The sequence below is a fragment of the Ambystoma mexicanum genome, chromosome 12 (assembly GCF_040938575.1).
Source record: "Ambystoma mexicanum isolate Mex_15411 chromosome 12, UKY_AmexF1_1, whole genome shotgun sequence".
In the NCBI taxonomy this organism is placed as follows: Eukaryota; Metazoa; Chordata; class Amphibia; order Caudata; family Ambystomatidae; genus Ambystoma; species Ambystoma mexicanum.
In genome coordinates, this window is record NC_090936.1 from 717,318,688 (window position 1) to 717,895,403 (window position 576,716).

The 576,716-nt window shown below is 46.5% G+C and overlaps 1 non-coding gene across 1 annotated transcript; it reads left to right on the forward strand.

The window, feature by feature from the left end:
* Positions 1-63,681: 63,681 nt before the first annotated feature.
* On the forward strand, positions 63,682-63,788 carry LOC138514807 (U6 spliceosomal RNA). Its single transcript, XR_011281956.1, has one exon. It is a non-coding gene; the product is annotated as a U6 spliceosomal RNA (small nuclear RNA).
* Positions 63,789-576,716: the final 512,928 nt, after the last annotated feature.

Consider the following 576,716-nt stretch of genomic DNA (forward strand, 5'->3'; position numbering starts at 1 on the left):
GTCGCAATTGCTTTATAAATGGCCGCCAATTCCGCTACTTGACTGCTCCTAGCTCCAATTCTCATCCCTATACTGGGGATGCCTTCACATTTCAACCAGACATTTCCTATTCCTGACACTAATTGTTTATTACTGTCATTTTCAATGTGAAAAGCACAACCGTCAAAATATACATTCGGCAACTCCTTGCATGTCTTTTCATCAAAAGCTTTGTCTGGTGATTGCCTAAATTCCTGTAAACTAGATTCCACTTCTACTTCATTTGATACATGTTCAGCTGCACAGTCATGTAGATCTGCCAAACCTTGAGCAACTGGGCTCTTTTTATTCTGGCCATATCTCACTTCTACAGGAAAACCCTGTAACGCCAGCGTCCATGAAGTTATTCTGGACTGTGCAAGGTTACCTGACCTAATTATTTTACTCTCTAAAAACTGCAAAGGTTGATGATTTGTCTCAATAATCACCTTTTCCCAGTGAACAATGGGACGGAAATGTTCTAGCGCCCACACAGTGGTCAAAAGGGCCTTTTCACATTCATTGAATTTAACTTCAACTTGGGAAAACGCCTTACTTGCATAGGCAATGGTTTTGTGATTCAAATCATGTTTTTGTGATAACACTGCTGACATGCAATGTTCACAGAAACCTATTTCTATAAAGAAATCCCTATTCTTTATGGGGTATGCTAAACATGGTGCCTTTAAAAGACATTCCTTTAATTTAGCCACTGCCTCAGACTGCTCTTTTTCCCATTTCCAGGGTGTATTCAGCTTTAACAGTTTAGTCAAAGGTTGAGTAATTTCAGCATAATTTTCAATGAACTTCCTGTTATTGCCCGTCATTCCTAATAAACTTTTTACCCCTTTCACACTTTTAGTTTTTGTATGGCCTCCACTTTCTTCTTTTGTGGGTTTAATTCATGTTCAGTCACTTCATGGCCTAGAAAATTCACTTTTTTCTTGCACCATTGTGCTTTTTGTAAAGATACTTTGGCACCTGCTTTCTGCAATTGGCCAGGAAAATGTCTTATTTCATTAAAATGGTTTTTCAAGCTTTCATTTTTTATCAGTTCATCATCCACATAAACTATGGTACCTCTTTCCACTGCATCAGCCATGGCCTTTCTCAAAAAAATTCCAAATTCACTCCCACTATTGACATACCCAAATGGAACTCTAACCCATGCGTATTGAGTCTTATCAAATGAAAATGGAAAACAAATTCTGAATCTCCTCTGCCAATGGCACGCACCAATATCCAGAAGTGAGATCTAACGTGGTAAATTCTTTTGAGCCATGTACCTGTGCCAGGCCTTGATCAATGAATGGCAGTGGCCATCTGGATACTGGTACTCTTTTATTTAATTCTCTCAAATCTGCACATAGCCACCATTGACCATTTGGCTTTAACACACCTAAAATAGGTGTGTTGGATGTGCTATGATTAGGCCTGATAATTCCCCGAGACTCCAAATTTTTAATTATCTCTGCCAATGTCTCTAAACATGCCAGTGGTAATCTATACTGGCGCAAAAAAATACTGGGCTTCTACTACACCCTTCCGGTAGCGTGGCCACATGTAAATTAGTTAGAACACAATCATAGCAAATACATCTTTAAACTCCATAAATATCTTCCTCAATTCATTTCTATCCTCATCGCTGTCGCACGCATCTGCTGATAAAATCTGCTCCTTTACCATTTTTGAAAATTCTGGGAAATCTTCTATTTGAGGAATCTCTGTGTTTTCTTCTAACTGTGTGGCTGTGTCTCTCTGTAATGCTGCCACTTTTATATATTTTGGTATATCAGCTTCCCCTTCAATGGGCTGATTTTCTGTTTCATTTCCATTTAAGTTAAATGTTTTACAATCCTCTTGATGACAGCATACTGTCTCATTTGAATCATAAGGGTACATAGAATTAATTTTAAATATTCCTTTGGGCTGAGAATCCAGGTATTCTGGCAACTCACCCCTGGCATCCACATACTTTTTAGGGATATTTCCAATCACCATGTTATTTAGATCTGCAGTATAATGTGATTTTTGTATGGCCATTCCCAATGAGGAATTCTCCTCTAAATTAATATCTTGACACCCTTTATTATTCACCATACATAATTTTTACAGACCCTTCACCAACATCTATCAATGGAATGTATTCATAATCCAGGCCTTGCTGTTTTATGGATTCATTCAAACACACAAATGCATCTGGATCCTTTATCTGTTGTCCGTTTTTGCACTTTAGCGTTATTGCAAACTGCTTGGTGAATGCAGGGATAATAGTATCCTTCCTCAGCTGTAATTCAACTGCATATGGGACCAGCTGTGCGCAATGACAAGCCCTTCTTTTATCTTCAAATTCAGGTGCCTGCCCACCTAGGCGTGACCATATTTTTTGATTAAGGAAATCTAGCACCATACACATTCTGTGCATGATGTCATTGCCCATGTAAACGTCCTTTCGTGTCCCACTCACTATCCAAACATTATGGTGAATTGTTTTTTGTCCAATACTAATCTTCAGCATGCATCTGCCTGCAATTCGGTTTTCAAAGTCTGGACTGTCCAAACCAGAGGCATATTGGTTTTTAATTCTAAATTTCGGGATCTCCTCCATCTCCATTATTTTTTGCAACAATTTCTCAATAATGAAAGTCCTTTCCTGTTCAAGTGCTAAAGTGGCTTTTATTGTTTTGAATAGTCATTTATACCAATGTGAACCCATGGTTGCTCATCTTCCATGTGTATTTCAGCAAGAGTGGTGATGTGTTTTTCTGTATCTGTTTTAGGAGCAATATTCTGTTTGTATGTCTTCTCTTTTAAATAAAAACATAATGTGTGCTCATCTATGGCAGTTTGCCATTTTTTCCTTGGGTCTAAATATATTTGTACAGATTGTTTCTCATCTTCACTCTGCATTTTGTCTTGACACATCAAGATAACAGTGACGCTAGGTATATAGCTGTCCTGGAGATATACCTCCACTGCATCATTTGTTTTGGCAACGGTGTGACATTCATTTATATTGCTGTTTTGTGATTTTAGCGTCTTAGGTCTTAATGGTTTTTTGGTTAAGGACCACAGTACTCCATTCACCCCATCTATGACGGGGACAATCTTTTCAGGCAATCTGTTCCCATCAGAAATGGAATTTCACAAATAGATGTGATTAATGCCTCTTGTTTGTTCCTGTGTTTTCCTATCTTTATGTCACCCTCGGTGACACCTATAATAGGCACCTCCTCCCCATTAAAATTATGGACTGGACCTTGATTTTCCTTCTTTTTTTTTGGACTTTTTTTTCATTGGGAACTAACCCAAGAAAATGTATCAAAGTGCAGTTTTCGTTGATTCATTCAGGGAGTTTCAGATGTTTCGTGAGAGTATACTCGTGAGAGTAGACTCGTGAGAGTAAACTCGCCTCTGTGAATCAAAGTTGTTAAGTTGTTGTTTCATGAAGACTTTTAGGACGCAATTGTGATTATTTTATTTGTCAGAAAATTGCATCAATTTGATTCACAAAGGCTATCATCAATCTTGTGGTTTCACCAGATATCAAGCGATTCCATAAATTGTTTTCACATAGCATCCAGGGGTTCTCAATTAACGGAAGAAGGTGGGCTATTCTATGTTGCTTGGTGTTAGGACAGTTTATTGCCAGGTGTTTCAGGGTTTCTGTCACCTCTGTCGATTTACACAGCCGGCATTCTTTTTTATCGGCGACACCTCTGATGTACAAAATTTCCTGCGTTAGGAGCAAGTTTAATCTTGCTTTCATAAACAAGGTTCTCTTTCTTTTTTCAGGAAATTTAACGCAGTATTTCAGCAGAGATTTCACCTTGTTGAAAGTAAGCGGTAGGTGTGCTAGAAGTTTATTCTCTGTGGCTGCTTCCAAAGTTTGGATCCAGTCCATGGTTATCATTTTTTGCTTTATTCGGTCTGGGTTATTGGTCAGCTCTTTTTCTGTGCAAGTTATTTCCGCCAGTTTCTCTTTTCTCTTTTCCACCCATCTGTTCAGTGCTGCGCAATTCCTACTTTCCAGTTCGTCTTTTATTATTTTGAAAGCTGGGAGTGATTCTGCCAGAATCGTTTTCCTGAAAAAGCTCATTGCGTTTTGCTCAATTGTGGAGGACAGGGATACCAAACCCAGCTCTCGCCTGATGGCAGCCATTGAGGTTGATTCGGGGAGTCCTAGCACCGCCTTCCATATCATGCCCTCTAGCTTGATCCAAATAGACGAAGGAATGCATAGGGAGCCTTCTGTTCCATATGTTAGAGCCGGGACCACTTTTCTTTTGTAAAAGTTTATTGCAGGCGTTAAAGAGAACTTGCCATAATTTCTATTGACTGATCTCATTTGTGACGTGAGCCTTTTAGCTTTGTCCCACAGCATCTTTAATATGTTACACCGTTTCAATGTTGTCGTTTTCGAGGTACCAATCCATGTTTTTTGCTTTTTTGCTCGAGACTTTCTCGATTGTCAAAACTTTCGATTTGTTTTTGTTGATTTCCAGATGGTTGGCGTCGATGTATTTAGCTAAATTTGACAGTTTGCGCTGTAGTCCGACTTTTGTTTGATCGATAAGGATCACGTCGTCTGCATATAGTAGTCTGGGGATAGCAGTTTTACCCAGTCTCGGTGGAAAGGTCCTTATTTCAGCTTCTGAGGTTTGTAGGTCAGCCAGAAAACCGACAAACAGTGCTGGAGCCAGGGGGCAACCCTGTTTGACCCCTCTGCGGATCCTGATCTCCTCGGATAGTGTTCCCTCTTGACTTAATTTCACTCTTACGGAGTTTTGCGAGTTTAATGCTTTAATTGGCTCAAGTACCGATTGAGGGCAATTCCAGAGTTGTAGTTTAGCCCAAAGCATGTTTCTGTCGATTTTGTCGAAGGCTTTGGATAAGTCTATGAAGGCTAAGTGTACCTTTGGGGCCCCTTTCTTCACTTTGGCTTTTAGGATGTTAATTATCATGACGTTGATTGTCGTGCTTCCATTTTTTTGGAACCCTGTTTGGAGGTTATCTTTTGACGGACTACTTTTTTCCCATATTCTGAGGTGGTCTAACAGGAGAGATGCGTATAATTTGCCTATGGTGTCTAGCAAGGCGATTGGTCTGTAATTTTCTGGGTCTTCACGCCCTCCTTTTTTATAGATTGGTACGATTAACGCTTTTTTTGCCATGACTCAGGAATTTGTCGATTTGCCTCGCATTCAGCGAAAATTCCACTGATTACAATTGACCACTCGTTCGGAAACTGTTTGAGTGCCACATTTGTCAGGACGTCGGGGCCCGGGGCTCCAGATGTTTTGAGCTTCTTGATTTTGCCTGCAATGTATTCCGGGTTAGATCATTTCACCCAGGGGGAGTTTGGCTTTTCTCCCACGGGAAGTTGTGCTACTTACCGGTCTTCAAATTCCTTTGTTAAGTATGTTGTCCATTTTTCCTCCGCCACTGCGTTGATCGTCGGTGCGTTCTGGTTCACCGATGTTGTTTTTACTAGTGACCAGAATTCGCTCGATTTTTTGGACGAAAGTCTCGTCATCATGTCTTCTGCGTCTAGTTGGTATTGCGTCACCCTTTGTTGCTTTAGCCAGTTGCGATACCTTTTTGACTCTTGGTGCCAGTTTGCCCACTCCTTGGTGTTATTTGTTTCTTTTTTTGCTATTTTCTTCAGACGCCGTCCCCTTTATCTTTGATCGACTAGCTCTTTGTTAAGGGCATGTTTAGCGGAAGCCACGGAGGCCCCTGTTCTTTTCATTGGTTTTTTGTATGGGGCTAGCAACGGTATATAGTCCGGTCTTTCTACAAAGTTGCTCAATTTGTTTGTCTGAATTTTTTGATCCCAATCATTTTTGATTTTTGCAATGTTTGCTTCTGTTAGCCTCAGCCATGTTTGTCGGTTATTTATCTCCGTTATTGGAAGATACCTGGGTTTAGTGGGTCTCCACCCCTGCCAATTGCACATCAGCAGGTTATGGTCACTGTTCAGCGTTCTTTCCACTTGAAAAGTCTTTATTAATTCAGTTAGACCAGAGGAGATACATATGTAATCTAAGGTTGCGGTTGAGGACCCGCGTTTCCACGTCGGGATATTTGTTTGGTTAGGAAACAGAGTGTCTATGTTTTGCAAATTTCTTGTGGAGATGAGATCATTCCAGGTGTTCCCGCGCTCTCTTGTTTGATCTGAAGATAGCGGACGCTTGTTGCCTGCTGGGTTTGTCGGTTTTTGTTTGTTGCAGTTTGCATTGAGATCACCGTAGATGATGATTTCTATGTCTTCAAATTCTTCGTAGAGCTGGTCGATCAAGAGCTCATATTAGAGCAGAATGTTTTTGTTGACATACGCTGGGGATTCCAGTAGCAGGTGACTATAGCTAGCATATTTGAGTCGTTTCCTTTTTTTGGTTCTTGTTCAGACCACAATGTCACCACTACCATTAATTTTTAGGCTTCTTTCCACTTTCGTGGCTCTGCTAAACCGTGGCCTGTTTTTATTGCGATTAGTAGGCCCGATGACGGTCTTCCTAGAAGGCCTTTCTTGGCTGGCGAAATTTCTACTGAAAAACCGTCAAGTGTCGGTTTAGTCAACATCCACGTTTACTGTAGACATAAGATGTCGAACTTACCCAGGTTAACGTCTCCCACTATCGTAAAGTGTGAGTGGCTTCGGGTGTTCCATGATCCTAGAATGAAGTTCTCTGGTTCTGGCCGTGCTTCTCTGCATTTAGCTGTAATGTTGCTGGCGAAGTCCGGCCCTGGTCGTTGCTATTTGTTATTTTTTTTGTTCCACATTGATGTCAGCCAGTTCCAAGGGCCTTTCATCTGGTTTGGGTCCGTCGCATTTCCCTTTTGTTTTGTGATCTCAAGGGTCGAGGAATATTGATATCTTGAATTGCTCGGCTTGACGTCAGTGCTCATGCTTCGTAGTGCGCAGTGTCTTAGGTTCTCTTGGGTCGACTGAAATTCCCTTTTCCTTGTGGGCCCAGCTGGGCGGTGTCATTCCGGCGATTCTGATTTCTTTATTTCTGTCAGACAGAGACTCATCAGTTCCAGTTCTTTGAAAGCTGCTTGGTCAATTCCTTTAGTTCCGTTATATTTGATGTAAATATAAGCTTTAGCTCGATTTCCGTCATGATACGGTTCTACTCGCTTGAGGTCTTCCGATCTTAAGTGTCTCAGATGTTTCGATCTCTTCATTATCTGTAGGATAGCTGGCCGATTAAGTGGCTCCGACTCCTTCTCTGGGTCTTGTTGTTATAGCTTGAAAACTAGAGTCCGATACCTGGGAGTGGTTTCCTTTGTCGCTTTCTCGGGCGAATTGTTCAAGATATCGACCCAGCTTGGGCTTTTTGGTCTGCTTGGTGGTCCGTTTTTATTTGACCTTTGGTTGTGACTCCGGTTTGTCTCGCTCACATCTCTGGATGATTTTTGGCTACTGGAGTTTTCGCCCTTGCTCTTTGGATCGTTCTCTGCTCGCAGGTGATTGTCATTGTGTTGGTGCGTAGTAGTTTTCCTTTTAGAACTTTCTTTTGTTGTATGCTTTTTTATTTTGGTTAGAAGAAAGCCTATTTGCTCTACTTCATTGAAAGCTGCTTTTCCAATGTGGTTAATGCTTTCTGCTTTTATATGGAGGTATGCTTTTGCTGTTCTACCGCTATGATAAGGTTCTACTAAAATCATGTTTTTGCTTCGGAAGTTCTGGAGGGATTTGGTGTTTTTCATTATTGGAAACATGGTTGGTCGATTTAATATGAGGAAGTCTTTCCTTTCTTTATGTTGCTCTAGCTGAAATAGCCGGATTTCCTCTTTTGTTTTAGTTTGTTGAAGCTCGACCCTGCTTCTCCATTTGGTATTTTGAGCGGGGGTTTTTTCTCTGTCTTCATCAGTCCAGCATTTTTCTTTTGTAATGGTTGTCTCGGTATTCATCAGTACTTTGAGTTTCGGAATCATCTTTTTCGGGATGGGCCTTCTTTTTTTGGGTACGTTGACATTGACTGCCACGTTCCTTTCTTTCAACTTCTCGGCAGGCGTGTTGTCATCCTCTTTACTATTGAGGTTGTGGTCTTCCCAGTGTTGCGTTAGATTCATTAAAGTCGGGTCTGCCATAAAGTCCTCTGTTGATTTAGGAGAGCTTGTTATCCGACAGGTCTTTGGATGTGGTGTAGTTGCTGTTTTTGACTCTTTCACTGTTAATTCCTGTTTTTTGGGTATTTCTCCCGTCAGCGGTTTTTTCATCTTTGTCTGAGCTTCGTGGGATTGGGGAAACGATTTTGGTTTATTTTGCTCTATGCTCATTCCTGCAGGAGATGCTTTTTTGTTTGCGATCCACAGGCCCTCTGCCAGATGCGTCATTTCGCAGCTCGGTCTGTGGTGCGTTGCGATTGTTATTCTGACGATCCAGATCTTTGATTTTTTTTCTAATTCCTCTATTTTGCTCTCCTGTGGTCGTTGGTGAGTGCATTTCGAATCTTCAATCGCTGTAATGTAACTTTCCACGTGGGATATTTTGTTGATCATGTTGGACATCATTGCTGTTTTGTCTCGTATTTCTTCTCTTATTGCTTCATAGAGTTTGCAAAATGGAGCAAGTACAACGGACATTGCGGACATGATTGTGATCATGTCCGGATTTTTATCAGGTGAGGCTTTCTGCATTCCAGCTGCTATGTCGCTTAGTCTGCGATTTTAAGGAGGAGTATGTGTTTTCTCTGGTCTTTTTTGCAAGACAGGTGTGTTTGGTGGGGATTTTGTAATCAATATGCTTTGCTCATGTTCAGCGATAAGTCTTCCTTGTGCTGCTCTTTGCTTAGGTGCTTCAAACCCCTGTGATAGCCCTTTTCCGTCTTTGATGGTTGATGACGGTACCTTTAAAATGCTGGTTGCCAGATGGGGCTTGGTCCATGCGTATCTCCTCTCTTTTGCCCTAAATGCTGGGCTTGGCCCTTTGTCGTTGTCTGGGAGATCTGTGTTGAAAACGTCTTCCCTTGAGCTGTTTTTTTCAGGTTTTTTCCCCTGTGAGAGGAGGGTTGCGTAGGCACTTCAATTCTCTTAGGATGACCTTCCCAGGCTAGCCTCCATTGTGTCATTTTTGTCTGTTGTTTGCTCTGAAATGGTATTATTCAAATTTATCTGTTCATCAATCTTTGTTCTGATTATTTGCGGAGCTCTGGTCCAAATTGAATCGGTTTTCCTTTGTTTAGGTCCCGGGGGATGTTCATGGGCTACTTCTAGCATTTCTGCATCAGAAATTTCGATCTCCGTTGTTAGTTTTCTTTTATAATGTTGTGTAAAGAAAGCCTTCAGGGGGCATGATAACAGTGGGTTCGGTAGGGTTTTCGACCCAATACTTCTTCTTTTGACCATTTTTACAGACTCTTGCTCTTTGGGGATGACTTTTGTTTTATCCAAGACTGATTTCGCATGTTTACTTGTTAGAGTTTTCTTTTGGTTAGTCTTTTTTGTTTCTTTTTTTGTTTTTGTCCTTTTTTTCTTTGAAGGTTTTGGGTTCAATTTACCCTGTTCAGCCTTTGAGTCTTTGTATGAGATTCCCGAGAGGTTACCGGTTTCTCCCATGGATTTAGAATCATCATCTATGGATGTGATCGAAATTGAGTGAATTTCCTCCCAGTTCTTATTACTTCCCTTTTTCCGAGCCTCTGGCTTTTTCCCACACTTTTTCTCAATGTTCATTATTGTTGTGTGTGGTATGTTGGCCATGCTTGCCTTTTCTGGGAAGTGAAACATGGCCTTTATTTAAATTCTCCTTTCGGGTTTTTCAATACTGATAATTGTGTTCTGCCCCTGTGCTCCTGTGGGGTCCAAACATGAGTTCAATCTATTCTCATCCAGCCCGCCAGGGAAGGTCCCCTGCTGGTGACGGGGTGATTCGGGGTTCGTTTCTCTCCCCTCTTTCCCCACAGTAAGTGAAGGGAGGAGGGACCCGAAGCTCGGGACCTCTCTCCCACCTGCTGCAGTGGTAGGGGTCGTGCGCTCCTTTGACCGTATGAGTGCCTGTGTTTCCAAGCGGATGGCATCTTCCTTGACCGATGCCTCCGTGTCAAACCGTGCCGGTTCCCGCCCCTCCACGTCACTCGCAGTCAGCCCTGTCCCGTACGGGAGCCGACCTCTGCCAGCTCCCGCCCTGGGCGCTCTTGCCGCGTCGGCTTTGAGCCGACTGCTTGCTGCTGCCGGGGGAGCGGAGGGCGTTTCCTCTGTTTCGGAGACTTCTCCGGCGTCAAACTCCGAGCTGGAGTGGCTGGGGATGCCTGCGCTACACACGGCAGGCGTGGGTGGACTACTCGCTTCTCCGACGGAGTCCTCGTTCTGGATTGCCGTGCCTCCTGTGCCTCCTGTGCCTCCAGTTTCTGCCAGTGTCAGTCGAGGCGATGGTGATGGTACTAGCGGTGGAGACGGCGAAGCCTGTCTCACTGCTGCTGATGCTGCCTCTGCACAAGGTCTGGTAAGGTCTATTTTTCTGGCCATGTTTTTTGTGTTTTTAGTGTTAGACGGGTTCGTGTCACTCAAGTCCTTGCTGATCTGAAGAGCCGCTCCACTTGCATTATAGCTCGACACGACTTTACCTCCTTTGCTGTTGTGAAGGCGCGTCTCTTTCACCTCCCTGGGGATGCACGGGGAGGACGGCCTAGAATTTTTTGATGTTCTCCCCTTTGGCCGCACTTCGGGCTCCATCTGGGATCTGCTACGGGTCTGCAGCAGACTGCTGCAGACTGCTCTCCACCTCTGCTCCCAGCTCGGCTCACCGCTTTGAAATTGTGAAGGCCTGTTTTAGACCCGAGAAGAGTAAAACAAAAAAATAACACAAACTTGAAGGCTGTGGTAAATCAAACAGAGAGCACAAAATTGGTTATCCAATAAATATTTGAACAACAAGAAAATGGTCCCGTAAACAGAAGCAATTTCCTGGAAATGCTACACTGGTTACCTGAATCACAAGTAATCACATCTAGCAATGTAGAATATGTTGAAATGGTAGATGAAGTCTTTCCTAGGAAAAGGGTGATCCACTGTTATTCCAAGAAAGTGGTGAAATATATATTAACACATATTTTAGCATTTATTAAAATGGGATTTGACCTGCCTCATTTGGAAGCACCAACTGGCGATCAACAACAACCATATCAGATCATATGAGTAACTTGAATTAACCAAGGTAGACAGACGTGTATATTGGGCACAAAAATAGCAAGATGCAATCTTCTAATTGTCACAGATTGGGCATGGATACCCCAGGCATTATCACATAATGGGCCTCATTATGACCCTGGCAGTAGCCGTGTCGGTAAAAATGGCACGGCTGCAGCCGGAGCAATTTTTTTTCTGGCACCCGGCAACGGGGACATACCGGGTCATTAAAGCCCCAGCGGTCCCAGTAATTCCCATTGCCAGGCGCTGGGAAAAATTACTCCCCATTCCCATTTGAGTCCTGTTGGACTCAATGGGAATGGGGAGGATGGATGCACCGGCACTGTGTGCAACAGTGCTGGTGTATCCGTCAATGTCTGCGAGTGGGTGCTATTCCGTCTGCCAGGTCAAACCTGCAGGGCAGAAAGGCACCCGCTCGCAGAACTTGGAGTTGCCGGTCCAGTAACAACGGTGTTACCGACAGGCATACTCATAATGAGGCCCAATGTCTTGGAATACAAAGGGGTTTAAACACGTACTTCAATCTTTAACTTCCCCCCCTTTCTTAGATGTTGAGATTATAATGGTACAATGACTTGTTTAAGAACCCCTCTTCTGTTTGATGACTATAGGGTAATAATGAATGTAGCAAATAAGGGTCCTAAAGGTCCACCAATGGGAAATTTGCAAATAGCCATAAAGAATTCTATTCATTTTGAAATTGTAAAAATGAATAATGATTTACCATACTTACAAATAGTTCAAGTTTTCCTGCAAAGGGGAATAATTATGCTCATTGTCAACATGTATATTCCCCCAGGGGTTTGCAATTAGGAAACATATTGGAAGAAATTGAGAATATACTACAAGACAAATTTAGTTCTAATATAAAAAGTTTGTTGTTAGTTGTCAGCGACTTCAGCATTCATTGTGATCTTTATCTTTATAGACAATCAAAGCTGGAATTATATTGATTGATTGATTGTAAATGTTTATTCGAATAACGAAATATTCACCAAACACGTACATATAATATATCACAAATAAAACATGTCATTGATGCATATAGAATACATTGGTCTTCGTTGCATTTTAAAACAATCACTAAAAAAGAATTACATTTCAATACATGCATAACATAATTATAAAATGCAGCAACTTGCCTTCTTAAAAACCCCCTTCTATATGATATTGCAGCCTTTATATACAACAAGAGGGCCCAAGCTGTCAATTTCGTTTCCGCCTTTCATAAAAAGGACAATACTGGCCTGTATTGACACAAATATGTGCATCTCAGGATTTACAGCATGGTCCATTCTCCAATGTCTCCATACACTGGGCAGAACAACATGAAATGGCTCAGGTTTTCAAACGTGGCACTGCACATGGGGCAACTTGGATCATCCGGGTAACCTGCCCAATTTGCTGTATTGCTTCTCAAACGTAAGCAGTCAAAATGTGCCCTCGTAATGAGCCGGCTTTGATGTTTTCCCCTGGCCCAAACAAGGTAGGGCTGTAGAGTGGCCGTCCCACTTAAGTGCTGGTGCTAGTGATCTGCCTGTGACACCCGTGTTGCATTAGAGTGTTTAACAATGATTTCCCTGGTTATCGCTTCCTTGAATAATCTTACTTCCTGGATTTGTAACATCATGGTAGCGGGTGGCACAGCCGGGACGTTGCCCTTACTCATTAACTCTTTTACAGATTTTAACCAAGGTATTGAATGCCACAGATTCCTACTCAGGGTTGCCTTTATTATGAAGTGGCACAACGTAGCATTAGTGTTGCCACAAATTCTTGGCCATAAATTACTTGGGGCAGCTGCCCAATCATCCTCCAAAAAGGTCATCCACAATTCTCTATGCACCGAGGCGCAAGAAGACGGGAGTTCCATGAGCTTTTTGAAATAGTGATTTTGCTTGGCCTGCAAGTCACCGGGCTTACAATACCCCCATCGAGCTGCTGCATATTGTGAGGCTGTCTTAACTTGCATAGTGTATACCTTGTGGGCCGATTCCAGGTGTTGACCTTTACAATTAGCTGAAAAATGAGAGAGACACCCCAGGTATTGGCACATTTTCAGGGACTGTTTTTTCACATGTTCCTGTTAGAGTCTCCGAAAATTGGACCCCCAAATAATCATAGTCTACCACGCTTGACATCACGTCCCCCTTACAAATTATGGGGCGCATCTTAATGGACTTTCTGCCTCCACTACAACTCATGACTGCCGATTTTGCAGAATTGATTTTGAGACCTAAACTTGTCATGGATGAGGCATACGCACCCACCAGATTATGTAAGGCCCTGGAAGTTTTGGCCATAAGCAGCTTATCATCGGCATAAGCCAGAACCAGGAATGACCTACCCCCCACTTACAGGAAGTCCACAGCAGTATTCAACAGAGCCTGAAACCGTCCATTAATGTACAGAGTGAAAAGGATGGGGGCCAATACACAACCATGACGTACACCCAATATGATGTGAAACCACTTGGCACACCTCCCGGCCGGACCAAACCGAACATTAGCCTTGGTATTCGAATGGAGCCCCCGCAACACTTCCAGGATATCCACATGGCGGCCCATGGACTCAAGCATGTCCCACAGCTTTGCACGATCGACTTTGGCAAAAGCTGTGCTTAAGTCCATGAACATATGGTAGACTGCCTCCCCCTTACAGAAGACAGTATTCAACACTAAAAGGTACAGGTTGAGCATCTGCTCCATTTTGCCCAAACCAGGGAGAAAACAAAATCGGATATCCGTTAGGATGTCTGTCTCAGTGAGCCAATGCTCTAGATGGCTCAACAATACCCAACCAAACATTTTGAACACTGTGTCCAAGAGAGAAATGGGGCGATACGAGGAAGGTTTGTTTGTATCCCCTCTTTTGCAGAAAGGGAAACATGGTTGCCATCTTCCAGGATGGTGGATAGTGACCTGAGCTTAAAAAGGCATTAAAGGCCATAGTCAACAACGGGGCCCATAAATCAATTCGACCAATAAAGAGATCAGCAGGTATGGCATCCAGGCCATGTGCTCAGTTGCGTGACTGTGCCACTATTGCTTTAACCACCTCCTCCAGTGAAAACCATAGAAACACTGCTTTTCCTCTCTTACACGGCCATCATCATACAGAGTCCCACATTACGAGACCCAGTCTGCAGCCCCCACATGAGTGCCGTGTGGACCTTTGTTTTCCTTATTGGAGGACCCGCTCACTACAAATTCCCAAGAGCCCTTTGCATCATTTATCATGATGGCCTCTAAAAATTCTTCCCAGGCTGTGACTTTCAGCTCCAGTTTCCGTCGCTCCATCGTCCTGTGATAGTCAGTACATGCTTGTGCAACGCTGCGTCTGTCTGTCGCAGGGTGTTTTAGAGCATCCAGAAGGGCCAATTTTGCCAGCCTACATTTTTTTATCAAACCAGCCCCACTTTCCATCACTCCCTGGTTGTCTGGGGCCCACTGAAAAAAAAAAAATGTAAGGGCCTCCAGAATGCCCATGAAGAGGCCCACCACTACCCATTCACTGTTGTATTTGTCCATTATCCCCATTAAGGCACTACGTTTAGTGGCTAATATTTGCAAATGCAGGCTGGAACATAACATTTTCCCCCATTTTATTCTTCTAAGTGATGCCACATCACTATCCACTTGACATGGAGGGCTAGACCCACATGCCACCACACCAGTTAAACCTTTAATAGTTAGCAACAATGGGTAGTGGTCACTATTCCCCACTATTGCGACTTCAAAACTCGCAATGAGTTTCCAGAGGTCAAAATAATCTATAGTGGAGGAACCAAGATGATTGTTAAACGTGCACTTGCCAGGGATATCTGGATTAATGTGCCCATTCACCGAATGTAAGCCCCACTCAATGAGCCAGGCACTCAACTGAACGCCCCTAGTACAAACCCTCTTGTCATCCATTTTGGGTTCAAGAACCTTTCACATCTGATCCTCAATGGGTTTGTAGCAATCCTTTGGAAGACCACAACTCAGTTTAACATTAAAATCCCCTCCCCATATGAGTCTTTTCTTAGTGTTCATTGGGTCAGCCATATACATATCTACAAATTCCTTTAATTTAGACCAAACCCCCCCCTCTGCCTTATTTGGACTATTATAGAAATTTAGAACATCATACCGTTCAGTGCCCAAATTCTTGAACCTCAAAAGTTGACAGATTTCCAGCCTGGTCTCAACCACCTCCACCCTACACGTTAAGGAGGCCTTAACCATTACTACCAGACCACCAAAACTCCGCCCTCTGCTGTTCTTTTTGGCAGGAATGCCAAAAATTCCACGTTCTCATCCAACTTCAATTTACCCCTGGTGCCAGCAATGTCAGGATAAAAGTTTGACTTCCTTATCCACGACAATGTGTTCTAGCCCCTTTCTATAGGTGTTCCCCGAATCCCCCTGTTATGGAGAATTCTCCATAATGGCCAATTTCCCTTACCTACTGAGTCCCTCAGCAGATTTGCTGGATTTCTAGGATTTATTGTTTTCACCTGGTAAGAGTGTGGGTCTTTTTTTCCCACTCTTACTTGTGTTTTGCTGTGTGTTTAACATTTCTGTGTTCATAGACTGTGGAGCTTCACCTACTCAATAGGCATCATCATTTTACTGTGTTTTACACAGCACCTTTAGTGCAGTGACACAGGGTTGTCTTTTTTCAGACTTCCCACTTTAAACTCCATTTTCTGGGACTGACTACTACTGTCTCCCAGAACATGTAAAGTTGCCATTGACTTTATTAGTTTTTTTAAAAGCACAGACCCAGTACAAATCTTACATAGAGTACTGGAAAAGGTTAATACTTATCCCTTTTTGTCTGTTCCTCATGGAACATTATTTTGTTCCCCTTTCTTTAAGATGTGGCTGGTGGCAGTGGTATCCACCCTATTTTTCCTACTGCTGGCTATGTAAATAGCCTTGGTACTGTTTTAGGCTAGGTTAGTAGCCTCAAACTTAAATCCGCTGGACTCCATTTACTTTTATTTGGTTCCGGCTGGGTTTATTCGCCATTTCTTTTTGTAAAGGTCTTTCTCGTGTTTTACTCTGTTCCTTTGTTCACTGTCCTTTGGCAGGCTTCTGCACAGAAGCCCTCCTTAGGTGCCTGAATGTCTGAGGCAGACAGGATGTGAGGGAGGGGTTTGAGACTCCGTGCACAAGGTCTCCTTGGAGACCCATCTGTCACTCTGTATGATTGGCTGTGGTGACTGTCCCGCCTGGACAGCCACCCTGCAGTGTGATTGACAGCCAGGTTGTGTGAATGGGGGAAAACTGCATAAAAAGTAGGTCTCTGGGGCTTGGAAGGCAGAGTCGCCACTGGATCGAGAGAACCGAAGAGAAGCTGAAAGAAGAGGACTACTTCCATGACTGAAACTCCTGGTGAAGCTCTGCTGCGGCTCCGAATCTCCAAACTTCGACGACAGAGAAGATCTGCAAGGAATCTTCTTGCCTTGAGCTGGTGGGACCAACCAGTTTGCCAAACTCCAAGCAAGGCCTCCCTCCCCTGGTCGAATTTGCTGTGCACAGCTGCAGTAAACCAGATAGCCAGGAGGCCCGGACCCTGTTTGGGTTTTAAGGAGCACGCCTTTTATTCATTGCTTTGCTCTGCTGCTTGTTTCTTCCCTGGGAAGTGCAGGACCCTCGAGTCTTCCTACTTCATGTCAGTCTGACAGTCGCTTCAGGAACCGTGAGCCTGCAGGATCTGCCAAGAAGGTCTGCCTCAGCTACAGCGTTCTTCTTCATTTAAGGTACTGTTCTAACCCGGTTGTTCATTCCGTCCGACCGCGGTGAAAGTGTTTGAAATCTTTTGCCAAACCAAGGGCTTGTCCTTCTCTACACTTTTACATAACTTTTCCTTCAATGAACTTTGTTTCGAACTCTTGGCAAAGACTTAACCACAAACTACTCTGAACTGTGTGATCCTCTGCAAAGACTCTGAAATATTAACATAGGCCCAGACCTATTGATTTGAATCCTCATTGTAGCAAGCCTTTTCTAGATTGCCCTTCCTTCTTAAATGTTGGTGTTGCCTAATTTTGTATAACCTTGTCTTTCCTTCCATTTTAAATTGCTGGAGTGCCATTTTGCTCACACTTCATTTTGAGCCTAACTTGTCCAGAATTGATTAGGTGTTGTGTAGTATATTAAGAGTGTGATTTATATGCTGCTTTATTAGGTGAACTGTTCTACAAATGAATGTGTAAATAAATGTATATTCTTTTACCCAGAAACCTTGAGTCAGTGTTTTTTTTTTTAACCATAGTCATTGCTGTCCTTTGTGTAACTACTGATACTGCTCACTTTCCTCTTGAAATAAGTCTGGCTGCTCAGCCATCGCTGCCACTTTACTGTGTAGTACAGGCTTGTACCAAAGGTACATTTGCACTGTCACTTGTAGTCCTAATTGTCTGTGGTGTTCCCAAAGAGTACTGCATATGATTCTGCCTAACACCCCCCGCCCAAGGGTGAGCGCTGCTCTTCCTCATGTCAATCCTGGTCGTCCATCGATATAAGCGGCTCAAATCGGTTCTGGGCTACACAGCTCCAGTTGGATTCCACTTGCCCCCGTCAACCACAGCCATTTATCCCCACAGTGGCCCATGTGGGAGCACCTTCCACGGTTGGGATAGCAGGTGCAGCACTGCTGTCCCAACACAAATCCCCCTGTGGAAGGCATTCCAAAAGACCCACAGGTGGGGCTGCCTCAACCCTCCTATGGGGATAAAAATAATACAAACCCACCAATCTACTAATTTTGAGCCACCAAACCCCTTGTCAGGTTCGAGGTCACTATATGGCTGAATAAAGTGGGATTGAAGAATGACACCACAATACAGTCACCCTTGACCAAATTCCTGGTGGGACCCACCCATCCCACTCTTCTGGTCATTAGCACTGATGTTGGGTCTATACTGGGGTCCATCAGATTGGAATGAATCCAGTGTGTGGCTTTATTAATCAAAGATGTGTCAGTCTATAAAAATGGATACCTCTCATGATTGACGGCAAACGTATATTGGTGGCCGTGGGCCAACCGTCTCATGCACGATACAATAGAAATACAGGTTTCCGAGTTTACCAATGAACGCCCATTTTGATGTAACAAGGATCGCCATTTTGGTTTCTAACAATTGCTCATTGCTTTCTGTTCAAATTGCTTCAGGGCACATTTTTTGCTTACACTACTCGACTGTTAACATTGTTGTCTGAACGTGAAAGGACAAGGCCACAGGGCCGCGAGGCTAATAAGAGTTTGTTGAAACACAACGTAGGCAGCGCCGGGAAGGAATGCCCGGCTCCCTCCTGAATGTAGCCTTGAAGCAGAGCCACAGGGCATTTAATCTTTTCACAGCTGCCAGCCAGTCTCGTTATATGGTAGAATATGTTAGAATAAAGCAGCTAAAGGCTTGAATTATGCTCTTCTTACGGCCCACCTTTACCGAGCCCTGTAGAGCGTGTCGGCTCCCAGCACATGAATAGCACCTCATAGATAGCAAGGTCTGGAATGTGACTCTTCCCCCGTATGTAGCTCGCTTCCAAGAACAGAAGCACTGTGTTCTGTTCAACAACTAAAAGATGCCTCCGCACTTGCAAAATTCCATATTGTTACTAGAATAGATATTTGAAGGTGTCATAATTGTCAAAAGTGTCCATCATCACACCGAGTTCAAAGAAACCCAATAAAGAGGGGTGTTAAACATGTCACAGCTGATTGTATGATATGCATTTTGTATATATGTAACTGATGTACGTAATTCACTCTCTTGCGTCCCTCGAGGTCTACAGATACACGTTGCGGGGCGTGAGACCGAGTTGGCCAACTGGGACTATTTGCTTTGCAATAAACTCTAGCTTTGGGAATACAACCTCTTGTCTGGCGTATCTATCGTGTGTGGGACTTGCCTTGTTTCCATAGACGTGAGGGACCCCTAGGGGCCCCTTTCAACATGGCACCCGAATAGGGACCCTCCCCCACTTGTTCCTTCGTATACGTTGTAATTGAGTAAAGGCGGAGAACGGCGAGGACGGGATGATCGAGCCGGGATCAAGAGGTGTTCGGGGCGCCCTGTAGAAGTGATGAGAGATTCCTTTGCAGATCTGCACACATCTGATCCCTGATCGACGTACCCAGCTAGAGAACAAGGAGGCGAGAGTCCCGAAACGAGGCAGAAGCCAAGAAACGCAGACACAACGTCATTGGTTGCATCGGTATACAGACGACTTATGTCCTGAAGGACAAATTGATTTATCAGGTGAGTCATTCCCCGATTCAAAGTAATCCTGATATTGGTTGAGAGTTGACTTTGCAAAATCAAAACGCCCTAGGTAAGGTTGATTAACCAGGGGGAAGGTTGAAACATGCCTGGGGTATTGTCCACCCTAGCGGGGTTTTTCCGCTGTGGTAGACAATGTTTGGAAGATGGCCAAACTGCACCACCTGGGGGAACGCCGGCATATGAGATGTATGTGAAGTATGGAAATGGAGCAATAATATTCTATGAGACTTGGCATAGGCAAACCAGAAAGCAACAAGACCATCAGAGGCCGATTAATGGTAGTTTTGAGATAGCGAGAATAGATAACCTGGAAAGGGTGTTGATAAGAAAGAAAGCGCGTCCTGCAGCATTTGATATTGTTAAGGACTGGAGAAGGGAAGCAATGCTCCGACTTAGAAGTAGAGCGAAGCATGCGCGCAGGCATAAATCGAAAGGTGAAGTAGCGGAAGAAAAAGAGGAGGAGTGGACTGAGAGTCTGAGGAGGTCAGGTAGACGTGACCAGTTGAATATAGAAAAAATATACCCACAACCAGAATTGCACATAGCAGATGAATTGATAGAAAACATATTGATCCATACAAAACAAGGCCCAAGATCAGAAGCGAGGCCAAACAGAGCCATATATACAACGACGACATTCAATGTCGTCAGTACAGAGGGGCGACAAATTGAAAGTATGCATACGAGAAGCGTTCAGATGGATGTCGGATCCCAGTATTCCCACAATGGAGATACATGAGATATTTGATGAATATTCCATGCCCATGAAAAGAAAATCACTGCAGTCGATGGCTGAACATTTACTAGACAAAGATATAAAAAACGACAAGGCCAGCCCACCCGAAATAATGGCAGTACATAAGAAAGCACTAGAGCGAGGGACAGGAGAAACAGCCCTATCGCTTGATCTGGGAATGTTATTGCACATGAGAAAAGGGGGAGGGACAGTAAGTGGGGCATTTCCTATGAGAGAGGTCCCACCTACCTTTGTACCCAAAGTAGAGGTTCCTGCAACGGGCAACGTAGCAGCGCAGGTAACACCAGCCCATTATACCGCCCAATATATGCATGTCCCCGTTTCCAGACAGGAGGTGAACAATATAAAGCAGACGATTCCCGATATAAGAAAGAATCTGCAGGGTTTTACAAGGAGGTAGAGTCCTGCCTACAATCATCCATGCTTACCATGGGTGACATAGACCTAATATTCCCAGTGATCCTGCCAACAGACATATGGAAGCAAATAAGAAAGGTGGATGACTTAACAACCTTTGGCGCCACATGGGCGGATTTGGTAATAGAAGACAGGAATAAAGCGGTTGGAGGAACACCGGGAGCGAACCTGGTAGCATTACCAGCACGCATAGTACAGAAGTGAAAAGAAATTGTCCCAGAGAAAATAATTCAATGGGACAAATTGACTGCATGTGTACAAGGCAAGGATGAGTTAGCTACAGATTATTTTAATAGGATTGAAGAAGTATTTATAGACTTCAGTGGGCAGGATGTGAGCTCGGAAGCAGCGAAGAGGTTATTCGTTGACAAATATGTGAGGGGGTTAAAACTTCCAATCCAGAACCTAATAATGACATCAGAGAGTGCATGGCAAGCAAAAACGCTGGTCGAAGTATTACACATGGCCCAATATTATGAGAACAGAATGACTGCGGAGAAAGAGAAAGAGGATAAGGATAGGGTAAATCTGAAGACATGGGTGCTACTGCAGCAAGTAGCAGGACATAATAGAGGGAGAGGGAATGCACAAGGAAGGAGTAATTTGAATATGCATGGGGGGCCATTGGGACCAAATCAGTGTGCGTACTGTAAGGAGGAAGGACACTGGCGAGCGCAATGTCCACATCTGCAGAATAGAAATGGTTCTGGTCAGAGAAGACAGCACAGAGAGCACCATGGAGCGAATGGACCAAATAGGAATAGTATGCAGCAGCACCACAATAATGGAGGTAATCAAAACCAAGTGCTCCTAACCAGAGTCAGGGTCAGCAAAACCAACAGTATGGAAACCAGAGTGGGGGAAATAGAGGCAAGAGTGGGAACGTTTTCGATACACAGCCAAATAAGTATTACAGTAATAGTAGTGATTACACGTCGGATGACGTGTTATTTCCCCAATAGGACAGCCCAGGGCAGGGGTCGGAACCAGTGTCTATTCCCATGAATCAGAGAGGACCATACGTAGAAATGAGAGTTGGGAATGAGGAGCACCGCTTCCTTGTAGATACAGGAGCGCAAAAGTGTTCAATAGACCATCACTTGGTTCCGGATATACCACTGTCAGGGCAAAAGAATGTTTCCGTAGGGTTCGCAGGTACACCAGTCATAAACCCAGTCCCAGTTACCATAGGACCATTCACTGAACATTGTCCTTTCCTTTTAACAGTAAATTGTGGGGAGAACCTGTTGGGATTAAATTTGTTGAAAAAGTTAGGTGCAGTTATACATTGCACGGCAGACATTTGGGCACAGGATGTCCCTTTGTCAGAATTCATGTCTGAAACTTTACCAGGAGAGCTAAGTAAAGTGCCAACCTGTATATGGGCAATGCATGACAACGATGTAGGATGCTTGAAAATAGAGCCAGTGAAGATCATTTTGAAAGAGGGTGGTACACTACCGCGAATTCCCCAATACAGAATTTCGGCTGAAGGTGAGAAAGGATTGAAGAGTATTGTTACAGATTTGGTGAAATTAGGGGTGATTGAAGAAATTACAGGCAGTACATGCAACAGCCCGATTCTTCCAGTTTATAAAAAAGGAGGCAATGAAGTACCATATCGTTTCATAATTGATTTGCGTGCGCTAAACAAAGTAGTAGATGCACGATATGATAGAAATACAGGTTTCCGAGTTTACCAATGAACGGCCATTTTGATGTAACAAGGATCGTCATTTTGTTTTCTAACAATTGCTCATTGCTTTCTGTTCAAATTGCTTCACGGCACATTTTTTGCTTACTCTGCTCGACTGTTAACATTGTTGTCTGAACGTGAAAGGACAAGGCCGCAGGGCCGCAAGGCTAATAAGAGTTTGTTGAAACACAACGTAGGCAGCGCAGGGAAGGAATGCCCGGCTCCCTCCCGAATGTAGCCTTGAAGCAGAGCCGCAGGGCATTTAATCATTTCACAGCTGCCAGCCAGTCTCGTTATATGGTAGAATATGTTAGAATAAAGCAGATAAAGCCTTGAATTATGCTCTTCTTACGGCCCCCTTTACCGACCCCTGTAGAGCGTGTCGGCTCCCAGGACACGAATAGCACCTCATAGATAGCAAGGTCTGGAATGTAACTCTTCCCCCGTATGTAGCTCGCTTCCAAGAACAGAAGCACTATGTTCTGTTCAACAACTAAAAGATGCCTCCGCACTTGCAAAATTGCATATTGTTACTAGAATAGATATTTGAAGGTGTCATAATTGTCAAAAGTGTCCATCATCACACCGAGTTCTAAGAAACCCAATAAAGAGGGGTGTTAAACATGTCACAGCTGATTGTATGATATGAATTTTGTATATATGTAACTGATGTACGTAATTCACTCTCTTGCATCCCTCCAGGTCTAGGGATACACGTCGCATGGCGTGAGACCGAGTTGGCCAACTGAGACTATTTGCTTTGCAATAAACCCTAGCTTTGGGAATACAACCTCGTGTCTGGCGTATCTATTGCCTAGCATTTCAGTGCTGGACTGCCCCAGGGCAGGACAAAGACTGATATGTTTAGGATATTTCTTCTCTGTGAAAGATAGTGAGCTAAAGACTCTGGGTAAGTCGCTCATAACCAGGACTAATGTCTGGCAGAGGGACTCCCAGGACCCCCTTGTTATTTTGCATATTTAAGTAACTTTGGGTCTCACCCTAAATTACTAGGGGAATCCAGACGTGGACCCCCTTGCTCACTATTCTTAGAGAGGCACAGCTCCACCCTACTGATGCGGTTCAACCAGACCAAAACACGTGTCTGGGGTTGCTGTTGGTACTCTTGTTCAGAGAAGATTTGCCTAGCATTTTGGTGCTGGACTGCCAAAGGGCAGGACAAAAACTGATATGTTTAGGATATTTCTTTTCTGTGAAAGATAGTGAGCAAAAGGCTCTGGGTAAGTCTCTTGTAACCAGGACTAATGTCTGGCAGAGGGACTCCCAGGGCCGCCCTTGTTAATTTGAAGATGCTATGGAGTCATCCCCAGTTAGTGGAATAGGCCCTAGATTACCGAAGGCCTCCCCAATTACCCTGGGGAAGGCCAATGTGATTACTCTTCCCCCGTAGTGCCAGATATTTCCTTATCCTGGCTTGCAGACAATACCCCAGAGGCCCCTCTGTATAAATTCTCTGGGAGCTCGTGTTACACAGGGTGCTGGGGGCTGAAATCCCTTCTCCCAGTCCCCCACCCTCCATTATATTGGGAACCCCTATTGAGGAAGTGGCTTCCCAGATGGCTTTTTTCAGTCACTTGTATTCTGTCGGCCAGTTTCCCCGCCATCGTTTTTAAGTAGTCCAATGAGAGTTGGCTCACCTTTTGCCTAGGCTTGAGGGCCCTGGCCACTGGCTTACTAATTGTCTTAGGGGCTCTTATGTGCTTTGATGTTTTGGCACTTGTAGCCATGGAGCCCTCCTCTCTTAATTTTTGCTTTACCATCTTTGAACCCCCTCACCTAGCCCAGACCACACAGGGACATGCAACCACACTAGGCCCACACTAGGACCACAGTGTGAGGTAGGCACGGAGCGGAGGGCAAGGACAAAGACATATAAGAATAAACAGAAAAGGGAACCAAAATTGAGAGGGACGATTCCAGGGGGTGCTAAAAAACAGAAGCTGGACAATTTAAGATACCACATCAAACAACCAAGGTTTTGCCTAAAAGAACATACCAACAAATTGGTTTAAATTCTACAAACAGATACAAAATAGACTAGCACCAATGTTAAGGCATTAGCACATAATGTTTTGGAACACAAGGGGGTTTAAACATGTACTTCAATCTTTAACATCTCCCCCTGGCAAGTCGGAAGAAAACAGGCACTGATTGACTATATCTTTGACAATCAAAGCTGGAATTATATTGCCCAGCTGCAAGTTATTGAGAATAGATATAGCAATCACAAAATTTAAAAAAATGTACATTGATCTCACCTGTAAACAGGTAAAACCAATCATGGCGGTACCCTGATTACAAGCTCTGAAGAGAAACATGCATTTTGGACAACAACAAATAAAATGACAAAGTTAAATTTAGCATTAAAAGAGGCCTGTTATATGGCCCCTACTGATGGGATTGAGTTTGATAGCTGTTTAGCGATTAACTAGTATAACTGGTGAAAACAAACAGAAATGATGTACCTTATATCTAACTGTGACTCTTACGATTAGGATATAGCCAAGAAAAAAAGTTTACACTGAGATACACAATATGGCAATTTCCCAAAAATATAAAAGTCTCTATATATGATAGAACATATTTCGCTCTGAAACAAACAACACATATAAAAACTGGTTGAGAGAGCATAAAGGCTTGGGTTGGACAAAGAGATGGCAGACTATGGAGCTCATTACGAGGTTGGCATTAACGGTGGGTTACCGCCAACCCCGTACTACCGTTTCGACCAGCTGATATCCCAATGCTACCAGGATATCATGAGCGGTGGAGGGACGGTAAAGCCCCATTCCCGTGGAGTTCCATAGGACTCCATGGGAATGAGGTCACTAAAGCACCAGCACCGTTGTTAACAGTGCCAATGCTTCAGTGAAAACACTGCAAGTAGGGGCCTGAATTCCTGCCAGGTCAGGCCTGCCGTGATTTTCGTACCCCTATTGGCAAACTCGTAGTTTGGTGGTCGGGAAAGGGTGCAGGTACTTTGCTATTGGCCCCTGCATTTCCGGACCGCCAAACTTGTAATGAGGCTCTATGTTTAAAATTCTTGCCACTAATGGTTCTAAAAGATTCTGGTCCCTAATAAATAATAATTTTAATAGAGAGAAAATTGCTCAAATCTAATCAGATAGCAGCTGGGAAGAACATATTAGGGGTATTATTGGATTCCTGGAAAACTTCTACAGATAAATTCGACCTAACTGATTATGATCAATCTGACAATGAAGGTATGATAAATGCTTCAAAATTTTTTGGAGCTCCTGGTCCTGACGGACAAACTAATTTGGTCCTCAAGAATGAACCTAGAGACTGGGCATCTATGTTTTCTCTTAATTTAAGTACATAGTACAGTTGAACAAAATACCTCTGTCCTGGATACAGTCTTTATTATTACCTATGTTTAAATCTTGTCTGTGAGATTGTGCGGCTAATTACCACCTGCTTGCTATGTTAGACATCTCCATTTGGATATTTGCTACTATAATGCAAAGGAAATTAAAGGTGTGGGCGAAAGCACACATACTGCAAGTTACTGTGAGCGGTCAGAAATGTGAGGCGGACAACTTTGTGAAGGTTTTTCAAGAGATGCCATTTTATATAACTCAAAAGGTTCTATAATCTCCTCACTTTCCCTACCCTGATGAGGAAAATAAACTAAAGGAAACACTCTAAAAATGGTTTCTGTCCCTCACACTTGTACATACAACAACTCAACACCTTAATATATGGCAGTTAAAATATAACAAATATAGCAGTTACGTTCACCACTTGATAACTGTTTCTCCTTATAGTCTGGGTGAATTCCCCTTGCCCAGATTCAAGCAGGATTATATTAAACAGTTCGAAAAGGATAAGGAAATCCTGTTGTAACAAAGTTCCAATCCAGTTTTTTTGGTTCCACTTGACAACAAAGTCTCCAACTTGAATTTAACCGACCGTTCAAAAACATTTTCAAGGTGGTGTTCCTCTTTCCTCTTGTGACAAAGAGCTCAAAACAATTTCTTCTCATGAACCAAGAATACTTTCATGGTTCATTAGGATCAACCAAAAAGTCTTTGTCAGGATAATTCTGCCAAAGTTCACACAATACTTGTTTGAACAATGTTAGATGACTCTGCAGCAGTTCTGCCACTTCTTCTTTAAGACTTTTAACCACACCACAGTACTTAAGTGACTTCCACCTTGTTCACTCACCTGCCAGGCCTACTATTGAAAGGTCCTCTGTACTGTCACACTCACCGGGGTCCTGTGGGAGCGATGAAGTCTTCCGGACACTTTCCCAGGAGTAGTGGAGTAGTACTACAGGTATCTGTTGAGAGAGATGTGAGCTGCTTAGTTTACCTGAATATGGGCCCCAATCCCCCTTTCTCCCTCCTCCCCGTGTGTGTACTGTGATGGAAGTGTAGGAGTATGGCTCACCTTTAAGATGGATTGGGTGAGCTCTCCATCCTGAACTAGGCAGGGGTGCTGTATCTATGAGACCCTTGGAACTTCCTTAGGTCCTGGTTAAGTCTCTGTTCTGCCACTCACTGTGTTTCTTCACCCAGTGATGAGTTCTAGTTCCAGTTGCTTCACTGGTTCGAATTAACTTGCAGGTATGTTCAAGTTCCAGATTGCAGGTAGGTTCTAGTTCCAGTTACTTCACTGGATCGGATATATTTGCGGGTAAGATTCTTATTCCCATTTGAGGGGTGGTTCTGGTTGTTCTGCGCATCACTAAGGGACCTTGCTATGCAGCGAGTTCTGCATGCAGTAGACAACAGTGATTACCAGTTCTAATCCTGTTCTTTCTTTCTTCACAGGTGATTCTCGGAGGGATCCGCCGACGAAGACATGTGCAAGAATTCTGAATGCTACTTTAAGATCTCCAAGAAGATTCGGGTAAGTGATATTGCTAACAGCACGCGCACGCTTGCTGAAGAAGTTGGTTACAGCGTAGGCACTCACATGTACTGTACTTTGCAACACAAAGCACGGGTCTGCCTTTGGGCGTGGCTTATATAGCCAACCACGGCCAACGGCTAGAACGTGCCCTGCATTCACAGGATTCACAGGAAGTCTGCCAGGGGCCATCTTGAGTGTATAGGAAGTGTACCTGAGCCAATAAGATTCCCCAAAGGGGGATGGGGCTAACTGTAAAATGCACCTTATTGCAAGAGTGTGGTAAATGGATGTTGGATGCCTGCAAGGTGTGTTTAGTCTGCCAGGCTTTAACCCATCTTGCCCCTGCCCGTTCGCCAGCATATATGAGAAGTACACTCCTGCCAGGACAGATTAAAAACTACTAACTGCAAGTACTGCTGTGGTAAAGGTTAGCTTCTAACAAATTAGTAATGTATCTTGCTTTACAGCATCACATTTTTGTATTTCTTGTGGGAAAACAAAAAACACATTAGTGCTGTTTGTCACTCCTGAATATCTCCTGTCAGAAGGACAGCCCTCCTGTCACTCGTTTCCCCACTTCTGCATTAACCAAATGATGACAATGGGCCTCATTCCGATGTGGGCGGTAAGGGATACCGGGCACCGGTAAGGAGACCGGTGCCGTAATCCCTTACCGCCCAATTCTTAGGTCCCTTAGTGGGAACTGCAAGGGACGTTTGGTCAGACCACACGTCCCTTACAGGTCCCGTTAGGGTCAAGGGTGCTAATTACGGGCCTGCCAATAGCAGGCTCGTAATTAGCGCCTTCCCCATTTACATTGAGCCCTATGGGGACTCAAATGGGAATGGGCAATGGCATTTGGAATGGGGACTTACCAGGTCCACCTGGGGCGGAATGTCCCGGTAAGTACCCACTCCACCAGATCGGACCCGGACACGATTTTGGAGGCAGCGATGGTGCTAATAGCGCCATGGCTACCTCCAAAGTCATAATTATATGATATGATATGGCATTTGTAACGAGCCTATACACACATAATGAGGCCCAATGATTCTTTCTCACTCTTACACTGCTTTGGCTTCAACAATATGGGTTTGAGCCAGGTCTCTTTTATGACCACCTTTACACATGGGCAATATGTTTTACAAACACTGGAATTCTTAATTGCCCTCTCTTGGTTTTGGCGATGTTGATTATTTATGATTTGCCTTTTTGTGATTCTCTTATGGCTTTGGCAATAGTTGTTTATATTTATTTCAAGGGTTATTGCCCTCTCTTATTGCTGGCCTTTAATATGACCCACAAAAATAAAATCATACCCTTCTGGTCGATTTGTTAAGTTCTTATTCTTCCACCGGCTCCTTTTTAAGTCAGCTTGGTTTGCAAAAGAATAATGCATCTGCTTGATTTCAGTTCTGTTTTCAAAGCAATTTTTCTTTTCCCACTTCACTTCATTTGTTTTATTTCTGTGCTTAAGGCACCACGGCTAGTGGGCAGTTACAGAGTGATGCAGTATCACAATCTAGTAGTGAACTCACTAGATGCGGCCTTCGTGTCTGTTCCTCTCGCTGCCTCCAGGTCCCCTACTCCTGCTTTCCTGCACGGCCCAGCAACTGCTCCTTCTTTGCTTTGCACAGTCCGTGCCAGTCATTGAAGGAGCTCTCCTTGCTCCTACGGTTCTCTGGTGCTCACCTGCCACAGGGCCTCAACTAAAAATCGGGAACGTTTTCAAATTGCCCACTTCCCGCTGCATGACTTCTGCAGCTGCGGTCCTCTGGGGGAAAGCCATCATTCCAAATGCTTTCCTCTGTGCAACTTCTGCAAACAGGGTCTTGGACAGGAGTAAGCCTTCCAGGATCGACATCCGCTCTACACACAGCGGTGGTCCCAGCGTATCTGCTCTCCGTCAACTTCTGCTTCTTCTGCCATGTCGAGGTGTCACAACTGCTCCACCTCCTACTACTGCTCTTCTTTTTGGTCTCTACCCGAGGGGGCCTTATATGTCTCCCAGTCTCCCTCAGGTGTGGGTCATTACCATTACTGTACACTTCGTAACCCCATTATGTTTTAAATCAAAGGTATTTAATGGACATGGAGCCCAAGGTAGGCGCAGACCAAAAATGTGATACCCATTTATCAAATAGCTCCTTGATCTTAGATGGGGTATTGGTAGCGGGAATGCTATCTGCATTCCATAAACTAATTAGACATTGAACTGACAGTAAACATATGTTGCTGAAGTGATCCATTTCCACTCTGTCTCGTCTTTCAAATTACAGATATCCTGTAGTGCTTCTTGTAACAATATGTAGTCACAGATGCAACACTCTAAGCAGGATTGCGTGCTGAATAGGGATCAGCCCGATCTCTAGGTATGTTGGAATTGTAGGGGCACTTTTAGGAAGACATGAAAGGTTTTTACCTAATTCAGCATGTAAGAGACCCTATTCTTTCCTCTGAAGTCTAGGTATGTGGCACAGAACGACTTTTTATGTGACCCTTGCCACACACAATGCCTTCACTGTAGGAACACTGCCTTCAGAATTCAATTTTCAAATTTGTTTCTCCAACCTTTGAGGCACTGTTCCTCTTTTTGCTGAATTACAGTGGCCATAGTCAGATTGAATTTAGTTCTGCCTGGCATATGCATGTGCAGATGCTTGTCTGAGATAGTGTGGATTCAATCCTTTTTGTGAGTGTCTTCCCTGAGTGAATGTCTAGGCCTGGAGGGATGGTCTGTCTGCCATTAGATGAACACCAATCTGTTTCAATTATGCTTGGTGTGTGATTGGGTGCTATGTTCACTCTTTTCCTCCCTATCTATCTATATATATAAAAGTCAAAGGCCCTCATTACGACCCTGGCGGAGTGGGTCTATGCCAGCGGTATTCGCGGCGGACCCGTCCGCACTACTACGAGTTCCCGTAGCGCCATGGAGCGTTTTCCGCCTGGTTTTTCCGGGCGGAGAAATCCATGGCGCTACGGGACCTTGTTGTTAATTACGCCACCGTATTTTACGGTGGCGTAATTAACGCCTTCCTCACTCCCATTATACCCTATGGGGCAAAAATGGGAATGGGGAAGGGTAAAATCGGGAATGGGGATTTACCGCCCCGCCAAGGTCGGAATGGGGCGGTAAATCCGCCAACCCCCATGGCGGTATCGGCAGCTTTTCGCCGTGCTCCATGGTGCATATTGCACCACGATTTCCGCCAGGGTCGTAATGAGGGCCAAAATGTGCCTGTGGGTTTGTGAAAGTATCCGTGGGGTTGTGGGTTTGTGGCTTGTCAAAATGTCGTTCCTTAAAAAATTCCACACCGTTTCACCAATCTGCACCAAATTGTACATAGTTACCTGTTAGGACCCTCCAGACATTACTGGCTAAATGACACCTGGACTACCCACCCCTTCCGCAGATGACAGCAAAAGTTAAACTTTATTTGTGGATTTGTGGCCTGCCGACAAAGCTGTAAATCATGTTCACTGAGAAGGGAAACAAAACATGTATGAGAGGAGAATGGACCTGAGAGGAGAAGGTGAAGGCAGGTAGCATTCCAGAAGTTTCCAAATGTTTGTTGCGCCAGGTGAAATTACTTTCTAAAGGATTCTGTGAAATGGTGCTTGCCCACAAAGCCGTAGACCATATTCATCGGGAAGGAAAACAAAACATTTTGTTTCTAAACAACCTTTGCAATACTGGAAACCATGTTCACCGACAAGGAAAACAAAACATGTTGCCCCATCAGAGGAAATCACACCTGCATCTTTAATGCCACATTTCCCAGAAGCTCCTGACTGAGCCTGCATTGCCAGATAAAGAAGTGGGTGCTCCTTCACTGCCATTTCTCTGAAGATTCTCCTTGTATAGTCAACCATGGAGTCCTCATCACAGGACATAAGGAAAGCATCCTGGTACCATACCCATATCTGGGAAGCTGTATCAGCCTTTTCTGACTTGATCCTGCAACTGCAATGCAGGACTTGCCTGTTGGACAGTCTTCCATGGCTGGCTCCTCTCCGGTGTAACTTTGGAAACTTTTCTTCAACATTCCTTCTTTCTCTGGGTCTTCTCAAGCCAATACTATCCATAGAAGCTGAATACTGAACCCAAAGATGACTGAGTAACCCTGCATCGCATACTACTGTCCAATACAACATTTTCAACTTTCAGCTCCTCTGGCTTGGACCCTCAATTTGGGAATCACTGAATCACCAGTAACCATTCTTCCAAAAGGTATTGTGGTCCCTCCTGCAATGGTGTGCCATTGATGGAATCTATTGTGCTTGCCAAACAATGTTCAATTGTGGCAGCCCCTGGAAAAAGTTAAACTGCTGCTGCAGAACTGCTTTTATGATCCAGGGTATTGCTCTCATGACTTTCGAGAATTGCTGGCAAACTCTTTCTTTGTCTATTTCTTCTTCTATCAGCCCGCTCTTCAAAATGAAAGGGGCTTTTGTCACGTTCTCGCCACCAAAGTCTGGACTCTACTCCTTATGGCACTTTTTTCCAGAAAGTAATTTGTTCCCTATGAAGACTAGCCAAAATCCACAGAACTGGTCCCTCTTGGTTTCTTCTCAACTTTCTAGCCTGGATAGTAAAGCTGTGTTGCTTACCTGTTACTGGATGTTCTCTTCTAGAAAATACTTTTTACGGAACTCTGAAAACTCTTCTTGAAACAATGTTACTTACTAATTACATTGTGACATATTTTATTTTACAAAGTTGACTTACCTAGAAGTGCAGTGATTGATGTGTTTCCTTTTCTGATATAATGATCATATTTTTATACAGAATATAGTGTGTGCGGACCGACACATGTTTGTTATTAATGAATAATGTGTACTGTACCTGTAAACCAATGCACACTGACTCCTGAGAGCTAGGCATGGACTGCTATGCTAAACTACCATTTACAGGTGAGCTTTATGTAATCGCTAGAAGTAACTAATTGATAAAGGTACACCTAATGGCTTTGACCACGGGACTTAAATACAAGTTCCCTGAAACCATATAAGTAAAGGAAGTCTAAAAGAAACAGCAACAGGCCCAACTATCTTGGGCAATGTATGTATCATTACAAGACTTCCATTGAAAAAAAACGGTACAACGCTCATTCATTGGCAGGGTTTTTTGCAGAGTTTTTGCTGCCAATTTTCGGCTAAGAAAACTCAAATATCGGGTGTGGTTGGTAAAGGGATATAAGGGTTAGTGGGTGAGGGGAAAGGTAGTTAAAAAACAGTGAAAAGCAAAATGTTCAAAATATCAAAACAATGATGTGAGGAAGGTGATTTACTTTGCCAGTTTTTTACATGCAAGACATTCAGGACGTATACATATCACTTTTTTCATGCTTTTTAGTGTAATCACCCTCTATGCAAATCTTTGTGAACCTCTGAAGAAATGTTACTATGCATTGAATAAAATGATTTTACCGTAGATGTATCGACCCATGTTCAAGTTTTTATGCTGCAACATTTGGTGCTGTGGGCTTATAAAATCCAAGATGGCCGAAAAGCCCACATTTGCGCCAGAATCCAGGAAAACCGTGCAGTTTTTGCGCACACCAAAATGGTCGCCTGACCTGCCACCCACCAGCGCGAGCGTGATGGGCCAGAAGCGCCATGAGTGAAACGTGGTGCCAAAGGAAAAACAGCAGTGCCTGTTAGCTCAAAAAGCGCTTTGAAATCACCTTTGTTTCTCTGAATGCAAGCTCAAAATGCCTATTTCAAACAAGGCATGATATTAAAAAATCTTACTGAACACCAGCAGACGTCTGGTAGAATTAAGTCTTGTGTGCATACCAAATCTGGAAAGATGAAGAGCCTAAAATAATGTTCATAACAAAACTGGCTGAGCTGTGGATGTCAGCAGCTTAAGTGAAATGGGATTTAAAGCCACTAAAATCGAAATGTTTAAAATAAATGAGTGAGCTACTTTTGAGTGTCACATAGGTTGCAACTGCTTAAATGTCAAGGTTTTGAACTTAGAATCAGCGTTCTAGCTGCATGTGTCAAAATTGTAAGTTTGATTTGAATGATGAAAAATGGGAACAAAAGTGACCTTTGGCTGAAGCCTGGCTTAAGGAGATTGAATTCTGCCCGGCAACTACCCCCGACAGGAGTTGAAACTTGCCCTGCAACTGCATTCACAGGCCTGGCCTGCCTTCTGCTGCCCCACCAAAAGGAGATTACACTTCTCTGATTGAATCAAGGGAGGGGTACCTTGGACTGCAGGAAAACAGAACAATGAACTTCCCTTTGCTCCAAGCAATTGCTAAATCAGGGGTCGTAAATGGCTTCCTCTTGGAAGGAAATGGAAGGGGCACTGCCTCTGTGAGCCAGCTGAGCTTGGAGGCCGGGACGAACCAGAAATTCCCCCATGTGCTTTAGGACCTAAACACGCCCATCTGGGCCAGAGCATAATTTTAGAAAGATGGATAATTCATAGTACAAAATTGTCAAAATTATATCAATAATATCATTATTCCTGTGATTTTTCTGTGCACATTTTAAGAGGTGTTAGGACTCTGTGGTATGTTCTGGGGGGTAGTAGCGGAAAATAGGGTATTACTCCAAATGTCTGTATGTTAAAAATCTGACACTTCATCATCTGATACCCATATTCCTTGCGCACGTTTGTGTAAATTCTCGAAAAGTTTAGAGATTGTGTTCTGGATGAAAAGGGCAGAATTCTGTCAGAAGTGAACACAACATCTTACAAAGACAGGGATCGGGTGGTTTGGCGCTACAGAAAATATGTTAACTGGACATATAATATTAGAACAAATTTACATAGATAAATATGCATTGGAATCAAAAATAGATTTATGTACAAAGTGACAAGGGGAGTGTTCTTTCTGTATGCGACAGAGAATCCTCTAGCCTATCAGGATCCTCAGAGGGTTGGGCATAGAAAGACAGCCTTCCCACCCATTTTCAAAAGACTTAAAAAGAGCCACTGAGACCCAGGTAGGGACTTTCACTTTCCACTTCAAACTGATTTCTTGCAAAGCGCTTTGCCAGAAGACTCCAGAACCAGAACTTAGAAAACCAGACTCCAGACTCCAGAACTTTGAAGCAGAAGGCTTACTGCAAGCTAAAAGTATTCTCAGCTGGCCTTCCAATTTTGCAAACTGATTTACCCCAGACTTTCAAGGGGCACATCAGAATTCAACAGCCAGGCTGTGCTGTTTGATTCTAGCCAAGAACTTTTGCTAGAACCAGAACCAGACCCAGAAAGCAGAGCTTTATCCAGAACCGCAGACCATACCTGACCAGACCGCTGTGCAGTGCCAAGAACTTTTGCAGAACCAAAGACCCAGACCAGCAGAGCAGAGCTGACCCAGATAGCTGTGACTTCAGAACCACCCGTCAGAAGTACAGTCTATACCTGACCAGATCTGTAACGAGGCCCATTCCTTCCAAAATTAGCAGTGAGTATCCTGAAAACTGTGCAGAACTAAACTCTTAGTTTAAAGTAATCCTATTCAAACTATTTCAACCTGTCCAAACTTCACCATAGAAATCGTGTGTCCATTCTGTGATTTCAAATCTGTGAAAGTGTAATTTGTCCTTCTGAGCTTTACTTTAATTTGAGAAACTACCTCCACTAAATCGTCCGTATCTTTTGAACCATATGTGCTAGGAACGAGATTTAACTTGCATTCTAAAGCTAAGATCCTCAGCTTTCCAACAAACACACATGTTACTTCTCCTTATAGTTCTTCCGTAAGCGTGCTTTACGCACTTGGAAAAAGTGCCACAAATTGCAATTTAGCTCAGTTTTACCACACGTTAAAAATAGCTGCTTCTTGTTTTCCATTGCTGGAATTCGTTTTCAACCTTATTATCCCTCATGAATCATTGCTAGTGTTGACCTGAACTAATTCAAAGTAGCTGTCACTTACCCTGAATCTCCTAGAGGGAATTAAAATTATTTTTAGCATATTTCACTTCATTGCAAATCACATTAAAAGTATTTCTGCATGTTTTTGTTTTAAAAGCATACCGGTTGCTCCAAGCTTGCTAGGGGGGAACTAGAATTTGTATTGCTTTTGATTGTATTCCTGAAAACCTGTGTGCTCTCTTTTCCATCTCTTTATATTGCATAGGGGGGCGTGAATTGTCAATAGAAAAAGTGATCATGTTATCTCTTGTTGAAACCATATCAGTTTATTGCTGTGCTGCCTTCTTTCCATCATTGCTTTTCCTTGAAACCATAAAAGTATTCTCTGCTACCTTATCCTTTCTATACTAACTCCTCACTGATTGAAAAGAGTGTGCAATTGTAACATTACCCAAAGTTGATCAACATTATATTCATAAGTGTGCTATCAAATATTAATGTATTCATAAAAGTGTGATGTATATATCTTGTTTAATTTTTCAAATACATCTTTTAATTTTCAAAACAAACCTACTTCTTGACTCAGTGAGGTCAGGGGGATTGAAAGAAAGGGGCGTTATACAAGGGTTTATCATCCAGATCTATGAACTTGTCATAAAAATATATAAATAAGGGCTTCCCTTGGGCATCCCAGACTAGGCATTGACTTAGTTGAAGTGCTGAATTGAAGTCACTTAACAACACTTTATACTTTTTCAACTGCATTCCCATTTCCATGAAGTACTTGTATGTTTTCTGTAGACCAACACCCGAGCTGCTACTATCAGGGCTTGACCTTGTACCAGACAAAATCTTGGTGGAAACATTGCAGACTGAGGGGGTTATTACAAGGTGAGCAGTTAAGGATACCGGGCACCGGTAAAGAGACCGGTGCCGGTATCCCTTACCGCCCTATTCCAAGGTCCCTTGGCGGGGACCGTAAGGAACGTGTGGTCTGACCACACATCTCTTACGGGTCCCGCTAAGGGACCTGGGTGCTAATAACGGGCTTGCAAGTCACGAGCCCGTTATTAGGGCCCTCCCCATTCCCATTGAGCCCTATGGGGGCTCAAATGGGAATGGGGAATGGCATGTTCAATGGGGACTTACCGGTCCCACCAGGGTCGGACTACACCGGTAAGTCCCCATTGAACTACACCGGTGCCGGACCCGTTATTGGTGGCAGTCATGGCGCAAATAGCACCATGACTACCACCAATCTCGGAATGAGGCCCTAAGCCATTGAATGTCACTGTTGAGTAGGAGAAAGTTCAGGGGGCAAACCAACTCCCTGATGAACTTGATGGGGGTGAAATACAGGAAACACAGTAAACTGCAGAACTTGTTAGGGCAGTCAGAGGGAGAGTGCTTCCAAAGAAGAAGAGTGATTTGGTTACTGAGCTGTCACAGGATCTAATACTCATGGAAGCAGTGGGTGCACAATGAACTTCATTTCCAGAAGCAGCACTTGCACCTTCCAAGGAAAAATGTGCTTCCCTTGCAGGGTACTGAAGAAAATCGGTATGTTTTACTTTACTTTATTTAGTTTATATAGCGCATCATAAGCCCGTAGGCGTGAGAGTGCATACAAGACACACAACATAAAACAAAAATATGGCAAGTGCCCGCAAAGGGCTTCCCATTGATCGATAAAGTACAGGCATGACATGTAGCCATATGTCATGGCAAAGGGAAAAAGGGGAAATCACAGATTTAAACATATCTAAAAGGGGGGTCAAAAGGAAAAACACCAAGCATCAAGGCCTATTACAGGAACATATCACAATTAGTCGGTCCTCTGGGAATATAATTACAGCGGTTTATGAAGGTAGGGAGGGAGCTACCTCCACAGCCCACCCGGACACAGTCCGTATTAGGTTCAGTGCACCAGTCATTAAGGTCCAAACTGCGCAGAATCATCAAATCAGACCAACAAACAGCAACAGGACCTATTAACTAATCAATCAGCAGGGTGAAACACAGGGGGTGCTGGCAGGGGTCAAATATTTTGAAATCTATTATACCATTGAGGAAGAAAATTAGAAGGAAAAATGTTTGTTTTCCTCCTAACCTCCCCCCCCCAACATTACGCAGCACACTCAATGATCCATGGGAGTGTACTTCAAATGGTCTTCTCTTTCATATATATGGCCATCATTCCTACATTACCTCCCTGGCAAATCACCTCCTAATCCTAAAACCTTGCTCATCCAGAATCCATGTTGCCACCAAGGAAACACCCCTAGTAAGATATCATCTCATTGACACTAATCTTCATGACAGCTCCCCTGTTTACCAGAAACAGGCATGCTGGAAAATGCAATTACAGTGAAAGGTCATCAGTTTATTGTTAGCAACTGCAAAGAATGTCTGGGTGAGATAGTCCATATTCTGTACAAAGGTATGTGTAAGAAGAGGTTAAAATACGTTCATGTTGTTGTGTTGATTTGCAAGGCAGCCCTTTCTCTTAATCTGGGAACCACCCTTCAGCTCAGGGTTTACACAGGATCAAAACCAGCATTACAAGCATAATAGGAAGGAGTTCTCAAGGATGAACAATCATAATCCATGAACTTCCTTAGCCAACCCTTTCCTGCTTAGTCTCATTCACCTCATTTTAACACACAGATCTTACATCTCCAACTTGTACCGCCAACATTGCTCATGCAAAACAACAGATTAACCATCATCCCCAGGATTGAAACTACTGTAAAACTGCACAACAGTGTCCGCATAACCAATGTAACCAATGCATTTATTGTAAAATGCATAACGAGTCAGGTGGGCTGATTCATGGAATTATTTGCGCCGAAAAAACTGAGATTTGTGCGCCATTCTGCCCGCAAATCCCTGTTTAACAAATGGGGATTTGCAGGCAGAATGGCGCACAAATCCGCGTTTTTCGGCGCAAATATTTCATGAATCAGCCCCAATGCATGTTATAAAACTTCAAATCAAATTGATATGCAGTGTGTGCATTCTTAAAGCAAAATTCAAAAAGGTGCCGTCACTGGACATTAGTTGTGACCCCAAAAATCACAAAACACTTGAGCAATCAGCTCTGTGGAGAGGGTCTGCCAATAGCTTCTCCTCATTCATCATCTTTGGTACACAGAGTAAATCGGCACATGTCTGTAGAGTAGAGGAGGGCAGGTAATGGCCAAAGAAATACAATGGTACCTACAAAGCCATTTAAAGGCCCACAGGCACAAGTGGTGTGGCATCACAATGTGCTGCGATATTTTGCGTTTGTTTAGGCACCAACTCCTGTAGAAATTATAATTGCACATTTCATATTACATTTTTTATAAGCAATATCACTTTGCATTTACACCTATAAATACAAGAAATACTCTGGCAGAGAGGTTTGCGCCAAACCTAAAGCGGCTTCCTTTCTACCAAGTTTAGTGTTAATCCTCTGCATTACCAAGTCTATCATTTTCAAGGGAATACAAGCATGTGTACATTTATTCGCAAACAGAGACATCACTATGTACCGGTTGCCATCTTGGGGGTGACATTCAGAGCCAACAATACAGGACAGTGGATATTATACGACACGTTGACTATGTCTAAATCACATACATGCTAGTGTGGCTCACATCTAGCATCCCACTGAGGGAAGTGGAGATATGCAGTTAGTGTTCTTCAATATACACTGGCAACAGGGTTAAACTAAATAAATGCGTGGGAGGTGGTTCTTTTTCTTTCCAGGATCATATTGCTGGTAAAACTGGCCATTGGTAATGCATGTGCATGTAGGTTGTGTGTATGCAAAGTATCTGACATATGCATGCACTTTGCAAATTCAGATGCAGTAAAAATACATTGCATTTCTATTCAAAGAGAGCAATTTATTTGTTTCAATTACACATACAACAGGATCTGTGGCCTATTTACATCAAGTCTCTCAAATAAGGGTATCCTATTTTTATGCATGTGTAGTAAGAATGGGAAATTGTAATGCGCTTGTTTTTGAAAACTTTCAAATCTATACGTGAGTTAACGCAGGGCGCAATGGTGCGTGTCATAGTTAGCGTTGTCATGATAGTTATATTGTAAGGCTCACAAAACCCTGTCTTATTTTTCTTTATAGTATTAACTCGCCATGAAAAGAGGACACCCGCTAATTTGGTTTCATAACGTCATACTCAATAGCAATGCTTGACGTGTACTGCATAAATGTGTTAAATGGGAAGTCATTGACAGAGCGTGTTTTGTTTATGCAAGCAAATTCTCAAATCTCATATGCTTTGCATGTAGTCTCTTGAAAAAGTGTTCAGTCGGTTTTCCAAGGTTATATCAATAGACATGTTGAATGTTCTTATTAAAATGTTGTACACTTGCCACTGTTCGCAGGAAGATAAATGACAACACATACTTATAGTGTTGTTATTATTTAGCTGATCGTGTTCTTAGAAATGCCATTTCTCATTGCACTTTTCAAGCAACAATATTAAGTCAGAAGAAGAGGGAAGTTAATACTTTTCACAAAACCACTTGGCTCCTGAAAAGGCAGAATATACTATGTTTCTACAATTCCTAAATTCACATCCTGCCCATAGTCCTTACACGAACTGGGTAGGCCTTTTTCAATAGGGAATCATTAGTTATTGAAAGTTCTGGAGCATGCACAAGACATACATGGTGTATGTCTTTACTTCTGCTGCATTCACTTTGCCATACATTTACTTTGTCGCTGTTACATCTTTATATCTGTTCTTCTTCTACCTTTCACTTCCACCATTAACTTTATCATTACAGGGGGAGACACATTCTAACCCCCCCCCCTTTTTTCTAGCCCATATTCATCCCGTTGCCCTCTTCATCCCAACCCTAACTTTCCAGCTAGCCTTAACCAAATCCATTGCCACCGTTACAATGTCAAGATGCAGACAGAGTAACACCAGTAAATGCAAGAAGAAGTGAATGTCTGACGAAGTGAATGTAGGAGAGGTAAGTATGAAGAGGTGTTCTGAAAGATGAGCATTTGAGCTTCGGGACAGTCATGGAATCATTTACTAGATGTAGCACATCTCACCAGAAAATAAAATAAAAATCATGAGCAGGCAAGTGACAAGAATAACAATATGTTAAAGGTTTGGAAATACACAATATTGGGGGCCATTATGACTTTGGTGGTGCGGTAATATTGCGTTGGTAATTCCCTTTACCGGCATGTTACCACACCAGTAAAGTACAAGTTTGCCGTTGAGGTGGCCGGAATGTTCTCCAGCTAAAAGCTGGAGATCATTACCCAACCGAAATGGCAAGAAATAGCTGGTTGTACCGGCCCTGGTATTACCAATGCCGGTAAAACTGGTAATCCCCACAAAGAGCCCTATCAGAGCCCTATGGGACTCCATGGAATTGGGATTTACCACTGTTACCAGTACTCGTAATATGATGGACATTTCACCGACCACGGGCTGGTAATGGTAGTACCATTTGCTGGTATCCTGGCAGTAATCCCGCAGGATGCCAGCAAATTCATAATGACCCCCAATGTACTGATCCTTGCTTCAGATGATGAAATATGCAAACAACAAAGGCTCTGCTGAACATGCTGCACTAGACCGCCTATATCAATGATTAATTCTATTTCATGTTACTGTCATACATAGCTAACTGTACACAAATGTGGTTACCAAAATAGCAAACATAGTTCTGCTGCCTAGAAATTATGTTGATTAAACCACACTGTGTAAATCTGTATGAAGACAATATGTAACAACAGAGATGTTTCATCACACCCACTGAGCAACACACACAAACATTGCAAAAATAGTAAAACTAAATAATAAGAATGTGCTCAGTAAGCAGTTTGTTTATAACTGCACCTGATAGGGAGCAACACCAATTGTTCAACTGTGCAGTCACTCAGCAAAACTGTAGATTTACTTTGTTTTAATTTGTGTTATGCCTGATGAATCTCACATAATGATGTATTGCTATGGAAAGAATACTTCCTCATAACTGGAATTGTCATTTACCTTCTCTCTGCGCTGTTCACCCAGTGTCTCCAGTTGGTGCAATTTGCATATCTCCTCCACCAGTCTTTTGAGGAATATGTTTGCCACTCTGCAAACCTTCATGAAATGGTTTAGATGTGTGTAGTTCCTGTACTGGACACAGGGCTAGACACATGCCAGGCACGACTGATGCCCTCTCAAACTTGCTTCACACAGAAGGCAAAGATGGATCTTCAGAGGGGGTACAAATCTCCTCCGAACTGATAAAAAAGCCAGTTCAAGAATCTTAGCTGGTTTCTAAGCCAGTTTTCATGGTTATTTGCAGTGATACAACATCACAGAGACTTTTATATCCATGACATTGACACAGGTGACAGCAAGACAGTGAAAATAATTATTCACTGAAAAGGTAAGGAACACCATTGAAGTAGAAGCCTCTAAAATGTTGGCCGTAGAAGTAATTGAGTCAGAAAATTAGCTGCACATCTTGTGCTGGTACCCAAAAGGTCAAACAATGGAACAACTGAAAACTGTTCTGTGTGAACTGCAGAGGCCTCCGTTCTGTGACAAAGAATGATGCTCGCCTTATATACATAGCACAGGAGTACATTGATAATTTGGGCACTGTTAAGTACATGAGTAACTTTGAACTCATGGCTGGCTACTGGAAGGTCAACCTGTCTGACAAAGCAATGTGGAGATCAGTTTTGCCTACCCCAGAAGAGTACCATTGCCTTAATGTCATGCCTTTTGAGTTATAAAATGTCCTTATGGCCTTTCAGAGGATGGTAAACCAGGTCTCATCTGAAATGGAAGACGTCTGCATAGCCTATTTAGATACTGTTGCAATATTTATCCACACCAACGGAGACCAACTATCCCATCTGAAACAGGTATTGCAAGCAATTCATAATGTTGCCCTGAGTATGAATGGCTCCAAGTGTCATATAGTGCAGGACAATATGAGTTAACTAGGGCACAAAATAAGGTGGTAATAAACGGCCTCCCCAGGCAAAAGTTGAAGTGGCACACGTTTGGGAGATTTCTCATGACCGGGCAAAAGCATTCCTTTCCCTCTCAATTTAGTATCAGAAATTCATGAAGGTGTATGGGACCATTGCCCACCCCTTAAATGACCTGACATCCAAAACGATGCCAAAGGAACGAACACTGACCTCTTTTTTTATTTTTTATTTATTGAAATTTAGCTGAAATCAATCAACTTTTTTTCAATTTATCAGACATTTTGAACATAATTAAATACAAAAGATAAAACATTCTACATTATTTACATGAGCATATATATCGAAGTTTCCAGTGATTAAAATGTTTAAACCAAACAGACAACACTAGGTTACAGAAAGGAAACATTCTAACAGGCCGATTCATGGAATAATTAGCGCGGCGCAAGTGGGCAAAAACGTGCGAATCGCAGTGGAATAGCGAAGATCGCAGTGCAAGTGCAAAAATCGCACGAAAAGCAGCGCACATTGATTCATGGAAGGCCTTGCGCGAGAAAACCATCGGATGTGCGATAAAAAAGTGTGTGGCGCACGTTGGCGCACAGGCCATCTAACTGTGTGCGCCAGGTCACAGCGAAAATCGCACAGGCCACAGCGAAAATCGCACATAGCGCGGCGCACGCAACAAAAGTAGGCGGAACACGGGGCGTAACACTCGGAATGGGGAACAACTTTCCAAAATGTGGGCGTCACGGGGGAAATACAGGGTACAAGTGCGCGGAACACCCACACGCTCGCCTACAACACATATTTATGGAATAGAATAGGGAAAAAAAGCGCACGCTCAAACCAGCGCACAGGCACAAACACGGCCGCCACAAGAAAGCAGGCGGTAGTGTCTCTGCGCCTGTAAGAAATGTGCGCCAAAAGGTGCGCCAAAAAATAGCACCTATATACAGCCATGATGAATGTCCTATACTGTGGCCCTCCAGGACAAATGACGTGCAAAGGGGTACCCACAAACACGGACACCCGCTGACAAAAAATACGTGTGCGTGTATACCGGGGTGCGCGGGAAGTCTCACACGCGATTTGTCAGGGTACGTGGATTTCAGGGGTGCGCGGGAAGTTCCACACGCGATTTGTCAGGGTACGTGGATTTCAGGGGTGCGCGGGAAGTTCCACACGCGATTTGGCCGGGTACGTGGATTTCAGGGGTGCGCGGGAAGTACCACACGCGATTTGTCAGGGTACGTGGATTGCAGGGGTGCGCGGTTAGTTCCACACGCGATTTGTCAGGGTACGTGGATTGCAGGGGTGCGCGGGAAGTTCCACACGCGATTTGTCAGGGTACGTGGATTTCAGGGGTGCGCGTGAAGTTCCACACGCGATTTGTCAGTGTACGTGGATTTCAGGGGTGCGCGGGAAGTTCCACACGCGATTTGGCCGTGTACGTGGATTTCAGGGGTGCGCGGGAAGTTCCACACGCGATTTGGCCGGGTACGTGGATTTCAGGGGTGCGCGGGAAGTTCCACACGCGATTTGTCAGGGTATGTGGATTTCAGGGGTGCGCGGGAAGTTCCACACGCGATTTGGCCGTGTACGTGGATTTCAGGGGTGCGCGGGAAGTTCCACACGCGATTTGGCCGGGTACGTGGATTTCAGGGGTGCGCGGGAAGTTCCACACGCGATTTGTCAGGGTACGTGGATTTCAGGGGTGCGCGGGAAGTTCCACACGCGATTTGGCCGTGTACGTGGATTTCAGGGGTGCGCAGGAAGTTCCACACGCGATTTGGCCGGGTACGTGGATTTCAGGGGTGCGCGGGAAGTTCCACACGTGATTCGTCAGGGTACGTGGATTTCAGGGGTGCGCGGGAAGTTCCACACGTGATTCGTCAGGGTACGTGGATTTCAGGGTTGCGCGGGAAGTTCCACATGCGATTTGGCCGTGTACCTGGATTTCAGGGGTGCGCGGGAAGTTCCACACGTGATTTTGCCGGGTATGTGGATTTCAGGGGTGCCTGGGAAGTTCCACACGCGATTTGTCAGGGTACGTGGATTTCAGGGGTGCGCGGGAAGTTCCACACGCGATTTGGCTGGGCACGTGTATGACAGGGGTACACGGGAAATTCTACACGCGATTTGGCTGTGTGCTCCCAGGTATTCCCTGTACACCCTCCACGGCCCCTGCAGGCAGCACACACCACAGGGGACTACCCTGCACACCTGCTCATGTCACCCAGCACCCCCACCCCCCAGCATCCAGGGGCACCCTCCACCAGGCCCCCACTCATGTCTCCCACCACCCCCACCCCCCAGCATCCAGGGGCACCCTCCACCAGGCCCCCACTCATGTCTCCCACCACCCCCACCCCCCAGCCACCAGGGGCAGCCTCCACCAGGCCCCCACTCATGTCTCCCACCACACCCACCCCCCAGCCACCAGGGGCACCCTCCACCAGGCCCCCACCCATGTCTCCCACCACCCCCAGCCCCCAGCCACCAGGGGCAGCCTCCACCAGGCCCCCACTCATGTCTCCCACCACCCCCACCCCCCGGCAGTGCAGGGGCACCCTCCACCAGGCCCCTACCCATGTCCCCTATCACCCCCACCCCCCAGCAGTGCAGGGGCACCCTCCACCAGGCCCCCACTCATGTCTCCCACCACCCCCACCCCACAGCAGTGCAGGGGCACCCTCCACCAGGCCCCCACCCATGTCCCCTATCACCCCCACCCCCCAGCAGTGCAGGGGCACCCTCCACCAGGCCCCCACTCATGTCTCCCACCACCCCCACCCCCCAGCAGTGCAGGGGCACCCTTCACAAGGCCCCCACCCATGTCCCCTATCACCCCCACCCCCCAGCAGTGCAGGGGCAGCCTCCACCAGGCCCCCACTCATGTCTCCCACCACCCCCACCTCCCAGCCACCAGGGGCACCCTCCACCAGGCCCCCACTCATGTCTCCCACCACACCCACCCCCCAGCCACCAGGGGCACCCTCCACCAGGCCCCCACCCATGTCTCCCACCACCTCCAGCCCCCAGCCACCAGGGGCAGCCTCCACCAGGCCCCCACTCATGTCTCCCACCACCCCCACCCCCCGGCAGTGCAGGGGCACCCTCCACCAGGCCCCTACCCATGTCCCCTATCACCCCCACCCCCCAGCAGTGCAGGGACACCCTCCACCAGGCCCCCACTCATGTCTCCCACCACCCCCACCCCCCAGCAGTGCAGGGGCACCCTCCACCAGGCCCCCACCCATGTCCCCTATCACCCCCACCCCCCAGCAGTGCAGGGGCACCCTCCACCAGGCCCCCACTCATGTCTCCCACCACCCCCACCCCCCAGCAGTGCAGGGGCACCCTTCACAAGGCCCCCACCCATGTCCCCTATCACCCCCACCCCCCAGCAGTGCAGGGGCAGCCTCCACCAGGCTCCCACTCATGTCTCCCACCACCCCCACCTCCCAGCCACCAGGGGCAGCCTGGTACAACCTGTACCTCCCATGCACCTGGTCATCAGGCATCCCGAAAAGGCTGGTTCTGGGTGTGAATATTCTGGCCCTGACTATCCTCCTCCTCCTCCTTTGGTAGGCCACGCCCACTGCTGCTAGGAACGGTATGTTCATCCTGGGTCTGAGCTTGTTATTTTGTTAGCGCGCAAATTAATGCGTTGCGCGTGTTGTAGGCGAGCGTGTGACCCGCGCACCCCTGGAATCCAGTACCCAGTCCAATAGCGTGTGGAAATTCCCACGCACCCCGGGATACAGGTGCGCTGACGTACTTGCGTGTGTAAATGTCCGCGCACCCCTGATATACACGTACATAGGCCAATCGCGTGTACGCGCACTTTTGTCCAATTACACGCGATGACACCCTGACGTGCTGTCCAATTACACGCGATGACACTCTGACGTGCAGTCTTTCCACGTGTGCTCTGTCATCACGTGCTGTGTGGGAAACACCCGTGCGGGTCACGTCACAGACGCGCTTACGCGAAGAGGGCCTTTGGTCCAATAGAATCGCGTATGCGTGCTGACGCGCTTACGCGCTAAGGGCCTTTCCTCGATTTTCACGCTGACGTGCAGGATTTTCACGTGCCAAATCACTCCGTACCAAGCTGGCCACGGGTAAGCACACGGAAGACCACGCTCCTGCCCAGAAGGCCGAACTACTGCCCCCCAGAGCCCCGAGCACGCTCCCACCTGCCATCTGCTGCTGCCTGACTGCCTGCTGCCCACGTGCACTGCCATTTGCTGCCTGCACATCAGCCAGGAGTGCTGTTGCTGTGACCACCCCTGCTGGAACCGAAGACTCCCGACTGGAATTCCATCGCTCCACAGCCCAGCCCCAGGACCCAGTTGCCCACCCACTCCTGCCTCTGGGGTTGTCATGTCGGGGCAAACACCATCTGTGACCACTGACAACCCCCGGCCAGAGAGGCAGAGGGGCACCAGCTTCAGTGCCACCGAAGTTGGTGTCCTGGTGGAGCAAGTCCTGGGGCAGTATGATGCCCTCTTCGGAAGTTCCCGCGCCGACAAGGAAGGATGGACTCGGATCTGGACTGACATTGTGACTGCCATCAACGCAGAGGGGGTGGCAGTCCGGGACTTACAACATGTCAGGAAGCGCTGGGAGGACTTCAGGTCCAGGACCCTGAACAAGGCCCGGCGCCTCTTGAAGGCAGCGGATGCCAAGGGGCGCCGGGGCCACTTGTCGGAAGAACAGATGGGGGTCCTGGAACGCATATCCCCAGCGCTCCACGTCCAGGTCCTAGAGAAGCAGACCCGTCTGGAGTCGAGCGGTGAGTGTACATGCATCCTGATTGTGAGCAGTGCGTGTGGTGATTATTCAGTATTGTGCAGGTTGCACATCTGTTTGTATGGGGTCGAGTATGGGTGGGGGTGTACAGGGCCATGGGGCTGACACATGCGAGGGCTGTAATGTGTGAGACATGGATGGTGCTTGTGTGTGTATGCTTGCATGGCAAATGCAGTTGTGCGTGCACACATGTTTGGATGAATGTGTATGCAAGTAGACATGTCCGTGATGTCAAGCATGTATGTTGTTTTCGGCTGCATGTATGAGCACTGTGTACATGTGCATGTGTGTGTATTTGACAAGGGTGCAACAGTGATGCAACATGGATGCATGTGACAGCGGTATGTGGAAGCCTGATTGGCAGATGTGACATGGATGCCCGTCTGAACAGTGCAACACTTGGCAGAGGTGTAGACATGCATGCAAGTGTGGTGGTGTGTGTACATGTGTGGTGCACTTCCTGTGTTGCATGTGATGTCTGGCTCCCCTTTGGCTGCTGATGCTTTTGTATGTGTAGGGATGGTGGTGGCAGTTGCGATATGGCTGTGGTATGGCTCATGTGTGCGAGTTGCTATGACATGTGTGTTGGGGATTGTGATGACATGTCTGAGGTTTGCCAATGCCACTCATGTGCAACTGTCATGTGTGTATGTGTCCATTGTACAGTGCCCTGATGCCTGTGTTTTGTTTCTCCCTGTCTGCAGCGTCAACTGATGAAGAGGGCGGAGAAGATGCTGTGGAGCACAGCGGCGGAGATCCGACCGCCAGCCGGAGACGCAAGGCCCGGCTCCCCTCCCGTGTTGTCATCTCGTCGGGGAGTGAGGAGTCCGGTGCTGCGTCCCAGGCCGCAGCTGCCGGGGGGAGGTCCAAGAGGCGGAGGTTGCAGTTGGACTCCTCGGCAGCAGAAGGGGCAGCTGGGACCCCACAGGGCCCAACAGGGGAAGATGGCACGGAGTCATCCAGGTTGGTGGGGGGTTTGGTGGAGGAGGAGGCCGTGCAAGCACCAGAGACGGGGTCTGGAGGTGGGGATCCCACTGGTGCTAGTGGTGCAGTGCAGGACCAGGGACAGGAGGCAGCACAGGCCGCCGCGGAGGTGCCTGTGTGCAATCCTGTCCCCGATCCTGTCCCTGCATCATCTTGCACCAGCAGGGATGCCTACGTCCAGACCCGTTTTCAGGCAGGGGATGAGCTGACGTCAACTGGCCTTCCTCTGCCTGCGGACGTGGCCATCCAGGTCCGGGTTGAGCCTGTCCTGGCTGGTGTGGCGTTGCGTCAACGGGCCATGCGAGGTGACCTGCAGTCTTTTCATGGAGAGACTGCACGTCATCTCGAATGGCTCGTTGACCACGTCAGCCTGCTGGGACAGGTCACCCAGGCCGGATTCCGCCGTCTGATGGGGCTTGCTCCGACCCCCTCCTCAACTGGACCCCCTACGCGCCAGTCGTCCTCTGTGCCATCTTCCCACCCATCAGTCACCTGGGTGCCCTGTGGAGCTGCCTCTGACGGTGCGGCCAGGCTGGTGGAGGAGGCATCCCTGCCACAGTCGGGAGTCAGAGGTCCAGCAGGGGTGGCCACATCAACAACTGCACCCCAGCCGGCGGAGGATGTGCAGGCAGCAGGAGGCAGTGCACGGGCAGAGGCAGAGCAGCAGCAACATGGTGGGAGACATGAAGGCTCGGGGCTTTCGACATCGGAGGGGCAGGCATCGGCCGGAGGGCAGGGGGACCCAGGACAGAGAGTGTCTTCCGTGTGGCAGCGGTTGGGCCACGCCATAGGTGCGGAGCGGCGGCGGGCGGAAGAGGCGCGGCGCACAATGGTCAGGGCGGAGAACTCCATGCGGAGGGCCCTGAGGCGGACCGAGTGCCTCGAGGCAATCTGCAGGGGGTTGGAGGAGGACACAGCGTCGTCCCTGCGGACCCTCGGGGCCATGGAACTGGACCGCCTCCGGGACATCGAACAGGAGTTCGATGATGCCCTGGCCAGGGACACCACGGAGTGAGCCGCTGGACTTGCCCGCCGCCTTTGTATATAGTTCTTTAGTTTTAGGTTTCCTTTGTTTCTTATTATGATTTGGAGTCGACGGACACTGCTCCACTTTTTATAGTTGATTTTTAGGTAGGTTTTTTAGTAGGTTTCCTTTGTTCAGTTGGGCTCATGGACCCTTGGTAGTTTTTTACATAGTTCTTTATTGCATGGAGATTTTTTTACATTTGACTTTGGACAAAAGTTTTTTGGATTCTGATTTTCAGTTTTTTGTTTTTATACGGACATGCAGCTTATTTTTTCTCATTCACATTGTAGTTTGTTTCCTTTCTTTAGCATTCTTTATTTTTTTCAATACAATTTTGTTTCCATACTTCACTGTGTGGTATCATCTCATTGGTTTCATGCATGTCATGTTGGGTGTTTTCCCATTCAATTGCAATCATTGTGTGTGACGGACATGGGTTCATTAGCTTCATGAACATTGGGGGTGTAACATGTGATTTCCATTTCCATGTGGGTGAATGGGTTACTTGGTAGGGCTTTTTGGCTGTGGAGGCTGACCATTACACACATGATTGGGGATTGTGAGGACCTGGTGGGGGCTGCCCATGGTGGCAGGGGGGTGGGGGTGGTGGGAGACATGAGTGGGGGCCTGGTGGAGGGTGGCCATGGTGGCAGGGGGGTGGGGGTGGTGGGAGACATGAGTGGGGGCCTGGTGGAGGGTGACCCTGGATGCAGGGGGGTGGGGTTGCAGGGGGACATGAGTGGGGGCCTGGTGGAGGCTGCCCCTGCACTGCTGGGGGGTGGGGGTGGTGGGAGACATGAGTGGGGGCCTGGTGGAGGGTGCCCCTGCACTGCTGGGGGGTGGGGGTGGTGGGAGACATGGGTGGGGGCCTGGTGGAGGCTGCACCTGGTGACTGGGGGGGTGGTGTGAGACATGGGTGGGGGCCTGTTGGAGGCTGCCCCTGCACTGCTGCTGGGGGTGGGGGTGGTGGGAGACATGAGTGGGGGCCTGGTGGAGGCTGCCCCTGCACTGCTGGGGGGTGGGGGGGTGGGAGACATGAGTGGGGGCCTGGTGGAGGGTGCCCCACAGTGCAGGGGGGTGGGGGTGGTGGGAAACATGAGTTGGACATGAGTGGGGGCCTGGTGGAGGCTGCCCCTGGTGGCTGGGGGGTGGGGGTGGTGGTAGACATGAGTGGGGGCCTGGTGGAGGCTGCCCCTGCACTGCTGGGGGGTGGGGGTGGTGGGAGACATGAGTGGGGGCCTGGTGGAGGCTGCCCCTGCACTGCTGGGGGGTGGGGGTGGTGGGAGACATGAGTGGGGGCCTGTTGGAGGCTGCCCCTGCACTGCTGCTGGGGGTGGGGGTGGTGGGAGACATGAGTGGGGGCCTGGTGGAGGCTGCCCCTGGTGGCTGGGGGGTGGGGGTGGTGGTAGACATGAGTGGGGGCCTGGTGGAGGCTGCCCCTGGTGGCTGGGGGGTGGGGGTGGTGGTAGACATGAGTGGGGGCCTGGTGGAGGCTGTCCCTGCACTGCTGGTGGTGGGGGTGGTGGGAGAAATGAGCGGGGGCCTGGTGGAGGGTGCCCCTGCACTGCTGGGGGGTGGGGGTGGTGGGAGACATGAGTGGGGGCCTGGTGGAGGCTGCCCATGGTGGCAGGGGGGTGGGGGTGGTGGGAGACATGGGTGGAGGCCTGGTGGAGGCTGTCCATGGTGGCAGGGGGTGGGGGTGGTGGGAGACATGAGTGGGGGCCTGGTGGAGGCTGCCCCTGGTGGCAGGGGGGTGGGGGTGGTGGGAGACATGAGTGGGGGCCTGGTGGAGGGTGACCCTGGATGCAGGGGGGTGGGGGTGCAGGGGGACATGAGTGGGGGCCTGGTGGAGGCTGCCCCTGCACTGCTGGGGGTGGGGGTGGTGGGAGACATGAGTGGGGGCCTGGTGGAGGCTGCCCCTGGTGGCAGAGGGGTGGAGGTGGTGGGAGACATGGGTGGGGGCCTGGTGGAGGCTGCCCATGGTGGCAGGGGGGTGGGGGTGGTGGGAGACATGAGTGGGGGCCTGGTGGAGGCTGCCCCTGGTGGCAGAGGGGTGGAGGTGGTGGGAGACATGGGTGGGGGCCTGGTGGAGGCTGCCCCTGATGGCTGGGGGGTGTGGGTGCAGGGGGACATGTGTGGGAGCCTGGTGGAGGCTGCCCCTGCACTGCTCTGGGGTGGGGGTGATGGGAGACATGGGTGGGGGCCTGGTGGAGGCTGCCCCTGGTGGCTGGGGGGAGGTGGTGATGGGAGACATGAGTGGGGGCCTGGTGGAGGCTGCCCCTGCACTGTTGGGGGTGGGGGTGATGGGAGACATGAGTGGGGGCCTGGTGGAGGCTGTCCCTGCACTGCTGGGGGGTGGGGGTGGTGGAGACATGGGTGGGGGCCTGGTGGAGGCTGCCCCTGCTGCTGGGGGGTGGGGGTGGTGGGAGACATGAGTGGGGGCCTGGTGGAGGGTGCCCCTGCACTGCTGGGGGGTGGGGGTGGTGGGAGACATGGGTGGGGGCCTGGTGGAGGCTGCCCATGGTGGCAGGGGGGGTGGGGGTGGTGGGAGACATGAGTGGGAGCCTGGTGGAGGCTGCCCATGGTGGCAGGGGAGTGGGGGTGGTGGGAGACATGAGTGGGGGACTGGTGGAGGGTGGCCATGGTGGCAGGGGGGTGGGGGGGTGGGAGACATGAGTGGGGGCCTGGTGGAGGGTGACCCTGGATGCAGGGGGGTGGGGGTGCAGGGGGACATGAGTGGGGGCCTGGTGGAGGGTGCCCCACAGTGCAGGAGGGTGGGGGTGGTGGGAAACATGAGTTGGACATGAGTGGGGGCCTGGTGGAGGCTGCCCCTGGTGGCTGGGGGGTGGGGGTGGTGGTAGACATGAGTGGGGGCCTGGTGGAGGCTGCCCCTGCACTGCTGGGGGGTGGGGTGGTGGGAGACATGAGTGGGGGCCTGGTGGAGGGTGCCCCTGAACTGCTGGGGGGTGGGGGTGGTGGGAGACATGAGTGGGGGCCTGGTGGAGGCTGCCCCTGCACTGCTGGGGGGTGGGGGTGGTGGGAGACATGGGTGGGGGCCTGGTGGAGGCTGCCCATGGTGGCAGGGGGGTGGGGGTGGTGGGAGACATGAGTGGGGGCCTGGTGGAGGCTGCCCATGGTGGCAGGGGGGTGGGGGTGGTGGGAGACATGAGTAGGGGCCTGGTGGAGGGTGGCCATGGTGGCAGGGGCTGGGGGTGGTGGGAGACATGAGTGGGGGCCTGGTGGAGGGTGACCCTGGATGCAGGGGGGTGGGGGTGCAGGGGGACATGAGTGGGGGCCTGGTGGAGGATGCCCCACAGTGCAGGGGGGTGGTGGGAAACATGAGTTGGACATGAGTGGGGTCCTGGTGGAGGCTGCCCCTGGTTTCTGGGGGGTGGGGGTGGTGGTAGACATGAGTGGGGGCCTGGTGGAGGCTGCCCCTGCACTGCTGGGGGGGTGGGGGTGGTGGGAGACATGAGTGGGGGCCTGGTGGAGGGTGCCCCTGCACTGCTGGTGGGTGGGGGTGGTGGGAGACATGAGTGGGGGCCTGGTGGAGGCTGCCCCTGCACTGCTGGGGGGTGGGGTGGTGGGAGACATGAGTGGGGGCCTGGTGGAGGGTGGCCATGGTGGCAGGGGGGTGGGGGTGGTGGGAGACATGAGTGGGGGCCTGGTGGAGGCTGCCCCTGGTGGCTGGGGGGTGGGGGTGGTGGTAGACATGAGTGGGGGCCTGGTGGAGGCTGCCCCTGGTGGCTGGGGGGTGGGGGTGGTGGTAGACATGAGTGGGGGCCTGGTGGAGGCTGCCCCTGCACTGCTGGGGGGTGGGGGTGGTGGGAGACATGAGTGGGGGCCTGGTGGAGGGTGCCCCTGCACTGCTGGTGGGTGGGGGTGGTGGGAGACATGAGTGGGGGCCTGGTGGAGGCTGCCCCTGCACTGCTGGGGGGTGGGGTGGTGGGAGACATGAGTGGGGGCCTGGTGGAGGGTGGCCATGGTGGCAGGGGGGTGGGGGTGGTGGGAGACATGAGCGGGGGCCTGGTGGAGGCTGCCCCTGGTGGCTGGGGGGTGGGGGTGGTGGTAGACATGAGTGGGGGCCTGGTGGAGGCTGCCCCTGGTGGCTGGGTGGTGGGGGTGGTGGTAGACATGAGTGGGGGCCTGGTGGAGGCTGCCCCTGCACTGCTGGGGGTGGGGGTGGTGGGAGACATGAGTGGGGGCCTGGTGGAGGGTGCCCCTGCACTGCTGGGGGGTGGGGGTGGTGGGAGACATGAGTGGGGGCCTGGTGGAGGCTGCCCCTGCACTGCTGGGGGGTGGGGGTGGTGGGAGACATGAGTGGGGGCCTGGTGGAGGCTGCCCCTGCACTGCTGGGGGGTGGTGGGAGACATGAGTGGGGGCCTGGTGGAGGCTGCCCCTGGTGGCAGGGGGGTGGGGGTGGTGGGAGACATGGGTGGGGGCATGGTGGAGGCTGCCCATGGTGGCAGGGGGGTGGGGGTGGTGGGAGACATGAGTGGGGGCCTGGTGGAAGCTGCCCCTGGTGGCAGGGGGGTGGGGGTGGTGGGAGACATGGGTGGGGGCCTGGTGGAGGGTGCCCCTGCACTGCTGGGGGGTGGGGGTGGTGGGAGACATGAGTGGGGGCCTGGTGGAGGGTGCCCCTGCACTGCTGGGGGGTGGGGTGGTGGGAGACATGGGTGGGGGCCTGGTGGAGGCTGCCCCTGCACTGCTGGGGGGTGGGGGTGGTGGGAGACATGGGTGGGGGCCTGGTGGAGGGTGCCCCTGCACTGCTGGGGTGTGGGGGTGGTGGGAGACATGGGTGGGGGCCTGGTGGAGGATGCCCATGGTGGCAGGGGGGTGGGGGTGGTGGGAGACATGAGTGGGGGCCTGGTGGAGGGTGACCCTGGATGCAGGGGGGTGGGGGTGCAGGGGGACATGAGTGGGGGCCTGGTGGAGGGTGCCCCACAGTGCAGGGGGGTGGGGGTGGTGGGAAACATGAGTTGGACATGAGTGGGGGCCTGGTGGAGGCTGCCCCTGGTGGCTGGGCGGTGGGGGTGGTGGTAGACATGAGTGGGGGCCTGGTGGAGGCTGCCCCTGCACTGCTGGGGGGTGGGGGTGGTGGGAGACATGAGTGGGGGCCTGGTGGAGGCTGCCCCTGCACTGCTGGGGGGTGGGGTGGTGGGAGACATGAGTGGGGGCCTGGTGGAGGCTGCCCCTGGTGGCTGGGGGGTGGGGGTGGTGGTAGACATGAGTGGGGGCCTGGTGGAGGCTGCCCCTGGTGGCTGGGGGGTGGGGGTGGTGGTAGACATGAGTGGGGGCCTGGTGGAGGCTGCCCCTGCACTGCTGGGGGGTGGGGGTGGTGGGAGACATGAGTGGGGGCCTGGTGGAGGGTGCCCCTGCACTGCTGGGGGGTGGGGGTGGTGGGAGACATGAGTGGGGGCCTGGTGGAGGCTGCCCCTGCACTGCTGTCGGGTGGGGGTGGTGGGAGACATGAGCGGGGGCCTGGTGGAGGGTGCCCCTGCACTGCTGGGGGGTGGGGTGGTGGGAGACATGGGTGCGGGCCTGGTGGAGGCTGCCCCTGCACTGCTGGGGGGTGGGGGTGGTGGGAGACATGAGTGGGGGCCTGGTGGAGGCTGCCCCTGCACTGCTGGGGGGTGGGGGTGGTGGGAGACATGAGTGGGGGCCTGGTGGAGGGTGCCCCTGCGCTGCTGGGGGGTGGGGGTGGTGGGAGACATGAGTGGGGGCCTGGTGGAGGCTGCCCCTGCACTGCTGGGGGGTGGGGGTGGTGGGAGACATGAGTGGGGGCCTGGTGGAGGGTGCCCCTGCACTGCTGGGGGGTGGGGTGGTGGGAGACATGAGTGGGGGCCTGGTGGAGGGTGGCCATGGTGGCAGGGGGGTGGGGGTGGTGGGAGACATGAGTGGGGGCCTGGTGGAGGGTGACCCTGGATGCAGGGGGCTGGGGGTGCAGGGGGACATGAGTGGGGGCCTGGTGGAGGGTGCCCCACAGTGCAGGGGGGTGGGGGTGGTGGGAAACATGAGTTGGACATGAGTGGGGGCCTGCTGGCAGGTGCCCCTGGTGGCTGGGGGGTTGGGGTGGTGGGACACATGCATTGTTGATCAGTAGTGCAAGGTGACATGTGGGTTGGCTGGGGGGCATGCCCATGGTGGATGGGCTGCCTGCGGGACATGAGCATGGGTGCAGGGTAGTCCCCCGTGATGTGGGCTGCCTGCAGGGGCCGTGGAGGTTGTGGAGCGTACACCTGGGAGGACCTACACGGCCAATTCACGTGTAGTACTCCCCAGAACCCATGAAATACACATTCCCTGCTGAAATCGCGTGTGCAACTTCCCGCGCACCCCTGAAATACACGTACCCTGCTCGCACTGGGACAATCGCGTGTGGAACTTCCCGCGCACCCCTGAAATACACGAACCCTGCTCGCACTGGGACAATCGCGTGTGGAACTTCCCGCGCACCCCTGAAATACACGTACCCTGATGAAATCGCGTGTGGAACTTCCCGCGCACCCATGGAATACACGTACCCTGCTCGCACTGGCCCATTCGCGTGTGGAACTTCCCGCGCACCCCTGAAATGCACGTACCCTTCTGAAATCGTGTGTGGAACTTCCCGCGCACCCGTGAAATACACGTACCCTGCTGAAATCGCGTGTGGAACTTCCCGCGCATCCCTGAAATACACGTACCCTGCTGAAATTGCGTGTGGAACTTCCTGCGCACCCCTGCAATACTCGTTCCCCGCTTGGCATTTGCTGTTTGCCAGCCCAGTGAACTGGTCCAGGGTTAGCGCAGCCCTTTGCGATGATTTAGCGATTTTGATGGCTTTTCCTTGCGCGAGGGCGTTCTTGGGGGCGTTACTGGCGCTGCTGCAGGGTCGCTGCGATTCTCTGCGCCACGGCTGCTTTGGAAGCCTAAAATCCATGAATATGCTGTGCGCGGAAATCGGTTTTAGCGCACGTGCTTGGCGCAGTCAATCGCACGGGGACACTCTGCGCCAGCCGCTTGCGACACTTTTCTGCGAAATTCTATGAATTACCCTGTTAATTTAGTTATACAATTCATCTTGCGATATAAAGAAATAATTACAGAAATAATTTAAACAATATTAGGAATCTCCACTTATACAAGCATTATAGGACTTTCATGAATGCTTTTCTATGATAACCCTTGATCAGAGAAAGATTAACTGATGCACAGCCGTTCCGTATTTATCAAAAGACTTGACAATAAAAAGATCTATAACATGTTGCCATTCTGTAACATTTCATCAATAGTTTTTACAAATTCCATTGATCATTAAAATGAAGAGCATTAAGGAAGTTCACTCATGCTATGAATATGCTCATATTAGCAGAATTAAGTAGAAAAGCCCATTTGAGGTTTGGCTGTATATGTGCAACTGTAGTCATGTGCTTCGAGTATAACTTATTTCTTAATGGAATCAAAGCTACACATTCTATAATGATATGTTCCAAAGCTTCTCTTTGTGTTAAATCACTGCAGAATCTATAGAAGTTCTCTGTCATGCCAATGTGTCTATGTTGGGCCAGAATATCACGAGTACGCCAGAGATTAAGTCGCATTCTCAGAATTGCCATGCGAACTTGAGGAGAAGGAGATTTTGACAAATAGACATCCACAATCCCCATTTTCTTATCAACATACAATTTTCTGGTGAAATGCTTATATTGTAAACATAACACGAGAGTCTCAATCCAATCATGGAGAACGATTTTCTTTTTTGCTCTTAGAGGATTCTGTATGAGTGTTTCAAGTTCAACATCTGCCACAGCCATAATTTGATAAACATATTTGGTCCATTTCAGGATAAACAGATGACTCGATGTGAACAAATATATAGATAAAGTAGAAAGAATCGACCTTTCATTGGTGTTGACAAGACATTTTAGCAGAAAAGCACATAATTGCTAATGATATTTTGCACTTAGCAAAGTGAGACCTAGCTCATATCTCAAACATGGACCAGGCGTGATTGTGGTACATTTAAAATTTGTCTCCAAAATTTGGCTTCTAATTTATCTAAATTTTTATTGTTGGTAACAGCTCTTGCCTCTAACCCATACAGTAACACCGGTGTTGCTTTTTGTTGCCAAACGTGTAATGTTGGGTTGATAGAGAATTTGCCATATTTATGGAGAATTAATTTAGTTTGAGATATTGCTGAGGTCAATTTATTTTGCAATGTCTGTTGATGTTCTATGGCCGATGAGTTTCCTTCAAATTGAGAATCCAAGTATTTGTAGCTGGGAACAATATTTAGGGTGGTATCCTTGAGCATCCAAATATATTTGCTTCTTCTGTTAGTTGGTTTAGGAGTATATGCTACTATCTGGGATTTATTTACATTCATCGACAACTCATTCTCATCAAAGTAAATGGCGAGTGCAGATATTAACTTTTGTAGACCTGTTGGGGTCTTTGAGACAAGGACGAGATTGTCAATATACCATAGTGCTTGTATAGCAATTGAATTTATTTTAGGTGAATCAGATGCTATAGTCAGGAAGGTATCTTTTACATCATGGATGAAAAAGTTGAAGAGGGCTGAAGCTAGGCTGCACCCCTGCTTCAGCCCTCTTGATGTTCCAATAACTGCAGACAGCATGCCCATAATAGTCAAACGGACCTGTATGGACGTCGAACAGTGTAAGGCGAAAATGATGTCAATCAGATGTTGAGGACATTGAACTTTAATCAGCTTCACTCTGGAGACTGAGTCAAATGCTGCATTTAGGTCAATAAATGTAAAGAACAGAGATGTTTTGGTGTTTTGCGCTTGTTCTTTTAATGCATTGAGGATCATAAGATTAACTGCCGTCCCAAGGCCAATAACAAAGCCTGTTTGATTTCGATCACAGCAGTTACTTGACTGTGTCCATCTGTTAAAGTCCCTTAGGACTAGCCGATTAAAGATTTTGCCTGGAGAGTCCAAGAGAGCTATCGGTCGATAGTTCGATGGTGTTCCACGATCCCCCTTTTTAAAAATTGGGACTATTACAGAGGTATGCCAAGAGTCCGGGATTTTCTGAGATCTGAGAATCCGCTGGAAGATGTTATTCAAAATTATTGCCCAATGTTTAGGATGTTGTTTTAGCATATAGTTGGTGATGCCATCAGGTCCGGCAGCTCGTGATGATGAAGACTTTATTATTAGTTCTTCTATTATGGCCTCAGAACATTCCAGAACCCAAGAGGTTGTGGATTGCCTTTTATACTGGAAAGATTCGATGGACTTGTCAGCATTTAACGCTGTGAAGTGTGAAATCCATTGATTTTCAGATACTCCATGTAATTGGGTCTGCAATTGATTGGTATTTGCGTTTGCATTTAATAATTGCCAGATTTGAGAGGCATTTTTATTCGATGTTGCTACCAAAAATGCCTCTCCATCTTGCTGAAATAATTTGCCTTTATGGGATTTGACCAAATTTCTGTAACATGATTTTATCACTTTGCAAACTTTGATCCTCTCTGTCCATGGAAGGTTTCTTGTTGTTCTTAGTGCTTTTCGATATTCTTGTTTTGCCTGGTGCATTATAGGATCAAATGTGTGATTATACAATCTTCTGGTTGGAATAAAAAGGTTTTTATATAGTGACAAAGCATCCACATAAGAGTTTATTTGATTAGATGTATCTTGCATCTTCAGGGTTTCATTTAGCGATGTCTTCAGGGACCACTTGAAGCAGGATTTAGCGTTATTAATGGTTAATGCTTGAGACATCCATTGTCAGTCTTGCAGATCGTCATGACTATACCTTAGCCAGATTAACATTAACATATGGTGGTCACTCCTCGATTGTTTTATTATCTTAAAATTTGTTGACAGCATAAATTGTGCCTCCGATAGGTATATATAATCGATGGTACTTGACAAGGCTCCTCTCTGCCATGTCACCTGCGATGGAATATCACCAGGAAGTGATCCATTGGCCATTCTCATGCCTACATGCGTCAGAAAGCTAGTCCATTTATTAATCTCTTGAGTTTTTTTCCCTTTAGTGGATTTGATTGAATCGAGATTGAGATCCCTAGCTAATATGACTGATGTTATACCTTTTGTTTTTTGCAATCAGTTCGAATAGCTCTGACAGATCCTTATAGAAGAGGCCTTCAGATATGGCTGCTGGATTTCTATATAAGTTAATTAGTGCCAAATCTTGGGAGTCAACTGTGATTTTAACAAGTTGGGTGTAATTATTCTGGCTTGCCCAAGGTTGTAATTTTAGTCTCGAACTGGATTTTATGGCAACTAAAAGGCCTGTCGTAGGTCGACCCTTTTGCGCCGTGACCGCTGGAATAATGGATACTTCATGATTGTCCCATATTTCCTGAAGGGCTACAATATCTGCTTCGATGTGGTTGTTGTTCTGTTCCGTTAGTAAGTGAGTGTAACCCCTCGTGTTCCAGCTTACTAATATCAGAGAACTTAATATATCTTTACTCCCCTTTTGCTGCAATGATGGTTATGCTTGAGGTAAGGGAGGGAGTCCTGTTGTAGCTTGTTCAAAGGAGCAGTGGACACACTGGCACTCAATAATGGAAGATTTTGTGCTTGCTTGTGTTTCAGTCGATGTTTCACAGTTTTTCCTTTTTGGATCTTGGGCCAGCAAGGAGCCCATTCTAAAGAGTTCCATCCTTGCTTGCCATAAAGTATTCATCACTAGACCGGATTTCATCCATAGTCGAACTATGGCTAGATTCACATCACAGATGAATTCTACTTGATCAATATCCGCTGAAGAGAGGTCTTCTAGTTCCGGCACATCATTAAAGATGTTAAGAACACTTGCTCTTGATAAGTTATATTGCTGGTGTGGGGCTGCACGACATTTCAATATCAAGGTATGATAATTTGAAAAGGCCTTTTTTTTTAAAGATCCATCTTTTGCTGTTTGGTTGAAGGATCTTCAGATATGGTTTGATTTTTAAAAGAGGAGTTTTTCATCAGGTTGCTCGTCTTTTGTCGTGGTAAAGGGTCTCGTACAGGAATACTGTCATCAGAGAATGTAACTTTTTGTTGTATCTCTCTCAGTTGTGCAGGGAAATTCAACATCTGGGTTTGTTTTGCGAAGTAGGTTTCAAATGCAGTCTTAATGGTCTCATTCTGTTCATTGCTCATGCAAAGAGAAGGCATTTCTCTTAATGACATTGGAGCGGAGGACTTCTTAGCGCTAAGTTGACTTAGTTCGTCTCTGCAACTTGCTGGTATTTACTTCTTAAGGGGTTAAGTTCACAGCGTGAAGTTGTATCTCTTTTGACGGTGCTAGCATCCTCAGTTCATTTGACCGTTGAAGAAAATATGCATCCACCACAGTTTAAATTTCATCAATCTGATGATGGTTATTTTTTGTGGGAACTGCTTGGTGTACTACCGCGAACGGGGGAGCAAGGTTCGAAGTATGGGCGACTCCTTCACAAGATCTTGGTAGATTTGGTTTGTTGTGATGATCCGGATTCACTAAGTCAAGTGCTGAAACAAGTTGATTTAATGGAGAGTGGTTCATTGGTAATTGAGATTGAGTTTGCATTTGATTTGGAGGCACTAGCTTTTCAACCAATAGTTTAACTCTGGCCGGTAGTTCGGCAAGTCTTCTGTTAGGTCTTCTATAGGAGTATGTGATGGAGGATTAGTCGCTTTGATGATTCTTTTAGTTGGTTGAAAAGGTTTAGTAATAAGGTGTCTTGCTTTACCTTTGGGGTGAGGTTGTTTAGTGAAAACATCATACGTTACTTTATTAGCCTGATGATTAGTTTTTGTCAGATTGTTGTCAACACTTATCCATGAGGAGTTTGGATCCACTGTTTTTGGGACATCTGATTCGATTGGACAAATGATACGCTCAAAGGCAGGAAGACTTGTTGGGACCGTTGAGGGTATTGACAAGATTTCCACACTTCTAGACATGTCATTTGTAAATAAGTCTTCGTGTTGAGATCGCTCTCTCTGATGCGGATGTGCTTGAATCCATGCTGTGATTTGATCTCACTTTTCAGATTGTGAACTGATTTTTTTCTCGAGCGTTTCAAAAAGCTTGAATAAACTTTGAATAGTGGTGTTTACCGCCACCAACGTGATTTCCAAAAGCCCTGATTTTGCTGGAGTTACATCTTTTTCTCTCAAGGAGGCACGGTGTCTCGGCATATGTAGTATATATGAAGCAGCCACGGAAATGGAAGAGTCCATTGAGCAGCGCTGATGATAATCTGTAGCAGCAGATCGTGGAGACGAGCTCTTTCCTCGTGTAACGGTATGAATCGACATCTCTGAGAATACATCTTCATTATCTTCATTGTTTTCAGCCTCTGAGATTTCATCTATTTGATCTAATTGAGGTTTCGGTAACTTGTCTTGATCAGATTGCTTAAGCGTTTGTAGCATGGTGTTATCAGACAACAGGAGTTCCTCGCGCCTCTGGGGTTCCACATCAAACATCTTAGGGTTCTCTGAAAGTTCGAGTTGTGATAAAGGATGCATGGGATCCTGGACCGTAAGTTTCAGAGGAGTTTGTGTTTTATCGTGATTCTGTGTGGTAGTCTCACAAGTACCATTTGGACCTGAGAGAGATGGCATGCCTGCTTCAGTAAGGTGACCCTTCTGAGGAGTCGAAATGGTAATGTTTTGTGGTGTATTTTTCAAAGAGGGGCAAAATTGCCTAATGTCCTTACTCGCAGCTGGAGTTTTCAGTCGAGATTTAGCTCGCAGCGTTAGCGTGATTGTTCTTGATGATGATAGTTTTTTTAGATTGCTTTTCGGTTTAGTCGAGTCAGCTTGCAAAGGCGAGTCTATTTGTGTTACTAAATTCGGCATATAGGATTTAAGAGTGTAAGGTAGCAGACTCATGACAAGGATTCAAGTAATGTAACTAATGCAAGTCAAGATGATAGGTTGCTACAAGAATAGGATAACTATGCCAGGTACTGTCAAAAAATGTTAACAAAGTTAGCAAAGTGTCATAAGATAACATAAAATAAATGCAAGTAACATAAACATTTTAGCCTTGTCTTTTGTTAGAAAAGATTAACATAAACATGAATTCAATAGTCCCCTGGCCCCAAAGCCGCAACTGCGCGGCTAAGCGGGAATTGAGGGGACTTGCTTGGGTGCGCGCGGGCGGTGCACGTGCACAGCAGGTTTTATAGTCCCGCCTCTGTAGGCAGCCAAGCCTAAGGAACAAACACACAGAAAGTTTTAGAAAGTTCTTTAGCACTGTAAGTGCTAATATAAAAGTCAATATAGGATGATGGAGGGTTCACCTTCTGGTAAATGGAGTCCTTGACAGGCTGTACTTCCAAAAGAATCCAAAGAGAAAACGCTTCCAAAGTAGTAGCAATCTCCCGCGGCAAAGCAGGACTTGAGGGGACTTTCTTGGGTGCGCGCGTGCGGTGCGCGCTCACAGCAGGTTTTATAGTCCCACCTCTGTAGGCAGCCAAGCCTTCTGGTAAATGGAGTCCTTGACAGGCTGTACTTTCAAAAGGATCCAAAGAGAAAACGCGTCCAAAGTAGCATCAATCTCCCGCGGCAAAGCGGGACTTGAGGGGACTTGCACGACTTCTTTCTGCCAAGCAGATCTCAGAATGTAAAAGATGGCTTGTTCTGGGCTCCAGTCCAAAAGATCCCAAACTATTATCAGGAATTAATATTTCAGACAGACAGCTGTGAATTTGGAATTGGAACAGTTTTAGTACAACAGAAATCAGAGGAGGAAGAACAGCTGACTGGCAAAAAGAGAACTATAGGACACAATTGATAAAGAGGCATTTTCCATGGTGTGGATTGTTCATAAATTGAAATCATTCCTTTGTGGGCCTCACTATACTGTCCAATCTGACCATGGGCCTCTCAGGTGGGTAGAGGTTATGCAAGGAGAGAATCCAATTCTTATGTTTTTGGCCACATTAATACAGGCATTCAATCTATATAAATAAAACATAATGTTCTGTTATAACTCTCCAGTGTCAATGTCCATAGTAAGTACTTATTGATCAGCCTGACCATTAGAAGGACTTAAGTCACCATTAACAAATGGATTACTGACAACAGCATGCTGGAATTACATTAATTCGAACTGCCATGGGCTGTATTTAAATAATGGCACTGAAGATTCATATTATATATAACTGTGTATCCTTATCCCCAATGCATGGTAGTGGTACTTTGGTAAAATGTATAGAACTATATATAGTTTTTATATTCAACTGGCTTGCTGTGACTACTGCAACATTCCAAGCTTTTCTGTATTTTTGTCTGGGCTGGTTGTTTCACCCACAACACATATTTGACCCAACCGTGGAGACACCTTTGTTCAATGCTGGGAAGGCTTTACATCATATTCGTAGTGGGTTTTGTGTGAACTTGTGCTTCAAATGGACCTCTGCCAAAACAATGGGGTGATAATCACAACAATATTTTTATTCAAGGCAGATAGATGAGAGGAACACATAGTGTAGCTAGGAGAGAACATGTACTACAGGATAAGGGTGCTGAAGTTTTGAAAAAGTCTAGGCCACACTTTCTTCCTGTGATCACTGCTAACTTCCTGCAGACAAGGCATTCTGGGAGCTGACATCAGAAGGCAAACACTGTGTTACAGCAACAAGGATTGTCCCCTTACAGAAGGCTTGATATTGACCAATCCACTTTAGCACATTTTCTATGGAGGGGTGAGATTCACCACTTAATTAAATCATCTTTGGACTCATCTTCTAGAAACATTCTGAAGAATCTGCTATAAATACAATTTTGCTGGAACCATGTTGATGTAAAGTCTGCTTAAAGTCGTGCTAGCTTCGACAGCACATATACTAAAATTGGAATGATACAGAGAAGATTAGTATGACCCTTGTGCAAGGATGAAACGCACATTAGTGAAGCGTTCGATATTTTAAAAAAAAAAAGGAAAAAGAAAAGTCTGCTTAAAGTCTGCAGCCAGTGTGTTGAAGATGAGTGTGCAGATCTTCCCACTAACTACTTCAAGGGAACAATTGAAACAATCTGCTGCTTGGAAAGCCTGCTCACGGCTTGAACACTGTTACCCCATATAAAATCATTGAGTTGTTGCACGTAAGTATTCAAAACCATTCATATTATCATTTAAAGTAACATAAGAAAAAGGATATTCATCATCTATTGGGTTGCAAGTAGAGTCATATCAAAGGATGGAATTTTCAAAGAACCATAAAATAAAGAAAAAAGAGACAAAACAAAAATCCCGGTTAGGAAATGGCAAGGGTAGTTAAACATGTCAGCTACATGTACATTAGTGGCGGGTTCCCATGTGTGATCCAGTACCTCAAATCATTTCCAATAAATCAGTTTGCCCTTCATCTCATATTCAGGCTTGTTATTGACTAATATAGGGGCTGGTGGTGTTATATTGATGCGTGTGCCAGGCTGGACAGGCTTGAATAATGAGACGTGCAATACTGGATGTATGCATTAGGAAGGTGGCAGGTGCAATTTCATGGCTACTGGACTGATCATCGCAGAAACTGGGTAGGGACCAAGGAACCTAGGGTGAAACTTCCTGGGTACCTTCAGTTGAATGTGTTTGGCGGCTAACCATACTTCATTGTCCACCCGATACTCAGGAAAGTCTCTCTGCTTACTTTCTTCAAACCCTTTCTGGGTTTCTTTGGCTGCTTGTAAATGCCTTGTGGCTTGCTTTAGGGTTTGACTGATGGTATCGTATAGCTATCATGCCCTGGGGTCTCCATCATGGCCCCCAGTGTCGTTCCTACGGCCGCTGGAACCTACCCTGGTGCTTTTTCGCAATGTCGATCTGTCCCTGGGCCAAAAGGGACTACGATTTCCATCAAACCCAAGGCTGTCCAGTTATGTGGGGCGTAGCGAACGTGTCTTCCGCGTCATTCAGAAAGAAGCTATTTACTGTTGCCAGGAAACCTTCATGGCACCACTAAAGCGTCGCTCTCTACGGCCCGGCTTAGTCGCATTCCTCTGTTTCCTGCGTTCTGCTCCATTACTCGACTCCAGGATTGCTTAACTGGACTTTACCTCAGTTTTTGCCCCTGTCTGTTTCTGGCACTCAGGCTCCTCTGACTGATTTCCTAGTTCATTTTGACCCCTCGGCTATGTTTCCTGACATCTCCCTTGTCTGCTACCATCTTATGTTTGGCGCTTCACCCCCTTCTTCCAATGTGCTACCGCAGCCCCTTCCACAGTCTTCTCAGTTTTTCCTTATTGCTACACACACACATGCTGCCTACATGCTCGCTTGTCACTTCCCAAGCCTTTCCCTACTAACTTGCTAATGGACGCTTTGCTGCACTTTCTCCTCCGGCTGCCTTCTGGATTCTTTGCTGTGGATTACTTAGGGTTCTTTTATGGACGCTCTGCTGCTCCACAATGCTCCCACTTCTTGGAATCGCACCACCCACCTGTTGGACGCTTTGCTGAATCCCACCACAGGCCAACCACAGGACACCTTGCTGACATTTCTTGGGGATCTTCTCTAGGACGCTCTGCTGCTATCTACTCATCTGCATCCCTGTCAAATTCAGCAATACCCCCTTAGACGCATCCTCGTGCCATACGGGTCAGGGTTCCTTGTGACAGTCACACCTTTCTGGGACCTGGGCTCTTCTTGACATTCCACCTCCTCAGCTCTCCAGCAATCGGATGCTTGCTATCCTGCAAGTAGGTTTCTGGCACTTCTACTCAGGACACCGGGTAAGAGTGGGGTATCTGAGGGTGGTGCGGCTGAAAGATATCTTGCCCGTGTGGCATTCATGATATCCTTTGTGTCTTGTTCTCCTTAGTTCTGCTGTTGCTCCTGCCTTTTCACTCAAGTCCTTGGCCTGTCGGGTTTATATATAGTCTTGCAGGCTGCGCTCTTGGGGGGGAAAGTCTTTCTTCCGTCCCCAGTGTGAAGCTTGAGTGCCCTGCAGGAACTCAAACCATTTTTCTGATTCCAAGTCTTAAGTACGACCATAAATCGTGACAATAGCACTGCAAACCCTGGCATCACAAATGGTTCTAGGGGATCATAAGTAGACGTACAGGGATATCTACCATGTATGATGTTGAATGGGATGTAACCTGTGGAAGCATGTACTGAGTTGTTGTATGCATACTCAGGAAGCCACAAAAGTCTAACCCAGTTCTGGGTGGTCTGGGGGAGCATCCAACAGAGATAATGCTCCAATGTTTGATTTATCCTCTCTGTTTGCCCGTCAGTTTGGGGATGATGACTAGTAGATAACCATACCTCAATGTGTGCAGTAGCACACCATCCTTCCAGAATTAGGACACAAATTGACTCCCGCGATCTGAGATAACCACTGAAGGGAAGCAATGTAATCTGACTATCTGCTCCAGGACAGTGCGGGCTAGTTTACTTGTGTCAGGGAGTTCTTTGAGTGCAATAAAATTTCCCATTGTAGAATACAAGTCCATGACAACTAGTATGGTGTTGTAGCCATCACACAGGGGAAGGTCTGTGATAGAATCAAGGGATTCAGTATGTCATGGTGTGGGAGGTACTGCCAGAGGTTGAAGAAGGCCTGGGGGTTTCTGTTTTTGCGTCTTGTTTTGTGTGCATACATCACACATTTAGATGTGTCGTACTGTGTCTTTGCGACAGATGGGCCACCAGAAATGTAATTGTGTTTTGGCAAGGGTTTTGTGACTCCTGGATGTCCTTAAATCAGTGCAATGTGGTAGTCCATGAGCACTAATGATTGCAATGCTGTATCTGATAGGTATAACCAGCCTTGTCGATAGGGGAGGCCTTCTCAGTCTTCCTGCTGGGGGCCCTGTGAGGCCCAAGCCTTTAGTTCTTCTGGTGTCATGACTTTTTCTCACTGCTGCAAGTAACTCATCCCGGGGGGTTGGGGTTTCAATTGCACCTAACAGTTTGTTTGTTGGGATGATGGCCTCTGGTTCAGGTGAGCCGTAGGCGCTGTCTTCTTCCTCCCACAACACAGCCGAGACAGAGTATCAGCCTTGCCATTGCACACAGTCGCGATGATTGAGCTTTAGCTGTTTTCAGGTACTACACGTTTCGGTAGTCTGTGATAACCGTAAAAGAATGTCTTGCTCCTAGTAGATGGTGTCTCTATTCTCTGAAGGCTGCCTTGGTCGCCAGCAGTTCTTTGTCCGTGATTGTGTCATTCAACTGCGGGGGGGAGCACTTCTTGGACCAAAAGCCCACATTTGAGACATCGGCCTTCACCACATACGAGAGGTCTGGTCTTGGGTGTTGTACAATGGGAGCAGTAGTGAAGCACTGCTTCAGGGTCAGAAAAGCCTGTTCAGATTCTGTGGTCCAGGTGAACTTTTGATTCTTTCGGCGCAACGTGGTAAGTGGGTGCACCAGATGAGAGTACCCATGGATTAAGCATGGTAGAAGTTTGCGAATCCTAGAAAACTCTGGGCGGACTTTACAGAAGGGGGAGAGGGCCAGCTGAGGGTTGCTACCACCTTGTGTTTATCCATACAGATCACCTGCAATGTTAACACAAAGCCCAAGAATTCGACTTCCGAGATGTGGAAAGAGAACTTCTCTAATTTAGCGTATAGCTTGCACTGGCAAAGTTTTTCTAACACTGCTTTCACATGTTGGATGTGGTCTTGAGTCCCAGTGGAGTAGATCAAGATATTGTCAATGTATACTATTGCACAGATATCCAGGAGTTCATGCAGAACGTCATTCATGAAGTAGTGATACACCACTGGTGTGTTGCAAAGTCCAAATGGCATCACCTGATAGTCATAGAGCCCGAATTCGGTGCAGAAAGTGGTCTTCCATTCATGTGCGCTTTTGACGCGCAGCAAGTGATAAGCTCCTCTCAGGTCCAGTTTGGTGTAGATGCAAGCATCTTTGACTTGGTCCAGTTGTACAGATATAAGTGGCAGTGAATATCTGTTCTTAATTATGATTGGGTTCAATGCCCAGTAGTCAATGCAGGTCCGTAGGTCCCCCTCCTTCCTTGGTACGAGGAAGAGGAGAGAAGCCCGGGGGACATGGATGGCCGGATATAACTGTTGGCTAAGTATTGGTCAAGATAGGTCCAGAGGTGGGGATTCTCTTGTTCCGTCAGGGTGTATATGCGACTGCAAAGTACGTGTGAGTTTGGAATAAGGTCTGGCAGGCGTAAGACCTATGTGGAGGCAGAGTGTTGGCTTGTTCTTTATAAAAACACATTGCATCCCCAAAATGATTTGAAATTTCGGAACACTACTAAGATCGAAGGTGATGCTTTTGTGATATCCGTCCTGACAGAGTAGTACAACATTCTCCTTGCACTGGGTCACCTGGCCCGATGACAACTGCGTACCGTTCACAGCAGTGACTTTGTCCATGACAGCCTTTTGCTGTGAAGGGATCCAAATCCTGCGGGCCTTGTTGTGGTCCATTTAATTGCCCACAGCCCCACTATCCACATACGCCTCCAGAGCATGCATATGTGTAGGTTACCTACGGCTGATGAGCACCAGAGGTAGAGCCAGATGTGAGGCCATATACTACTTTTCCGTGCTCGACAAGCAGGCCTCTACTCTTGTCGGGCACTGCAGTTTTCCGAGGAACAGTTGTCTTCACTCTTGTCCATGTCCCCTATTGACTTTCGGGGTGGTTTTGCGCAACGTAATGGCCAGCCTTACCGTAGTACAAACATAATTGTTGCTGTCTTCTCTTCTCTCTCTCTTCCCTGGTAAGGAAGCCTCATGTGCCACCTAGCTGCATCGGTTCCAGAGTGTTCTCGGCTTGACGTCCTGACAATTCATTTGGCCAGACGTAAAGAGAAGGACCTTCTGAGCGGGTAGGGTCAGCACTCTGGTTTTATAACCGGTGGTCTAACTGTAGAACCAGATCCAGCACACCCTTCCGGCGGATTCACAACTTGGGCCAACATTTCTTTTAACTCCCCTCTGAGTCCTCAGTGAAACAACATTGTACCTTTCTCCTCTGGCCAATTGGATTCTGCTACCAACCGGTTAAAAGAAGCTGCATAACCCAGAAGGTCTTGACCAATCTGATCTAGTGACAGAAGTTCAATATTGAGAGTCTACCCTTGTGTCCTGCGGGCAAACAACTTTTTGAACTCCAGGTGAAAACCCGAGAAGTTATGCAGAATGGTGTCATCCCGATTAACCAATGGGATTGACCAATTTGCTGCGTGTCCCTCCAGGTATGACAGGACAAATGCCACCTTGGATTGATCATTGGGGAAGGCTCCAGGCTTGCACAGGAAATTAACTCTGCACTGATTCATGAAAACTGCAAGCAAGTGAGGGTCCCCGGTAAACCTCTCTGCTGGGGCTAATGGCACTGTGCCTGAAAATACTCCTTGGACGGGGACTGTAGGGACAGCAGGGGGAGCTCCCCCAGGGAGCGGGCCTGTCCAGCTTGTGCCTGTAGCCGTTGCATTGCTAGCTCTTCGGTGTAGTCCATATCCACCACCAGCTCTCACTGCAGGGTATTGGTTTCTGAATGGCCGCATGGACCTCTGCCAAGAGCTCATAAAGGATTGTGCTAGCTTGTCCATCTTGGCAGAAACCATGATGCTCAGGCAGAGTAAACAACGTGGACTTTGCATTATGTAACACTTACCTTGGTCTCTGCAGGAGCGCCTGGACTCTACGGTGCCTGTTCCCCACTACTCGCCACCCCACACCTATGTAGTACCAGAAATACACCACCCGCGTTTGAGATGGTAGGAATGGGATGTGTTGTTGGGATGTGTTCATAGAGTTGTTACCCAGGATTGCCAGGAATCAGGTATGGAGATCCTAAGGACAAAAAACATGGATTAGTGTTTCTGTGGGCGAGTAGACCCCATTGCTACCCACACCCAGGGAAGGCTGAACTCACCTGTTGAGCAGTACAGGTGTGAAGATTCGTGGTAGTATCCATGCCAGTTGCATCACTGGGGCTGCCCGGACCCGCTGTGGCTAGCTGGAGGGTATTAGTCTCTTGGTTGGTAAAGTGTCTTGGTAGTGGTAGTCTTTGGGATCACTGGTCTCAGAGGCTGAAAACCCCTTCCTTCCCCTATTTTTCACACATCTTTCCTTAGTTGTTTGCTTTTCTGCACACCTTTTGCTACCCTTGCTTTTGGGTAATGCAGCGACTTAAGTAACGGGTTTTACCACTTAATTTCTTACCTCTTTTCAGGTGTGTGGCGACCCTGGAGACTGGGGAGGTCTTGCTGTGCAGTGGAGCCTTCTTTTGAGAAGAGCATAGGATTGAGGGACAGGCGCGGTAAGGGTAAGTAAGAGAAAAGTCCTTCTGCAGATCTTTGTACTTGCCCTGCTTTCTGCTGTTTTGTGTGCCTCATGCATTGACTTAATCCTTCCTTTCTTTTTGTTTGAGGAAATGGAGGAGCTGGACACTGGAAACCAGGAGCCGGCGGTAAGTGTTGCGCTGCAGGGAGCAGAGTAACACAAAGCGAGGAGGACTGGCATGGTTGTGATTTATATAGCAAACACACCCATACATCTAGGTTGTATGAGCAGCAGATTGTCTATGGATCTTTCCGGTGGCCATAATGAGGGTAGTTGAGGCTACCATATATGGTAGCCATCTTGGAGGTCCGACACCCCATGGAAAACATAACCTGAAAACACTGACAGTGGACATGGTCATTGTGAATGCCAACCAAGCAACAACAGGGTCTAGCCTTACCTCTTCCTTCCTTGATGTGTGTGTCTGATAAAGTGGTGGGGGGTTGGTTTGCTTGTGATCATGACACTGCCTACTTTTTAACTTTGGCCCTTTATATTTTGATGCCAAATAAGTATATATGTGTTCAAGGGCAGCTTTTTCATTCCATGCCCTACTCGTGCCAAGATTTAAAAAAACTTTTCTGCAGTCCTATGAACCCCTGAACCCACTCACAATGATACAATGATACTTTCCTGCCATATAATGTTGCAGCGCCGCAAACATATGTTCTAAGAGTACTCATACTCATTCTGAAATTCAACCTTATTTAATGCACTAGATATAACGAACACTGATTTAGTTGCGTATTACTCCGAAATCCTCCCCATGCCCCACCAAAATCCCTCCCGCTTCCCACAAACCAAAATTCAAACCCTGCCAACCCCTTAAAAACACTTTTACTCACACACTCATCCCAACACAGCCTCTGTCCACACAACTGGGAAATCAATGTCCCACACCAAAACACTTCTATCTACACAACTATTAACAAAATCATCAAATCAAAACACAGTAATTTACACAAAGGTGTAGATACTTCCTCTGTCTCCTACTCTCGAGACAAGGGAATCCATCCCTCCCCATGCCCCCTTTATATAGGATGGTTAGATACCGGGTTCTTTCTCTACAGGACTGTCACCTCAATTACAGCCCTGTCTTTCCTCTTCTAAGTGGATATATCCCACATCAATTCCTCTTTTCTATTACTCCTATGAGGTAATCTTTTCCACCGGTGGGGGATATTCAACACACTAATACTCAAGACGTATATCATGTCACCACGGGACCTTTTCTCATAATCAAACTTACGCAAACTACAACTGCCACCCCTAGTGTTCTTCCGAGCTCCTCTGATGCAGTGTCCTCCTCCAATTGATCGCACAGCTGGGCACAGCTCCCAGGATCAGTCAGGCCTTCTGGCAGCCAAGCACCTGCGGAAGTCCACAGAGTGTGCACATAGACTGGTGACTAGAGATGGACGCCGCAACAAAGGATGTATAGCGGGGAAGCCCCCAGCCTCACAGAGGATCTAGAATCACGTTGGGGTCACCACATTTTGGAGGATAATCCCAAAAACTGATTGATACACCATCTTTTATAGCATAAAACAGCAAATTAGCATAAGCAAAGTATATCAGATACAGCATAATCCCACGTTCACATTGGCTAACACCTATTCAAAAATCTAACCATACCCTATAGTTTATTACCACATTGGTCATGCATATATAAATACAACCCCTTACAAGATAACATAATTGTGCAGTCAGCAGAACACACTGTGATGTGATTGGTATACTATACTATAGATTGTTGCAATAATGGTCTCTCCTTAATGGTCAAGACACATTTGGCCAACTCATGATATGCATTACCCCGAGATGACCCAATCAGGGAGCTAGGGTAAACAATGAGGTCAAACCTATCTCATAATACAATGGTTTCCTCATGAGACTAGACATATTGGCACTCCAAAATGGGTTCTTTGACATTGCTGCTGTATTCTTTGACACACCTCTTATGACTCCTGTCTGAGAACATGTTGCATCCCTCACAGGCCTCCTACTCTAACTCTCTTGGGAACCAGGTGCTTTATAAAAAACACTGTTTACGCACCGCTCTTGAGGATGAATTCCTCGTATTTATTTGCTCTATTTATTAAAACACAGGTAGTTCAAAGAGACTGGCCACTTTTCAATGGGGACACTATTACTCCAAAGCAAGCTTGACACTGTGCCTGACACCAGGGTCTGTTCTTATAAGATTCATCCTTCACAGCTGTAGCACTAATCTAATCATCCAAAACCAACAGTCCTTTCCCGGCTCCTGTGAGCAGCTCGACCTGGCACACTTAACATCTGTCTGTACAGCATGTCACCCTTCTTCCCTAACCTTGGCTGTGTGATCATTTGATGAGGGGACGGATGCATAACCTCTAATTAAATGGACAAAGCAAAAGCTTCAAAAGATGGCCTAATTCTCTAACTAACAGAAGCTTCGCTTCTAATGAGGCCTCATCCAAAATGGCAAAACTCTTGCTCCCATGGCACACAGCCCTCATGTTACTAAAGCACATTTAACCTATTTCACTGCAGCATACTTCAGCCTTACTTCAATCAAAGCACAACTAAGTCACTACTAGCTACAACACTATTAAACATGCCTTGGCTCTAAAGTCTAAAGATAATAAACAATGGGCCTCATTATGACTCTGGCGGTAGCCATCCCGGTAAATACTGGCACCACTGCTGCCGGAGTCATGAATTTACCAGGTGCCCGTGAATGGCCAATTACTGGGGCATTACAGCCCCAGCAGACCCGGTATTTGCCCATTCCCGGGTGCCGGTAAATATTACTCCCCATTCCCATTTGAGTCCCATTGGACTCAATGGGAATGGGGAGGACGGATGCACCGGCACCATTCATGAATGGTGCCGGTGCATCCGTCGAGGTCTGCGAGCTGGTGCCGTTCCACTCGCCAGGTCAGACCTGGCGGGCTGAAAGGCACCCGCTTGCAGACCGCGTAGTTTGCCGGTCCGGTAACAAGCTTACCGGTACCACTGTTACCGGACCAGGAACCTTGTAATGAGGCCCAATGTTTTTACATTGTTGCTCCTTATTTCATTGTGTAAGGGCCTGTGGTGCTCTCTAAAATGTGTCAAAGCTAACTACAATTGACACTTGTGCAGAACTGCCAAACCAAGTGGCAAAATACTGATACTAAATGACCAGCTCTTCTTGCTAATACAATTTACGCAGTTGGGATTGGGACATTGAACTTGCATCCCAGCACTGTATATCATAAAATACATATGATTGAATTTGAATGACAACAAAGACCATTTGCCAGCAAGCCCCTGGTTTTCATTCTCAGAGTGACCTTTACACTCAAATGTCTACTGTGTGCTTTCTTACAGGGGTGGAATGTTAGTATTTGTACGAGTTTGTTTGTCCTTTTAGTACATATAAAGTGGCATAAACTTCACATCACAATTTTATTTTGATACCACAGTACTATTGTTGTTTTGGATGATTCCTTGCTGGATCACAACCCTCTTGAAGAGGTTAGACAATGTTCTCATATAGAGGCAAAGGAGGAGTTCAATCCATGTTGTGACTATTTCACCATTGGGATTGTTATCACTGTTATAGGATTGTGGGGCTAAGTAGGAGTTTAGGAACCATTATTCATCCCAGAGAAGAACAGTAGTAATTTCGTGACAGGTCGTCTTTGTGGGGCATGACCCTCCTGTTAAGGCATATCCTCTTTTGAGTACGATGTCCCAGTTAAACAGGCTGAATGAATAAGAAGCCTGGGTTGAGCCAAATATACTGAGGTGCAACCACTAGTTATGTAGATTCTTATGGTGAGCAGAGCACTGAAGTTTTGAGACGATTGCTTGTGGATTCTTGTATCAACTCTTTGCAGATGATACTCAAATCATATTATTTTTCCTTAACTCTCCTCCGATCTCTCTACCAATATGTCCAACTAGCTCTCTGCCATTAAATATTGGATGGCTGTGCACTCTCAGAAGTTAAACCCCTCCAACACAAATATGCTCTTCTTTCCTGACAACAATCTCTCTCTTATCACCTCCTGCCTATCCATTGCCCTCCTGACACTTTCTCGTACTCCTCTTCAGCTAGAAACTACTGCATCATTCATGATCCTTCACACACCTTCTCTGCTTTCATCTCCAAAACCACAATGGCGGCTTGCCTCAATGTTAGGCGGAAACCTGTGCAGTTCCCTCTGGGACCACTGCAAATGATTTAGGACTACAGGTGTTTGGCAGTAAACCCACTTGATAGCAGTCTGTATCACACAGATTCACTTGGTAGCTGTGGCTGAGCAGTCAGACTTCCCTCAAGAAGAGTCAAGCAGTATGTGGAGTATACAATATAGGGCAATTCTTCACAGTAAGACAAGCAAACACGCAACAAGGCTTGGTGTAAAGATATTAAGGTATTTATTTATAACGGAACATCTATGGAAAACACTATGGCGCTATCACGGCAAACACTTCAATCACAATTACTCTACGAAGAAGAAACGATCAATCCCCCTAACAATATTTCGACAAGTCCAGGTTCTACCAGCATCACTTATTTACAGACAGAGGTGTATGCTTCAACCTAGATGGCACTCTAATATTAGTTAGGACGGGCGAGAAAAATAAGCAGGTTATGAAATCAACATAGTTCAATACTTCACGGGACAAAATGCAAGGCAAGAAGGCAAGAAGGCAAGAACCACAATAGATCAGAAAGTTCAGAGGCGAGGCCCACTCAGAGAGAGGCAAGGCGATATGTCCCAAAAAGTCTCTTAGTGGAAATGCGTTTGAGTCTTTATAGCAAATTGTTATCGGCAGATTGAACCAGTTCAGAACAATACGTGAGAAAGCTTGGAGGCGACCCAACAGAAAGGAGAGGATTAAGACACCTCACTCGAACCGATCGAAAGGGAAGCCAGGCGGACACGGTACCTTGTTTGTGGAGAGACAGCTCCGGCGGGGGCAGTTGTTCCTGGTGGTGGATGCACGTCGGGTCTTTGCCAAGAGTAGAGATGATCTCGTCGTCGAAGAAAAGTGAAGTCCGGTGCACCACCAGGGAAGAGACCAGCCGCGTAGTGCTCCGTCACAAGGCACCACCTTTTGGTCGTGGTAGAGGGGTAGTGGCTATCCGGTTGCCGAGGTGCTCTGCACGGGCAATTCGACCACTGCGTCCTGAGGGGAAGAAAAAGTAAAGGGGACTGGTTGTTCCCACCAGTCAGGGGAAGAGACTCTCCGCAGGGAGATCTCCTCTGTCGTCGGGAAGTGGTGAGTCGTGCAGGTCGGCTCAGCGTTACCCTCGTCAGATTCTTAGGTCCTGTGGCGACTTCTGAAGATCCAGTCCCAAAAGCCCTGCTTTTATGCAGAAAACCCCCATTCATTCAGCCTAGCTGTCAATCAACACACACTAAGTGGTGAGCGGGGAGGCTCACCACTTGGGCCAATCACACCAGAGTGCGACCGGAGTTGGCAAGGCAACTCGGTCCAGGGTGCCTAAACCCCCTCCCACACCCCTGTGGTAACCCAGACAGAACGGCACCACTTTGGAGGGTCTCTGTACAGAGGCCCGCCAAAAGTGGAACAAAGGGCTCAACCTTTGGTTTAGGAGTCACAGATACGAACACAGACGCCATTTTAAAAACCGAGTTCTAGCAGAAAATACCATCCGATAAACTTATTTAAGATAAGTAGACCGGTGGTACGTTAGAGATTAACGAGGAAAAGTATCAATCTCCAACAATGGGGAGAATCCCATAGGGTTATGTTCGGGGTCGAACATAACAAGTAGTTTCCACTGCCACCAGCCAAAACTCGACGAGGGGGGAGGGGACAGTGCCCCCTCGAGTAACAGATCTAGGAGTAATCGAATTACCCCTACTAGCACGTCCACAATAAGATGGTTTGCACTAGTTCTGTTAGTAAATTTAGGTCTAGTAAAGCCAATGGTGACTTTACATGCCCGGGGAGACAGTAGTCAGTCCCCGGGTAAGGAGTCTATGGTGGAGGTCCGCTAGGACGCCCCAGTGTTACGGCACGTAGGGTGCGGTGTAACACACATAGAAAAACATATGAGACCCTATCGAGTAAAATACCCCATAGCCCATAGAACACATTGACATTCAAAGGAATTACACACATTCATGTCCAAGAGTGGGAGGAAAAGAGTCTCACTCTTGGCAGGATGGAAAAAAAAACAAACTCCAGAAATCCAGCAAAGCTGCTGGGGGACTCACTAGGTTAGGAAATTCAGCCTAAACAGAGAATTCTCCCTAACACTCAATCAGCTAAATATTAGAAAAATCAGGCACCAACTTCCTTTCAAAAGCTCTAAGCATCTCTTAACTACTTTTGCCCTCTCTAAACTGGAGTAACGTACCAGCGTCCTCTTTGATCTACTATGCTTACTATTAACTTTGCTACCAGGACTCTCTTTGAACTGCCTCACTTTACACCTCAAATCGTCATCACAATAGGGTCAGATTTATATTTCTTCTCACACGTCTATCCATGTTAAGGCCCCATCAAATCTATCCTCCTCTATCCAACTCTACAAGCCTTATCACAATCTCTGGTATACCTCCTCTGCTACCCTTGTGGCATCTCACCTGCTCTGTGCTTCCTCCTGCATACACTCTTTCTCTCTTCTTGCTCCGCTTGCATGGAATTTTCTTCCCCCAGACATCTGAGCAACACTTGACGCTGATATGTTCAAAATGTTACCTTCTTAACCATCTGCTTTATATTTTTCACTTGCCTTTATCCTGCCTCTGTCCATTACTTTCTCTGCCTCCACTCTAGTACTTCAGCCATCATAGTCACATCCCTAACACAGCTAGCTGTACTACTTACCTGCACTTAAAAATGTCTAATGTTGATTGTCCATAATCTATGTTAGTCCACCAATCTATTGTCCCTGGTGATTGTTCCATATGCTCCCCTCTACAACCTAGTCAGAATGTCACTCAAACTCACCATATTTTAAGAAACTCACTATTTCCAGTCAAATCTGATCGCTTATCATTTGTTCACTCTTTTGTGATCAAAAAGTTATTGTTCTGTCCTGTATATAAATAAATACATACATATATATATACAATGGTATTCTTCCTTATCTGACTACCCCATTTATAATCTGCGCATTGCCAAACCTCCCTCTTCCTGATCCCACACTCCAATGTTAATCTGTTGAAATACCCCTACCTCCATCTTTCTTGACCCAGTACTCTATTAGTTATCTGTAACATTCCCACAACCTCCCTCTTCTTCATGCCACTAGCAGACTATGAAGTGTTACATTAACCCCAGTCTCCCTCTTCCTCATGCCAGTACCCTATTAGCTATCTGTTAGATTGTCATTACCCCTCTCTTCCACATGACTGTACTTAAAGACTCAAACCCTCTCTTCCTCATCCCAATACTCCAGTAATGGTTTATTACATAACTACCACCTCCCTCGTCCTCATCCTAGCACCACATTACTAATCAGTGGTCTTATCCCCACCTCCATCTTACTCACTTGGGTACCCCAATAGTAATTCATACCATGATCATGGCATTACTTTCTGCTCCCTTGTCCTCATCGCAGGTACCCAAACAGTAGTCTATGCAATTACCTCTACCCCCTTCTTCCTCAGCACAGTACACAAGTAGCAGTATCTCCATTCCCAAAATGTCCCTCTTGCTCTTACAATTATCCCATTAGAAATATGTCACATTAAGCCCATCATCCTCTTCCTCATCCCAGTACCACATTATTAATCTGTTACCTTTTCATTACCTCCCTCTTCTTTATCACAGTACTCTGATACTCAAACTCTCCCTTCCACATTCCAGTTCCTCACTAGTAAGTATTCCACTGCATAATGCTCACCTCCGTCATCATTGTCCCAGTATCACATTAGCATACTGTGGTATTGTCCACACCTCCATCTTCTTTGCTCCAATATCCAGTATGAATTCATTGCATGACCATGGCATTACCTACAGCTCATTCTTCCTCATCCCAGCACCCAAATAGTAACCAACAATGACCCCCACCTCTGACTTCCTTAAGACAGAACGCCAATAGCAATCTGGTGCTTTCCCACAACTTCCCTCTTCTTCATGCCACTATCCCATGGGCAAATGTTACAATACACCCAACTTCCTGTTCTTCATCCTAGTAGCCCATTAGTAATCTGCGGCATTCCCACAACCACCCTTTTTCTCGTTCCACTACCCATCTACTATTATGGTACATTAACCCCAACATCCCCTTCCTGTTCACAGTACCCTATTACTAATCTGCTACATAACAAACACCTCCCTCATCCTATTTCCAGTACCCCATTATTTTTCTGTGGCAGTATCCACACAACTCTCTTCCTCACCCCAGTATTCAATAGTAATCAAATGCATTACCATGACATTACCTTCATCTCTCTCTTCCTCCTATAAACCCAATAGATGTATTTGCAAATAGCTGTACCAACCTCTTTCTCAGAACAGTACCCTAATAGTCTTTGAAATTGCACAACCCCCTCTTCGCATGCCCTTTTCCCATTTGTAATATGTTACCGTTGATGATCACTTACCTCTACATCACTGCATTACACCAAAATGGAACACTTTTTCTTCCTCTTCCCGGTACCCCATTAGTATTCTGTGGCATTATTCCCACCTCGATCACCCTCATTCCAGTATCCAACAGTCATACATTGCATTGCCATGGGATAAACTTCAGCTCATTCTTCCCTAACCCAGTGCCCAAATAGTACCCTATGATTACCTCATTGCTTCCTCAGCACAGTGGCTAAATAGTAGAATATTATATTCCCACAATGCACCTCTTCCTCGTGCTACTATCCAATTAGAAATATATTACATTAAGCCCAACTTCCTATTTCCTATCCCAGTAGCCCATTAGTAATCTGTGAAATTCCCACAATTCCCCCTTCCTCATTCCACTACTGATATGTTACAACAATCAACTCACCCCAGCAGCCTATTACTAATCTGTTAAATTATCACTACCTCATAACTTCTCAACACAGTACTCCAAGGCTCAATCTTTCCTTTCTTTATCCCAGTACCCTATTAGCAATTTTGCTTCCAAAACTCCTAAAGCAAGGGAGTGCTCTCAGATACTAACCCCCACTATATAATCCTCTGAAATGCCCTATCAAACTAACCAATACCAAAAAGTGCAGTCTCACATCAAAACTCTATGATTACAAATAAACATACGAATAAATATCTCAGTCCAGATACTAATAAACAATAACATAACTAAAATACAAACACACTTTGGGGTTGATTCATGGAAATAATGTGCGCCGAAAATTCCTGCGCAGAGATGCCAAAACGTGCGAATCGCAGTAAAAGTGTGAAAATCGCAGTGCAAGTGCGTAAATCGCAGGGAAACCAGCGCACATCGATTCATGGAAGTCCGTGCGCGCGAAAAACATTGGATGTGCGCTAAAAATGTGCGCTGCGCACGCCGGCGCACAGGTCATCCAACAGCGTGCGCCACTGCCACTGCGAAATCGCACATAGAGCGGCGCACATCACAAAAGTAGGCGGAACACGGGGCGTAACACTCGGAATGGGGAAAAACACGTGAAAATATGGGCGTCACGGGGGAAGTACAGGATGCAAGTGCGCGGAACGCCCACACGCTCGCCTACAACCCGTATTCATGGAATCGAATAGGGCAAACCAGCGCACGGTCAAAGACGCCCACAGGGCCAAACAAGTACGCCACAAGAAAGCAGGCGGTAGCGCCCCTGCGACTGAAAAAAATGTGCGCCAAAATGTGCGCTAACAAAAAGCACCCATATACAGCCATGATGAATGGGCCATACAGTGGCCCTCAAGGACAAATGAGGTGCAAAGGGGCACTGACAAACACGGACACCCGCTGTGTGAAAAATAGCGTGGGTGCGTGTTCCTGGGTGCGCGGGAAGTTCCACACGCGATTGGCCTGGGTACGTGTACTTCGGGGTGCGCGGGACGTTCCACACGCAATTATCCTGGGTACGTGTACAACGGGGTGCGCCGGAAGTTCCACACGCGATTGGCCTGGGTAGGTGTACTTCGGGGTGCGCGGGAAGTTCCACACGCGATTGGCCTGGGTACGTGTATTCCGAGGTGCGTGGGAAGATTCACACGCGATTTCAGCAGGGTACGTGTATTTCGGTGGTGCCGGGGAATGCTACACGTGATTTGGCCATGTGGGTCCTCCCAGGTGTTCCCTCTACACCCTCCACGGCCCCTGCAGGCAGCCCACACCACAGAGTACTACCCTGCACCCCTGCTCATGTCCCACAGGCAACCCATCCACCATGGCCATGCCCACCAGCCAACCCACATGTCACCTTGCACTACTGATCACCAACACATGTCTCCCATCACCCCCACCCCCCAGCCACCAGGGGCAGCCTCCACCAGGCCCCACCTCATGTCTCCCATCACCCCCACCCCCAGCAGTGCAGGGGCAGCCTCCACCAGGCCCCCACTCATGTCTCCCATCACCCCCACCCCGCAGCAGTGAAGGGACAGCTTCCACCAGGCCCCCACTCATGTCCAACTCATGTCTCCCTGCACCCCCACCCCCCAGCAGTGCAGGGGCAGCCTCCACCAGGCTCTCACACATGTCCCCCTGCACCCCCACCCCCCAGCCACCAGGGGCAGCCTCCACCAGGCCCCACTCATGTCTCCCATCACCCCCACCCCCCAGCAGTGCAGGGGCAGCCTCCACCAGGCCCCCACCCATGTCTACCACCACCCCCAGCCCCCAGCCACCAGGGGCAGCCTCCATCAGGCCCCCACTCATGTCTCCCATCACCCCCACCCCCCAACAGTGCAGGGGCAGCCTCCACCAGGCCCCCACTCATGTCTCCCATCACCCCCACCCCCCAGCAGTGCAGGGGCAGCCTCCACCAGGCCCCCACTCATGTCTCCCATCACACCCACCCCCCAGCCACCAGGGGCAGCCTCCACCAGGCCCCCACCCATGTCTCCCATCACCCCCACCCCCCAGCAGTGCAGGGGCAGCCTCCACCAGGCTCCCACACATGTCCCCTGCACCCCCACCCCCAGCAGTGCAGGGGCAGCCTCCACCAGGCCCCCACCCATGTCTACCACCACCCCCACCCCCCCAGCCACCAGGGGAAGCCTCCATCAGGCCCCCACTCATGTCTCCCATCACCCCCACCCCCAACAGTGCAGGGGCAGCCTCCACCAGGCCCCCACTCATGTCTCCCATCACCCCCACCCCCCAGCCACCAGGGGCAGCCTCCACCAGGCCCCCACCCGTGTCTCCCATCACCCCCACCCCCCAGCAATGCAGGGGCAGCCTCCACCAGGCCCCCACTCATGTCTCCCATCACCCCGATCCCCCAGCAGTGCAGGGGCAGCCTCCACCAGGCCCCCACTCATGTCTCCCATCACCCCCACCCCCCAGCAGTGCAGGGGCAGCCTCCACCAGATCCCCACTCATGTCCAACTCATGTCTCCCTGCACCCCCACCCCCTAGCAGTGCAGGGGCAGCCTCCACCAGGCTCCCACACATGTCCCCCTGCACTCCCACCCCCCAGCCACCAGGGGCAGCCTCCACCAGGCCCCCACTCATGTCTCCCATCACCCCCACCCCCCAGCCACCAGGGGCAGCCTCCACCAGGCCCCCACCCGTGTCTCCCATCACCCCCACCCCCCAGCAGTGCAGGGGCAGCCTCCACCAGGCCCCCACTCATGTCTCCCATCACCCCGATCCCCCAGCAGTGCAGGGGCAGCCTCCACCAGGCCCCCACTCATGTCTCCCATCACCCCCACCCCCCAGCAGTGCAGGGGCAGCCTCCACCAGACCCCCACTCATGTCCAACTCATGTCTCCCTGCACCCCCACCCCCTAGCAGTGCAGGGGCAGCCTCCACCAGGCTCCCACACATGTCCCCCTGCACTCCCACCCCCCAGCCACCAGGGGCAGCCTCCACCAGGCTCCCACCCATGTCTACCACCACCCCCACTCCCCAGCCACCAGGGGCAGCCTCCACCAGGCCCCCACTCATGTCTCCCATCACCCCCCCCCCAGCAGTGCAGGGGCAGCCTCCACCAGGCCCCCACTCATGTCTCCCATCACCCCCACCCCCAGCAGTGCAGGGGCAGCCTCCACCAGGCCCCACTCATGTCTCCCATCACCCCCACCCCCCAGCAGTGCAGGGGCAGCCTCCACCAGGCCCCCACCCATGTCTACCACCACCCCCCAGCCACCAGGGGCAGCCTCCACCAGGCCCCCACTCATGTCTCCCATCACCCCCACCCCCTAGCAGTGCAGGGGCAGCCTCCACCAGGCCCCCACTCATGTCTCCCATCACCCCCACACCTCAGCAGTGCAGGGGCAGCCTCCACCAGGCCCCCACTCATGTCTCCCATCACCACCTCCCCCCAGCCACCAGGGGCAGCCTCCACCAGGCCCCCACCCATGTCTCCCATCACCCCCACCCCCCAGCAGTGCAGGGGCAGCCTCCACCAGGCTCCCACACATGTCCCCCTGCACCCACACCCCCCAGCCATCAGGGGCAGCCTCCACCAGGCCCCCACTCATGTCTCCCATCACCCCACCCCAGCAGTGCAGGGGAAGCCTCCACCAGGCCCCCATTCATGTCTCCCATCACCCCCACCCCCCAGCAGTGCAGGGGCAGCCTCCACCAGGCCCCCACTCATGTCCAACTCATTTCTCCCTGCACCCCCACCCCCCAGCAGTGCAGCGGCAGCCTCCACCAGGCTCCCACACATGTCCCCTGCACCCCCACCCCCCAGCAGTGCAGGGGCAGCCTCCACCAGGCCCCCACTCATGTCTCCATTCACCACCAACCCCCAGCCACCAGGGGCAGCCTCCACCAGGCCCCACCCATGTCTCCCATCACCCCCACCCCCCAGCACTGCAGGGGCAGCCTCCACCAGGCTCCCACACATGTCCCCCTGCACCCACACCCCCCAGCCATCAGGGGCAGCCTCCACCAGGCCCCCACTCATGTCTCCCATCACCCCACCCCCCAGCAGTGCAGGGACAGCCTCCACCAGGCCCCAACTCATGTATCCCATCACCCCCACCCCCCAGCAGTGCAGGGGCAGCCTCCACCAGGCCCCCACTCATGTCTCCCTGCACCACCACCCCCCAGCCACCAGGGGCAGCCTCCACCAGGCCCCACCCATGTCTATCACCACCCCCACCCCCCAGCAGTGCAGGGGCAGCCTCCACCAGGCCCCCACTCATGTCTCCCTGCACCACCACCCCCCAGCCACCAGGGGCAGCCCCCACCAGGCCCCCACCCATGTCTACCACCACCCGACCCCCCAGCAGTGCAGGGGCAGCCTCCACCAGGCCCCCACTCATGTCTCCCACCACCCCCACCCCCCAGCAGTGCAGGGGCAGCCTCCACCAGGCCCCCACTCATGTCTCCCTGCACCCCCTCCCCCAGCCACCAGGGGCAGCCTCCACCAGGCCCCCACCCATGTCTACCACCACCCCCACCCCCCAGCAGTGCAGGGGCAGCCTCCACCAGGCCCCCACTCATGTCTCCATCACCCCACACCCCAGCAGTGCAGGGGCAGCCTCCACCAGGCTCCCACACATGTCCCCCTGCACCCCCACTCCCAGCCACAAGGGGCAGCCTCCACCAGGCCCCCACTCATGTCTCCCATCACCCCCACCCCCCCAGCAGTGCAGGGGCAGCCTCCACCAGGCCCCCACTCATGTCTCCCACCACCCCCACCCCCAGCAGTGCAGGGGCAGCCTCCACCAGGCCCCCACTCATGTCTCCCTGCACCCCCTCCCCCCAGCCACCAGGGGCAGCCTCCACCAGGCCCCCACTCATGTATCCCACCACCCCCACCCCCCAGCAGTGCAGGGGCAGCCTCCACCAGGCCCCCACTCATGTCTCCCATCACCCCCACACCCCGCAGTGCAGGGGCAGCCTCCACCAGGCTCCCACACATGTCCCCCTGCACCCCCACCCCCCAGACACCAGGGGCAGCCTCCACCAAGCCCCCACTCATGTCTCCCATCACCCCCACCCCCCAGAAGTGCTGGGGCAGCCTCCACCAGGCCCCCACTCAGGTCTCCCATCACCCCCACCCCCCAGCAGTGCAGGGGCAGCCTCCACCAGGCCCCCACTCATGTCCCCTATCACCCCCATCCCCCAGCAGTGCAGGGGCAGCCTCCACCAGGCCCCCACTCATGTCTCCCACCACCCCCACCACCCAGCAGTGCAGGGGCAGCCTCCACCAGGCCCCCACTCATGTCTCCCATCACCCCCACCCCCCAGCAGTACACGGGCAGCCTCTACCAGGCCCCCACTCATGTGTCCCATCAGCCCCACCCCAGCCGTGCGATTTGCCTGGGTACGTGTACTTCGGGGTGCGCGGGAAGTTCCACACGCGATTGGCCTGGGTATGTGCACTATGGGGTGCGCGGGAAGTTCCACACGCGATTGGCCTGGGTACGTGTACTTCGGGGTGCATGGGAAGTTCCACACGCGATTGGCCTGGGTACGTGTACTACGGGGTGCGCGGGAAGTTCCACACACGATTGGCCTGGGTACGTGTACTTCGGGGTGCGCGGGAAGTTACACACGCGATTGGCCTGGGTACGTGTACTACGGGGTGCGCGGGAAGTTCCACACGCGATTGGCCTGGGTACGTGTACTTCGGGGAGCGGGAAGTTCCACACGCAATTGGCCTGGGTACGTGTACTACGGGGTGCGCGGGAAGTTCCACACGCGATTGGCCTGGGTACATGTACTTCGGGGTGCGCGTGAACTTCCACACGCGACTGGGCCTGTGAGAGTGGGGTACGTGTATTCCAGGGGTGGCCGGGAATATTTACTCGTGACTGGACCTGGGAGAGCGTGCTACGTGTATTCCTGGGGTGGGCAGGAAGATTCACACGCTCGCCTACGACGTGCCAAAAAATAAATGGTCCAATCCTGAAACACGTACGCCAGCATGAAGCAGGCGTACGTCGACCCGCGCAGCATAAAAGTGCGCGCAAACAACAAACAAGCTCATATGCCAGGATGAATATACCATTCCTAGCAGCAGTGGCCGACGGTTACCAAAGGAGGAGGAGGAGGATAGTGAGGGCCAGAATTTTCACTCCCAGAAACAGCCTTTTTGGGATGCCTGATGACCAGGTGTATGGGAGGTACAGGTTTCCACCACACATAATACTGGACCTGGTCAGTGAGTGGGAGGATGACCTCACATCACCCACCCTGTGCTCCCAAGCACTCAGCCCCCTGAAGAAGGTCCTCAATGTACTGCACTTCTTGGCCACAGGATCATTTCAGCGGACAAGTGCCATAGTGGGTGGGGTGTCACAGGCCACGCAGTCACGCTGCCTACACCAGGTCTTGAACATCATCACTGCACGCCCATCAGTCCGTAGGCACATATACCTGCCCAGGACACCTGCGGAAAGGCAGGCTGCCACCCTCGATTTCTGCGGTGTGGCACAATTCCCAAAAGTGCTAGGTACCTTTGACTGCACCCATGTGGCACTACGTCCCCCAGGGCATCTGAGCACATCTATAGGAACGGCAAGCACTGGAATTCCATCAACGTGCAGGTATTATGTAATGCTAAGGGAATCATCACCTCAGTATATGCCAACTATCCAGGGTCCACCCACGACAGCTTCATTTACCGAATGTCTACCCTAAGCCAGGACCTAGAAGCTGGGCGGCATGGCGATACATGGCTGCTTGGTGAATATGAATGCCACTGCACATGCATGAATGTCAGATGCAGAGTTATGTCACTACCCCACTAATGATACCCATCACCTCCTCACCAGGGGACAGTGCCTACCCTCTGAGAACCCACATGATGACGCCAATTCGGAACCCCATCACGCCTCCAGAGTTAAGATACAACACAGCCCATATTGCAACCCGTGGCATAGTGGAGCGCACATTCGGAGTGCTCAAGTCACGCTTTCGCTCCCTTGACCGTTCTGGTGGGCAGCTGTTATATGCACCCCCAGTAGTGTGCAGGATCATAGTGGCAGCATGTGTCCTGCACAATGTTGCAACGCGCCGGGGCCTGGCTGTGTACATGGTGGTGCCCCCACATCCCCAACCACATGCACGCCCGCTGCGCATGGGAGGGGAGAGGGCACGGGGTGAGGCAGCCCCTACGCAGCTGGTGGCTAATTACTTCACATAGAAATCACACCCCAGTGGAGTGTGCACAGCCCTGGCACATACCATCTGATAAGCAATGATGAAACGACCTGACAATTAAGACGAACAAAGGGACAGTCAACTGTCAGAACCATAGCAGCCTGAGATTGTTCATGTGGAAGTGTCACAATGTGTGCATCCCTACCTACACAAACACCACCAATGCAGTGTCATCAAAAGACACTTCCATGCTGCAGAAATGAATACCCACTCGCAAAATACTACATGAAAACAGTGCCATGTCACCCAACCCCTCCCCGGCACGGCCACACAACACACCATGGCATGTCATGCAATGTGAGAGGAAAGAAATTAATCCCCACAACATGCCCCAAGTGTCACCAGCTACAGTGTCCCTAATGGAAACATGTCCACACATGAAATGCTCACAGTAATGCAGGACCTACAACACACATTACCAAATACTTACCATGAATACCAATCACCTACACAACCTACAACCTACCTTAAACATGACATTACAGACTTAAAAATTTGCTAGCCTCACTACCTGATGATGCCAGCCCTCCGAACACTTCCAAGTATACAGTGTTAGCGCCACGCAAGAGTGTAGGTGCACTGTTTACAACATGGACTCCAGTTCCAAGGTGGACCGCATTGTAAAGACATGAGGAATGGACCTGCAAATTAGGAGGATGAGATGGATGCAGAGGCACATATCAATATACCATGCAGTGTACAATACAACAACAATATGCACTATGAATGTATACACAGTATTGACTACAGACTTCCCACACAGCTCATGGGAGTCCAATGTCACCATGTACGTCAATGTCACTTGGGCACACCCTTTGCAAGCCCATGGAAACGGGAAGCAGGAGGGGTGTGTGTCACAAAAACCAAAGCATCTGAACCAAATTCATGACAAGCCTGCATGTGCCTAGCCACAATGCAGCGCATGCCCACAGGAGCCACACAAGGGAGCCACACTGTCCCAAAAAAATAAAAAATAAAAAATAAAATAAATTTTAAAAAATCAATAATGGCCATTAATGGGTCCAGGGGTGTGGGGGAGGCCACCCAGGAGGTCCGAAGACAGGGTGCACACCAAAACCCACCTGTGTGGATCTTGCGGAAAAAAACACCTCCATGGGCTCATGGCCTACACGGCTACCCTATTGTGGGAGTATCACTGCTGTCGCTCTCCTCACCCTCTGCAGCTGCATCAGGAGGTGGTGGCACTATGGGAGGCAGCCCACGCAAAGCCCTAGTCTGTTCCTCCATGGCTGCAAGCATGCGGGTGTGGTAGGTCTCGTTCTGGAGGATGAGTGTGTGGAGGTCCCCATGCAACAACTCACAGGATGCCCGGACCTCCGCCCTAGTTGCATGCATCTCAGCTGCGAGCGTACGTGTGAGACGCTCCAGCTGCTGTTCTGTCCTTCTGTTTGTTGAAGCCTCAAGCTCAACAAGAGTCGTCCTGAGGTGAAGGAGTTCCACCCTTAGGGCTTCCCTGTGGCCCTGGGACTCTATGGAAATGGCTTCCTGCAGAGTCGCCAGTGCCACCCGCCTGTCCCTGTCGGACCCCAACATGTCCTCCCTGTGTGACTGGCAGATGGAGTCGGTTGCCTGCTGTAGTCGCTCCATCAGCCTTTCGGGGGGGACAATGGAAGTGGCCACCCTATCCATGGCCTGAGCCATCATCTCTGATGATGCTGCCTGTTGGGTTGCCATACCGTATATGGATTGCTCCCATGCTGTATTTCCAGGTGGCTGACTGCCACCACGTCGGCGGGCACCACACCTGTCTGGGGCAAGGCGAACTGCGCCTTGCTTTGCCGGCACTGCCTGAGGCTGCAGGACTGCATTCCCCCTCTGATCTGCTGGCCCAGGAACAGGATCAGATGTCGCGGAGTGTGACCCTGCATCCGTAACCACCAAAGGCGTACCTGCCAACACTGACATCCCCATTGAGGGTTCTAACCCTGGTGCAGGTGGGTCGGACAGAACAGAATCCCTCCCAGGAACACTCACGTGCGACGGCACATAGGTCTCATCATGCGAATCGACACCTGAATACAGCTCGGATGAGGTGCAGCCAGAGACACCCCTTGAGAGCACGACCTGCAGCAGTTGTGGGTTCTCACCCACCACCACACCACGTCCCTCACTGGTGGTTGGTCGGCCCTCAGAACCCTCCTGGGTCTGCACCATCTCCACAACCCCAGCAGTATCAAGTGCGTCATCCCCTGCAAAGACATAAAAGAAAAGAAATGGAAACAGGCATTATCACTATGGCAGACAATTAGGGCTGAAAGGCTACAGAAACAGTACTTGATTGACACATGCTCCACATGACTAAAACCCTCCCATGCATGCACCGTCACTGTGTGTGAAGGGGAGGCAGATGGCACACATTGATGACACCAAGATGGAAGATGAACACATTTGCTGCATGCTGCCTAGCAGTGGCATCACACATTGGCCAGTGATTGGCATGTCAAATACACATGCCATCACACAGATGGCATGTACCCTAGCCATGAAGTGAAGAGAGAGAGGAGGTCACCAATTGTTCATTCAGTCCAGTTTGCTCATTTAATAGATTTTTTCATTGAAATGGTTCAAATGTTTAACCTGCAGCTGCCAGTCCAAAATGGTCCTATAGCACAGGGACATATCTAAACTAATCATGTCCAGGAAACTAAGCCAGTCCACTGTACCATAGCCATGTCAGACATGTGACAATAGGACTGAGAAATCCTGAGTAAACGTGGTGGTATGCAAACAATCTGCCTGAATAAACAGAGGTAAATAAGCAACAATGTTGTGGCAAGATGACACTCCAAGGGCAACTGGCGTGGTGTTGGGCTGGATGTCTAATGTTGGCAGAAGGGATGCTGCTATACCCAAATGCTGGTGCCAAGAATGTATAGGAAGAGGCACATGGGTGACCCAAACCACTCAGGCACACACACCCTCACCTGGCACCTAAACGGAAGCCATCCCACACACACCATGCACATGGATGACACACACATGCATGTGCACTCACCGGACAATGCCTCGTAATCTGCCAGTTCTCCCACACCTTGGATCTGTTCCTCCGTGACGTAGGTCCCAGCAACCTGCTCATGTGGAGTGAGTTATATGTCGTCTGCTGGAGACCCACCTCCAGTCACTAAAGTTGCGGCATGACTTGAGGCCAGCTTATTCTTTGCCCTGCGCGTCAGGTCATTCCAGCGCTTGTAGCATTCATTAGCTGTGCGCCTCACGATTCCAAGGGCACTTATGATGTCCGCAATGGTCTGCCAGTGTGCCTGACGTTGTGCAGGTGTGGTATTGGATCCTGCAACAATCACCATTTCGTGCTCATGTGCGGACACATACTCTACAAGTGCATTCAGTTCGGCCTCATTGAAGCTGGGCTTCCTTGACAGGCCGGACTGTGAAGCCGTGTCTGGGGCATCAGCCTCTACTGGACGAGCACTCTTCCTCTTCCGCTTGGAAGGTGGTGGGGATCCTGAGTGTCCTACGCTGCTCTGGACACTAGGGGCAGGAGCGTGGGATTGCACACTCAGCATGGGAGTTGGTGCAGGCATTAGCTCAAGTGTGATGGTGTCAGGGGGAATGTCAGCATGATGGACTTGGACTGACACTGTCCTGGCTGGGTGTGTGAGAGGTGGGGTGGATGGAGCCGCAGCTGACCCTGCAGCCTCCCAGCCTGCCTACACGGGGCAGCAGATGACCTAGCTGCCCCTGATCCACGTGGCCTGATGACACCAACGTTCACCGGCGCACCTGGCCTAGACCTACTGACCTGGAAGTCAGCCATGGAGTCACCCTGTGCCAGGTCTGGTTCCACAGTGGGCTGGTCCAACAAGGGCTGAGCATGGATGGTGTCAGCCACGTTAACCTCAACCAGGGGGGGGGGCATGGGTGTCCCTGACTGCTCATCCACACATGGGGGGCTAGGGGCACCCTGCAAGTCACGGCCACGTCCCCTACTGGATCCACCACAGCCACCACTTGGGGCTCGGCCACCTTTGCCACCCTTACGGCTTGGTCGCCTCCCAGCCAGGGCACTGATGTTATTGTGCGTATGGGAGTCGATGTGAACTATTGTCCTGGTCAATTGGGGGTCAAAGGGGTTGGGTACCAGATGGTAATTGTACCCTAGTGCTCTAGCAAGGCTGTATGTCACCCCTGGGGAAAGATGACGGGTCAGGCAACGCACAGGCACCCCAAAAAAGGGAAGTAAGGTGCACACAACCCCTCCTAGACCACGTGCGTGGAAAAATAAACCTGCACTACGCTGTGGCACCCAGAAACACAAGAATGAACGTATGCGTGTCACACGCAGCCTAGAATGAACTCTGAAGGGGTACGCGACACACGGGGCAAGCACAGATGTTAAATACGTGCGCGACTCACCGTCTGCCAGGAACAAAAGCGTGAAAAATATGCGCGTGTGCGCGTTGGCAACACCCCCGCCAAAAGAAGAATTGTACGCTGTCTGAGGAGACAGGACAACAGTAGAAGGGAACGCTGTTTGAGGAAACAGGCCCGGGAAAAAGAGGAAAAGAGAAAAAGCTGTCAGAGGTAACAGGGAGTACGAACTGGAAACGCTGTGAAGTAAATCGCGTGTGAACCGACAAGAAGTACAGATTTCACCCACTCGCTCTCCACGAAAAGCACGTACAAGGAAATGGCGTTCTACACGTACCCTTTTATACACACGTCACAGACGCGCATACGTGATGAGGCCATTTCCGCCAATTACGCGCTTTGACACTCGGGCGTGTATCTCTTTTTTTTTACACTCGCCATTCTCTACGGCCAGGCACGTGACATCACAGCTGCGCATGGTGGCCTTTGGGCCAATGAAATTGCATATGCGAGCACACGTGGTAAAACTGCACGTCCGAGTGTCATCGCGTGTAATCGGAGGGAAGTGAGCGTACACACGATTGGCCTGGGTACGTGTATTTCTGGGGTGCGCAGGAAGTTTCACACGCGATTGGTGGAAATCCACGTGTGCTCTGTCATCACGTGTAATGAGGGAAACACCCGCGCGCGTCACGTCACAGACGCGCTTATGCGCTAAGGGCCTTTGGTCCAATGAAATCGCATATGCGTGCTGACGTGCATACGCGCTAAGGGCCTTTCCTTGATTTACACGCAGACGTGCAGGATTTTCACGTGCCAAATCACTCCGTATCAAGCTTGCCACGCGTAAGCACACGGAAGACCACGCTCCTGCCCACAAGGCCGAATTACTGCCCCCCAGAGCCCCAAGCTCGCTCCCACCTGCCATCTGCTGCTGCCTGACTGCATGCTGCCCACGTGCCCTACCATTTGCTGCCTGCACATCAGCCAGGGGTGCTGTTGCTGTGACCACCCCTGCTGGAACCGAAGACTCCCGACTGGGATTCCATCGCTCCACAGCCCAGCCCCAGGACCCAGTTGCCCACCCACTCCTGCCTCTGGGGTTGTCATGTCGGGCACTGCAACATCTGGCACCACTGACAACCCCCGGCCAGAGAGGCAGAGGGGCACCAGCTTCAGTGCCAGGGAAGTTGGTGTCCTGATGGAGCAAGTCCTGGGGCAGTATGATGCCCTCTACGGAAGTGTGCGCGCTGACAAGGAAGGACGGACTCGGATCTGGATGGACATCGTGACTGCCATCAACGCAGAGGGGGTGGCAGTCCACGACTTCCAAAATGTCAAGAAGCGCTGGGAGGACTTCTGGTCCAGGACCCTGAACAAGGCCCGGCGCCTCTTGAAGTCAGCGGATGCTAAGGGGCGCCAGGGCCACTTGTCGAAAGATCAGATGAGGGTCCTGGAACGCATTTCCCCAGCGCTCCACGTCCAGGTCCTTGAGGCAGACCCGTCTGGAGTCGAGCGGTAAGTGTACATGCATCATGATTGTAAGCTGTGCGTGTGGTGATGTGCCAGTAGTGTGCCGGTTGCACATCTGTTTGTATGGGGCCGAGTATGGGTGGGGGTGTACAGGACCCTGAGGCTAACACATGAGAGGGCTGTCATGTGTGAGACAAGGATGGTGCTTGTGTGTGTAGGCTTGCATGCCAAATGCAGTTGTGTGGGCACACATGTTTGGATGAATGTGTATGTAAGTGGGCATGTTCGTGATGTCACGCATGTATGTTGTTTTCAGCTGCATGTATCAGCACTGTGTACATGTGCATGTGTGTGTATTTGACAAGGGTGCAACAGTGATGCAACATGGATGCATGTGACAGCGGGATGTGGAAGCCTGATTGGCAGATGTGACATGGATGCTCATCGGAACACTGCGACAGTTGGCTGAGGTGTACACATGCATGCAAGTGTGGTGGTGTGCGTGCATGTGTAGTGCACTCCCTGTGTTGCATGTGATGTCTGGCTCACCTTTGCCTGCTCATGCTGTTGTATGTGTATGGATGGTGCTGGCAGTTGCGATGTGGCTGTGGTATGGCTCATGTGTGCAAGTTGAAATGACATGTGTGTTGCCGATTGTGATGCCATGTCTGAGGTTTGCAAATGCCACTCATGTGCAACTGTCATGTGTGTATGTGTCCATTGTACAGTGCCCTGATGCCTGTGTTTTATTTCTCCATGTCTGCCGCATCAACTGATGAAGAGGGCGGAGAAGGTGCTGTGGAGCACAGCGGCGGGGATCGCACTGCCAGCCAGAGACGCAAGGCCCGGCTCCCCTCCCAGTTTGTGATCTCGTCGGGGAGTGAGGAGTCCGGTGCCGCGTCCCAGGCCGCAGCTGCCGGGGGGAGGTCCAAGAGGCGGAGGTCGGAGTTGGACTCCTCGGCAGCAGAAGGGGCAGCTGGGACCCCACAGGGCCCAACGGGGGAAGATAGCACGGAGTCATCCAGGTTGGTGGGGGTTTGGTGGAGGAGGAGGCCGTGCAAGCAACAGAGAAGGGGTCTGGAGGTGGGGATTCCACTGGTGCTAGTGGTGCAGTGCAGGACCAGGGACAGGAGGCAGCACAGGTCTCCGCGGAGGTGCCTGTGTGCAGTCCTGTCCCTGATCCTGTCTCTGCATCATCTTGCACCAGCAGGGATGCATACGTCCAGACCAGTTTTCAGGCAGGGGATGAGCTCACGACAACTGGCCTTCCTCTGCCTGCGGACGTGGCTATCCGGGTCCGGGTTGAGCCTTTCCTGACTGGTGTGGCGTTGCATCAACGGGCCATGCGAGGTGACCTGCAGTCTTTTCATGAGGAGACTGCACGTCATCTTGAATGGCTCGTTGACCGCGTCGGCCTATTGGGACAGGTCACCCAGGCCGGATTCCTCCGTTTGATGGGGCTTGCTACGACCCCCTCCTCAACTGAACCCCCTATTCGCCAGTCGTCCTCCGTGCCATCTTCCCACCCATCAGTCACCTAGGTGCCCTGTGGAGCTGCCTCTGACGGTGCGGCCAGGCTGGTGGAGGAGGCATCCCTGCCACAGTCGGGAGTCGGACGTCCAGCATGGGTGGCCACATCAACGACTGCACCCCAGCCAGCAGAGGATGTGCAGGCAGCAGGAGGCAGTGCACGGGCAGAGGCGCAGCAGCAGCAATGTGGTGGGAGCCATGATGGCTCGGGGCCTTCCACATCGAAGGGGCAGGCATCGGCCAGAGGGCAGGAGGACCCAGGACGGGAAGTGTCTTCCGTGTGGCAGCGGTTGGGCCACGCCATAGATGCAGAGCGGCAGCGGGCGGAAGAGACACGGCTCACGATGGTCAGGGCGGAGAACTCCATGAAGAGGCCCCTGAGGCATGCCGAGTGCCTCGAGGCAATCCGCAGGGAGTTTGGGGGGAACATGTGGACAGCCCTGCGGACCCTTGAGGCCATGGAGGAGGAGCGCCTCCGGGACATTGAGCAGGAGTTCGATTATGCCCTGCCCCGGAACATCCAGAAGTGAGCCGTCGGACTAGCCCGCTGCCCTTGTAAATAGTTCTATAGTTAGTGTTAGGTTTCCTTTGGTTTAGCATTTTTTTTGGACCTTTTGGACAATGGGCCACATTTTTGTATATAGTTATTTTTTTTAGGTAGTGTTATTAGATAGGTTTCATTTCTTCGGTTGGGATCATGGACCCTGGATTGTTTATCTGTACATAGTTGAATTTTGGATTTTCTATTTTTATTATGTTTTCGCCATGGAGCAATGGTTTTCGATTTTAATTTTCCATTGGATTTACTTTTGTGGACTGTGACTTTGGACACCTTTCATTTGCATTATGATTTGTGGTTTTGCATTATTTCACAGACCTGCTGTTTTTTTTTTTAAATTTCTATTATTGTTTGTTTATTTTTGATTCAATTTATGTTACTTTTAATACATGTTTTTTCTTCAAAGTTCAATGTGTAGTATCATCTCATTGGTTTCATGCATATCATGATATGGGTTTTGACATGTGAGGGACATGTGTTCATTTCCAAACTTGCAATTGGGCTTCTATCATGTTTTTGCCATTTCTAAGTGGGTGGATGCAATACCCGGGTGGGTGTTTGGCATTTGGAGACTGACCATAAGGGCCAGGGATCTACATTGTGGTGACAAGTTGGCTGGGGGACATGAGTGGGGGCCTGGTGGAGGCTGCCCCTGCACTGCTGGGGGGTAGGGGTGGAGGGAGACATGAGTGGGGGCCTGGTGGAGGCTGCCCATGCACTGCTGGGGGGTGGGGTGATAGGGGACATGAGTGGGGGCCTGGTGGAGGCTGCCCCTGCACTGCTGGGGGGTGGGGTGGTGGGAAACCTGAGTGGGGGCCTGGTGGAGGCTGCCCCTGCACTGCTGGGGGGTGGGGGTGGTGGGAGACATGAGTGGGGGCCTGGTGGAGGCTTCCCCTGTACTGCTGGGGGGTGGGGGTGGTGGTAGACATGGGTGGGGGCCTGGTGGAGGCTGTCCATGCACTGCTGGGGGGTGGGGGTGATAGGGGACATGAGTGGGGGCCTGGTGGAGGCTGCCCCTGCACTGCTGGGGGGTGGGGTGGTGGGAGACATGAGTGGGGGCCTGATGGAGGCTGCCCCTGCACTGCTGGGGGGTGGGGGTGGTGGTAGACATGGGTGGGGGCCTGGTGGAGGCTTACCCTGGTCGCTGGGTGGTGGGGGTGCAGGGAGACATGAGTGGGGGCCTGGTGGAGGCTGCCCCTGCACTTCTGGGGGGTGGGTGTGGTGGTAGACATGGGTGGGAGCCTGGTGGAGGCTGCCCCTGGTGGCTGGGGGGTGGGGGTGATAGGGGACATGAGTGGGGGCCTGGTGGAGGCGGCCTCTGCACTGCTGGGGGGTGGGGGTGGTGGGAGACATGAGTGGGGTCCTGGTGGAGGCTGCCCCTACACTTCTGGGGGGTGGGGTGGTGGGAGACATGAGTGGGGCCTGGTGGAGGCTGCCCCTGGTGGATGGGGGGTGGGTTTGATATGGGACATGAGTGGGGGCCTGGTGGAGGCTGCCCCTGGTGGCTGGGGGGTTGGGGTGATAGGGACATGAGTGGGGGCCTGGTGGAGGCTGCCCCTGCACTTCTGGGGGGTGGGGTGGTGGTAGACATGAGTGGGGGCCTGGTGGAGGCTGCCCCTGCACTGCTGGGGGTGGGCGTGATAGGGGACATGAGTGGGGGCCTGGTGGATGCTGCCCCTGGTGGCTGGGGAGTGGGGGTGATAGGGGACATGAGTGGGGTCCTGGTGGAGGCTGCCCCTGCACTACTGGGGCGTGGGGGTGGTGGTAGACATGGGTGCGGGCCTGGTGTAGGCTGCCCCTGGTGCCTGTGTAGTGGGGGTGGTTGGAGACATGAGTGGGGGCCTGGTGGAGGCTGCCACTGGTGGCTGGGGGGTGGGGGTGATAGGGGACATGAGTGGGGGCCTGGTGGAGGCTGCCCCTGCACTGCTGGGGGGTGAGGGTGGTGGTAGACATGGGTGGGGGCCTGGTGGAGGCTGACCCTGGTGGCTGGGGGGTGGGCATGATAGGGGACATGAGTGGGGGCCTGGTGGAGGCTGCCCCTGCACTGCTGGGGGCTGGGGGTGGTGGGAGACATGAGTGGGGGCCTGGTGGAGGATGCCCCTGCACTGCTGGGGGGGTGGGGTGGTGGTAGACATGGGTGGGGGCCTGGTGGAGGCTGCCCCTGGTGGCTGGGGGTGGGGGTGCAGGGAGACATGAGTGGGGGCCTGGTGGAGGCTGCCCCTTCACTGCTGGGGAGTGGGGGTGATGGGAGACATGAGTGGGGGCCTGGTGGAGGCTGCCCGTGCACTGCTGGGGGGTGGGGGTGGTGGGAGACATGAGTGCGGGCCTGATGGAGGCTGCCCCTGCACTGCTGGGGGGGTGGGGGTGGTGGTAGACATGGGTGGAGGCCTGGTGGAGGCTGCCCCTGGTGGCTGGGTGGTGGGGGTGCAGGGAGACATGAGTGGGGGCCTTGTGGAGGCTGCCCCTGCACTTCTGGGGGGTGGGTGTGGTGGTAGACATGGGTGGGGGCCTGGTGGAGGCTGCCCCTGGTGGCTGGGGGGTGGGGGTGATAGGGGACATGAGTGGGGGCCTGGTGGAGGCTGCCTCTGCACTGCTGGGGGGTGGGGGTGGTGGGAGACATGAGTGGGGGCCTGGTGGAGGCTGCCCCTGCACTTCTGGGGGGTGGGGTGGTGGGAGACATGAGTGGGGCCTGGTGGAGGCTGCCCCTGGGTGGATGGGGGGTGGGGGTGATAGTGGACATGAGTGGGGGCCTGGTGGAGGCTGCCCCTGGTGGCTGGGGGGTGGGGGTGATAGGGGACATGAGTGGGGGCCTGGTGGATGCTGCCCCTGCACTTCTGGGGGGTGGGGGTGGTGGTAGACATGAGTGGGGGCCTGGTGGAGGCTGCCCCTGCACTGCTGGGGGGTGGGGGTGATAGGGGACATGAGTGGGGGCCTGGTGGATGCTGCCCCTGGTGGCTGGGGAGTGGGGGTGATAGGGGACATGAGTGGGGTCCTGGTGGAGGCTGCCCCTGCACTGCTGGGGCGTGGGGGTGGTGGTAGACATGGGTGCGGGCCTGGTGTAGGCTGCCCCTGGTGCCTGTGTAGTGGGGGTGGTTGGAGACATGAGTGGGGGCCTGGTGGAGGCTGCCACTGGTGGCTGGGGGGTGGGGGTGATAGGGGACATGAGTGGGGGCCTGGTGGAGGCTGCCCCTGCACTGCTGGGGGGTGAGGGTGGTGGTAGACATGGGTGGGGGCCTGGTGGAGGTTGCCCCTGGTGGCTGGGGGGGTGGGCATGATAGGGGACATGAGTGGGGGCCTGGTGGAGGCTGCCCCTGCACTGCTGGGGGCTGGGGGTGGTGGGAGACATGAGTGGGGGCCTGGTGGAGGCTGCCCCTGCACTGCTGGGGGGTGGGGTGGTGGTAGACATGGGTGGGGGCCTGGTGGAGGCTGCCCCTGGTGGCTGGGGGTGGGGGTGCAGGGAGACATGAGTGGTGGCCTGGTGGAGGCTGCCCCTGCACTGCTGGGGGATGGGGGTGGTGGGAGACATGAGTGGGGGCCTGGTGGAGGCTGCCCCTGCACTGCTGGGGGGTGGGGGTGGTGGTAGACATGAGTGGGGGCCTGGTGGAGGCTGCCCCTGCACTGCTGGGGGGTGGGGATGATGGGAAACATGGGTGGGGGCCTGGTGGAGGCTGCCCCTGGTGGCTGGGGGGTGGGGGTGATGGGAGACATGAGTGGGGGCCTGGTGGAGGCTGCCCCTGCACTGCTGGGGGGTGGGGTGATGGGAGACATGAGTGGGGGCCTGGTGGAGGCTGCCCCTTCACTGCTGGGGAGTGGGGGTGATGGGAGACATGAGTGGGGGCCTGGTGGAGGCTGCCCGTGCACTGCTGGGGGGTGGGGGTGGTGGGAGACATGAGTGCGGGCCTGATGGAGGCTGCCCCTGCACTGCTGGGGGGGTGGGGGTGGTGGTAGACATGGGTGGAGGCCTGGTGGAGGCTGCCCCTGGTGGCTGGGTGGTGGGGGTGCAGGGAGACATGAGTGGGGGCCTTGTGGAGGCTGCCCCTGCACTTCTGGGGGGTGGGTGTGGTGGTAGACATGGGTGGGGGCCTGGTGGAGGCTGCCCCTGGTGGCTGGGGGGTGGGGGTGATAGGGGACATGAGTGGGGGCCTGGTGGAGGCTGCCTCTGCACTGCTGGGGGGTGGGGGTGGTGGTAGACATGGGTGGGAGCCTGGTGGAGGCTGCCCCTGGTGGCTGGGGGTGGGGGGTGCAGGGAGACATGAGTGGGGGCCTGGTGGTGGCTGCCCCTGCACTGCTCGGGGGTGGGGGTGGTGGGAGACATGAGTGGGGGCCTGGTGTATGCTGCCCCTGCACTGCTGGGGGGAGGGGGTGGTGGGAGACATGAGTGGAGGCCTGTTGGAGGCTTCCCTGGTGGCTGGGGGGTGGGGGTGATAGGGACATGAGTGGGGGCCTGGTGGAGGCTGCCCCTGCACTGCTGGGGGGTGGGGGTGGTGGGAGACATGAGTGGGGGCCTGGTGGAGGCTGCCCCTGCACTGCTGGGGGGTGGGGGTGATAGGGGACATGAGTGGGGGCCTGGTGGAGGCTGCCCCTGCACTGCTGGGGGGTGGGGATGATGGGAAACATGGGTGGGGGCCTGGTGGAGGCTGCCCCTGGTGGCTGGGGGGTGGGGGTGATGGGAGACATGAGTGGGGGCCTGGTGGAGGCTGCCCCTGCACTGCTGGGGGTGGGGGTGATGGGAGACATGAGTGGGGGCCTGGTGGAGGCTGCCCCTTCACTGCTGGGGAGTGGGGGTGATGGGAGACATGAGTGGGGGCCTGGTGGAGGCTGCCCGTGCACTGCTGGGGGGTGGGGGTGGTGGGAGACATGAGTGCGGGCCTGATGGAGGCTGCCCTTGCACTGCTGGGGGGGTGGGGGTGGTGGTAGACATGGGTGGAGGCCTGGTGGAGGCTGCCCCTGGTGGCTGGGTGGTGGGGGAGCAGGGAGACATGAGTGGGGGCCTTGTGGAGGCTGCCCCTGCACTTCTGGGGGTGGGTGTGGCGGTAGACATGGGTGGGGGCCTGGGGAGGCTGCCCTGGTGGCTGGGGGGTGGGGGTGATAGGGGACATGAGTGGGGGCCTGGTGGAGGCTGCCTCTGCACTGCTGGGGGGTGGGGGTGGTGGTAGACATGGGTGGGAGCCTGGTGGAGGCTGCCCCTGGTGGCTGGGGGTGGGAGGTGCAGGGAGACATGAGTGGGGGCCTGGTGGTGGCTGCCCCTGCACTGCTCGGGGGTGGGGGTGGTGGGAGACATGAGTGGGGGCCTGGTGTATGCTGCCCCTGCACTGCTGGGGGGGTGGGAGACATGAGTGGAGGCCTGTTGGAGGCTTCCCCTGGTGGCTGGGGGGTGGGGGTGATAGGGGACATGAGTGGGGGCCTGGTGGAGGCTGCCCCTGCACTGCTGGGGGGTGGGGGTGGTGGGAGACATGAGTGGGGGCCTGGTGGAGGCTGCCCCTGCACTGCTGGGGGGTGGGGGTGATAGGGGACATGAGTGGGGGCCTGGTGGAGGCTGCCCCTGGTGGCTGGGGGGGTGGGGGTGATAGGGGACATGAGTGGGGTCCTGGTGGAGGCTGCCCCTGCACTGCCTGGGGGCGGGGTGGTGGTAGACATGAGTGGGGGCCTGGTGGAGGGTGAACTGGTGGCTGGGTAGTGGGGGTGGTGGGAGACATGAGTGGGGGCCTTGTGGAGGCTGCCCCTGGTGGCTGGGGGGTGGGGGCGATAGGGGACATGAGTGGGGGCCTGGTGGAGGCTGCAGCTGCACTGTTGGGGGTGAGGGTGGTGGTAGACATGGGTGGGGGCCTGGTGGAGGCTGCCCCTGGTGGCCGGGGTGTGGGGGTGATAGGGGACATGAGTGGGGGTCTGGTGGAGGCTGCCCCTGCACGGCTGGGGGGTGGGGATGGTGGGAGACATGAGTGGGGGCCTGGTGGATGCTGCCCCTGCACTGCTGGGGGGTGGGGGTGGTCGTAGACATGGGTGGGGGTCTGGTGGAGGCTGCCCCTGGTGGCTGGGGGTGGGGGTGCAGGGAGACATGAGTGGGGGCCTGGTGGAGGCTGCCCCTGCACTGCTGGGGGGTGGGGGTGGTGGGAGACATGAGTGGGGGCCTGGTGGAGGCTGCCCCTGTACTGCTGGGGGGTGGGGGTGGTGGTAGACATGAGTGGGGGCCTGGTAGAGGCTGCCCCTTGTGGCTGGGGGGTGGGGGTGAGAGGGGACATGAGTGGGGGCCTGGTGGAGGCTGCCCCTGCACTGCTGGGGGTGGGGGTGGTGGTAGACATGAATGGGGGCCTGGTGGAGGCTGCCCCTGCACTGCTGGGGGGTGGGGGTGATAGGGGACATACATGGGGGCCTGGTGGAGGCTGCCCCTGGTGGCTGGGGGGTGGGGGTGATAGGGGACATGAGTGGGGGCCTGGTGGAGGCTGCCCCTTAACTGCTGGGGTGTGGGGGTGGTGGGAGACATGAGTGGGGGCCTGGTGGAGGCTGCCCCTGCACTGCTGGGGGGTGGGGGTGATAGGGGACATGAGTGCGAGCCTGGTGGGAGGCTGCCCCTGGTGGCTGGGGGGTGGGGGTGATAGGGGACATGAGTGGGGGCCTGGTGGAGGCTGCCCCTGCACTGCTGGGGGGTGGGGGGGGTGGTAGACATGGGTGGTGGCCTGGTGGAGGCTGCCCCTGGTGGCTGGGGGGTGGGGGGTGCAGAGAGACACGAGTAGGGGCCTGGTGGAGGCTGCCCCTGCACTGCTGGGGGGTGGGGGTGGTGGGAGACATGAGTGGGGGGCCTGGTGGAGGCTGCCCCTGCACTGCTGGGGGGTGGGGGTGATAGGGGACATGAGTGGGGGCCTGGTGGAGGCTGCCCCTGCACTGATGGGGAGTGGTGGTGGTGGTAGACATGGGTGGGGGCCTGGTGGATGCTGCCCCTGGTGGCTGGGTGGTGGGGGTGGTGGGAGACATGAGTGGGGGCCTGGCGGAGGCTGCCCCTGCACTGCTGGGGGTGGGGGTGATAGGGTACATGAGTGGGGGCCTGGTGGAGGCTGCCCCTGCACTGCTCGGCGGTGGGGGTGGTGGGAGGCATGAGTGGGGCCTGGTGGAGGCTGCCCGTGCACTGCTGGGGGGTGGGGGTGGTGGTAGACATGGGTGGGGGCCTGGTGGAGGCTGCCGCTGGTGGCTGGGGGGAGGGGGTACAGGGAGACATGAGTGGGGGCCTGGTGGAGGCTGCCCCTGCACTGCTGGGGGGTGGGGGTGGTGGTAGACATGGGTGGGGGCCTGGTGGAGGCTGCCCCTGCACTGCTGGGGGGTGGGGGTGGGGGTGGTGGTAGACATGAGTGGGAGCCTGGTGGAGGCTGTCCTGGTGCCTGGGGGGTGGGGGTGCAGGGAGACATGAGTGGGGGCCTGGTGGAGGCTGCCCCTTAACTGCTGGGTTGTGGGGGTGGTGGGAGACATGAGTGGGGGCCTGGTGGAGGCTGCCCCTGCACTGCTGGGGGGTGGGGTGATAGGGGACATGAGTGCGAGCCTGGTGGAGGAGCCTGGTGGAGGCTGCCCCTGGTGGCCGGGGGGGTGGGGGTGATAGGGGACATGAGTGGGGGCCTGGTGGAGGCTGCCCCTGCACTGCTGGGGGGTGGGGGTGTTGGTAGACATGGGTGGGGGCCTGGTGGAGGCTGCCCCTGGTGGCTGGGGGTGGGGGTGGTGGGAGACATGAGTGGGGGCCTGGTGGAGGCTGCCCCTGCACTGCTGGGGGGTGGTGGTGAGGGTGGTGGTAGACATGAGTGGGAGCCTGGTGGAGGCTGCCCCTGCACTTCTGGGGGGTGGGGGTGATAGGGGACATGAGTGGGGGCCTGGTGGAGGCTGCCCCTGTACTACTGGGTGGTGGGGGTGGTGGTAGACATGAGTGGGGGCCTGGTGGAGGCTGCCCCTGCACTGCTGGGGGGTGGGGGTGATAGGGGACATGAGTGGGGGCCTGGTGGATGCTGCCCCTGGTGGCTGGGGAGTGGGGATGATAGGGGACATGAGTGGGGTCCTGGTGGAGGCTGCCCCTGCACTGCTGGGGCGTGGGGGTGGTGGTAGACATGGGTGCGGGCCTGGTGTAGGCTGCCCCTGGTGCCTGTGTAGTGGGGGTGGTTGGAGACATGAGTGGGGGCCTGGTGGAGGCTGCCCCTGGTGGCTGGGGGGTGGGGGTGATAGGGGACATGGGTGGGGGCCTGGTGGAGGCTGCCCCTGCACTGCTGGGGGGTGAGGGTGGTGGTAGACATGGGTGGGGGCCTGGTGGAGGCTGCCCCTGGTGGCTGGGGGGTGGGGGTGATAGGGGACATGAGTGGGGGCCTGGTGGAGGCTGCCCCTGCACTGCTGGGGGGTGGGGGTGGTGGTAGACATGGGTGGGGGCCTGGTGGAGGCTGCCCCTGCACTGCTGGGGGGTGCGGGTGGGGGTGGTGGTAGACATGAGTGGGAGCCTGGTGGAGGCTGTCCCTGGTGCCTGGGGGGTGGGGGTGCAGGGAGACATGAGTGGGGGCCTGGTGGAGGCTGCCCCTTAACTGCTGGGTTGTGGGGGTGGTGGGAGACATGAGTGGGGGCCTGGTGGAGGCTGCCCCTGCACTGCTGGGGGTGGGGTGATAGGGGACATGAGTGCGAGCCTGGTGGAGGAGCCTGGTGGAGGCTGCCCCTGGTGGCCGGGGGGGTGGAGGTGATAGGGGACATGAGTGGGGGCCTGGTGGAGGCTGCCCCTGCACTGCTGGGGGGTGGGGGTGTTGGTAGACATGGGTGGGGGCCTGGTGGAGGCTGCCCCTGGTGGCTGGGGGGTGGGGGTGGTGGGAGACATGAGTGGGGGCCTGGTGGAGGCTGCCCCTGCACTGCTGGGGGGTGGTGGTGAGGGTGGTGGTAGACATGAGTGGGAGCCTGGTGGAGGCTGCCCCTGCACTTCTGGGGGGTGGGGGTGATAGGGGACATGAGTGGGGGCCTGGTGGAGGCTGCCCCTGTACTACTGGGGGGTGGGGGTGGTGGTAGACATGAGTGGGGGCCTGGTGGAGGCTGCCCCTGCACTGCTGGGGGGTGGGGGTGATAGGGGACATGAGTGGGGGCCTGGTGGATGCTGCCCCTGGTGGCTGGGGAGTGGGGATGATAGGGGACATGAGTGGGGTCCTGGTGGAGGCTGCCCCTGCACTGCTGGGGCGTGGGGGTGGTGGTAGACATGGGTGCGGGCCTGGTGTAGGCTGCCCCTGGTGCCTGTGTAGTGGGGGTGGTTGGAGACATGAGTGGGGGCCTGGTGGAGGCTGCCCCTGGTGGCTGGGGGGTGGGGGTGATAGGGGACATGGGTGGGGGCCTGGTGGAGGCTGCCCCTGCACTGCTGGGGGGTGAGGGTGGTGGTAGACATGGGTGGGGGCCTGGTGGAGGCTGCCCCTGGTGGCTGGGGGGTGGGGGTGATAGGGGACATGAGTGGGGGCCTGGTGGAGGCTGCCCCTGCACTGCTGGGGGCTGGGGGTGGTGGGAGACATGAGTGGGGGCCTGGTGGAGGCTGCCCCTGCACTGCTGGGGGGTGGGGTGGTGGTAGACATGGGTGGGGGCCTGGTGGAGGCTGCCCCTGGTGGCTGGGGGTGGGGGTGCAGGGAGACATGAGTGGTGGCCTGGTGGAGGCTGCCCCTGCACTGCTGGGGGATGGGGGTGGTGGGAGACATGAGTGGGGGCCTGGTGGTGGCTGCCCCTGCACTGCTGGGGGGTGGGGGTGGTGGTAGACATGAGTGGGGGCCTGGTGGAGGCTGCCCCTGCACTGCTGGGGGGTGGGGATGATGGGAAACATGGGTGGGGGCCTGGTGGAGGCTGCCCCTGGTGGCTGGGGGGTGGGGGTGATGGGAGACATGAGTGGGGGCCTGGTGGAGGCTGCCCCTGCACTGCTGGGGGGTGGGGTGATGGGAGACATGAGTGGGGGCCTGGTGGAGGCTGCCCCTTCACTGCTGGGGAGTGGGGGTGATGGGAGACATGAGTGGGGGCCTGGTGGAGGCTGCCCCTGCACTGCTGGGGGGTGGGGGTGATAGGGGACATGAGTGGGGGCCTTGTGGAGGCTGCCCCTGCACTTCTGGGGGGTGGGTGTGGTGGTAGACATGGGTGGGGGCCTGGTGGAGGCTGCCCCTGGTGGCTGGGGGGTGGGGGTGATAGGGGACATGAGTGGGGGCCTGGTGGAGGCTGCCTCTGCACTGCTGGGGGGTGGGGGTGGTGGTAGACATGGGTGGGAGCCTGGTGGAGGCTGCCCCTGGTGGCTGGGGGTGGAGGTGCAGGGAGACATGAGTGGGGGCCTTGTGGAGGCTGCCCCTGCACTGCTGGGGGCTGGGGGTGGTGGGAGACATGAGTGGGGGCCTGGTGGAGGCTGCCCCTGCACTGCTGGGGGGTGGGGTGGTGGTAGACATGGGTGGGGGCCTGGTGGAGGCTGCCCCTGGTGGCTGGGGGTGGGGGTGGTGGGAGACATGAGTGGGGGCCTGGTGTATGCTGCCCCTGCACTGCTGGGGGGAGGGGGTGGTGGGAGACATGAGTGGAGGCCTGTTGGAGGCTTCCCCTGGTGGCTGGGGGGTGGGGGTGATAGGGGACATGAGTGGGGGCCTGGTGGAGGCTGCCCCTGCACTGCTGGGGGGTGGGGGTGGTGGGAGACATGAGTGGGGGCCTGGTGGAGGCTGCTCCTGCACTGCTGGGGGGTGGGGGTGATAGGGGACATGAGTGGGGGCCTGGTGGAGGCTGCCCCTGGTGGCTGGGGGGTGGGGGTGATAGGGGACATGAGTGGGGGCCTGGTGGAGGCTGCCCCTTCACTGCTGGGGAGTGGGGGTGATGGGAGACATGAGTGGGGGCCTGGTGGAGGCTGCCCCTGCACTGCTGGGGGGTGGGGGTGATAGGGGACATGAGTGGGGGCCTTGTGGAGGCTGCCCCTGCACTGCTGGGGGGGTGGGGGTGGTGGTAGACATGGGTGGAGGCCTGGTGGAGGCTGCCCCTGGTGGCTGGGTGGTGGGGGTGCAGGGAGACATGAGTGGGGGCCTTGTGGAGGCTGCCCCTGCACTTCTGGGGGGTGGGTGTGGTGGTAGACATGGGTGGGGGCCTGGTGGAGGCTGCCCCTGGTGGCTGGGGGGTGGGGGTGATAGGGGACATGAGTGGGGGCCTGGTGGAGGCTGCCTCTGCACTGCTGGGGGGTGGGGGTGGTGGTAGACATGGGTGGGAGCCTGGTGGAGGCTGCCCCTGGTGGCTGGGGGTGGGGGTGCAGGGAGACATGAGTGGGGGCCTGGTGGTGGCTGCCCCTGCACTGCTCGGGGGTGGGGGTGGTGGGAGACATGAGTGGGGGCCTGGTGTATGCTGCCCCTGCACTGCTGGGGGGAGGGGGTGGTGGGAGACATGAGTGGAGGCCTGTTGGAGGCTTCCCCTGGTGGCTGGGGGGTGGGGGTGATAGGGGACATGAGTGGGGGCCTGGTGGAGGCTGCCCCTGCACTGCTGGGGGGTGGGGGTGGTGGGAGACATGAGTGGGGGCCTGGTGGAGGCTGCTCCTGCACTGCTGGGGGGTGGGGGTGATAGGGGACATGAGTGGGGGCCTGGTGGAGGCTGCCCCTGGTGGCTGGGGGGTGGGGGTGATAGGGGACATGATTGGGGTCCTGGTGGAGGCTGCCCCTGCACTGCCTGGGGGCGGGGTGGTGGTAGACATCGGTGGGGGCCTGGTGGAGGCTCCCCCTGGTGGCCGGGGTGTGGGGGTGATAGGGGACATGAGTGGGGGTCTGGTGGAGGCTGCCCCTGCACTGCTGTGGGGTGGGGATGGTGGGAGACATGAGTGGGGGCCTGGTGGATGCTGCCCCTGCACTGCTGGGGGGTGGGGGTGGTCGTAGACATGGGTGGGGGTCTGGTGGAGGCTGCCCCTGGTGACTGGGGGTGGGGGTGCAGGGAGACATGAGTGGGGGCCTGGTGGAGGCTGCCCCTGCACTGCTGGGGGGTGGGGGTGGTGGGAGACATGAGTGGGGGCCTGGTGGAGGCTGCCCCTGCACTGCTGGGGGGTGGGGGTGGTGGTAGACATGAGTGGGGGCCTGGTAGAGGCTGCCCCTTGTGGCTGGGGTTGGGGGTGAGAGGGGACATGAGTGGGGGCCTGGTGGAGGCTGCCCCTGCACTGCTGGGGGTGGGGGTGGTGGTAGACATGAATGGGGGCCTGGTGGAGGCTGCCCCTGCACTGCTGGGGGGTGGGGGTGATAGGGGACATAAATGGGGGCCTGGTGGAGGCTGCCCCTGGTGGCTGGGGGCTGGGGGTGATAGGGGACATGAGTGGGGGCCTGGTGGAGGCTGCCCCTTAACTGCTGGGGTGTGGGGGTGGTGGGAGACATGAGTGGGGGCCTGGTGGAGGCTGCCCCTGCACTGCTGGGGGGTGGGGGTGGTGGGAGACATGAGTGGGGGCCTGGTGGAGGCTGCCCCTGGTGGCTGGGGGGTGGGGGTGATAGGGGACATGAGTAGGGGGCCTGGTGGAGGCTGCCCCTGCACTGCTGGGGGGTGGGGGGGTGGTAGACATGGGTGGTGGCCTGGTGGAGGCTGCCCCTGGTGGCTGGGGGGTGGGGGGTGCAGGGAGACATGAGTGGGAGCCTTGTGGAGGCTGCCCCTGCACTGCTGGGGGGTGGGGGTGGTGGGAGACATGAGTGGGGGCCTGGTGGAGGCTGCCCCTGCACTGCTGGGGGGTGGGGGTGGTGGGAGACATGAGTGGGGGCCTGGTGGAGGCTGCCCCTGGTGGCTGGGGGGTGGGGGTGATAGGGGACATGAGTAGGGGCCTGGCGGAGGCTGCCCCTGCACTGCTGGGGGTTGGGGTGGTGGGAGACATGAGTGGGGGCCTGGTGGAGGCTGCCCCTGCACTGCTGGGGGGTGGGGGTGATAGGGGACATGAGTGGGGGCCTGGTGGAGGCTGCCCCTGCACTGCTGGGGAGTGGTGGTGGTGGTAGACATGGGTGGGGGGCTGGTGGAGGCTGCCCCTGCACTGCTGGGGGTGGGGGTGATAGGGTACATGAGTGGGGGCCTGGTGGAGGCTGCCCCTGCACTGCTCGGCGGTGGGGGTGGTGGGAGGCATGAGTGGGGCCTGGTGGAGGCTGCCCGTGCACTGCTGGGGGGTGGGGGTGGTGGTAGACATGGGTGGGGTCCTGGTGGAGGCTGCCCCTGCACTGCTGGGGCGTGGGGGTGGTGGTAGACATGGGTGCGGGCCTGGTGTAGGCTGCCCCTGGTGCCTGTGTAGTGGGGGTGGTTGGAGACATGAGTGGGGGCCTGGTGGAGGCTGCCCCTGGTGGCTGGGGGGTGGGGGTGATAGGGGACATGGGTGGGCGCCTGGTGGAGGCTGCCCCTGCACTGCTGGGGGGTGAGGGTGGTGGTAGACATGGGTGGGGGCCTGGTGGAGGCTGCCCCTGGTGGCTGGGGGGTGGGGGTGATAGGGGACATGAGTGGGGGCCTGGTGGAGGCTGCCCCTGCACTGCTGGGGGCTGGGGGTGGTGGGAGACATGAGTGGGGGCCTGGTGGAGGCTGCCCCTGCACTGCTGGGGGGTGGGGTGGTGGTAGACATGGGTGGGGGCCTGGTGGAGGCTGCCCCTGGTGGCTGGGGGTGGGGGTGCAGGGAGACATGAGTGGTGGCCTGGTGGAGGCTGCCCCTGCACTGCTGGGGGATGGGGGTGGTGGGAGACATGAGTGGGGGCCTGGTGGAGGCTGCCCCTGCACTGCTGGGGGGTGGGGGTGGTGGTAGACATGAGTGGGGGCCTGGTGGAGGCTGCCCCTGCACTGCTGGGGGGTGGGGATGATGGGAAACATGGGTGGGGGCCTGGTGGAGGCTGCCCCTGGTGGCTGGGGGGTGGGGGTGATGGGAGACATGAGTGGGGGCCTGGTGGAGGCTGCCCCTGCACTGCTGGGGGGTGGGGTGATGGGAGACATGAGTGGGGGCCTGGTGGAGGCTGCCCCTTCACTGCTGGGGAGTGGGGGTGATGGGAGACATGAGTGGGGGCCTGGTGGAGGCTGCCCCTGCACTGCTGGGGGGTGGGGGTGATAGGGGACATGAGTGGGGGCCTTGTGGAGGCTGCCCCTGCACTGCTGGGGGGGTGGGGGTGGTGGTAGACATGGGTGGAGGCCTGGTGGAGGCTGCCCCTGGTGGCTGGGTGGTGGGGGTGCAGGGAGACATGAGTGGGGGCCTTGTGGAGGCTGCCCCTGCACTTCTGGGGGGTGGGTGTGGTGGTAGACATGGGTGGGGGCCTGGTGGAGGCTGCCCCTGGTGGCTGGGGGGTGGGGGTGATAGGGGACATGAGTGGGGGCCTGGTGGAGGCTGCCTCTGCACTGCTGGGGGGTGGGGGTGGTGGTAGACATGGGTGGGAGCCTGGTGGAGGCTGCCCCTGGTGGCTGGGGGTGGGGGTGCAGGGAGACATGAGTGGGGGCCTGGTGGTGGCTGCCCCTGCACTGCTCGGGGGTGGGGGTGGTGGGAGACATGAGTGGGGGCCTGGTGTATGCTGCCCCTGCACTGCTGGGGGGAGGGGGTGGTGGGAGACATGAGTGGAGGCCTGTTGGAGGCTTCCCCTGGTGGCTGGGGGGTGGGGGTGATAGGGGACATGCGTGGGGGCCTGGTGGAGGCTGCCCCTGCACTGCTGGGGGGTGGGGGTGGTGGGAGACATGAGTGGGGGCCTGGTGGAGGCTGCTCCTGCACTGCTGGGGGGTGGGGGTGATAGGGGACATGAGTGGGGGCCTGGTGGAGGCTGCCCCTGGTGGCTGGGGGGTGGGGGTGATAGGGGACATGAGTGGGGTCCTGGTGGAGGCTGCCCCTGCACTGCCTGGGGGCGGGGTGGTGGTAGACATCGGTGGGGGCCTGGTGGAGGGTGAACTGGTGGCTGGGTAGTGGGGGTGGTGGGAGACATGAGTGGGGGCCTGGTGGAGGCTGCCCCTGGTGGCTGGGGGGTGGGGGCGATAGGGGACATGAGTGGGGGCCTGGTGGAGGCTGCCCCTGCACTGTTGGGGGTGAGGGTGGTGGTAGACATGGGTGGGGGCCTGGTGGAGGCTCCCCCTGGTGGCCGGGGTGTGGGGGTGATAGGGGACATGAGTGGGGGTCTGGTGGAGGCTGCCCCTGCACTGCTGTGGGGTGGGGATGGTGGGAGACATGAGTGGGGGCCTGGTGGATGCTGCCCCTGCACTGCTGGGGGGTGGGGGTGGTCGTAGACATGGGTGGGGGTCTGGTGGAGGCTGCCCCTGGTGACTGGGGGTGGGGGTGCAGGGAGACATGAGTGGGGGCCTGGTGGAGGCTGCCCCTGCACTGCTGGGGGGTGGGGGTGGTGGGAGACATGAGTGGGGGCCTGGTGGAGGCTGCCCCTGCACTGCTGGGGGGTGGGGGTGGTGGTAGACATGAGTGGGGGCCTGGTAGAGGCTGCCCCTTGTGGCTGGGGTTGGGGGTGAGAGGGGACATGAGTGGGGGCCTGGTGGAGGCTGCCCCTGCACTGCTGGGGGTGGGGGTGGTGGTAGACATGAATGGGGGCCTGGTGGAGGCTGCCCCTGCACTGCTGGGGGGTGGGGGTGATAGGGGACATAAATGGGGGCCTGGTGGAGGCTGCCCCTGGTGGCTGGGGGGTGGGGGTGATAGGGGACATGAGTGGGGGCCTGGTGGAGGCTGCCCCTTAACTGCTGGGGTGTGGGGGTGGTGGGAGACATGAGTGGGGGCCTGGTGGAGGCTGCCCCTGCACTGCTGGGGGGTGGGGGTGGTGGGAGACATGAGTGGGGGCCTGGTGGAGGCTGCCCCTGGTGGCTGGGGGGTGGGGGTGATAGGGGACATGAGTAGGGGGCCTGGTGGAGGCTGCCCCTGCACTGCTGGGGGGTGGGGGGGTGGTAGACATGGGTGGTGGCCTGGTGGAGGCTGCCCCTGGTGGCTGGGGGGTGGGGGGTGCAGGGAGACATGAGTGGGAGCCTTGTGGAGGCTGCCCCTGCACTGCTGGGGGGTGGGGGTGGTGGGAGACATGAGTGGGGGCCTGGTGGAGGCTGCCCCTGCACTGCTGGGGGGTGGGGGTGGTGGGAGACATGAGTGGGGGCCTGGTGGAGGCTGCCCCTGGTGGCTGGGGGGTGGGGGTGATAGGGGACATGAGTAGGGGCCTGGCGGAGGCTGCCCCTGCACTGCTGGGGGTTGGGGTGGTGGGAGACATGAGTGGGGGCCTGGTGGAGGCTGCCCCTGCACTGCTGGGGGGTGGGGGTGATAGGGGACATGAGTGGGGGCCTGGTGGAGGCTGCCCCTGCACTGCTGGGGAGTGGTGGTGGTGGTAGACATGGGTGGGGGGCTGGTGGATGCTGCCCCTGGTGGCTGGGTGGTGGGGGTGGTGGGAGACATGAGTGGGGGCCTGGCGGAGGCTGCCCCTGCACTGCTGGGGGTGGGGGTGATAGGGTACATGAGTGGGGGCCTGGTGGAGGCTGCCCCTGCACTGCTCGGCGGTGGGGGTGGTGGGAGGCATGAGTGGGGCCTGGTGGAGGCTGCCCGTGCACTGCTGGGGGGTGGGGGTGGTGGTAGACATGGGTGGGGGCCTGGTGGAGGCTGCCGCTGGTGGCTGGGGGGAGGGGGTGCAGGGAGACATGAGTGGGGGCCTGGTGGAGGCTGCCCCTGCACTGCTGGGGGGTGGGGGTGGTGGGAGACATGAGTGGGGGCCTGGTGGAGGCTGCCCCTGCACTGCTGGGGGGTGGGGGTGGGGGTGGTGGTAGACATGAGTGGGAGCCTGGTGGAGGCTGTCCCTGGTGCCTGGGGGGTGGGGGTGCAGGGAGACATGAGTGGGGGCCTGGTGGAGGCTGCCCCTGCACTGCTGGGGGTGGGGGTTGTGGGAGACATGAGTGGGGGCCTGGTGGAGGCTGCCCCTTAACTGCTGGGTTGTGGGGGTGGTGGGAGACATGAGTGGGGGCCTGGTGGAGGCTGCCCCTGCACTGTTGGGGGGTGGGGGTGATAGGGGACATGAGTGTGAGCCTGGTGGAGGAGCCTGGTGGAGGCTGCCCCTGGTGGCTGGGGGGTGGGGGTGATAGGGGACATGAGTGGGGGCCTGGTGGAGGCTGCCCCTGCACTGCTGGGAGGTGGGGGTGGTGGTAGACATGGGTGGGGGCCTGGTGGAGGCTGCCCCTGGTGGCTGGGGGGTGGGGGTGGTGGGAGACATGAGTGGGGGCCTGGTGGAGGCTGCCCCTGCACTGCTGGGGGGTGGGGGTGGGGGTGGTGGTAGACATGAGTGGGAGCCTGGTGGAGGCTGCCCCTGCACTTCTGGGGGGTGGGGGTGATAGGGGACATGAGTGGGGGCCTGGTGGAGGCTGCCCCTGTACTGCTGGGGGGTGGGGGTGGTGGTAGACATGAGTGGGGGCCTGGTGGAGGCTGCCCCTGCACTGCTGGGGGGTGGGGGTGATAGGGGACATGAGTGGGGGCCTGGTGGATGCTGCCCCTGGTGGCTGGGGAGTGGGGGTGATAGGGGACATGAGTGGGGTCCTGGTGGAGGCTGCCCCTGCACTGCTGGGGCGTGGGGGTGGTGGTAGACATGGGTGTGGGCCTGGTGTAGGCTGCCCCTGGTGCCTGTGTAGTGGGGGTGGTTGGAGACATGAGTGGGGGCCTGGTGGAGGCTTCCCCTGGTGGCTGGGGGGTGGGGGTGATAGGGGACATGAGTGGGGGCCTGGTGGAGGCTGCCCCTGCACTGCTGGGGGGTGAGGGTGGTGGTAGACATGGGTGGGGGCCTGGTGGAAGCTGCCCCTGGTGGCTGGGGGGTGGGGGTGATAGGGGACATGAGTGGGGGCATGGTGGAGGCTGCTCCTGCACTGCTGGGGGCTGGGGGTGGTGGGAGACATGAGTGGGGGCCTGGTGGAGGCTGCCCCTGCACTGCTGGGGGGTGGGGTGGTGGTAGACATGGGTGGGGGCCTGGTGGAGGCTGCCCCTGGTGGCTGGGGGTGGGGGTGCAGGGAGACATGAGTGGTGGCCTGGTGGAGGCTGCCCCTGCACTGCTGGGGGATGGGGGTGGTGGGAGACATGAGTAGGGGCCTGGTGGAGGCTGCCCCTGCACTGCTGGGAGGTGGGGGTGGTGGTAGACATGAGTGGGGGCCTGGTGGAGGCTGCCCCTGCACTGCTGGGGGGTGGGGATGATGGGACACATGGGTGGGGGCCTGGTGGAGGCTGCCCCTGGTGGCTGGGGGTGGGGGTGATGGGAGACATGAGTGGGGGCCTGGTGGAGGCTGCCCCTGTACTGCTGGTGGGTGGGGGTGATGGGAGACATGAGTGGGGGCCTGGTGGAGGCTGCCCCTTCACTGCTGGGGAGTGGGGGTGATGGGAGACATGAGTGGGGGCCTGGTGGAGGCTGCCCATGCACTGCTGGGGGGTGGGGGTGGTGGGAGACATGAGTGCGGGCCTGATGGAGGCTGCCCCTGCACTGCTGGGGGGGTGGAGGTGGTGGTAGACATGGGTGGAGGCCTGGTGGAGGCTGCCCCTGGTGGCTGGGTGGTGGGGGTGCAGGGAGACATGAGTGGGGGCCTTGTGGAGGCTGCCCCTGCACTTCTGGGGGGTGGGTGTGGTGGTAGACATGGGTGGGGGCCTGGTGGAGGCTGCCCCTGGTGGCTGGGGGGTGGGGGTGATAGGGGACATGAGTGGGGGCCTGGTGGAGGCTGCCTCTGCACTGCTGGGGGGTGGGGGTGGTGGTAGACATGGGTGGGAGCCTGGTGGAGGCTGCCCCTGGTGGCTGGGGGTGGGGGTGCAGGGAGACACGAGTGGGGGCCTGGTAGAGGCTGCCCCTGCACTGCTCGGGGGTGGGGGTGGTGGGAGACATGAGTGGGGGCCTGGTGTATGCTGCCCCTGCACTGCTGGGGGGTGGGGTGGTGGTAGACATGGGTGGGGGCCTGGTGGAGGCTGCCCCTGGTGGCTGGGGGTGGGGGTGCAGGGAGACATGAGTGGTGGCCTGGTGGAGGCTGCCCCTGCACTGCTGGGGGATGGGGGTGGTGGGAGACATGAGTAGGGGCCTGGTGGAGGCTGCCCCTGCACTGCTGGGAGGTGGGGGTGGTGGTAGACATGAGTGGGGGCCTGGTGGAGGCTGCCCCTGCACTGCTGGGGGGTGGGGATGATGGGACACATGGGTGGGGGCCTGGTGGAGGCTGCCCCTTGTGGCTGGGGGTGGGGGTGATGGGAGACATGAGTGGGGGCCTGGTGGAGGCTGCCCCTGTACTGCTGGTGGGTGGGGGTGATGGGAGACATGAGTGGGGGCCTGGTGGAGGCTGCCCCTTCACTGCTGGGGAGTGGGGGTGATGGGAGACATGAGTGGGGGCCTGGTGGAGGCTGCCCATGCACTGCTGGGGGGTGGGGGTGGTGGGAGACATGAGTGCGGGCCTGATGGAGGCTGCCCCTGCACTGCTGGGGGGGTGGAGGTGGTGGTAGACATGGGTGGAGGCCTGGTGGAGGCTGCCCCTGGTGGCTGGGTGGTGGGGGTGCAGGGAGACATGAGTGGGGGCCTTGTGGAGGCTGCCCCTGCACTTCTGGGGGGTGGGTGTGGTGGTAGACATGGGTGGGGGCCTGGTGGAGGCTGCCCCTGGTGGCTGGGGGGTGGGGGTGATAGGGGACATGAGTGGGGGCCGGGTGGAGGCTGCCTCTGCACTGCTGGGGGGTGGGGGTGGTGGTAGACATGGGTGGGAGCCTGGTGGAGGCTGCCCCTGGTGGCTGGGGGTGGGGGTGCAGGGAGACACGAGTGGGGGCCTGGTAGAGGCTGCCCCTGCACTGCTCGGGGGTGGGGGTGGTGGGAGACATGAGTGGGGGCCTGGTGTATGCTGCCCCTGCACTGCTGGGGGGAGGGGGTGGTGGGAGACATGAGTGGAGGCCTGTTGGAGGCTTCCCCTGGTGGCTGGGGGGTGGGGGTGATAGGGGACATGAGTGGGGGCCTGGTGGAGGCTGCCCCTTAACTGCTGGGTTGTGGGGGTGGTGGGAGACATGAGTGGGGGCCTGGTGGAGGCTGCCCCTGCACTGCTGGGAGGTGGGGGTGATAGGGGACATGAGTGCGAGCCTGGTGGAGGAGCCTGGTGGAGGCTGCCCCTGGTGGCTGGGGGGTGGGGGTGATAGGGGACATGAGTGGGGGCCTGGTGGAGGCTGCCCCTGCACTGCTGGGGGGTGGGGGTGGTGGTAGACATGGGTGGGGGCCTGGTGGAGGCTGCCCCTGGTGGCTGGGGGGTGGGGGTGGTGGGAGACATGAATGGGGGCCTGGTGGAGGCTGCCCCTGCACTGCTGGGGGGTGGGGGTGGTGGTAGACATGAGTGGGAGCCTGGTGGAGGCTGCCCCTGGTGTCTGGGGGGTGGGGGTGCAGGGAGACATGAGTGGGGGCCTGGTGGAAGCTGCCCCTGCACTGCTGGGGGTGGGGGTGGCGGGAGACATGAGTGGGGGCCTGGTGGAGGCTGCCCCTTCACTGCTGGGGTGTGGGGGTGGTGGGAGACATGAGTGGGGTCCTGGTGGAGGCTGCCCCTGCACTGCTGGGGGGTGGGGGTGATAGGGGACATGAGTGCGAACCTGGTGGAGGCTGCCCCTGGTGGCTGGGGGGTGGGGGTGATAGGGGACATGAGTGGGGGCCTGGTGGAGGCTGCCCCTGCACTGCTGAGGGGTGGGGGTGGTGGTAGACATGGGTGGGGGCCTGGTGGAGGCTGCCCCTGGTGGCTGGGGGGTGGGGGTGGTGGGAGACATGAGTGGGGGCCTGGTGGAGGCTGCTCCTGCACTGCTGGGGGGGTGGGGGTGGTGGGAGACATGAGTGGGGGCCTGGTGGAGGATGCCCCTGCACTGCTGGGGGGTGGGGGTGATAGGGGACATGAGTGGGGGCCTGGTGGAGGGTGCCCCTGGTGGCTGGGGGGTGGGGGTGGTGGGAGACATGAGTGGGGGCATGGTGGAGGCTGCCCCTGCACTGCTGGGGGGTGGGGGTGGCGGGAGACATGAGTGGGGGCCTGGTGGAGGCTGCCCCTGCACTGCTGGGGGTGGGGGTGATAGGGGACATGAGTGGGTACCTGGTGGAGGATGCCCATGGTGGCTGGGGGGTGGGGTGGTGGGAGACATGAGTGGGGGCCTGGTGGAGGCTGTCCCTGCACTGCTGGGGGGTGGGGGTGATAGGGGACATGAGTGGGGGCCTGGTGGAGGCTGCCCCTGGTGGCTGGGGAGTGGGGGTGATAGGGGACATGAGTGGGGGTCTGGTGGAGGCTGCCCCTGGTGGCTGGGGGGTGGGGTTGGTGAGAGACAAGAGTGGTGGCCTGGTGGAGGCTGCCCCTGCACTGCTGGGGGGTGGGGGTGGTGGTAGACATGGGTGGGGGCCTGGTGGAGGCTGCCCCTGGTGACTGGGGGCGCAGGGGGACATGCGTTGGTGGGCAGTAGTGCAAGGTGACATGTGGGTTGGCTGGGGGGCATGGCCATGGTGGATGGGGTGCCTGCAGGACATGTGCAGGGTAGGCCCCTGTGGTGTGGGCCACCTGCAGGGGCCGTGGAGGGTGTAGAGGGAACACCTGGGAGGACCCACATGTGCAATTCACGTGTGGTGCTCCCCGCGCACCCCTGTAATACACGTACCCTGATGGAATCGCGTGTGATACTTCCCACGCACCCCTGAAATACACGTACCCTGCTGATTTTGCGTGTGATACTTCCCGCGCACCCCTGAAATACACATACCCTGCTGCTTTTGCGTGTGATACTTCCCGTGCACCCCTGGGATACACATACCCTGCTGTTTTTGCGTGTGATACTTCCCACGCACCCCTGAAATACACGTACCCTGCTGCTTTTGCGTGTGTTACTTCCCACGCACCCCTGATGCACACGTACACAGGACAATCGGGTGTGGAATTCCCGTGAACCACTGAAATACACGTTCCCCGCTTGGCGTTTGCTGTTTGCCAGCCCTGTGAACTGGTCCAGGGTTAGCGCAGCCCTTTGTGATTATTTGGGGATTTTGAAGGCTTTTCCTTGTGCAAGGGCGTTTCCGGGGGCGTAACTGGCGCTGCTGCAGGGTCGCTGCGCCACGCTGCGCCACGGCTGGTTTTGGATGCGAAAATCCATGAATACGCTGTGCGCGGAAATCGATTTTAGCGCACGCGGTTGGCGCAGACATTCGCACGGGCTCGCTGTGCGCCAGCCGCGTGCACCACTTTTGTGCGAATTTCTATGAATTACCCTCTTTATTGGAACTTTGAGTAAATAGTCTTTCTTTATCACCAACAGATACAAATAGGACTACTGAAACTGCACACCAGAGAAAACAAAGACATACAAGGAAGAAAAGATGTAACTCTCCTCTTGCAAAGTACAAATACACCAATCACAAACATAACTATCATTCCATCATCTCTGTCAAAAAAGAAAGGTGAAGAATTACCACCTGAAACAATTTCAACACATGAAGAGCCTGCAACATGGAAACCATATCTTCCAATGTCAATGTAGTCCCAATAAAAAAAATCCTAAAAATGAATTATGCAAAAACTATTCCAGCATGGAGTCCTCACCAATCCCATAAAAACACATCTGAAAAGCCATGTTGCTCACTTGTGAATTACCAAAGAAAAGTGGTCTTGGAAGCAATAATTGGCAACACATTCAGTCTCAAAAGACAATTAATTATATTAGTGTTCAATGATATAAAACAATTACAAAAAATAATTAAAAAACAACAAACAAAAGTTGAAACATGTGCAACGTTAGTGTAGATACCTTACATAACTTTTGAGCTGGTTACTGTTGTCATATGATATGATATATGATATGATATTTTATTTATATTGCACTCGTACACAAGTGTTTCAGAGCGTGACCAAGCAAACACACTACTAGCACAGAACCCTACTTTGATGAAGAATATACAGCCAAGAACACATACATCCAACCTACTTAACTATATATGGCAGAGGCTTTGAAATCCTAGGAAATAAAATCAAGAAACAAAATGAAAGATTAATTTCATAATCTACCCAAACAAATATTCAACCAACTCTCCCTCTGGTCCGACAGTTAATTCTCTCTACAAGTGCTTGTGCAGCTCAATAGCAATAATTAAAAAACTTTACTCATTTATGTTAGTGTTGAAGCTACTTTTGGCAAAACTTTCTAATTGAAATTATTCCACATTTTTGCAAGAAAAAAAGCAGACAACCTTTCAGATGTTGTAGCCGCCCCCACAGGTCTAGTTGCCTACATACAAGTGGTGTAACTTTACACTGACTACTACTCCCAGTTAAACCCAAAAAGAAATAAGAATATCACAAATTGTTTGCAGAAGCTGCAGTTGAAGTATGCAGAATTCTACAACAAATTATAGCTGTTCTAATAGATGAAGTAAGCATGATTTCTAACTGAATGCTTCCCTTAATTCACCTAAGAATGCAAGAAGTCCTTAAGAATGGATATGAAGAACTGTTTGCAAAGAATGGCATATCACAATGGCAGCATAGCAAATAATAATTGAAGTTGTCACATTCACTTTCTCTACAAATAACTTGTACAGAATAAGCGTTTATCAGCAGACCCAACAAATGATCAATTTCTGAAGAGAATATTAATTTCTGTGCTTACTGAACACGCAAAAGAAACCTTCAAAATTAGACCTTTAGAATAACCTTATGGACACAACACATCAGTCCATTAAGTAATAGAATAATGAACACTTCAAAATCAACACTGCTTGTATGTAATGCCAACCCTTGCAAACAGTTACCCAATGTATAACACAGTGCTAAAAAATGAAAGCCATTCTATAGTTCACATCAACTGCATAGGAAAATTAGATGTCCGTAGCATATATATGATATGATATGATAGTTTATTTATATAGCGCCTATAAACAAGTGTTTCAAAGTGCTTCAAGGCAAGGGAAGGAACAAGGGAAAAATACAATGGCCCTCATTACAACCCTGGCGTTAAGGGGTTAACGGCGCCGCAAAAGGTGGCAGCGCCGTTAACCCCTTAACACCTGATTACGAGGTCCCTTTGTGGGTTGGCTTTTTGCAGGCGTTAAAATCCAACCCGCAAAGGGACCTTGGAGCTAAGTACGGTGCCACAATTTGCGGCACCGTACTTAGCGCCTTCCCCATTTCCATTGAGCCCTATGGGGCAAAAATGGGAATGGGGAAGGGCAATGGCGGTATGGGGAATTACCGCCCCGCTAACCTCGGAATGGGGCGGTGATTCATCATTCCGCCATGGCGGAGTCGGTAAGTTACCGGCATGGACCATGGTGCTATTAGCACCATGGTCCAATGCCAGGGTTGTAATGAGGGCCAATGACATTCTAACAGGCCATGAACAGTATGGATGTGAAATTAACTATCGTACTTGACCTGATGACATTTCAGATAGTGCAAAAGCTAAGACATAGCTAAGGAAGGGAGGAGGAGACTGGGAATGAAATGAAAACAGACAGTCGACTACCATACTAGGCCTGAAGGCATTTCTGGTAGATACTGAGAAAACAAAAGGTGAAGGAGAGGGGTGCAGAAAGGGTGAGGAGGAAAAAAACAAGCGACTATCGTACTAGGCCTGACAACATTTCAGATAGTGCTGGAAGGGGGTGGGGGAAACAAGTAAGGGGGAGAGAAGACAGTTGAGGTTGCTATCATACTATGTCCAGGGACAATTCATATAGCGTAAGTGCATAGAAGAAAGGGGAGGAGGGGAGGAGATAGGAAAAGGGAGAAAGGGAGAGAGGAGAGAACAGAGAGTAAGCAGTCAAAAAGAGTGGAGAAGCAAATGGGAGAGCAAATACAATTGCAGAAGTCAATAGTAACACCTAAGTTTGCAAGCCAGGAAACCAGATGAAGATGGGAGCCGCGTGATTCAGGGCCACCATGAGTACAAGATGCAAAGGAAGTCCAGCATGAGAGTTGAAAAAGGGTGACAGACCATGAATCAATAAAGTCCATAAAAGTCAAATCTAGCATTGGCCACAAGACAGTGATGGTGAAACGAGAATGTATCAGGACAGACTCCTGCATAAGTCGGCTGGTGGGGTGCGGGACCTGGGTAGAAGAATCAACCAAACACGCAACACCTGTGTGCACGAAGGGGGTGGGGGCACACAGAACTGAACGGAATGACACTCTCTATGTGTCAACTAGTCATGGCATGCCTAAATGTTCTAGAATAATCTGTATCAAAAAGTATTAACTCTCTGCCTCAACTGCAGAGTACTACGTAGATGTAACCTTGATACAGATCAATGTTTAGTTAATGGAGAAATGGGTACAATGTTTGGCTTACAAACACAGTCAAATGAAAATAATATCCAATTTGGCTTCATTAATTGTGACAAACGTAAAGAACTAATAAAACATCCTCCCTGCACCACAGCATGTTTCTTTCTTTTTAAAAACACGTATGTGCAGAGAAGAATTCTGTCTTTCTATTGCATATGCTGTTACAACTCACATGTCACAAGGTCTAACCCTCAACCATGCAACTGTAGACTTTGGCTACACAGTCTTTAAAGGAGGTGTGAGAAATGTAGCACTGTCACGTTTGTAAACTCACAGGCCTATGTTTACTAAATTTCAATGAAAACAAATTCAAGCATCCCTTGGTTCCTTGAATAGAGCAGACTCCATGCTTTGTATACTTCACAATTGGATATGTACGCTATACCTGAAAAATAAAAACCGTCAAAAAGAGAACTAGTATAAACTGAAACTCCATCTGACCTCCACATGATTGCCATAAAAAACAATTACACAAACCTCAAATCCACCATAGTACACATTCTCTGGCCCGTTTCAATTTTAGAACATAAACAGAGTGGATTGCTATGTATATGTAGCAATCAATCTACTTTTCCAAATGCTGCAACTTGTGTACAATAATTAATTGAATGACTCATAAAAATATGTTTGCAATGCCTCCTCATGCACAGAAATGCCAAACACAATTCTGACACTACCTACACTGTATCATGGATAAGACAGAAAGTGGACTGATTTTCAGGAATTGTTAAATTCACCATAATACACAAGAATACCCCATTACCTCCTGATCTACTTGCTAACTAGAAGGGCTGCAAATGAAATCCAACAGATAACAGCCTCTATCTAAATCTGCCTGCCTCTACTCTCCGCCCTTTGCAACTCATCCAGAACAGGACTGCGAGACTTGTCCTTGACCTCAAGCCCAGGGACCATATCTCTCCAGGACTGAAATCACCACACTGGCTCCCAGTAACTGCGAGGATTAAGTTCAAAACCCCCTGCACTGTCCACAAGGCCTTCTGGGGCCTGGGGCCTGAATACCTTCAACTCTCTCTTCCTAAATATCTTCCTTCTCTAGCTCTTCGCTCATTCGCCTACAACTCCCTCAGGGTCAGCCGCTTCTCCAAGCAACGAGTTGGGGGTAGATCTCTCTCCGCAGCAGGGCCTTCCTCTGGAACAGCCTTCCTGCCTCCCTGAAACTTGAGGAGAACCATCTCCGGTTCCGGAAGCACCTCAAAACCTTCCTCTTTGCCTCCTCTTTCTCTCCCCCTCTCCCCTGCTGAAATCACTGAAACTGCGCTGAATCTGCATTCGGGCCACTCACCGATCTCGGTCCTTGGCCCAGCCACTCTACCCTGCACTGCCTCCCTGGCAACCCCTGCACTGCGGGACTGTCTCTGTATCCCTACAGCCCCTCCTCCCAGCACTTTTCTGCACTTACCTTGCACTTGCCACCAGCTGGCCCTTATTATTTATCATGTATTCTACTAACCCTGTACTGCACTTTCCTTATTATTTATCTTGTAGTCTACTAACCCTGTACTGCACTTTCCCCTCTCCCTTTCCCCCTGCACTTTTCCCTTCCCCTCTACCCTTCACTTGCACGATCTGAATAACACCTGGCCTAGTAGGATCGTTGTCTGTCTCCTGTTGTCCCCCCCACCCGCACCGCCACGTCTTGAAACACTTGTGTATAGGCGCTTTACAAATGCCATATCATATCATATCATAACATACACGTGGAAACATACATTCCATATCTACATCTGTGTTTCACAAGACCATCTACCCAATGAACAATGTGTCTATGTATCTATACCACATTGTGATACTATACTATTTCAACAACTTCTAAATGATACAAAACATGGCATGTTTTGACCAATTTTCATTTCAGACATTCTCTCAAAAATATAAATAGATACACATGGCCAATATGTTATACTACTGCTTTTAATAAACAAGCCAGATGGCACAAATAATAACTTTAATCTACCCACTTCTAACCTCCCCAAGGACACTTTCATGAGCAACACAAGTGTAAATGTGATTTTTTTTACAAATTATTCTACCGCAGTGTCCACAGACAAATGTCATAAATCACAAACCCAACATGGTACATGTGTCAAAATATTTTGACGCAACCCATGTTTCTTGACTGGCCAATCAGCAACCTTATATAATGTCTACAGATGTCACACATCTCTCTGATTGGTTCAGAGGTGTCCGAAGACATCAAATGAGGAAGTGTGTCCACAGGACAGACCGAGATAACACTAATTTACTTGACCTATTCTTTCCACATTTTAAAAAAAAATAATGCTGGATGTATTACCACCACATTTGAATTTGCAAAAGCACACTTTTGTATTTGTATTTGTATTTATTTATTTATAACGCACAGCCATCAGACCCGGAGGCATCAGGGCGCAATTTGTACAGAGTTACAGAAATGCATATATACAGACATAAAATTACAAGACATTAAACTTTAACAGAAATATTAACAGTGTTCACATCTACAAAGGTTACAGTGGTTTCAGCTGTGAATATCCCTAAAGGTGTGCAGAAGAGCAACAGATCAAGCAAGTAAGATAGGGGGGCTGACCCATCTTAAAGTTGGTGGAATAGCCAAGATTTGGTATTTGCCTTGAACGTGTTGAAGGAAACTTCAGCTCTGATTGTAGCGGGGAGGGAGTTCCAAAGCTTAGAGGATAGGACAGGGAAGCTCGAGCCCCCCGCTTTTTGCAGTTTAAACCTGGGGATCGCGAGACAGTGGGACTGGGCAGTTCTTAGTGGTCGGGAAGTGGAGTGGAGTGACAGCCGACTGCATAGGTAGATAGGGGCGAGTGTTTTTAGAGAAATTCTCTGCTTGACAGGTAGCCATTTTAGGTTAGCTCAGGATTCAGAAATGTGATGGTTTCGGGGGATGTTTAGTGCGGCGCCGATAGCATTGTTCTGGGTTGTTTGGAGTTTATTCAGCTTCGCTTGGCTGGTGCCTAAGCAGAGAGCACTGCAATAATCAATTTTGGCCATAACGAGGGTTCTAGCAAGTGTGACACTATTAGGGGTGGTAAGAAACGGTCTGCAAGCTGCAATAAGTTTGCAAGTGTATGCTGAAGCAGATCTGACTGCATTTGTTTGTCTGGCTAGAGATAGTGTGGCGTCGAGGTAAAAACCTAAGGTTTTAGTATCTTTCGAGACTCGAATGGTGTTGCCATCAATGGTGAACGATTGATAGGAAGGCTCTAGTTTGTTCAGACGTTGTGCGGTGCCCAGGATCAAGAGCTCTGTCTTGTCGTCATTAAGGCATAACTGATGTTGGGCCATCCAGGCTTGGATGACCAGGTAGATGTCATTAAGGGCCTTAGTGTCAGCTAAATAATCTCCTGTAATAGGAATGAGTATCTGAGTGTCGTCCGCGTAATTAGTGTAGGAGACACCCAGATAGTCAAGCACATCAAAGAGGGGTTTCGTGAAGATATTATAGAGTGTGGGTGACACACAGGATCCCTGAGGTACACCACAGTGAATTGGGGAGAGGTCCGCAGCTGCAGATGGGGCAAAGACCCTCATGGATCTATTACTCAAAAAGGATTTGATCCAGGTCGCAGCCGAGGACGAGAAGTTGGCAGCAGAGTGGAGGTGTCTACATAAGATCTGGTGGTTGACCAAATCAAATGAGGCAGAGAGGTCGAGAAGTAGTAGCATTGCTAGTTTGCCCTGATCTTTCAGTACCTCAATTTGGGTTTTTAGGTCTATTAAAGCAGTCTCCGTCCCGTGTCTGGGGCAGAATCCAGATTGTCATAGACCTAGTAGGTTGTTAGGTATCAGGCCACTCCTCACTCAGGTTTGGTGCACATCCATGCAACAGTTTCGGCTGTAGGCACAAGCAAAATGATTTGAACGTCAAGTCAATCCAGATTTGATAGCTTTTGGGCCCTCACCCCTACAACTTCCCCCTCCACTTGATGAAACTACACCATACTTGGCAAAATCATTCACAGTTGTGTATCATTTTTCTAATGTTATGTTCAGATTCATTGAATGGCACCAACGTTACAAGCCACTGAAAAACTGCTGTTTCTATGGGAAAGCCAACTTAACCATAACTACAGGGTTGCTATATATAATTCAACTGTAATTCAATGAAAACACTACAAAACAGCTGCTGCAATCTCTCCCCTCTGCCAATAAAATGAAGTATGGCTAAGAATGCTTGACATTCTTTCTTTCTGCCATAAAAAAAATTGAACATGCCTAAGGCTGCTCTGGGATGCTCCCTGTCCACCTACAAAATGACTAGCTATAAGAATATTTTGACTTGTTCACTTCCTCTGCTAAAATGATGTTTGACTAAGAATACTTTGGTATGCTCTCTTCCCTCCTATAAAAGGAAAGTGTATCTAATAATGTTTTTGACCATACTCCCTGCACCAACAAAATGACAATGTGCCTAAGAATGCTTTAGTGTTCGCCACCTTCCACCCACAATGAATGTGCTCCAACCCCAAACCCTTAGACCTGGAAAATCCTAATAGCTATGCCATATTATCAATTTCAAACTACTCTAACCTGATTTACACTGCAATCCTACAATACCACCTAACTAGACAGATTCCCTTCCCTAGCTAGATCTCTGTGGATTTGCCCCTACCTTCTAATATACCGACCACCAAATGTCTTGAAGTCTACATGTGTTTCTTTATATAGACAGAAGGGGAAACAAGAGGACCTCTGAAGACTCTAGCCATCCCCAAGGACCAGGCATGAAGGGGAACAAGGGGGGGCACTCTTTATATAACACAATATGGATACAAGGGAACCTGCTGCATAAATGCGAGAGAATCAACATCGCAGGTAAGAACACTCCGTGGGGCGCCGCAGGCGGGCTTCACCCTGTGGGCCCCCTTTGAACACATGGCCTGTGCATCAAGGATAAGCGAAGAGGGGAGCTGAATTCAGGGTGTTCGTCTCCAGAAGACCGCAGTCGCTGGGAACAGCGCCGTGTGATGTAATCAAGGTAGGTGAGCAACTCCCACGTTTACTTATGGGACCTTCTGAAATCAACCCGATCCAGAGAGGCACTTGCATGGCCCCAAGGCGGTTTCAAATTACCCCTTGGCCAGCAGGTATGGAAACAAGGATGTGTAATGGAGGGGTGCTCCAAAAAGAGCCAATCAAATGGTAAGTGGTGGTGTCCCTGCAAAGTAACAAGCCCGCAGAGTGTCCACAACAGTGTTTGTGAAGATTATTATCGGGCTGGTGCCATGTGAATGTCTCCCTTCGCACTAGTTTAGGGTGTCTTGTGTTCCTTCTTTTCTGGTGCTGACCAATGGCAGACAAATAAAGACCCAGAGGTCTGCACAATTATTTTATTACTAATTGCAAACTGTTTGTGGGGTGGGCCAGGAAGCAATGTGGTGTCACACAGGGAGGGAATGAGTCCAGAGAGGGAAGGTCTGTTTGCTCCAACCATGTCTAACTAATGTATGCCTAGCTATAGGGGTATGATGTAGTCTAACCAGTCAGCTTCCTGAGAACCAAAAAGACATGAAGTTTGAAGTGCTACTGTTTCTAACTGTATACACATTGTATTAGCAGTACAAAAGACTGTCCGCTGAGAGCCAGTTTGCCAGCTCCTATCAACCAGTTCTGTTCCACTGTGCTGTTTGATTTGTGCTTGCCCAGCTGTGATAAACAGCATTACTTCTTGCCTGGTGTGCACTCCTTTTTGGATTACTACGGGTACCTTATCTATTACGAGCCCTAGGGGACCCCCAGTACACCATTGTAAAAAGCATATGAAGCAACAATGTCCAATGTCTTTGTACTGAGACACAAATGACTCAAAAGTACTACACAGAGAAAGCTCCCAGATTTATACATGTGATTAGCATTACTAAAGCCATTAAAAAGATATGTAAAATATAGAACAACTAATGTTTGAATAACTGTGTTGCCAGGATAGGTGTTCTGGTCTTCTTAGGGCGTATACACTTTTCAAGCGTTAGATTTCTCAGACTGCACATTAAGGTACTGCAACTGTGTTGTATCAAACGGTTGAAGGAGCCCATGTGAGTCTTGCAGATATAACGCACATATAAATGAGTCTTTGCTCAGTCAGGGTCATTTTCGGGAGCCATGGCACGCTTAGCAAAGAAGGAAACTGTTCCTTGCTGTTTATTGTTATACCACTATCAGACACACTTTAGAGAAGAGATGTTGATGCCCTTGTTCTACGTAAGTTCAGGGCAACATGCATTTTCAAATTGTGAATAGAGTTTAGATGACTGTGAGTAGCAAAGCATAATTCATCCCAGGTCATGTTTTACCTCAGGTACTCGTCATTTCCAGAGATCTGTGAGTGAATTTATACCACCCGAGAAAACATGTCTAGACTGAATTAATTTTCCAAAATATTTAATTCTGTATGAGTGAGCAAACGATTATGATGATTCAAAGCTGTGGTTGTGACGAGGAGCACATGAGGAAGGCATAAAAGGAGAGGAATGCTTCACGTTTTGATCATATTGAAGTTTATCTCTACTGACTTTTACAACATGCAAACAGCTCATCAGATAGCAAAGCATGGGGGGCATGTCTATAATGAACTATTTCTGGAAGTTTGTTTCCAAGTTTATGCCAGTGCACATTTGAGGAGTGCCCCTACGCTATGCTTAAAACATTGATTGCAGTTGAGATGATTATGCTGTGCAATTGCGCCTGGCATGTTGGAGATCACCATTTGTAATTATCTTGAAGCTAGTTAGGTGTTGATGCATGTAGAATATTTTGTGGTAAAACTAGTATATATAAGATTACCCTCGCTGACAAATAGTGTTATATGTAATTGTCCTGGGTTATTGGTGTGAACCATGGCTGCAGAGCTGAGTAAAATAAGTGGCCATTTTGAGGTATTCTCGGCTGTTCTTGGAATAATATTTTGCAAAAATCAATGTGTGTTCCAGTTTTGGTGTGGGCAATTTTGGCAAGAAGTGTGGCTTGATCCACATTTGTAACAGTACATACACCATACACAATGGCTATGGGTCCCAGATTCTCACAAAGAGGATGCTAAAGTGGGCATTTTTGGGATTGGGCAACCCAGATTTTTCTTAGGGATTAAGGACAATTTTACATCTCAAACAAAGGAACAAAAACCATAATCAGGGAAACAATTGTTGTGATGGATTCCTTTATCACTGCTGTAGGTTGATAATCATCTGTACATTTACTGGTGTTCAGGCTATTTATTAAATCTGCAGTTTGTTGATGGCGACTAGTTTGAACATCAAATCCGGTGGATACAGATTTCCCCTCAAGTACGTTAGAAGGTATGGGTGACATGTTTCGAGTATCACAGATGTAAACTGCATGTGTGCAGGAAGGAAAGAACAAGAAGACAGTCATTCTCTGTGTACGCCCCCAGCTTCAGGAACATCCTCCCAACCAACCCTAGACTCACCCACTCACTTCTGCATTTCTGGAAAAAGCTAAAGATCCTGAAATGGATCCACCTTAACTCCTAGATTTACATCCTCTCTCTCTCACTATCTAACCTGCGATTGAGTGATCTACTCTCCTTGTTTCTTCCACTAGTTTATTATAAATCCCTTGCTGCCTAATTACCCTCCCACATCACCTGTTGCAAGATCCCAGTTCCCTTGTATTGATCCTGGACAATTACTAGCTACATGAAATGTGGACACCCCACCCCTTTCCCTGAATTTGTGCACCTTCACACATGGGACGGTTGCCTGAAATCGGTGAAAAATCAATGTGGTCGTAGACGGACCGGTCCCGCCACGAGGAAGAAAACTCGAGGTGCAAGACCTAGTATGCACGATTTCCAAGATATTTGCACTGCAATGCACTCCAATGAATTGCCCCACCCCAGGGTGAGGTGACAGGTGGGGAGGGAGCACAAAATGTCCCAGTATGCAGCAGCACACCAACTCCCCAAAGCAGAACGAGGAAGAGAAAAAAAAGAACAGAAGGAAAACAAAACTGTAAGCGGAGAAACAATTAACGTATTATATTAAGCCTTTCGGCTCATCTAAATGACTCTTTACACATCCCTGCATGTAAATTGCTCCGTCTCCAACTTCGTTTGTAACTTTTCTAAAAACCTCATAAGTGCTAATGTCAAGTTTTTACAATCACTGTTATGCATTTGACGCCACCACTCTTCTGTACTATAGGTCGGACATTTGTCCATCTCTTTCCCCAAATAGAATATTCTCAGATTGCTTAAGCATGGACAAAAGAGGATCAGGTGTTTTAGGTTTTCCTCTTTGTAGTTACAAAATCTGCAGTTGATCTTTTCAAAATGAATCATTCTTCTCTGTTTCAGAATTTCTTTAGTTTCAAAGAGATTTAGTCTGAATTTTAGATACAACTTTCTCAGACATTTGCACGGCCACATGACCATGTATTTCGGGATGGTGTTGAAACTTTTAGCTTCAACAGGCAAATTTGTCATACATTTGTGGGTTGCTCTTTTTTCTACAGTTCCGATCCAGTCTAGTTGTAACAACTTTTTCTTGACTCCATTTGGGTTGAACCATAGTATTTTTTCATCTGTCGCCAGCTGGATACAGTTATTGCAGACTTCTCTTAACTTGTTTTTTTTTCTTCCTTTGAGCTCCTCTAAAAATTCGAATGGAGGTAATTCTGCTTCATCCAAGGTCTTCCTGTATAGGGTTAGCTAGTTCCACATTATTTCACAGCATTCGTCTCTAGCAACCCCAAAGTGTTACTTGATTAGATTAAAGACTTACACAATACCTTGGAGACACATGGAAATCAAGTATCCCAAAGCACATAATTTAAAAGCAGTGTGTGCTACTTTGTATCTACCCCACACAATATCAAATTTCGTTACCAGGTGTCCTTCACAGGTCATCGCTCTAACCAACCTTGAGGTTTTCTAAACAAAACATCCATCTTGTTCTCTGGCAGCCCCATCAATACAGTCACTTATCACGACTTCAATGTCTAATCAAACCTAAGAATCAAAACTAAACATGACACCTTTCAATAATATATATATGCTGAAGCATCAATTCAGATGTAAGTAGGCACTCTGCAACCTCCATGCAGTTTCAAAGTTGTGCAATTCCTTGACGCTTGCTTGCTGCATACAGTGTGACAACTCGAAAATCTGTTCCCATTATCCAATGCTATCTATGTGTGGCTCATGCTTAATAATGCCTTATTGGCTTGCATATAATGTGGCAAAAACACAATACGTTACCTACGGTTGAATGGTGCAAAGTCCACAGTTGTCTTAGTGTGCTTCATGATTGATAATGGGAGCCAACTATTCGAGTTTGCACACTCAAGTTTGCCATTGTCAATGTCTATTGCCCTAACCTATTTGGAGTTCTGAACAGTAGTCTCCCACAGCTTTTGGTGAAAGGTGATGTTGATATGCTTGCCTCCATAGACTCGGGGTCAAAGTTGGAAATAGTGTGTCAAAAATACTTCTATTTTGACCTCTGTTTTTAGATTGAGCATCTTAAAGTATTTGAGTTTCCACATTCTTCTGTGTGTGGTAATTGAGAAACCACCTTTCAACACAATCGCTGACAGACCTTTCATGGTTCGACATGGTGTATCTATGTGGAGTCATTCTTTCATGAAGCTCCTGATACGTCTGACTAACATACCTTCCAATCAGGCATTTGTGTCATTGTATGAGACATACAACATTGGATGACTTGCTTTTTCATTCCCCTGCTATCTGTATTGTTTGGTTATTTAGGGTTGTTATGGCAGATTGAGTACAGATGCGCCGACACATTTTTCATGAGGCATGTTCCAGGTCTTATATTTTCTTGATATTGTGAAAATGCATTTCTGGTCAGGGGCTTTGCTAATCTCTTGGTTACTTCTCTGCAATGAAGGGAGCTTCCTTGACAGTGGGCCTCATCCCAATTGAGGCAGTCTGTAAATAAGGGGGCCAGCTGCCCCGAACCAGCATCGCCAGTAAGATAGCTCAGCAAGTTGAACACTCGCTGATGCGATCTGAGCGTCATCTGCAGGTTGCAGGTTCGAATCCCGGCAAGGCTGAAGGCCAACACAGCCTTTCATCCTTCCGAGGTCGATCAATGTGTACCAATTTTGGTTGGGTGATATTGTATGTAAATATGTTCTCTGTAAACACTTTGGATTAAGGTGCTATATAAATAACACATCATTATCCTTTCCAGACCACCACACTCCCACTCTGCCATCATGGGCCGTTGCGCCTGGCAGGTCTGACCTGCTTGGCACAACGGCCCCAATAGATGGATTTGTCACGTAGCACTTGCTCTGTTAGCAACGGTGCTGGTGCTTCCATATCCCTATTCCCATGGAGTCCCAATTGGACTCCATGGAAATGGGGACTTACACTTTCCACCGTCTGATATCCCAGGCTGCAGGGACTTGTAATGTTCTGGTGGTACCAGGATATCAGGCAGCATACATGCTGTTACGAGTTTGGCGTTACCGCCAAACTTGTATTGATGTCCAAATTCTCTGTGATCACCATCTGTACTGAATATTGGCTGGAAGCCGCTAACCATTTCTTTCAGCTGTACTGTTTGATAAGTGATCACCAAGAAGAGTATTTGTTCTGAAGTTCCATTGTCTATGTATTGCCTGTCAATTTGTCTTGGCTCAGCAACCATTTTGTAAGAAGGATGTACAGAGGATGGACAGTTGAGTGTCCCACGCCTTTCTGTTTGAAAATATGTACAATGGTACCAGAAGGCATCAATTGAAATAATAGACCTTTTTGTGTGGCTGGTATAGAAATATGCCCTGTCTATGTTTATGTTCTTGTCTGTGGAGTTTCTTGTATACTTCTGTCACTAGTGTGCTGATTTACCAACTGAGTAGTGGAAACCATTTAGTGATTCAGGAAGTTGTTTGAGAGGATTGTAGGCTTCTGTGAAAATCAAGAAAATTTGATTATTGTATCATAGGTATGTTAGTGGATTCAGGGTTTGCTTTTGCAGGAACTGTTTTTTGAGGTCTTGCATGAAAAGGTTGGCATACTGAGGTGCTTTTAATTGTGCCCTTGGCTGTTATGGGCTTTTGTAGAAAATGCCTTTCATTGAAGTAGCAATTATGTGTGAGTATGAATCCCATGTGAACAGTGATTACCTTCATTAGGGTGTCTCTCTTCCTGCAACATTTTTGCAGCAATCTTTGACTTGGAGCTTTTCTGTCTAATAGAAAATGTATTTGATTTTCAGGGGCAATTTAATAGAATGCCATGTGATGGCCAAGGATCTGCACACCTTTGTCTCTCCTTGTACCTGAATTCCAGTCATCTACCATTATAGTGTGAAATATAATTGTTAAAAGAGCCATGTTGTGATGTTGTGTAATTAGTGAATGAAACTTCTATAGTGAGATTTCTGCACATGGTATTGTCAACATGTTTATAGCACTCTTTCTAATTTGACACATTGATTCTTCCCTATATTGTGTAGGGTCATTACTCTTGAATGAATTGTCATTTAGGCTGGTGACACTTTAGAATTCATTTTATAAAAATGTGTCATTTGGCGGTGGAGAGCCATTACGTTTGCACTCCAACTTAATGCCTCGCTGGTGCCAGCTTTACGTCATTTGCACAGTGGCGTTGAAAGGTGCAGGGCAGAAGGCGGCATACACATGTGAGTAAACGCTGCATGGCATACTTTTAATTGTGAGCCATGATTGTTTGTCCATAAAGCTGGTGGTCCCATAGTGATCTGCAGCATTTGCACCAGCATTACCTTCCATGCCAGTGCAAATGCTGAACCATTTGTAAGGAGGAGAGTACTGGGGGCAGTGGAAATATAAGTTGCGTTTTGCACCTCCTTTCTGCCATATAAATGAATGAAAATGGAAGGCGTACTACCCTTATTCAAGGAGTTTACATTTCCATTTACATGTTGCTCTATGTTGAATCCATTTGCAATCTTTAGACATGAGGAATGCGGTACAATGTATTCAAGGCTATTGAATGATGGCTCATAAGCACTAACACCATTGGTAAAATTCTGGTAAGTGGATGTGATCAAATGAGAATATGGTTTTTAAACAGGTATGTCAAGGAAGAAAATATGATTTATGTTGTGTGACCCAAAGCAGCCTGTTTCTGCTATTTTAATTTTGTGTAAAGATTATCAAATCAGAGTACACGTTTTTTCATGGGACCACAAACATGAGTTGGCATAACAAGGACCATATTGCTTTCCATGGCCGATCATGTGTTAGTAAGTAGGATCAAATTTGAAACTACAGTATTTTTGTTGAAAATGTATTCCAAAATTTGCATGATGAATTCATTGATGGACATAGACAGTGCTGCTGTGAGGGAATCCCATAGTCTACATTCAGTGAGGGGAAGCTCCAGGTCCTCACTGATCAGGTTGCACACCATTGCAAGGAATTTTATGGCAGCATGTAGAGGAAAGCATCTGGGCAGTGGAAGACTGCAATCTGGCACTCAATTAGTCATAAGGTGCCTGCTGTAGGCATGTCCCCAGTGATGCGGAGGACTGCGGCAAATGGTGGAATTATCTTCGGGCCAGAGTGTAGGGCCACCTCTCTCAACACAGGCAAGAAGCCATGGCCACAGGAGGTGGCACCATGGAGCCCCTTGCCCTCACCCCATTGAAGGAGAAGGTGGGCACCATCCTCGACATGGAGGGGATTGAGGGAGTCAGTGGAGTGGGGGTGGGTGCCATAGGCCAAGAGGCACAAGGTGAGTCTCCCCAAATGCACAGTGCAAACGACCAACCAAAGAAAGTGTCCCTTAGCATCAATCGTCCCAATGGTCAGGGACAGATTCCAGCAGTGCCAGCATCAGGCCTAGGCACTCAGGGTGACCGGCTGGGGTGCCACATAAGGCCTCTGTCATGCCAGCCCTGGAGGAGGCCTCCAAGGGAACCCCTGATCTGGCACGGAGTTTGAAGGTGCGGCATGCGCCCTATCGAAGTGTAATGCACCCTGGATCCCTGCTAGTGCTGGCTGTACCAGCAGGAGTGCAGTGTGCAAGTAATCACAACACAGCGCAGCTGTCAAACCAGCAAGTGCTTGGCCATGTAAGGCAGCCACATGCCAGTATGGCAGCCGAGCTCTGTGGCAATGTAGGAATCCCTGCACCTGCATGCAATCAGAGCGTCAATCACCAAACCAAACTGGTCACCACTGCTGACTCCACAGCAGTGTTCCATGGAGCCATGGCAGTGCCCTGGACGATGCAACAAAAATTGCAGCCCCAGGTGTGTGGTGCCAGGGGAGTGGGTGAGGGTCACATGATCACATACAATCGATTGGCCATGAGTCAGACACACTCAGCTGTAACCAGGCCTCCCCTGCTGTGGTCACATGCAATGGCCCATGTACAACTACACACTTCTGGCCACATGGGTAGGGTGTCCCTCTGATTGATAGTATGGGTGACTTGTGAGTCAATGCATGGGAACGCACGATGCCTGACAGCATGTAATGTGTTCACCTACTGGCTATCAGCCAGCTCGGGATTAGTCAGAGGAGGATGCCTGGATGGCCCATCAAGGGCCGGGCCTATAGGACGTCAAAATCCACCACAAACCCTGAAGGGCCAGCTGAAAGGATGGATATTCGCAAGGGACAACATGTCACACCAGGTCCAGGCAAAACCAGACCTGCATGTGCCAGCTCAGGCTCTGCACCCACCCCATGAGAGACAGGAATCACAACACCATCTGTACCTCAACAGCCGAACAAAGGGCCTGTGACGGATGACACAGCTTCCGGCAGGTGTGCTGACACCAGTGTGGAACAACCTACCTGACAGGCACAGGGCGCCCGAGCATCACCTGGCCAAGATAGCATGTGACATGGACAGCAGGCCCAGTCATCATAGAGAGACATGTACAGTCCCTCCTATGGGTTGCTTTGTTTCAGCCCACGCCCTCCCCATTGCCGACAACCCATTTCCTAGCCCACACCTGACCACACCATAATGCAGAGGCTAGATGCTATGGAAAGACGCCAGCTGTTAGGCAGAACTATATGCAGTACCCTTTGGGAACACCACACTCAATTAAAACTACAAGTGACACTACAAATTCAACTTTGGTACAAGCATGTACTACACAGTAAAAGTGGTAGCGATGGTTGAGCAGCCAGACTTATCTCAAGAGCAAGTGAGCAGTATCAATAGTTACACAAAGGACAGCAATTAGTATGATTCAAACAAACACTGACTCAAGGTTTCTGAGTAAAAGAATATTCATTTATTTGCACATCAGTTGTATAACATCTCACTAAAGTAAAGCAGTTAAAAAATCATACTCTTAATACACCACACCACTCCAAATAGTTTCCAGACAAGCTAAGCGCACAAAATGAAGTGGGAGCCAAATGGCACTCTAGTAATTTAAAAGGGAGGGAAAGACAAAGTTAGGCAGAAATTGAAAGAAGAACTACATTGATGGAATCAAATCAAAAAGGCTTAGGGCCAAAGTCAATGGGACAAAAGTCTTTTGCTCAAGATCACACAGTTCAGTGTAGTTTGCGTTTAAGTCTTTGCCAAGAATTCCGGACGAAGTTGGTCAGCAGAAAAGTTAGTTCAAAGAGTAGAGAAGGACAAGCCCTCGGATTGGAGAAAGAGTTCACACACTTTCCCTGCGGCTGAACGAAACAGAAAACCGGATTTGCACAGTACCTTTAAATGGAGAAGAATCTGTAGCTGAGGCGGTCGTTCCCAGCAGTTCCTGTAGGCTCACGGTTCCTGAAGCGACTGTCAGACTGACATGAAGTAGGAAGACTGGAGGGTCCTGCACTGCCCAGGAAAGAAACCAGCAGCAGAGCAAAGCAACAAATAAAAGGTGCGCTTCTTAAAACCCAAGCAGGGTCTAACCTTCCTGGCTATCCGGCCCACTGTAGCTCTCTACAGCGAATTCCTGGCTTGTAGTTTGGGTGAAATGGTTGGTCCCACCAGCTCAGGGGAAGACAATTCCTGGAGGATCTCCTCTGTCACTGGAGTTTGAAGATTCGGACCTGCAGCAGGTTCAGTGGTGGTAGTGGTACTATTGTGTCAGATCCTCATTGGTTCTTTCATTCCACTGGCGACTCTGCCTTTCCAATCACAGAGACCTGCTTTTTATGCAGTTTTCCCCCATTCACACAGCCTGGCTGTCAATCACACAGCAGGGTGGCTGTCCTGGCAGGACAGTCACCTAGCCAATCAAATAGGAGTGTGAGCTGGGTTACCATGGGGAACCCATGGCAGGGATCCTAAAACCCCTCCCTCACATCATGCTTACCCAGACATTCAGGCGCCTAAGGAGGGCTTCTGTGGAGAAGCCTGCGAAAAGACAGTGAACAAGGGGACCAAACCTGGTTTGGTGCGCGGAGTAAAACACGAGAAAGACATTTTCAAAAAGAAATGGCGAATAAACCCAGCCGGAACCGTATAAAAACGTATAGGGTCTAGTGAGTTTGAGGCTACCAAGATAGCCTAAGGCAATGCCAAGGTTATTTAAGATAACCGCGGTAGGACAAATAGGTAGTTACCACTGCCACCAGCCAAGTCTTGATGAAAAGGGAGCAAAACAATGCTCCAAGAGAAACAGAAAAAAAGGGATAAGTATTAACCCTTTCCAGTACTCCATGTAAGATGGTTTGTACTGGGTCTGTGGATTTTTAAAAGACTAATAAAGTCAATGGCAACTTTACATGTTCTGGGAGTCATTAGTCAGTCCCAGAAAATTGGGTCTGAGTTGGGAAGTCTAAAATACAACCCTGTGTCACTGCACTGGAGGTGCTGTGTAGCACACAGTAAAAAGGTGATGTCTGTGGAGTAGGTGGGGCTCCACAGTCTATGAACACAAGAAAATGTTAAACACACACTGCAAAACACATGTAAGAGTGGGGAAAAAAGGCTCACACTCTTACCAGGTGAAAATAATAAATCCTAGAAATCCAGCAAAGCTGCTGATGTTCTGGATAGGTAAGGGAAATTAGGCATTCTGGAGAATTCTCCATAACACCAGGTTCAAATGGAAGTTATCACAAATACACACTCCCTCCACCTCCAGGCCATACGGGACTGCATTCAGGTGAGCATAACTGGGCACAGGTGGCTGCTTTGACTGCCACACTAACAGTCTACGGGCAGTGCATCAGACAACTAACAGAAGGCATATTCTCTCCTTCCCCCAGATGTTCATTGTCTCTAGAGCTCTGGTTCTCTCTAGGCTGGACTACTGCACCAGCCTCTATCTAAATCTTCCTGCTTCTACTCCCCGCCCTCTACAACTCATCCAGACCAGGACTGCAAGACTTGTCCATGACCTCAAGCCCAGGGATCGTATCTCTCCAGCACTGAAATCTCTGCATTGGCTGCCTGTGGCTTCAAGGATTAAGTTCAAGACCCTCTGTATTGTCCACAAGGCCTTCTGGGGCCTGGTTCCTCAATACCTCCAACTCTCTCTTTGTAAATACCTTCCTACTCAAGCTCTTTGCTCCTCTACCTCCAACTCCCTCGGGGTCAGTTGTTTCTCAAAGCAACGAGTTGGTGGTAGATCTCTTTCTTCAGCTGCGGACTCCCTGTGGAACAGCCTCCCCGTCTCTCTGTAACTTGAGGAGAACCATCTCTGATTCTGGAAGCACCTCAAGACCTTCCTCTTTGCTTCTGTCTTCTCTCTGCCTTTCCCCTGCTGATTCATGTCTGATACTACACTGGTCCCCTGGCTACCCTCTGATTTCGGGCCCAGGTCCCTGTCCACCAAGTTGCACACCCGCACTGCCTCCCGTCAATCCTTGCACTTGGGTCTGTATCTGTTACTCTACAGTCCCCCTTCCTGCACTTTTGGACACATGCTGTCTGTACTTACCCTTGCACCTACCAACTGCTGGCTGCACTTCTTGTTATTGTTTTACCCCACGTAGAGCACTGCCCCTCCCCTTTCCCCTGGCCCTTTTCGCTCCTCCCTCCCCTTCACTTGCACAATCTCAATGTCACTTTGCCTAGTAAGATCGTTGTCCCTGTCCTCCCTCTGCTCCCTCTTGCTTGCCTCTTCGCGCCTTGAAACACTTGTGTACAGGCGTGTTACAAATGCCATATCATGTCATATCATGTCATATATGCCTTTGCTGAGGCAAGGCAACAAAACAAAACATGGAAATCATTACGGAACTCATCCGGGGGTCAGAGTCAGTTCCATCAATTTCGGCAACATCTACAGATGTTTCCTTGCTGTGCGCCCTGAGGCATCGTACATCATGCACTCTTGGCCCTAAATCACCGGGGGAAGCCCTGAAGGGGAAGAGGCCACCCAAGACTCTGTACAAGTAGTTAGCACGGTTGTTCTGTTGGGGGTTGTTTAAGGTTATGGGAAGGGGGTAGTGTGCTGGGGTGGTATTTATGGATAGATAGCGTGTTGGGGTGGTGTTGAGGGGTGATGGAGGGGATAGTGTGTTGGGGTGGTGTTGAGAGGTGGGGAGGTTGGATAGTGTGTTGGGGTGTTGGTGAGGTTTTGGGAGGTATAGTGAGTACACTACCACATTAAACATTTTTTCTTCTGAATCAATGCTAGGACATTCCCCATTGTGCCCATTTTTTTAATCATTAATGTTTGAGTACATACATTGGTGCATGGTATGTGAACTGTGGATGTAATTTCCGCCGGCTGTAATTCCGCTGACTGTAACACAGTCAACCATATTTGCGCTGACTCATGATACGGTAGAGCTGTAATTGGAGCTGTAAATCTGTTACAGACAGTTTTAAGTGTTACTGCCCAACTTGTGATGATGTACCATATGTTATTTCACCAGAGAGTCCTTGTTTGCTCCATATACCATAGCTTTTTGTAAAATTGCACAATATCTCTGAATTAATTTCACTTTAAAATATTTAGGTATAGTAACTCCATCTGAAGTTATGGCTCTCCACCGCCATCATGGAACTCCTTTACTTCATCATTCAGTGACCATCTTTGTGGTTTTTAATGGAAATGTAACATGTGTGGGCTAGACATAACTGATTTTCAGTAAATAAATCTGGCCATCAGCAGTCCGGTTGGTAAACCCACTAATAGCTATTAGCCCGTCAGTTGGAGACTTTTATGACATTAGGGTTGCAGAGGACGTTGCTAACAGCCCTAAATGTTGTTATGCCTTTAACCTGGTCAAGGCCCATTACTTAACAGAAAAACCCCTCAATGTGTATTGCTATATTAAAGATTGTGTTCAGTCTCTCCTGCCACTACTCTTATTTGGAACAACCTAGCTATTAATTGCAACTTTCTAAAACACTCTTTTGGGGTAAACAATTAGAAACTCTTAAAAATTGTATGTACAATATGGGACAAAGTCCCCCACCTGAACTTGCTAATGTATGGTGGGGTTGCCAAATGGGCCCAGTGATTACACAAAGAGTGTGATGCTAGACCCGGGGTTGTTATGGGGACTATCCCTTAGTTACCTCCACCATGCCATTTGCAGAAAGCAAGGTATCATCATATTGCCACCATAGACACTTCTGTTACGCTCACCTGACTCCCACGGAGGTGCTGGCCTGGTTCACGCTGCTGTGACCTCTTCTAAGGTGATGCGCAGGGTTCGGAAAACGGACTGGACCGGGCCCCCAAATCTGGCTTGTCTGGCTCGCAGAAGTATCCTTCTGTAGGCGAAAATAGGGGATTAACTGTCTGCGGGGTAATGCAATCGGCCTCCCACTTTCCCCTCTCACCCTCCTCGAAACCCTTCTGTGATTCCTCGTAGCGTCTCACCTTAGGGTCTGGAAGGACGAGCTCTCCATCCTGCTTCTGATGCAGGGGCGCGTTGGTATCCAGTTACTTCACTGGATTTTCGGATTGGTGAGAACCAAACTTGCTTGTCTTCCAGGTAAGTTTTTTTGATAAGAGGTTCCCCTTGTGTCCATGCATTAATGTACTAATGCTAGTGTCTTTTTCCCCATAGGGGCCGGGGTACGGAATGCCAGGGAACACGCACCGACCCGAGATGAGAGGTGAAATCCTTGTAGAAATCAGGTAAGTCTTTAATGAGCGTTTTTTGGTAATGTCTTTTCATTCGCTCATTAACGCTGATGTCTCTTTTTCCCCTTAGGGGCCGGGGTCCGGAAATGCCAGGATGCGGCACGGACCCGAAATGAAGAGGGAATGAATCAACAGGTAAGTCTTAACATGGAGATTTAGCTTTCCTTATTCCCTTCTCTCTCACCTTTTGTTCTGGTCTTTTTCTCCCTAGGCGCTGGGGCGTGACTGCGAATCCGGATGATCGTTGCTGAACATGGAGGCGCCCTGTAAAGGTGAGTGGAATGCGGCGCTGCAGCGATCGACGCGATGAGCTTTTAAATAAAAGTGTTCCTTTTAAGGATTATCGGCGAGATGTCTCCGGGATGCGGATTTAGCAGGTAAGGACTTTTCCTTCTTCTGTTCTCTTCTTCTCTCCCTTTGCAGGTGATCTAGGATGCTGGCAGGCGTGGCAGAAGTCAGGATGCAGGAGCAGACCAGCTGCTAGATGCAGAACAACGCGAAGCACGTGTGGCTGTTCGGGTGGGGTTTAAATAGCCTTGGAAGAAGTTCCAGGTATGTATCCTTCCTCCAATCTGGTATGTATCCTTCCCCGACCACGCCCAGATGGTAAACTAGTCCCACAGGTAAAGTAGTTCCTTTCAGGCCTCAAGGAGGCCGGGATCCTGCAGCATGGTCTGCATCAGGTAAGGGCACCCAACCACTCCCATAATGAGCCTGGCGCCCATGGCGCCAGGTCTGATTTCTTTTATGAGCCTGGTGTCCTTCCTTGGGGACTGGATGTCCACTTTCGGGGACGCAGGGCTTGAACCAACTCCCCGTGAGCGGGCATCATGACACTTCTGGCCATTTAAGGGAATCAAGACACAGTGGATCCACAGAGCTGGCAGAACGTTTGCTCTCAGCTACACATATCCCTACCGAGAGAAAGAATGGGACTTGAACAAGGTTGGGAATGTCCAAAGGCAGATGGCTTGTCATCTACCAAGGCTCCTCTCTTGTATAGTTAAGAGTAAATAGACTCAGGCAGTACAATTTGAAGGCAAGGCTAGGGTGTGACAACCAGTGAGAGGAGTGCCCAGGGGTAGAGAATAGCCAGACACCAATTCTCTAAATGATAGTGATTTATAATCTATATAGTGCATTTACCATAGTGCTGTACATAGAACATATTTCCATACAATTATCAATCAACCAAAGTTGGTATTGATTTATCGACCTTGGAAGGGTGAAAGGTTGAGGTGGCCTTGCCAGGATTCAAATCTGTGACCTGCAGATCACACACAGATTGCAACAGCCAATGCTCAACCTGCTGAGCTATCTTACAAGCTTCAGTGAAACATCTGAGTTCCCTTACCCTCGAAATAGGCTTTATTGCAGGGCCAAGGTGCAGCAGGCAGAGCAAAGGCCACCAAATGTGAGGAAGAAAACAATCCCAGGTACCACAGAAGGGGACTTGCCTTCTGCAGGTAGGGATGGCATCCCATCCCCCTGCCAGATACCCAAAGAGACACACCTGAGTTCCTTCACACTTGAGAGAGGCTGTCTAATGAGATCAGAGTATGTGACAGAAGGAAGAGTTCATAGGAAGAGCTCATTCTGAAATCAGAATATTATTTATCGAATATGGTGCACAATTATCTAGTTAAACATTTTTAGAATGTTACACTCATGTGTATTGTCCTGCTGTTGTTTGATTCGTTCCAATAGTATATCAATCATGGTCCATTGAAAGATGAGATCTCACACAAAGTTGCAAAATGTGACAATCAGTATTTTTTCAGAATCAAATGTGAATTATGAATTAACTCTTTGTAAATTACAGAGACAAAAGTGGAACTTGTTGCATTTGGTTACATTTTTGTTATAACAAATCCTAAAATAGACAATAATTCAACCCCAGGGTTGGAAGTCTCAAAAAAAGATAATACTATGAGATGTAGTACATAGAAGAAATATATCTTTGGAGGTTTGAGGAGATTTAGCAATAAACAATTATGCAAAATCCAACGTTCCTGCTATGAAGGTAGTGAATGGCATTGCCATATGACAGATGATGAATGGGAAACAGGTCCTCATGGATCTATTAGAGATACCCATGGACTGCTAAGGATCCCCCTTCACACATGAGAGTGAATGCAATGATTTGCAGGCATGTATATGAAATGTGAGCTCTAACCGATTATGTCAACATTGTGTACTAGGCTGACCAGCCTGGCAAATCCCTTCTGTCACTGATTGTGTAGGTGTTCATCTTTAGTGGACGTTCTTGACAAATACAAATGGAAATCACTGAGAATCTAGGTGGACTGGTCTGTTAAACGCACATTTAGAGAAAGGCTTTTCCATATTTGGCGAATTGCTCTGTCATTGTGCCAGGTTTTGGAAACCTGTTGTATTAGTGGGGACTGCACCTCTGTTTAATGGAGGGGTACAGCATTTGTGTGGCGACCAGATGTGGTCCAAGCTTGTTGAACCAGTAAGATGATCACATATCAGGAATGCTTGTGCTATGGTCAATATTTGATTGACCAATTATACAGACATAGGGCCTCATTCCGAGATTGGAGGTAGTTATGGCGCTATTTGCACCATGACTGCCTCCAATTACAGTACCGGCACCGGTCTTGTTCAATGGGGACTTACCGGTGTAGTCCGACCTTTGCGGGACCGGTAAGTCTCCATTGAAAAAAAACATTCCTCATTCCCATTTGAGCCCCCATAGAGCTCAATGTGAATGGGGAAGTAGCTAATGACGGTACCACAATTTGCAGTACCGTTATTAGCTCTGAAGTCCCTTAGCGGGTCCCGTCCAAAACGCCTGGCAAAACCAGGTGTTGAAGGAGGGACCCGCTAAGGGAACTCGTAGTAGGGTGGTAAGGGATTACTTGCATTGGTCTCCTTACCGGTGCCCGTTATCCCTTACCGCCCCACTCAGAATGAGGCCCATAGACTCTAATGATATGATACTGCAGTTTATGTTGCAAGTCACCCCAAACAAACAGGGACAGTGTTTACTAGCAACCAATTTGCACAGAATCAAGAATGCAGCCTCATACAGCTGCAAGCAGTTCAGGGTGGACGCTAACTATTTATGGCTTAGATCTAGTTGTTGTGACGAGATCTGAAAACTGTTGTCACATATGCATGCCATTAAGGCCCCTGTATTGATTAAATTCTACTTTGACTGATAGGAATATGCCACCATGGTTCACATATTGAATAACACAGTGTGAGATGCTTGAAAACATACTTTATACTGGTAGACTGGAGACAATAAGGCCAGTAACTGTTGGCTTGTGTGATCCATGCTGCACTATCCTGTGAATACTGTTGACATTGTGTCTCGTGTTGCTTAGTAATTGCAGAAATGCATTTTTAATATTTGTCAAATCAGTCTAGCAAGAGCAGAACATGGCCATGTCAGAGTGGTTGACTGGTTATAAAAATAGTTTGTTCTGCGATGAAATGTTAAAACCCCCACCAAAACTTGCAATGGAAGTAGAAGATCAATGTTTGGTTTCCACACAACTTTTTATTCGATTCTATGTGTAATAATAGCCACCATACTCATTACACCACATTACATTGCTCATGAAAATGTGTAATACTGGCAAAGCATGCCCAATAATAAATACGTGCATATGGTAACAAAAAGGAGATGAGTGTATACTTAAGCATTATCAAACTAAATGTGACATTTGTAAAATATTTAAACTTAGAAATCTATTTACTGAGACATTCAGATTAGTGCCCACTTTAATCACAGCCTTATTTAATGGCACTGCCATAAATGCCTAGTGAGGGCATATGTTTTCATGTTTAGACGTGCATACATATTATTGCTATTATTCAATAGCTTAGTGTTATATACATGTGTCACAAAGAGTTGGGGCACTGTTGTTCTGTGTCATTTCACCATGTTTAAATGATCCTGGATGCATTCGTCCACTGAGATACTTTAATGTTATCAACTCCTGCTACTCCAAAGTGGCATTTCATCATGTAGGTTGGAAGTTTACTGACTACATCTCTGATCTGTTCCTAAATGTTCTAGATGTACAACTTTCTACAAGTGTATCTTCCTTGAAATCTATTGCTGTGCTGTAATGACCTCAAGAAGACTTAGATTACTGTAAATCTATTTTCTCAATCACTTTGGCCAAAATAATTTAACTGTAAACTGAACTAACAGAAGTGTTGCCCTTTTTCAGAAAACAGCCTTATGTGGTCTGGGAAACATTTTATAAACGGGGTTGTGCTGTTTTAATTAGGAATCAATTTGGTGGAGACTAGGCGTGTACTGGATAGTCAATCTACTGTTCGGGTGAATACAGAATAGTTAAACCAAGTATTCAGGCGAAGCCGAAATACTTGGGCCGAATAGTTCAATTCCATAATGTGCCTCCAGCAGTATATCATATACTGCTAGAAGTATGATTCCCCCAGCAGTACATTGAAGTTTAATATACAGATGGAGGCAAGTTATAGAGATAGTGCATCACTTTCTATGGATACATGAATATTTTTTGATTGGTTTAATAATTAAACAAATCAGAAGTTGTTCATTTACCAATAGCAAAATGCTACATTCCCATAACGTGCCTCCAGCAGTATATTACATATTTCAACCTGCACACCAGTGAAGTGACGGCATGTTACCACTACCTCCTCTGGTGTGAAGAATATATTTTCTCACGTAGAGTCTCCACGGATTTCCTTTGTAGACTCTCTGTGAGTAAAACCATGTTGACAAAATACTGCAGGGGGAAGGCTGCAGCAAGTAGCCTATTGACTGCTGCAGCCTTCCCCAAGCAGGTTTCAGCTAATTTAGCATCTCCAAAGGAAATGTTTGGAGACTCTTCATTAGAAAAATCCCTTCTGCACACCAGATAGGGTGGTGATATTGCCACCTCTTTGGTGTACAGTATGGATTATGCTCACAGAGAGTCTCCGATGATTTCCTTTGTAGACTCTCCGAGAGTAAAACCCTGTCTGCAAAATTCTGCCTGGTGAATGCTGCAGCAGCCAACAAGCAAGTAGTGTATTGGCTTATTGTCTGCTGTAGCCTTTCCCAGGCCGTTCTTTGTTCACAGAGCATCTCCAAAGGTAATCCTGGGAAACTGTCCATGAGCAAAATCCTCTCTGCACACTAGATAGCTGTGCATACATAGCACCACCCCTTTGGTTGCAGAATGGACTTTGCTAATCGAGAGTCTACAACAATGTCCTTAGTAGACTCCCCAGGTGCAAAAGCGTGTTACCAAAATACTGATGGGGAAAGGCTGCAGCAACCAACAAGCAAGCAGCTTATTGGCTGCTGCAGCCTTCCCAGTCTGTTTTTTGCACACAGTTCATCACCCAATGCAATCCTCGGAGACGCTCCATGAGCAAAAGCCATTCTGCACATTAGAGAGGGTGTGTTTGCTTAAACCACCTCTCCTGTGTGCAGAATGGATGTTGGTCACAGAGAGTCTCAAATAATTTCCTTTGTAGACTCTCCATGAATAATAAAAAAAAAACTGTCTGAAAAATACTGCTAAGGGAAGGATGCAGCAGCTAACAAGCAAGTTGAGAATTGGCTGTTGCAGTCTTCCCCAGGTATTGTTTTACTCATGCAGCATCTCCAAAAATTAGTACTGGTAGACTTTCTGTGAGCAAGTGATGTCGAGGGAAGGCTGCATCAGCCAAGAAGCTATTTGTTTATTGTCTTCTTCAGCCTTCCCTTGGCAGTGCCAATCTCTGTAATTGGCTATCGTCTCTCAAAGAGAGAGATGATAATCAATTCGGAAAGTGGACTTCGGCTTCAGTGAGTGTGCCAGGAAATGTTAAGTTGAAGCCCAATAGCTGAATATCAGCTGAAGTTCTGCCGAATACTCACTCGAAGTTGAAGTGCGGTACACCCCTAGTGTACTGATAGACAGCAGCATTATGTTGCCCAGCAGTTGAGATAATAGGCTTTAGTTGAGGATACATAGAATATTGCAATGCTTTACTTGAGGGAGAGGCAACAATTAAATAAGACTTTGTTGAGGGAGTTGTAGAAAATTCAAATATACTTTGGTTGTGGGAGCGGTAGACCATCAAAACAGGATTCAGTTTAGGGAAGATAGAACATTAAAGTAGGCTAGGCCATGTTTTGTGCCTAGTATTTACTTTGAATTAAATAAATGAACGAGCAATTTCTCGTCAGATTTAAGAGAATATGCCCACAGAACTACAAAGTGGAAGTAGTTGTCCCAAGTGCCTGAATTTAAAAGTGATGTCTGTGTAGCCAGTACAAATACTTTCTGCTTTCATATACATCAGTTGGCGAATAAAAAGTCTTATAAATCTTGTTTTCAGTGAAAAGTATTATAAATCATTGAGCCAGTGAAAGTTCTTAGATTTATTTTTCCAAAGAAAACTCTTATAAAATATTTTGGATGTTATAAGTATTGGAAATCAATGTAATATAGAGAATGCATTCAATTGATACAACTAGGTCTGTAATCTTGCTTGCACAGACAATTCTTTGAAGTCTTGGGAGGCAGGAGGAACATGTATTCAGTGGATGAATCTGTGGGTGTCTTCTCAGTACCCGGGAGGAGGAACACCCCCACAGAGAACATTGCATGACATAAACACTGGTGGTATTGCTTCAAAAATTGGGGCCATTGCGTCAGGAAAATTGGGCGGAGAATGTTGCAGGCAGGAAGATGTAATTGGTGTATGTACATAATTAATACTTGCATAGAAAAATCAGAGAAATTTGTTTGCCAATGAAATCTTTTTGAATTGTTTGCAATGAAAACACTTCAAATTTTGTTAGGCAAGAAATCATATTCACTGTTTGTAACAGAGGCTGACATTCTTATTTGAACAGTGTGCATGCATGGTACTCAGGTTACTAGCAATGACAATTCGTAGAAATTGTTGTGAAATAAAAAGTCTCAGAAACCTTTTTGTCAATGTAAAGTATGAGAAATCTTTAAAGGTAAAACAGTGCATGCAATAGATATAACTCAGTAAATTGTCTTTTTGTAGGCATTCCAAAGGTTTGATGCCCAAATAGAAGGTTTTAGAATTCTTGGGAATCAGATAGTATTCAGTGTCTGTAACTGAATGCATTGTATTTTCGCTGACAGTCCACATATTTCTTTTGCATAGAAACATCTTTTAATACTTGGGAGATTCCATTCAGTAATTGGCACTGCATTGGGCCTCATTACGAGTACAGCTATGGGGGGAAAAGAACAGGGGTAAACTGTTACTGCACCACCGTACTGCAAGTTAGATAGTAAGGTGGAGGAAAACACTCCCAGCAAAAGGCTGGACGGAAATCCTTCACCTCACCACTGAAAGTCAGCAGAATTGGAAGAATTACAACTGGGGGAATCGCTGCAGTGGTAATGCTGCCAAAATCCCCAAGTAATCAGATGGACTACAAACATGGGCACTTTCACTGCCCTATCAACACTTGTAATCCTATCAAAAACCTGTGAGACCAAGTGTTGATTACCATAATCAGGTTTGTTGGTATTTCGGTGGATTTATTGCTGAGCTAAAACCAAACTGCGTATTTAGGCGTATTGTGTTTTTGTGGACAATCCATATGTGTGTTGCTTGAGTAGAATAGCCATAACATTATTGGGAGACAGGGGAGAAGTACACTCAGTGTCTGAGTACATGGTCTTTGTGTGGCCAGTTCACATATTTGTTGCTTGTGAAGAACTGTATTAGAAATTATTTTTACAAGAGAGTGCATACAGAAAATGTATTTGATTGTGTGATACCAGTATTAGGGAGGAGAGCACCTCACTAACTAACGTGATGTCATAAACACCCTTGTCATTGATTGTCAGATTGATGAGAATTAGAGTGGAAAGTGTTGTGAAGGCAGATGTGAGATTCCATTCAGTGTCTGCAACTGAGTATGCTGTTATTTTGTGATTATCTCACCTACATTCTTTTCTACAAATATTTTAGACATTTTTCGGTAAAATGAACATTATAGAACTATTTCTGCCCTTGAGAAGTCTTTGAAATATTGGTAGGCAGGAGAGTGTATCCTGTTGATTTACCCAAGTGCTTGTTCCTTTTTTGGGCACCCAATATATCGATTGCAGGAGTAGAAAATTGTTGCCATTTTTGCAAGGAAGGAGGCTATTATATTTAGTACATTTAACTGTGTGTGTCATCTTTTTGTGGCAAGTCCTGATACTTGCTGCTTGTGTAGATGTATCAGAAGGTAGGTGGAAATTACATTCAGTGTTCATATCAGAGTGATTCAACTTTTTGTGCTCACTCAAATGTGTGGCTTGTGTATTATATCTTTGAGTTCTTGGGAAGCAGGAGGAAATTACAGAAGTCTTAGAAATCAATTTGCCAATGAAATGTCTTAGAATGAAACACTTGTTCGGCTCCAGTAACTCAGACCAGTAACTTAGACCAAGTGGACTGTGGTCTGAGTTACTGGAGCCGAACGAGTGTTTGCGGCAGGTTCTGGAAATTCCTCTGCGTACTACAGCATTGTGAATGGCCTAGTGAGCCGGCAAGTTCTACGCTGGCCTATGAGTGTCCATTTGTCACGACACCTCGGCGAAGATTCTCGAGCTGCACCATGGGTGCTTGTACAGTAGTTGTACTGTTTCCAGTGAAGGACTAATGTCCATTTTCCCGTTCACCTACCCTCGACTTGGAACCTGGGGATTGGTTACGGGCCCATACTTGTTAAGAACAGGGTAAAGTATTGTTTTTTTTAGCCTACGTCCTGAAGAAGGTCTCCGACTGAAACACGTGTCAACGCTTTTCTGTGAAAGATATCTGACCCTAATTCAGCATCGGATATACCATGACACCTAATATTAGGGACTGGGTCACTGTTTAATATATTAAAAGAAGAGAAACATTATATTTTTCAATACCCATTGATGCATGAAACACTTTGGGAGTTTCTTAGCGTGTGAATGTTTGAATGAATTTCTGTATGTGGCTATGATTGTTGGTATGAAATTGTTTTTTATCAATTATTATGATGTCTAGATGATTTTTTGTGTAATACATTTATGGAATAAAATTTGAATATGTATTAAAAGAGTGTCGTCCCATTCTACTGATCCAACTTTGGATATAAATATACTACACCTGAAGGATCAGGGATTTGAGTGCAGGACTACCCCTTTATTTTCCCTTTTTATGATTAGTATGCCATCTTTGTGTGGTCAGTTAACATACTTGCTGCTTTCATAGAAAAGTCTTGAAAAGTTGTGTTTGCCTATGAAAAGACTACTACTTGTTGGTTGCACATGAAACTCTTCTAATTCTAAATAACTTGGACGACATTCTATTCAGATTTTGTGGCTGAGTGCACAGACTTTCTTTCTTGCATAGACATGTCTTGTGAAGGAAATGTCTTAGAACTCGTGTTTGCAATGAAAAGTCTTACACATCGTAGTAGACAAGATAGTGTATTCAGGTCAATTAATGTAATAGAGTGTGCTATGTCAGTACCAGGTAGGAGATAATCCCAGGGAGAAATTTGCATGATAAATACATGTGTGATTGCTTGTCAGACTGATGAGAATTGGACCGCAACAGTGTGCGGATGAATCACCAGGGAGTTGAATATATTCAGTGGCTGTAACTATGTTAACTATTTGTTTTTTTGGAGCAGTCAGCTTAACTGGTTCTTGCTTAGAAAAGTTGTAGAATTCCTAGGAGACATGAAGAGATACTATCAGCATCTGTTGTGCCAACATGTTTGTGTCATCTAAAATGCAAGGATGAGGAAGATGCATTTGGCTGGTGGTCATTTGCATCAAACAGTGTAGCTATGATGGTTCCAGAATTCTGCATGGCAAATTTAAGTTGTTAATGTCATATTCAGTAGAACATGCCACACAAGACAGTAGTACCAGCCCAAATATTGCTAAAGTGCATCAGGGCCAGAGTTGCTGATTTCCTGTACTGATGAGCCAGTACAAAAACCGGACAAGGTACAGGGGAATGATGCACCTGAACGAACAACACAGATTGTACAGGAGCATGATCTGCCAGTAAAAACAGCGCTCAGTGGTGTGAGGCACAATGAGCTAAGACAAACCACATACAGTCTAGAGTATTATTATAAGTGAGTAGAAAAAGAACACTGTGTAGACGAGCAGGAGACCTTTAGCAAATGATCTCCACCTGTCACGTTCAGCCAGATAATAATGTTGATGATGAGCTACATAAATATTATGACCCATCTAAATATGATAGCAGCATAATATGAATAATGAATTCATAATTCTGAGTCAGAGGCCAGAGTTACATGTATGTGGGAAAAAGCCTGTGTCCACAAAGCAGCTCATGTTCTTGCTCCCCAGCACAGTCTCTCCACAGCAACAAATATCATTAAAGGAGCAGAGCAGAAAAGAAAGACTACACACTCATGTGACCAACTGATGGGCACATCACGGTGTACATTATGTCCTGTCCATCACGACAGGGACAGACATCAATGATCACATGCTATGCTGACATGCATTTAGTATCAGTAAGTAGTGCCTGAAAACAATGCTAATAATGTTGCTTATATTATTACAAAGACTGTGGGCTTTACCAATTAGCACAGTGTGACTTTGGGATCTGTATCGAGCCAAGATTCCTTGTGACTCTAGCTACTACTGCTACCTCTGCAGGATTCACAGTGAAGACAAAATGTGGGGTTCCTATGCATTTTATTGCCCTCCACCATTTGATATGTCTGAACCACAGTCATTGGGCCTTAAGTCATATTGATGGCTGTATCATTCAGAGAACAATTATAATTACAAGAAGAAGATAATGCACAAAATATGGTTGATGACTTTTGTCAATGTAGCAGGAGACAAGCTGTGTAGCCGCGCTGAATATCCGTGGCTCTTAGTGATGCTGGGCAGTGTTTTGTATGTGTTTTGGTGTTCCTAATTGGCTAGTGTTAATGTTGTAAATGTGTACTACTTTGGGATAGGTTGCAGTGAATATGTGTCAACCATTTTATTAGTTTTCTAAGAGTATAGTCCTCTTGCTCAGATTTTAATTTTGGAAAAGTATGAAACTCCCCATTTTGTCTACTTGTCTCATTTTGACTGCAGAACTCACACTGTGCAGTTCATGTAACCCGTGATATAATATGATTGGCATTCATCAGTTGTTTGTCATTGTTTTGTTGAATGTTTTATTTGACAATATGTGTTTTTTTAAAAATAAAATACAATAAACAAATAAATAATATGTTGATAATGGTGTTCTTGTTCTGTTTGTTTTTTTTACTGCATTTGTTAAGAATTAAGTGTCCTGTTGTATATGTAGAAAATGTGTGTGAATAATTGTTGGAAGTTGTTTATTAGGAAAGAAAGTGAATTTTGCCGTGAATGATATAGAATCATGTACTTCCTGCACTCAAAATAAAAGAAAGTTCACAGAGCAGTAGAAATGAGCAGTAGAAATACACTGACTTTATAATCACTCATGCTGTATATTAAAGTGCATTTTGGGGTGATATGAACATGTGTGTATTTTTAAAAGATTTTTCTTTGCTGGTGTGAGGGGATTTGAAAATGTGTTTGCTTTAAAAAAGATTTGCTTTGCTGAAGAAAGTTATTGTATAGTTATCCATAGGAGAATATGCATAGGGCCTGATTCATTTAAGGGTTTTATAATGGTGCAATCCCATAGGAAAACGCTCCATGAATCACGTATTGTCTTTATTTTGTTTATTGTTTTGTGAAACCTAGTGTTTAATTTCATGAAAGATATGTGTGTTTGGTTTTATTTTTAAATATGTATTCATAAGGAATATAGGAATGGTGTTAGTTGTGCAAACTGCTATTTTGTAAAAAAGAAATGTAATGTATTTTCTGGTGCAAATTGCCCTAATAAATGCAAGTGCAGTATATGCTTAGCAAACCAATTTTAGTACACAAATTAGAAGTTGTAAAATGTTGGGATGGTTTAATAGATGTTTCCATGTGCAACAGTTTAAAATAAGAAATAGGAAATACACCGATCTGTTTATGGTATTGTTACTGTACTGCTGCGTGATACAGAAATAGTGGCATCTGTGAGTGCCATTTTACTGGGCACACTGGTTCTACCATGGAGTTAAGGTGAATAGTTAGCATGCTCATAGTTACATGTCCAAGCAATGTGACAGCTTCAATAAAGACTGTGGGGCATTGTCTGATGAAGGAATGCCCTGTTCGCTCTGTGCTTATTGCTATTCGGACTGTGGCTCAGCATACAAGAGTAGTACTAGTGTCTTTATTTGGTTGTAAAACAGCAGCAGTAGGGATTTTTTTTTTTTTTTTTTTTTACAGTAGATTCCTGTGTGCAGATTATAAGCCATGCTTTAAAAGGGAGAAACATGATTGTCAGTGCACATTGTGCAAGAAAACAGTAAAATGTGGCCTTTGTAATGTTTTGTCACAAATATTGGGAACATGACTCATGATAAATCATGTGGTGTGAGTCTCCTGGGATGATGCCGATGATGCGTATTGGAAATTGTATGTTACGTGCATGGAAATTGGCATCATGTCAGTAGGTGATTCCACCAGTGCGATGCCCCCGACTTTGGCAACAGTGTCCACTCCACATGCTCTAATTTTACTGTCTGACAATGTTTAAGTTATGAATGTTATCTGTGATCTATGCTACCAATGGGTAGCTGCCGGAGGTGGTGTAAAATTAATTGGGATAAAATTAATACCTCAATAATGATTTTGCTTGGCCTGCAGCCTTTTTTGTCTTATATGTTGTCTTATATATTCACTGTAGATGTGAGTAGTTGTGGTGCAGAAACAACCTCCACCCATTAAAGGTGCTGTCAGCATCAGCCAGAGTCTTCAAACACCTGCAGCACTGTTAAACTCTTTTAGACGAGTCATTATAAGTGCTAAAGAGGTTCAGAGATGAGGCTTCATTTTTGTGCCATTTTCTTTTTAAAGTTGTCATTTTGGTTATTGTATGTTTTCCTCAAAAGTTGGAATTTGAATATGTCTAATATAGTGCAATAAAACACTAAAATGTGTCCCTTCTAATATTTTATCAGAAAGCTTGGGGACATCATCATGATAAATTATCTTGTGCAAGTCTTCTGGGATGATGTGGATGTTGCATATTGGAAATTGAACGAGATGGTCTGTCCCATACTGCGCGGCAGCCTATTTTGGCTTATGGGTGACCGTATATCTTCATTCTAGCTGTAAGCGGTGGTTGTGATGATCAAACTCCACCCATTAAAGGGCCTGCTAGCAATAGCCAGAGTCTTCAAATACTGGTAGCACTGGAACACGCTATCAGAGGAATTATTAGAAATGCTATTGAGGTTGAGAGAGCAGGCTTTTCATGAAGTGTCTACAGAGTTGCTGCTCCTATCCCTAGCAGTAACACTTGGATTAGCGAGAGGCTTTCACACAATCTTTTTCTTCTGATGCAATTAATCTGCCGAAAGTCTACATCCACTTCATCCCAGAGTGCTAATGATAAAATCTATATTTGCCGGGATGGTAAGGTGAGAACGTAATGAAACAGATCCCCTGAAGTTTAGCTAAAGCCACCTTAACTTTGCACTTCAGAATGCTGAAACTGCTCCATTACCATTTCTCTGGGATTTCTCAATTTTTCCATAAAATGTGTTGTTCCATCTCCATTTTTGCCTCTGAGTGAGACTGGAAAAGATAAAGATAGTGGGAGGAAATGGTTCCATTTGTTTCCCATCATTAAAGTAAGGGTCACCCCTCATGCATTCCCCAAATCATTGGCTCCACAATGAATTAGTATGACGTCTGGGTGCTCAGACTTAATAATTTTGGAAAAACCTCAAACTAACTCATTTCCCACAATCCAAACCATGTAATTGTAAAATCTCTCAATCCAGGGTCCATGTTAATATTTAGAGGCCGATTCATGGAACAAACGTGCACCGAAAATCTTTGCGCAAGCAGGCGCAAGCAGGCGCAAGGAGGCGCAAGCGCAAAAAAACAGGCACACGCGCACGTGTGCGATTCATGGAAGTCCCTGTGCGTGTTCTCCCCGGGATGTGCGCCAAACCTGCGCATGGCGCACACGTCACTGCAACATCCTGACTGATACAACCTCGGCGCATACACCAGAAAGTGGGCGGAACACGGGGCATAATGCGCGGAATGGGGAACAACGCGCGAAAATAAGGGCGTAACTGGGGATGTACTGCACGGAAGCAGACGGAACGCCCACACGCACTCAAACCACACATATATATGGAATCGAATAGGGCAAAGCCACGCACAGCCAAAGACACGCACAAGCCGAAACACGTCCGCAACATGAAGGCAGGCGGTAGCGTCCCTGCGCATTACAAAAGTGGCAACATACAGCAAGTGGGCCTGTGCGAGCGGGGCACGTGTATTTCGGGGGTGCGCGGGAAGTTACACACGCGATTGAGCGGGGTACGTGTATTTCGGGGGTGCGCGGGAAGTTACACACGCGATTGAGCGGGGTACGTGTATTTCGGGTTGCGCGGGAAGTTACACACGCGATTGAGCGGGGTACATGTATTTCAGGGGTGCGCGGGAAGTTACACACGCGATTGAGAGGGGTACGTGTATTTCGGGGGTGCGTGGGAAGTTACACACGCGATTGAGCGGGGTACGTGTATTACGGAGGTGCACGGGAAGTGACACACGCGATTGAGCGGGGTACGTGTATTTCGGGGGTGCGCGGGAAGTTACACACGCGATTGAGCAGGGTACGTGTATTTCGGGGGTGAGCGGGAAGTTACACACGCGATTGAGCGGGGTACGTGTATTTCAGGGTGCGCGGGAAGTTTCACACGCGATTCCATCAGGGTACGTGTATTACAGGGGTGCGCGGGGAGCACCACACGTGAATTGCACGTGTGGGTCCTCCCAGGTGTTCCCTCTACACCCTCCACGGCCCCTGCAGGTGGCTCACACCACAGGGGCCTACCCTGCACATGTCCTGCAGGCACCCCATCCACATAGCCATGCCCCCAGCCAACCCACATGTCAACTTGCACTACTGCCCACCAACGCATGTCCCCCTGCACCCCCAGCCACCAGGGGCACCCTCCACCAGGCCCCCACCCATGTCTCCCACCACCCCCAACCCCCAGCACTGTGGGGCACCCTCCACCAGGCCCCCACCCATGTCTCCCACCACCCCACCCCCCAGCACTGTGGGGCACCTGCCAGCAGGCCCCCACCCATGTCTCCCACCACCCCCACCCCCCAGCAGTGCAGGGGCACTCTCCACCGGGCCCCCACGCATGTCTCCCACCACCCCCACCCTCCAGCACTGTGGGGCACCTGCCAGCAGGCCCCCACCCATGTCCAACTCATGTTCCCCACCACCCCCACCCCCCAGCACTGTGGGGCACCTGCCAGCATGCCCCCACCCATCTCCCACCACCCCCACCCCCCAGCAGTGCAGGGGCACCCTCCACCAGGCCCCCACCCATGTCTCCCACCACACCCACCCCCCAGCACTGTGGGGTACCTGCCAGCCGGCCCCCACCCATGTCCAACTCATGTTCCCCACCACCCCCACCCCGCAGCACTGTGGGGCACCTGCCAGCAGGACCCCACCCATGTCCAACTCATGTTCCCCACCACCACCACCCCCCAGCACTGTGGGGCACCTGCCAGCAGGCCCCCACCATGTCCAACTCATGTTCCCCATCACCCCCACCCCCCAGCACTGTGGGGCACCTGCCAGCAGGCCTCCACCCATGTCCAACTCATGTCTCCCTCCACCCCTACCCCCCAGCAGTGCAGGGGCACCCTCCACCAGGCCCCCACCCATGTCTCCCACCACCCCCACCCCCCAGCACTGTGGGGCACCTGCCAGCAGGCCCCCACCCATGTCCAACTCATGTTCCCCACCACCCCCACCCCCCAGCAGTGCAGGGTCACCCTCCACCAGGCCCCCACCCATGTCTCCCACCACCCCGACCCCCCAGCAGTGCAGGGGCACCCTCCACCAGGCCCCCACGCATGTCTCCCACCACCCCCACCCCCCAGCACTGTGGGGCACCTGCCAGCAGGCCCCCACCCATGTCTCCCACCGCCCCCACCCCCCAGCAGTGCAGGGCCACCCTCCACCAGGGCCCCACGCATGTCTCCCACCACCCCCACCCTCCAGCACTGTGGGGCACCTGCCAGCAGGCCCCCACCCATGTCCAACTCATGTTCCCCACCACCCCCAACCCCCAGCACTGTGGGGCACCTGCCAGCAGACCCCCACCCATCTCCCACCACCCCCACCCCCCAGCAGTGCAGGGGCACCCTCCACCAGGCCCCCACCCATGTCTCCCACCACCCCCACCCCCCAGCACTTTGGGGCACCTGCCAGCAGGCCCCCACCCATGTCCAACTCATGTTCCCCACCACCCCCACCCTCCAGCACTGTGGGGCACCTGCCAGCAGGCCCCCACCCATGTCCAAATCATGTTCCCCACCACCCCCACCCCCCAGAACTGTGGGGCACCTGCCAGCAGGCCCCCACCCATGTCCAACTCATGTTCCCCACCACCCCCACCCCCGGCACTGTGGGACACCTGCCAGCAGGCCCCCACCCATGTCCAACTCATGTCTCCCACCACCCCTACCCCCCAGCAGTGCAGGGGCACCCTCCACCAGGCCCCCACCCATGTCTCCCACCACCCCCACCCCCCAGCACTGTGGGGCACCTGCCAGCAGGCCCCCACCCATGTTCAACTCATGTTCCCCACCACCCCACCCCCCAGCAGTGCAGGGTCACCTTCCACCAGGCCCCCACCCATGTCTCCCACCACCCCGACCCCCCAGCAGTGCAGGGGCACCCTCCACCAGGCCCCCTCGCATGTCTCCCACCACCCCCACCCCCAGCACTGTGGGGCACCTGCCAGCAGGCCCCCACCCATGTCCAACTCATGTTCCCCACCACCCCCACCCCCCAGCACTGTGGGGCACCTGCCAGCAGGCCCCCACCCATGTCCAACTCATGTTCCCCACCACCCCCACCCCCCAGCACTGTGGGGCACCTGCCAGCAAGCCCCAACTCATGTTCCCCAGCCAACATGTCATCACAATCTAGATCCCTGGTCCCTGTGGTCAGCCTCCAAATGCAAAACAGCCACCTGAGTATTGCATCCACCCACTCTGAAATGGCAATTACATGACAGAACACCAATTGCAAGTTTCGAAACAAACACATGTCCCTCACATACACCCAATGGGTGTCAGTGAATCTCAAAACCCATATCATGATATGCATGAAACCAATGAGATGATACTACACAATGAAGTTCGATAAAAAAATATGTATTAAAGGAAACATAAATAGATTCAAAAATAAAGAAACAGAAATGGGAATGTACAGAAATGAAAAGAAGCATGTCCGTGAAAAAAAGCAAAAGCAAAAATCATAATCCAAAGTAATGGTGCCCAAAGTCACTGTCCACAAAAGAAAATCCAATGGGAAATATTAATTGAAAGCCATTGCTCCATGGGTAAATTGTGAAAGTGAAATAAAATCCAACAGTGAACTATGTACAGACGAACAAGCCAGGGTCCATTGTCCCAACCAAAGAAATGAAACCTATCTAACAACACTAACTAATAAAATAAACTATATACAAAAATGTGGCCAATGTCCAAAAGGTCCAAAAAAATCAAAAAACAAAGGAAACCTAACACTAACTACATAACTATTTACATGGGTAGCGGGCTAGTCCAACGGCTCACTGGATGTTGTCATGGGCCAGAGCATCATCAAACTCCTGTTCAATGGCTTGGAGGCGGGCATGTTCCCTGGCCCCGAGGTCTCGCAGGGATAAAGCAGTGTCCAGCTCCAACTCCCTGCGAAGACCCTCAAGGCACTCAGCCCGCCTCAGCGCCCTCCACATGGAGTTCTCCGCCCTGACCATTGTGAGCCGTTCCTCCTCTGCCCGCTGCCGCTCCGCACCTATCTGCTGGCCCAACCGCTCCCACACGGAAGCCACTCCCATTCCAGGGTTCTCCTGACCTCCGGCCGATGCCTGCACCCCTGATGTTGATGGCCCCAAGCCATGATGCCTCCCACGTCGAGCCTGCCGCTGCCTCCGACGCAACTGCCTGTGCCAGCACAACGGCATCCAGGCTGATGGAATCCACCGACGCCGTCGTGCACGTGCCCTGCCCGATGATGCCGTCACATCCTCCATCTGCTGGGGTCCAGTTGCTGGTGTGTCCACCCCTGCTGGACCTCCGACTCCTGACTGTGGCAGGGATGGGATCCCCACCGAGCCGGCTGCATTGGTCGGGGCAGGTCCACAGGGGGCCCTGGTGGCATCTGGGCCAGAAGACGGCATGGAGAACGACTGGTGCATAGTCTCCACAGAGGAGGAGAGGGTCGCCAGATTGGCCGACACATGTAGGAAACCCCCGACCATGGCCGTTCCCAACTGGGCCACGTCGGCACAGTGCTCTCCGTGATGACATGCATGCTCCTCCCGGGAAGCACGCACCTCATCATGAATTGCACCAGTGCGCAACGCGACACCAATCAGGACCTTCTCCATACGGCCAGGGGTCCCCTCGTCCTCAGGTGGAGGGGAGTCAGATGACATGGACATCCCCCCTACCTGCGGACGGGCCTGGGATGGGGCATCCCTGCTGGTGCATGGTGGTGCAGTCACAGTGTCAGGGACAGTGACATGCACAGGCCCCTCCACGGCGACCTGTGCTGCCTCCTGCCCCTGCCCCTGGACTGCAACACTTGCACCAGCAGGGATGCCCCCACCACGCCCCATGTGCGCCTCAGTAGCGGCCTCCTCCTCCTCTGTGGAAACCACCAACCTGGATGGCTCCACCCCGTCTTCCGCCGTTGCAAGCCCCTGTGGGGGCTCACCCACCCCTTCCGCTGCAGCCGTGGGGGCATCCCCGCCGCTTTGCTCCACAGAGCCGTCTCCGCCCTCTTCTTCACGTGGCGCTGTGTAGAGGGAGACATAGAACACACGCATCAGGGTACTGTAACAATGGTCCTCTAGACAGGAAGCAATAGCAGATGAGTGGCACTGTCAAAGATCACTTCCATCATGTCCCTCCACAACACATGGCTCAGTGCAGGTAAAACACATGCGGTAACAGGCATGGCGCATGCTGTGGACATTAGCATACATGTCCAAGGGATTCTTGGAACATACTATATTGTTTTGGAACTCACATGCATCATGGGCCATGCCTATCACATGCACACACTTCACCCTAGTTTCATCCATCTGGCCTCGTACACCACAGACACAGTGGATACAAGGATGACTAGGCTGGATCAGTGAACCTGAACATTGTGACAGACATGTGTCATGCATCCCTGGCATTCACAAGTCACAGACACACAGGTCAGACACACAGACATGGACAGCATACATGTACATGGCATCAGCACCCATACCTCACCCCCACCCATGTCCAGGAACAGAGACTGGCATGCTTTCATGTGGCCATTCCGCATAGGGCAACCCATGTTGCATTTGAACACATGCACCAACCGTGTGGTTCACACATTACTGGTCTCACATGCATGATGTCCCTGCACACACACATGCATACATGGCCTATGTCACACATACAGGCAAGTATCAGACAACCAGCACACTGTGACATGCCCTGTCTCACACAGCAATGCTTGGCCACTTACCGCTCAACTCCAGACGGGTCTACCTCTCAAGGATCTGGGCATGGAGTGCTGGGCCTACGCGTTCCAGGACCCTCATCTGGATGGGACTCATGCGGCCCCGGCCCCCCTCCACGAGGCGCTGGGCCTTCAAGAGGGTCCTGGACCTGCAGTCATCCCAGCACTTCTTGACATGTTGGTAGTCGCGGACTGCCACTCCCTCCGCGTTGATGGCAGTCACGATGTCCGTCCAGATCCGAGTCCATCCTTCCTTGTTGGCGCTCTTACTTCCAAAGAGGGCATCATACTGCCCCAGGACTTGCTCCATCAGGACACCAACTTCGGTGGCAGTGAAGCTGGTGCCCCTCTGCCTCTCTGGCCGGGGGTTGCCAGTGGTGCCAGATGTTTCAGTGCCCGACATGGCAACCCCAGAGGCAGGAGTGGGTGGGCAACTGGGTCCTGGGGCTGGGCTGTGGAGCGACGGTATCCCAGTCGGGAGTCTTCTGTTCCAGCAGGGGTGGACACAGCAAATGGACCCCTACAGATGGCTGATGTGCAGGCACCAAATGGCAGGGCACGGTGGCAGCAGGCAGGCAGGCAAGCAGGCAGCAGCAGATGGCTCGTGGGAGGCTGCTTGGGGCTCTGGGGGGCAGTAATTCGGCCTTTTGGGCAGAAGCGTGGTCTTCCGTGTGCTTACGCGTGGCCAGCTTGATACGGAGTGAATTGGAACGTGAAAATCCTGCACGTCTGCGTGTAATTCGAGGAAAGGCCCTTATCGCGTATGCACGTCAGCACGCATATGCGATTTCATTGGACCAAAGGCCCTTAGCGCGTGAACGTGTCTGTGACGTGACGCGTGCGGGTATTTCCCTCATTGCACGTGATGACAGAACACACGTGGATTTCCACCAATCGCGTGTGAAAGTTCCTGCGCACCCCGGAACACACATACCCAGGCTAATTGCGTGTGGAACTTCCCGCGCACCCCGAAACACACATACCCAGGCCAATCGCGTGTACGCTCACTTCCCTCCGATCACACGCGATGACACTCGGACGTGCAGTTTTACCACGTGTGCTCTGTCATCACATGTAATGAGGGAAACACCCGCGCGCGCCACGTCACAGACGCGCTCACGCGCTAAGGGCCTTTGGTCCAATGAAATCGCATATGCGTGCTGACGTGCATACGCGATAAGGGCCTTTCCTCGAATTACACGCAGACGTGCAGGATTTTCACGTGCCAATTCACTCCGTATCAAGCTGGCCACGCGTAAGCACACGGAAGACCACGCTCCTGCCCAGAAGGCCGAACTACTGCCCCCTAGAGCCCCGAGCACACTCCCACCTGCCATCTGCTGCTGCCTGACCGCCTGCTGCCCACGTGCCCTGCCATTTGCTGCCTGCACATCAGCCAGGGTTGCTGTTGCTGTGACCACCCCTGCTGGAACCGAAGACTCCCGACTGGGATTCCATCGCTCCACAGCCCAGCCCCAGCACCCAGTTGCCCACCCACTGCCTCTGGGGTTGTCATGTCGGGGCAAACACCATCTGAGACCACTGACAACCCCCGGCCAGAGAGGCAGAGGGGCACCAGCTTCAGTGCCACCGAAGTTGGTGTCCTGGTGGAGCAAGTCCTGGGGCAGTATGATGCCCTCTTCGGAGGTTCCCGCGCCGACAAGGAAGGACGGACTTGGATTTGGACTGACATCGTGACTGCCATCAACGCGGAGGGGGTGGCAGTCCGTGACTTCCAACATGTCAAGAAGTGCTGGGAGGACTTCAGGTCCAGGACCCTGAACAAGGCCCGGCGCCTCTTGTAGGGCAGCGGATGCCAAGGGGCGCCAGGGCCACTTGTCGGAAGAACAGATGAGGGTCCTGGAATGCATATCCCCAGCACTCCACGTCCAGGTCCTTGAGAGGCAGATCCGTCTGGAGTCGAGCGGTAAGTGTACATGCATCCTGATTGTGAGCTGTGCGTGTGGTGATTTTTCAGTAGTGTGCAGGTTGCACATCTGTTTGTATGGGGTCGAGTATGGGTGGGGGTGTACAGGGCCGTGGGGCTAACACATGCGAGGGCTGGAATGTGTGAGACATGGATGGTGCTTGTGTGTGTAGGCTTGCATGCCAAATGCAGTTGTGTGGGCACACATGTTTGGATGAATGTGTATGTAAGTAGACATGTCCGTGATGTCACGCATGTATGTTGTTTTCAGCTGCATGTATCAGCACTGTGTACATGTGCATCTGTGTGTATTTGACAAGGGTGCAACAGTGATGCAACAAAATGGATGCATGTGACAGCCGGATGTGGAAGCCTGATTGGCAGATGTGACATGGATGCCCATCTGAACACTGCGACACTTGGCAGAGGTGTACACATGCATGCAAGTGTGGTGGTGTGTGTACATGTGTGGTGCACTTCCTGTGTTGCATGTGATGTCTGGCTCACCTTTGCCTGCTCATGCTGTTGTATGTGTATGGATGGTGCTGGCAGTTGCGATATGGCTGTGGTATGGCTCATGTGTGCGAGTTGAAATGACATGTGTGTTGGGGATTGTGATGGCATGTCTGAGGTTTGCCAATGCCACTCATGTACAACTGTCATGTGTGTATGTGTCCATTGTACAGTGCCCTGATGCCTGTGTTTTATTTCTCCCTGTCTGCAGCGCCAACTGATGAAGAGGGCGGAGAAGGTGCTGTGGAGCACAGCGGCGGGGATCCCACCGCCAGCCGGAGACGCAAGGCCCGGCTCCCCTCCCATGTTGTCATCTCATCGGGGAGTGAGGAGTCCGGTGCCGCGTCCCAGGCTGCAGCTGCCAGGGGGAGGTCCAAGAGGCGGAGGTTGGAGTTGGACTCCTCGGCAGCAGAAGGGGCAGCTGGGACCCCACAGGGCCCAACGGGGGAAGATGGCACCGAGTCATCCAGGTTGGTGGGGGGTTTGGTGGAGGAGGAGGCCGTGCAAGCAACAGAGACGGGGTCTGGAGGTGGGGATCCCACTGGTGCTAGTGGTGCAGTGCAGGACCAGGGACAGGAGTCAGCACAGGCCGCCGCGGAGGTGCCTGTGTGCAATCCTGTCCTTGATCCTGTCCCTGCATCATCTTGCACCAGCAGGGATGCCTACGTCCAGACCCGTTTTCAGGCAGGGGATGAGCAAACAACAACTGGCCTTCCTCTGCCTGCGGACGTGGCTATCCGGGTCCGGGTTGAGCCTGTCCTGACTGGTGTGGCGTTGCGTCAACGGGCCATGCGAGGTGACCTCCAGTCTTTTTATGAGGAGACTGCACGTCATCTCGAATGGCTCGTTGACCACGTCAGCCTGCTAGGACAGGTCACCCAGGCCGAATTCCTCCGTATGATGGGGCTTGCTACGACCCCCTCCTCAACTGAACACCCTACGCGCTAGTCGTCCTCCGTGCCATCTTCCCACCCATCAGTCACCTGGGTGCCCTGTGGAGCTGCCTCTGACGGTGCGGCCAGGCTGGTGGAGGAGGCATCCCTGCCACAGTCGGGAGTCGGACGTCCAGCAGGGGAGCCACATCAACGACTGCACCCCAGCCGGCGGAGGATGAGCAGGCAGCAGGAGGAAGTGCACCGGCAGAGGCACAGCAGCAGCAGCAACGTGGTGGGAGCCATGAAGTCTCGGGGACTTCAACATCGGAGGGGCAGGCATCGGCCGGAGGGCAGGAGGACCCAGGACAGAGAGCGTCTTATGTGTGGTAGCGGTTGGGCCACGCCATAGTTGCGGAGCGGCAGCGGGCGAAAGAGGCACGGCTCACAATGGTCAGGGTGGAGAACTCCATGCGGAGGGCCCTGAGGCGGGCCAAGTGCCTCGAGGCAATCTGCAGGGGTTTGGAGGTGGACACGTCGACGGCCCTGCGGACCCTCGGGGCCATGGAGGAGGACCACCTCCGGGACATTGAGCAGGAGTTCGATGATGCCCTGGCCCGGGACATCCAAAAGTGAGCCGTCAAACTAGCCCGCTGCCCTTGTACATAGTTATGTAGGTAGTGTTAGGTTTCCTTTTTTTTGGGATTTATTTTGGACCTTTTGGACATTGGCCACATTTTTGTATATAGTTTATTTCATTAGTTAGTGTAGTTAGATAGGTTTCATTTCTTTTGTTGGGATAATGGACCCTGGCTTGTTCGTATGTACATAGTTCACTGTTGGATTGTATTTTTCTTTCACATTTTAACCATGGAGCAATGGCTTTCAATTTTATTTCCCATTGGATTTTTTTTGTGGACAGTGACTTTGGACACCATTACTTTGGATTATGATTTTTGTTTTTGCTTTTTTTCGCGGACATGCTTCTTTTCATTTTTGTACATTCCCATTTCTGTTTCTTTATTTTTGATTCTATTTATGTTTCCTTTAATACATATTTTTTGATCAAACTTCAATGTGTAGTATCATCTCATTGGTTTCATGCATATCATGATATGGGTTTTGAGATTCACTGACACCCATTGGGTGTATGTGAGGGAAATGTGTTTGTTTCGGAACTTGCAATTGGTGTTCTGTCATGTAATTGCCAATTATGAGTGGGTGGATGCAATACTCGGGTAGGTGTTTTGCATTTGGAGGCTGACCATAGGGACCAGGGATCTAGATTGTGATGACATGTTGGCTGGGGAACATGAATTGGACATGGGTGGGGGTCTGCTGGCAGGTGCCCCACAGTGCTGGGGTTTGGGGGTGGTGGGAGACATGGGTGGGGGCCTGGTGGAGGGTGACCCTGCACTGCTGGGGGGTGGGGGGTGGGAGACATGGGTGGGGGCCTGGTGAAGGGTGACCCTGCACTGCTGGGGGTTGGGGGTGGTGGGGAACATGAGTTGGACATGGGTAGGGGCCTGCTGGCCGGTGCCCCACAGTGCTGGGGGCGGAGGCGGTGGGGAATATGAGTTGGACATAGGTGGGGGCCTGGTGGAGGGTGACCCTGCACTGCTGGGGGGTGGGGGTGGTGGGAGACATGGGTGGGGGCCTGGTGGAGGGTGACCCTGCACTGCTGGGGGGTTGGGGGGGGGCAACATGAGTTGGACATGGGTGGGGGCCTGCTGGCAGGTGCCCCACAGTGCTGGGGGGTGGGGGTGGTGGGAGACCTGGGTGGGGGCCTGCTGGCAGGTGCCCCACAGTGCTGGGGGTGGGGATGGTGGGAGACATGGGTGGGGGCCTGGTGGAGGCTGCCCCTGTTGGCTGGGGGTGCAGGGGGACTTGCATTGGTGGGCAGTAGTGCAAGTTGACATGTGGGTTGGCTGGGGGGCATGGCCATGGTGGATGGGGTGCCTGCAGGACATGTGCAGGGTAGGCCCCTGTGGTGTGAGCCACCTGCAGGGGCCATGTAGGGTGTAGAGGGAACACCTGGGAGGACCCACACATGCAATTCACGTGTGGTGCTCCCCGCGCACCCCTGTGATACACGTACCCTGATGGAATCACGTGTGGAACTTCCCGCGCACCCCTGGAATACACGTAGCCTGCTGATGTTGCGTGTGAAACTTTCCCCGCACCCCGAAATACACGTACCCTGATGAAATCACGTGTGGAACTTCCCGCGCACCCTGAAATACACGTACCCTGATGAAATTGTGTGTGGAACTTCCCGCGCACCCCTGAAATACACATACCCTGCTGAAATCGCGTGTGGAACTTCCCGCGCACCCCTGAAATACACGTACCCTGCTGAAATTGCGTGTGGAACTTCCCGCGCACCCCTGAAATACACGTACCCTGATGAAATCGCATGTGGAACTTACCGCGCACCCCTGAAATACATGTACCCTGCTGAAATCACGTGTGGAACTTCCCGCGCATCCCTGGAATACACATACTCTGCTGATGTCGCGTGTGAAACTTCCCCCGCACCCCGAAATACACGTACCCTGTTGAAATTGCGTGTGGAACTTCCCGCGCACCCCTGAAATACACGTACCCTGCTGAAATCGCGTGTGGAACTTCCCGTGCACCCCTGAAATACACGTACCCTGCGGAAATCGCGTGTGGAACTTCCCGCGCACCCCTGAAATACACATACCCTGCGGAAATCGCGTGTGGAACTTTCCGCACACCCCTGAAATACACGTACCCTGCTGAAATCGTGTGTGGAACTTCCCGCGCACCCCTGGAATACACGTACCCTGCTGAAATCGCGTGTGGAACTTCCCGCGCACCCCTGAAATACACGTACCCTGCTGATGTCGCGTGTGAAACTTCCCCCGCACCCCGAAATACACGTACCCTGATGAAATTGCGTGTGGAACTTCCTGCGCACCCCTGAAATACACGTACCCTGCTGAAATGGCGCGTGGAACTTCCCTCGCACCCCTGAAATACACGTACCCTGCGGAAATCACGTGTGGAACTTCCCGCGCACCCCTGAAATACGCGTACCCTGCTCGCACGGGGCCAATCGCGTGTGGAACTTCCTGCACACCCCTGAAATACACGTACCTTGCAGAAATCACGTGTGAAACTTCCCCCGCACCCTGAAATACACGTACCCTGATGAAATTGCGTGTGGAACTTCCCGCGCACCCCTGAAATACACGCACCCTGCGGAAATCGCGTGTGGAACTTCCCGCGCACCCCTGAAATACGTGTACCCTGCTCGCACGGGGCCAATCATGTGTGGGACTTCCCGCGCACCTCTGAAATACACGTACCCTGCGGAAATTGCGTGTGGAACTTCCCGCGCACCCCTGAAATACGTGTACCCTGCTCGCACGGGGCCAATCGCGTGAGGTACTTCCCACGCACCCCAGTGATACACGTCGCCTGCTTGCCGTGCTGGTACAGGGTTAGCGCAGCCCTTTGCGCTGGATTGGGGATTTTGATGGCTTTTCCCTGCGCAAGAGGCGTTCTTGGGGGCGTAACTGGCGCTGCTGCAGGGTCGCTGCGCCACTCTGCACCACGGCTGGTTTTGGTGGCTGGAATCCATGAATACGCTGTGCGCGGAAATGGATTTTAGCGCACGCCACTGGCACAGGGATTTGCACGTGCACACTGTACACCAGCCGCGTGCGCCACTTGTGCGCTGAATTCTATGAATTACCCCCATAGTTTCTCACAAAAAGCCAGCAACCAAAACCATCAACTGTCTCCAATCAGCCAAACAGTTTTCAAACCAGCCATTGTATCTGCAGTAGTTCTCTGTTTCCAGGAAAATTATTCCTATTTTGAATTTCTAGTAGTTTGTATGAGATGGGTATGTATGATGTGTGTGTGCTGTACTTTCTAATTGGTTGATGATGCAGTTGTTAATATTTGTGGCTATCCAACAGCTTCCCAGCGTACTGCACTTCTAATTGTGGATAGATCCTCACCTCACCCCCCGTTGCAGCTGCATCTTTATTCGTGCAAGCAACATGTTGTATGTTTGTGGACATGTGGTAGCCGCGGCTATGCGAAATTTAGGTTGGGGTTGCATCATATATGAATTGAGTGTTTTGGGGGATTGTAAGAGACTAGGGGAGTGTAGGAGCACTATGAAGAGTGGATGGGGGCTGGTAGGCATGTTGGGGACAGTTTTGGGAGTTCGATGGAGGAGTTGTTGGCAGTTCCTAGCCAAGCATACACAGATATGGGGCTGGATGTAGGATAAAGTAATGGCTGTGTCAGCATATCCCAGCATAGCGAGATATATTACAAAGCAGGCGGGCACTCAAAATAATATCTGACTACATAGATGAGTGCATGGCCTCTGGTAGAAGAAACATCCCAGTCCTTTCATTCACTCACCATAAGAAAAAGCAGCAATTGTAGTTGACATCACTGGGATTACAGGAAGTGGTGATGCAAAGGTCAGAAAAAAGAACACCGTTTGATTCCGGTGTGGCTCACAGAACAGTCAAATATGCCACTAAACCTGTTTTATATGCCATGAATTGAAAAGTGTGCACAGTAGCTAATCAAGCATCTAACTCACGTGTATCCACAAAGGAGATGAAGAGGGCCCATCATTCTTAAGATCACACGTGGGCCCACAACTCTGTCAGCAAGTAGCAGTTCCCTAAGTATAGAAAGTATGACCAGCTAAAATGACACTCAAAATAATGCACCTTCCTGAGAAAGAAGGGGAACCCATGGATCCATGGGCTGCCTGGACAGATCAGTCCACCTGTCTGGCCAGTGCAAATACTATTTCCAGAATGCAAAGTCAAACCCTTGAATCCATCATGCCCTCCAAACCTTCACAGGCCGGCCCATCTGAAAAATCAGTCAAGCGACACCAACCAGTGGTAACAGGGCATTTGCCTGTGGTTGTTGGCCAGGATGCCATTCATCACATTATTCCCTCTCAACTGATTAAAAATCCATCCATGTGATGGATGACATGACTGAGGATTTCATAGTCATCTTATAGGACAATGATGGAGGCATATGTGTTACGGGTGTGTGACTAGATTCCCTGGTCCATGAAGACATCTGTACTCAGACATGTGAGACATGGTAATCAGCTGGACCAGGGCATCATACAGTTCATCCAGTAGCGGAGTCAAAATGTGCTGCATGACCACAGAGAGGGTAAATGCATGTATATTATCTATCGCCATGAGCTGGAAGCAAGACTATGTAATCAGGAGGACCTAGCCAACTATCAAGGACAAAGGTTTTTCCGTCACAGGGCATACAAGAATTGTTGATCAGCTTTTTTCACTGCTTTGACGAAGAGTTGGCAGCTTGTTGATTACAATTATACTGTAGAGTAGTAGAATTAGGGAAGGTACACACAGCATTACACAGGGATTCAAACTCTGCCACATTGGAGCGAATGGAACACTACCTGCACTCATGCAGTTCATGTTGTCTGCCAATGCAACTACCCCATACCTCATTGGACAAAATGAATGAGCCTGCCATGGGCAGCCCTTGGTGTCTCTCAGGCAGACTCTTTCCTAGTCCTCCTTCTATAACACCAGGGTAAGACAAGAGAGAATACTGTTTCTTTTGGGGAGGAGGAGAGGAGTGAGAAATGTCATATGGGTTGATTGGTGGAATGGAGAAGAGAAGCAAATAAGAGGTCTTTGGGGAGAGGTAGAGAGTGGAGGTGTGTGTTAATGGGTGTATTGGGGGACGCAAAAGGACAAATCCATGAATGCTTCAATGTACAAGTTAGAATAAAAGTATCATAGCACATCTATGCTTATGTGCTGTTATGTTTTGGGCGGATAGCTCAGGGCAACATGCTCACCTTGTAAGCAAGACCACAAGGAGCAACACAGGCTCGATCCCCGGGCCCACGCTTAGAAACCTCTGGGTATTAAGCACGTTATAAATAACATATATCATATCATGTGGATGGCCACCTATATATTGGTGTCAGCTAGGGACTATATTTTGAGCATACAGTATGTGGCTGTGAATTTGTACATAAACTACATGGCCTGCCAGGACAACATTGTCTGTCCCACATGGGTGCGTGCATATATGCATCCATATTCAGGAGTCATAGATGTGTGTGCCTTGATTGCATTTGTGCTTCTGAAGTCATCATGTTGTCATTTATCTGTAAGATGTTTGCCACTCTCTCACTACCTAACACAAAGCTGTTATCAACTCCAAAAAAGCTTACTTCAGTCATATGGTGGAGGGGGCTCTGAATAAACCGAAGGCCCTATTTGACCTTGGTCAGTCGCTATCCACCCCTGAGAAAGGACCTGTCCAGGTGTCTCTTTCATAGGACCTCTGCAACTCCCTTTCAGCATTTTTTGTGACTAAAATATCTACCATTCAGGACAATATAAAAGCTGAGGCTCTTTTGCCTCTGTTCGACAGGGTCCGTATTCATCCCCCTGCAGCTACCGGTGCGTGGTCCACATTTCCCCTTTTCTCTTGCTCTGATGTATTGGCAGCAATCCATCAACTAAAATCAGCCTCCCCGGCCAATGCTATACCTTTGTCACTGAGCTGATTGCTCATATTACTACTGCAGTCAACGCTTCATTTGCTACTGGAGTGGTCCTGCCTTCCCTAAAGCATGCATTGGTCATTCCCTTGCTAAAAAATACCTCTTTGGATCCAGAGGTCTTGGCTAAATACTGTCCCATTTCATTTCTACTGTTCCTAATGAAGGTTTTGGAAGCACTTGTTTCCCCCCTCCTGTCCAATTTCCTGATGTCTTCCTGCTACTTTGATCTGTTCCAGTCCAGGTTCAGACCTGGGAGAGGGACCAAATCTGTATTCAATTCAGTACTAGACGACCTGGTGAGCCTGGTTGATCAGGGGGGTGTTGGATCAGCTCTGCTGTTATAGCTCTCAGCTGCTTTCGACATGGTTGACCACTCTACCCTGATCTCCCGTGTTTCTGCGGCCGGCCTGTCTGGCTAAGTCTTAGACTGATTCAAGGCCTTTCTGACTCAGGGTTTGACGTTGTCCTGTATCCTGTTCACCGTCTATATTAGACCCCTTTTGCTCCTCATTCAGTCTCATGGATTTCGTTATTATTCAAATGTGGATGATACCCAAATTCTGGTCCGTTTGGACCTTAAACAATCTGAGTCAGCTGTTTGCCTTGAAAAGTGTCTCAAGGATTTGGAAACATGGATGAGGACAAATTGGCTAAAGCCCAACGGTACTAAGATGGAGGTCTTAGTAATGGGTACTACATCTCCCCACTCATTCTGGACTGTTGATTTCTGGCCCTCCTCTCTTGGCCCTCTCCCCATGTCTGTAATGTCGGTCAGACAGAAACTTGGAGGTTAAACTCTCTGCATCCCTCTCCAAGAATGAGCAGGTTGCAGCAGGGTGCAAGTCCGGCCGCTTCAAGCTCCGTAATCTCCAAAAGGTTTTCCCTTTTATTCCTGTAGCATGTCAGGCCTCAGTGGTCAAAGCCTTGGTCCTTAGTGTACTGGACTACTGTAATTCACTATTTCTGGCTCAACCCGGTTACCTGATTAAGCGACTAGAGTTACTCCAGAATGCTGCGGCCAGAGCTATTCTTCACCCTCCTTTTGGAGCCCACATGTCTCCATTGTTAATGCAATTGCACTGGCTTCCCGTTGCAGACCGGATTTCTTTTATGTCCATTTGTATGGTGCACCAAGCCTTTTATGGTCTTGGAGTTCAATACTTGCAAGTGAAATTTCTGTGCTATTTCTCGCGCCTTGAAACACTGTTTATAGGCACGTTATAAATGCCATATCATATCATATCATATCATGTGCCTAATCATTCTCTGTGCTCCCAGTGGCCTCTTCTGGTAGCGGTAACACGGTATACACTAGCTCGATCAAGAGGACGCACCTTTTCGGTGGCAGCACCCAAAGCCTGGAATGACCTTCCTCTTGCTTTATGTGGAACTGCTGATCATCATCCCTTCCGCCGGCTACTAGAAATGACACTATTCTAGAATTCAGTCTCATCATTAAAAATTTTTATCATGCTATTAGCGCCAAGATGCCTTAGAGCGTACATGCACTCAACAAGTTTTGTTAACATAACATAACATAACAGACATGCCCCAGAATTCATAATCATGTAGCAAAGCTGTAGTATTCCCCAAGTGTCTCTCTCTTGGGAATCCATGCTCAATGAATGCATCAAAAGGCCTTTAATAGAGGTGCTAAACCTGTACCCACAGAAGCCAGTATGTCCTGAGTTTTCTCAAATGTTCTATGGAGCCAAAATATTGTGACTTCCTATAGAGTAAAGATTAAATACCAGGTGAGGGTTTTAACTGGACACACATGCACTGATACTACGATAATTTCCAAGCAGATTTGGAATATAATTACATCTACATTCAGAATGATGCATTCACAAAACTGTTCCTTATGATTTGGGATTCCAACACATCCTTTTGGAGAAGGTTTTCCATCTTCATCATAATCATTGCCAATTACCGAAGGTGTTGTTTCATTGTGGGGGTGGGAACATTTTACCTTATGCACAGATTGTTAATGATGCAACACACAGTGATGATGTAGCAAGCCTTTTCAGGTGCATACCTGAGGGCTCCTTCTTTTCTTTGACGACAATGAAGCCTGGCTTTCAGCACTCCAAATATTTGCTCAATGTTGTCCTTTAATGGGCCACATTTTGCCATTGCTCATATAGGTCTGTGGTTTTTGGAATGGTGTCATGAGCCATAGCTGGAGCGGATACCCGGCATCAACTGTTGGGATGGGGGTAGAAGGCGAGCCAGTGCTGCATGCTACTTTTTTGTACATTCACAGTTATAGTGCATGGGTTCCAAACTGGCAAGACTTATCCTTGGCCTCAAGCCAAGGGCCCGTATTTCCCCAGCCCTTAAATCTCACCACTGGCTGCAAAGATCAAGTTCAAGACCCTGTGCATTGTGCACAAGGCTTTGTGAGGCTGGGGCTTGCACTACATCCAATTCCCTCTTACAAAATACTTTCCTTTTGAGCCGTTTGCTCAGCTACCTCCAACTCTCTATGAGTTAGACACTTCTTCAAGCACAGAGTGGGGGTAGATCTCTCTCCTTTGCAGGTGCCTCCCTCTGGAATGGCCTCCCTAACCCTCTCAAACGTGAGCCGGACCAACTGAAGTTCTGGAAGCAGCGCAAAACATTCCTCTTCCACTCTGCTTACTCTCTCTATCCCTCCCCTGCTGACCTAACTGGCCTACCAGTCTGCTGTACAAACTGGTTACTTGGCTAACCTCAGAGTCCCACTTCAGCCCTCCACCTCAAGCAGGGACTCACTCTTGAACACCTCAGTCACTCCCTTGTCACTCTCCATTTTTCACTTACCAAGGAGACATGTCAGTTGGCCCATGAGTGTGGCCATGAAGGCATTCAGGGTACAGTATCACAGTACCATGAAGTCCTGTGTCGACCTAGGGATCCTGGTGACACAGGGTGTGGAGGTCATGTCTGCATCACATGCAATCTGTACATTTAGGGTTTGCTATTGTTTACAGTTCTAGAAGGCATGCTTCCTCCCGATGGGTGACACACATGGCATATCGCACATGTGTGCAGTTCAGGAAACCATTGCTGTTTGGGAACTGAGCAATGATGTAAAATCATCTTTTTATATCATCTGTTGCCCCTTGGATTTTGGATTGCCATGTGAGCTGTTGCATGGTGTAGGGGAGCTATTACCAGATTTGTGAGTATGTGTGGAAATGTTGGCTGTATCAGGTCATGAACCATGTCAACAGTACATTAGGAGGAGCCTGTTTCAAAACAATGGTGTGTAGCAACCAACTTGAAATGGTGTGACATGGCAGTGTGTATGTTTCCTTTGCATTCAAGGTCTCTCTCAATGTGTTGGACTAAGTAGATAATGGTTGGCTGGTGCAGTTAATACAATCTCCTTATTTTTTACTTTGTATGCCCCAATGGGGGCAGTCTGACCCTCGGTATGTGTAGCCATAATGTTGTCCTCCTTACTTGAAGGAACATCTGTTGCATGAATGTTATCATGCCTTACTCAGTAAGGACTGCTCCACAAGATACAGCAGGAGGGTTCCACCATGTTGGCTGGTACTCTGAGTTTTGTCTGATGTGCAGGTAGGCTTGTCATGTCCACAGTAGATCAATTTGATGCTGGGAGAAGCAAGGGTGTGGTATGGCCTAGTTATGTGAACACTAACATGATTAATGCTGTGTGCTTGGAGTTGTCATTTAGCTGTTAAGTAGAGGTGTGTGAGGTGTGAAAACTACTGGAGCAGGGTGGACCAACTCAGTGGCAGTGCATTATCTTGGTGCTATGTTCTCTCATCACGTTATATCTGAATTGAGAACATAACATAGATTAAATAATAGTAGGTTAGTATATGAAAGCAATGCTACATATTATTATGAAACACCTTTGTGAATTTGAATGAATAAATGTCATGTTGTTTTTAGTGAACGTTTCTTCTATTTTGAATTTGTTTGGGAATTGTATTTTGAAGTTATGTGAAGAGCTTGTGAGGTATTATTTAAGAAGTGTATAGTGGGATGCGGATTACACCTTTATTGATTAGGTTTGATAGGGTAGTTTTATGGTGCTGCTAGGGGTGTTAGCCATTCAAACTGTAGTGATAATTGCAATGGGTAGTGGAGGGAGGATGGGCATGCTGATTTGTTTTGTTGAGTAGTAGTTTTCATTTTATTTTAAAGGTTCCTTTTTTAATTATGGTGGCCAATTTGGAACAATATTTTTTGTTTGCTGTCATCTAAAAAGGGAAGAAGTGTCTTTTTGATTTAAATAGTGGTGATATATATATTTTTTCTGATTGGAGGTGTATTCCACTTCAGTAATAGATATTGTCTGGAATTAAAAAAAAAAAGAAAATTATCTGCACCCAGTAAAATCCAAGGGTGCAAATAATGTTTACACTTGGGTTGATGGGCAGACACAAGCTTTTCTTTTCTGTGGCTTTGAGTGAGTGCCTTGTGCCACTTGGCCGTACAAATCCTTGTTTGGGGGGCCATTAAATACCATCTCCAAGTTATATGTTATATTGAAAATATAAAGAAACACAATAAGTGAACTTAATCATTTCAAATTTTGTTTTATGCAGCTTTTTTTGTAAGATGTAATCAAGAAAACCACAACACCAAGCTATAAGAAAGGGTTGTCTGCAGGGAAGTAGACTCAAGCAGTATAATTTGTTTTAAAGTAATGCTTTTAAATCTCTCGATAGAAATATTGTAGATAATGCAACAATTTCTAGTATTGAGGATAGTTTTAAAAATGTTGAAGTTGAAATAAAAGATATACCAACACAAAGTTTTGCTGGTACAAATAATGTTTTTATTGAAAGTAAACAAAGAAAAAATGTTTAAAAAAAGAAAGAAATGTAGCGAATGTGCTATCAATTTTAAATAGAGGAATAAAGATATATATAGGAAAATGTATCACTCCCCAGTTTTTACAAACCTTTGGAGAAGTGTAAAACCAAAATCTAGATATGTGGTAAAAACATTTTTTGAAACAGAAAAAAGCATAAGTAATCATTAAGAAAGCTTTTTATATGAAAAGACAATTGTTAATTTTCATATTAAATAAACATAAGAAATTGCTTACAATGACTACACATTCTATACAAATATGTAAACAGTTCATGTGCTTATACATAACAGCTTTTGTGACGTCTTTGGTGAAGAGTGGAAACACACTTCTCATACCGAAAGATTTTTTAATCAGGAGACTTACTTTCAAGGAAAGAATGTTCCACTAGCTATTGATGAATGTGGGCATAGCTATGAAGTCTGAAATGTTGTGATTTCTGAAAAAGAAGACATTATATAGTGTAATAATATGGAAATAGAAACTGTAGGTCAGTCAAAAATGAAACAAAAGAAGCATTGTGAGGTATGGACTTGATATTTTTGTGCAATATTGATCCGTTTTTTTGCAAATTTTAAAAGAGATTTTTGCAGTTTTGCACAAAAATGATAATGTTCAAAGACAGATCAAAATGCTACAAGGAATAGATGACTGTGAAGTTTGTGAAAAAACACGACTTTTGGGTCACTCTCTAGCTTGTTTAATGATAGTAGAGGTAAGAGTCAGTTTCATCATATACAGATGCTGACTGCACATCATACTAAAAGAATATACCTTCTATTTAAACTGTATGAGTTCAAAACTCCAAGTCTATCTCTTGCATTTTTAAATGAAATACATTTGACTGGAACTGTAGAAAGATTAGTTTCTACAGTGCATATTATAAATATGATGCATTTAGAAGTGTATGTGTACCTAGATGACACACTTACTGGAAGTGCAAATGATGATTCTATGCTTTCAAAGGATCAGATTTTTCAACAGTATAAAATAAGTATTGCAATGTTTGAGTTGTCTTCTACTGAAAGACCAGACATTGTTTGTCTATCTTATAGAGGCACATTTTATAAGTCTCAAGTGCAACTAGTGTATTTTGAGAACAGAATTAAAGAGGGCCTCAGTATGACCCCAGCGATAGCCATCCCGTTAAAAATGGCACAGCCTGCCGCAGGAGTTGTGTTTTAAAAAAAATACTCCCCATTCCCATTTGAGTACCATAGGTCTCAATGGGAATGGGGAGGATGGAAGCACCGGCACCATTAATAACGGTGCCGGTGCTTCCGTCAAAGTCTGCGACCGGGTGCCATTCTTTTGTACTCTGCCAGTCTGGTAACAATGGTGCCGGTGAGACTACTGGCACAGTTGTAACCGGATGAGCAGGTCGTAATGAGGCCCAGAGACTGTAGATGCTTAGAAATAACTTTATTGGTATTTGTTTGTAGAAGAACGACTTGACACAAGTGAGTAACTTTACGTTTGTAGACACTGTGTTGGATTTTATGATCAAACATGAATTGCGCCCAGAAGTGTCTTAAAAGATATGATAAGTCCTGATATCCCTGTTTTACTTCAAACATGTAATATGTTTGAAGTGAATACATTGTAAACTGTTCATCCTTTCCAAGTTATTGTTAGTTTGCAAACAAAGATGTAAAAAATATGCCTACCTAAGAAGTCATTAGTGCAAGGTGTGAGAGGCAAAGTTGTGTAATTAGCCCAGAATTTTTAAGAACATGTTAATACTCTAGGAGTGAAGCATGACATTGCAGATTCTTTGTTTGTTTTATTAAATGGCGTTGCCACTAAAAATATGAGCATTTGGCAACACCTCATCGATATTGAAAAAGTAAAAAATGCATTGACATTTCTATTGGAGCACAATGATATATACAAAGGCAGTCTGACTGTACCAGACTTGTCTATGCTTGATGTTGAGTCAACAAACAAAAGCAGTAAAGGTCAGTTTCAGTGTCTATCTGTTGCAGAAGGGAATAGCTTGCATGAACATTACACTATTCATCCTCTACACTCATGTGAAGTCATGGATGACAGTTAAGAATTGTATCAAATGAAAACAACGAAATGTGCACCAATTAGTATCCAAGAAAAGATATTAGAAGCCCATTGTTTCCCTATGTTTTTTCCAACTGGTACTGGAGGTATATTGGTGATTGGAAGGTACAAATCTCTGCTTCAGAATATCGTTGCAGGAGAATGTATTAAGAAGATTCACCATTTAGCACCAATGTTGAATATATTTTTCACTTATTGTATGAAAGTGAATTTACAAAATTATCTTATGCTGTTGCTCATACACTTCAGACCGGAACTAGATTTCTAAATCTTTCTGCATGTGAGATGCCTCAACAGGTGAAAGAAAAAAATGAGGTTTTAGAGGGCAAACCTATGAATATGCTTGCTTTAATGAGAGGAATTAAAGAATATTGGTATAGGAGAAACTCCGAGGTCAGATGCATGATCAAAAACTTGGGATCTCCAACCTGGTTTGTGACTTTAAGTTGCGCTGAGTATGGCTGGGATGATCTTGCAGTGGATTCAGGAAACTATTGCAGAGAAAGACAACATAGAACACATGGCACCAAGAGAATTGTATTTTATGGACCCTGTAAGTGTATCGCAGTTTTTTCATCACAAATGTGTAGCTATTGTACACTATACATGTAATAAATAAAATGGTACACTAGGACCTTTGGAACATTTCTTGTGGGGCAAAGATTACCAGGCATGTGGGTTCCACATATGCATATGCTATTGTGGATCAAAGATGCTCCTCAGTTTGGTAAGGGAAGTGATGGCTGTGTGATGGAGTTCATTGAAAAATATGTTACTTGTTCTACTCCAGCTCTGCTGATCTATGGAACAAGGTGGAAAGGTTTCAAAAGCATGCATGTGGAAAGTACCCGCAAAAAAAATAAAAAAGTAAAGACAAGTACTACACTCATTGCATATTTGGTTTTACAAGGCCTGTGACACCAGTTGGTCCAGTGAATAGTTAAATGTCATCTGTTTGACACCATGCCACTGGTAAATCACAGAGAAATACCTATCATTCAAAAAGAAATAAGGAATGCCAATTCATTAATGATTACAATCCTGTCATTGCACAGCTATAGAATCAAATACTGGTGTACAGTGTATTGCTGATGATTAAACAGCTGTTGCTTGTGATGTGTACAGCATACATGACAAAAGCAGAAAAGAGCAATGCACCTGAAGTATGGGCGGCCACTTATAAGCTTTAGTTTGAAGATGCTTTCACATAGATAGTGTGGTAGCCATGCAACCTCAGTTCGGCTAACTAGTTTGCCTCTGTATGGATGTAGTGTTAATGTAGTTTGGTTAAGTCTTGGACCAGCTAGTATTAGAAATCGGCTATTGAAGCCTTTGACAGAAATTGAGCAGTTAGCTGAAGCAGCACCTGACAGTACAGAGAATTTGAAAACCGACTTGATTTATACATATTATCCAAATCGTTTTCAAATGTTTGGGGATCTTTGTTTATATGAAGTAGCACAACACTGCTCATATTTAAATATTGAAGCAAACAGTGACATAGGACGGTTTACAGTACATGGATGTAGTGGTTGTCTAGTGAGACCTGAAAAGGCCAGTCTCATTCATCACATGAAAATGTCTTGCCAAACTGCAGAGAAAATAATATTTTTTTTTTATTTTTTGTCTTTTGCAGTTGTTCTTCCCATGGTATGCAGACAGTGATTTTTTGCAAAGAAAATGCTTAATTACATATCCAAAGTGTGAGCAGTACTTGGAGTTAATGGAGAAATAACTCCACCAAGAAGAACATCTGGCAGCTGATTGGCAAAAGAGATTACTGAGGACAGCCAAGATTCTGCAGCAGGAAGTCAACATGTACTTGTTGAGCCAATTATTCAAACTGATGTCGCACTTGCTACAGAGGAAGTAGAAATGGCAATGCAACAAAGTAAAGTTGCAGATGTGATTTGTGATGAAATTGTTAGTAAACTCAATATAGAGCAAAACAAGGTTTATTATAAAATTAAAGATAGCTTCTTACATGGTTTACTGCATGACAAGCGTGAATGCTCCTGTGTGCAATACAAATCTGTATTGTTGTATGTTAGTGGACAAGCAGGAACAGGTACATCATTTTTAATTAATGCAATAAGAGCTATGAACCGATATGTAACAGATTCCTCTTTGTCATGTATTGTAACTGCTCCAACAGGTTTGGTAGCATTTAATGTAGGAGGTGTTACTTTACATCGTCTGTTGATGTTACCAGTGGAGCATAACAACAAACTAGAGTATCTGAAACTTCTATCAAGTGCAGCACACGATGTAGGAAAAGTGCTTAGAAACTTTAATACCTTGATTGTAGATGAAGTAAGCATGGTGGTAGCTTTCATTCACTTGCAAATGCAAGTTTTTGGATTTGAAGACTGACTACAACATTTTGTTTGAAAGTAAACATGTACTTGTTTTTGAAGACTTGTTACAATTAACTCCTGTGAAAGGTCGTACAGTTTTCAGAATGTTGCAATCTAAGGATGCTCAAAAATGTATAGGAAGTATTGGTAATTTTAAGCTTTGAACTTACCATTAATATAAGTCAATCTAAAGACTTAGAGTATGCAGAAATGCTTAATAAAATTTGTATAGGTGTTCTTGAGGAAAATGTGAAAGCAGTCTTACATGGAAGACTGATTTGTAACATGTTACACGAAGATTTCAGTCCGTCTATTATCACGTTGACTCTTAAGGAAATACACATTTCTTGTGTTGCTTTGACGTGCACACTTGCAGAGTGTAACAAGTGTAACTCTACAATGCTGTCAGAGAGCAACATATTCTAAAGCTAAAATTGTGTGATGTTTTAGAGGGTCATATATGCCTTTGGAGTTGGATAAGAGAGCAATAGCTCAATTAGGTCAGCTTGAGATTTCAAATTCTAAAACAGCAGGTCTGGAAGCAGTTTTAAAACTGTGCATTAATGCACGAGTAATTTTAAAGAGGAACTTGAATGTCGAAATTGGTCAAGTCAATGGAGTGAAGGGAAGGAATGATTGCATTTCACACTTTTCCTCACAGTAAAAATATTGAACATGTTGAAGTTGAGTTTGATCATGTAGAAGGAACTCACTTGATTTCTCAGAGCAATGTGTGTGTCATGCTTTTTAAGGATCCCTTTGTGAAAAGAGCACAGTTTCCATTGTGCTCTGTTTATTCAATAACTATTCATAAGTGAGGAAGAGTGTCTGGTGTGTAGCCCGTAGCCTGTGCCTGCACTGTGTGGACCCGTGATAACACTGCAAACATTGAGAAGCATTTCCCACACTTTGTTTTGACTCGTGTTGCAGAGTCTGTTTTCTGGACCATGTTTCGATACTGCCATTGCTGCCTTGCTGAGTCTGTTTTTGGTGACTGCTGCCAGACACTCCCCCTCCTGCCGACGCTCGCTCTAATACCACTTCTATATCGGAGCGTGGCAGAGTGAGGTAGAGTGTCTGGTGTCCGGTGGCTGATGGATGTGGCCATGAACTTGCACAGCTCTTCTAAGTGGCTTGCAAGTACCCAGAACCCTCGCTTCTCCACGCTGCCATCTTCATCTCTTTCTCTGATGGACACTGGAGACGGAGCATCTGTCACATGGGGCAGGTGAGTAATAAATCAGACTCTTCATTAATTGGCACTAACTCTTCTACTTTAATCTGCTCTTTGCTGGCAACTGTACGTTGTGAGGACACTTGCTTCACAAATTCTCTGAACTTATCAAAATCAGCAATTTCTCGAGATGCCTTGTGGGACACAGGGTCCTGTGTTTACCTGACTAACCTTACCGGCACCGCAAGTGTCTGTTCTAACCAGCAAGACCTTATATCAGAATCAGAAACAGGCTCACTTCTCATTGACCATTGGATGGTACAAGCATCCCCCTTTTTGGAACTCCCTCAATTAACAACGGTCTTCTCGGGAGGACCGTTTACACTGGACATCGAAACATTGGCCTGTGGAGGTGGTCGGCCAAAACCTGAGGTCCCTCGTTCTGAAGGAGAGAGTTCAGTTGTGCCATTTGTCCTTGACATTTCTACCACAACAAAGGCACAAGTTCACACGCCTGTTAATGTTGACGATTTATGGCCGATAACTCCTTCTTCGCCAGCCTCACAGCTTGACAACCATGGGGGGTCCATTGCACCGGTCATGCCCTCAGGGGAGGCAGACCGTAATCCATCTAACCTTGCCCCCTTGAGGGAGGGTCTGTCAGACAGTGATTCAGTAGCTTTGGAGACCAGCTTGACTGCATCGGATAGGAACACAGAGCCAGATCTCGCTGCAATGGAACCTGATGCTGTGTGTTACAACAACAAGGGCTCATGCCCAAATCCCTGGAAAGGAACAAGGGACTCGTGGATGATGGACGTGAATTCCAACTGTAAAGCTGCTAAGGCTTGCAAATATCACAAACTCCACAGGCGGAGTTGTGAGACCACCCCTACAGTCTTATCTATGTTCTCTAAGAAAAACAATCTGCTGCCTCAACATTTGGGACTTTGCCTGGGGATGTTTTGGATGTTTATTTATTAGAAGGCATTGAGACTTGCTGCTGGCCTCTGAAACATTTGAAGCCCATAGAAGGGGGGCACTACTACACCTATTACAATTGTACCCTTTAACTTCAAGGCAGTCTCTTTGACCTGAGACCTTCAACTAAGCTTCCACTGATTCCACTGTCAGGAACCACCTGGCGTCTGGGTTTGGAGAAGCCTTTCAGGGTGGATAACAATTACCAGCCCTGGTCTAGATCGCACCGGGATTTGCAAATGCAGGGGGATGATACATTGGCTGCTGACTTTAGCCTACCTGAGGGCCTACTTATACATCCTGATGCTGTAAGGAAGGAGGTTGGTGTAACAGAAATGCAGGCATTGAGACCCGAAGTAGTGAGACCACGAGCTGACTCTGATAATTCTGAGTCACAGGAAGAGGAGGATCGGGCGAGCTTGACGAGGGTCCCTAGTTCTGGCTTGCCTGTACACTCACCTGGTCAACCGAGTTCTAACACTGAGCCAGTGAGTCGGCCCCTGGAGCCAACAGCGGTGTCTAATCCTCTGGCTCCAAAGGAAAAGGTTGATCTTTTGTCTATTATGTCAATCCTCAATATTGCCCTTGCCCCATTTACTAAACTGTATGAACAATTGGATGACACCCTAAAGGACAATACCACCCTTTTAGCCATTACCCACTGCAAGCTAATCTTCCAGGAGGGCTTCATAACTGGCAAGGAGAGGCAGGGTTTGACACCGGGTTGCATTGGGATCTCCACACATGTTGCACCACAACTTGCCAACAAGGTGATGCTGTCTGCCTCCCAGTCGCTCAGACAACAAATGTATCCCTCTCTGTGGACCTGACAAAGGATTCTACATTTCCTGTTTGTCCTACAATCAATCCCTTTACAGGTACCTCGACTACTTAGAAAACAACAAAAAGCCTATGTACTGTTGGGGAAAAGGTTCTGCATATTCCAACAACAGAGGAGGATGGAGTGGGTGACAATCAGCCTTTTGCCATTATCTCAAATCAAAAAATGGGGCAACCAAAGACGACCGTAAATTCCAAAGCCTGTGAACAATTTGTAGTTGTGAATAAGGTGACAAAATGACCTTCAGCTGAGAGGAAATGTGCCCCGAAACGAGCACCAAGAAAGATGGTCCCAATTGTCTGAGACTCGCAACTAGGAGGGGTGTCGGACAAGAGGGATGCCACACGGGAGCTAACTCCTAGTCCAAGTCCGGGTGGGTCACTCTGGGGTGAATATCGAGCAACCTCTGACCTTACAACAACAGAACCTTCTAGCTGCAAGGGGTAACTCATATAGGGGCAATGAGACACTTGACTCTAGACCTTTTCCACTGTTCCAGGACCCTTTAAAGGTTGACAGGTTACCGTTGGGTTCAGAACTTAAGTTGAATGTGACCTTTAAACGTGACTCTTCGTTGCGACAAGTGGGAAGTATCCACCGCCAAGAACCCACCAAAAGACCCAATCTGCCCACCTCCGATTGGTCCTGGTTGGCCAATACGTTGGCATCTCATTCCTCATTTAATCAGACACCAAAGAAGAGACCTTTTGGCGATCTCCACTTCAGCCATTACATACAGACTGAAATATAAATTTGGCTGAATTTGATTTAATTAATCTACAGGAAACGTGGCTAAGGAAATGATCTATATTTTTTTGACCTGTCCATTGTTCCAGCAGAGAAGGGTGACTTTGGGAGGCCATCGTGTTACGCTCACCTGGTTCCCACAGGGGTGTCGGGCGGAACTGGACAGCCACGGTCTCCACCAACGTGATGCGTAGTGCAGAGATGACTGACTGGACTGGCCCACCTAGCTTCATCTTCTTGACCCGTCGAAGTAGTCTCCTAAAGGCAGAGAAAGGGAATTAGCCACCGGTGGATCTGAGTAATAGCCCCTCACTGCGTCCCCATTTATCACCTCTGATATTCCCATTCACAAAGCTCACATTATAGTTTTGAATGATGAGCCCTCCATCCTGCGAGGAACACAGGGGCGCTTTGATGGCCAGTTACTTCACTGGCTTGAGGATATTGGAAGAGTTCTAGACAAATCTTGGCTCCAAAACTACTAGTGAATGACCGTAAGCACATAGTTCTTAAGAGTTCAAAAATGTCTGAATAATCGCTCTTGTCCAATTCCTTTGTTTATCTTGCAGCTTAGACCCAAAAGAAGATCGTTCTGTGGCAGCTAAAGCGTTGAGGTAAGAGTCTGTGCTGTCCGTTAAATGATGCCAAAGTTTAACTTGCTGCTTTCTCCTTCCTTACAGGTGCGGCGTAAGAAGATTTGGCGTGCTGGTGAATAATACCTCCGGAGGTAAAATCAGGTAAGTATATGGGGGCAAGCGATTGTCCTTGTTTGTTTCCCCTCGGCTCACCTTGTTGTTTTCTTGTCCCCCTTAGGTGCTGGAATGCGGCAACATTATGATGGAGGCAGCGCCGGATCATAGAGATGCTGCGAGGAACGGTGAGTATTCCTCCACAACCACACCCGAGTAACAAAATAGTCCCTAGGTAAAGTAGTTCCTTCCAAGCCTCACATGGGCTTGGATCTCTTGCAGCATGGTCTTCATTAGGTAAGTTTTAACATATGAGCCTGGCGTCTATGGTGCCAGGACTGTTCCCCCATATGAGCCTGGCGCCATAGACGCCAGGACTGTACCCATATAGCCCCTAACAATGGTTGCTGGGCTTTCTCTGGGTAACATGATTCCTGCTTCTGGGGTTGCTGGACTTCGTCTGGATGCCCGGGGTAGGCATCATGACACATCGGCTGGTCTGCTTATGGCAGTGAAACTGGGCATCACCTTGAAACTTCTGAAATAAGTGTCACCCAATTCCCTCATAAAAGAAAATGTGATCACATGGGAACCTGGCCAACTATTGCCAGGAATTGGCCTGTGCTCCAAAATTTCGATCCTAAATGTATACTGGAATCCTGCACTGATATCGGATGACTCATTTATTGATATGATCTCTTCTAGACTGGATAACTTCTATCTAGACCAGGAGTCCACATACTTTATCATCTATGGTGATTTAAATATCGCTCACATTGCTCAAACAAAACAAAGTCACCTATGGAACCATGACGACCCAAAACATGCCAGACACGACAAGTGGGCCACACTTATGAACTCCAGAGCCATGCACCTTCTTAACGGTAACACTAAGGGGGATATTCCTACACAGCCAACATGGCAAGGGTGGGGTTCTAACTCCACCCTAGATTACATATATGTATCTACCAATTTTCTACCCTTTATGCCCAGTTTCCAAGTCATTGAAACCACCCAGAGTGACCATAATCTGCTCCTTCTAGAATGGGGAACTTCTGGCTCAATAGTTGAAGATTTTACACCAATTTTGGTCGACTCTTGTAACAATGGACTGCGGTTAAGCATGTCATCAGCCAAAATCAGAGACGTTGCAATACATTCACAAAAAATCAAGCCACGGTTGACTATTCTCCATTGCTGGAAGACTTCAGTGTTAATCCAACACCTCACGGGTTCACCTCAAAGCTTGGGGCACACGCGTTCGACCCAGTTTTGGTAGCAAAAAGAAGACTGGTTTGAAAAATGTGGCAGATTGTCAAGCGAAGTAATTCATCAAAGGCTCTCAACAAAGCAAATTTGGCACAGCTCAACTATAACAACTGGCTTTGTTCGAGTCAACACCTAAGATACCAGAACAATGCCGAGGCTATGTTAAGAACCTTGGCGGGACGAGATTCCCAGGCCTTTTGGTCGTTCATTAAACCAGAAGAAACTTCCGTAAAGGTGGGCCAGTCAAACCATATTAATGAGGAATCTTGGGCAAATCACTACACAAGGCTTTATACACTGACTATCGCTAAACGGGCTATGGAGTTACATTCTAAGAATCAAGACATTTGGGTCACGAACACTAACATTGATGAAATCATTAAGCGCATCAAGACATTAAAGATCTCCCGAGCACCGGGCCCTGATGGCCTGATGAATGTGATGCACCGTGAACATCCGGAAGACTGGGCTGCCTTCATAATGTCCTTGCTTGAGCAGATTGCCGGTAGCCACCAAATACCGAGTTCATGGAGGAGCGCGATAGTGGTCCCAATTTATAAAAATAGAGACGGGAAAGACCAAGCAAACTATTGCCCTATCGCCTCCTCGATGTTATAGGGAAACTTTTTGGCATGATACTCCAGGATTATTTCCACGATTGGTGCAGGACCATTCATAGTTACGATCACTTTCAATGCTGATTAGTTAAAGGCTTGGGTCCGGTCGTTAATATCCTCTTGTTGCAGCTATTGAAAGGAAACACCAGGCAATGCAAAATAAAAATACACATGGTGTTTGTGGAACTCGTCCAGGCATTTGTCTGGATGGACAGAGGGTTGTTATGGTCTAAAATGAAGAAAAATAATTGTCTGGGAATTATTTTGGAACCAATTCAGGCCATACACTCTGACAGTCAGATTAAACAGAGAAGGACTCCTGTCCAAAGAAATCAGGACTATGAGAGGGGTAAAACAGGGGTATCAATGGTGCTAACCCTTTTCAACTTTTTTTTGGAAGATATGCCTGAAGCTTTTGACACAACAAGATTGTTTCCTCCAAAGGCATGTGGTGTTCACCTTGCATGATTACTATATGATGATGATGTAGTGCTCATCGAACAGACAGCAGTGGGCCTATAGAGACAACTTGTTGCCCTCCACAACTGCATCTCTAGGAATGGGCTTGAGATCAACAAATGCAAAACCAAAACTTTGAGTTTCGGTATATCAACCAAAGGCAAAAAACTGATTTCCTTGAAGATTGGTGGTGAGAAAATAGAGCATGTGGACTCCTTTAAATATTTGGGAGTCTGGCTCAGTAACTCAAAAACAGAAGATCTGATGAAATCCAACCTGTTGAGAAAATGAAAACCTTAACTTGCGAGGCATGCACAATAAATAGAAAATGTGGGTGTTTCTCCATTCTGCCGGTTATCTGATTCTACAAAGCGAAAGTTATCCCCACGATAGTCTACGGAGCTGACGCTATGCTATCCATCTCTGAACCTTTCTGGACTCGCTTGGAGGGTTATTTTTGAAAATAAGTCCTCAGGGATCCAAAATCTACCCCAATTGCCTCACTTTGTCGAGAACTGGGTCACTCTTCTTTAAGATGTGAAGTCATCTCGGCAAGTGTTTCACAAATTCAAGACCTCCAATTCTGGATCTAGTCCATAACGAAATTAACCAATTTAATAACCAATTTCTACATGATTGGTCCCAAGACATGACTAGCTGTCTACAAGTGATAGGTAGTCGACTCAACCAACTTCTCACTAACCCAAAGCGGTAAAAATAAAGTTAAAAAGGTTCAACTGGATTCAAATATTACAAGTGGCAAATAGGTCTAAACTGACGGCCCACTTGTCTTTGGAGGGTTCAAAATTAGACTATGTTTCCCCCTGCCTGAAGCAATTCCCAGATAAAAGAATATGGGATAAGTTCCTTTGAGCACGGTTGAACTTATATCTGAAAAAAGAGATCCAAGCAATCCGAGGCCTGTTGGAAGAATAGTGTTGTCGATTTTGCAGAAATCCCGAAGAGCATGAAACATTGGGCCTCATTATGACCCAGGCGGCCACAGAATGAACGGTGCCAGTAAGGGACTGGCACCGTTCATTCCGGGCCGCCTTATTACGAGTTCTGCAGCAGGTCCCACTCTGGAACACCTGGTCAGACCAGGATGCTAACAACGGGCCCGTCATTAATGGGCCTGTTGTTAGCATCGTCCCCATTCCCATTGAGCCAAATGGGAATAGGGATGTACTGCGTCCGGGTCCCGCGAAAGGGATTTACCGGCCCCTCCAAGGTCAGAATGGTCTGGTAAGTCCCCTTTTGCAGGTCCCAGACCTGGTACCCGGTATGGGGGTAGCCATGCCGCTGAAAGCGGCATGGCTACCTCCATACTCGTAATGAGGGCCATTGACTCATATTGTTATAGGATGCCTTGGGCTGAGAGACCTGCGCACAATATATTTTAGGCATCTGTTTCCAGACTTTGAAGCATCTGATCATGCAGCTTGGTGGCCCTTGTTGATAGATAGTTCAAAACCTAAGTAGGTAATTGCTCTTGTTCAATTTCTTGAGAGTTTGTCCTTTGAATCGGGCTCAGTGAACTGATGTAATTTAATTTTATCTGAATCATATTCATGTCTCTTACTTTTTTTTGTTTCCTGTTTATATTTCTTATTTGTCAAATAAGAGATATTGCTAAAAAATGGTTAACAATTTAAATGTAATAAATACATAAAAAATAACTATTTATAAATCACAAGGGTTGACTTTAGCAGCAGCACTTATTGACATTGGTCATACAGTGTTTAAGGAAGGCATGTCATATGTAGATCATTCACGTGTGAAAAATATAGGTTTATTTTTAATCAACTTTGATGAAAGGAAAGTGACAGCTGACATTTCTCGCATTGAAGGATATAACAGGCTGCTTGTAGCATATGCTGCTCACTTGAATCTTATATCTGTAGCTGCAAAGCACTCATACAGGAAACATAAGGAGTCAGTGAATGCACATTCAAATTAAATCAGTCCTTGTAAGAATAAAAAGCAATGGAATTTAAGAGAGTTGGAGAGGTGTTCAACTATAATATACTCTCAGTGCAGCTTTAGTAATGAAACAGGAATTGAATGCTATTGGAATACAGCTTTGTGTATGTTGTTTCAAAGGACTCCATTGATGCAAAAAATAGCTTCTACAGTTGAGAAGCATGTGTTGAACTTTCATTTCTTAAAATATCTGTAGATGAAAATTCATATAGTTTACATTCAGCATGTCAATCTGAAATGTAGTAGCTGTTTCAAGTAGAAATCAGCAATTTTCACAAAATACACAGGAAGGTAGTGAAACATTTTTAATGACTGTCCTTTTTGAGTTATTTGTAAAGAAAAATGTTAATGTAGATAGGTATGTAGCAAAGTGTTACAAGTGGAATGTATTTGTCGTGAATGTAAGGAAGGTTATTCTACTCCAGATATCTGTGCAAGGTTTGTGTATCTGCATGTGCCTGATCAGAAAAGTTTAAACTGAACTGATCTGCAATGAGTGTGGTTGTAATTAACAATCAACACTGAACAATCTAGTGTTTAATAAGTATGTATTGATTACATTTCAAATATAAAGTGTAGATGGTAGGATAGGAAAATTAACACATCAATAATGCATTTTATAATTAGTGAAGTTTCTGGTAGTAAGAAAACTTATTAAATGTGTGCAATTATTTTTCATGCGCGGGCATCCATTTAATCTTGACATTTCACGACATGGGCATGTACAGAAGTAGATTGGCGTGTTTGCAATGACTCTATAGTCACACACCAAGCTAGATTGCCAAAGGGTTTAAATAATGTTTACTTAATTTTGTTAGAAGCAACTTTTTAAAATATATGTGTAATATTCTTTGTGAAAATAAGCATGCAAAATAAAAGTTTGTAATGGGAAAATAGGCTAATAAGTGTTTTATGTAAAGTAGGACAAGGATTGTTAGTAGGATGTTTTTTAAAAGCAGTACTACAAGATCTATAGGTAATATTGTGAAGATTATATAATTTTAGAAGAGAAAATAGCATTCTGCAATGTTCACTGTGGTTGTATTGTGTAAAACACTGTGTATTTTAATATGTACAAGTGTTCCCTAAAAGTGTGAGGTTACATAAATGGTTCCATGTTCATTATTTTGAGTGTGACGGAGTGTAGAAGCACATGACTGTTTACATATGAAACAAGTAAACAGTAGGTTGTAGATACAAAAACATATAGTGCAATTAAAATACTAAATCTAAATAACTTACTGAAAAAGATAGTTTGTTAAATGTATAAATATGTTTTATGTGCAGTTTGGAGGTATTAGAAAAATCAGAGAATCTAGCCAGTCATTAAACTGTGCATCTTCTTTCATTTTCTATGGTAGGTTTAATATTATTGTGATTGTCATCTAAGGTTTGCAGGTGGCCAGAAAAATGATTTATACCAAATTATGAAAGAAGTTATGTAAATGCAATGTAGATTTCATTTTTATAATTTACAATACATTTTGATATAGTAACAAAAGGTATTCCACACTGTGTAGCAGTACCAGTGCTAACAGAAGTTTATATAATAATGTATATTTATATGTTTTTTTAAATATGATGTCTATAATATAAAATGTGATTATGAACTTCTCATATGTGTAGGTGGCCCAAAAAGTATGGAAATGACATGTGTTATGTTATTAGCATAGTTTTTGCTAAGTGTTAATATTTTCATTCACAACAGTTTGTATTATCTACCTATCATTTATAACATAGGTGTGCCTATAGTTTAAAAGATTCGTATTAAAAATAATGTTACAGTGTTGGCATATCTTCTTTTATTTATTTGTATAACTGAAGACATAGTTTTGTTATTTGTCTTGGTTTCCTGGTGAAGTTTGCATAAAGTAATCTCTAAATTAGTCATCATGTAGCATAAAGTAATGTTTATATAGTATTGTAACATCTGTGCATTGTGGTGAAATTACTTTATTGGTTTGCGAACTATGGATGTTGTATTGAATTCTTTTTCAAATTTGCTGATGCAAAAACTAGTTTGTAATGACTTTGGGCTTCATTGCGGTGACCGTTAACCCTTACTGCCTTATTACGAGGTCCCTTTGCGGGTTGGTACTTTAAGGCCTGCTTTTAGCAGGTGTTAAAAAAACAACCCGCAAAGGGACCTTGGTGCTAATTACGGTACCGCAATTTGTGGTACCATAATTAGCACCTTCCCCATTCCCATTATGCCCTATGGGGGCAAAAATGGGAATGGGGAAGGGCCTTGGTGAATGGGGAATTACCGCTCCCACTCACCTTGGAGTAGGGCGGTAATTCCGCCATCCACCAAGGCGGACACAGTAAAATACCGGCGGCAATCATGGCGCTAATAGCGCCATGGTTACCGCCTACCGTGTAATGAGGCCCTTCATGTTAAATATTTAAAATCTTTTTGTCTAATGAGAAGTTTATTTTCCTTTATAGCATGCTTAATGAACACAACTTGGTAGTAGTTGTGTACTTGGAATACAATCAGTATGTATTTAGTATCATTATGTGGGATGTATTGACCCACTCTGCTATGCTATGCGGCATCACTCTGATAGTATGGTGCAAGGAACTGCAACAATGGTGGCAAATCTCTTGTGCGCATCAAAAACCTACAAGAAACCTACAAAACCATGTTCTCAAGCACACAAAAAGATGGATGTCCAACCTGACACCCATGGTGCTAATGTGGTGGAATAGAGCACACCCTACAGAAAATGTGCCAGTGGGCTCCTTGACCAGCAAACAGAGGTCAGAGAAAGAAGCAGCACTTTGCAACACAAACACTTCTCAACATCAGAAATCTTTCCTGGCGCTAAAGTTCATGTAATCTAATGAAGCATTGCAAACATACAAAGTCCTAATGTGATGTGCAAAACATTCTTCAGAAAAACTGGATTGTATGTAAACTGACAGCCCCTGTCACAATCTGGGTGCAGTACCCTGGGCTACCTGAATGACAGCTGTCAGATGAGTTTCTGATGAAACTTTAAAGTGATCTAAACTAAAAAGTCTGCCAGATTAGCAAACATAAAAAGGATTGTGCCTAAAAAGAAAACAGATCTCAGTTGCTTTTTATCCCACAGAGTTAAAGCTGAGAAAGTAATGTGTTTATGTTTGACTCAACAAGTATGGTTTTTCCTGGATTTTAATTAAGAATAAATTAGCTTGGCTGAGCTGCAACCCTTTGGAAGTGGACAAACAGGTTTCTCCCAGGGGGAGGGATATCCGCTCAGCTGAAACTCACGGGGAGGTTCTAATTGTGGGTTATCCCAGACTCTTGTCTACATAAAGAGAATGAACAATAGCAGGCCCTTCTGCCCAGGAAACAGAGTTATGAGAGGGTCGTAAATGGATCCTGGAAGGGCAAACAAGGAGGGGGATGCTCCTAGACCCCAGAGAGAGGAAAAGGGGTGTACCATTTGCTGTTAAGCATGAACAAAGAACACTTTTTAAAGACTCATAACTTGTGATTTAAAATGGTGAAAAATATACCAAGGACATATCTGTTAGTCTAATTTTTGGCTGCACGTTTTAAGATGCGGCAGAACCGTGTTACATGTTCTGGACAGGAATGGCAATATATGTGGTTTTATGTGATATGTATGAATTCTAGAATTGGAAACACTTACCCACACATTCCTATGTCAAACACACACATTTGTGGACATTTGCATAAGGTTTGGAAATTGTGTTCATAGCAAAAAGGACAAAATTCAATAGAAAGATGAGACAAGACCCAACACCTACGGGATATTGAGGAACAGATGCTACAAAAAATATGGCATCTTTTTGTGTGATTTGTGTAAATGTGACCAATGTAGAAATGTGTACGATTTTGAGACCAGTAGCTAAAGGGAGGTCTCTGAGGATTGTAAAGCAAACCATAAAATGTGACATCATCCGGCCTTGATCCAATCACTCAAATGCAAGGCAGAGATGAAGTTTTGATCCAATCCCAGCTTGCAGGGGCAAGCTTAGCAAAGCCAGTCCACACACCCATTTTGTGATGCCATTTTAAAGGATAAATAGAGACAGCTGACAACACATAGAGACTCACAGATCCACTCACTTTCCTGATTCTGGCAAAGCGCTCTGATCCAGCATTCTACATCCAGCTTTAACATCTTCCAGATCCAGATGTCAAGACTCTTGCAAGCAGTAGAGAACTATTGACTTTCTGCAAGGCCTACATCTTCAGACTTTTTCTTGCAACCCAGTGAAGCACTGTGGTGAGAGAAAGCCTTTTGAACTAGTATCCTGAAATTCTCTGGCTTGCTACCACTAGGCTTGCCTGAGGAACTCGCTATCCAGCTGATTGAAATATCCACAGACTAAGAGGGCTGATCCTGTGCAAATCCGGTGACCTGCCTAGCTGACCGGATCCAGTGCCTGATGTGCTGTACTTCCTAGACCAGATCCAATCCATGACCAGAAATGATGGTCCAATTTAATAACTTATCCTGTGAGTATTAATAGGAAGAACTGTGACCCAAAGTATATTTGCATTGTCTTATCCCTATCTCAAACCTATCCCATTTTTAATTCAGAACCACAGTGTTGCTAGAACTATCTTTGCGCTGACCCTTTTCTCATCTGAAGAAGTAGACTATCCACAACAGGAGGGTTATGCTGATCACGTGACTGTAAGATCCATCTGTGCCATTCGCTTTTTCATAGTTATAATCCATTGTCTGTCATTTTCAAAAGTGCATTTCTGTTTTCCATTCTTGCGCCTATTTTTCAAAAATGACCTTTACTAAAATCTCTATAACTCCCTCTGTTTTTATGATATAATTGAAATTTCAACTCCTACTTGTGCCTAACACCCTTAGCTAGCCATTGAACCCAAACAGTGTGATTCTCCCATTATAGTGAATATCAGGAAAGGAAAAGTTTGTCACATGTTTACATTCTGAGACATTTTACACGTGTGAAATAGCTTTAAATTGTTTCCGACTTGGTCTTTGAGATTTCCATTGTTGTCTTTGAGTAAACCATTGCTTGTGATTGTGTGCAACAGTTCAAAGCAGCTCCCATACGAATTTATAACAATGTAAGTATTTTTTTACCACATTTTGTGTTTAGGTTCAGTCAATTCCAAAGACAATTTCAAAGCCATTCTGACAGCGGCAAAGTCAATTCCGCTTTTCTCTTGTGTTTGAAGGGGGAAAGTGGGACTGATATTCTGTTTGATTTGTGCTATTCCTGAAGACCTGCTCTTTTCTCCCATCTCTTTACATTGCCTATTGGGGGGTTGAGGGGTGTTGGAGGGGGATCTCCTAACCATAGTGCCATCTGTTCTACACCAATTCAAAAGTATTCTTTTCTGCGCTGCATTTGTTTTTGTGCTCATTCCTTGATTCATAGTGTATTAAAGATATCATTCAGTGCTCTGTAGCCCCATTTGTGATTGTTGTTACCTATTAAAATATATTGTGATTTAGTTTTAAATACAAAAATAAATATTTACCTTTGCAAACTAGCCTGATTCCTGGTTCAGTGTGACCGGGGTGGTTCCAGGAGAAGGGTGTGATACGAGTGGTATATCGTTCACAATATTGAACTTATAAATAAAAATAAATAAGGGTTTCAATTGCGCACTAAATGCTGGGCTTGACTTGGGTGTGTGCCTGATTGAAATCACTTACAGCTTGGGGGCTCGTCTGTGGAATCCTGAATTAGACATACCACTCGTGATAGTCTAACACAGCGTGCTAGCCGATGAGGTACATACACCTTGTTGGGTTGCCATACTGTACTACACTGTAGAAGCACCCCTCAAAATAAATACTCAAAGGAATTGGGCCTGTTTGCAAAAGTAAAAGAACCCTGAGAAAGTCAGAAGAAAATTAATATTTCCGGAATGGCGACCCCAGTGGAAATCAATATTGCTCAAGAATACCCACTGCACAAATTGTTTGTCAGGGGTGAATGGCCAGAACAGGATGAACAATTATGTCTATAGGGAATAAAACAGTGAATCACTGAAATCAATCTTGATACCTGGCAGGACAAGGGGCCATTACATCAAGCACTTAGCGAATTGCATATGACCCCTAAAATAAAAGAGGAGCCATGCAAAATTGCCTATATAGCGGCCTACCTGTAACTCCACATCGGTGTTATACAGGAACAGTACGCAGACCATGTAGATTTCACAAAGAGACAAGGGGAAGCACTGCAGAAAATCCAGACTGATCTGGACTCTGCAGAGCAAAGGCTCCAGACTAGCCAAGAACCTGAAACAGAGGCTAGGCAGTATGCCGCCAAACTCCAAGATCTGGCTCTCTTACTGCAAAAGAATGCAGAGCAAGATGTCCAGACACAGAAACTGCAAATAGGGTGTCAGGAAAGGTTGGACTCTCTACAGCAGAGTCAACAAAAGCTGGAGCAGCAATTAACCTTTAACAGAGCATGTGCAGAACAGATGGTCACTTTAGAGAACCGCCTAGACAAATTAAAAGAGGAAAATAATACATTAATTATTAAAGACCTAGAATCCCAAGCAGAGTTTGATGAAGAGCTCCAGAAAGCTGGGACACTTAAAAAGCAGAGGGATGACCTGGCTGCACAGAGGGGCACTCTAAGTCAAGAGAGGGTTGCCTTAGGCCAGGAAGTCAGCCATTTAAAAAGAAAGTTGGAAGTAAGATGGGGAAATCAAACCTTATTATAAAACGCTGTTAGAGCACACCCGGCGGGTGGAGGATGCTTTGGCAAAAAACAATCAGACTAATAAGGACCAAACTCAGGAGGTGAGTCTCCTGCAGCAAACATTGGCCCAATACTCCCAATGCAGGCAGGAAGCACAGAGTGACAATGAGGCTCTCTGTGAAAAGAATGACAGGCTCCACCAATGGATCGCCATGCAAGAACAAATCATAGAGAGCTGTAAGGCCTTAATAGAGGAACAAAAGGGTCAGATTTCGGCATGTCAACAGGGAGTAGGGGCTGAAAGAGATGAGGTAAAATGGGAAAGAGAAACCCCTGAGCATAACCTCAGGACCCCTGGCATCAGGGACTTCAATCCCTTCAGTTCAATGGACTATGCCACCCTCATGTCCACTGGCTCATTTGAACCAAGGGCCACAGGGATGGTAGACATCAATAGAATGGGAGATATGGGACTAACAGATCAGAGCCTCCCAGCAATGGATGGGCGGGCATCTATATACAAGTTCCCAAATATTAGGGCTCTCTGATCAAGGAGACTCCAGTGAGGGGAGAATCAGAGAACTGGATCCTCAGAAATATCACCTACCAAGAGATCAGTCAGTCAAATTTGGTGGGGAATTCCATGAGACTAGGCCCACAAAGATCATTTTAAAACCTCTTCCCAGATACGAGGAGTGGGGGCAACCCGGCCAATTCTGGGAGCAAGGGCGAGTCAGAAGACTCTTCTGAGCGCCACAGGTTTCAAGAGACTAGGCCCCCACATTCTGCCAGCCATTCCCAAGCCCGCAGAATCAGGGAGAGCCTAGAAGATCAGAAGCCACCCCTGGTAGCAGTGCCTCAGAGTCATAGGATGAGTGGACCAGGGTGACTAGAAATAAAAAGCCCACCAAAATGAAGAGGGTCCTTCTGAAAGATCCCCTGAAGCAAATCAAGGCTATTAGGAGCGTCATAACGCCCTACCATAAAAATGCCAAATATTCCATTTGGGAGCACCTCGAATTGTTTGAGCAAATGTTGGCGGCTTTCCACCTGAAGGACAACCAAAGCTGTATTCAGTATGTCAAGTGAACATTTTCACCTGAATACTCCAACTTCTTTGCGGGCTGGAGGATCAGAACCATTCAACATGGTCCACCTATAGGGCGGCCATCTTAAAGCACTTCTCAATACATAGAAACCCTCAAGAGGCCCGCAAAGAGGCCTACAATCTGCAAGGTGGGGAAGACCAGGCCCCACGAGAATTTGTCCAACAGCTGAAACTTGCCTTTGCGCAGACCACCAGGAGGGTGTGCACAGACATTAGGGAATTTATCAATAACTTCTTTCACGCCCTCCCTAAATACATTATGACCCAGCTGGTGAGGGACTTTCATGAGAAAAGATCACTAGACTGGGTCATTGAACAAGCAATTGACATCTACAAAGTGCAGAAGCCAGTAGAAAATAAAAGTGCCAATAAAAGCCCAAAACCAAGCAACACCCCTACTGCTGCTAAGGTGGCAGAGGTGAAGGTTGCCCCCATTTTAGATCTGGAGATGGGGGGCCTAAAAACATTCCTGCACAAAATCCCACCAATCAAGGACCCAGAAGCCCACAGGCCAATCCCAAACAGGTAGTCAGGGAGGTAACCCCACAAATGGGACCCCTAACTCCCCTGTCCACATCAGCCCCTGTTACAAGGGCAATAGACCCATCCTGGGCTATGTGGGGACTCCCCCAGCCCAAGGGGGGATCCAACCAGGCAGCTGCCAACCCTCCTCACTTTTCCCAGGAGGGCAGCAATCCCCCAAATGCCGGGATGAATTTCTTTCCCCGGTACCCGCCAAACACCAACCCCCAGAACAACACTTCTTTCTTTCCCCAATTTCCTGAGCCCAGACAGTCCAAAAACGGGAGAGGGGAGGCCAAGGATGGAGGGGTACCAAAACTATCCCAACCAAGGGTATTATGGGAGAAGGGATAGCTACCCTTCCCGTGATCAACCAAGGGTAGACCAGAGGACCCCGTACCAGAAAGAGCGGGTGTCCCAACTGGAGCGCCAGGTCTAGAACTTGGCATATGATCTGGGTTGCATTCTGAGGGCTCAACAGAACCCTCAGATGAGCAGGGCAACTCAGAACTCCTCAAATCAAGAGTCTGGTGCTCCAGAGCAATGATGGGAAGAGAACCCCGACAACCCACCGGTTCCCAGGGAGGAGGCACAAGGGGAAGGGGGGTGTAAAGCCTTAGAGGAAGCTTCCTTCCCCACATGTGAAAAGCCCCTGGAAACCCAGGAACCGGAACCAGAATCTCCTGCCCCCGAAAGTCTGCAACCTAAGGAACAGAGGGCGGGTAGGAGAAATAAAGAGCCTAAAAATACCTATTTTGTGGGGGAGGTTTGAATTTTCCAATTTGAAGGAGAAGGGTCCTCAGAGGATTCTGGGAAAAGGATATTCTCCTTCATGGATGGGGGAACTCCTCCCGAAGAAAAATGGGTCCCAAGAAAACCTGATCAAGACTGGGTAAATGTGGGGACTGAGTTTAAACTGCCCAACATTGAACCCCAGAATGACCAGCAAGAAAGTCACCTTGTTCAAACCAATACTGGTGACTGCATCCAAAAAGGGAGGGGAGCAGCCCAGAATCAGAATGAGGGGAGCCCAGAACTCCCCCCATCTCCAACTGTCACCGTTTTCTTACAGTTTTCCAAGATCCCAAACAAAATCCTTCCCAAATCACCCCTCTGTCAGAATCCAAAGCAAAGAAATGAACCCACCAATTGGCCAAAAATGTGCATTATCTTTGACCCCTTGAGGAAAAGGAGGGAAGATTTTATGTCCCGGTCCAAACACAGGGGTAATGTACATTTTTGGCACTGGTGGACACTGGATCCCAAACCACCCTTCTGTCAAAAAGGGCCTTTGATCGGCTGAATTCAGGAAGGAGGGAAATATACCAAATCCCTCTCACCCCTCTTCCTGGACAACTTCAGAACTTCAATGGAATTAAATTCCTGTAGAGGGGACTGCAGATTTAGACATTAAAATTGGGTGACACAAGGTGAAACACCAGTTCATAGTTGTGACTCCAGAGGAAAACACCATGTTTACTAGGGAATGACATCCTGCGTAGATTGTCTCCCCTTATAGATTGTGTAAACAAGGTCATCTGGACCCAGACTAACCGACCAATACAATTAAAACATAGTGTCAACCATGTTAGTTTTAATGGCACATGAAAAACCTGACCAAATTGAATTCCATTTCCAAAATAACCAAATCCCTGACATGACAGTAATTGCAGTAGGACAACAAACTGGTGATGGGAAGTCTGCTCTATTTCCTGAATTCAACCTTCCTTCCAGTTTCAAGTGGCATTCCACACTGGAACTGGAAGGGAATGCTCTGAAATTCTATGCAAATTCACAATCAGAAAATCCCACACCTATATTCCAAAATGATGAGAAACCAGCTCAAAGCTTGGCTGACATTCAGAAAATTGGAGAGAAGTTGTTCATCCCTATCCAGTTAAATGAGGGGAAGGATTCTGTTCTCACCGGAGTGTGCATGAACAACGGTAAGAGCTTCATCAGCGAGGCCATGTTACGAAAACTCCCAAAAGATCCAGCCATTCCCACATTTAAATTGATAGACAAATGGGAAATGGACCAGGAAACACTCAATTCCAAACATTTCCTGCCTAGCAGATATATGCTCAAAATTTCCATGGGCAACAAGGCCATAGTCCATAATTATTGGGTCATGCGAGATGTCCCTGCTGCATTTTACTTAGGCAGTGGCATTCTCAATCGCTTTGCCATTATTTTGGATCTAATACACTTCAAAGCCTGGTCCCGATTAGCGGGTAATCCCATGGACTTTGATGACCCAGAGAAAGCATTTTGGTCAGCTGAACTGCTGCCATATGCAGTTGAAATTCAGATTGGAAAGGAAGAATCCCAGCACGGACCCAACTATTCCCACTTAAAATTTAAAAGAGGACAGAAACTGAAAAATCCTGACGCCTATGTTCACCTCAATGCCCATTTTCAACAGCAAGGGTTGGGGTCAAACCCAACACCACTATTCAATACAGAACACAACACCATTTCAAGAGAGGTGTATAAGAGCGACCTAAAGAGTATCACTCTGGGCGCAGGCACCATTATTGGTATGGTGGTTTATGACCAACATTTTTCCATAGATTTAGTTAATGAACTGATAGGACCGATCCCCAATGACTGTTTTGACTGTGATAGCGACAATGACACAACACCAGACAGGATCTTCACCCGGCATGGGGGGAATTTCCTGGTGTACTCTTCCTGCCCTTATGGTAAGGAAGATGTGACCTGTGACTTCGGGAGGGATGAGGTGATCTTTCAAGTACACCAGGACTGCCTTCCCCACCTGAAGGCATCAGTCCAAGTCAATACTTTGACCAGGGACTTATCCACCCAGCTGGAGGAGGCAGCTGAGATAGTCAAACCAGAAGTCTGTCCATGCTTCAGGCAGATGGTTGAAGAGAGAGTCAACCAAGCTGTTGCCTGTGAGACTCAGGAGCAGAAGCAAAAATTGAAACAAGTTTTCTTAGATTTTCAAGATCTCTTTGCAGTGGACTCATATGACTGTGTCGCACCGACATCCACACAACAACAATTCCCACAGACCCTGGCATGACTCCAGTGTGAAGCAATATAGCTTGCCTCTCGCATCAATGGAGTCCATTACTGAAATAATTAAGAACCTTGAGTCCCATGCGATAATTTGTCCAGTCCACAGCACCTTCAATAATCCGGTGCTGGGGATTTTGAAACCAAATGGCCAGTGAAGACTCTGTGCTGACCTAAGGGAGCTCAATAAACAGGTCCATACTTCCCGATGGCCTCTTCCCTACATTGACCAAGGGCTGGCCCAGATCCAGGGGTCAAAGGTATACACTTCCATTGACCTGACCAATGGGTACTGGACTGTACCTGTCAGTAGGGAGGACCAATACAAGCTGGCTTTTACCTTCGGGGGCAGCAGTACAGTTGCACCTGGACTCTCTTCGGATACATCAACTCCAGCAATTAAATTAACATCTTTCTGCATAAGGCCATGCCCGACTTGGGTGAAAGGGGCAACCTGGCCTATGTAGATGATGTTCTAATCAAAAGCTCAACTGTGGAGGAACACATAGCGGAGATCTGTTATGTTCTGACCCAGTTGAGGGCTGCCGGAGCAAAACTCTCTTTCCAAAAGGCACAGTGGTGCAGGACCCATGTCAATTTCATGGGGCATGAGATAACTCCTGAGTGTATAATAAAAGACCCCACAACTCTGCAGGAACTAAAGAGCCTCCTTGGACTAACTAATTACAGCAGAAAGTTCATTGAGGATTACGAAGAGATCCCAAGACCCCTGATCTATTTGTTAAAGGGGGGGTCAAGTGGGAGTGGGGTCCAGAACAAGCCAAGGCAGTAAGACAACTCAAAATAGGCCTCTCACCAAGTGCCTTGCCTAGCTTACCCTGTCAAAAACAAGGAGTTCTTCTTGGAGACTGGGTTCTCAAATACATGTTTGACTGCAGTATTATGCCAAAAGCATGACAAGGTCAATAAAGTAATCTCCCATGCGAATAGAACTTTATCCTCTGTGGAGGAAATATTCAACGATTGTGAGAAGGAACTCCTGGCAATGGTGTGGGCATTGAAGAATTACCAACCGTTTATCCGGGGCAACAAATCATAGTGGAGACTCCACACCAACCTTTGCAATATCTTCAAAGTGACAGAATACAGGACGGAAATGTGAGTAATTCCTGAATTACTTCCTGGATTCTGTAAATTGAAGGCTTTCCTGTGGAGGTCAGATATGGCCAAAACAAGAAGAGTCTGCTTGTGCAAGGTCTGGCTGACTTGCATGATTGTCCCAAAGAAAACTGTCTTGAGGACGAAAGTCTTAAAAACAAGGACAACATGGATGCATACCTTAATTCCCGACACAAAATCTATGAAGAAGACAAGTGTGAGAGAATGCCCACTGTCTATGTGGTTGGGTGCTCCTACCATTTTGACAACAACGTGGAAAAAGAACTTGTGGCCGGCGTAGGGAATGAATGGCTGAATGATGCCCCAGAACCCTTCGCTGGGTACAGAATCGGTCCCCGGAGTAGCCAAGTGGCAGAGCTGATTGCTGTGCATCAAACCATCCTCACTGCTGTCCAACACAAACTCCACAAACTGGTCATAATCACTGATTCAGATTATGTACGGAACGGGTTTGTGGAGCACCTGGTTAACTGGAAAACCAGAGACATGCTATGTGCTAATAATAAACCTTTAAAACACAGAACATTAATACAAAATAATGATGATCTGGTCACCTCGAATGGGATGACCATCTACTGGAAAAATATTAAGGGTCATTCTAAAGTAGAGGGACCAGACAAAACTGGAAATTACCTAGCTGATCAGCTGACCAAGACCAGAGCCATCCAAGGGGATCTACTTGAGATCAAGTCCCTGCTGGGGGAAATCCAAGTCACTGCTATCACTAGGTCCCATTCGAATGCTCATCACAATGAACTCTCAACTGCACAATGGAGTAAGGAGACCCCAGATGCTGATTTGATTACGGCTCAGAAAGGGGATCCAATAATTGGTGCGTTTTATCAACACATTGAGGACCCTGAGAACTTCCCCCTGATGGATACCGATTACATTGGGAAAGAGGACCTCAGAGTGTTGATGAAATGTCCAAAAATGTTCTTGGTGAAATATCTCCCGTCCCAAATTGCAAGGCAGAAACAGCACCTGCCCTGATGATCAATCACATCTTCTCTCATTTTGGACTACCCCAAAGGATTGAGTCAGACTGAGGTAGCCACTTCACCAGTGAAGTGATGACAAAGATGTGGGCGATACTTGAGTCAAAAGGAAACTACACATTGCCTACCGGCCATCCTCTAGTGGTGGAGTTGGGAAGTACAATAAAACTATTTTGAGCATATAAAAAAACTGTGTGCAGATTCTGGGCCAAGTTGGGATTTTCAATTACCCCTTGTCCTTATGGCTATCAGATCTACCCCTGCTTCTGCAACAAAAATGTCTCCATTTGAGCTGATGACTGGAAAAAGGATGGTGCTACCCCAGCAACTGCTCTACAGAACCCAAGAGCACACCTTGATAAATGCCTCCACAACTCATGAGTATGCTGAGAATCTTAGAAAACACCTTCAACATGCTTTTGCCTATTCTCGGCGGAATCTAGAAAGATCTGCAGACAGTATGAAGACCCACTATGATCTTAAGACAACTAAGAAAGAATATCAAGTAGGAGACTGGGTCCACTTGTACAATTTCCAAAGAAACCAAGCCAACAATTGCAAATTCCTCCCAACTTGGTGGGGTCCTTTTGAAATTGTGGACAGAATCTCACCAGTCGCCTACAGAATCTGCATCCCCAAGGGCAGTTTGACAGAATGGGAAGACAAGTGGGTCCACATAAACCAGCTGAAGATTTGCCATCCCAGGCATGCTTTGCAGCAAATAGAGGAGCCAACCGGAAACCCAGAGGAGGAAAATCCAGAAACATAAAAGAATCACTAAATGTTCACTGTGTATGTGCGAGAAGAGTGTTAAGACCATTAGTGAACATAGATGGGGAAGATTTCCAATTGTAATCAATGCAAGTGTCTTTCCCACTGCTGACATCCCCAGGTGACATGTGGGCACAGTAGTGGGAACATTTCCATAACCATGCTATGTTCTATTTTCTACCATTTGAACTAAAAATCATCCCAAGGATTACCAAAGAGGACCACTCGGGGACCGGGAGGACACATCCAAGGAACCCAGAGTGCCGCTCCATACTCCCAACCAGAACCAGCAATATTCCTGACCAGAACCGGCAAGGAGAGCGTGTCGGTTCAATCATTGACAGGAGAAGCCACTGAAGTTCTCCACATGGACAGAAAAAGAACATCCCAATCTCCCGACTTCCCCTTGTTGGGAGGTCAAAACCAAGTCGGAAGGGGGCTCTGTGGGATGTATTGACTCACTCCACTATGCTATGCGGCATCACTCTGATAGTATGGTGCAAGGAACTGCAACAATGGTGGCAAAATTCTTGTGCATGCCAAAAACCTAAAAAAAAAACTACAAAAAAATGCGTTCTCAAGCGCACAAAAAGATGGATGCCCAAACTGTCACCCATGGTGCAAATGTGGTAGAATAGAGCACACCCTGCAGAAAATGTGCCAGTGGGCTCCATGACCAGCAAACAGAGGGCAGAGAAAGAAGCAGCACTTTGCAAATGAAACTTCAAAAGGTGCCTATAAATGACATTTGCTTTGTGCTAAAAACTCCAAAATGCATATAACACAACACTTCTCAACATCCAAAATCTTGCCTGGCACTAAGGTTCATGTAATCTAATGAAGCATTGCAAACATACAAAGTCCTAGTGTGAAGAGCAAAACATTCTTCAGAAAAACTGGATTATATGTAAACTGGCAGCCCCTATCAAAATATGGGTGCAATACCCTGGGCTACCTGAATGACAGCTGTCAGATGAGTTACTGATGAAAATTTAAAGTGATCTAAACTATATAGTCTGCCGAATTAGCAAAGATAAAAAGGATTGTGGCTAAAAAGAATACAGGTCTCAGTTGCTTTTTATCCCACAGAGTTAAAGCTGAGAAAGTGATGTATTCATGTTTCATGCAACAGGTTTGTTTTTCCTGGATTTTAATTAAGAATAAATTATCTTGGCTGAGCTGCAACCCTTTGGAAGTGGACAAACAGGTTTCTCCCAGGGGGAGGGATATCCTCTCAGCTGAAACTCACGGGAGGTTTAATCGTGGGTTAACCCAGACTCTTGTCTACAGAAAGAGAAGGAACAATAGCAGGCCCTTCAGCCCAGGAAGCAGAGGTGCGAGAGGGTCATCAATGGCTCCTAGAAGAAACAAACAAGGAGGGAGATGCTCCTAGACTCCAGGGAGAGAAAAGGGGGCATGCCATTTGCTGTTAAGCATGAACAAAGAACCATTTTAAAGACTCATAACTTGTGATTTAAAATGGTGAAAAATATACCAAGGACATATCTGTTAGTCTAATGTTTGGCTGCATGTTTTAAGAGATGGCAGAACCGTGTAACATGTTCTGAACAGGAATGGCAATATATGTGGTTTTATGTAAAATGTATGAATTCTACAATTGTGAAAATTTACCCATGTTAAACACACACATTTGTGGAAATTTGCATAACATTTGGAAATTGTGTTCATAACAAAAAGGACAAAATTCTGTAGAAAGTTGAGACAAGACCCCGTAGCGACAGGATTTTGAGGAACAGATGCTACATAAAATATGACATCTTTGTGTGTGATTTGTGTAAAAGTGACCAAGCTAGAAATGTGTACTTGGTATAAAATCCGATTTTGAGACCAGTAGCTAAAGGGAGGTCTCTGAGGATTGTAAAGCAAAGCATAAGATGTGACATCATCCGGCCTTGATCCAATCACTCAAGTGCATGGTGGAGATGAAGTTTTGATCCAATCCCAGCTCGCAGGGGCAAGTTTAGCTAAGCCGGCCCATACACCCATTTTGTGATGTCATTTTGAAGGATAAATAGAGACAGCTGACAACACATAGAGACGCACAGATCCACTCGCTTTCCTGATTCCGGCGAAGCACTCTGATCCAGCATTCTACATCCAGCTTTAACATCTTCCAGATCCAGATGCCAAGACTCTTGCAAGCAGTAGAGAACTATTGACTTACTGCAAGGCCTAAATCTTCAGACTTATTCTTGCAACCCAGTGAAGCACTGTTATGTGAGAAGGATTTATGAATTAGTATCCTGAAATTCTCTGGCTTGCTACCACTAGACTTGCCTGAGGAACATGCTATCCAGCTGATTGAAATATCCACAGACTAGGAGGGCTGATCCTGTGCAAATCCAGTAACTGGCCTATCTGACCCGATCCCGTGCCTGATGTTCTCTTCTTCCTAGATCAGATCCAATCCATGACCAGAACTGATGGTCCAATTAAATAACTTATCCTGTGAGTATTAATAGGAAGAACTGTGACTTAGAGTATATTTGCATTGTCTTATCCCTATATTATCCCTATCTCAAACCCTTCCCAATTTTTAAATTCAGAACCATAGTGTTGCTAGAACTATCTTTGCGCGGACCCCTTTCTCATCTGAAGAAGTAGAGTATCCACAACAGGCGGGTTATGATGATCACCTGACTGTAAGATCCATCTGTAGCATTCGCTTTTTCATAGTTATAATCTATTGTCTGTCATTTTCAAAAGTGCACTTCTGTTTTCCATTCTCGCGCCTATTTTTCAAAAATGACCTTTACTAAAACCTCTATATCTCCCTAAGTTTTTATGATAGAAACGAAATGTCTCCCGTTATAGCGAATATCGCATAAGGAAAAGTTTGCTGCAATTTTACATTCTGAGAAATTTTACACGTGTGAAATAGCTTTAAATTGTTTCTGACATGGGGGCGTGGCTCAGTGAGCCATGTGAAAGGCTGTGCTCTGGTGGAGCTCCCATGATCCGGATACTGATCGTTGCTGAAAAATGCATATACAGCGGCATTAAAGCTCTGGAACACCTTGTATGAGCTTATGAATACGGCACACGGGTGCGCTGCAACTCTGGAGACCGCGCGGGACACTGAGAACCAGAGATATGATCCCTGCCGAAGTCGCATATCCCAGAACGATGGCACAAGATGGCGGACGGGGCTCAAACAAAGGGGCCAGCTGGCTGCGTGAACGAAGCCTAGAGTCGGCGGGGAACATGCCTGGCCGCAAGGCATACTGCAGGGGAAGCTCGGCTCTGGGTTCATGAGTCAGAGGGTGTCAGGATCATGACCCGCACCAGACACGAAGCGGTCGTGATCCTCGTTATACTGCCTTTGCCTTATATGCCTTCCCCCTTTGCCTTGCTTTTGGGGGAACACGGCACCAAGCAGCTATGCAACGAGGCTGGCAGGAAAGCAGCCCGAAAGAGAGATGTGCCCACAAGGAGACCCAGGCAGCTCAGGGTAGGCCGTCATCGGGACGCCATTGGGGCGCAGAACATGGTGATTGGAGGGCAGGCCCTCAGCGGATCCTGCAGAAGGAGGACACCTGAAGTGGTGCAACGGCAAGGTGCATAGGGGGGCCAGAGAGGGTGCCAGGCAAGTAGCGGCCTGGAGCGGCGCGGCCCGGGGAAGCCACCCACTACACCTGAAGGCAGCCCACCTCGCTGAGGCTGGCCACAGACATATCACTGCACTGTGCCACCCAAACCAGTGCACGCGTTGCACCCATGATAAAGGGGACACTGCCAGACAAGCCGCCAGCACGCATCAGCAGTAGCCATGAGCCCGCGGACCTCTGGGTGCAATAATCAGCGAGGCCCCGGCGCCGCTCACACGTCTGACGAGGGGCAGGCATACTGGGACCCAACCGAAGACCTGGGGCCCCTGGGCAAATGTGCGCTTGGGGGCATGCTGAGAGGCCCCTTTGTGTGGCATCTGGGCCTGCGGCCACACATGAAAGAAATTAATAGACTAGCCATTATGTGACCTCACTAAGGTGGGCCGGGTGAGGTGGACACAAGAGTTGGCGCATGGTGATATCCCCAGGCCCCTAGGTTTGGCGGGGGTAGAGGAGGAGTGAGGAGCACTCTGATGAGAGGGCCGCAGTACGCTGCCCATGGGCGTAGGATGCGCCTGCGACTTGGCGGAGCCCACCGTTGAGGCGTACTGGAACTGTAAAGTCACTCAGAAGAGCTTCGTGGGCATGGGGGAGCAATCATGGACTTGACACACTAGGAGGTGGGGCGTATTGACCAGGAGAAGAGACACGCCAGCGCACAATCACGCCGGAGGACACAACCCTCCCTGGGTGCAGATTTGGCAGCACAAAGGAGCCCCAACACAACACGCCTCGGTTCCCCTGCCGCCGAGAACGGGACGGGGGCAGGCCAGAGACTACACACCATAAACTAGCACTCGCACACCCAGATGCCGTCAGGATGGCCAACAAACTGCCTACCCACCCACGATCAATGAGTATGCCAAAACATCGCCGGTGGTGGAGGGGGCTAGAAGCAAGGAAAGGACTCCCACTGTGGGCATAGCCACCACGAGCTAAGATCAGGAGATCCTGGCAGCAACTGCAGACCTGAAAGTCGCTTGGGAAACCAAATTGGAAATGGCCATGGTGGAGCTGAAAGCGACGCTGGAGCTCAGAGTTGGGGCTGTACACGAGGAGGTGAATCTCCTCCGGCAAGATGTCAGAGCTTTGGCAGAACGCATAGGGGACCTGGAGAAAGAAGTGGCCCCGAACAAGGCAGCATGCACATCCCACAAGTCCGAGCTCCATGCCCTGCAACAATGGGAATAACATATGTATTGTAGGATTGCCTGAGGAGGTTGAGGGACCCAACCCCCACCGAGTACATCAAATCGATGCTGCTGCAGGAGATAACTGGAGGAGTGCTGACCCAGGCTTTGCGGTGGAATGCGTGCATAGGGCTCTGATGAGGAACCCACCCCTGGGAACCCCCACCAGACTGGTGATTGCAAGGATCCTGAATTACTGTGACCAGGAAAAAATCCTGGAGTACTTCCGCAAGGGAGGAACGATACAATGAGGGTCGGCTAACAAAACGGCATACCCGAACTACAATCTGCAGGTACAACGCTGACGCATGAACTTTGGGACAGTCAAGAGAAGAATGCGAGACGCGGGCTACAAATATATGCTGATCTATCCCTTCAAACTGAAGGTGTTCCACAAAAATAGAACATTGTTTTTTGATACCCCCGAGGACGTGATAGAATGGCTGGACATGCAGAGCTGTCCCCAAGAATCGGGCATCCAGATGGAAGACGGCGCAGATAAGTAGCATGGGGACCGTGGCACCCAGGGTGTCGCAGTCTCAGACATTGGGACTAGAATATAGGGCAGGAGAAAATGGCAATTTAATAAACGGAGTGCGAGCCCTATGGAACAGGCTCTCACACCCCCACGTATAGATTAGTTAGGTCACCAATATATCAGTGACACCATGCCGGGTACCTGATCTCAGCATTCCGAGGCAGGACCAAACGCAGGGGAGCCTGAGATCCAAGTAGGGAGCTGGGCACCAGTTGGGGCGGGGCAGGGAGGAGGGAGGGAAGGGTTGTGTGCAGTGGTTTATGGTTGAGCAAGGGCGGGTGGGGGGGTTAGTTGTGGAGTTACAGTTGGGAGAGGGAGGGGTACGAGCCCAAATCCATTCAACACTAGACTGGAACAGAAACCCGGGAAGGGGGGAGAAGGGACAAACCATGCATGGCTATGGGTAGCCTCACGAACGTAAGAGGCCTCAATAGCTACCTGAAAAGGAATAACGTGATGATGTACCTGAGAAGGCTGAAAGTGGACATAGCTTTATTACAGGAGACCCACCTTACTAGGGATAAACTGGAGTTGGTCTAGAGGAAGTGGAGGGGGCCCACCACCTGGCCCACATACTCAGCATTTGCAAGGGGGGTGGTCACATGGATGGCACCCCATGTACCATTTCAGCTGCTTCAGTCTACGGTAGACCCAGACGGCAGAATGTTGGTGGTGCGGGGGATGCTAGAAAACAGGGACGTGAGCATCATTAACTTATACGCCCCCAACCAGGACATGGCGGCCTATTTCAGGGCCCTATATGGCAAAATTAGCCCCTTATTGGGTGGTGCCATCATCTGGGGAGGGGACTTTAATTGCACATTGAACCCCAAACTGGATAGGTCAGATTATAAACTAGATAGACCTACCCCCGCTGCAAGGACATTACAGGCCCTACTGTGGGACTTTGGGCTAGAAGATGTTTGGAGACAGCAGCACCCAGGAGACAGGCCGTACTCGCACTATGCGGCCCCCCATAACATATACACAAGACTGGATTACTTGTTTGTGGCCTCGGAGTTAGTAGTAGAAATGATAGGCTCTGAATACAAGGCTAGAGTGCTTTCTGACCACTCCCTCCTGGTGTTGGAGTGGGGGTACTAGCCACCAAGGGTGAGAATCCCGACGTGGAAACTCAGGGCCGAAGCCCTGCAGGATGCAGGATTCTGTGAGGACATGAGGGAGGCAATCATTGAGTACTTTGACTTTAATACAGGGAGTGTGCAGTCAGAGGGTTCCTTATGGGAGGCGTTCAAAGAGGTACTAATGGGCGCAGCCATATCCAAGTCTAGAGGACTCCAAGGGGGCATAGAGCGGGAGTTACAGGAGACAGAGACGGAGCTAGAAGAAATAATGCAGTGGGGGAGCACCTCACAGGATGATACCGCACGGGTGAACCTATTGCAACAAACTAGTAGGGAGCACTGGGACATACTCCGTAAGTTAAATTATAAAAAAACATGTTGAGGGGCAACATGCGGGGGGAGATAAACCGGGAAGGCTGCTGGCATAGCTATATAAAAACGAAACACCATGTCTAGTGGTCAGGGAAATAATGGGTGAGGAAGGTCAGACCTGGGATACACAAGAGGGAGTCAATGAAGGGTTTCTCAGATTCTGTAAATGCCTATACGAGGATAACGGGGAGGAGATGGGGCAGGAGATCCAGGTGACACTGGAATACATAGGGTTGCCTAAGCTAACCGATCAGGAGCGGGAGTACCTAGACGCTCCAATCACATTAGACGAACTAGAGACAGTGCTTCAACACCTACCCACGTGTAAGGCTACGGGGTTGAATGGGCCCCCAAGTGAATTTTACAAGACGTATAAGCAAGAGGTTCTCCCCCCACTGCTTGCCATGCTAAATGAGGCGTTTGAATGAGGGGGGCTGCCGGAGTCTCTGAGGAAGGCTGTGATAATTTTGCTCTTAAAACCAGGCAAGCCAAGCACGGACTGTGGATCATACCGACCCCTGTCAATGCTCAACCAAGACAGTAAAATCCTTACGGCCACGCTGGCAAACAGGCTCAAACAGGTCATTGGCAAACTGCTACACCCCTATCAAACAGATTACGTTCCAGACAGGAACATAATGGACAATCACAGAAGACTCCACCACATAATCGAGCAGTCAGAGCTGGACCCAGGCAAAATGGTGATAGTCTTGTTGGATGCCATCAAGGCCTTCGACTCTGTGAGGTGGCCATGGTTGTTAGCGGCGCTGAAAGAATATGTATTGGGGCCGGGGTACCTGAGGTGGGTCAAAATGATATACAGCTCCCCAATCGCCAGGGTCAAAACTGGTGCAATTATCTTGGATAAATGGCAACTTTGTGGGGCACAAGGCAGTGTTGCCCCTGGTCGCCCATGTTGTACATTCTCACTCTGGAGCCTCTGGCAATCTGCCTCAGACAACAGTATGGGGAGGTTGGAATCCCTGCGAAGGGAGGGACGCACCTTACATCACTGTATGCGGATGACATCCTGCTGTACCTGTGCTTCCCAGAAGAAAATCTGCAATATGTCCTGGAAGTGATGGAACGTTACGCTACCCTCTCAGGCATAGCAGTCAACCCCAAGAAATCAAGAATGTTCCCCTTGGGGAGAGACAGGAGGGCCCCAAGGGGAACATGCTTGCCTCCTTGCCCCCTTTGTTTGAGAGAGGTGGTATGGTTGCCTAAATCTAAGTTGCAAGAAAGGGTGAGACTGTTGAAATTGGGCTGGGAAATATGGAACAAGGCATGGCAGGTGGTGGGCAACCTGACCCCATGCTCCCTGCAGGTCATGATGACTAGGATGGGTAAGGCGGTGCTCCATATGAGGCGAGACTGGGAGGAATAGATGGGAGTACCCATGTTGGATGGACAATGGGATAGAGTTCAAAGGTATCACAAGAAGGTGTCCCGAAATGCAAGGCTACAGCAGATCCAGTTATATGTCACTCATAGGGCATATATGACCCTGAGCAGGATTGCCAGGTTTGGTAGCTCAGTAATACAAAAGTGCCCACAGTGCAGGGAGGTGGAAGCTGGGTGGATACACATGTACTGGGCTTGCCCGAAGGTGGGTAGATTTTGGTCAGAAATAAAGCAACGCCTATCTGAAAAGGGGATCACTCTGGAGGTGGAGTCAGTTTGGGCATGCATGCTGGGGGTATTTGCCAGACCCCGTAACCTGATGCACATTAGTAAGTTGAAACATTTGGCCTTCATCCTGGCCAAACAGAGAATCGCCATTGGCTGGAAGGCAGCCCAACGGCCAAAAATAGAGATTTGGTGGGCTGACCTCCTGAAGTGGGCAGATGCAGAAAAGGAGGGGAGGAAGAAGCAGGACCCTTGATAGCTTGGAGGCAACTAGTGGCCACCACGGCAGGAACCCATCAGGCGGATCTTAGTGAAGAGGACACGGAGGGGACTACAGAGGAAGACAAGCAAAGAGATATGCAAGCCAGTGGCATCGGAACAGCGGCTCAAGTTAAGTGGGCAGGAAGGGGGAGGATGGTGATGAATAACGAGTGAACATAATGAAGCAAAACTCAAATGTGAATGTCCTCAATGTTTGTAACATTTGGTGTGCTGTTAACAAAATAATAAAAATTGTTTTAAAAACAAAAATTATTTCCGACTTTGAGATTTCCATTGTTTTCTTTTGACTAAACCATTGCTTGCAATTGTGTGCAACTGTTCAAAGTGGCTCCCATAGGAATTTTTAACAATTTAAGTATTTTTGACCACATATGGGCCCTTATTCATGGATTATTTGCACCGAAAAAAACGGGATTTGTGCACCATTCTGCCTGCAAATCCCCATTTGTTAAACAGGGCCTTGGTGTTTAGGCTCAGTCAATTCCAAAGACAATTTCAAAGCCATTCTGACAGCGGCAAAGTCAATTCTGATTTTCTCTTGTGTTTGAAGGGGGAAGGTGGGACTGATATTCTGTTTGATTTGTGCTGTTCCTGAAGACCTGCTCTCTCCTTCCATCTCTTTACATTGCGTTGCATATTGGGGGGTTGAGGGGTGTTGCAGAGGGAACTCCTAACAATAGTGCCATCGGTTCTACACCAATTCAAAAGTATTATTTTCTGTGCTGCATTTTTTGTGCTCATTATTTGATTCATAGTGTGTTAAAGATATCATTCAGTGTTCTGTCACCCCATTGGTGATTGTTGTTACCTATTAAAATATATTGTGATTACATTTTAAATACATAAATAAATATTTACCTTTGCAAACTAGCCTGATTCCTGGTTCAGTGTGACCGGGGTGGTTCCAGGAGAAGGGTGTGATACGAGTGGTATATCGTTCAGAATATTGAACTTATAAATAAAAATAAATAAGGGTTTCAATTGCGCACTACATGCTGGGTTTGACTTGGGTGTGTGCCGCATTGAAATCACTTACAATTATGAGCATAACAACATAAATAATGTTATATTTATTTTGTTATGATGAACACCATAGGATCACTCCAGTGGTAATAGAGCACATTATAAATGGACTTTACCATTAATATTACATAAAAATAAATATTCTCCAGAGTTCAAATATGGAAGACAGAGGCAAGCATGTATAACGGTATTTGATAAGACTTTTGATAAATATATATGTGTAATGTATATATGCACATACATAGAATTGTTTATTTTTTTAATGATGTTATTTCTACCCGCAGTTGTGTTATTTATTTACTTATATATTTATGTATGTATTTAATTATTATTTGAAAGAATCTACAGTTTGAACACAAAATTCAAAATTTTGTTTCAAAAGAAAAAGAAAACAGAAAAGATCTCTGCAGGCCCTCCAGAAAACCAGCACAAAGAACTAATTAAATGTGGTATACATCTGCATTCAGAATCATGTTGAGATTCACAATTGCACACACAAGTTTTATATTGTTTCCGGAAATGCTCCTGACCCACCACCCATCCATGGCCCTCATTACAACCCCGGCGCTAAACCAGGGCGCTATTAGCACCATGGTTGGTGCCGGTGTTGTAACGGGTCCGCCATGGTGGAATGGGGAAATACTGCCCCATTCCAAGGTTGGCGGGGCGGTATTTCCCCATTTCACCATGGCCCTTCCCCATTCCCATTTTCGCCCCATAGGGCTCAATGGGACTGGGGAAGGCGCTAAGTACGGTACCGCAAATTGCAGTATCGTAATTAGCACCGAGGTCCCTTTGCGGCACCCTACTTTAATGGCTGGTAAAACCAGCCGTTATGGTCGGGTTCCGCAAAGGGACCTCGTAATCAGGCGTTAAGTGTTTAACGGCGCTGACACCGGTTACGGTGCCGTTCAACCCTTAACGCCTGGGTCGTAATGACTTCATGTCTTCATCTAGGGGGGCGAACTGTCCAAGATGTATTGAGCGTTGATTAGCTGTCTGTTTACATTCAATTAACAGATGTTTAGATGTTTCAATGGACAGTCCACAGAAGCGGCAGAGATTATCTTTTATAGATTTATCATTTCTTTGCCAAAGAATTTCTTTGGTTTTTAGAATGTTCGCCCAAAACCTAAGAAATTGCTCTCGATGATAACGGGATGGACAATGCAGTACATAACGTGCTGGTTCATTTAGTTTCCTGTGTTCGCCTTCCAAGAATTGTGTTGATTTCAGCTTATGTCGTGATTCATAGTTAACAATCCAGGCCCAATTTTCGAATTTCTTTTTGGCATGCTGCGGGCGGTCTAGGAGTTCTTGATTATGTATGTCTGCAGCCGTCAAGAATGCCAGTAACTTGCGGAACTATGTATTGAGCAAATTTTGGCTGTGTGGAGCATACTAATTGGCAAAGATTTTATATGCCGGTGCCGGTGACTTTAAGGCCATTTTACGCATTGTCACAATTGAGTACCAAACCACTCTGATGTGCAGTGAGTATATGGCTAATTCATGTCTCAATATAGTTATCAATGTTGTTTGTGGCAACCTCAGTGCTTGTCGCCAAAAGCGTCCTTCCAATACATGCCATGTTTGCTCACTTATTTTCCACCCAGCCTCAGCCCCAAAGGTTATAATTGGGACCACTTTTTGTAAGTAGAATCAGGTTCCAGAGGAAACTTTCCATAGTTCCTGTTGATTTTTGCAGAGCAAGCTTCATCACTGTTAATTCTTTAACCCATTGCTGTTCACAGATGGAATTGTTGAATTGGATCCCTAGGTATCTTGGAATCAACAGAAGAAATATGTGTTTCAGCGATTTTCCACCTAAACGCTTTATCTTTCTTGTTTTTTACATTTCCAATTGACACAATTTTTGTTTTTGAAGTATTTATTGTTAATTAGTTTAGGACCATGTACTTTGGTAGACTCACTAGAAGGCGCTGGAGCCCAGTTTGGGTTCTGTCCATCAGCACCAAATCATCTGCATAGATGATGCATTTAATCGGAATTTGATTTGTCATGGATGAGAAACAGGGAACCTGCTCAAGATGGTTCGGGTGATCAGCCAGGAATAATGTGAATAGCTCCGCAGCAAGCGGGCATCCTTGTTTGAAACCTTTGTGGGTCAAGATAGTATTGGATAGCAGGCCACTGTTGTTTAGTCAGACTTTGATTGGTGTATGTTCGTGGAGGGCAATGATTGGTTCGAGGGTGGATGTCAGACAACATCATTTTGTCAGGTTAGCCCACAGTAGGCTACGGTTCACACCGTCGAATGCCTGTTTCATATCTATGAATGCAAAGTTCCCATTTTTCTTTAACGTTTCCAGTATTAAGATCATCAAAATTAGCAGGTTTACGTCGACCCCCACACCCTTCGTGAAGCCGGTTTGCCATATGTCAGCGATCTGCGAAACTTCAGCCCACTTTGCAAGTTTTACACGCAAACTTGACCCAAAGATTTTAGCAATCGTGTCCAAGAGGGCAATTGGGCGATAGTTGTTCGGATCGTCCCAATTGCCCCTCTTGTGAATTGGCATCACTATAGCAGTCGTCCACGATTCAGGCAATTGTTTAGACAATCCAATTCTCGTGAACAAGTTTCCGATATAAAATACGCTCACTCACTTGGATGTTTTTTGAGATCTACGTTTGAAATCAAATCTGGTCCTCTGCGCACGAGGTCTTTAAAGCATTAATAGCTCGAACAATTTAATTGTGCACAGTGCCTTAAGTGGCACTACAAATCGAGCCGGGGCCCATCGAGGGGGCGTGGCCTAACAACGGGGTCTTGATGGGCCGTTAGGCCACGCCCCCTTGACGAGCCCCGGCTCAATGGGCTACTGGCACCCCTGCCAGGCAGCCTTTTGTAGAGATTAGCACCCTCTCCCCTATGGGGGAGAGGGTGCTGATCTCTGCATTTATTTTGTATAGGCTTGCCTGGCAGGGGACAGCGCCTCGCCTATTCAGCCTTAATGATGGTGCTGCCCCTCGCCAGCTGGGGAGGGGCAGCGTCACCATTAAGGCTGAAAGGGTGAGGCCACTGGAAGCAGAGGCCTTTTTCCTAAAGACTGAAACTCCCGCGAATCCGCGGGAGCTTCATTATTTAGAAAGCAAGGCCTCTGCTTCCAGCGGCCTCACGTTTCTCCATAATGGTGGCGCCGGCCCACGTGCATCCCTTGATTAAAGGGATGCCTCGCAGGTGCGGCGCCACCATTATAGCTGAAAGGCATTTTTTTCTGAAGCCTGAAGCTCTCACACACGAGCGAGAGCTTCAGGCTGTAGAAAAAAATGCCTTTTCGTGTAGTGGCCGGGGCTGCCCGGGGAGATTAGTGGGCCCCGGCAGGGCCCCGCCTCAAAACGAAATTTCGGAGCCTGCCGGGGCCCAGCCCCGGCAGGCCCCGGCCCACTTAAAGCCCTGATTGTGCACCATCTGAACATCCCACTGGGTGTCATCAGCACTGGTCGTTAGCAAAGCCGCAGTTTCGGATTTTGAAAGACCAAGGAAAAGTGCATGTCCCATACGTCTCCTGGTATGGTGTTTATTATATTTGGAGTACATTTTGAAAGGTCCATATTCAAAATCTTCCAAATATCACGTGTGTTTCTTGTCATGAGTAGGCGTGACATATGCTCAGCACGATCTTGATCAATGGCAATAGCATGTGACTTCGCCCAGTTTCGATAAGTCACGTGTCTTGCTTTTACCGCATCTTGGACATCCGATCTTGGTAGATGTTTCCTTATTTTTCTCAGGTCTTTCCGCAGAGCCTTTTTAGCTTCATGTAGCACCTTGCTGTATATATGTCTGTGAGACCGCCCATAATGCATTGACGATTTTCCAGCAATGGTGAAATCTGTCAGCAGTGGAATGTAATCAGTACCTTGAGTGGCTGGAATATTCATTAGCTTCGTCACAAGGCCTTGGATCTGATTTCCATTTAGTCAAAGACGGTTAGCCCTAGAGTTGGTTTCCAAAGCGTCCTTGGTTGGACTACTAGGCAAATTCATGTCTATCATAAAACGAAGTTGCAGGAGACTGTGGTCACTATATTTCATTATCAGAATTTGTAGGTCTACAATCTTTTTTTCAAGGTTCCTAGATATCCATATATAGTCAAGGATACTATGTGTTTTGTCACAATACCATGTTGGATTTGCGGGAACATCTCCTTTTGTTGTACCATTTAGCATGGATAAGTCACGCAAGTCCATGGCGTTTTGCCATCTTTGCCCTCTTTCCTCGATCACATCGTCCGGCAGTCGCTGATACATCTGCAAAGATTCGTCAAACTGGAACCAGGTGCAATTTAGGTCTCCACAGCAAATAACTGACAAATTGTTATGAGCTAGCATAGCATTGTCAATTAGCTGTGAGATTGCATTTATGAAGACATTTGTGCTGATCTTTGCTGGATTCCAGTAACCATTTATGATCAATAGGTGCTTCCGGGCTAGGGGGCTTTTTTCCATTATGTGCATGATGGTACCTTGCACGTATGGATTTGGATTTACTAACACAGGAACTGACCATGTTTGTGTTATTCACACCATTGTTATTAGGCCTGAGCTTGGGCGACCTTTAGCATTTTTTTCCGCAAGATTTAATAGGATGGTGAACCCATCACACATAAGTGATTTTCAGAGCCATGTTTCCTGTAAACAAATGATGAAAACACTTTTCAAGGGAATTTTGAAGTCATTGAATAAGTGTTTAAAACCGCGTGTGTTCCATGATAAGAATAGAAATGGACACTCAGTGTTAGTCAGTCATGGCTAATGCTGGTTCCTGAGCTGGTTTTGATTTGATTTTTTGGAGGATAGATTTTTTTGCAGATTTTGTTCATGTTTTAGGTTCTTGGTAATACTCATAGACTGCCTTAGCACGGGGGAATCAACAGGTTTCGTATGTCATTTGCTTTCTTCTATTGTTTTTTCTGTTTGAGAAAGTTCATCCTGATCAGATTCAGAAGAAATTTCAAAAACAAAGAACAACAGCTCATCGCTGGCTCATAAAAGTGTGCTACGTACGCTTGCTGAGTTGATATGTAGGAGCACCTGATCCGAAGATTCTTCCGTAGCATATTCAACAATCCGTATGTCGTCTGATTCAATTGTGCGTAGCAATGGCACAGCTTGGTTTCACTTGCACCGATCCAATTAGTGGGGCATATGCTGCGACTTGATATATGGCAGAGTAAGTGTTACTTTGACCCCAGTCCCAGAGTTACTGAATTATGTATTTAAGATTTGACACAGGATTCTATATTATTTCTGTCAATGCATTACTATTACCTTGTTTGGGTTTGACCAGTTACAGCTACCCTAGTGTACTCCGGGTTTACCATTTTACTAATTCTAACTGTCCATTGAGTGTCATTTTTTTACCAGACTACTAATGCTTCCACTTTTTCCAAATCCAGTTGGTACATGTTCTTTCTTTTAAATTTGGTACAAGCTAGCTGTTTTGAACTTTTGCGCCAAGTTTATATTTACAGCAACCTCTGGTATTGTGCATTGGTTGTCAGACGATTGTCTGCTTACCGAGCCTCCACAGGACGGTTTCTACTTTTGTATTCACTCTCTTGCTTTGCACATAGGGTTTGAACCTAATATATTAGTTTCTACACCCTGTTGCTGTTTCCATTAGCTGGTTGTGACCTCCGGTAGGTTTTTCAACAGGTCATGTGACCTTGTAGCCACGGCCATTGATAGAGCGTGCCACAGTTTTATACTGAACTCTCTAAATTAATTGATTTGAGATCAGTAATCTCTGTACCTTCCATTTCTTGTTTAGGTGTCAGGACGAGACTGACCCATGGAACTTTGTAACATTCCAGCACCATCGATCATTGATGATTCCAGTTCCTATGTCACCCTGATGAATTTCCACATAATTAATTTAAATATGAAGATGGAAAGAAACATGTCGGTTTTCTATATGGTCTACCTTTGATGCGGCTAAAAATGTCAATTAATATGACTTTCTGAAGGTCTTAATCTGAAAGGACATTCTAATGATATTCTAGCAATATAGTGCTTGTCACTTACTAGATTTTGAACATGGTGCTATAATATTTTGTGCAATAAGTTTATTTGTTTTTATGTATAGTCTGTGTTTTTCACCTTTGTTTTTGCGGTATGAATTACAGATATGTATGAGTTTAGTATGAATGGAGTGATTGGTGATTTGTATGGGTCTGGTTGTGTTGCTTATTGTTCCAAGTATTTGTTGTGACAATCACGTATTAGTTTTTTTCATGAAATGTATTTTATGACTTCAATGTTTTATGATAAATTAGGAGTTTTTAGAATTCTTATGATATACTTTATTAAATTGAACAAAAAAGTTCTATTAAATTTAGGATCTGAATTGAATCTTTTCATCTCCTGTCTTGTGATGTGGTCTGTACTTCTTTAGAGGCACTATTTGGCTAGTTGTACCATCCAGGGTCTAGTTTTGCCTGTTCACCTAAACAAGATTTTTTTACCTCGGTCTCCTAGTTGCTCTATATATACACATGTTTTTTCCAATCACGACCCGGTGTATTTTTTGGCTTGGAGTCCCTCATTGTTTGTTGACACATTTGAATAGTTTCATGATGTTTGCTCGATTTAGGTTTACTTCAGCGTCATCACTTTGAACGTTTTGTAAGCATAGTTTACGACAACAAAATGCTCCTTTAGTGAGTTTGTTCTCATGCACCCTCGTTTTGAAGTGAACACGCTGGTTTCGCTGATTTGAAGTAAGTTTCGGATTCATCTGCGGTTCAACCTCGGACACTAAATTTACCTTTGCAGTGGCAGCACTAATGGTTTGGTGGTGCTCAGCCGAGGGTTTCGTTACTCTTGATGTCACATTGTTTGGATTCTGGGTGTGGGCCTGAGTTGGAGCAAAAAGATTGCAACATGAAGCACTAGAGGCGTCTTGATCGTCCTGGATCGAATATGTGGATAAGTCACATAGGTTTATTGAAGTGGATGCAGTTGTGATGATACTTGTCTCAGAATCAGAAATTACTCTTCTTTGTTTTAAGGCCTTTTTTTTTCTCTTGAATATAGTGAACATGAGTAGCCTTATTTTTTGCAGATTCTGACTTTTTCTTTTGATGGCCATCATTACGTTTGAATAGACTTAGGGGGTAATTCATAGAATTCAGTGCACAAGTGGCGCACGCGGCTGGCGCACAGTGTGCGCGTGCGAATCCCTGCGCCAGCCGCGTGCGCAAGAATCCATTTCCGCGCACAGCGTATTCATGGATTCCAGCCACCAAAACCAGCCGTGGCGCACAGTGGCGCAGCGACCCTGCAGCAGCGCCAGTTACGCCCCCAAGAACGCCTCTCACGCAGGGAAAAGCCATCAATATACCCAATCCAGCGCAAAGGGCTGCGCTAACCCTGTACCAGCACACCAAGCGGGCTACGTGTCTCACTGGGGTGCGCGGGAAGTACCTCACGCGATTGGCCCCGTGCGAGCAGGGTACGCGTATTTCAGGGGTGCGCGGGAAGTTCCACATGCGATTTCATCATGGTACGTGTATTTCAGGGGTGCGCGGGAATTTCCACACGCGATTGGGCCCGTGCGAGCAGGGCACGCGTATCTCAGGGGGGCACCGGAAGTTCCACACGTGATTCCATCAGGGTACGTGTATTTCGGGGTGCGCGTGAAGTTCCACACGCGATTCCATCAGGGTACGTGTATTTCGGGGTGCGCGTGAAGTTCCACACGCGATATCAGCAGGGTACGTGTATTACAGTGGTGCGCGGGAAGTACCACACGCGATTCCATCAGGGTACGTGTATTTCAGGGTGCAGGTGGAGTTACACACGCGATTTCATCATGGTAAGTGTATTTCAGGGGTGCGCGGGAATTTCCACACGCGATTGGGCCCGTGCGAGCAGGGTACGCATATCTCAGGGGTGCGCGGGAATTTCCACATGCGATTCCATCAGGGTACATGTATTTAGGGGTGCGCGTAAAGTTCCACACGCGATATCAGCAGGGTACGTGTATTTCAGGGTGCAAGGGAAGTTACCCACACGATTCCAGCAGGGTACGTGTATTTCAGGGGTGCGCGGGAATTTCCACACGCGATTCCATCAGGGTACGTGTATTTCGGGTGCGCGTGAAGTTCCACACGCGATTCCATCAGGGTACGTGTATTTCGGGGTGCGCGTGAAGTTCCACACGCGATATCAGCAGGGTACGTGTATTTCAGGGTGCAGGGGAAGTCACACATGCAATTTCTGCAGGGTAGGTGTATTTCAGGGGTGCGCGTGAAGTTCCACACGCGATATCAGCAGGGTACGTGTATTTCGGGGTGCGGGGGAAGTTACACACGCAAAATCAGCAGGGTACGTGTATTCCAGGGGTGCGCGGGAAGTTCCACACGCATTCCTTCAGGGTATGTGTATTTCAGGGGTGCGCGGGGAGCACCACACGTGAATTGCACGTGTGGGCCCTCCCAGGTGTTTCCTCTACACCCTCCACGGCACCTGCAGGTGGCTCACACCACAGGGGCCTACCCTGCACATGTCCTGCAGGCACCCCATCCACCATGGCCATGCCCCCCAGCCAACCCACATGTCAACTTGCACTACTGCCCACTAACGCATGTCCCCCTGCACCCCCAGCCACCAGGGGCACCAACCATCAGGCCCCTACCCATGTCTCCCACCACCCCCACCCCCCCAGTCACCAGGGGCAGCTCCACCAGGCCCCCACCCATGTCTCCCACCACCCCCACCCCCCAGCCTACCAGGGGCAGCCTCCACCAGGCCCCCACCCATGTCTCCCACCACCCACACCCCCCAGCAGTGCAGGGGCACCCACCACCAGGCCCCCACCCATGTCTCCCAGCACCCCCACCCCCCAGCCACCAGGGGCACCAACCACCAGGCCCCCACCCATGTCTCCCACCACCCCCACCCCCCCAGACACCAGGGGCAGCCTCCACCAGGCCCCCACCAATGTCTCCCAGCACCCACATCCCCCAGTCACCAGGGGCAGCCTCCACCACGCCCCCACCCATGTCTCCCACCACCCACACCCCCAGCAGTGCAGGGGCACCGACCACCAGGCCCCCACCCATGTCTCCCACCACCCCCACCCCCCAGCCACCAGGGGCACCAACCACCAGGCCCCCACCCATGTCTACCACCACCCCCACCCCCCCAGTCACCAGGGGCAGCCTCCACCAGGCCCCCACCCATGTCTCCCACCACCCCCACCCCCCCAGTCACCAGGGGCAGCCTCCACCAGGCCCCCACCAATGTCTCCCAGCACCCACACCCCCCCAGTCACCAGGGGCAGCCTCCACCACGCCCCCACCCATGTCTCCCACCACCCACACCCCCCAGCAGTGCAGGGGCACCCACCACCAGGCCCCCACCCATGTCTCCCACCACCCCCAACCCCCCAGCCACAAGGGGCAGCCTCCACCAGGCCCCCACCCATGTCTCCCACCACCCACACCCCCAGCAGTGCAGGGGCACCCACCACCAGGCCCCCACCCATGTCTCCCACCACCCCCACCCCCCCCCAGTCACCAGGGGCAGCCTCCACCAGGCCCCCACCCATGTCTCCCACCACCCACACCCCCCAGCAGTGCAGGGGCACCCACCACCAAGCCCCCACCCATGTCTCCCAGCACCCCCACCCCCCCAGTCACCAGGGGCAGCCTCCACCAGGCCCCCACCCATGTCTCCCACCACCCCGCCCCCCAGCAGTGCAGGGGCACCCACCACCAGGCCCCCACCCATGTCTCCCACCACCCCCACCCCCCAGCCACCAGGGGCAGCCTCCACCAGGCCCCCACCCATGTCTCCCACCACCCCCACCACCCAGCAGTGCAGGAGCACCCACCACCAGGCCCCCACCCATGTCTCCCACCACCCCCACCCCCCAGCCACCAGGGGCACCAACCACCAGGCCCCCACCCATGTCTCCCACCACCCCCACCCCCCCAGTCACCAGGGGCAGCCTCAACCAGGCCCCCACCCATGTCTTCCACCACCCCCACCCCCAGTCACCAGGGGCACCAACCACCAGGCCCCCACCCATGTCTCCCACCACCCCCACCCCCTGTCACCAGGGGCAGCCTCCACCAGGCCCCCACCCATGTCTCCCACCACCCCCACCCCCCAGCCACTAGGGGCACCAACCACCAGGCCCCCAACCATGTCTCCCACCACCCCCACCCCCCAGCAGTGCAGGGGCACCCACCACCAGGCCCCCACCCATGTCTCCCACCACCCCCACCCCCCAGTCACCAGGGGCAGCCTCCACCAGGCCCCCACCCATGTCTCCCACCACCCACACCCCCCAGCAGTGCAGGGGCACCCACCACCAGGCCCCCACCCATGTCTCCCAGCACCCCCACCCCCCAGCACTGTGGGGCACCTGCCACCAGGCCCCCACCCATGTCCAACTCATGTTCCCCACCACCCCCACCCCCCAGCACTGTGGGGCACCTGCCAGCAGGCCCCCACCCATGTCCAACTCATGACCCCACCACCCCCACCCCCTGCACTGTGGGGCACCTGCCAACAGGCCCCATCCATGTCTCCCACCACCCCCACCCACCCAGTCACCAGGGGCAGCCTCCACCAGGCCCCCACCCATGTCTCCCACCACCCCCACCCCCCAGCAGTGCAGGGGCAGCCTCCACCAGGCCCCCGCCCATGTCTCCCAGCACCCCCACCCCCCAGCACTGTGGGGCACCTGCCAGCAGGCCCCCACCCATGTGCAACTCATGTACCCCAGCACCCCCACCCCCCAGCACTGTGGGGCACCTGCCAGCAGGCCCCCACCCATGTGCAACTCATGTACCCCTGCACCCCCACCCCATAGCACTGTGGGGCACCTGCCAGCAGGCCCCCACCCATGTCCAACTCATGTTCCCCACCACCCCCACCCCCAGCACTGTGGGGCACCTGCCAGCAGGCCCCCACCCATGTCCAACTCATGTTCCCCACCACCCCCACCCCCCAGCACTGTGGGGCACCTGCCAGCAGGCCCCCACCCATGTCCAACTCATGTTCCCCACCACCCCCACCCCCCAGCACTGTGGGGCACCTGCCAGCAGGCCCCCACCCATGTCCAACTCATGTTCCCCACCACCCCCAGTCACCAGGGGCAGCCTCCACCAGGCCCCCACCCATGTCTCCCACCACCCACACCCCCCAGCAGTGCAGGGGCACCCACCACCAGGCCCCCACCCATGTCTCCCACCACCCCCACCCCCCAGCCACCAGGGGCACCAACCACCAGGCCCCCACCCATATCTCCCACCACCCCACCCCCCCAGTCACCAGGGGCAGCCTCCACCAGGCCCCCACCCATGTCTCCCACCACCCACACCCCACAGCAGTGCAGGGGCACCCACCACCAGTCCCCCACCCATGTCTCCCACCACCCCCACCCCCCAGCCACCAGGGGCACCAACCACCAGGCCCCCACCCATGTCTCCCACCACCCCCACCCCCCAGTCACCAGGGGCAGCCTCCACCAGGCCCACACCCATGTCTCCCACCACCCCCACCCCCCAGCCACCAGGGGCACCCACCACCAGGCCCCCACCCATGTCTCCCACCACCCCCACCCCCCAGCCACCAGGGGCACCAACCACCAGGCCCCCACCCATGTCTCCCACCACCCCCAACCCCCCAGGCACCAGGGGCAGCCTCCACCAGGCCCCCACCCATGTCTCCCAGCACCCCCACCCCCCAGCACTGTGCGGCACCTGCCAGCAGGCCCCCACCCATGTCCAACTCATGTTCCCCACCACCCCCACCCCCCAGCACTGTGGGGCACCTGCCAGCAGGCCCCCACCCATGTCCAACTCATGTTCCCCACCACCCCCACCCCCCAGCACTGTGGGGCACCTGCCAGCAGGCCCCCACCCTTGTCCAACTCATGTTCCCCACCACCCCCACCCCCCAGCACTGTGGGGCACCTGCCAGCAGGCCCCCACCCATGTCCAACTCATGTTCCCCACCACCCCCACCCCCCAGCACTGTGGGGCACCTGCCAGCAGGCCCCCACCCATGTCCAACTCATGTTCCCCACCACCCCCACCCCCCAGCACTGTGGGGCACCTGCCAGCAGGCCCCCACCCATGTCCAACTCATGTTCCCCACCACCCCCACCCCCAGCACTGTGGGGCACCTGCCAGCAGGCCCCCACCCATGTCCAACTCATGTTCCCCAGCACCCCCACCACCCAGCACTGTGGGGCACCTGCCACCAGGCCCCACCCATGTCTCCCACCACCCCCACGCCCCCAGTCACCAAGGGCAGCCTCCACCAGGCCCCCACCCATGTCTCCCACCACCCCCACCCCCCAGCAGTGCAGGCGCAGCCTCCACCAGGCCCCCACCCATGTCTCCCACCACCCCCACGCCCCAGCCACCATGGCCAGCCCCCACCAGGCCCCCACTCATGTCCCCTATCACCCCCACCCCCCAGCCACCATGGGCAGCCTCCACCAGGTCCTCACAATCCCCAATCATGTGCGTTATGGTCAGCCTCCACAGCCAAAAAGCCCTACCAAGTAACCCATTCACCCACATGGAAATGGAAATTACATGTTACACCCCCAATGTTCATAAAGCAAATGAATCCATGTCCGTCAACACAATGGTTGCAATTGAATGGGAAAACACCCAACATGACATGCATGAAACCAATGAGATGATACCACACAGTGAAGTATGAAAACAAAATTGTATTAAAAAAAAAAGAATGCAAAAGAAATGAAACAAACTACAATGGCAATGAAAAAAAGATAAACTGCATGTCCGTTTAAAAAATTAAAAACACCAAATCCTAATCCAAAAAAATGTTGTCCAAAGTCAAATGAAAAATAAAATCAATCCAATGAAGAACTATGTACACAACTTCCAAGGGTCCATGAGCCCAACTGAACAAAGGAAACCTACAAAAAACCCTAACTAAAATGCAACTATATACAAAAAGTGGAGCAGTGTCCGTCGACTCCAAATCATAAGAACAAACAAAGGAAACCTAAAACTAAAAAACTATATACAAAGGCGGCGGGCAAGTCCAGCGACTCACTCCGTGGTGTTCCGGGCCAGGGCATCATCGAACTCCTGTTGGATGTCCCGGAGGCGGTCCTGTTCCATGGCCCCGAGGGCCCACAGGGACGACGCTGTGTCCTCCTCCAACCCCCTGCGGATTGCCTCGAGGCACTCGGCCCGCCTCAGGGCCCTCCGCATGGAGTTCTCCGCCCTGACCATTGTGAGCCGCGCCTCTTCCGCCCGCCGCCGCTCCGCATCTATGACGTGGCCCAACCGCTGCCACACGGAAGACACTCTCTGTCCTGGGTCCTCCTGCCCTCCGGCCGATGCCTGCCCCTCCGATGTCGAAGGCCCCGAGCCTTCATGGCTCCCACCATGTTGCTGCTGCTGCTCTGCCTCTGCCCGTGCACTGCCTTCTGCTGCCTGCACATCCTCCGCCGGCTGGGGTGCAGTCGTAGATGTGGCCACCCCTGCTGGACGTCCGACTCCCGACTGTGGCAGGGATGCCTCCTCCACCAGCCTGGCCGCACCGCCAGAGGCAGCTCCACAGGGCACCCAGGTGACTGATGGGTGGGAAGATGTCACAGAGGACGACTGATGCGTAGGGGGTCCAGTTGAGGAGGGGGTCGGAGCAAGCCCCATCAGACGGAGGAATCCGGCCTGGGTGACCTGTCCCAGCAGGCTGACGTGGTCAACGAGCCATTCGAGATGACGTGCAGTCTCTCCATGAAAAGACTGCAGGTCACCTCGCATGGCCTGTTGACGCAACGCCATACCAGCCAGGACAGGCTCAACCCAGACCTGGATAGCCACATCCGCAGGCAGAGGAACGCCAGTTGACGTCAGCTCATCCCCTGCCTGAAAACGGGTCTGGACGGAGGCATCCCTGCTGGTGCAAGATGATGCAGGGACAGGATCGGGGACAGGATTGCACACAGGCACCTCCGCGGCGGCCTGTGCTGCCTCCTGTCCCTGGTCCTGCACTGCACCACTAGCACCAGTGGGATCCCCACCTCCAGACCCCGTCTCTGGTGCTTGCACGGCCTCCTCCTCCACCAAACCCCCCAGCAACCTGGATGACTCCGTGCCATCTTCCCCTGTTGGGCCCTGTGGGGTCCCAGCTGCCCCTTCTGCTGCCGAGGAGTCCAACTCCAACCTCCGCCTCTTGGACCTCCCCCCAGCAGCTGCGGCCTGGGACGCGGCACCGACTCCTCACTCCCTGACGAGATCACAACATGGGAGGGGAGCCGGGCCTTGCGTCTCCGGCTGGCGGTTGGATCCCCGCCGCTGTGCTCCACAGCACCTTCTCCGCCCTCTTCATCAGTTGACGCTGCAGACAGGGAGAAAAAAAACACAGGCATCAGGGCACTGTACAATGGACACATACACACATGACAGTTGCACATGAGTGGCATTGGCAAACCTCAGACATGTCATCACAATCCCCAACACACATGTCATTACAACTTGCACACATGAGCCATACCACAGCCATATCGCAACTGCCACCACCATCCATACACATACAACAGCATGAGCAGCCAAAGGTGAGCCAGACATCACATGCAACACAGGAAGTGCACCACACATGTACACACACCACCACACTTGCATGCATGTGTACACCTCTGCCAAGTGTCGCACTGTTCAGACGGGCATCCATGTCACATCTGCCAATCAGGCTTCCACATACCGCTGTCACATGCATCCATGTTGCATCACTGTTGCACCCTTTTCAAATACACACACATGCACATGTACACAGTGCTGATACATGCTGCCGAAAACAACATACATGCGTGACATCACGGACATGTCTACTTACATACACATTCATCCAAACATGTGTGCCCACACAACTGCATTTGGCATGCAAGACTACACACACAAGCACCATCCATGTCTCACACATTACAGCCCTCGCATGTGTCAGCCCCACGGCCCTGTACACCCCCACCCATACTCGACCCCATACAAACAGATGTGCAACCTGCACACTACCGAATAATCACCACACGCACTGCTCACAATCAGGATGCATGTACACTCACCGCTCGACTCCAGACGGGTCTGGTTCTCTAGGACCTGGACGTGGAGCGCTGGGGATATGCGTTCCAGGACCCTCATCTGTTCTTCCGACAAGTGGCCCCGGCGCCCCTTGGCATCCGCTGCCTTCAAGAGGCGCCGGGCCTTGTTCAGGGTCCTGGACCTGAAGTCCTCCCAGCGCTTCCTGACATGTTGTAAGTCGCGGACTGCCACCCCCTCCGCGTTGATGGCAGTCACTATGTCAATCCAGATCCGAGTCCGTCCTTCCTTGTCGGCGCGGGAACTTCCGAAGAGGGCATCATACTGCCCCAGGACTTGCTCCACCAGGACACCAACTTCGGTGGCACTGAAGTTGGTGCCCCTCTGCCTCTCTGGCTGGGGGTTGTCAGTGGTCACAGATGGTGTTTGCCCCGACATGACAACCCCAGAGGCAGGAGTGGGTGGGCAACTGGGTCCTGGGGCTGGGCTGTGGAGCGATGGAATCCCAGTCGGGAGTCTTCGGTTCCAGCAGGGGTGGTCACAGCAACAGCACCCCTGGCTGATGTGCAGGCAGCAAATGGCAGTGCACGTGGGCAGCAGGCAGTCAGGCAGCAGCAGATGGCAGGTGGGAGCGTGCTCGGGGTTCTGGGGGGCAGTAGTTGGGCCTTCTGGGCAGGAGCGTGGTCTTCCGTGTGCATACGCGTGGCCAGCTTGATACAGAGTGATTTGGCACGTGAAAAATCTGCACGTCAGCGTGTAATTCGAGGAAAGGCCCTTAGCGCGTAAGCGCGTCTGCATGCATACGCATTTTCATTGGACAGAAGGCCCGTCAAGCGCAAGCGCCCCTGTGACGTGACGCGTACAGACGTGCATGCGCATTTCAGCGCGCGTGAAAAACTGCACGTCCGCGTGTAATACGAGGAAAGGGCCATGCGCGTATGCACGGCAGCACGCATATGCGATTTCATTGGACAAAAGGCCCTTAGCGCGTGAGCGCGTCTGTAACGTGACGTGCGCAGGTGTTTCCCTCATTGCACGTGATGACAGAACACACATGGATTTCCACCAATCGCGTGTGAAAGTTCCCGGCACCCCGGAACACACGTACCCAGGCTAATCGCGTGTGGAACTTCCGGCGCACCCCGAAACACACGTACCCAGGCCAGTTGCGTGTACGCACACTCCCCTCCGATCACACGCGATGACACTCGGACCGTATCCGAATACAGGAAACACGCGCACGGCAAAAGACGTGCACAGGCGTCAACGCGTCTGCCACACGAAGGCAGGCGGAAGCGTCCCCGCGCACAGCATAAAAGTGCGCGCAAACAACACACGCGTATATACAGCTACGATGAATGCCTCATTTGTCGCTGCACTGATCGTGGGACACCGCAGGAGGAGGAGAATAGCCAGGGCACGCATTTTCGCACCACGGACAAGCCTTTTTGCGATGCCTGACGACCAGGTCTATGGCAGGTATAGATTTCCACCCCATATCATCCTAGACCTGGTCAGGGAGTGGGAAGATGACCTCACATCCCCCACCCTTTGCTCCCAAGCATTGAGCCGCTTGGAGAAGCTGCTCAATGTCCTGCATTTTTTGACCACTGGGTCATTTCAGCGGACCACTGCCATAGTGGGGGGGGTCTCACAGGCCACGCAGTCACGCTGCCTACACCAGGTACTGGCAATCATGACAGCGCGCCCCTCAGTCCGCAGGCACATATACATGCCCAGAATACCCGCAGAAAGGCAGGCCGTTGTCCTGGATTTTTTCAGGGTGGCACACTTCCCCAAAGTGCTCGGTGCCATAGATTGCACCCATGTGGCCCTACGTCCACCTAGGGCCATTGAGCACATCTACCGAAACCGCAAGCACTGGCATTCCATCAATGTACAGGTGGTATGTGATGCAAAGGGAATCATCACCTCTGTCTATGCAAACTACCCTGGCTCCACCCATGACAGTTTCATATACAGAATGTCCGCCCTGAGCCGGGCCCTGGAAGCTGGGCAGCATGGCGACACATGGCTAATAGGTCAGTACAAATGCCCTTGCACATGCATGCAAATCACACACAGACAAATATCCAAACCCTAATAATCTCAACTATTATCATCTCCCCAGGGGACAGTGCCTACCCTCTGAGCAACCACATGATGACGCCAATCCGGAACCCCACCACACCACCCCAGGTAAGATACAACGCCACCCATATTGCAACCAGGGGCATAGTGGAGCGCACATTCGGAGTGCTCAAGTCACGTTTACGCTCCCTTGACCGCTCTGGTGGGCAACTACTCTATGCACCACCAGTAGTGTGCAGGATCATTGTGGCAGCATGTGTCCTGCACAATGTTGCAACACGGCAGGGCGTCCCGGTGGACATGGTGGTGCCCCCACATCCCCAACCACAGGCGCTGCCCATGGGAGGGGACAGGGCACGTGGCAAGGAAGCCCGGACCCAGCTTGTGGCCACATTCTTCACCTAAACTCCCACCCCTGCGGAGTGCACACAGGCCTGGCACATACCAGGTGACAATCGATGATGACAAAGAGACAGTCAACTGTCACAACCTTACCACCCTGAGATAGTTGCCATGGAAGTGCCACATCGTCTGCATCCCTAGCTACTTAAACACAAGCTATCCTGTGTGACCAAAAGGCACACATATGACATATGACATGATATGGGCCATACACAAGTATTCCAAGGCGCAATGAGGCAGGGAGGGGGGAACAAGGGAACACAGAGAACGGTACTACTAGGCCAGGTGTCATTGGGATCGTGCAAGTGCAGGGGTAGGGGGAATGGAAAAAGTGCAAGGGGAAGGGTGGGGGGAGTCCAGTACAGGGGAAGTAGCCCAAAAAAATAATACATAGGTCGCCTGGTGGCAACTACAAAGGTAAGTGCAGACAAGTGCTGGGAAGGGAGGGCTGTAGGGATAGAGAGACAGTACTGCAGTGCATGGGTTGCCAGGGAGGCAGTGCAAGTGGAGAGTGGCTGGGCCAGGGACTGAGGTCGGTGAGAGTGGCCCAGTTGCAGCTCCTGTGCAGTTCCAGTGGAGAATTCTGCAAGGGAGAGGCAGACAGTAAGCAGAAGCAAAGAGGAAGGTCTTGAGGTGCTTCCAGAACTGGAGATGATTCCCCTCAAGTTCAAGTCAGGCCGGAAGTCTGTTCCAGGGGGAGGGCCCTGCTGCGGAGAGAAATCTACCCCCAGCTATTTGCTCTGAGAAGCAGATGACACGGACATGCAAGGTGTGCATCACACACACCTGCAAACCAGGCCATGGCCATCACTGTCATGTCACTCAAACCCTCCCAAACATCAACATGACATGGCACGCAATACCCATACACCAATGCAGTAACGATAAGGTACACATTGACATGTCCTAAATGCACAGTGGCATCGGACACTGCTGCCTGACCCGGAATCAGATGAAATGACAGACCAACAACCTCACACCCAAAATAAGTAATTTCCAAATGCATTACAACAGTCGTAGACGTAACATCACAATGAATGCCTTTCTACATGCACATTATGCATTGCAAAATCAACACTGCAGCTCATGTGTGCAGTGTCCTACTCCTGCATCACACTGCTCAGCGCACAGCACAGTGAAAAGCCAATGTGTGTGATGCACACCCTGAGCATCACATCTAAGTGACAGACCACGTCAAACAGCAAATTAGGCATGTACTGGATCCATGATCGGTCACAGAACATGTGCTGCCGGGACACAGTGGGCACCAGAAAGCAAACAGTGTACACGTGGATATGCAAGGGTGGGAGTACATGTAGTGCATCAGAGTGCAAGTGTGTGGTTCTGCAAGGACATGCACTCCACATATGCATGTGCACTCAAGTGACCATCAGTGTTCCCTACACATCACATGTGAACATCCACCATGTGTACACCCCAGCATGTCAAACCACAACTATCCCCTCGCACCTGAAAGGATAACACAACACATGAACAGGCATTGATCAGCAGAACACAACATGTACATGGGATACCACCATTACTATGTCAGAGTTCCCATCACACTGCAGGGCAAGGCAACTATCAACAACAAACCCCCCCCTCCCTCACAAATGACCATGACCCACTGAACAACTGCACCTGGGTCATGGAGCCTCCAAACCTCAATTCCACCTGGCCACAGGATCACCTTTACCCTTCGTCACCATCTCCCACCTTGTGTGTAAAAAGATGCCTGAACCCTCAGAATCCACACTCATTTCCGAAATCACAAAATCCAAGGCATAAAAACGAACCCAAACACCCTCCAGTAGATGACTTGACGTAGCAGTACCTCACAAAGGCCAAGTACTACCACAATGATGCAACAACCAAGGTAGCACAGCAAAACAATGTCACGACAGGATGTGAGACATGTGTGGTACATGACATAGGATGATGCACCATGAATGGATGTGTACCTTCAGAGGTCCCCTGTACAGGCGCGGGAGTGTCACGAAACAACCACCCCCACCATGTCCCGGGTGCCTGCAAGGTCAAACTCACACAGGCCCCTGAGACCCTGGTGGGGAAGGAGGTTCAGGGATATGCAGTCGGGACAGGTGTTGACACACTGGATGACTGGAATGAGCGGCAGGAGAGGGGAGGAGGAATGACACATGAAACTAGGGAATGCACGAAAATGTACAACCTGCATGTACACATACACAATCCAAACAGACTTGGACATCATTATCATGGCCTTCTGTAGTCCAGGCTCAGGAGTGGTACGAACCAACCACCCCCTCTAGGGTTTTGGCGCCTGCAAGTTCGGGGCTTACACAGGCATCCGCAACCCCAGTGGGGAAAGAGGGTCAGGGAACGTTGCTTGGATAGGCACGGGAAGCAGGAACACCGGGTAGAGGGTACAGGTTTCAAAATTGCATAGGATCACGGGTGATTAGGGAGAAAAAAACATACCAAATTGAACCACACATACATCCATGCATCAGTACACTCCCCAGCAAGCCTATGCAGAGCAGTTTGTAAGAAAAACAACAAGACACTTAGCTCTGGTTTTGAGTGCTGGCCTCCTGCCTGCGCACTCTCAGGTCCGGTTACAGGAGCACTGCAATGCTGCAAAGAGAGACACAGTCAACAACCTGTACGTGCCAATTGCACAAAAACACAACACCAAACATGCCCCATAGCAACAGACTACTCTACAAACAGACAATCTGTGGTTGATGCTTCGTACCCATATATAACATCACCCCTGTGACGGGTCATACACAGTCAATGCAGTAAGGCAGCCGCTGCTGGGTGCGTGGAAAATGGAACACCAATGTGTCACAATTATCACAACATGCAATGCTCCCTGGGTAAGCAGACAGACCCATATAGCAAGCCATGACTACAGAGCAAGTTGCGTACCACCATGACCAAAACAAAGTTGGCAGTGCATTTATCATGAAGTACGTGGAAAAGACATGCACTGCACCCGAGTATGTCCCTTGCTGCATGTCCCTGTGAGCTGCTCCTTTCCATGTCTCGGAAGGCTACATGGTTGATACAAGTGCCTCAATGGACCTTGGTGTACCGGAGGGTATGTGCCACTGCCCCTGCATGTGTCCCAGACAACCCTACTATCAGCAGCCATCAGTCCACAAACACATCTGAGCTGCATTGCGTGCTTCAACACCAATATTCGTCTAAGCTCACCCTCAGTGCTGTGACTAAGCCTGCATGTGCAACTCGCCTGGTGCAAGCTTTGCTGTGTCGTGGCCCCCCTGTGATGCTCACCTTGCCTGGAGTTCCTTGGAACATGTCAGCAGTTCTAGGATGTAGGTCTGCAATCACTGTGCCTCTGCTTCTCCACACATGTGCATGTGGGCACCAACAAACGGGTCCAGAATTCCGTCGTCCAATGGGACATGTCTGCTGGCAAAGGTGCTCTGGAGGCTCATCCCCCTGCAGAAAGGGCATGAAACACATGATTAATGCTTCAAAGTCATCTGTGTGTGTCTCATCAGGCATCTCATTACTTGACCATGTCAGAGAGTCACATCACAAATCACACCATCAGTCCGTCTTTCACCTACAAAGTGTGGAACACTATCTACAGCATGAATTGCAACAAGCACATGTACAGGAAAGAAATGAAACATACTACACAATGCATAGCAATCAATGTCCACATTAATCATGACACACCCCATCTAGCAAAAGCTGAACAGTGGACAATGACACCTAAATCATCCCCACTAGGGGTGTCAACACAAGTCATACAGCACCAGACATGCCACAGATATGACAGTCCAATGCCCTTGTGTAAAATGCTGTAACACCGAACCATCCTTGCGAGCCCATGGATAAGGGAGGCAGGAGTGGCATATGTGAGTCAAGGAACCCAAGCAGCAAACACATACACAAGACAACCATGATGGGCCCAGCTGGAACAGACAGTGGATGCCTTCAAAAGCCACAAAGCACCGCACCGTCACATGAAAGCACAATAGACTAGCAATTTTAAACTAAATCAACTATTAACTAATTACACTAACTATGGAAAACCTACATTACCTATTTAAACTAACTATAAAACAGAAACTTAACTAACTAAACTAAAAGAAAAATCAAAAATGGCCACATACGACCCGGGGGGAGGGGAGGCACCCAGGAGGGGGGAGGTACAGGGTGCTGCTCAACATCCACATGCGATGATGCTGAGCCAAAAAAAAATCCTCCATGGGCTCAACACCTGCACAGCACGACCGATGTGGGAGATAGTTGGTCGTCCGAGTCTGGCTCATCCTGGAAAGGAGGACGTGGCACAGTAGCCTGGCCACGCCTAGCCGCAGCTTGCCCCTCGTCAGCAGCAAGTCTGCCGGCGGGTGAGCCTGGTTCTGTTTGGCGATGTGACGTAGGTCTGCATGCAGAACCTCCCGTGATACACGTGCTTCCTCTTGCAAGGTAGCACGTGTAACACAGAGTTCCTCCTGCAGCCTGTAGCTCAACTGAGATGGTACACTCAAGCTGTGCAAACCTCTCCTCTGCCCGCTGCCTCTGGGACATCATAAGGACACCCAGAGTGGATCTGAGGGAAGCATACTCCTCCCTCAAGGCATCCATGTGCGCCTCTGCGTGAGCAGCAATTGCTTGACGCAGAGATGACATTTCAGCCTGGCGTGCCCTGTCTGAGGCCGCCATGCCCAGCCTGAGCGAGCGGGCCCTGGACCGTGCCGCCTGCTGCTGGAGAAGCACCTGCCTAGCAGTGGGGAGCACAGATCGGGCCACACGCTCCATGCTCTCAGCGATGTTCTCCATTGCTGCCCCCTGCCGTTCGGAATTGGCAGTCATGTCTTGCTCCCACTCAGTATACAGCGGTTGCGCGCGGCGACCGCGTTGCCGGGCTTGACCCCTGCGGGACCCAAGGACCGGGGGTCCTCGCTGTGTTGGCACCGCCTGCGGCTGCACAACTACATGCCCCCGTCGACGTGATGTCCCAGGCACATCAGTGACTGGTGTGGAGGGTGACCCTGCGTCCCGATCCACCACGGGCGGAGGAACCAAGACTGTCTGATCCCTCAGTGCAGGGGTCGCAGACACAGGAGTGTCCACATCAGAATCACTCACCCCTGACACATGGACTTGATGGTCATCCAACTCAACATGGACGTCAGAGTCGTCATCAAGGCTGGACTCATAGGCAGCCAGAGACAAGATGGACTGCAGCACTTGGGGGTTTCGTGGCCTACCACCCCACGACCCCCACTAGTGCCGGGTTGATGTGGCGTTACCAAACCTGTGTCTGGCATGACAACACCATCCTCTGCCTCCATTGCGTCATCACCTGAAAAATAGAGAGGAAAAGGTCAATACACATGTCAGAAGCACACGACACACACACACACCGACAGCAAAGGCATCAGGCAGACATGTGACACACAACATATGACCTGGCATGCATGCTGGGTCTTCTTTGAATAGCTTCTGTGATCAGACCTGTTGAAAGGTGGCAGTTTCCATGGAAGTGGGTCTATGCAGTGCAGAAAATGTGTACGCCACTCACTACCTACATGTACAAGCACTACATGGTGCGTGCCAGGAAATGTGAATGCAGTGCAATGTCAAAATCAGACATCACGTGAATTGTGCATTCAATGTGTACCATGTCTAGAAGCCAAGCACCCCTCCACCCCAGTACCAAAGCAGGGATGCCTAGCATGGTATCAAAAGGCTGACCATACACCTGTGTATTGACAGGCAGTGTTGACTGGCATCAACAGCTTAATGTGATTCAAATTACAACACTGCAAATGATGCTGGGACAGTGGGCAGGACACATGATGGAAACTCCGGAGGCTGCCCACGTGTGAAGAAGACACAACAAGAGTTGGACAGAGTCATTGGCCATTGAACAGGCTGAGGCCTGTGAGCCACACAGATTGTCAGAGCCTAAACATGTGTGCAACTTAGGACTGAGCCACAGTTGACATGGGAAGGCTGATGAGATGGCAGGCAATGTATGTAACCAAGGACTTATATTACAGTGATCATCCAGTCAAGGACACATAGGGGCATGCGTGCAATGCACATGGAGCATGAATGGGCACTCATGTCCCTGCGGGATATCTGACCCATGCACAGTACAAGTGAGATTCCCTGCATCGAGTACTAAGGCTGTACCACATGGCATATGTCTGGCAGATTCTACGCTGGAAGTTAGCATCTACACAGGACACATGAACAAGAAACTACACATTGGCAAGATTGGAGCAGACCAGTGCAAAGGTGGAACTGGGGTGCAGAGTGGCGGAGGAGGGGCAAGGGAGCATGCCTACATGGAGTCCCACATGCAGGCAGAGGAGACATGCATGACGGTAGCATTGCATTACTTACACATCAGGACCATCTACACGTCACATGTAGCAGCAATCATGCACAACACATCCCACAAGTGAAACACACACGTCCTCAACAAACACGCATCAAGACTCACTGGACTGGGCATCAAAGTCCAGCTTCTCTCCCACTCCTTCGACCAGGTGGTATGAACTCCGCAACGAGAGCCTCATGCGGAGTGAGTTCTTCCTCCTCTGGTGCAGGCCCACCGCCAGTCACCAGAGTCAAGTTGTAATTTGAGGCACGCTTGGCCTTAGTGCTGCGCTTGATGTCATTCCAACGCTTTTTGCACTCCTGCGCCGTGCGCACCTCATGGCCGAATGAACTGACATGTTCCGCAACATGCTTCCAGTGGGTGTTACGTTGGGCAGCCGTGGTCTGACAATTGGCACCCACTAGCATGTCACGGCTGTGGCCCCGCACGTAGTCCACGAGGAAGTCCAGTTCCTGCTTACAGAAAGGCTTCTTCCTGGACGTGAAGGAGGTCGTGGCTGTGTGTGGGGTCCCAGCCTGTGCTGCAGGTGCAACCGTCCTCCTCTTGGACCGTGGCGCAGACCCTGGCTGGCTAATGCAGCCCTGACCAGCATGGCCAGTGGGTTTGGTGGATTGAGCCAAGGGAGTGGCAGGTGGAGGGATGACCAGAGGCATGACTTGTGTCAGTGGCAGCTGGATGCCCACTAATGGACCCTGCGCAGCATCATCAGCTGTGGCAGGGTGGTTGGCCGCAACGGTCCTGGTTGGCAGACTCACAACCGGGGTGCTGTTGGGTGCATCTGCCCCTGCACTTGCCAACACCCGGCTGTTCGGGGCAGCAGATGACATGACTGCCCCAGGGACACGTGTCTTGGTCTGAGCAGCCCGGCCTGCCCCTATGGTTTCCCCCCTGGCCTGATGGAGATCTACCAAGGGCTCTTCAAGTGCCAACGCAGCCTGCGCTGGCAGACCCTGAGCCTGGGTGGCGGTGCCCACAGCTGCACCTGCAGCTACCACCACCCTTGGGCCCGTGGCAGTCGATGGAACGGACTGCCGGGTCATATGGGTGCCAGTGCCAGATGCAGGAGCTGCATCCCCCGGAACCACAGGGGGTGGTGGCATGGCTGCACCGACACATGGCACAACATTGTGCTCAAGTGGCGCACCCCTGCCTCTTCCCCCTCTGTGGCTGCCCTGGACACCCTGAAGTCCCCCTACTCCCTGGTCACCACGGCCACGTCCCCGACCACGCCCGCCACGAGGAGTACGCCCAGCTGAGGCGCCCCTCACCTTTGGTGGCCTCCCAACCATGGCACAGATGTAGTAGTGCTGGCACAGATGGAGTGGTGCCAATGGGAGGTATACACCACAATTGACCTGGGCAATTGGGGTGTAGGGGGTGGGAAGCAAGATGTTAACAGCCCCCCTGCACCTGCAAGGCTGTATGTGACCCCGGTGATGTGGTGACGGGTCACGCAACGCTCAGGCACCCCAAAACTGCAGTAAAACCGTGCACGCAACCCTGCAGCCTACGTGCGTGGATTCAACCTCCCGCAGTACGCAGTGGCACCCAGTAACACGAATAACGCGTACGCGTGGGACACGCAGGCTACTATGACATCAAAAATGGGTGCGATACACAGCGGCACCCACAGTGGGAAAAATAGCGTGTGTGACTCACTGTCTGACTAGCGCGATGCAGAAAAACACGCGTAGCCAATACCCCCGCCAAAAGAAGAGATACGTCCTTGATAGCTGTGAAGTTGTGATGGTGCGCAAAACAACAGGAAGCAGCAACACACGTCGGTCTCCACGAAAGGCACGTACAGCGAACTGCTGGGCCCGCTCACCTTTAACCCGTGCTGAGGGAAATGCACGCGCGCGTCACGTCACTTACGCGCATAGGCCCTTTCCTGTATCACACGCGGACATGCAGTTTCCACGCGCGCTTACGCCCATGGCCCTTTCCACGTATTACACGCAGACGTGCAGTTTCCACACGCGCTTATGCGCATGGGCCCTTTCCACGTATTATACGCGGACGTGCAGTTTCTACACGCGCTTACGCGCATGGGCCCTTTCCTCGTATTACACGCAGACGTGCAGTTTTTCACGCGCGCTGAAATGCGCATGCACGTCTGTACTCGTCACGTCACAGGGGCGCTTGCGCTTGAGGGGCTTTCTGTCCAATGAAAATGCATATGCGTGCAGACGCGCTTACGCGCTAAGGGCCTTTCCTCGAATTACACGCTGACGTGCAGATTTTTCACGTGCCAAATCACTCTGTATCAAGCTGGCCACGCGTATGCACACGGAAGACCACGCTCCTGCCCAGAAGGCCGAACTACTGCCCCCCAGAACCCCAAGCACGCTCCCACCTGCCATCTGCTGCTGCCTGACTGCCTGCTGCCCACGTGCACTGCTTTTGCTGCCTGCACATCAGCCAGGGGTGCTGTTGCTGTGACCACCCCTGCTGGAACCGAAGACTCCCGACTGGGATTCCATCGCTCCACAGCCCAGCCCCAGGACCCAGTTGCCCACCCACTCCTGCCTCTGGGGTTGTCATGTCGGGGCAAACACCATCTGTGACCACTGACAACCCCCGGCCAGAGAGGCAGAGGGGCACCAGCTTCAGTGCCACCGAAGTTGGTGTCCTGGTGGAGCAAGTCCTGGGGCAGTATGATGCCCTCTTCGGAAGTTCCCGCGCCGACAAGGAAGGACGGACTCGGATCTGGACTGACATCGTGACTGCCATCAACGCGGAGGGGTGGCAGTCCGCGACTTACAACATGTCAGGAAGCGCTGGGAGGACTTCAGGTCCAGGGCCCTGAACAAGGCCCGGCGCCTCTTGAAGGCAGCGGATGCCAAGGGGCGCCGGGGCCACTTGTCGGAAGAACAGATGAGGGTCCTGGAACGCATATCCCCAGCGCTCCACGTCCAGGTCCTAGAGAAGCAGACCCGTCTGGAGTCGAGCAGTGAGTGTACATGCATCCTGATTGTGAGCAGTGCGTGTGGTGATTATTCGGTAGTGTGCAGGTTGCACATCTGTTTGTATGGGGTCGAGTATGGGTGGGGGTGTACAGGGCTGTGGGGCTGACACATGCGAGGGCTGTAATGTGTGAGACATGGATGGTGCTTGTGTGTGTAGGCTTGCATGCCAAATGCAGTTGTGTGGGCACACATGTTTGGATGAATGTGTATGTAAGTAGACATGTCCGTGATGTCACGCATGTATATTGTTTTCGGCAGCATGTATCAGCACTGTGTACATGTGCATGTGTGTGTATTTGACAAGGGTGCAGCAGTGATGCAACATGGATGCATGTGACAGCAGTATGTGGAAGCCTGATTGGCAGATGTGACATGGATGCCCGTCTGAACAGTGCGACACTTGGCAGAGGTGTACACATGCATGCAAGTGTGGTGGTGTGGGTACATGTGTGGTGCACTTCCTGTGTTGCATGTGATGTCTGGCTCACCTTTGGCTGCTCATGCTGTTGTATGTGTATGGATGGTGGTGGCAGTTGGGATATGGCTGTGGTATGGCTCATGTGTGCGAGTTGTAATGACATGTATGTTGGGGATTGTGATGACATGTCTGAGGTTTGCCAATGCCACTCATGTGCAACTGTCATGTGTGTATGTGTCCATTGTACAGTGCCCTGATGCCTGTGTTTTGTTTCTCCCTGTCTACAGCGTCAACTGATGAAGAGGGCGGAGAAGGTGCTGTGGAGCACAGCGGCGGGGATCCGACCGCCAGCCGGAGACGCAAGGCCCGGCTCCCCTCCCGTGTTGTCATCTCGTCGGGGAGTGAGGAGTCCGGTGCCGCGTCCCAGGCCGCAGCTGCCGGGGGGAGGTCCAAGAGGCGGAGGTTGGAGTTGGACTCCTCGGCAGCAGAAGGGGCAGCTGGGACTCCACAGGGCCCAAGAGGGGAAGATGGCACGGAGTCATCCAGGTTGGTGGGGGGTTTGGTGGAGGAGGATGCCGTGCAAGCACCAGAGACGGGGTCTGGAGGTGGGGATCCCACTGGTGCTAGTGGTGCAGTGCAGGACCAGGGACAGGAGGCAGCACAGGCCGCCGCGGAGGTGCCTGTGTGCAATCCTGTCCCCGATCCTGTCCCTGCATCATCTTGCACCAGCAGGGATGCCTACGTCCAGACCCGTTTTCAGGCAGGGGATGAGCTGAAGTCAACTAGCCTTCCTCTGCCTGCAGACGTGGCTATCCAGGTCCGGGTAAGCCTGTCCTGGCTGGTGTGGCGTTGCGTCAACAGGCCATGCGAGGTGACCTGCAGTCTTTTCATGGAGAGACTGCACGTCATCTCGAATGGCTCGTTGACCACGTCAGCCTGCTGGGACAGGTCACCCAGGCCGGATTCTTCCGTCTGATGGGGCTTGCTCCGACCCCCTCCTCAACTGGACCCCCTACGCGCCAGTCGTCCTCTGTGCCATCTTCCCACCCATCAGTCACCTGGGTGCCCTGTGGAGCTGCCTCTGACGGTGCGGCCAGGCTGGTGGAGGAGGCATCCCTGCCACAGTCGGGAGTCGGACGTCCAGCAAGGGTGGCCACATCTACGACTGCACCCCAGCCGGCGGAGGATGTGCAGGCAGCAGGAGGCAGTGCACGGGCAGAGCAGCAGCAGCAACATGTTGGGAGCCATGAAGGCTCGGGGCCTTCGACATCGGAGGGGCAGGCATCGGCCGGAGGGCAGGAGGACCCAGGACAGAGAGTGTCTTCCGTGTGGCAGCGGTTGGGCCACGCCATAGTTGCGGAGCCGCGGCGGGCGGAAGAGGCGCGGCTCACAATGGTCAGGGCGGAGAACTCCATGCGGAGGGCCCTGAGGCGGGCCGAGTGCTTCGAGGCAATCCACAGGGGGTGGGAGGAGGACACGGCGTCGTCCCTGCGGACCCTCGGGCCTCGGGCCAGTATGATGCCCTCTTCGGAAGTTCCCGCGCCGACAAGGAAGGACGGACTCGGATCTGGACTGACATCGTGACTGCCATCAACGCGGAGGGGTGGCAGTCCGCGACTTACAACATGTCAGGAAGCGCTGGGAGGACTTCAGGTCCAGGGCCCTGAACAAGGCCCGGCGCCTCTTGAAGGCAGCGGATGCCAAGGGGCGCCGGGGCCACTTGTCGGAAGAACAGATGAGGGTCCTGGAACGCATATCCCCAGCGCTCCACGTCCAGGTCCTAGAGAAGCAGACCCGTCTGGAGTCGAGCAGTGAGTGTACATGCATCCTGATTGTGAGCAGTGCGTGTGGTGATTATTCGGTAGTGTGCAGGTTGCACATCTGTTTGTATGGGGTCGAGTATGGGTGGGGGTGTACAGGGCTGTGGGGCTGACACATGCGAGGGCTGTAATGTGTGAGACATGGATGGTGCTTGTGTGTGTAGGCTTGCATGCCAAATGCAGTTGTGTGGGCACACATGTTTGGATGAATGTGTATGTAAGTAGACATGTCCGTGATGTCACGCATGTATATTGTTTTCGGCAGCATGTATCAGCACTGTGTACATGTGCATGTGTGTGTATTTGACAAGGGTGCAGCAGTGATGCAACATGGATGCATGTGACAGCAGTATGTGGAAGCCTGATTGGCAGATGTGACATGGATGCCCGTCTGAACAGTGCGACACTTGGCAGAGGTGTACACATGCATGCAAGTGTGGTGGTGTGGGTACATGTGTGGTGCACTTCCTGTGTTGCATGTGATGTCTGGCTCACCTTTGGCTGCTCATGCTGTTGTATGTGTATGGATGGTGGTGGCAGTTGGGATATGGCTGTGGTATGGCTCATGTGTGCGAGTTGTAATGACATGTATGTTGGGGATTGTGATGACATGTCTGAGGTTTGCCAATGCCACTCATGTGCAACTGTCATGTGTGTATGTGTCCATTGTACAGTGCCCTGATGCCTGTGTTTTGTTTCTCCCTGTCTACAGCGTCAACTGATGAAGAGGGCGGAGAAGGTGCTGTGGAGCACAGCGGCGGGGATCCGACCGCCAGCCGGAGACGCAAGGCCCGGCTCCCCTCCCGTGTTGTCATCTCGTCGGGGAGTGAGGAGTCCGGTGCCGCGTCCCAGGCCGCAGCTGCCGGGGGGAGGTCCAAGAGGCGGAGGTTGGAGTTGGACTCCTCGGCAGCAGAAGGGGCAGCTGGGACTCCACAGGGCCCAAGAGGGGAAGATGGCACGGAGTCATCCAGGTTGGTGGGGGGTTTGGTGGAGGAGGATGCCGTGCAAGCACCAGAGACGGGGTCTGGAGGTGGGGATCCCACTGGTGCTAGTGGTGCAGTGCAGGACCAGGGACAGGAGGCAGCACAGGCCGCCGCGGAGGTGCCTGTGTGCAATCCTGTCCCCGATCCTGTCCCTGCATCATCTTGCACCAGCAGGGATGCCTACGTCCAGACCCGTTTTCAGGCAGGGGATGAGCTGACGTCAACTGGCCTTCCTCTGCCTGCAGACGTGGCTATCCAGGTCCGGGTAAGCCTGTCCTGGCTGGTGTGGCGTTGCGTCAACAGGCCATGCGAGGTGACCTGCAGTCTTTTCATGGAGAGACTGCACGTCATCTCGAATGGCTCGTTGACCACGTCAGCCTGCTGGGACAGGTCACCCAGGCCGGATTCTTCCGTCTGATGGGGCTTGCTCCGACCCCCTCCTCAACTGGACCCCCTACGCGCCAGTCGTCCTCTGTGCCATCTTCCCACCCATCAGTCACCTGGGTGCCCTGTGGAGCTGCCTCTGACGGTGCGGCCAGGCTGGTGGAGGAGGCATCCCTGCCACAGTCGGGAGTCGGACGTCCAGCAAGGGTGGCCACATCTACGACTGCACCCCAGCCGGCGGAGGATGTGCAGGCAGCAGGAGGCAGTGCACGGGCAGAGCAGCAGCAGCAACATGTTGGGAGCCATGAAGGCTCGGGGCCTTCGACATCGGAGGGGCAGGCATCGGCCGGAGGGCAGGAGGACCCAGGACAGAGAGTGTCTTCCGTGTGGCAGCGGTTGGGCCACGCCATAGTTGCGGAGCCGCGGCGGGCGGAAGAGGCGCGGCTCACAATGGTCAGGGCGGAGAACTCCATGCGGAGGGCCCTGAGGCGGGCCGAGTGCTTCGAGGCAATCCACAGGGGGTGGGAGGAGGACACGGCGTCGTCCCTGCGGACCCTCGGGCCATGGAACAGGACCGCCTCCGGGACATCGAACAGGAGTTCGATGATGCCCTGGCCCGGAACACCACGGAGTGAGCCGCTGGACTTGCCCGCCGCCTTTGTATATAGTTCTTTAGTTTTAGGTTTCCTTTGTTTGTTCTTATGATTTGGAGTCGACGGACACTGCTCCACTTTTTGTATATAGTTGCATTTTAGTTAGGGTTTTTTGTAGGTTTCCTTTGTTCAGTTGGGCTCATGGACCCTTGGAAGTTGTGTACATAGTTCTTCATTGGATTGATTTTATTTTTCATTTGACTTTGGACAACATTTTTTTGGATTAGGATTTGGTGTTTTTAATTTTTTAAACGGACATGCAGCTTATCTTTTTTTCATTGCCATTGTAGTTTGTTTCATTTCTTTTGCATTCTTTTTTTTTTAATACAATTTTGTTTTCATACTTCACTGTGTGGTATCATCTCATTGGTTTCATGCATGTCATGTTGGGTGTTTTCCCATTCAATTGCAACCATTGTGTGTGACGGACATGGGTTCATTTGCTTTATGAACATTGGGGGTGTAACATGTAATTTCCATTTCCATGTGGGTGAATGGGTTACTTGGTAGGGCTTTTTGGCTGTGGAGGCTGACCATAACGCACATGATTGGGGATTGTGAGGACCTGGTGGAGGCTGCCCATGGTGGCTGGGGGGTGGGGGTGATAGGGGACATGAGTGGGGGCCTGGTGGGGGCTGGCCATGGTGGCTGGGGGGTGTGGGTGGTGGGAGACATGGGTGGGGGCCTGGTGGAGGCTGCCCCTGGTGACTGGGGGGGTGGGGGTGCTGGGAGACATGAGTTGGACATGGGTGGGGGCCTGCTGGCAGGTGCCCCACAGTGCTGGGGGGTGGGGGTGCTGGGGAACATGAGTTGGACATGGGTGGGATGCCTGGTGGAGGCTGCCCCTGGTGACTGGGGGGGTGAGGGTGCTGGGAGACATGGGTGGGGGCCTGGTGGTGGGTGCCCCTGCACTGCTGGGGGGTGTGGGTGGTGGGAGACATGGGTGGGGGCCTGGTGGAGGCTGCCCCTGGTGACTTGGGGGTGGGGGTGGTGGGAGACATGGGTGGGGGCCTGGTGGTGGGTGCCCCTGCACTGCTGGGGGGTGGGGGTGGTGGGAGACATGGGTGGGGGCCTGTTGGTTGGTGCCCCTGGTGGCTGGGGGGTGGGGGTAGTGGGAGACATGGGTGGGGGCCTGGTGGAGGCTGCCCCTGCACTGCTGGGGGGTGTGGGTGGTGGGAGACATGGGTGGGGGCCTGGTGGAGGCTGCCCCTGGTGACTGGGGGGGTGGGGGTGCTGGGAGACATGGGTGGGGGCCTGGTGGTTGGTGCCCCTGGTGGCTGGGGGTCGGGGTGGTGGGAGACATGGGTGGGGGCCTGGTGGAGGCTGCCCCTGGTGACTGGGGGGGTGGGGGTGCTGGGAGACATGAGTGGGGGCCTGGTGGTTGGTGCCCCTGGTGGCTGGGGGGTGGGGGTGGTGGGAGACATGGGTGGGGGCCTGGTGGAGGCTGCCCCTGGTGACTGGTGGGGTGGGGTGCTGGGAGACATGGGTGGGGGCCTGGTGGTGGGTGCCCCTGCACTGCTGGGGGGTGTGGGTGGTGGGAGACATGGGTGGGGGCCTGGTGGAGGCTGCCCCTGGTGACTGGGGGGGTGGGGGTGGTGGGAGACATGGGTGGGGGCCTGGTGGTTGGTGCCCCTGGTGGCTGGGGGGTGGGGGTGGTGGGAGACATGGGTAGGGCCTGGTGGTGGGTGCCCCTGGGCTGGGGGGTGGGGGTGGTGGGAGACATGGGTGGGGGCCTGGTGGTGGGTGCCCCTGCACTGCTGGGGGGTGTGGGTGGTGGGAGACATGGGTGGGGGCCTGGTGGAGGCTGCCCCTGGTGACTGGGAGGGTGGGGGTTCTGGGAGACATGAGTGGGGGCCTGGTGGTTGGTGCCCCTGGTGGCTGTGGGGTGGGGGTGGTGGGAGACATGGGTGGGGGCCTGGTGGAGGCTGCCCCTGGTGACTGGGGGGTGGGGGTGCTGGGAGACATGGGTGGGGGCCTGGTGGTGGGTGCCCCTGCACTGCTGGGGGGTGTGGGTGGTGGGAGACATGGGTGGGGGCCTGGTGGAGGCTGCCCCTGGTGACTGGGGGGGTGGGGGTGGTGGGAGACATGGGTGGGGGCCTGGTGGTTGGTGCCCCTGGTGGCTGGGGGGTGGGGGTGGTGGGAGACATGGGTGGGGGCCTGATGGTGGGTGCCCCTGCACTGCTGGGGTGTGTGGGTGGTGGGAGACATGGGTGGGGGCCTGGTGGAGGCTGCCCCTGGTGACTGGGGGGGGTGGGGGTGGTGGGAGACATGGGTGGGGGCCTGGAGGTTGGTGCCCCCGATGGCTTGTGGGTGGGGGTGGTGGGAGACATGGGTGGGGGCCTGGTAGTGGGTGCCCCTGCACTGCTGGGGGGTGTGGGTGGTGGGAGACATGGGTGGGGGCCTGGTTGAGGCTGCCCCTGGTGACTGGGGGGGTGGGGGTGCTGGGAGACATGAGTTGGACATGGGTGGGGGCCTGCTGGCAGGTGCCCCACAGTGCTGGGGGGTGGGGGTGCTAGTTTGTTTCATTTCTTTTGCATTCTTTTTTTTTTAATACAATTTTGTTTTCATACTTCACTGTGTGGTATCATCTCATTGGTTTCATGCATGTCATGTTGGGTGTTTTCCCATTCAATTGCAACCATTGTGTGTGACGGACATGGGTTCATTTGCTTTATGAACATTGGGGGTGTAACATGTAATTTCCATTTCCATGTGGGTGAATGGGTTACTTGGTAGGGCTTTTTGGCTGTGGAGGCTGACCATAACGCACATGATTGGGGATTGTGAGGACCTGGTGGAGGCTGCCCATGGTGGCTGGGGGGTGGGGGTGATAGGGGACATGAGTAGGGGGCCTGGTGGGGGCTGGCCATGGTGGCTGGGGGATGGGGGTGGTGGGAGACATGGGTGGGGGCCTGGTGGAGGCTGCCCCTGGTGACTGGGGGGTGGGGGTGGTGGGGAACATGAGTTGGACATGGGTGGGGGCCTGCTGGCAGGTGCCCCACAGTACTGGGGGTGGGGGTGGTGGGGAACATGAGTTGGACATGGGTGGGGGCCTGGTGGCAGGTGCCCCACAGTGCTGCGGGGTGGGGGTGCTGGGAGACATGGGTGGGGGCCTGGTGGAGGCTGCCCCTAGTGACCGGGGGGTGGGGGTGCTGGGAGACATGAGTGGGGGCCTGGTGGTGCGTGCCCCTGCACTGCTGGGGGGGTGTGGGTGGTGGGAGACATGGGTGGGGGCCTGGTGGAGGCTGCCCCTAGTGACTGGGGGGGTGGGGGTGGTGGGAGACATGGGTGGGGGCCTGGTGGTGGGTGCCCCTGCACTGCTGGGGGGTGGGGGTGGTGGGAGACATGGTTGGGGGCCTGGTGGTTGGTGCCCCTGGTGGCTGGGGGGTGGGGGTGGTGGGAGACATGGGTGGGGGCCTGGTGGAGGCTGCCCATGCACTGCTGGGGGGTGTGGGTGGTGGGAGACATGGGTGGGGGCCTGGTGGAGGCTGCCCCTGGTGACTGGGGGTTGGGGGTGCTGGGAGACATGGGTGGGGGCCTGGTGGTTGGTGCCCCTGGTGGCTGGGGGGTGGGGGTGGTGGGAGACATGGGTGGGGGCCTGGTGGAGGCTGCTCCTGGTGACTGGGGGGGTGGGGGTGCTGGGAGACATGAGTGGGGGCCTGGTGGTTGGTGCCCCTGGTGGCTGGGGAGTGGGGGTGGTGGGAGACATGGGTGGGGGCCTGGTGGAGGCTGCCCCTGGTGAGTGGGGCGGTGGGGGTGCTGGGAAACATGGGTGGGGGCATGGTGGTGGGTGCCCCTGCACTGCTGGGGGGTGTGGGTGGTGGGAGACATGGGTGGGGGCCTGGTGGAGGCTGCCCCTGGTGACTGGGGGGGTGGGGGTGGTGGGAGACATGGGTGGGGGCCTGGTGGTTGGTGCCCCTGGTGGCTGGGGGGTGGGGGTGGTGGGAGACATGGGTGGGGGCCTGGTGGTGGGTGCCCCTGGTGGCTGGGGGGTGGGGGTGGTGGGAGACATGGGTGGGGGCCTGGTGGAGGCTGCCCCTGGTGACTGGGGGGGTGGGGGTGGTGGGAGACATGGGTGGGGGCATGGTGGTTGGTGCCCCTGGTGGCTGGGGGGTGGGGGTGGTAGGAGACATGGGTGGGGGCCTGGTGGCGGGTGCCCCTGCACTGCTGGGGGGTGTGGGTGGTGGGAGACATGGGTGGGGGCCTGGTGGAGGCTGCCCCTGGTGACTGGGGGGGTGGGGGTGGTGGGAGACATGGGTGGGGGCCTGGTGGTTGGTGCCCCTGGTGGCTTGTGGGTGGGGGTGGTGGGAGACATGGGTGGGGGCCTGGTGGTGGGTGCCCCTGCACTGCTGGGGGGTGTGGGTGGTGGGAGACATGGGTGGGGGCCTGGTGGAGGCTGCCCCTGGTGACTGGGGGGGTGGGGGTGCTGGGAGACATGAGTTGGACATGGGTGGGGGCCTGCTGGCAGGTGCCCCACAGTGCTGGGGGGTGGGGGTGCTAGTTTGTTTCATTTCTTTTGCATTCTTTTTTTTTAATACAATTTTGTTTTCATACTTCACTGTGTGGTATCATCTCATTGGTTTCATGCATGTCATGTTGGGTGTTTTCCCATTCAATTGCAACCATTGTGTGTGACGGACATGGGTTCATTTGCTTTATGAACATTGGGGGTGTAACATGTAATTTCCATTTCCATGTGGGTGAATGGGTTACTTGGTAGGGCTTTTTGGCTGTGGAGGCTGACCATAACGCACATGATTGGGGATTGTGAGGACCTGGTGGAGGCTGCCCATGGTGGCTGGGGGGTGGGGGTGATAGGGGACATGAGTAGGGGGCATGGTGGGGGCTGGCCATGGTGGCTGGTTGGTGGGGGTGGTGGGAGACATGGGTGGGGGCCTGGTGGAGGCTGCCCCTGGTGACTGGGGGGGTGGGGGTGGTGGGGAACATGAGTTGGACATGGGTGGGGGCCTGCTGGCAGGTGCCCCACAGTGCTGGGGGTGGGGGTGGTGGGGAATATGAGTTGGACATGGGTGGGGGCCTGGTGGCAGGTGCCCCACAGTGCTGTTGGGTGGGGGTGCTGGGAGACATGGGTGGGGGCCTGGTGGAGGCTGCCCCTGGTGACCGGGGGGTGGGGGTTCTGGGAGACATGAGTGGGGGCCTGGTGGTGCGTGCCCCTGCACTGCTGGGGGGTGTGGGTGGTGGGAGACATGGGTGGGGGCCTGGTGGAGGCTGCCCCTGGTGACTGGGGGGGGTGGGGGTGGTGGGAGACATGGGTGGGGGCCTCGTGGTGGGTGCCCCTGCACTGCTGGGGGTGGGGGTGGTGGGAGACATGGGTGGGGGCCTGGTGGTTGGTGCCCCTAGTGGCTGGGGGGTGGGGGTGGTGGGAGACATGGGTGGGGGCCTGGTGGAGGCTGCCCCTGCACTGCTGGGGGGTGTGGGTGGTGGGAGACATGGGTGGGGGCCTGGTGGAGGCTGCCCCTGGTGACTGGGGGGTGGGGGTGCTGGGAGACATGGGTGGGGGCCTGGTGGTTGGTGCCCCTGGTGGCTGGGATGTGGGGGTGGTGGGAGACATGGGTGGGGGCCTGGTGGAGGCTGCTCCTGGTGACTGGGGGGGTGGGGGTGCTGGGAGACATGAGTGGGGGTCTGGTGGTTGGTGCCCCTGGTGGCTGGGGGGTGGGGGTGGTGGGAGACATGGGTGGGGGCCTGGTGGAGGCTGCCCCTGGTGAGTGGGGGGGTGAGTGTGCTGGGAAACATGGGTGGGGGCCTGGTGGTGGGTGCCCCTGCACTGCTGGGGGGTGTGGGAGGTGGGAGACATGGGTGGGGGCCTGGTGGAGGCTGCCCCTGGTGACTGGGGGGGTGGGGGTGGTGGGAGACATGGGTGGGGGCCTGGAGGTTGGTGCCCCTGGTGGCTGGGGGGTGGGGGTGGTGGGAGACATGGGTGGGGGCCTGGTGGTGGGTGCCCCTGGTGGCTGGGGGGTGGGGGCCTGGTGGAGGCTGCCCCTGGTGACTGGGGGGGTGGGGGTGGTGGGAGACATGGGTGGGGGCATGGTGGTTGGTGCCCCTGGTGGCTGGGGGGTGGGGGTGGTGGGAGACATGGGTGGGGGCCTGGTGGTGGGTGACCCTGCACTGCTGGGGGGTGTGGGTGGTGGGAGACATGGGTGGGGGCCTGGTGGAGGCTGCCCCTGGTGACTGGGGAGGGTGGTGGGAGACATGGGTGGGGGCCTGGTGGTTGGTGCACCTGGTGGCTGGGGGGTGGGGGTGGTGGGAGACATGGGTGGGGGCCTGGAGGTGGGTGCCCCTGCACTGCTGGGGGTGGGGGTGCTGGGAGACATGGGTGGGGGCCTGGTGGAGGCTGCCCCTGGTGACTGGGGGGGTGGGGGTGGTGGGAGACATGGGTGGGGGCCTGGTGGCAGGTGCCCCACAGTGCTGGGGGGTGGGGGTGCTGGGAGACATGGGTGGGGGCCTGGTGGAGGCTGCCCCTGGTGACTGAGGGGGGTGGGGGTGCTGGGAGACATGGGTGGGGGCCTAGTGGTTGGTGCCCCTGGTGGCTGGGGGGTGGGGGTGGTGGTAGACATGGGTGGGGGCCTGGTGGAGGCTGCCCCTGGTGACTGGGGGGGTGGGGGTGGTGGGAGACATGGATGGGGGCCTGGTGGTTGGTGCCATTAGTGGCTGGGGGGTGGGGGTGGTGGGAGACATGGGTGGGGGCCTGGTGGAGGCTGCCCCTGGTGACTGGGGGGGGTGGGGGTGCTGGGAGACATGGGTGGGGGCCTGGTGGTGGGTGCCCCTGCACTGCTGGGGGGTGTGGGTGGTGGGAGACATGGGTGGGGGCCTGGTGGAGGCTGCCCCTGGTGACTGGGGGGGTGGGGGTGATGGGAGACATGGGTGGGGGCCTGGTGGTTGGTGCCCCTGGTGGGTGGGGGTCGGGGGTGGTGGGAGACATGGGTGGGGGCCTGCTGGCAGGTGCCCCACAGTGCTGGGGGGTGGGGGTGCTGGGGAACATGAGTTGGACATGGGTGGGGGCCTGGTGGCAGGTGCCCCACAGTGCTGGGGGGTGGGGGTGCTGGGAGACATGGGTGGGGGCCTGGTGGAGGCTGCCCCTGGTGACTGGGGGGGTGGGGGTGGTGGGAGACATGGGTGGGGGCCTGGTGGCAGGTGCCCCACAGTGCTGGGGGGTGGGGGCGCTGGGAGACATGGGTGGGGGCCTGGTGGAGGCTGCCCCTGGTGACTGGGGGGTGGGGGTGCTGGGAGACATGGGTGGGGGCCTGGTGGTTGTTGCCCCTGGTGGCTGGGGGGTGGGGGTGGTGGGAGACATGGGTGGGGGCCTGTGGAGGCTGCCCCTGGTGACTGGGGGGGTGGGGGTGGTGGGAGACATGGGTGGGGGCCTGGTGGTTGGTGCCCCTGGTGGCTGGGGGGTGGGGGTGGTGGGAGACATGGGTGGGGGCCTGGTGGAGGCTGGCCCTGGTGACTGGGGGGGGGGGGGTGGAGGTGCTGGGAGACATGGGTGGGGGCCTGGTGGTGGATGCCCCTGCACTGCTGGGGGGTGTGGGTGGTGGGATACATGGGTGGGGGCCTGGTGGAGGCTGCCCCTGGTGACTGGGGGGGTGGGGGTGGTGGGAGACATGGGTGGGGGCCTGGTGGTTGGTGCCCCTGGTGGCTGGGGGTGGGGGTGGTGGGAGACATGGGTGGGGGCCTGGTGGTGGGTGTCCCTGGTGGCTGGGGGTTGGGGGTGGTGGGAGACATGGGTGGGGGCCTGGTGGAGGCTGCCCCTGGTGACTGGGGGGGTGGGGGTGGTGGGAGACATGGGTGGGGGCCTGGTGGTTGGTGCCACTGGTGGCTGGGGGGTGGGGGTGGTGGGAGACATGGGTGGCGGCCTGGTGGTGGGAGCCCCTGCACTGCTGGGGGGTGTGGGTGGTGGGAGACATGGGTGGGGGCCTGGAGGAGGCTGCCCCTGGTGACTGGGGGGGTGGGGGTGGTGGGAGACATGGGTGGGGGCCTGGTGGTTGGTGCCCCTGGTGGCTGGGGGGTGGGGGTGGTGGGAGACATGGGTGGGGGCCTGGTGGTGGGTGCCCCTGCACTGCTGGGGGGTGTGGGTGGTGGGAGACATGGGTGGGGGCCTGGTGGAGGCTGCTCCTGGTGACTGGGGGGGTGGGGGTGGTGGGGAACATGAGTTGGACATGGGTGGGGGCCTGCTGGCAGGTGCCCCACAGTGCTGGGGGGTTGGGGTGCTGGGAGACATGGGTGGGGGCCTGGTGGAGGCTGCCCCTGGTGACTGGGGGGTGGGGGTGCTGGGAGACATGGGTGGGGGCCTGGTGGTTGGTGCCCCTGGTGGCTGGGGGGTGGGGGTGGTGGTAGACATGGGTGGGGGCCTGGTGGAGGCTGCCCCTGGTGACTGGGGGGGTGGGGGTGGTGGGAGACATGGGTGGGGGCCTGGTGGTTGGTGCCCCTGGTGGCTGGGGGGTGGGGGTGGTGGGAGACATGGGTGGGGGCCTCGTGGAGGCTGCCCCTGGTGACTGGGGGGGTGGGGGTGCTGGGACACATGGGTGGGGGCCTGGTGGTGGCTGCCCCTGCACTGCTGGGGGGTGTGGGGGGTGGGAGACATGGGTGGGGGCCTGGTGGAGGCTGCCCCTGGTGACTGGGGGGGTGGGGGTGGTGGGAGACATGGGTGGGGGCCTGGTGGTTGGTGCCCCTGGTGGCTGGGGGGTGGGGGTGGTGGGAGACATGGGTGGGGTCCTGGTGGTTTGTGCCCCTGGTGGCTGGGGGGTGGGGGTGGTGGGAGACATGGGTGGGGGCCTGGTGGTGGGTGCCCCTGCACTGCTGGGGCGTGTGGGTGGTTGAGACATGGGTGGGGGCCTGGTGGAGGCTGCCCCTGGTGACTGGGGGGGTGGGGGTGGTGGGGAACATGAGTTCGACATGGGTGGGGGCCTGCTGGCAGGTGCCCCACAGTGCTGGGGGGTGGGGGTGGTGGGGAACATGAGTTGGACATGGGTGGGGGCCTGGTGGCAGGTGCCCCACAGTGCTCGGGGGTGGGGGTGCTGGGAGACATGGGTGGGGGCCTGGTGGAGGCTGCCCCTGGTGACTGGAGGGGTGGGGGTGCTGGGAGACATGGGTGGGGGCCTGGTGGTGGGTGCCCCTGCACTGCTGGGGGTGTGGTGGTGGGAGACATGGGTGGGGGCCTGGTGGAGGCTGCCCCTGGTGACTGGGAGGTGGGAGACATGGGTGGGGGGCTGGTGGTGGGTGCCCCTGCACTGCTGGGGGGTGGGGGTGGTGGGAGACATGGGTGGGGGCCTGGTGGTTGGTGCCCCTGGTGGCTGGGGGGTGGGGGTGGTGGGAGACATGGGTGGGGGCCTGGTGGTGGGTGCCCCTGCACTGCTGGGGGGTGTGGGTGGTGGGAGACATGGGTGGGGGCCTGGTGGTTGGTGCCCCTGGAGGCTGGGGGGTGGGGGTGGTGGGAGACATGGGCGGGGGCCTGGTGGTGGGTGCCCCTGCACTGCTGGGGGGTGTGGGTGGTGGGAGACATGGGTGGGGGCCTGGTGGAGGCTGCCCCTGGTGACTGGGGTTTTGGGGGTGGTGGGAGACATGGGTGGGGGCCTGGTGGTTGGTGCCCCTGGTGGCTGGGGGTGGGGGTGGTGGGAGACATGGGTGGGGGCCTGGTGGAGGCTGCCCCTGGTGACTGGGGGGTGGGGGTGGTGGGAGACATGGGTGGGGGCCTGGTGGTTTGTGCCCCTGGTGGCTGGGGGGTGGGGGTGGTGGGAGACATGGGTGGGGGCCTGGTGGTGGGTGCCCCTGCACTGCTGGGGGGTGGGGTGGTGGGAGACATGGGTGGGGGCCTGGTGGAGGCTGCCCCTGGTGGCTGGGGGTTGGGGGTGGTGGGAGACATGGGTGGGGGCCTGGTGGTGGGTGCCCCTGCACTGCTGGGGGGCGGGGGTGGTGGGAGACATGGGTGGGGGCCTGGTGGAGGCTGCCCCTGGTGACTGGGGGAGATGGGGGTGCTGGGAGACATGGGTGGGGGCCTGGTGGTGGGTGCCCCTGCACTGCTGGGGGGTGTGGGTGGTGGGAGACATGGGTGGGGGCCTGGTGGAGGCTGCCCCTGGTGGCTGGGGGGGTGGAGGTGGTGGGAGACATGGGTGGGGGCCTGGTGGTTGGTGCCCCTGGTGGCTAGGGGGTGGGGGTGGTGGGAGACATGGGTGGGGGCCTGGTGGTGGGTGCCCCTGCACTGCTGGGGGTGGGGGTGGTGGGAGACATGGGTGGGGGCCTGGTGGAGGCTGCCCCTGGTGGCTGGGGGGTGGGGGTGGTGAGAGACATGGGCGGGGGCCTGGTGGTGGGTGCCCCTGCACTGCTGGGGGGCAGGGGTGGTGGGAGACATGGGTGGGGGCCTGGTGGAGACTGCCCCTGGTGACTGGGGGGGTGGGGGTGGTGGGAGACATGGGTGGGGGCCTGGTGGTTGGTGCCCCTGGTGGCTGGGGGGTGGGGGTGGTGGGAGACATGGGTGGGGGCCTGGTGGTGGGTGCCCCTGCACTGCTGGGGGGTGTGGGTGGTGGGAGACATGGGTGGGGGCCTGGTGGAGGCTGCCCCTGGTAGGCTGGGGGGCGGGGGTGGTGGGAGACATGGGTGGGGGCCTGGTGGAGGCTGCTCCTGGTGACTGGGGGGGTGGGGGTGGTGGGAGACATGGGTGGGGGCCTGGTGGTGGGTGCCCCTGCACTGCTGGGGGGTGTGGGTGGTGGGAGACATGGGTGGGGGCCTGGTGGAGGCTGCCCCTGGTAGGCCTGGGGGGTGGGGGTGGTGGGAGACATGGATGGGGGCCTGGTGGAGGCTGCCCCTGGTGACTGGGGGGTGGTGGTGGTGGGAGACATGGGTGGGGGCCTGGTGGTTGGTGCCCCTGGTGGCTGGGGGGTGGGGGTACTGGGAGACATGGGTGGGGGCCTGGTGGTGGGTGCCCCTGCACTGCTGAGGGGTGTGGGTGGTGGGAGACATGGGTGGGGGCCTGGTGGAGGCTGCCCCTGGTAGGCTGGGGGGTGGGGGTGGTGGGAGACATGGGTGGGGGCCTGGTGGAGGCTGCCCCTGGTGACTGGGGGGGTGGGGGTGGTGGGAGACATGGGTGGGGGCCTGGTGGTTGGTGCCCCTGGTGGCTGGGGGTGCAGGGGGACATGCGTTGGTGGGCAGTAGTGCAAATTGACATGTGGGTTGGCTGGGGGGCATGGCCATGGTGGATGGGGTGCCTGCAGGACATGTGCAGGGTAGGCCCCTGTGGTGTGAGCCACCTGCAGGTGCCGTGGAGGGTGTAGAGGGAACACCTGGGAGGGCCCACACGTGCAATTCACGTGTGGTGCTCCCCGCGCACCCCTGAAATACACGTACCCTGATGGAATCACGTGTCGAACTTCCCCCGCACCCTGAAATACACGTACCCTGATGGAATCGCGTGTGGAACTTCCCGCGCACCCCTGAAATACACGTACCCTGATGGAATCACGTGTCGAACTTCCCCCGCACCCTGAAATACACGTACCCTGATGGAATCGCGTGTGGAACTTCCCGCGCACCCCTGGAATACACGTACCCTGCTGATTTCGCGTGTGTAACTTCCCGCGCACCCCGAAATACACATACCCTGCTGATATCGCGTGTGGAACTTCACCTGCACCCCTGAAATACACGTACCCTGCAGAATCGCGTGTGGAACGTCACGCGCACCCCGATATACACATACTCTGATGGAATCGCGTGTGGAACTTCACGCGCACCCCGAAATACACGTACCCTGATGGAATCGCGTGTGGAACTTCCCGCGCACCCCTGAGATACGCGTACCCTGCTCGCATGGGCCCAATCGCGTGTGGAAATTCCCGCGCACCCCTGAAATACACGTACCCTGATGGAATCGCATGTGGAACTTCACGTACCCTGCTCGCACGGGCCCAATCGCGTGTGGAAATTCCCTCGCACCCCTGAAATACACGTACCCTGCTGGAATCACGTGTGTAACTTCCCCTGCACCCTGAAATACATGTACCCTGCTGATATCGCGTGTGGAACTTCACGCGCACCCCGAAATACACGTACCCTGATGGAATCGCGTGTGGAACTTCACGCGCACCCCGAAATATACATACCCTGATGGAATCGCGTGTGGAACTTCCCGCGCACCCCTGAGATACTGAGATATGCGTACCCTGCTCGCACGGGCCCAATCGCGTGTGGAAATTCCCACGCACCCCTGAAATACACGTACCCTGCTTGAATCGCGTGTGTGACTTCCCCTGCACCCTGAAATACACGTACCCTGCTGATATCGCGTGTGGAACTTCACGCGCACCCCGAATTAGATGTACCCTGATGGAATCGCGTGTGGAACTTCACGCGCACCCCGAAATACACATACCCTGATGGAATCGCGTGTGGAACTTCCCGCGCACCCCTGAGATACGCGTACCCTGCTCGCACAGGCACTATTGCTGTATGTTGCCACTTTTGTAATGCGCACGGACGCTACCGCCTGCCTTCGTGTGGCGGACGTGTTTGGGCTTGTGTGTGTCTTTCGCTGTGCGTGGCTTTGCCCTGTTCGAATCCATGAATACGTGTGGTTCGGGTGCGTGTGGGCGTTCCGTCTGCTTCCCTGCAGTACATCCCCAGTTACGCCCTTGTTTTCGCGAGTTGTTCCCCATTCCGCGCGTTACGCCCCGTGTTCCGCCCACTTTCTAGTGTATGTGCAGAGGTTGTGCGCTTTCACTGTGCGCGTCGCGCACGTCTTTCGGGATGTTGCAGTGACGTGTGCGCCATGCACGGGTTTGGCGCACATCCCGAGGAAGACACGCGCAGGGACTTCCATGAATCGCACGCGTGCGCCTGTTTTTTCCGCTTGCGCCTGCTTGCGCCTGCTTGCACGTAGATTTTCAGCGCACGTTTGTTCCATGAATCGGCCCCTTAATCTTGGTGGAGTGGATAAGTTTCTTATGAATGTCTTAGTCTTTGAGGGACCATCCAGTTTGAGTTCTTTGTCGATTTACCACTTGCAGTTTTTCCGGATGTTTTGGTTGCAGCCGTGTTTATGGTAATTGAGGTTGTTTTTGCCGTGCCAGTAAAGATACCAAAGGATGAAAAGTGGTTCTCGGGCACAGCCGTTTGTGTTTGAATATTATCCTGAGGGGCTTCAACACTGACATCAATGATTCCGTCATCATGAGTTTGGCTCCCTGGATCACCTAGGCATTTTGCCTTTTTGTTGGTGTTTTTCAGTTCCAGGAAGTTTTGCGATGGATTTACTCCAACCAAAGTAGTAGTTTTTTTCATTTTCTGTTGGGGGTCCACCACATCCACATTTGTCCGAATGACATTTTCCATCAAGTTTAAGTTCTGATCTGATGTAGCCCGAGCTTTCTGCACATTAGAAACGTTCATATCAGTTTACATTGTGCAGATGCCGTCGCAGCCGAGGGAGACAGGACATTGACACTTTCACATCAACTTGATAACTTCTAGCAAGCCTTCGACCAATTGCTGGTGTTGGCAACTGTTTCGGGTGGCAAAGTCGCATTGCCTTTGTTGCCATGCCACTGTGCGCTCGGCCTCTGCGTGTATTTTTTATTTTAGGTACGTATTGGACCTTTCAGTTTGTTCCATTTTCTGGGTCAAGTTCAATAACATTGCACCTTGATCCTGAATCCGTTCACTTAGGGCTTCATATAATTTCACAAAAGGTATCATCGCCAAGGAAGAAGCCACCAAAACATTGTTATGGATTTGCATGGCCGCAGCCGAGGAGAGAATGGCCTTTGCTGTTGTATGGCCGGTATTTTCTGTACCACTTGCAGAGAGACTCGAGGTGTCCTTGATTTGTGCGTGGGCTTCAACTGTATGGCCAGTTTTTTGTGCCGACACAAGTCCTTCGGCACTATTACTTTTCCTCGTGGGCGCCATGGGCGTGCTTGTATTTGACTTGGTGAGCTTGAGGACTTGAGGCGGCAAGGTAACTTTTTATGAATTCATTGTTGCCGCATGCGTGTGTTTAGAGCAGGATTTTTCCAGACATGCCAAAGCAAATTGAGCCCTGCAAATTCGGGGCTGTATGTTGAAGCAGAGAATTTTGGTTTTGTTCCTTGACTGGTGTGGTCCGGGGTTTGTGTGTGGAGTCTCGGATTTAGAGATTGCCATCAGCATGCAAGACGAGGTTTGCCGATGTCATAGATGTGGTACTCGCAGCAGCTGCATACAGCCATGGCAGTTTTTTCCTTGCAGAGTGTTAGCGAGTTCGCTACTCACGATAGTTTAATCCGTCAAGGCAGTTTATATTTCCCATGTGGTGCCAAACCCTCGTGAGTAGCGTGAAATTGAATCTGATGGGAATTTTTTGTGAGAGAACTTAAAGGTTCTTGTGTACTACCCACCCAACCAGCTGTCGCATCAGAGTTACTTGGAGGAGCACTCAGCCCACCTGTTTTCTGTGGGATTTCTGTCACCACTAAAGGACAATCGACTACGCTACTAACAGGAGGTTGGTCCTGCTCTGGATGCTCACACATTATTGGCGGTAGGCCATTTGGGCTCTTCGGGCTTGTTGGTGTGGTTTGTTCAGGTTCTTTAGAGGCGAGTGCAACATTTGATACAGCCATCAGGTATGCGTCTGTAATCTCAAATGGTGAATAGAAAAGCTCCAGAGTTGCAGGACTGGAGATATTCTCTCGTAGCTCACAAATCGATTGTGAGACAGGTTCCAAATTATTTAGCGATAGCAAGGGGATTTGAGGTGGCGCTACCGCATGTGACAAGACAAGCTGTTCAAGGTTGATCGAGGACCCGAGATCACTGCTACAGTCAGACAGACACGGCCTTAGATGGATCAGCAAGGGGAGTACAGTCCGGTCTGGCAGCAGCCGCAGCAGGCTCATTAAACACTTCAGCCGTAACCAGCAACGGTCCGGCAGGATTGTTCGTCGGCAATGCAACAATCTGTTTGCTTACCTTACCATCTGTGGTTGCAGCCTTATTCAAGGCAGTCCAGGGATTCAGCATGCAGTGCTGCTGGAGTGTTTTGTGGCGAGTCTGTGGCCCTGTTTTCTTGTTTGCGCTGCAAGCCATGAATGCACCCTGGATCGGACTGGGGCAGACTGGGAACTCGGCGCCGAACTCCACGCCGCACTCCATGCCCACAGTCAGTTTCAATAGTCAACACAAATGCAGGACTTCAAAAAATATGTCGTGCAGCTCCTCAGGGAAAAGACACAATGAGAATGGCACAGAATGGGAACTCTGTGCCAAACTCCTGACCAGATATACCGAACTTGCTTTCCTTGAATGCAGAGTTTGCAACTTCCAGCTCATCTGTGCACTATGTTCTGACTAAGTAGAACAGTCCACTTGTTTTCAAACTGAAATCACCCTGCCAAGCCGACTTCACAGTTGGACACATGAATCTTGATTTGGGTTACACTTCTGAATGGAGCCCATCCGACGAAAGTGATTTTTCACCATTTCATGAATCAGGGCCTTGGTGTTTAGGCTCAGTCAATTCCAAAGACAATTTCAAAGCCATTCTGACAGCGGCAAAGTCAATTCTGTTTTTCTCTTGTGTTTGAAGGAGGAAGGTGGGACTGATATTCTGTTTGATTTGTGCTGTTCCTGAAGACCTGCTCTCTCCTCCCATCTCTTTACATTGCCTTAAGTATTGGGCGGTGGAGGGGTGTTGCAGAGGGAACTCCTAACCATAGTGCCATCTGTTCTACACCAATTCAAAAGTATTATTTTCTGTGCTGCATTTGTTTTTGTGCTCATTACTTGATTCATAGTATGTTAAAGATATCATTCAGTGTTCTGTCACCCCATTGGTGATTTTTGTTACCTAATTTGTGATTACATTTGAAATACATAAATAAATATATATTTACCTTTGCAAACTAGCTGATTCCTGGTTCAGTGTGACCGGGGGGGGTTCCAGGAGAAGGGTGTGATACGAGTGGTATATCGTTCAGAAAATTGAACTTATAGATCAAAATAAATAAGGGTTTCAATTGCGCACTACATGCTGGGCTTGACTTGGGTGTGTGCCGGATTGAAATCACTTACAATTATGAGAAAAAACATAAACAATGTATTTATTTTGTTATGATGAACACCATAGGATCACTCCAGTGGTAATAGAGCACATTATAAATGGACTTTACCATTAATATTAAATAAAAATACAAATTCTCCAGGGTTCAAATATGGAAGACAGAGGCAAGCATGTATAAAGGTATTTGGTAAGACTTTTGATAAATATATATGTGTAATGTATGTATGCACATACAAAGAATTGTTTATTTTTTTAAATAATATTATTTCTACCCGCAGTTGCGTTATTAGCAATAGCAGGATTTATTTTGCGCTGCTAAGCTGAGCAACATCTGGAGTGCTTCTATTTGAGGATAAACACCTCTGTTAACCGCTGCTACAGGCAACAATTGGTAATTTTGTGCAGTGAAACTGCATAAAATCCTTTACAATAGCTATTGTAATATATTATTGCAGTATGTGTTCAATTTAATCTATTTTTGTAATGTAAACGGTGGCCCTTAATAGGGACGTTTTGGGGGGCGGAAAGAGGGGGTGGAATAATATATAAAGATGAAACATATAACAAAGGGAATTAAAATAAACCCCAACATATGTTTTTTTTAAATATTTTTGGGGGGGTTAGAGAAAAAGGGGAATTATGCCACTTAAAAAATAATATGAAGCATGACAGTTAATCTGGTGTTCAGCGATTAACTTCAACTATTGCTCAATTGTGGCATCTACCTTGACTACCCATTCGCAACATCCTTTACACATGATTTGCATCCTGGAAAGGTTGGGTGTTGGTAGCAGAGGAGTCAGTGTAGTTTCTTTTGTGATGTTCATGGGCTTTAAAATATTCATCATCGATGTTGTCCCAGTGGACTCTCACCAGATGGGTGATCATTATCAAAGTGTCTATACTTTGAGATGGGATATGCGAAGGCCCACAGCAGACTCTTATTGCAGAAGGTGCACAGTACCTCCTCCTCCTCTTTTCTGGAGCAGTGTTCCTTCACTTTAAAGAAGCACCAACTGTCTGGAGTTTTTTTACATTCCTGTGTGCTTCTTCCTTGGTGGTGAATGATTGTCAACCCAAATGATTACGTCATCCTCACTGCTCCTACTGTAGTGACCGGCATGTGGTAATTGCCAAACAGGGGAGGCAAATATAAAATAATAAAAATTACAACACAAAAAAGACAATGCTACAAAAAATTTAAATGTTTCTTACAAAATAAATAAGTAAATAGACAAACTAAACAAATCACACGACAAATATAAATTGGATTTTGGGAAAACTGGGTAAAAAGGATGAACAGTTAAAAGGGTAAAGTGCCAAAAGTGCTTGACATCACTAATCATCACAAGAGCAACTGGCATTAAGCAAGGCCTCAGTCATGGTCAGTGTGCCTGGCCAAATATATGTTAACAAATGAATGGGTACTAGTCATGAGCATCAGCTATGGACCGTGGTCATAACCTTCATCCATGTGCACTAACAGGCTACCAACCATAGATTTTGGCCTTTACCAGTGGATACAGTTTTCAACTGGATTAGTACTAGCCATGGACACAATATTGGCCACTGGCCACAATCTTTGGCTGTGCCCACTATATATTCTAACATATAAATATGCCACTAGCCATGGCCTTTGACCTTGAGCAGTTTGTACATGTTGTGGCCTTGTCCGCTGCATATTTTAAAATAATAAAATGCAATAAGCAGTGACCTTTGGCCCTGCTCCATGTGTATTACACAACACTTACCAGCCACTAGCTTTGGCTTTTGACTGTGCACACTGTATATTATATACATTAACCATGCACTTGCCATGGTCTTCAACACAATACTATCCAGTGGCCACAGCCTTTGGCTGTGCCAACTGTATATTCTGACATATCAATGGGCACTATCTACTGCCTTTAGCCATGGCCACTAACAACAGTTTACAACGTTGCCCACTGGATATTTTAAAACAGTGATGGGCTACTAGACCTGGCTTTTATGTACACTGATATTTTTGAACTCTAACCAACCACCAGCTATGGCCTTTGGTGCTGGTGCTGGCCAGTAACCCCAGTCATTGTTATGGCCAAGTCCATGGCTTAAATTGTTATTCAGGTACTCAAAGTTTTCATGAGCTAACTTATAAATTATGTTATGTCTAATTCCATTATTGATGTAATCAGTTACATACAATACAATTCGTGTTGTCACCCAGTGATGTGATTTGTAATGTCATCATTGTTCTCATACAACATGTAATTAGTGATGTCATCAGTGATGTGATCTGTGATGTTACATAATCTGTGCAAAGTTATGGTGGCTTTAGCTGAATTTCCAGGGTTTTGTTGCATTAAGTTCTCACCTTAACGTCCCTGCACTAACGTGATTTCCGTGAATATATATATATATATATATATATATATATATGTACGGTGAAAAAACATTGTTAAAGGGACGTTATGGTTACATTTCACTAATAAAAACCTATGAAATTCAGTGAAAAAATGTGTTAAAGTGACATTATGGTTACAAGTAAAACCAAAAAACTCAAAATTCACCAGTTATGGTAATCTAAACAACCATAACTCACGCGACCATTGTTCACTGTTAACACTAACACCCAGTACATCAAAGATGACATAACATTGTCATTGATGACATCACTGATGACATAACATATTACATTAATTGTGATATAAAGTTCCTACAAGGGGTTGTGTTTACAACGTTGCAAGCAAGATGTCAGAGGTGATAAGGAGCCATTTCATGAAGTACTTCATGTATTAAAGAATGTACTCATCTAAACAAAATATTATATTGGAGTGTTGTTGTTAATACAGGAGTGTAATCATACATACAGATTGGCAATGGCTGCAGCATGCAACGTAGAAGTGCAATATTTTAATCTGGCAATTTTCGATAGCAAAATAATGAATGTTACCTTATCAGAGTTTTGAGTAATATTAAACATGGAATAAATAACAATTCAAGACTTACAATACACTTTTGTTAATACAAACAATACATATGAAGACCAACAATGCATACAAACCAGAGACACATACAGGGAAACTAAACTAAGGAAGAAAGAAACAGCATCACCGGAAATTGTTAATAACATTAAAGTTGATCGTCATGTACACAAATGAACTGTTTGTTTGAGGCCTGCTTATTGCCCCATGTATGTGAACCATGAGCTGAGGCCAAACCGTAAGGAAAGTACTAAAAGAACATACAACAAGTTTAACGTCAAAAATATATATCACCTTTTCAATTTTAAAATTCAGACTGTCAGTAAACAGCAACACCTGGCCTAGATATGCCAGTGAACAAAGCTGTGTGTCATATGCGTAACAATGAAAGTTGACAGAAAAAGAGGTGATGAGGAGTGCGAGGAATGCACAGTGAATGTTAAAATGCCAGGGGGAGAGTATAGAGCCCTGAGGGACAGCACAGGTGGAGATGGAAGTAGGAGAGGAGCAGGAGCCCAGGATGACTTGGGAAGAGTGGTTAGTGAGGAAAGAGGACAACCAATCCAGTGCCCGTTCTGAAATACCAAGTATCGTGGGGCATTTGTATGTGGATGGTATGGTTAACTGTGTCAAATAAAGACAAGAGATCGGGAAGGATAAAGACAGCTGGGGAGTTGGAGTCCAGAGATGCAAGCAGTTCTTCACAGGTGTTCAGAAGAGCAGTTTCTGTGCCTCCCAATGCTCCTAATCCAGATTGATGGTCGTGGAGGCCTCCAACAAGTTCAGTGTGAGAGTTTGTGATGTCATCTTTGATGTCCCGAGTGTTCATCTTAGCAGTGCACAGTGGTGGCGAGAGTTATGGCTGCTTAGATTACTGCTGCTTAGATTACCGTAATGGGCGAATCTTTGAGGTTTTTCAGTTTTACTTGCAACCATTATGCCCCTTTAACAACGTTTTTTCATTGAATTTCATAAGTTTTTGTTAGTGCAACTTAACCATAACATCCCTTTAATAAAGTATTTTCAGTGAATTTCATGGGTTTTTAACAGTGCATGCTAATTTCCTACAATGCACTAATATCATACTTACCCAAAAATAGCAACATGTGTGTCCAATATACACATTTTCATCTTAAATCTCTGCAATGTCCCACTTCTAGCATCAAATTAACACTTCTATGCACTTTCTGCAACTTTTGCCACTGTTTTTGTGTCCATTGACATTCACAAACATCTGATGTCATTGCACACTTTTCAGACAGTGTTACATGACCACACGCTTGCGCGCGCTAAGATGATGTGTTCGGGAAGAGGTCCATGCTTTGCAAACAGGTCCATGCATCGTGAACAGTTTGGAACTGCATTTTCAGCTCAACTAGGAATATTGAAGCTCAAAATGTACCCTTGCACAACTCCTACACCTATTCCTGCTCATTATCCATTAACAATCTAGCACACAGCCCATACTTGGAAGAATATTAGTAAAACTGCTATATATCTTAAAAATGGCATCAGCTTGTGCCATGCCTCCTCCCCAAGAGCCACCACCAGGTGGAGGACCTACACAACGAAAGAAGCACAATACTTCAAAAGACAATCAAGAAGACCAGAACGATGAGGTAGAAAGTGCCTACTTCTAACACCCAGAGAGAATCATGAGTGTGGCAGTTCTTTACCACTGTTGGAAAAGAACTGGATGGCAGAGTTTTAAGGTGAAACTTTCTAAATTGGAGAAAGATGTTGCTACATTGGGGTAAGTATGACATTAGTAAGTTGTAGCAAATAAGGGTGCACTGGAAAAAACCCATGAAATTCACTGAAAAATCTTTTTTAAGGGACATTATGGTTAAATAGCACTAATAAAAAACTATGAAATTCAATGAAAAAACGTTGTTAAATGGGCGTTAAGTTTACAAGTAAAACTGAACCCCCCAGGAAATTTGCCATTTATGGTAAGCTAAGCAACCATAACTCATGCCACCACCATGCTCTGTTAAGACAAACACCGAGGCAGCCACCTATACATTTAAGTGTACACCCTTTCACCATACACACACAAAGGCAGCCACCTATACTTTTAAGTGTGAACCCTTTCACCTTACACTCACACACGCACATGTCATGGGGTTGAGCGGAGCCCTATTACTTCAAAAAGAAATTGTTTCTTTTTGAAGTCACTCCTTCATTAAGAAATTATTTCTGTTAAGGACTGAACCATGATGGAAATAATTTTTTTTATGAAGGATAGAGTGACTTCAAAAAGAAACAAATTCGTTTTGAATTCATAGAGCTCTCCCTCCCCATGACAGGGAAGATTCCAGCCTAGAGGCGTCCATGTCATGGGGCGGCTCGAGCCCTCAGACGTCAAAAATAAATAGTTTATTTTTGTAGTCACTCTGCCTTCATAAAGACATGATTTCTATTAAGGTGTAACAGATATAATTCCTTTCTGAAGGCAGAGTGATTAAAAAAGAAACATTTTCCTTTTTTGTTTTAGTCCAAGACCATGTGATGGTAGGTGTCCCCAAACCACGGGGGGAACGGGAGCCCTGTTATGCTAGTGCAAGTAGTGAATTTTTCACCTCAATGGAAAGAAACAGTCTGGTCGCATTACAGAGGCTTGTCTTCAGTGCACTCTTAACAGTCACAGATTTGACTCATCACTGTGTTCATGAATATTAGCTGAGGCAGATGAAAGCTCAGTTGTTGGTGGGGTCCATATAAAAAGCTTCACAATCAAAACAGTAACACAGAAAGAGATGTACTAAAGAAACAGGACAAACTATGTGGCTCATTTTAAGATAAGAAGATGCCGTGTGTTATATTACTAAATTAAATTGAATGATTTCCCAATTTACAAACAGCCAGTTCATATAAGAAATTGCAATTGTATGGTAACCTTATTAAATAATTTAGGTTTAAGCTATACGTGGAAAGTAATTGGTGTTTCATAATGAGCCTAATATTGACATAAATACGATTTTTCTGAAATGAATCATGTGGCACTTTCTGACTGGTTATAATATAGGCCAATGGTCTTTTAAGTATTTGTGCCTTAAGAAAACCTGGGTGAGCAAAATTTGAAGTGGTTATCTTGCCCTAGAAATTGTTCTTCATGTATGGATTTCAGGTTACATGTTTTCCAGTAGCTGCTTTTACTCCTAAGTGGCACAAAACAGAGTGTGATTCTTGAAAGTTTTTGTAGAACTATAGTGAATATGTATACATTTTGTTAATATTTTGCCCCACTTACATTGGTGGTAGGTTGTCATGCTTGGCTCCCTACATTGTTTCTGATAGACGTATGATTTCTAGGGTGGCTGCTGTGGTTTGAACGTTTCAAATGTTCAGGAAGTGTGTATGGTATTGCCCACATGTGTAGATGCTGTTTGGTGAAGAAGTTAGATTTTATTGAAATCTTTGAATTGGTTGTATACATTCTCTCTTGTAATGTTTTGTAATTCAGTCTTTTATGAATTGTGGACTGTGTTGTGTGTTATTTGTGTGCTTCTCCTTTTTGTATTATGCATTGCAATTAATGTGTCAAGCTTTGATGGATACATGTATGTTATCCATTACACTTCCAAAGACTCGGCAAACTGCAACAATATCAAGTTCCGCAATGAAGAGTCAGTGAGACCCATAGATCAGCATCAATGTGGGGTCCTAATCCATCTACAGCCGCTCATGCATAACGAGATATAGAGCTTACTAAATGACAACCTCATAGAACCCACCACATGTCTCATGCCCTGGAATTTGCTAAAGAAAAGGTTCATACTTGCCCAAAACCCACCATGAATTAAATCCATATATCTGTCAACATGTGCCAGGAAAACAAATCCACTTAAATGGAATGGCACTAAGGAATGCACATACATGAAACGGCCGGCTACTTGAAGGATTCAGGAGCCTTCTTAAAGCTGGGAAGTAATCAAATAGTGGTTGTCACCAAACAGTACTGGATTAACAATTTGGATACATCATACCCTTTCCGCTGCATTTGAGTGTGTCCATGTATAAAGCACTTAGCTTTCCTACTCCTCCACTGAGGAGAATTTTCAGGATACTATCAAGAAAGTGCTATGTCAAAGCAACAAAAAACGTGCTATGTCATACACACAACTGTTTGACATACAGTGATGATTTTCTGGTATATGCTGAGATGTTAGAACATCATGACACTGTGCTAGTGTAAGTGTCAAAAATTATAAATAGGGGTGCCTAATTGGGTCTTCATCTAACAGGCTTTCATAACACTTTATAGGAAAAATTGATCAAGATTAATTTGTACAGAACAAAAAAAAGAAACCTTTAGATTTGTGTTTCAGACTCCTCCATTCAATTTATTGTACTGGTTCATTTATTAATTCCAATTTAATGCATGAGTTAGCATTTAAAAACCCTATATGCAAATGTTGAAAAAACATATCCTCATAAACATGTTTTTGTGTTTTTCTCCTCTATATCATTCAAGTTAATCCATACATATCTCACATTCATGCACATTAATTATATCTATATCAGCTTCCATATCTTACCCACTTCTCTACGAGCTAGTATTCACTTAAGTTAATCAATGTTTAACAAATAGTGGATCTTTCTGTTGACACGTGTTTCAAGCAGAGCTCATTGACGAAATGTTTATGCCAAATCCTACTCCTGCCATCATCAGGACGAAAGTATCTATATGAATGACCTGCCTTCCTTCTAAAACTCTGGTGTTCAGGAAAGTCTACAACCCATTAGAACATCTGTCTGTACAACATTATTTCAGAATGACTTAATCATGTAGAATAAATTCAGAGTTAAACTAATTGAAGTACACTAGTGCGCTGGAAAGTGCCCAGTGTGTATTCATGTGGCCAGATATTCACAGTGTATGTGCCTAGAAAATAGAAAGACATCTTTTATTAGGCTACCCTAAACTTTACTACACCCCTTCATGAATGAATATACATTTGTGGTCTGGGGCCGATGCTAAATAAGCAGTGTGACATCTAGTGTAAGTGTGCCAGGAACCAGCGAAGGATGAACTAATGTTCGATTTAAAGGTATGAAGTGTGAATTTGGAAATAGTGAACTAACGTTTTCTTGCCACATCTTCTTGAGCAAATGAGTGCTTCTAGATAGTAAAAAGGTGCAGGCCATAGTGGAAATTCTGGCATCACTGATCTGAGTAATGTTTGACCATTTCTTGGGATTGCAACTGAATGCAGCTGATACTTAAAATGGCTTACCACTACAAGCAATCCTTTGAGGGAATTAACAATAATGGATTTCAATATTCGAAATAATGTACACTGAGCTAATAGTCGATGCCAGTCCTGTTGGTGTGGGATCCATACTAGCCCAGCACAAGCAGGATTCCACCAGACATGGTGTAATATATGCAAGGTGAATCTTTTAAGAGGTGGATAGAGCATTTTAACAGAAAAAGAACAAAGACATAGTGATGATGTAGGCTTGCAAACATTTCATATGTTAATCTTTAGAAATCCCTTTACCATTGTAACAGATCAACAGGCAGTATCCTCCATTTATTGTAATTGGTTATTTATAACACACTTAATACCCAGAGGTTTCTAAGTGCTGACCCGGGATCAAACCTGTATTGCTGCATTTGGGATTGTTTTCAAGGCAAGTGCGTTGCCACTGAGCTATCCTCCTGAGATGGCAATCACTAGTACAATTTGCCTCCATCGATAGAACACTTGGGTCTAAGGTCACAGCACTAAGACTTTTATATAGTTCATAGGCATAGAAAAGAATAGGATCTTGCAGATTTTATGAAAAGACACCCTGCACCAATCATGTTAGGTGAAGGTTCCTTGGTAGTAGAATGTGTGGATTTACTCAGGCTATGATTCCCGGGCCCTTATCGCTGACACAAGTGATTGAGCAATTGAAAGCTGACCCGACAGTGGGAAAAGTCATTGACTACATGTCTTCTTGCTGCCGGTAACTCATCTCTGAAGCCAGTATGTTCCAAGAGTGGTTTCATAAAATCAATCTGCTACCGTCAAGACGAGCAAGACGTGCTTTGCATGCCATCAGATGGTAGACTCTTAAGAGCGTCTTACATGGTGATTCAAACACAATTATGCTATCAGATTCTTAACCATGCGCACTCAGGCCAGCATGGGCTGGTAGCCACTAAGAGGCAAGAACACAACACTATGTGGTTCCCAGGCCTAGAAAAGTTGGTAAAGACAACAATTGAGCATGCCATCTATGTGAATGCACCATTACACTGTGCCCACCTGAAACTCAAGCAGTGAGTTCAATAAAATGTTATGTCTGGGAAAATGCTGCTTCCAATTTCTGTGCATCTGTTTAAGACAAGTAACTGCTAGTGCTCATTGATGAATTCTTTCAGTTCCCATTAGTGTGGCTGATTCCATCAACATAATTGAGCTTCCTTGCTGAGAAAGTCAATATATCCAGAGCCCTATGAACCATCGAAAGTAATGACATGTACAGATTTAAACTCCATTGATGCAGGAAGGAAATAACAAGAAGGAAGGCCTTATCCATCTTCAATCCAAAACTCTAGAACCTCCTCCCCATCAACACAAGACTTACCACATTGCTTCAATGTTTTGGTAAGTAGCTCAAGATACTCCTGTTCAAGGAACCTTAGTCTGGTGATGTGTTTTCTCTATTGGTTGCTTGTAGAACCTTTGCTGCCAACATGCCCAACTTCCCCCTCCCTCATTGATGGCTCCAATCTCCCTTATACTGATCCCTTGTGAACTGTTTCCCTCATTGCGCACTGCCCCCATGATTCTGAAGCACCCTGTTGCTTAATCAAGCTAGTTCTGCACTTAACTAATACTGCTACTTATCTGCCACTTTAATCTTCCTAGAGATATGTGGGCTTTGATTGGCCCACTGAACATGTGCAAGACGATCAGAGCCATTGAAGGCCACCTAGTATTCGGGTGCAATTTCGGGATGGCGAGAGGTTCTGTGAAAATTTGGAAGGACTCTGAATATCCAGGTCCAGCTCCAGCTCATCACATGGGATTTATTTTTCAGAGTTTCACCAACCCTTGCTAAGGTTCCTATCACCTAACATTATGGTCTCGCTTCAAAAACGTGCTAGCTAAATATGCATTGGTCCAAAGAGCAAGATGTAAAGTGAACATGAAATTATTAATCAACATTTTCTAAAATCTGTGTGTTCATACATTACAGGTCTTGGAAACTGTAGGGAACAAACTAATATATTAATGGTTTACCAAAGCAAAACAATAGGTCTGTCGTATTTCTTTTTCTTGAATAAGATATGAATTTCCTCTACTCCAAATGTCAAGATATAGTAAGACGATGGAGTAAAAAGGGCCCATTGTGTTCCTATTCCGCTGGGGATCAATGTGAGTTTGTAAAACTACTGCTGGCAGTGCCACTTGTAGAGCAGGCATCAAAATGGCATCAAACTTTGTACCAGCTCTGACTCATTGAATATGAGGGAGGCAGACATGTAAATACCTGCTCAACATTGTAAATGTTTTAAGCATTGCCCGTATAAAGTGTAGTTTTTCGGCAAGCACATATTGAATGTCATCTTCGATGTGTCTGCATATTATTTAGATCAAAGTCTATGAACAAACATTCGAGCTCAAGCACAAATTACAAAGGAAGATCAAAAAACGTTTTACTATTCAGATTACCATTGATCTTTAACTTGAGAAAATAGATTTTAAAATGTGCAGCCTGCATCGCACGTTAGTCGTAATAATTCAGAATTTGGACACAGAATTGAATGCATTCCCCCTTTAGCATTAGAACATTTTCATTATCTATAATTGAGTGAAAGGGAGCCTATTCCCTCCATACAGACAATGCATCATGATTAACCACAGGGACAGTAACCTTTTCAAGGAACGTTTTCCTTCAATAGCACGTTATTAAAATGTTACTTTGCTAACAACTCTCTGAAATACTTTAATTTCAGTTTAGACTGTAGGACCATTAGAAGTACACCACCTGCTCCTAGATATATTTGTATAAAAGAGACAGACACCTTTTCATCCAAACTGTATTTCATTTGATTATTGATATTTAAAATAGTCAACGAATATTTGAACATCAAACATTTTCTAGAAATATGTTAGTGCAGTTCCTTGATGTAAGACCTGCTACTGCAATGTGTGTCTTCAGTCTGGACCACCACCGTCGAGGACAATTTCTTTGAACATTTTCCATAATGGGGAATGCACCTGGGTGTTTTGGTATTACCACATATATCTGGGAGCACAACCATGCAAACACAGCAACCACTCACTATGAATGCACCAATCGGAGATCTCCTTTTGTGATTGATAGTCGCTTTAGCGCATGCAGAACAAAAGCCAAAAGAGGAGTGCTTTCCTTATTTTGCCTTTGTATTACAAAAGGCTCCTGCCTTAGATACACTGACTCCCTGGCTCTAAATCGTTTTCATCGCTGGAAAGGATTCAAGCAGTGTAATATCATAACAGCACACATTTTGTTTAAAAAACTTCATACACAAATTATACCATGGCCCAATAATTGTGTCAAACAAAGTTCCCATAGCAAATTCCAGACTCTAATGACCTCTGGTCTGGTACTGTTCAGCAGTTGCTGACAAGCTCCTACATACACAGTGCTAATACATTGAAAAGGTGATAGTGCTTAAAAGTGCAAACAAATGACTGTAGACTAATCTACAGACACACACCAAACACTTTCACAATGACAATACATTCCTTCGTGTCAACATAGACACACTGTACATGTTAAGAGCATTTCTTCAAAGTTGTTATTTCCAAATAGACATGGCACTTATTCCCCGTTAACTTTTAATACTGATCGTCCACAGTTTCTCTAACCCACAGTATTCATTTGGAAAGCATACCTTGTGCATTAATGCATGTGGGGTATATCCAATACACACATGCCTATTCAAAATGATAATTTAACTAAACATTCTGCTTTACATATGCTGATGAGATACACTTCTATGTATTGTACCAAACGCGTGTTGATATACTCACTAATAAGCCCCTGTAACATGGTTTCATGCTTCTTTTATATACGTTCCTGTATTTGGTCTACAAATAAATGGCAAGCGCGAGGATATCCCAAAAGACACACACACATACAGGAATTACCTATACATTTCTTGCTTCAATATCACTATGGATTCTCTTTAAGTTGAAGCTGTACCACTATTACCTTTATGAACACAATGGAAGGTAATAATGCAGAGACGCTTCTAAAAAAGGAAAACCAGAACAAATGTCTCATAAAAAGCTTACAATAAGCAGCCAAGTTTAAGTTCCCTCCCACATAATGCCCACCCAGCCAAATCCCCAGTTCCATGTTTGAAACATCGTGACAGTGCTGGTTTTTGCTTCCAATTGCATGCTGGAACTTGTAGTTCGGTTTTTCCCATTGCAAGGGGTGAGGGGGACCTACACGTCCCAGCATGAAGTGTGAAAAGAAAATCAGGGCTGGTTCAAAGAGTCTGGATGGAACTGGTAAACTTGGCAGTTATGGATGGCCCTGCCCAGCAGAGTTCCCAGCATGCTCCGGCGGAGTCACTGTCCCTCCCTCGAGGGAAAACTCCATCGCACCACGGCCATAGATCCAAGATGCTGTCCCTGGGCCTCTTCCTCACACATGGGTCAAACGCTTCCCTGTCTAGTGACGGTTCCAGAGCATCCCATTGGGCAGAGCTCCAGGATGGACGGGATGTTGCCTCCACCCTTGGGCACCTACCTCACATGTGGGTCAGCCGCCTCACACTCAGTGAAATTCTGGGGATTCCCCAGTGGATTCCCTATCCCTTCCTGGAGGGAAACAATCTATCGCTCCCCAACCAGACATCAAGGAATTTGCCTGCCTCTTACAGGAGTTGACAGTCCCTCTGCTCTGCAGCGGTCTGAAGGCATCCCAGCAGAGTCCCCGTCCCTCCCTGGAGGGAAAACTCGAATACACTCAGCTAGAGTTCCAGGATGTCCGGAATGCTGCTCCTTCCCTTGGTTGCCTATCTTGCATGAGGGTTAAATGTCCCCTTGCTCAGCGGGGGTTCTGGAGCTCCCCAGCAGGTCCCTGTACCTTCCTGGAGATAAAAGCTCTAACACACCCTGTCTAGAGCTCCAGGACAGCCAGAGGTGCTGCCATATCCCTTGGAAGCCTGCCTCACATGGAGATTAACCATCCTCTTGCCCAGCAGCGTTCCCGGTGTCCCCCTGTGGGGTCCCCCTCACCCCTGTAGAGAAAGGCTCTAACATGCCCCGGTCAGAGCTCCAGAAAGTCTGGGGGGGGGGGCTGCACACTACCTTGGGTACCAGCCTCACTTGTGCGTTAGCCACCCCCTTCCCTGTCCTTTGCCAGTGGGCCAAGGGCCCTTTGCGAGCAGACACACTAGGAGGCATGACACTAGTTGGCAATAGGAATGAATGGAAGGAGCAGATAGTCGTGTTTCTCTTGAAGTCCAGATGGGAGCCAATTTGACATTTTTTTCCAGTGGGGTCTATGAGGAGGCTGGAAACTGTTGCCCAGACCTCCCCCTCTGCCACCTAGGGTAAGAAGATTACAAGGAATCTTAGTCACCTTTCCTCAGATGCCAGTAGATAATGTCTATGATTCCTGTCTGTGCTCCATCTGTTCACTGTCCCACCTGGACTCCATGTCGAAACCCTGTTGAAACCACCAACCTGGCAAAGGGCCATTCCCCAGAAGATGTAGGAGCAGTGCTAAGTTGCTGGTGGCAGGATGGGCTGCATGTTTTCTCTTGATCTATTCAATAGGCCTACCTTTCCATGGTCAACCTCTTGACTGTTGCCTTGCAGTTGCCCGTGGGGGCCTGCCTTTCCTTTTCCAGGGGTCCCTCATGCTCAGTCACATGCTCAGTCACACTGGAATGTGTGGCCTTACTAGATAGCTGCTCTCCAAGCCCAGCTACCTGGTAGTTGGTCATAGGAATTAACTGATGGACCACGAGACCTTGCTGCTCTGGAATTCAAAATGGGAGCCAATTTGAAATGTTTCTCCAGTTTGATCTATAAAGAGGCTTGGATGCTTTTGCCCAGACATCCCCTCTGTCACCCAGGGCACACATATTACAAACAAGCTTAGTCACCTTCCCCTAGATTACTGTAGACAGTGTTTATGGGCCATGCCTGTGTTCTACTTGCTCACTGTCCCACACTGCCTCTGTGTTTAGACCACCTTGCACCCACCAACCGAGCCAAGGACCATTCCTCAACAGATGTCCAAGAAGAGCTATCCTGCTGGGTGGGAACCCTGCATGAAGCCTGTGGATCTCTTCCGGGGGAAACCTCCTGTTTGCTGACTCCTGGATGAAGGACTGGTCGGCCTCCGTTCCTTTGCCAGTGCACCATGGGCTCTTCCCACCCAGGTGCATCAAAATGCATGGCACTACCCGATGACTGCTGTCCGAGGCAAGGCTGTCTGGGAGTTGGCCATAGGGATGAATGGATGGACCAGAGGGCCGTGCTGCTCTGGTAGACCGAATGGGTGCCATTTTTTAATGTTTACCCAGTTGGATCAATAAAGATGCTGAACTTTTTTTTTCCCAGACCTTCTCCCCTGTTGCCCAGGGTATGTAGATTACAAGAAAGCTTAGTCAATTTCCCCCGGATTTCTGTAGACAGTGTTTAAAGGACCTGTCTATGCTCCACTTGCTTGCCATCGCACCTAGGCTCTGTGTCGAAACATGTTAGCACCCACCAACCCAGCCAAGAGCCTTTCCTCACCAGGTGTTCCCAGAGAGCCGGCCTGCTTTGAGTAGCCCTGCATGAATCATATGCAGCTTTTTCAAGAGGACTACCTTTCCAGGGCCAACCCCCTGTTTGTTGCCTCCAAGGGTTGGGGCACCGGGGTCTGCCGTTCCTTTGCAAGGGCACCAGGGGCCCTTCTCACCCAGGCACACCAGAATGCATGGCATTACCAAATGCTCCCTTTCCGGGCCAGGACATCTGATAGTTGGCCACAGGAACAAATGGACATGACCAGATGGCTATGATGCTCTTGAGTCCAAATGGGGCCAATTCACAATTTTCTGCTAGTCTGGTCTACACAGAGGCTGGACAGTTATGCCCAGACCTCACCCTCTGTTAGTACAGTTTTTCTGAAGTCCAACTAAGGGCTTAGTAAAACCATTCAACTGAGGCAGTACAAGACTCCACTCTTAGTATAAGGCTCTACCACCTGAGTTCAGGGTAGCGTAGACAGAGCAGCCAGGCTTATTTTAGGAGGGAGAGAGGGCAGTAGACACAGTGCAAGTGAAATTGTAATACACATGATCCAAAGAAACACTGAAACACTATGTATTGTAAAAAAAAAAGGATTTATTTAAATACAGGTAGGCCCAGATAAATCTAGGGGTAAGTAAGTACTAAAACGTTATAAGAAATCACAGCATAAAACCACAACGCTATAATTGAAATCCACAGACCCAAGTATAGACCTTATTTGGAACACCTGGCAGTAGCTCTAGGGAAGTCAAAACATTGTTATACACATTTAGTATAGATCAAGCCTATTCTTTGGGAGTAAAAGTCCAATGGTTACGTTCAGATTACATTCAGTAATACAAGGGCAGTAGACCCTTCCAGTTGTACAGTGACTCTTGGAACAAATCTGGATAATATAATTTTGGTGAATAGTGAAACACTTATCTTAGGTGCAGTAAAAACCTATAACTACTTTTGTCATAACACACAGTTATACCAGGTGAGTAAAACCTAAGGATGTAATGTACAATTACAGATGCTTTTGAAATCAGGGAACCCCAGATTGAGGTAAGCAGTAACTCTGGTAACTTATATGGGATGGCACACAGCTAATACAAGGTAAGTAAAAGCCACATACTTTAACTTCACAATGAAGGGGAAAGTAAAACACAATGTCAGACTTTACTGAATAGTTATTCTAGGCAAGCACCAACCTAATGTAGACTTACTAAGGATAGGCTAGCAGCAAGTCAGGGGTAGCAATACCCAGTTGGGGGACACTCATACAGTCATCCTAACAAGGCTAACCTGGTGATACCGACAGTTGGAGGACACTCATACAATTACCCTACAGGAATAATCACTTGAAACCAACACATTACTTTTGTAAAGAGGCACAACCTAATCACATGAGAGTAAAATACCTTCACATCTACTTTCTATTAGACTGGCAAAACTGTGGCTAAGGAAGAAAAGATGTTAACCATACTTTTAAGAATAGTGCATCATACATTAGAGATCAGTAAGAAGTTCTGTAACTGTTCACTCTTAGAATTACAGTTACCAACCAACTCTTTACAAGTAAGTAAAACACTTGATTTCTTTTCTAGGCAGAAGTCCCTAGCCCTTGAAAGTCTTTCCCTTATTCTTGGGGCATGAGTGTTCTCAGTGGCAGAAGTGGGTTCACTAGGATTAGTGACCAACAGGCAGTGTTAGAATAAGTTATTTAGGAAAACTGGGCAAATAGGTGAGTACTTTACTTTTTGAGTTAGAATAGGATGCAGGGGCTTCACAGAAGATACCCCAGCAGGATTCTAGCAGTGGGACTGGGTGCACTGGATGAGGGACCTCCCAATCACAGAAAACACCCCAGGACTACACAGAAATCCCAAAAGGCTTAAGATAAGTATATACCCAAGCCAACACAGTACCTCAGCAATGAAGAAGGGATTGCAGCAGGAGAACTTCAGTGACTGCAGCCAAATACCTGGTCAGTGGATTCCTTGTCCTGGAGACTGAACACAAGTCCTCATAAGGGACTTTGCAGCAGGGATCGATGAAGAAGGCTCTAGGCAACATTTCCCTCGTGGCTGAATGTTGTTCTGTGGATTTGGCGCCTTTTGAAGAAGCGGAGAAGACAGAATATCGTGGTTGAATTCTCATTGTTACAAAGGTCCAGCACTCTTATGAGGGGACTATTTGGACTCGATTCATGTCTCTGGAGATACACCAGGATGGCCACGAAGTTTCAGCAAGATTCGGAATTCGGAAGACCGTGCCCCGCACAGTGGCTGGAGTCCCCAGGGTTTTGGGGTATTGCAAGAACACAAGGTCGCAGCAACCCATGGGATGGCTCACAATGCTGGTCCAGTGGGTCTCACCAGGCTCTGGTTTTTGGTCATCATTTTCAGAGACCCCAGGTCGATTGGAAGGAAGGGCTGCAGCAGGCTCCGGTTACACAGCAGGCTCTCCCATCGCTGGAAATCATCTCCACTGTTTTACCTCCGTCATTCTTTTCAATTTTCTGTTCCAGTGGTCGACATGACTTCAGCTTCCAGGTTTCCAGTATTTATCAGGAACTACAGCATAACCTCTACATTCTCTCCCCACATTTTACAAGAAAGGGGTGTCTGGTTATCCAATCAGGACAGCCAGCCCCTCACTGGGATTTGTCCCAGTTGAAGCAAGGTGTAAGACAAAGGATGGGGAAGTTTTGGACTCTGCCCCCACTTCCTGTGCTCACAGACTGACTGGAGCCTGGGCGGGGTGTCTAGGGGAATCATGCGGAACACAAACATTACACAAAGGAATTTCCCACCCTGGATGTCAGGGGAAGGAACACGAAATTACAAGAAACATTAAAATGGCAGAAAAAGAAGACAGGGGCCATTTATGTAAAATGAGAACCCTTAGTTGCCTTTACTGCAGCTGTGATCACAGCCTGCGGTAAAGGTGCACCAAATTAGTAAAAGGTATCACTGACACCAGCCATTAAAGGTAAGCTTGGCACTGTAACATAATTGTTACAGTTTTAATGTGAAAGGGGATACATTATATCTCCCCAGCACTCCACATAAGGTGGGTTGTGCTGGTTTCACAGAATAAAATGTAAAAGGGATTCAAAGATCCTTTCTACCCATGGGAACTGTAGTTCACTCAAGGTTAGCACAAGAAAGTTACATGGGGAGCCCCAACCAAAAACAACAGGCACTTATTGCCATTAAGTGGTTAAACATGATAACATTAAAAAGACACTATGGAGAGTCTTTAAAATGACCCCCATGAAAAGAGTTAAAGATTAGGTGAGTGTGGAAAAAGGTTCCCACTCACTGAGGTATTAATGAAAAATATCCTACTAGAAAAGCAAAAAGTTCTGGAGTTGAACCAGGAAAGGAAGGTTTACCAGCTCTGTGGAAATCTTACCTAACACCTTCTGTCACCCAGGGGATACAGATTACAAGAATGCTTATTCACCTTCCCCTCGATTACTGTAGACAGTGTGTTAGGGTCCTGTCTATGTTGCACTTGGTTTTCGCTGCCCCACCCAAATTCTGTGTCAAAACCACAGAATCCCCCCTCTCCCTGAAACCAGAACAAGGAGAATACCCCACAAGATGCCCCAGCAGAGTTTTGCCTTCTGGGGGTACCTGCCAGCCCATGAAAAAAGTATTTTTGGTGCGCTTCAGAGAAGTGTACCTTTATGGGCAGCAGGGAGGGGGTCTTCCCAATAATAGAACCTTGTCTCACTTGCATACAGAAGGCAGAGCGGCCTGACCACATGCCCCCCCCTCACTCCACAGGATCAATTTGGCACACTTGGTCTATCTAGGGTTGGTCTGCTTGGCCTCAGCCATTGTTTCAAGTAAGTAGCTTCTACCTGCCTTGGGGCTGTGTCAACTCTATGGCATGGCCCCTCAGGTATGGTCTCATATGTGGGTGGCTCTCACCGCCAGGCAGAGCAGGTACCGAGCAGCCCAGCAGGTCCCTAGCGGTCAAATCAGAGTGATGTAAGCCATGTCCACCTTGTTGTGTTGCAGGCCCCGTAACACATGCTGTTGCCCATTCTCCAGCAGTTCCAAATGACAGATCCATGGGGTGCCAACCCACTGTCACCACTTGGTGTTGGAATGTGGCAAAACCCATCTCGCTTTAGTTTTTACCTGGGCCCTGCCTCTCCTCTCTCCACTCCCCACTTTGGTGGAACAGGCAGGCTGTCAGTGCCCATTTGGGTCACATGTCCACCCCCAAAATCCCTGAGTGTTGGGGAATGCTCTCATGCTCAGATACCGCAGACCACCAATGGTGTGAAGGTTGCACACGGCTCCGATATTGCCATTTCCCAGCAGGTGCAACTATCTGGTTGATCCTGCAGGTAGCATGTACTTGTCTCAAAGATTAAGCCATGTGCTTGTAGGAACACATGGCCGGTACAGTGAAATTGTGAATGGTTCATTAAATCAATTATGGTTCTTTTGATCGCTGCTTCAATTACTTGGATAACTGTGGTAATTCTAGAGATAATACATGCCAATGAGTGCTGACCTCCTGGGATACGTGCATTAATCAGACCTTGGTACCTCTTGATAACCTGTGGCCAATCGCACCTCACCATGAACTGGATGATACATTTTGATGTCTGCCCAATTACCTTTTGATGTATCTGTGCCCATCATGGTGACCAAAGGGTAACAGGGAATCAGGGTTCAATTCAGTAGAGGGAGCCTGAGAAATGCCTATCACATACACGAAAGGCAGCAGGCGCACAAAATGCAAACTCCTGACTCGTGGAGATAGTGACAAAACATAACAAAACAGCCCTCTTTCGGCGGGCCTGTAATGAGAATGAGTACACTTTAAATGCTTCATGAGGATCCATTGGAGGGCAAAGCTGACATCACAAGGAGTGTTAGTGTAATTGTGGCCAAAAGTTTGAGCAACCAATTAGGATCATTCAACATATATTTGAATATAGAATGATGTAGTCCCACCAATCAGCGCCTGTGACCTGCCTTAAAAATGTAACCAACGTGTATGTTAATTTGACAAGTGTTGTATACAAAGTTCAGCCGCGGTGAGTGGCGCTGACAGCTCACTTTATTCAGGGCTGTCTGAACCATGCTTCCCAGCTGTTTGAGTCCAATACATTTGAGTTACTTGTTGCTTGGTGCACGCTCCTTTTTTGGAATACTTTTTCTTCCCTTGGATTACTTTTGATGGTGGTTCTCTGGTACAATAATTCAAACTCCAATCGTATATATTAAAGTTGCTGCAGTTAAAAAGCTAATAGATGGATCTTGGGATCGAGCTGGCGGTCCACCATGAAGCGACCTGCCGCCTGTCCCAGCCCATGCCTCTATGCGTCCTCTTGATGCTCTTCAGGGAGTATATGGTTGGGTTAAGGGTTACAGAGTGAACACTTATGAAGGTATGAGGAATGTGTTTATTTTGGAGTCTATTTATGATGCCTGCTCTACTGAGCTGAGCCAGCACTTGGCTGACTCTAAGGAAATTGATCCAAAGAAGTTGGCAAGGGCTGCTGACTTGCGGGTTGCCAACAGGGCTACTCACAAGGATTCTGGGGTAACTCAGAAGAAGCATGAGGGAAAGCAGCACAAAAATGACAACAAGGAGAATTCAAATACCTCCAATCCAAAAGAGGGCCCCAAACATAACAAGGGTAAGCCACAGGAAAACCAAGTCAGGCTAGTGTACCTTCTGGGGACAAACCAGAAGGAGGTCAGAACAAACCCCCATTCATAAAGACATTTGGTAAACGTTATGCTTGTGGGTCAACTGAACATGTGAAAGGGGATCCCAGATGTAAGGGTAAACCTTCAGGGGTCCACACTGTCTCCTTAGCCTTCTCCCCAGTGGATGAAGTACCAATGACAAGTGGAAACTTTCACCTACTGGCTGAGGAACCCATGAACGTCTCAGTCAGTGTTTCTATAGTATCCCTGGGTCTGTGGGAACAACATAATGTAGATGTTTACAAGTCTATTCCAGACAATACTAAAGAGCATTACAAAGACAGTGTTCTTGTCAATGGTCAGGAGACCCCTGTCATTCGAGACACTGGGGCCAGCATAACTGTAGTTGATGAATCATTTTCAAGGTTGAGGATTTCACTAAGGCACCCACAATCTTAACAATGCTTGCTGGAGGCCCTGTCCAAATGCTTCCACAGTTACCAGCTCTCATCCAGTGTAATGATATGACTGTCGAGATACCTGTAAGTGTGCAGAGTGAAGTACCTGGGAGAGTCCTGTTGAGGAATGACTTAAAAACTCTTGGAGTTGTATTAAGCACCCCCCAGGCCTCCCAGCAAAAGGAAAAGGAGCAGATTAAGAAGGCCAGCGAGAGTACTTTAAGGGTCTCTCCAGAGGAGATTATCGAGGAAACAATAACTCCCAGTTCACAGGAGTTACTGACTGCAATTTCTAGGAAGAAGGAGGAAAAGGGGCAACCTAAAACCTCCAGGAACAAACCAGCAAGCACTCCTGTGCTACCAACAAGGACTTCCCCGAAAGGATTGTCCAAGATAACACCTGTGATCCCTCCACCAACTGAGGCTGAGTGTGTGGAACAACTGTGTGTGGTTGAATCAGCTACTGAGGAATCAGAGCTGGTAGAGGACCTTGCTCCTGTTGGAGATCTGGATCCTGCAGACCATCCTGAGCTTCAGTCTTTACTGGCAGAAGGTGGACCCTGTACAGCAGACTTCAGCAGAGGTCAAAGAGAGTGTCCTACTCTTTAAGGTCTTGGTCAACAGGCAGCTTCCCAGCTGGATGAGCAAGATCCAGGGAACCATAGGCTGTACTTGTGAAGATGGTCTCTTCTACAGTGAACAGAATGAGTCTGTCCGAGGGGACTACAGAAGACTTGTAGTGCCTCTTGAAAGCGGACTCCAGTTCCTACAGTTAGCCCATGAGAAACCTTTGGCTGGTCACTTAAGTTTTAAGAAGACCAAGCAAAGACTATCTTTATATTTCTACTGGCCTAAGTTGGGCTCTGATGTAGATAAGTTATGTAGGAGCTGTCACACTTGCCAAACCTCTGGCAAGAGTGGAGCCAAGAAAGTGGCACCCTCGGTGCCTCTCCTAGTGGTGGGAGTTCATTTTGAGAGGGTAAGAATCAACATTGTTGGTCCCTTAGACCCTCCAACATCTTCAGGTATAAAGTGGTTGGAGTAGACCATGATACTAGGTATCCTGAAGCTATACCTATGAGGACTGTTACAACTCAGGCTGTTGCTAAGGCCCTACTTGCTATTTTTACCAGAGTAGATTTTCCTAAGGAAGTTATCTTTGACAAGGGATCCAATTCTATGTCCTAATACATGCCGGAATGTGAAAAACCTGTTTAGTAACTTACAAGTTCTCAACTGCCTACCTTCCTCAGACAAATGGATTGGTAGAGAGGTTCAACCGTACAATGAAGAACATGATAGGTGCTTTAGACGAACCCCTTAGAAGAAAATGGGACCTCCTACTGCCATGCCTTCTCTTTGCATGTAGAGAAGTTCCTCAGGAGGGAGTTGGATTTAGTCCCTTTGAACTTCTTTATGGCCATTCAGTTAGAGGCCCTTTGGCCCTATTTAAGGAGGGGTTGGAGAGTGTTCCTTCCCCCAAGCCAGTGAGAGCCACTGACTATGTGCTAGGTCTCCAGAGGAGAATGTCACACATGATGTCAGAACCATCAGGTAACTTAAAAGCAGGTACGCCTCTGATTAAACATTGGCATGACCAGAAGGCCAACATGGTTGAGTTCACTCAAGACCAGCACATTTTAGTTATGGTTCCTACAAGGCAGAGGGCCTTACAGGACAAGTGGATATGACCATTCAAGGTTTTGGGTAAACTTGGAGAGGTCAACTATCTGGTGGATTTAGGAGACTTTCACACCAACCGTTTAAAGGCTTATGTCTCAAGACCAGAAGTAGGGGCTTTGCTTCTAGCTTCAGCCCAAGAAGCGGGGGAGAGTGAACCTCTACCTGACCTACTCAGAGGCCAGACTTTAGATGAGACAGTAGAAGGATTGAATCTCTCTTCTAACTTGATACCTGAACAACAGGAGGAGTGCAAGTGTCTGTTAAATCAGTTTGCCTCCCTGTTTTCACTATCACCAGGCTTGACCCCTTGGGGCCAGCATGATATTCAAACTGGTGACTGTTTACCTATCAAAAACAGAGGTTACAGGATGTCAGATCACGTAAGATCCCACAAAAAGGAGGAGGTCAACAAGATGGTTGATCACGGGGTAATAGAGCCCTCTACCAGTCCATGGTTGTCATGATGCCCGCTCCCGCGGAGCCGGTTCAACGCCTGCGTACCCGAAAGCGGACATCCAGTCCCCAAGGAAGGACCCAGCAACCCCATATAGGGGCCCTTTGGATAGTGTCCTGGCGCCTATGGTGCCAGGCTCGTAAAAGACATCAGTCCTGGCGCCATAGGCGCCAGGCTCATTATGGGAGTGCTTGGGTGCACTTACCTGATGCAGACCATGCTGCAGGATCCCGGCCTCCTTGAGGCCTGAAAGGAACTACTTTACCTGTGGGACTAGTTTACCCTCCGGGCGTGGTCGGGGAATGATACATACCTGATTGGAGGAAGGATACATACCTGGAACCTCTTCCAAGGCCCACCCGAACAGCCACACGTGCTTCGCGTTGTTATGCATCTAGCAACTGGACGCTCACCGTGTCTGCTCCTGCATCCTGACTTCTGCCATGCCTGCTTGCATCCTGGATCACCTGCAAAGGAAGAGAAGAAGAGAACAGAAGAAGGAAAAGTCCTTACCTGCTAAATCCGCATCCCGGAGACATCTCGCCGACAATCCTGAAAAGGAAGACTTTTATTTAAAAGCTCATCTCGTTGATCGCTGCAGTGCCGCATTCCACTCAACTTTACTGGGCACCTCCATGTTCAGCAACGATCACCCGGATTCGCAGTCACGCCCCAGCGCCTGGGGAGAAAAAGACCAGAACAAAAGGTGAGAGAGAGAAGGGAATAAGGAAAGCTAAATCTCCATGTTAAGACTTACCTGTTGATTCATTCCCTCTTCATTTCGGGTCCGCCCCGCATCCTGGCATTTCCGGACCCCGGCCCCTAAGGGAAAAAAGAGACATCAGCGGTAATGAGCGAATGAAAAGACATTACCAAAAAACGCTCATTAAAGACTTACCTGATTTCTACAAGGATTTCACCTCTCATCTCGGGTCGGTGCATGTTCCCCGGCATCCCGTACCCCGGCCCCTATGGGGAAAAAGACACTAGCATTAGTACATTAATGCATGGACACAAGGGGAACCTCTTATCAAAAAACGTACCTGGGAGCCAAGCAAGTTTGGTTCTCACTAATCCGAAAATCCAGTGAAGTAACTGGATACCAACGCGCCCCTGCATCAGAAGCAGGATGGAGAGCTCGTCCTTCCAGACCCTAAGGTGAGACGCTACGAGGAATCACAGAAGGGTTTCGAGCAGGGTGAGAGGGGAAAGTGGGAGGCTGATTGCATTACCCCGCAGACAGTTAATCCCCTATTTCGCCTACAGAAGGATACTTCTGCGAGCCAGACAAGCCAGATTTGGGGGCCCGGTCCAGTCCGTCTTCCGAACCCTGTGCATCACCTTAGAAGAGGTCACAGCAGCGTGAACCAGGCCAGCGCCTCCGTGGGAGTCAGGTGAGCATTACAATGGTCTAGTCCAGTTGTTCTAGTACCAAAAGCAGGATCCAAGGAGTTGAGATTATGTGTGGACTATAGAGCTCTTAATGAAGTCACCAAGACCGATGCCCGCCCTTTACCAAGGACAGATGAACTGGTGAATAAACTTGGTTCAGCCAAGTACCTCAGTACATTTCAACTCACTTCAGGCTATTGGCAAATAGCACTGACAGACAATGCCAAGGAGAAAACTGCATTCTCCACCCCAGCAGGCCTCTACCAGTTTAAGGTAATGCCTTTTGGACTAGAGAATGCACCTGCTACCTTCCAAATGATGGTTAATCAAGTTCTGAATGGGATGGAGGACTTCTGCATGGCATACTTGAATGACATTGGAGTGTTTAGCCCTACTTGGAAAGAACATGTTGACAATTTAGGATATGTTTTGCAGGCTCTTGAGCAGGCCCATCTGATCATAAAGGCTAGTAAATGTCAAATTGGTCAAAGTAAAGTGGTCTACCTTGGACATGAGGTAGGAGGAGGTGAATTCAGGCCATTGCCTAGCAAAGTACAAGCTGCACAAAACTGGGCCACCCCTTCTACTCAAACCCAAGTGAGAGCCTTCCTAGGTATCACTGGGTACTATAGGAACTTCATTGAGAACTATGGGACCATAGCTTCTCCCTTGAATGTGATCTCCTCTCCCAAATTCCCTAAAAAGGTCAGGTGGAATGAGAAGTGCACTCAAACATTTGAAGGCCTAAAGAAAGCCCTTTGTCAAGCCCCAGTCCTACGAGCTCCTGACAGACTATAACCAAACCATCATTTTGCAGACAGGTGTTTCAAATACAGGTATAGGAGCAGTCCTTAGTCAACTGGATGAGAAAGGTAGGGAGCACCCCATGTGCTTCATCAGCAGGAAACTGAAGGAACCATAAACAAGGTGGTCAACCATTGAGCATGAATGCTTTGCTATTGTGTGGTCATTGTGGAAGTTTAGACCATACTTGTATGGATCTACTTTTGTGATTCAAACTGACCACAAACCCTTGAGATGGTTGATGCAAATGAAAGGGGAAAACCCAAAACTATTAAGATGGTCAATCAGCCTGCAAGGGTTGATTTTACTTTTGAACACAGGTCAGGGTGTAATGCTGATGGTCTCTCCAGGATGTTTGACCAACTGTAGTAAGGAGATTCATCCAGGAGTGGATTAAATCCTGCTGTCCCTTAGTATGGGGGGGACAAGTGTTAGGGAGAATTCATCAAATCTGCTAATTTCCCTTACCTTTGAGACCCCCAGCAGCTTTGCAGGATTTCTAGGATTTGATTTTTTTTGCTGGGAAGAGGGCAAGCTTTTTTCCCCACTCGTCCATGCATTTTGTGTGTGTTTTATTTTGTGTTCTTTGGTAGTGGATTTTTTTAAAACAACCTCCATGGCATCACCTTTTTCTGTGTGTCACACAGCACCTTTAGTGCAGTGGCACTGGTGTGTCTTTCAGACTCCCCAAGGTTTCAATACCTTTCCTGGGACTGACTACTGTCTCCCGAGGCATGTAAAGTTAAATTGACTTTACTAGTCTCTTTAAATTTACTGACCCAGCACACCCTATCTTGCTATATAGTGCTGGAGGGGTTGCTTAGCTTCCCCTGAATCAAAACACTCATGTAACAGTAAAATGTTACCTTTTCCTATTTTAAATGGCTGGTGGTAGTGGTTTAGATCAACTACAGTGATTTTTCGCAACGGTAGCTCAAAATCAGGGGTATCCATGTTTTTGAATATGGCGCCCCAGACCTATCTGTAAAAACAGACTCCGGTCATCTTTTTTCACCATTTCTTTTAGGAAAACTCCTTCTTGTGTTTGTCTCTGTGGGCCAAACCAGGTTTGGTCCCTTTGTTCATGCCCTTTGGTGGGATCCTGTGCTGAAGCCCTCCTCTGGTGCCAGAGTGTCTGGGGTGGACAGGATGTGAGGGAGGTGCCCGAAACTCCCTGTGCTTAGTCTCCTAGGAGACCTGAATGCACTTTGGTGTAATTGGTCGGCTGGCTGTCCGGCAAGGACAGCCACCCTGCTGTGTGAGTGACAGCCAGGCTGAATTAATGGGGGGAAAACTGTTTAAACACAGGTCTCTGGGACTTGGAAAGCAGAGTCGAACACTGGAATGAAAGAACCGAAGAGGAGAGGAAGGAAGAGGACTGCTTCAACTCCTGGATGACCGGTGAAGCCCTGCTGCAGGTCCGAAATGCCTGAAACTCCGACGACAGAGAAGCCCTTCAAGGTTAACTTCTTCTCTTGAGTTTGGTGGTGTAGGATATTTTGTGTAAATTTGGAGTTTGCCGGTATTTTTCTTACCGCCAAAATATGAGCTGTAGTTTGGTGGTAAATTATCCTTGCATTTAGATTGGGTTTGGCCTCATATCATTCTAGTGACCATACCTTGTTATATTATATTGGAGAATATAGTAATATAAATTATTTGCGGTATTATGCGGTGGTATGTTGTTTGCAGTATTTAGTGGTCAGCATAGTTTTCTTCCCTATATTATGACCCCATCATATAACAAAACCTTCCTTTCTATTAGAATACCTCTCAGTGATATATAGAAAGCCTTGGACCTATGCATACAATGAAACCCAACAATTTTATATAGAGCGCTACCTACAGTTTGTGGCCGGTATCACTGGCTTATCTACACCAGCGATGTATGCGCCCGTAGGCATTGCTGACTCATGGTTCTCCAGCAATCTATATATTTTATATTAGATTCCCTCCAACAACACGCAAGGAGGGCACACCCGCACACACCAGTTCATCACTGTGTATTCTGGGTTGTTATTCTATCTGCATGGGCACATTGACAAATGTATTACCAAAGAGAATGAATCTCCCCTGTGTCCTCATATAAAGTACCAAATGCAAAACTGACACTTAACAATGCGTTTTTATATTCTGATTATATTATATGCAAATACAATTCACAATTATCAGTTCTTACCAAGGACATTACACCATCATCTGTAACACAAGAAAAAAACAGAGCAATCAAGCCTTTTAAAAACATGAGTTACTTTTTAACATTCTAAACATGACGAAGTAAAATGCAGGGGATTTCCTTTGCTATCCTGCCTACACGACATTCTAATTCAGTCATCCATATGACCGTACACTTTGACCTCACTTCAACTTATCTGCTTAGCAGAAGTATTTGTTTGAAGTTCTCCCACACAACCTTGCTTTGCTCACCTCAGAAAGACAGGCCCAGTCAGCAAACTGCTCCTGTAATCTTGGGTGCCTGGAATGCACGGCAAGTAATTCTCAAGCCAGTGCTCAGTGACACCAGGCACTTCTGTCTTCAGAGCCCAGTCAACACAAACTGCCTTCTCTCTATACGTTTTCCCATTAGAAAAACTCAGAGCCTTCCCACATTTGATGTGGCATATCTGCAGACACTTTCTTCCAATCATATTAGCAGAAAATGTGTTATGTTACCACCCTCACATTCCAAACAATGAGAGCTTCAGAGCATAATAACTGTATCTCTTTGGTTTCCTGTTGCCTTCTTCTCTGCTTTCTGCACTAACACAGAAAGAGAAAACAAAATGCCTGTGCACATTTAAAAATGAATTCCAAAATATGTATTTTCACCTCATTATAATGTTAAGGAAGTTAGAGTTAGTGTTTAGGTATTGTTCATTAAAGTTAGTCAGTTATATAAATAATGTAGTCTTCTATGTATGAGGTATTCAAGAGAAGAAAATTAAACAAATAAATAAATAAATGGTGCACTTTACTCTCTGCAGTTTCACATTGGGCTTTTGCTGCGTATGAATTCTATCCCTTGCATGCCACCAGCAACATATTCACATGTTATATTGCCAACACAAAAATGACTATATGTGTGTGCCACATTACTGCTGGAAACACAACAAAAAGAATTCCATCACATTTAGTAAAGCGCTATATATTCCTATAAAGCGATATATATATATTACTACATATCCCCTCCTTTTCCGACAATTTGGCAATACTCAAATCCACAATTGGAGGAAATCCAAATTGTGCTCCTCTTTTTGCTTTCATCATAGCAATTCAATAAAATGAACATTTACATTTTTCATAATAAATCACTGCTCAATCACCATCAAAGCAAAATTCATCTCAAATGGGTCCATAAATTCTTATAAAATATTATATACGTTTCTTTCCAACAGAAGTGTCCATGTGTTCAAATGTCTTTGTTCAATTGTGAAATCAACATTTCAAGTCAATAATAAAATAATAAAATAAAATAAATAAATAAAACAAAGAATTATAAAATGAATTCAAATAATGAAATAAAATAATACAATTGTGGTACTCCATCGCCCATCCTTCCAGTCACATAGGGGATAATCTTCTCCACTCAGAACGCTGCAGAGTCAAGATGTCCTGATCATTGGCTTTTATCATTTGGTTCATTCGGTGCAATTCTTTCATTCTGGCACTCTTGGATGGTTTTCCAGTGAAGTCATCACTTTTGGCGTCCCGGTTACTTTGTCTTCAACTCCATATTTCGGTCCGGAGGCATTGCTTTATCTTCAGCCCGTGGACTCCATGGACCTCATTACACGGAATGCGGAAATGGTTTACCGGTACTGTTAAGGGCACTGGTACCGGTAAACCCTTACTGCCTTTCTACGAGGTCCCTTTGCGGGACCCAACCTCCACAACTGCTTTTACCAGCCGTTAAGGAACGGGCCCGCAAAGGGACCTCGGTTCTTATTACGGTACCGCAATTTGGGGTACTGTAATTAGCTCCTTACCCATTCCCATTGAGCCCTATGGGGGCAAAAATGGGAATGGGGAAGTGCATTGGTGAATGGGGAATTACCGCCCCCGCTCACCTTGGAGTAGGGCAGAAATTCCGCAATCCACCAAGGCGGACACAGTAAAATACCGGCACCAACCATGGCGCTAATAGCATGGTTACCGCATACCGTGTAATGAGGCCCCATGACTCCATTATCTCTTGTGTCCTCTGGTCCTGTGATCTCCGACCTCAAAATATAGGTTAGTCATTCTAAATCAAATAGAAAAGAGACAGATTAAGTACATAGCACAATACCAATTTCACCCGTTTTACCAAACCAAAAAATAAAATGTAGTCCAAACCACTTTGCCCTTTTTCTTCTGGTTTCTGAAACTAAGCACATGTTAGAGTGAAAATAAACATATACACAAAACATCATTATGCATTAAATATATTTCAACTTTGTATTAAAATAATACCATCTGCTTCAGCCCCCTTTTGTCAATGTTTACCATATATGGCATTTTCATCTACTTTTATTTCTAATAATACTATAACTATGTATATTTTTTATGATGTGGGGTACTATGAACACAGTCACCACCGTGTCTTCCGTTCCATGTCTCCAGGATACTTAAGCTGTTTTTACTTGCTCAAGTATCTTGACCTCATGTTTGGGATGACAGGGCTTAATTTGGTTAACATGAACAAACTGCTCTGTTACCGTTTCACCCTCTGTCTTCAATATTTTGTACACCACTGGAGACACCTTATCTACAATTTGAAAAGGCCCTTGCCAGGCCGCCATAAATTTATAATTTTTCTGTTTACCTTTCCAAAATGAAATGTATATACCTGATCCCCTACATTATACTCTTTCACGGATGTCTTTCTATCATAATATTATTTTGCACTGTCAGCAGCCCTTTCCAAATTCCGTTACACAAAAGCAAATGCATGTTGTAAATGCTTCCTCAGTTCTTCAACATATTTGTGAACTATAGATGCACTTACAAGTGTCTGTTCATGTGTCCTGTATAATAAATGTTGTGGAAGTAAGATTTTCCTTCCTGTTAATACCTCATGAGGACTGCTACCTGTTGCTTTGGCAGGAGTTGATCTGATTGCCATCAAAATCAGTGGTAAACGTAAATCCCAGCTGGAACCTGCCTCTGCTACAAATTTCTTTAATATCTCCACAACAGACCTGTTGCAACGTTCAATTTTCCCAGAAGAGGCAGGTCTGTATGCAATATGCAGTTTTCTTTTCAGCCCCAGTGTCTGCCAAACCTTACTCATTAAAGCACTTGTAAAATGACTTCCTCTATCTGATTCTATTCTTTGTGGTAACCCAAATCTTGAAAATATATGTTTTACCAGTAATGTAGCTGCGGTTTGTGCACTACAATCTGGTGCAGGAGTACACTCTATCCATTTTGACATCAAACAAACCACACTCAAAAATATGAAGTTCCCCCTGTTTGACCTTTTTACAGGCAATACATAGTCTATTTGCAAATCTGACCATGGAGCTCTATGTATTGGTGAAGCAGGTTTAAATTGGGCACATACTAGACTCCCCCTAGTATATAATTCTATATCTGGACATATGTGGCCACTAAGCATAATCTTTCAGTATCTCTAATGTTGTTTGTGAACCTCTTGTCCTGCAGTTATGGCATCATGTGCATGGTGTAGCATTAGCCCTCTGAATGCAAGGGGTACCACCCACTGTATTTGTCCTATTATGGATTCTCTAATCATGAGTCCATCCTGTAGTCTGATTCATTTTTTATTCTTTAATTGCACCCTCAACTCTTCTTTTCCCGTACAATCATTTTCAGTTAAAGGATTTTGTTCGGGGTCTATCAAATTATTATTATAGATTCCCAAAATTGGATCATCTTTTTGTGCCTTAATCAGGTCTTGATCTGGTGTATCATAACTCCATTGCACTACGGGTTGTTCTACCTCTTTTGGAGCCCCAGAGCGTGTAACTGTATCAATCTGTATTTCACCAATTAAGTGTTCAATAGGTAGCAATTCTCCCATCACAGCCCCAATTTTGGCTAAATAATCTGCTTTATCATTTCCCTCCTTATCCTCTCCTGGAGTTTTTAAATGTCCACAAATTTTCCTCCAATATATTGATAAATCATTCTCTGACACTAATTTGTCAATGGCCTGTATAATTTTTCCATGTTTGAGGGGCTTTCTATTGTATGTAATCATGCCTCTTGCTTTCCAGCCAGGCAAATATTCCACAAATCTATTTTGTGCATAATCAGAATCAGTCACCAGGACAATTTCACTGAATTTATTATCAACTGCAGTAGTAATTGCTCTATAAATGGCTGCCAATGCCGCTACCTTACTACTCCTAGCCCCAATTCTCATCCCTATACAAGGAATGTCTTCACATTTCAACCAGACATTTCCAATTCCTGATACCAATTGTTTATTACTGTCATTTTCAATGTGAAAGGCACAACCGTCAAAATATACAGTTGGCAAATCCTTGCATGTCTTTTCATCAAAAGCTTTGTGTGGTGATTGTTCAAACTCCTGCAAGCTAGATTCCACCTCTACTTCGTTTGATACAGGTTCAGCTGCACAGTCATGTAAATCTGACAAATCCTTGAGCAACTGGGCTCTTTTTATTTTGGCCATACCTCCCATCTACAGGAAAGCCTTGCAATGCCAATGTCCATGAAGTAATTCTGGACTGTGCTAGGTTGCCTGACCTAATCCTTTTACTCTCTAAAAACTGGAATGGTTGAGGATTTGTCTCAATGATTACCTTTTCTCCTTGAACAATGGGACGGAAATGCTGTAACGCCCACACAGTGGTCAAAAGGGCCTTTTCAAATTCACTGAATTTAATTTCAACTTGAGAAAATGCCTTACTTGCATAAGCAATGGTTTTGTGATTTAAATCATGTTTTTGAGATGATAATACTGCTGACATACAATGTTCAGAGGAAACCTATTTCTATAAAGAAATCTCTGTTTTTTATGGGATATGCTAAACATGGTGCCTTTATGTGACATTCCTCTAATTTAGCAACTGTCTCAGCTTGCTTCTTTTCCCATTTCCAGGGTGTATTCAACTTCAATAGTTTAGTTAAGGGTTGAGTAATTTCAGCATCATTTTCAATACATTTCCTGTTATATCCCACCATTCCCATAAACATTTTAAACCTTTCACACTTATAGGATCTTTCAATTTCTGTATGGCCTCATCCTTTTTCTTTTGTGGATTTAGTTTATGTTCACTTACTTCATGGCCTAAGAAATTCACCTTCTTATTGCACCATTGTGCTTTCTGTAAAGATACTTTGGCACCTGCCTTTTGCAATTGGCCAAGAACATGACTAATTTCATCAAAATGGCTTTTTAAGCTTTCATTTTTTATCAGGACACCATCCACATAAACTATAGTTCCTCTTTCCACTGCATCAGGCATAGCCTTTCTCAAAAATATGCCAAATTCACTCCCACTATTGTCGTACCCGAATGGTGTTCTAGCCCATGTGTATTGTGTCTTATCAAATGAAAATGAAAATAAATTATGAATATCCTCTGCCAGTGGCACACACCAATATCCAGATGTGAGATCTAAGGTAGTAAATTCCTTTGAGCCATGCACCTGAGCAAGGCCTTCATCAATGAACGGCAGAGACCATCTGGACACTGGCACTCTTTTATTTAATTCCCTCAAGTCTGCACACAGACGCATTGACCATTTGGCTTTAACACACCCAGAATAGGAGTGTTGGATGTAATATGAATGGGCCTGATATCTCCCCGAGACTCCAAGTGTTTAATTATCTCTGTCAATGACTCTAAACATGCCAGTGGTAATCTATATTGGCACACACACACTGGATTTCTACCACACCCCTCCGGTAATGTGGCAACATGTAAATTTGTTAGGCCAAAATCATATGCATCTTTAGCAAAAACATCTTTAAATTCCATAAATATGTTCCTCAATTCATTTTTATCTTCATCGCTATGACATGCATCTGCCAAAAAAATCTGCTCTACCATTTTTGAAAATTCTGGGAAATCCTCCAGTGGAGGAATCCCGGTGGTTTCTTCCAACTGTGTGGCTGTGTCTCTCTGTGAAGTTGCTACTTTTAAATATTTTGGCATATCAGCCTCCATTTGAAGTTGCTGATTTTCTATTTAATTTTCTTTTAAGTTAAATACTATACCATTCTCTTGGTGACAACACACTGGGCCTCATTACGACCCTGGCGGTAAGGGGTTAACGCCAGCGTTAGCTGCGCCGACCCCTTACCGCCAACTACGAGGTCCCTTAGCGCCATGGCGCTTTTAACACCTGCTTTTAGCAGGTGTTAAAATCCATGGCGCTAAGGGACCATGGAGTTAATTATGCCACCGTAATTTACGGTGGCGTAATTAACGCCTTCCCCACTCCCATTATGCCCTATGGGGCAAAAATGGGAATGGGGAAGGGTAAATGGGGATTGGGGACTTACCGCCCCGCCGACCTCGGAATGGGGCGGTAAGTCCGCCAACCACCATGGCGTAAACATAGTTTACGCCATGGTGGTAAAGTCACGGCCCAGGCGGTAACTTACCGCCTGGGTCGTAATGAGACCCACTGTCTCATTTGAACCATAAGGGTACACAGATTGAATTTTAAAGATACCTTTGGGCTGAGAATCCAGGTATTCTGGCAACACACCCTGTGCATCTACATATTTCTCAGGAATATTTCCAATTACCATGTTATTGAAATCTGCAGTATAATGGGATTTTTGCATGGCCATTCCTAATGAAGAATATTCCTCTAAATGAATATCCAGATGTCCTTTATTATTCACCATCATTTTGACAGATCCTTCTCCATCATCTATCAATGGAGTATACTCATAATCCAGGCCTTGTTGCTTCATGGACTCATTTAAACACACAAATGCATCTGAATCTTTAATTTGCTGTCCATTCTTGCAGTAGTATCCTTCCTCACCTGTAATTCAATTGCATATGGGATCAGTTGTGCGCAATGATAAGCCTTTCTTTTGTCTTCAAATTCAAGTGAAGGCCCACCTAGGCGGGGCCATATTTTTTGATTAAGGAAATCTAACACCATACACATTCTGTGCATGATATCATTGCCCATGTAAAAATCATGTTGTGTTCCACTCACTATCCACACGTTATGGTAGATTGTTTTCTGCCCAATATTAATCTTTAGCATGCATCTTCCTGCAGTTCGGTTTTCAAACCAGAGACATATTGTTTTTTAATTCCAAATTTAGGGATCTCCTCCCTCTCTATTATTTTCTGCAGTAATTTCTGATTTATAAAACTCCTTTCCTGTTCAAGCGCCAAAGTGGCACTTTAGAATGGTCATTTACACCAATGTGAACCCATGGTTGCTCATCTTCCATGTGTATTTCTGTAAGAGTGGTAATGTGTTTTTCTGTGTCTGTTTTAGGAATAGTATTCTGTTTGCATGTCTTTTCTTTTAAATAGAAGTACAATGTGTGCTCATCTATTTCAGTTTGCCATTTCTTCCTAGGATCTAAATAAATCTGCACAGATTGTTTTTCACTTTGCATTTTATCCTGACACATCAAAATGACAGTAACGCTAGGCACACAGCTATTCTGGAGGTATGCCTCCACTGCATCATTCGTTTTGGCCACAGTGTGGCATTCATTTATACTGCTGTTTTGTGATTTTATTTTCTTAGGTCTCAACATTTTTTTAGTTACAGACCACAGTACTCCATTCACCCCATCTATGACAGGAGACAATCTTTTCAGGCAATCTGTCCCCATTAGAAATGGAATTTCACAAATAGATGTGATCAATATTTCCCGTTTCATTCTGTGTTTTCCTACCTTTATGTAAACTTCGGTAACACCTATAATAGGTACCTCCTCACCGTTAAAATTATGCACTGGACCTTCACTCTGACGCATTGTGATCTGATCCTGTGGAGATCTCCCTTCATTGATACTTTTTACCAATTCTTTGGACATAATTGTGGCCTGTGCGCCTGTGTCAATCATTGCAAATGTATTGCATTTCTCTTCCACAGTGATGGGAGCATAATACCTGTCTTCAACTTCCTCTAATACACACAAAAAGTGTGAATTCTAACTGATTTCAGGGCTCACTTTTCTCAGACCTTTTTCACTTTTGGCTAAGCCTATTGGTAAAGGAAAGGACATTTTTCCCTCCTTTTTGTCCATTTTCGTTTGAGAAACCTTACTCATCTCCCCATATTCAGAGGTCCTTTGGAGTGTGGCCACTGTTCGCCCTTCCATCCGGCGATCATCAGAGTTCACACTACAATCCTCCAACTGAATGTACGTAGAAACATTACTTGGTGATTTGTCATTTTCTAATTACGGGGCATTTGTGGATATTTTGTATGGTACCAGTCTTTTTAACTTCCTCAAAAATCTGTGGCTCAAAGAACTCTTCGGGTGATTGATCTGTATCATCCTTTTGAGTATTTACTCTTTCTGCCTGTGTTTGGTTAGTGTTTTTATTTTCCAGGGAAAGTGTTCTAGCATCCCCACTTACTCCCTGTTCAATTGTATTACCCAAGCATGATTTATCTTTCTTAAATCTTTCCATTTGTTCATTTGGAATTTCAGGTTTTCCTTTTTCATTTGTGCAAATCTCCAACATTTGATTTAACTCTAGGTCAAACCAAACTTCTTTTTTAGGTGTATTTGCAAGTTCTGTCACATGTTCATTTGTCAGTATTTTCCTTTTTAAATCATTAAGCATCTCAGAATCATTATGTAAAACCAAATCAGGGCAATCTGTTTTCTTACATTGCAGTTATCATTAATATTTAGTCACTTATCAGAAATCACCCGGTCATTACTTTCTGCCCCCTCCTTTGATGACTGTTTTGTGCTGTACAGAGCTTTCCTATTTGTTCAGCCCACATTTTCACTTGGGCCTCGAGACACTGGAATCTATCCATTTCTCTAGAATCTTCTCTCTGCGGCCTAGGTCGGTATTGGTTGTTTTCCCCCTGATTGAATCTATTCTGATATCTCTGAGGAGAATGATTTCTATTGGTGTTGTTTCTGAACTCTTGATTCATATGTGGAGGTCAGCGAGGTGCACCCATCCTTTGGTTGTAGTCCCCTGGTGGTGGCGATTCATTGTATTGACGTTGGGTTTAATTCATATTCTGCCTCATGTCCTGTCTCTCATTTTGTGAGTATTGTCCCCTATGCTGATTCCCATTTTCAGTAAATTGATCCACATATCAAGGTCTATCTTGATGACCATATATCATGGTATTAGGATCAAATCTGCTTTGTGTCCCCAATGTCTGGTAGGGACCATTATTCTTTTGATCCTGGCTTTGTCTCTGATTATTATTCATACCTGACATGTCAGGCCGATATCCTGCTTGGGGTCTGTCTCCTAAGTACCTACGGCTAATGTAGCTCTCCCTATTACTAGGATCATGTGATTGAAACATCGGTGTAGGGAGTGACAATCTCTGTTGATTACCCCTTAGTTCAGTTGTCAAATTATTTTTACCCGGACTTTAAGCGGACTCAAGAGACATTTTGGCTGACCTGATCTCCATCACTGTTTCTGAGGATTCTTTATATGTTGGTCTAATGTCTTTCATTTTATCACTCTGTCTACCCTGACAATAGAGTACTTCATATAGTTTTGTACTTTGGTGAACAATCCAATCAAGGGACTTGTCACGGTCAAATTCATGGACTAACTGTGAAATAATGTCTTTCTGTAGCCCATAGAAGTAGGCAGTTTTAAATTCATTTGAATTGGGGTCAAAAGATACATCAAAGCGAGAAAAAGCTCTTTTTAAGTCTTGCAAAAATTGTCGAGGTGATGTATTAGGTCCAGCCGTAATTGTGTAAGCAACTTTTTTTGCCTCTTGTAATGATTGGAAAGGAGAAAAATTATGTCTAATCTCTTTTTTCAAACTTTGTCCATGTCTTGTTCTGCTGTTCATTTAACCCTCTAATGATACTGGCTGTGGGAGCATCCAGAGTTAAATGAAAATATTGCCTGTATTGTTCCTTAGGTATCTGGAGGGCTTTAAATATATCGTGCACCACTTCTCAGTGGTCCTCTATGCAGCACTCCCCCCCTTTTTTAAATGGTTTGATCAGAGCCTTGATTGATTTCATTATTTTTATGGGGCTACTATTTGCTATGCATGGAATTGTACTACTTTGTGATTCAACCCTGGTTTCAGGTGTATGGGATTGGTGGTGGCCCCCAATGGGTGTATCAAATCCCCCAAGGATGCTCCAACCAAGTTCAGTCACCAGCCCAGTCACTGGGGAACTAGTTCTCTGTGTAGAAATATGCTCCATTATGCTCAGCTCCATTGAATGTGGTGCCCTGTTGTTTGTCCTGGGACCTGGAAATGCACATTTGCTGTTCCAAATCCTTGCACTTTTTAAGGAGCCTATCTGCCTCCTTTCACAAATAATTGTTTCCATCACCCATTTTAGTAATCACATCTTGTATGTCGCTCATTTTCATTTGGTATTCATTGAATTCTTTGTCTCTCTTGTCTCTTTCTTGAAACATTCTAACTATTTCCTGTTCTGCATTTTGAAGATCACTTTCTTTCTCAAAACGTTCTTTTTGTAAAACCTGCATTTCCAAAACAACTTCATCTTTATCTTGTCTAACATGATCTACCAACGCTTTCAAGTGTTTTAATTCTTGCTCACTATCCTCAAACTGTTTCTTGCATTGAGACAATTGAGTGTTGAGATCTTTATATTTTGACTGCATGTACTTTTGACATACCTCCAATTCTTCTCTTAACTTTTCCTCTTTTTCACTTGCTCATCCAGTTCAACTCTTAATTTGCTAATCAGCTTGATATCATTTTCTTGCATTTGCAGAGACCTATTTAGTATAAACCATGTCTTGGCACATAGCCGTATCAGACAATCTTTCTCTGCATGTTTATCAGCTGCATTTAGTAGTCTCAAAAGACAGACTTGAATTATGCTGCCTTCTGCAAAAATGCTGTCTAATGGTTCTTTCTGTACTTCACCATAGATGCGGTCATGCCATTTTGTGGCATTATTTGATGACCATGTCCCATGTGCATATAGCTTTGCCTTCAGATATTGCACTAGCTCTGGGAATGTGGCCTCCATTTGAGACATTCTGAAATTCACTTTTAGTGTCACACTGCTATCATGAAATGGGTTCCCTCTAATGCACGTAGTGTGAGACACACTTGCCACACCCAGTAGGTGCTCTACAACCGCTTTCCCGGCCAATGCACCAAATGTGTAGATTATTTTGTGTAAATTTATGGTTTGGCAGTATTGTTTTCTGCCAAAATATGAGCGGTAGTTTGGTGGTAAATTATCTTTGCATTTAGATTGGGTTTGGCCTCATATCTTTCTAGTGACCATACCTTGTTATATTATATTGGAGAATCTAGTAATATATAATATTTGCTGTATTTTGTGGTAGTATGTTTGTGGTATTTAGTGGTGAACATAGTTTTCTTCCCTATATTATTACCCCATCATAAAACAAAACCTTCCTTTCGATTAGAATACATCACAGTGATGAGAGCCTTGGACCTATGCATGCAATGAAACCCAAAAGTTTTATACAGAGTGCCACCTACAGTTTGTGGCTGGTATCACTGGCATATCTACACCAGCGATCTATGCACCGGGAGGCATTGCTGACTCATGGACCTCTAGCAATCTATATATTATATAAGATTCCCTCCAACAACATGCAAGGAGGGCACACCCGCAAAAACCAGTTTATCACTGCTTATTCTTGGTTCTTATTCTACCTGCATGGGCAAATTGACAAATGTATTACCAAAGAGAATGAATCTCCCCTCCTGTGTCCTCATATAAAGTCCCAAATGCAAAAATGACACTAAACTATTTGTTTTTATATTCTGATTATATTATATGCAAAGACAATTCACAATGATCAGTTCTTACCATGAACATTACACAATCATCTGTAACACAAGAAAAAGAAACAGAGCGAGCAAGTCTTTTAAAAACATGAATTACTGTTTAACATTCTTAACATGACGAAGCAAAATGCAGGGGATTTCCTTATCTGCTTACCAGAAGTATTTGAAGTTCTCCCACACAACCTTGCTTTGCTCGCCTCAAAAAGACAGGCCCAGTCAGCGAACTGCTCCTGTAATCTTGGGTGCCTGGAATGCGCAGCGAGAAATTCTCAAGCCAGTGCTCAGTGACACCAGGCACTTGTGTCTTCAGAGCCCAGTCAACACGAACTTCCTTTTCTCTGTAAGTTTTCCCATTAGAAAAACTCAGAGCCTTCGCACATTTGATGTGGCATATCTGCAGACACTTTCTTCCAATCATATTAGCAGAAAATGAGTTCTGTTACCACCCTCACGTTCCAAACAATGAGAGCTTCAGACCATAATAACTGTATCTCTTTGGTTTCCTGTTGCCTTCCTCTCTGCTTTCTGCACTAACACAGAAAGCAAAAAGAAAAAATAAATGCCAGTGCACATTTACAAACGAATTCCAAAATATGTATTTTCACCTCATTTTGAACATGAGACTGCATTATAATGTTAAGGAAGTTAGAGTTAGTGTTTAGTAAATGTTAATTAAAGTTTGTCAGTTATATAAATAATGTAGTCTACAATGTATGAGGTATTCAAGAGAAGAAAAGAAAAAGAAGGGGGGAACTTTACTCTCTATAGTTTCACATTGGGCTTTTGTTGTGTTATGAATTCTATACCTTGCTTGCCACTAGCAACATATTCACATGTTATATTGGCAACACAAAAATGACTATATGTGTGTGCCACATTACTGCTGGCAACACAAAAAAAATGCCATAACATTTAGTAAAACGCTATATATTTTTATAAAGCACTATATATATTACTACAGTGGGAACAACCAATTCGCAAGCCACCTGGACACCGTCCTATTCTGGTCGAATTTTCTTCAGAGTGCTGTTGAAAACCGGATTGCCAGAGGGAAGGAAACTAGGGGAACTTTAAGGCACTTGCACCTTAAACCGACGTCTTGCTAAAGCTTTTGGCCTCTTCTCTGGTCAATGCAGGAGCCTCCCGACGTCCTCCTTCTTGTCCCAACGACTGAAGCTCAGGGATAGCAAGATCTGCTCTAACTGGCAGGAACAACGGCCTCAGGTACAGCTTTCTTCATTTAAAAGGTACTGTGCAAACGCGGTTCCGAAATCTTTTCGGCCATCGAGAAAGTGCATGAAACTTTCCTCAACTACAAAGGTTTGTCCTTCCCTAAACATTCGTCAAACTTTTCGCCTAGCCAAATCCTTTAAAAATCTGTGGCAAAGACTTAACCGTTACATACCAAAACTGTGCTATACTATGCAAAATACTCTGAACCATTGACTTTGGCCCAGGCCTATTGAGAAGAATTGCTGGTTGTATTTAACTTGAACCCTTTGCCCTGCCCATGATCGCATTTGGACTGTCTATTATTATGTCTATTCTTATAACCTTGTCTTTTCCCTCACTTTCTAAGTATCTTAAGTGCCATTTTGCTCATACTTCATTTTTGAGCAAAACTTGTTTAGTTACTTACCGGTTGGATTTTTGTGGTGTATTAGGGTGTGATATTGAGCTGCTTGTGCTAGTGTAATGTTTTATGAATGATTGAGTAATTAAATGTATATTCTTTTACTGAGAAACTTTGAGTAAGTGTTTACTTAAATCCCTGTATTGGTTGGTCCTTTGTGTAACTTGTTCTCCTGCTCACCCTTGAGATAAGTCTGGCTGCTCAGCCATCGTTACCACTTTACTGTGTAGTACAGGCATGTACGAAAGGTGAAATTGTGCTTGCACTTGTAGTCCTAATTGCCCCTAGTGTTTCCAAATGGTACTGCAGGTGATTCTGCATAACAGTAGGAGATGGCCAGATGGCCATGGGATCAGACAGACCATGGAAGAGGCTGTGGCATCAGACAGGCTGTGGAAGAGGCCTGTAGCCCATCCATGGGCAGGAGGAGTGTCAGGCCCTGGTGAAAGGGGCCGTGTGGCTGAAAGAAATTGTCATCTGTGAGCAGCCGGCATCACTATTGGTGGGCCGAGCGCCGTTGCGCTCTTCTAGAGTAAAGGATTGCGGAACTTGAAGTCCAGTGCCGGGGTATTGCGTGTGGAGGTACCAGAAAAAATATGATTTGATGCATAATTAGTGCAGTTATTGAGGGTCCCAAGGGGTCCTGGGTGGCACGCGCCCAGTTGAACCCCTGCGTTCCAGCTGTGCCATTAAGCTGGAACGCATGGAGTGTGCCCTGCGCCATTATCCCTACGTCAGAGTTCGACGGAACTCCTGAAGAAACTTACATTAGAGGAAAGGCCTCAGTAATGTTGCGGAGCGTGGTGACTTGTTGGTGCAATGAGGAAGCTGGAGATGCTCATCGGAGCTGCAGGGAAGGCGTTCAGTGTTTGTTGGACGAACAGGAGTTGCTAATTGGAGCTGCAGAGAATGCGGTTGGTGACTGTGACTGCAGTGTTTTTAACGAATTGGAAGTTCAAGCTCAGAGGTCGCCTGGTGATGGTACAGTAAGAGCATTATTGCAGTGGGGAACGCAGTGCTCAATAAATCGTTTAGACATGTTGGCATTATTAGGAGTTTACATGCAAGAGGCGTACAAATTTTTCCGTATAATGACATCTTATGGAAATTGTTGAAGCGTTCTTGTGGCAATGAACATGAATGGAGATAAATGTTATGAGGTTGCATGGGTTTGTTAGGTGCAGCTGTGTTGTTGGGATAGTGGAAAAGGCATTTTTAAGCACAACATTTTAAATGAGGACTGCACATGAAATATTTGAGATGTTGAAATGTCCACAGAGTTTCTTTGTAGATTATGCAATTGTACAGGGATGTTTATGGTGATTTTGCGTGCCCCCCAGCATGGTGACTGATCACCACCATGGCTGGTGGTGCAACACATCCCTATTTTAAGAAATGCAAATTATAATGCACATTTGTGTGTAGTAGTGTGTTGTGGACAGAGAGTTGGAGTTTGTGTCCAGGAATGCAAGTGTAGTTGTGAGAGTATGTGACGCAAGGGTGCATACACAAGGTAGTAGGTTGTGTAGCAAGTGTGTATGTGGGAGTTGTAGCCCACGTGTGATTGTGTATGTGTGATTGGGTTGCACATGTTTGAAGTTGCATGCATGCTTAGTGGGGTGGCTTTCACACTGTGGCCAGGTGTGTTTGCCGTTAGTATTTTTGAAAACCTTTGGAGGAACCCCATATTGTTGATTTAGTAGTTGTTTGGGCACTTAGTGTAGGAGTGCACAAATGAGTTAATCCCTTAGAGTAGCGTAGTTGGGTAGACTTCAGGGCAGGGGGCCCATGATGTAGTTGGAGATAGTTCAACGCAGGTTGTTGCGTGTGAGTTTTAGGGTTTTGGGCCCATGTGTAGTAGTGGTGCATTGTAGGTTATCGCACATTGTACCTCGGAGTTGAGGTTGATTTTTTTTTGGAGTAAAGTTCAGACTCATGGTAGGTTGTCTGTGGTGCCAGGCAATGCATTGTAGGGGGGTAGTAGATTAGTTTAGCTCGCCAGTTGATTTTGGTTATTAAAATTTGATTTTGAGGGTGGCACACAGATTTTAAGCCAGTGTTTTACACTATGGAGTTTTAGGTATTGTGGTTTTTCTGAAACCAGTTTTGGATCTCACTGGCAGGTGTTTTGATGATTTATTTATGCTTAAAGTAATTATTCTACAATTTTGTAGAGTTAGAAGTGCACATCACATGTTTCATCTTTTGTGTGCGTTTTGAACCGTTTTACATATTTGGAGTTTTTGCAATGCACTACATTTTTTCATCTTGTGTGTGTGTTTTGTGTGTGTGTTTTGTGCTGAGTTATTATTGGGAATCTTCAGCAAGTGCTGTATTTTCATCTTTTTGAGCATTTTGTGAAAAAAATGTCTTGTCTTGCACAGTTGTGTCTGAGCACTTTTAAAGCACCACGTCTTTGTGTTGTGTTTTTTGTAATATTTGTGCTGTAAGTGGCTGTCCTATCACATTTCCTTTCTGTTTTGTGTGGAGCGAAGTGGTAATGTGTTTAGTGTTGTGATGGTTGGTGGTTTAGGGTTACTTGTAAGGTTAATGAAATTCCATGTGTTTCTACTTTGATATTGGATGTAGGGAGGTTGCTCGCTTTACAGAGACAGGAGTGTCCTGTATTGGGGTGAGGTTGTGCCGGGACGTGGCAAGTCCAGGGTTTGGGTGTGGCAGGCCCTTACAGAAGGTGTATGTTTTTTTTGTATTGATGGGTTTTGGTTTGTTAGTGAAGCTTTTGCTCAGAGAGAGCAGGTTGTGCTTGGGGTGGCAAACCCAAGGTCCTGGGGGCCAGACCAGGACATAAGGTGTTTTATTTTCTCAAGGGTGAATTCTTTGTACATATGTATAGTTTTCCTTTTGTTTTTTTAAGGAGGGGGATGTTGTTGTAACCTCGTGCCTAGCTCTAGCCGAGCACCTAGCTGTATTCCACTGGTTGGTATTCCATCTGATGTGAGAGCTGTGTGTCTGTGTGAATGGGCAGTGGAGCTTGGAGTGTTCGTGTGAGGCATGGAATGGGGTGGGTGAGAGGGTTCCAGGATTGACGGGTGGGGACTTGCAGGGAGAGAGGCATGGGTAGCAGCAGCACATCATCTGATATCCTGTCTCACCTTCCCTACTTATACTGTAACTTATAAAGACGTCTTACCTTTTGATAACCCTGGCTCTGTGGTGGTTCCTGAGTATCCTGCATGTGTTTTGAACCACCCGTAGTTACTTCATAACGCTTATCAGACAATCTAATCTCTTTAGAGAAATGTGGGCTTTGATTGGCCTACTGAATATGGGCAAGACGATCAGAGTCATTGAAGGCCACCTACTATTTGGGTGCAATGTCAGGATGCCGGGAGGCTCTGTGAGAATTTGGAAGGACTCTGAATATCCAGGCCCAGCTTCAGCTCATCACATGGGATCTATTTTTCAGAGTTTCACCCACCCTTGCTAACAAACAATGCCAGGTTCCTATCACCTAACATTAGAACTTCAGAAACATGCTAGCTAAATAGGCATTGTTCCAAAGAGAAAGATGTGAAGTGTACATGGAATTATGAATTACAATGTGCTTAAACATGTGTGTTCATACATTACAAGTCTTGAAAACTGTAGGGAACAAACTAATATATGAATGGTTTACCAAAGCAAAACAATAGTTCTGTCATATTTATTTTTCTTGAACAAGATATGAGTTTCCTCTATGACAAATGTCAAGATATTGTAAGAAGATGAAGTAAAAAGGGCGCATCGTGTTCGTATTCCGCTGTGGATCAATGTGAGTTTGTATAACAAATGCTGGCAGGGCCACTTCTAGAGCAGGGCCCAACTCGTTCTGCGCCAACAGAGAGGCAGCAGGCGAACATGTCAATATTAAATCCGGTGTCACTGCAAAGGGAGGTGAGACGTCAAAATGGCATCAAACTTTGTACCAGCTCCGACTCCTAGAATATGAGGGAGGCAGACATGTAAATACCTCCTCAACATTCTACATGTTTTAACTGCCATGGAGTTTCCCCCCCAGTGCCAAGGCCTTTTTTGGTGATTTCAGTATGTCACCATGAAAAGCCTTCTAACATTTTCTCCTTCATTAACCCCTTAAGTGCCAAGGACGAGCTATCTCGTCCTTGGCACTGGGGACGTAATCCCAACGACGACATACCTCGTCCTTGGCACTTGAAGGGCATTGCCAGTTTAAAGTGTAGTTTTTTTGGCAAGCACATATATGTCATCTTCGATTTTTCTGCATATTATTTAGATCAAAGTCTGTGAACAAACATTCTAGCTGAAGCACAAATACGAAGGAAGATCAAAGGACTTTTTACTATTCAGATTACCATTGATCTTTAACTTGAGAAAACCAATTTTAAAATGTGCAGCCGGCATCGCACGTTAGTCATAATAATTCAGAATTTGGACACAGAATTGAATACATTCCCCCTTTAGCATTAGAACATTTTCATTATCTATAATTGAGAGAAAGGGAGCCTATTCCCTCCATACAGACAATGCATCATGATTAACCACGGGAACAGTAACCTTTTCAAGGAACGTTTTCCTTCAGTAGCACGTTATTAAAATGTTACTTTGCTAACAACTCTCTGAAAAACTTTAATTTCAGTTTGGACTGTAGGACAAATAGAAGTACATCGACTGCTCCTAGATACATTTGTAAAAGAGACAGACCCCTTTTCGTCCAAACTGTATATCATTTGATTATTTATATTTATAATAGTCAAAGAATATTTGAACATCAAACATTTTCTAGAAATATGTTAGTGCAGTTCCTTGATTTAAGACCTGCTGCTGCAATGTGTGTCTTCAGTCTGGACCACCACCTTCGAGGACAATTTCTTTGAACATTTTCCATAATGGGGAATGCACCTGGGGGTTTTGATATTATCACATATATCTGGGAGCACAACCATGCAAACACAGCAACCACTCACTATGAATGCACCAATCAGAGATCTCCTTTTGTGATTGATAGTCGCTTTAGCGCATGTAAAACAAAAGCCAAAAGAGGAGTGCTTTCCTTATTTTGCCATCGTATTACAAAAGGCTCCAGACATAGATACACTGGGTCGCTGCCTCTAAATCGTTTTCATCGCTTTAAAGGATTCAGGCAGTGTAATATCATAACAGCACATATTTTACTTCAAAAGACATACATGTAAAATCTCAAAAATGTCATAAACAAATTATACCATGGCCCAATAAGTGTGGCCAACAAAGTTCCCATAGAAAATTCCAGACTATAATGACCTCTGGTCTGGTACAGTTCAGCAGTTACTGCCAAGTTCTTACATACACAGTGCTAATACATTGTAATAGGTGATAGTGCTTAAAATGCAAACAAATTACTTTTTTGACTAATCTACAGACATACACCAAACACTTTCACAATGACAATACATGGAAATAGTAATGAATGGAAGGACCAGATGGTCATGCTCCTCTTGAAGTCCAGATGGGAACCAATTTGACATTTTTCTCCAGTTGGATCTATGATGAAGATGGACACTGTTACCCAGACCTCCCCCTCTGCCACCAAGGGTAAACAAATTACAAGAAATCGTAGTCACCTTCGCTCAGACGCCAGTAGATAATGTCTATGGAGGTCATTACAACCTTGGTGCTAAGTACACCATGGTGGATGGTGGATTTACTGCCCCATTCCAAGGTGAGTGGGGCGGTAAATGTCATGATGCCTACCCCCGGAGAATCAGGCCAGGCCCAGCACCCCCGGAAGCAGGCATCATGCCCTCGGGTAAAAGCCCAGAGGCCCCTTATAGGGACTCTTTGGACTCAGTCCTGGCGCCTTTGGCGCCAGGCTCATGTTGGACATCAGTCCTGGCGCCATAGGCGCCAGGCTCATAAAGGGAGGTGTTTTGTGCACTTACCTGATGCAGACCATGCTGCACGCTTCAGGCCTCCCTGAGACCTGAAAGGGACTATTTTTTCATAGGGACTATTTTTTCACTGGGGCGTGGCCAGGGAAGGATACATACCTAGTTGGGGAAGGATACATACCTGGGACTTCTTTGGAGGCTATTTAAGCCACGCCCAGACAGCAGCTCATGCTTCGCGTTGTTCTGCTTCCTGCAGCTTAACGCTCACCGTGTCTGCTCCTGCTCCTGGACTACAGCCACGCCCGTCTTGAACCTGGAAGACCTGGAAGGAAGGAAGAGAAGAGAAAGGTGAAAACCAAGGATTATTTCAAGCTTCTTACCTGCATCCGGAATCTTCTCGCCAGCATCCCTGAAGGAAGACTTCAATTTAAAAGCATCGTGTTGCTCGCTGCAGCTCCATGCTTCACTCACCTGTCCTGTCCTCGAGACATCTCCCGGCTCCATCGCGGCTGTCAGCATCGGACGCCACATCTCTGCACCTAGGGGAGAGAGGAAGAAACAAAAGGTGAGCAGAAGGACACATAGAAGGAAAGCCTGATTAACAGCCATAATACTTACCAGCTTTTCTTCCACATTTCGGGTCGGCGCCGCCCCGTTGGCAGGTACCGTACCCCTGCCCCTATGGGGAAAGGACTAGAGACATTTCAGAGGAATGATAAGGACATCTAGAGGGATCGCCCTCATTACTACTCACCTCGGCAGGTTAACCCCTCGACGCATCGCCTTCATTCTGCACCTGAAATAAAGGACAGATCACAGGTGAGAAAGACAGCATAAAGGGGGCCTCACTTGAACTTTGAACTTTCATACTTATGGCGCATCGCTCAGGAAAGTCAAGTGGATTTTGCCAGCGCCATTCTGAAAACCAGTGAAGTAACTGGACGAACGCGCGCCCCTGCACCAGAAGCAGGTTGGAGAGTTCAACCTTCCAAACCATAAGGTGAGCTTAAACCGGGTTTGGAGGAATAGAGAGGAACGGAGGGGGGAAGGGGGAAGCTAGCACACCATTCTGCAGACTGTTAATCCCCTTTCTCATCTGCAGAAGGATATTCCTACGGGCCAAGAAAGCACGATTTGGAGGTCCTGTCCAATCGGTGTTCCGGGTCCTGCGCATCACGCTAGAAGAGGCCGCAGTAATCCAGACTAGATCAGCACCCCCGTGGGAACCAGGTGAGCGTTACAGTAAATCCCCATTTGCCATTTTCCCTTCCCCATTCCCATTTTTGCCCCATGGGGCATAATGGGAGTGGGGAAGGCGCTAATTACGCCACCGTAAATTACGGTGGCGTAATTAGCATCATGGCGGATTAGCGCCATGGATTTTAACGGCTGCTAAAAGCAGGCGTTAAAATCAGAATCAGGTGTTAAGGGTTAACGGTGGCGTTAACCCTTAACGCCTGAGTTGTAATGAGGGCCTATGGGTCCTGTCTGTGCTCCACCTGTCCGCTGTCCCACCCGGACTCCATGTTGAAATCCTGTTGCAACAACCAACCTGGCAAGGGTACATTCCCCAGCAGATGTCCGAGCATAGCTGGCCTGCTGGGGCAGGTGGGGCTGCATGCATTCTTTGGATCTTTTCCAAGAGGCCTACCTTTGCGTGATCAACCTCCTGCGGTTGCTTCCCAGGGTGGGCGCCCTGGGTGCCTGCCTTTCCTTTTCCAGGAACCCCTCCTGCTCAGTCACACTGGAATGTGTGACCCTACTAGATATCCACCCTCCAAGCCCATCTAGCTGGGAGGTAGCTATAGGAATGAATTGATGGACCAGGTGACCTTGCTGCTCTGGAATTCAGAATGGGAGCCAATATGACATGTTTCTCCAGTTGGATCTATAAGGAGGCTAGACACTTTTGCCCAGACCTCGCCCTCTGTAACCAAGGGTACACTGATAAAAAAAAAAAGATTAGTCACCTTCCCACGGATTACTGTAGACAGTGTTTATGGGCTATGCATGTGCTCTACTTGCTCACTCTCCCACACAGGCTCTGTGTTGAAATCATGTTGCACCCACCAACCCAGCTGAGGGCTGTTCCTCAACAGATGTCCAGGCAGAGTTGTCCTGCTGGGTGGGAGCCCTGCATGATGCCTGTTAAGCTCTTCTGAGAGGACTACCTTTCTGGGGCAAACCTCCTGTTTTCTGACCCCTGGGTGGAGGACTGCAGGCCTTCCGTTCCTTTGCCAGTGCACCAGGGGCCCTTCCCACCCAGGTGCATCAAAATGCATTGAACTACCAGATGGCTGCTGTCCGAGTCAGGCTATCTGGTAGTTGGCCATAGGGTTGAATGGATGGACCAGATGGCCGTGCTGCTCTGGAAACGTGAATGGGTGCCAATTTTAAATATTTCCCAGTTGGGTCAATAAGGAGGCTGAACACTTTAACCCAGACATCCCCTCTGTTACCCAGGGTACACAGATTACAAGAAAGCTTAGTCACCTTCCCTGGCTTTCTGTAGACTGTGTTTAAAGGTCCTGTCTGTGCTTCACTTGCTTGCTATCACACATAGGCTCTGTGTATACACCCATTACCACCCACCAACTCAGCCAAGGGCCTTTCCCGACCAGGCATCCCAACAGAGACGTCCTGCTCGGAGTAGCCCTGTATGAATCATTTGGACCTCTTTCATAAAGACCACCTTTCCAGGGCCAATCCTCTGTTTGCCACCAAGGGTTGGGGCACCGGGGGTCTGCAGTTCATTTGCAAGGGCACCAGGGTCCCCTTCCCACCCAGACACATCAGAATGCATGGTTACCAGATGGTCCCTCTCCGGGCCGGGAGATCTGGTAGTTGGCCATAGCAATGAATAGACAGACCAGATGGTTGTGCTGCTCTGGAGTCTGAACAGTGCCCATTTGCCATTTTTCTCCAGTCTGGTCTATACAGAGAATGCCCAGACCTCCCCCTCTCTCACCCAAAGTATACAGATAAGAAGAATGCTTATTCACCTTCCCCTGGATTACTGTAGACAGGGTGTTAGGGTCCTGTCTATGCTGTACTTTGTTTTTGCTGCTCCACCCAGACTCTGTGGCAAAACCACAGTAACAACCCCCAAACTGGAACAAGTAGCGTCCCCCACAAGATGTCTCAGTAGAGTTTTGCCTTCTGGGGGTGCCCTGCCAGCCCACAAAAAAACCTTTTTGTTGCTCTTCAGAGAGGTGTACCTTTAAAGGCAGCAGGGAGGGGGTCTGCCCAACAAGAGACCCTTGTCTTACTTGCATGCACACCACAGAGCGGGCTGTCCATGTGCCCCCTTACTCCACAGGATCGATTTGGCACACATGGTCTATCTACGGTTGGTCAGCTTGGCCACAGCCGTTGGTTGAAGCAATTAGCTTCCACCCGCCTTTGTGCTGTGTCAACTTTATGCATGCCCCCTCAAGGATGGCCCCTTATGTGGGTGGCTCTCCCCGCCCAGCAGAGCAAATGCTGAACAGCGCAGCTGGTCCTTAGTAGTCAGATCAGAGTGATGTTAGCCACACCGCCTTGTTGTGTAGGCTCCGTAAGACATGCTGTTGCCCAGTTCTGAATGACAATTCTGTGGGGTGCTGACCGACTTTCACCACTAAGTGTTGGAATGCGGCAAAACCCAGCCCACTTTTGTTTTTGCCTGGGCCCTGCCTCTCCCACCCCCTGACTGTTGTGGAACAGCCGGGCCTCCAGTGACCATTTGGGTGACTTGTCGACCTGCAAAACCCCCAAGTGTTGGGGCATGCTCTCATGCTCTGAACCCACAAACTACTGATGGTGTTCAGGTTGCACATGGTTCCCACATTGCCAGTTTCCAGCAGGTGCAGCTATCTGGTTGATCCTGCAGGTAGCATATACTTGTATGAAAGATTAAGCCATGTACGTGTAAGAACAAACGGCCGGTACACAGTTCATTAAATCAATTATTTTTCTTTTGTTAGCTCCTTCAGTTACATGGATTACTGTGGTAATTATAAAGCTAATACATGCTAATGAGTGCTGACCACCTCAGGTACATGTATTTATCAGACCAAGACCAATCCGGGCCACCTTGGTAACTCTAAATAACCTGCGGCCAATCACACCTCCCTGTGAACTGACCGATACATTCGGATGTCTGCCCTATCAACTTTTGATGTATCTGTGCCAAACATGATGACCATGGATGACAGGGAATCAGGGTTCAATTCAGTAGAGGGGTCCTGAGAAATGGCTCTCACATACAAGGAAGGGAGCAGGCACACAAATTACAAACTCCTGACTCAGGGAGATAGTGTCAAAAAATAACAATACAGAACTCTTTCAGGGGGCCTGTAATGGGAATGAGTACACTTTAAATCCTTTAATGAGGATCCAATGGAGGTCAAATCGACATCACGAGGAGTGTTAGTGTAATTGTGGCCTAAAATGTGAGTGACCATTAGGATCATACAACATATATTATGATTTAGATGACTGATGTAGTCCAACCAATCATCACCTGTAACCTCCCTTTAAAATGTAACCAAAATGTATGATAATTTGACTAGTGTTGTATAAAAATGTCAGCTGCCGTGGGTGGCATTGACAGCTTACTTTATTCAGTTCAGTTCCACAGGGCTGTCTGAACCGTGTTTCCCCGCTGTTTGAGTTTGCGTTACTTCTTGCTTGGTGTACGCTCCTTTTTTGGAATACCTTTTCTTCCCTTCAATTACTTTTGATGGCAGTCCTCTGGTACAGTAATTCAAACTCCAATAGCGTATATTAAAGTTGCTGCAGTTAAAAAGCTAGTAGATGGATCTTGTGATCGAGCTGGCGGTGCACCATGATGTGACCTGCCGCCTGTCTCAGCTCATGCCTCTATGCATCCTCTTGAAGCTCTTCAGGGAGTATCCTTGGGTCCAAAGCATTTTGAATGATTACTATGTTCAAAGCAGGCCAGTCGCCTGAATACTAGGGATAATGGAATTTGACTCCAGTTCAATTTTTTTTGTTTTCGGAACAGGTTCATGATTCAGAGGGACAACATTCATATTGTGCCATTAGAAGTGAAATTCCTGGGCAGGCGCAAGACAAATCAATATAAAAGAATTTGCTCAGAATGCTTTTATTACTCAAGAAAGAAAGTTAGGCATTTGAAGACAATCAGATACCACTGTAGTTTCAACCATAAACGGTGCAGACCCGAGATCCGGCTGCATTATTATCATGACCCACCAAACAGCCGGGAAACCAAAGTCTTTAGATTACAGGCAGAGTATTGTTGCAAAGCTGAAACTTTGGAATTGATGGAAGGGCACGGCCAGGAGTGGAACTTCAGGCTTAATTTTACTCAGCAGATGAAACCGTACCCGGCCACGACACAGAAAGGATTGATAGATTGATAGCTCTTTCTCAATAAGGGGGTGGTGGTGCATGGCTGTTTTTTTGTTTGTTGGTGGAGCAATTTGTCTAGTTTATTCCGATAAAGAAAGAGACTCCTCCATACTAACTAGTTACATGACCCACATCGGACAACATTCATCTTCTTAGAGTGACAAGTGGCGCTCAGCCACATAAAATCGAGCAATAACAAATCTGTGATTCTTTTAGATATCAGGGGCAGTAAGTGTGCTATACTGAACAGATCAGCATGTGTCTACCCTTCTCTGAGAGGTGTGGGTAACCCTCTGAATTGCATTGATTACAGGGATTGGCCAAGTAATTCCCATTATGTGCAGGCCATAAGATTGAGTCGATTAGGTCCCTGCCCTTTTTAGACACTGTCCATCACTACTACCAATTGGATGGTTAGTTATGTCCTCAGATCGGCCCCGCCGGGGTTGGCAATGGTCCTGGCAGAGCACCGAGAAGACAATCAAGCTTGAATAGCTAGAGGAAGTAAAAGTCGTAATATGGTATCCATAGATGGACCTGTGGAAGGACCATCAACAGTGGAACAGCTGGAGGGAGAGCCATATGATTAATTTATGGACACCCTGTTACGATTTTTACTTACTCTAGATATATAAGCATGATTGTCCCAGACACACACACCCGCAGCCCAGGATGCCCCTTTTGCTTAGGTCCAGCCAAGAGGGCATGAAACCATTTAAGAGGTAAATGGGTGAGATCTGTGCAGTGCACCTGGAAGATTCAACATGATGAGCAGGTCAGTCTCCTGGGAAGGCAGATCCCCTAGCGGGAACGCCACCCGAGCACACTGGCCTCTGCAGGGCACATTTCCTCTGCACTACGACCCGTTTTGGGTCAGCTGGGAAGGCCCGAATGGGCAGGTGGCTCTCCACTCTGGCAGAGAGTGCTACAGCACCCTGGCAGCAGTTTGCCCATGGGGCCAAGGGAGAATGACTGCTGGTGTGCCCTCCTCCGGCAACTATCGCAGCCTTTCTCAGGGGTAACCAGGGCAGCAGTAAGGGACTCGGCCCCCTGCTCCAGGTGTGACTGTCAACTGGGGTCGACTTTCCTATGTATGCCTGGACTGTGTTGCGCATCTAGGTGGGCAGGGCCACAAAGGATGCTAGGGGTCTGTAGTGATGTTCGGTACCCACCTAACCTGTCTTGAAGGCGAGGGTCAGTGCATGCCAGCTGTGGTGGGAGCCCATTGCAGCATCAAGGTGGGCACACCACCAGTCTGTCTAGCCCGGTCTGTCAGGGAGGTGCAGCATGAGCGTGCGTAATAGGATGGTGAGCTATGCCTGGGAATGGCAGTCCGTAGCAGTGCAAATATGGGTATAGAAGCAAAATACTTATCAAACCATCTAGTAGCTGGTTCTATCTTAAGTTTCTTTCAAGATTTCTGTAGCTTGTAACCCCTAGTTTTATCTGGTAAATGGAAGGATTAGAGGTGTTGGGGTCAAAACGATCTGAAACTATTTTCAAACATTAAATGGGGAAGAAGCCATCTCACTGGTGTAGAGTCAGGCATTGAATGCGAGTGCCCAATAATCCACTGTTGGTAAGCAGAACTGGGGCTGCAGGATGAACTGAATGCTGGATTAAGAAGCCTGATGAAAATGCTAATCAGACCCCAGTAAATGTGTTGACTGATATAGACAGCAGGGCAATTACCATGGAAGTCAGAATCCGCTAAGGAGTGTGTTACAATTCACCTGCAGAATCAACTACCCCTGAAAATAGATTGTGCTGGAGCATCGGACCCATACTCAGCTGTCTCCAGCGGAGAGAGCCCAGAGGCTAACCGATGGTGAGTAGGAGGGCCACTGTGGTGCACATAGTAGCCCGGGGGTGAGTACACTGGTGGAGCCACCACAGTTGTAGACCTTGGTGGTAGTAACAAATATTCAAACAAGAATGTTGAAGGCGGAAGTGGATAAGGTTTCCATGTGAATAACAGTTGAACATGGGTCAGTTGGTCCTAAAATATGGGCGAGCGCTGCTTGGAAGAGATGGGCAATGGCATTCATAGCCCTTAGCTGATTACAAGGGAGTCATGTTCAGGTCTCCAAACTTAGAGTGGTGGAGACTGGCAACCTCATGGCATTCAGTGCAGTAATGCAAATGGTCCCAGAGAAGCCGGTGGAACCCTGGGGAGTATTCTCTTTTCTTTGGGAAGGGCAGGGCACCGTGGAATTGGTTCACCCCAAGAGAGGGGCCCAAGGATTGAAAGCATTGCGCTCCTGGCGGTGTCCGGTGAGCTCTCGCCTGTCCTTGAAAATCAAGGGGAAATGGTGTGAATCTCACACTGGTCAGTGCTCATATCTGTAGTAGGTCTCCAAGGTGAACAGCCTCTGGCAAGTTGGAACAATGTAGGTAAGGGAAGTTGGCAAGTCAGAGCTGTGACTTTTGGGAGAACGATTGGCTCTAGGGGCTTGGTTGGCCAGGCTGGGGTGACACCACAGCACTGTTGAGCCTCAGTTTGCCCAGGATATCCGGCCTTGTGGTCAGTGCATAGAGTTGCTTGCCTTGGGACTTGATTGTGGATATCAGCGGGCCTTCTCTCTTGCTCCTATTGCCCCACATGTTTGTGGGGAATGCAGTGTTAAATATTTCATAAACAACCTGATTCTGGGTCAGGGTTTTGTAAATAGCAGAGCAGATACCTCGCTGTGATCCACTGAAAAATCGTCCTCTGAGCCAAGCTTTCATGGAAAAAGCACAGAGATGGCAAACAGGGTCTCCTTCCTTCCTGCTGTGCCGCAGGGTGCACAGCAACATCCCACCTACCCTGGATGCACCTGTGGAATTGCGGGAAGGCAGGGGAGTGCTGTTCTCTCCCTTTGTGGGCCACCTAACAGACCAGCAGTAGTAGAGTCACAGGACCCAGCATGTGGGAGGCAGGGAAGAGAGGCTGCACCTTGGATGCAGATGGTAGCTTAAATCCCTGCTTAAATAGCTTAAATAGCCCATGTGACAGCAGCAGTGACAGAAAAGTCTCTGCCGCACAGGGGTGGCATTTAAGATATTCACCCCAGTATTCAAATGATGATCATCATAATTAACCCATGATGGTGGCAGATTAATATCTAAAAAAAAGCTATGCCTGAGTTTCGCAAAAGTGCATGGTGTTACTTATAATCAGGGCTGATATCGCACATGTGTCAACTCTTGTGAGACAGCTCTACTGTGGAAGGTGATGTGTATTCTGATCAGGCAGCAATAGCCCGTCAAATAGCAAGATAGGAACCTGGAGGGCCGGCCTCCTCTTTGATGTTTTAGTGAAGGCACCTGAGACAGCCACATAGCAGGCATCCGTCCTGGGCCTGGGCATCAAAGGAGCATACCCATTTAAAAGGAGTAGCCTCACAACAGGATGCTGCATCTCTAAAAGCCTTAGTTAACCATAAGAAGGGAAGGGTGATGGATTATGATAGTCAGGAGGCTCTGGCCAATGGAAGGATACTTCCACCATCTTGATTCTCAGTGTCCCTCTCTCTGTTTCCTGTCCGTTAAACCTCCTCTGAAGCAAAGCACTTTCGGTGTGACGTCAGAGGGGCAAAGTCCACTCCGTTGAAGAGCAGGGATTGTACAACTAAAGAAGGCTAGCTTTAGTCCAAACACCTGAGGATTTTTGCATTTAAAAGAAGTGGTCTGCCACCCCTTCTTCAGTTTCTCTCAGATCCTTTAAGACTACAGATTTGTTCTGAAAATCTCACTGGACTTTGTTTGGGAAAGTTGTACTTTCCAAAGCCCACTGCCCAAGGAGAAGAGAAAATCCACCAAGATAGAAGGAAAATCTGTTCCCTAACCACTCGCAGGACACTTTGGGAGTGACCTTGGCTGTGGATGAGGACCTACCACTCAGCAATGGAATATCTGGAGCTGGGAGACCAGACCCTAAACGGAACCAGAAGAACCTGTAGTTCCAATAACATGTGCTGTCACATAACACATTACAAATAATTCAAATATATAAGACTGTCTTTTAATTTGGTGATCAGTAATGCTTGTGCCGCTTGTGCCAACACGTGTTTCAACCTGTGAGGTCTTCTTCCGGGCAAAAACAATATTCTTGTTAAACTGCGGTCCCACTGACAAATGAAAGTGTTATTTGTTTGTCTTCACCAAAATATCTTCTTACTGAGGTACGCTTACTTAGGCGTATTGTAGTGGTCTCCACTTCCAATGTCAGGCCATCAATTAGGCTCATTCCTCTTCCCTCTACACCTCCCTCTTCCTCATCTGAGTAACTCATTAGTAATTCTATCTTTACAACCTCCTCTGTCTTCCTCATCCCAGTACCTTACTAGAAATTCATTGCATTTACTGCCACCTCTCTCATTATCTCCACAGTACTCCATTACACCTACCTCTGTCTTTCTCTTGCCAGTACTCCATTACCCCACCTCCCTCTTCCTTGTCTCACTACCCGATTAGTAATTAGTTGCATTAACTTGCCTCCCGCTTCCTCATCCCAGTACTCCAACAGCAATCTGTGACATAACTCGACCTCCCTCTTCTTCATCTCCAAACTCCATTAATATTATGTTGCATTACCCTGCCTTCCTTTTCCATTTCCCAGAACTCCATTAGTAATCAATGTTATCACTGCTAACTCACTCTTCCGTCTACCAGCATCTATTATTCCACTTATTGCTTCCTCGTCCCACTTCTCCAGTACCCTCTCATGTTTTCTCATCCCAATACCCTATTAGTAATCCATTGGATAACTCCACTCCCCTGTTCCACATCCCTGTACACCATTATTAATCCATTCATATGTAGTGGACAAAAAATATGAAATGCCTGATAAACCCCATGTTGTGTAGCTGAAGAACACATATTGATAATAAAAGGTGTGACATTGGTTATGTTATCAGAAGATAAAAAAAGGTAGAATTACAGGTGGTGGGAGGTATAGCATAACACAGCCTTGAAATTCAGTGAAAAGGCTTTAGTTAAGGGACAGTTAATCGGAATATGTTCAGTGCAGGCCAAATTCAGAGAAAGAAACGTTAGTTAAGGTGGGGTTAATGTTCTGATTTAATGCAACAACACCCCTGAAATTTGGCAGCTGTTGAAAAGCCATGCCACCTTAACTATGAAGCACCATCGTGCAGCCTTTATGCAAACTAATGACATCACAATGGCATGACTGATGACACCGAATATGGCATCATCAAGGCTATCACGAGTACAGCAGATTTCATGTGCAATTAAGATGCAGCATTTAAAAAGCATGTTTCTGCATATAAAAAGTTATTCATATAAAATGTTCAATGGCAAGCATACATATTTTTTCTGGGATTTCAGCAGAGGTAGTATTATGTGTGCTGGAAAGAAGGTTACTGCTCAGAAACTGTTAGTTGCTAGTTTGTCAGTGGGTTGTGCTTTCATGATCTACTTCAGTAAACAAAATATAAATTGTGTGTTTGTATTACTAGCAAAAAAGTACCCGTTCTCTGAACAGGTTTTGTTGATAGACATGACAACACTCTCATACATTTTTAAGAATCTGTAGGTTGCTGTTCCGATTCACTTACCACTTCATGTGCTTTGCACTCTGAAGTAAACTGCACTGAGAACGGACATTTGGGGCTCATTGACATACCACAAGGCAGACGTTGGGGGGAGGTGAGAGTTGGTGTGCTGCTGCACAATAGTTCCTAATGTGCTCCCTCCCCACCTGTTGCCTCACCCTGGCGTGGTGAAGTTTGTTGTGTTGAATTGTAGTGCAGATATCTCAGAAACCGGCAATCCTAGGTCCTTGAAATTTGTTTTTTAGGGTCCCATAGGGACCTCAAGTTTTGATCCTTGTGTCAAGACTGGTCCTTCTACGACCATATTGATATTTCCCCTATTTCAGGCAACTGTCTCATGTGTGAAGGAGCTGAAATCTGGGTAAAAGGGTGGGGTGTCCAAATGTCATGTAGCCAGTGTGGAGAAGGAAGGAAGGAAGGCATGGTATCAAACAGTAAAACAGACACAAGTGTTTACAGTTCAGGGGTGTTTATTTAACTTCAATTTGGTTTTATAAACCACCTATCTAATCCTAAATCTAAAGATGGGAGCAAGCTACGGCCATCAAACAATAATAATGCAGTCCTAGTTGAGTCTGTCAAAATGAAAGGGCCTATACTAATAAACCTATTGCCAATCCTTACTTCTAAATACAAATAATGTGGGAAACAATGTTATGCAAAAGTAAAGTGTTCAAGAAATGATATGTCATGATATTCAAGCCGTTGGCTTCCCTTATCCACGCTTTCAGCACAGGACAAGGCGGCATACTCGAACTTGGTACACTCTTTGTCTTCTTTAGAATGAGGATGCAGTTCAAAACTTCCACATCAGGGCATTCTGTGCCAAAGTTTTTTGACATGCAAAGTGTCTTATTTCAGAGGGCCTGATGCAACATTACAAACATTAAAGTTCCTTTCTTCTTAAAATTTCATGTATACAACTTATTGGGTGATTTACTGTTCAACCCATGTCCCCCTCAGCTGGGCTCAGACCGACTTTGACACAAAATCTTCAATTGGTCTCCCTCAACCATGCTCGGACCAAATATTTCACATCTACAACTTCTTGGGTGATTTACTGTTCACCCCGGGTCCCGCTCTGCTGGGCTCAGACCCACCATAACACAAAACCTTCAATGTAGTCTCCCTCTGCCAGGCTTGAACCAAATCTACTTCATCAAAATTGAAGACTTTCAACTGTGCACAGGACTTTGCTTGACCAGTCGCAGGACCACTTCGATTCACAATTATTTGTCCTCTTCTCGATATAACCTTTTTCTCCCTTTCACTTTTGCCACTTCTCAGCTGGATACCTTACAGAGACCTTCGATTGAGCACTTACGCGGTGCCAGAGCACGCTGTTAACGGTATTATATCTTTCTTTTAAAGTTCAGTCAGTCATCAGCAGTTCAACTTTACTTGCGTCTTTTATCACATGTGTTTTTACAATGTTTGTTCCAGCGCTTGCCATACAATTTTGCTGCTTGCAACCTTGGCTTCAACACAGAACGGTCTTATATCAGTCTCCCCAACTCACGGGCTGTGTTGATTGCACTGATGCTGCTTTGTTCTTTGACTCAGGGATGGTATCAAGGCAGCTGGTGATTCTCCTCGTCTTGATTATTGACGCGGGAGGGCCCTGGGTATCTCTGACACAGAATGTAGGATTCTCCAGCCTGGTTTCCTGGCCTTATGCTTTCTATTCTCAAGGTTTTTAGAAAGCAATGGTTCCTAGTCGAAAGGGTCAAGGGAATTTCCTGCCTAGCAATCCCCTTCTGTTTTGCCATCTTTCCTCTCTTGTTCAGCTGCTGTTTGTAAACAGCTGTTTCCTCGTGTGCTTTTCCTCACTCAGAGTGTGTTCTCATGCTTCATCTTTTATCTGTATGTTGTGAAGCTTAATGGAAGTGTGTGATGGTCAGTAATTGCATGACCTTGCCTGATCATTGTATTGGGACACTTCAGGTATACTGCTCGGGTGTTAGTCTGTTCCTAAATATCCTACCTGGTAGCATGGGATAAAGGTGTTACAGGGAATGTGATACTGCATCTCAACATCTGGTGTACCATTCCCACTCCCCAAAACCCCCTCACCCAGGTGATCCTCCCGCACTGGTCCACCCCCAGAAACTGGATCCAAAAGCCATGGCTGGGTCCTGGCCATCTGGATGAGAGATCCCTGGGGACTAGTGGATGAGACCCCTTCTGATTTCTCACAGTCCTAACAGCTAGCTATACAAGATTTGGAGCAGATTGGTGAAACATTGTGGAATTGAAAAAATAACAACTCTTTGCCAAGCCAAAAACCCACAAACAAATTCAGATTTTTGCTGAAATCTGGGAAAAGGGATGGTGTTTCCAAATGTCATGTAGCTAGTAATATCCTGAGGGTGTTATCAGGTTACTATGCACAATTTGGTGCAGATGTGTGAAACGCTGTGCAATTGTATAAGGTACAACATTTCGCCAAGCCACAAATCCACTAACAAAAGTTGACTTGTGCTGAAATCTGGGGAACGGGGTGGGGTGTCCAAATATCATGTAGCCAGTATTTTGCAGAGGGTCCTCACAGGTAACTATGCAAAATTCAATGCAGATTGGTGAAACCCTGTGGAATTCTATAAGGAACACAGCTTTGCCACAAACCCAGCCACCCAAAGATGTTCACTTTTTTATAAATATAGATTTGGTGTAGGACTTCTTGTGCTTTCCCAGTTAGTAGAATTTATTTACATTTTTATAATTCTAGAGCTGGACTTTTAAGTCTGTACAGTTTATGCACACAAGTGCAGATTGTAGAGTAATGTGTTGATATTGTATTATAAAAGGTGCTTTTACAGAATGCTCCAGAAAGGCAGCCTAAAGAATGTTCATTTAATCCAGAGAGTATATACACTGTACAGGAGTCCATGTTCTGCAGAGTTTTAATTCTACTTTTGTCTTTTCCTTTAATGTATTGGTTTAGAACTTGTCAAAAATATTTGAACAGCTGTTGGTACACATTGCAGATTAAACTGCAGCACAATTTGCAGACTGCATATAGTTTCTGGATATGAGGAGAATTTGGTTCAATATTTGTTTGGAAAGATTTTTGAATTAAAGAATATTTGTTCTTATGAGTTCCTTCTACTATCTCATAACCTTTACTATATGTTTCTACTGCACTTGGATTTCCTTGTTTTTGTTTGTAGTCTTCTTCAATGTAGTACAATATGGCGCTGGTAGTGTGATGTCACACATCTGCAAAAAAGTTGAAGAAGTTTTTAACATTGACATTGTACAAGTTTCTTTTTGGTTTTTTTTTCTAGATTTTTAAGGCATTTTTTTAATGAGATAAATTTGTTAGATATAGAAATAGAACTTTGTTGGTAGTGGAAACATCTCCAAATTGTAGTTTACTCTTAGAGCAGCTGTCATGTTGATCATGTTCACTTTACCCCACAGTGTCATTTTAAGTTTAGACCATCCCTCAAAATCTTTGACAAATTCCTTCAACACCAATGACATGGTCATTTCCATCATTTGACCCAGTTCTCTCGTGAGCCATATCCCAAGATATGTCATTCTCCTCGGACACTACTGGAAATCTTCCTCAATAAGACTTTCTTTTATACTTCTTCCTCAACCAATTTATTTTGTATCCCAAAACTTTTCCAAATTCTCCTAGTCTTCTCATCATGGCTGGAAGTGTAGCTCATGAGATCTTGCACTGCTAACAGCAGGTAATCTGCAAAAAGCCAAACTTTATGTTCCACTCCACTTCCATTCACCACTTTCTTTCTCCCATCATTTCTTTGAATCTTTGAATCAATGCTAGGAGTTCCATTGCAAGGACAAACAGCAACAACGTAAGATAACATCACTGCCTGGCTTCTCCATGTAACTCAAAGCCTTCTGAAAAATATCCATTATTCATGACTATAGCTGTTGGCTTGGTATACAACCATTGTACCCATCCAATGCACTCCTTTCCCAATCCAAACTTATCCAAAATGTGAATGATTTAATTCCAACCTATCTGGTCAAATGCCTTTTCGGCATCCAGAGATATGGCCACGACTTCATTCTTCAATGTGCTTCCTTCATGTAGGCTCAACAGAATATGTTGCATATTAGTTGATGCTTGTTTATCCTTCACAAACCCTTTTATTATTCATGCTTATGTTTCTTTGTTTGATTTCCTCTGTCATAGCCTTCTTATTTGCTATCGTTATCCTTATTATTTTCACTATATTAACTCATGCTGGTTTTATGAGTGATGCAATTAAGGCATATGTGTGTTGTATGTTTGTTTTTGTTTAAATGACTTAGGGGGTCATAACGAGGTTGGAGGTAATGGAAAAACGATGCCGGTAAAGGATTACCGGCACTGCATACCACTCTGGGCTCTTCCGACTCAAGAACCCGGTATTATCTGCGCCGCGAATACCGTGGTCGCTAATAGCGGCATGGGCGCAGGCATGCAACACTTTGGGCCAGCAATACCAGGATGCCGCTAACATGAGGACATCACAAGTCAGACAGACATGCAAATACCGGCATCATGAAGGCACTAAAACGGGATACCGGCATGCCGGCAATTCCGGCATTGCGAACCACCCGTAAACAGCTATGTGCAGTGTTCCCAACTGCCACATGTGCACACAATCAGCACAGGTGGAGGCCAAGGAGCCTGGCCCAGCACAAAAGGAGCACACCAACACACCACACCCCTTTCCACACCAAAATGATTCCACTAGTAGTAGCAATACTGGGGCTGGAGGACATGCTTGCATTGCTACACCAGCAACAACAACAACAACAACAACAACAACAACAACAGCAGGCACCACAGAGGAGACACAGGAGAAGGAGGGTGAGACAGGCCCATCAAGCCCCACCAGTGTAGCCAGTGGTACCACGCAGGCAGCCCCCAATTCCTCGCATCGGAGCCAGTCCATTCATCCTAACCCCTGAGCAGATCCACACCCTGTACCATCTGGACCAGGACACCATCACCACCATTGTGGACATGATACACAATGACATTGTCAGCCTTAGTGAAATATGCAGCACCATCCCCCCTCTACGGAATGTAGTGTTAGTGCTCCACTTCCTGGCCACAGGCACCTACCAGCGCACAGTGGGGCACATGCATGGTATATCACAAACCTTATTTTCTTGTATGCTGAACCACGTGCTAAATGCCCTCCTGAAGCACACAAGGGACTACATATCCCTACCACGGACTCCCCAGGAGATCTTCAACCCTAAATTTGGCTTCCATGCACTGGCAGGCATGCCAAATTGTATTGGTGCACTTGACTGCACCCATGTGGAATTGGTGGTCCCGCATGCAACAGAGGTGGCGTACCGCAAATCGTAAGCACTATCACTCAATCAATGTACAGATGGTATGTGACTCCAGCAAGATCATCACACATTGTTGTGCCCGATTTGCTGGATCAATTAATGACTCAATGGTCCTGCGCAACTCCACGCTACCACACTACATGGAGCGACATGCAGGACGACGTTCCTGGCTGCTTGGTAAGTTGCATGACAGGCACATGGCAGTGAAATGGGGGGATAGATGCACACACCACCATGGTGTCTTTGTTGTGGTGACAGCACAATGTGCACATTGCAAAACACCATGCCCCAAAGCATCCCAAAGTGAACATGATAACCAATTCCCATAGCAATGAAGTAAGCTGCACACCTATCACAACATGCCAAACTAAAGACCACCCCACATCCCACAACACATGCACCACCCCTCATCAGACCTCACCCTCCGTAGCACAATCCAGCAACATGCTATGAGTATTCACTATGTAAATGTCTGCAGCAAATCACCACACAGGACAAGTATCCATGAGAGTGCACTAAGCAAATCCACCAAGGGAATCCACTGCTAGTCACAGGGCCACCGCCACAGAAGTGCAGCATGTCACCATGGGAATAATCAGCGCTGAATGCCAAATAATGCAGAGACTACTGCCAACGCTGCCAGTTAGAAAATCATACAGAACACTACACATCACATATTTAACACAAACACAGCGGTATGCATCCACAATGCATGAGAAAAATCAAGGCAGTGTACACTGTGTATCATCTTGAAGTTGCAATCCACACCATAAGACCATGGCACAGAACGCATTGAGGGAAGAAAAAATGTGTGCATACAACCAGGGACATGTGCATGTGACCAACAAATATCTGCAGGCCTGTGTGATAAGTACAGCTGTCCATCATAAATCGACTAACACATACAATTTTCTTGCTCACATGCAGGTGATTGTGGCTATCCCTTGAAGCTGTGGCTCCTCACCCTTGTCCAAAACCCACAGAACAGGCATGAGGAGGACTACAATCATTCCCCTACCGGTACCCATGAGGTCATCGAGCAGACCTTTGGCCTGTTGAAGGCACGTTTTCGCTGCCTTAGCTGGTCGGGTGGGGCACTCCTCTTCAGGCATGAGAAGGTGTCCAAGATGATCATGGTATGTGTCATGTTGCACAACATGGGTATCCGACGGAACGTGCCCCTGCCCCCTGACATTGAACTGCAACCACCAGGTGATGATGAAGGGGATGAAGAAGATGTAGGCGTACATCATTGTGGTGCCGATGCACAGGACGGACGTGCTGTGCGTCAGTCAGTGATTGCACAATATTTCTAACACACATGGGTGCAGAGGGTGACATGAAAGTGGGCCTGAGTGCACTGGGTGTGTGAGTACATGTACACTATGCACTGTATAACAATAAATTACACATATGCAATGAGGAATGTCCACTCAAGTATTTGTTCTGCTACACAACGGGTGTATTTAACTGTTCAATAGTACAAAATGTTCAAACCCTCCACCCCACACACCCTTTCCCCCCACTCCCTCCCCCACAACTCCCCACACACCCTCTCTACCCTCCCCCTCCCCCCACAACTCCCCACACACCCTCTCCCCCTCCACACACAACTCCCCCACACACCCTTTCCCCCTCCCCCTCCTCCCACAACTCCCCCACACATGGTGCCCAAGCAAATGCTTCAGGTATCTGCATCTATTATCTTAATCAGGCTGCCCTATCTACATTCGTCCATTTCCCGCACCTGGTGGTGGCATGTCCGATCGCTGCAATGTGCACGCTGACCTACGAAGGGGGCTGGTTTGAGTGGAGATGGATGATGATTGGGTGCCCGCTTGCTCCAGTCTGGGGCCGGACGCTCAGCCTCCAAGGAATCCGCTATGCGGGAGAGGACCTGTCTCAGAGCAGACACCTCCTCGCATATATGCGTAGTGCTGGCCTCAATTGCCTGCCTCAGGGATGCAGTGTTGCCGCGTCCCTCCTGCCTTGCCTGGGCGCCATCTGAAACAAACTGCCTGACTAGGGCTGTCAGCTCCTCCTGGTGCTGCACTGTATGTTCTATCTGCTGCACCCCTCCCCGGACACCAGTGGAGGCTGCTCTGTGGGGCTCATGCTCCCTTGACCTTTCTCCCCTCCAGACTGCTCCGGTATGGTGTCATAGCAGGAGTACAAAGGTGTGACCTGGGGTGATGGTGCGGAACTGGGTGTGACAGGTAAGTCCGAAGGGTCATCGTCCACAGGGACACACACCTGGCCCTGGCTCTGCGCGTCGTCATCTGTCTGGGGTGCCATAGCTGCCGCCTCCCCAACAGAGCGGTTTGCAGCTGAAAGGGCCCTATCGGCCACTGTCTCCTGTGCAGAGGACACAGGTGTTGTGGGGACTGTAACAGTGGCCCTTAGCGGCACCAGTGCTGTGGCATCCTGTGGTGTTTGCCCCTTCTGTGCCTGTCGTGGCTTGGCGGGCCTTTCGATGTGGAATGCCTTTTGCATTCTTTTCTGGCCCTCTTCCGGAGAGTTGTTGCCTGTGGGGCTGAGTCCCCGGCCTCGCTGTCAGGATCTGAGCCTGTGGGGGACCGAGAGAGGGACGGCATCAGTGATGGTTCAACAAGCATCATGCATACATTGGTATTATTGCTGTTCTACACATTAGAGGGGTTTGTGTATTGGATTTTTGGCAATCACGTAGCTTGCTATATGGGTGAAGCATGCAGGCATCCATCAAGGTCACTCATGTTGGAGCTGGCATATGCTATGTGACATGCATTTCTGTTGTGGACTGCGTGCAGTGTGACATGTGCAGTTTTCATATTTGTGTGGTGTGTGTCAGGTATGGCATTGCCATGCTGCATGCACGTGGATGTGTCTGTGCTGAGGACGGCATCTAGGCAGGGATGTGTCAATGTGTATGCAGTGGGCCATGCATTGCCTCTTTGGACAGACAAATTGGTGGACTATCATCATACTTTGCATTACAGTGTTTTCTTAGGACACTCACCTCCATCCACGGATGAGGTGGCGCCACGTTCCATCTCGCCCACACCTTCTATTGCCTCGATGCCAATAGTGCTGGCACAGATTTCCTCCCACCGGTTTAGCTTGATGGGTGAGCTAGGACCACCGCCAGTAACCATGGCCTGGCTCCGGTTTGCCGACATTATGTTCCTGACTCTCAAGCACAGGTCGTCCCATCGCTTGCGCACGTCCTTGATTGTGCGGGGGTGTTCCCTACTGCACTGACTTTTTGGGCAACAAGTTGCCAGATCTCTTTTTACTTAATCTGTGCCTCTCTCTTGAAGTTCTTGGCAAAGGCAACCTCAGCATTATCTGCGAGCATTGTCAGCTTGTCCTCTGTGAAGTGCTCTTTGTGCTGCCGGGATGCTCCTTTTTTGACAGCCTTTATTTCTGCAGTCGGAAATAGGCTCCAGGTCCTGTGTAGTGAGGATGGCAATGGATTGTGTTTTTCAAGATGGCCGCCGTGCTCTTTCCAGTTCCTGTGCGATGACGCTACTTCCGGTTCCACTTATTAGCGGTCACCACTAATAGCGGTGGCCTCTAATAGCGGTGCCTGCTAATGCCGTATCCATTGATGCCAGTCACGTTATTTAGGCAAGGACGGTGGCGTTAGTGCTGTCTGCGCTTTCCGTGATGCCGCTAAGGGGCATTTTTGGGACTTTAGCGGCATGCCGCTACTGTCGATAAAGGCCTGCTGCTACGCTCGTGCACGCGATCTCGTAATAGCCCACTGTTAGCGGGCTCTTTCCTACACGGACACAGTCTTTGCTCCATGCTGGTAAGGATAGACACCCAGGGGCATATTCTAACTATAAATGTTAAGTATAATATAAAGACTACATTTGGGTTTATGGAATATTATGCAGGCATTTGTTAGATATGCTGTTAACCTGCTTTTTTGAGTAACAAAATTGTTATTACATTCAAACCAACCACTTCTTATTGTCTCATATGGGCTGAAGTGGTTGTGGCACCAGTGTGGTATAATATGCCTACTGTTGCATGCATACTGTTGTGAATGTTTTCTTTCCAAGAGAGATATGTGAGTTTGTGAAGTTAGTGAGTTAAAGTTATTTTTAATGCCATCTGCATTGTATTTTAAAAGCATTAATATTACATATTGGGCATGTGAATCTATTTGTATGTTTGAAAGATTGTCAGAATTGCAAAATTAGCATATTTTGCCATGATTTGCATTTTGAGAAGTTGTTTAAATGGAATTGCATTTCAATTTGTTATAGATACATACATAAATTGTTCATTAGGCACATGCTCTTGGGAAACATGGTTGCAGAGACTGAATGTATGTTTCCAAGTGTATGGAATGTGTATGATTTCATTGATAGGAATGCATTCTGTCTCTTGTTATTCTTATAAGTACATACAACATTCTTGTGGATTCTCCTGTCTGTCTATGGTGAATTTAACAATGCTCACACAGTGGTCCAATCACTGTTTTATCCCTGAGACACTGCAGATGGTGTCAGGGTCATTAGTGGCATTGCTGGGCAGGATGAGCAGTTTACTCCAGTGGTGTTTCTGAATTGAAAAGGAAGAGATTATTTGGTCTCTGTTTGGTTTGAAAGTCCTGCATTTGTTTTTCTCTCAAGAATTAAGGGGAGATTGGCTACAGTTTTTCTTTGCACTAGTTGTCATTTTAAAAGGTTCCTTTTTGGGGTATAGTGTATATATGCAGATGTGGAGTGTTCAGTGCACACAATCTGGTGTTTTCTATCAGCTTCATGATATCAGCTTTGACTTTGTTTGCATCAAAGTTGGCTAAGAATAGACCAGTGAATGCTCCAAGATGTGAAGGTGTTACATAACTCCTACCTTCTTTGAATACTGTGCTGCCAATGTCTACAAGTGCCTGGTCGAGGGTTAGACCATGTGACTTGTGAATTGTAACAGAATATGCAAGAGACAGAAAGAATTGTTATCTGCCTACATATATGTCTTTAAAAAGTTGGAAACGTGCTGCAGTGTGGGGAATTTCTTTAGTTTGTGAAAGTTTGTTGAAATTGATAATGACAAACTGAACATTATTAAATTTGGATATGTGTGAAAGCCAACACCTGTTCCAATTGCTCAATTGAGTAAACCTTGTTCTTCAACATGTTGCTTTAAGTATAGCTCTTCAGTTTAGGCAGAGATTTGCTACTTTTTCCAATCAAGTTGTGTGTGGGATACATTTGTCTAGGTTATTTAGTCGTAGAGTTGCTTGTTGAAACATAGGAAGTGTCATGCCATGCATTTCTAGTGTGTCTGTATAGCTGAAGTAGACGATGGGTTGCATCTCTTTTTGAACATTGTTTCATTAAATTGGTCACAGTTTGCAAGGTTGGCATTAAACACATGCATTGTTGATGTTGTTTTGTTAATTGTTCCATTACATCAGGGGAAGATGTGTTTTGTCCAAACAGCTCATTTATTAATATACTTTTCAAGGATAAGTATGTGTCTTCAGTAAGCAAACCAAATCTAATGTTTTATTTAAATGTGACTATATGTTGGATTTGCAGACTGACACATGTTTTGTGCACGTTCTTTGTAGCGAAAAATGTTGCCACAGATTGCCATTGCATATGCTGCTGAGTGTAGAGCAGCATTCTTTGAAGCGTAAATTGGAAACTATTCTTACTTCATCGTCCAACGATGTGAAGGACATGCAACAGCAAAAACACCTCATACAGACCTGGGTGCAGTTACCCACAGAATATTTATCTGTATTCCACAGCAATCTCTCACAGAAGACAACACTGGCAAATGAATATGCTTCAGTTACTTCACAATACTCCACAAAACTCGGTTCCATAAACATCTCTGATTCACCCAAATTGAACATTCCCACCACGCCACATTGATTAGTTTTTGCACTGGCAACAATAAAAATATCTCGCATCACCCCTATATGTGCCCCACCATCAACAACGCCTATCAAGTAATGCTCACACACAACCCCTGCCCTGACATGCTCAACAACCATCCAACAACAGGTTACATGGACACAAGGGACACTTCAACCTCATGCACACTTCCCTACATGCAAAGCCATGCAAAAATTCATGATGGTTCCTGAATATCAACATACATAAACACCTAACACATCCCCTCATTGCCTTGATATGATATAATATGATTGTTTATTTATATAGCGCCTATACACAATGTGTTTCAAAGCGCTTCAAGGCAAGGGAGGGAACAAGGGAAAATACAACCACATTCTTACAGGCCATGAACAGTATGGATGTGAAATTAACTATCGTTCTCGGCCTGACGACATTTCAGATAGTGCAAGAGTTAAGACATAGATAAGGATGGGTGGGGGAGAGTGGGAAGGAAATGGAAACAGACAGGCGACTACCGTACTAGGCCTGATGACATTTCTGGTAGAGCCGGAGAAAAACAAAAGGTGAGGGAGAGGGGTGCAGAAAGGGCAGGGAGGAACAAAACAAGCGACTATCATACTAGGCCTGACGACATTTCAGATAGTTTTGGAGGGGTTGTGGGGAGGAAAAAAACAGTAATGGGAGGGTGGAGGAAACAGACGAGGTTGCTATCATATTAGGTCCAGGGACAATTCTGATAGAGTAAGTGCATAGAAGAAAGTAAGGGGAGGAGATAGGAAAAGGGAGAAGGGAAAGGAGGAGAGAAAAGAGAGTAAGCAGTCAAAAAGAGTGGAGAAGCAAGAGTGGAGAGTGAATACAATTGCAGAAGTCAGTAGTAGTACATAATGTTGCAAGCCAGGATACAAGATGAAGATGGGAACAGCATGATTCAGGGCCACCATAAGTACAAGATGCAAAGGTAGTCCAGCATGAGAGTTGAGAAAGAGTGACGCACCATGAATGAATGAAGTCCATAAAAGTCAAATTCAGCATTGGCCACAAGACAGTGATTGTGAAGGAAGGCACCAGGTGGCGGGGCTTGCTAAGTGGTGAAAAAGAGCAGCAGGTAGGAAGGTACCAGGTGGGCGGGGCTTAGGCCATGTGACCTAGATCCACTTACACCTGCTCCCCTTCTGCAAAGGAAAAGAAGCTGGAGGGCTCCTTAAGTAGGGAAACAGAGCGGCAAGCAGGAAGGCACCAGGTGGGCGTGGCTTGCTAAGTGGTGAAAAAGAGCGGGAAGCAGGAAGCCACCAGGTGGGCTGGGCTTGCTAAGTGGTGAAAAAGAGCGGCAGGCAGGAAGGCACCAGGTGGGCGGGGCTTAGGCCATGTGACTTAGATCCACTTGCACCTGCTCCCCATCTGCAAAGGAAAAGAAGCTGGCGGGCTCCTTTAGTTGGGAAACAGAGCGGCAGGCAGGAAGGCACCAGGTGGGCGTGGCTTGCTAAGTGGTGAAAAAGAGCGGGAAGCAGGAAGGCACCAGGTGGGCGGGGCTTGCTAAGTGGTGAAAAAGAGCGGCAAGCAGGAAGGCACCAGGTGGGTGGGGCTTGCTAAGTGGTGGAAATGAGCGGCAAGCAGGAAGGCACCAGGTGGGCGGGGCATGCTAAGTGGTGTAAAAGAGCGGCAGCTTGGAAGGCACCAGGTGGGCGGGGCTTGCTAAGTAGTGAAAAAGAGCGGGAAGCAGGAAGGCACCAGGTGGGTGGGGCTTGCTAAGTGGTGGAAATGAGCAGCAAGCAGGAAGGCACCAGGTGGGCGGGGCTTGCTAAGTGGTGGAAAGGATCGGCAAGCAGGAAGGCACAAGGTGGGCGGGGCTTGCTAAGTGGTGTAAAAGAGCGGCAGGCAGGAAGGCACCAGGTGGGTGGGGCTTAGCCCAGGTGACCTAGATCCACTTGCACCTGCTCCCCATCTGCAAAGGAAAAGAAGCTGGAGGGCTCCTTAAGTAGGGAAACAGAGCGGCAAGCAGGAAGGCACCGGGTGGGCGTGGTTTGCTAAGTGGTGAAAAAGAGCGGGAAGCAGGAAGCCACCAGGTGGGCGGGGCTTGCTAAGTGGTGAAAAAGAGCAGCAAGCAGGAAGGCACCAGTTGGGCAGGGCTTGCTAAGTGGTGAAAAAGAGCGGCAGGCAGGAAGGCACCAGGTGGGCGGGGCTTAGGCCAGGAGACCTAGATCCACTTGCACCTGCTCCCCATCTGCCATTCACCACTCATCGCCAAAGGCAACATCAATACGCCTAGAGGGGTCAATCACACATGGACTACAACAATGTGTGGATGGTTGAATGGGAAGATGCAGGAGAGCAAGATACATGCCAACATATTCCAATATGGCATGACAGTTATGAAACCTATGTGCACAGATCTATTATATGCAATTTACTGACATGTCTCGTTCTTTCCACTTCCCAGCCTTGATGACAGAAGAAAAGGCATCTGAGGAATGATCGGACAGCAGTGAGGAGGGACAACACCATCTGCTGCACCTGCCTGTCCATAGCATACCTACCTATTATGTTCAGGAGCAGGAAGACTGGGGGAACACATAGCCCCCACACAGGTGGATGGCCATGCACAATCATCATCTAGACCCAGGTGCATGGGCCTATGAGTCTCCCCATCTGCTGAGGAGGAAATCCCACAGGTACTTACTGAGGACAGCATGCCCTCACACAGGCAGAGAAAGATGAGGACTATACCAGCAGTGGAGAGTCCACGCTCATGGTCCCACACCTGGAGGTGGCAGTGAAGACTTCAATAAACAGTTGCCGTGGATCCTGCAGGGAATCAGAGTGGGCTTTCAGGATGTGGCAAGGGAAGTGAGGGAATCAGGCGAGAGCTAGGTTGAGGGATTGAGAGGTGCCAGGGAAATTATTGCTTGGGTCAGACAAACACTGTCCGAGATTATGGTGGCTGTCTGTGGCACCCAGCAACATTTTCACTGCTGCAGACAGCCCCTTTGCCTCCCAGTCCCCTGTGTTCTCTCTCCCTTTTGCTCCTCCTACAGTACAGGGGCTAGCAGGGACACACTGCAGATGCCTCATTCTCCTTCTCATGCACCTCGCAAAGCCAGTGACCCTACTTGGTGAGGCGAAGGAAGAGGAGATTGAGACATTCCTGCTGGGGGACAGCCAAATCATTATTTTGATTCCTCATTTATTCTTCACTTACAATGTCGCTGTTTGGCATAATTTGTTTACATATGTAAAATCTTAATGTAAATGCAAATTTCATTGTTTCCTACATGAGTTGTGTGCACATTTTCTCAAGTGTGTAATTGGCAGCTATGTTGCTAGCGTGAGCGCTGATGACATCGACCCTGGGCATGATCAGGCCATGGGTGGCTTTTTCGATATTGTTGTATGGCCTAGAAACTTGTGTCATGAATGCTGATTTCCATGGCTTGGCTATGTGAGTGTGTGAGAATGCACATGTCCATCCACATGCACATTACATGAATTGTCCTGTGACTGAGTCAGGGTCCACTCTATCAGAAATGAGCTGTCAGGTCATGCAGCTGTGAAAAGTGACACACACATGGTTGTGATTGGCATCTGATCAGGTCTATTCAAAATGTCTGTGTCATCTTAAATCACAAAAGAATATGGCTGAGTCAGTATGTGCTGCACTGACACCGCTGTAAATGTATGGCTGATGCACATTGTGTTACTGGAGGGTGGGAGAGCCTGGCCTGGCTGTATCTGGGAACAAAACACTGACCTTGGTGTTTTCCAGCAGGTCAAAAAGCTAATTGGGACTTTGCTCCTTCTACCTTCTGGTTAGGGAGTTGATGTGCTCATTGGGGTGAGTGAAGGAAACACTGTTTGTTGAGGTGTCTTCCTTAACTGATCAGTGGTGAGACAGGGTACCTGTGCCTCCCTTGTTCTGAAAGTGTGGATAGCATTAGCCCATCAGAAGTTTCCTATGAATACATATGACATTCCTCGGCCTGGCATTTTAGGAGACAAAAGGCACTGGAATGGGTGTTACTCGGGCATTTGGCTGCTCCTCTTTAGGATTTTTTAAGACAACAGGTGGGAATCTAGCAAGTTTGCATTTCCAAGTGTATCCAATGATGAGCAGATGTCTGAAGGCCTGTGTGTGTGATGACTCTTAAACCTGGCCATTTACACGTTTGACATTCAAGTGTTGTGTGCACTGTGCTAAGGGGAGGGATGCCCACATGTGTCAATATGACAGGACCTTTGAATCTGATGTGAGGACTATTTTTTTTTTGCTTGCATGGCTCCATGTGTATGTGTGTTGCTGCATGCCATATGAAGGGACAGGGTGTATAGGGACTATGCTTTCCCTTTCCTTGGCTCTAGATATGTAGTTGGTGCCTACGTGTATTGCGATATATAGGGTCCCGCTTATGGAATTTATCATGAGGTCATGGTCATACACTAGCCATTTGGAGGCTCCCAGTTGATAATACATGGTGATATTGATGGAATGACTTGCCTATATGCCATTTGTGCATCATCATCAATACAATTGTACTGTCCATGTAAAGTCATCAGTGTAAATTATAATACAGTGCAGTCCCCCCAGCCACCTTCAAAATGTCTGTGTGTCGTACAAGGTGATAGATGCTAATCCTGTGCTCTTCATTGTGTAGTGCTATCATTTTTATTACCAGCTTGGCTCGAAGTCCTGTAAAGGCTCACTCCCCGACTTACACATGCATTTTCATAAAATATAATAAACCACTGTGGGGAATGAGGCTAGGAGGACAGGTTGCAAGATTAGATAAGTTTATATAAGGTTGGCATCCAGAGAACTCTGCTGCCCTGAGAGCACTCTGGCAAACATTACAATTACAGTGAGTTATAAAGGAAAACAGCATCATAGATGACGCAACCAACATAGGGTGCTACAACAGTGGAGGATTGGCTGGAATGTGAAGACACATATGTCTGTGTAGGTGCTGCTTCTTCTGGATTGGTTACCCAGATGGCGGGAGGGTGAGCGTCACAAGGTCCAGCTGCATGTGTCTGGGAGGGGTGAGGGTTAGGTCATGATGAGATAGAGTTGACACTAACTAAGCTGGCATGAGAAACTACCATGCTACATATAATAAACAACAATCATTAGTATACCTTTGAATACATCTAGAAAACCTATAAATTGCATCAATGTGGTTACAACATCTTTCATTGGGACTTTTATGGGGTACAAGGCATAGAGGCCTTGTCCTCTGTGATAACCTAGGCGATTGGGTGGTTCTTAGTACATCAATGCAAGTCGGGAGTGTAATGAAATGTGTTAGTTTTAGGGCACAATATACTGTGACAGAGGTCTGGGTTTATTGGGGGCACTCTGAGGTGGGCTGCACAGCAGGGTCACACTTCTGGTACATCAAGAGAATACCTTAGCAGGGCACCGGGTTGTATTGGCAGTCATTTTCCAACAGCGGGGCCAAGGGGGCAGGGGCAGGTTTGTGGAGATGGATGAGCAACAAGATATGGTTTGAGCCGGTTCACACACAGGACAGTGATCACAGAGGAAGAGTGAGATGATGCATTATGTTATTTGTTTCAATTATCCCTGGCGCATCCGTGAGAAAGGGAGTTGTGAAGCTTTCAGACAGGGAGGAAATGGTGGGGGCCATGAGCGCGCTGTGCGTGGTGCTGCAAAGGGGAGAGAAGCCTTTTTGTACTATCGAAGTGAGGGCTAGTCCAAAGATTGATTCGAGGATACACAAAATGGAAGCCAGGTGTATCCTGCAATAGCCCCACTTATGCTAATATTAGCATACGGGCAATGGAGGCGTCCTATCGCTATTGCAGAGCAAGTGGTCCATAATGTGCAGAATGTGCAAGGGGGGCCCAAATGACCACTCACTCCCACACATTCCTCCCTTTCGTTACATCTACGAACTAATCCTTACGGTTATTCTCATTCTGATAGTACTCTGCTTCTTGCACTGATTCATCCCATGCAGGTGTCCCTTTAATTGGCATCCAAGCCCTGCAAACACTCTGTAAGCTTTGACTTCTCCTGGCATATTCATCCGGTGTGCAGGTCATATATATTCCCCCATCCCCATCCAGGTCCACCCACACCTCCCTGTACCATTGTAATTCACGTTGCTCTTTTATGGTTGTATGGTATAAGTAATCCACCCTATCCCCCTGTTGATGATGCATGGCTGTCAGGCGACATTTAGGGGGACTGCGACTCTCCTGTTTGTATTTGAGCGTCTTTTACATTTGCTACCATTGTCGGTTTGCCCATTGTTACCATCATCATTGCAGAACTAGGCATTGATTTTACACAACATCGAAGGCCCATCTGGCACACACAGAAAAATAGCAGCACAAAAACAATGAATAGGACACAAATTTTCATCATCACACTGGCCAAGATGGTATCCAATTGAAGATGTCATAGAACCAGTTGCTTAGCTCTATTTCTCCTTCCTTCCGCATTTTCTCCCCCAAACTATGCACAGCCGAGATGACGTGGGAGAGAGTCCCATTGTCTGCATCTTCAGAAGGTACGAATGTGCAGCAGGCACTCCCGATTTTTTGGCAAACACCGCCGTCCATTGCTGTGAGGAGGTCTATGACGTACCAGTTCTGTATTGTCATTAGGCGCAAGGCGCAAAGTTCCACTTTTATAACATTGAACCCTTCTTCAGTGTCATTGGCCAGTTGGATCAGCTCCCAGCGCACGATCTGCAGCCATTTGTCGTTTGTCCATGCTTGAAGTCCTGGCACCAGGAGGGAAGCAAAGAATGTTTCACCAGAGTTGAAGAGCTTATGTTTATTTGGAATTTCAGCCAGGAGGTCTGAAGACTTGCTGGAGATTTAGTTGGATGACCGTCATTTGCGAAACACCCTGTCTTGTAATTCATTTTCAGACAGAATGTCGTATGTGGAAGGCTCTGTTGCTGTTGGCTGGGGTGCTGCCCATGTGTCAGCCAAATGTTTCCCCCCTTGGACATGGCTTTCTGGAATCACCATTAGCGCCAAATGCAGTGTGGCCAGGGCACAGATACCTCTCCAGGATGGTGGGAGGTGCAGGTATGCTTGTTTGCAACATACCCAATACATGTCCATGAGTACTGCTGTGCCCTTTTTCATGTCTGGAATGATAATTGTTTTGTTTCATTTTCTGTTCGAGCCCATGTGCACCTTTCCCTTGCCATGGAAACATAGTTCATGTTCAATTTCTTTCTGTGTTTTGATGGGTTTCTCGAGAGCTGTGACCCATGTGAGCTTTGCAATGTGTTAGGACCAGACCGGAGTGCATGTCTCTTTGACCCATTGAAAGTTCTCCTCAGTAAGTCCACACAATGCCTCTGCTTTGCACGTGATTGTCTCATCATGCCATTTGTTTTCTTTGAACCGTGTCCCTCTGATAACAAAAAATGGTTATTTGGTGCAAATCACTCCTTGTGGCTTACTCGTGCAGGTATTTTTCATTCTGCAGCATTTCTATTGTAACTGTGTGTGACTGGAAGGTGCTCCGAATTCTACACAATATGAGATGAACTAAACATTGGGCATCTGACAAGGGCACTTCTTGAGGTGTAAGGACTTTAGGTGTGCCCGAGGCATGCAGAATGAGAGAGCAGACATGTGTTGCTTGTTTGACTGTTGCACTCATGTTTGAGTACCATTTGTTTGATTGATCTGGGTGGCAGGGATCGTCAATTTCATCTAATCCCAGGCCATGGTATGCATCATGGCTTTTCCCTCCCGCCCCCTCTTCGCCTCCCCCCCCCCCTTTACTATTATCTATCATTTTAACTCTCCGGTATTTTATGGGAAAGACGTCTGCCCATATTTCATTGCTTACTTCACTAGCAACTTGAAAATACTGTGGTACTGGAGGGTCTTGGGTAATTGGAGTATCAGGGTTAAAGTACATTACAGTGCCTTGTGAGGTAGGTTCTGTGGTTGCATGTGCATTGGTATATGTCAGGTCAGGCTCACTGAACCATGAATAATCGCAATCATGTTCGTTAGTCTCATTATCTTTTTCGAAACCCATAGCAGAAAGTGAAAAAACAGGGGTTTTGACAGTCCAGTTTTTATACAGCTTGGTGAGATTATCATTTACAGAACCATAAGGTTTCCAAATTGTTGTAACTACAGCCCATATGAGGCTTGAGCCTTCCCGTAATAGGTTTACTCGACTCGCTCCGTCTTTCATATCCCCAAGTAAATGTCCATTACAAGCCAACACAAAATAACATCACAGAAAATACTATTGCTGAAAAACGCTAATCCACATTCGTAGTTATAGTACTTATGTATTCTATTATCTACTCTATCACTATCTACATATGGATCGTTGTTAGTGAGGGCCCTCCTTTCCATCATATTTCCACCTGAAGGGGTGATATAAAAGGGTTAAGTACATTGCAAACAACTTTTCATACTTCTATATACATATATATACATTTTCTTTACAAACATTACTGCATTAATACCTATTTTTTCAGCCATTCACTCTTCCTACCTCTAATTCGTTAATTTCTATTAAAATTCATACATGTTCTTTGAAAAAAGATGAGCTTAGTTAGAAAACATGAAAGGTAGTAAGTGACGGAAGGATGTAGAGAGAGAGAGAGAGAGAGAGAGAGAAAGAGAGAGAGAGAGAGAGAGAGAGAGAGAGAGAGACGTATACTCTACACTTTTAAAGCAATCCTTTACACATGTTTCTTTATCAAAATTGTCTTTGTTTCATACTTCTTAAAATTCATTACTTATTTTATTCCATTTTTTATATCTCTATTTTAACCACTTGCAACTTCTTGGATCTGTTATTGCTCACTTTGAGGAGTTGTGCTATCGTGTGCTCTTCTCACACCTGAGAGATGCACCCAATACTTTACGCCTTAACCTTCACTGCAGTGGGTGTGCAGTAAATAACTTTATAGGGGCCATGGAATCATGGGGAGTTCCATCTCTGCACGAAACTGCGCACATACACATTTTTTCCTGGCATCCATTGTCCTGTGGGACTGTCTTGTGCTGGTGTTGTTGTATCTGTTTCATTATTCCGTGCAAATGCAGGTGCTACTTGTCTTTCTATACTTTGTACCGCACGTGTCAGTTTGGTAAGGTATTCCTTAAATTCATCCCCCAGCACTGTGGCGGCTCTGTGAGCGTATAATGCTCGTCTTACTGGTGATAATGGCGTATGTATGCACCGTCCCGTCTCTTTTTCGTGCGGGCTCAAATGATGGTCCTTAATTGGTTGCATTCTGAGTTGGAACAGTGCTAGGGGCAATCAATATACCCAGTTCTTTTTAAGATTGTTACATAACTTGGACAATTTGCTTTTGAACAGGCCGTTGATTTGTTCCACCATTCCTTTAGCCTGCGGGTGATAAACCAAACATAATTTGTGCTTTACACCTAACAAGGTTGTCACCTCCTTGAAGAGATCATTCACAGAATGGGTGCTGTTGTCTGATCTGATTACATTGCTTATACCCCACATCGAGAAAACCTCTTGTACCAAAAACTTTGCTGCACACTTCACATCTGGGTGGGGGCATGGACCACCCTCCACCCACCGTAAGAAGGGACAAACTATTACAATGAGATACCTTGCCCCATTACACCTTTCTCCCATGTCCGCTCTCCAAAAGGCCCCACAGGACGTGGCAATGTTCCTTGTAGTGTTCTGAGAGTCATCCCTGAATTATATGTTTGGCATGTAGTGCATTCAATTGTTAATTTAGAAAGATGTTCCTGCAAATTGAGGACAAACCATTCTTCCCGAATCTCTGCTGCAATGTGTTGTTTTGTCACATGCGTTGGGAAGTGGGGCTGTTAAAATGCTACCATTAACAATTCTACTGGCATCACTACCTTCCCTGTCAGTTCTTGCCGCCATATTAAATCTTTTGGTGATCGTTTACATCCTCTTTTTCCCCATAACTCATGTTCTTCTAATTGTGCACGTTTTTGCAATTGTATAACTTGTAGAATGGGTTTGCAGTTGTATCCTTCCTCCTGTACTTCTGATATTGTTTTTTTACAATGCACTCTAGTGGTTGGGGAACATTGAAGTATGCTGCTTCTTTCACAGTAGCGTCTGCTGCAGCATTCCCGAGCGAGATTGCGTCCACATTGTTGGTGTGTCCCTGCCATTTTACCAATGCTACCACTGATGGTTCTGCTAGTGCTTCAATTAGGACATTTAATAGTGCTGCGTGCTGTACCGGCAAACCATCTGCCTTCCTGAACCCTCTCCATCACCATCGTGACAACCCTGAATGCACTGTTGTTGTCACATATGCTGAGTCAGCATATATTGTCACTGCACATCCTTTGGCTGTTTGTAGTGCTTCGATTAGCGCAATCAATTCTGCTGCATGTGCTGAGTAGTGTGATGGGAGGTGTTTATGCACTATAACTTCATACACATCTCCTTCTATTCTTAACACTGCTGCTCCTACATGTTTTTCTCCTGTCTCACTGGCAATCTATGCTGACCCATCCACGAAGTATATTTCCCCTTCCTCCAGATCATTTTCGCTCATTTTTGGGATATCATCTCCCTCCCCTCGTACGTGGCACAATCGTGTTCTTGCATATCTTCCACAGAACAGGGCTCAGTATTGAATATAACAGGGTTCACACTTTTACATCTAACTATATGGACGTTTGAGCTGGAGATTATTATTTTGTAAACTGTTGCTTTCTGTGTTGTGTCGATTTTGTTCTTTCTAGAATGGCAAATAATGAATGCTCTGCATACAAAGTTACTGAGCATCCCATTACAATTGTTGCACTTTTTTCTATTGCGAAGGCCTCTGCTGCGAGAGCTTGTTCGCATGCAAGGTGGCCCTGCATCACTGAGTCTAATGTGCCGCTGTAGTAGGCCAATGGCTTGTGACCTAGCGATGTGTTTATCCTGCTGTCACCAGTATTCCATTACAATGTGAAAAGAGGTAGAACTCCCAGTCATAATTGGGGTTCACTAATACTGGGGTGTGTGTGATGAGATCTTTCAATTTGAAGTATTGTGTCATCATTTCCTGAGTCTATTTTAATGGGGCGCTGCTCTTTTGTGCTTCTTTTAATGCTTGCAATAATGGACGTGTATATGCTGTGTAGTCCAAATTCCATGCACGGCAATAGTTACATATGCCGAGAAACTTATGCATGTCCTTCACTGTGTTTGGCATCATTGCATGGCGTATTGCTGCCGCTCTGTCTGGTATAATTCTTTTCCCATCTTATGTGCTCTCTCCTTGGATGGCGTTGTTTTGTATCATTTGGAGCTTGTAGATGTTTTGAGCCGATGTTCCTGCGATGAGGGCATTACAGTAATCTAATCTGATGATCTGGCCCCAATCATGGCTTAAATTATGCCACTGGTCCTTTGGAATGAGCCAGTGATGAAGAAATGCAGTGAGGCCAGGAGCTTAACATGTGCCCCAATGGGAAGTGAATGCACGGTGGTGATGTGCAAGTGGCCCCCCCACAGCATGTCCATGATGACCTGCAGAGGGAAGCGATTGCTTTGCAACATCTTTGTGTGGGCCATATTGGAGACGGTGACCCTGGTGCAGAAGACTCGCTCCCTCCATTTCGTCCTCGGCTGGGTTGTAGCAGCTGTAGCAGCATCATCGCATTCCTGGTTGTGGAGAAATATCGCCAAGTCACAGGGATGCATTTTGTGTGATCGAATCTGTGGAGTGGCCCTGTGTCATTTTCTGAAACACCATAGAGACTTTGTCTTAACCTTAACTATGGCTTGCATAGGTACAATTAACTTACCTTCACCCAATGACATTCAGCGATCTATATTCCTTAAACCATGTCTCAATAGTACCGCATATGCTCCTCTGAGGCTCCGCCACTTTTCCCCATACAGGATGACTCAGCCTCAGCTGTCAAAATTATGCCTAATGTTAAAAAAACAGACTCACTCCTTACGTTTGATTGCCTTACCAACTGGCACACAACTCCTAGTTGCCCTCTCAGCAACTATACAACATTACCATGCCCTACATTACAGAGAAACCTCAGACTTTGCTCCATATTTCCACAACCATTTAGACTAAAATCCTTTGTTAATAACACAAACATTAATGAAAAAAATTATCTTGACATTGCAGAAGCCTCCAAAATTGACAACTATAGTAAAACACAACTATCCCCACTTAGTAATACTACCAACACACTAAAAGTAGGGCTTATCAATGCAAGATCCCTTCAAGCACACAACTTGGACATATTGGACATCTTTTCTATCAATGACCTTGATATTATTGCTATCACCGAAACCTGGCTGAATCCTTCTTCAGGTCCCTCACTAGCTTTAGCCTTACCAGACAACTACTCCATTTTACGTTCTGACAGACCCTCTGGCAAAGGAGGTAGAGTCGCGTTTTTCTACAAGACAGTATTAGAGCTAAGAATGACCAATAATCAGCACCTACCATCTACTGCATTTCTCTCAGTTAAACTATCTACATCTGCCACATCTACCATCACTTTGCATCTGATCTACTGCCCTCCTGGTAAAACCACAACATTCAAAGATGACATCTCACACCTACTATCGACCAATACAAAATATAAGTCTCAATTCATAATTTTAGGAGACTTTAACTTAGGTCTGGACGACCCTAAAGACACTAAAGCTTCTGCCCTTAAGAACGTCACCTCAGATTTGGGGTTTACTCATCGTATTACCAGTCCAACACACAACAAAGGTTGTACGCTCGACTGGCTAGCAGACCTCAACTGTAGTATTAGGTTACTGGACAATACACCATGTGCATGGACTGACCACCACCTTACCACCTTTACCTTAGACAAAGTTATACCGCAATCTACACCTACACAAGCTCCAGCATTAATGACAAGAAGTATATGTAATCTTACAGTAGAAAATTTGCTACCACTATTACGGCCTATAACACACCATACTAATACCCTCTCAGACCAATCAGATTTAGTGAATCTCTACAATTACACTATCCTCAACAATATCAACATGATAGCCCCACTCAAATTTCAGAAATCAAAGCCCGTTGCCCACATCAACAACTGGTATACACCACAGTTAAAGACTCTCAGGAAAGAGAAACGTTCCGCAGAAACCATATGGAAACATTTCCCATCTAAATATAATAAAGATATCTTCACTGCGGCCTCATTCAACTACAAACTAGCCATTGTCCGGACAAAAAAAGAAAACTATAACTATTGAATAGCTAAAGCTAACTCCAGTACTAAGGAATTCTTCAATATACTAAAAGAATTGGAATCACCTGCCCCTATACCTGACTCCTGTACAGAGGACATCTTGTGGTGTACTAACATACAGAACGCCTTACAAGACAAAATGACTCTGCTACTCAAGAAATTATTCATTAAGAAAAATCTCATTGATAATGCCTTACCACAGGACACGCCACTCACCTCTAACTTTAATCGCCCACAATTCAGATTCAAACCACTATCCATCAATGAAGTAGAGAAGATTATATTTAAACTTAAACCTTCTAATTGGAAGGGTGATGTCTGCCCGGCTACGCTCATTATGTAAGCAGCCACTGCACTCACTCCCTTTATCACTACTTTCATCAACACATCATTTGACACCAGCTCTGTTCCCACTGATCTGATAGATGCATAGGTACTCCCATTACTGAAAAAAAACCTACGTTGGACCCGAACAATCCATCGAATTACAGACCTACCACAACGGTCCCTTTCCTGCTAAAAATACTGGATCGTGCAGCATACCTCCAGATCCCGCAGTACTTGGAAACCAATGATTTGCCGGTTTCAGACCCAGACATGGAACTGAACAGCACTTATTGATTTAAAGACACAAATCCAGGGATTAAAAGACAAAGGAAAATCTGCCCTCATCTTACTACTTGTTCTATCTGCAGCATTTGACTTAGTGAACCATGAAATCCTTTGTAAACACTTGTCACCTGCTGAACACTTCTCCGACCAAACTAACTCCTGGATTAAATCCTTGGTTACGAATAGATCCATGAGGGTCTTTGCACCGACTGCCTCAGCCTCTCCTACACCAGTCTCTTGCGGAGTCCCACAAGGATCCTGCGTTACCCTGACTCCCTACAACATTTTCATCAAGCCTTTATTTGATATGCTTGATAATCTGGGTGTCACATATACCAATTATGGAGACAACACCCAGATACTCATCCCTATCACTGGTGATTACACTATAGGTAGCAAAAAGTTGAACGACATATACAGTACCATAACAGTATGGATGGCCAAGCATGGCTTATGTCTAAACGACGATAAAACTAACTACTTCTACTAGGTTCACCAGCCAAACTAAATAAATTAGGAACTCCATTCAAAGCCTTCAATATTGACGGCAAAATTATCAAAGTAACAAATGATGTGAAAACACTTGGTATCTATAATGATTCGACATTATCTCTTAGGAGACAAACTAATGCCTTAGCATCTGCAACATCTTACACATGTAAGCTTATTACAGCCTGCCGTCCATACCTATCCTCAACCAACTGCATCTCAGTAGCAAGGGCCCTAGTATTATCCAAGCTAGTCTACTGTAATGTGCTCTACCTAGGAACGTCCCAACACAACATTAATAAAATACAAGTCATGCAAAATAATGCAGTCAGATCAGCATGTAACATACCTAGAAAACATCATATAACAACAGGCAGACAGAACCTAAAATGGCTGAACATTAAACAAAGAATAGATCTCAAATCACTCTCACTAACACACAAGTGCCTCCACAATCAGGCACCCTTATACCTCTGTGACACCTACTCATGACACACATCACTGAGACCCAGCAGATCTGCCAAGTCTCATTGTGTCGCCATACCTCGCTTTAACCAACAACGAGCAGGTGGGGTCAGCTTCCCAGTTATGGGCGCAAAAAAATGGAACACTTCCCATCTCCATAAGAGCAGAACCTTCCTACATGGTTTTTCGTAGCAATGTCAAAGTGTGGCTACTGGACGAGGTTCATAAACTATCCACTCATTAACTTTTGTTTCACAACATCATTACCTCAACTGTATCTATGATTGAAAACTGTATATTATCTTGCTACTGTACATCATTGACTGTTAACTGTAATACTGTATATTGTGTAAGAACAGCGCTCAGTTGCCCCTGGGCTTGACGCGCTATACAAATAAATAAACACAAATACAAATACAAACATATATTACATGGCCACGTTAGTGGCCATGTAGTTATGGTTAAGTTGGTGTTTCCATAGGAAGAGCACTTTTTGGGTGGCTTATAACTTTGCTCCCCCTGGACGAATCCACACCAAACTTTGCAAACAAAAGTATATGGCCCACTCTGAATTCTTTTCCAAAGTTTGGTGAGAATTCGTCCAGGGGGGGAAAAGTTATAGGGGGGTCCCAAAAATTATTTTTTTCCCATAGACTGAATGGGAAAAACATATTGCTCGCGCCTACAGCCCAAACCGCTGGATGGATTTTCACCAAATTTGGACCAGGAGCAGCGGCTTGGTCCCGAAAGTGTGCTTTTGCAAATTTGGTGAAAATCAGTCCAGTAGATTTTTTGAAAATGACCAAAAAGTAGGTAAAAAAAATGAGTGATATCTGTGTTCGGTCCGCGGACACACTTCCCTGTTCGCTCCGCGGACAGTGTCCCGATTGGCCAATCCGTTTGCGTGATGTCTGCGGACATGCAACGTGTTCGCTGATTGGACGGTGTTAAGCGTGAAGCGCGTCATATTTTCGGTAGCGCCCGCCATCTTGGATTCGCGGACGTCCGCGGACAGCGCGGTGAAAGTTTGTTCAAAATGTGTATTTAGTAGTGTGTTAGTGTGTAGAAGTGTTTGGGGAGGATGGAAGGGTATGAGATAGGTTAAATGTTATGCTTTTTTATGTGGTAGTCGTTCTTTTTGTGTTCGATTTGTCTGCGGACATCCCGGGTGTTCTGAAATGTTCTAAATAAACTGAATGGGCGGTGTTCTGAGGACTCAATATGTGTCCGTTTTGTTCGCAAGCAAGCTGAAACTGTTCTAAGAACACTTGCGGTGTCCTGAAATGTTCGCAAATAAACAAAATGGGGGAGTTCTGGGGATGCTGTCCGTATTGTTCTGTGGCAAGCTGAACTGTTCTAAGAACACTCGCGGTGTCCTGAAAGGTTCGCAAATAAACAAAATGGGGGTGTTCTGGGGACGCTGTCCGTATTGTTCTGTGGCAAGTTGAATGTGTTCTAGGAACACTCGGGGTGTCCTGAAATGTTTGCAAATAAACAAAATGGGGGTGTTCTGATGACGCTCTCCGTATTGTTCGTTGTCAAGTTGAAAGTGTTCTAAGAACTCTTGCGTTGTCCTGAAATGTTCATAGGGGGTGTCCTGAAGACGCTGTCCGTATTGTTCGATGGCAAGTTGAAAGTGTTCTAAGAACTGTCTCGGTGTCCTGAAATGTTCGCAGGGGGTGTGCTGAAGATGCTGTCTGTATTGTTTGATGGCAAGTTGAAAGTGTTCTAAGAACTCTCGCGTTGTCCTGAAATGTTCGAACATAAACAAAATGGGGGTGTATTCTAAGAACACACGCGTTGTCCTGAAGTGTTTTAAGAACTATCGCGGTGTCCTGAAATGTTTGAACATAAACAAAATGGGGGTGTGTTCTAAGAACACACACGTTGTCCTGAAGTGTTCAAAGAACTCACGCGGTGTCCTGAAATGTTCGTAGGGGGTGTCCTGAAGACGCTCTAAGAACACTTGCGGTGTCCTGAAATGTTCGCAAATAAACAAAATGGGGGTGTTCTGGGGACGCTGTCCGTATTATTCTGTGGCAAGTTGAATGTGTTCTAAGAACACTCGGGGTGTCCTGAAATGTTCGGAAATAAACAAAATGGGGGTGTGTTCTAAGAGCACACGCTTGTCCTGAAATGTTCTTAGGGGGTGTCCTGAGGACGCTGTCCGTATTGTTCGTTGTCGAGTTGAAAGTGTTCTAAGAACTCTCGTGGTGTCCTGAAATGTTCACAAGGGGTGTCCTGAAGACGCTGTCCGTATTGTTCGATGGCAAGTTGAAAGTGTTCTAAGAACTGTCTCGTTGTCCTGAAATGTTCGTAAATAAACAAAATGGGGGTGTGTTCTAAGAACACACGCGTTGTCCGGAAATGTTCGTAGGGAGTGTCCTGAGGACGCTGTCAGTATTGTTCGTTGTGGAGTTGAAAGTGTTCTAATAACTCTCGTGGTGTCCTGAAATGTTCATAGGGGGTGTCCTGAAGACGCTGTCTCTATTGTTCGATGGCAAGTTGAAAGTGTTCTAAGAACTGTCTCGGTGTCCTGAAATGTTCGCAGGGGGTGTGCTGAAGATGCTGTCTGTATTGTTTGATGGCAAGTTGAAAGTGTTCAAAGAACACTCAGGGTGTCCTGAAATGTTCGCAAATAAACAAAATGGGGGTGTTCTGAGGACACTGTCCGTATTGTTCGTTGTCAAGTTGAAAGTGTTCTAAGAACTCTCGCGTTGTCCTGAAATGTTCGAACATAAACAAAATGGGGGTGTGTTCTAAGAACACACGCGTTGTCCTGAAGTGTTCTAAGAACTATCGCGGTGTCCTGAAATGTTCGAACATAAACAAAATGGGGGTGTGTTCTAAGAACACACACGTTGTCCTGAAGTGTTCTAAGAACTCTCGCGGTGTCCTGAAATGTTCGTAAGGGGTGTCCTGAAGACGCTCTAAGAACACTTGCGGTGTCCTGAAATGTTCGCAAATAAACAAAATGGGGGTGTTCTGGGGACGCTGTCTGTATTGTTCTGTGGCAAGTTGAATGTGTTCTAAGAACACTCGGGGTGTCCTGAAATGTTCGCAAATAAACAAAATGGGGGTGTTCTGGGGACGCTGTCCGTATTGTTCTGTAGAAAGTTGAATGTGTTCTAAGAACACTCGGGGTGTCCTGAAATGTTCGCAAATAAACAAAATGGGGGTGTTCTGGGGACCCTGTCCGTATTGTTCTGTAGCAAGTTGAATGTGTTCTAAGAACACTCGGGGTGTCCTGAAATGTTCGCAAATAAACAAAATGGGGGTGTTCTGATGACGCTGTCCGTATTGTTCGTTGTCAAGTTGAAAGTGTTCTAAGAACTCTCGCGTTGTCCTGAAATGTTCGTAGGGGGTGTCCTGAAGACGCTGTCCGTATTTTTCGATGTCAAGTTGAAAGTATTCTAAGAACTGTCTCGGTGTCCTGAAATGTTTGCAGGGGGTGTCCTGAAGACGCTGTCCGTATTGTTCGATGGCAAGTTGAAAGTGTTCCAAGAGCACTCGGGGTGTCCTGAAATGTTTGCAAATAAAGAAAATGAGGGTGTTCTGATGACGCTGTCCGTATTGTTTGTTGTCAAGTTGAAAGTGTTCTAAGAACTCTTGCGTTGTCCTGAAATGTTCGTGGAGGGTGTCCTGAAGACGCTGTCCGTATTGTTCGATGGCAAGTTCAAAGTGTTCTAAGAACTGTCTCGGTGTCCTGAAATGTTCGCAGGTGGTGTCCTGAAGATGCTGTCCGTATTGTTCGATGGCAAGTTGAAAGTGTTCTAAGAACACTCGGGGTGTCCTGAAATGTTCGCGAATAAACAAAATGGGGGTGTTCTGAGTACGCAGTCCGAATTGTTCGTTGTCAAGTTGAAAGTGTTCTAAAAACTCTCGCATTGTCCTGAAATGTTCGCACATAAAAAAAATGGGCGTGTGTTCTAAGAACACACAAGTTGTCCTGAAGTGTTCTAAGAACTCTCGTGGTGTCCTGAAATGTTCACAAATAAACAAATTGGGGTGTGTTCTAAGAACACACGCTTGTCCTGAAATGTTCTTAGGGGGTGTCCTGAGGACGCTGTCCGTATTGTTCATTGTCGAGTTGAAAGTGTTCTAAGAACTCTCGTGATGTCCTGAAATGTTCGTAGGGAGTGTCCTGAGGACGCTGTCAGTATTGTTCGTTGTGGAGTTGAAAGTGTTGTAATAACTGTCTCGGTGTCCTGAAATGTTCGCAGGGTGTGTGCTGAAGATGCTGTCCGTATTGTTCGATGGCAAGTTGAAAGTGTTTTAAGAACACTCAGGGTGTCCTGAAATGTTCGCAAATAAACAAAATGGGGGTGTTCTGAGGACGCTGTCCGTATTGTTCATTGTCAAGTTGAAAGTTTTCTAAGAACTCTCACGTTGTCCTGAAATGTTCGAACATAAACAAAATGGAGGTTTGTTCTAAGAACACACGCGTTGTCCTGAAGTGTTCTAAGAACTATTGCGGTGTCCTGAAATGTTCGAACATAAACAAAATGGGGGTGTGTTCTAAGAATATACACGTTGTCCTGAAGTGTTCTAAGAACTCTCGCGGTGTCCTGAAATGTTCATAGGTGTGTCCTGAAGACGCTCTAAGAACACTTGCGGTGTCCTGAAATGTTCGCAAATAAACAAAATGGGGGTGTTCTGGGGACGCTGTCCGTATTGTTCTGTGGCAAGTTGAATGTGTTCTAAGAACACTCGGGGTGTCCTGAAATGTTCGCAAATAAACAAAATGGGGGTGTTCTGGGGACGCTGTCCGTATTGTTCTGTAGCAAGTTGAATGTGTTCTAAGAACACTCAAAGTGTCCTGAAATGTTCGCAAATAAACAAAATGGGGGTGTTCTGATGACGCTGTCCGTATTGTTCGTTGTCAAGTTGAAAGTGTTCTAAAAACTCTCGCGTTGTCCTGAAATGTTCGTAGTGGGTATCCTGAAGACGCTGTCCGTATTGTTCGATGGCAAGTTGAAAGTGTTCCAAGCACACTCGGGGTGTCCTGACATGTTCGCAAATAAACAAAATGGGGGTGTTCTGATGACGCTGTCTGTATTGTTTGTTGTCAAGTTGAAAGTGTTCTAAGAACTCTCGCGTTGTCCTGAAATGTTCGTAGGGGGTGTCCTGAAGACGCTGTCCGTATTGTTTGATGGCAAGTTGAAAGTGTTCCAAGAACTGTCTCGGTGTCCTGAAATGTTCGCACGGGTGTCCTGAAGACGCTGTCCGTATTGTTCGATGGCAAGTTGAAAGTATTCTAAGAACACTCGGGGTGTCCTGAAATGTTCGCGAATAAACAAAATGGGGGTGTTCTGAGTACGCTGTCCGAATTGTTCGTTGTCAAGTTGAAAGTGTTCTAAGAACTCTCGCATTGTCCTGAAATGTTCACAGGGGGTGTCCTGAAGATGGTGTTCATATTGTTCGATGGCAAGTTGAAAGTGTTCTAAGACCACTCGGGGTGTCCTGAAATGTTCACAAATAAACAAAATTGGGGTGTGTTCTAAGAACACACGCTTGTCCTGAAATGTTCTTAGGGGGTGTCCTGAGGACGCTGTCCGTATTGTTCGTTGTCGAGTTGAAAGTGTTCTAAGAACTCTCGTGGTGTCCTGAAATGTTCACAGGGGGTGTCCTGAAGACGCTGTCCGTATTGTTCGATGGCAAGTTGAAAGTGTTCTAAGAACTGTCTTGTTGTCCTGAAATGTTCGTAAATAAACAAAATGGGGGTGTGTTCTAAGAACACACGCGTTGTCCTGAAATGTTCGTAGGGAGTGTCCTGAGGACGCTGTCAGTATTGTTCGTTGTGGAGTTGAAAGTGTTCTAATAACTCTCGTGGTGTCCTGAAATGTTCATAGGGGGTTTCCTGAAGACACTGTCTCTATTGTTCGATGGCAAGTTGAAAGTGTTCTAAGAACTGTCTCGGTGTCCTGAAATGTTCGCAGGGGGTGTGCTGAAGATGCTGTCCGTATTGTTCGATGGCAAGTTGAAAGTGTTCTAAGAACACTCAGGGTGTCCTGAAATGTTCGCAAATAAACAAAATGGGGGTGTTCTGAGGACGCTGTCCGTATTGTTCATTGTCAAGTTGAAAGTGTTCTAAGAACTCTCACGTTGTCCTGAAATGTTCGAACATAAACAAAATGGGGGTTTGTTCTAAGAACACACGCGTTGTCCTGAAGTGTTCTAAGAACTATTGCGGTGTCCTGAAATGTTCGAACATAAACAAAATGGGGGTGTGTTCTAAAAACATACAGGTTGTCCTGAAGTGTTCTAAGAACTCTCGCGGTGTCCTGAAATGTTCGTAGGGGTGTCCTGAAGACGCTCTAAGAACACTTGCGGTGTCCTGAAATGTTCGCAAATAAACAAAATGGGGGTGTTCTGAGTACGCTGTCCGAATTGTTCGTTGTCAAGTTGAAAGTGTTCTAAGAACTCTCGCATTGTTCTGAAATGTTCCCACATAAACAAAATGGGGGTGTGTTCTAAGAACACACGCGTTGTCTTGAAGTGTTCTAAGAACTCTTGTGGTGTCCTGAAATGTTCACATAGGGTGTCCTGAAGACGCTGTCTGTATTGTTCGATGGCAAGTTGAAAGTGTTCTAAGACCACTCGGGGTGTCCTGAAATGTTCGCAAATAAACAAAATGGGGGTGTGTTCTAAGAACACACGCTTGTCCTGAAATGTTCTTAGGGGGTGTCCTGAGGACGCTGTCCGTATTGTTCATTGTCGAGTTGAAAGTATTCTAATAACTCTCGTGGTGTCCTGAAATGTTCACAGGGGGTGTCCTGAAGACGCTGTCCGTATTGTTCGATGGCAAGTTGAAAGTGTTCTAAGAACTGTCTCGTTCTCCTGAAATGTTCGTAAATAAACAAAATGGGGGTGTGTTCTAAGAACACACGCGTTGTCCTGAAATGTTCGTAGGGAGTGTCCTCAGGACGCTGTCAGTATTGTTCGTTGTGGAGTTGAAAGTGTTCTAAGAACTCTTGTGGTGTCCTGAAATGTTCGCAGGGGGTGTCCTGAAGACACTGTCCGTATTGTTCGATGGCAAGTTGAAAGTGTTCTAAGAACACTCTGGGTGTCCTGAAATGTTCGCAAATAAACAAAATAGGGGTGTGTTCTAAGAACACACGCGTTGTCCTGAAATGTTCGAAGGTGGTGTCCTGAGGACGCTGTCCGTATTGTTCGATGGCAAGTTGAATGTGTTCTAAGAACACTCAGGGTGTCCTGAAATGTTTGCAAATAAACAAAATGGGGGTGTTCTGAGGACGCTGTCCGTATTTTTCGCTGTCAAGTTGAAAGTGTTCTAAGAACTCTCGCGTTGTCCTGAAATGTTCGCACATAAACAAAATGGGGGTGTGTTCTAAGAACACACGATTTGTCCTGAAGTGTTCTAAGAACTCTCCGGGGTCCTCCTGCCCCTATGGCCGATGCCTGCCCCTCCGATGTTGAAGGCCTGAGCCATCATTGCTCCCACCATGTTGCTGCTGCTGTGCCTGTGCCTGCGCCCTGGCTCTTGCTGCCTGCACGTCCTCCTCCGGCTGGGTTGCAGTTGTTGTGGTGGCCACCCCTGCTGGAAGTCCAACTCCCGACTGTGTCCTCCACCAGCCTCGCCGCTGGGTCAGGGGCAGTTCCACAGGGTACCCAGGTGAAACATGTGTGGGAAGATGACATGGAGGACGACTGGTGTGTAGGGGTTCAGAGGAGGGGGTCGCAAGAAGGTCCAGCAGACGGAGGAATCCAGCAACGGTGACCCGTCCCAGTAGGTCAACATGGTCAAAGACGCATGCGAGATGACATGCAGTCTCTCCACAAAAAGACTGCAGGTCACCTCGCATGCCCCGTTGACGCAACACTATCCCACTCAGGACAGGCTCAACACGGTCCCGGATAGCCACGTCCGCAGGGAGAGGAAGGCCAGTTGTTGTGCGCTCATCCCCTCCCTGCAAACGGGTCTGGACGTAGGCATCCCTGCTGGTGCCAGATGATGCAGTGACAGGATCAGGTACAGGATTACACACAGGCACCTCCGTGGCAGCCTGTGCTGCCTCCTGTCCCTGCCCCTGCACTGCACCACTAGCACCAGTGGAATCCCCACCTCCAGACCCCGTGTGCATCCCTTCCACGGCCTCCTCCTCCACCAAACCCCCCACCAACCTGGATGACTCCGTGCCATCTTCCTCCGTTGGACCCTGTGGGGTCTCAGCTGCCCCTTCTGCTACCGAGGAGTCCACCTCCAACCTCTGCCTGTTGGACCTACCCTCCGCAGCTGCGGCCTGGGACGTGGCACCAGACTCCTCACTCCCCGACGAGATGACAATCTGGGAGGGGAGTTGGGCCTTGCGTCTCCGGCTGGTGGTGCGATACCTGCCGCTGTGCTCCACAGCACCCTATCCGACCTCTTCATCAGTGTACGCTGCAGAGAGGGAGAGATAAAACACAGACATCAGGGCACTGTACAATGGACTGAAATACACATGACAGTTGCACATGAGTGGCAGTGTCAAACTTCAGACATGGCATCACACTCCACGACACACATGTCATTTCAACTCACACACATGAGCATTTCCACAGCAATATTGCACCAGGCAGCAACAGCCATACACATACAACAGCATGAACAGCCGAAGGTGAGCCTGACATCACATGAAACACAGGGAGTGCACTAGACAAGCACACACGCCACCACACTTACATGCATGTCTACATCTCCTCCAAATGTCGCAGTGATGCGATCGCCATACATGTCACATCTGGCATTCAGCCTTCTACATATCAGTGTCACGTGCATCCATGTTGCATCACAGTTGCACACTGGTCAAATACACACACATGCACATGTACACGGTGCAGATACATGCAGCAGGAACCACCATCCATGTGTGACACCACAACCATGCCAACGTACATACACAGAAATTCAAACATGTGTGCTACCACACATGCATTTGCACAGCATGCTTACCAACACATACACCATCGATGTGTCTCACTCCTAAGAGGACTCATATGTGGCAGCCTCACGCCCCTGTTCATGCACATCCCTACATGGCCCTACGAAAACACATGTGCAACCTGCACACTAATGGCACACCACCAAACGCACAGCGTCCAATTAGTATGCATGTACACTTACCGCTCGACTCCAGATGGGTCTGCCTCTAAAGGACCTGGATGTGGAGAGCTGGACATATGCGTTCCAGGACCCTCATCTGGTGTTCCGACAGGTGGCCCCGGCTCCCCTTAGCATCCGCTGCCTTCAAGAGGCGCCGGGCCTTGTTGAGGGTCCTGGACCTGAAGTCCTCCCAGCGCTTCTTGACATGTTGGAATTTGCGGACTGCCACCCACTCTGCGTGGATGGCAGTCACGATGTCCGTTCAGATCCTGGTCCGTCCTTCCTTGTCGGCGCGCAAACTTCCAAAGAGGGCATCATACTGCCCCAGGACTTGCTCCACCAGGACACCAACTTCAGTGGCAGTGAAGCTGGTGCCCCTCTGCCTCTCTGGCTGGGGGTTGCCAGTGGTCTCAGATGGTGGTGCGCCCGACATGGCAACCCCAGAGGCAGGTGTGGGTGGGCAACTGGGTCCTGGGGCTGGGCTGTGGAGCGATGGTATCCCTGTCGGCAGTCTTCAGCTCCAGCAGGGGTGGTCACAGCAACTGCACCCCTGGCTGATGTGCAGGCAGCAAATAGCAGGGCACATGGGCAGTAGGCAGGCAGGCAGCAGCAGATGGCAGGTGGGAGCGTGCTCGAGGCTCTGGGGGCAGGAAAATTGCCTTCAGGGCAGGAGCGTGGTCTTCCATGTGTTTTCGCGTGGCCAGCTTGATACGGAGTGATTTGGCACGTGAAAAACATTCACGTCAGCGTGTAATTCGAGGAAAGGCCCTTAGCGCGTGAGCATGTCAGCAATTTCATTGGACCAAAGGCCCTTTGCGTGTAAGCGCTTCTGTGACGTGACGCGCGGGGGCGTGCATGGACGTTTCCCCCTTGACGTGGGCATAGTGGATTAGCGCGCGCACAAAAAAAATGCACGTCCCCGTGTGAATGCGTGTAATCCAAGGAAAGGGCCTACGCGCGTAAGTGACGTGACACGCGCCGGCGTTTCCCTCAGCATGGGTTAAAGGTGAGGTGGGCCTGCAGTTTGCTATACGTGCCTTTCGTGGAGACCGACGTGTGTTGCTGCTTCGTGTTGTTTCGCGCGCCATCACAACTTCACAGCTATCAAGGACGTATCTCTTCTTTTGGTGGGGGTATTGGCTACGTGTGTTTTTCTGCATCGCGCTAGTCAGACGGTGAGTCGCGCACGCTATTTTTCCAACTGCGGGGGCCCCTGTGTATCGCACCGTTTTTGATGTCATAGTAGCCTGCGGTCCCACGCGTACGCGATTTTCGTGTTACTGGGTGCCACCGCATCCTGCGGGAGGTTGATTCCACGCACGTAGGCTGCAGGGTTACGTGCACGGTTTTCCAGCAGTTTTGGGGAGCCTGAGCATTGCGTGACCCGTCACTACATCACCGGGGTCACATACAGCCTTGCAGGTGCAGGGGGGCAGTTAACATCTTGCTTCCAACCCCTTCACCCTAATTGCCAAGGTCAATTGTGGTGTATACCTCCCATTGGCACTACTCCATCTGTGCCGGCACTACTACATCTGTGCCATGGTTGGGAGGACACCAAAGGTGAGGGGCGTCTCAGCTGGGCGTACTCCTTGTGGCGGGCGTGGTCAGGGAAGTGGCCAGGGTGACCAGGGAGTAGGGGGACTCCAGGGTGTCCAGGGCAGCCGCAGAGGGGGAAGAGGCAGGGGTGCGCCACTTGAGCACGATGTCGTGCCATTTGTCAGTGCAGTGAAGCCACCACCCCCTGTGGTTCCGGGAGATGCAGCTTCTGCATCTGGCACTGGCGCCTGTGTGACCCGGCAGTCCATTCCATCGACTGTCACGGGCCCAAGGGTAGTTGTAGCTGCAGGTGCAGCTTTGGACACTGTCACCCAGGCTCAGGGTCTGCCAGCGCAGCCTGCAATGGCACTGGAGGAGCCCTTGGAAGATTTCCAACAGGCCAGGAGGGAAACCGTAGGGGCATGCAGGGCTGCCCTGACCAAGACACGTGTCCCTGGGGCAGTTATGTCATCTGCTGCCCCAAACAGCCGGGTGTTGGCAAGTGCAGGGGAAGATGCACCAAACAACACCCCGTTTGTAAGTCTGCCAACTTGGACAGTTGCGGTCAATGACCCTGCCACAGTGGATGTTGCTACGCAGGGTCCATTAGAGGGCACCCAGCTGCCACTGACAGAAGTCAGGCCTTTGGTCGTCCCTCCACCTGCCACTCCCTTGGCTCAATCCACCGAACCCACTGGCCATACTGGTCAGGGTGGCATTAGCCAGCCAGGGTCTGAGCCACAATCCAAGAGGAGGAAGGTTGCACCTGCAGCACAGGCTGGGACCCTACACACAGCCACGACCTCCTGCACGTCGAGGAAGAAGCCTTTCTGCAGCCAGGAACTGGACTTCCTCGTGGGCTACGTGCGGGGCCACAGCCGTGACATGCTAGTGGGTGCCAATATTTGGACTATGGCTGCCCAACGTGATACCCACTGGAAGCATGTTGCGGAAAATGGCAGTGCATTCGGCCATGAGGTGCGCACGGCACAAGAGTGCAAAAAGCGTTGGAATGACATCAACGCAGCGCTAAGGCTAAGCGTGCCTCAAATTACAACTTGACTCTGGTGACTGGCTGTGGGCCTGCACCAGAGGAGGAAGGCCTCACTCCGCATAAGTCACTTGTTGCGGAGTTCATACCATCTGAATCGGTCGAAGGAGTGGGAGAGATGCCGGACTTTGATGCCCAGTCCAGTGAGTGTTGATGCGTGTTTGTTGAGGATGTGTGTGTTTTACTTGTGGGATGTGTTGTGCATGATTGCCACTACATGTGAGGTGTACATGGTTCGGATGTGCAAGTAATGCAATGCTTCCGTGATGCATGTCTGCTCTGCTGGATGGTGGACATGTGGAGCAGACGGGGACTGTCAGCATCAACACTATTGCACCCTACTCACATGCTGGTTACCAGTATGTCCCTCCGATCCATGTCCCAGCTCACTGGCCCTTCTGCATGTAGTGTGGGGTGACCTTCCTCTCAGCCCAGGCACGATGTCATAGCATGACTGACGTGCATGTGTCCTCTGCCTGCATGCGTGTACTCCATGTAGGCATGCTCCCTTGCCCCTTCAACCCCCGCTCTGCACCCCAATTCCACCTTTGCACTGGTCTGCTTCAATATTGCCGTTGGGTACTTCCCTGTTAATGTGTCCTGGGTACATGCTAACTTCCCGCAACCAATCTGCCAGACATATGCTGTGTGGTACAGCCTTAGTTCTTGATGCAGGGTATCTCACTTGTACTGTGCAGAGGTCTGATGCCCCAAAGGGACATGAGTGCCCATTCATGCTCCATGTGTATTGCACGCATGCCCCTATGTGTCCTTGACTGGATGATCACTGTAATACAAGTCCTGGGTGACATACATTGCATGGCATTTCATCAGCCTTCCCATGTCTACTGTGGCTCAGTACTGCGTTGCACACATGTTTAGGGTCTGACAATCTGGGTGGGTCACAGGCCTCAGCCTGTTTAATGGCCAATGACTCTGTCCAACTGGTGTAGTGTTCTCTTCACACGTGGGTGGCCTCCAGACGTTTCATCATGTGTCCTGCTTACTGTCCCATCATCATTTGCAGTGTTGTCACTTGACTCACATGAAGCTGTTGATGCTAGTCAACACTGCCTGTCAATGCACAGGTCTATGGTCAGCCTTTTGATAACATGCTAGGCATCCATGCTTTTGCACGTGGGTGGAGGGGTGCTTTGCTTGTAGATATGCTACCCATTGAATGCACATTGCACGTGATGCCTGAAGTTGACCTTGCACTGCCTTCACATTTTCTGACACACACCATGAAGTACTTGTACATGTAGGTAGTGAGTAACATACACATTGGCTGCACTGCATAGACCCACTTCAATGCAAACTGCTACCTTTCAACAGGTCTGATCACAGAAGCAATTCCAAGTTGACCCAGCATGCATGCCAGGTTCTATTTTGTGTGTCACATGTCTGCCTGATGTTGTCGGTGAGTGTGTGTGTGTTGTGTGCTTCTGACATGTGTAGTGACCTTTTTTCTCTATATTTTTCAGATGATGACGCAATGGAGCCGGAGGATGGTGTTGTCATGCCAGGCACAGGGTTGGTATAACTACATCAACCCGGCACAGTGGGGGTCGTGGGGTGGCAGGCCACGAAAACCCCCAAGTGCTACAGGCCATCTTGTCTCTGGCTGCCTATGCCTATGAGTCCAGCCCTGATGACGACTCTGACATCCATGTTGAGTTGGATGAGCATCAGGTCCATGTGTCAGGGGTGAGTGATTCTGATGTGGACACTCGTCTGTCCGCGACACCTGCACTGAAATGTCAGACAGATCGGGACGCAGGGTCACCCTCCACACCAGTCACTGATGTGCCTGGGACATCACGTCGACGGGGGCATGTAGTCGTGCAGCCGCGGGCGGTGCCAACATGACAAGGACAACCGGTCCTTGGGTCCCACAGGGGTCAAGCCCAGCAACGCGGTCACCACGCGCAACCGCTGTATGCTGAGTGGGAGCAAGACATGACTGCCAATTCAGAACGGCAGGGGGCAGCAATGGCGAACATCGCTGAGAGCATGGAGCGTGTGGCCCGATCCGTGCTCCCCCCTGCTAGGCAGGTGCTTCTCCAGCAGCAGGCAGCACGGTCCATGGCCCTCTCGCTCAGACTGGGCATGGCGGCCTCAGACAGGGCACGCCAGGCTGAAATGTCGTCTATGCGTCAAGCAATTGCTGCTCACGCAGAGGCACACATGGTGGCCCTGAAGGAGGAGTATGCTTCCCTCAGATCCACTCTGGGTGTCCTTCTGATGTCCCAGAGGGAGCAGTCAGAGGAGAGGTTTGCACAGCTTGAGCGTACCATCTCGGCTGAGCTACAGGCTTGCCAGGAGGTCCAGCAGTTGTCCAGCCAGGCCTTGCAGGAGGAACTCCGTGTTACACGTGCTACCTTGCAAGAGGAAGCACGTGTATCACGGGAGATTCTGCATGCAGACCTACGTGTCATCACCACACAGAACCAGGCTCACCCGTCCGGCAGACTTGCTGCTGACGAGGGGCAAGCTGCGGCTAGTCGTGGCCAGGCTTCTGTGCCATGTCCTCCTTTCCAGGATGAGCCAGACTCGGACGACCATCTATCTCCCACATAGGTCGGGCTGTGCTGGCGTTGAGCCCATGGAGTTTTTTTTTTTGCTCAGCATCATCGCATGTGGGTGTTGAGCAGCACCCTGTACCTCCCCCCACCTGGGTCCCCCCCCCCCCAGGTCGTATGTGGCCATTTTTGATTTTTCTTTTAGTTTAGTTAGTTAAGTTTCTGTTTGATAGTTAGTTTAATTAGGTAAAGTAGGTTTTTCATAGTTAGTGTAATTAGTTAATATAGTTTAAAATTGCTTGTCTATTGTGCTTTCATGTGACAGTGTGGTGCTTTGTGGCTTTTGAAAGCATCCACTGTCTGTTCCAGCTGGGCCCTTCAGGCTTGTCTTGTGTATGTGTTTGCTGCTTGGGTCACATATGCCACTCCTGCTTCCCTTATCCATGGGCTCGCAAAGATGGTTCGGTGTAACAACCTATTACACAAGGGCTTTGGACTGTCATATCTGTGGCATGTCTGCTGCTGTAGAACTTTTGTTAACACCCCTAGTGGGGATGATTGGGGTGTTATTGACCACTGTTCTGCTTTTGCTAGATGGGGTGTTTCATGATTCATGTGTACATTCATTGCTATGCATTGTGTAGTATGTTTCTTATCTTTACTGTACATGTGCTTGTTGCAATTCATGTAATAGATAGTGTGTTCCACACTTTGGCTGTGAAAGACGGACTGTGGTGTGATTTCTGATGTACGTCTCTGACATGGTCCAGTGATGTGATGCCTGAAGAGACACACACAGATGAATCTAATGCATTAATCATGTGTTTCATGCCCTTTCTGCAGGGGGATGAGCCTCCAGACCACCTTTGCCAGCAGACATGGGCCATTGGACGTCTGGAATCTGGACACGTTTGGTGGTGCCCACATGCACATGTGTGCGCAAGCAGAGGCACAGGGATTGCAATCATACATCCGAAAACTGCTGACGTGTTTTAAGGGACTCCAGGCAAGGTGAGCAGCACAGGGGGGCCACAACACAGCAAACCTTCCACCAGGCCAGTTGCACATGCATGCTTAGTTGCAGCACTGAGGGTGAGCTTGGACGAATATTGGTGTTGAAAAGCACAATACAGCTCAGATGTGTTGGTGGAATCATGGCTAGTTGATTGTAAGGTTGTCTGGGGCACCTGCAGGGGCAGTGGCACATTCCCTCCGGTCCACCATGGTCCATTGAGGCACTTGTATCACCCAAGTAGCGTTCCGAAACATGGAAAGAAGCAGCTGACAGGGACAGACGGCAAGGGACAGACTCGGGTGCAGTGCATTTCATTTCCATGTAGAATTTGAAACATTCACTGCCTACTTTATTTGGGTCATGGTGGAACACGACTTGTTTGGCAGTCATACCTTGCTATATGCGTCTGTCTGCTTACCCAGGGAACATTGCATGTTGTGTGATTCATGACACATTGGTGCTCCATTTGCCACGCACCCACCGGCGCCTGACTTACTGCATTGACTGTGTATGAACCATCACAGGGGTAATGTTATGTATGGGTACGAAGCATCCACACCAGATTGTCTGTTTGTAGAGTAGTTTGTTACTTTGGGGCATATTTGGTGGTGTGTTTGTGTGTTATGGGCACGCACAGATTTTTAACTGTGGCTCTGTTTGCAGCATTGAGGTGCTCCTGTTACCGGACCTGAGAGTGCGCAGGCAGGAGGCCAGCACTCACCCCAGAGATAAGTTTCTCTTTGACTTCCATTTCAGTGAATTGCTGCTATGTTTATGATGAACAACTTTGGTATGATTGTGTATGTGTTAATGTGAGTACTACATTCTTGGCCATTCCCTACTTTCCTGTGTCAATCCTACTCCCCTCTCCTGCCCCTCATTCCAGTTATCCAGTATGCCAACGCCTGTCCCGACTACATATACCTGACCCTCCTTCCCCACCAGGGTCTCAGAGGCCTGTGTGAGTTTGACCTTGCAGTCACCCAGACCACGGTGGGGGTGGTTGGTTTGTGCCACTCCTGCACCTGTACACGGGAGCGGTGACAGTACACATCCGTTTGTGGTGCTTCATTCTATGTTATGTACCACACATGGTACACATCCTGTTGTGACATTGTTTTACTGTGCTACCTTGGTTGTTACGTCATTGTGGTAGTACTTGGCCTTTGTGAGGTACTGCTACTTAAAGTCATCTACTGGAGGCTGTTCTGGTTAGTTTTTCTGCCTGCAGGCTTTTTGCTTGGCTTCTGTGTTGGCCTGCTTTGAGTTCTCTTGGATGTAGTGTTTTTGCAAATCAAGGTGGACTCTGAGGGTGCAGGCAACTTTTTACACACAAGATGGGAGATGGTGACAAAGGGGAAGGGTGATCCTGTGGCCAGGTGAAATTCAAGGATGTAGGCTCCATAACCCCGGTGCAGTTGTTCAGTGGGTCATGGTGATTTGTGAGGGAGGGGTGGTGCTTGGTTGGTGATAGTTGCCTTGCCCTGCAGTGTGATGGGCACCCTGACATTGTAATTGTGGTATCCTATGTACATGATGTGTTCTGCTGATCAATGCCTGTTCATGTGTTGTGTTTACCTTTCAGGTGTGAGGGGATAGTTGTGGTTTGACATGCTGGGGTGTACACATGGTGAATGTTCACATGTGATGTGTAGAGGACACTGATGGTCACTTGATTGCACATGCATATGTTGAGTGCATGTCCCTACTGACCCACACACTCGCACTATAATGCACTACATGTACAACCACCCTTCCATGTCCACGTGTACACTCTGCTTTCCTTCTGGTGCCCACTGCGTCCCTGCAGCACATGTCCTATGACCAATTGTGGATCCTGTACATGCCTAATTTGCTTTTCGATGTGGTTTGTTGCTTAGATGTGATGTTCAGGGTGTGCATCACACGCAATGGCTGTTAACTGTGCTGTGCACTGAGCAGTGTGTTGCAGGAGGTGGACACAGCACACAGAAGCTGCAGTCTTGATTTTTCAATGCACAATGTCCATGTAGACAGGCATTCATTGTTATGTTACAACTTCGACTTTTGGAATGCATTTGGGTATGACTTCTTTTGGGTGGGAGGTTGTTGGTCAGTCATTTCATCTGATTCCATGTCAGGCATCATTGTCTAATGCCAATTTACATTTTTCACATGGCAATGTGTACCTTATTGGTACTGTGTTGGTGTATGGCTATTGCTTGCCATGTCATGTTGTGCTTTGGGAGGGTTTGAGTGAAATACCAGTGATAGTCATGGCCTGTTTTGCAGGTGTGTGTGATTCACGCCTTGCATGTGTGCCTTTTGGTCACACAGGATTGCTTGTGTTTAAGTAGCTAGGGATGCGCACAATGTGGCACTTCCATGGCAACAATCTCAGGGTGGTAAGGTTGTGACAGTTGACTGTCTCTTTGTCATCATCGATTGTCACCTGGTATGTGCCAGGCCTGTGTGCACTCGCAGGGGTGGGAGTTTAGGTGAAAAATGTGTCCACAAGCTGGATCCGGGCATCCTCGCCGCGTGCCCTATCCCCACCCATGGGCAACGCCTGTGCCTGTGGTTGGGGATGTGAGGGCACCACCATGTCCACCAGTACACCCTGTCGTGTTGCAACATTGTGCAGGACACATGCTGCCACAATGATCCTGCACACTACTGGGGGTGCATAGAGTAGCTGCCCACCAGAGCGGTCAAGGGAGCGGAAGCGTGACTTGAGCACTCCGAATGTGCGCTCCACTATGGCTCTGGTTGCAATATGGGCCGCGTTGTATCTTACCTGGGGTGGTGTGGTGGGGTTCCGGATTGGCGTCATCATGTGGTTGCTCAGAGGGTAGGCACTGTCCCCTGGAGAGGTGATAATGGTTGTGATTATTGGGGTTTGTGTATTTGTGTGTGTATGTGTGACATGCATGCATGTGCAAGGGCATTTGGACTCAACTAGGAGCCATGTGTCGCCATGCTGCCCAGCTTCCAGTGCCGGGCTCAGGGCAGACATTCTGTATATGAAACTGTCATGGGTGGAGCCAGGGTAGTTTGCATAGACAGAGGTGATGATTCCCTTTGCATCGCATACCACCTGTACATTGATGGAATACCAGTGCTTGCGGTTTTGGTAGATATGCTCAGTGGCCCTAGGTGTAGGGCCACATGGGTGCAATCTATGGCACCAAGCACTTTGGGGAAGTGTGCCACCCTGTAAAAGTCCAGGACAATGGCCTGCCTTTCTGCGGGTGTTCTGGGCATGTATATCTGCCTGCCGACTGAGGGGCGCGCTGTCATGATTGCCAAGACCTGGTGTAGGCAGCGTGACTGCGTGACTGCGTGGCCTGTGAGACCCCCTCCACTATGGCAGTAGTCCGCTGAAATGACCCAGTGGCCAAAAAATGCAGGACATTGAGCACCTTCTCCAAGGGGCTCAATGCTTGGGAGCAAAGGGTGGGGGATGTAAGGTCATCTTTCCACTCCCTGACCAGGTCTAGGATGATATGGGGTGGAAACCTATACCTGCCGTAGACCTGGTCGTCAGGCATCTTAAAAAGGCTTGTCCGTGGTGAAAAAATGCATGCCCTGGCTATTCTCCTCCTCCTGCGGTGTCCCACTTTGTTAAAGGGACGTTATGGTTAAGTTGCGCTACTAAAAACCTATGAAATTCAGTGAAAAAACGTTGTTAAAGGGACGTTATGGTTCAAAGTAAAACCGAAAAACCCCTGAAATTCGGCAGTTATGGTAAGATAAGCAACCATAACTCGCGCCGCCACCGTGCACTGCTAACATTAACACCCAGGACATCAAAGATGACATCACAAATGTCATTGATGACATCACTGATGACATCACGTGGCTGGCTCTCCCTTTTTTCCTTTCCTGACATATCTAGGCCACATGATTTTCTTCAGTAACAGTCAGGAACTAAAAATTGTAAATTACTATATTCGTAGACTTATCCTTCAAGTATGTTCTTAGAATAATTCCCTTATGGTCCAGTCATATCATATGAAACATTTACATAGGAGAAGTCACAACCTTGAAAGACAGCAACCCTTTTTGTGCATTAAAATTATCAGTATATTTATCAGCACTTTCTGATACTTTTGATGTTTTTTTATTACTGTACTTTCCCTGTATATGCTCATATTTTTATATGTTGTACTGACACTATTTTCCTTAGGGTCCAGACACATCATGTGATATATATATAGATAGGGTAAGTAACAGCTTTGAAACAGAGCAATCATTTCTCTGCAGAAAGGTAATCAGTTAGGTTATGAACACTTTCTGCTACTATTGCTGTTTCTTTTTCCTACTTCAATTCCCTTGTATATATTCATATTTGTATGTGGTGTTGTCTCTTTGTGATTTGTGTATAATAATGCAATTATGTAGTAAGTGGGTTTTATTACCTACTTATCACAAGTTTCACTGTACGCAAAACTCTAATATGAAAACAGTTATCATTTCAATATTCAACATGGCAACCTTATGAATATTGCACCTCCATCATGTATGCTGCACACAATGCCTATGTTTCTACATGAGTACCTTAGTATACTGGATTGAAGTTAATAATAGAATGCTATTTATATCAATGCATAGCTTAATGCACTGATTAGCACTTGATATTTATTCCAATAATCTTTGACACTTTTTTCATTAACATTACACTAAGAATCCCTTGTACAGACTTTTCATGAAAGGTAAATGCACATGTGATGTCATCAGTGATGTCATCAATGACATTTATGATGTCATCTTTGATGTCCTGGGTGTTAGTGTTAGCAGTGCACGGTGGCAGCGCGAGTTATGGTTGCTTATCTTACCATAACTGCCGGATTTCAGGGTTTTTTCGGTTTTACTTTGAACCATAACGTCCCTTTAACAACATTTTTTCACTGAATTACATAGGTTTTTAGTAGCGCAACTTAACCATAACGTCCCTTTAACCAAATTTTTTTACTGAATTTCATAGGTTTTTAGTAGCGCAACTTAACCATAACGTCCCTTTAACAAAGTTTTTTTTACTGAATTTCATAGTTGTTTAGTAGCACAACTTAACAATAATAACTTTGACTTTATGTACATATAATATGGAACATACTGAACCCTTTCTACTGAATTTGACAGTCCGCAGACATGTTTGGACAACAGTACCACCACCTAAAAACTCTGGGGAGGTATGTGTAATAGTTATATCATAACATAGGAACATTTAACAAATTCACAAAGCAGCACACATACAAAGTATATGTAGTAATACTTAAAAAATGTTACCCATATATGTAACACACTAACCATTCATGTAAATACAATATGTTTTAAAATGGAATATACCAAAAGAAGATAAAGTGGCTTCCACCATAATTACCTCACAGACGCTCCACAACCAACAGCAAGACCAGACGTATACACTACTGATTACAGATCTCACCAGACATAGTAAGTGGACTACTTTTTACTCATATATTTATAAACGTTCTATATTAGAAAAAAAAACATATTACTTTTTTGTTTTCTCACAGAAATGTGTAGTACTCTCGACTGGCTAGAGGAGCATTTCCCACGAGAGGAAATGTTAGAAAATAGTCCACCTAATGGTACACACTTTACTATATAAACCAATTAATAAATATTACTGTTGTATACATTTAACAAATACATTTTTTTATTACAGACCATACAAAAATTCCAAGCATCTCACAGCAACAATCAGAGGATATCACTCTACAGCAAAATTTTATGGATTTGAAAAACTCTGTGGAAAATTATGTGAAACCCCCAACAGCACACCATTGTCCAACCTGCACTTGTCCCCCCTCACCCTATCCCACGCAGTTAACCCCAAACCCTGTCTATGGACCAAAGCGTTTCGATGAGATTTCCTTCCCTTCTTCACATGATCCCAGTTATCTAGAAATCCCTAATTCTCCTGTTTATGTTTCCGTTTCTGCCCCACCTTCCCAGTCATAATTGTATATATATATGAAATAAAGTTACTTTTCTTGTATTGTGTTGTAATTACTTTCAGTTCCTTGTGATAAAACCAATTTAGGTGTCCACGGACACCGCGGTTGTTCGGAAATGTTCTTAAAGAAACGAAAATGTAACTGTCCTGAGGACACTACATCTGTCCGTAATGTTCTCATGCAAGTTGAAAATGTTCTAAGAACACTCGTAGTGTCCTGAAATGTTTGTAAATAAACGAAAATGGAGGTGTCCTTAAGAACACTATGCCTATTCGTAGTGTTCGATAGCAAGCAGAAACTGTTCTAAGAACACTCGTGGTGTCCTGAATTGTTCGTAAATAAACAAAAATGGAGGTGTGCTTGAAACGCTATGTCTGTACGTATTGTTAACAAATAAATTAAACTGTGCTAAGAACAAACGGCTGTCCGTAACTGTTCGTTTTACATGTGACACACTTTTAATTAGTTCAGGACCCGAACACTGTCCGCAGAACATCAACACGCATGCGCAAAACAATGTCCGTACATTGGGTGTCCTGCGGACGACCGCTACCTTAGCGAACATGCTCACAAAACAATCATGTGACCGCGCCCACACTCATCTCGTACTCTAAATGCGGACACAGTTCGTGTCCCCGACCAGTTTAAAAGTACATTTCCAAGTAATCCACAATATTTCTCATTAAAAAATCACCATACCACAAATCCCACATACTAATCCTAACTTTCCACATAGTTTTAGTGACTTTTTGAACCTTTTTTGATGTTCGATCTGTCTTGCGGACGACGCGCATGTCCGCGACCCGCGCACAAGCACCCCGATATAAGACCACGCCCTAGAGCGCATTCTCATTGTGTTTCTGACTATTCCACAGAGCACACTGCATTTTGCTGCATACTTTGCAGATTTTGAGATTTCCATCTCCAAGCCTATGACATCCATGGCTCGACTATTACCACATGGTGCTACATCTGCCTCAGCACCACCCCCACCCCCTCCACCACCATCATTTCCCCAAGGGCCTGAAGAGGGGAACAGGAGTGAGGATACAGAGGAGGAAGAAGAGGATGACGAGAATGAGGTAGAGGAAATCCCTAATACCCGCCGTCGGCGTGAATCTTGAGTGTGGCGGTTGTTTACCGTTAATGGAAACGGTCCTAAGTCTCATGCGAACCGTGTCACCTGTAATGAGTGCAAAATGGTATTCAGTCGTGGGAAGCATGCTTCGTGTCGCTTAGGGACCACTACCATGAAGCGACACCTGCGCTCATTCCACACTGCGGCCATTCGCAAGGTTGTACCTTGCAAGAAGCGTAGTAGGTTGATTGCCTCTACTTCATCCTCCGTTCCTGATCCTGTCACCACAAGAAACACCTCTGTGGGACAGCGTCTTCCTCAAGCTGCCTCACAGGCCATATAGAATTCTGATGACCCTTACCTTTCGAGGGTCACAGTTGTATGTGTGTACTGTGACACAGTACTTTGCAGGGGGGAGCGACTTCTGAGTGCTTTTGAGACGATCGTCTCAGAGCACCAGAAGACCTGATCACTACCCAAATAAAACCCACTCTACATCTTCCTCTCTCAGCTCGCCCTTTCTTATCCCTTTGGTTGGTGTCCCCCTCCCTTTACCCTCCTTTCCCTCCTCTCCTAGTGTGTCATGTATAAAAAAGAACAAAAAAAATACAAAATAACAAAAATCAAAAAAAAAAATAAGGCTCTTTTCAGAGCCACCTTTCACAGTTAAAAAATAGAAGTGAAGATACATAAAGCATAGCCATTTCCATTTCGTGAAAGTCTGCGGACGGTCCGCGAACAGAAAAACAATTGCATTGCTACCCTATTGAAACCAATGCATTTTTCTCTAACAGGAAGTGGTGGCTCTGAAAAGAGCCTTTGGGAGGTGTTTGAATGTAAAACATTTTAACTACGTAAGACATACTTCAAAACGAATGCTGTATTTCTAAAAAAGGTCGCAATGCATTTTGTACATTTCTCAGAAAAATCTGATTGCCAGAATAAGTAAGATGGACTCCATCTTTGCGAGAAATGTTTCATTGTTAAAAGAAGACATGCCAAAATCTCTTAGGAAGGCACAAACAGCCTTATTAATATTACGCCTTGCTTTCTCCATTTGTGGACCACATGAGAAAGAACGAAGCCACACTTGTCTCTGCGCAATCCGTGAAAAAATTATTTTAGAGTTTGGAAACATGTCCATTATCTTCTGAAGTCCTTCTTTCATTGCAAATTGCAAAGAAATTCCAGACACATGTCCTAAACTGTTCCCTCCACAATGAATTACAATTATGTCTGGATGTTCCTCTATCTTCAAAGTTGCACAGAGAGGTAGCAAGTCCAACCACTTCATTCCACGCACTCCATGCCAGTGCACTTCCACATGTGGGAATCCAAGATCTATAGATACTCCACAGCTTTCTGCATGCACCTTCAACCAATGAATCCACGAGTCTCCCAAAATCCATACAATCTGTGTTTTGAAACACTCAGCCATAGCTATCTGTTCTTCTCTCTGCAAAAACAATATCTGAGAAAACCTCTCCTAGCACAACACACTCACTAAACTTAACTGACCAATCCCTTGCTTCATCCAATCTCATTTCCATACCTCCCCTTCCCAAATTCCCCGGATGTAATACGCGGTGTCCTAGAACTACCGCCATGTCCGCGAACGTATTGTAACATGTACAGCCCTTCTACCATTTCGATTTCACTCTCTGTGCCATTCCCTCATTGGATGTAGCTAAGCAATCACATGAACATCCACCAATCAAATCCAATAACTCTACATGTAACTGCATCATCATAGAGCAGCACTACAAATGTACGGTGTTTCTCTCGGAGTACAAGTCTCATACCATTGACAACCACGAGCTACGAGAAATACTATACAAATCTCCAATATTTCTACTTGCAGCTTGGTCCATATCCATATACATGAACAGAAAGTACAGGTTTGCATATTTTCTACACAGTACATGAACACATTTTCTAACCGACTTTTACCTTCTATAATCTGAAAAATGAATGGACGACCATTGTTTCATTGTCCTAAAATGACCTGTCACTTACAAACCTTTATATCGTTTAATTTCTTCATACACACACACATGCAAATACTATTAAACTAACATTTTTGAAATAAAATATATACACGACATAATCACACAAAATAACATAGACACTCTATGATCAAATCTCAAACAATAATATTTGTACAAACACATAATTGGTTTTAATTTTTTTTCGTTTATATAAGTACTTACATACATTTATATAGGACAAGCAGACTATGACATTCACTCACTGTTACGTGCAAAAGCAGGCTATGACACATAGCTCTCAACTCACATGCTTTTGGCGGGTGTCACCCGCCTTGTAAAGAACTGACTCACCCGCCAAGCCTCCTGCACGCCCATTCATTCCAATGGGCATCTCACCCGCCAAAAACAAAATCAGGTGATTTCACCCGCCTTTGCGACACACATGGTTGAGAGCTATGATGACAATGACTCACTATTACGTGGAAAAGCTTAGTTACAAGAATAGTGGTATACGTTGGTAGATTATGAATTCCACAAACCATAGTAAAGATATTTTCTTTCCTACTCTTAGTCATAATATAGTTTTAATGGTTTTCAGGAAGGCGCTGAGCATTTCAATTTAAAAAAATCTATGTCTAAAATGAAAACAGTGCCATATAGCAACCAAATTACTAATTTCTTTCTTTTACAATTGCAGTGAAGCCCATTCTCCTGAATAGAAGCAGCCGATTTTGATTTACAAAGAACAACTAAGAAGCAAACTAAAAGTAAGTAGATTTGTTGAAGTTTAAAAGATATTATGCCTCCTATCGCAGTATTTGAATGTGTGTTGGCCTACGCCAAGTTGTCTAAAATATCATGTAAAAAGACTCTGCGGCAAGGTCTTGACCTTAACGAAAAATTGTGTAAGTCGCCATCTTGGATTTAGCCGCCATTTTAGGTTCTCTTGTAATGTGGAAGTCACCCTGAACATCAAAATGGAGGCCGAATGACATTCTGAGTGAGATTCTGGCCGTTGTGACCTCCGCACACATGAATAAATAATATGCCTGCAGGCCACTTGTCGGGGTCGCGAACTGAGACCTTGTCCTATCCCTGACCTATGTGTAAATGTACAACTATATCGGCGAAACTGATCAAATTGCATAAATTATAGGATTGACCTGGCAAGGAACCCTAGGCCTGGTCTTAAGAATGGTTAACCCGCGAGGGGGTTGGCCAGGGCTGGATAAAGAGTATAAAAAGCCCAAATATTCCAATGTATGCTCTCTCTACTAATGCATCGAACCTTCGTTGAAGTTCGTTACGTTACTCTGAGAGCCGAATAGCTATCCGTTTGTCAATTGACTTTTTGGTAACTGTTGTAGCTTTTAAATAAAGCACTTTGTATGTCCTTTGTAACCTGTGTTGGTGTGTTTCCTTTGGGCTTCCCAGCCTCATATCAATTTCTTTGTTTTCACAGTTGGCGCCCGAATAGGGACCCTCAAGATTGATGCCGGATCATTGGAGGTTGACGCAGACTATCGAACCGGGATCGGACGGTGTGATTCTGCGGGCCCGACCGAACGAGACGCGATACCTCGGCAGCACTGCACGATCCTATCCTTGGACGATAGTCGTGTGGTCTGACACGGCATCTTGACGAGGGTCCATTTTTGAGGCGGGCAGATTTGTCGAAACCACCAAACACAAGGTAAAATTCGTTAGGTAAGTTCTTTGATAAACCGTACTGTCCTCCTTAGGTTTGGTCAGGTGCAGTCGTGACCCGGCTCTTAATTTAACCCTGAAAATTTGAATTTGGCGTATTGCATCTGCAGACACAATTATTGACCAGGTAACACCCATTTTTTGTGAAATGCCTGGGAAATTGTCTAGCTGCTTTAGGGCTCTGTTCCGCAGCGATCGACAATCTTTGGAATTTAGCTGCCCGGCACCACAGGAGGGGTCGCCGGCATGTACTATGTACTGTAAGTATGGCATTGGTAGTATAGTATTTAATGATATTTGGCACAGACAGACGAGACATGCCTCCGAATTTCAGTGGCCAATCAACGGTAGTTTTGAGATCCCCCGTATTGAATGCTTAGAATCAATCTTGTTAAAAAAGAAGGCTAGACCTGCAGCCTTTGATGTTTTACAGAATTGGAAAAAAGAAGCGTTACAGCAGCTTAAAAGTAGGGACAAACATGCACGCCATCATAAAACAAACGCTGAAAAAGCGTTGTTATATGATAAAGAAAAACATTCAGAATCAGTTAAAAATATGGATAGGGCTTTTTCACTTGGAATTCAGAAAATTTACCCCTCTAGAGATTTCCATGTTTCTGAAGAATTTATTGAGAAATTGTTAAACGAACGCAGGCCTGATGCCTCAGCGCCACCTCCGTATGTTCCTATTTTGGGCACTCTGCTGTTGTTCCTGCCGTTATTCCTGTTCCCCCTGTACAACCTATTGTTCCTAGTCCCATAGTTGTTGTTCCTCCACCTATCGCACCGCCCCTTCCTTCTGCACCGAAAGTTGCACCTTTATTAAATTTACCTACACCTCCGCTCCCGAGTGGCCCCGTATTGACTGAAGTTGATCCAGGTGCAGGATCAAAGATCGTCACTCGTAATACTGTTTCTGCAGATAAGAAACAGGAATTGTTTGCATGGGCTAAGCATTGTATGGAGAAAGGTGATCAAGTTAATGTTTTTTCCACATTATCTAATTTGAATAGTTTTCCCGAGAAAAATGTTTTTATCGAAGGTTTGGGGACTCATTTATGTGTGATGTGGGGTAGATTACAAAATTCGGATCTTCCACAAGGAGTGAGAGATCTGAATGCTTTGGCACTTTCGAGGGACACAGAGCAGAAAGTATATGGGCATGTTGAAAAATTGTTTGAGTTTAGGAAAGACTTTGAAAAGTCACGAGATGAGGATGTCGAAGACGATAGAATATATGTACAGAAACGGTTCCTTCCGTGCTGTAGATCGGCACCTGAGGAAATACGAATATGACACATATAGTCAGTATACAGTAGAAATGCAAAGAAAGGTAATTCAGGTAATGGTACAGTACCTGCAAGAAGAATGTGTAAGAAAGAAGGTTAGTTGCCCCATAGAATTATTGGGGATTTGTAAAAGGGCTTTTTCGCCCGACACTTCTTCAGCTGCCTTAGCGCTCGACCTGGCTCTGTTGCTTAGTAAGCGGCCGGAAGTACCTATATCTCAGTTGCCTATGAGAGAGGTCCCTCCGACCTTTGTCCCAAAAGTTGAGATCCCCGCCAACGCTGGGACTGGTGCCCCCGCTGTGGATATCCCTGCACATTATGTATCACAATTCGTTCACGTCCCGTTTTCACGACATGAAGTGAACACTATTAGACAATCAGTTCCCGATATCAGGAAAAACCCGACGGGGTTTTACAAAGAAATAGAGTCCGTCTTGCAGTCCTCTGTGTTCACCTTGAGTGATATTGACTTGCTATTTCCTGTACTCCTACCCGTAGATGTATGGAACAGGTTCGGACAGTAGACGATGTGCCAGGGTTGGGAGATACGTGGGCTAATATGATTAGGATTGATGGGGAAAGACCAGCTGGTGAGAAACTACCACAGGTAATACTTACTTTGCCTGATAGAATTGTCGCAAAATTAAAAACTATAATTCCAGAGAAACTAATTATTTGGGACAAGCTTACGGCCTGTGTTCAAGGAAAAACTGAAGGTGCCACCGAATTTTTTAACAGATTCGAGCAGGTATTTTCTGACTTCAGTGGACAGGATTTAGTTACAGAGTCTGGGAAAAGGTTGTTCATGGACAAATTTGTACGTGGATTGTTGCTTGACATCCAGTCACAGATTATGTCCTCTGAGAGCGCTTGGCAGGCAAAATCTCAATCTGAGGTTTTGCACATGGCTCAGTATTATGAGAACCGTGTTAATAATGAGAAGGAAAAAATTGAAAAGAGGAAAGGAGATTTGAAAACCAAAGTATTATTACAGCAAATTGTTAGAAACCCCAGAGGAGGCACGACACAGACCAGAGGTCAGTATGTCCCAAAAGGAAATGCTCCTTTGGGTCCTGTGAATATTAATCAATGTGCTTATTGCCGCCAGGAAGGTCATTGGCGAGCCCAGTGCCCCGTCCTTCGCCAAAGGTCAAACAGTGCGTTTGGGAGTATGGGTAGATGACCTAGGGGCCGCCCTGGAGCAGGGGGCCCTGATAGAGGTCAGTTTTTACAAGATCCTCAGCAACCTTTTTCACGGGAAAATCAGACCTCGAGTGTGGACTCGAGGAACATATTTGATCACCCTTCTGCTGCCTACCTTTCTGAAGAGCTTCCTTCCGACGATACTCTATTTCATTAGGATTGCCCGAAGCAGGGTTTGGAACCTTCACCTATTCCCGTCAATCAGAAAGGCCCCTACGTTGAATTATTAGTAGGGAATAGGAAACACCAGTTTTTGATAGACACTGGAGCGCAGAAGTGCTTCATTGATCATTCTCGGGTTCCAAACATTCCACTGTCAGGGCAAACAAACGTTTCTGTAGGGTTTTCTGGTATACCAACTGTCTGTCCGGTTTCTGCACCGGTGTCTGTTTCTTTAGGTCCCTTTACGGACCATTGCCCATTTCTTCTCACTTCAAACTGTGGAGAGAATTTGCTGGGGTTGAATTTGTTAAAGAAATTGAATGCAGTAATTCATTGTTCTTCTGATGGAGTACGGCTGACGGTTTCACCACAGCAACTTCCTAATTCTCAGTTCCTGATTCGACCTTTAACTCCTGAGTTTAGCATTGTCCCGGAATGTTTATGGGCGGTAGACGACAATGATGTCGGGGTATTACAGATTGAGCCCGTTAAAATAGTTTTGAAACATGGAGTGAAACTGCCACGCATTCCGCAGTATAAAATATCAGTTGAGGGCGAGCGCGCTTTGAAATGCATTGTCTCTGATTTTGTGCATCGTGGGGTGATCGAGGAGATTACAGGTAGTCTGTGTAACAGTCCGATCTTGCCTGTATATAAGAAGGGCGACAATGCAATTCCATATCGGTTCATAATTGATCTTCGTGCTATTAACAGAGTCGTCGCCCCACAATTTCCAATTGTGCCTGATGTGACGACGATATTGACAATGATCCCTGCTACGGCTACGCACTTCAGCGTTGTGGATTTAAAAAACGCTTTCTTTAGCATTCCTATACATGAGGAAAGTAGATATCTGTTTGCGTTCACCTTGGGGGGACGCTCATTTACATTTACCAGGGCACCTCAAGGGTATACTGAAAGTCCTAGCATTTATAGTAGAGCTTTGAAAGAGCAGCTCGACACCCTTGAATTGCCACCTACTTGTACGCTGCTTCAATATGTTGATGATTTGCTTTTGGCTGCAGACTCTGAGAGTGCTTGTAAAGAAGGCACTGTACTGTTGCTCGTTCATTTAGCCAAAAATGGTCATAAAGCTTCGCTTAAAAAATGTCAATATTGTTGTCAGGAGGTCGCCTATTTAGGCTACCTCCTGTCAAAGGAGGGGAGAAGATTGACACCTGAAAGAACAAAACACATTTCCGGCATGTCTGTTCCAAATACACAGAAGGAAGTCAAAGCCTTAATAGGTATGGCTTCTTACTGTAGGTTGTGGATCCCAAACTTTTCGCTAGTGATAAAACCGATGTTGGCTTTGACGAAGAAGGGCATTTCTCTGCCACTGCCATGGAAATCGGAATATCAACGATCATTTGAGCTTCTCAAAACCGCGTTATGCTCTGCACCGGTTCTGGGTACTCCAAATTATGACAAGGCCTTTGTGTTGTTTGTGCATGAATGTGATGGATGTGCTTTGGCTGTGTTAACTCAGGAACACGGAGGGAAGAATAGGCCGTGCGGCTACTACTCCTCCGCCCTTGATCCTGTCGCATGCGCTTTGCCAAGATGAGTGCGCGCTGTCGCTGCTGCTGCCGCGTCTGTAAAACAGAGTGAGGGAATGGTCCTAGGCCATGATTTGATTTTGATGGTACCTCACTCTGTTGATATTCTATTGAACAAAACCCAAACGCAACACCTCACCTCTGCGCGGTTAACAAGGTATGAATTAATTCTGTTCGCCCCTCACATCCAAATTAAGAGGTGTTGTGTTCTTAATCCGGCTGAACTCTTACCTTTCCCGCAAAACACTGTTTGCGGTGACGAAGAATTACATGACTGCCTGTATACCACTGAACAAGAAACGAAGGGCAGGATAGATCTCATAGATACTCCTTTGGATAATGCAGAAGGGGAGCTGTTTTGTGATGGCTCCTGCTTCAAACTTTCAGATGGTACATCTACAGCTGCTTATGCAGTTACTACATTGAGTAAAGTTGTTGAAACTAAGAGAATTTCCGCAGGCCGCAGAGATTATAGCGTTGACCAGAGCTTGTGAACTCTCCCAAGGGCGTATAGTAAATATATATACTGATTGCCAGTACGCATTTGGGGTGGCTCACAACTTTGGAAGGCTCTGGTCGGGAAAGAGGGTTCCTGACCTCACATGGGACCAAGATCCAGCATGGCCCCTTGTTAGTGCAATTACTCTCGGCACTCTCACTCCCTAAACAGTTAGCTATCATGAAATGTGCAGCACATCGTAAGGTCATAGATGATGTGGGCAAAGGGAATGCTTTTGCGGACCTGATAGCCAGACAAACGGCCACAGACCTTAGCACGGACATGTATGCCTTGAGGGAAATGAGAGATGCTTACATAATGGATGAAGGTATTGGGTCTGTGCGAGATATTCAAACTGATGCCACAAAAGAAGAATCTAAAAAGTGGGCTGAAGGAATGGGGAAACTGGATGATGAAGGGTGTTGGGTCGATACATCCGAAGGAAAATGGTTGCTCCCTGATTCATATGTATTGGCAATGGTTACGAGGGCACACGGTCCTACACATGTGTGTGCCCAGCAGATCACGAAAATGTTAGAACAAGTTTGGGTGAATAACAAGATTCTGTAGACTGCGAAGAGGCATGTCCAGAACTGTATGATCTGCTTACAGCACAATGTGGGTAAGGGGACAGTAACTCCAAGGGGAAGCTTTGGGCCCCCTTCTGTTCCCTTCGAGGTCATTCATTTTGATTTTATTGAGATGGAACGATGTAACAATCTGAAATATGTTCTTGTAATTATTTGTGCCTTTAGTAAATGGGTCGAGGCTTTCCCCGTTAAAGATGCTACCACCATGACCACTGCAAAGATTATGGTAAAAGAATTCTTTCCTCGATTTGGGCTCCCGAGGGTAATTTGGTCGGATAATGGTCCCCACTTTATTGCAGCAGTCATTTTGCAGATATGCACAGCCTTACGTATTGAAAATTGATTTCACTCAGCTAGACAGCTTCAAAGTGCTGGGTTGGTGGAAAGACACAATGGTATCTTAAAGAATAAGCTTGCGAAAACATGTGCCGATACCAAACTGAAATGGCCAGATGCCTTACCTATTGTATTATTAGCTATGCATACCACACCTCATATCAAGACTGGGCTTTCTCCATTTGAGGTAGTGATGGGGAGACCTGCTAACATTTGGGGTCTCCCAAAACCTAAAGCCCTGAGAGAGGTGGAAAATGTATTGCTTGTAGACTACTGTAACCAGTTAACTAAAAACCTGTATTTCATTTATCACCAGGTGCACTCAGCTTTACCTGTACGGTTCACGGGCCAGGACACAATATACAGCCTGGAAGTTGGGTCCTAGTGAAGGCCTACGAGAGGTCTTCCTGTCTCGCGCCTCGCTGGCGGGGACCCACACAGGTGTTACTGGTCACCAGGACAGCAGTGCGGGTGGCTGGAAAGAAGCACTGGATCCACGCGACGCATGTCAAGAAACTTCCTCACCCGACGCCACACGTTACAGAAGAAGCAGAACCCCTCGCTGATGCTACAGTCTCTGATCTTGGAGTAGCAAACAGCGCTGTGAGTGCGTCAGAGAATTTCCCTGAACCCGAGGAGCTTGGGGAACAGTCCATTTCGTCTCCGCACTCTCTTGAAAAATCACTTCCGGAAAACACTGTTTCAAGCTCCGTGACTTCCGTCGCCTCCGATACGTCGCTTCCCTCAGGAAGTGACGACACCTTATTTCCGGATCAGACAATCTTGGGTACCACCAAGTACAACCTTCGACGAAGGAAATAGAACTATGGCACGGGTTTTTCCGTGCATGTGAAAAAAGGGAAGTGATTGGAAGTTTTCTTTTGTATAAGAAAGTTCTGTTGAACAAAAGGGATTATGCTGGCTAGGGTGGGGAAGGACTAAAAAATCGCGCGACCGTAGCGTCGCCAGCAATGAACATTGGGGTCATCGATTGAGGAACTACAATGCCTGCCACCTCCACTGCTGCTCCCCGCACTGGACCTGTGAATAAGGGGGTGACCAACTTGGACAATGAACAATGTGCCTGGGCCCCGAAAACGTACTGCTGTATTTTGATAATGATAATTGTTATTTTTGCAACTACTGCTGTAGGACTTTGGTATTTTGAGGAAATCTATCCTCTGAAACCTTTACTACCGACCGAGATCGTACCAACTGTTTTGACTCCCTCTGTACACCTTCACACTCTGTCCCCTAGAGACTCCCAACATAGACAAAAGTATCATAATAACACTCTAATGATAGTAATGAATGCAAGTCATGCCATTTTTAATAAGAGTAATTGTTGGATTTGTACTCATTTACCACAACATGGGAACAAGGGACTGGGATGGTATATACATCCTTTACCTTTAACGACTGCTTGCTATGCCTGTCTTAGAGCACTATTCTTTGGCCGATGGAATGATAGCATCTCAGGGAACTTTGATGGAACTAATCTGAATGATTTCGAGAAACGTGAATTAACTCCCCTGGGATGCTCGCTTTTTGCAAATAGAAGTAAACCTAATGTCGCTTCTATTAGGCCGTCTGATAAATTATCTCTTCCTTTTCAAACTCTAATTTCCTTTAAAATGGCTCCGATAGGCAATGAGGACGCCGTACCTCCTTCTTATTCTATAAATCATAGCCCTGACTCGGTCCCCTTTTGTGTACAAAGAAATGGCACTCGGTCAATGGGAGATTTTGAAGGTTGTAAGAACATTGTAAATTTGACTAGAGAAAACAGGCCTCTGTATGTAGGGGGGGCCTGTTTATTTTGTTTGTGGTAGTTTAGCATTCCCTGGTTACCCAAGGATTGGCAGGTAACCTGTTATTTAGGAATATTGTTACCCGGGGTATTTGTAGCTAGCACATTGGAGGTTTCTAAGGCTCGCCCACGACGAGACAAGAACGGAGATACCCCTGGGCAAGTATTGGGAGATATTGCGAAATCAGTTGTGCCCTTTTGGGGACAAATAACAAACTCTGAGAACATTAGGGGATTAGCAAGGGTACTGGAGAGAAGGATCAACCGGACCACGGACATACTCTACAATATGACCTTAGAGCAAAAAGCAATAAGATTGGTAGCACTCCAAAATCGGATGGCATTAGATGTCATTCTGGCAGAACGAGATGGAGTATGCAAATTAGTGGGGTCCGCTTGCTGTGTTTTCGTACCAGATTCCTCGCCGACAATTTTTAAAGCAATACAGAACTTGCATACTCTTAGTTCTGAAGTACATATCCCTGTAGGAGATTGGAATCTTAGCACCTGGTTCTGGGATTCTTTACGATCTTGGGGTTGGAAGGTGCTTTCTGTTATTCTAGCTATTTTGGGGATCCTGCTATTCCTTTGTTGCTGTTTTCAATGTCTTCCGAGTGTATGTGGAATGCTAGGGGGATGTTGTGCCCAAGCAGTGAGCACAATAGGGCATAGAATATATGCCCCAGATACAGCTTCTAAAGAGTTTGTGTTACAAGAGGTTCTGATGAACGACCTAATGGCTATAGATATTACAGACAATGATTCGGGATGTATGGATGATAACACATGGGGTTATTTTCAAAAGTATTAGAAATGATGTTAGCACTTGGCATAGGCCAAAAGGAGGGTCTGTCGAAGTTGAAAAGATATTATGCCTCCTATCGCAGTATTTGAATGTGTGTTGGCCTACGCCAAGTTGTCTAAAATATCATGTAAAAAGACTCCGCGGCAAGGTCATGACCTTAACGAAAAATTGTGTAAGTCGCCATCTTGGATTTAGCTGCCATTTTAGGTTCTCTTGTAATGTGGAAGTCACCCTGAACATCAAAATGGAGGCCGAATGACATTCTGAGTGAGATTCTGGCCGTTGTGACCTCCGCACACATGAATAAATAATATGCCTGCAGGCCACTTGTCGGGGTCGCGAACTGAGACCTTGTCCTATCCCTGACCTATGTGTAAATGTACAACTATATCGGCGAAACTGATCAAATTGCATAAATTATAGGATTGACCTGGCAAGGAACCCTAGACATACACATGTGATGTCATCAGTGATGTCATCAATGACATTTGTGATGTCACCTTTGATGTCCTGGGTGTTAGTCTTAGCAGTGCACGGTGGTGGCGTGAGTTATGGTTGCTTAGCTTACCATAACTGGCGAATTTCAAGGGTTTTTCGGTTTTACTTGGAACCATAACGTCCCTTTAACAAAGTTTTTTCACTGAATTTCATAGGTTTTTAGTAGCGCAACTTAACCATAACGTCCCTTTAACAAAGTTTTTTTCACTGAATTTCATAGGTTTTTAGTAGCGCAACTTAACCATAACGTCCCTTTAACAAAGTTTTTTCACTGAATTTCATAGTTTTTTAGTAGCACAACTTAACAATAATGACTTTGACTTTATATACATGTCATATGGAACTGACTAGATCTCTTCTTATGAACTTGATGTCCGCAAACTTATTTAATGTTCGCGGACATGTTCGGAGAACAGTACCACTACCTAAAAACTGTGGGGAGGGTGTGGGGGGGTATGTTTGATTGTTATATCATAATATAGGAACATTTAACAAATTCAAAAAGCAGCACACAAACACATTATATATAGTAATACATAAGAAATGTAACCCATATATGTAACACAACACACTAACCATTCATTTAAATACAATATGTTCTGAAATGGAATATACCACAAGAAGATAAATTGGCTTCCAACATAATTACCTCACAGACACAACAGAACTGAGAACAAGACCAGACCCACTGAATACATAGGACTTATCTTACCAGAAATAGTAAGTGTACTTCATTTTACTCATATATTTATAAACTTTCTGTATTAGATTAAAAAATATATTATCTTTTTTTTTTTTTCTCACAGAAATGTCTAGTACTCTGGAATGGCTAGAGGACAATTTCCCACATGAAGAAATGTCACAAGATAGTGAAACTAATGGTAAACACTTTATAATATAAACCATTTATTTATTATTTTTTTAATATAAATTTAACATATATATTATTTTTTTGTACAGAGCATACCAAAATAGAAAAAACTTCAGAAAACCCTGTTATGGATAACAGTCTTCACAATATAGAAGAAAAAATGGATGTATTGTTGGCTAATTTTAATAATTTAAAAACTTTTGTAGAAAATCATTTCAAACCAAAAACCTCGTACCATTGCCCCACATGTACTTGTCCCTCCTCACCATATCCCAGTCAATTATCCCCAAACCCTCTCCATAATCCAAAACGTTTTGATGAGACTTCCATCCCTTCGTCACCTAACACCAATCATGTTGAAACCCCAAATTCTCCTGTTTTTGTTTCTGTTTCTGCCTCACCTTCTCTGTCATAAATTATTACTATATGTTAAAGAAAGTTTAATTTTTATATTGTATTGTGAATAGTTTCCGTTTTCTTTTTTTTAAAACAATAAAAGTGTCCGCGGACAGTGCGAGTGTTCTGAAATGTTCGTACATAAACGAAAATGGAGGTGTCCTGAAGAACACCACACCTGTTCGTACTGTTCGCTAGCAAGTTGAAACTGTTCTAAGAACACACGTGGTGTCCTGAAATGTTCGTAAAGAAACAAAAATTAAAGTGTTCTAAAGAACACTATATCTGTCCGTAATGTTCGCTCTCAACTTAAAACTGTCCTAAGAACACAATTGGTGTCCTGAAATGTTCGTAAATAAATGAAAATGATGTGTCCTGAACAACAGTACAACTGTTCGTAGTGTTCGCTAGCAACATGAAACTGTACTAAGAACACACGCGGTGTCCTGAATTGTTCGTAAACAAACAAAAATTAAAGTGTGCTAAAGAACACTATACCTGTCCGGTACTGTTCGCTAGCAAGTTCTAAGAACTCTATTGGTGTCCTGAAATGTTCGTACGTAAACGAAAATGGAGGTGTCCTGAAGATCACTATACCTGTTCGTAGTGTTCGCTACCCAATTGAAACTGTTCTAAGAACACATTTGGTGTCCTGAAATGTTCGTACATAAACGAAATTACACGTGTCCTGAAGAACACTATATCTGTCCTTACTGTTCGCTACCAAGTGTAAACTGTTCTAAGAACACACGCGGTGTCCTGAAATGTTTGTTTCACGTGTGACGCACTTTTAATTACTTCAGAACCCGAACAGTGTCCGTAGGACATCAATGCGCATGCGCTAACCAATCTCCGTGCACTTGGTGTCCTGCGGACAGGCGCTTCCTTCGCGGACTAGTTCGCAAACGGATCATATGACCGCGCCCACGCTCATCGTGTGTCCTGAAATGCGGACACTGTTAGTGTCCCCGAACAATTTAAAAGTACATTTTCAGTTAATCCATAATATTTTTCAATAAAATCTCACCATGGCACAAGTCCCACATAGCAATCTTGAGTTTCTATATACCTTTTGAAACTTTCCGATCCTTTTTTTGTGTTCGATCTGTCCGCGGACAGTGCGCATGCCCACGAACCGCGCACAAGCACCCCTATAAAAGACCACGCCCAAGAGCTTATTCCCATTGTGTTTCTGGCTATTCTTCAGAACACAGTGATTTTTGCTGCCACCTGCAGACTACACCATCATCGAGATGGCATCCTTGGCTGCTGAACTGCCACTTGGTGCTGCACCTGCTTCAGCACCACCCCCACCCCCTCCACCACCACCACCTCCCCAAGGGCCTGAAGAGTGGAACAGGAGTGAGGATGCGGAGGAATAAGAAGAGGATGAAGAGAATGAGGTAGAGGAAAACCCTACTACCCGCACTAGGCGTGAGTCTTGGGTGTGGCGGTTATTTAACATTTATGGTAATGTTCCTAAGGCTCGTACGAACCGTGTTACCTGCAATGAGTGCAAAATGATACTCAGTCGCGGGAAGCACGGTAAGTACAGCTTTGGGACCACTACTATGAAGCGACACCTGAGGTCATTTCACTCTGGGGCTATTCGCAGGGTTGTACCTTGCAAAGAACGTAGCAGGTTGATTTCCTCTACTTCATCCTCTGTTTCTGATCCTGTCACCACAAGGACCACCTCTGTGGGACAGCGTCTTCCTCAAGCTGCCTCACAGGCCATACAGAATGCTGATGACCCTTACCTTTCGAGGGTCACAGTTGTATGTATGTACTGTGACACAGTACTCTGCAGGGGGGAGCGACTTCGGAGTGCTTTTGAGACTATCGTCTCAGAGCACAAGAAGACCTGCTCACTACCCAAATAAAACCCACTCTACATCTTCCTCTCTCAGCTCGCCCTTTCTTATCCCTGTGGTTGGTGTCCCCTCTTTACCCTCCTTTACCCTCCTCTCCTAGTGTGTCGTGTCTGAAAAACCAAAAAAAATACAAAATTACAAAAATCAAAAAAAAATAAGGCTCTTTTCAGAGCCGCCTTTCCCAGTTAAAAAATAGAAGTGAAAATAAATGAAGCAGGGCTCTTTGCATTTTTTAGAAGTCCGCGGACAGTTCGCGATCATTAAAAAAATTGGGTTGCTACTCCATCACAAACATTGTCATTTTCTCTGGAAAGAAGTGGTGGCTCTGAAAAGAGCCTTTGGGTGGTGTTTGTAAGTCAAAAATTGTAAATGCTCAACATCTACTTCAAAATCGTTGTTGTAATTCCGAAAAAGGTTGCAATGCATTTTGTACATTTCTCAGAAAAATCTGATTGCCAGCATAAGTAAGATGGACTCCATCTCTGCGAAAAATGTATGTACTACAAAACATAATATTTTCATTGTGAAAAGAAGACATGCCAAAATCTCTTAGAAAGGCACAAACAGCCTTATTAACATTGCGCCTTGCTTTTTCCATTTGTGGACCAAATGAAGAAGAACAAAGCCACATTTGTCTCTGCGCAATCCGTGAAAATATCACTTGAGAATTAGGAAACATGTCCATAACCTTCCTAAGTCCTTCTTTCATAGCAAATTGCAAAAAAATTCCAGTCACATGTCCTAAACTGTTCCCTCCACAATGAATTACAATTATGTCTGGATGCTGCTCTGTCTCCAAAGTAGCACAGAGAGGTAGCAAGTCCAACCACTTCATTCCACGTACTCCCTGCCAGTGTACATCCACATGTGGGAATCCAAGATCTACAGCTACTCCACAGCTTTCTGCATGCACCTTCAACCAATGTATCCACGAATCTCCTAAAATCCAAACAATCTGTTTTCTAAAACACACAGCCATAGCTATCTTTTGTTCTCTCAGCAAAAAGAGTATCTGAGAAAATCTCTCCTGGCACAACACACCCACCAAACTTTCCTGACCAATCCCTTTGAGTGCTTATTCTCATTTGCATGACTTCTGAACCCAAAAATCCCCGGATGTAACTCCCGATCCGCGAACTACCGCCATGTCCGCGGATATATCGTAACATGAACAGCCCATCTACCATTTCCACTTCACTCTCTCTGCCATTCCCTCATTGGATGTAGCTAAAAAATCACATGACCATGCACCAATCACATTCAAGACCTCTACATCTAACTGCATCATAATATATCAGCACTGCAAATGTACTGTGAATCTCTCTAAGTGTCATATCATTGGCAAGCACCATCTACCAGAAATACTGTACAAGTCTCCAAGATTTCTCCTTGCAGCTCCATGCATATCCATATGCATGAACACAAGGTATGCATATTTTCTGTACAGTAGATTAACACATTTTCAAACAGACTTTTAGCTTGTGTAATCTGTAAAATGAATTTACTGTATTTTTTTCAATATCCTAAAATCAACTATCACTTATAAACCTTTATACTATTTACTTTCTTTATACACACACACTCAAATCATGTTAAACTAACATTTTTTAAATGAAATATATAGACTACATATATTCAAACAAAATTGCATGCAAGCACAAACTATGTTTAAATCTTTAAAAAAATACTTATACTATTTCATATTTTTTTGTTTTTATTTATTTATTTACTTAATTACTTTAATTTAGACATGACATTGAGGCGCTATTACCTAGAACAGCTTACTTACAGAAATAGTGGTATTCACTGGTATATTATAAATTTCACAAGACATATTAAAGATATTTTTTTTTGCTACAGTTAGTCATTCAATACAATTTGTTCATTAAGAACATATCATATGTACTGAACTGATGCAATTTATCTTATGTAAATAAATTAGTTTAATGGTTTTAAAGAAGGCACTGAGGATTTCAATTAAAAAAATCAATATCTAAATTAAAAACAGCGCTATATACAAACAAAGTTACTAATTTGAAGCTTTTACAATTGCAGTGAAGACCAGTCTACTGATAAGAAGCAGCCGAATTCGAAGAACAAAGAAGAACTAAGAAGTTACCTTTTAATTTAAGAAAAAAAGTAAGTAGAATATCACCATAATATTTGTATCTACCATTTCCACACCATTTCCACTATACTCTCTCTGCTATTCCCTCAGTGGATGTACCTCAAAAATCACATGACCATGCACCAATCACATTCAAGACCACTACATCTAACTGCATCATCATAGATCAGCACTGCAAATGTACTCTGAATCTCTCTGAGTACAAGTGTCATATCATTGGCAAGCAGCATCTACCAGAAATACTGTACAAGTCTTCAAGATTTCTACTTGCAGCTCCATGCATATCCATATGCATGCACACAAACTTCAGGTATGCATATTTTCTGTATAGTAGATGAACACATTTTCAAACAGACTTTTACCTTGTAAAATCTGTAAAATGAATTTACTGTACTTTTTTCAATTTCCTAAAATCAGCTATCACTTATAAACCTTTATACTATTTACTTTCTTTATACACACACACTCAAATCATGTTAAACTAACATTTTTTAAATAAAATATATAGACTACATATATTCAAACAAAACTGCATGCAAACACAATCTATGTTTAAACCTTTATAAAAATACATATACAATTTCATATTTTTTGTTTTTATTTATTTATTTTCTTAATTACTTTAAATTAGACATGACATTGAGGCGCTATTACCTAGAACAGTTTACTTACAGAAATAGTGGTATTCACTAATATATTATACATTTCACAAGACATAGTAAAGATATTTTTTTTTTGCTACAGTTAGTCATTCAATACAATTTGTTCATTAAGAACATATCATATGTACTGAACTGATGCAATGTATCTTATGTAAATAAATTAGTTTAATGGTTTTACATAAGGCACTGAGGATTTCAATTAAAAAAATCAATATCTAAATTAAAAACAGTGCTATATACAAACAAAGTTACTAATTTGAAGCTTTTACAATTGCAGTGAAGACCAGTTTCCTGAAAAGAAGCAGCCAAATTTGAAGAAGAAAGAAAAACTAAGAAGTTACCTGTTAATTTAAAAAAAAAAGTAAGTAAAATATCACCATAATATTTGTCTTATTAATCAAATATACTATAACATTAATACGAGCTATTTCGCTTTCTAAAAATAGAGATTTTGTACCATTTTGTCCAAAACTTTCCATGTCTTAAACAGCAATTTACAGCCAGAATGTCATACAAATTTCTATTTTTGGACACACAAATTACCCAACTGAACCACTACAATGTTCATATTATAGAACAAACAACTGTTTTAATTGTATACATTAGATTTACTATTTGTACTTTTCCACACCACTAGCTTACTTTTTTTTGTCATCTGAACCCCAGTTTAGTAACACATAAATTCAAGAATACCTATCCCTACTAGTTTTAGTTCCCAATGCACAATCACACACCATTACATACAGCTTTATCATCTTACTCAAACACTCATGCACACAGCACACATACATTCCAGAACACCCCAACCCATATCTTCTTTATTTTTTTCAACAGACCCTAAAGAATGCCTACCAAAAGTCAAGTCCGTAGAAAGCAACGCAAAAGTAGAGCAAATGAAAATAAAGGTGTCCAACATAAGCATCCATCTCTAGCAGAATTTGTAAAAAAAAATTGAAACAAAACAGCTAATACAATCATTTAGTGAAACACAAGAAGTTTCAAGTACAACAACTTCGCTTCCTCTATCAAAATGTAAAACAAACCAAAAAACAATTAACAGAAAATCAGCTATCAGTACAGATAAAACTACTTCTTCAAATTTTAATATAGTGCAAAGTAAGCATACCAAGAAAAGTATTTCAGCCAAAATATACCGTCCCACAAAGTCCTTCAAAATCTTATAAAAACAGGAGAGAAATCAGGTTCAAAGCTTAAAACCTATCGTAGGAAATTAATCTTAGAAGCATTGATGGACAGTGCAATTCTTCTCAAAAGAAATTTATTTATTTTACTGTTAAACAAAATTAAACCACTAACAAAACTAATAACTAAATTACAAAAAAGACTTCTCAATAAGCGAAATATCAACAGAAAGAACTTCTTAAGTATCAGCGAAGGTGAATGGAATCACACTACAAGCACAGAACCATATTTTAATGAAGAAGCGTACAAACAAAAGCAAACAAATACAATGGCCATACATAGCAGTGGTCGAGGTTATGAAAAAGTGAATAATACCATAATGGAACAAGAAGTACTTCTTACAAAAATATGCCCTCAAAACTTAGAATTACCCCTCCATTCAACTGAATCAGAACGTCTAGTGTACAAATGGCCATGCACGTCAATGTGTAACATTCCCAAACAATGTTTCAAATCTTTACGCCAATTCCTCAATAAATGTGTAAAAAGCAAAGACAAAATCAAAATTAAATTACTGCAAAATATAGATACCTGTCCAGTGCGCAAGTACACAGGACTACAAGGACATTCATTGGCCTGCATTACAGGACCTACTTGTAAAACCACTTTCCATGATATCAAAAGGATATCAACACATCATTCAACTATAAGAAATCTAGTCTATAAACTGTACTATGCTAAAAGTCCTGCTTTAGCACTAGCAAAGTTAAATAACATCCTTCTACATGGTACAGCAAAAGACCTACTTGAAGAAATTCACTATATCCAGAAAAAATATTTTGGAAGTGAAAGCCATTTACAGAATTAAATAGCTTTAAACCAATTAAGCAACAATTCTACACATGGCAACCTTTTGCTAAACACATACAAAAAAGAAATACTAAAATTTAAAAGTACATCAGCTGAAGTACCAAACCATGTATGTGTATGTTGCCGTAGAATTTTTTATAAAAGTAACACAAAAACTGTGGACATATCATACAAAATAGAAGACAATGAAGATTCTAAATGGTTTGAATTAGCTCTCTACCTTGTAGCAGAAAACAAATATGAAATAACTGAGCCCTTAATACTTTGCAGTTATTGCACTACAAAACTTGACAACAACCAAACTCCTTCACGTTCTATCACAAATAATTTGGAATTATACCCAGTACCAAAACCTCTACAACAACTTAATTTATATGAGAGCATCATAATTCAAACAGTACACCCATTTCAAGCAATAATACGCCTTCAACCAAAAACAACAAAATTACCTCCCTCTGAATTGGTAAAAGGCATTCGTGGAAAAGTAGTTTATTTACCATTAAATCTAAAAGAAAATGTGCATACTCTAGGAGTGCAACGTCCAATGCAGCAATCTTTAATTATATTAGTAAATGGAGTACCTACAAAAGACAAAAAAATATGGCAACAGCTGGTAGATTTATATAAAGTTAGACAAGCCTTCCAATATCTTAAAGAGAATAATGAATATTACAAAGAAATTAATATTGAAGAAAACTTGAAAGATACAACTGAAATAATTCAAGAAACACAAGAAGCTGGTCAATTTGAGCTACTAGATCCTGCTACAATATCAAATACTTTAGACCATTATACAATTCATCCTTTGCACTGTAATGACACCGTACAAGATGTACTGGAAACTTACCAAATGCGTCAAACAAAAGGATCGCCAATCAGTATATGGGAAAAAAGTATAGAAGCACGTGCTTTTCCTCTACTCTTTCCTACTGGCAAAGGAGGAAGGTATGATGATAGACCTACTCAAATATCAGCTTCAGAATACCGCTCATTACGGATGTATCCTGAAGATCCCAGATTTAGACAAAATGTGGAATACATATTCCACCTACTCTTTGAAAGTGAACTAGCAACTTTATGTTACGGAGTTGCACACATATTAAAATCAGGATCACACTTTCAAAATATGACAGCTACACAATTATTAGAGAAAGTGCAACAAAAGGATGAGGTTTTACAATCAAATATTACAAATCTATTAGCAAATATGCGTGGTACTAAAGAGTACTAGTTTCGACGTCATGGAGATGTACGTTGTATGATCAGAAACCTTGGCCCACCCACTTGGTTTGTTACATTAAGTTGTGCAGAATATGCATGGGAAGATTTACATGATTTCCTACGCATATCAAATAAAAACAAAACAAACATAGATATTCTAACACCTGGAGAACTTTGTTCTTTGGATCCTGTTAATGTTTCAAGATATTTTCACCATCGCTTCATTGCTATGCTACATTTTATTTGTAATAAAACTGTTCCTCCCCTTGGAGAAGTGCAACACTTCTTTTGGAGAAAAGAATACCAAGCCAGAGGAGCACCACATATCCACATGCATTTATGGATTAAAGATGCTCCTAAATTCGGTCAAGACAGTGATGCCACTGTTTTACAGTTTATTGAAAAATATGTCACTTGTGAAATTCCATCAGAAGCCACAAATAGTGATCTTCATGCACAAATTTTACAATTTCAAAGACACAAATGTGGAAAATATTGTCGTCGCAAATACAAAAACAAAGGCAAATACTACACCAAATGCCGATTTGGTTTCCCTAGACCAAGTTACAAATACAGGTCAAGTAAACAACCTCATGTCTTCAGTTAGACATAGTGTTAAAGGTAAGTCACCTAAAAATACATATTACATAAAAAGAAAAGAAGAAGAAAAATATATTAATGATTATAATGCAATCATTGCCCACTTATGGAATGCAAACATAGATGTGCAGTACATTGCAGACAATTCTACTGCAGTTGCACGATATGTCACAGCATACTTAACTAAAGCAGAAAAGACAGAGCTCCAAGACCTCTGGAATGACCTGTCATCAGATAAAACAGTATCTCAGAAATTATACAGCTTGGGCATAAAAATGCTCACCCATAGAGAATGTGGATCTTATGAAGCAGCTGATCGTTTAACTGGTAATTCATTGTATGGTAAATCTGAAAATATAGTATGGCTAAGTCTTGGTCCAGCTAAATCTAGAAAAAGAGTTCTAAAATCATATGAAGATATAGAAACAATAGCCAAACATGATCCCAACAGCCAAGACATTTTAAAAAACAATTTATTGGACACATACTACCCAAACAGAAGTAATACTTTGGAAAACATGTGTCTATACCAAATAGCCCAAAACTACACATACAAAAATAATATGAAACCTGATGAAAAAAAGGTAAATATAGAGTGACAGACTGTGAAGGCAGCTTAGTTAAACTCACTAAACCAAATTTAATTAATCATATCAAATTGTCATTGAAGACTCCTCAACATAAAGAAGTATATTACATGTCCCTGCTACAACTCTTCAAACCATGGAGAAAAGAAGAACAATTACTAGATATCTATGACTCATATGAGGATGCTTTCAAAGCAAATGAAAGCACTATAACTGATGTAAACTTTACACAGTACAAAACAATGTTGCACAATGAACAGCAACATGAAGAAGAACTCCAAGCCCAACTAGATAAGGATACTCCTGACAGTAGTCAACCTTCTGTAACAGGAAGCCAAAAAAACTGGGAGTACCACTAATAACAAATGAGACAGAATTAGCTATGATAGAAGTAGAAAACACCATGTGTCAGTATGAAGATAAGGAAGACTTAACTATACTACAATCAAAACTAAACAATGAGCAAAGTAGCATTTTTCAAGAAGTAACAAAACAAATTGCACATGGTGTAAAACATGAAAATAAAGAATGTTCCTGCCATAATTATAAACCTTTACTACTGTACATCAGTGGTGAAGCTGGTTCTGGCAAAACATTCTAATCAAAATCATTAGTAAGTTCCTTCAACAATTGACAAACAACAAACTGTCAGGGGTTGTCACTGCCCCCACAGGTTTAGCTGCCTACAACATAGGTGGTGTTACATTACACCGATTACTACTATTACCAGTAGAACACCAGAACAAATTAGACTATTACAAACTTTCTGCAGAAGCTGCAATGGAATTACGCAGAGTATTGAAACAAATGAAAATGCTACTAATAGATGAAGTGAGCATGGTCTTCAACCTGATGTTAGCTTTGATTCACCTCAGATTACAAGAAGTACTCAAAACAGACTATGAAGAGCTCTTTGCAGGAAAGCACATTATTGTTTTTGGAGATCTGCTTCAATTAACACCAGTAAAAGGTGAACCTATTTTTAAAACATTAGGGCACAAACGCTGCCGTAAAACTGTTGGCAGCATTGGAAATGTCAACCTTTGGCAACATTTCCAATACAGAGAATTAACAGAAAACATGCGCCAATCTGCAGATCTAACTTATGCCAACATTTTAAAAAGTTTGAGAGTTGGTATACTTTCTAAAGAAGCAGAAGCAACATTGAAAACCTGGCTCATTAATGCACTTTATGGCGATAATGCATGTGCTACAGATGTTATGGAACAATTAGCCCACAAAAATGTCAATTGTATGGCCTTAATGCCAACTCTTGCAAGCTGTCTCAAATTCAATGAAATAATGTTAAGTAAAGAAATGCAACCAATAATGGAAATTAGCGCCACAGACACACTAGATGTACATGGTATGACACTACCCATGTGTGACCAAGCCACAACAAGACTAAATAATTTAGAAAAATCAATCTCAAACACAGCAGGCTTAGAAAAGATGTTAAAATTATCCTTAAATTGCAGAGTAATGCTTAAACGTAACCTTGACGTGGACCAAGGACTAGTTAATGGAGCACTGGGTACAGTTGTTGGCTTTCAAACATACCCACGTGACAACAAAATTCAGTTTGTCAATATACTCTTTGACAAACTTTCAGAAGTAAAACGGATAGGACGCTCAACAGCTAGATTCCTTCTCTTCAAAGATATGTATGTACGCAGAGAACAATTTTCTCTAACTCTTGCATACGCAGTCACGATTCATAAATCACAAGGTCTTACCCTAGACAAAGCAATGAAAGATATTGGTAACACAGTCTTTAAAGAAGGCATGAGCTACGTAGCACTATCACGCTTACGTACACTTGACGGTCTATTTCTAATCAACTTTGATGCAAGTAAAGTAAACGCTGATATTCCTTGCATTTTGGAATATAATAGACTTCGCTCACTATACACTCCCCACCTAAACACATATTCTGTTCCACAAAAACTAAAACGTTGTAAAAGAAAACTAAATCAAACAGAAATGCAACAGGACGTCACTGCAAATCCTCCAAAGAGAGTAAAAGAAACTAATACTTCATCAAGTACCACAAACAAAAAAGAATCAATTAGAGAAAGTAAACCAGGTACTTCTTTAAAGAAGGAAGACAAACTCCAAAAAAAGCAGTTAGATACAGAACTACCTGGACCATTTAAATTCTCAAATATAGTTGGTGTAAGTTGCTATGCAAATGTAGCAATGAATATTCTATTTCAATTACCACCAATTGTTGACAACATTTACTTACACAGTACAGACCCATTGTGTTTGCAAATGTTAGTACTTCACAGAAATGCAGCAAACAATCCTGACAACACATGTAGTGTTTTGGAATAAGACGACAATTGGACTACTGTGCTGGAATGGTGAAATTCACTATAAACTCACAGGAAGATCCACAAGAATGTCTAATGTACTTACTACAAGTACTGGAAAACAAAAACATACCTATAAATGAAATCTTTCAGATTTCATACATGTGGAAACATACATGCACTCTCTGCAACAATGTGACACAAGAAGAAATCCCCAATGAACGCTTCATATATATATCAATACCAAATTGTGAATCCATTCCATTTCAGCAACTTGTACAAAATGCAAACCATGGTAGATTATGCTCTACCTGCAATTCAGATAATCGCTCCACGTTAGTAATACAAACACATAGTAAATACGTAATACTAATGCTTCTACGTTACAATGCAGATGGTACCAAAAACAACTGCAAGCTGACTGGATTCACACATGGTCAAATATCACTTGGTAAGAAAACCTTCACAACAATAGGTATAATGTACCACGCAGGAGCCACAACCAATTCAGGGCACTACACTGCATATATAAAAAAGAAATGTGGATGGTTTGAATGTAATGATAGTACCATTACTCTAAAGCAGAGATTACCAGCAAATCTTACAAACGCTTATTTGATGTTCTTAAAACCAAAATTTGATAAATATACTGTATTTAAACCTTTAAGTAAATTTGTGTTAAAAAAATATAAACTGTTAGAATACTCCAAAAGCTATCTAACTGCTCAAAGATTCTACAACAACTAATCAGATAAATGAATACCACTCAATTAGACCAAATAATACACAGTTAGAATACGCCAATTGGTATCTAACTGTCCCAAAATTATAAATTTGTGTTAAAATAATATAAACTGTTAGAATACTCCAAAAACTATCTAACAGCTCAAAGATTCTACAACAACTAATCAGATAAATTAATACCACTAAATTAGGCAAACAAATACACAGTTAGAATACGCCAATTGGTATCTAACTGTCCCAAAATTTAACAATATCCAAATAGATAAATCAAAACCACTAAAATATATTAAAAAAATAGACAGAATACGCCAATTGGTATCTAACTGCTCCAACATTTTATAATATCAAAACAAATGAAGAATCTTTTACTGCTCCAAAAAAAACACAACAAAGCAAAGTATAAAGCATTATCCAGAAACAACAAGTGAACACTGAAAACAAACAAACAAATAAACTGTAGCATAACAGAAAAAGGTTTTTTTTTTTAATCCAACATGGATTTTTTTTTCTCCCACAGAACCAATGATTTTAGCAACAAATACAGAAACTGAGCAAATTGCACAGTACTCTGATTTGTACTCTACTAAATATGAGGGTCGAAAAAAAATAAAAGTATATTGCTTATACAAAGTAATAAGTCATTACAAAATACTAATACTAACATGCTATTTTCTTTTATCACAGAAATGAAGAAGAAAAACATGGACTCCCATTACTAGACCAAACAGTAAGTATACAATAATAAGGACAACCATAGCAGCATATCACATCCATAGTATCTAATACCTTTGTTCCTTATACATTTGTTTTTCACCCAAAGTTATAAGCAAATATGAATGTGATATGCTGCGGTGGTTGTTGCCAGGGCATAGAGTCTTGGGTGCATGGCCATTTGGCCATGCACCCAAGACTCTATGCCCTGGCAACAACCACCGCAGCATATCACATCCATAGAGTCAAACATTTCAACTATGATCTATGGGAAACTTTTAATGTCCGCGAACAATGTGAGTGTTCTTAGAACACTTTGAACTTGCCAGCGAACAATACGGACACCGTTTTCAGGACACCCCCTACGAACATTTCAGAACAACGCGATAGTTCTTAGAACACTTTCAACTTAACAACGAACAATACAGACAGCGTCCTAAGGACACCCCCTACGAACCTTCCAGGACACCGGGAGTGTTCTCAAAAACGTCTTCAGAACACCCCAATTTTCTTTATTTGCGAACATTTCAGGACACCGCGGGTGTTCTTAGAACACATTCAACTTGACAGAGAACAATACGGACAGCGTCCTCAGGACACCCCCTACGAACACTCCCCGGACAACGCAAGTGTTCTTAGAAGCGTCTTCAGAACACCACCATCTTGTTTATTTGCGAACATTTCAGGACACGGCGAGTGTTCTTAGGACACATTCAACTTGACAGAGAACAATACGGACAGCGTCCTCAGGACACCCCCTACAAACATTCCAGGACACCAGGAGTGTTCTTAGAAGCTTCTTCAGAACACCACCATCTTGTTTATTTGCGAACATTTCAGGACACCGCGAGTGTTCTTAGGACACATTCAACTTGACAGAGAACAATACGGACAGCGTCCTAAGGACACCCCCTACGAGCACTCCCCGGACACCGCGAGTGCTCTTAGAAGCGTCTTCAGAACACCCCCATTTTGTTTATTTGCAAACATTTCAGGACACCGCGAGTGTTCTTAGGACACATTCAACTTGACAGAGAAAAATAAGGACAGCGTCCTCAGGACACCCCCTACGAACACTGCCCGGACACCGCGAGTGTTCTTAGAACCGTCTTCAGAACACCACCATTTTGTTTATTTGCGAACATTTCAGGACACCGCGGGTGTTCTTAGAACACATTCAACTTGACAGAGAACAATACGGACAGCGTCCTCAGGACACCCCCTACGAACATTCCAGGACACCGGGAGTGTTCTTAGAAGCGTCTTCAGAACACCCCCATTTTGTTTATTTGCGAACATTTCAGGACACCACGAGTGTTCTTAGGACACATTCAACTTGACAGAGAGCAATACGGACAGCGTCCTAAGGACACCCCCTACGAACACTCCCCGGACACCGCGAGTGCTCTTAGAAGCGTCTTCAGAACACCCCCATTTTGTTTATTTGCAAACATTTCAGGACACCGCGAGTGTTCTTAGGACACATTCAACTTGACAGAGAAAAATACGGACACCGTCCTCAGGACACCCCCTACGAACACTCCCCGGACACCGCGAGTGTTCTTAGAAGCGTCTTCAGAACACCCCCATTTTGTTTATTTGCGAACATTTCAGGACACCGCGGGTGTTCTTAGAACACATTCAACTTGACAGAGAACAATACGGACAGCGTCCTCAGGACACCCCCTACGAACATTTCAGGACACCGGGAGTGTTCTCAAAAACGTCTTCAGAACACCCCCATTTTGTTTATTTGCAAACATTTCAGGACACCGCAGGTGTTCTTAGAACACATTCAACTTGACAGAGAACAATACGGACAGCGTCCTCAGGACACCCCCTACGAACACTCCACGGACACCGCAAGTGTACTTAGAACAGTTTCACTTTGCTTGCGAACAAAACGGACACATATTGAGTCCTTAGTACACCCCCCAGTCAGTTTCTTTAGAACATTTCAGAACACCCGTGATGTCCGCAAACAAATCGAACACAAAAAGAACGTCTAACACATAAAAAACACAACTTTCATCCTATCTCATACACTCCCACCCTCCCCAAACACTCCTACACACCAACACACTCTACAAAATACACATTTTGAACAAAGTTTCACAGCGCTGTCCGCGGACGTCCGCGAATCCAAGATGGCGGGCGCTACCGAAAAATCTGACGCGCTTCACGCTCCACGCCGTCCAATCAGCGAACACGTTGCATGTCCGCGAACATCACGCAAGATGATTGGCCAATCAGGACACTGTCCGCGGAGCGAACAGGGAAGTGTGTCCACGAACCGAACACAGATATCACTAATTTTTTTTTACCTACTTTTTGGTCATTTTAAAAAAAACTACTGGACGGATTTTCACCAAATTTGCAAAAGCACGCTTTCGGGACCAAGCCGCTGCTCCTGGTCCAAATTTGGTGGAAATCCGTCCAGCGGTTTGGGCTGTAGGCGCGAGCAACATTTTTTTACCATTCAGTCTATGGGAAAAAAAAAGTTTTGGGACCCCCCTATAACTTTGCCCCCCCTGGACGAATTCTCACCAACCTTTGCAGAAAAATTCAGAGTGACCCAAATACTTTTTTTGCAAAGTTTGGTTATGATCCGTCCAGGGAGAGCGAAGTTATAAGCTCTTCCTATGGAAACAACAACTTAACTATATATGAGGCAGCAATCCATTAGGTTCAGTCAGAAAATTGTACTTTATTTGGACATATGTCCAGGACAGAAAAAGAAAACACACAGTAAACGACGCGTTTCGCGGCAACTGGCCGCTTGCTCACGTTCAGGGCAATGAACACTAAGGAAGGACAATTTATCCACATTGAAACTCTATGATTACAGTGTAGAAAGTCACGCTCATTCTCTATTCGTTCGTTTCACATATCCACCATTTTACATTGGGTTCAAAAGGTAAGAAGTTAAAAACTCGCACATATTTTAGTAGATTCAAATGGAACATGTGTTCAAAGCGACCATTTCTAAATATAAATGGAAACATATTCAAGTCACATCAATATTAAATCTTTTGATTTTTAAGTTTTTAACGTAATTGAATCAATGCAGTTTTTTTTACCCATTTGATAAAGACAAGAAAGGATTATAGTGCATAGTGCACACAAACTCTTCATTTTTAAGACACAAGTATGTTTAAATTACAAGTTCTAATACAGTAGTACCTTTTTGGAATTGTTGTGCAAAATATGCTCTGTACAGCTTAATGCTGTTAAAGTGCTATGTGCTAGCAGCCTCCACGGAGTGTAACTCCGGATAATAAAGTGCTTAGTGCATCTAATGACCTTCATTAAAATTCTCCATTTCAATATGGAATAAAGTGCTTAGTGCATAAAAGGCTTCCCTTTGGTACATTAAATGTGTCATGATTTGCTGCATGAATATAGAGTTCTAATTTACCCTTCTGGAAAGAGAAATGCGCGTATAAGTGGTAAAGTTCCTGTGTCCATACATATTTAAGCAAAAAATGAAATACTAGCCCTGCCAAAAAAAGAGAAAAAGTAATGTGAAAATAAATGTTAAAATATTTTAAAATAAAGGGCGTCCATGCCTCACTGGAGATTCATTATGCATGAAATTTTCAAATGATGTAAAAAATAATCTGTTGAGAGACCATCGCACCCTTGAACTTGTGAACAGCATAGTTGCCAGATAAGCTGCAAGCAACCTAATATATTCTGCATTTACGATATCATGAGGCTATTAGTTAAATTAAACATTACATTAGTACTAAAAACCATTCACTATTTGAGGAGGTAAGGACTAAATCAACCATGTCGGAGTTAGGGGTTTGTTAAAATCTTATCATGCATCAAACTAGTTTCAAATGTCATTTCATCAATCAGGTGCCAAGGAATGTATATAATTCTTCATCCAGATTATGGCCATATGGTTTCTTTGTTTCATAATCCAAAATGTATCTAGTTTCTGTTTGTGTCCAAAGGAGTTCCCGATTTCCACCCCTTACAGGATTGCTAATGGCATGTATTCCAAAATATCCAAAGCCTTCCAATTTCCCTCCGTGTTTCTCTTGAAAATGTAAAGCCATGGGGTATGTCGGATCGATATTTTTAATTGCTCTTATATGTTGTAAAATACGCAATTTTAGCTTACAAATCGTACTTCCGACATACCATTGGTTACACGGGCAGGTAAGGACATATACAACAAACTCTGTGTCGTAAGTAATTCTAGATTTTATGCTCATATTGTTTTTCAATATTGGATGCTGATAGTTCTTAATGTTTTTAGCAAACTTGCATGCCTTACACTTTGTGCATTTATAGAAACCTTCAGGATTTGCTCCCAGCCAACCCGGGAACACTGATGTACTTTTGGGACTCATATAACTTGAGACTAAGCTGTCTTTCAAAGAGGTAGATCGTCTATAGTGATGTTGATGTTAGCCCCCAAGGTACACCCCAAATGCTCATCTTGCTTAAGTACATGCCAATGTTTCTGCATTATGTGTCAAATGTACTTAGAGGCTTTGCTAAATGTCAAGATGAGTCGCGTTTCCGTCTCTTCTATGTCTTTTGCAATTTGTACCTTAGGCATCAACAATGATGAACGATCTTTCTGTCGTGCCTTAGAATAGACGCGGTCCAACACATTAACTTTGTACCTTAGGCATCAACAATGTTGAACGATCTTTCTGTCGTGCCTTAGAATAGGCGCGGTCCAATACTTTTTTATATATATATATATATATATATATAAATTCAGTAAAAAAACTTTGTTAAAGGGACGTTATGGTTCAAAGTAAAACCGAAAACCCCCTGAAATTCGGCAGTTATGGTAACATAAGCAACCATAACTCACGCCACTGTGCACTGCTAACACTAACACCCAGGACATCAAAGATGACATCACGGTAGTGGCCATGTAGTTATGGTTAAGTTGGTGTTTCCATAGGAAGAGCACTTTTTGGGCGGCTTGTAACTTCGGTCTCCCTGGACAGATCCTCACCAAACTTTGCTAAAAAAGTATATGGGTCACTCTGAATTTCTTTGAAAAGTTTGGTGAGGATTCGTCCAGGGGGGGCAAAGTTATAGGGGGGGTCCCAAAACTTTTTTTTTCCCATAGACTGAATGGGAAAAAACTTTGCGCACGGCCACAGGCCAAACAGCGCGGTGAAACTTTGTTCAAAATGTGTATTTAGTAGAGTGTGTTGGTGTGTAGGAGTGTTTGGGGAGGGTGGGAGTGTATGAGATAGGATGAAAGTTGTGTTTTTTATGTGTTAGACGTTCTTTTTGTGTTCGATTTGTTTGCGGACATCACGGGTGTTCTGAAATGTTCTAAATAAACTGACTGGGGGGTGTTCTATGGACTCAATATGTGTCAGTTTTGTTCGCAAGCAAAGTGAAACTGTTCTAAGAACACTTGCGGTGTCCAGGGAGTGTTCATAGGGGGTGTCCTGAGGACGGTGTCCGTATTGTTCTCTGTCAAGTTGAATGTGTTCTAAGAACACCCGCGGTGTCCTGAAATGTTCGCAAATAAACAAAATGGGGGTGTTCTGAAGATGTTTTTGAGAACACTCCCGGTGTCCTGAAATGTTCGTAGGGGGTGTCCTGAGGACACTGTCCGTATTGTTCTCTGTCAAGTTGAATGTGTTCTAAGAACACCCGCGGTGTCCTGAAATGTTCGCAAATAAACAAAATGGGGGTGTTCTGAAGACGCTTCTAAGAACACTTGCGGTGTCCGGGGAGTGTTCGTAGGGGGTGTCCTGAGGACGCTGTCCGTATTGTTCTCTGTCAAGTTGAATGTGTCCTAAGAACACTCGCGGTGTCCTGAAATGTTCACAAATAAACAAAATGGGGGTGTTCTGAAGACGCTTCTAAGAACACTTGCGGTGTCCGGGAAGTGTTCGTAGGGGGTGTCCTGAGGACGCTGTCCGTATTGTTCTCTGTCAAGTTGAATGTGTCCTAAGAACACTCGCGGTGTCCTGAAATGTTCGCAAATAAACAAGATGGTGGTGTTCTGAAGACGCTTCTAAGAACACTCCCGATGTCCTGGAATGTTCGTAGGGGGTGTCCTGAGGACGCTGTCCGCATTGTTCTCTGTCAAGTTGAATGTGTTCTAAGAACACCCGCGGTGTCCTGAAATGTTTGCAAATAAACAAAATGGGGGTGTTCTGAAGACGCTTCTAAGAACACTCGCGGTGTCCGGGGAGTGTTCGTAGGGGGTGTCCTGAGGACGCTGTCCGTATTGTTCTCTGTCAAGTTGAATGTGTCCTAAGAACACTCGCGTTGTCCTGAAATATTCGCAAGTAAACAAGATGGTGGTGTTCTGAAGACGCTTCTAAGAACACTCACAGTGTCCGGGGAGTATTCGTAGGGGGTGTCCTGAGGACGCTGTCCGTATTGTTCTCTGTCAAGTTGAATGTGTCCTAAGCACACTCGCGGTGTCCTGAAATGTTCACAAATAAACAAGATGGTGGTGTTCTGAAGAAGCTTCTAAGAACACTCCCGGTGTCCTGGAATGTTCGTAGGGGGTGTCCTGAGGACGCTGTCCGTATTGTTCTCTGTCAAGTTGAATGTGTCCTAAGAACACGCGCGATGTCCTGAAATGTTCGCAAATAAACAAGATGGTGGTGTTCTGAAGATGCTTCTAAGAACACTTGCGGTGTCCGGGGAGTGTTCGTAGGGGGTGTCCTGAGGACGCTGTCCGTATTGTTCTCTGTCAAGTTGAATGTGTTCTAAGAACACCCGCGGTGTCCTGAAATGTTCGCAAATAAACAAAATGGGGGTGTTCTGAAGACGTTTTTTGAGAACACTCCCGGTGTCCTGGAATGTTCATAGGGGGTGTCCTTAGGACGCTGTCCGTATTGTTCGTTGTTAAGTTGAAAGTGTTCTAAGAACTATTTCGTTGTTCTGAAATGTTCGTAGGGGGTGTCCTGAAAACGGTGTCCGTATTGTTCGCTGGCAAGTTCAAAGTGTTCTAAGAACACTCACATTGTTCGCGGACATTAAAGGTTTCCCATAGATCATAGTTGAAATGTTTGACTCTATGGATGTGATATGCTGCGGTGGTTGTTGCCAGGGCATAGAGTCTTGGGTGCATGGCCATTTGGCCATGCACCCAAGACTCTATGCCCTGGCAACAACCAGCGCAGCATATCACATTCATATTTGCTTATAACTTTGGGTGAAAAACAAATGTATAAGGAACAAAGGTATTAGATACTATGGATGTGATATGCTGCTATGGTTGTCCTTATTATTGTATACTTACTGTTTGGTCTAGTAATGGGAGTCCATGTTTTTCTTCTTCATTTCTGTGATAAAAGAAAATAGCATGTTAGTATTAGTATTTTGTAATGACTTATTACATTGTATAAGCAATATACTTTTATTTTTTTTCGACCCTCATATTTAGTAGAGTACAAATCAGAGTACTGTGCAATTTGCTCAGTTTCTGTATTTGTTGCTAAAATCATTGGTTCTGTGGGAGAAAAAAAAATCCATGTTGGATTAAAAAAAAAAACTTTTTCTGTTATGCTACAGTTTATTTGTTTGTTTGTTTTCAGTGTTCACTTGTTTCTGGCTAATGCTTTATACTTTGCTTGGTTGTATTTTTTTTGGAGCAGTAACAGATTCTTCATTTGTTTTGATATTATAAAATTTTGGAGCAGTTAGATACCAATTGGCGTATTCTAACTGTCTATTTTTTTAATATATTTTAGTGGTTTTGATTTATCTATTTGGATATTGTTAAATTTTGGGACAGTTACCAATTGGCGTATTCTAACTGTGTATTTTTTGGTCTAATTTAGTGGTATTCATTTATCTGATTAGTTGTTGTAGAATCTTTGAGCAGTTAGATAGCTTTTGGAGTAGTCTAACAGTTTATATTTTTTTAACACAAATTTACGTAAAGGTTTAAATACAGTTTATTTATCAAATTTTGATTTTAAGAACATCAAATAAGCGTTTTTAAGATTTGCTGGTAATCTCTGCTTTAGAGTAATGGTACTATCATTACATTCAAACCATCCACATTTCTTTTTTATATATGCCGTGTAGTGACCTGAATTGGTTGTGGCTCCTGCGTGGTAGATTATACCTATTGTTGTGAAGGTTTTCTTACCAAGTGATATTTGACTATGTGTGAATCCAGTCAGCTTGCAGTTGTTTTTGGTACAATCTGCATTGCAACGTAGAAGCATTAGTATTACGTATTTACTATGTGTTTGTATTACTAACGTGGAACGATTATCTGAATTCCAGGTAGAGCATAATCTACCATGGTTTGCATTTTGTACAAGTTGCTGAAATGGAATGGATTCACAATTTGGTATTGATATATATATGAAGCGTTCATTGGGAATTTCTTCTTGTGTCACATTGTTGCACAGAGTGCATGTATGTTTCCACATGTATGAAATCTGGAAGATTTCCTTTATAGGTATGTTTTTGTTTTCCAGTACTTGTACTAAGTACATTAAACATTCTTGTGGATCTTCCTGTGAGTTTATAGTGAATTTCACCATTCCAGCACAGTAGTCCAATTGTTGCCTTATTCCATAAACACTATATGTGTTGTCAGGATTGTTTTTTGCATTTCTATGAAGTACTAACATTTGCATACACAATGGGTCTCTAAAGTGTAAGTAAATGTTGTCAACAATTGGTGGTAATTGAAATAGAATATTCATTGCTACATTTGCATAGCAACTTACACCAACTATATTTGAGAATTTAAATGGTCCAGGTAGTTCTGTATCTAACTGCTTTTTTTGGAGTTTGTCTTCCTTCTTTAAAGAAGTACCTGGTTTACTTTCTCTAATTGATTCTTTTTTGTTTGTGGTACTTGATGAAGTATTAGTTTCTTTTACTCTCTTTGGAGGATTTGCAGTGACGTCCTGTTGCATTTCTGTTTGATTTAGTTTTCTTTTACAACGTTTTAGTTTTTGTGGAACAGAATATGTGTTTAGATGGGGAGTGTATAGTGAGCGAAGTCTATTATATTCTAAAATGCAAGGAATATCAGCGTTTACTTTACTTGCATCAAAGTTGATTAGAAATAGACCGTCAAGTGTACGTAAGCATGATAGAGCTACGTAGCTCATGCCTTCTTTAAAGACTGTGTTACCAATATCTATCATTGCTTTGTCTATGGTAAGACCTTGTGATTTATGAATTGTGACTGCGTATGCAAGAGTTAGAGAAAATTGTTCTCTGCGTACATACATATCTTTGAAGAAAAGGAATCTAGCTGTTGAGCGTCCTATCCGTTTTACTTCTGAAAGTTTGTCAAAGAGTATATTGACAAACTGAATTTCGTTGTCACGTGGGGATGTTTGAGAGCCAACAACTGTACCCAGTGCTCCATTAACTAGTCCTTGGTCCACGTCAAGGTTACGTTTAAGCATTACTCTGCAATTTAAGGATAATTTTAACATCTTTTCTAAGCCTGCTGTGTTTGAGATTGATTTTTCTAAATTATTTAGTCTTGTTGTGGCTTGGTCACGCATTGGTAGTGTCATACCATGTACATCTAGTTTGTCTGTGGCGCTAATTTCCATTATTGGTTGCATTTCTTTACTTAACATTATTTCATTGAATTTGAGACAGCTTGCAAGAGTTGGCATTAAGGCCATACAATTGACATTTTTGTGGGCTAATTGTTCCATAACATCTGTAGCACATGCATTATCGCCATAAAGTGCATCAATGTGCCGGGTTTTCAATGTTGCTTCTGCTTCTTTAGAAAGTATACCAACTCTCAAACTTTTTAAAATGTTGGCATAAGTTAGATCTGCAGATTGGCGCATGTTTTCTGTTAATTCTCTGTATTGGAAATGTTGCCAAAGGTTGACATTTCCAATGCTGCCAACAGTTTTACGGCAGAGTTTTTGCCCTAATGTTTTAAAAATAGGTTCACCTTTTACTGGTGTTAATTGAAGCAGATCTCCAAAAACAATAATGTGTTTTCCTGCAAAGAGCTCTTCATAGTCTGTTTTGAGTACTTCTTGTAATCTGAGGTGAATCAAAGCTAACATCAGGTTGGAGACCATGCTCACTTCATCTATTAGTAGCATATTCATTTGTTTCAATACTCTGCGTAATTCCATTGCAGCTTCTGCAGAAAGTTTGTAATAGTCTAATTTGTTCTGGTGTTCTACTGGTAATAGTAGTAATCGGTGTAATGTAACACCACCTATGTTGTAGGCAGCTAAACCTCTGGGGGCAGTGACAACAGCTGACAGTTTTTTGTTTGTCAATTGTTGAAGGAACTTACTAATGATTTTGATTAGGAATGTTTTGCCAGAACCAGCTTCACCACTGACGTACAGTAGTATAGGTTTATAATTATGGCAGGAACATTCTTTATTTTCATGTTTTACACCTTGTGCAATTTGTTTTGTTACTTCTTGAAAAATGCTACTTTGCTCATTGTTTAGTTTTGATTGTAGTATAGTTAAATCTTCCTTATCTTCATACTGACACATGGTGTTTTCTACTTCTATCATAGCTAATTCTGCCTCATTTGTTATTAGTGGTTCTCCCAGTGGTTCTTGGCTTCCTGTTACAGAAGGTTGACTACTGTCAGGAGTATCCTTATCTAGTTGGGCTTGGAGTTCTTCTTCATGTTGCTGTTCATTGTGCAAGATTGTTTTGTAGTGTGTAAAGTTTACATCAGTTATAGTGCTTTCATTTGCTTTGAAAACATCCTCATATGAGTCATAGTTATCTAGTAATAGTTCTTCTTTTCTCCATGGTTTGAAGAGTTGTAGCAGGGACATGTAATATACTTCTTTATGTTGAGGAGTCTTCAATGACAATTTGATATGATTAATTAAATTTGGTTTAGTGAGTTTAACTAAGCTGCCTTCACAGTCTGTCACTCTATATTTACCTTTTTTTTCATCAGGTTTCATATTATTTTTGTATGTGTAGTTTTGGGCTATTTGGTATAGACACATGTTTTCCAAAGTATTACTTCTGTTTGGGTAGTATGTGTCCAATAAATTGTTTTTTAAAATGTCTTGGCTGTTGGGATCATGTTTGGCTATTGTTTCTATATCTTCATATGATTTTAGAACTCTTTTTCTAGATTTAGCTGGACCAAGACTTAGCCATACTATATTTTCAGTTTTACCATACAATGAAGTACCAGTTAAACGATCAGCTGCTTCATAAGATCCACATTCTCTATGGGTGAGCATTTTTATGCCCAAGCTGTATAATTTCTGAGATACTGTTTTATCTGATGACAGGTCATTCCAGAGGTCTTGGAGCTCTATCTTTTCTGCTTTAGTTAAGTATTCTGTGACATATCGTGCAACTGCAGTAGAATTGTCTGCAATGTACTGCACATCTATGTTTGCATTCCATAAGTGGGCAATGATTGCATTATAATCATTGATATATTTTTCTTCTTCTTTTCTTTTTATGTAATATGTATTTTTAGGTGACTTACCTTTAACACTATGTCTAACTGAAGACATGAGGTTGTTTACTTGACCTGTATTTGTAACTGGTCTAGGGAAACCAAATCGGCATTTGGTGTAGTATTTGCCTTTGTTTTTGTATTTGCGACGACAATATTTTCCACATTTGTGTCTTTGAAATTGTAAAATGTGTGCATGAAGATCACTATTTGTGGCTTCTGATGGAATTTCACAAGTGACATATTTTTCAATAAACTGTAAAACAGTGGCATCACTGTCTTGGCCAAATTTAGGAGCATCTTTAATCCATAAAAGCATGTGGATATGTGGTGCTCCTCTGGCTTGGTATTCTTTTCTCCAAAAGAAGTGTTGCACTTCTCCAAGGGGAGGAACAGATTTATTACAAATAAAATGTAGCAAGCAATGAAGCGATGGTGAAAATATCTTGAAACATTAACAGGATCCAAAGAACAAAGTTCTCCAGGTGTTAGAATATCTATGTTTGTTTTGTTTTTATTTGATATGCGTAGGAAATCATGTAAATCTTCCCATGCATATTCTGCACAACTTAATGTAACAAACCAAGTGGGTGGGCCAAGGTTTCCCATCATACAACATACATCTCCATGATGTCGAAACCAGTACTCTTTAGTACCACGCATATTTGCTAATAGATTTGTAATATTTGATTGTAAAACCTCATCCTTTTGTTGCACTTTCTCTAATAATTGTGTAGCTGTCATATTTTGAAAGTGTGATCCTGATTTTAATATGTGTGCAACTCTGTAACATAAAGTTGCTAGTTCACTTTCAAAGAGTAGGTGGAAAATGTATTCCACATTTTGTCTAAATCTGGGATCTTCAGAATACATCCGTAATGAGCGGTATTCTGAAGCTGATATTTGAATAGGTCTATCATCATACCTTCCTCCTTTGCCAGTAGGAAAGAGTAGAGGAAAAGCATGTGCTTCTATACTTTTTTCCCATATACTGATTGGCGATCCTTTTGTTTGATGCATTTGGTAAGTTTCCAGTACATCTTGTACGGTGTCATTACAGTGCAAAGGATGAATTGTATAATGGTCTAAAGTATTTGATATTGTAGCAGGATCTAGTAGCTCAAATTGACCAGCTTCTTGTGTTTCTTGAATTATTTCAGTTGTATCTTTCAAGTTTTCTTCAATATTAATTTCTTTGTAATATTCATTATTCTCTTTAAGATATTGGAAGGCTTGTCTAACTTTATATAAATCTACCAGCTGTTGCCATATTGTTTTGTCTTTTGTAGGTACTCCATTTATTAATATAATTAAAGATTGCTGCATTGGACGTTGCACTCCTAGAGTATGCACATTTTCTTTTAGATTTAATGGTAAATAAACTACTTTTCCACGAATGCCTTTTACCAATTCAGAGGGAGGTAATTTTGCTGTTTTTGGTTGAAGGCGTATTATTGCTTGAAATGGGTGTACTATTTGAATTATGATGCTCTCATATAAATTAAGTTGTTGTAGAGGTTTTGGTACTGGGTATAATTCCAAATTATTTGTAATAGAACGTGAAGGAGTTTGGTTGTTGTCAAGTTTTGTAGTGCAATAACTGCAAAGTATTAAGGGCTCAGTTATTTCATATTTGTTTTCTGCTACAAGGTAGAGAGCTAATTCAAACCATTTAGAATCTTCATTGTCTTCTATTTTGTATGATAGGTCCACAGTTTTTGTGTTACTTTTATAAAAAATTCTACGGCAACATACACATACATGGTTTGGTACTTCAGCTGATGTACTTTTAAATTTTTGTATTTCTTTTTTGTATGTGTTTAGCAAAAGGTTGCCATGTGTAGAATTGTTGCTTAATTGGTTTAAAGCTATTTCATTCTGTAAATGGCTTTCACTTCCAAAATATTTTTTCTGGATATAGTGAATTTCTTCAAGTAGGTCTTTTGCTGTACCATGTTATTTAACTTTGCTAGTGCTAAAGCAGGACTTTTAGCATATTACAGTTTATAGACTAGATTTCTTATTGTTGAATGATGTGTTGATATCCTTTTGATATCATGGAAAGTGGTTTTACAAGTAGGTCCTGTAATGCAGGCCAATGAATGTCCTTGTAGTCCTGTGTACTTGCGCACTGGACAGGTATCTATATTTTGCAGTAATTTAATTTTGATTTTGTCTTTGCTTTTTACATATTTATTGAGGAATTGGCGTAAAGATTTGAAACATTGTTTGGGAATGTTACACATTGACGTGCATGGCCATTTGTACACTAGAAGTTCTGATTCAGTTGAATGGAGGGGTATTTTTGTAAGAAGTACTTCTTGTTCCATTAAGGTATTATTCACTTTTTCATAACCTCGACCACTGCTATGTATGGCAATTGTATTCGTTTGCTTTTGTTTGCACGCTTCTTCATTAAAATATGGTTCTGTGCTTGTAGTGTGATTCCATTCACCTCCGCTGATACTTAAGAAGTTCTTTCTGTTGATATTTTGCTTATTGAGAAGTCTTTTTTGTAATTTAGTTATTAGTTTTGTTAGTGGTTTCATTTTGTTTAACAGTAAAATAAATAAATTCCTTTTGAGAAGAATTGCACTGTCCATCAATGCTTCTAAGATTAATTTCCTACGATAGGTTTTAAGCTTTGAACCTCATTTCTCTCCTGTTTTTATAAGATTTTGAATGACTTTGTGACGGTATATTTTGGCCAAAATACTTTTCTTGGTATGCTTACTTTGCATTATATTAAAATTTGAAGAAGTAGTTTTATCTGTACTGATAGCTGATTTTCTGTTAATTGTTTTTTGGTTTGTTTTACATTTTGATAGAGGAAGCAAAGTTGTTGTACTTGAAACTTCTTGTGTTTCACTAGATGATTGTATTAGCTGTTTTGTTTCAACTTTTTTTACAAATTCTGCTAGAGATGGATGCTTATGTTGGACACCTTTATTTTCATTTGCTCTACTTTTGAGTTGCTTTCTACGGACGTGAATTTTGGTAGGCATTCTTTAGGGTCTGTTGAAAAAAATAAAGAAGATATGAGTTGGGGTGTTCTGGAATGTATGTGTGCTGTGTGCATGAGTGTTTGAGTAAGATGATAAAGCTGTATGTAATGGTGTGTGATTGTGCATTGGGAACTAAAACTAGTAGGGATAGGTATTCTTGAATTTATGTGTTACTAAACTGGGGTTCAGATGACAAAAAAAAAGTAAGCTGGTGGTGTGGAAAAGTACAAATAGTAAATCTAATGTATACAATTAAAACAGTTGTTTGTTCTATAATATGAAAATTGTAGTGGTTCAGTTGGGTAATTTGTGTGTCCAAAAATAGAAATTTGTGGGCCATTCTGGCTGTAAATCGCTGTTTAAGACATGGAAATTTTTGGACAAAATGGTACAAAATCTCTATTTTTAGAAACCGAAATAGCTCGTATTAATGTTATAGTATATTTGATTAATAATACAAATATTATGGTGATATTTTACTTACTTTTTTAAAAAATTAACAGGTAACTTCTTAGTTTTTCTTTCTTCTTCGAATTCGGCTGCTTCTTTTCAGGAAACTGGTCTTCACTGCAATTGTAAAAGCTTCAAATTAGTAACTTTGTTTGTATATAGCACTGTTTTTAATTTAGATATTGATTTTTTTAATTGACATACTCAGCGCCTTCTTTAAAACCATTAAACTAATTTATTTACATAAGATACATTGCATCAGTTCAGTACATATGATATGTTCTTAATGAACAAATTGTATTGAATGACTAACTGTAGCAAAAAGAAATATCTTTACTATGTCTTGTGAAATTTATAATATATTAGTGAATACCACTATTCCTGTAAGTAAACTGTCCTAGGTAATAGCGCCTCAATGTCATGTCTAATTTAAAGTAATTAAGTAAATAAATAAATAAAAACAAAAAATATGAAATTGTATATGTATTTTTATAAAGGTTTAAACATAGATTGTGTTTGCATGCAATTTTGTTTGAATATATGTAGTCTATATATTTCATTTAAAAAATGTTAGTTTAACATGATTTGAGTGTGTGTGTATAAAGAAAGTATAAAGGTTTATAAGTGATAGTTGATTTTAGGAAATTGAAAAAAATACAGTAAATTCATTTTACAGATTTTACAAGGTAAAAGTCTGTTTGAAAATGTGTTCATCTGCTATACAGAAAATATGCATACCTGAAGTTTGTGTTCATGCATATGGATATGCATGGAGCTGCAAGTAGAAATCTTGAAGACTTGTACAGTATTTCTGGTAGATGCTGCTTGCCAATGATATGACACTTGTACTCAGAGAGATTCAGAGTACATTTGCAGTGCTGATCTATGATGATGCAGTTAGGTGTAGAGGTCTTGAATGTGATTGGTGCAGGGTCATGTGATTTTTGAAGTACATCCAATGAGGGAATGGCAGAGAGAGTGTAGTGGAAATGGTAGAAGGGCTGTTCATGTTACGATATGTCCGCGGACAAGGCGGTAGTTCGCGGACATCGGGAGTTACATCCGGGGATTTTTGGGTTCAGAAGTCATGCAAATGAGAATAAGCACTCAAAGGGATTGGTCAGGAAAGTTTGGTGGGTGTGTTGTGCCAGGAGAGATTTTCTGAGATACTCTTTTTGCTGAGAGAACAAAAGATAGCTATGGCTGTGTGTTTCAGAAAACAGATTGTTTGGATGTTAGGAGATTCGTGGATACATTGGTTGAAGGTGCATGCAGAAAGCTGTGGAGTAGCTGTAGATCTTGGATTCCCACATGTGGAAGTACACTGGCATGGAGTACGTGGAATGAAGTGGTTGGACTTGCTACCTCTCTGTGCTACTTTGGAGACAGAGCAACATCCAGACATAATTGTAATTCATTGTGGAGGGAACAGTTTAGGACATGGGACTGGAATTTCTTTGCAATTTGCTATGAAAGAAGGACTTAGGAAGGTTATGGACATGTTTCCTAATTCTCAAGTAATATTTTCACGGATTGCGCAGAGACAAATGTGGCTTCGTTCTTCTTCATTTGGTCCACAAATGAAAAAAGCAAGGCGCAATGTTAATAAGGCTGTTTGTGCCTTTCTAAGAGATTTTGGCATGTCTTCTTTTCACAATGAAAATATTATGTTTTGTAGTACATACATTTTTCGGAGAGATGGAGTCCATCTTACTTATGCTGGCAATCAGATTTTTCTGAGAAATGTACAAAATGCATTGCGACCTTTTTTGGAATTACAACAACGATTTTGAAGTAGATGTTAAGCATTTACAATTTTGACTTACAAACACCACCCAAAGGCTCTTTTCAGAGCCACCACTTCTTTCCAGAGAAAATGACAATGTTTGTGATGGAGTAGCAACCCAATTTTTTAATGTTCGCGAACTGTCCGCGGACTTCTAAAAAATACAAAGAGCCCTGCTTCATTTATTTTCACTTCTATTTTTTAACTGGGAAAGGCGGCTCTGAAAAGAGCCTTATTTCTTTTTGATTTTTGTAATTTTGTATTTTTTTTGGTTTTTCAGACACGACACACTAGGAGAGGAGGGTAAAGGAGGGTAAAGGGGGGGCCACCAACCACAGGGATAAGAAAGGGCGAGCTGAGAGAGGAAGATGTAGAGTGGGTTTTATTTGGGTAGTGAGCAGGTCTTCTCGTGCTCTGAGACGATAGTCTCAAAAGCACTCCGAAGTCGCTCCCCCCTGCAGAGTACTGTGTCACAGTACATACATACAACTGTGACCCTCGAAAAGTAAGGGTCATCAGTATTCTGTATGGCCTGTGAGGCAGCTTGAGGAAGACGCTGTCCCACAGAGGTGGTCCTTGTGGTGACAGGATCAGAAACAGAGGATAAAGTAGAGGAAATCAACCTGCTACGTTCTTCGCAGGGTACAACCCTGCGAATAGCCCCAGAGTGAAATGACCTCAGGTGTCACTTCATAGTAGTGGTCCCAAAGCTGTACTTACCGTGCTTCCCGCGACTGAATATCATTTTGCACTCGTTGCAGGTAACACGGTTCGCACGAGTCTTAGGAACATTACCATGAATGGTAAATAACTGCCACACCCAAGACTCACGCCTAGTGCGGGTAGTAGGGTTTTCCTCTACCTCATTCTCATCATCCTCTTCTTCCTTCTCCGCATCCTCACTCCTGTTCCCCTCTTCAGGCCCTTGGGGAGGTGGTGGTGGTGGAGGGGGTGGGGGTGGTGCTGAAGCAGGTGCAGCACCAAGTGGCAGTTCAGCAGCCAAGGATGCCATCTCGATGATGGTGTAGTCTGCAGGTGGCAGCAAAAATCACTGTGTTCTGAAGAATAGCCAGAAACACAATGGGAATAAGCTCTTGGGCATGGTCTTTTATAGAGGTGCTTGTGCGCAGGTCGCGGACAAGCGCACTGTCCGGGGACAGATCGAACACAAAAAAAGGGTCGGAAAGTTTCAAAAGGTATATAGAACTCAAGATTGCTATGTGGGACTTGTGCCATGGTGAGATTTTATTGAAAAATATTATGGATTAACTGAAAATGTATTTTTAAATTGTTCGGGGACACGAACAGTGTCCGCATTTCAGGACACACGATGAGCGTGGGCGCGGTCATATGATCCGTTTGCGAACTAGTCCGCGAAGGAAGCGCCTGTCCGCAGGACACCAAGTGCACGGAGATTGGTTAGCGCATGCGCATTGATGTCCTACGGACACTGTTCGGGTTCTGAAGTAATTAAAAGTGCGTCACACGTGAAACGAACATTTCAGGACACCGCGTGTGTTCTTAGAACAGTTTAAACTTGGTAGCGAACAGTAAGGACAGATATAGTGTTCTTCAGGACATGTGTAATTTTGTTTATGTACGAACATTTCAGGACACCAATTGTGTTCTTAGAACAGTTTCAATTGGGTAGCGAACACTACGAACAGGTAGAGTGTTCTTCAGGACACCTCCATTTTCGTTTACGTACGAACATTTCAGGACACCAATAGCGTTCTTAGAACAGTTTGAACTTGCTAGCGAACAGTACCGGACAGGTATAGTGATCTTTAGGACACTTATATTTTTGTTTGTTTACGAACAATTCAGGACACCGCGTGTGTTCTTAGTACAGTTTCATGTTGCTAGCGAACACTACGAACAGTTGTACTGTTGTTCAGGACACATCATTTTTGTTTATTTACGAACATTTCAGGACACCAATTGTGTTCTTAGGACAGTTTTAAGTTGATAGCGAACATTACGGACAGATTTGGTGTTCTTTAGAACACTTTAATTTTTGTTTCTTTACGAACATTTCAGGACACCACGTGTGTTCTTAGAACAGTTTCAACTTGCTAGCGAACAGTACGAACAGGTGTGGTGTTCTTCAGGACACCTCCATTTTCGTTTATGTACGAACATTTCAGAACACTCGCACTGTCCGCGGACACTTTTATTGTTTTAAAAAAAAGAAAAACGGAAACTATTCACAATACAATATAAAAATTAAACTTTATTTAACATATAGTAATAATTTATGACAGAGAAGGTGAGGCAGAAACAGAAACAAAAACAGGAGAATTTGGGGTTTCAACATGATTGGTATTAGGTGAAGAAGGGATGGACGTCTCATCAAAACGTTTTGGATTATGGAGAGGGTTTGGGGATAATTGACTGGGATATGGTGAGGAGGGACAAGTACATGTGAGGCAATGGTACGAGGTTTTTGGTTTGAAATGATTTTCTACAAAAGTTTTTAAATTATTAAAATTAGCCAACAATACATCCATTTTGTCTTCTATATTGTGAAGACTGTTATCCATAACAGGGTTTTCTGAAGTTTTTTCTATTTTGGTATGCTCTGTACAAAAAAATAATATATATGTTAAATGTATATAAAAAAAATAATAAATAAATGGTTTATATTATAAAGTGTTTACCATTAGTTTCACTATCTTGTGACATTTCTTCATGTGGGAAATTGTCTTCCAGAGTACTAGACATTTCTGTGAGAAAAAAAAAAGATAATATATTTTTTAATCTAATACAGAAAGTTTATAAATATATGAGTAAAATGAAGTACACTTACTATTTCTGGTAAGATAAGTCCTATGTATTCAGTGGGTCTGGTCTTGTTCTCAGTTCTGTTGTGTCTGTGAGGTAATTATGTTGGAAGCCAATTTATCTTCTTGTGGTATATTCCATTTCAGAACATATTGTATTTAAATGAATGGTTAGTGTGTTACATATATGGGTTACATTTCTTATGTATTACTATATATAATGTGTTTGTGTGCTGCTTTTTGAATTTGTTAAATGTTCCTATATTATGATATAACAATCAAACATACCCCCCCCCCCACACAGTTTTTAGGTAGTGGTACTGTTCTCCGAACATGTCCGCGAACATTAAATAAGTTCGTGGACATCAAGTTCATAAGAAGAGATCTAGCCAGTTCCATATGACATGTATATAAAGTCAAAGTCATTATTGTTAAGTTGTGCTACTAAAAAACTATGAAATTCAGTGAAAAAACTTTGTTAAAGGGACGTTATGGTTCCAAGTAAAACCGAAAAATCCTTGAAATTCGCCAGTTATGGTAAGCTAAGCAACCATAACTCGCGCCACCACTGTGCACTGCTAAGACTAACACCTAGGACATAAAAGATGATATCACAAATGTCATTGATGACATCACTGATGACATCACATGTCTGGCTCACTATTTTTTCTTTTGCTGACATATCTAGGCCACATGGTTTTCTTCAGTAACAGTCAGAAACTAAGAATTTTATTTTATTTGTAGACATATCCTTCTAGTAGGTTCTTACAGTAATTCCCTTAGAGTACAGTCACATCATATGAAACATATACATATGGGAAAACACAAGCTTGAAAGACAGCAATCCTTTTTGTGCATAAAGATAATCACTAGACTTATGAGCACTTTCTGATAGTTCTGTTGTTTTTTTTTATGGCTGTACTTTCCCTGTATATGGTCATATTTGTATACATTGTACTCACACTACTTTCCTTAGGGTCCAATCACATCAAGTGATACATATACATAGGGTAAATAGCAGCTTTGAAACAGAGCAATCATTTATTTGCATGAATCTAATCAGTTAAGTTATGAATTGTTTCTGCTACTACTTGTGCTTTTTTGCTAAATTCACTTTCCCTGTATATACCCATATTGGTATGTGTTCTTGTGTCTTTGTGTTTTGTGTATAGTAATGTAATTATGTAATACATGGGTTTTATTAGCTACTTATTACATATTTCACAGTACACAAAACTCTATTAAGAAAACAATTATCATTTCATTATTCAACATATTAATTTTACGAATATCATACCTTCATCTTGTACGCTGCACTCAATGTTATGTTTCTGTATGAGTAGCTTAGTATACTAGATAGAACCCCATAATAGGATGCTATTTATATCAATGCATCGTTCAATGCACTTATTAGGGTACATTTCTTGCAATGATTCTTGACACTTTTTTCGCAACATAATAAGAATCCCTTCTACACATATTTCATGAGAAGTACATACACATGTGATGTCATCAGTGATGTCATCAATGACATTTGGGATGTCATCTTTGATGTCCTGGGTGTTAGTCTTAGCAGTGCATGGTGGTGGCGTGAGTTATGGTTGCTTAGCTTACCATAACTGGCGAATTTCAAGGGTTTTTCGGTTTTACTTGGAACCATAACGTCCCTTTAACAAAGTTATTTTCACTGAATATATATATATATATATATATATATATATATATATATATATATATATATATATATATATATATATATATATATATATATGTATTTATTTTTAACAGACCATACAAACACTGAAATTAATACACCAAAAGACAAATTGGAAAAGACTGTGCAACGGATGGAACAGAAAATGACATGCTCAAGGAAAATTTCAATGTTTTGAAAAAGTTAGTGGAGGACCACATAAAAGAAAAAATTAAATACCATTGTCCCACATGCACCTGTTCCCCCTCTCCATGTCCCAGTCAACTATCCCCAAACCCACAACAAGAAAAACGTTTTGATGAGACTTCCATCCCTTCATCCCCTCCCATCAATCCTCTCCAAACCCCTAATTCCCCTGTATTTGTATCAGTTTCTGCTTCCCCCTCTCTTTCATAAATTGTATATATGTATACAATAAAAAAATATATATTTATTTTAATCAAATTCTTTGTATCTTATTTTTTTTCGAAAAGCGGCTAGAATGTCCGCAGACGCATCTGCCTCAGCATCACCCACAAACCCTCCACCACCACCACCTCCCCAAGGTCCTGCAGAGGGGAGCATGCATGAGGATGTAGAGAACGAGGATGAAGAGGATGAAGAGAATGAGGTCGAGGAACTCCCTACTACCAGCACTCGCCGGGAGTCTTGGGTGTGGCGGTTGTTTACCGTTCATGGTAACATACCAAAAGTATGTGCGAACAAGGTCACCTGTAACCAGTGCATAATGGTGCTGAGTCGTGGGAGACATGGTTCGTACAGCTTTGGTACGACATCCATGAAGAAACACCTAATGTCGTTCCACAGTGCGGACATTCGCAAGGTTGTACCTTGTGATAAACGTAGTAGGTTGAGTTCCTCTACAGCATCCTCCGTTTCCGCTCCTCTCACCACAGGAGACACTCCTGTGGGAGAGTGCCTCCCTCTAGCTGCTTCACAGGCCATTTGCAATGCTGTTGACCCTTACCTTTCGAGGGTCAAAATATTGTCTATGTACTATGTATGTGCAGTACTCTGCAGGGGGGAGAGTCTTTGAAGTGCTTTTGAGACTATGGTCACCGAACACCAGAAGACCTGCTACCTACCTGAGTAAGGGCCACACTACATCTTCCTCTCTCCTCCTGCCCTTTCTTATCCCTGTGGTTGGTGTCTCTTCCTTACCCTCCTTTCCCCTCCTCTCCTAGTATGTTGTGTGTAAAAAACACAAAAAAATACAAAACAATAACAATCCAAAAATAAGGCTCTTTTCAGAGCCACCTTTCACAGTTTAAAATTAGAAGTGGCAAATAAACAGTGCAGGGCCCTGTGCATTTTTTGGAAGTCCGTGGACAGTCCTAGGACATATAACATTTTAGGATGCTGCCCTCGAAAACTCAATGTACTTTTCTCGGGTAACAAGTGGTGGCTCTGAAAAGAATTTTTTGGTGGTGTTTTTGTATGTTTCAAAAACTTTAAATCGTCAAGATCTACTGCAAAATAGATGACTATAATTCAAAAAAATGTCACAATGCATTTTGCACATTTCTCAGAAAAATCTCATTGCCAGCATAAGTAAGATGGACTCCATCTCTGCGAAAAATGTATTTGTTACAAAACATAATATTTTCATTGTGAAAAGAGGACATGCCAACATCTCTTAGAAAGGCACAAACAGCCTTATTGACATTACACCTCGCTTTCTCCATTTGTGGACCAAATAAAGAAGAACGCAGCCACATTTGTCTTTGTGCAATAGGAGAAAAAATTACTTGGGAATTTGGAAACATGTCCATGACCTTCTCAAATCCTTCTTTCATTGCAAATTCCAAAGAAATTCCAGACACATGTCCTAAACTGTTCCCTCCACAATGAATTATAATTATGTCTGGATGATGCTCTGGCCCTCATTACAACACCAGCTGTAACCATTGGCGCTATTAGCACCATGGTTGCTGCCGGTATTGTAACGAGTCCCCCAATGGTAAATGGGGAAATACCGCCCCATTCGGTCCCCTTGCGGCTCCCGACATTAACGGCTGGTCCAGACCAGCCGTTAAGGTCAGGAGTCGCAAAGGGACCTCGTAATCAGGCGTTAAGGGTTTAACGGCGCCGACACATTTTACGGTGTCGTTAAACCCTTAACGCCAGGGTCGTAAGGACCCCCTCTGTCTCTAAAGTAGCACAGAGAGGTACCAAGTCCAGCCGCTTCATTCCACGCACTCCATCATGCCAGTGCACTTCCACATGAGGAAATCCAAGATCTGCAGCTACTCCACAGCGTTCTGCATGCACCTCCAACCAATGTATCCATGAGTCTCCCAAAATCCAGATAATCTATTTTCAGAAACACACAGCCATAGCTATCTGTTCTTCTCCCAGGAAAAAGACGTTCTGACAAAATCTCTCCTTACACAATGTTAGGGAGAATGCTCTGTTTAGGCTGAATGTCCTAACCTAGTGAGTCCCCCAGCAGCTTTGCTGGATTTTTTGGGGTTTATTTTTTTCTCCTGCCAAGAGTGAGACTCTTTTACCCTCACTCTTGGACATGACTTGAGAGTGTTTCTGTGACTTACTATGTGCTTATGGGCTATGGGGTATTTTTTTCCCATAGGCTATCATTGGTTTTTGAATGTGTGTTACACAGCACCCTCAGTGCAGTAACACAGGGGTGTCATAGAGACCCCCAAACATAGACTCCACACCCTGGGACTGACTACTGTCTCCCTGGGTCGGTAAAGTCACCATTGACTTTACTAGTCTTAACTTAGGAACTTGACCAGTACAAACCATCATACTGTGGAAGTACTGGTAGGGGCAATTAGATTGCCCCTGGGTCCGTTGTCGAGGGGGTACTGTCCCGTCCCCCCTCGCCGAGTTTCTGGCTGGTGGCAGTGGATACCACGGAAATATTCCACCGGAATATTTCCCAATGGGATTTCCCATTGATTTTAATGCACCACTTTTTGGTGCAATGTTAAAGTTACCGCCGGCTTATTTATTTAATATAAATTCACCGGTTGGGATTTTTTGCCAGAACTCGCCGCCAAAATGGCGTCTAGGTTCATTTCAGTAACCCTCAACCCGAGTCGAGCCTTTGTTCCACTTTTGGCGGGCTTCTGCACAGAAGCCCTCCAAAGTGGTGCCATTCTGTCTGGGTACCACAGGGGGTGTGGGAGGGGGTTTAGGCACCCTGGACTGAGTTGCCTTGCCAACTCATGTCGCACTCTGGTGTGATTGGCCCAGGTGGTGAGCCACCCCGCTCACCACTTAGCATGTTTGAGTGACAGCTAGGCTGTATGAATGGGGGTTTGCTGCATAAAAGCAGGGTTTTTGGGACTGGTTCTTCAGAAGTCGCCACAGGACCTAAGAAGCCGAAGAGGGAGAAGCCGAGCCGACCTGCCAAGACGACACCATCGGTGGAGCCCTGCGGAACCGTCTCACCACTTTTCCCGACGACAGAGAAGATCTCCCGCCGGAGAGTCTTCTTCCCTTGACTGGTGGGGACAACCAGTTTCTGCTTCCTTTTCGCCGCCCTGAAGCATCTTGTGGCCGCCTTGCCTGTGCCAAGCACCCCGGCAACCGGGATACCGCTTTTTACCTCAACCGCGAAAGAAGGGTAACATCCTTTTAACCGGAAAAACTCCACGGCTGGTTTCTTCCCTGGTAGTGCAACGACCTCCAGCTTTCCTCCATGACGAGATCTTCTCCTCCTCTGGACGACGCCACGACTTGCACCCACTACCAGGAACAACTGCCACCGCTGGAGGATCTTTTCCATTTTAAAGGTACCGTGTTCCGCCCGGCTTCCCTTGCCACCGATTGTACGGGGTAGATTTAACCCTCGGCTCTCGACCCTGGGTAAGCCTGGGACACCCTAACTAAACTTTTCTTAACTGAGAAAACCCTTTTCTACTCACCAGTAAAGACTTGTGACATTGTGTGATCTTGGGCATCTTTTCGCCTGGCTTTCCCTAGAGTGGGCCTGGCAACCGAACTTCCTTGCTCCTCAATAGACTGCCTTGCTAAACTTACTGTGAATCTCTGAAAAGTGTTTTACCTTGCTGTTTTCATTATTTCTGCCTTTTCCCCTCCCTTTTTGACTAACTTGTTGGAGTGCCATCTAACGTTAAGCGCTCACCTCTGTTTGGAAATAAGTGGTGTTAACTTAGACTTGTCCAACAAATAACTAGGGATGTACATATAAGTAATAGTGACTGTGTTTTGACTTACTTACCTTTTCTGTGCTAGTGTAATTTATGAGTGTGTCTTTTAAATAAATAATTATATACTTTTACACCTAGCTCTGGTCAGTGTTTGCTTGTACTACTGTGCCTCTGTACCTATTATGTATGCTCTGTATACTGCCTAACTCTTCTTGAGGGAAGTCTGACTGCTCAGCCACAGCTACCAGGTAAATCTGGGTGGTACAGACTGCTACCAAGTGGGTTTACTGCCAAACACCTGTAGCCTTAAATCTTTTGCAGTGGTCCCAGAGGGAACTGCACAGGTTTCTGTCTAACACTGGTGTACAGCGGTGGGATTTGTATTGAGCATACACTTTAGTGTACTTTTGAGATACCTTAGTGCAACTAACCACAAAGCTTAAAGCACAAAAAGAAAAAGTCATATTCTAACCTGTCTACTATGGAAAGTTATAGTCAAGAGTCCCTTGCTACAAAAACTGACTGATTGTCTAAGACTTCTCTGTAAGCATAAGAATCTCATGACTAAAGGAAAGAAAATGGAGCTAATAGAAAGGTTGTTAGAAAACCAAAGTCTGGATGATGGTTCAGAGGAACCTAACACTCCAGAAAATGTAGAGAACAGCAATGATATTGATATTGAACAAAGTATTGATGATCTTGGATCAGAACCAGAAGAGGAAGATGAAACTGTTGTAGATGTTCCCTCTAGGCCTCAATCTGCTCTACCAGCTGTACCTACTGGGCCTTTGCCAGATCCCACATTTGGTCCTCAGTACTATGAACTGGAGAAAATGAAACTTGAATTAGAGTACAAGAAACTTAATGCTCAAACTGACAAAGAACTAAGGCTAAGAGAAATGGAGCTCAAGTATGAGCTAGAAATGAAGAAATTGTCTGTTGAGAATGCTTCTCTCTCTGGCTCCTCTAGAAGTTCCAGTCCTAAAAGACCCCGGATGCCTAAAGAATTGATTGGTATGTATGAGCCTAAGTTGGATGTGTTGGATTGGTTGTCTATGTTTGAGTATAATCATGGGCTCCAGAACATCACAGGTAATGAGTTACTCACCTGGTTGTTCTCTAGGCTTCCCCCTGTTGCGACTGATGCAGCAATGGAGTTGGGGGAGGAGGATAGGAGAGAGTATGAATGTGTGAAACTAGCTTTGATAGCTAGGTTTGGGAAGACCCCTTCCCAGTATCTTAGGAGGTTTAGAGGCCTAAAAAAGCATGATGGCACCCCTTGGGCTACCTGGGTGTGTGAAGGGTTGAAAAACTTAGAGGGATGGATTAAGGGTTACAAAGTGAACACTTATGAAGGAATGAGAAATCTTGTAATTATGGAGTCAATTTATGATGCCTGCTCTCCTGAGCTCAGACAGCACTTGGCTGATTCACAGGAATTAGATCCTAGAAGGCTAGCTAAGGCTGCTGACTTGTGGGTTGCCAACAGGGCTACTCACAAGGATTCTGGGGTAACTCAGAAGAAGGATGAGGGGAGGCAGCCTAAGAAAGACTCCAAAGAGAATTCAAATAATTCCAATTCCAAAGAGGGCCCCAAACCACACCATAAGGGTAAGCCACCTGGGAAACCACAGCAGAGCAGTATACCTTCGGTTGCCAAACCAGAAGGAGGTCAGAACAAGCCTCCATTCCAAAGGGCCTTTGGATCCTGTTATGTTTGTAAGGCTACTGACCATTTGAAAGGAGATCCCAGATGTAAGGGTAAACCTTCAGGGGCCCAGCTTGTCTTCTTAGCCTTCGCTCCAGAGGAGGAAGTCCCTATGGCAAGTGGAAACTTTCTACTACTGGCTGATGAACCCACTGGAGTCTCAGCCAGTGTTTCTTTAGTCTCTCTGGGGTTGTGGGAACAACAGAATTTAGATGTCTATAATTCTATCCCAGATAATACTAAAGAGTATTATAAGGACAGTGTCCATGTGAATGGTCAGGAGACTCCTGCCATCAGGGACACTGGGGCCAGCATAACTGTGGTGGATGAATCATTTTTCAAGGCAGAGGATGTTGCTAAGGCACCCAAATGCCTCACCAAGTTAGCTGGAGGGCCTGTGCAGATGAGTCCCCAGTTACCAGTTCTCATCCAGTGTAATGATATGGCTGTGAAGATACCTGTCAGTATACAATGTGAAGTACCAGGAAGGGTTCTGTTGGGTAATGACCTGAAAGCTCTTGGAGTTGTGTCACATACCCCCAGACCCCATAGTAAAAGGTTACAGGAGCTCACCAAACCTGCAAGAGAGAAAACCCTGAGAGGTTTATCTCAGGAGATGATGATAGAAATCACTCCTCTTCCACTGGAGCAACTTACTGCAGTAACTACCAGATCAGGAGCAAAGGGGCAACCCAAGACTCCTAGAAAAAAACCTACAGCAAGCACTCTAGTGCTTCCAACAAGGACTTCCCCGAGGTTGTCCAATGTTACACCTGTAACTCCACCTCCAGCTGAGGCTGAGAGGGAGGTACAACCCTGTCTGGTTGAACTAGACTCTGAAGAAGAGCTAGTAGGAGGCCCAGAACTTATTGGAGACCTGGACCCGGCTGACCATCCTGAGCTGCAGTCTTTACTGGCAGAAGGTGGACCCAGCAGGTCAGCTTTTCGTAAGGGACAAAGAGAATGTCCAACTCTGGAGGGCCTTCGCCAACAGGCAGCTTCTCAGGCTGATGGGCAAGAGCCTGGGAAGTATAGGTTACACTGGGAAGATGGCCTATTCTACAGTGAACCAACTGAATCTGAACCTGGAGCCTACCAACGCCTGGTAGTGCCCCAAGAGAACAGACAACAGTTCTTGCAACTAGCCCACGAGATTCCTTTGGCTGGTCACTTGAGTTTCAAGAAGACCAAGGAAAGGCTATCTCTCTACTTTTATTGGCCAAAGATGGGGGCTGAAGTAGATAGATATTGCAGGAGCTGCCACACCTGCCAGATCTCTGGTAAGGTTGGTTCCAAGAATGTGGCACCTTTAGTGCCTCTCCCAGTTGTGGGAGTCCCATTTGAGAGGGTAGAGATTGACATTGTTGGTCCCCTTGATCCCCCAACCTCCTCAGGCAACAGGTTTATCCTTGTTGTAGTAGACCATGCTACTAGGTACCCTGAGGCTATTCCTATGAGGACTGTTACAGCTCCGGCTGTAGCTAAGGCCCTCCTTGGTATTTTTACCAGGGTTGGGTTTCCTAAGGAGGTGATCTCTGACATGGGGTCAAATTTTATGTCCCACTACATGAAAGCCATGTGGAAAACCTGCGGAGTCACCTACAAGTTCTCAACCGCATACCACCCTCAGACAAACGGGTTGGTAGAAAGGTTTAACAGAACCATGAAGAGCATGATAGGTGCTTTAGAAGAACCCCTTAAAAAGAAGTGGGACCTTCTACTGCCATGCCTTCTCTTTGCTTATAGGGAAGTCCCTCAGGAGGGAGTGGTTTACTCTCCCTTTGAACTTCTCTATGGCCATCCAGTCAGAGGCCCCTTGGCCCTGATTAAGGAGGGGTTGGAGAGTGCTCCTTCCCCCAAGCCAGTCAGAGTGACTGACTATGTGATAGGTCTCCGAAGGAGAATGTCACACATGATGGCAGAAGCAAGTGACAACTTGAAAGCTGGACAATCCCTGATCAAACATTGGCATGATCAGAAGGCTAACATGGTTGAGTTTACTCAAGACCAGCTAGTTCTAGTTATGCTTCCAACAAGGCAGAGGGCCTTGCAAGACAAATGGATGGGACCCTCCAAGGTTGTGGGAAAACTTGGAGAGGTCAACTATCTGGTGGATCTAGGCAAACCCAGGGAAGCTCCCAGAGTCTTCCACACCAACCGCCTCAAAGCCTATGTCTCTAGACCAGAAGTAGGGGCCTTGCTCCTAGCTTCATCAGAAGAGGAGGAGGAGAGTGAAGCTCTACCTGACCTCCTGAGAGGCTTACCTTTGGACGAAAAGGTTGAAGGAGTTAATCTCTCTTCAGATCTGACCCCTGAGCAACAGGAGGAGTGCAAAACTATGTTAAATCAGTTGCCCCCCTGTTCTCACTTTCACCAGGCTTGACCCCTTGGGGACAGCATGATATACTCACTGGTGACTGTCTGCCAGTCAAAAGCAGAGGATATAGGATGTCAGAACATGTCAGAACCCACATCAAAGGTGAGGTCAAGAAGATGCTTGATCTCGGGGTAATAGAGCCCTCTACTAGTCCATGGTCTAGCCCAGTGGTGTTAGTACCAAAGGCAGGATCCAAAGAGTTGAGATTCTGTGTTGACTATAGAGCTCTTAATGCAGTCACCAAGACTGATGCCCACCCTTTGCCAAGGACAGATGAGTTGGTGGATAAACTTGGTGCAGCCAAGTACCTCAGCACACTGGACCTTACGTCAGGCTATTGGCAAATAGCCCTGACAGACCATGCCAAGGAGAAAACTGCATTTTCTACCCCAGTTGGCCTATACCAATTCAAGGTTATGCCTTTTGGACAAAAAAATGCACCTGCAACATTCCAAAGGATGGTGAACCAAGTTCTAGCTGGGATGGAGGACTTCTGAATGGCATACTTGGATGACATTGCAGTATTCAGCCACTCCTGGGAGGACCATGTGAACCACTTAGGACATGTTTTGCAGGCTCTTGAGCAGGCCAATCTGACCATAAAGGCAAGCAAATGCCAAATTGGACAGAGTAAAGTGGTCTACCTTGGACATGAGGTAGGAGGTGGTGAGATAAGGCCTTTGCTCAGCAAGATTGAAGCTGTGCAAAATTGGACAACACCTACTACTCAGACCCAGGTGAGAGCCTTCTTAGGCCTCACTGGGTACTACAGGAATTTCATTGAGAACTATGGGACCATAGCTTCTCCTCTGAATGTGATATCCTCTCCAAAATTCCCAAAAAAGGTCAAATGGAATGAGGAATGCAATCAGGCCTTTGAAAGCCTGAAGAAAGCTCTTTGCCAAGCTCCAGTACTCCGAGCTCCTGACTACAACCAAACTTTCATTGTACAAACTGATGCTTCCAATGTAGGTATAGGCGCAGTTCTTAGCCAACTGGATGGGAAGGGTAGGGAACACCCCATTTGCTTCATCAGTAGAAAACTGAAGGATCCTGAAACAAGGTGGGCAACAATAGAAAGAGAATGCTTTGCTATTGTGTGGGCACTGAAGAAGTTTAGGCCATACTTGTATGGTTCTACTTTTGTCATTCAGACTGACCACCAACCCTTGAGATGGTTAATGCAAATGAAAGGGGAAAATCCAAAACTATTGAGATGGTCAATCTGCCTCCAGGGGTTTGATTTCACCATTGAGCACAGGTCAGGGTGTCACCATCAAAATGCTGATGGACTCTCTAGGATGTATGTCATCGACTAGAGGTATGAGGTTCATCCAGGAGTGGATTAAATCCTCCTGTCCCTTAGTCTGGGGGGGGCGTGTGTTAGGGAGAATTCTCTGTTTAGGCTGAATTTCCTAACCTAGTGAGTCCCCCAGCAGCTTTGCTGGATTTTTTGGGGTTTATTTTTTTCTCCTGCCAAGAGTGAGACTCTTTTACCCTCACTCTTGGACATGACTTGAGAGTGATTATGTGACTTACTATGTGCTTATGGGCTATGGGGTATTTTTTTCCCATAGGCTATCATTGGTTTTTGAATGTGTGTTACACAGCACCCTCAGTGCAGTAACACAGGGGTGTCATAGAGACCCCCAAACATAGACTCCACACCCTGGGACTGACTACTGTCTCCCTGGGTCTGTAAAGTCACCTTTGACTTTACTAGTCTTAACTTAGGAACTTAACCAGTACAAACCATCATACTGTGGAAGTACTGGTAGGGGCAATTAGATTGCCCCTGGGTCCGTTGTCGAGGGGGTACTGTCCCGTCCCTCCTCGCCGAATTTCTGGCTGGTGGCAGTGGATGCCACGGAAATATTCCACCGGAATATTTCCCAATGGGATTTCCCATTGATTTTAATGCACCACTTTTTGGTGCAATGTTAAAGATACCGCCGGCTTATTTATTTAATATAAATTCACCGGTTGGGATTTTTTGCCAGAACTCGCCGCCAAAATGGCGTCTAGGTTCATTTCAGTAACCCTGAACCCGAGTCGAGCTTTTGTTCCACTTTTGGCGGGCTTCTGCACAGAAGCCCTCCAAAGTGGTGCCATTCTGTCTGGGTACCACAGGGGGTGTGGGAGGGGGTTTAGGCACCCTGGACTGAGTTGCCTTGCCAACTCATGTCACACTCTGGTGTGATTGGCCCAGGTGGTGAGCCACCCCGCTCACCACTTAGCATGTTTGAGTGACAGCTAGGCTGTATGAATGGGGGTTTGCTGCATAAAAGCAGGGTTTTTGGGACTGGTTCTTCAGAAGTCGCCACAGGACCTAAGAAGCCGAAGAGGGAGAAGCCGAGCCGACCTGCCAAGACGACACCACCGGTGGAGCCCTGCGGAACCGTCTCACCACTTTTCCTGACGACAGAGAAGATCTCCCGCCGGAGAGTCTTCTTCCCTTGACTGGTGGGGACAACCAGTTTCTGCCTCCTTTTCGCCGCCCTGGAGCATCTTGTGGCCGCCTTGCCTGTGCCAAGCACCCCGGCAACCGGGATACCACTTTTTACCTCAACCGCGAAAGAAGGGTAACATCCTTTTAACCGGAAAAACTCCACGGCTGGTTTCTTCCCTGGTAGTGCAACGACCTCCAGCTTTCCTCCACGACGAGATCTTCTCCTCCTCTGGACGACTCCGCAACTTGCACCCACTACCAGGAACAACTGCCACCGCTGGAGGATCCTTTCCATTTTCAAGGTACCGTGTTCCGCGCGGCTTCCCTTGCCACCGATTGTACGGGGTAGATTTAACCCTCGGCTCTCGACCCTGGGTAAGCCTGGGACACCCTAACTAAACTTTTCTTAACTGAGAAAACCCTTTTCTACTCACCTGTAAAGACTTGTGACATTGTGTGATCTTGGGCATCTTTTCGCCTGGCTTTCCCTAGAGTGGGCCTGGCAACCGAACTTGCTTGCTCCTCAATAGACTGCCTTGCTAAACTTACTGTGAATCTCTGAAAAGTGTTTTACCTTGCTGTTTTCATTATTTCTGCCTTTTTCCCTCCCTTTTTAACTAACTTGTTGGAGTGCCATCTAACGTTAAGCGCTCACCTCTGTTTGGAAATAAGTGGTGTTAACTTAGACTTGTCCAACAAATAACTAGGGATGTACATATAAGTAATAGTGACTGTGTTTTGACTTACTTACCTTTTCTGTGCTAGTGTGATTTATGAGTGTGTCTTTTAAATAAATAATTATATACTTTTACACCTAGCTCTGGTCAGTGTTTGCTTGTACTACTGTGCCTCTGTACCTATTATGTATGCTTTGTATACTGCCTAACTCTTCTTGAGGGAAGTCTGACTGCTCAGCCACAGCTACCAGGTAAATCTGGGTGGTACAGACTGCTACCAAGTGGGTTTACTGCCAAACACCTGTAGCCTTAAATCTTTTGCAGTGGTCCCAGAGGGAACTGCACAGGTTTCTGTCTAACACACAACACACCCAGTACATTTTACTGACCAATCCGTACCTCTGTTAATTTGCATTTGCATGCCTCTCCACCCCAGAATCCCTGTATGTAATGCGCGCTGTCCGCAGACTACTGCCATATCCACGGACATATCGAAAATCTGAGCATGGTGAATGTACATTTAAATAGTGTGCCCCATTTACCCTTTGAGGTGGGCTCTAAAAAGAGCCGTTTTTTTGTTTGTTTTGCAGATGCCTGACAGACATCTTGTATTTTGTATTTTTAGGGGGTTTTCTTCTTCTTTCTTCACAACTAAAATCTTCACAAAACCTTTTCCAAATCAACCCTTAAATTCCAAAACAGCATGGCATTTCCCAAAAAAGATAAATATATGCTGTCTTCTTCAAAATAAACAGCATTACTCAAATCAATATTCTCATTATTACAGAAAAACATACCAGCTCTATGCATGAAAGCACACATGCCTTGATTGATTGCACATCTAGCAATGTTTTGCTGAAGACAAAAAACAGAACTATTCTCCCATATTGCCCTAGGTAGTAATCCAGAAAAAATTACTTTCGAATTTGGAAAGATGTTCCAAATCTGCAAACAAAGTAGGGGCACTGACGTAGCCCAAATGGAAAGCACCATAGTGCAAAATTACCAGCTGGGGACTTTTCATCCTGCGCATATCTTCACAAACTTGCAGAATTCCCTCTACACTGCAATCAGGCACAGCGCTCCACACCACCTCCACTCCTTTAACTTCAAAATTGTTTGCCACATGTCTGCATTGAGCATACTTCTGTAACCATGGACAAACATATCTCTGAGCACCAACACCCTGACTTTCTCCACCTCTGCCATCTTCACTACACACACTCTCTTTCTACACAAATCCACGTCAACATCTGATCGGCTGATCCCTACAGTCCCCTTTCCATACTAGATTTGCTGGAAAACCCTAGATGTGGCACGCCCTACCCACGTACAGCCGCGGTGTCTGCGCGGCACGTAACTCATAGCCAGCCCTCCTACCCTTTCCACATCAATCTCGGTGCCATTCCCTCATTGAAAACAGTTAAGCAGTCACACAACCATCCACCAATCACATCCAAGACCTCTACATCTAACTCCATCATCAGAGTTCCGCACTCCAAATGTACTGTTGATCACTCTGAGTACAAGTCTCATATCATTGGAAAGCACCTACTACAAAAACTACTCTAGAAGTCTCCAAGATTTCTACTTACAGCTGCATTCATATCCACATGCATGAATACAAACTACAGGTATGCCTATTTTATTCACAGTACATGTACAACTGTTATGAATCCATATAAACAGAGTAATGCCACTAAACCTGCATAGCCTATACATACATGATATTTCATTGAAAAATTGCACTATTTTTTACTGTCTCCCACATAACCTATACATGCATGCCAACCCTCCCGATTTAGGCGTGAGACTCCTGATTTTTCATTGAAAAATCGCACAATGTTTTACTTTCTCCCACCTAAATTAATGCTAATCCAATGCAATCCTATGGGAAAAATAAATGTTCCTAATTGCTGTAGTGAAATCTCCCTCTCAGGTGCTCCCGATTGTTGGCATGTTTATCTATAAAATTAACTTATTGAAATGTTTCCCATCTACTATAATCGACTTTCACTTCCAAACCTGTCTGCTATCTACAACACACCTTTAAAAAACCAAGTGAATTTCATGCACTTAAAATTCTACTCATTTGCAAAGCATGTTGAACTAACATATTGTAAATAAAATATAAAGGCTGAACATAGTCAAATGAAATGGATGAATACACTATGTTCAGATATCAAATAAGAATACTACCACAAAAACATAAAAATCAACGTCTACATTAACATCAGTGCTATAAACACACAACATTACTAACTTCTTTCTTTTACAATTGCAGTGAAGACCACTCTCCTGAAAATCATCAGCATCTGAACTACAAACAAAATATCCTAAGAAACCTGCTCATTCCACAAAAAAAAGAGTAAGTACAATACTACCTTAATATTCTTACGGTTCCTCAAACACACTGTATGGTTCATTCATGTAATTTGCACTCCAAAAAAAACAGCGATTTCTGAACCATTCTGGCCAAAAATCCCCATTTATTAAACAGAGAGTAGCAGGCAAAATGGCACACAAATCGCCTTTTTTTGGAACAAAAATAACATACTCAACCCTTAGAATGTTAGTACTACATAACAAAGAGCTGTTGTAATTTTATACCATTGGATTTACTGTTAATGCTTCTCCTCATCACTAGCTCACTTTCTTCTCTCATCTGAACCGCAGTTTAGTAACACACAAATAGAAGAATAGTCTTACCAACTAATTGTAACTGCCCAATGCACAATCACACCCCACCACATACATCTTTCCCATCATACTCAGACACGAATGCACACAGCACACATACATTGCAGAACGGCCCAACCCATAATTTCTTTTTTTTTCAACAGACCCCAAAGAATGCCTACCAAAAAGCAAGTCCGTAGAAAACAACGCAGAAATAGAGCAAATGAAAATAAAAGTCTCTTAAATAAGCATCCATCTCTACCAGATTGTACAAAACGTTCAAACAAAACAGCTAATACAGTCATTTAGCGAAACAAAACAAGCTTCCTGTACAGAAACTTTGCCTCCTCTATCAAAATGTAAAACGAAACAAAAAAATCTTAACAAGACTTCGGCTACCACTACTGCTAAATGTGCTCCTATAAATCTTGATATACTAGCAAGTAACCATACCAAAAAAAGTATTTTAGCAAACATGTTCTGCCACAGAGTCCTTCAGAATCTTATAAAAACAGGAGACAAATCATGCACAACCCTTCAAACCTACCGCAGAAAATGTATCTTAGAAACAATCCTTCTCAAAAGAAAGTTATTCATTTTAGTGTTAAACAGAATGAAAGCACTAACAAAACTAACTATTAAGTAAAAAAAAAACAACTCAATAAATGGAATGTCAGCAAAAATAACTTCTTAAATATCTGTGGAGGTGAATGGAGTCATACCACGAGCACAGAACCATATTTTAATGAATAAGCATACAAGCAAAACCAAACAAACACAATTGCCCTACATAGCAGTGGACAAGGTTATGGAAAAATGAATAATACCATAATGGAACAAGAACTACTGCTTACAAAAATATCCCGAGAAAAGTCTGAATTACCTCTCCATTCGACTGAACCAGAACGTCCAGTATATAAATCGCCATGCACGTCAATGTGTAACATTCCCAAAAAATCTTTCAAATCTTTACGCCAGTTCCTCAATCAATATGTGAAATGCAAAGACAAAATCAAAATGAAAGTGCTGCAAAATATGGATACCTGTCCAGTGCGCAAATACACAGGACTACAAGGACATTCATTAGCCTGCATTTCAGGACCTATTTGCAAAAGCACCTTCCATCATATCAAAATGTTATCATAACATCATTCAACTATAAGAAATCTAGTCTATAAACTGTACTATGCTAAAAGTCCTGCTTTAGCACTAGCCAATTTAAATAACACTCTTCTACATGGTACACCCAAAAACCTACTCGAAGAAATCGACCATATCCAGAAAAAATATTTTGTAAGTGAAAGCCACTTATAAAATGCAATAGCTTTACAACAGACTAGCAACAATTCTGCACATGGCAACCTTCTACTACACACATACAAAAAATAAATACTAAAATTTAAAAGTACATCTGCGAAGTACCAAACAATGTGTGTGTATGTGTTGCTGCAGAACTTTTTATAAAAGTAACACAAAAACGATAGACATAACATACAAAATAGAAGACAATGAAGATTCCAAATGGTTTGAATTAGCTCTCTACCTTATAGCAGAAAACAAATACAAAATAACTAACCCCTTAATACTTTGCAGTTACTGAACTACAAAACTTGACAACAACCAAACTCCTTCACGTGCTATCACAAATAACTTGGAATTATTCCCACTAATAAAACCCCTGCAACAACTCAATTTATGTGAGAGCATCATAATTCAAACAGTGCACCCATTTCAAGCAATAATACGCCTTCAACCAAAAAACAGCAAAATTACCTCCCGCTGAATTGGTGAAAAGCATTTGTGGCGAAGGAGTTTATTTACCATTAGATCTGAAAGAAAATGTGCACACTCTGGGAGTGCAACGTCTAATAGAGCAATCTTTAATTTTCTTAGTTAATGGTGTACCAACAAAAGACAAAAAAAATAATTTGGCAACAACTCGTAGACTTACATAAAGTTAGACAAGCCTTGCAATATCTGAAAGACAATAATGAATACTACAAAGAAATAAATATTGACGAAAACTTAAGGGAAAAAACTGAAACAATTCAAGAGTAACCAGAATCTGGTAAATTTCAACTTCTAGATCCTGCTACACTATCCAATATTTTATACAATTATACAATTCATCCATTACAATCTAATGACACCATAGATGATGTACTAGGCGACAAACCAAAGGCTCACCAATCAGCATATGGGAAAAAGTATAGAAGCACGTGCTTTTCCTCTCCTCTTTCGTACTGGCAAAGGAGGAAGGTACGATGATAGACCCACTCAGATAACAGCATCAGAATACCGCTCATTACGAATGTATTCTGAAGATCCCAGATTTAGACAAAATGCGAAATACATATTCCACCTACTCTTTGAAAGTTAACTAGCAACTCTATGTTACGGAGTTGCACACATATTGAAATCAGGAACCCACTTTCAAAATACGCAATTAATACAAAATGTGCAAGAGAAAGATGAGGTTTTACAGTCAAGCATTACAAATCTGTTATCAAACATGCATGGTACAAAAGAGTACTGGTTCCGACGTCACGGAGATGTACGTTGTATGATAGGAAACCTTGGCCCACCCATTTGGTTTGTTACATTAAGTTGTGCAGAATATGCATGGGAAGATTTACATGATTTCCTACGCATATAAAAAAAAAAACATATATTTATACTAACACCTGGAGAACTTTGCTCTCTAGATCCTGTTAATGTTTCAAGATATTTCCATCATCGTTTCATTGCTATGCTACACTTTATTTATAATAAAACTATTCCTCCCCTCTGAGAAGTGCAACACTTATTTTGGAGAAAAGAATACCAAGCCAGAGGAGCACCACATATGCACATGCTTTTATGGATTGAAGATGCACCTAAATGTGGTCAAGATGGTGATTCTACGGTTTTACAGTTTATCAAAAAAATATGTCACTTGTGAAATTCCATCAAAAACAACAAATAGTGATCTTCATGCACAAATTGTACAATTTCAAAGACACAAATGTGGCAAATATTGTTGTTGCAAATACAAAAACAAAGGGAAATACTACACCAAATGCCGCTTTGGTTTCCCTAGACCAGTTACAGAAACAGGTGAAGTGAACAACTTCATGTCTTCAATTAGACATAGGGCCTCATTACGACCCCAGCGTTAAACAAAGGTGCTATTAGCACCATGGTCCATGCCGGGGTCCGCCATGGTGAATGGCGGAATTACCGCCCCTTTCCAAGGTTGGCGGGGCGGTAATTCCCTATTCACCATGGGCCCTTCCCCATTCCCATTTTTGCCCCATAGGGCTCAATGGGAATGGGGAAGGCGCTAAGTACGGTGCCGCAAATTGCGGCACCGTACTTAGCACCAAGGTCCCTTTGCGGCACCCTACTTTAATGGCTGGTAAAACCAGCTGTTAAGGTCGGGTCCCGCAAAGGGACCTCGTAATTAGGCGCTAAGTGTTTAACGGCACCGCAGCCTTTTACGGTGCCGTTAAACACTTAGCACCTGGGTCGTAATGAGGCCCATAGTGTTAAAAGTAAATCACCTAAGAACACGTATTACATAAAAAGAAAAGAAGACTCAAAATATATCAATGATTACAATGCAATCATTGCCCTCTTATGGAATGCAAACATAAATGTGCAGTACATTGCAGACAATGCCACTGCAGTTGCACAATATGTTACAGCCTACTTAACAAAAGCAGAAAAAAACAGAGCTTCAAGACCTCTGGAATGACCTATCACCAGACAAAACACTATCTCAGAAATTGTACAGCTTAGGCATAAAAATGCTCTCTCATAGAGAATGTGGCTCCAATGAAGCTGCAGATCGTTTAACCGGTACTGCTTTGTATGAAAAATCTGAAAATATTGCATGGCTAAGTCTTGGTCTGGCTTAATCTAGAAAAAGAGTTCTCAAATCATATGAGGACATAGAAACAATAGCCAAAAAGGATCCTGACAGCCAAGACATTTTGAAAAACAATTTACTGGACACATACTACCCGAACAGAAGTACCACTTTGGAAACTATGTGTCTATACCACATAGCCCAAAACTTCACATACAAAAATAATATAAAATTGATGAAAAAAAAAGGTAGATATAGAGTTACAGATTGTGAAGGCAGCTTAGTGAAACTTACCAAACAAAGCTTAATTAATCATATCAAATTGTCATTAAAAACTCCTCAACAGAAAGAACTTTATTACATGTCCCTGTTACAACTTTTTAAACCATGGAGAAAAGAAGAAGAGATACTAGAAAACTATGGCTCCTATGACGATGCTTTCAAAGCAAATGAAAGCACTATCACCGATATAAACTTTACGCAGTACAAAACAATGTTGCACAATGAACAGCAACACGAAGAAGAACTCCAGGCCAACTAGATAAGGACACTCCCGACAGTAGTCAACCTTCTGTAATAGGAAGTCAAGAACCACTGGGACAGCCACTAATAGCAAATGAGGCAGAATTAGCTATGACAGAAGTAGAGAATACCATGTGTCACTATGAAGAAGATACAGAAGACTTAACTGTACTACAATCAAAACTGAACAAAGAGCAGTGCACCATTTTTCAAGACGTAACAAAAGAAATTGCACATGGTGTACAACATGACAATAAAGAATGTACCTGCCAAAATGACATGACTACTATATGTCAGTGGTGAAGCTGGTTCGGGCAAAACATTCTTAATCAAAATCATCAGCAAGTTCCTTCACCAATTGACAAACAACAAACTGTCAGCTGTTGTAACTGCCCCCACAGGTTTAGCTGCCTACAACATAGGTGGTGTCACTTTACACCGATTACTGCTCCTTCCAGTAGAACACCAAAACAAATTAGAATATTACAAACTATCTACAGAAGCTGCAATGGAACTATGCAGCGTGTTAAAACAAATGAAAATGCTACTAATGGATGAAGTGAGCATGGTCTCCAACCTAATGTTGGCTTGATTCACCTCAGATTTCAAGAAGTACTTAAAACAAACTACGAAGAGCTCTTTGGAGGAAACCACATTATTGTTTTCGAAGATCTTCTTCAATTGACACCAGTGAAAGGTGAACCTATTTTTAAAATCTTAGGACACAAACTCTGCCGTAAAACTGTTGGCAGCATAGGAATTGTTAACCTTTGGCTAAATTGCCAATACAGAAAATTAACAGAAAACATGCACTAATCTGCAGACCTCACTTACGCCAACATTTAAAAGTATTAGAGTTGGTGTAGTATCTCAAGAAGCACAATCAATATTCAAAACCAAGCACATCCATGCACTTTATGGCCACCGCTGATGTGCTACTGATGTTATGGAACAATTAGCGCACAAAAATGTCAATTGTATGTCCTTAATGCCAACTCTTGCAAGCTGTTCCAAATTCAATGAAACAATGTTGAAAAAAGAAATGCAACCAATAATTGAAATTTGCTCCATAGACAAACTGGACGTACATGATATGACACTACTGATGTGTCAACAAGCCACAACAAGACTAAATACCTTAGAAAATGCTATCTGCAACACAGCTGGTTTGGAGAAAATATAAAAAATATTCTTAAACTGTAGAGTAATGCTTAAACGTAACCTTGACGTGGAGCAAGGACTAGTTAATGGAGCACTGGATACAGTTGGTGGCTTTCAAACTTATCCACGTGACAACAACATTCAGTTTGTCAATATTCTCTTTGACAAACTTTCAGAAGTAAAAAGGATAGGGTGCTCAACAGCTCGATTCCTTCTCTTCAAAGACATGTATGTACGCAGAGAACAATTTTCTCTAACTCTAGCATACGCAGTCACCATTCATAAATCACAAGGTCTTACCCTAGACAAAGCATTAATAGATATTGGTAACACAGTCTTTAAAGAAGGCATGAGCTATGTAGCACTATCACGCTAACGTACACTTGACAGTGTATTTCTAATCAACTTTGATGCAAGTAAAGTAAACACTGATATTCCTTGCATTTTAGAATACTATAGACTACGATCACTATACACCCCCATTTAAAAACATATCCTGTTCCACAAAAAGGAAAACGTAAAAGAAAACTAATTCACAAACAGAAATGCAACAGGATCTGATGGAAAATCCTCCAAAGAGAGTAAAAGAAGCTAATACTTCATCAATTACCACAACCAAAGAAGAACCTATTATTAAAAGTAACTCAGGTACTTCTTCAAGAAGAAACAGACACTTCAAAAAAATGACTTGGACACAGAACTATCTGGTACATTCAAATGTTAAAATATAACTGGTGTAAGTTGCTAAGCAAAAGTAGCAATGAATATTATATTTCAATTGCCACCATTTGTTGACAACATTTACTTACACAGTACAGACCAATTGTGTTTGCAAATGTTAGTACTTCATCGAAACGCAACAAACAATCCTGACAACACGTATAGTGTTCACGGAATAAGACAAGAATTGGACTACTGTGTCAGAATGATGAAATTCACTATAAACTCACAAGAAGATCCACAAGAATGTCTAATGTACTTACTACAAGTACTGGAAAACAAAAACATACCTATGAATGAAATCTTCCAGATTTCATACATGTGGAAACATACATGCACTCTCTGCAACAATGTGACACAGGAACAAATCCCTAATGAGCGCTTTGTGTATGTATCCATACCTAATTGTGAATCCATTCCATTTCAGCAACTTGTACAAAATGCAAACCATGGTAGATTATGTACAACCTGCAATTCAGATAATCGCTCCACTTTACTAATACAAACACATAGTAAATACATAATACTACTGCTTCTACGTTACAATGCAGATGGTACCAAAAACAACTGCAAGTTGACTGGATTCAAGCATGGTCAAGTATCACTTGGTAATGTCATGATGCGTGCTTCAAAACCCCTGGAACTGATGGGCCCACCTCAGTCACTGGCACCCATTAGGGCTTATCAAGCCCCAAAGGAGTGTCCTAGAACCTCCTGGACTCAGTCCTGGTGCTGTTGGCGCCAGGCTCAATAATATGTGTTGAACTGCTTGGGACTACTTACTCAGCCTAGTGAGGCTGAGCCTTTCTGCATAACCAGGGTGTGGCTGAGGGTCTACATTACCTGAAGGGCAGGGTGTGGTAAAGGGACTACTTTACCTGGAACTACTTGCAGGGCTATTTAAGCGACACCCTGCAGGCAGAACATGCTTCGCGTTATTCTGCACTCCGGCAGCGTAACGCTCACCGTGTCTGCTCAGTCCTCGTACTTCTACAGCCACGCCTGTTCTGAGATTCCAATCCCAAGGTACCTGAGAGAAGAAAGAGAAGAGAATAGAAGTTAGTACAGCAACGAAGGCCTTACCTGCAGCACTTCACCAATCGGTCACGCCCGGGGTCGGCATTCTTCCGGAATACGTTGGAGCGGTTCTTCTCATCGCCGTCCTGGAGCCGCGTGGCACCTGCAAAGAAGGAAAAGATACAGCAGGTTAGTCGCGTATGAAAAAGAACAGTTATTCAGACATTCAGCGCCACTCACTCGCGCTAATACTCACCTGAAGGAAATCTGCTCAGCATCTTAGGAAGAGTCATTCTTCATCCGAAATCCGCACAAGACCACGCCTGAAAGAAAAGACAAAACACATTTAAAACTTGGGCAATAAGGAATAGAAGCACCTATACCAAGAATACATTGGTATAGAGACATACCTGCTTTATCCAGCTATTCCAGACTCAGCAAAAGCCACACTGGATCAGTGAAGTAACTAGATCCGGGCAAAGACTGTGCTTACTGCGCCCCTGCTAGAGATTGCAGGATGGAGAGCCTACCCCACAAAACTCCAAGGTGAGACAGTAGAGGAGCAGGGCATCAGGAGGTGAAAGGAGGTGAGACCAATCCAGCCCCACTCAGTAGTTGATATCTTGTTTCGACCTTGCAGACAAACGCCTCCTGGGTGATATCAATGGAGAAGACGCGAGCAAGCATCATCATTCAAGCAGTGCCACGCCAGTGCAGACATCATTCGTGCAGCTACGTGCTACGCCCCCATGGAGACCAGGTGAGCGTGACAGGTAAGAAAACCTTCACAACAATAGGTATAATCTACCACGCAGGATCCACAACCAATGCAAGTCACTACACTTCATATATAAAAAAGAAATGTGGATGGTTTGAATGTAATGATAGTACCATTACTCTAAAGCAGAGATTACCAGCAAATCTTACAAAAGCTTATTTAATCTTCTTAAAGCCAACATTTTATAACTAATCTGTACTTAAATATTAACAAAACTTCAATAGAAAAACTATAAACTGTTAGAATACGCCAACAGGTATTTTACTGCCCCAAGATTCTATAACAACCAAACCGATAAATCAATCCCACTAAATTATAACAAAAAATAGACAGTTAGAATACGCCAACAGGTATCTAACTGCTCCAAAAATCTGCAACAAGCCAACAGATAGAACATTAGCCAGAAACAACAATTGAACACTGAAAACAAACAAACAAATAGACTGTAGAATAACAAAAAAAGTTTTTTTTAAATCCGACATGGATATTTTTTCCCACAGACCCAATGATTTGATAAACAAACACAGAAACTGAGCAAATTGCACAGTACACTGGTTTGTAAACTACTAAATATGAGGGTCAAAAAAAGCTGAAAAGTCTTTATAAAATACATACACTAACATGCTCTTTTCTTTTATCACAGAAATTGAAAAAGAACATGTGCTCCAGTTACCCAACACATGAAAACAATATATCCAATCTCAAAAAATCAAACAGTAAGTATATTCTAATAGAACGCATACATACTGCTGCTTAACAGAACCATTGAAGCAAACATCTAACCATACGCCACAACACAAAATGTTCACTTCCATAGAGGCGTTATACTACAGTGCTTGTTACCAAACTCTACAATGTTGATGACATGATGTAGCCAAAACTTCACATACAAACTATACAAATCAAACTGTACACAAACTGTACATTTGCAAACATGTGATAGATATTCGATTCAATGGGTGTGATCTATGGGTATGATATGCTGCAGTGGTTGTGGCCAGGGCCTAGAGTCTTGGGTGAATGGCCTACGGCCTACGGCCTGTGGCCATGCACCCAAGACGGCCTGTGGCCATGCACCCAAGACTCTAGGCCCTGGCCACAACCACCGCAGCATATCACATCCATAGATCACACCCATAGAATCAAAGATTTTAACTGTCTATATGGGCCCACCCATATCACACTTTCTGCAAAGTTTGTGAGATTTCATCCAGGGAAAGCGAAGTTATAAGCCACCCATGTGGGCTTATAACTTCAGTGCATATAACTTCAGTCTTGGGTGCATGGCCTTCGGTCATGTTTTTAGTTCTATGTTTTAACTGTGAAAGGTGGTTCCTAAAGGAATATGTCGTTTGTTGTTTGTGGATGCATTATTTTTGGCAGGAGAGCTGAGAACGAAAGGTGGGGAGAGAAATGAGGGAAGAGGAACCAAACACTAATATGGAGGGGTAGGTGGACAAGGGAAAATGTTGCCCGTGTGTTATTTCTAAGGTAGGGGGCAGTGTTTCTCATGCTCCTTGATATCAGCAGTGGTGGTGGCTCTTGGGGAGGAGGGATGGCAACAGCTGATGCCATTTTATGATAAATAGCAGTTTTGCTAAAAGTATGTACTGTGTACTAGATTGTTAATTGATAATGAGTAGGAATAGGTGTTGGAGCTGTGGAAGGGAAATTATGAAGTTGAAAGTTCCTAGATCAGTAGAAAATACAGCTCCGAACTGTCTGTGAAGCACAGATCCTATTGTAAAGTATGGACGGGTTCTCGGACACGTCATCATGCCGCGCGCCAACATATGGTCATGTGGCACTGTCCGGAAGGTCCACAATGAAGTCAGATGTTCTTAGACGTCCACGGATGTAAAACTAGGTAAAATAGTTGCAAAAAGTGTATAGAAGTGTTAAAAATGATTCTATAAGGTGGGAAATTACAGAGCTCTAAGGTCACACTTTGTAAACTGGACACAAATATTGCTATATTGGGTAAGTATGATATTAGTAAGTTGTAGGAAAATAGCACGCACTGGTAAAACCCATGAAATTCTATGAAAAAACTTTGTTAAAGGGACATAATGGTTAAGTTGCACTCATAAAAACATATGCAATTCAATGAAAACACTTTGTTAACGGGACGTTATGGTTAAATTGCACTAATAAAAACCTTTGAAATTCACTGAAAAACTTTTGTTAAATGGACATTATGGTTAAGTTGCAGTAATAAAAAACTGAAATTCAATGAAAAAACTTTGTTAAAGGGACGTTATGGTTAAGTTGCACTAATAAAAACCTATGAAACTCAATGAGAAAACTTTGTTAAAGGGATGTTATAGTTAAGAGTTGCTCTACTAAAAACCTATGAAATTCAGTACAAATAATGTGATGAAAGGACGTTCTGGTTACAAGTAAAATGGAAAACCCACTGAAATTTGCCACTTATGGTAAGCTAAGCAACCATAACTCGTGCCACCACCGTGCACTGCTAAGACTAACACCCAGGATATCAAAGATGACATCACAAATATCATTGATGACATCACTGATGACATCACATGTGCATTTACTTTTCATACAAGGGTTTGTGAATGTACTGTTGGCAAAAATTATCAGGGATTATCGGGAGATGTGTAATAAACTACATACTTATTTACGCAATGTAGTGTTCTAAAGAACATTCCATTGCAGTGTTCTTTCTAGAACAGGAACCTACTCATACAGAAATCTAGGTATTGGCAGCAGCATTCACCATAGAGGTGCAATAGTTGTAATTTTCCATATATATTTCGAAGGGAGGTGGGAGGAGGTTTGGGGCCCTGGGGCCCACTAGACCACCATGGATTGTAGAAAAAATGGTGTCATTGGAAAGGGGAGAATCTCCCCTTTCCAAAGATACCATTTTTGAAGCATTGCTGGTCATGGATCGGGGCAGTGCACTCGATCTGTGACCAGCAATGCCCACTGGACTACCAGGGATACGTTTGTGACGTGGGGGGGAGGAGGCTGCTTACAGTAAGCAGCCCTCCCCCCTGGCCCCCAAAGCATGAGGGTACATATCTAATAAACCCTGGGGGCAGATGGCTGATCATCTGCCCCCAGGGAAGGGGTAAAAAATAATGACAAATTTCGAAGGGAGGTGGGAGGGGCTTTGGTGCCCTGGGGACCACTAAACCACCATGGATTTTACAGAAAATTGTGTCTTTGGAAAGGGGAGATTTTCCCCTTTCCAAAGACACCATTTTTGACGCATTGCTGGTCACAGATCGGCCCAGAGTGCTTGATCCGTGACCAGCAATGGCCACTGGACCACCAGGGATACGTTTGTGATGTGGGGGAGCGGGGGAGTGCTTATAGTAAGCAGCCCTCTCCTCCCCCAGCCCCCAAAGCATGGGGGCACATATCTAATAAACCCTGGGGGCAGATGGCTGATGATCTGCCCCCAGGGAAGGGGGCAAAAAATAAATTCCCCAAAAAATTCGAAGGGAGGTGGGAGGGGAATTGGGCCCTGGGGCCCACTAGCCACCACAGATTCTCTCAAAAATGGGGTCATTGGAAAGGGGAGATTCTCCCCTTTCCAACAACACCATATATGACTCATTGCTGGTCACAGATCGGCGCAGAGTGCTCGATCCGTGACCAGCAATGGCCACTGGACCACCAGGGCTATGTTTGTGATGTTGGGGGACGGGGGCTGCTTACAGTAAGCAGCACTCTCCCCCCGCCTCCCAAAGCATGGGGGCACATATCTAATAAACCCTGGGGGCAGATGGCTGATCATCTGCCCCCAGGGAAGGGGGCAAAAATAAAAAATAAATAAGGGACTTGTCGGTGGGTGTGGGGGGGCACTAGCCACCAGGGATTTATTTTACAGAAAAGGGGGGTGGGCCTCTCCCCCTCACCCCAAGGGGAAATGGCGGCACCCCTTGTAGCCCTCCCTCGGGACAGATATCTGCTCCTAGGAAGGGGCATCTGACCCCAGGGAGGGCTGCATGAGATGCCCCCCTCTTATCTGCCCCCAGGGAGGCATTAGAAAATTACCTGGCGGTTTAGGGTGCCCCTCAGCCCACCCTAAAGTGCAGTGTACCATTTTCCATTTTTTTCTTTGTTTACAAAACTTGCCTTGGCGCAGAGGGGCACATTGGTGTGCCAATTTGGCGCCGGGGTTTGTTTGTTTGTTTGTTTGTTTATTTATTTGGTAATGCGCTCCGAGCCCATGGGCATCTGGGCGCAGCAGTACAAGAGGACTCGAGACTTAGTTACAATGCCTGACACAGGCTATTACAGAAAAACAATGGTTGCTTACAGTAGGTGATACAATGCATATAAAATAGAAAGTTTAAGCGCATAAGAGTAACATTTTAACAGGTTGTACCGTTTCCACTAGGGTGAGGGTCGTTGCATGTCGTTGTTGTGCAGCCATTTGAGAGCGTAGGATCTGAATCTTGTGTAGGGTAAAGGGCAAACCTTACTGCCCCACCCACTGCGGTGCCCAAACCTTACTTCCCCACCCACTGCGGGCCTGCCCCACCAAATGGGTTTCCTTAGCAATTGATAGGGTGTGTTTGTTGTTTGTATGGTGCTTCCCTCCCCTCGCCAATGTTCTTCATAATTTTCAACCTTGATCAGAGATTTTACATGTTCCGGCTCCTGTTTAGTTCTTTGTGCTGGCCCTTCCAATGGGTTGCTCTATGTAGGGCAAAGCGCTCCATCACAGCGCAACTTAGGATGGACCAGCACAAAGTCTGATTCGTGAATTGGAAATTAGTTTTTAGTGTGGCGTAAAGTGTACTTTTACCACGCAAAGTGACTTTGTGCCGGTATAAATATTTTTTCAATTAGGCCCCTAACCTTTATTTTAACTGCAAAACATCTCAATATATCGATGATAAAACAGTAAAAAATTGTGTCAATTGTGTTGCTGCTAGTTGTCTCCTTGTCACTCTGTAGTGGTCAAATGCTGGCACATAAATATCCTGTTGGTAAGGCACGCAAACCCAGTACTCAGGGAAGATCCTATGGGCCTCATTACAAGGTTGGTGGAATGGGTTTACCGGCACCGGTAATGGTCCTAGTGCCGGTAAACCCATTCCGCCTATTACGAGGTTCCCTTAAGGGACCCGCACAGAACGTCTGGTGAGACCAGACATTCTTTGCGGGTCCCGCAAGGGGACCAAGGAGCTAATAATGGGCCCATTATTAACGGGCCCATTATTAGCTCCATCCCCATTCCCATTGAGCCCTACGGGGGCTCGAATGGGAATGGGGAATGGTTTTTTGAATGGGGATTTACCGGGTCCTCGAAGGTTGGAATGACCCGGTAAGTCCCCATTCAGGGAACCCGGAACGGGACACGATTTTGGAGGCAGCCATGGCGCTAATAACACCATGGCTACCTCCAAACTCGTAATGAGGCCCAATGTGTGTTTGTAGGCTGCTTTTTTAAAGAATCCAACATTGGGTGAATTCTGCCTCACAATGATAGGAAGAGCCGACATAGAAGAATCAAAATGCGACATCACAATGAGTGCTTGGCTGCCACAACAGTTATCCCTGAAGTTATATTATGACACCTCCTGCTAAAAACCCAAGAAATCAGAAGGATCATGAGGGCCTGCTTTCACTGTTTGTATTCATACAGTAAATCGAGATCCAGCAAGCATTTGCCCTTTGGCTCCATGGAGGTTTCTGTCTACCCTGAGCTTGTTTTAGGATACCTGAATTATTGTCTGACAGGTGTACTGCCCCAGTCGAGTTCCCAGCCTGCCCATGTCACTTGAGATATGCTTTCCAAGGCCTGAGCGCCTCCCTCGGGGGGCAAACCCATTCCAGCGTGCCCTGCCCTCCACAAAGAAAATAGAACTCTCCCGGGGGCGACAGCTAGATTCTATGGGAACATTTTCATTAACCCATTGGATGCCACAATTGTGCTGCGTCTCTGACGCTCTGGGTTCGGTGATCTGCACACACCCCCTTTAGATTGGCAGAGGGCAATGGCGGTCATTGCCTGTCTCTTCATAATGGCACTCGCACATCTCATAGGAACGACTGACCCATGTGCAATGGCAGTACACATGGTACCCTCCTCCACAACGGCCTCCAAAGTTCTCTTCTGAATATTTGCTACCACCACCAATATCTGCACCTGGGTTGGCTCCTCTTGAGCACTCATACCAGGCTACTGTGCACACCGCAGTAGCCCTCCTACACATCGGAGCTTAGCTTCTATGGCTGTCAGCACTGGCAATGACTGGACATGGGCCCAACACTCCAGCACCATCCATTGAAAGGGCTAGTTTATTTGGCAGGTGAGTTGTTACACACTCTTTAACAGATTCAGACTTCCATGGCCATCAATCTGCTGTCTATATCAACCAACACATGTTCTGGGGTCTGATGAGTATCAGCATCATACACCTTAACCTGGTGTCCTTCTAATTCTGCAGCACCAGTTCTGTTTAGCAAGTGTGGCACACCGGGCACTGGCATACAATGCCCAGTTCCATGCAAGCGAGCCAGGCTCTTCACCCATTTAAAGTTTGAGACTAGGTTCAGATGAATTTGGCCCCAAGACCTCTGATCATTTGGTTTACCAGATAAAGCTGGGGTGTCCAAGCTCCAGCTATCCTGAGTGAAACTTCATAGGGAATGAGCTACTAGATGTTCGATTAGTCATTTGCTCCTATTTCCAGGTCAGATTACTGATTTGCAAGTTAGGCCACTACGAAACTCTGCCGCCACTACGAAGCTCACTCTGGCTTTGTCCTGCCCAGCCATAGTTCATCACCATTCAGGTCTGAACATACAAGTTCATGCTATACCTCCCTGACAGAGTTGGCGATAGGAGCCGGTGGTGTGCCCACCGCGATGGGGCTACGGGATCTCACCTCAGCCAGCATGAAGTGGCCCTCACATTCATTGTGCCGTAGGATTTTGCTTGGCCTTTCAACTGGTGATTATTATGTACTCCCTGGTCCGTGTTTCAAGACAGTTTGAGTGGGTAACCGACATTACTTCAGACCCCTGGCACCCTTCGTAGGCACCCCTGTCCAGCGGTGCAATGCAGTCGGGACACACTGAGGACAGTACACCCCAGTTTGCATTTGCACCAAGAGCAGGGTGACCTGTCCCCCGTTGCTGCCCTGGCAATCCCCGAGAGGTGCCCAGAGAGTTGCTGGAGAAGGGCCCACCAGAGTTCAATCACCATCGGCCACACGGCCAAGGCAAAATTGCAGTGAGACGATATATTACTCTCTGCCAGAGTGGAGAGCCAACTGCCGCGGGGGGCCTTCCAAACCAACCCAGAGCCAGCAGTGGTGCACTGCCACAGAGGAATTGCACCCTGAGGGGCTGGATATGCCCTGGTGGAGGTCTTGCAAAGGGATTTGCTGTTCCTGCCGGCCAACCTGCCCACTGTGTTCAACCCTCCGGGCGGACGGCACAGGCTGCTCCCTTTTACCTATTGATGACATCATAACCTCTTGAACTCTCTGTTCAAAGTTGATTTCAACTCTCCCTTATGGTACTTGTTGGCTACCAGTCGTGTGCTCATACTTAGCCTTAGATTAAGTCTACTACCTGCTTTAAACTGCATTCCCAAATAATCTGACTCAGGGAAGACCCAATCCCAGTGTGCTAGGGGCTGCTACTTGCCTAACACCTTCTGCATGGTCGGCCTTGGTCAAAAGGAGTTGGGATCCCTGCATGGTGGGCCTCTGGTGCCATTAATTGTGTGCTGTCCTGTTCTGCACAAAGCCTGCCTGGTGAGAGATTGCCTGATGGATGTGGTCATGAGTGCTGTGCTCCAGGGCCGTCCCACGCAAGCAGTTATAGGACACCACAGACAGCCACACACAGCACAGCAAGATTCCCCGGTTAATAGAAAGGTGAGTTGGGGTCTTTAAACACCTGCCACCACCACCACTAGGTAACGCTGGGTACCTGGCCCTTCCAAACCAATGAAGGGTGAAACAGGGAGGTGCTGCCTGAGGTTGGAGCCACTGGTCAGTAGGGTACTGTGTAAGAGGATTCAATTCAATACTACAGCTAAGTCAATGCCTAGTCTGGGATACTGAATGGAAACCCTTATTGATATATCTTTATGTCCAGTTCATGCGTTCTGGATGACTACCCCTATATAACACCCCTCTCTTGGAATCCCCCTGACCCCACTGAGCCAAGAAGTAGTTCTGTTTTGCAAGTTTAAAGGTTTATTTGATAATTTAAACAATATATATATATATATCACGCTTTATAATAAATTAATAATTGAATATCACACTGAATCTGAGCAGTAATCAATAATGGATAGTCTGGCACTAGCACACTTGTGAATAGGAACAGAAGAATAAGGTGGTAGAGAATGCTTTATATAAGTTCAGATGTAATGTTGAATGAAAATGCAATACAGAAAATACTCAATATGATTTCAACAAAACAATGTAATCACTTTTCTCTGGTAATCCCCTCCCCCCTTTATGCAATGCAAGGAAATGGAAGGAAAGCACACAGTTCTCAGAAATGCAATCAAATGTAATTCAGTTCACCCCAGCAAGCTTAGACTACAGAAGTTTGAAACACAGGCCCAAAATGCTTTTATATGTGCTGGCAATGAAGTGAGGAATATGCTAAAAATGGTTTTAATTCCCTTTAGGAGGTTCAGGGTGAGTGAAATATACCTGGGATGAGTTCAGGCTCACTTTAGCAAGGATCTAGGAGTAACTAGCAGGTTAAACGAATTTTTGGCAAATGAAAGCAAGAAAACTGCTGTTTTCACACGTGGAGAAATTTTCAAATTGCGGTAAAATTCGCGAGTGCGTTTTTAGGAATGCGGTTCTAGGTTCGTTGAAAAGCCAAGATTCCCAGCTTTCAGAGGAAAGTTACTGCAAGTCTCTAAGACAAACGGTCACAGAGATATGAGCGATATGATAAAGGTCGTTTTTCAGATTTGAAATTTTAAAAGTTCAAAGTGACAAGTGACAGCTAGCAGCTAGAAATGACAGGTGACAGTTAGGAGGCAGTTCTACTTAGATTAAAATAGATTGAATTATATTATTTTAACTAAGAGATTGGTTCTGCACAGTTCTACTAGGTACTCACAATATATTTTTGAAATAAATGGGCCTCGCCACGGATCTGGTCAGGTTTTCTTCACTCGCCACGGACGGTCTCTGCGCACAGCGTCTGGGTCAGCTCTGCTCTGCTGGTCTGGTCTGGGTCTCTGGTTCTGATCAGGTCTGTGGGTCCGGATACAGCAGTCTCCGGTTCAGCTGGTCTCTCTCTGGATACAACACTGCTTTCTGGCAAATGGCAAGAGTTCTTGCAAAGAATTCAAACAGCTCGCCTGGCTGTGATAATGGCAATGATTTGAGGCCTGCTAAAGAGGGATTTAGCTTGTAGTTGACCTCTCTGCTACAAATTCTGAAGTAAAGTCTTGGTCTCTGAAGGTGGATAGATTGAAGTCTCTATGTTGGCTCTCTGGAGGTTGATGGAGGTAAAGTATGGATTTTCCCGGCAGAGCGTCCCGCAGCAGATGGAATTGAATGTCCCTATCTGTCCTGACTGTCTGCTTTTATGTGTTTTGAAAGTGGGTGTGTGTGCATCATCACTAGCCAGCCCCTCTCTCAACTGCCCATTGGCCCAATTCTCCCCTCTCCCATGATTGGGGAAGGAACTGTGAGTCAGAGTGATGCTGTAGGTTTTAGGGGTCAGAGGATCCTCCCCTGGTCAGTTTGCCCACAAAATCTATATTTGATCAAAATGCACACTTCATAGATACACAGTGGTTTGAAATTACATGCACCCATCATGCATTTACTGATGGTAGCCCCTGTTCAAACTCTGCTCTTCCTGGGGGCTTGCATTCAGAAATGGCAATATTTTGTGCTTTTTAGTGGTTTTGCAACATCAGATTTTTCTCCAGATTTGTACACATGTACACGGCCTGTCCATACATACTCCAGTAAATTAACATGTCTCTAGCTTAAACACAGAGTCTGTAGTATACATAAATAGCAGGGTTTTGCCCCAGAACATCACACAAATTGGAGTTTGGGCTTGAATTGAAGGTACATTTTTTAAATTAAGGCTCTCAAAGTTATACATTTCTGTCATTTGATTACAAAGAGTTATCAGTGTTTCTGTAAAATATATATTTTGCTTTCAATTCAGTTCTCAGAGTGTTGGAGTCCGCCTCCAAGACTTGGGTGGGTCAGTCACATCTGTCTTCTGGCAGGCAGGCCTTTGTTGACAGGAAACAGTCAAAATCAACATATCCTATTCAATTGCAAGAGCCTATTGTGTGGTCTCCAGGAGGCTCCCAGCCAGTCTGCCTTCTATCAATCAAGAGGTCATGTGAGATTCTAACTCCTGGTGTGAATCTCTGGAGGTGAGAGGGTTTCCCAGGCTTCAGGCCTCTGGGAACAGCAGGTGGCTAATTTAATTAAAATGCAGCCTTTGAAGTCAGCTGAGTCAAATCCCTTTGTCAGCAACTGCACTCAGTTCTCCTGTCAGAGTTTAGACCGCTAGCGCCGCCTTGAGGATTTTGTTGGTACTGCATGCAATTTTGGGATCTTTCTTGGATTAATGCATTCTAAACAGGAATGGTTCTTACATGGTAGTAAATAATCCTTGCTTAACATTGTTTTGATGGGGCTCCTTACAGTAAGATGGTTATGTGGAACCCCACAAAAGGGTTGAATCTTTAAAGTGGTCCAATGAGCCACGATTTCAGCAACTTTTTGACATCAGTAACAGTGGATTTTGTTAACAAAGATCTTTCTTTACACTGGTGGGTGGCAAGTTAGGTAACCATTTTGGTGTGCGCACAAACTGCGTGGTTCTCCTGGATTCTGGCGCACTTGTGGGCCTTTTGGCCATCTTGGATTTTCTAAGCCCACAGCACCAAATGTTGCAGCATGATAGCTCAAACGTGGGTCAGGACACCCAACAACTGGGAGGAGGGCGGACTTACGGGTACTGCCTGGGGTTTGTGGGTTGGGGCACATGTCAGTGAGGGTAATTAGAGGAGGACAGACTTGTGGGTTCTCCCTGATGTTGGTGCAGAGGTCAGTGTTGGTACTTGGTGGACGACTGACTTGTGGGAGGTGCCTGTGGATGGGGCACAGGTCAGTGGGGGTACTGGGAGGAATACAGACTTGCAGGTGCTGCCTGGGATTGGAGGGATGGGGCACAGGTCAGTGGGGTTACTGGGAGGAGAACAGACGTGTGGGTACTGCCTGGGGTTGGGACACATGTCTGTAAAAGGTACTGGGAGGAGGACAAACTTGTGGATACTGCCTGGGGTTGGGGGGTTGGGGCACAGGTCAATGGAGTTACTAGGAGGAGGACAGACCTGTGTGTGCTGCCTGCAGCTGGGGGGTCAGAGCACAGGCCAGTGGGGGTTTTGGGAGGAGAACAGACTTGCGGGTACTGCCTGGGGTTGGAGCACATGTCTGTAAAAGGTACTGGGAGGAGGACAGACTTGTGGGTGCTGGTGGGGTTGGGGGGTCGAGGCACAGGTCAGTGGAGTTACTAGAAGTGGGATGGACTTTCAGGTGCTGCCTGGGTTTGGGTCACAGGTCTGTGGGGGTACTGGGAGGAGAAGAGACTTGCGTGTGCAGCCTGGGACCGAGGGAATGGAGCACAGGTCAGTGTTTTTTTTTTTTTGTAGGAGGATAGGATTGCCTGTGTTGCCTGGGGCTGAGGGGTTGGAGCATGGGTCAGTGGGGTTTTGGGAGGAGAACAGACATGCGGCTGCTGCCTGGGGTTGCGGCACAGGTCAGTGGGTGTACTGGGAGGAGGGCAAACTTGCAGCTGCTGCCTGGGGAGGGGACACAGGTCATTTGGGAACTGGGAGGAGGGCAAACTTGTGGGTGCTGCCTGGGGTTGGGGCACAGGTCAGTGTGGATAATGGGAGGAAGGCAGACATGCAGGTGCTGCCTGAGGTTGGGGTAGAGGTCAGTGCGAGTACTGGGGGAATCCAGACTTGCGGGTGCTGCTTAGTTCTGGGGTGTTGGCACAAAAGCCAGTGGGGTTACTGGGAGGAGGGTGAAATTGTAGGTACTGCCTGGGGTTGGGGCACAGGTCATATGGGGTACGAGGAGGAAGACAGACTTGCAGGTGCTGCCTGGGGTTGGGACACAGATCAGTAGAGGTACTGGGAATCATACAGGCTTTAAGGTGCTGCATGGAGCTGGAGGTTGGGGCATAGGACAGTGGAGATACTAGAAGGAGGACCGACTTGCAGGTACTGCCTGTGTTTGGGGTACAGGTCAGTGGGGTAATGGAAATAGGACAGACTTGTGGGTGCTGCCTGGGGTTGGGGGTTTGTGTACAAGTCAGTGAGGGTACTGGGAGGATGACAGACTTGCGTGTGCTGCCTGGGGTTGTGCGTTGGGTCATAAGTGGTAGCTCAGAGGAAGAAGATTCCTGGTAGATCTCCTCGGTCATTGGAGTCTGAAGATTCGGACCTGCAGCAGGGCTTCTAGGGCGGTTCAGTCGTTGTAGGGGTCCTCTTCCATCAGCTCCTCATTGGTTCTTTCGTTCCAGTGGCGACTGTGCCGTTCCAATCCTAGAGACCTGCTTTTTTGGCAGTTGTCCCCCGTTCACACAGCCTGGCTGTCAGTCACAGTCTTTGCCAAGCGTTCCGGACGAAGTTGGTTAAAAGAAAAGTTAGTTTAAAGAGTAGAGAAGGACAAGCCCTCAGATTGATGAAAAGTTTCACACACCTTCACCGCGGCTGGACGAAACGAACAACCGGATTTGCACAGTACCTTTAAATAAAGAAGAAGCTGTAGCTGAGGCAGATGTTCTTGACAGTTCCTGCAGGCTCAAGGTTCCTGAAGCGACTGTCAGACAGACATGAAGTAGGAAGACTGGTGGGTACTGCACTTCCCAGGGAAGAAACCAGCAGCACTGCAAAGCAACAAATAAAAGGTGCGCTCCTTCAAACCCAAGCAGGGTCCGACCTTCCTGGCTATCCAGTTCACTGTAGCTCTGCACAGCAAATTCAACCAGAGGAGGGAGTCCTGGCTTGCAGTTTGGGCAAACTGGTTGGTCCCACCAGCTCTGGGGAAGAAGATTCCCGCTAGATCTCCTCTGTCGTTGAAGTCTGAAGATTCGGACCTGCAGCAGGGCTTCACCGGGTGGTTCAGTCATTGTAGGGGTCCTCTTCCATCAGCTCCTTGCCGGTTCTTTCGTTCCAGTGGCGACTCTGCCTTTCCAATCCTAGAGACCTGCTTTTATGCAGTTTTCCCCCATTCACACAGCCTGGCCGTCAATCACACAGCAGGGTAGCTGTCCTGGCGGGACAGTCACCTAGCCAATCAAACAGGAGTGCGACTTGGGTTACCAAGGGAACCCGTTGCAGGGGTCCTAAAACCCCTCCCTCACATCCTGCCTACCCAGACTTTCAGGCGCCTAAGGAGGGCTTCTGTGTAGAAGCCCGGGAAAAGACGGTGAACAAAGGAACCAAACCTGGTTTGGTGCACGGAGTAAAACACAAGAAAGACATTTTCAAAAAGAAATGGCTAATAAACCCAGCCAGAAGTGTATAAAAATGTATATGGTCTAGCGGTCTTAAGTTCGAGGCTACCAAGATAGCCTAAAACACTACTATGGGTATTTAAGTTAACCGTGGTAGGAAAAATAGGGTAGTTACCACTGCCACCAGCCAAGTCTTGATGAAAAGGGAGCAAAACAATGTTACAAGAGAAACAGACAAAAAGGGATAAGTATTAACCCTTTCCTGTACTCTATGTAAGATAGTTTGTACTGGGTCTGTGGATTTTAAAGGATTGTGGTGTTGAGTGACATGATATGGCTGGCTAGCAGTTTGCAAGATAAATTGTTGACCCCCTGATTTAGTAGGTCTGATCTTCCCTGTGTATTGTGGCAGAGGGATTCAAAGAGACTCCAAGAGCCTGAGTGATTTTAATGTTTTTAAATTTTTTATACAATATACAAGTCAAACAAATTAAGGGCTTGTAGCCTTAATGTGAATTCCCAATTGTCCTTGTGTAAAAACTGGAGAAGTATATTCCATTTTCTAGTTAATGCGTCTTGGCCAAGAGGCCACTCCTGGCTTTACCAGGTGCCCTTTGCGGATCCCGCGAGCAGACTCGTAATAGGGCGGTAATGGTTTAATGGCACTGGCACATTACCGCACTGTTAACCTCTTACTGCCCAGCTCGTAATGACCCCCTGTGAGTGGTATGCTGGGATCACTCTAGGGTTCCAGGGAAACTGACTATCAGTATCTCCATCCCTAAATGCATTTAATGTTCCAGAAGCTCACAATTTTGGGGCATCCCCCACCCCTATATATTTAGTAATGAACATCTGTGGGAGAAATGACTCTTGTCTGCTGTTGGGTGCATAAACCGAGACTAGCATCACCTGCCTGTTGTCCTGGTTCATTGTTGCCAACACAAACCTGTCCTGTTGGTAAATTATTGTTTTATCCAATCGGAAAGGGGTTCTCCTTCCGTAAAGGATAGCAATGCCAGCCCTTTTCGAATGCGAGAACATGTGTATTTGAAGGGGAAATTATTTGTGTCTTAGCCTATTTGTCTCTTGTATCAAAGTGATATCCATGTCTTCTTCATGAAGCATCGAGTGCAATCTGAACCAATAGCTCAGTCTTATCGTAAACTCCACCCTTTGTTACTACTCCCCTTCTCAACTCCTCACTTCCTCTACTCAACCACTCCCCATTCACCCTCTTTTCTACATATGCCCTCCTCCACTCAATTACATTTCTCCTACACACTACTGCTCCCTCCTTTCCCTGCCCTGCCGCCTCTCCCTTCTCCCCCTCTTTGGATGTTACTCATCTTCTTCCCCCAACCCTTTGGCCCTTCCTACTCCCCTTCCTTCCCCCACCCCTCGGGCCCTTCCTCCTTCCCATTGCCTCCTCCCCTCTCCCGTCTTCCCTTTTCCTCCTCCCTCCTCTAACTTCATGAATGCCCTCTTTTCACCTGATACTCCTACTAACTTCACATTCACAACCACTCCTTACTCTAGTTTTACTAATCCGTCACCACACAAACCGGCACACTCATGCTTCAGAACTACTTTCACGCCTAAGCCAATGCCTTGCCTGCTCCACAACCCACACTCCCTCCTGCTAGTCTCTTGGTTATTCTTCACACTGATCTTACTTCAAAATGCCCACTTTTCCTGCTTCCTGTTCACTGCTTTCATCTCCTCCCCCTGAGAGGATTGGAAACATTTCCCGTCCCTCTCTACCCTCCCTGCAGTGTGTTTGTGCCAACTAAAGTCATAAGAAAGGGGCTAAACCCTGCCCACTTTCTCTGCATGGGCCCAATGTGTACTAAAGATTACAGTTTAATAAGTCTGATATTCATGTTCCTGGTACATGTTACTGTGTGTTAACTCGGTAGGTTGCTTGGGGGAGGATGGGTCCTTTTCCTCTTTAAGTGCATAATGTTTTTGCTATTTGTTGCGTGAGCTTACTGGCAGGTTCTACCAGCCCTGTGACTCAGGTCTCCAAGCTCTGCCTGTGTGTGGCTGATGGGCTGTGTCTCTCTCTTAGTGGTGTGCTGCTGTGGTTTCTCTTTTCAGCTTTTCTCCTCCCTTGCCTTTTCTGATCTATTTACTTCCACTCTGCCTGTGTGCTGCTGACACTGATTTTCTTGCTTGACTTCCACTATTGACTTTCTGATGGTCGTCTCTGGAAAAGAAATCACTGCCCAGTATCTGAAACATGAGGCAAGGCTGGCGATAAGGGTCTGCAAACCACTCTGTGGGCACAAGGGGGTGGAGAGGTTTGGGGCCCTCTCCACTGCCACTTTCCACCTCAGGGATGAGACTGGCTCTGAATTTCTACCTGGAAGACTGCCCACCCTGGCTGAGAGGGGTTCTTGTCTCCTCTTGACAAGACCAGTAACTTTTCATAGAGCGTGGGGACTGAAACAATCACTTCACGCCTGAAAGCCCTACCACTCGTACTTATAAAAAAAACCTTACAAAAAAAATTATTTTAAAAAAAGTTGGTATAGTTGTACTTAGAAAGTGTGCCTACTAGCGTAGCTGTGGTATAGTTTTACTTAGATAGTGTGCCTAATAGCGTAAATGTGGTATAGTTGAATTTAGAAATAGCATAACTATGGTATAGAACTGTGGTATAGTTAAATTTAAAAACAGCGTAACTGTGGTGTCGTTGATTTTCGAAAGTGTGCCTAAAAGCAAGACTGTTGTAAAGGTAATTTAGAAAGTATGCCTAATTTAACATCACTGTGCTAAAGCTGCATCTAGAAAGTGTGCCTAATAGCATCACTCTGCTAAAGATTGATTTTAGAAAGTATGCCTAATATCATCACTGAGCTAAATGCTGAATCTAGAAATCGTGCCCAATGGCATAGCTATGATATAGTTGAATTTAGAGAATGTGCCTAATAACATCACTCTGCCAAAGTTTGAATTTAGGTGTGCCTAATATAATCGCTGTGCTAAATGCTGAATCTAGATATTGTGCCTAAAAGTGTAACTGATATTGTTGAACTTAGAAATTGTGCCCCCTGTCCTGTTCTCGTGCTTGATCACAGGCACTTTACTGATAACCACCATATCAAATACTACGCTTACTCTCCCCTATACACCATCGTTCAACTAGAACACAGCTGTACTATGAAATATTCGGTCTAGCTGTTCTCATAATAACATGGCCCCACAAACTCCACATCATCCTAATAAAACACAGCTAGCTGAGCACATTCTGGCTAGCTTAAGCGTCTCCTCAGGCCTAACACAGTCAGAACTCAGTCTGGGTGTCCTCCCTCCAGACTGAAAACATCCAACTGATTTTCGAAGCACCACACCTACCGCTAAGAAGCAGCTTTCATACAAAATCCACACCAGCTGCACACATATCCGATGCGCCCACGCACCATACCACACTCTCTCTCTATACTGACTGAACTGCGGTTCCTGAGGGCGTTCAACCTACCAGCGCTTTGAGATCATAACAATGATACATAAGGTGCTATATAAATGCCAAGTAACATAACATAACATAACATAACATACCTTAACTAATAAAGTTAATACCAACTTTACATGTTCTGGGAGACAGTAGTCATTCCTATAAAATGGAGTCTGAGTTGGGAAGTCTAAAAGACAACCCTGTGTCACTGCACTGAAGGTGCTCTGTAACACACACAGTAAAAACGTGATGCCCATGGAGTAGGTGAGGATCCACAGTCTATGAACACAAGAAAGTGTTAAACACACACAGCAAAACACATGTAAGAGTGGGAAAAAAGGCTCACCTCTTACCAGGTGAAAAAAATAAATCCTAGGAATCCAGTAAAGCTGCTGAGGGACTCAGTAGGTTAGGGAAATTGGCCATTCTCCCTAACACTTGGGAAGACGTGAAGAAAGATCTGAAAATATCGGCAGAGTTCCTAACTCTTTTCAATGGCACAACACTTTTTGTGTATGCCATTGAATAGTGATGACAAAGGGTCCTCTTTACTGATGCAGCAGAAAGCAAAGGTTTTGGGGCCATCCTGGGGACAGAGTGGGTCACCAGAGAATGGCCAGACTCATGGCATCCGGCGGGCTGGACCAAAAACATACCTATCTAGCTAGCATTACACATCTGGGGCAGGCGATTGGCAAACACAGAACTAACTGCATCGTCAGACAACATGGCAGTGGTGAAGATTATCAATAGAAGAATGACCAAATGCCAACTGATGCTGAAAGTTTTAAGAGCCATCACCAAAATTACTTTGTTTGAAAATATTGCGGTCAGAGCATAGCACATTGCAGGAGCAGACAATAACATTGCTGATGCTTTATCTCGTTTTCAGTAGACATTTTGCCAAATGATGGCGAAATGCCCAGGAAGATATGACAGAGATCCCAAAGGACTGCTGAGAGATTCTGGGACAGTAACAAAAAATCAGCATCAATGCCAACGCCAAATGGCCGGGGCCGGGGTGAACAATCAAGTTCATCAAACACCTCAGATGCCGGTGTATGAGGTCAAAGGCTGCCAACGAAAAATATAGACCCTGACACAGGGTTACATTTAGAGCGGTCAAGAGAGCCTTGGCAGACAACACCACATCTCAATATAGTAAGTGTCTGAAAACGGTACTAAATGTGATGGGCCTAACCCATGTAGAGTTGTAAACAACGAAGGATATTAATACATTTCTGGGTTGGGCTTACAGACAGTGTTTTAAAAGGGAATGGGCAAAGAAACACCTGACAGCAGCAGCTTATTTTTCAAAATTACAGGGAGACTCAGACCCCACCCAGAGCTCCCTAATTTCATATGCCTTGAAAGGCTGGGGAAAAATAGAAGGGCCAAAAGAAGACAAAATACACCCTTTGGACTTTTAAAAGCTAGTTAAAACAACAGGCTTACTGGAAGAGATATGTTCACACCCATATGAAACCCTGCTGTTCAGGACAGATTTCTCTTTAGCATATTTTCGAGCTTTCAGAGTGAGCAAGCTCATAGCGTCAAACACCAAAGCCAGCAATGGCCTAGGGATGATGGACACAAGGGTGAGAGCAGATAGCATATCCATTGACATCCAATAGTCCAAAAGAAGATACAAAAGATAAATAAATATCTACTGTATTAATGATGCTAACAATTGTCCAGTATGCATCACAAACAAATATGAATTGCTGCACCCACACATAGGGGGGAATGTTCCTGATAAACAGGGATGCTTCCTCTTTGAGCCATTTTCAGTTCAAATGTATTCTTATGGAAGCCATTGGCAAATCAGGATGGGACCCGAAGGAGTTTGGGACTCATTCATTTAGGATCGGAGTGGCGACAACTGCATGGCAAGGGGGCCTGGCAACTCAGCAAGTAAAAAACATAAGGGGTTGGAAATCAGAATGTTTCAAAAGATAGATAAGACCTGAACTAATATAAACCAATTTTGTCTCCCTGCAAACAGATCAAGATGCCCCCCTCAAATCAGCCTGGATAATAGGGCACTCTTTCGTTTTCAGAACAGGGAGATGGGCGGAGGAAACAAAGGAGGGGCCAGCATTTAAAAACCCCATTACCTCATGGTGGGGCTACAGGGGCTACTGTGGCCAGATATTCATGAAAACCTGGCAGACTTGGTGGCATAAAGGGAACCCCCCCACGTCCTGGTCGTACACCTAGGGGGGAAACAACCTAGTCTCCATGGGGCGGAGAAACCCACTAGAAAACATATGCACCTCTTTAGCAGGCTCCACCCACAATTGGAGGGACACAGAGATTTTTTATTCAGCCATCTTACCCAGAAAAACATGGCTGGGTGCTAACTAATTTAAAGCCGAGGACACTGTCAGGAAGAAGCTGAACAGAGGGATAGAAAAATTCTGCGTAACCAGGGGCCTGGGGTTTATAAGACACAGCACTATAAACCTGGCCAATCCAGATCTTTTTCACAAAGACGGGACACATTTATCAGTGGCAGGAATGGAACAGTGCCGCAGAGAAATTATGGACAACCTGGCAATTAGGGAATCTAGGTAGCAACTTTTGGGGGGAACTTGGAAGGCCGGCCACCCTCCCAAGTATGACGGCACAGGTCAGAGGGCGCAACATCAGGACCTTGTGCCCAAAAGTACACATTATGTTTTATGGTATGATTGTTTGTTATGATAACATAATGATGTGCAATAAAAACCCACAGCCTTTTTATTGTCAACACTCACCCAATGTTTTGTGTGGTACTTGGGGAGGGGTTTGGGGGGATGGCCATGGTTTTATTACAGCCGACAAACTCTTGGTCCATCGGTCATAGACAGCGCCGCGCAGGGGAACCCGCAGCTACAGGGCGCGGGCCAGTAACCTGTGCCCCAGCGTTGAAAGGACACGGAGAGGGGGCGGCAAGTCATGTCTGCTGTTTGCAACCCCCCCTCTTCCTCTCCATTCACACTCGTCTCCGCAAGGCGCCCCGGAGCAAGGCAGGAGGAAGGGCAAAGTGGGAACAATACGTTGCCCTTCACATCAAGTAGGTGCTAAACACTTAGGGCAGGGTTGGAAGGTATCAAGCGGCCACAAACAAAAGAAGCATATCTTTGTGCGGAATGCCATTGGTGCCAGCCGGCTAGGGGCTGGACACCACATCCCCCACTCAGGCATAACAAAGCCCAGGGCCAGCCCCTGGGACCGATATAAGGAGCTGTTCTGCAGCAACAAAGCACACTTCAGTTTGGGATCCTGCATGGGGACCCAAACAACTGGTACACTGCGCACGCAGAGTACTTTTTTTCCCAAAAGCTGCCCACCGAAGAAAAAGGCAGGGGTACTTTGCGGGGCCTACACTGTCATGGGGCAAGGAAGGCGGCATGGGCCTGAGGGAGCAACCTCAGGACCTCGTGCCCAAAAGTACACATTATGCTTTATGGTTATCATGAGTATGATTGTTTGTTATGATAACATAATGATGTGCAATAAAAACCCACAGTCTTTTTATTGCCTTTCCCAATCTTACAGTTAGTTGCCAGTTTCGGTTTATGCGTAGCGACATGGACAATTGTCTTGTCTCAGCAGTAGACAGCCGTGAAGCGTCACAATCTTCAGAAAGGTCCTCTGTCTGTGCTTTAATCGAGTGCAAACATTTTAAAGGCCTTTTTTTCTGTTCTGGGCTGATAGTAAATTAGCTTTTTTGCATTTTTGGTCTTTTTTTTCTTTTTTGCCCCCAATTCTAGAGAAGGCAAAGAAGGTGGTGCAGGGGCCAATTCAGCACATGCAACAACCTTAGTAGTATTAAAACCAAAAATTGGGTCAGCACAATTAATCGCTATGTGGGACAGTTATCTCCATCTGTTAACATTGTTTGAACCCCCACTGCTGACATAGGGACAGTTTATTCAGACAATGTGCCTAAGCCATCCCCCATCCCATTCTCAGAAGACGGTACAGTGAAGAATGTTTGACAAGCAACAGCGGTTGCGGCTTTCTGATTAAAACCTCCACCATATTTAGCTTGAATAGATTCAGTCATTCCCAGCATGGTCACAAAACCTTCAATAAAATTGACTTTCTCAGTTAAACCCTTCAATAGAGAACACAGTTCAAATAGTGTTAAATCATGGAGTCAAAGATTCTAGATAGCACCGGCTAGGAAAATGCATCGATAACAGGTACATCCTGTCCACCCTAGGAAGTATGGGCTAGAGATAATGACAAAGTTTGCTGATCGTGTTGATGTATTGGAGCGTGTTGAGGCATAGGAGACAACCAGTTTAAAGAGTTTGGACCCCCTGGTCAAAAAACCTGTGCACTTCAGCCTGATTCAAAGAACTCTCCGAGTGCAGGAGAGAGTCAGCATCCTGGTGGAAGGGAACTAGCGTAAATGTCAGAAGAGATATACACAGCTGGACCTCTTGCAGTTTGTGATCAGGGCAGCTGGAACTACTTTGTTGTGGCTGTATGGAAACGCCTAGAGAAGGACAAACCCTTTTAGCCAATTCTGAGGAAATTATGGGTGCTAGAATAGAAAAATCAGAAATTAAGTTAGAGCCTGCACAATACAGCAGATCTTCTGGGTCCACGTGGGTGAGGGAACAGCAGCCCTCGCAATGTGTCTGGTGCTAGATTTCCCTGGAGAAGCAGAGAAAAAGGGTCCACCCAGGCAATTGGATGGAATTTGAGTTGGCTGTGGCCGTCGGAATGCACTAGTGTGTTCTGATTTTTCAGAAGCAGACATAGCTTCCTGAGCACCCGTATTTATAGAGGAGAGAGGAGCTGTGTTAGTTTCTTCGTCGGGCACCCCCGACAGATCAAGGTTTTCTCCCAAGCGTTTCCTGCTACGCAGACCATGCATACTGAAGTTGACGCTTTAACAACCAAAGAAGAGAAGAGAAAGAGCGGACCTTCAATGAAGTGCAAGGTCAGCTAAGGGAAGTAAACACACTTCAATGAGAGTCAGATGCAAGTAAGGAGCCCCTCAGCGCCTCAATGGTCATGGGTATATGGAACACACTGAGCACACCACGCTCTCTGCGATCAGTGGGGCTTTTAATGACTGTCTCTTGGCAGTAAAAAGAGAAGAGAGACTCTGGCAATTCACAGGCTCTGCTCTGCTCAGGTCCAGTAACATGGAGTAACACAGAACACACTGCACACACTGCATGCTCTGCGATCAGTGGGGTTTTTAAGGACTGCCTCCTGGCTGATTCCTGACAGTAAAAAGAAAAGAGAGACTCCAGCAATTCACTGGTTCTTCTCTGCTCAGGTCCAGTAACACAGACTAACATGGAACACACTGCACACACCTCACGTTCTTTCACGAGCAAAGTAGTTAACAGATGTAGCATTTTTACGTAAATTAAGGATGTTTTGATGAAATTGCTGTTTCAGGTGATAAAAGAGAGTTATATATCCAAATGTTACTCTCAAGTAAAGTATTCCTGTCTGTATATACATTGAAAGCGATATTCCATATTCAGTCAATGGAAGTACACATTTGTTTTTGTTTTCAGATATGTTTTGGTGGATTGTAGCTCAGTATTCTTCGAGGTTACCTGTGTATTGCAACTGGAGAATATCAATACAAATTCCCTAAACAGAATTCCATTTTTGGCCAGTTCTAGTGAATCGGTTAGTATGTATGGACCGAAATTGAGTGAATACACCAATTTATTATGTGAATGCACAATCCACCCACATCAATATCTGCGGCAATAGGTGTATTCTTCAGAGCTTTAAGAGTAGTAAAGATTAAACCAATTTTTCCCACATGCTTAATATTATATATGCGATTAGGCACACAGCTCGCCTGTTTCTTAAATCACTCAGGAGGCGGAGAAGAATTATGCTAGCATGCTTGCATACAAAACATACATGAATAACATTTACTATAAAATTAAAATAAATTGCAGTTTTCTGTCATGATTTTGTGAGATTACGAGGCATGTTAAGTGGCGAATGAATGCATTGCCGTTTTTTCAGACAGCCATGCTAATGTTTGTTACGCTAGCTCATTGTTTTCAATTAATGGCCTACAGGATTACAATCTTATTGTCTCGCTTTTAAAGTGTACTTGAACTCGATTGCAGTGATATCAGTGCTGATTGATAGAGCTATCATTGGTCATTATGGGGCAATCTCTGGTGTGCCTCACTTACAGAAGGCCATTCATCACTCGTTCAAAAGCAGTCCTGTTTTCTCTGTTGCTGAGTAAAGCGTTATTGTTACTGTAGCTAATAAACGAGGTAGTTACTTTTAAGCCCTTCTGCGGTTTCCTAATTCTGTCCTGCAGGGGCTATTTTCCCCAAAACATGATCTTTTAAAATTTGAGTGCAAGCTTTAAAACATTTCTAAATCTACTGCTAGTGTTTTGACACTCTATATATTTTTGAGTTATTAAACGCACCTAACTTTCCATAAATCTAGATGGTTGTACAGTCTTTTTATTTTATTTTATTTTTTATCCAACATCGGAAATATTGATTAAAGTTCGTTGGTCAGTTTATATAAACTGCCTTGAGTTCTGCAAAGTATTAATGGTTCTAATTCCATTTCTGTGTCCTTTTGTTTCAATGGTGGTAACACGTTGTGTGGTGCACGCGATTGGAGAAACGGTCAACGTGTGTGTTTTACTTGAATGAGTATTCAATGCGAACAGACTTCGCCTACACTTTAAACACAACCTTATTAATGAAAGCGCATCACTCGTCGTATTTTACGTTCAATATTTCAATGCAAGGGATCACGGAAGGGGTAGAATAACTCACAAAAGCATTTTAACACAGTGGTCTAAGGTTGCAGTATCCAGTGTGATGTATGTATTCCGGTCGCGGTGCCTTCTGCAATAATGTACCTGCGCGATGTTGTACTCCTGCACTACAATACAATAGTCATGCAATTTAATAGGGCATTCCTAAAGTGCATCACCCAACACACTTTTGGTGATCCCCAGATAGTTCCTCTTGTTTGAAAACAACACATTTGTAATTGATGCCCGTCCATGCACTGACGATTACATATTGTCTGACCCCTTAAAAGGCACATTTAAAATCTAGCGGAAACAGAGAGGCAACCTCAAACTGCCTTCAACTAAATATTGCAAGGTAATCCCTTCAATAAAGCAACACATCAACACTTCAAATGTTTACATCATAATGGTATGGTATTTAGCAAATACATGGATTGGACAATCAGTTGCAAGCTTTCCTTAACATTTCTTTCGACATTCTATGGGATCAGATTTTGATCAATAACAGACACATTCGTTATTAAGCTTAAGACCTGGATAACAGAATGATGGATTTATCTGCCATTAGCCACCATCAAGTTAAGGAGGCTCGGCTCTCCCAGACTTCAGGGGTTGATTGATGAGACACTAGAACAGATTAAAAGGTAATTGCTGGTTGTTAGGGAATGAAAAAAAGGAAACTCACCATGAATTGATTATGGTTCCTTTCTGTGATATGGCCGTATTTTCAAGAAAACTTCCCACTGGTCTAGCATGGGTGAACCATTGTCCTTACTGTGTGCTTGATTTGCTTAAGGTCATATTCATAGAGTATCGTTTTAATTGTCACGAAATGATCATGCACTCAGCTACTTAGGCAGAAAGGTGTAGTCATTTTCCAAATCCGCCTTAGATTGCCATGGTGTGTTCTAAGGGCATAAGGTATACAAAGTGTAATTTCAATATGTGCGCCCTGAGAACTCTGGGTGTGTGGCGTGTCAGAACATTTAAAATAAATAAATACATCATTTCTATATTTCTGTTATAAAATGTCCCCTCTTGGTTAATCATTTTGATTGTTGTACATTCTCCCAAGATAGCTTTAATTGTGATGCCGTTGAATACGTTGGGGATTGTTTTTAAAGAAAAACTTTCTTTATTGAAGTACTTGGTTCAGAGCGTTAAGCAATTCAATTGCAATTGACATACAAACTATTAGTGAGTTTAAAAGCATGTACATACATTTAGACAATGCATTGGCTGAGATGACAAGGTTCAATGGGGACAATCAGAGGTCGAAGTCTACGAAAAGAAGTAGTGGAACTATGTTCCCTGCGAGCCTGCCCCCACTTCCCACACACCCCATCACCATACCGCCTCCCACACACAATACAAACCCCCAAACACATGCACCTGCTGTTTAAGGGAACGTTCAGTGCGGTGCACTGCAAGTGCAAGTTTCAATCTCTTCCTGCACTGTTATTTTAAAATGAAACCATTCCGGTACGGTTTCTTTTAAAATAAAAGCATAGGAGCAGTAAAACTTAATTTGAAAAAGAAGAGGAGCACCGCTCCCAACCTCTCCCGCTCACTTCGACCACTGTGGACAATAGTATACAAGAACAGGGATTGGGCCTCAACACAGAGGGTGAAGGCAGCATAGCGGGGAACGAATTGTAATCCTTACTCTGTCTGATTGAGGGTCGTTGCGTTTGCGCCCCAAATAAGACCTGCAGGGTTTCCATATGTCGTCCGGGTGGCATCCCACTGGTTGCATAGTAGCCCAATGCTCCTCAGTGTCACTGGCCCAAGCAACAGCCCTCAGCCATTGGTCAGCTGATGGAACAAAGGGCCTCAACCACTGCAACAACAAACATTGCATTGAAAGTAGCAAGCATACATTCACCAGTTCTTGCCCTCTCCCTTCCGACCATCAAAGACATGAAACAGGCATTGCACGGGAGTGGCATCTAATCAGACACCCATCATATCAGTGAGTATAGTACAAACATCTTTCCAGTAATCATCCAATGTAGAGCAGCTCCACACCACAGAATCATCGATCCGGCAACTCGGTCAACAGCTTGCAGTTGTTTGAGAAAATATTTTCAGTATTGCCGGATTTTAGTGTATTGTGTAGGACTTTGAGTTGAACCGGGAGTTATAGGAGACCTCTTGGGTTTGTGCACACATATCCCCCCAGGCATCATCAGTAATACTGAGATTCATTTCTATCACCCATTTGTACCACAGCTTAGCTAGGGGCATCAATGCACGGCCCTGTATTAAACTTTACAGATAGAAAACGATACCCCGGGAACTGCGAGCCTCCATAATGTACCCAAGTAAGGAGTCGGTCTCAGGCTCCACTGGGAAACCCTTCCATTGCTTCCTAAATACCCTGTGGAGACCCATACAATGAAGACAGGGTGAAGACTTATGTAGTGGAGGGATGTCATAAGCTTAAATAAAGTTCCACCCAGAAACATGTTACCCAACATACCAATTCCATCTGACTCCAACGCAGCTCAGCAGCCACATCTACCTTGGGAAAAGACAGATGGCAGTTCCATAGTGGAAAATTACTATGAGATGGATGGGTGACCGCCAATAGCTTCCACGCTCCGCACCAGGCCAGGGAAGTGACGCTTGCAGGGTCAAAAGTGCAAGAATCTGCCGACGCACAAGGCACCACTAGAGACCTTAAGTTTCTCTCACCCGCTCAGCATTTTTCAAGCTTGACATGTGGCATTACCTCATCCCCTGCAAGCAAAAAGCTGCATATTGTGTTTGCGTTCCCAGACAATGGGCCTCATTACGAGGTTGGAGGTAGCCATGGTGCTATTAGAAGCATGGATGCCTCCAAACCGGACTCCATTAAAAGGTTCCTTCAATGAGAAATAACCGGGTCATTCCAACATTGGAGGACCCCGTAATTCCTCCTTGAAGTAACCATTCCCCATTCCCATTTGAGCCCCCATAGGACTCAATGGGAATGGGGAGGGAGGTAATAACGGGCACATTACAAATGGCCCGTTATTACCTCCCTCTTCCCCTCGCGAGACCCGGAAAGGACGTCTGGCTTTACCAGACATCTCTTTTGAGTCTCGCAAAGGGAACCTTGTAATAGGCGCTCCCATAATGAAGGGTGCCGGTCCCGTACTGGCACCCTTCATTACGGGAGCACCAGGGTCGTAATGAGGCCCAATATGTCTTAAAGTCAGGGGCAGCAACCCCCCCCCCCCGTGTATACGGTCTGGTCAAAGTATCCCATTTGAGGTGCATTGTGCTCAAATGCCAAACAAAAGCATTCAAGACAGCTCCCAAATCTCTAAAAAATGTCATACCAGGCCATAGAGGTATAGTTTGAAAAAATGAAGAATCTTTGGGAGAATCGTCATGTTGAGTAATGCAATTTTACCCATAATAGTCAGTGGCAGCCGTGCCCAAGTCGCAAGCTTAAGCGTGAGGTGTGCCCGGTATTTAGCGCAATTACAGTCACAAAGGGTAGAATGATTCCTAGTTACTGTGTTTCTCAAGTATCGTAGTGCCACTGAAGCACACAAAAACCCAGGGTGTAGTTGTGGCATCAGTAAGAGGAAAAAGTTCTGACTTATTACAATTTACTCAGAGACTAGACAGCTCCGGAAAGGCATCAACATCTTGTGTGATAGGATGTTGTGATAGGGTGTAGATGGACGTGGATCCCTTAGATAAACTATTGTGTCATCTGCATGCAGGGATATAATGATATGATATGGCATTTATTACGCGCCTATACACAAATGTTTCTCAGGCTCTCCAGCAATCCAGATGCCCCATGTCTGTGCATATACCTGATAAGGTCCACTAAGGGCTCAATGGCTATTGCAAATAAAAGGGGCTATGGGGGTACCCTTGGAGCATGCCCTTGGCTGTATGGGGTGAGGCTGATAGTATCTCATTAGTACTAACGCTAGCTACCATAGAGGTTTAAAGTAACTGCATATAGGAAACCAAGCCACAGCCGAACCCACATTTTTCCAGTAAAGCATACATAAAGCTCCATGAGACCGAATCAGAGGACATCTGTATATCTAATGTGGCTGCCACAGCATGAGCTCTCGGATCAATCTGGGTCAGAATATTGAAGCACCAGTGCAGCAGAGTGCCCAGGTATTCAGTCCAACTGGTCAGGATGTACATATAATATGAGGCATGTAAGGTGACACGCGAAAAGCTAACATTTCTGCAAAGATCTTGACATCCAGATTTGTCAGAGAAAGGGGGTGGTAAGAACCGCAGAGCTTAACCTATTTTTGAGGCTTCAATAGCACGGTAATCACTGCTTCTCTCATGGTGCCAGGGAGTGTGTGGGACCCCAGGGCCTCCCCCCACACCCTGTGGAGATAAGGTACCAGGGCAGACTTGAAGTGTTTATAAAACTCAGCGGGAAGACTGTCAGGGCCCGGCGCCCTTCCTGCAGTCAAGGCTTTAATAGCATGTACAATTTCCTCCAGGGAATTGGGGAGATCTAAATGAGCACTAACCTCAGCTGACAAGTGTGTGAGCGGGAGCCCCCAATAGGAATCGAGCAATGTCATTATCAGAACACATGCATTTGTTCACATACAGTTCTGAGTAGAAGGCATCAAACACTTTGTCAACCCCTGAAATTGCATGAACTAAGGCTCTAAAGTTACTTTGGGAAATGATGTTGTAAGATTCCTACCAAGTTGCAATGTACATATGATGAACACAGTTATTGGGAATAATTTGGCAAAAGAAAATACTTGCAAAACCTAAACGTAGGGTTAGAGGCCATAATAAAAATTTGAAATTCTCATCATGACCTCATCATGGTAATTTGTCATGACCGAATTATCTGTTTGTAAATCAATGAAATTTATTTGTGCGTCATTCTCCTGTTAAAATGCAAGTAAAGAGGTGTTGACAATGGCAATAGTTTGGGCTTTTGTGTAGGCATGGGTGAATTACTTGTCATGCACTGCCGTAGTGTTACTAACTGGCCATTAATGGAAGCAGCTGCAAAACGGTACAAGTACCTGGACATCTAATAGCAGTGCCTGGCAAATGCTTATACTTATTCACAAGTCAAAATATTTGGCTTTGTCAATGCTTTTAAACAGGACTTTAGTGAAGACACACGTAGTGCTTATAATCGAGTGACTGAAGGCAGACCTGCTTAAGAAATGTGTATTACATCAATACCACCTTTACATGAGAAAGTAAGTCATTAAGAGCCTGGCTACCTGTTTCTTGGTGATCTGGCCACATCCTTACTGGCTAGCCATTGACTCAGAATTTGGGGGAATACTAAAGCCTTTTCGACCCAGGAATTAACAAACTACTTGGTGTCTAAAGACTCCTATTTAAAAGTACATGGCTCACATATGTAAAAATGAGATTGGCCGAGGCAGGTGTGGTTCACTGTTTCCATTGGCCTGCTCTGCTGTCTTTGATAGCATCCAAGTCTGCGAGATTAAGAGTGGTCCCGTCTCTCTTGGCCAGAAGAGAGTCTCTGGAGATCATGAAGCCAGATAACAGTGCACATCTGATTATTACATCCCCCACCTTCAAAAATATCCGAGTCAGTCTAATCACGCATCCTAACAGTTTCAGGTTTCTACGGCCCGCTTCAACTGCACAAATAGGAGAGTCGTGATGTCGGTTTGGTCTAAAGGGAACATGGATTAGCTGTTTACATCTTGCAGGGCACCTAAAGAAAACTTGGGAATGTTGTTCTGTTTTGTCCTACTTTTTCAGTGATTAGGGAACACACATTGAAACCCATTTTGCAGGGCTGGGGCTTTCGATGTTATCAGCCTGCATATTATTATCTGTTACGGGCAGAATAAGTTCAGGTGCGGTGGGCAATTTTGACATTCCTAAAGTGTGCCTTATCATTAAGAGAACTTATATTAAATTGTAACTGTTCATGATTTTATAGCTTTGTTCGGAAGATTTTATGTTGATTTTATTTGCTCAATGTTTTGATGGATATTATGATGTAACTTGTTCTGTTTTAATATTATGCTATGTCTTACCGAAATAAACTTTATTTGATATTCACTTTCAGAATACTGCTTTGAAAAAACAGGCACTTTGAGTGCAATGTTTGATGGTCAGGCTTGATTAAAGCACGCTCAAAGAGTTCCCAGTTGGAGATGTTTTGGGTGGTAATGGCTTACGGATTAGCATGGCCATGGACAGTCAATGGGTGGGCAAATAACCCAACAACACCTACAAGCTCTGTCCTTCCTCATGTGCCATTTCTCCTAATCTGTACTGAAATGCAATTGTTTCAACGTATAGGTGTCACATGTGATACCTGTTAGTCCAAACTAAAAAGGACAACAATGTATGGCCCTGAGAACAATAATCAAGTTGGATTGGATAGCAGTAAGGCTAATCCCGTTGACCCCCAAATCACGTAGACCCCACCTGCATTTAGTAGGGCAACGATGAATGCAGGTAATTGGTCAATGCTGCTGCAAGCATAATAGCAAGTTAGTCAAGTGAGTGAACGTCCTACTAGCCCCACAATACCACTCACTGAGCAAGGATGGAAGAGGTTATCTTTCTTCATTCTCATCATATACACAGTTGTTCTGAAAAGCCTGCTGTTATTTGTTTAATGTATTTTTAGTACAATATTTCGATACTAAATTATAACTATGGTGCTACCTCTTACGGTAATCTTTCTAATGGCGCACTTATACTTTGGGAAGATAAATATACTCTACTTTTAGTTCCTAAAATAATCGGTCCATTTGAGGCAGCGAGACAAGCACTGTAGATATCAAATGCTGTGGGGCAAAGGGATGCCATTCAACCAAGCTACAAAACCAATAGCACAACGGGAGATTGCTGTACTTAGGGGCAATGGCACTCTAGGCAGGACATGTAATGTGCGCCTTCATGCACACAGGCTGCAGGCGCATTTTCCATGGATTCTCATTCACGTCTCTGCAAGACCAGAGCCGGGAATGTGTTACTTTACAGCAAGCAGAAGTCATTCCAAGCATTGGTCGAAGTGTACAAAAGAGGTGGTCAAACAATGTTCCCTGCTGGCCTGCCCCCACTCTCCACAAACCCCATTGCTGTGCCCCCTCCCACACACAATACAAACCCTCAAACAAACACACTGGGCAATGCTACAGGGCCTCCCAAATCGAGGCAGGGTAACTGCTGGTACCATCCAGCAAAGCTCAGGAGAAGGGCAGCCCCCCCTTCGCCCCAGGCCTGCCCTCTCCTCCACTTATCACAGAGACACGCAGTCTCCCCCACCAACAAATCAAGGGAAGGTTGAGGTGTGAACAATCACCTCACCCTTCCACAAAACAACGAAGTGCTAAGCACTCTGAGGAAGTTACCAGGCAGGCAGGGAGGTCACAGCGATCTGCCCCCCACCCCGGAGGCACAGACAGTTGGCTGCAGCCGACCTGGGGGCTGGACCTCATCCCCCACAGACATACATCAAAGACCCAGGGCTACCCCAGAGTCTTATAAAAAGAGCTGATCAGCTCACTGAGAAACACAAACTGTTTGTGGACCCTGGGCTTGGACCCAAACAGTCAGGAGGTTCGCTGTTCACTCAGCGTCTTCCACACTTTCTTTCTTTTTCTTTCTTTCCAGGCAAAGTTTTTATTTTTATATTACGGCTGCATGTAGACAAAGAAGATCTTAGATTCTAAAATTAGCTCCCTGATGTGGTTCAAACAGTGTTCAAATCCTGAAGCGGAAGCATCACTTTGATGATGTGTTGCATGATGTTCACTGTTGCCAACAACCATGTCGGTTTGTCTCCTCCTATTAATTTGTACCAGCAATTTTCCTCATCTTGGAGGTTGAAGTTAGAAATTATGTTTTTCAGGTAAATAGATGTCTCGCGTCGCTGGGCAGTTCAGAAGGAGGTGGCGAATGGTTTCCTTTTTCGTTGTGGATTTACAGGTAAAACAGCAATTTGTTGAGGAGAGGCCTCTGGTTGCCAGAACTTCTTTTGTTTCCAGTAGGTTCAGGTGAATTTTCAGAAAAAGGTTCCGTGCCTCCTACTTGGAAATAGTTTGAGGTATGTTTGTACAGTGTCCAATTTCTTAAAAAACGGTTGAAGATGGCTGGCGAGTTTATATTTGTTTGCTGTTTCAATGGTTTTTATCCAGTCCAGTTCTCTGATCTTTTTTATAACTTTAACTGGGTTGGTCATGAGCTCATCTTCACTGCTTTCCACTGAGTGTAAGAGGGTCAAGTTCTTGGTTTCCCATCTAGACAGCATTTTACATGATCCAAGCTGGATTTCTTGGTTTATCAGGCGGTAGACGTATGGAGAATCTTTCAGGATACATTTCCTATATAACAAGACGCTGTTTGAGTCTACTGTTGTTTCTAATGATGAAAGACTGAGTTCACGTCTAATCAGTGCAATGGGAGTTGATTTTGGTAGGCCAAAGATTCATCTCCAGAAGATTGCTTCTAGTTTAGGCCATAACTCGGCAGGGAGATTAGGCATTGCGTCAGCACCATAGGTTAAGGATGGTATAACCTTCTTTTTATAAAAGTCTCTGACTGGAAGCGTCCAAATTTGGTATAGATGGCTTTCCCTTGGGTTGCTAGTTTTTTTGTTTTCTCATAGAGTACCTCTTGCATTGCTTTATCCTTTGTCGAGCTGTCCAGTGTGACACCTATGTACTTGAAGTTAGTGACTCTTTCAACAGTGGCTATGCCCAAACGGAGCAGAATCTTTTCCTTCAACCGAGTTGGTTTTTCAATTACCATAATTTTCGTTTTCTCATTGTTGATTTCCAAGTTGTTTTACACCATATACTGCTGTAGGTTGTTAAATTGGCGTTGTAGGCCTATTGGGGTGTGGTCTAAAAGGATCAAGTCGCTCGCGCATAGCAGGAGACTGATCTGGTGCTCCCCAAGCTTTGGTGGAAATGCTCATACTGATTTTTCGGATTCTTGGAAGTCGCCTAAATATGTCCAAAACAGGGCAGCAGCCAAGGGGCAGCCCTGCTTGACAACTCTAGCCGTGTTTATCTCCCCGGAGAGGGCCCCTTCTTGGCTCAGTCAGACTCGCATGGTCGAGTTGGAATATAGGGCTTTAATTGGACCAAGCAATTTGTGTGGACATTTCCATAAGGTAAGTTTCTGCCATAGTCTCGAGCGGTCGACTCGATCGAATGCCTGAGTAAGGTCAACAAAGGCAATGAATAGTCGGGGTCGACCTTCCAAGATCTTGCTTTTCAGTGAACTCAAAATGAGTATGTTCGCGTTTGTGCCCAAGGTTTCATTTTGAAACCTGTCTGTAGATTGTCCTGACAGGGGGCTTTGTTAGCCCATGTAGGAAAGTGTTGTATGTTAAGTGACTCCAATCAAACACTCCCACTAAGTCGGTGCCTTGTCTGGGATTGCTCAAGGGAAGCCCTTATTTATATATTTTTATAGCAAGTTATACCCTGGATGATAAACCCTTGTATAACACCCCTCTCCATGAATCCCCCTGATCTCACTGAGCCAAGAAGTAGGTTTGTTTTGCAATTTAAAAGATGTATAGGGAAAATTAAACAATATATATATATATATATATATATATATATATATATATATATCACACAATATATATATATATATATATATCACTTTTATGATAAATTAATATTTGATATCACACTTATGAATATAATGTTGATCTACCATAGATATAATCTGACACTAGCACTCTTCTTTACAATCAATGAGGAGTTAGTATAGGAAGGATAAGGTAGCAGAAAATACTTTTATGGATTCAAGGAAAAGCAATGAGGGAAAAATGCAGCACAGAAATACACTTGATATGATTTCAACAAAAGATAATATGATCACTTTTTCTTTGACAATTCCCTCCCCGCATTTGCAAGATAAGGAGATGGAAGAAGAGCACCCAATTCTCAGGAATACAAAATGCAATACAAATTTTAAAGCAGGCAAGATCCTTTTAAATGTGGTGGCAATGAAGTGAAAAATATGCTGAAAATGCTTTTAATTCCCTCTAGAGGTTCAGGGTGAGTGAGAGATACTTTAAATCAGTTCAGGTCAGCCCTACCAATGATTCAGGGATGGTTATCAGGTTGAAAACGGGATTCAGTAATGGAAGCAAAAGACAGATAGTTTTACACGTAGTTGAAATGAAGCAAAAGCGGGATTATGGAATGACTTTAGGCTTGTTCGATAGCTTAGAATCTTAGCTTTAAAATGAAAGTTGAATCTCTTTCCTAGCCCACACGGTTCCAAAGATACTGACTATTTTGTGGAGATAGATTTGCAGAAATGAAATTAAAGTTTCAGAATGACAGATGCACTGGGGAAGGTTTTGAATCAACAGGATGGACACACGATTTCTTATGATGCAGTTCTAAATAGGTTAAAATAGTTCGAATCAGATTATTTTAAACTAAGAGATTGGTTTTGCACAGTTCTGGCTGAGTACTCACACTATGAATTTGAAATAGGCCGTCAGACTCTGGTCAGCAGGTTTGGACTGGACTCCGGCAGGTGGATCTGAAGTCAAAGCTCTCTGGGTCAGCTCAGCTCTGCACTTCACAGCGGTCTGGTCTCTGGTTCTGCTGGTCTGGATCAAGTGGATTCTGGATACAGCACTGCTTTCTGGGTCTGCTACCGGTTCTGGCAAAAGTTCTTGGCAAAGAATCCAACAGCTCGCCCGGCTGTAGAATAGTTTGGTTGGATTGCTGGATTCTGAAGGCCTGCTGAGAAGAGTTCTCAGCTTGTGGGTTAGGCCTTTGCTTTAAGTTCTGTAGTCTATCTAGAGTCTAAGTTCTGGATGTTCCTTCTAGATGTTGTGTGGTCCGGCAAAATGCTCCGCAAGAAAATGAAAAGTGAATGTCTTGCCTGTCCAAAGCAGTCTCTTTTTGTGTGTTTTGAAAATGGGTGTGTGCGTGGGCATAACGAAACCTGCCCCTCACAACTTATCATTGGCCAAGCTCTCCTCTCTCCCTTGATTGGGGGAAGGAAATGGCGTGTCATGGTGATGAGTTAGTTTATGGGTCAGAGGATCCACCTCTGGTCAGTTTGCACACAAATCTATTCTTGATCCAAATACATATTTATCTACGTACAATTTTTCTAATATTATATGTCCAGTTAACATATTTTCTGTAGCACCAAACCATCCGATCCCTGTCTTTGTAAGATGTCGTGTCCACTTATGACAGAATTCTGCCCTTTTCATCAAGAACACAACCTCTAAACTTTTCCAGAATTTACACAAACATGCACAAGGAATATGGGCATCAGATGATGAAGTGTCAGATTTTTAACATACAGACATTCGGAGTAATACCTTATTTTCCTCTACTACCCCCAGAACATACCACAGAGTCCTAACACCTTTTAAAATGTGCACAGAAAAATCACAAGAATAATGATATTAATTATATAATTTTGACAAGTCCGTACAATGAATTATCCATCTTTTTAAAATTATGCTCTGGCCCAGAGGGGTGTGGTTTTCCAAAGCACGTGGTGGAATTTCTGGTTTATCCACTTCCTCCAACTCAAGTTGCTCACAGAGGCATTGCCCCTCCCGGTTTTCTCTCAAGAGGAAGCCATTTATGACCCCCCCTAATTTAACATTTGCCTGAGCCAAGGAAGGCTCATTGTTCTGTTTCCCTGCTCTCAGGTGCTCCTCCCCTGATTCAATCAGAGAGGTGTAACCTCCCTTTGGTGGGAACAGCAGAAGGCAGCCAGGCCTGAGAATGCAGTGGCTGGGCAAGTTTCAACTCCTGTCGGGGGTAGTTGCCAGGCAGAATTCAATCTCTTCAAGCCAGGCTTCAGCCAAATGTCACTTTTGTTCCAGTTTTCTTCATTCAAATCAAACTTACAATTTCTACACATGCAGCTAGAACACTGATTCTAAGTTCAAAACTATGACATTTAAATAGTTGCAACCTATGTGACACGCAAAGTAGGTCACTCATTTATTTTAAACATTTCGATTTTAGTGGCTTTAAGTCCAATTTCACTTCAGCTACTGACATCCATAGCTCAGCCAGTTTTGTTATAAACATTGTTTTGGGCTCTTCATCTTTCCAGATTTTGTATACACACAAGACTACATTCTGCCAAATGTTTGCTGGTGTTCAGTGAGATTTTTGAACATCTTGCAATGTTTAAAATAGGCATTTTTAGCTTGCATTTCAGAGAAACCAAGGTGATTTCAAAGCGCTTTTTGAGCTAACCGGCACTGCTGTTTTTCCTTTTGCACCACGTTTCACTCATGGCGCTTCTGGCCCACCCCGCTCGCACTGGTGGATGGCAGGTCAGGGGACCATTTTTGTGTGCGGAAAAACTGCGCGGTTTTCCTGGATTCTGGCGCAATGTGGGCTTTTTCGGCCATCTTTGATTTTCTGAGCCCACAGCACCAAATGTTGTAGCCTAATAGTTCAAACGTGGGTCAGGACACCCAACAAGCCCCCCCGCCCGACTGAGCTTTGATTTCGAGTCGAGGGGAATTCGGGTGCAAAGGATGTTTTGATCCACGCGCTGGGATGTCCACATCATCTTCTTCCAATTCTGCAGATGACAAAGTTTAGCATCTTTTCCTCCATTAGGGTGGATCGATCGGTTCTCCTCGCCGGTCCGGATGAGAGTATTGGGTGGAATCCTGGGCCCCTCGGTTCTTTGCTCCCGGTCCCCAGGTCGTCTACCGTGGTCAGTCTCCAGGTTTTCTTTCTCCTAGGATGACAAAGCAAAGCAGCAATACCTATTCGTAGACATTTCTCCCATTTTATAAATCAATAGACATTTACATTCTTATTTTTAAAAAAACCAAGATATAATCAGAAGACATTTTCATTCAAGAATCATAATATTTTAGAGACTATATGTGGGATATTTTAGGGTTGGAACTGAATTACTCTGGAGCGGCCCCCTCTGGTATTGCAGAGGACTCCTCCAGTTGCTGCAGAGTGTGCCTGGGATGGCAACACTTTAACTGATTTATATGGACCCACTAGTCTTCCCCTTCTGCCAAACTACCTTTGGGGATGCGGATCTTGTAGGCAACTGGGGAGATCTTGTCTATAATTTCAAACGGTCCCTTCCATGTAGACAAACATTTCCGCTGTTTGGCCTGGTTTCTTTGGAAATTGTATAGATAGACCCGGTCTCCCACATTGTATTCTTTCTGGGTGGTCTTCAGGCCGTAATGGGTTTTCATGCTATCAGCCGATCTTTCTAGATTCCGCTGAGCATATGCAAAAGCGTGTTGAAGGTGTTTCCTTAAATTCTACACATACTCATGAGTTGTGGAGGCATTTATCAATGTCTGCTCTTGGGTCCTGTAGAGCAAATGCTGGGGAAGCACCATCTTGCGTCCAGTCATCAGCTCAAACGGTGACATTTTAGTTGCAGATGAAGGGGTAGATCTGATGGCCATTGGGACCAGAGGTAATCGGATATCCCAACTTGGCCCAGAATCTGCCACAAACATCTTTAAGATGCTCCCTATGGTTCTGTTGTATCTCTCAACTGCACCAGAAGAGGCTGGTCGGTAAGCAATATGTAGCTTCATTTGAACCCCCAGTATCTCCCACATCTTAGTCATTACTTTGCTGGTAAAATGGCTACCTCTGTCTGACTCAATCCTTTGGGGTAGACCAAAACGCGAAAAGATGTGGTTGATCATCAGGGCAGCTGCTGTTTCTGCCTTGCAGTTTGGGGCCGGGAGACATTCCCCCCACTTGGTAAACAAGCATGTGACCGTCAACATGTACTTGTTTCCCCTAGAGGAGCGAATCACGGGGCCTATGAAGTCGATTTGCAAATCTGACCATGGCAGTGTCATCCCCTCTTTTGGAGAGGCGCCCGTTGTGTGAGGGATGTTGGCTGAAATTGTGCACACACAAGACACCCCTTCAAGTATTGGTCGAGGTCCTGTCCCATGTGTGGCCAGTATGCAACCTCTCTTAAGATCTCAAGTGTTGTATGAAACACCCTATGACCGGTGGTGGCCGCATCATGGGCGTGACTTAACATCAGGCTTCGGAATGAGGTAGGGACCACCCACTGATCATGGCCAGCTTGGGATTTCCTTACCAACAAACCGTCTTGGATTCGGAACATTTTTGGACATTTCATCAACACTCCAAGGTCCTCTTTCCCAATGTAATCGGTATCAGTTAGGGGAAAGTTCTCAGGGTCCTCAATGCGTTGGTAAAACTTACCAATTATTGGATCCCCTTTCTGAGCTGTAATTAAATCAGCATCTGGGGTCTCCTTACTCCATTGTGCAGTTGAAAGATCATTGTGAGCATTTGTCTGGGACCTAGTGATAGCAGTGACCTGGAGTTCCCCCAACAGGGACTCTATTTCTATTAGATCCCCTTGGATGGCCCCAGTTTTGGCCAGCTGATCAGCTAAGTCATTTCCAGTCTTGTCTGGTCCCTCTACTTTGGAATGACCCTTGATCTTTTTCCAGTAGATGGTCATCCCGTTCGAGGTGACCAGATTATCAATGTTTGAATTAACTTCCCATGTTTCAAGGGTTTGTTATTAGCACATAACATGCCTCTGGTTTTCCAATTAACCAGGTGCTCCACGAACCCGTTCCGTACATAATCTGAATATGTGATTATGACCAGTTTGTGCAGTTGATGTTGGACAGCAATGAGGATGGCTTGATACACAGCCATCAATTCTGCCACCTGACTACTTCAGGGACCAATTTTGTATCCAGCGGAGGGTTCTGGGGACTCGTTCACCAATGCATTCCCTACGCCGGCCACCAGTTCTTTTTCCCCGTTGTAGTCAACATGGTAAGAGCATCCATCCACATAGACAGTGGGCATTCCCTCAAACTTGTCTTCTTCAAAGACTTTGTGTGGGGAATTAAGGTATGCCTCCATGTTGTCCTTGATTTTTAGACTTTTGTCCTCGAGACACTTTTCTCTGGCACAATCATGCAAGTCAGCCAGACCTTGCGCGAGGGGACTCTTCTTGTTTTGGCCATATCTGACCTCCACAGGAAAGCCTTGCATTGACAGAATCCAGGAAGTAATTTGGGAATTACTCATATTTCCGGCCCGGATTCTGTCACTTTGGGGGTATTGCAGAGGCTGGTGTGGAGTCTCCACTATGATGTTTTTCCCCTGGATGAACGGGTGGTAATTCTTCAATGCCCACACCATTGCCAGGAGTGCCTTCTCACAATCGTTGAATTTTTCCTCCACAGAGGATAAAGTTTTGCTCGCAAAGGAGATTACTTTATTGCCCTTGTCATGTTTTTGATATAATACTGCCGTCAAGCACGTATTAGAGAACCATGTCTCCAGGAAAAACTCCTTGTTTCTGACAGGGTAAGCTAGGCAGGGCGCTTGTGAGAGGCTTCTTTTGAGCTGTCTTACTGCCTTGGATTGTTCTGGACCCCATTCCCACTTTACCCCCCCTTCAAGAGATGAATCAGGGGTCTGGTGATCTCTGCGTAGCCCTCAATGAATTTTCTGCTGTAATTAGTCAGTCCAAGGAGGCTCCTTAGTTCCCGCAGAGTTGTGGGGTCTTTCAGTTTCTGAAGTGCTTCCACTTTCTTTTCCTGGGGACAGAGACCCTCAAGAGTAATCTCATGCCCCAAGAAATTAACACGGGTTCTACACCACTGTGCTTTCTGAAAGGAAAGTTTTGCTCCGGCAGCCCTCAACTGTGTCAGAACATAACAGATCTCCGGTATGTGTTCCTCCACAGATGAACTTTTGATGAGGACATCATCTACATAAGCCAGGTTACCCCTCGCACCCAGGTAGGGCATGGCCTTGTGTAAGAAAATGTTGAATTCATTGCCGGAGTTGAGGTATCCGAAGGGAGTCCGGGTCCATGTGTACTGCTGGCCCCCAAAGGTAAAAGCCAGTTTGTATTGGTCCTCCCTACTGACAGGCACGGTCCAGTATCCATTGGTCACCTCTATTGCAGTAAATACCTGTGACCCTTAATCTGGGCCAGCCCTTGGTCAATCTAGGGCAGAGGCCATCCGGAAGTATGGACCCGTTTGTTGAGCTCCCTAAGGTCGGCCCAGAGTCTCCACTGGCCATTTGGCTTCAATATTCCCAGCACCGGATTATTGAAGGTGCTGTGGACTGGACGGATTATTCCCCGGGACTCAAGGTTCTTAATTATTTCAGTAAGGGACTCCGTTGATGTGAGAGGCAAGCGATATTGCTTCACAAACACTGGAGTCATGCCAGGGTCTGTGGGAATTGTTGTTGTGTGGATGTCAGTGCGACCACAGTCATATGAGTCTACCGCAAAGAGATCTTGGAAATCCAAGAAAACTTGTTTCAACTTTTGCTTCTGTTCCAGAGTCACACAGGCATCAGCTAGGCTGACTCTTTCTTCCACCATCTGCCTGAAGCCTGGAAAGACTTCTGGTTTTGCTATCTCAGTGGCCTCCTCCAGCTGGGTGGAGAAGTCGCTGGTCAGAGTGCTGATTTGGACTGGAGGCTTCAGGTGGGAAAGGCAGCCCTCATGGACCTGGAAAATCACCTCATCCTTCCGGAAGTCACAAGTCACATCTTCCTTACCATAAGGGCAGGAAGTGTACACCAGGTAGTTCCCCCCATGCCGGGTAACGATCTTGTCTGGTGTTGTGTTGTCATCACTGTCACTGTCAAAACAGTCCTTGGGGATTGGTCCTAACAGTTAATTTCCTAAATCAATGGAGAAATATCGGTCATCAACCGCCATTCCAATAATGGTGCCTGCGGCTACAGTAATACTCTTTAAGTTGCTGTTATCCACCTCTATTGGAATGGTGTCATGTTCTATGTTGACTAATGTTGTTGGGTTTAGCCCCAACCCTTGCTGTTGGAGAGAAGCATTTAGATGGATATAAGCATCAGGGTTTTTCAATTTCTGTCCTCTTTTAACTTTCACTTCCAGGGAGAATTGTCAAGTCCTTTCTGGGATGGTGACTTCCTCTTTAACCTGAATTTCAACTGCATAAGGTAGCAATTGAGCTGACCTGAATGCTTTTTCTGGATCATCAAAGCCCATGGGATTATCCGTTAATTGGGACCAAGCTTTGAAGTTTATTGGCTCCAAACTAATGGCAAAGCGATTGAGAATGTCACTGCCTAAGTAAAAGGCGGCAGTGACATCTCGCACGACCCAACAATTATGGACTATGCTCTTGTTGCCAATGGAGATTTTGAGCATACACCTGCTTGGCAGGAGATGTTTGGAATTGGGTGCTTCCGGGTCCATTTCCCATTTGTCAATCAGTTTGAATGTGGGAATGGCTGGATCTTTTTGAAGTTGGCGGAACATGGCTTCGCTGATGAAGCTCTTACCGTTGTTCACAGATACTCGAGCGAGAACAGAGTCCTTCCCATCATTTAACTGAACAGGGATGAACAACTGATCTCCAATTTGCTGATTATCAGCCAGGCTCTGAGCTGATTTCACATCTTTCTGGACTATAGGAGTGGGTGTTTCTGATTGTGGATTAGTAAAGAGTTTCAGAGTGTTTCCTTCCAGTGTGGAATAGCACCTTAAACTGGAGGGAAGGTTGATTTTCAGAAATAGAGAGGACCTCCATCACCAGTCTGTTGTCCTTCTGCTATTACTGTCACATCTGGAATTTGGTTATTCTGGAAGTGAAATTCTACTTGTTCAGATTTTTGTTCAACCATGGGCAGGTGCTGTTTAAGCTAACATAGTTGACACTTTGCATTAATTTTATTGGTCGGCTAGTCTGGGTCCAGAGGACCTTGTTTACACAATCTATTAGGGGTGACAACCTTCTCAGGTCATTCCCTAGTAAACAAGGGGTGCCCTCTGGAGTCACTACTATGACCGGGTGTTTCACCTTGTGTCGCCCAATTTTGATGCCCAAATCTGCAGTCCCCTCGACGGGTATTTCCTTCCCGTCACAGTTCTGGAGTTGTCCAGGAAGAGAGGTGAGAGGAATTCGGTAATTCTCCCCCCTTCCTGCATTTAGTTCATCAAAGGCCCTTTTGGACAGAAGGGTAGCTTGGGATCCAGTGTCCAAAAGTGCCAAAATTGTACCCTGCCCCTGTACTTGTAAGGCATAGTATCTTCCCTCCTTCTCCTCAAGGGGGCTCAGATAATGCACATTTTTGGACAACTGGTGGGCTAATTTTCTGGTTTTGGACATTGAGAGAAGAGATTTGGGCAAAATTCTGTGGAGAGTCTCGGGAATCTGAAAGAAAAAGTTGGCAACTGGATATGGTTTTGGGTTCCCCTGGTTCTGGTTCTGGGCCACCACCCCTTTCTGGAGGCAGTCACCAGGATGGGTTTGGACTAGGGGTTTTTGGTATTGTTGGTTTTGGGATAGGATGATGGGCGGCGAGCTCGATCCCCACATCTACCCAGTCGATTGATTCGGTTTTAGGTTCCCCTGGTTCCAGTTCTGGGCCGCCCCCCCTTTTTGGAGGCAGTCACCAGGATGGGTTTGAACCAGGGGTTTTCGGTATTGTTGGTTCTGGGATAGAATGATGGGCGGCGACAGCTCAATCCCCACATCTACCCAGTCTATTGATTCGGTTTTAGGTTCCCCTGGTTCTAGTTCTGGGCTGCCCCCCCTTTTTGGAGGCAGTCACCAGGATGGGTTTGAACCAGGGTTTTTACGGTCTTGTTGGTTTTGGGATAGAATGATGGGCGGCGACAGCTCAATCCCCACATCTACCCAGTCTGGTTTGGAATCACTTGGGACCCATTTTTCCTTGCTAGGAGTTCCCCCATCTCTGAAGGAAAAGATCCTTTTCCCAGAATCCTCTGAGGATCCCTCTCCCTCAAATTGGAAGACCTGTACCTCCTCCACAAAATGGGTCTGTTTGGGCCATTTGTTTCTCCTACCTCCTCTCTGCTCCTTGGATGGCAGACTTCCAGGGGTAGGAGATTTTGTTTCCGGTTCCTGGGTTTCCAGGGGCTGTTTACAAGTGGTGAAGGAAGCTTCCTCCAAGGCTTTACACCCCCCCTCCCCTTGTGCCTCCTCCCTGGGAACGGGTGGGTTATCGGTGTGCTGCCCTGTCATTGTTCTGGAGCACCAGGCCCAGAGTTTGGGGAATTTTGCGGTGGCATGCTCATCTGAGGGTTCTGTTGAACCCTCAGTATGTGACCCAGATCCCGTGCCATATTTTGGACCTGGCGCTCTAACTGTGAAACCCGCTCAGGCTGATACAGGGTTCTATTTTCTCCCCTGGGCTGATCCCGGGAAAGGTAGCCATTCCTTCTCTGGTAGTGCCCTGGGTTGGGAAGATTTGGGTACCCCTCCACCCTTGGCCTCCCCTCTCCCAGATTAGGTTGTCCGGACTCAAGGAAGTGGGGAAAGAAGGATGGATGATTTTGGGGCTGGAAGTTGGGTGGATACCCGGGGAACAAGTTCTGCCCAGTACTTGGGGAATTTGTGCCTTCCTGTGGGAAGTTAGGAGGGAAGTTCCCTGGGTCAGGTGCTTGGCTGGATCCCCCCTTGGGCTGGACGAGTCCACACGTAACCCAGGATTGGACCGTTTCCCTTATAGCGGGGACTTACATAGCCTGGGGAGCGAGGGACCCCATTTATGGGACTACCTCCTTGACTCCCTGTCTGTGACGGCAGGTTTTTAGGTCCCCCCATCTCCAAATCTAAAACGGGGGCAACCTTTACCTCTGCCACCTTGGCAGCAGCAGGGGTGCTGTTGGTTTTGGGGTTTTTGGGCTGATTCTTATTTTCCACCGGTTTCTGCACCTCATAGATGCGGGTGGCTTGCTCAATGACCCAGTTTAAAGATCTTTTCTCGTGAAAGTCTCTCACGAGATGGGTCATTATGTATTTGGGTAAGGCATGGAAAAACATATTAACAAATTCTTTACTGTCCATGCGTACCCTTTTTGTAGTCTGCGCAAAAGCACGCTTTAACTCCTGTGCAAATTCTTGTAGGGCCTGATCCTCCCCACATTGCAAATTGTAGGCTGCCTTGCGAGCCTCTTGGGGATTTCTGTGAACAGAACAATGTTTCAAGATGGCCGCCCTGTAGGTGGACCATCTTGAATGATTTTGGTCCTCTAGCCCCGCAAAGAAACTGGAGTATTCTGGGGAGAATGTCCATTTTACAAACTGAATGCAGCTACTGCTGTCTTTCAAATGGAAAGTCTCCATCATTTTCTCACAAAGCTCCAAGTGTTCCCAAACAGAATACTTGGCGTTCTTGTGATAAGAGGTGATGACACTCCTTATTGCCTTGATCTGCTTTAAGGGGTCCTTAAGCAAGACCCTTTTTGCCTTATTGGCCTTTTTGGTTTGAGTAACCCTGGTCCACTCATCCTCTGACTCAGAGGCACTGCTCCCAGAGGTGCTCGTCTGATCTTCCAGGTTTTCCCGGATTCTGCGAGCCTGGGAATGGCTGGCAGAATGTGGGGACCTAGTCCCTGTGTCCTGGGACGCTCAGAGGAGTCTTCAGATCCCTCCTTGCTGCCAGGATTTGATGGGTACCCCCCCACTGACCTAACTGGGCAGAGGTTTTTAGGATGTCCTTAGTGGGCCTACTTTCCTGGGGTTCCCCAATAAATTGCACTGTGCTTGGGTGCCCATACCCGGATGCCCACCCATCCATTCCTGGGAGGTACTGGCCTATGAACCCCATACTTTTGGCTTGATAGTAATCTGCCATCCTTGTGGCCCTGTGCTCATGTGAGCCAGGGGACATGGGGGTTCCAGAGTCCAAGGACTGGGAGAGATGAAGGCCTCTGGTACTAGGGTTCCTGGGGTTATGCTCAGGTGTTTCCCTTTCCCAGCGAACTTCATCTCTGTCAGCCCCTGCTCCCTGTTGCGATGCAAGAGCCTGCGCTTTCAGTTCCTCAGTTAAGGCGCTACTAGACTCTATTAGTCTCTCCTGCATGGCTACCTGTTGCTGGAGCCTATCATTGTGCTGACAGAGAGCCTCATTTTCTCTCTGCGCTTCCTGGTTGGTCCTGGAATACTGGGCCAGTCTTTGCAGCAGGAGGGTTACCTCCTGAGTCCCATCGATACTGGCCTGTTCCTTTCTTGCCATAGCATCTTCCACCCTACTTGTGTGCTTTAACAAGTTCTGATGCTCTTTTTGGAGGTCACCCAGTCCCTGGAGGGCCAAGTGATTTTCTTCAATTTTTTTCTTTTAATTGGCAGACTTCCTGGCCTAAGGTGTCCCTTTCCTGACTAAGAGCCTGCATCTGTGCCGCCAGGTCGTCCCTTTGCCTTTGAAAGGCACCAGCTTTCTGCCATTCTTGATCAAACTCTGCCTGGGTATCCAGGTCTTTCAAAATCAGTTTATTGCCCTCTGTCTTCTCCCTATCTAGGTGGCTTTGCAGGGTGACTACCTGCTCTGTGCATGCCCTATTGAAGTCCAGTTGTTGCTCCAGCTTTTTCTGGCTCTGCAGTAGGGAATCCAAACCTTCTTGGTACTCTTTCTGCAAGGCCCGAAATCTGTTATCCAGGTCAGACTATTCCTGTTGCAGGATATCCATATCTTCCTTTATTTTAATAATATACTGCCTACTATCATTTTCTGACTCCTGGCTCCTCTGCAGCCTCTGCTCAGAAGAGACCAGGTCAATTTATATATCCTGCGAGTTAGCACACTATATTAATCTGCACAAGTGATAGATCTAATCCAGAATCCCCTGCTCAAGCCCCCAATCTGTTAAGTGACTCCAATCAAGCACTCCCACTAAATCAGTGCCTTGTCTGGGATTGCTCAAGGGAAGCCCTTATTTATATATTTTTATAGCAAGTTATACCCTGGATGATAAACCCTTGTATAACACCCCTCTCTATGAATCCCCCTGATCTCACTGAGCCAAGAAGTAGGTTTGTTTTGCAATTTAAAAGATTTATTGGAAAAATTAAACAATATATATATATATATCACACTTTTATAATAAATTAATATTTGATACCACACTTATGAATATAATGTTGATCAACCATAGATAATCTGACACTAGCACTCTTCTTTACAATCAATGAGGAGTTAGTATAGGAAGGATAAGGTAGCAGAAAATACTTTTATGGATTCAAGGAAAAGCAATGAGGGAAACATGCAGCACAGAAATAAACTTGATATGATTTCAACAAAAGATAATATGATCACTTTTTCTTTGACAATTCCCTCCCCCCCATGCAAGATAAGGAGATGGAAGGGGAGCACACAATTCTCAGGAATACAAAATGCAATACAAATTTCCAGTTCCCCCCAGCGAGTTTAGAGGAAAACAGGTATGATTTTAAAGCAGGCAAGATCCTTTTAAATGTGGTGGCAATGAAGTGAAAAATATGCTGAAAATGCTTTTAATTCCCTCTAGAGGTTCAGGGTGAGGTTCAGGGTGAGTGAGAGATACTTTAAATCAGTTCAGGTCAGTCCTACCAATGATTCAGGGATGGTTATCAGGTTGAAAACGGGATTCAGTAATGGAAGCAAAAGACAGATATTTTTACACGTAGTTGAAATGAAGTAAAAGCGTGATTACGGAATAACTATATGGAAAGCTTAGAATCTTAGCTTTAAAATGAACGTTAAATCTCGTTCCTAGCCCACACGGTTCCAAAGATACAGACGATTTTGTGGAGATAGATTTTCGGAAATGAAATTAAAGTTTCAGAATGACAGATGTGCCGTGGAAGATTTTGAATCAACAGGATGGACACACAATTTCTTATGATGCAGTTCTAAATAGGTTAAAATAGTTTGAATTAGATTATTTTAAACTAAGAGATTGGTTTTGCACAGTTCTGGCTGAGTACTCACACTATGAATTTGAAATAGGCCGTCAGGGTCTGGTCAGCAGGTTTGGACTGGACTCCGGCGGGTGGTTCTGAAGTCACAGCTCTCTGGGTCAGCTCTGCTCTGCACTTAACAGCGGTCTGGTCTGTGGCTCTGCTGGTCTGGATCAAGTGGATTCTGGATACAGCACTGCTTTCTGGGTCTGCTGCCGGATCTGGCAAAAGTTCTTGGCAAAGAATCCAACAGCTCACCCGGCTGTAGAATAGTTTGGTTGGATTGCTGGATTCTGAAGGCCTGCTGAGAAGAGTTCTCAGCTTGTGGGTTAGGCCTTTGCTTTAAGTTCTGTAGTCTATCTGGAGTCTAAGTTCTGGATGTTCCTTCTAGATGTTGTGTGGTCCAGCAAAATGCTCCGCAAGAAAATGAAAAGTGAATGTCTTGCCTGTCCAACGCAGTCTCTTTTTATGTGTTTTGAAAATGGGTGTATGCGTGGGCATAACTAAGCCTGCCCCTCACAATTTATCATTGGCCAAGCTCTCCTCTCTCCCTTGATTGGGGGAAGGAAATGGAGTGTCATCGTGATGAGGTAGTTTATGGGTCAGAGGATCCACCCCTGGTCAATTTGCACACAAATCTATTCTTGATCCAAATACATATTTATCTATGTACAATTTTTCTAATATTATATGTCCAGTTAACATATTTTCTGTAGCACCAAACCATCTGATCCCTGTCTTTGTAAGATGTCGTGTCCACTTATGACAGAATTCTGCCCTTTTCATCAAGAACACAACCTCTAAACTTTTCCAGAATTTACACAAACATGCACAAGGAATATGGGCATCAGATGATAAAGTGTCAGATTTTTAACATACAGACGTTCGGAGTAATACCTTATTTTCCGCTAGTACCCCCCAGAACATACCACAGAGTCCTAACACCTCTTAAAATGTGCACAGAATAATCACAAGAATAATGATATTAATTATATCATTTTGACAAGTCCGTACTGTGAATTATCCATCTTTTTAAAATTATGCTCTGGCCCAGAGGGGTGTGGTTTGCCAAAGCACATGGTGGAATTTCTGGTTTATCCACTTCCTCCAACTCAAGTTGCTCACAGAGGCACTGCCCCTCCCAGTTTCTCTCAAGAGGAAGCCATTTATGACCCCCCCTAATTTAACATTTGCCTGCGTCAAGGAAGGCTCATTGTTCTGTTTCCCTGCTCCCAGGTGCTCCTCCCCTGATTCAATCAGAGAGGTGTAACCTCCCTTTGGTGGGAACAGCAGAAGGCAGCCAGGCCTGAGAATGCAGTGGCTGGGCAAGTTTCAACTCCTGTCGAGGGTAGTTGCCAGGCAGAATTCAATCTCTTCAAGCCAGGCTTCAGCCAAATGTCACTTTTGTTCCAGTTTTCTTCATTCAAATCAAACTTATAATTTCTACACATGCAGCTAGAACACTGATTCTAAGTTCAAAACTATGACATTTAAACAGTTACAACCTATGTGACACTCAAAGTAGGTCGCTCATTTATTTTAAACATTTCGATTTTAGTGGCTTTAAGTCCAATTTCACTTCAGCTGCTGCCATCCACAGCTCAGCCAGTTTTGTTATAAACAATGTTTTGGGCTCTTCATCTTTCCAAATTTTGTATGCGCACAAGACTACATTCTGCCAAATGTTTGCTGGTGTTCAGTGAGATTTTTGAATATCTTGCAATGTTTAAAATAGGCATTTTTAAACCAAGGTGATTTCAAAGTGCTTTTTGAGCTAACCGGCACTGCTGTTTTTCCTTAGGCACCACATTTCACTCATGGCGCTTCTGGCCCACCGCGCTTGCACTGGTGGGTGGCAGGTCAGGGGACCATTTTTGTGTACGCAAAAACTGCACGGTTTTCCTGGATTCTGGCGCAATGTGGTCTTTTTCGGCCATCTTGGATTTTCTGAGCCCACAGCACCAAATGTTGTAGCATAATAGTTCAAACGTGGGTCAGGACACCCAACATATAGAAGAAGGGACCTTAACAGTTTGCCTATTGGGTCTAGAAGAGCAATTGGGTGGTAATTAGCTGGATCAGCCCTGTTTCCATTTTTTATAGATGGGAACTATATTCGCACAAGTCCATGATGGAGGGATGGATTTGGATGTGGTGCAACGTCTGAAGATTTTTCTCAGAAGAGATGACCAAGCTTCTGGGTGTGTTTTCAAGTCGAGGTTGGCATTCCATCTGGACCAGGGGCACGGGATGGTTTTAATTTTCTTATCAGGTCCTGGATGTCCTCTATGTTATCTAGATGAGTCAATGGGGTATCACAACTGCCCATGTCCTCCTGAGAGGTTTAAGGCCATTGAAAAAGGATGTCAAAGTAGGCCTCCCAGACCGATACTCTAATTCCATTCAATTGGCACAGGGAGCACCTGGTGTTGTTGAGTGAAGGAGGGACCAAAAGTCTCTGGCGTGGTTAACATTTATAGCCTCAAGAATATTTTCGGCGTCTTGTTGGTATAGTACATGGCGGTGTCCTCTCAACTATGCTTTGTAGGTTTTTGCGGCTGCCCTAATGATGCTTAATGCCAGCTGGGGGTCTAGTTTTCGTGCCTGCCTTTTAATTCTTCTAAGATCCCTCTTTTTTCCGTGATCTGTTCATCATAGATTTGTTTCTGTTGAGTCTTGGTTTGCTTTTTCTTCCCCTGTGGGACTCTGAAGGTGGTCAGTAGCGGGATATAGTCCACCACCATGGTATTTTCTTGGTTGTTTAAGACCTTGTAGGCCACCGTTAGAGAGCAAATTGCCCTTTCTGTCATTCTGAGTCTTGTGCCTTGACAGGTTACCTCTATATTTGAGGTCATAGATGGGTTGTTTGGAGGGATTGAAGACCAGGCGGTTTCTAAGAGGTTGTGGTCACTTTCAGGAGTCCTCACCACTTTAAATGTTGTTATTAGAGGTAGTAAGGATCGCAACACGAAAATGTGTTCAATCGTTGATTTTGAGTTTGCTCTTTCCCAAGTTGGAAGTCTATTGGGGTCGTGAAAGACCTGATCGAGGTTAGAGAAGGATCTAGTTTTCATCAATTTCAGCCATTTAATTGCCATCTGATCAGTTAATCGTCTCTTTGGTTTGCTCGTGTTGGCATTAATAGAGTCATGGCAGTTGATGTTAAGGTCGCCGCACATAACGATGTGGTCTGCTTGGTGGTTAGCTTGAATCCAATCAATTTCCGTCTCAATCATGTAGATACATTTTGTACGGTCAATGGTGGCAGGATTCCAATAGATGGTGATAATAACAATCAGCCTTGTCCGGATTATGTTGGACTCCACGTCGGCTGTTGACCAATTTAGCTTCACCATCAACATGAAGTGGTTCTCTTTCAATTTTTGGATGCCCGTTAGGCCGCGTCCACTGCAAATTGCGATTAATAGACCCGCTGTTGGGCGTCTTGTGGAGTCTTTTTTGGCTAAGACTGTATTGATCTCATAGCCATCAAGGATGGGAGATTGGAGTAACCATGTCTCCTGAAGGCATATAATGTCATAGTCGCTCAGATTTATGGAGCCCGGAATTGTTAAGTGAAGAAAGCCTTGTGTATTCCATGAACACATCTTTAGTGGGTCCTGGTCGGTTGTTGTTTGTTTGTCGCTCGTGTTGTTGTAGGCCTTTTTCTTGAGTGGCTATTTTTGGTGTTGGATCTTCAGGGCTTTTGGAAGCCATGACCACATAGTCTGAAGTGAGGAACTTGGATGTAGTTTTGCCACACTGGAGCAAATCTCATTCTGGACTTTCCTTTGAATTTTCTGAGATTCTTTTGGTTGCAAGTTCTTGAGTTGAGAGCTTGAATCTGTGGGAGAATCTTGGTGGCTTGGATTTTGGTGGGCATGGTTTGGTGGTCGAGCTGTTGGTTTTGAAGACACCACTGTTGATGTTTTACAATGATCTGTGGTAAAGGTCTCATTCGTTACTGAGGCAGTTCTGGTTCTCTTTGGCGTACCGCAATGTTTTTGTTGAGCTGATTTAAATCGAACATTTTCTTTCATAGTTGCTGAGGACATTTTGGGTTCCAGGTTTCTGCTTACTTTTATTTTCCTCGATAAATCGTAGCCCATAATTAAAAGATATTCTACTGCTGTTCTTAGAAGATTATTTATAGTCGATGCAAGTCACAAGCCCGTTATTAGCACCCTCCCCATTCCCATTGAGCGCTATTGGGGCTCAAATGGGAATGGGGAATGGTCTGTTCAATGGGGACTTACCGGTCCCGCCAGGGTCGGATACACCGGTAAGTCCCCATTGAACAAGAACAGACACGGGCACGGTATAGGAGGCAGCCATGGAGCTAATAGCTCCATGGCTAACACCCATCTCGTAATGTGGCCCATTGTGGTTAAAGCCAAACACATCACTGGAACGGACAATAACATTGCAGACGCTTGATCTCGTTTTCAGTGGACAGGATTCCATGGAGCTAGCACCCCACGCCCAAGAAATGATGATGTTAATACCAGCAGACTGCTGGTCAGTGATGGGAAACTAAAATAAATTGCATCAACGCTGGGGCCAGAGAGCCAAGGCCGGGATGTACACCAAGAACCAGGCATCTCAAAAACGGGTGCCAACAACAACAATTGGCTCACAAAGAGACCTAACCCTGACACGGGGTGCTCCCACATTTTAGTCATTACTTTGCTGGTAAAATGGCTACCTCTGTCTGACTCAATCCTTTGGGGTAGACCAAAACGCGAAAAGATGTGGTTGATCATCAGGGCAGCTGCTGTTTCTGCCTTGCAGTTTGGGGCCGGGAGACATTCCCCCCACTTGGTAAACAAGCATGTGACCGTCAACATGTACTTGTTTCCCCTAGAGGAGCGAATCACGGGGCCTATGAAGTCGATTTGCAAATCTGACCATGGCAGTGTCATCCCCTCTTTTGGAGAGGCGCCATTTCCCCCACTTGGTAAACAAGCATGTGACCCTCAACATGTACTTGTTTCCCCTAGAGGAGCGAATCACGGGGCCTATGAAGTCGATTTGCAAATCTGACCATGGCAGTGTCATCCCCTCTTTTGGAGAGGCGCCCGGTGTGTGAGGGATGTTGGCTGAAATTGTGCACACACAAGACACCCCTTCAAGTATTGGTTGAGGTCCTGCCCCATGTGTGGCCAGTATGCAACCTCTCTTAAGATCTCAAGTGTTGTATGAAACACCCTATGACCGGTGGTGGCCGCATCATGGGCGTGACTTAACATCAGGCTTCGGAATGAGGTAGGGACCACCCACTGATCATGGCCAGCTTGGGATTTCCTTACCAACAAACCGTCTTGGATTCGGAACATTTTTGGACATTTCATCAACAGTCCAAGGTCCTCTTTCCCAATGTAATCGGTATCCGTCAGGGGAAAGTTCTCAGGGTGCTCAATGCGTTGGTAAAACCTACCAATTATTGGATCCCCTTTCTGAGCTGTAATTAAATCAGCATATGGGGTCTCCTTACTCCATTGTGCAGTTGAAAGATCATTGTGAGCATTTGTCTGGGACCTAGTGATAGCAGTGACCTGGAGTTCCCCCAACAGGGACTCTATTTCTATTAGATCCCCTTGGATGGCCCCGGTTTTGGCCAGCTGATCAGCTAAGTCATTTCCAGTCTTGTCTGGTCCCTCTACTTTGGAATGACCCTTGATCTTTTTCCAGTAGATGGTCATCCCGTTAGAGGTGACAAGATTATAAATGTTTGAATTAACTTCCCATGTTTCAAGAGTTTGTTATTAGCACATAACATGCCTCTGGTTTTCCAATTAACCAGGTGCTCCACGAACCCGTTCCGTACATAATCTGAATCTGTGATTATGACCAGTTTGTGCAGTTGATGTTGGACAGCAGTGAGGATGGCTTGATACACAGCCATCAATTCTGCCACCTGACTACTTCAGGGACCAATTTTGTATCCAGCGGAGGGTTCTGGGGACTCGTTCACCAATGCATTCCCTACGCCGGCCACCAGTTCTTTTTCCCCGTTGTAGTCAACATGGTAAGAGCATCCATCCACATAGACAGTGGGCATTCCCTCAAACTTGTCTTCTTCAAAGACTTTGTGTGGGGAATTAAGGTATGCCTCCATGTTGTCCTTGATTTTTAGACTTTCGTCCTCGAGACAGTTTTCTCTGGCACAATCATGCAAGTCAGCCAGACCTTGCGCGAGGGGACTCTTCTTGTTTTGGCCATATCTGACCTCCACAGGAAAGCCTTGCATTGACAGAATCCAGGAAGTAATTTGGGAATTACTCATATTTCCGGCCCGGATTCTGTCACTTTGGAGGTATTGCAGAGGCTGGTGTGGAGTCTCCACTATGATGTTTTTCCCCTGGATGAACGGGTGGTAAATCTTCAATGCCCACACTATTGCCAGGAGTGCCTTCTCACAATCGTTGAATTTTTCCTCCACAGAGGATAAAGTTTTGCTCGCATAGGAGATTACTTTATTGCCCTTGTCATGTTTTTGATATAATACTGCCGTCAAGCACGTATTAGAGAACCCTGTCTCCAGGAAAAACTCCTTGTTTCTGACAGGGTAAGCTAGGCAGGGCGCTTGTGAGAGGCTTCTTTTGAGCTGTCTTACTGCCTTGGATTGTTCTGGACCCCATTCCCACTTTACCCCCCCCTTCAAGAGATGAATCAGGGGTCTGGTGATCTCTTCGTAGCCCTCAATGAATTTTCTGCTGTAATTAGTCAGTCCAAGGAGGCTTCTTAGTTCCCGCAGAGTTGTGGGGTCTTTCAGTTTCTGAAGTGCTTCCACTTTCTTTTCCTGGGGGCAGAGACCCTGAAGAGTAATCTCATGCCCCAAGAAATTAACACGGGTTCTACACCACTGTGCTTTCTGAAAGGAAAGTTTTGCTCCGGCGGCCCTCAACTGTGTCAGAACATAACGGATCTCCGGTATGTGTTCCTCCACAGATGAACTTTTGATGAGGACATCATCTACATAAGCCAGGTTACCCCTCGCACCCAGGTCAGGCATGGCCTTGTGTAAGAAAATGTTGAATTCATTGCCGGAGTTGAGGTATCCGAAGGGAGTCCGGGTCCATGTGTACTGCTGGCCCCCAAAAGTAAAAGCCAGTTTGTATTGGTCCTCCCTACTGACAGGCACGGTCCAGTATCCATTGGTCAGTTCTATTGCAGTAACTACCTGTGACCCCTGAATCTGGGCCAGCCCTTGGTCAATGTAGGGCAGAGGCCATCGGGAAGTATGGACCCGTTTGTTGAGCTCCCTAAGGTCGGCCCAGAGTCTCCATTGGCCATTTGGCTTCAATATTCCAAGCACCGGATTATTGAAGGTGCTGTGGACTGGACGGATTATTCCCCGGGACTCAAGGTTCTTAATTATTTCAGTAAGGGACTCCGTTGATGTGAGAGGCAAGCGATATTGCTTCACAAACACTGGAGTCATGCCAGGGTCTGTGGGAATTGTTGTTGTGTGGATGTCAGTGCGACCACAGTCATATGAGTCTACCGCAAAGAGATTTTGGAAATCCAAGAAAACTTGTTTCAACTTTTGCTTCTGTTCCAGAGTCACACAGGCATCAGCTAGGCTGACTCTTTCTTCCACCATCTGCCTGAAGCCTGGAAAGACTTCTGGTTTTGCTATCTCAGTGGCCTCCTCCAGCTGGGTGGAGAAGTCGCTGGTCAGAGTGCTGATTTGGACTGGAGGCTTCAGGTGGGAAAGGCAGCTCTCATGGACCTGGAAAATCACCTCATCCTTCCGGAAGTCACAAGTCACATCTTCCTTACCATAAGGGCAGGAAGTGTACACCAGGAAGTTCCCCCCATGCCAGGTAAAGATCCTGTCTGGTGTTGTGTTGTCATCACTGTCACTGTCAAAACAGTCCTTGGGGATTGGTCCTAACAGTTCATTTCCTAAATCAATGGAGAAATGTCGGTCATCAACCGCCATTCCAATAATGGTGCCTGTGGCTACAGTAATACTCTTTAAGTTGCTGTTATCCACCTCTATTGGAATGGTGTCATGTTCTATGTTGACTAATGGTGTTGGGTTTAGCCCCAACCCTTGCTGTTGGAGAGAAGCATTTAGATGAATATAAGCATCAGGGTTTTTCAATTTCTGTCCTCTTTTAACTTTCACTTCCAGGGAGAATTGTCGGGGCCTTTCTGGGATGGTGACTTCTTTAACCTGAATTTCAACTGCATAAGGTAGCAATTGAGCTGACCTGAATGCTTTTTCTGGATCATCAAAGCCCATGGGATTATCCGTTAATTGGGACCAAGCTTTGAAGTTTATTGGCTCCAAACTAATGGCAAAGCGATTGAGAATGTCACTGCCTAAGTAAAAGGCGGCAGTGACATCTCGCACGACCCAACAATTATGGACTATGCTCTTGTTGCCAATGGAGATTTTGAGCATACACCTGCTTGGCAGGAGATGTTTGGAATTGGGTGCTTCCAGGTCCATTTTCCATTTGTCTATCAGTTTGAATGTGGGAATGGCTGGATCTTTTTGAAGTTGGCGGAACATGGCTTCACTGATGAAGCTCTTACCGTTGTTCACACATACTCGAGCGAGAACAGAGTCCTTCCCATCATTTAACTGAACAGGGATGAACAACTGCTCTCCAATTTGCTGAATATCAGCCAGGCTCTGAGCTGATTTCACATCGTTCTGGACTATAGGAGTGGGTGTTTCTGATTGTGGATTAGTAAAGAATTTCAGAGTGTTTCCTTCCAGTGTGGAATAGCACCTTAAACTGGAGGGAAGGTTGATTTTCAGAAATAGAGAGGACCCCCCATCACCAGTCTGTTGTCCTTCTGCTATTACTGTCACATCTGGAATTTGGTTATTCTGGAAGTGAAATTCTACTTGGTCAGATTTTTGTTCAACCATGTGGCAGGTGCTGTTAAAGCTAACATAGTTGACACTCTGCTTTAATTTTATTGGTCGGCTAGTCTGGGTCCAGAGGACCTTGTTTCCACAATCTATTAGGGGTGACAACCTTCTCAGGTCATTCCCTAGTAAACAAGGGGTGCCCTCTGGAGTCACTACTATGACCGGGTATTTCACCTTGTGTCGCCCAATTTTGATGCCCAAATCTGCAGTCCCCTCGACGGGAATTTCCTTCCCGTCAAAGTTCTGGAGTTGTCCAGGAAGAGAGGTGAGAGGAATTCGGTAATTCTCCCCCCTTCCTGCATTTAGTTCATCAAAGGCCCTTTTGGACAGAAGGGTAGCTTGGGATCCAGTGTCCAAAAGTGCCAAAATTGTACCCTGCCCCTGTACTTGTAAGGCATAGTATCTTCCCTCCTTCTCCTCAAGGGGGCTCAGATAATGCACATTTTTGGACAACTGGTGGGCTAATTTTCTGGTTTTGGACATTGAGAGAAGAGATTTGGGCTAAATTCTGTGGAGAGTCTCACGAATCTGAAAGAAAAAGTTGGCAACTGGATATGGTTTTGGGTTCCCCTGGTTCTGGGCCGCCCCCCCTTTTTGGAGGCAGTCACCAGGATGGGTTTGGACTAGGGGTTTTTGGTATTGTTGGTTCTGGGATAGGATGATGGGCGGCGACAGCTCGATCCCCACATCTACCCAGTCAATTGATTTGGTTTTAGGTTCCCCTGGTTCCAGTTCTTGGCTGCCCCCCCTTTTTGGAGGCATTCACCTTGATGGGTTTGAACCAGGGTTTTTACGGTCTTGTTGGTTCTGGGATAGAATGATGGGCGGCGACAGCTCAATCCCCACATCTACCCAGTGTGGGTTGGAATCACTTGGGACCCATTTTTCCTTGGGAAGAGTTCCCCCATCTCTGAAGGAAAAGATCCTTTTCCCAGAATCCTCTGAGGATCCCTCTCCCTCAAATTGGAAGACCTGTACCTCCTCCACAAAATGGGTCTGTTTGGGTCCTTTGTTTCTCCGACCTCCTCTCTGCTCCTTGGATGGCAGACTTCCAGGGGTAGGAGATTTTGTTTCCGGTTCCTGGGTTTCCAGGGGCTGTTTACAAGTGGTGAAGGAAGCTTCCTCAAAGGCTTTACACCCCCCTTCCGCTTGTGCCTCCTCCCTGGGAACGGGTGGGTTATCGGTGTGCTGCCCCGTCATTGTTCTGGAGCACCAGGCCCAGAGTTTGGGGAATTCTGCGGTGGCATGCTCATCTGAGGGTTCTGTTGAACCCTCAGTATGTGACCCAGATCCCGTGCCATATTTTGGACCTGGCGCTCTAACTGTGAAACCCGCTCAGGCTGATACGGGGTTCTATTTTCTCCCCTGGGCTGATCCCGGGAAGGGGAGCTATCCCTTCTCTGGTAGTGCCCTGGGTTGGGAAGATTTGGGTACCCCTCCACCCTTGGCCTCCCCTCTCCCAGATTAGGTTGTCTGGGCTCAAGGAAGTGGGGAAAGAAGGATGGATGATTTTGGGGCTGGAAGTTGGGTGGATACCTGGGGAACAAGTTCTGCCCAGGATTTGGGGAATTTCTGCCTTCCTGTGGGAAGTTAGGAGGGAAGTTCCCTGGGTCAGGTGCTTGGCTGGATCCCCCCCTTGGGCTGGACGAGTCCACACGTAACCCAGGATTGGACCGTTTCCCTTATAGCGGGGACTTACATAGCCTGGGGAGCGAGGGACCCCATTTGTGGGACTACCTCCTGGACTCCCTGTCTGTCACTGGCCCGAGGGCCTTCTGGGCTTAGAATTATTCGGTGCCGGCAGGTTTTTAGGTCCCCCCATCTCCAAATCTAAAACGGGGGCAACCTTTACCTCTGCCACCTTGGCAGCAGCAGGGGTGCTGTTGCTTTTGGGGTTTTTGGGCTGATTCTTATTTTCCACCGGTTTCTGCTCCTCATAGATGTGGTTGGCTTGCTCAATGACCCAGTTTAAAGATCTTTTCTCGTGAAAGTCTCTCACGAGCTGGGTCATTATGTATTTGGGTAAGGCATGGAAAAACATATTAACAAATTCTTTACTGTCCATGCGTACCCTTTTTGTAGTCTGCGCAAAAGCACGCTTTAACTCCTGCACAAATTCTTGTAGGGCCTGATCCTCCCCACATTGCAAATTGTAGGCTGCCTTGCAAGCCTCTTGGGGATTTCTGTGAACAGAACAATGTTTCAAGATGGCCGCCCTGTAGGTGGACCATCTTGAATGATTTTGGTCCTCCAGCCCCGCAAAGAAACTGGAGTATTCTGGGGAGAATGTCCATTTTACAAACTGAATGCAGCTACTGCTGTCTTTCAAATGGAAAGTCTCCATCATTTTCTCACAAAGCTCCAAGTGTTCCCAAACAGAATACTTGGCGTTCTTGTGATAAGAGGTGATAACATTCCTTATTGCCTTGATCTGCTTTAAGGGGTCCTTAAGCAAGACCCTTTTTGCCTTATTGGCCTTTTTGGTTTGAGTAACCCTGGTCCACTCATCCTCTGACTCAGAGGCACTGCTCCCAGAGGTGCTCGTCTGATCTTTGTGGGATGTATTTACCCATGCATCCGAGCCCTACCTCAAAACTGTGCAGTACTGACATGGAAAACATCATGATGGCCAGAGCTTCCCCGAAAATGCACAGGGAAATGCATGAAGAATAGGCTGCCACCCATTTTTGCCGATGTTATGGGCACAGAAGGACACTGCCTAAAACCACCATTGGACTACCCACACAGTAGTCTGAAACCATTGGGAATGGCAATGCTGATTGCCAAAAGCAAACCCATAACTGTTGGGAATTCATTTTCTTAAATCCCAAAAATGGGTGCAGTACCAGTACTCACCACTATCCAAAAGCCGGCAGTTTAAAACCACCCTGTGTTTCTCTGAAGGCAGGCTCAAACTGTCTATTTTAAACATTGCAACACATCTAAAAACTCACTGGACACCAGCAGACATTTGGTAGAATGGAGTGTTGTGTGCCTACAAAATCTGGGACATGAAGAGCCCAAAACAATGCTTATAACAAAACTGCTATGGAGTCAGCAGTTTAAGTTGCACTGGATTTAAAGACACTAAAATCGAAAATGTTTAGATTAAATGAGTGACCTATGTTTGGTGTCACATGCCTTTGTAACTGTTTAAATGTCATAGTTTTAAACTTAGAATCAGCCTTCTAGTTGCATATGTGAAAATGTTTAGTTTTATTTGAATGCAGAAACTGGGGAACAGAAATGACAGCTTAAAGAGATTCCAATTTGCCTGGCAACTACCCCCATCAGGAGTGAAACTTGAGTCACAGCTGTGTTCCCAGGCCTAGCTGCCCTTTTGCTGCTCACACTAAGGATATGCCATCTATCTGATAATTGAATTACCTGTGCTCTGCAGGAAAGTGAACAAAGCCCTGTCCTGGCTCAGGCAAAGGTTTTATTGGCAGGAGTCGTAAATGGTCGTAAAAAGTGGCTTCCTCCTGAGGAAAGGGGAGGAGCACTGCCTGTGAGAGCAAGCTGGCTTGGCAGAACTGGAAAAACCAGAAATTCAACCTTTTGCTGAGGGTAAAACACACCCCTTTGGAGCCAGAACATAACTTTAAAAAGATGAATAACTCATAGAGCGGACATGTGAAAATTTTATAAATGATACCATAATTCTTGTGATTTTTCTGCCCACATTTTAAGAGGTTTTTCGACCCGGTGGCGTGTTCAGGGGGGTTTTAGCGGAAAAGTGGATATTACTCTAAATGTATGCATGTTAAAAGTCTGAAACTTCATCAGTTAATGTCCATACTCCCTGCACACATGTATGTAAAGTTGGGTCAATGTCAGAAAGTGAAAAATCAGTTAAAAAGTCAATTATGTGCCATTTCTGAATGCAAGCTCTTAGAAACAGCAGATTTGGACAGAGACATGGCTAAATTCAGCCACACCATGTATATGTAATTTCAAGCAACTGTGTAACTGTGAAATATGTCTTTTATTATCAAATATAGAATGTGTGCAATCTGACAGAGGAGTGTCCTATCTGCAAGCCATAAAATGACATCCCTCTGACTCACAGTTCATTCCCCAATCAAATAAGAAATGGAAGTTTGACCAATTAGAAGCTGAGAGAGAGGTAGGGTCAGTGATGCTAGAACACACCCACATTCTAAACACATAAAAGCAGACAGTCAGGACAGATAGGGACCTTCAATTCCATCTGCAGCGGGACGCTCTGCCGGAAAAATCCATACTTTACCTCCATCAAACCTCCAGAGAGCCAAACTAGAGACTTCAATCTATCCAGAACTAGAGACCCAGACCAGAGAACCAGAGAGAGCTGACCCAGATCACTGTGAAGTGCAGAGACCAGAGGCGAGTTTAAAACCTGACCAGATCCATGGCGAGGCCCATTTCACTCAAGAATATAGTGTGAGTACATAGTAAAACTGTGTAGAACCCATCTCTTAGTTAAAATAATATAATTCAATCCATTTTAACCTAAGTAGAACTGCAGCTTAGCAATTGTGTTATCTTGCCATCATTTGTAAAGCTGAAAAAGTGTGCGTTTAAAATTTCAAATCTTAAAAACGACCTTTATTCAATCGTTCATATCTCCGCAACCGTTTGTGCTAGAGACTTGCAGTAACTTTCATTTGGAAGCTGAGATCCTAGGCTTTCCTAGGACCCCAAAACGATAGAGATAGTCCTTGTGGTTCCTCTGTAATAGCGCTCGGCGCATCCGCGAATTTTGCCGCGATTTGCAAATTTCTTCACGTGTAAAAAGACAGCAGTTTTGCCTTCCATTTGCCAGAAATTCGTTTAACCTGCTAACTATCCCTGCATCATTGCTAGTGTGAGCCTGGACTAATATTAACTAGATACCACTCACCCTGAACCTCTGAAAGGGAATTAAAAGCATTTCCAGCATATTTCTCATCCATTGCTAGCACATATCAAAGCATTTTGCCTGTGTTTTCAAAACTCCTATCTGTTTTCTGTAGTGTAAGCTTGCTGGGGTGAACTGATTTACATTGATTGCATTTCTGAGAACTGTGTGTTTTCCTTCCATTTCCTTGCCTTGCATCAAGGGGGGGAGGGGATTGCCAGAGAAAAGTGATTACATTGTTTGGTTGAAATCATATTGAGTATTTTCTGTACTGCATTCATTGAATATTGCATCCACCTGAGCTTACATAAAGCATCCTCTACCACATTATACTTTTGTTCCTATTTACCAGTGTGCTACCTTATCCATTTCATGTCAACTCATTAGTGATTATAAGAAGTGTGTTAGTGCCAGATTCTCCGTTGTTAATCTTTATCATATCAGATTAAGTGTGATATTCAATTATTAATTTATTATAAAGTGTGATATATATATATTTTAAATTATCAAATAAACCTTTTAACTTGCAAAACAGAACTACTTCTTGGCTCAGTGGGGTCAGGGGGATTCCAAGAGAGGGGTGTTATATAGGGGTAGTCATCCAGAACGCATGAACTGGACATAAAGATATATCAATAAGGGTTTTCATTCAGTATTATAGACTAGGCGTTGACTTAGCTGTAGTGTTGAATTGAATCCTCTTACATCTTCCAGGTTTTCCCGGATTCTGCGAGCCTGGGAATGGCTGGCAGAATGTGGGGACCTAGTCTCCTGTGTCCTGGGACGCTCAGAGGAGTCTTCAGATCCCTCCTTGCTGCCAGGATTTGATGGGTACCCCCCCACTGACCTAACTGGGCAGAGGCTTTTAGGATGTCCTTAGTGGGCCTACTTTCCTGGGGTTCCCCACTAAATTGCACTGTGCTTGGGTGCCCATACCCGGATGCCCACCCATCCATTCCTGGGAGGTACTGGCCTATGAACCCCATACTTTTGGCTGGATAGTAATCTGCCATCCCTGTGGCCCTGTGCTCATGTGAGCCAGGGGACATGGGGGTTCCAGAGTCCAAGGACTGGGAGAGATGAAGGCCTCTGGTAGTAGGGTTCCTGGGGGTTATGCTCAGGTGTTTCCCTTGCCCAGCAAACTTCATCTCTGTCAGCCCCTGCTCCCTGTTGCGATGCAAGAGCCTGCGCTTTCAGTTCCTCAGTTAAGGCGCTACTAGACTCTATTAGTCTCTCCTGCATGGCTACCTGTTGCTGGAGCCTATCATTGTGCTGACAGAGAGCCTCATTTTCTCTCTGCGCTTCCTGGTTGGTCCTGGAATACTGGGCCAGTCTTTGCAGAAGGAGGGTTACCTCCTGAGTCCCATCCCTACTGGCCTGTTCCTTTCTTGCCAGAGCATCTTCCACCCTCCTTGTGTGCTTTAAAAAGTTCTGATGCTCTTTTTCGAGGTCACCCAGTCCCTGGAGGGCCAAGTGATTTTCTTCAATTTTTTTCTTTTAATTGGCAGACTTCCTGGCCTAAGGTGTCCCTTTCCTGACTAAGAGCCTGCATCTGTGCCGCCAGGTCGTCCCTTTGCCTTTGAAAGGCACCAGCTTTCTGCCATTCTTGATCAAACTCTGCCTGGGTATCCAGGTCTTTCAAAATCAGTTTATTGCCCTCTGTCTTCTCCCTATCTAGGTGGCTTTGCAGGGTGACTACCTGCTCTGCGCATGCCCTATTGAAGTCCTTTTGTTGCTCCAGCTTTTTCTGGCTCTGCAGTAGGGCATCCAAACCTTCTTGGTACTCTTTCTGCAAGGCCCGAAATCTGTTATCCAGGTCAGACTATTCCTGTTGCAGGATTTATCCTCCTTTATTTTAATAATATACTGCCTACTATCATTTTCTGACTCCTGGCTCCTCTGCAGCCTCTGCTCAGAAGAGACCAGGTCAATGTATATATCCTGTCAGTTAGCACACTGTATTAATCTGCACAAGTGATAGATCTAATCCAGAATCCCCTGCTCAAGCCCCCAATCTGTTAAGTGACTCCAATCAAGCACTCCCACTAAATCAGTGCCTTGTCTGGGATTGCTCAAGGGAAGCCCTTATTTATATATTTTTATAGCAAGTTATACCCTGGATGATAAACCCTTGTATAACACCCCTCTCTATGAATCCCCCTGATCTCACTGAGCCAAGAAGTAGGTTTGTTTTGCAATTTAAAAGATTTATTGGAAAAATTAAACAATATATATATATATATATATCACACTTTTATAATAAATTAATATTTGATATCACACGTATCAATATAATGTTGATCAACCATAGATAATCTGACACTAGCACTCTTCTTTACAATCAATGAGGAGTTAGTATAGGAAGGATAAGGTAGCAGAAAATACTTTTATGGATTCAAGGAAAAGCAATGAGGGAAACTTGCAGCACAGAAATAAACTTGATATGATTTCAACAAAAGATAATATGATCACTTTTTCTTTGACAATTCCCTCCCCACCATGCAAGATAAGGAGATGGAAGGGGAGCACACAATTCTCAGGAATACAAAATGCAATACAAATTTCCAGTTCCCCCCAGCGAGTTTAGAGGAAAATAGGTATGGTATGATTTTAAAGCAGGCAAGATCCTTTTAAATGTGGTGGCAATGAAGTGAAAAATATGCTGAAAATGCTTTTAATTCCCTCTAGAGGTTCAGGGTGAGGTTCAGGGTGAGTGAGAGATACTTTAAATCAGTTCAGGTCAGTCCTACCAATAATTCAGGGATGGTTATCAGGTTGAAAATGGGATTCAGTAATGGAAGCAAAAGACAGATATTTTTACACGTGGTTGAAATGAAGTAAAAGTGTGATTACGGAATAACTATATGGAAAGCTTAGAATCTTAGCTTTAAAATGAACGTTAAATCTCGTTCCTAGCCCACACGGTTCCAAAGATACAGACGATTTTGTGGAGATAGATTTTCGGAAATGAAATTAAAGTTTCAGAATGACAGATGCGCTGTGGAAGGTTTTGAATCAACAGGATGGACACACGATTTCTTATGATGCAGTTCTAAATAGGTTAAAATAGTTTGAATTAGATTATTTTAAACTAAGAGATCAGTTTTGCACAGTTCTGGCTGAGTACTCACACTATGAATTTGAAATAGGCCGTCAGGGTCTGGTCAGCAGGTTTGGACTGGACTCCGGCGGGTGGTTCTGAAGTCACAGCTCTCTGGGTCAGCTCTGCTCTGCACTTAACAGCGGTCTGGTCTGTGGTTCTGCTGGTCTGGATCAAGTGGATTCTGGATATAGCACTGCTTTCTGGGTCTGCTGCCGGTTCTGGCAAAAGTTCTTGGCAAAGAATCCAACAGCTCGCCCGGCTGTAGAATAGTTTGGTTGGATTGCTGGATTCTGAAGGCCTGCTGAGAAGAGTTCTCAGCTTGTGGGTTAGGCCTTTGCTTTAAGTTCTGTAGTCTATCTGGAGTCTAAGTTCTGGATGTTCCTTCTAGATGTTGTGTGGTCCAGCAAAATGCTCCGCAAGAAAATGAAAAGTGAATGTCTTGCCTGTCCAAAGCAGTCTCTTTTTATGTGTTTTGAAAATGGGTGTGTGCGTGGGCATAACTAAGCCTGCCCCTCACAATTTATCATTGGCCAAGCTCTCCTCTCTCCCTTGATTAGGGGAAGGAAATGGAGTGTCATCGTGATGAGGTAGTTTATGGGTCAGAGGATTCACCCCTGGTCAATTTGCACACAAATCTATTCTTGATCCAAATACATATTTATCTATGTACAATTTTTCTAATATTATATGTCCAGTTAACATATTTTCTGTAGCACCAAACCATCTGATCCCTGTCTTTGTAAGATGTCGTGTCCACTTATGACAGAATTCTGCCCTTTTCATCAAGAACACAACCTCTAAACTTTTCCAGAATTTATACAAACATGCACAAGGAATATGGGCATCAGATGATAAAGTGTCAGATTTTTAACATACAGACGTTCGGAGTAATACCTTATTTTCCGCTAGTACCCCCCAGAACATACCACAGAGTCCTAACACCTCTTAAAATGTGCACAGAAAAATCACAAGAATAATGATATTAATTATATCATTTTGACAAGTCCGTACTGTGAATTATCCATCTTTTTAAAATTATGCTCTGGCCCATAGGGGTGTGGTTTCCCAAAGCACATGGTGGAATTTCTGGTTTATCCACTTCCTCCAACTCAAGTTGCTCACAGAGCCACTGCCCCTCCCAGTTTCTCTAAAGAGGAAGCCATTTATGACCCCCCCTAATTTAACATTTGCCTGAGTCAAGGAAGGCTCATTGTTCTGTTTCCCTGCTCCCAGATGCTCCTCCCCTGATTCAATCAGAGAGGTGTAACCTTCCTTTGGTGGGAACAGCAGAAGGCAGCCAGGCCTGAGAATGCAGTGGCTGGGCAAGTTTCAACTCCTGTCGGGGGTAGTTGCCGGGCAGAATTCAATCTCTTCAAGCCCGGCTTCAGCCAAATGTCACTTTTGTTCCAGTTTTCTTCATTCAAATCAAACTTATAATTTCTACACATGGAGCTAGAACACTGATTCTAAGTTCAAAACTATGACATTTAAACAGTTGCAACCTATGTGACACTCAAAGTAGGTCGCACATTTATTTTAAACATTTCGATTTTAGTGGCTTTAAGTCCAATTTCACTTCAGCTGCTGCCATCCACAGCTCAGCCAGTTTTGTTATAAACAATGTTTTGGGCTCTTCATCTTTCCAGATTTTGTATGCACACAAGACTACATTCTGCCAAATGTTTGCTGGTGTTCAGTGAGATTTTTGAATATCTTGCAATGTTTAAAATAGGCATTTTTAAACCAAGGTGATTTCAAAATGCTTTTTGAGCTAACCGGCACTGCTGTTTTTCCTTAGGCACCACATTTCACTCATGGCGCTTCTGGCCCACCCCGCTTGCACTGGTGGGTGGCAGGTCAGGGGACCATTTTTGTGTGCGCAAAAACTGCGCGGTTTTCCTGGATTCTGGCGCAATGTGGTCTTTTTCGGCCATCTTGGATTTTCTGAGCCCACAGCACCAAATGTTGTAGCATAATAGTTCAAACGTGGGTCAGGACACCCAACATATAGAAGAAGGGACCTTAACAGTTTGCCTATTGGGTCTAGAAGAGCAATTGGGTGGTAATTAGCTGGATCATCCCTGTTTCCTTTTTTATAGATGGGAACTATATCCGCACACGTCCATGATGGAGGGATGGATTTGGATGTGGTGCAACGTCTGAAGATTTTGCTCAGAAGAGATGACCAAGCTTCTGGATGTGTTTTCAAGTGGAGGTTGGCATTCCATCTGGACCAGGGGCACAGGATGGTTTTAATTTTCTTATCAGGTCCTGGATGTCCTCTATGTTATCTAGACGAATCAATGGGGTATCACAACTGCCCATGTCCTCCTGAGAGGTTTTAGGTCATTGAAAAAGGGTGTCAAAGTAGGCCTCCCAGACCGATACTCTAATTCCATTCAATTGGCACAGGGAGCACCTGGTGTTGTTGAGTGAAGGAGGGACCAAAAGTCTCTGGCGTGGTTAACATTTATAGCCTCAAGAATATTTTCGGCGTCTTGTTGGTATAGTACATGGCGGTGTCCTCTCAACTATGCTTTGTAGATTTTTGCAGCTGCCCTAATGATGCTTAATGCCATCTGGGGGTCTAGTTTTCGTGCCTGCCTTTTAATTCTTCTAAGATCCCTCTTTTTTCCGTGATCTGTTCATCATAGATGTGTTTCTGTTGAGTCTTGGTTTGCTTTTTCTTCCCCTGTGGGACTCTGAAGGTGGTCAGTAGCGGGATATAGTCCACAACCATGGTATTTTCTTGGTTGTTTAAGACCTTGTAGGCCACCGTTAGAGAGCAAATTGCCCTTTCTGTCATTCTGAGTCTTGTGCCTTGACAGGTTACCTCTATATTTGAGGTCATAGATGGGTTGTTTGGAGGGCTTGAAGACCAGGCGGTTTCTAAGAGGTTGTGGTCACTTTCAGGAGTCCTCACCACTTTAAATGTTGTTATTAGAGGTAGTAAGGATCGCAACACGAAAATGTGGTCAATCGTTGATTTTGAGTTTGCTCTTTCCCAAGTTGGAAGTCTATTGGGGTCGTGAAAGACCTGATCGAGGTTAGAGAAGGATCTAGTTTTCATCAATTTCAGCCATTTAATTGCCATCTGATCAGTTAATCGTCTCTTTGGTTTGCTCATGTTGGCATTAATAGAGTCATGGCAGTTGATGTTAAGGTTGCCGCACATAACGATGTGGTCTGCTTGGTGGTTAGCTTGAATCCAATCAATTTCCGTCTCAATCATGTAGATACATTTTGTACGGTCAATGGTGGCAGGATTCCAATAGATGGTGATAATAACAATCAGCCTTGTCCGGATTATGTTGGACTCCACGTCGGCTGTTGACCAATTTAGCTTCACCATCAACATGTAGTGGTTCTCTTTCAATTTTTAGATGCCCGTTAGGAGTCTTTTTTGGCTAAGACTGTATTGATCAAATAGCCATCAAGGATGGGAGATTGGAGTAACCATGTCTCCTGAAGGCATATAATGTCATAGTCGCTCAGATTTATGGAGCCCGGAATTGTTAAGTGAAGAAAGCCTTGTGTATTCCATGAACACATCTTTATTGGGTCCTGGTCGGTTGTTGTTTGTTTGTCGCTCGTGTTGTTGTAGGCCTTTTTCTTGAGTGGCTATTTTGGATTTGGATCTTCAGGGCTTTTGGAAGCCATGACCACATAGTCTGAAGTGAGGAACTTGGATGTGGTTTTGCCACACTGGAGCAAATCTCATTCTGGACCTTCCTTTGAATTTTCTGAGATTCTTTTGGTTGCAAGTTCTTGAGTTGAGAGCTTGAATCTGTGGGAGAATCTTGGTGGCTTGTATTTTGGTGGGCAGGGTTTGGTGGTCGAGCTGTTGGTTTTGAAGACACCACTGTTGATGTCTTACAATGATCCGTGGTAAAGGTCTCATTCGTTACTGAGGCAGTTCTGGTTATCTTTGGCGTACCGCAATGTTTTTGTTGAGCTGATTTAAATCGAACATTTTCTTTCATAGTTTCTGAGGACATTTTGGGTTCCAGGTTTCTGCTTACTTTTATTTTCCTCGATAAATCGTAGCCCATAATTAAAAGATATTCTACTGCTGTTCTTAGAAGATTATTTATAGTCGATGATGCTATATATAGATGTGAAATCATCTTAGAGTGATTGTAACTTGGGCTGTTTGCTTTTAACTTCCAATGACCCCCTCCCTTTGTACCTTTCGGGGAATCGTTTTTCTAAAGGTTTGCTACACCCGTAGCGTCTTTTTCGTTTCTATCCTCCCGGACATGGCCCTGTCCGTAAAACAAGGTTGCAGGCAAGCGGAAAGTGCCTTTTCCTATTTCGGGTCGCAAGGCAGAGCAAGCGTCTGATCGATCAGACAGAGGAAAAATAAGTGTGCAATTCGGCGCAGGCGGCTTCATTCATTATTTCAAGTAAGTAAGCCCCGGCGCCGGGTTGCGCAGCAACGGCCCGAATGTTCCATTCTTAAAGTAAACATTCTATTGGAAGCAAGCCAGTACGGAGCAACATTGCGGACATTAATGCATATTATGAGGGCCATACTGTTATGAACCACGTGCATTTTAAATCGCACATGCACAGGGTTTTGTGTTGCAAGTAAAAAAATAAATAAAAAAATGAAGACAGTTGGGGTGTTTACTAAATAAACACAACCATTTTCCTCATGCAACAGAGGACCCACATTTGTAGGAGCAGGCAGGAAATGCAAAAGAAATAGCATCTAACCTGTCAAAGGACCTATTATGCCCACACAATGTAATTGGTTACATTTTTAACAAACATATGTTTTAGACATTTTTTGGGGCACAGTCAGTAAACATAGTGACTGGTACCCCAAGAAATTCAATTTGTCAAACTGAATTGAACGGGGTGAATAGCAACTTGCACCAGATATTTTCCACCGAAAGTCAGGAGTAAGCAGTGGTTTCTCACCAACAGCAGTTACCCAGACACGGGTGGCAACAAAATTGCAGGAAAGCAGTTGCCTCCACACCCAGGTCAGCCAGCAATTTGTTTAATCTCAGAAAAATGAAAATAGAAACATTTTTGTTTCCTTTCAAACAGGCTGATGGCACCCAAGAGAAAAAACAAGGAAGCAACAAGCTCACCACCAAAACCAAAATCCCCCCATCTACTCGCAGCTATAGAGGCAGCCGAACTCTATGGCTGGGCCTGGGTTAAGGAAAACCTTTGCAGCCTACCTAAAAAAGGTTTACCCATGCCATCGGAGCTGGAGGTCAACCCTCCACCCACAAAGAAGAGGAAGTCGACAGAACGAGTGGGAAAAGGTAACAAAAGCAGTATTTTGTCAAAAATTTGCGAAAATATGAGGGAGATGCAACAAATGATGATAGAAGTTAGAGACAAACAACAACTCCCCAAAGAAACAAATGCTCCGCCAAGCCACAACATTCCAATGGAACCCATAATTATTGAAAACCATACCCAGCCTTCAATAGTACCATCAACAGCAAACCCAGTGACACCAACAACGACTACACCCCCCCTATAATTCCCATCCCGGCACCAGCTGCCACAGGTCCCACTGGGGCCTCAACAACAACAACAGCAGACCCAGGGGGTGCACTAAAAGCCTGGGCAACCCCTGTGGCTACCGCACCTAGCATAGCAGATGCAAACAGCAGAAGTAGCTAAATGGTGATGATTAGCAGTGCCCAACTTGACCAAAAACTAAAATCTTTTCACTCAGAAATCCTGAATAGATACAAAAGATGTCTAGCATGGAAAATAGACAATGCAATCAATGAGGCCATTTGGGCAAAATAATTCATCGAGATCTTTTCACTGATCGAATCACAGAGAAACGGGAGAGATGCCTTTAGGGATCCCAAGAAAATAGAGGAAAAAGCAATAGCTAGGAATGGACAGGTAGAGCAGAACTGGGACAACTGGCTGAAATCAATTGCCATCCTGGCAACCATATATCTAGAAAAGGTCCCCAGGGATGGGGCCAAACTATGGGCCTACATGGACAAAGTCAGAGAAGTAAAAATCGCCCAAAAGGGCAGAACCTGGTTAGAATACGACATCAGATTCAGGAGGAGTATGTCAGAGAGGCCGGCAATAGAATGGGATGAGGTGCAGAATGACATATATATATGAAACGCCAAGCTTCCATCTGAGGAAGAGGCCACCGAAACAGCCAACACTAACAAAAATCCATATGGGCCCAGAAGCACAGACAATGAGAAAACAAGAAAGGGGAACAGCCCTTTTGGAAAAAACAGCCCTGGAGGGCTAGGTCTAATGCCTACAGACAGAATAAAAACCACCATGTCTCCAAAGCCAACATGCCTTGCAGGAATTTTGGAAAACACCTATGCACCTAGGGTAAAGAATGTTGGTACCAGCACAGCTGTACAAACTACAATGGGGACCACCCGGCAAGCAATTGCACCAGACTACCAGTCAAAACTACGAAGGATTAGCGAGAATGTTATTCAGCCAAGCCCAAGAAAATTCCAACCTAAAACACACCCCAACAATACTCCAATGGACCAGCCAGTTTTAGAACCGCGCACAACCCCCATCAACTCAAACAACTTCAGCAAAGAACTGCTGAGCTACCCAGACAGCGTAACCAGCAGGGCAATCCAACTAGGTTTCACAACAGGTTTTATCATTCCGTTCAAATGAAGCGGGTCCCGAAAAATCCCAAAAATCCTGAAGTCCACCAGAGACAACCCTGAAGTGGTAAAAAACAAATTAGAGAAGAAATTAAGACTGAGCAGGATCGCAGGCCACTGGGATGGCATGCCTTTCTCAGATTACTTAGTATCACTTCTAGGCCTAGTGCCCAAGAAGGAACCAGGAAAAATTAGGCTAATCCACCACCTCTCCTACCCAAGAGGCCAATCCCTCAACGACGGCATTCCACACATGGAATCCCCAATCTCCTACACACATTTCAAGGAAGCAGTAAGACTAGTACAGGAATGCGGCAGGCACGCATTGATGACAAAATTAGATATTGAATCAGAATTCAGACTCTTACCGGTCCACCCGCAGTCACAACAATGGTTAGAGTCTACCTTTGAAAACACATTTTATGTTGATAGATGCCTCCCCATGGGATGCGTAGTCTCCTGCGCCCTATTTGAACGGTTCAGCTCATTTTTCCAATGGGCATTTCAAAAACAACAACCAGGGGACAAAATAATACACTACTTCGATGATTTCATGGTAATAGGATTGGCAGAGTCAGGAGAATGCAAGAGGGCACTGGCAGAACTAGAGAAAATGGCCACACGATGGGGCATCCCCCTGGCGGCAGAGAAGACACCCAAACCAGCCACCAACATAACCTTGGGTATCGAGATGGATTCAGAGGAGGGCCTCTGCAGAATCCCAAAAACAAAAATAACAGAACTCCTGGACAAAATACAGAATTTATGTACAAAAAACAAAGGCACAGTGAAGGAGCTACAATTGCTGGCAGGTAGTCTCAATTTAGCAGCCAGAATCAGCCTGCAAGGGAGGGTTTTCTCCAGGAGTCTAGACCTCAAAACCAAAGCATACACCAAACCCCACCTACACATCTGGCTAAGTAAAGAGGTGAAAGAAGATCTAAAAATCTGGGGGAATTTCTTCAGAAACTTCAACGGGATCACACCCTGGCGCACGCCACTAAACACATGGGAAAAAAGGGTCCTTTTCATGGATGCAGCCGGTAGCAAGGGTTTTAAAGCCATCCTGGATACAGAATGGGTGGCTGGCCACTGGCCAAAGCATGGCTAACAGCAGGTTGGATCAAAAACATTACACTGTTAGAAATATTTCCCATCTGGCTAACACTACGCATCTGGGCCAGGCAGCTAGCTAACACGGAACTCTTGATATGGTTGACAACACGGCAGTGGTAGGCATCATAAACAGAAACATTACCAAGTGCCACCTTGTACTAAAAGTCCTAAGAGCCATTACAGCAGTCACACTACAACAAAACATTGGGAGTCATTACAAGGTGGGCAGTAATGGATACCGGGCACCGGTAAGGAGACCGGTGCCGGTAATCCCTTAAAGCCCTATTACAAGGTCCCTTGGCGGGGACCGCAAGGAATGTGTAGTCTGACCACACGTCCCTTACGGGTCCCGTTTAGGGACCAGGGCGCTAATAACGGGCTTGCAAGTCACAAGCCCGTTATTAGCACCCTCCCCATTCCCATTGAGCGCTATTGGGGCTCAAATGGGAATGGGGAATGGTCTGTTCAATGGGGACTTACCGGTCCCACCAGGGTCGGACTACACCGGTAAATCCCCATTGAATGAGAACAGACACGGGCACGGTATAGGAGGCAGCCATGGAGCTAATAGCTCCATGGCTAACACCCATCTCGTAATGTGGCCCATTGGGGTTAAAGCCAAACACATCACTGGAACGGACAATAACATTGCAGACGCTTGATCTCGTTTTCAGTGGACAGGATTCCATGGAGCTAGCACCCCACGCCCAAGAAATGATGATGTTAATACCAGCAGACTGCTGGTCAGTGATGGGAAACTAAAATAAATTGCATCAACGCTGGGGCCAGAGAGCCAAGGCCGGGATGTACACCAAGAACCAGGCATCTCAAAAACGGGTGCCAACAACAACAATTGGCTCACAAAGAGACCTGACCCTGACACGGGGTGCCTCACAGAGATGGCAGAGAAGGCATTGGCAAAATCGACCACAGCTCAGTACAGTCAGTGCCTGCAAACAGTCTTTAGAATAACAGGTTTAGAACATGTAGAGTTAATAACAATAAAAGACATAGGAATAACCGTAAAATGGGCTCACAAACAGGGTTTTAAGAAGAAATGGTCAAAAAGACACCTAGGGGCAATAATCTATTACTCAAAACTTCAGGGGGACTCAGATCCCACACAGATCGCCCTGATCTCTTACGCCATGAAAGGCTGGGGCAAACTAGAGGGACCCGAGGTAGACACCCGCTGCCCCCTAGATTTTGATAAACTGGTAAAAATAACAAGCGAACTAGACAACATATGCTGTCAACCATATGAAACCATGAAACCATACTATTCAAGAGGGCTTTTTACCTGGCATACTTTGGGGCTTTCAGGACAGGCCACCTGCTATAAATCAGTAGATATTTCCAGTAGGAGACTGAACAGAGGGGTAGAAAAATTCTGTACAACAAGAGGACTGTGCTTCATAAAGCACCCAGCCATTACACTGGGAGACCCCAACCTTTTCCTCAAGGACGGCACCCACCTATCCGGACATGGCATGGAACATTTCTTTCGAGAAATTTCCTCCACGTTAGCCACCAGGGGCTGCAAATAAACCTACCTTTGGGGGAACACAGTCAGCCGTCAACCTGCCTGTGTATGGTGGCACGGGCCAGGGGGGGTTCACCCCTGGACCCGGTGCCCAAAAGTACGATATTATAATTGTGATATGAGATTAGTGCCATTGTTCCACATAACCATCTCTGTACCAATAAAATCCCACAGCCTTTTATTGCCAACACTTGAAGCAGTGTGTTTCCAACTTCTTCTCAGGGTGGGTTTGGGTTGGTTACTGTATTAGCATGCATATGGGTCCAGCAGTTGCTGCTATTCAAGGGAATGTTCAGTGAAGTGAAACTTAAAAATTAAAAGTATAGGAGCACGGCTCCCGAGTGTTCCCGCCCACTTTGACCTTTGACAAGGCAATGTGGGCTCCCCCCGCCTGTGTGGGAACCCTCTTGTCCGTGCAATGCAACTGCAAGAAAAGAAGCTTAAACAAGTGTGCTCAGACAAGCTCTTCTTTGATCACTTAGGATGTATTAACTCGTTCTGTCTCTTTTTTTCGGTTTGTATATACTTTGATAATAAATTTTATTTTTCAGATTGATTTCCTGATTTGGAAGATGTTATTTTAATTCATAGGACTAAATAATAAAAATTAATGTGACATTATCCAGTCCATCTCAATGCATATGTGGAAGAAAACACAACAGATAATGCAGTCAGATTTTCTGAAGAACACGCGCAGGTGCTCTACATAGTGACATGTTTGATTCATCCAGACTCGGGTGTACATAGAATATTGAAAGTGTTGGTTATCTGGGTGCTGATGTGAGTTCAGGGCCTCGGGTGGGGTCTGGGTGCTGCCGGGGCTTTCCTGTGCCACTACTGGGGTCTGTGTCTGGGAGTGTGGTGATTGCAGCCATGTGTGAATTTCTTCCTCCTTCTACCAATGACATGATTTCATGTTCAATATCCCCTCCCACAGACACACAACTCTAGTCTATGCCCAGCCATCATCCCAATTCCGGATGAACTAGGAGCTGCTAGAAATCTATCCCATACACACGCACAACGAGATACCAAGTAAACAGATGCTGCTGAAACAAATGTATGGTTTTATGTCTCACTGACAATTACTTGGGGGGCCCCGCTGGATACCCAATTGCGAAAAATAGCCACTAGACCAGCCCGAACTGATTGGCTTGCAAGTCCTTTACTCGGAGGAGTGAACAAGAAAGGCAATGGTCTCGCCAAATGCGATTGTCTGGAAGTTATCCATTCCAGCCAAAAGCACACAATATATTTGTTTAAACATCTACCCGATTTAAGGGGTATGCTCGAGATGGGAGGCATGGCATTTACTGTCACACTATCAACACCTCTCAGGGCTATTTAACACCCAAACGACACAATATAATGTGCTCTTGTTCAAGTAAATGGACAAGGGGGAATCACAATTTAGGACTTTCTTTTTGGGATACTAGTGTATAATGATTTGTGGAATGAATACAAGCACAACAGCGTTGGCAGTGGGACACAGGGCCTCGTTCTCTGGACAAAAAACTGTGGAATAATAAAGGTGGACAACTGCCCTATAAAAACAGCAGTGGACAATCAGCAAGCGGAGTGCCACTCTACCCACAGCTAGGTAAGATCGTTATTATCAAACCCTCTGGGACGATTTCGTCACATTTGAGGGGCGCCGGGAATAAACACCAACTTTGCCCAAACACACTAACATTGCAACGTCGAAGCATGCTACAATGACAATGAGAACGGACTTTCTTTTTATAATCCAGGTTTGGGACGGGGCTGTGGGCAAAGAAAGACAAACGTTCAACGTCACACGGACTTCATGAAATGACAGTAATGTGGGCAACCATCTGTCAGACATTGAAAAGTATCCACTGCACCATTTTGACACCTTATTTCAAACAGTCCAGTCCAGGTATCTGTTTTTGGAGTGGACTAATACCCTTTCAGTTCAGTGATTGGAACTTTGGAAATGGTGGTGCATTAGGTTCGGCCACTGTGAGCATCTGGTTCTTTGTATGAAAAAAGGAAACACGTGTAAAACTGCTGCGCCATTTTCCTTGCATTGTGGTCTTTTCAAGCCCACTTGACTTATAAACTTCCTGAGCTGTAACTCTGTAGTAGAGGGGCATTCAGGCAGCTGCTTCTGGCTCCCATTGCAGTACGTCCTTATACATTGAGTGGCTGAAGGTAGTCCTGGTAAGTGTTTACAACTCCAATTAAGTCATTTACTCTCAGAAGACTGATTTGAACGAACACTGGAAGGCACATTGAACACAAAGTCTGATGGTAAGGATTGAGTAAAGCAAGCTCAAAGAGTTCCAAAGAGGACAGGTTTTGGGCGGGCAGAGGCAGGAAGGTTGGAATTGCCATTGGGATGAGCATGACCATGGGCAGGCAATGGGTGGGCACATAACCAAACAACACCTACAGGCTGTGTGTCCCTCCGCAAATGTCCATCCTCTATGTCCCTTCTCACATGCCATTCCTTCCTATCTGTACTCCAATGCAATAGTTTCGGCTTATGGGTGTCACAAGTGACACCTAATGGCCCAAACTAAAAAGGCACAACAATATTAAGCCCCTCTCACCAGTGGTAAAAGACACAGCCATTGAGTACCTGTGCAAATGTGAATAAAGCAGAAACAGGAAATGATTGCAATACACACAAATATAGTGGCCTTGCATAGATGCAATCCTGAATGGGGTCCTTTACATAACAGGAGGTGTTGAGGTGTAGGTCATGGATGTGCCACTTTTTCACGTGCATAGAACAATGTTTTTCAGTTTTGTGTTTATCAGTCAAGAATTACATGATCTGCCTACATCATTATTTTAGGTTAAATAACAAAGACGAATGTTCATGAGTAAAAATTAATTTAGTTGTTTATTTATTTTGGTTGGCTGAGTAAATCAACCTTTCAAAACAGAACATTTTACAAAGATGTCAATAGACAGCAATTGAGCAGTAAAAAATATAAACATTTAAAATTCCTTTTACACAATATAAAGATTTGAACCCTTAAAACAAAATACAGGAAAGTAATTTGTGTGGACACTGTTTACAAAGGCAGCACGTTTGATGCTCAAATCATAGTGTCAAGTTGCATCCTGTTTCATTGTGATGGAATTACAGTTTTAAGATTATTTTGCTGGGTATTATTATATAATACAATATTTTTGTTCTGAGTGCTGCCTAGATTGGAGCCCGTTATACTCTTAAATGCTGGGCTAGCGTGCATCCATTAGCAACCAAGACAGACCTACTCACCCATAGCACTTTAGGAGAGTAACAGCACAGACCCTGTTTTATAAAAGGTTTGATGAGCAATGCCAAGACGTTTAAATGCAATTCTCTTTTCTAAAGTAGTGAAACATATTTCTTCAATCAAGTCTGAAGCTCTACCACAGAGTTCAGCAATCTCTGCAGATGGACGACGGATTTTTCAAAACGACCATAAATTGAATTCGTTGAATTCTGTTTTGAAGAGGCAACAAAGAATCTGGGAATGCAATAATAAAACAGTGAGGCATCACTTATTCAAAACGGATTTCTGGCTGACATTTCTTCACTTTTGATGCCCAGTAAAAGATGCCATACCACAGTAAAGAAATTTGGCCAGACTGGGCCCAAAAATGTGGGCTTACACCGCATAGGAGGATTCACCATGATGTCATTACCGTTGATGCCCAGTAAATATTGCCATGCCACTGCAAATTATTGTATAAACTGATGCCTAGTAACAAATGGCCATACCACAGTAAATAAATATGCCCAGACTGGGCCAGCACCAAGTAGGAATACTCATTATGCAGCCTATACCCTTCAGACTCAGAAATGTGCAGCCTGGACGCACCAATATGGGCGATTACCATGTAGGAACTTACTTCATGCTGTTTTCAACCATAATGGGCAGTAACAAATTCCCTGCCACAGTACGAAAACATGTACATACTGGACCCACCAATGTGGGCTAGTACCGTGTAGGAACAATTCACCCTGGTGTATAGTAAAGAATAGCCTACACCAGTAAAGAAATGTGTCCGGACTGGACTCACTATGGTGAAGGAGGCATAATCAGAGGTTCTACGTGATACTGGCCACAAGAACCTGTATTATGCTGCCTTCACACTTGATGGCCCGTAGAACATTCCCTGCCACAGTAAAACCATGGCAGACTGTACGCACCAATGTGGGCCAGTACTGAGTAGGAACAATCAGCATGCTGCCTTCACCCTTGATGCACAGTAAAATAATTCAATGCCACAGAAGAGCAATGTGTCCAGATTGGGCCCACCAATGATGAACTCAGCATAATGTGTGTTGTTAGTTCAGTAATACAAAGGAACTCTCTGTGGGCCAATATAACGTATGAACTCTCATTATGCTGCCTTCACCCTTGATGTCCAGTAAAAAATGCCCTGACACAGTAAATAAAAATGCGCAGACTGCACCCACCAATATGGGTCTGCACAAGTAAGAACTGCCAATACGCTGCTTTCACCTTTGATGCCCAGTACAAAACAATGTCATGTGACAGTGATTAGTTCTCCAAATTGGACACTCCAATTTGGCATGTCCAGTTTGGACAAATATTCATCTCACAAAAAAGATATCCTCCGGTCTACCGTCCCACCCTCCCCCTCCATCACTTACCCGCAATAAGTTGCCTGATGCCCAGCTGGCACACACCCATCCAACACAGATAATTTATGCAGCATTCATTCTTCTTGCACTATTACATCCACACAAACACACCCACATCAGCATTCATCATTTATACAGCATTAATTCTTCAGTCATTTCCATTGAAACACATGTATCAGAAGTCATCATTTATACAGAATTCATTCATCATTCACAGACAAATTAAAAACACATTTATGCAGCATTCATTCTTCCTTCACTCCCACATTCAAACACACGCATCAACATTTATAATGAATGCAGCATGAATTCCTCATTCACTGTCACATTCAAACACACGTTTCAGATTTTCCTTTTGGTCAAATGGCATTTTAATTCACATTTCTTTCAGTGAATTTGCATTTTTGTTTACAACAAACATCGGAGGAGACGTCCTGCACCATCCCATCCACCCCCTCCACCCTTACAATACATATACATTACCCAAACTTACCATCTGGTAAAAAAAGTGGTACAAAATATGTTGAAAATAAAGTAATGCAATTGCCATTTGGCAGATATTGGAAATACCCATGCATCATAATTCATAGGGCATTCAGTCGTCATTCAAACACACACACACTTGGCACTCATAGATCATACCCTGGTAGGGCTTCAACGTCTGCTAAAAAAAAAAAGTGAATATGCCAAAGTAAATTGACTGGTGATCAACCAGAGGAAGTGCCAGGTGATTCAGTTATCACACCCAAAGGTGACTAGAGCCAAATTCAGCTGGCAGGTAGATAACATCATGATAGTACCCCAACTGGAGATAATCTACCTAGGATTTCAGCTCTCGGACAAAACATCTCACATGGACAGTGTTAATCGATTGCTGATTAAAAGTGACGAAATGAAGAACATCCTTGGAAAATACTGTAAGTTCACAATACAACCCTTGCTGACCTATTATGTGGGCAAAGTTGTGCCTAAGATATTATATGGATCGGAAATTAACCCTGTGAGTCTATCCATTCTATGGGCGAAAAGGGTGATAAATTTGCCAATGGGAACGCCAATGCCATCAATCCGGTATGAACTTGGCTTGCTGTAATTGGAATACTGGTTCTAATGGAAAGTTCTGAGTTTAATGACAAAAATGTTTCATCCCACCATAAATACACTTTTTAGAGATCTAGCTAAAGAATTAGGGACAAAAGACTCACCATTTCTTACTGCCCAGGTTAATAGTGCAGATGCCATCTTGTATGAATGTAGTAAAGATAGAAGAGAGATTAATGAAAATCCAAAAGTGGTCAAAAAACGATTAAAGGAGATGGATTGGATCAGGACAATCCCTATCGTTAGGAGTTATAAACTTCACACTACATTTGCCAGGATTGATAAACCACTGTGACCTTTCCCACCGTATTTGAAATAATTACCCTGCCCAAGAATAATGAGTCAATTCTTGCGATTTCGACTTAGGAGCTGATTCATGGAATTTGTGCGCCGAAAAACGTGGATTGGTCCGCCATTCTGCCCATGAATCCCTGTTTAACAAATGGGGATTTGCGGGCAGAATAGCGCACAAATCCACATTTTTTGGCGCACAAATTCCCTGAATCAGCCCCTTAATCTTTTGCCTACGTGAGAAATTCTGGCCAATCGAGAAACAGATACCTCAGACAATAAAGGTATATGTCGCCATTGTAGTATGTCAAATGAGAATATACGTCATCTAATGGTAAAATGTGGGGGCCCTTAAAGAAATGAGAATGCACTTTTTGAGCAGATTCTTCTCACTGGTTAATGTAGACTTGGCACAAGTAGTCTGGGGTAGGGTGAGTGCGGGCAATGAAGTTTTTTTTGACTGCAGAGCTGATTAAAATGTTGGATGAGCTTGGCCTCACTATGAAGTATTGAGTATGCATTTGCAAATGTTATGAAGACATTATTTGGATTGACTTATGCATTATTTTATATTAACAGAATTGTGTTCTGCTTATGTTAGTAGAATTGTTACTTTGTATTAATAGTGAAATGTGACTTAGTGATGAATGATCCACAGCTCGCAGAGCTTAGTGTTTGGCCTCTGCCCGGCAGCCCCTCTGGCGAAGGGCGGCTCCTACAGAGGCGGCTCCAGGATGTGTCAGCAGGTGTCCGCAGGGGACGCCAAGGAAGCCAACAAACACCAACAAAAACCGTGAGTGTGGCATGGGTGGGGAGTAGAGCAATCACTCTACTCCAGAAAACCCCCGCCACTCTATCTTACCTACCAATAACATAGAGTGCCATAATACTAGCATGGCCACTCTTAGATGGAATTGTGAATGTTAGCATGTCCACTCTTAGATGGAATTGTGAATGTTAGCATGTTCTTAGATGGAATTGTGAATGTTAGCATGTTCTTAGATGGAATTGAGAATGTTACCATGTTCTTAGATGGAATTGTGAATGTTAGCATGTCCACTCTTAGATGGAATTGTGAATGTTAGCATGTCCACTCTTAGATGGAATTGTGAATGTTAGCATGTCCACTCTTAGATGGAATTGTGAATGTTAGCATGTCCACTCTTAGATGGAATTGTGAATATTAGCATGTCCACTCTTAGATGGAATTGTGAATGTTAGCATGTCCACTCTTAGATGGAATTGTGAATGTTAGCATTTAGAAGTACGCCGGATAGCCCTCTGAGAAAGATACACTAGAATTTGCATTTAGAAGCTGTCCCCAATTAGCCTCTCTGTGAAAGTTGAATTTAAAATTGTTCCCACCTGCATTTAGAAGTGTACGCAGTCGCATTTAGAGGCTGCGCCCGATAGCCTCTGTGAAAGTTGAATTTAGATCTGTTACCACCCACATTAGAACTGCTCCCACCTCCATTTAGAAGTGTACCCAATTGCAGTTGGAAGTTGCGCCGGATAGCCTCTCTGAGAAAGTTGAATTAGAATTGTTCCCTCTTGCATGTAGAAGTGTACCCAACGGCATTTAGAAGTGTACCCAATTGCATTCAGAAGCTGCACCCAATAGCCTCTCTGTGAAAGTTGAATTAAGAACTGTTCCCCCTCGCAACTAGAACTGTACCCCGCACCTCCTCAGAGAAAGTTGAATTAGAATTGTACCCTCTTGCAATTAGAAGTGTATCCAACAGCATTTTAGAAATACACCCAATTGCATTTAGAAGCTGCACCCAATAGCCTATCTGAAAGCTGATTGTAAAACCGTTCCCACCTGCATTTAGAAGTGTACCCAATAGCATTTTAGAAGCATACCCAGTTACACCTGAAAGTTGCACCCAATAGCCTCTCTGTGAAAGTTGAATTCAGAACTGTTCCCAGCAGCGTTTAGAAGTGTACGAGGGTGTGAACTAGACGATGATAATGACTGAACGAATGTGTGGAGCGGACGAATATGAGGAACGGACGAATATGTACAACTGACGATGCTTAATATGCTTTGGAATGAAGGAAACACTTGAAAACATACATCATTACCACACCCCACGCTTACTCTCCCTCTTACACCACCACTCATCTAGAACACAGAGATACTATGACACCATTCGGTATAACTGTTCTCATATCCACATCTCCCTCTTACTCCACATCACTCTAAGTAATCATTGCTGGATTCACACCCCCCAGCCAGGCGTTCTCCTCAGGCCTAACGCAGCCACACTCGTTCTGGGTAAAACCGACCAGAGCAAACACATACTCCTGACCTCTCAACCACCACACCTACAACTAAGAAGCAGCTACCACTCGATTTCCGCACCAGCTGCACACATACCTAGTGCGCACACGCACTTTTGGACTCCCTCTACTCTCTATACTGACCTGAACTTCGGTTCCCGAGGGCGTTCAACCTACCAGCGCCTTCAGACCATACCAATGGTATATAAGGCGCTATATAAATGCAAAATAACAATAACAATAACAATAACAATGTATTTTATTTTTGTTTTTATGTTTTAAATAAGTATTGTTGATGTGTAAAAGTTCACATTTTGAACATATGCACAACAAATAAATAAGAAAAACATAATTATGTATGTTTTATTTTTTTAATTTCCTATCTGCAGCCCCACTCCCCATCTCGTGCTTGAGGTGTCTTGGAAAGTTGGTGGGCCAGTCTGGGCATGTAAAAATAAAATGGACACCAAGAATAAAGCTACCATAAATCATGTACGCTTACTATTGATGGCCATAAAAACATGCAATGTCATAGCATGGAATAGCCCTCACTATGAGGGTGAGAGTTGTATTATATTACATCCTCATTATCCTCTGCAGCCTCTCCTCCTCGCACAGAAATGCACACATTCATACATATTCATTCATCCGTTTCTCTCATTCTAACACGCATTCAAACATCCATTATATTCTCCATTGACCCACCAGTTTAATTCACTGGCACCCATTTACATCCTCATTACCTTCTGCCCCTCTCCCAATGCCATCATCCACGGAGCCCCTCCCCCCGCCCCCAGCTCATGTGTAGCATTAACAGAAATCAGGAAGGAGAGAGGGCATCCTGAGCCCCTGTGCCCCACACATGCCCAGGGAGGCCAGAGTTTGCGGGGAGGAACAGGAGTGCCCCCTTTGCACTTGTGGGCTTGTATTGCTCGAGCTTTCAAGCCCAATAGGCCGTGCAAGGCTGGGTAGGTAAAACACCCCAAACCTCCACACCCCACCACCCCCTTGCACGTCCCGTTGGACAAGCGTGCTGGAGAATTTAAACTGTTAAATTGACAGATAAAGCCAGCGCAAGTGCATTTAGGAATGATTTCCTGGGGCTAGCTTTGGCTCGTTCATAGGGGCGACGGGCAGATCGGAACCCCATCATCAATTATGGAGGAGTTGCTCCTGAACTGAGATTGAACTCATCTGTGAGTATATGTCTTTAGTTTAAAAAGGCAAAGTTTGAACATGGAATACATCTCAAAAACGTTACATTGAAAATGTATGTGATGCGTTGATGTGATGGTTTTAACGAGTTGCCCTCTGTTGCTCCCTGACATCCATGTCTTGTCCTATTGCCTATCATTTGTCTAAATCATGGTCCCTCACTCAAAGTGATACATGTTGTACTAGCAGTATGAAGAGGTCACATGCCCTATTGCATCACTGTTACCGTTGCTGACCCTTCCTCCTCCTTACCATGAAACCATGGGCCTGATTCTTGAAGCATTTATGTAGAATAAAATGCATTTGCATCTGCAAAAATACACAATGTGCAGCTTTTGTTCCTGTTTCATAAAACTGTGAAAAAAGACAATTGCAACTAGTCACAGAAGTCACAGTAAACATAACAAAACAGTAGCTGTGCCTAAAATGGCAGCAGGGAAGGCACATTTACCTTTGAACTACTGCTGGCAACGCTAGTTTGCGTTTGCAAAATGGTGTAGTTGGAGGAGTGGCAATGGGGTACGACGTCCTTTCATCGCCGTACTTTTCAAAGCCTGGCATTTAAACGTGAACATTAGAACGAAAATGTTCATCGACTTTTTTAGGGGGGGTGGCAAAGGGCATATAAGGTTTTGGGTGAGTATGGCATAGGCAATAATAGGTGGGAGGGGTTTGGGGGACCATCAACAAAAATAAATAAAAAATTGATGAACATTTTCGTTAGAATGTACACGTTTAATTGCTAAGACATGGAAATATACGATTATGAAATGACATAGAACCGGCAATGGATAGGCAAAGTACAGTTGTGACACAATAACCCAGTGAAAGGGGTCATCTGATTTACAAAACAAAATATAGTTTGATCCTCCAGCAAAATATCGCTATCCTAAACTGGCATATGTCATATTTGACATACAAACACCCCACCCCCGAAAAAGTCTCTCTTTGACTTTAAGAAATAAAACAAAAAACATTATATATAGTGTTGTCGCAATGTACCTAGAAAAGGAAGAGGGGACTGTTGGGCAATTGTTAGGTGGAGATGACATTTTGTGTCATTACACACTTAGAAGCGATACAACTTGCCGCTTCACAACAAACTCAAAAGAATGTATTTTTGGGAGAAACAAAATGTGTAAAAAATAGCCTCTGTCAATTTCAATTCTTCGTGTAATTTACCATGTTAAATGTACTTGTCAATTAATGTACATAGGGCATGCATCAGGAAAGACCATGGTCTGGATTTGGATCCCTCTTCTTGACAGGTGTCTTTAACCTCCCTCCCTCTCCTTCCACCCCTCCTTTCCTAATCCCCCCTCCAACATCCCCCCAGTGATGGCCCCCCACCCCTGTGCCCCCTTCACAAATCTTTTAAAGGGGCAACCAACTGAACCTAGCCACCCTCAACTCACGCTCCGCTTTCAAACATACCTCTAACATGTGTCACCTCCATGAAAATCTTGACCTCGATGTCCTTGCTCTCACTGAGACGTGGGTCAAGGCCAGTTCAGGCAATCCTTTTAACACTCTTATTCCTGAAGGCTACAAGATCCTATCCAATCCCAGGCCCCCTCTGCCTGCTGGTGGAGTAGCTCTGATCTTCACTGAGTGGGTTCCTGCCACTATCATCCCCACCCAAACCTACGCATCCTTTGAAAACCTAGTTTGCAAACTGTCTGTCTCTCCTACTTTCTCACTTACTGCAATCTACAGACCCCCCGGACCATTCTCCCTCTTCCTCGCAGAATGGGCTGACCTGTCCTCCTCTCTTCTTGCCTACTCCCCCAAATATATCTTCCTTGGGGACTTCAACATCCATCTCGACTCTCTTATTGGGGACAATGCTCTCTAACCCAACGTTTGCAAAACTCCTTCCCTCTCTATCCTTCCTTCCCAACCCACTCAACCAGACACACCCTTAATGCTCTTATCTCTACAGACATCCCTCTCTCTAACCTTCTCATTACCCCTCTCTTCTGGTCTGACCACTCTCCCCTCTCTTCTCACCTTGACCTTCCCTGCTCCTTGGCTCCTCCACTAGCACTGCCAGCCTCCTTCTCTGTCATTTGGCCGATGAGGCGTGTGTCAGTTGTTGCATTTGCTTCTTCCTTCATCCCTCCTCTTCCCCCCTCTTGGACTCTCCCTCTGACTCTGTTCTTGCTAACCTACACTTATCTATCTCCAACACATTGGACAACCCATATCATGGGGATCCGCACAAAGCATGCCTCCAATGCAACTCTTGGTATGACGCCGACCTTTGCGGCTTTGAAAAACGCAAGTGCAAAGCTGCAGAGCAGAAGTGGCTGGTGTCTTGCTCATCCTTTGACAAACTGGTCTGCCGCCTACTTCAAAGGCAATACCGCCTCTCCATCTGCTCCAAGAAGAGAGCTCATATCCAAGCATGTATCTCTGGAGCCACTAACAACACAGCTGAACTCTTTAAAACCTGCAAGGAACTTGTCAATCCTACCACAGTCTCCTCTTCCCCTTCCCCCACTTAAGCACTCTGCTCTGGCCGCCCACTTCTCCAAAACTTTGGAGATCCTGTCTTCTCTGTCTTCTACTGCCCACTCTGCCCCCCACACCCTCTCTCGCCTCGCTTGGTCCCCCACTGCTCCCTCTCACACTCTCCTATTTCACTCTCATTGCGCAGAATGAGATCTCTGGAGTTGTCTGCTCTATAAAAGTCTCCTCTTAACAGGTACAGAACCATCAAGGACAACATTGCCTCTCTCACTCCAGCCTTGGCTGACCTCTGAAACCACTCTTTTGCCACTGGCTCCTTCCCCCAACATTTCAAGCACTCTCTTGTGCACTCTCTCCTAAAAATGTCATCTACTGACCCTTATTGCCCGGCTAACTATTGCCCTATCTCCTTCACTCCTTTCCTTGGCAAACTCATGATGAAATTGGTCATCCCCTATCTGAAGTTCCACACCAAAATGGCTGGCTGCCTCCACGATCACCAGTCCGGTTTTAGGGTTGCTAGAGGCACTGAAACTGCTCTCCTGAACCCCCATGAAGACCTACTTTCCAGCCTGAATTCCAATTCCCCCACTGTTCTGATCGTCCTCGATTTATCTTCTGTCTTTGAAACTGTCAACCACTCCATCCTCATAAACCGCTTCCATGATACACTACCCATCATGGACAGGGCACTGATGTGCCTTACTTTGTTCATTTCAAAAAGCCTTCCGAAGCGCAAATGGGTTCTTTACTCTCCTCCACCACACTTTCCACCTGTGGCGTCCCCCTGGGCTCCATTCTATTGCCATTGGCTCTTCAACAGATATCTGACCCATCTGGCCTACCTGATCTCCACATTCTCACCTCATATTCAGTGTTATGAAGATGACACACTGCTCTCCTTCAAGCTGCCATCCTCTACCTCTTCCTCCTCCTCCTGCATACCTGATTGCCTTACTGTTATTCAGGCCTGGTGCACTACCAATGATCTCTGCCTTAATGGCAGTAAGACCAAGAGCCTACTCATTGGGATGACTGCTTCTTCTTTCCCCCCCTCTATGGCCTGACTCCTTAGGTCCCATTCCATCACCCATCTGTGAGGCAATAAACCGTGAGATCATCTTTGACTCTTCTCTCTCTTTCTCTCCACACATCACAGACCTTGCCAAGAAATGCACATTTTAGCTCCACCTTCTCAGGGGCATTCTACCTTTCCTCACATTCCCCCAGAAGCTCAATGTCTCCAGAGCCCTTGTTCTCTTGACTATTGCAGCAGCCTCTTCCTCAATCTGCCTCTTTCCTCCCTTTGCCCCCTCTAACTAATCCAGAATAGGGCTATGAGAATTATCCTTGGCCTGAAGCCCAGGGACTGCATCTCTCCTGCCCTAAAATGTTTCACTGTGCAAGACCTGCTGCATCATCCACAAGGCCATCTGGGGCCTGGGACCTCTGTACATCCAGCTTTCCCTCCCTAAATACCTGCCGTCATGAGTCCTTCGGTCCTCTGGTTCCAACTCTCTGCAGGTCAAACACTTCTCCAAGCCGAACGTGGGAGGTACATCCCTCTCCTCGGCTGGCTCTTCCCTCTGGAATGGGCGTCCTTCCCCCCTCTGATGTGAGCTGGACCTTCTAATATTCCAGAAACCTTTCAAGACTTTCCATTTCTCCTCTTCCTTCCCTCTCCCCCTCCCATGCAATCTCCCCCTATGCCACTACAACTGGGGACTTGTCCCTTCAGAGCATACAGGGGACAGACCAACCTCCACCAGTCCCTGCAACTTTTGTCCAGCACTTGCCATTTAGCTCCCTTACCCGGACCAGTCCAACCTGGTCCCTCCTTCCCAAAGCTCTCATCCTCAGTTTCCCCCTTCTCCCTTGGCACTTAGCACTTCCCCGACTAGCCCAACCTGGTCCTCCCTTCCCACAGCACTATGTTTCACCGGATCTACATGATTTTTCCGCAGCTGATTTTGCTGTGATGGAAATATTTGCATGGGAAATGCACGAATACAAACTGTTCATACATTTCCGATGCGAACATGCAGGGGTGTCCCCTGCACCCCCTGCAGCCCCCGTTTTTAAAAAGTTTCTGTTCTGTCGGGATAGTTGCGGGGGTGTCCCACTGTAGTGAGGGGTGCTGTGGGGTACACTTCCACCCCCACAGCCTTTTTTAAAAAAAAATGCTTCACACTCACCCCACCAAAACACCTAAACACATACTATGAAAAGTTTGAACTTTTGGTAGTTAGAATTCTTTTTCTGACATTTCGTCCTAGTCCGTTTCCCCTGGCACATGCCTTCTGGTCCCCCAGCACTTCTCGGCCCCTTCACTGGGGACACCCCACACCTACACCTCTCCCGCCACCCCCTTACCCCTGCACTTACCAACCTTCTCAAACACTTGCATGATATCACATGGCTAATATAACCATTTCTTGTTTTTGGTTCCTCTATGCTCATGATCCCTCACCGCCAAGCCCCTCTTCTTCGCTTGTGGCACCTGGAAACACTTGTGTATAGGCGCCATACAAATGTCCAATAAAATAAACCATCAAGGCACTGTGGATGCATAACCCCAGCCAAACGTATCCAGCAATGAAACTATCAGAAACAAAAAGACACAGCCCGAGTTGTAGTTTTATAGAGAAAATGTGCCTATCCAGACATAGGACATATATTAAAAACATGTTTCTGAATAGAGGATCATATGGGATACAGATTTGTGATGTGAATCAGAATGGCCTCAATAACTGATTTCCATCTGCAATGAGGAATCTCAGATTTTTGAAATTTCAGGAGATCTTGCAAGTGGACTCTGTCATGACCTGCTAATCAGTCTCCCTTTCAAGAGTGCTCAGCGTAGTGTTGGTGTGTTTGTGTCGAGACCGGCCTGCGCACCATTGGGTGAATATTTGAATTTACCAACATCCATATGTAAGACACCCCATGTATACTTCTGCTGGGAATCAGTGAGTAGCATGCCAGAAACTGTTAGGTCACACAAAAGCTAACATATAAGTAGGTGCTGCAGGAAATGTGCACATGTAAAAACCATTTTTCATATACATTTCCTAATAAATACATAATTATCATGAAGGAAATCCTGTCATATCACACAGCTGTCTATTGTCAAATCGAATCTTATTAATCCAGTATTATATGATGAGGGAACGCATGGTGTGGAATTACAAATAGTCTGCTAAAACTAAAATAATATTAGCAGAAATGGGGCTAGAATTAAAAAAAAATAGTGCCCCAGCCAATTTGTTCACTTAAAAACGACTGCAGGCAAGTGTCCCCAAAAGAATGCATTGCATGAAGATATGCGTAATTGTGCTTTTGCCTTTTTTGGGAAAAAAACAAGTGTCCCTTAGATGGTAAACAGACAGGCTTCAATTCAAACATGTTACCTTCATGACTCTGATGGGTGTGCTACTGTACCCTTGAGCAAAGGGACAATGCTAAAGTAAAGTTAAAGCTATATATAATCAAAATATAGATGTAGTGATTCCCAAGTTGATCTTCTCATCCTCCCCAATTCCTAGCTCACCCATCTCTGGTATTGATCCTTTGTGACCTGCTTCCCTAATGGTGTACTTACCCTATGAGTTCTAAAGCACTCCATTGCTTCCTAAAGTTGGGCTGCACTCAATAAGTATAATAATAATAATAATAATAATAATAATAATAATAATAATAAGAAGAAGAAGAAGAAGAAGAAGAAGAAGAAGAAGAAGTAGAAGAAGAAGAAGAAGAAGAAGAAGAAGAAGAAGAAGAAGAAGAAAAAGAAGAAGTAGAAGAAGAAGAATACTACTAATAATAATAACAATCATACAAATAATAATGCAATTACCTTAAACAGTAAAAAACAAATTTCGTAACAATAATGTGTATCCTTCACTCTGTCTTTCCACTTTGACATACATGTTAAAGGGAGATAGTCTTCAGGCTCCTGCCTTTGAAGCTACTCCCAGAAAACATGGTGTCGGCTACACCCAGGAAACCCACTGTACCCACTGCACTCTTCAGATAGTTTGATTATGAATCGAACACATATGCCAGTTGGAGAGAATGGCTTTGTCATGGTATTGGGCTGGTAGAGGCATTTCACCAGAAGATGCAGGAGAAATGGAGAAAAATTGAAATAAGACAATTAACATAGTAGACCTTTAATGTTGTACACATAAGTGTATGGAGAGGTCTGGGATACCAAGAGGTCATAAACCTACAGGAAGAAGACTTTGGACACCTTGGATCTGACTGTATATAACTTCCTTCTTAACCACCCCTGTGTTCCTGCAAATCAAGTATTCTTGGTAGGGCATAGCAAAGGAGGGACAATCTGTAACAGCAACCTTGATTAGATGCTAACATGTTGCATGAAAACGTACCAATCCCCTGTTAGGATTTATTTGACAACTAAATATGGGGTAGAACCCCATTTTGATGAATCATCTTTTGGACACATGATGGAACAGAAGACGGATCCAACTGGAAGTCTTTTTGATTTTCCAGATGCTCAAAGTCCCTTGCCTAAGCCGAAAACAGAATTTCCAGGAGAGCTGGCAGCTCACTCCCTAACCACTTCTCTGTGACTGCTGTAAGCATATCTTGCCTAATACTGACGACTGCTGTGCCCTGGTAGCCTCAGCCCAGCTCTGGGCCAACCTCCAAAAAGCCTCTCTGAAGTATTTTCCTGCCATGCCAAAATCAGGGCAAGACCATTTTCTGTAAGGGGCCTAGTGAAAAGACCTGCAGAGTGTTGCAAGATCAGAGATCGTGAGTTTGGCAGTGCTGATTGCCAGAAACTAGCGATTCCTGATTTGTTCCACATTGAGCCAGGGTTTAGCTAACATTGAACTGCTGACACAGACTGAGTTCCACATACCCTGTGCCTCACGCTCCACTTTGTCTTGTCAAGCCACTCAGAGAATGCAGCCGAAACATAAAGTCTACGACGCTCATCACTGATCCCATACCATTGATACTGACTCACTGCATCAATCCTTCAGGACTGAAATGCCTAGATTCTCATTTTTGAGCCACCCATTACCCCATGGCCATTACCTTGGGCCCAAGAGACAGTTGAGACACAATTCCCTATGTTTAGAACACATTTCAAAGATACCTTTCTTGCATAGACTTGATTTTCTGCGTTGATGCTTGTTTCCTGCCTCCTCTAATTTAAAGCCAGAATCGCCAGCATATATCGTTTGTGTGTTTTCTGTATTTGCTACATCGGTGGCCTTAGCTTAAGGCATATGTCTTCCCCTGCTGGATTTCCTTTATTAGGGAATTCCAGTTGGCACTTCTGCAGACACCCGGATCATGAGCCCGGTGAACATGCCCGGCAATCAGACCTATTATAGCCTGCTACTAAGGGCCCGAGAGGCCACCCTAGCAGTGGACTGCTAATTTGGGTAGATGTAGAACTTAACTGGAAGATAGATCACTGCACCTGCCATTCAGTAGACCTACAACTCCTGGTCGTAAGGACCGAGTTGGGGCAGGACATTTCAATCTTCAATGTGTACAATAGGTCCAATAGTCTTGCGGTTCTTCAGGAGCTGTATGAAGTGACTACACTAAATGGAGGCAAGGGGGGTGGACATAACATTGTAGCAGGGGATTTTAACATGCAGTTGGAACCACTAGTGGGTTTGGAAGGTAGATGGGATGACCAGGATGAGGCATTGGTAAGAGCCCCACACCCTAAGAAAACCCAAAGACTTTCAATCAATTCCATTAGGATGTTATTTGAGCTGGATACAAGAGCATGCAACAGGTGTTTCACCAACGATCGGCCTGCAAACATGCGATATGTAGGTCCAATGGCCTACACGAAAATTGACACCTTATTTGTTTCAGTTGATATATGGTCTAAAATAATTAAGTTTGAGATTCTGGAAAAATGTGAAAGTGATCATAGGCCTCTAGTATTAACCCTTGAACGTCTGTGCCCTATTGTACCATTACTAGATAAGGATGCAGGAAACCAGGCCATTTCAGTCACTGGTCATGGCCGCAGGGCCATTAAATGCGTGAAACTGAATCAGGGGGACTTCAACCACACCTTTATAACAATATCATCCCCATCTCGAGAAGCTCTGACCAAATGACGCAGAAGCCCCCAAGGTGATGGGAACTTTTGGGAGAGTAAACACAGGAATTTTCCCTTTTGCAACAAGTACCAGTAGAAAAATAAAATGTAAAGCTATCTAGGTTTGAATGGTATGAACAGGACTATGAAATAGCAAAACAAGAGATGGTAAGAGCTCTTGTAAAGGGTTATGCAACAGACAAAGCCCTACTCTAAAAAAAAAGGTCTGAATATAAATAAATGGTCAAAAATAAAAAAAGATAATTACTGTAGGAACAAATGGAAGTGTCTGGCTGCTGCACTAGACTCAAGGGACTATGTCACATTTCAGAAGCTGGTGTTGGGGCCTCAGGTGTCAGGAAATGTAGAGATGCAGTGTAATATAGCTGCAGAGATATGGCTGGACCATGTCTCTCTGGTGGAGCGAGGGAGGATGAACCACCCACGAGAATCTCGAGGGACTTCCATTCAGCATCAATGACGTGGCAATTGCCATCAAGTCACAAAAGGCTGGGAAGGTGGCAGGTCCTGACAAAGTGCCAATAGACCTATACAAAGAAGAACCAGCTATCTGGGCCCCACTCCTCTGGAAGCTCTTTGAAGCATGCGTCACTACGGATTCAGTCCCCGATTTGTGACAGATGGCAGAAATTGTGGCCATCTATAAAAATGGGGGGACAGAGTGTCTGGCAAACTATCGACCAATTTCCTTGCTAGATAGTGCGGGTAACATTTTTGCTAGGGAAACTATTAGGGCAAGCACTGGAATGGCCTCAAAAATCAGATTATAGGCACACTTCAGGTAGGTTTCCAGAAGAGGTAGGGAACCGTAGACCAGAGCTTCCGCCTCTACAACATCATCTAAAAGTATGGGTAAAAGTTGAATAACCCGGAATGAGACTGCGCCCAATGTGCAAGGGTGTGATTTATTTAACAAAATGCCCTTTTACAATGACACGTGTTTCGGTCTCCCATGAGACCTTTTTCAAATCAGGGCCAATGTACTATCATGACACCATGTATTATAATACAAATTAGAGAAATAAACATGTATGAGTTACAAACAGTTTAAATCCAAATTCAAACATTCATTTTGAAAAAAAAAAAATAATAATAAAAGTAAATAAAAGCCAGACAATAATTGGGATGGGGAAAGGGGAAGGAGTGATGGGGATACAAGAATGATGTAAAACAGCTCGTTAGGTTTTGTCCTTATCAACATGATAGTCAACTTGCTTGCATTAGACCGTGTTACAAGTTATGAACATTTTTTCATTTTTACCTTGAAATCTTCTAGTGCCCCTACCAAGTTTGGCAAAATGTTGTCCACAATAATCGGGTTAGATCCCTGAAAACAGGAAAGAATATCCTTTTTTATATAATTGAGTGAGATGGTGAAAAATATGTGATTTAATTGCATCACTATTGTCCCTTGTTCGCCTTTGCGAGATGGGTGTTTAAATTTGACAAATCTATCTTTGCCGTCTGTTTAGTATTTGTTATATTAACTTAACTGTTTTGAGTTTCAAGAATTCGGGCGCAAGGCTATATGTGATTACCTTTAAAGATCTAAAAAGTTGTCAAGTCTGTTCGCATTAGAAACCATTGTATTTGCTATTTTGATCGCGTAAAGGTATGACTATGTTCGGGCTACAACAATCAGTGAAAACGCACGTAGTATTGCACACAACAATCAGTGAAAGCGCACGTAGTATTACACACTGGGTGCACAGTTCATGAGTTGGCAGACAGTCTCTTACCGTCTGAGAATGTTGCGCGTTCAATCGCGTGCTGCAGGATATCTAGAAGGGGCGGCGATAGGCGTCCTCTCTGTGTATATTTGGTTCTCAGCGTAACCAGGGTAACATGCCTCCTTGCCAGTCTTTTCTCTATTTCTTGTTGATAGACTGTTAGTTAGTATATCGCGTAGCGGCCATATTGTAGTGTACTCAGTTGCCTGGAAACTGATTGAAACAAGACAGTCACAGTGTTACAGTATTAGTTAATTAGTATTTCAAAGTTAGATTGTCACTATTCTATATGTATTCTCAATTAAAATGGATACCCTGCCACTTTACATTTGACAGTAAATTTTATTGAAAACATGTATTAGTGCGGTTGTGTTAAAGGTTGCGTGTTGCACAGCTTAATGTGTAAGTAGTCAGTAATCTAAATTCAATGTATTAATATTGTTGATAGAACAGAGATGTTCTATTAATAGGATGTTGTTGTACTGAGTGGAGCATAATACTAGGGGCGCTAACCTTAAACATATACGTGAGCTTCAAAGACTTAGTAGTATCAAGTGTTCTGAAAGTATTTTAGTTATATGGAGTGTCTCATTCACTTATCCAGATTGATCCATTTATCTTTTACAAATGGTGAGTGCCATACAAACTCATATACATTGACTCTACAATTAGTATGAAGATCATAGTGTATCATCATTCTGAAATACTAATTCTCGTTTCCAAGTTTAGAGAAATGATATCATTTCATTGTCAGTGTTCAGACCAAATACTGTAGAATTTAGTTTACAAATTATTTTTGCCTCCGTTTGCCTTAGTTTCTTTTCCTTGTCACCTCCTCTTCTTCCTAGAGTCACTTTTTGCAGGCCAATAAACCGAATGTCCGCTTTGTCGTCCATTTGGTGTTTTTCTTGCCAGTGGCATGCAAGTGGAAGTCTCGGGTCTTGACTTCCGATTTTTGCTAAGTGTTCTCTTACACGGGTCCTGAGTTCTCTGATCGTGCTTCCAATGTAGACCAAATTACACACACATATGATGCCATAGACCACATATTTTGTCCTACAATTGATGGGTTGTGTGATTTTCAGGGTCTTGTTATTACTACTGCAAAATAGGTCAGTTTTCTTGTGTGCATATTTGCACATTGTGCAAGTCCCACATTTTCTAAAACCAATGGTTGGTGCTTGTAGCCAATTGGATGGTTCTCCCAATTCTTGATCCGGTAGGTTAGATGGACTTAGTTTGTTTTTGAGTGCTTGCGCTCTTTTGAAGGTAATTCTCGGTTTGTCATCCACAAAATTAGCAATGTTTACATCCAGTTTCAAAAGATACCAATGTTTGGCTAGAATATTTTTCAAGACTCTATGGTCAACACTGTATTTGGTGAAAAATCCGATCGTTGTTTGTTCTGACGTTTTGATCTTAGGACATAGTGTTTGGTCTGGTGTTATCGATGAGCTTATGTAAAATGCTTTACTGACACAATGTTCTGAATAACCTCTGGCCAGGAATCTTGATTTGAGTATTTTGCATTCCTTCTCAAAATGTTTGTTGGTTTGGCAGGTTATTAACATTGTGTGACAGGTATAGGGTGACTGAGTTGTGGTTCACAGGTTGAGCATGCAATGCTAATGGGGCACCTAGGCATCTGCCTACAAAGGGAGTTTGCTTTATTAAAGGGGCATTAGGGTGCCTACCTGGACCTGGTTGTGGCATCCCAGCTAAAGCAAATGCTGGTTGTAGGGCCTGTCCTGGTTACGACACAGGGGTCGGACTGGTTACTTTGGCCTCCGAGATCCCGAATAGGGTATACGTCCATCTGTACAGAAAAAAGCCAGACAGATGGATGAATGCTCGCCATGAAATGGCAGTAAATATAATGTTAAAGGGCTACAGCTTGGTAGCCTCTTGTCAGGTTAGACAACGTTTGTCATGAAAAGATCCGAACGATCATAGTACTTCAAGTGGCAGAAAAAATAATGATAATATAGAAATATGAAAGGGCTGGGGATGGGAGATCTTGCAGGGGTTGGCATGTCCAGGTGGTTTCCGGAGGCTGGAAGCACCACTAAGACTCAAGTGGGTTCATGAGTATACAATCCTGCATGGCTGGGAGCGGCACGTTCAGGAGCAACAGCGTGGTCCAAGTGTGGGAAATACTTGGGCCGTCACTATGACTACCTTCCTGGTTCCAGGCAGACCGTTCCACATGCTGGTTGGCCACAGGGGGAGATAGGAAGGTGAACATGGTCGGTAAGGTCCCGGTATATTTGTGTTGGCGGCCCCTGTAGTTTGAAGACAGAAGAAAAGCCCTGCAGGGGCTGGCCAAAATCATGTGTGTGAGATTAAACGAAACATCCCAGTCCTGGCCATCAAATAAGAGGATGGAGACATGGTATATTCCAGGGCTTCCGAGTGTGGCTGAGTTGCCGTGGCAATCGCTAAAGACTAGGGAACATGACAGAAGGTTAGTGGAAATGCCTTGCCGCGGGAGGGCCACGGCTGATAAAAGAAATGCCAGAGACATGTAGAATGGCACAATGGAAGAACTGTAAAGGTTAGCACAGATCGTGGCACCGGGAAAGGGTGCAGGACCGGAGCCTAATAAGGCCAAGTCCCTGCTGAATCCCTGCATAGGCAGATGCACTAGGATGGGTCAACCAGGTGTAAAGCATGCAGGGTAATGTAGTCCAACCCTGCGGCTGGATGTCAATTGTCAAGTTAGACTCAAAAGAACCCTTACATAAGTCAAGATGTACAGCTATGGGGTTACAAAAACCAAAAGGATGCAAGGAGGGAGTGAAGCCTCGTGCAGTAAATTAAAGGAAGTGGAATGTATGGATCAATCCATGTTAGATTGATCATATACACTCCTCGTTTAGGCTGTTGTAGTAATGGTGTGCCCATCTCGCTTCTTTTTGCAAAAGGCTCCTTGTGATGTTTGTAGAGTTTGTAATAGTATCAACAATCCACCACATTATGTCATCTGGTGAGTGGTGTGCTTCAATATAGTGGGAGACCAAAGGTGCTGACAGGTTTTTACACCTAATACAAGACCTGTATTCACAGATTCTCACATGCACAGGTCGTTGTGTCTGTCCCACATACCGCAAGCCACACGGACATTCAATGACATAAATGGCCTGTTTGCAATTTGTTAAATTTTGAAGAGTCCACACTCGTTCATTGATTTTGAAATCTTTGATTTTGCGGGTGAATTTACAGGAGGTACAATTCCTGCATGGAAAATGGCCCTGTGTCATGCGTAAATGCCACAGTCCTAATCTGGGGGCTGGTTTAATGAATCTCAAGTGAACCAGTTGGTCTCTCAAATTTTTGGCTCGTTTGTAGGCAAAACCAGGCAGAGGTTGATTGGGTAAACAAAGTCTGGTCAGGGCCCAGTGCTTGGATATACGTTTACGAATTTGTGAGGTGTGTGTGCCATGCGTGATCACGCAGGTCATCCAGGAGTCTTGGGTATTCGTGTTGTCTTTACCGACTAGAAGGAAATCTCTATTATGAAAACGTGCTTGTTTTTTAGATGTGAGATGATGCAGTGGGGGTATCCCCGTTCTGTTAACCTTGCATCAAGGTCAGCCGCATGTTGGTAAATATCATTGAGATCGGAGCAATTTCTTCTGATACAAATGTATTGGCCGTAGGGTAGGTTTTCCTTTATGTGTTTAGGAAGTGCAGCAGGGTGTTTCTGTTGCTCGGCTTCCTAAAGAGGTTGCATTTCCGACATCCATAGGCAAGCTCAACTTGTAAATCAAGGAAACCGATGGCAAATTTACTAGATGTCATAGTACATTGAATGTTTGGGTTTCTGTTGTAAAGCCAGGTATGGAAGAGTTGCAGGTCAGATTCCGTGCCTTCCCTAATGCATACAATGTCATTGATGTATTGCTTCCATTCATGGATTTGTTTGCTAAAGGGATTATTGACTGACAGAATGTGAGTCTCTTCGAAGTCAGCCATATATAGAATGGCCAGACTTGTGGCAAATGCAGCCCCCATTGCAGTGCCCTTTGTCTGAAAGTAAAATTGCCTGTCCAACTCAAAGTAGTTTTTAGATAGGGCAAGGGTAAGTAGTTCAATTATGAAGTTTGCAGGGACTCGATTTTGGAGTTGGAATTGTGAGAGAAATGTAAGCATACATTCTATGGCATCTGTCTGTGGAATGCTTGATATAGAGCGAACAAATATCCAATGTGACAACTATTTGTTTATGCATGTCAAAATTTAGACTTTCAAAGACCTGTATGGTTTGCGTGGTGTCCTGAAAGTATGTTGGGGTTTTAATACTCATAGGTTTCAAAAATGAATGGATGAAACGGCATATTGGTTCAAGTGCTGATCCAAATCCGGAAACAATAGGTCTCCCCGGGGGATATCCAGCATCTTTGTGAATTTTTAGTGCGTATATACTGGGGATCCTCCCTTGTTTGGTAGTTAGGAACTCCCATTCTTTAATCAAAAACCACTCACTGTCTCTCGCGTAAGTTGCTATTTCCAAAATCTCAGTGACAATCTCTTTAGTGGGTTTGTATTTGATTTTCTTGTAGCTAGCACTGTCCATTACGAGTGTATTGACCATGGTTTTGTATTGTAGTGATGTCATGAGCACAATGCTGCCTCCTTTGTCTGCAGGCTGATTTATTTTTGGACAGATCAGATATCGCTTCTCTCTCATCTTTAGAGATATTGTGATGGTATTGCAGTTTTTTGGTCTTTAGTTTCTTAAGATCTGTCATGATTCACTTTACAAAGGCAATGATCGCAGGTGGTACCTGATTGTCTTGAGGACAGAAGGTAGATGACAGACGGAATCCAGAATCTTCCTTATTGTCCACAGGTTTTAATTTACATTTTTAAAGCGCTCACACAGCCCGCAGGCATTGAGGCACTGTTACAGTAATTAGTTGAGTTTTAGTTGCGTAATTGTTTTTTTTTGTCTTAGTTGTGTATTTATAATGCGCTTAAACACCCAGAGGTCTCTAAGCGTGGACCCGGGGATCGAACTTGCGTTGCTTCTGTGTCGTCCTGCTTACAAGGCGTGCACGTTGCCGCTGAGCTATACTCCCAGGACGTTGTCATCATCAAAGAAAACTTTCAACCGTATAGTTCTGAAGAACTGTCATATTTCTTTTTCTGTGTTGAACCAGTCAGTTTGGTGTGTTGGGACACAGGTCAGTCCCTTCGACAGAAGTGAGGTCTGAGCTGGTGATAGAACTGTGTTGTCTAAATTGAAAATGGGGATGGAGGGTTGGCTTATCGCATCCTTCGCCTGCGGCCTCGTGGTCGCATCATGGGGGTGAATTAGTGGAACCATGGGGTGGCCCAACCTGGTGCTCTCTTCATGCCACCTCCCCCTAAAAAAGGTTGTTGAGGCAATTGTTGTGGTTGTTGGAAATTTCCATATCCATGTTGTCGAACTCTGCGACTCTGATCGTCTGATCCGCTGCTGCTCGAATTAGCGAAGGAAACCCATTTTTTCCTTGGTTGGTTTTGGTTCTGTGATGCTTGATTGGCTTTGGCAGCCTCAATTGCTTTATCTGTGATGGATGGGAAGACTATATCTAATTTAAAGTCTTTAATATCTTTATTCAATTTCTTTGTTTTTTTCGTAATGTTTATGTTCTTAAATTCTTCCAACATTTTATTGGTTGCTGCAAGTTGTTCACGTGCATCGATGATGGTAGTGCCATTCAAGAATTTCTGTTCTTCTTTTTCTAATTCCTTTTGGATGTCTTTGCTAATTCTCTGGGCAGTAGAAATGGTCAGGATCATAAGGTCCCGGCTACATTTAACTGCTATGTGGCTAAAGGTGGTGGTGTATTCCTTATCGCCTAAAAAGAGACATGGCTCATTCCTTACAATTACGCCTGCTGGGATGGTGTTATTTCTGAGGTTTTCTTACAAGAAGTGGCCATGCAGCTCTGTTCTAAATAGTTTTTTCTTTAGTTTCAATAGATCAGTGCTCCCCGGTAATGATGCATTATTAATGTTGGGATTAGCAGGGTCAAAGATTGAAGGTCCTTTAATGATGTCTGCAGTTTCTTCCAGAGTATAGCTGAAGGGTTGTCCCTCAGGCATGCTAATTATTTACTGATTATGAAAAACACAGTGGGGTGGACAATGGGGAGGCCCGGTCGACCATCACATGTCGGGGACTCTGGACCAGAGTTTATTACGAAGAAAGCAGTTCTAGAGGGCCATGTGTTAGTTATGGCTGGTACAGAGATGTCAAGCCCAGCTCCATTCTTATGACTTGGATGGGAATGCTTCTTGGTAGATGCAAAACCATCTTCCAAAAGAGGCCCTCCAGAAGGGGCTAGGTTTTAGCCAGAAGAGCAAAAAACACTCCTGCACCGTATGTAAGAATGGGGACCACCTTCATGTGATAGAATGTCAGTAATGGGCAAATGGTAAATTTGCAATACCTATTAGAAATAAATGGCGCCTGGGTAGCTAGTGTCTTGATCTTGCTTCGCAAGACGGCCTCTCTTGGGGCATTGTTGGAGCTGATGTTTACACACATTCCTAAATAAATCAGCATGCTTACTTTTACTAGTTTCTCGCCATTCAGAAACCAGGAATGCATGTCGTGTCTTCTTCTACTTGCTGATTCCAATGTCAGAATTTGTGATTTATTGGCATTAATCTTAAGGCCGTTTTCACAGACAAATGTTTGAAGAGGAACAAGTTGCCTCTGTAGACCAATCATGTCTATGAGGACCAGGTTGTCTGCGTACATGAGTCTATCCAGGTGCTCACCACCCAAATTAGGAAGAAACGTAGAAGGAAAACATCTCCCTTTTGTCAAGCAAGGTGATACAGACATACAAGACAAACAACATAATGTTCCCCATGGTGAAATTGCACTTTCTAGCACAGATGAATCCTTAAGTTCACAGACTTTTTTTAGGACTCTCTGATTTGGGTCCTATCCAAAGGGTGTATATGCTGTTCTTATCTGTATGATTCACCTTGTTTCATCTTTCTTCATCATTGCATTCATTTAAAAAACCTTTAATTAGTGGCCCAAACACACAGACTCTTTCTGAATGTCTCTAACCCATTTCTGTCCCACTCCGCCATATCTAGAATTCCTGCTTTTAAAAGGTGATGGATACAGAATAATCCTTGTTTCTCCACTTCTGTTTCCTGGAACCAATTTAGGTGTGCACTGGTCATCAACCTAGTCTGCCCTCACTGACAGGCTCCCCTTTCCTTTAAAGTAGACTGAAAACGAGATGTGCTTGTTTGCAGATTAACTTGTTTACTTTTACATATGTAGTGTGTAACCATGGGGAGACCAACACCCATAGCATATCACTCACGTGTCTATACAATTCCAGAGCAGAAGCTTGCTCCAGAAGAGAAGATTCTGGCTGCAGTTCAGATAATAGTGTAGAAGGAACACAAATTAGCTGCAAACAAAATTATTCACGCTCTAGTATTGTAAATGCAAAGGCACTACTCCAGATGGATATATTGGGCCTCGACGCAGACAGCACAAGATGTAAAATATCACTATAAACCAGAACTACTTTATGAACTGGAGTGGTCTTTAAAATCAGAAGCAGATGCAGCAGTAACAGACATCCCACTTTGGATGTTTTCAAGTGTAATATACTGTGATGAAATAGCTGTTCCGACAGTTGGGGTTGTCTGCTGCGTGTGCTTCTGTAATAGGGTGATTCAATCATAAAAATGAGTTTGATATCCAGGATACACAAACAGAACATTTAGGGAATACATCAGCTCAGGTTGGTGAGTTACACGGCCTCCTCCTTGCACTGTGACAGATTGACCCACATAAATCCACTTTAATTGTGTCTGATTCAGACTATGTAGAAAGAGGTTGTAATGATGATGTTCAATGGTGGCAAGACAACTTATTCAGAAAACCAAAGGCAAACTAATATTGTTAAAACAACTTTGGCAAGAAGTATGGGACATCAAAAAGGTTACACCTCTCATCTGGGTTATGCATACTAAAGCACACAGAACATATTCTGTACATAGTGCAAGAAATGTGCTTGCCGATCTGTCTGCAAGACAGGAGGGTGTACAAAGGATGGTAGCAGAATTAACACGCTCTGGCACCTACTTAGATGAGGACATAAATGCATGTCTAGATGTTGATAGTCTTAACCCGCTAGGGTCCCCAAAACATATGCCTACACTGTAAAAGAGAATAGAGTAATAGTCACCATACCTAGCTCAAAGGGAGGCTCTATTGATAGGGTACTATAAAACAAGCAGGATAATTGTATTTATGTATTTATTTATTTATTTATAGGGTATTTATGATGCACCTATACAGCAATAAGGTGTTTTGAGGTGCAACAAGACAAAAGAGTGGGTGGGGACAGGGATGAAGAAAAACAAAAAATGCTCCAACTAGGCTTTGTGTCATTCATATCATGCAAGTGCAGTAACAAGAAGTTCAGAGGAGCGGGGATGGGGAAGTGCTGGTCAGAGTGGAAGAGCCCATGAGTTATGCAAGTGCCAAAGGGAGGCTGAGTGCACGAGTGCCAGAGGAATGCATAGATTGCAGGGGATAGAACATCCATGTGCTAAGAGCGAGGGACGGGTCTGGAAGGGCTCAAAGCAGTGCAGCTGAGGAGGGCCTGGTGCCCTGTAAGAATCTGAAGGAACCATGCAGCCAGTCAAAAGGAGGCATAGGGGACTGTAGCAGAGGAGGGGAGAGGGAAGGAGGAAGAGAACATATGGGTCTGGAGAAGCTTCCTGAACTTAAGGAGATCTGGCTCAAGTCTGATAGGGGCAGGGAGGCCATTCCAGAGTGAGGCATATGTTTAAGAGAGAGATCTACCCAAACTCTCCGCTTGGAAAAGCATCTGATCTACAGAGAGTTGGAGCTATAAGACTGAAGGGCTCTAGCAGGGAGGTATTTAGGGGGATAGAGTTGGATGTAGCAAGGTCCCAGGCTCTGGAAAGTCTTGTGGATGACACAGAGGGTCTTGAACTTGATCCTTGCAGCAACTGGGAGCCAGTGGAGAGATGCAGTCCCTGGGCTTGAGGCTAAGGATAAGTCTTGCAGTCCTATTTTAGATCAGTTGAAGGGTGCAAAGGGAGGAGTTAAGCAGATTAAGGAAGAGGCTGTTGCAGTAGTCCAGCCTGCAGAGGACAAGACCTCTGAAGACATTGAGTTTCTGGGTGAAGGTGAGAAAGGGGAGAATGCCTCTGAGGAGGTGCACCTGAAAGTGGACCTTCTTGGCCATGTCTGTGATGTGAAGAGAGAAGGAGAGAGAGCAGTCAAACATGACATCCAGGTGTTTTGGCTCAAGGGAGGTTAAGGGGAGGGGGCTCATGGAGGGCGGCCTGTTATGCTCACCTGGTATCCACAGGGATGCCACCCAGCCACGTTACTCGCTGGCATGCTTCTCAGCTTTGCCCTGATGTGGTCTGCGGGGAAGGTTCTGCCTGAAAATACAGGAGGACTGTGTTCAAGACTGACCGACTGGGGTAAGTATCCTTACTCCACCCCCATATGATTTCAGTCCCTCTGGCACCCTCTCCTCACCTTGTGGTAGAATTAGGCATGCTCTCCGTCCTGCCTTCTTTGCAGAGGCGCGTTGTCTTTCATGGGCGAGTGCGGTCCAGTTACTTCACTGACGCCGACCCGTTTGATATTGTTCAGGTAGGTCTTATTGCTGTTCTTTAGTTTTGTTGCTATCCTGCATGCCTTTCTTTGTTTAAAATGTCTCTTTTTTCTCCCTTAGGTATGCAGAGCTTCAGCGCGCCGAACTGGCTTGGTTGAGCCCCGCTGGTAAATGATGGCGCATTAAGAGCGCTATGATGCGGTAAGTAAGCGCTGTGCACAGCGCTGCAAAGTCTTGCCTTTGCTAACCTGTGTTTTCCTTCCTTGTAGATCGCAGTGTTCTTCAGCGCGAGTGGAATATCCGGAGTGGTGCCAGCCGAGAGGCAACCAGCCAGGTAAGCCTTTTGAGCAGTTCGTAATTTGTAAATGTCTCTACTGCTTTCTTTAATGGTGCCTCTATCTTCCTCTTTCAGGTCGTTGTGTCCAGGAGGCGTGCAGATTCGAGGAAGATGTTCTCAGTAGCTGCGAGTGTTTAAAGATGAAGACTGCAGGTAAGATGCTGCTGCTAATGATGTTGCTTTTGTCTCCTTGCAGGTTCTGCTTCTCCGAGGTTCAAGGTAATAGCTGGACACGGTGAGCGTCACGTTGCAAGCTGCAAAGTAACGCGAAGCATGTTGTCTTGCTCGGGTGTGGTTTAAATAGCCCCAACAAAATAGTCCAGGTAAAGTAGTCCCTAGGCTACCACACCCAAAACACTAGACCGCATAGCTTGGTTCTTAGGAACCAAGCTATTTGGATGCCTCCATGTTGGCTGACAATACAATAAAGTAGTTCCCAAGCACATTGTGTTTCATGGAGTATGAGCCTGGCGCCATAGGTGCCAGGAATGGCCCCATGAGGGCTTTTGAAGAGGATGCAAGGCTCTAGAGGCCCAAGTCCTGACTCCACCTGGCCAATGGGTTTGACAGAGGGGGTTTTGGGCAAGGGTCGTGACAGCACTCCCCCCTACGGCCCTTCCCATGGTGTTCCTTCTGTCTGTCCCAGGTTTGGTTGGGAAGTTCTGATGAAATTTCCTGATTAGACGTGGTGCGTGGATATTCTCACTGGGCTCCCAGGATCTATCTTGTGGTCCAAATCTTTTCCAATCAACGAGATAATATAGCTTGGTCCTAGAGTATTTAGAGTCCAAGATATCTTTGACTTCATATTCTGGTTCTCCATCAACAAGTATGGGTTTAGGTGGTGTCCCAATTGGTGTGCCGGGTTGCATTGGTTTCAGGAGATACACATGGAATACCGGGTGGATGTGTAGATTAGGTGGTAAATCCAGTTTCACGCCTGCTGGGTTGATAATTGCCTTAATGATATAGGGTCCTTAGAATCTGGGATGAAAGGTCCGGCTTCCCTTGATGGGTAAGAATTTAGCAGCTAACCAAACTTTGTCTCCTACTTGATATTCAGGGGCCTTTTTCCGGTGTTGGTCGGCAAATCTCTTTTGTTTTTCTTTGGCATGAATAAGGTGTTCCTTTGCCCTTTTGAAAGCCTGAGTAATGGTTGTGTGTAGAGTCTTTACCGCTGGCATTTCCAAGCTGGCTGGAAGGTCTAGTTCAGAGGTACGTGGATGTCTGCCATAAAGGGTATAGAAGGGCGTATGTCCCGTGCTTGAATGCAAAGAATTGTTATATGCATATTTGGCTATCCATAGTAGGTCTTTCCAATTCCTTTTTTCGTGGTGCAGCATGCACCTTAAATATTGCTCGAGTGTCTGATTGGTTCTCTCGGTTTGGCCATCCGTTTGGGGATGGTGACTGGTAGATAGCCGAACGTCGATATGCGCCATTGCACAACATTTTTTTCAGAAGTTTGAAACAAACTGGCTGCCTCGATCAGAGACTAGAACCGAAGGGAAGCCATGTAGCTTAACCACGCCCTCCAGGAACACTTTTGCTAAAGTGGCTGTGTCTGGGAGGCCTTTGAGAGGAATAAAATGGGCCATCTTCGAGAATAAGCCTACAACTACAAGGATGGTGTTGAACCCTTGGCTTGGAGGTAGATCAGTGATGAAGTCAAGGGAAAGAGTGTGCCATGGAACTGGAGGAATGTCCAATGGTTGTAGGAGAACAGATGGTTTTTGTTTCTGTGATTTATTTTGTGCACAGACACCGCAGGACTGAATATACTGAATGATGTCCTTACGCCAGGTAGGCCACCAAAACTTCTCTTTCACCTTAGCTAGGGTTTTGGCGATCCCAGGATGCCCTTCGATCAGTGAATTGTGATAGTTTGAAATAATATGTTGTTGTAATTCCTTCTTGGGTACATATAGGCGATCCCTAAAAAAGGGTAGATGGTCCCTGATGGTATATTGTTCTCCTTGAGTTTGCCATGCGAGGTAGGCATCAGGATTCATTGTCCATTGGATTTCTTTAAGTAGTTCTGCTTGTGTTAAGGCTGTCGTGATACCCAAGAGTTTGTCTGCAGGTATAATAGGTACTGGGTCTGGAGTTGTATATACTATTTCATCTATGCCCATGCGAGATAAGGCATCCGCCTTTCCGTTTATGACTCCTGGTCGAAATGTGATTACATAATCATATTTGCCGAAGAAAAGGGCCCACCGTAATTGGCGCGAGGACTAGGCCTTGGCTGTTTTGAGATATTGCAGGTTTCGGTGGTCTGTGATGACTGTAATGGTGTATCTGGCCCCCAGAAGGTTGTGCCTCCAGGCTTTAAAGGCGGATTTGATAGCCAGGAATTCCTTGTCCATGATGGCATAATTAATCTCTGGTGGTGAGAACTGCTTCGATCAGAAGGCCACAGGATGTAGCTGGCCGGTTTCCGGGTCTCTCTGTGAAAGGACAGCCCCCATTGCGAGACTGGACGCATCAGTTTCAACGACATAAGGGAGGTCTGGACGAGGATGTGACAGGATTGGAGCAGAGGTAAACCTTTGTTTAAGGTTCTGAAAGGCTTCTTCTGCTTCTTCAGTCCAAGCAAAGTTTTTTTTTTTTTTCGTAAAGGTACTGTGAGTGGGTGCACAACATGAGAGAAGTCTGGGATGAACCGGCGGTAGAAGTTCGCAAAGCCCAGCATGCTTTGTACCCCTTTCAGAGACATCGGTGAAGGCCATATCAGAATGGCATCTACCTTGTGCATATCCATTCTGATGCCTCCTGGAGTAAGGATAAAACCAAGAAATTCTACTTCGGTGACGTGAAAAAAGCATTTTTCAAACTTTGCAAACAAGCGATGTTGACAGAGCTTGGTGAGGACTAAACGAATGTGTCTGGCGTGATCTTGTTCTGAGGCTGAGTATATTAAGATGGCGTCTATGTACACTAAGGCGCACACATCAATTAACTCCCTTAAGACATCATTCATTAAAATATTGGAATGCCGCAGGAGCGTTGCATAACCCGAAGGGCATGACTTGATATTCAAGCAAGCCGTACTTAGTATGGAAGGCGGTTTTCCATTCATCTCCTTTTCTGACTCGGACCAGGTGGTACGCTCTTTGAAAGTCCAATTTGGTACACATCTGGGCATCTTTAACCTGGTCTAGCATCTCAGGGATAAGTGGCAAGGGGTAGCGGTTCTGCATGGTGATCTGGTCTAATGCGCGGTAGTCAATACAGGTTCTCAAGTCTCCTTCCTTTTTCGATACGAAGAACAAAGGACTGGCTGCGGGGGACTTCGAAGGACGGATATATCTGTTTGCAAGGTACTGGTCTAAATAGGATTTCAAATGAAGGTTTTCTGGTTCTGTGAGAGTGTAGATCCTGCCGCAAGGGATTTGGGCACCAGGATCAAGGTCGATCTGACAGTCATAGGGCCTGTGTGGCGGCAATGTATTGGCTTGGTCCTTTCAGAAAACATCCTGGAAATCATGGTATTCACTTGGTAAAGTATTAGTTGCTCCCAGGGTTGATACTGTCGCTCCGGGAGTCATGGGGATACAGACATCGGGTTTCTCCTCATGGTAATGGCAGGCAGGGGAGCAGTCACCGGGGAAGGTTAATTTTCATGCCCGCAAGTCTATCAAAGGGTTGTGAGAAACCAACGATGGCATCCCTAATATTAGCCTGAACTGAGGTGCCTAGATGAGATCGAACGAAATAGAGTGCCGATGTCCATCCTGGCACAGCAAGGTTACCCTGGCTGTGCACTGGGTTACTGATCCGGAAGCGATTTCTGTCCCATCCACGGTGGTTACCTTGTCCATAGTTGGCTTAGAACACAAAGGAAGCCCCATCTCTGCTGCCAGTTCTTGATCAATATAATTTCCAACTGTTCCGCTATCAATGTATGCTTTAACGGCATGCATTCTTGACGACTGTTGGTGGTTAATTAAGATCAATGGTATTGCAAAGTGCGAGGTCAGCAGCTCTTTCTTCTCACTCAACAAACAGACCTCTACGTTTCTCGAGCTTGTTAGTTTTCCGATTCCATAGCTTCATCCTTCTCTGTGGCCCCGACTGTTCTTCTTGGGGGTTTTACTGGACAGTCCTTCAGGAAATGTCCTGGTTTCCCACAATACAAACAAAGCTGTTGTCTTCTTTTGTTCCACTCTTGTTTTGTTAATGGAGGCCGTATCCCTCCAGTCTGCATGGGTTCTACAGCATTTTCAGGTACACAGGGTGTGTTTTCCCTTGGTCGAACATACACGGCTCGCGGGTCCGTCTTAGACCGGTCTGCTTTTTGGTCCTGCAACCGGTGGTTTAGCTGCACAACCAGATTTATGAATTCTGCACAGTCTCTGGGTGGATCAACCACCTGAGCTAAGATGTCCTTTAATTTGCCTCGTAAGCCTCGATGGAATAACGTGGTTCTTTTGTTTTCTGGCCACCTAGCTTCGGCAACCAGTCTGTTGAAGGTAGCAATGTATGTTAACAAGTCCTGATTCCCCTGTTGGAGGGACAAGAGTTCATTGTCTACTGCTTGTTCCTGGGTATGGCGAGCAAAAAGTGTTTCCATTTCTCTCTGGAACCCCCCAAAGTCATGCACTAGAGGATCGTCATGGGTTACCAACGGCACCGACCAATCTGCTGCACTACCACTCAGGTATGATAAGACAAAAGTTTGGAAATGCTGCAGGCCTACAAAGAAAATTAAGGCGGCACTGATTGATGAATGCTGCATACTTTAGTGGGTCACCTGAGAACCTTTCTGGTGGTGCCAGGGGCACTGTTCCAGGTAACGTGATCTGTAGATCTGTACCGGAGTGTGTGGTATGGCGGGGTTTTGCATCGTTGGATTGCTTCCAGGTAGAGGCGTCTGTCCTGTCTGTGATTGAAAGTATTGCCTGATAATCTCTTCAATGCGTTCTTTGGTCACTATTAAGTCTCTCCGGAGGGCATTAGTCTCTTGTCGGGCAGAATGAACCTCAGCACAAAGCCCTCCTAGTAATTGGGCCAGTTGGTCCATTTCTGATGTCTCCATGGCGCCCAGGTAGATTTGTTATGGTAGGCTTTGCGTTCTGTTACGCTAACCTGGTATCCACAGGGACGCCACCCAGCCGGGTTACTCGATGGTATGCTTCTCAGCTTTGCCCTGATGTGGTCTGTGGGGAAGGTTCTGCCTGAAAATACAGGAGGATTGTGTTCAAGACTGACCGACTGGGGTAAGTATCCTCCCTCCACCCCCAAATGATTTAAGTCCCTCTGGCGCCCTCTCCACACCTTGTGGTAGAATAAGGTGTGCTCTCCGTCCTGCCTTCTTTGCAGGGGCGTGTTGTCTTTCATGGGCGAGTGCGGTCCAGTTACTTCACTGACGCCGGCCCATTTCATATTGTTCAGGTAGGTCTTATTGCTGTTCTTTAGTTTTGTTGCTATCCTGCATGCCTTTCTTTGTTTAAAATGTCTCTTGTTTCTCCCTTAGGTATGCAGAGCCTAAGCGCGGCGAACTGGCTTGGTTGAGCCCCGCTGGTAAATGATGGAGCATTAAGAGCGCTATGATGCGGTAAGTAAGCGCTATGCGCAGCGCTGAGAAGTCTTGCCTTTGCTAACCTGTGTTTTCCTTCCTTGTACGTTGCAGTGTTCTTCAGCACGAGTGGAATGTCTGGAGTGGTGCCAGCCGAGAGGCGACCAGCCAGGTAAGCCTTTTGAGCAGTTCGTAATTTGTAAATGTCTCTACTGCTTTCTTTAATGTTGCCTCTATCTTCCTCTTTTAGGTCGTTCTGTCTGGGAGGCGTGCAGATTCGAGGAAGCTGTTCTCAGTAGCTGCGAGTGTTTAAAGATGAAGACTGCAGGTAAGATCCTGCTGCTAATGATGTTCCTTTTGTCTCCTTGCAGGTTCTGCTTCTCCGAGGTTCAAGGGAATAGCTGGACACGGTGAACGTCACGTTGCAAGCTGCAAAGTAATGGGACGCGTGTTGTCTTGCTCGGGTGTGGTTTAAATAGCCCCAACAAAATAGTCCAGGTAAAGTAGTCCCTAGGCTACCACACCTAAAACACTAGACCGCATAGCTTGGTTCTTAGGAACCAAGTTATGTGGATGCCTCCATGTTGGTTGACAATACAATAAAGTCGTTCCCAAGTACATTGTTTTTCATGGTGTATGAGTCTGGCGCCATAGGCGCCAGTACTGGCCCCATGAGGGCTTTTGAAGAGGATGACAGGCTCTAGAGGCCAGAGTCCTGACTCCACCTGGCCAATGAGTTTGCCAGAGGGGGTTTTGGGCGAGGGTCGTGACACGGCCAGAGTGTAGGAGGGAAGGAGGGAGCTGGGGTCTCAATGAGAAGGATCTCAGCCTTACTGGCATTAAAGCAGAGGCTGTTGTGCTAGAGGGGCAAGGTAGATGATGAAAAGCCATGGTGAGTGGATAGAGCCCTGAGGGACACAACAGGTGGAGAGTGAGATGGAGGAGAGAAAATGTCCCACTTGAACCTGGGAAGGCAGGTCAAAGAGGAAGGAGGTCAACCAGTCCAGAGCCATGCCAAGGGTATCACAGAGCTAATTTATAAGAGTTCCATGATTGACCATATCAAAGGCAGAGGAAAGGCCAAGAAGGATGAGAATGGAAGGATAGTTGGAATCGAGATTGGAAAGCAAATCTTCATGGGTGTTCAAGAGTGCAGTTTCCATGCCTGTGGCTGCTCTGAGGTCAGACTGTTGGTCATGGAGACAATCAACCGATTCAATGTGGTGGATACGCTTGGAGATGGGCAGTTTCTCCAAGAGTTTGCCCAGGAAGGGGTTAATGGAGATAGGGCAGTAGTTAGTCAGACAGGAGTAGAGGGTACACAAGAGAGTGCTTCAGGAGTAGCAAGGAGGATCCAGTGGCAAAGGAGTGATTTCAGAAATCAGCCAAGGCTGGAGTAAGTGAGTCAATGTTGTTCTTGATAGTTCTGGAAGAGCAGGGGAGCACCTGTTTAGATGAGACTTTCATAGAGCGGACCTGTCTATCAACCTCATCAGGTGATATGGGAGAGAAAGAGGAGCGATGAATGGGAGAGAGGGGCATGGTAGGCCTGAGAGCTGGTGTGGGAGAAGGGATTACATCTAATCTCTGCTGCACATGCAAGTGTATCCACAACCCACTTTGGGGTGTTGGCTACTACACAACTCTTGTAAGATATATGTTGCCAGACAGGACTTGATAAAGAAGTATGACAGTACATAACAATTGTTTCATACGTTTGCAAACAACAGTGGACAATTCACAAAAACCACCAGTGAGCACACTAACAATGGTGAATGTGCTTTTTGAATGCATGTATATGGATCACATAGGTCCCTTGACACCCATCACAAGTACACATATTTGTTGGTAGTGGTAGATTGGTGTTCACAATTTACCTGGCTAATTCTCCAGAGTATGCAGATTGTCAGGAGGTCACAAAAGGCTTGCTATCCTTAGTAGCTATGAAAGCACCAGCATTGCTCCAAGCTGAGAATGGTCAAGCTCTTTCAGGCACAGGCTTAAGAGAAGCCATGTCAAGCTGGGGCTTTGCTCTGCACTTCTCTAATCCGTTTTGCCCACAAGCAAATGGAGTTGTTGAGAGTGCCAATTGGATGGTGAAGCAAACCTTGACTAAATGCATCCTATTTTATGGAGGTAATTGGGTAATTAATGTACCTATGGTATAGCATAGCATAAATAACCCATATGATCTTTCCCAATGTGAGGGAAAATAATTCCATCTGAGTTGCTATTTGGCGCTCTCATGCATATGTCTGACTCATATAATCCTTGTAGTTCTCTCGCCAGACCAGCTGCTTCTCAAAAATGCCAGCGTTCAAGGGTGAATGCTGCTAAATCTTTTTTCAATTTTATGATTTTTTAATTTAAATTAAACTCCTTACATTCGTTGATGGTGGCGTTCAATTCCCCTAGTTGCTTTTTATAAATTTCTAGGACAATTTCAGATGTTGTTTAATTTCATTCATCAGTTTGCTCAACATTGCTTTTGCAGTGTTAGAATAAGCCAATCCCTGGTGCGTTTGTTAGCGATGTAGCTCCAGTCCTTCCAGAACTGGAGCTCATCTAAAAAGATCACAGAAACTTTGCAAAGTTGCACGGTATTAGCACTAGGGCAAAGTTTGCTCTATTTTTTAAAACACTGGGACATATTAGAAAACTATTGCACCATGACAAGTGCAATTTGGCATGGCGTAGGCATCAGGGCAAAAACTGCTCTTGGGCAAAAAAGAATGGTATTAGCACTAAGGCAAACTTTTCCCTGATGAAAAAACGCATCCAAAATGTATCTTTCTTGCCCTAGGGCATTTTCTTCCCAGGTGCTTATACAATGCCAATGTGCAGTTGTCATGGTGCAATACTTTTCTAATATGTCGTAGTGTTTTTAAATATAGGGCAAACTTTGCCCTAGTGCTAATACCGTGCAACTTTGCCCTTGTACTGGTGCAGTGTTTCTGTAATCTGGCCCCTGGGGTTCTATCCTAATGATCAAATCATTAGGTGCTGTGTGAAACCTGAGATACTCAGTCATTAGTGAGCCATGTAGTTTGGTTCTTGTGAACTTCTTTTTTAATCTTTCAAATTCGTTGCATTGATAATATGTGACAATTATTTCTATCAGTGCAATACCACCATTTATTGAGGGGGTGGAGAGAATCCCCTCGAGTAGTTCCTTTGCAAATGCCAGGAAGTTCAGTTTCGCCATCTGGGTGTTTGGAAGGCCCAGAGAGGAAAAGAACATGGCGCAGAACGCTCGTTTTTTCTAACAAGTTTCAATTCCCGAGTACACGCCAACAATACCACTAATACCACTAATGAATCTACCCAGGAAGTCTATGAGTCTAATACAACTTAGCCATTTCTGTGCTAAATAATGTATCGGGGAATTAGTTCCTAAGGGCAAAGACCCCACGTCTATCGCCGTCAGAAAGTCTTGAACACCCAAGGTGGGGAGAAGTTGCTCACAGAAAACCTAATGTAGGTTATGCCCAAGCTATATTTTTTAACAGGAAAACAGGGCAGACACACCTAATGGTTGGCTGGCTGTGACTTCCACAGCCTGCGAGATTGATTGTAATCAATACAGATACAGGAAGAGACAAACTTGCTATATACTGTGGGAGAGAGAAAGGCAAATTATAAAGTCGCCGATACATATGCCAGTTTATTATCCTCATAGTTTGATAAGGAGATTCTACAATTGTCCCAACTGGAGTACTTTGTGTAGCAGAGGACAGATAAAGAAGGGGACAGAGAAAGTTTTCTAACTTGCCCTACCTGTGCAAAGGCATTGCCCTAGGATATGCTGCTGGGCCAGCTGCACATCATGTTATTCTAGACCTGTGGTCTCTTCACTGCTGTCTTTTCTTTCTCTTCACTTATAATATTTATTCCAATAAAAATAGTGGGCCCATAGTCCTCACCCCTATTTGTATGCTAATGGCAACATTTTCACTTTATTAGCCAGTATGACAGTTTTTATTTTTTTTTGGACCAGATTAGGATTTAAAAGAACACTTTAAAAAAAAGAACATAGGTTACTGTATTAGAAGACTACACCAATCAGTTGTGTTACCCAGACAAAAATGATTTGTGTTGTTTAGTGTATGACAGTAATTGGTGAGCCTCCACTAACTTTGTGTCTACCAGTAGTTGATTGCTTACTACCACCTTCTTCAGGACGGTCTTCAAAGAATTGTAATTAAAAACAATGGCATTTTGACAGAGTAGCCAACATAACAACCACTTAACTCTGCCAGGGCCAGTCGCCTACTGGCAGAGAAATTGGAATAACCTCACTTTAAGCTTCTATGGTGAGTTACGTTTCATCATGGGGAACCCTAAAAATGAAAATGTACAATCCATCAGTCACTTTTCTCTTCTAGGTCAGGGAATCAGCTGCCTCAGTATGCAGTACATCGCACATGGTGCGTTGTAGTCCTTCTAACCCACGCAGTATACAGCATGACTTTAAGGTAACCATACGAATGGGGGGTCGGGGCACATAATGCACTGGTTTTGTACTCATGAAAGATGCTGTTTCCTACTCACTGGAGGATTTAGAACGGGAGCCAGAGACTCTCACACAGGTCTTGCAGATGCCAACGGTTCTCTATTCTGAAACTGGCTCATGCCTATGTGTCACGTGATATGTGGAACAGTTCCTCAAGGGCGTTGTAGAAAATGGGTGCCATCTTGGAGCGGGATCTACAAAGTGGGTATGCTAGCATTCCTGTATGTTGCTGCTGTGTACCACATTGTATCAATCTAGGCCAGTGGGTGCCAATGCAAAGTGCTGGGAGCGGCAGAGGCTGCAGGCGTTTGGATGTGGGAGGCCATGAGCCAGGAGGACACATAAGGCCCTGGTCACCCATTTCAGCCGCTGTGAGATTTAGCGGAGGAGGAAGGAGGTGAAAAGGAGAGTCTTGAGGAGCTTCCGGAATTTGAGGAGATCCGGCTCAAAATATAGAGGAAGGGGGAGGCTGTTCCATCGGAGGGAGACTTCTAAGGAAAGAGATTGGTCAGAAGCTTGCTGTTTAGAGAAGCGTTAAACACACAGAGAGTTGGTGCCTGAGGAACGCAAAGATCTGGAGTTAGAGTATTTAGTGAGAGCAAGTTGCAGATAGCGTGGTCTCCGTCCCCAGACAGCCTTGTGGATGATGCATAGGGATTTGAATTTGATTCTTGAAGCAACTGGGAGCCAGTGGAGGGTTTTTAGCGCTCAAGAGATGCAGTCCCTGAGCTTGAGGCCAAAGATAAATCTTGCAGCCCTATTCTGGATTAGCACGAAGAGTCATAGATAGGATGAGGGTAGATTAAGGAAAAGACTACTGCAGTAGTCTAGCCTAGAGAGAACCAGAGACCCAGAGACATTGAACTTCTGGGGGAAAGTGAGAAAAGGAAGAATTCCTTTTGGAGATGGAGTTGAAAGTGAGACTTCTTTGCTTTTGGGGAGAAGGTGGAAATGAAGTGTGCAAGCAGGTCAAGATAGTTGTTAAAAAGCCAAGGAGAAAGGTTGGAGCCCTGGGAGATGGCGCAACTCGAGATAGAGGTGGACTGAGGAGAAAGAGCCCAGAATGACCTGGGACGGACAGTCACTGAGGAAGAAGGTCAGCCAGTCCAGTGCCTGCTCTGAGATACCTAGAGTATCGAGGAGCCATTTTATGAGGATGGAGTGGTTGCCCATATTAAATGCAGAGGCAAGATAAAGTAGAATGAGATCAGATGGAGAGTTGGAATCAAGCTTTTGTGAAGCCCAAGTTGTGTATGGCCATACAGCTATACATTTGTGCCTTTTATGACATTGTTTGCTGCCATGATTCCAGTGTATTGGAATGCCTGAGGCATTTGTAATTTGTTTATATGTGTTTTCCTTTATTGCTTCACTAAGCTGCTTAATTGTCCACCAAAATCCACCCTCCTTGGCCGCCCAATCTGGTACATGGTAAATGGATTGAACTACACATAAATCCAAAACGAGTGTGATTGAGGAAAGACATTAAATGTGGATTTCTACATGATGCATCAAGAGTTTCTGTTCCTTGTCATGTTTTCTCTGTTATTGTGGCATAGAATATTTTACCATATACCAAAGAAAGTGTGGACTACATAAACTGGCCATTTGAAGGAGGTCAGGGAATATATATCCATTCTGCGCTTATATCACTCCCTCAACCTACAGTTTTTATACATATGGAAAAAGTACCTTAAACTCTGGTGTTGCATTCAAAAGGGGAACTGGACAATGTGCCCAGTACGTTTTGTCTAGCCACTACACTGGGACTTGCATGTATAAAAGAAAGGTGTCAACATATTACACAAATCATACCTGATCTGCCATGTTATCTAACTTTTCTAGATCATCTTCAGTATCTAAAAGTACTCCTTGAGCAAAGGCTTCTATCTTGGCCCTCAATAGGTTCCTGTTGGTGTCTTTGACATGCATCTTAGGGAACACTATCATAGATTCATCTATCAGTGATACTGTATGTACCTAGAGTTTCATACTAGGCCCACTGTAGGTTCTATACTGGTGTGTCCAAAATTGCCCTAACTGTAGTGGGTATATGCTCTTTTGTGTTGAGACTCCACCCACATTAGCAGCCTGCACCTCCCGCTTATGTAGCATATGTTGTACAGCTAAATGTCTTATGTTCAACTGTCTGCTGATCATTGGGCTCTCCATAGAAATTAAAACATGTCCCATGGTCAATAGGACAAAAAGGTGAGAAGGCTCACCACAGCAAAGTATTGAACAGGATTACAGCTCCAACAAAATGTTTACAGTTCTTGGTGCATGCTACGTAATTCTCTTATGGAAGGGAGAAAGAAGCATCAGAATGTTATTGTAGCATGTGTTGTAGGGATTCTTTAAGGGAATGTTTTTAGATGAAAGAAGGCAGTTGGAGAAGTGAGCTGTAAGAGGAGGTTGGGGGTCTTTACTTATGTATGTTTCTACAAAATAAAACCAAAGTGTGTTCCACTAAGGTGCTGTGCCTTGTTATTTTCAGTGCACTTGGTCAACAATGCTTCAGATATACTTTGTGCGTGGCTCTAATTCTAGCCTTGTTTCTTTCTCTTCTCTTCCTTGAACAATAAACATATTCTTATACGTTTCTGAGGTTTCTGGAATAATTGGTAATGTCACATGATCTTCTATTCTTGCCTGCTCGTCAGGTTGCTGAAGACATAGAGTCTCTCCTCCTCAGGATCAGGGATACTACCCTCTGGAGTTGGATTAAGGTGGTCAACAGACAATTGACGTGTACCTTTCTTAGAAGGCAAGGCTGGTTTGACTGCTGTTCTTGAGCCAATGCTTTCCAATACCTGATCCGGAGATCTGTAGTACGGTTGAAATGCTTCTTTGTCATGAATCTTTTCCAGGACGTAGTCCCCAGATTTCAAAGTGCTCTGCGACCTGTCTTGGTGCAGTGGTGCTTCATCTCCATGGACGAAGTCTCTCAGGAGATTTATGAGAAGCAGCTGGTCTGGCGAGAGAACTACAAGGATTTTATAAGTCAGGCATATGCATGAGAGCACCAAATAGCAACTCTGGTGGCATTTTCCCCTCACATTGGGAAAGTTGGTTTAGGTTATTTATGCAATGTTCTACTATAGGTACATGCATTACCAAATTACCTCCATAAGATAGCATGCATTTAGTTAAGGTTTGCTTCACCATCCCATTGGCTCTCTCAAAAACTCCATTTGCTTGTGGGCAAAATGGATTAGGGGAGTGCAAAGCAAAGCCCCAGCTTGGCAAGGCTTCTCTTAAGGCTTTGCCTGAAAAAGCTTGTCCTTTGTGAGCTTGGAACAATGCTGGTGGTTTCATAGCTACTAAGGATAGCTAGCCTTTTGTGACCTTGTGACCTCGTGACAATCTGCTTACTTCTGGAGAATTAGCCAGGTAAATTGTGAACCCAAATCTTCCACTACCAACAAATATCAAAAGGCACATTCACCATTGTTAGTGTGCTCACTGGTGGATTTTGGGAATTTTCCACTGTTGTTTGCAAATGTATGGAACAATTGCTATGTACTGTCATACTACTTTACCGAGTCCTTGTAAAGACAACTCAACCTCAGATGGATCTGGACAGAATACGTGTCAGTGGCGACAACCAAGAAAAATCTACAAGAGGAAGGCTCCTACACAATGGAGTTTTTCCAGTGTCAGCTCAGAGGAAGGTGGAGGAGCAAATACACTTGGACCTGATATAAGCAATCAGACAAGAGGGTGTGGACAGCCAAGAGGACCAGCAGTTCACTTCAAAGACGACACAGACCAACATCATCAGTGGAGACAGAGTAGGCCTTTTTTAGACCAACGAGGCAGAGGAAGAGGACAAAGCAGGGGACAAGACCAAAACTCATCCAGAATTACCAGGAGCCGAGGGAGAGGAAGGTTCCCCGCAGAACAATTAGTGATATGTTTATCAAAATACATATTAGCCAAAGAAGAAACCAAGGTGCTCCAGAAAGGCTTAAGTTATGTACCTACAGCCCACTATGACTCATTCAATACACGCGTTGAGGTGGCACAATTATTACGTAAGATCAAGCTAAAACTGTATTTTGGGGACACAAACCTAAATGATAACGATAGGGATGTCTGACAAGATACCACAGGACTGAACATGAAATACAAATTATACCCAACTATGATATTGTCATGATGCCTACCCCCGGGGACCCAGACTAAGTCCAGCAACCCCGGAAGCAGGCATCAACTTACCCAAAGCAAGCCCAACAACCCTCGCTAGGGGCTATTTGGGTGCAGTCCTGGCGCCTATGGTGCCTGGCTCATATGGAGAGTCAGTCCTGGCGCCATAGGCGCCAGGCTCATAGATTAAAACTTACCTGATGCAGACCATGCTGCAAACTTACCTGATGCAGACCATGCTGCAAGAGCTCCAAGCCAAACGAGGCTTGGAAGGGACTATTTTACCTAGGGACTATTTTTTTACTCGGGTGGGGCTGGGGAGGAATACTTACCTGGGACTACTTTGGAGGCTATTTAAACCACGCCCAAAGAGCAGCACACGCTTCGCATTATTCTGCATCCAGCAGCGTAACGCTCACTGTGCCTGCAAGTCTGCATCCAGTCTTCTGCCACGCCCGCCTCGAGTTTGGAGCTCCTAGAAAAAGGGAGAAAGAAGGATAAAAGGTTAGAGCAAGAGCAATACGTTTGATCCTTACCTGAATTCCTGATCCATCGTGCCTTCGAGCTGGAAGAAAGAAGTTATTTTATGAGCGCCGCCTCGCCTGCTGCAGCGCCGCGCTGAACTCACCGGCCTTCGCAGGATCTTCACATTTCACTGCATCCTCCTGCCTGTTCCCGCTGCACTCCGGCACCTAAGGAGAAGACAAGAACAACAAGGTGAGCCAAGGGAATACACAGAGGAATTACCCCCCATAGACTTGCCTGATTTTACCACCGGGAGTACTATTTTTCTTCACGGGTCGGCGCAGCTTCCACTGCATCCTAGCCTAACCCCGGCCCCTAAGGGGAAACAAAAGGACAGCAAGGTGAAACAAGGGACTAACAAGGGGAACCCTCCTCACCACAAAAGACTTACCTGATTTTACCACCGGAGGCATTATTCCCCGAGACTTCATACTTTCTCTCAGCGCCTGAACAAGGGAGAAAGCAACAGTTTACATATGGACATTATTTTTATCGAACTGTTTTGGATAATACAAATCCTTACCAGAACATTACCGGTTGCCGCAAGGAACTCTTTAGTAGGGTCAAGCTGCAACCTGCAAGGAATCGGACAAGAGTGAATGTCAGGCATTTGAACTCTTACAAACTACATACTTATGGCGTCTTGCCGGGAATATCGGAGTCAATATTGTCCTGGAACTCACCAATTCATTCGAGCCAGTGAAGCAACTGGTTATCTACGCGCCCCTGTGCTCATTGCAGAATGGAGAGCTCATCTTTTCAAATCATCAGGTCAGACTATAAGAGGGGACATCCAAGGTGATCATTGAGGAGAACAGCGGGGTGGGGGGATTTACGCTCAACTCCCTTTCTCCATTTGCAGAACAATATTCCTACGGGCCAAGCAAACGAAGCTAGGTGGGCCAGTCCAGTCCGTCATCTCGGCCCTACGCGTCACATTGGTGGAGACCGCAGCAGTCCAGCCCAGATCGACGCCTCTGTGGGAGCCATGTGAGCGTAACAGATATCAGCAGAATCAATTATGTTTGAAAAAGCACTGGATAAGAAATTGGAGGACATTGAACATGATGAACTACATGACTATCAGAATCTAACCAAAAGTGAGAGAAACGCTCTAAAAAATCTGAATGCTAATCCCTTCATCACCATTAAACCAGCAGATAAGGGTGGCGCTATGGTGATTATGGACAGTGGATCTTATGACAACATGGTAAGATATTTGTTGGATAACGAATGCACTTGATAATGACAGCACTTGAAGCCTATGCAGGATGAAATGATCTACAGATCAAACCAGCAAAATCCTAGATCTTAAGTTTCATCGTCCCATGAAGCGAGATTGATCTTGTATATGGCACCTAGATGGCCAAGTAATAGAAGTGGCTCAGGAAATAACCTACTTGGGTTTCAAATTAAGGTGTTCCCCAACTATGAGATAATTGATTTCAATATTGGAGAGGAAATTGATGCAACTGGGTGCCCATTTGAAGTTGATCTTTCATAAGTACTGTACATTTTCAATAATGTAAATATTAAAGTATTATAATGGTAAGGTATTTCCATCATTGATTCATAGTATGGATGGAAATCCAATGGCAAGATGTATTAACTGGGAAAAGCTGGAAGCCACATTGTGGAAAGATATATTAGATCTACCACAATCATTGCCCATAGTAGCCCTGAGATACGTATTGGGTCTTGAGTCCCTGCAATCATGAATGCATTGGAGAGTACTATCACTATACAGAATAATATTGTTTCCACCGAAGAGCTCCCTCTATGAAGAGATAGAGGTGATGCTGAAAAACAGTACCAATCTGTATTTGAAAGGTTTAAGATCAAGTGTGTTGGAAACCCTTAGGGTATGTGATCGTGACCAAGGGGATTTGATTCAAAATCCAATGAATGTAAAAGAAGCCCTGAAAAGGGTGAATTAGATAAACACAATCTCAGTGGTGTGTAATTTGAAAATGTCATTATCCAGTATGGATAAACCCAGAGGTTGGTGTCTACTGTACATAAGGCGTTTCTCGGATCCTTATAGAGAATGGAATTTCTAAGGTTTTGCCTTAATGTATTACCTACAGGGTCATCTTACATATAAGGTTCTTGGGGATTTAAACTTTTTGTTGGGCAATAGTGATGATATTACAGCCAAAAGGTTGGACGATTCTTTGGATAATCTACGTTTTAAGCAACAGGTGCTCTCCCCTACTCATGTTAAGAGGAACACATTAGACTGGTTAGCCAGGCATAACAGTAAAGTACATGACTTATCAAACCCTCCATGTCCATGGTCTGATCATTTCGTTGTACAGTGTAGGGTGGTTTTAGAAAAAACCTTATTTGCCCAAGGTTGTGGAAAAAAGCCTTATGGTTAGGAATGTTAGCCTCCTTGGTTAACACCCCTGTCACAGAAAGTGACAAAATTAGCAACAGCAGATGACATTGCTGCAGCATATAGGCAGTCATTGCAGGACACTGTTGAGTGTCTAGCCCCCCTGAGAACAAATGTGGTCATAGTAGGAGAAATAACTTATGGTTTTCTTCAGACCTACACAAGTTGAAATCCACCAAGAATAAATATATTTATGCATGGAAAGACTCACAATGTGCTCATGATAAAGAGGCATATAAGTTTGTTGTGAAAGATTTTAAATTGGCACTCATTGCAGCCAAGAAAGCCTCATAGGGTAATATGATCAGACATGCACAATCTAACTCTAAGGAACTTTTTAAGATATTAAAAGAACTGAGGGACTTCTGTAAGGCTAAATCAGATACCATTGAAAAGGATGTGACTTGGTGCAATGATCCAGGAAGCCATGTTGGGAAAACTGGATAAGATTAAAACAAGTATAGAGAATAAAGAATTATCGGGTGCTAGAGGAGCTAGTTCAGTGGAGAATCGTAATTGGCCGTGTGAGGGTTTAGACCACCAATTTAAATTTAGAACTCTCACAGATAGTGAACTATCCCTGATCATTGCAAATATAAAACCTACTAGTTGTAAAGGAGATCTGTGCCCCTCTCTGATAATTAATTAATGCTCCCCTGTATTAATGGGAACTCTCTGTAAATTTGTGAAACCTCATTCATGGAGAACCATGTTCCGAGTAAATTTAAGAAGGCATGGAAGACACCCTTGCTGAAAAAGTCGGGTCAAACAAGCAGAATCTCTGTGCCCCCTATTTTCACGAATCCCATCATTGTATGCTCTTCTGAAAGTCCACAAAGGAGTCTCCCCACCACCGGAATGCCCCATTGGGTCAGGGATTGGGTACATATTGCAGCCCCTGCCCCAATTTGTTCATTTTTTTATTACAGCCTGAGATACCGCACATGAAATCATACATAAAGGACACCACTTATGTTGTTAACCTTGTGAAAGAGATTCTTTTTGATCCAGCAACACAAATACAAGTAACAATGGATTTTGAGTCACTATACATTTCAATACAACAGATGGAGACCCTACTAGTCATCGATAAAATCTTAGGGGATAGAATTCCAAAATTAGAAATATTGCGGCTTTTTCTGTTACAACTGACTGAGATTGCCTTGACAAAAAACTTCTTTATGTATAAAGAAGAATTCTGAGAGCAGGAATCTGGTACAGCAATGTGGGCCCTATTTGCACCCAACCTTGCCAATCTATATGTTGCCAACTTCAAACAGAACTATATTTATGATAACAGCTCCAACACGGAAAAGATAACACTATGGCGTAGGTAAATCAATGATGTCCTTATGATATTCTCAGGCAATGATGTAGAATTGGGAGAATGTATCGAATGGTTTAATTCCAGAAAAAGATATTTGAAATGTACTATCTCCTTAAGCAAGGAGAGAGTGCATTTCCTGGACATCAATGTACAAGCAAAACATGGGAAATTGCAGACCACAGTCTATAGAAAAAGCACAGATAGGAACTCTTTATTACAGTTTCAGAATTTCCACCCTAGATCATTGACAGATAACCTTCTTTTTATGCAGTATTTACAATTTGGGCATAACTGTTCTGAAGTAGACGATTATGAGACACAAGCAATAATCTGGTTGTGAGAGAGAGGCTATTCAAAGAAACATTTGAAAAAACCAAGGAAGCAGGCAAGGAACATCCCATGAGAGATCACACTGCAACAAGATAAAAGAGCAGTACAAGAACAGCGCTTAACACCAGAATTGAGTTACTCATCCAAATTCAACAGGATTAAAAAGGAGATTTTGAAGCTGTGGCCTATTATTAATGTGGGTACCATTCATTTACCTTCCCTGTTTTGCAATTAAACGCAGTAAAAACAATCGAGATACATTGGTACAATCATACCAGCCTAACGTACCACCCATATAACATGCCACTGAACTGATTAGTATAGTCTTCTATCGCAGGAAGTTATATTATTTTTTCTTTTAAAGTTTTCTTTTAAATCCTATTCTGGTCCCAAAAAAACACCTGTGATACTGGCTATTAAAGTTAAAATGTTGCCATTAGTATACAAATAGGGATGAGGGCTATGGACCTGCTATTCATATTGGAATAAATGTTGCGAGAGAAGAAAAAGAATAGACAGTAGTGAAGAGACCACAGGTCTAGAATAACAACAAACAAAAAATCACTTTGTTTCCTGTACCTATCCACTTATGTACAGGCAGCCCAGCAGCAACTCCTAGGATGATGCGTTTGCACAGGTAGGGCAATTAGAAAATGTTCCCTGTCCCCTTCTTTTTATGTCCTCTGATACATAAAGTACTCCAGTTAGGACAATGGTAGAATCTCCATGTCCAACTATGATGTTAATAACCTGGCCTATGTATCGGTAACTGTAGACTGTGACTTTCTCTCTCCCACAGTATATAGCAAGTTTGTCTCTTTTTGTATCTGTATTGATTGCAATCAATCTCGCAGGGTGTGGAAGTCACAGGGCCTCATTACGACCCTGGTGGTAAGGGGTTAACGCCAGCATTAGCTGCGCCGACCCCTTACCGCCAATTACGAGGTCCCCTAGCGCCATGGTGCTTTTAACACCTGCTTTTAGCAGGTGTTAAAATCCATGGCGCTAAGGGACCATGGAGTTAATTACGCCACCGTAATTTACGGTGGCGTAATTAACGCCTTCCCCACTCCCATTATGCCATATGGGGCAAAAATGGGAATGGGGAAGGGTAAATGGGGATTGGGGACTTACCGCCCCGCCAAGGTCGGAATGGGGCGGTAAGTCCGCCAACCACCATGGCGTAAACATAGTTTACGCCATGGTGGTAAAGTCACGGCCCAGGCGGTAACTTACCGCCTGGGTCGTAATGAGGCCCACAGGCAGCCACAAATTAGATTTGTATGCCCTGTTTTTGTGTTAAAATATAGTTTGGGCATAACCTACATTAGGCTTTCTGTGAGCAACTGCTCCCTCCCTTGGGTGTGGAACCCATTGGCCTGTGTCACCACAGGTGTGCACTTACCTATTTTATTGATGGTATACCATTCCAACTAGACACTTACAGCTGCTCACTCCCTAGCACTTCACACTTGATACACCTTGCACTTACCCCATACAACCCAACCCCTTCTCTCTGTCTGCACTTGCACGTTCTGAATGCTCACACGGCCTAGTAAGTCTGCCTCTATCTTACAGTGTTATGTCTAATTTTCCTCCCATGTTCCCTCCCTGTTGTCATGTGGGCACTTTGAAGCACAATTTACTTGTTGCATAAGTGCCTTATGAATGCACAATAAATAAATAAATATAAATAAAACATTTCCTTCATAGAAACATCAAACAGAGCACTGCAAGCAACCAGAGATCTGCTGGAGAAAACACCAGGGTGGCTAAAAGAGATTCACACCCCCCTGGTGTGAAGGTGCAGATCAAGCGTTCCCCATGGGGGTGCAACTACGAGCTATGAAAATCATTTTAGCAAGGCCTTAGGCTCAGGTAGTAATGCAGTGGTCATGAGGGTTGGTTATGCCACCTGGTAATTAGAGTATACATAAAGATGTGCCACACATCAGGGAGCTAGTAGGGATAGGGCGACACAGACAACACAGAAGGGCAGGAAAGAGAGGCTTGGTTTTATTATGTAGCTTGCATTGTATTAAATAGCATTGTTAGTTGCTGTAGGGAGCAAGATCATGGCCATATTGGGGACGGTTAGTGTTAAATATTGCAGATGTACCATGATTTAGTTAAAGGCTGCAGTATCCATTTATTGAGTTTTATTTTCACTGCAGGGCAGAGGAGCTCATGGAGCAAAGGTCAGAATGGAAAGAGATATCAAACGAGGTTCAATTAATTGCTGAAAGTGAATAGTTCTCAGGGGAATGAAGTTGCTTTCCAGACAGAAGGTGCCTTCCCAGCTGATAAACTAATGAAAACACAGTGGTCGTGAAGAACACACAATGATACACAAGGAGGCTTGCATCACAGAAATGCCAAAATATAACATTAGAAGGGGGAGCAACAGCAACCCCATTGACCAACAGGGAATTTCGAAGAGGAATAAAAGATTGTGGTAGTATTAATAAATAGAAGGAATTACTGTCTAGCAGCAGGTCTTTGCACACGTTTTATTTATACAGCTGTCCCTCTTGCAAAGAGAACAAGAAGGCCAGGCCCAAATTGGCTACATTTATCAGCACAGGAGGTATAGAGTGAGCAGGGCCAGGTGGCAAGGGAAGAGGTGATCCAATCATGAGACAGGGATATTGTTTCCAAGAGCTGCAACATAGTTTTACTCTGGCAGATTTCCACACATAATATTACTGGTGGGCTGCAACGACTTGTGCTGTGTTCAACTCAGTGACCCAATTAGCATTGAGCATTTTATCACCTTGCGCTATGAAGGATGCCAGCCAGTGTGTCAGGATGTATGCTGCTCAGCAGAATATGTTGTCATCGAGGGTCTGTAACTTGTGGGTCCCGTGCCGGCTGGGCCTAGAGACCCAGGCTACTCCTCACTGATGAGGCTCAACAAGGCCAAAACATGTCTGGGGGTGCTTGTGGTCTCCTGCAGAAGAGGTGTGATTTAGCAGTTTGGGCTGGACTGCCCCTTTTGGGGTGGGACCAAGACTGATTTGCATATGTTATGTTATGTTATTTTGCATTTGTATAGCGCTTATGTATCATTGGTATGATCTCAAGGTGCTGGTAGTTTGAACGCCCTCGGGAACCGCAGTTCAAGTCAGTTGAGAGAGAGAGAGAGTCTTAAAGTGAGTGGGCACACCAGGTATGTGTGCAGCTGGTGTGGTTGTTGCATTATAGCTGCTTCTTAGCAGTAGGTGTGGTGCTGAGGAGATCAGTTGAATGTGTTCAGTCTGGAGGGTGGACATAGGAGACGTGTAAAAGCTAGCCGGTACGTGCTAGGTAGCTGTGTTTTATTAGGATGATGGGTAGTTTGATGAGTCATGTTAGTATGTGAACAGCTTTACCGATTGTGTCATAGTACTGCTGTGTTCTAGTTGAATGGTGGTGTATCGGAGAGAGTAAGCGTAGTAGTGTGATAATGTGTTAATCAGTAATGTGTATGCGACCAGGCACACAATGGTGTTGGGAATACCTTCTAAATTCAAATTTAACACAGTGACACTATTAGGGCACACTTTCTAAGTTCAACTTTAACACAGTGACGGTACTATGGACACTTTCTAAGTTCAACTTTAACACAGTGACGCTACTAGGGCACACTTTCTAAGTTCATCTTTAACACAGCGACGCTATTAGGGACACTTTCCAAGTTCAACTTTAACACAGTGACACTATTAGGCACACTTTATAAGTTCAACCTTAACACAGTGACGCTATTAGGGCACACTTTCTAAGTTCAACTTTAACACAGTGACGCTACTATGGACACTTTCTAAGTACAACTTTAACACAGTGACGCTATTAGGCACACTTTCTAAGTTCAACTTTAACACAATGATGCTATTAGGGCACATGCTGTTTATCACAATTGTGCCTAAATGTGGCACATGCTTTCATTCACAATGCACCTACGTGAGAGATGTGCTACCAGTCATAATTCCGTCTGAGTGTGATGCATACTATTATTCACAATTCAAGCTAGGAGTGGGACATGTTAACATTGTTACACCCGTCTCAATGTGGCTAATTTTAACTAATGTCTCTGGAGGTGGCACTTGTTATTAATGCATGTATGTTGGAAGGTTTTGCAGACAACATTTACAGTGATGGGGCATTGGTGCTTGGATCACTCTAGGTGTGCAATGTATAATTATTGGGAGTTTACATTATGGGAATGTAAGGTAGAGTGGCAAGGGTTTTTTGCAGTAGAGTAATTGCTCTACACCCCACCCATGCCACACTTACAGTTTTGTTGGTGTCTGTCTGCTGCTGACTTCCCCTGCTGACACCTGCAGACAGGTCTTGGAGCCGGCAATGTAGGAGCCGCCCTTTGCATTGGGGCCCTTAGCTGCCGGGCAGAGGGCTGCCCTGGGAGGACTGGTTATGATCAGTTGGGTGTGGCACAGGCACAGCCAATCAGGGGTGGGGGCGGGATGGGAGGCTGACCAGGAAGGATTGCCGGGAGATTCCCAACACACGCTGGGACTAGGGGCACTCACACACATGATTTAGGGCACTAATGGAGTCGTGGGATGGCGCGGGGTCGTGGGTCACACCTACACTCACCTGCGTCGGCAAAGGACGTTTTTTTTTTCTTCAATTTGGCCCAAAATGGAGGTTGCAATGAGGGCAACACTCACCTGGGTGAGTTGCAGGCAAAGGAGGCGGGAAGGCTGGCACGGCGCGCTACGCCAAAACACTGGGAGCACACTGACCAATCAGGTTGCAGGGCGGGCTAGGGAGACAGGAGCAAGTGGGAGGCAGGAAGCAAGGCAACGAGGGATGCGAGCAGACGGGGCTTGGGATATCTTTTTTTTTTTCAATTTGGGCCAAAATGGATGTCGCAATGAGGGCACCACTCACCTGGGCGAGTTGCAGGCAAAGGAGGCAGGAAGGCTGGCACGGTGCGCTACACCAAAACACTGGGAGAACACTGACCAATCAGGTCCCAGGGCGGGGTAGGGAGTTGGGAGCAAGTGGGTGGCAGGAAACAAGGGAACAAGGGATGCAACAGACATGGCTCGGGGTATCTTTTTTTCTTCAATTTGGGCTAAAATGGAGGTCACAATGAGGGCAACACTCACCTGGGCGAGTTGCAGGCAAATGATGCAGGAAGGCTGGAGCGACGTGCTACACCAAAACACTGGGAGCACACTGACCAATCAGGTCACGGGGCGGGTTAGGGAGGCGGGAGCAAGTGGGAGACAGGAAGCAAGGCAACATGGGATGCGGGCAGAGAGGGCTAAGGATATAATTTTTTTTTCTCCAATTTGGGCCAAAATGGAGGTCGCAAAAGGGCACCAATCACCTGGGCGATTTGCAGGCAAAGGAGGCAGGAAGGCTGGCGTGGCGCACTACACCAAAACACTGGTAGCACACTGACCAATCAGGTCACAGGGCAGGCTAGGGAGGCGGGAGCAAGTCGGAGGCAGGAAGAAAGGGAACAAAGGATGTGGGCAGACGGGGCTCGGGATATCTTTCTTTTTCAATTTGGGCCAAAATGGAGGTCGCAGTGAGGGCAACACTCACCTGGGCGAGTTGCAGGCAAAGGAGGTCTTTCCCCTTCTGTAATGGCTTGGCAGGCAAAGAATGAGGGACTGAAGGGTTACCCAGAGCAATGCCAGAGGTTAAGATGTATTCAAAACCTTCCAGCTTATCACCTCTTTGTTTTTGCTTTGTCACCCTAAGTGGGATGAGTTTGCCCAGACATGGGTCCCGTGCCTGTTGGGCTTAGAGAACCAAGCTACTCCTCACTGATGAGGCCCAACAAGGCCGAGCATGTCTGGGGATGCTTGTGGTCTCATGCAGAAGGGATGTGACCTAGCAGTTCGGGCTGCACTGCCCTTTTTGGGGAGGTACCAAGCCTGATTTGCATATGGTCTTTCCCTTCAGTAATGGCTTGGGAGGCAAATAACGATGGTATGGAGGGTTGCCCAGAGCAATGCCAGAGGTTAAGATTCACTCTAAACATTCCAGCAATCACCTCTTTGTTTTCTGTTTTTTTTTTTCTGAGGGTTTTTCTTTACTGTACAGCAATCAAATCTATGTTTGGGAACCTTCACACAGTTATTGTAAACAAAACCTCTGACTCTCTTCTAAAAATCTGGGAAGTCTTCCAAAATTCCTGGTTCATGATAATAAACAATACTAAATGTTCGAGTTAATAATAACAATTTACAAAAAACTACAATGTTTCCATGTATAATCAATAGGGAAGAGAACTGATGAATGTAGGCTAGAGGTTATTTAGCAAATAGCCATAGCTGAGTGAAAGGTTCAGGCAATTTGCTGTCACTGTCAGCCATGCTGCTTTAGACATAAACAGGCAATGTGCTCCTGCCAAGTGCTGACATAATGAGGATGACCACAGCATCTTTTTGTTCATGCTAAATGCTGACAGTAAGGGATTACCTAAGCCATGTCTTGCTCTTGCTGATAGTGAGGCATGATGTTCCAAAACTATAAATAGGCTCACTTAGGGCAGTGGAGGCAGAAGATGAACTGTAGGCAGACCACAGGCTAGAAGGACCCAGAGGCAGACTGGAAGTCCCTTCATGCCTCAGAAATTCAATAATTGGGCTTTTTAACTATCAGAAAGGCTTTGCAATTTGCCTTTTTAGCAGATCTACTAATTTTGTAGAATAACTGCCCATTTTAACTGGTTTGTATGGGCAATCTCCCTACCTCTGGCAACTAGCTCACCACCTAAGGACATAACATATTCACAACTGGCTATTGCTGACACCATGGTCAATTCCAATTGACAATTGATTCCCTTTAAATAATTTTCCTTATTTTTACTTTGTGGTAAAATGAAACATGGTGATTTTGATAGGAGTTTTTAATATATTTTGGATTTTTGGGATTGTGCAGACTACAGGATTCTGGGCATCCTGCCTCCACAAGCTCCCATCTCCCTACCTTCTAAGGATAGTATGAGAATCTGTTTGCCTACCTTTTACTGTGTAAAATTGAACATTGCCCTATTTCTGGCACCAAGCACTTAGGTGCCTCACAGCCAACACAGGTCTGTTGATATGACAACAGGGATGCCTATATTACAACACACCTCTTCCGCCTCATACACATGGAAAGACCAGCCATTTCAAGGTATGCGCGATCAAATATATAAATATATATATATATTTTCAGTAAAAAAACATTGTTAAAGGGACGTTATGGTTAAGTTGCGCTACTAAAAACCTATCAGATTCAGTAAAAAAACTTTGTTAAAGGGACATTTTGGTTCCAAGTAAAACCAAAAACCCCCTGACATTCGCCAGTTATGGTAAGCTAAGCAATCATAACTCGCGCCACCACTGTGCACTGCTAAGACTAACACCCAGGACATCAAAGATGACATCACAAATGTCTAATAACTAAATTACAAAAAAGACTTCTCAATAAACGAAATGTCAACAGAAATAACTTCTTAAATATCTGTGGAGGTGAATGGAGTCACACTACAAGCACAGAACCATACTTTAATGGAGAAGCTACTTACAAAAGCAAACAAATACAATTTCCATACATAGCAGTGTTCGAAGTTATAAAAAGTTAATAATACCATAATGGAACAAGAAGTACTCCTTACAAAAATATGCCCTGAAAACGTAGATTTACCCCTCCATTCAACTGAATCAAAACATCTAGTGTACAAACGGCCATGCACGTCAATGTGTAACATTCCCCAAAAAATGTTCAAGTCTTTACGCCAATTCCTCAATCAATATGTGAAAAGCAAAGACAAAATCAAAATTAAACTACTGCAAAATATGGATGCTTGTCCAGTACCCAAGTACACAGGACTACAAGGACATTCATTGGCCTGCATTACAGGACCTACTTGCAAAACACCCTTCCATGATATCAAAAGGATATCAACACATCATGCAAGTATAAGAAATCTAGTTTATAAACTGTACTATGCTAAAAGTCCTGCTTTAGCATTAGCCAATTTAAATAACATTCTTCTACATGGTACAGCAAAAGACCTACTAGAAGAAATCGACTATATCCAGACAAAATATTTTGGAAGTGAAACCCACTTACAAGATGAATTAGCTGTAAACCAACTTCGAAACAAATCTGCACATGGCAACCTTTCACTACACACATACAAAAAAGAAATACTAAAATTTGAAAGTACTTCAGCTCAAGTACCAAACCACGTGTGTGTATGTTGCCGCAGAACTTTTTATAAAAGTAACACAAACATTGTAGACCTATCATACAAAATAGAAGACAATGAAGATTCTAAATGGTTTGAATTAGCTCTCTACCTTATAGCAGAAAACAAATACGAAATAACTGACCCCATAATACTTTGCAGTTACTGCACTACAAAACTTGACAACAACCAAACTCCTTCACGTGCTATCACAAATAACTTGGAATTATATCCACTACCAAAACCCCTTCAACAACTTAATTTACATGAGAGCATCATAATTCAAACAGTGCACCCATTTCAAGCAATAATATGCCTTCAACCAAAAACTGCAAAATTACCTCCCTCTGAATTAGTAAAAGATATTCGTGGAAAAGTAGTGTGTTTACCATTAGATCTAGGAGTGCAACCTCCAATGCAGCAATCTTTAATTATCTTGGTAAATGGAGTACCTAGAAAAGACAAACAAATTTGGCAACAACAGGTAGATTTACATAAAGTTAGATTAGCCCTGCAATATCTTAAAGAGACTAATGAATATTACAAAGAAATTAATCAAGAAAACTTGAAAGATACAACTGAAATAATTCAAGAGACACAAGAAGCTGGTCAATTTGATCTCCTAGATCCTGCAACAATATCAAACACTTTAGACCATTATACAATTCATCAATTGCACTCTAATGACACCATAGAAGATGCACTGGAAACGTACCAAATGCGTCAAACAAAAGGATCACCAATCAGTATATGGGAAAAAAGTATAGAAGAACGTGCTTTTCCTCTACTCTTTCCTACTGGCAAAGGAGGAAGATACGATGATAGACCTATTCAAATATCAGCATCAGAATATCGCTCATTACGAATGTATTCTGAAGATCCCAGATTTCGACAAAATATGGAATACATATTCCACCTACTCTTTGAAAGTGAACTAGCAACTTTATGTTACGGAGTTGCACACATATTAAAATCAGGATCACACTTTCAAAATATGACAACTACACAATTATTACAAAAAGTTCAACAAAAAGATGACGTTTTACCAGCAAATCTTACAAATCTATTAGCAAATATGCGTGGTACTAAAGAGTACTGGTTTCAACGTCATGGAAATGTATGTTGTATGATCTGAAACCTTAGCCCACCCACTTGGTTTGTTACATTAAGTTGTGCAGAATATGCATGGGAAGATTTACATGCTTTCCTACGCATATCAAACGAAAACAAAACAAACATAGATATACTAACACATGGAGAACTTTGTTCACAGGATCCTGTTAATGTTTCAAGATATTTTCACCATCGCTTCATTGCTATGCTACATTTTATTTGTAACAAAACTGTTCCTCCCCTTGGAGAAGTGCAACACTTCTTTTGGAGAAAAGAATACCAAGCCAGAGGAGCACCACATATCCACATGCTTTTATGGATTAAAGATGCTCCTAAATTTGGTCAAGACAGTGATGCCACTGTTTTACAGTTTATTGAAAAATATGTCACTTGTGAAATTCCATCAGAATCCGCAAATAGTGATCTTCATGCAAAAATTTTACAATTCCAAAGACACAAACGTGGAAAATATTGTCGTCGCAAATACAAAAACAAAGGGAAATACTACACCAAATGCCGATTTGGTTTCCCTAGAGCAGTTACAAATACAGGTCAAGTGAACAACCTCATGTCTTCAGTTAGACATAGTGTTAAAGGTAAGTCACCTAAAAATACATATTGCATAAAAAGAAAAGAAGAAGAAAAATATATCAATGATTACAATGCAATCATTGCCCACTTATGGAATGCAAACATAGACGTGCAGTACATTGCAGACAATTCCACTGCAGTTGCACGATATGTCACAGCATACTTAACCAAATCAGAAAAGACAGAGCTCCAAGACCTCTGGAATGACCTGTCATCAGATAAAACAGTGTCTCAGAAATTATACAGCTTGGGCTTAAAAATGCTGAGAATGTGGATCCTATGAAGCAGCTGATCGATTAACTGGTACTGCATTGCATGGTAAATCTGAAAATATAGTATGGCTAAGTCTTGGTCCAGCTAAATCTAGAAAAAGAGTTCTAAAATCATACGAAGATATAGAAACAATAGCCAAACATGATCCCAACAGCCAAGACATTTTAAAAAAAATGATTGGACACATACTACCCAAACAGGAGTACCACTTTGGAAACCATGAGTCTATTCCACATAACCCAAAACTACACATACAAAAATAATATAAAACCTGATGAACAAAACCGTAAATACAAAATGACAAACTGTGAAGGCAGCTTAGTAAAACTCACCAAACCAAATTAAATTAATCATATCAAATTGTCATTAAAGACTCCTCAACATAAAGAAGTATATTACATGTCCCTGCTACAACTCTTTAAACCATGGAGAAAAGAAGAAGAAATACTAGATAAATATGACTCATATTAAGACGCTTTCAAAGCAAATGAAAGCAGTATAACTGATGTAAACATTGCACAGTACAAAACAATGTTGCACAATGAACAGCAACACAAAGAAGAACTCCAGGCCCAACTAGATAAGGACACTCCTGACAGTAGTCAACCTTCTGTCACAGGAAGCCAAGAACCACTGGGAGACCCACTAATAACAAATGAGGCAGAATTAGCTATGATACAAGTAGAAAACACCATGTGTCATTATGAAGAAAAAGAAGACTTAACTATAATACAATCAAAGCTAAACAATGAGCAACGTAGCATTTTTCAAGAAGTAACAAAAGAAATTACACATGGTGTACAACATGAAAACAAACAATGCACCTGTCAAAATTACAAACCTATACTATTGTATTTCAGTGGTGAAGCTGGTTCTGCAAAACATTCCTAATCAAAATCATCAGTAAATTCCTTCAACAATTGACAAACAACAAACTGTCAGCTGTTGTCACTGCCCCCACAGGTTTAGCTGCCTACACCCTAGGTGGTGTCACTTTACACCGATTACTACTCCTGCCAGTAGAACACCAAAACAAATTAGATTATTACAAACTTTCTGCAGAAGCTGCAATGGAACTACGCAGAGTATTGAAACAAATGAAAATGCTACTAATAGATGAAGTGAGACTGGTGTCCAACCTAATGTTGGCTTTGATTCACCTCAGATTACAAGAAGTACTCAAAACTAACTATGAAGAGCTCTTTGCAAGAAAACACATTATTGCTTTCGGAGATCTTCTTCAATTGACACCAGTAAAAGGTGAGCTTATTTTTAAAACATTAGGACACAAACTCTGCCGTAAAACTGTTGGCAGCATTGGAAATGTCAACCTTTGGCAACATTTCCAATACAGAGAATTAACAGAAAACATGCGCCAATCTGCAGATCTCACTTATGCCAACATCTTTAAAAGTATCAGAGTTGGTATACTTTCTAAAGAAGCAGAAGCAATATTCAAAACCCGGCACATTCATGCACTTTATGGTGATAATGCATGTGCTACAGATGTTATGGAACAATTAGCCCACAAAAATGTCAATTGTATGGCCTTAATGCCAACTCTTGCAAGCTGTTTCAAATTCAATGAAATAATGTTAAGTAAAGAAATGCAACCAATAATGGAAATTAGCGCCACAGACAAACTAGATGTACATGGAATGACACTACCCATGTGTGACCAAGCCACAACAAGACTAAATAGTTTAGAAAAATCAAACTCAAACACAGCAGGCTTGGAAAAGATGTTAAAATTATCCTTAAATTGCAGAGTAATGCTGAAATGTAACCCTGACGTGGTCCAAGGACTAGTTAATGGAGCACCTAGTCCAGTTGTTGGCTTTCAAACATACCCACGTGACAACAAAATTCAGTTTGTCAATATTCTCTTTGACAAACTTTCAGAAGTAAAAAGAATAGGACGCTCAACAGCTCGATTCCTTCTCTTCAAAGACATGTATGTACGCAGAGAACAATTTTCTCTAACTCTTGCATACGCAGTCACCATTCATAAATCACAAGTTCTTACCCTAGACAAAGCAATGATAGACATTGGTAACACAGTCTTTAAAGAAGGCATGAGCTACGTAGCACTATCACGCTTACGTACACTTGACGGTCTATTTCTAATCAACTTTGATGCAAGTAAAATAAACGCTGATATTCCATGCATTTTACAATACAATAGACTTCCTTCACTATACACTCCCCATCTAAGCACATATTCTGTTCCACAAAAAGTAAAACATTATAAAATAAAAATAAATCGAACAGAAAAGCAACAGGATGTCACTGCAAATACTCCAAAGAGAGTAAAAGAAAGTAATATTTCATCAAGTGCCACAAGCAAAAAAGAATCAATTAGGGAAAGTAAACCAGGTACTTCTTCAAAAAAGGAAGACAACCTCCAAAAAAAGCAGTCAGATACAGAACTACCTGGTCCATTTAAACTCTCAAATATAGTTGGTGTAAGTTGCTACGCAAATGTAGCAATGAATATTCTCTTTCAATTACCACCAATTGTGGAGAACAATTACTTACACAGTACAGACCCATTGTGTTTGCAAATGTTAGTACTTCACAGAAATGCAGAAAACAATCCTGACAACACATACAGTGTTTATGGAATAAGACAACAATTGGACTACTGTGCTGGAATGGTGAAATTCACTATAAACTCACAGGAAGATCCACAAGAATTTCTAATGTACTTACTATTAGTACTGGAAAACAAAAACATACCTATAAATGAAATCTTCCAGATTTCATACATGTGGAAACATACATGCACTCTCTGCAACAATGTGACACAAGAACAAATCCCCAATGAGCGCTTTGTGTATATATCAATACCTAATTGTGAATCCGTTCCATTTCAGCAACTTGTACAAAATGCAAACCACGGTAGATTATGTTCGACCTGCAATTCAGATAATCACTCCACGTTAGTAATACAAACACATAGTAAATATGTAATACTAATGCTTCTATGTTACAATGCAGATGGTACCAAAAAGAACTGCAAGCTGACTGGATTCACAGATGGTCAAATATCACTTGGTAGGAAAACCTTCACAACAATAGGTATAATCTACCACGCAGGAGCCACAACCAACTCAGGGCACTACACTGCATATATAAAAAAGAAATGTGGATGGTTTGAATGTAATGATAGTACCGTTACTCTAAAGCAGAGATTACCAGCAAATCTTACAAATGCTTATTTAATGTTCTTAAAACCAAAATTTGATAACTAAACTGTACTTAAACCTTAAGTACACTTGTAGTAAAAAAATATAAACTGTCACAATATTCCAAAAGCTATCTAACTGCCTAAAGATGCTACAACAACTAATCAGATAAATTAATACCACTCAAATAGAGCAAAAAATAGACAGTTAGAATACGACAATTGGTATCTAACTGTCCCAAAAATTAGAAATATCCAAATAGATAAAGCAATACCACAAAATTATATCAAAAAATAAACAGTTAGAATATGCCTACTGGTATCTAACTGCTCCAAAATTTTACAATATCCAAACAAATACCTAATATCTTACTGCTCCCAAAGACTGGAACAATCCAATGTATAAAGCATTAGCCAGAAACAACAAGTAAACACTGAAAACAAAAAAGCAAATAAACTGTAGCATAACAGAAAAAGGATTTATTTTAATCCAACACTGATTTTTTTCTCCCACAGACCCAATGATTTTAGCAAAAAACACAGAAACTGAGCAAATTGCACAGTACTCTGGTTTGTCATCTACTAAATATGAGGGTCAAAAAAAAGAAAACATTGTGATTGTACAATGTAATAAGTCTTTATAAAATACTAATACTAACATGCTATTTTCTTTTATCTATCTAGATGTGACACAAGTTAACATTCACAATTCTATTTAGATGTGACGCAAGCTAACATCCGCATTTCTATCTAGATGTGACGCACGCTAAGGTTAGGACTTTCAGCCAAGTGTGGCACATGGTAACATTCACAATTCTTTCTAGATGTGATGCAAGCCAACATTCACTATTCTATCTAGATGTGACGCAAGCTAACATTCACAATTCTATCTAGATGTGACGCATGCTAAGGTTAAGATTTCCAGCTGAGTGTAGCACATGCTAACATTCACAATTATATCTATATGTGACGCAAGCTAACATTCACAATTCTATCTAGATGCGACACAAGCTAACATTCACAATTCTATCTATATGTGATGCATGCAAAGGTTAGGACTTTCAGCCAAGTGTGGCACATGCTAACATTCACAATTCTATCTAGATGTGACGCCAGCCTACATTCACTATTCTATCTAGATGTGACGCAAGCTAACATTCACAATTCTATCTAGATGTGATGCATGCTAAGGTTAAGATTTCCAGCAGAGTGTGGCACATGCTAACATTCACAATTCCATCTAGATGTGACGCAAGCTAACATTCACTATTCTATCTAGATATGATGCAAGCTAACATTCACAATTCTATCTAGATGTGACACATGCTAAGGTTAAGTTTTCCAGCTGAGTGTGGCACATGCTAACATTCACAATTCTATCTAGATGTGACACAAGCTAACATTCACAATTCTAGCTAGATATGACGCAAGCTAACATTCACAATTCTATCTAGATGTGATGCATGCTAAGGTTAAGATTTCCAGCAGAGTGTGGCACATGCTAACATTCACAATTCTATCTAGATGTGACGCAAGCTAACATTCACTATTCTATCTAGATATGATGCAAGCTAACATTCACAATTCTATCTAGATGTGACACATGCTAAGGTTAAGATTTCCAGCTGAGTGCGGCACATGCTAACATTCACAATTCTATCTAGTTGTGACGAAAGCTAACATTCACAATTCTATCTAGATGTGATGCAAGCTAACATTCACAATTCTATCTAGATGCGACACAAGCTAACATCTGCAATTCTACATAGATGTGACACATGCTAATGTTAGGACTTTCAGCCAAGTGTGGCACATGCTAACATTCACAATTCTATCTAGATGCGACACAAGCTAACATCCCCAATTCTATCTAGATGTGACGCACGCTAAGGTAAGGACTTTCAGCCAAGTGTGGCACATGCTAACATTCACTAGTCTATCTAGAAGTGATGCAAGCCAACATTCACTATTCTATCTAGATGTGATGCAAGCTAACGTTCACAACTCTATCTAGATGTGACGCATGCAAAGTTAAGATTTTCAGTTGAGTGTGGCACATGCTAACATTCACAATTCTATCTAGATGTGGTGCAAGCTAACATTCACTATTCTATCTAGATTTGATGCAAGCTAACATTCACAATTCTATCTAGATGTGATGCATGCTAAGGTTAAGCTTTTCAGCTGAGTGTGGCACACGCTAACATTCACAATTCTATCTAGTTGTGACACAAGCTAATATTCGCAATTCTATCTAGATGTGACGTAAGCTAACATTCACAATTCCATCTAGATGCGACACAAGCTAACATCCACAATTCTATCTAGATTTGACGCAGGCTAAGGTAAGGACTTTCAGCCAAGTGTGGCACATGCTAACATTCACTAGTCTATCTAGATGTGATGCAAGCCAACATTCACTATTCTATCTAGATGTGACGCAAGCTAACATTCACAATTCTATCTAGATGTGACACAAGCTAATATTCACAATTCTATCTAGATGTGACGCAAGCTAACATCCGCATTTCTATCTAGATGTGACGCACGCTAAGGTTAGGACTTTCAGCCAAGTGTGGCACATGCTAACATTCACTAGTCTATCTAGATGTGATGCAAGCCAACATTCACTATTCTATATAGATGTGACGCAAGCTAACATTCACAATTCTATCTAGATGTGACTCATGCTAAGGATAAGATTTCCAGCTGAGTGTAGCACATGCTAACATTCACAATTCTATCTATATGTGACGCAAGCTAACATTCACAATTCTATCTAGATGCGACACAAGCTAACATCCGCAATTCTATCTATATGTGATGCATGCAAAGGTTAGGACTTTCAGCCAAGTGTGGCACATGCTAACATTCACAATTCTATCTAGATGTGACACATGCTAAGGTTAGGACTTTCAGCCAAGTGTGGCGCATGCTAACATTCACAATTCTATCTAGATGTGACGCAAGCCTACATTCACTATTCTATCTAGATGTGACGCAAGCTAACATTCACAATTCTATCTAGATGTGATGCATGCTAAGGTTAAGATTTCCAGCAGAGTGTGGCACATGCTAACATTCACAATTCTATCTAGATGTGACGCAAGCTAACATTCACTATTCTATCTAGATATGATGCAAGCTAACATTCACAATTCTATCTAGATGTGACACATGCTAAGGTTAAGATTTCCAGCTGAGTGTGGCACATGCTAACATTCACAATTCTATCTAGATGTGACGCAAGCTAACATTCACAATTCTATCTAGATGTGATGCATGCTAAGGTTAAGATTTCCAGCAGAGTGTGGCACATGCTAACATTCACAATTCTATCTAGATGGGACGCAAGCTAACATTCACTATTCTATCTAGATGTGACGCAAGCTAACATTCACAATTCTATTTAGATGTGACACATGCTAAGGTTAAGATTTCCAGCTGAGTGTAGCACATGCTAACATTCACAATTCTATCTATATGTGACGCAAGCTAACATTCACAATTCTATCTATATGTGATGCATGCTAAGGTTAAGATTTCCAGCAGAGTGTGGCACATGCTAACATTCACAATTCTATCTAGATGTGACGCAAGCTAACATTCACAATTCTATCTAGATGTGACACATGCTAAGGTTAAGATTTCCAGCTGAGTGTGGCACATGCTAACATTCACAATTCTATCTAGATGTGATGCAAGCTAACATTCACAATTCTATCTAGATGTGATGCATGCTAAGGTTAACATTTCCAGCTGAGTGTGGCACATGCTAACATTCACAATTCTATCTAGATGTGACGCAAGCTAACATTCACTATTCTATCTAGATGTGACGCAAACTAACATTCACAATTCTATCTAGATGTGACACATGCTAAGGTTAAGATTTCCAGCTGAGTGTAGCACATGCTAACATTCACAATTCTATCTAGATGTGACGCAAGCTAACATTCACTATTCTATCTAGATATGATGCAAGCTAACATTCACAATTCTATCTAGATGTGAGCCATGCTAAGGTTAAGATTTCCAGCTGAGTGTGGCACATGCTAACATTCACAATTCTATCTAGATGTGACGAAAGCTAACATTCACAATTCTATCTAGATGTGATGCAAGCTAACATTCACAATTCTATCTAGATGCGACACAAGCTAACATCTGCAATTCTACATAGATGTGACGCATGCTAATGTTAGGACTTTCAGCCAAGTGTGGCACATGCTAACATTCACAATTCTATCTAGATGCGACACAAGCTAACATCCCCAATTCTATCTAGATGTGACGCACGCTAAGGTAAGGACTTTCAGCCAAGTGTGGCACATGCTAACATTCACTAGTCTATCTAGAAGTGATGCAAGCCAACATTCACTATTCTATCTAGATGTGATGCAAGCTAACCTTCACAACTCTATCTAGAGGTGACGCATGCAAAGTTAAGATTTTCAGTTGAGTGTGGCACATGCTAACATTCACAATTCTATCTAGATGTGGTGCAAGCTAACATTCACTATTCTATCTAGATTTGATGCAAGCTAACATTCACAATTCTATCTAGATGTGATGCATGCTAAGGTTAAGCTTTTCAGCTGAGTGTGGCACACGCTAACATTCACAATTCTATCTAGTTGTGACACAAGCTAATATTCGCAATTCTATCTAGATGTGACGTAAGCTAACATTCACAATTCCATCTAGATGCGACACAAGCTAACATCCACAATTCTATCTAGATTTGACGCAGGCTAAGGTAAGGACTTTCAGCCAAGTGTGGCACATGCTAACATTCACTAGTCTATCTAGATGTGATGCAAGCCAACATTCACTATTCTATCTAGATGTGACCCAAGCTAACATTCACAATTCTATCTAGATGTGACTCATGCTAAGGATAAGATTTCCAGCTGAGTGTGGCACATGCTAACATTCACAATTCTATCTAGATGTGACACAAGCTAACATTCACAATTCTATCTAGATGTGACGCAAGCTAACATCCGCATTTCTATCTAGATGTGACGCACGCTAAGGTTAGGACTTTCAGCCAAGTGTGGCACATGCTAACATTCACTAGTCTATCTAGATGTGATGCAAGCCAACATTCACTATTCTATCTAGATGTGACGCAAGCTAACATTCACAATTCTATCTAGATGTGACTCATGCTAAGGATAAGATTTCCAGCTGAGTGTAGCACATGCTAACATTCACAATTCTATCTAGATGTGACACAAGCTAACATCCGCAATTCTATCTATATGTGATGCATGCAAAGGTTAGGACTTTCAGCCAAGTGTGGCACATGCTAACATTCACAATTCTATCTAGATGTGACACATGCTAAGGTTAGGACTTTCAGCCAAGTGTGGCACATGCTAACATTCACAATTCTATCTAGATGTGACGCAAGCCTACATTCACTATTCTATCTAGATGTGACGCAAGCTAACATTCACAATTCTATCTAGATGTGATGCATGCTAAGGTTAAGATTTCCAGCAGAGTGTGGCACATGCTAACATTCACAATTCTATTTAGATGTGACGCAAGCTAACATTCACTATTCTATCTAGATATGATGCAAGCTAACATTCACAATTCTATCTAGATGTGACACATGCTAAGGTTAAGATTTCCAGCTGAGTGTGGCACATGCTAACATTCACAATTCTATCTAGATGTGACGCAAGCTAACATTCACAATTCTATCTAGATGTGATGCATGCTAAGGTTAAGATTTCCAGCAGAGTGTGGCACATGCTAACATTCACAATTCTATCTAGATGGGACGCAAGCTAACATTCACTATTCTATCTAGATGTGACGCAAGCTAACATTCACAATTCTATTTAGATGTGACACATGCTAAGGTTAAGATTTCCAGCTGAGTGTAGCACATGCTAACATTCACAATTCTATCTATATGTGACGCAAGCTAACATTCACAATTCTATCTATATGTGATGCATGCTAAGGTTAAGATTTCCAGCAGAGTGTGGCACATGCTAACATTCACAATTCTATCTAGATGTGACGCAAGCTAACATTCACTATTCTATCTAGATATGATGCAAGCTAACATTCACAATTCTATCTAGATGTGACACATGCTAAGGTTAAGATTTCCAGCTGAGTGTGGCACATGCTAACATTCACAATTCTATCTAGATGTGACGCAAGCTAACATTCACTATTCTATCTAGATATGATGCAAGCTAACATTCACAATTCTATCTAGATGTGACACATGCTAAGGTTAAGATTTCCAGCTGAGTGTGGCACATGCTAACATTCACAATTCTATCTAGATGTGACACAAGCTAACATTCACAATTCTATCTAGATGTGATGCATGCTAAGGTTAAGTTTTCCAGCTGAGTGTGGCACATGCTAACATTCACAATTCTATCTAGATGTGACACAAGCTAACATTCACAATTCTAGCTAGATATGACGCAAGCTAACATTCACAATTCTATCTAGATGTGATGCATGCTAAGGTTAAGATTTCCAGCAGAGTGTGGCACATGCTAACATTCACAATTCTATCTAGATGTGACGCAAGCTAACATTCACTATTCTATCTAGATATGATGCAAGCTAACATTCACAATTCTATCTAGATGTGACACATGCTAAGGTTAAGATTTCCAGCTGAGTGCGGCACATGCTAACATTCACAATTCTATCTAGTTGTGACGAAAGCTAACATTCACAATTCTATCTAGATGTGATGCAAGCTAACATTCACAATTCTATCTAGATGCGACACAAGCTAACATCTGCAATTCTACATAGATGTGACACATGCTAATGTTAGGACTTTCAGCCAAGTGTGGCACATGCTAACATTCACAATTCTATCTAGATGCGACACAAGCTAACATCCCCAATTCTATCTAGATGTGACGCACGCTAAGGTAAGGACTTTCAGCCAAGTGTGGCACATGCTAACATTCACTAGTCTATCTAGAAGTGATGCAAGCCAACATTCACTATTCTATCTAGATGTGATGCAAGCTAACGTTCACAACTCTATCTAGATGTGACGCATGCAAAGTTAAGATTTTCAGTTGAGTGTGGCACATGCTAACATTCACAATTCTATCTAGATGTGGTGCAAGCTAACATTCACTATTCTATCTAGATTTGATGCAAGCTAACATTCACAATTCTATCTAGATGTGATGCATGCTAAGGTTAAGCTTTTCAGCTGAGTGTGGCACACGCTAACATTCACAATTCTATCTAGTTGTGACACAAGCTAATATTCGCAATTCTATCTAGATGTGACGTAAGCTAACATTCACAATTCCATCTAGATGCGACACAAGCTAACATCCACAATTCTATCTAGATTTGACGCAGGCTAAGGTAAGGACTTTCAGCCAAGTGTGGCACATGCTAACATTCACTAGTCTATCTAGATGTGATGCAAGCCAACATTCACTATTCTATCTAGATGTGACGCAAGCTAACATTCACAATTCTATCTAGATGTGACACAAGCTAATATTCACAATTCTATCTAGATGTGACGCAAGCTAACATCCGCATTTCTATCTAGATGTGACGCACGCTAAGGTTAGGACTTTCAGCCAAGTGTGGCACATGCTAACATTCACTAGTCTATCTAGATGTGATGCAAGCCAACATTCACTATTCTATATAGATGTGACGCAAGCTAACATTCACAATTCTATCTAGATGTGACTCATGCTAAGGATAAGATTTCCAGCTGAGTGTAGCACATGCTAACATTCACAATTCTATCTATATGTGACGCAAGCTAACATTCACAATTCTATCTAGATGCGACACAAGCTAACATCCGCAATTCTATCTATATGTGATGCATGCAAAGGTTAGGACTTTCAGCCAAGTGTGGCACATGCTAACATTCACAATTCTATCTAGATGTGACACATGCTAAGGTTAGGACTTTCAGCCAAGTGTGGCGCATGCTAACATTCACAATTCTATCTAGATGTGACGCAAGCCTACATTCACTATTCTATCTAGATGTGACGCAAGCTAACATTCACAATTCTATCTAGATGTGATGCATGCTAAGGTTAAGATTTCCAGCAGAGTGTGGCACATGCTAACATTCACAATTCTATCTAGATGTGACGCAAGCTAACATTCACTATTCTATCTAGATATGATGCAAGCTAACATTCACAATTCTATCTAGATGTGACACATGCTAAGGTTAAGATTTCCAGCTGAGTGTGGCACATGCTAACATTCACAATTCTATCTAGATGTGACGCAAGCTAACATTCACAATTCTATCTAGATGTGATGCATGCTAAGGTTAAGATTTCCAGCAGAGTGTGGCACATGCTAACATTCACAATTCTATCTAGATGGGACGCAAGCTAACATTCACTATTCTATCTAGATGTGACGCAAGCTAACATTCACAATTCTATTTAGATGTGACACATGCTAAGGTTAAGATTTCCAGCTGAGTGTAGCACATGCTAACATTCACAATTCTATCTATATGTGACGCAAGCTAACATTCACAATTCTATCTATATGTGATGCATGCTAAGGTTAAGATTTCCAGCAGAGTGTGGCACATGCTAACATTCACAATTCTATCTAGATGTGACGCAAGCTAACATTCACAATTCTATCTAGATGTGACACATGCTAAGGTTAAGATTTCCAGCTGAGTGTGGCACATGCTAACATTCACAATTCTATCTAGATGTGATGCAAGCTAACATTCACAATTCTATCTAGATGTGATGCATGCTAAGGTTAACATTTCCAGCTGAGTGTGGCACATGCTAACATTCACAATTCTATCTAGATGTGACGCAAGCTAACATTCACTATTCTATCTAGATGTGACGCAAACTAACATTCACAATTCTATCTAGATGTGACACATGCTAAGGTTAAGATTTCCAGCTGAGTGTAGCACATGCTAACATTCACAATTCTATCTAGATGTGACGCAAGCTAACATTCACTATTCTATCTAGATATGATGCAAGCTAACATTCACAATTCTATCTAGATGTGAGCCATGCTAAGGTTAAGATTTCCAGCTGAGTGTGGCACATGCTAACATTCACAATTCTATCTAGATGTGACGAAAGCTAACATTCACAATTCTATCTAGATGTGATGCAAGCTAACATTCACAATTCTATCTAGATGCGACACAAGCTAACATCTGCAATTCTACATAGATGTGACGCATGCTAATGTTAGGACTTTCAGCCAAGTGTGGCACATGCTAACATTCACAATTCTATCTAGATGCGACACAAGCTAACATC